We start from the raw sequence: 501,013 nt of genomic DNA on the forward strand, positions 1-501,013 counted from the left end.
GGCTGCTTGGACTTGGGGCGGCCCGGACGGGTAGCACGGAGCGGGGTGATCTACTCGGATTTCATGGTGTATATGTTGTCAGTAGGTGCTTACGTGGGTACTCTATGAGGACGTGGGCGTGGGCGTGGGCTACGGGTAGGATAGTGGCGGGTAGACCATTGCTTACCTAAATCCAACTGTGGAGCTACCGATACTATACAGTATCTACAGTACCGGCATCTGTTTACACCGACACCATCACTCCTCTCCTCGATCAAGATAACTGAATATTACTTGTTACTATCATCCGGAGAAACGTTTTGTCCGTACTACTACCCAGCACTACTATCCACCGTAGCCGCTGGTCCCTGGTCCCTGGCGTCGATTGCGTGCCGTGGTCCGAGCGTGCCGCAGAGTAGGAGCTGGGGAGTACGTACTCGAGTCACTAGTCGTGGTCGTGGACGTGGGCCGGAGTGGGCCTGCGCGGGCCATCTACATGTATACTCGGAAACCTTATGTACTTATCTTGTACAGTATGTAGTTACTCTAGTAGTAACTACTGCGGTTGATACTATATAGTAGTACGGGTCAACTATATTCCGGCCAATTCCCCTGCAGCACATACCGGTAGTTGCTGCACCCTACAACCTAGGAAGGTAGGTAGTAATCCAAACACTTGTGCCACGGCGCAGGGGGGGGGGGGGGGGCAGTAGTGAAAGAAGGCCAACGAGGAGGAGATGTTGAAGTACATAAGAAGGTACATAGGGACGGGAGAATAGTTTTCCTGGAGTAGGTAACTCCCCACACAACTCCCCACGTACTTACATACCTATAGTAAGGTGTGTAGTAGTACCGGCCGGTTCTGTGTGTTCCGATTGCCTGGGTCTATATACTCCAGACCTTTCGGTCTGGGCGCGGGAGGGAGGCGGCCGGGTGTGTATTCGAGCGGATGCGGTGGCGGTGGTGTGATGCGGATCCAAGACTTTACGGATCCGAGACTCGGGGGTTTCGGGCTCGAGAAGGAGGAGGTCGGCTTCATTCCAGAGGGGAGTACTTGTTACTGCCGGTAGTGGGTATTCGCTTCCTTCACGCTGTAGCCTGCGGGCCGCGAGAAGACTGAAGCCGAACTTCGGGGGACTGGGCTGGGCTCGGCTGGGCTGGGCTGGGTTTCCCCAGATAGGTACCTAAGCCAGTACCTACCTGGTATCCGTACGAGCGGCTGGCATCAAGCATGCATAGTAGCAGAACCTGGAGACTCTATGTTTTCGTATTCATGTGTTTCCATGTTTTCGTTTTCATGTGTTTCCATGTTTCCGTGGTTGTGTTTTCGTTTACGTATAGTGCCGGTGAATAACCGACGATGTTTGCTTTTGCTTGTTTCTTGCACGCCATGCCACGCCACTCGGATCATGGATGCACCACTCGGATCATGGATGCACAGCAAGTAAGGTTCCCCCATCCCCTTTATGTACCTCCCCCGGATCTGGGTGACTGTGGTGCAGTGTGGTGCGGGGTGTGCGTTCGCGAATGTGATTCCGCGGTACCGGTACTGGTCTGAATGTACTTATGCATACATACTTTGGAAGGGCGTGCATGCGTTGACTACTTGCTTCCTCTTGAAACAATGGTGGCCTCGTCCGGGGCTTTCCGGATGGGATGGCTATGACTGTGAGGCTTGCGTGGGGTTGCATCTGCGACTCCGGGGCACAGATTGATACTTACTTGTTAGCACTTGACCGGTAGTGTCCATCGTGGCGGGTTGACTACGCGGGACAACGAAGGCCGTGAATACTTGCTAGCACAGCAAATATCCGGGCGGGCTTCTCCATAGCTATAGCCCGCGATGAAAGAGAAGGCAGTGGTGGCTGGCGGCTTGGACAATGTACACCTCCAGCGAACAGCATGCGAGCTCTCGAGAACTTCTGACGGCGACGGAAAAGTTTGTCTGGCTGGCTGGCGAATTCCATGGTTATTCCCTGGTACCTAGCTTTCTACTTTTCTGCCGCCGTGTACAGTACGTGTAGCGGGTTTCCCCGCGGCCGCAAAACACGAACCGAAGACTCACGTACCGCACCTAGTCTGTAGATAGGTGGATGAGATTTCTCCCCATCTGCACAGGCGATCATTCGCACGCCGGAAAATAAACTTCCGCTGCGCTGATTGGTGGAAATAGCTGTGGCGGCGGCGGGCATGGTCCGTGCCGCTCGACTGTCGAGTGTTTGTAATGGTACGGCACGCCATCGCCAGTGGCGATAGGGCGATGCACTGGCGACACCGGGGCATATCCAATAATATGTACAAGTATGTACCTAGATAGAGTATGGAGTAGAGTAGTGTGGGGAACCCCGGCTTGTAAGTTGTGGAGTAACTACCATGCCATGATACTCGGCCGAAGTTCCCCGCGTAATACTGGTACGATACGTCGACACGGTTCTCGCTGTACAGTGTGGGGAAAGCCCACGTCGCGAGTCGCGCATGGATCCGTGCGGTTCAGATTTCTCGCACAAACGACAGGCGCAACTTCCTGTCGGGACTCGGAACGAGTCAACAGCCGATGGAGTTCCGGGATCCCGACGTGTCGCTGGTGGGATGCGGATGCATATGTACCGGTATAACTTTATCACACGAGGGACAAGCCAAAGAGGGGCAGCGAGATCGGAGTCGCGGGATCACGGCTGCTCCTGCTTGGTTCCGAACCGTGGCCGCGTGAGCAGGTCTTTTGCTGTCACTCGGAGCGACCTGATTTGGTGAGGTGACTTCTATATACAGTTCTACAGTTCTAATACAGACTGTTCTACTACCCAGTAGAATCAGTCGCTACGAGAATCGGGATGATAACATTTCGGGTGCTTGAGTGGTATCATCTACGGGTAGATGGCCGCTGTGGTACTCCATTGTGCCTCGACAACTTGTCAGAAATTCAGAATCCGGGATGATACCAGTAACTTGTCGTGATTCGTGAATGACTGATTTTCCGGGTGAATGGGCACACCACCTACAACCTACTATTCTACTAGTAGTCTAGATAGGTACCGGTGAACCTGTAACCCCCATCCCCTCGCCTCCTCCTGCATACCCCGCCACATCCCGAAACGCCTTAAACTGTAAACACCAGGGCTGGGCAGAATAGAAACATGAACCTACGCCGTACGGTAGTATCAGGGATTCCCGCAGTACTAACCTAGCGATAGAGTACCTAGAAGAATTAGGGCTGAGCACCGTAGCTGGTCGTAACTGACAGTACTCGTGCGAAAAGTGTTATGACTCCGGGGACTATGGGTATGTGTTACCGGTTGTTAGGGCGGTGGGTAGACTGAGTAGGTGTTGAGGGAGCTCAGTCTGTCTTTCGTCGGTCGATAATGGTGGTTCCAGACTTGCAGGGGAGATTCTACCTGGTATAGCGAAGAATTGCCTCGACTACTAGTCGACCTGTGTGAGTCCTCGGTCCTCTCACTCGACCCACTTCCAATTTCCAACGCTCATCTCCTTAGCACCGAGTCGAAGAGTCGATGACCAACGGGAGTTCCTCTCAGCTTCAACAGCAATGATCCTACCGCACAGCGATGAGTTGCACCTTGCTCTAGGTAGGAATGAATTCTGAAGTCTCTTTCTCGATTGCAGCTTTGGTTCTTGGTTCTTTCCTTTGCATAGGTGTGTCATCACGGATTATCCAAGCCATGACAAGACGCACTTCGCGTAACCAACTCGAGACAGCAACCCCCCTCCTACGGACCTATCAAATCAACAGTCATCGAACCTCTCGGCCGGAGGCCCGGAGTGACCAGTCGAGTGCTCGACCATGCTCGGCATGTTCGACATGCTCGCCCATGCCTAACGTTCGGATCGAACATGCGCATCATTGTCAATGACTCGGCGTTTCGCAGGAGCCTACCGGAAAGGGATGTGCATGGCTGGGACAGCCTCCAGCAAACGCCATCACGGAACGGAAAACCGTTGAGGCGGGAATACGACTCACGACTCACCAGCGTTCGTATGCGGAATCTTTTCGACTCCACTTGCGGCTTCGAAGTTCAAAGTTCAAAGCTCGAAGACGTTGCTGGTTCCACTGCAGTAAAGCAAGCAAGCGTTTCAAACAGCTGAAAACGTCGACCTGGGCGGCTGCATGTGGCGTGTGTAATGTGCGATGTGCGATGATGTACGTACCGTGTACATACGTGCCCGTTCGCATCTGGCCGTGACTCGTGAGGTGTAGATACGATGGATGGATGGATGCCTACAGTCTGCGCATGATACCTATCGTATCGCATGGTATCGTATCGTGCACAGGGTGGGCTAGTTACATCGGGGGAAACCGCGGGCCAGCTAGCTTGCAAACAAATCCCCAGCCTTGCCCACCCGTCATGCGCCAGGTTCCGCCGTCGTGAGACATCACGGCTCCTGTCCCTATGTACTCTGTGTATCCAGGAAGTTTGTAGCGGGACGGGGCGGGACATCTGGACTCTGTCTGCTTCCACGCGCCGCCAGGTGCCTCCATGCTCCGTCGGCTCGGCTCAACACCACCAGTCTGAGCGCTCGCGGCTCTGACGGTCTCACGGTCGCAGTTGCACGTCGAGCTCATCCGAAACATACATACTTCGCATAACTAGTCATCCCGGCGCTACAGCGCCGATTGGCTGGCTGGCTGGCTGGCTGGCTGGCCTGCTCGTGAGCATTGAGGAGTCCTGCGGCTGTCCGATGTGTATCTACTAGCTGTGTGGTATGTACGCGATGCTCGCTGACGTCGACGCAGCCTTATGTACGTATGTGCGAGTAGATACACACGCAGCACAGCACGCTCCAGGCAGCAGGCAGCAAGCGGCAAGCCAGACAACCATCGCAGCGGCCATGGGGAAAGTGCAAACGGCAAGCCCAAGCCGGCTCGCAAGGCTGGACAGTGGACCGGCCACCGCACACCGGAACTGGCGGCCACGCTTGGCCGCCGCCTCGATAGACAGGCACCACGGTTCGGAGCAGGCTACGAGAGTATTCTCGTGATCACTTCGAGCCGGCGGCCACGGTGTCGGGTCGGTAGGGACAGCCTGTTCCATTCGTAGGCGGGCACTGTATTCGTTGGCGACATGCGACGAGCTCACTGCTCACTGCTCACTGCTCACTGCTCACTGCTCCATCGATACCCGAACGCATGCTCTTTTTCTGCCGTTTCCGCCTTGTCTGCTCTTTGCTCTGCTCTGCAGCATTTCCGCCCCCATCACTATCCGGATGAAAGGCCTTCGATGGGGTGGGAGGGGGGGGAGAAAGAAAATAATGCAGAGAAGCCGCGGATGCAGTTTTGCCACCGCCACTGCCACGCGAGTAACCACCGCCACGGCGACGGGACAGCGCTCTTCCTTCCTTCTTCCACTTCCGTTCTCTGTGCTTGCGATTTTCTGCCTGTTATCGGAGTCCTAGTTACTGCTAGTAAGCAGTAGGTGGTCACTAACTGCTATTGGTGCCTCCACCTCACTGGCCGGCCACCCAGCCAACCATCAGCCGCGAGCCGACCGACCGACCGACCGACCCCCGCCGCCGCCGCCACCGCAGACCACAAACGCTCTGCAGAGGCAGAGGCCAGCAACGCCGTCCACCGGACCCCCTTCGACCGGTGGTTTCTGGCAGCGAGCTCGAGCTCGAGCCGGGCTGGCCGTGACGGGATGGAGCACCTGGAGTACCTACTAACCGTGTAGTTACGTCGCATGCGAAATCTACTCTGCTCTGGAGTCTAGAGTTCAGCGTAAGTGAGATGGGGCCGACCCCATCACATTTTCCTTGGCAGCAATGCACAGTGATGGCTGGAGATTGGAGCCGAGCAAACGGCTCCATGTACCGGTATGTATGCCCGCCTCCCCTCCCATCTCATCCGCGAATCGAACCAACTCGAAGGTTCATCCCCTGCAGCCGAGCCGAGCAAACACCTACATACTGAGGGAGCGCTGGGATTGAGGCGGCTTGGTGATGCCGGGAGCGGCGGAGTGGAGGGACCTTGAGTTGATGGCGCGTGTTCACTGTTGGCAGGAGAGACCGCGGAGGGACCTCGGTAGATAGCGTTTTGGCGGTGTGGCCGCATTGGACCCGATGCGGTCGGCCAAACGTTGGCTTGTTTTTCTATCGTTTCTATTCTGTTCTTGTCTTGTTCATCCTGTTCGTTCTGTTCATCGTCTTCGTCGTCATCATCATCGCCATAGACCACCCACACGATCGATCAACCTTTTTGTCCAATCCCGTTCTTGGGTCTCCCAATTACCAACCTATGCCCGCCTCCCCGCCTCCGCTCCCACCCGTCCGCGCACCGATCGAATTCGAAGCTTCATCTCCCCCCTCCCATCCCATCCCCTCTACTGCACGTCGAGGAGTTGCTTCACCGTACATACAGCACCGTCGAGCAGCTTGTGCAGGTACAAACCCCCTTGGGCCTTCACACGCCCTTTGCATGCATACATGCACGCATAGTTACAGGCATCTCGTGTGTGTCGGCGCCACGCAAGTTCCAACCGGCGAATTCCCGGCTTGGCGCAGCGGCGAGTGGTGGCTGTGGGTGGCAGCCGATGGGGCTAACCCGCTTGCGGTCCAGGCTGCAGATCGATCCTTGGCATGGGGGATCACCCGTCGAGGGATGTGCAAGCGAGTGGATTTTTCCCGGGTATGGTTTTGTTTGTTTCCAGCGGCGGCGGTGGGGGAGGTGGTGGAGGCAGTGGCCTGCTGGAAACGTACTCGACGTACATACATGCGAGGCTTGCGATGCTCTGCACTCATCAGCAGACGTGGTCGTTTCCGAAGTCGGCGTGGAGCGGGAGGAGGAGAGGAGCAGGAGGAGATGGGGAGTGGTGGTTCGTGCGGGGGATCGCATCGCGTGACCGTGGGGTCGCTGCATGCGGAAAGTCCAGACGACATGCGGGCCCCACTAGGCAGTGGGATGGCCAAGTACATCTGTACGGTATTCTCACACCACACATACGCACACCCCACATACACATACACACATATCTACACATACACACATATCTACACATAGACATACACACGCACGGATACAGAACAGAAAGAGGGAGAGAGAGACCGCGGCGGCGGACAGCTCCCATGGCTATCCCGGCTGCACGCGGCTGCCGGTGCCGAATCACCGTGCTCGTATATGCTCGCCGCGCTGTGTGCTATGGGACATACGGTAGATACGGTACTCGACGTCGAAACCCGCTTCGATGTGGCGCAAGGTGGAAGGTGGAAGCTCGTGGAGAGCTAGGTACTCTGCGTATACCAAGCTTTGTTCGGCAGGCAGCAGGCAGACGACCAACCAGACGCAATGTCGCAGGCAGCCAGACGAAGGCAGCCAGACGAAGGCAGCCAGACGAAGGCAGCCAGACGAGGGCAGCCAGACGTTGGGGAGGGGAGGATCATAAGTATCATATATGGCAGCTCGATACAGCATGGCGTTCGCTCATCTTTCTGCTTCTACAGCTCCCCTCCTCCTGCTCATCGCTCATTGCTCAGTGCTCACTCTCCCCACTACTAGGTACGGACAGCTCAATCGATCCATCCTCCTTCCCCTCCTCTTCTTCCTTCTCCTCCTCCTACCTCATCCCACCTCCTCCTACCTCCTTGCATCGTCGGATCCGTTCGGCGTATGTAATGTTTACCGGAAAGTGATCGGGTCGAGCTCGGCCACTAAGCTTACGGCGTCCAGGCAGTCTTCCATAGGTAGTCCACATCCCACTATCCACAGCCTGATTCCAGCGGATTGGGGCCCTAAGTTCTTTCCTCGCAGCAGGCAGCAGCTCTCCCCACTCTCTCTCCACTCTCTCGTACGGGAAACGAAAGAAAGAAAGAAAGAAAGAAACGTTGCTCGGTTGGAAGAGCTTTCTCCGCCGTTATCGATATCCCATCGGCGAGGCGAAGAACAAGGAGGAGAAGAAAAAGAGGAAAGAAAGAAAGAAGCTCTGTTCGGTTCTGTCGATCGCAGACTTTCGATACATCATACCTTACCTTACCTTACCTACCTTCCCCACGTGCGGGAGGACGCTACCAGAACGGCTCGTTTGCCACAACGAACGTCGCCAGGCTGGAACTGCCGCATCAGGCCATCGACGGATCGCAATAGATAATAAAATTACCGCTTCCAAACGACGTTCGAACGAAGGGTGGCATACTTACCAACACGTTTACGCGGAGAGGAGATAGAAAGAAAGAACGAAAGAAAGAGAAAGAAAAAAACGAACAGCAGATAGGCAAGTCAGTAGTACTTGGTCGGAGGGGAAGACGTCGCACGGATTGATCCATTGATCATTGACATCTACTGCACGGTGGGGGTGATTTGAGGCCGGACGACGCGGAAAGGAAAGGAGAAGAAGACGGAGGAGACGGAGGAGAGAAGAAGAACAACAAGAATAAGACGAAACAAGTGGCGGGAGAGGAATCCGTTCGTCGGGAATTCAGGCAGGTGAGTGACCGAGTGAGCGAGTGCGCTGTGATCTGGTGGGGTGCGAGCCGGGTCGAGTTCGAGTCGAAGTACCTACACGAGCAATCGAGTCCGTTGGGTTTCCCCAGTCAGAGCACTGTGCGCTGCTGGCTGCACTGCACGAGTTATAATTATAAAGCGAGTCCCTATCGCCGCCGCCGTTCTTGTTCGTTCAAAAGTCCTGTACTATAATAGAGCTCGAAGAAGAAGAAGAAGAAGAAGAAGAAGAAGAAGACGAAGACGAAGACGAAGACGAAGACGAAGACGAAGACGAAGACGAAGCACAAGACGCAGAAAAAGGCCGCAGAGAAGCAGAACATCTTCCACTCTGTCCGAATACCTATCGGAAGCTTCTTCATTCTCGCGTGCGCGCTCAGCCTACAATCACGCCTCTCTGCCCGTCTCGTCTTTGACCGCCCGAGCTTGCAATCCCTTTTTTCTTCTCTCTTTCTCTCTCTCATCTCGCCTCGACTCCTCTTGCCTATCCCATCCTCCTGTTGCCTGCTTGCCTGCCTGCCTGCATTGCATTGCGCCGTCGTGCCTTCCTTCCTTCCTTACCTCCTCCGCAGCCAATCGCGAATCTTAACGATTTCGAGAGGGACGCCCGGCAGCTGAATTTTTATTCCAAGGATTCGCAGGTCACTACCAACTCCCTTACATACGCGACCGAGTCCGCAGCCCTCGATCCATCCATTCAATTCTCGCGCTCGCCCTCCCTATTCACCCACTCCCACTCGTCTCATCCACCCATTCAATCTCGTTCACTCGCCCTCTCTTTCTCTTTCTCTCTCTCACTCACGTGCCTGATCCCTGGACTCGACCATCGACTCTCGACCTTCAACCCTCGACACTCAACCCGATTCACCCCGATTCATTCTCACCCCCGTTTGTCGCCCGCACACAGCTCCAAACCTCTCAGCCAACCCGACCAAACTCTACCCAAACCCAACCCAACCCCCAGCCCAACCCCCACCCCGCACTTCTCCTCCGAATCTAGATCGCCAATCGAACGTTGCACAAGCTTCCCCACACACCACACTCATCCTCAGAGCCAGATACCGACCCTACAGACACCCCCCATACATCCAATTACGGCAGAATAATTTTTTTAAAAAAGTTGTTGCGAAAGCCACAGTGACGCAGACGCGCGCGCGGCTTCATACATCTACGTATCTACTTGCCTACTTACATACCTAATCTATTCCCCGAGATGAAGATCCTACACAATCCCACCACGCTGCTGCACCGCACCAAAGAACTCATCGGCGCCCGTCTGATCGATGCCTACGAATCCCCCGCACGCGTAACCTCGATCCTGAAAGCGCTGGAGCCCGTCTACGACATCACCACCGTGACCACAGACGTCGAGCGGGCCGCCGCCGCCGCTGCAAAGATCCACAGCGCCGAGTACCTGCTCCACCTCGAGACCATCTTCCAATCATGGGCGGAAGAGGGGATGGTTGATGCCGATGGGTGCGTCCTGCCGGAGTGCTTCCCCGTGCTGAGGCTCGGCGGCAAGAAGTGTCGGCAGCCGAAGGATCTCGCAGCGAGGGTCGGGTACTACGCGTTCGACATGTCGACGGGGATATCCAAGGAGACGTACATCTCGGCGATTGCGAGCGCGGATCTGGCGCGACGGGGCGCGGCGGAATTGGTTGCGCCTACGGACGAGGGGGAGGACGAGGACGGGGAACGGGAGGCGCCGGTGGTGTTCTCGCTGTGCCGACCGCCGGGCCATCACTGCCAGACCGACCTGATGGGCGGCTACTGCTACCTCAACAACACGGCCATCGCGGTACGCACACTCCTCGACGCATTGCCGGATCCCAGCGAACAGATCTCGATCCTCGATCTCGATTTCCACCACGGCAACGGCACGCAGAGCATCTTCTACACGCAGTGCAACCCCTGCTACATCAGCATCCACGGCGAAGACGAGTATCCGTACTTCACCGGGTCGCCCAGCGAGACGGGCGAGGGCGACGGCGAGGGCTACAATCTCAACCTCCCGCTCCCCTGCGAGGAAGGCGTGTTTGAGAACTACCGCCCGCGGCTCGACGAGGCGGTCGACAAGATCCGCGAGGTGGACACAAAGTGGCTCGTCGTGAGCCTGGGGTTCGACACGTTTGCCGGCGATCCTGTGGGGAAGTTTGCGCTACAGCGCGAGGACTACGGCGTCATGGGGAGCATCGTCGGCGCGCTGGGACTGCCAACGCTCGTCGTGCTCGAGGGCGGGTACGTGGTTGAGCACTTGGGGAGTAATTGTGTCGAGTTTTTGCGCGGGATCGAGAAGGGGCGGAAGGGCGAGATTGGTGTCGTGGAAGATGATGAGGAGGATTGGGAGGAGGTGCCAGCACAGGACGAGGAGCGGTAGCAACCACCCAACACGAATACCCACACCCACACAAACACCCACACCCACAACCACACCCACAACCCATAACCCACAACCCTCAACCACACCCTGTACATTTTTCTGGCGGAACGGCGGATGATTGTAGATGACGTTTACGAAATGCGACGACGAAGACGACGAAACTAGATAACTAGATCTAGAGCACCAAGGATCTGGATGGACTCGATTTGAGGTTGATTGTTTGTTTTTTTTGTTTTTAGAGCTTGGTTTGGTTTTTGTTTTGGTGGCTGATATTGATTTTTACTGTTTATATCTTTTTCTTTTCTTTCTCTTTTCTTTCTTCTTGCTTGCTTGCTCGCTTTGCCAGTGCGCAAAATGTTTGATGGATGTCTTCTTCTTTCGGTGTAAATATTTCTTCTTTCTTCCTTTACTTTACTTTACCTTCTTTGTCTGAGGCCTCGGGCCTTATCGGCGTCAAGTGCGTGTAAGATGTACTCAGCATACGAGCACCTACCTACCAAGTAGTATCCATGACTGTTTCTCGCTCCGTTAGATATGAGTACAAATGCAAACGAAACGAAAAAAACCCACATACTACTATTAGTAAACATGTCGTCCCCGTCATACCTACTCTATATACTGTAGAGTAGGTACCATAGATGGATGGATACACATCTCATCTCATCTCGATCTTGACATACGTAACCAAGCACTCAGCCCTGCGCATATTATTTCCGACGTCCGTTTCCCGTGCATATTACTTCCGTTTCCCGTACCATACTCTACATATCAGTCGCATCTCGACCGCATCTCGACCGCATCTCGACCGCATCTCGACCGCATCTCGACCGCATCTCGACCGCATCTCGACCGCATCTCAACTGTGCAACGTGAACATGCAACCAGCAATTAGAAACGTGCAGCCTGCAACCTGCCTGCAAACGGCGCTGAAACAAAACATGGTCGCACCGTGCTTCCTGCGTGCGTGCGGCGGGCGCACCCCCTCTTTTCTTGTCCGGGTATGTGAGTCTGTGCCTAAGGTATGACTCTGCGAGTACTCCTTCTTTGCAAACGGACGGATTTGATGGGGGGGGGGGGGGGGGTGCGGCGCACGGGATCGGTACGGACTCCGGATGCTGTAGGTAGTGCTGCACGCGCCCATGTGTACCGGTAGTACTTAGACATGCGGACTCTGGAGACGGGGTGGGCTCTGGAGATGAGGTGGGCTCTGGAGACGAGGTGGAGGGGACGGGGACTTTACCTACTCTACTGACAATACTGGCTATAGTCACCAGTAACCAATATATCTGCAGCAAAGCAGTACCGCGCGCGCGGCATCGTATGCAACCACCTGCTCTACTCTATGCGCAGGGTTCGCTATGGCAACTCTGGCGACTCTGACGACTCTGGCGAGGGGAGTACGGTATCCGTCCACAGTCCACACACGCCGTTCGATAACCAAGCGGCTGTACTCCGTGGTTCCATGGTTCCATGGTACCATCCGTCCACCCATCCATCCATACCCCATCCCATCCCATCTCATGTCATCTCCACTCCAAACCTCACCTCATCTCATCCGGCACCACCAGGCCGAGTGACATTTCGTGGACAAATGGGTAGGTGAGGCCATGGCCATGGCCACGTGCCGCTTATCTCACCCACCCACACCCCCATAATCGGGCGACCTAAGGATCGGTCATCGGGTTCGACCACGTGGGACTACTTGGGAGGGGGGGTACGCGTGGACTTTGGAATGTTTTTTCTCTTTCTCTTTCTCTTTCTCTTTCTCGGAGGGGGGGGGGGGGGGGGGGGGGGGGGGTGAGGGGTGGGAATGACAATGCGCTCAGTGTGAGTGTGAGTAGGTACTAGGTACTGAGAATGGTATCATACCTAGAGAATACTGGTGCTGTTTGAGGCGTGGGTTGCTTCGAGTGAGGCGATGTCTGGGTGATACCATATCTACCATGATTCATCCCGAGTCTTTGGCAAGATGGAGGTTGGAGCATGCAGGAATGCGGCGGCGGGAGGCAGGCGAGGTATGCGCACGAATCTGATCCAACAGGTGTGTAACGACCCAACTCAGGCGCGGTCGGTTGTGGTTGGTTGGTCATCTATCTATCATAAGGAAGATTCTGGTGAGTGGTGGGGCTGTGGTGGGGTGGTGGAGTGGTGGGGGCGATGAGTGATATCATCCTCCGGAAGGTATGATAGTGAGCAGGACCTGCAGATATATGAATGTGCAGCTTGCAGCGGGAGGGAGGGAGGGTAGCAGGCGAGCGAGGTATGCGCCAGGCAGGCGATCTGGAAGACCAGATCGAGGAGAATCATTCCGAGCCAGTCGAGTCAGTTCTTGCGGATTCTAGCTTGTAGGGGGGGTCAGTTGGTTGCTTTTCTAAGTCATGATCAGCTGGATTCGCACGGAGTCTTACCAGGCACCAGGCACATGGCGCTCGGTATTGTTAAGATTAGGACCACAGCCCGGTGCGAAGGTTAGTAGGTATTCGCACAGTTGATACAGCCCCGCCGCCGTTGAGATGAACCCCCCCATCTTCCAGAGCCCACCCCTCCTTCCATCCTCCTCCTTCCCCCCTCCACACCACCGTAGAGCCCTTCTCCGAGTAGACGTCATTCCCACTCGTCTCCTCACTGACTGACACGAGCACATGTCTCTGAGCACCTGTCCCGTCCTTTCGCCCCGTCCTGTCCCGTACTGTCCTCTCCTTTCGCCCAAACCCCCTCGATACTCGCAGGTGCCCGCGAATAGAGTCATAAGCCACCGACCAGTCACTGCCCATTCCGTCGATGTCTCTCCTAGGGGTGTTTCTATAAACCGCCGTCTCGGACACGATGACGTCCTCCCCCTCACCGCCCCCTTACCGCGCCAGTGCCCCTCGCCCTGCCCTCACTCATCACGTCTCGTCACAGAGTAAAAAGGGACAAGAATGCACGTCCTCCTTCCCATCCGCCGCGATATAATCCAAGACCAACCAGACCAAGCAAACCAACCAGAGCAAACACATACACATACACATACAGCGTATACACCGCATCCGCACAACAGACCAATATTCACAATCGCCATGTTCCGCAGCACGTACCCGCCGTTGCCGAAGAGCTCTCGGCGGTCCTCAGGGCCGAGCATCGTGATCCCGAGCTACCCTTACCCCTCTGTGGCGCCCCCGCCCGAGCCCGAGCGCAAGCGCAAGAAGAGGTCCTACTCGTGGGCGCCGTTCGCGACGTTCTCCAACTCCGCGCCGCCGCCGCCGCCGCAGCAGCAGGTCCGCTTCGACGAGGCGACGTTGGCAAGGGAGCGCGAGAAGAGCAGGAGTAGGAGCCGCGGTGGTAGTAGAAGGCGCACCGGCGAGGAGTACTACGATGGGTATGAGAGGAAGGAGAAGCGCGAGAAGAGACGGAGGGAGGGGGAGAGGGTCGTTTCGACGATGGTTGATCCGGGGGTGCTGAGGGAGGCCAGGGAGGCCAGGGAGAGGAGGCATAGTGTTTCTGGGGGGAGTAGGAGGGGGAGTGTTACCGACGGGAGGAGTGGTAGGAGGGGGAGCGAGCAGGTGCAGTGGCCGGAGTCGATTTATTATCTGGGGGATGAGAATACCCAGCCGCTGTTTTTGTCCGCGAGGGAGCGGGAGAGGCGCGGAAGACATAGCAGACGGAGACAGGCGGAGGAGACGATGGCGCCGCCCGGGGAGTATGGGTACTCGGAGAAGAGGTTGCCGGCGGGGAAGGGGTTGAGACGGGTCAAGAGTTTCTTGTGGGGGGAGAGTCGGTGGTATTCTTAGAGGACTTTGTTTGTATGACGTTTGTTTTTGGGCATTGTTTTTGGGCTTTCTTGTAGGATTTTCTTTGTAGAGCTTTCGTTTGTAGCGACGATGTGATGATTTTCGTTTGTACTTTATATCTACGCCTAATGTTTGTGTTACTGTTCTCTTGTTCTGTTCGTGTCGTTCTATTTGATCGCCAGCCAAAGTTCGTTGTGTCTCGGCCCGTTGGTTTGTCCAGCAGCGCCGAGAAGCCGGGCTGCCAAGATCTCGGACCGTGGTGTGGTGTTGCACAGAGGTCACCTGGTGACTAGGCGTGGCGTTGTGGCTTGACCTGATTCATCTCGAGAGTCCGATCGAGAACGTCGGCATGAGTGCGGGGCTTGCGTGGCTGGCGAAAGTTGAGGACTGCGTCTCGGAGTCTATGACCTGGTTTGATGGGATCGTCGGAATGTGTTGCCATGGCGGTATCGAGGTCCGTCTGACGCCGGATGGGATCGGCGAGCAAGAGTCAGTCGAACCGTGCCTCACGGGGACGAGGAGTATCATGTCAACGGTGATGTCGAGTGGGCGGACGACCAGCCTATAGAGTACAGATGGAATACCTCAGTTACTCCAACAGCCGCGTAATCGGTGGGGTACAGATTTGGCCTCACAAAGTGGTGCGGAGTGGCGAAGAGAGAGATGGATCTCGGCAGCGGACCGCGGTGGAGGGCCCGGCAGGAGGATCCCGATGGGGTCTCGATTCCGACGATGATGATTACGAGTTGTCTGAGCCCTTTCTATTTCTCCCTTTTCCCTTTTCCCTTTTCCCTTTTCCTTCACTTGGACAATGGATTGAGAAAAGCAGAATCCGTGCTCTTTATTTTGCTTGCATTCCCCAACGGACGAGCACTTTCTAGAACGTGGATGTCGAGAAGTTGTGGCGCGATAGTTACCTACATTATGCATATGTGTCTGATCAGGACTGAGCAAGCAATGAGAGTTGACGTTTGCAAGAGATGAGTAAATGTGTCCCGCGTAAAGTGATGTAAATACCCAGTACATAATCTATATACCTACTTGTAATTCTGGGGTCAAGGGTACGTAACCCATCCCGCCGCCACGGTAATATCAACCTCCAGGAGATGGCCGAAATCTAGGAACAGCGGTGGGCACCGGGGAAGTGGGTATTTTGCCGCCTCACCAGTGACACCGTCCACAGGGACGGCGCTCGGGCGTTGACTGGAATAGAGTACAGTATTCAGAGTGCGAACTCCCTTCGGCACACATGGTATATGGGAAACATGGAATGGAAGTTTGCCGGGCCAGGGTTCCTAGTAGATGAGCTACGTACCGGTACTATGTCACGGCTATTGCCGTGGAATACGGTTTTGAAATATCATAATAGCAAGAACTATGGTAGACTCCAGAGGAGGTTTGATACGCGGACCGGTAGGTATTTAGCCAAGGATTGAAAACGTTACACATGCGAGGACCGAGTACCGGTACTCAAGTGAAGAGTTAAATATCAAAGACTGGAGTTTTTCCCGTGATGACTGGATGTTGTCGCCGTTGAATCTCTGTATCTATATGGTAGATCGTGCTCCGTAAATCATAATGATGTACATAGAAGTATGTAGTTATTGCATAGGGGCCGCCATAGAGCTTCGTTGGCCGAGAGGGGTTGTAAACCCAACCCCCAACACCCGGGATACCCTACGGCATGGCTTCCCACTCACCGGTACTTTACACATGTACACATGTAGTTACAGTCAGCCCCATCCGTTGTCGCTGTCACAGTCAGCATCGCAACTGAAATTCTACAGCTGCAGGCACCGAAGGTCCGAAACAGGAGCTCCCGGCGCCGGGCTTCAAAGGCCGAAGATCGTTCCTTCCGACAACTCGCTCTCGAGCAGTCGTGGGTGCAAGTCCGATGTCGAGGTCCGTGACATACCTACCTACGCTACCATATATGTTGTCGCAACAAATAGATAGGTAAGTGCCAGAAGACGGAAGCACCGAGTCGAGATCTAGATGCACAGAGTTTGTAATCGCCCAACACCGGATGTAGTATGTACCGGCTCGTCCGCCGGAGGCATGTAGCTACGACTGCCGTCACCCCGCGTAGTAGCGACGTACTCTAGTTACCGCGCAGGCGTCGAAGAGAAGAGCGACGGTGCTCCCGCCCGGTCGTGCCGCCGGCGGCTGCCGCGCGCTCCTCCGCGCTCCGGCAAGGTCCGGAAACTTCCGTGTAGTCGAAGGATCGCTCTCCCGCGTCCCGAGGAGGTACATACCGTAGGTGGACCGCCCAGGCTCCATTTGGGTTACATACGAGTACTTGCCTACTCTAGAGCATGAGGTATCCAGCAGACAGCTTACCGCCGCTCGCTAGGCTAGGCAACGGTTCCCGTCCTTCCATTCCCCACACACAGCAGGCGTTATGCGCCCCCCTCACATTGCTCGGAGAATTTTTCGCTCGGGATCGTGGTGTATTGTGCATGTGCGTGTGAGTGTACACGTGCGACAGATATATTGACAGATATATTGGATTTGCATTTATCCAGCCACCCAGTGCACCCTCCCTCCCACGCACCCTCCCTCATTCCTCGCCTACGGAAGACGAGGCATGGGGAAAACCACGGGTGTCCCGGTCAGGCTGGGGCCGGGGAGGTGAAACGCGAGTGATGGGATGTGTCCATGTCTGCACGCCTAACGGGACGGAGGCCCGGATCGACTGATATGGAGGGCTCCAGGCACCTAGCGTTGCTTTCACGGAGAGCAGAAGGTCCGTACCCTACTATACCTAGCGTAGGTATGGGAATACTGGTAAAGTGTCTGCTGTCCCGTAGGGAAAATAACGTATGTAGGTGCTAGTGGATACACGCGAGGTGGGATTGACGATGATGCAGTGCTTACTTGGTTGGTTACTTGCGAGCTTACTCACATACTGGCCTGGTAAGACCAAGGTGGGAAATTTGCCTGTAGGAATGATCATCGCAACGGCAAGATCATATCCCCCGGGTTATGCTGCCATCGTGGCAGCTGCCTTAAATGTTTCCGCCCCGCTATTAATTTACCCCGGATCGAACTTCGCCTTCTCCCGGCCGGCTGTAGCTGCTAGTTAGTTAGTAGGTTGTTTATGCGTACCGCCACTACTTACAGGTAGGTACTCTGCTTCAAACATGACATGGAAAAATCTGGCGGCCCGTGATCATCGTGGCTCAAAGATATTCGCGGTGCGCGCATCCGATGGAAATGAGAGATCAAAACTCACGCCCCACATAGTACTGTAGAGTAATAGGATGCACGTACATAACATTCCTCCAAATGAGCCTGACCATGGTGAATGATGAAGGTATATAAACCGTCCTTCCTGTCCGCTCAGAACATTTACTTACCAGCCAGCCAGCACACCCAGCCAGCACCCACATTCATTCTCCATTCTTCATTCATTCCAAAAACTATGCAGTTCACCCTCGCCACGCTCCTGAGCGTGCTCGCGGCCACCGCGACCGCTCACACCACCGTGTACAGCGTCTACGTCAACGGCGTAGACCAGGGCGATGGAAGAAACACCTACATCCGCTCGCCGCCCAACAACAATCCCGTGAAGGATGTGACTTCCTCCTCGATCCGTTGCAACGTCAACAACCGTGTTGTCCCGAACTGGGTCAGTGCCAAGGCCGGTGATACGTTGACCTTTGAATGGTTGGTCCCAGTGCTGCTTCCTATGGCCGGGCTGAGCGGTTACTGATGACGAAACAGGTACCACGACGCCCGGGGCGACGAGATCATTGCGAGCTCCCACAAGGGTCCGGTGATGGTGTACATCGGAACCGAGGATGGCAGCGCCTGGACCAAGATCGCGGCTGAGGGCCTCAGCGGAGGTGTCTGGGCCGTCGATAAGCTCATCGCCAACAAGGGAAAGCACACGGCCACAATCCCGTCGTCGCTGAAGCCCGGAAACTACCTGTTCCGTGCCGAGATCATTGGCCTGCACGAGGCCGAGACGAACTACAACACCAACAGCGCCCGTGGTGCCCAGTGTATGTTTCCAGTTGGACGGATAAGAGAGGGAATGAGTGCTGATGATGTGGATAGTCTACCCTTCGTGCTCGCAGATCACGATCACCTCCGGTGGCTCGACATCTCCCCCGGGAGGCAACACATTCCCCGGAACATACACGGCCACCGACCCGGGTATCCTGTTCAACCTCTACAGCAACCCCACCAGCTACCCGTAAGTTTCCCCCATACCTCCAGCCACACCCCAATCATAACTAACACTCACGTTCAGCATCCCTGGAGGAGCCGTCTGGTCCGGTTAGATTCGCCCTTTCTGTTCGTGACGGATTCTAGTGGACGGTGGGCGGGCCGTTGTTTGAAACAACACAGGCGCGCTAGTTGGGGAGTATGTAAATGTATTGTAGGGTGTATTATTAACTTATGTTTCAATAAATGGCCGTGGAATTTGATCGAAGCTTGCAATTGACCGACTAAGTAACTATGAGGACCGGCTTTCCGGGCCGGCTAAAGTTGTTCATATCGGACCGGAGCCGAAGCCGGGGCCGAGTGTGACCTGTGATTTATTTGTCAAACCGCCGCGCGTTTTAACTGCCCAAAGCTCAAGAAAGAGGGAGGGAGAATTGCGGGCTACCGACGAGTTTCCGGGCTGAATGGGGTTGCCAAGTAGGCCTGCGGAATCGGTTGGGTTTATTATGACAATTGTCGGGTGAATTGGATCCGGGGCGATGTTGCACTCGCCGATATCATTGAGTTGCAATCGTGGTTGAGGTGAACGAGACAATACGAGACTTGTGTGAAGTTCAGGCTGTGGTGTAGGTGTACGAGTGGAGTGGAGCGGGGGGCGGAGATCGGGGAGCGGCGATCCTACGTACCTGCAGGCTGCCGCTGCGACCATCGGAACCTCATCGCATCTTCGCCCACCACACCCAACGATCTATATTTTCACGATGACTTATTACTATATGAAGCAACCTCTACTGCCTCGACGAACACGACGTCTTCTCCGTATCCCTCGTGATTCCGCAGGGGCAATATATCGTGTGCATCCGGGGAGGATATCTACCTCCTATGTCAAACGCTCACCTCCTCTCTCTCTCGCGGATCGACATCGAACGACTGATTAGCTAGCTACCGAAACCATATAAGCAAAGTCTTCTGTGCGCGAGGATATACTGTTGGTTTTCTGCAGCGAAGAAGGACCGCGGGTTTTTTTGGATGAAGCTGAGCGGCGGACTAGATTGTTCTGTTCTGTTCCGTGGGCGTAGATAAATACGTAGTTGCTGCTAGGTGGAGGCCCGAGGGAAGAGGAGGCCGGGATATCTTCCGTGCGGGTGTTCTTCTTATCGTGTGTTTCGGGTGACAGAAGGCGGAGGTGTTTTCTCGGTGCGGTGGGGCTAAAGAGAAGAGCGAGATGCAGCGAATATAGTAGAGACGGCCAGACTTCCCAATCCGTCGTGATGACGATTCCAGACCATTGTCGTATTTGGTGGCATAGTCTCATAGACAAGTGCCTACGCGGTCTCCCCTGTATGCAGAGACTACGACATCGCGTGTATGTACATAAGAGAGATCGCCGCTCGTGGAGACAGGGTATGGAGACACCCCCGAAACGGACCCGAAACACATCAACCCCCCATTGCCCGCACTCACGCGAATTCTCCACGCTCCCTACCACATATAATCCAGTGCGTCGATCCTGCCTGCTGGTTGGCCTGCCGTCTACTTCCCGATAACTCACAGCGTTACTATGGATCTCACCGTAACCTCACACTGAACTGAAATGCCCTCGTTCTCGCACTGCCTAAACCACCACAATGCCCACAATGCGCCCGCTATCTTGGTCTTCGTTCCCGTCATTCTCGCCCTCGTCGCTGGACTCTCAACGGCGCAGACCGTTCATGTGGTGCAGGTGGGGCGCCGCGGCGATTCGCTCGCACTTCGATTCACGCCGGAAGATACCACCGCCGACGTCGGGGATATGGTTCAATTCCAATTCTACCCGTTGGTGCGTTTGTCCGTTGATGAGTTGCTGGCGCATGAATGACGGCTAACGAACGGCGGCGTGGGCATAGAATCACTCGGTTGCCGAAGCAACGTTCGATAAACCGTGTGTCCCCGCCACTGACGACACCTCAGCACTCGGCAATGCGTTCTGGTCTGGCTTCCATCCGCTGCCGACGGACACAGAGATCGTATGTCCCCCTTGTGAACTCTCTCTGACCGAAGGACGGCGAGCTGACTGCGTATAGCTCGATACGTTCACCGTCAACATCACCTCCATCGCCCCAATCTTTTACTATTGCTCGCAGGGCCGCCACTGCATGCAGGGCTTCGTCGGCACCATCAACGCCGGACCCGACCAGCTCGCTGCCTTCAAGGCTGCCGCCGGCGTAGCACGGGACTCCCTCAGCCCCGGCGAGTCCCCCTCTGCACCGGTGCGAGATCCGGAGGCCAACGATGACAGCGATAGTAGCGACGATGGTGGAATCGTGACAACGAACCGATCACAAGGGGGCGATTGGAATGTTGCCGCTGTGGTTGGGGGAGTGTTGGGCGGTGTTGCGATCATGATGTTGATGGTTGTTGTGGTCGTGGTGATTATCGTTAAAAGGAGGAGGAGACAATGGAGGAGCGGAAAGTACCGCAGGAGGTCCAAGAGGAGGAAGAAGATTGGGCTTGAGGATGTCGGCAAGCCCGTCCTCAAGGCCGATAGTGCTGGGTTGTCATGATTGTACGTTTTGTGGCGTTCGTTCGTATGGGGTTAGATGGCGTTTATCCGGAGAGCGGCAGAGGGGATACCTGGAGTTATTTGCTTTAACATGGGCACGCGGGAAGTGCTTTTTCTTTTCCTATATACCTCCATAGAGTTTCGGATAATGGAGAGTGATTGGTGTAGAAAATGGAGTCGAACTTTGGTGCGTGAGATCTTATTCATCCCCCCCAAACATGATGAGGATCCACCAATATCCGTCGTGCTCCTATCTCACACGCAGATATTCCGATACAACAGTGAACTTGTACGTAACTGGTTAGGTGGATGATGATAGCTGTGAACACTTACCCCTGGTCAAGGTATGTAGTTGTCACGGAGATCACCGGGCACTCCATTGATCTGGCTGGGTCATTGTAGTGAGCGACGATTCGTACAATCTCACTGGTCCTGCCTATCGTCTACCAACGAGTACGGTAATACACCCAACAGGACTCTAATCCGGGCCCCGTCCACACCCAGGAAAATGCAAGTGCAACACAACAGTCATTAATAGTACCCAGTACTGCAATCCCTCTTGAAACCCCCATTCACTATTCTCACCCCCACGCATTCTCACACCTCCCCTCCTTCGTACCTATGCATACTGCAACTCGAACCTCAACCTCGTCAAGCGTAGAAATCTGTCCCATACAAAAGTGAAGCAGAGAGCCATCTCCCAGGGAAAGAAGACGATGAAGGTGAAAAGGTAGACCGTGAAAAAGAGCCACCTCTTCTCACGTCTCAGGAACCGCCGGCTTCTTCCGCGTAGCATGAACCTGCGTAGCATGAACCTACGTAGGATGAACCTGTGTATGCCGGCCGTGAGTAGCCAGCAACATAATATCTTCGAGATTACGATCATGGGATAACGTTCAGTGTGGGCGAGCGACTCTTCTACCGATCGCTTCGGAGCGTGGCGATGTAGTTCTGTATAGCTTCTGATTGCCGGACTCCAACCTTTCATCCCGGCCGCATACTTAATGCTCTGGGGAATGTCTGGATAGAGCGACTGGCTGATCCATTCCCATGTGACGTATTCCTTTCGTAAGTTCAGAAACCATCTTTCGCCATGGAATCGGCTCCAGAATCTCATCATCCGAAAGAAGCCCCCCGAATATGGCCCCACACCCCCAATGAGATGCTTCAAGTCTTTCCAAAATGCCTTGATAAACCAGCGGTAGAACTGCAACGTTCTCAACGGTCTCAACCATCGCGGCGCGAGAACGCAGATAACTTCCATGTATCGGTTCGAGTTGCAAACGTAACCTATCGGAGTACGGCTCATAATCTCCAACCACGACACCACCGCCCACACTGCGTCCACCGGATGCCGGAATATCGATGCAACCCCAGTTCTTGCTAATTCTTCGGCCAGCGGTATCGCAGTTCGCCATCCATCGATACCACTGCATACCAGCAGCAATGTAAACATTGCCGTCACTAGGTACCGCACGATGGCGTTGGTATATTTTATCGTCTGGCGGGCCCATCCTTCCGTCTCGTGCTCGTTGAGGCAAGCCCTTACGGCACGGTAGATGGCGTAGACGGCGAGCAGTCGAACCGTCAACGGCCCGACGACGTGGAAGAATACGTAGTGGAAGAAGATCTCGAGGAAGAAGTGAATGTCTGTCGGAAGTATCGTAGAGGCGGTGGGATTCCATAGCCCCTTGTAGACCCAGGTCCAGATCCGCGAGATGGCCACGTCCAGGCGGTGATCCACGTATCTCGCCGCCAGGAGAAACATGTCGGGTGATATTTGCGGGGCTAGGTGGTGTTCGCCGACGAGCTGAGAGATAATAAAGAGCTCGAGGCCGACACGTGGGATATTCCAAACCAAACAAAGGAATAAACAGAGCTTTGTTGGAAATGGCCTTGCAGTATGTATGTTGCTAAGTGGTCTTGTGTTTCGTAAGCATTAGCCGAAACGTGAAAGTGTTTTTTCTACATACTAGTCAGCGGGGGAGCGCGTGACTTTGATGATGTGGTTTCGTACATACCTAGTTAACACTAGCAAGAACACAAATAGAGAGAGCTTTGGTTGGAGACGATCCAGGTGGGCGGTGGACCAAGTATCAGCAGTGAGTACTGTTGGTACGTGAGGGAATCCGAAGGAAGGCGGCGCGCGCACACTGGAACCCGAAAGCGGGCACATAGTCGAGCGAGACTGTGACGTCGCCCGGCAACGGGAACGCTGAATGAAGTGTGATGGAGAAGTTGAGGTTCTATTCAACTTTGGAGTGACACCTTATATGACCCTTCTCCGCTGCTACAGACTAACCTAAATCGATGCTCCACCATTCGGAACCCCCCCGATCCGACTAGTTATCTTATCTTATCGATCGCCATGCTCTTATCCACCATCTCTATCTTAATTACATAGCGCTCCTCTTAACATAGTGGCAGACAACAGACTGCCAGCACCCTCGAAACCCTCAATCGTTGGTCCCAGTGCCCAGCTAGGTAGCGTAGCGGCGATCGCCGCATAACGAATACCGAGCATCTACCTAGTGAAACGGGTGGTGCGAAGCGGGTTGGTGCAACTGGCGAGTGCAGCTGGCAGCTGAGGCTAAAATGGTGGGGTGGTGTGGAAACAGACGACTCGAAGCGAGATCTCGAGACCGGTGGTACGGAACCTATCACGCCGATCCAATCCTTCTCCGCTCCAACTACTATTTAAGTCCCAGTGGCCCCCATCCTGGCCGTTCTGGCCATCCATATATCAACACCCGAAGTGAACGTGCGTCATTCGTTTCTTGCCATTGGCAGCTCATCGGCCGCTACCGTCTCGATGAAAAAACGACTTTAGCAAACGGTATTGGTCTTCATAGGTGAAAATCGTTCGAGACATGGTGATTGAGAAGTGCAGCCTACAGGCGCTTGACGGGCGTAAGAAGCCCATGTACCAAAAGCAGATTCATGAGGACAAAGACAGGTGGGGTGTTTTCTGTGATGTCTATTGCCCAAGCTCGGCGATTGGTTCCCCCTCATGTACATTCCCCATACTACTCTATTTTGCTCCCAGTTCAAGTATCTAGACGATATATGTACATCAGTAACTACTGGTATAATCTACCTCTCATCATTGCTTGCTTAGCTCGCGTGAATGTTTGAATCCACTCATGCTGCATAACTCGAATTGTCGGCATTGTGAGCTCGATGGGTACCCCCACCGCCCCCCGCCTCCCTCCCCCACTAAAATCAGAGTAACCGTCTGGTCTTGTATCGCTCGCACTGACCACGTGCACCGCTACGTCCAGTAGAAAGTGCCCAGGCCGCCGCGCACTCCAACATGCGCCCCCGTATTCCCGCCGTGCACCAGCCGGTCCCCATCATCATGATCAGCGTGCGCGCTGGCAACAGTCCGCGACCTCGTGGCCTCCCTCCATCCTGCAATCTCGTCCCTCCTTGCGCTCTCGATCCTCATCCTCTGCCGCCTCTCTCCACGAGCAAACACCACTTTCCTCATGGCCGGCAGTACGAACGCGATCTCGGCCATGGTAATCTCGAGGAACGCCAGTCCCGTCGCCCAGTAGTATTTATCGAACGAGGCGATCGCGCCGCCGCCATTGACATCGTAGGTGTGGCGGGTGGATAGGATGGTGAAGCGCGCGACTGCGGCCGAGATGGAGAGCGTGCCGAAGAAGAAGACGAAGCCGACGCCGCGTTTTTCCGGCGAGGTGAGTTTGAGGGAGCCCAGGAAGTGGAGCGGGATGCAGAGCAGGAGGATGTCCGAGGTGATGGCTAGGACTACGTAGACGATGTTTACGTTGCGGGAGTGGATCGGGGTACAGGTTTGGCCGGTCATGAAGAGTCGCTCTAGGTCCCTGGGAATTCTTTCCGTGAGAAACCAAATCGGACGAAAGAGCAGCGTAGAGGAAACTCACCAAGTGAGAGATAGCGGTCTGCAGTCGAGGAAGCTTACCAAGAGAACAGCCACGTACGAAAGCGGCATGAAACAGAAAGAGACATAGTAGAGGGCATTCTTCTTCATGGTCTTTGTACTCTCATAGAGGGCGGCATAAAAGAACATGAAGCCCATCTTAAAGGACCACATAATGGTCACGGTGATGATGTGAAAGCAGAGGAGCGCCTGATTGTTTGTCAGTTGGAACGGTCAGAATGGTCGACATCTCTCTCGCTCGAGTCGTGAATTCTCTCGTGTACGTACCTTGAGCGTATCCACGGTTGTGAGTCTCACGATGACCTCCTCCTCCTTATGGGCGTGTCTTCGAATGCGGATCTCCTCGACGATTACCGGTATCATGCTGTATCCGATTCCCAACAAGAGACTCATCCCGAAAACGAAGCAGCTATCGCTCAAGTACCCGAACGCCCTGCGCTTCTCGCCCCGGAGGAAGTAGAAGCGCAGGGGAGCAAACAGCGTGGCTACGATGAGCATCACAAGGAAGCAGACGAGAAATGTGCGTGCGCTTCCGACACCGACGCCGGGCATCGTGTTTTTGGAAGTTGCTGTTGATGCTGGGGTTGGGGGCGGGGAGGTTGTGACCGTGTGAAATAGCCGGTCGCAATGGTGGGGTCATCTTTGCGAGCTGTCGTATATAGGTGTCGTAAAACATGACGGAGGGGTGGGGGAGGTGGGGGGCGGCGCAATGGTGATTCCGTTACAGGTACGACGTTCTTTGCTGCTGCAAGAACGGAGTTCGCCATTGGTTGAATTCTGCGAGTACGTTTCAGCCTTGGGGGTTTTGGAAGACGGTCGTGGCACTCAATGCAATCACTGCAAATCACCCACCGACGCACAGCCGACGACCCAGTCATTATTCGCACCACATAACGTGGTACATATATGCCAAGAATAGATAGATAGTGCTGACGAGAAGGAATCGTCGATACTCCATGACATATGTAGACTCCAGAGTACGGTAGCTGTGGCCAATCCCGAGTGGCAGTGTAGGATATGCACGACATCCGCGCGCCATTCGCAGAGCTGATTGACCGACTCGGTTGTCGACTCGGCCGAGCAGAGTCCGCAGCAACTTCTCGGCGCAAACTCGGGAGCGGGCAGAGGGGCCGACGGGGCGCCTCGTGGCTGCAGCGGACTCGCATCGATCAACCATGTATGTATAAAAAAGCCTCGTCCGCCTGTGGTTCCATATTGCGCGCTGTTTCCGTGGTTGCTGATTGGGGTTGACGTTTTCCGTGCGGAAGGGTTAGATACGGCACTCTAGGTAATAGATGAGGATAGGATCACTTCCTTCGCACTCTACATGTGACATATCGTTCAATAGCACACAAATCCGCGGAAACGCACGGCCATCCAGCAGGCTGGGGCTTTTCTCGTCCGCAGATTATCCGACGACTGGGAAGTCCGATTTACTGGAGTACCCTACATCTTCGACTGCAGAGGTTATTCAAGCGGACCGGGAATTTAAACCGCCGTATCACCCCCAACTGCGGAAACGGCGCGCGATAGATACACAAATGTCTCTGAAGGCCGGGATCTTGGAGCTTGCTTGCGTAGCTATCTTGCTGTTCCGTCCGGACTGCAGAGAATGGGTCCGCTTAACTCGGGACAGGAATACCAATACGAACCTCTCTGAGCAGGGCTAGCTAGTAGCAACCTACCCAGTCGACAGCACGGCGTGACTGGGTAGGCAATGGACGTTCTGCGAAGTATAAATAGCACGCAGATCTTACTCGGCAGGGTGCACCAGTGACCATCGCACCAACTTACCTCTGCATACGTATACCTATACTCTAATTCTCCTGCTTCCGCCTTGCATATTCTTCAGTTTCGCGATAGGACGGATGATCTCCCACTGAGCTCATCGTCCGTCGTGAGTTGCAACTTGATGGGTACTACCACTGGCACCTATATGTAGCAAGCGATGGAATGCGGGGGATCATCCTTGTGTACTTCTGCCTTGCACGCTCCGGGCTTTGAAAAGTCTTTGTCAGACTCGTCCGGAACATGGCACTGCGCACTGCACTCGTTCCGTCACGTGCTGATCTCCAGTGACCATTAGCAACCGACGGACGTTTCGGCGAAGATCGTTTGCCGTCGCTCCCGACGCTGGAGGCCCCGTAGATCGGAAGGATACGGTACCCGGACGAGGAATCCTCCTTTCCCCGCTTGGACGCGGGATCCCAACATCCCTACATACTCTACATACGTCCGATTAGCGATCATCGGGAACACGAACGAAGCTTGGGGGGGGAGGGGGGTTCGACCGGGCAGTGCCGTAGGTACCGTATCAAACCGTGGCACGACCGCAAGCAATGCCAGAATTCCGCGCCAATACAGTCTCTTGTTCTACATATGTAGCATGCACATTCGCCAGGAAGGTGGCATTGCACTGTGTGCCAAGACCGGACTGCGCCGATCTCGAAGTCTGCGGTGAAACTCGGGGTAGGTACTTTGGACACGAGTACCCCCGGCGCTGGCCACTCGCAACCTTGTGGGAAACTCTTGATTCGAGGGCGGTCGGTCAAATCCGTTGGTTGGGATGATGGGTGACTACAAAGGCCAGGTAGCCCCAGGACTTTCATAGGATCATATGTACTAATCCTGTCTTTAGATGTGTTACATGTCATATGTCATATATACCAATGAGTCCGCGCCTTCGTTCGTCTGTTCCGTGGTTGCCGCGGGCCCGGAGTCCGACTCCCCAGTCCAACTCGTTAAGATACATATCTGGACTATTATGGTCTCACTGGGTGTTGTACAGCCTTGATCTACGCGGAAGCCTACGTGATCGTCGACCTCCAGGCTCCAGTGTCAGCCAGCCCGAGCCTAGCGGATATACCTCCTGGGTAGCTCTCTCGCCCGTCGGACTTGGGCCCCAGTCCGTTTTGCCAGCACTCACGTTGCCCGAAGGCTAGCGTCATTGCGGTTGATTCCCTAGAAAGCCCGACTCGATGGCATAGGTGTCGCGAGTGCACTGGTGCTAATTAAGTACCTAGTGCTGGGCCCACGGAATTCATCCTTTACGACACGATTGGAGTTGTCGCTGAGTTTCCTCCGAGCCTCGTGAAGCCTCGTTATGGCCATAGGCAACCAGATTCAAATCCCCGCCAACTTTCCAGTCAAGCTGTGCAGCAAGCCGAGCCATAACGGTTCCGCAGTCAAGAGGAGTCTCGGACGATACTGAATCGATATTTTAGTCCTTGTGCACTTATCGATCGTCATTCCCGTTTACCTCACCGAGTCATGGTCTGTGATCCTGCCTGGTCGTTACATCACCCTGCAACGGGTAGGGTACTCACTCGCTTCCTGTTTCGTGCTCTAGGTCGGGTCCGTATCCCAATGCCCGGCTACGGGCTCCATAGAAAAGCCGACCAGGGTCGCTTGAGGCGGCGATCCTAGCTAGTTGAGCTTCGACAGCTGGCTGTGGGGAGCACAGAGTGCCACTATGCACCTACAGCCGCTGTTTGTTCCCTTTACACGACATCATTGTGGCGACAAGGCCCTCCAAACGAATGGGCTTCCGTGGAATGATACAAAACAAAAAGTTAATCAACATCCCCCACACCGGCTCGGGAGTCGAAACCCTTCGCCGAAACTCCAAAAAGTGCGACCACAATGGGACTCGAACCCACAACCTCGGACTGTTTCCATGGTAGGAGGTCCGCGCGCTACCATTGCGCCATGCAGCCAGCTCAGATGGCTATTTCGGCAGCCTAACCAATCTAGACAGCAGCTAGACTCAGCGGTGAATGCCGACCAGCTATTACAGTAGATACATTAACCAGTGGCTAACATAATTGTCTTCACGGGCGATCGCTCGTATGCATGCATACAGCGCCTATTGCTACCCAGCATAGCGCAGCCGCCGATAGTGTACTGGTTCATATAGTCGGCACATCATCTCTATATCCACCCCGTTCGGACAGACCATAGAACGGGAGTTCTGCCGGGGCGCCTCTACATAACTAAGAAAGTAAGTGTCCGCTGGTTGATCAATCCGCATATCGTTGGCGATTCAACACCGTGTATGTAAATAGAAACCGCCTGTCAAAGATACTGAGATAGATAGGAGGGTTGGTAGGAAGATAGAACTGAGCAGGTTACCTAGTTCTTCAGGCTGTGCGGGACATGGGGATGCGGGGATGCGGGCTCAGCACTGACCGCACTGGCCGCACCGGCCGCGCCGGCCGCACCAGCCGCACCAAGCTTTCTTATAAAAGGCTCCTCTCTTTCTCATCTCTCCACTACCTCCTCTCTCTCTCCTCGACGCAGACGTCGACGTCAACGTCAACGCCCGACAAACGCCCCGGTATGTGTCCACCTTCAATCATCGCATCTGCCCTTCCGCCCTCCAGGACGCTTTCGTTTCCAAAACTGACACACATCCAGCACCAGAACCTGACGACTACGACGCGATGCTCAACTGCCTCATAGCGGCCACCGGCGGCACTGGAGCCTCCGTACCCGCTACCGTCAACCACACCGTCCCGATCGAAAACCCAATCACGGCCTGCGGGCTTGACTGCTCCCACGGTCGCGGCGGATGAGCCCCATCCAATGGTGCTTCTGGTTCGCGATTTCACCATCCGAAAGGAGCTGGAGAGGGAGAGAAACCGGGCGTTGGAGCTGCGGCTTCCGAACGTCTGCAAGTGGGAACACCTTCCCGGCAGTAAATTTACCAGGCAGGTCACCGACTACCCACCACCGAACGCGACGAGGAAAATGCATCTAACACATTGCGATCTATACAGACAGCGGAACGAGAAAGCGCCGCGGAGGCAATGGCAAGCTAGCCATGCCATCAAGGGAGGTGAAACGAGGATGTGAAGGAGGGCTTAGTGATAATATTCATGTGCGGGGTCCGAAGTCGGCGTTTCTTGAAAATAATTCCCGGAGTTCTGCATTTATCCTTTAGTATCAGTCTCCAATTTTGCGGGGTGTTGGCGTGGTGTTGGCGGTGCCGCCCAGTCGTCCGCCTTCTCCTTCGCGGGGATGGATGCTGGGTCGAAAGCCGATTTTGGAATGTAGCAAAGTCATGACAGCCTGCATCCAGTCAGTAGAGGTCTAAATACGCATTTGAGCTCCGTTGGCAAGGAGACGGCTCCACAATATCTACATTCCAAATCAAACCACCTCTCTCCGGGCTACTCAGGTAAAGAGTTATTACAGACCCCACGCAACACCGGCAGTGGTCGGCCAAGTCTGGATCTGAATCACGGCCCCCAAATGAAAGATAGGTACTCTACAATGCACTCGCGAGTCGCTCCGCTCGCTCCACCCAAGTTCAAACCTCAGCTACTAATGGTAGATATGTGCATAGCGCCGCGTACATGGCCATCCGATCTTCAGCTGGCGGGACAGCGTATCTATTACCTACTACCTAGTAGAGTACATAGACAGGTACGATCCATCTCTTCTACTGGGTGGTTAGAGTACCGTATCGTACCGTACCGCCCCGTACCGTAGTAAACACCTGCAGCTGAAGCGCGAATTACCCACAACGTCGCTCCAGCCTATCGGTGGCAACATCCAGAGTACTCTACATAGGTAGTATTTCTCGCTTATGTAGAGTGTTCGTACCACCAAACGTCGCAGACTCGCAGACGATGGCTTTGCCGATAGGTATGGCTTTGCCGGTAAACACCCGGACCAAGACGTCGAAAAGTGGAGAGGTTTTGAGATTTTCCGGTTTCCTGGTTTCCTGGGTGCTTGGTTTCCGGTGGGGCCCTGGGCTACCTAGTATTGTAGACTATAGGTAGTTGGTACATAGGACGGAGGGAAAGCACCATACGCGCCGCAATAACTACACGCCGGGTGTGCTGAGCGACTTCCAACAGAAGACTCGAGAATCATCTTTCTAGGTCGATTCAGGTCGATCCAGGGCACAACTACCTACTGGTATTTACTACCTACCTAGTACCTACCGTACCAAAGGTAAGTTTGCCCACCTCGGCAGGACCCCATGGCATACGAGTACATACCAGTACCGTATCCGAGTCAGGAAAGCACCAGCGGCCCCCACGAGCACCCGAGGGGGAGGGATTATGCACCGGCGGAGGTTGACCAATGGCCACCCCTTTGGCCGCGAGTAAGACTCGGAGAGTAACCGGTCTACTACCTACATACATAATACATTAGTCGGTACTAGGTAAACCGTCGAATCCAAGCGCTCACCACTCCAGAAGCTTCGTGATTCCCCGGTTCACTGTTTACGGACGGATGAACCGAGAGTCCACGAGTCCGAGACACGACCGCCAGGTACGGCAGGTACGGCATGTACGGCAGTTGTGGTTTGATGGTTTGATTCCCATCGCAGTGGATGGGGTCCGAGACAGATGTCATTCCGTTCACTAGGTAGTAACCGGGATTTTTACGAGTCGAGTCGGGGTAAGCACAGCTCTGGGAAATCGAAAGCCCCCCAGCACAATACGTATGATAGGTATGGTACCGAAACTCCACATGCTAGTCCAGCTGATAATCGACAGATGGAGATGATTGTGGCTTGTCTTGTCGAGGTTGTCTATCGAGTGCTCGCGGATAGGTAAAAAGGCCGAGGATGAATGTCTTGCAGTACCTAGGCTTTACTCCATCAAACATCTACATGTTCATATCAGCTCTATGATATAGTAGTGTGTAGTTTCGCCTACTACTTAGGGATAGATACGAAATTATACCTAGGTTCACAATTAATATATCTCCAAAGGATGGAAAATACGCGGAATGTAACGCTGTAAAGAATCAAGATGCGTTATTATTCCATTCCGCTATGCACATAGGCAGGTACATACCTACTTCATACATACATCCACTGATAGTCTGATACATATCGACCGCCGTTCCTGCAGGCTGCATAAATTATCACCGGCTTTATACACCACACCCCACCAGTGACCACATCGGGACCTCGGGATCTCCATCTTGATATAGAGCCGACACACAGCACTTTATTCTCGGTCGCTTCTGAACTTCTGAGGGCAAATGGCCACGCGTTTCCCACTGCTCAGTGCCCACTGCCCAGTAGATACCGTAGGGGGTGAGAGGTGTTGTTTTATAGGCGCGGTCCCCTGCGTCGGCGGCGCACTGCGTGGAAGGCGAGGGACCACTATTGTGAGCCGGCGCACGTGAGGTCGGCGGCGAAGTGGCGATCATAGGTACATACCGTGCGTACAGCTTGACTCTCGAGTCCATGGGATTTGGAATGCGTATGGGTGAGTACGTGAGTGTGTACCCAGAGTACCTACCTAGGGAAGAGTACACACATTGTGTAATTGTTTGCCTTTTTGCTTTTGCTTTCAACTTCAGCTCGTGCGTGCGGTAGATAGATAACGCCAGATGATAGGTAGATCCAACAACCACATCCACGGCATAACTACCTCGAGTATCATACATATCGCCATACACGGCTTATTCCCCATCCCATCCTATCCCATTTCGATCCTGGGCCTAGGTACAGTATGTGCGTGCTGTTCTTTGCTTTGTGGCAGGGCTGAGAGGACCGCCGAATGGGCGCAGTGCACGGCGACGGGCGTCATGAGTTTTGGATTCGATCAAGTGAGCGATCGGCTAGAGTCAACACTCGACAGCGTCAGGCTGCCACGGTTGTGGGCCCAGGTGAAGTGGCACACTTCATCACGGCAGGCTGTAGTATGTATGGTACTCAGTACCGTAGAAGCCTGCGGCCAATAACGTCTGCCGTTCTGAAGCGTCGGACGTCTCGGCAAGAGGAGGGGGCCATATTATGGTGTGTATAGGCCTTCACGACTCAGAGTCTCACCGTCTCATCGCCCACGACCGAAACAGCAGCCACCGCGCTCGCGAGTCGCCAGTCGCCACGGCCATCCATCAATCGCAAACCCTCACGTAAAGGTACCAGTCCTATGGTGGTGGTGGGTGTGTTACGTAGGTGTAATTATTATCTGCCTCTTTTTGCGGGGAAAAGAAGGGCGCAGCCGATTTAACAGGGCAGCAGGCATGGAGATTCGACTGCAGTTGCAGGCAGGGACAGGCATCGTCGTGTAGTAGCGCTGGTTTCGGTGTTGGTTGGCGTCGTGCACGTTTTTTTCCTTCGTTTTTTTTGGGACACACTTGTGGTGGTCGCCGTTGTTCGGGTTCGGCGTTGTCGATCTGCCACCACTAACCGGAGTAAAGTGGTTGTGTACCAATCCACACACGCAGCCAGGCATCTCGTATGTGGGGACCTTGGCCTTCTTCCGTGTCTTGTCGTGTCTCGTCGCATTCGCAAGATCGCCGTTCGCTCAGTACGGCTTTCGACTCCCGTGAGGCTTGGGCGGTTGTCGTGGAAGCTATTGTGTACTTCGTTACGCCACTCCACCTCTGACGAAAGTCGTTTTGTCGTTGGCGTCGTCCTGGCTTCCATTCCTGGTTGGCCACGGGCACCTTCGTTCCTCACTCGGTCTCTTAACTTCGGTGCTAACAGGTATGTTAGTACAAGCACTGTTGGTCTGTTAGTTAGTCGACTCCTCGGTACTTGCGATCCGAGCAAGGAGATCTCGAGACATAATTATGATTTCTTCTGCGGAAGGCACGTAACCGCGCTCGTATGGAGCCGTTCGTCTCGGGGATACTGACAGCTTGTGGGATAGTAGCCCGGGATTGTCGTAAACGGTTGATGGATTTGTTAATAGACCGATATCTCGGATGGGGAGAAGGTAATGTGCTATAGGATAGAGTTAGTATAGGTAGTATTGTGCTCGGATTGTCGGGAATCTATGTCTCGCATCCTCTGCTCCTCTGCCGGGGGGCTGATTGCATGTATGATTCGGTTGGCAGTGGTGGAGTGGTGGAGTGGTCGATTTGGGAGTGTGTCGTGGAGTGTGGTTAGCTGGATAGTGGTCGGCGACCTGCAGAATCATGGCCGGCCATCCGGCCACCTCGAGAATTAAGAACTTGCTAAATACAACTTCGCAGGGCCAAAAGGGCCGCTTTAAGAGGTATTAGTTAGGCCGTGGGACAAAACGTGCCCTCCAGCGGCAAGCCGTCGAATGGATCATATCAACAGCCTGTCCCACTGTACTATAAACTACCATACTGTGACTTGATTTCCTCCTCGCCTCCTCCTGCTCCTTCTTCTTCTTCCCTCCCTTGCGCTCTTTCCTCCCCTCCTCCTTCTCCCTTCCTTTTGTACCCCGCCCGTCCTCCTCTTCCTCCACTCCCTCTGTTGATCCCCCGTGTGGTGATGTTCGTTCGTTCCATTCTGCGTCGTACATCTCATTCTCGCTCCCATCCTCGCCGGCGGTATTGAGACCATAAATAATCGCTTATCAGCCCCCCGTCGCCCATCGCTCCATCACAAATCATCGCATAACTGGCGCAAGTCGGAATAGCCTTATCGCTTCGAATCGGCCGCAACCAAACCCAAACCCCCCTCCCCGACAACAACCCAACCACAACTCTCAGCTGGCCTGGCCCTAACTACCCGAGCATATCCCCCCAGACCAGACCTCCCGGAATTCGTCACCTCCCGCTCCCCCCTACCCCACCCCCCTTCCGGGCATTTAACCTCGACACGTCTAAACCACTCACTTCCCGCTGCCACTACTTATTACTACCGCACCCACCCACCCCGTTGACGTCGACCCCGCATCACACCAACCACAGTCATGGCGCAACGGTCGGCCCGCGCGCGTTCCAAGCTCGACAAGATCACAGCCGCGAACGGCACCACAGCACCACATCCACCTCAACGGAAACCCACACTCGGCCATGGAGGCGCCCGCCTCGGCTCGGGAGGACTGTTGACCCCGAGTGCTAGCAGTGTGTCGGGATCGTCGACGCGCAACTCTCAGCCGGCGCCGAGAATCGGCAAGGGCACGCTGAGGAGCTTCTTCGATGCGCAGGGAGAGAAGTTAAGGGGCAGGCTCGCCCACGGAAATCAGCGCAGGGATACGGATGGGGCCACGAGCTTTTATGCTGGTCTGGGTGGCGGTGTAGGTTTGGGACATGGTGGGAGGGGTGGTGGGGGTGGACTGTCGGGTTTGAGCAGCTTGGGCACCATTGGCGAGGAGCGTGTGCAGGTACGGAGGTGGGAGGGCACTGGCAGTCGGGGCGAGAATTGGGATGGAGGTGGACAGGGCAAGAAGGTGGGTTCACTGTATGGTGGCGGTGTGTCAGTGGATATGCTGACTCCGGGATAGGATTTGGAGTTATGGTTTCCGGATGGCGACACGTTGGTCTACCTCACCGACAAACCGCTGCCGCCGCGGAATCCGCATGACCTATACAAGCCCCCTGTGCCGCAACCTTCCTTCCGGCTACGCTCCAGCGTGCTGAGGAAGACGGAATCGCTGTATCTTACCTCATTACTAGACGAGTCGATAAGGGACCGGCCCATGACGCCGGCAGAAATCGCCGAAGAGTTTCCTGTACACCAGACGGAGGAGCAGCTGATGGACTACGAGTACCAGTTGCGACGCACCAGGACGCTAGAGCTGACCAGCTCCGCGGCATCGGCACATACACAGAACTCGGTAAGGACGCAAGACACCGTCGAGAGCGGCATCACGTACCGACTCTACTTCCCTGCTTCACCAAGGTATGACAAGACGACGCGACACAAATTTCACCTGACGACGCGTAACTTCTTCGCGATGCTCTTCGGCCAGCCGTTAGTGGGTGTCACGGTAGGACAGGCGCTCACGGATCTGATGGAACGCACCGACAAGTACCTCTTTGCCGGTCCTATACCGATGGAGTACGATCTGGCCGATCGGGGAATCTCCGAGATCGAGTCGCCGTTCGGCTCGTTCTCAACAGCCGGGAGTGTCCATCCGCAAGAGAGGAAGACGTCGAGCCCCAACAGCATCGCGATGGTGCTCAATTACATTGACGCTCGCGAATTCAGCGATGTGCGCAACTGGGCGGAGGGTGCCGCGGGGCTACTCGTGTGGTCCGAGCGCGTCGGGTCCGATGCCGCGCTGAGGCAGAACCTGACGCCACATGACTTGCACCGTGTCGAATCATTGTGGCGGGAAGGGTTCGTGCATTGCACGGGGCTGCTTTCGTCCCTGCAGATGCTACCCGAATGGCGTGAAATCTCGCCAATCACGAAGGCGCTGATCGACCGCGCGTCTCTCGAGATCCAGGTACGAGTCAGCAACGCCGACGCAAGGATGGCTGGATTCAACTTCCACGACATGTGGCCCGTCTCTTCCGCGGGACCCCCACCGGCTCGTCTTTCTTTCGACCGGTTCCAGAAGTTCCTGGTAAAGCATTACACGTCTCGGTTCGGATCCTGGCCACCGCCAGAGGGCCGTTTCACTCGCACCCTCTACCTTCATCTGCAGCGTGATTTCACCACTCTGTACTCCTACATCGTTGATCAGGATGCAGTGTGGTCTCCTCCGCACGACCAGCCCACGCTTTCGTCCAGAAGGACAATCCTCAAACCGGGTAATGCCATCTGGCGGGCCGACGACGAGTTCCTGCCCATGACGGACATCCTGAGTACCTTCGATGACCGCGAGAACCACCCACCGATTCCGCATCCCTTCCCCTTGGTGCCCCTTTCGAACCGGGCCGGTACCGTCATGATCTCTCCCGGCGGCACTGGCGGCAACAAGAAACAGAAGGGCTTCTCCTTCGCCGGTGCCAACCCTCGCAACCGCAATTCCACCGGTAACCCCGGGGCAGCGCAAGCAGCACTGGCTCTCAGCGAGAGCACCAACATCGAAGCGCTGAGGTCGTCTACGACGTCAAACCCGCTCCTCGAAGCCTTCCAGGTTCATGAAAAGTCAATTCCCGCACACGAAATCTCACCCCACGATGCGCGAAAGGGCCGCTGGATCATGATCTACGGTGTTCTGCAGACTTTGGCTTCCGTCGCCGTCGACGCACCAGGAATCAACTGGACCGAAGGCGTCGAGTACTGGATCAACCCGAAGCTGCGCGACACACCCCCATGGGGCAAAGCGGTGCCCGCAGTGGTTCCCCAATCACCGACCGGCGAGCGGGGCGACGAACGCTCCCACTTCCGTAGTCACTGCTGGGTCTCGGTAGGCCCCAAGGAGGTTGCCGCCGTGCCGCTGCTTCCGCCCGGCTTCACCGCACCTGCGGTAGCAGCCCGCCGAATGCGCCAGCGAAGCCGAAGTCGCAGCCGCAAAGCGCTCCGCGCACTACACAGGGAACAAGCCACCATACCCACCACATCCGCACATGCCGCCACATCACCCGTCGAGCTCCCGGCGAACGACGAGATAGCTATGGCATCGCCCAGGAGCGAGTACTCGCACGATAAGAACGAGAGCAGTGGCGACGAGGGCGACGACGAAATGGACGCCGAGAGCCCGTCGCCGCCACCAACGACGCAGAACATGTTCCGGACGTGGGGACAGCGGCACGTGAAGGGCGACGCGGAGAGTCCTGGCGTCGTACGGGGCGGCACTGCGCCGTGGGAAACGGAGGCTGGGCAGAGGGCGGAGCCGATGTAGGCATGTGGGCAAGTGATTGCGGGTTTCTCGGAGTTTGGGTTTGATATCTGCGTTTTTGTTTTGCTTGGGAATTGATATTTCTTCTCTTATCTCTGCTCTTCTTTGTTTGGGTTGGGTTGGAAGTTGGAAGTGTGCAGCGCCGGATGGCTTGGTTGGTTGGATGGGACGGATGGACGGATGGATGGACACTTTGATACCCCACTTTCATTACTCACTCTTCTCTTTTTTATTTTTGTTTTTGTCGTATTTCGATCAGACCTACGTCCGATTTGACTTGTCTTTTATCTTTTATCTGTGGCTTTTACCTACTTCGCTCTTCTGGGTTTTTCTATGTTGGTTTGTTTTATCTATATTGTTTTTGGAGCGGTGGGAGGAGTCGGCTGGGAATGGATGGGAATGGATGGGATGGGATGGGATGGGATGGGATGGGATGGGATGGGATGGGATGGGATGGGACGGGATTGTGGGTTAAGCGTGCCGGTTTGGATACCGGATACTGAAGTCTGAAGAATGCAATTGATGCGTGCATTCTACTCCTTGGATCGTCTCTGTACATGCGTACATGTGTGCATGTGTGTTTTCGCCGCAATCTGGACGGGACGGCGTTGTCCTTGGCAGCGCTTTATGAGTGGTGCTGATTGCAACTTGCAAGATGCCATCACGTTGCTCGAGATAGTTCGAAGGAATGAGCTTTCGCAGCTGGCTATAATAGGTGGATGGTAGGCGGAGAGGACCCCAAGGTATCATTCGCGGCTACAAGTAGTATCGCCGTGACAATAGGTATATCTATCTAGTAGCCTTGGCCTCACATGCGGTCACTCTACCGATTGAACCTGCCTCAATCTACTCTACCTTCCAAGCAGCGGAAGATTCCAAGCCGCGGAATGGACCAACCATATACGACAACAAATCGATTGTCTCTATCTCTTTTTCTCTCTCACACACCGGAACGGGCCCTGCAAACCGCAGAAAAGCGATACTGGCGGGCGTCCACGCAGTAGGTAGTCGCGTATCATTGGGAATAGGTAGGTTCGCGCTGCTGCGGCAGAACCAGACAATCGACTTGGAGGTGGACATCTGAAAGTCTCGATGTGAATGACGTAGTTAGCAGTAAAAGCAGATTATAACAGAGCCAATGGAGAGCGGATACGGATTACTCCCTAATAATTGGTAGTCTTTCTGTTCTTTTACCGATTCTGCGAGTGATAATATGTGCTTGCAGTGGTGGTAGGTATCGTGTGTATCCCTCGGGAAGATGTGCATTTAACTATGAATCGGGATATGAGACGGAGGAATTGCTTGTACGAGATGGAACCCGTGTAATATAGGTCTGTGTGTAGTCCTTCGAACTCACGCAGTGTATTTGCGTCGAGCTGAGTTGAGCTGAGCTGAGCTGAACGGGTTGTAACATGTATCACAGACTCCGACTCGTCAGCTTCAGCTCGGGCTGAACGCTTAACTAGGGCCACGTCTAGGTAGTAGATCGGAGCCGTTGGGTGAAAACGAAGGGCGCTGTGAGCACTCCCTAGGCCAGCACCCGGAGGATTGGTGCGCCGAGGCAATGTCAGTGCCTTGCGGGATTGTGGCGGCTGATGATGACGAGGGCAAGGGAAGACCAAGACCACGCTCGGAAATGGCAACTTGGCAAGAAGACGAAGGATGGAGGAATGTGTGTGGGCTATATAGGCTTTTATAACTACTACTACGCAGAAACTATCCGTGGTGTGTATGTCATACAGCTGCTGCCTGCGGCGGCCGGCCGGCGCGCAGTGTGGTGGCAACATCGTTATTGCTACAGCTACAGCTATCGCCACGCTGTGCTGTAGCACTATTGTGAGACTCTGCCCCTCAGCAATCCGCGGCTGAAGTCCAACCACCACCCATACACCAGGTTGCGCTTGAGAGATCGCAATGCCGGCGGCAACAGCTATTACCGGTAGCTATCGATTTCGGAGACCGCCGAATCCCTCCCGCGGTTACACATCTCCTCTGGGTACCTAGAGCAACTACCGATATCTACCATCCAGCAGAAGCCCGAGATTCGAAACGTGGGATCTCCACTCGGCGGTGGTTGGTTAATTGGTTGGTGGTGGTGTTTGTTTGTTCTGGATATGTAGGCGCTATCTAGAGTACCTACTCTACCTAGTAACTATCGTCTCGGTTCCGCGATGGGAAGGTGCCGAGTTCAGAAGGAGCTCCCGGAGATCTCGCTAGAGTAGAAGATAGGCTAGGATGGGGGGCTAGTTATCTGGTATCTCGATACATAATCCGCCGAAATGCGGGGTTGCCGTTGGGGTCGGGGGTCGGGGGAGGGAGGAGGGGGGAGTGGTGAAGGGAGCCGCAGTTCCTGCATGCGAGATGGAGGGGCGGAGAGGCGGAGAATCGGAGGGGGCCGCTGCTCCGATCGAGAAGGCGTCGGTCGTGGGACGGAAGCCTGTATTACCGGGTTGCTAGTTAGGGACGATGATGTTGTGCAGCATGACACCTGCACCCGCCATACAGTTTGCCCAGAGACAGAGAAGAGGCGGATTCCACTTCAAGACCACGAGCCGTCCGCGTCGGAGCTCGGAACTCAGAAACTCCACTCCCGGGTTAGTCTGGCAGTTGGTCGGCCGGCGGATGCGCTGTGCTCGCATTCGCACTCGCACTCACACTCATTCCCGAACGGTGGCGATGGGACGGGAGACTAATGACCAAGTGCTGGAAAGTCGAAACGTGCGCTTGTTACCAGCGGCTGACTCGCTGCCCCAGAGCTCCTCCTCCCCCCCTCCTCTTAGCATGCGTTCCAGCCGACCGCTTCCCTGCGCAAATCCCACGCAACGTCCTTCCTTGGAGATTTAGCTCGCCGACGCTGGAGACGACAACAGCCTATCAAGTACAGCCCGTGAAGGCCGGAACCGGGATATCGCCTTTTGTCCCTAGCCGCAAATGAGGAAGGCAAGATTGGGGAAACCCCTGCCCTACCGATCGACTCAATCCGGAGTTATGCTGTGCTGTGCGAGACCGTGGACGGTCCTGCGGAATCTGCTCATGTAACCGCAACCTATACATCGGATCGTACAGGATCGTACAGGCTGGCTCGCACAGGCTGGCTCGCACGACGGCCCCTTCCGATGGCTGTCGTGCCGTTACATCGTCGTGTGTGTGTTTGTGTGGGTGTGGGTGTCGGCGGTATGTTTCCGCCTGGGCTGAGGGGGGCTGAAGGGGAGTATAAAGGCATCGCCGAATCACCACAAAGATGATCCGTTCCAAAGCCATCCGCAGCAGCAATCTCCAGCTCTCCTCGTCTCGGTCTCTCCATACCCCTCACTCCTCAGAATGAAGGTCTTCACTGCTCTTGCCATCTTCGCCGGTCTCATCGCCGGCTCCTCCGCCGCCGCGATCGAGAAGCGTGCTCCTCCCAACATTCCGACCGCCGCCAGCGCAAAGACCATGCTCGCAGCGCTTCCCACGAGAACCACTGATGCTACTGGCTACCAGCGGTCTGTTTATCCCACTCCTTCTCGCAGCCAGAACAACGACTGACATCTCCCACTTAGCTCGCTGTTCCCCCACTGGATCACCATCTCCGGCAATTGCAACACCCGCGAGACGGTGCTGAACCGCGACGGCACCGGCCTGACAATCGGCAGCGACTGCTACCCCTCATCCGGCAGCTGGTTCTCGCCCTACGACGGTGCCACCTGGACCGCCGCCTCGGACCTCGACATCGACCACGTGGTCCCGCTCTCCAACGCGTGGAAATCCGGTGCCAACACCTGGGTATAACCATCCCTCCCCCATCTGTCCGACCCGCATCCACTAAAGCATACACTAGACCACCGCCCGCCGCCAAACCTTTGCCAACGACCTGACCAACCCGCAGCTGATCGCGGTCACCGACGACGTCAACTCGGCCAAGGGCGATAAGTCCCCCGATGCATGGGTGCCGCCGCTGTCGAGCTACCACTGCACGTATGCGCGCATGTGGGTCAAGGTCAAGTCCGTCTACTCGCTCTCCGTCACCGCTGCGGAGAAGTCGAAGTTGACGAGTATGTTGAATACTTGCTAGATGGAGGGCTGGGATGGATGGGGATGTATGGTGCATAGATAGCAATTGGCCTGGGTACCAAGAATATTATGTATGAACATCGCTTGAGGGGTAGATGATGTGAAAGATGTTGCCACGTTGTGGATTGCCATGTAACGTAAATTTATGTATGATACATACCAGAAAGAAGTTTTTATTTTTTCAAGGGTTCCATCCTCACAGTGACATGAACAGTCACCCATCTCTCCCATAACACAGAGTACAATACACGATAGTTACGACCAACTTAACCCTCGATATAAGGTAGGTAGTAGCATATTTGCTTAACTATCCAGAAGATGCTTCCTTCCGAACGCCACTCGACTCGTACTGTATCCCAGGGTTTAATTACGAGCACCTAGGTACCTCGGAACAAAGCTGGAGACGGGGGAACGTAGTTCAAGGTGGTAGTTATGATCCATTGTCGTACTTGCGGGCCGCGGCATCCATACTTCCCGTGGATTGAAGGGAAGTGTAAGGGGCAGCAAACCCAGCTCCAAGGCCTAAATGCCTATTGTGAGGATAACTAGAGGATTTGGAATGTCATTTCTGTTTTTCAGGGTTTGGTGGTGGAATTTCTTTGTCACATGCATTATTGAATGTAGATACCTCTAAAATACGGCCATAATCCTAATCGTTTGGATGGCTTCAGTTTTCAGTTCCAGTTTTAGAGCCAAATCCAGTTCCCCGTAAAGGGAGTCCACGGTTGAAGTTAAAATACGGTACTGAGTGGTGGTGAAGAAAAGACCTCCAGAGGTCAGTTCCCATTCCATCGCTGGAGCCGCACAGTGCCATCCAAACAGGCCCTTAAGGTTCCATGCTGTACGAAATACGGTATCAATCACCTCCAAGGCGACACATCCCGCACGTCACGTGACCACCGGGGTTCCCGAACCCCGAACCGACGAGACCAGCCGAGCTGGTGACGGAAGCGGGACGACTAGTCGCTGAGTAGCGGTAACCGGAGACCTACCTAGCAAAACCACGACAACAAGCCCGCGCACCTGGAATGTGCGCGAATGAGTACATAGAGTACACAGTTTAGAGTACACGTATTGGGTTTCGGACCGGAATGTTAATCTCCCCATGAGCGTCCGAAGCTTTTTATCGCAGCTGCGCGCGACCCTCGTCCCTGTTTCCGCCCACATCTGCGCACCACCGGCATCGATACCGATACCACACACCGCAGTCCGCATCCCCACCCCCACCATGACCGGCATCACGTTCTACCCGTCCGGCGGCGTCGGCTTCGCAATAACATTCCCGACGTTCGAGCTCGCGCCGGGGCAGCTGCACAACTTCGCGTCGCGCAGGCTCGAGGAGTGCGTGTTCACGCACCGCTCCGCCGCGCCTACGACGGCGACCTACGAGAGCTTCTCGCACGCTGCCAACTACTCCGGCGGCCGCGCCGCCCGCTGGCGCAACGATAACGAACACTTGGAGTTCATTGGCGATATGGTGCTCAAGGGGCTCACAGGCATGCTGATCGAGGAGCTGCACCCCGACGCCGACGAGGGGTACATGTCTGTACGTCCTGTTCCGCCCCCACCCCGCGCGCCGCAGCTGACGGATGGATGGTGCGGCTATGTAGGCGCTCACGACGGTAGTCCTCAGCAACAGCTTCTACGCGCACATGAGCCGGGCACACGGGCTCGACCGGCGGCTGCGGCTGCAGGGCGTGAACCACGAGAACGTGCTGGAGAGCGAGCGCGTGCTCGGCGGGCTGTTTGAGGCGTACATTGCCGGCGTCTACAAGGAGTATGGCAACGCTGGGTTCGCCGCGCTGTACGCGTGGTTCGCGTGGTGGATGCGCCCGTATTTCGTCGAGATATCGACGCAGCTGCGAAGTACCCCGCCCGCCCCACCACCCCACTACCCCCACCACGTTCTTGGCAAGGCATGGCTGACAGCGAGAAAAAGGATCGGACCAGCCAGAGTTCTCGACGCCGAGCCTCTCGCCCGTTTCGAGACTGCACGAGTACGTCGATGCGCACCGACTACCGCAGCCGGAGTATAGGTTTGTGCAGGTGGAGGGATGTGGCTACACGGGGGCACCCGAGTGGGCTTGCGTCGTGCAGCTGGGAGAGACGGAGGTGCGCGGGAAAACCATGTCCAAGAAGAAACTGGCGAAAGACGAGGGGTGTAAGGCTGCGCTGGAGTATCTGATGAACACGTAGTACTGGGTATAGACTAGACGAATGGACGAATGGTAAGCCAGGCGAATATAATATAACAGAATAGATATGCGTTCTTCGCCAGCAGTGACTGTGGTGCTCACTGCTCTGTTGGTCCGTTTCGACATGTACTGATGATAGAATGCGCTGGAAGTTGGAATTTCACTCCCTCGGGCGTTTTGATTTCGGTCGTAGGATTGCCGTCGGAAGAACAGAACAGCAGCCGGAGGTCAGGACCGTGTCGATAGTATGCAAGATTTACGGACCAGTAATGCAGTGCTGTGATAGAGGTGATATCTTTGTGGTGGTGGTATTGTCCGGCGGCCGGTAGCTACTTAAAGTACCTAGCATTGAGAGGCGCGAAGGAAGAGGCAGCCTGGCGTCATCGGTGAGTGCCGAAGAAGCGGGACCTTGTCGGATCTGGGTGGGACCAACTGTTGGAGGAGCGAGACCTTGCCGGGACCTGGTGAGACCAGCTGTCATGGAGGGGATGTCAAGTGTTTCTGACGGGAGACCCGATGTGATCGTTCAACGTTTAACTGTTTTTGCTGTCATTATTTCTGTTCGTCCTGCTCGTCTTGTTTTCTTATCATCATCATCATCCACTAAGAATTCTAGTCTAATTGATCACGTTTTGTTCCTCGCCCGTTATTGGGTCTCTCACTAGGTCGACACAACTACTCGCGGATAGCCAGATCTGAATTCCTAGCCCCAGATCTGCAATCGACTCAGATTCACGATGATCGAACATCTCAGATTCCCAGGTTCCCAGATCAAGGTTGCTTCTTCGCAATTAACTAAGGTACTGACTAGTGCTATGGAGAGACCTAGTGCTATGGAGAGACCTAGTGCTATGGAGAGACGGAATGAGATGCCAGATATCCAGATGCCAGATGCCAGATGCCAGATGCCAGATGCCAGATGCCCAGCAGCCGGCTGTGCCCCACTGCTCCTGCTCCTGCTGGCCACCCGGTGGGCCGGTGGTGGGAAGCACTTTGTTTTGACTTTCGACGAGGACCTAGCGATTGGATTCGCATGAGCAACTGACTACTAGGTAGCAGGTGGAGAGCATACTACGGCCAAGGAAATTGTTGCACCTAACAAGAATCACAATCCTCATCCTCCGTACTCGCGCCATCAGAGCTACAGGTACTATGCAATCAATCAGGAGCCCTTCGAGCTGTAGGTATATGGTATCATTGCCTTTTCTCCCTTCACTCGTACGAGTACCGGTAGGTAGCTCACAGCCAGCCAAGACCAAGATTTCCAGGCGTCTGTCCTCTTGGCAATGGCATCGCAGATCATCTTACCCGATCTCATTTGACAGAGCGGGAATCGCTCGCCCAACCCGCACAGGCTTAAGTTTTAACTTAGGGTGCTGGCTTGCCCGCTTTTTCCACCCCGCAAAATGCAAGGCACTGCGTCATTCCGGCCAACCCGACCCAGGGATCGAAAGAAAAAGAAAAGGCGAGTCATGACGTTCACTCTACATACGGCGGAGAGGCCGATCGCCGCTACCTTGTTGGCTACGAAATCAAGCCACGACGATGCGGCGATACGTCCCAACCGCATGGAAATTTTGACGTAGCTCCAGCTAATCGTACAGTACGTACCCGTCAAGGGCCTACTTTGACGTAGGCGTGATGATGATGTGCGGAACGCTCTGCCGGATGGCCACAAAGACATCACCCCAAAAGGACGAGCGCGGAATTGGTGGTTCACATGGAGAAAGAGAGGTCTTTCCTTTCGCCTGAGGATTTTGAAGTTCGAACTCAACCTCATCACATCATCAGAAACCTGAAGGAGATTCCCCGAATACCGAATACCAAATACCAAATACCGAATACCGAAAACAATCATCGGGCCAGTCAGCCAGCAACGATGTTGGTGATCCTCCTCCCCTCGACCGTCATCCTCGCAGTCGCAGCCTTCATCTTCTTTGAGCGTCTGCACCTGCGACAGATCCTTGCCATCGTCCGCCACCGCCGCAACTCCGATATCGAGGAGAAGCTGCTTCCTCGGTCCTCGCCAGGTCCCTCGCATCAGCAGACGAAACCGAAACCGAAATCACCACTGCAGCAGCAGGTCGTCGCAGAGAAGGCGCTGTACCATGCCCTCCAGAACGTCGGGGACCACCCAGAATCTATTCCCGTCGCCCGGCGGCGGCTGCTGGAGTTGTTGGATCACACCGTGGAACAGACGCTGAAGGCGCCGGAAACATCGATTCTCTCCGTCTCCGAATTCTCACCCAAGGCGTTGAAGGACTTCCTGCAGAGCGCCGAGGATGCTACATCGGCCCGGTTTACTGCATACCTCGCCCGCCGGAAGAGTGGCGGGACACGGGAGATGTTTCCCGACCGCGAGTACGCCGAGTACTGGGCGCGGCAATCTGCGCCGGTAAAGTACGCCGACGGCTCTTGGCTCGGCGGAATCCACCGCATCGACACAGCAGCGCACCACCGCCGCTGGTCGAAAACCGGCTGGCAGGTGCTGAGCGAAGAGCTCGGCGACGGCGATCTGGAGAAGAACCACGTGTTTGTGTACGAGAAGCTCGTGAACAGCATCTGCGATATTGGGCGGGGCGACGAAGCGCGGTTCATCGATCCATGTGTGAATCCGAATAGCGATGCGAGGGTGTGGACGGCGGCCGTCTCGCAACTGGCCATCTCCCAGTGCGCGGACGAGTTCCTGCCTGAGGTCCTCGGCTTCAATATGGCCTACGAAGCTCTGCCGTACCACCTCCTCGTCACGATCCACGAGTTCCGCGAGCTGCGGCTGGATGCGTACTACTTCCTCCTGCACGTCGTCATTGACAACAGCGACACCGGGCACGCCGCGATGGGCCGGGAAGCGGTAGTCGGCCTAGTAGAATCAGCACGGACCCCGGAGGAGCGCGAGGAGCTCTGGCGGCGGGTGCAAGCCGGCTTCATTCTTGCGGAGACGCTGCCGACCACGCCCACGCCGCCCTCCGAGGCGACCACCCGCGTGCTCCAGATCTTCAAGCAGAAAACGGTGACGGCGCAGCCAATGCACGCCTGCTGTCCGGCGAAGGTTTCGGGCAAGACGCTGTCGCAGTGGCTGGACCCGGCGGCCTACAGCAGCCACAGCATGGACTTCCTGCAGGGCCTCGCGGACTCGCGCTGGATCGTCCGCGGCAATCCGAGCGGGAGCAAGCTCCTCCGCGAGCTGAAATGGGGAGGCCGCATGTTCGGTGCGTTCACCGCGAACGAGGTGGAAGCCCTCGAGGCGTGGATCTGCGAACTCGACGACGCCAGCTACCTCGTCCCGAGCTCCACCCCGAACCCCTCCAACGCCTACAAAACATTCACCCGCCGCCGGCACCACGACAGAAACCGGTACTTCCCACCACCGCAGCCCGTCCCCGTCCTCCCCACGCCCAGCACGCCCCCACCCCACCCCCCAAACCACATCTTAGATATCCCCCTCCCCCTCCCCACCCCCATCCTCCACCCCCGCCTGCCTACCCTTCTCACCGCCACCGCAGCACCATTTGAGCACCTCCCCGCACACAGCGTAAAGATCGCAACACCGCACGGCATGGCCGCGATCAAGGTACTACGGGCACTATACGGCTTCCTGCCCGAGACCGCGTATGTAGCGGGAATGGACGAGGTAGTCCGCTCTGCCTCCGCGAGCGAGGGCGTAGTCGAGATTGCGCAGCGCTTATCAGGACAAGACAAAAACGGCGGCGTCCCAACCCCGGAGGAGGACCCGGTTGCGAGTCTGGTGCTGCAGCTCTCCCGCTCTCCCGAAAGGAACTGGTGGGAGCTGGTGGGCGTACAGGCCGCGCTGCTGGCGCTGCTGAAAAGGCGGGAACTGTGGCAAACAATGGGCGTTGCGGATGAGTTACAGGCCATTGTGGGGAGGTGCCAAAATGCGCTGAGGCCCGTGTTGATGGAGGAGCAGGCGGATGTGGCGAGGGTGTGGAGGGGGTATTGCGCTGTTGTACAGGGGCTGGCGGGGGATCAGGAGGATGAGGATGAGGATGGGGAGGATGAGCGGGAGGAGAGTGCAGATATGGAGCGGGTGTAAAGACGTGGGCGTGTTGATCATGCTAATTGGAGGATGTGTTTGAAGTGTTATTTATTTGTGTCCAAGTGACATCTATGATCTAGGTAGTCTATAGTACCGTACTCCGTATAACCCAAGAAGAAAGCAACCTGCGCTTTCGTCTATATCTATAATTTTCCCTTCCCCGACCCGGTCTGGTTATCCAACCAAGGCCCCGCGTAGAACCTACCATCCTCTCCCCGCTACTTCTGCGTCTGTGTCTGCTCCGTACTCCCATACGACCTCACCAGCGGCGGCGGACAAATCTTCGCTGCCAGCTCTCCCATCCCTCCCGCTCCCGCCCCACCAGCCCCCCTAACCCCGCCCCCATTCCCGTTTCTTTTATCCCCCGCGGCCTCCAAATCTGCAAGCTCCCCGTCCGCCTTCCTTGTGCGGCTCTCGTACCACCTCCAGCTGCCGATCGTCACCGCCATCAGCGCCGACAGCAGCAGCAGGAACACCATCAGTCGGTACTTGAACTGGCTTAGAGATTTGCCCTGGATGAATTCTACGCCGAAGAGGCCCTGCGAGATTGTTAGTTGGGACTGAAAAAGAAGAGGGGGGGAGGAAAACGTACGGCAGCAAAGGTTGGTGGTAGGTACACCATTGTGACCACCGTGATCGTCTTCATCGACCGCGTGTACTCGGCCGCCTTCTCCTGCAGGCCGCGCATGAGGTTGTTGTCATGTGAGACTAACATGCTGGGGACCAGCGTAGCCAAGCTCTCACACACCCTAAGCAGAGTCATGACCCTATCCCTATGTTGCGCCGTTCTCATTCCATGCCTCTGTAGCGCAGCCTCGAACATTTCAAACTCCTTGTCCCCCGCGAGTTTTGCCGCTGAGGCCGCGGAGGCCGCGCTGAGCCGTCGGAACTCGGCGAACCCCGCGCTCATCGACGCGATGATGTACTCGTTCATCCCCAGGAAGTTGTACAGCTCCAGCAGCTTGCTGCGTTGCCGCGCCAGGCGCTGCGCGTCGTCTAGTGCGCTAGATTTTTGCAGGTTGGCGGAGGGAGCGCGGGAAGGGGCGCTGCTGCTGATGCAGGTTTTGAGTTTCTGTGGCGGGGGTTAGCGGGGGAGGTAAGATGGCAGCGGGGGGAGGGGGGGGGGGGGGGGGGGGGGGGGGGGGGGGGGGGGAGCGGCTTGCCAGTAGGTGGTTCTCCTGCTCCAGGTGGTTGATGTACTCCGCCCAGCTCTCGTCCGCGCACGACAGCTGCAGCAGGTGGATATCGAGGTCGCTCCGTCGGGTGGCCGAGGCGCTGTCGGCCTGCACTAGGTCCTCCAGCTGCTCCCAGAATTCGTCGGATGGGTGCACGTTCATCCACACTGATCGCTGGCTCGATGGATAGTACTTCATCCATACCCCCGTCTTGCGTGTGGCGAACCGGAACTTCTCAGTGGGCATGTTGGACTCCGTCTTGGTCACGTACTTGAGGTTGTAGCAAACCTCTGTGGAGCCTGTTAGCTATATGTACCGCGTAGAAGAACATCACACCGCCAACCTACCAAAGAAAGGCTCAGGAGCTCCGACGTCTTCTCCATCAGCGTCCGGCGCCGGTAGATGACAGTGCTGTCTATAAATCCCAAAGTTCTCGTTCTCCTCCCAGATCTTCTGGCCAAAAGTGTAGAGAATCTCGAGGAACCCGGGGAAGACAGCAAGGTACGAGAGGATCTTCAGCAGTGCTTCCCGACACACCGGGAGGTAGCCGAAAGAACCGTTTGGTGTGATCGTGCTGGTCCGTGGTCTCAGCGGGGTTTTCTGGCGGAAGGATCGGGGCAGGGGGAGGAAATATAGTACATACATGAATGTAGACGTCGACGCGGCTGTGGCGCCCTCCAGCATGGACTCCACGCCCTCCACGCTATCGTGTTCGGCATACTCGATCTGGTCGCACTTCTCCCCGTCTAGTTGCCATTAGTTAGCAGTGGCTCCACATCACAGATCGGGCAGAGAGCAGACCTTGCGAGTACCGCACAGTAATCGAGTCAACATCCGCCTGCTTCTCATCACCGACCAGCAATCGTCCCGAAGACATTTCTTTGGCGAGGCGCCGTGCATGTCGCTTGATGTTTGACTCCACGGGGTTGTAGTTCACGGCACTGAGGCTTTCCGGGTAGCTCTCCCACCGTACTGGCGGCGGGTTTGTCAATGTGAGCCCTGAAGCGGAGCGGTGTAGTGGCGATCCTGGAGGCGAGAGTGAGTGGCTAGTAGGCGCCTCGTGTACGCCTGCTGGGTTGGCCATGGCAGAGACTGGAGGTTGGTGAACTGGTTGGTGTGTGGGAGTGTTGGAGGGTCGGTTGTGTTGTTGCTGTTGTGTTTCTTTTGTTCTTAGCTACGGGATTCATGTCTTATATCTAAGAGGTTCCAGTAATACAGTCTTCGAGGAGGGGAGGGAGGGAGGCTCGTACAGTCAGTCAGTCAGCCTGGCCCGGCGTCAAAGCAGGCAGGTGTTTTTTCCCATGCAAGCCTTCCCCAAAAGACACTGGCGTGGAAAAGCAGCTGCGACAGCACGATGAAGGTGGAGGCTAGATACGACGGGCTCGCCAGCAGCCAGCACGATTGGGGCTGCGCACAAGGAGGCGTCCACCGACGACGAAGCAAAAATCCCACACACCTCCCTCAGGATTGATCCATATCTAATCATTCGCGATGAGGCCGCTAAACCACATCCATACGCTACCTCATACCTGTTCCAGCCTGATTTCCCACCATGCGCTACCTCATACCTGCTCCAGCCTGATTTCCCACCATGCGGCCTGTTGAGCTGGAAGCCCAGGAAGCCCAGGAAGCAGGGCCTGAGATTCGAGAAGGCGTGCCATCGGCGGAAGATTATTTTCATGAGCTGTTGAGCGCCGATGGCCTAGACGGCGGGCTGTCAATGCAGGTCGCTATCATCCACGCATGCACGGCTAGACGCACTACCGTAGAGTAACCAGTTAGCACCGAAACCTCGCTGGTGGGAGTCTGAGAGAGCCTTCCACGCGGGAGCCTTGCGGCGATCAGTTCGTGTTTTCAACTACGGCCAGCCAGTGGGCGAAACGACACGGAGTGCTCAACGTACCTTGTGTGCCCAGCTTTCTGCGAGGCGGCTGAGCGCCTGAGATCGCGAGTCTGAGCGCCTGGGTAAGAATGGGAGGTCGAAACACTGCCTGCTGGGCCTTCGTTTCGTCGCCGAACAAAGAGAATACAGTGCCTTGGACGAGCGCGCCGGTCGCTGGTGGCTGTTCTCGGCCTCGAGGCTCGAGCTCCGTTGAGATTTCGCCCTCGCGCATCCAGGCTGTCCTCTATGCCTCCTAGATCACCTGCGCCGAACATTGCGCTCGAGGATGTTCGGGGCCGAGTGGCCTTCTCCGCTTAGAAGCCAACGTCGTGAGAATCGTGTATCATCCCCGTCCCCGTCCTCGCCCCACCAAAAAAAAAACAGTCGTCCGTGACGCCATCACGCTAGGAATCCCGATTCAATTCGATTCCAATCCAATCCAATTCGATTTTAATCCACACCGACAGTTCCAAGCATGGATGTTACCCCGGCTAGGGCCGGGGAATATTCCGCCCACCCTTCTAGAACGCTTCGATACGAGTAGAAGCCTGCAGCCTGCAGGTCCTGAAGATGTCATCGTTATCGACATACGAGGTATGATAGTAGATGGGTAGCCTGATCTCCAGCTCATCCAGGAACCTGGGCGACAACTTACAGCGCAGATGTTGTTCTAGAAGACTACCTAGAAGCATCGCAAAAGTGTCGATTCGAAGCTCAACTGTTCAAGCCTGGCTGATGTGGATGTGCACTGCTGCAGGTGCAGGTGGATCCTGGTGCACGCTCACTCACATGAACTAGGTAGGCGTAATAGTAGATGCTGCTATAGATAAGGCTGGAGATACTTATGGGGGGGGAGGGGAAGGTGCTGTCAGGCCTTACATATAAGTAAAAACTTATGAAAGCCTGAGGCTCACCGCTCGACTCATGCGCCGGTGTCGGTGTGCCACGACGCGGAAGGTTACTGGCCGCCGGTCGGCATTTCGCTTCGTGTGCTTCGCCCCCCTCACCAGGCTCCGGCTCGTGCGACCTTCTTGCATACGTTGACATGTCACTGGCCGGTTTTGTCGGGCTGCATACAGGTGGGTTATGTGGGTTAGGGCTTCATGGGGGATCACTCGGAAATGTGCTCAGCGGCCAGCGTTTGGGGCCAGGCTGCAGCCCGGTCCAGCACGGCCTGGTGGGCCTGATGGGCCTGATAGGCGCTGTGGGTGGACACCTGATATGGCAAATAATGGACTGACACTCGCTGTGCTCAAGCGACCTCGCACATGGTTACATTACACAAGTACTGTCTCAAAAACCCTCGACATAACCAACTATCACCCACGCACACATGTCCCCCATCCCCCCATCCTCTCCCACCCATCAAATCACCCTTATTCCTATTTCACCTCCGTAGCCTCCGTAACCTTTGCTCCCTGCTTCTCAACATCACCCAGCGGTGGCGACTCGCTGCCCGACGGCGAGGCGGGCGCCTCGCGCGCCTTCATGAACGGATACCTGCCGTTGCGCTCCTCGAAACGCATGATGATGAACCACGCCGACACTACGATCCAGTAGAAATTGTACGTCAGCACTGAGCCGTAGGTGGCGGAGTTCTGCCAGCCCAGGACTGAAGTTGCAGTTAGTAGATTGTCGGACACGGGGGAGGGGGTGGGGAGAGGGAAAGGGAAGGGGAGGGATGCGTACTGGCGTAAAATACTCCCCAGCCGCCGCCGCCGTTAAATTTGGGCGAGCAGCAGTTGATGTGCCAGACGTTGTGGTGGATGTTGTAGCTGCCCGGGCCCGCACCGGATTCGGATACTTCGCCGCCGGCGGCTTTGGCAAACTAGGTGGGCAGGCAGGCTGTGTCAGCAGGAAAGGGCAACTATCAGCCTGGCGATGTAGGTATATACACACCTCATACATATCGAAGCTCCAAGCAGCCTTGCTCAGCAATCCTGCGGCGACGAGGTACAGCACCACAGTACTAGCAATCAAGAACCACTTTATGCCAACTGTGACGCCACCGCGGTAGACCATCCAGCCAATGACGGATCCGGCAATGAGCGCAGTGATGACTGGGAGCGGGAACGCGGACGCGGGTTCAGAGAGCCCAATGCCGCCGACGAACACGACAGCCTCAACGCCCTCTCTCAGCACGGTGACCAGCGGCAAGATAAACATAGCATAGCTCCTGGGCTTCGCCTTGAGTCCCCTCTCTCCCTTCGCCATCATCTTCGCTCGCCAGCTCTCCTGCTTCTTGCTGATCCTTAGGATCATGGCGCCAACAAGCGTGATTATTATCGACGCGAGAAGTGAGAAGATCCCCTCGTATAGGTCCTCACTCTTGGACCATAGCTCGCGCTTCCGCAGACTATAGAACGCCCCGATTATTCCTGCGCCGACGACCAGGCAGATCAGCAGGCCTGCGATCGTCCCAGCCCATACTTGGCGCACGAGCCGTTTGTGCAGCGCCGGGTCGGAGCCCACGGTGTGCTTGAGCAGCGAGAGGAGGATCCCAACGACGAGAGACGTCTCGAACGTCTCGCGGAAGACGATGAAGAAGACTGGAAGTGTCAGTGCCCGGACGGGTTCGATGGGAGAGCGCAAGGGGATTGGGGCGGCAGTTACCCGGAACGGTGAATACGTTCTTCCCCATGACGGTGGATCGGAATGGAAGTGATCTCTGGGAGGTTGCACGGGAGGAGGGAGGATTGGAGGATATCCAGCAGCAGTTGCGATACGGAGCTCTGGGAGGGGCGCTGGAGACCCAGCTATGTAAGTAGAGTAAGCAGGTCGGTCGGACGGCAGGGTGGGACCACAGCGCTCTCCATCCATTTCCCAGCGGTGTACGAACACAGCGTGCGTGCCCCCCCATCCACCCTCCTCCCCCTCCCCCTCCCCCGCCAGTTCGGACCACGGTAGATCTTTCCCACCTGCCACGGAGCGGGACTTTCCGACACGGTCCAGAGGAGGTGAAAAGCGCAATGACACATAACTCGCTTGATCGTGAATCTGAGTGGATGGAGAAGCGGCCGCACAGGAGGACCCCACTCTCTCCATCGGTATGCCCCTCGATTTCGGATGCTCCAGCCAATGCGATGCAGCATCAATAGGCGAGAAATGGAGAAGAAGAAACACCTCTTGTGGGCTGATATATGCAGTCGTGTGTGCCGCCTCTGGCTCCACACTGCGGGGAAGGAAGGCCTATGGTACTACTAGTAACAAACTGTAGGGGTGGCGGGAAAGAGGGCCAGAAGTGTTGGCCTACGGAGACGGACGGGTGCACGCGGGTTCGGAGCTTCTTCGCTCGGAGGCTAGAGAATTATTCTTCATCCGAAGGCTGAAGAATTCTTTGTTCGAAGGCTGTAGAAATCCCATTCCTTCCCGTCAACACCAAAAGTTGTCGCGAACCCATCCATCGATTCTCAAGCGCCGCCATCTCCAGCAGAAACACCGTCTCCGAACGACAAGCAACGACAAGCATTGGCAAGCATTGACAAGCATTGACAAGCCTCACCAAGCCGCGACAAGCTTTCTTAGAGTGCTTCGCACGATTACCGCTAATTTAATCATAGTTAGAGGATCTCATTCGCTTCCGAGAAACGAAATTATCACCCCACTGCTGATACTGCAGAGCACCATCCTTGCATCTGATAGCGTTGATAGCGTTCTGTTGTCTGATCTGACGATTGCATGCATCTGCATGATTGGCCAAGGCGGACGTCAATCATGTCATCAGATATGTAATAGTATCATCAGATAACCCAATGCTTATTGGTGGCAAGCCACCGGCATTTCTCGCATTTTCTCAAGGAGCGCCCAGAGCTGAATGTCGCGAATGCAGCTGGGAAGACCGGCGACTCGTAGCGGGCGCGCGTATGACTGGATGGTTTCATTCTGTCCACGTTACGTCCAAGTGGGGGAGGGGGAGGGGGGCTCGAGGAGGGGGAGGGAGAGTTGGAGGTGGCCGTGCAAGGATGGTATTTTTTTCAAGTCTGACGATTTGGGTCCACTGGTCTCGAGGAACGGGACAATCCGGTCTTGGGGGGTTGCGCATGGCATGTGGCTGTCGAAGCAGATGGTACCAGGCGGGTGGAGGCCGGTCTTCTGCGGCTGGATGCTGCGTCCCATATGATATAGTTCTCGCAACCGGTGTTCGTTTCTGCGGGAAAAGGTCGGTCAGTAACTGGGTTTTCTGATTGTCCTGGTTGTCCTGATTGTCCTACTTGCCTGCTTGTCTGCTTGCCCTCCTCCTCCTCCTCCTCCTCCTCCTCCTCCTCCTCCTCCTCCTCCATCACGATGCCGCGGTCTTTCGTCGCAGCGGCCTCGCTCTTCATCCTTCTCCTGATCTCGCCAGCATTCTCCAGAACAGTAACGTATGACTGGAACATAACCTGGACGACAGCCAACCCGGACGGACGGTTCGACCGGGCGACCATCGGCATCAACGGTAAATGGCCGATCCCAACGATCGAGGTGGACAAGGGCGACCGCGTGGTCATCAACATGTACAACGGACTCGGCGATCAGAGTACCAGTCTTCATTTCCACGGACTCTTTCAGAATGGCACTTCGTTCATGGACGGCCCCGCCACCGTCACGCAATGTCCTGTTCCGCCAGGCCACAGCTTCGTCTACAACTTCACCGTATGTTTATCTGTCGCCGCCGCGAGCATGGCAGAGGTATTGACCTGGAGATGCAGATCGACCAGCCGGGCACGTACTGGTACCACTCGCACCATGCCGGGCAGTATCCCGACGGCCTCCGCGGGCCGTTGATAGTGCACGATCCCGAGGACCCGCACAGAGACGCCTACGATTCCGAAATTGTCTTGACACTTTCGGATTGGTACCACGAGCAGATGCCAGCGCTGATCAAACGCTTCATCGCCTACACAAATCCGACTGGCGCCGAGCCGGTGCCCGAGGCCGCGCTCATCAACGACGCCCAGAACGTTACCGTGTCCGTCGAGCCAGATAAGACTTATCTGCTGCGCATCGTGAACATGGCCGCGTTCGCGGCACAGTATATATGGTTTGAGGATCACACCATGAGTGTCGTCGAAGTCGATGGTGTATACACGCACCCCATGGAGGCGCAGATGCTGTACCTTACTGCCGCGCAGAGGGTGAGCGTGTTGATCACAACCAAGAACGAGACCACGACGAATTATGCGTTCATGGGGAGTATGGACGAGGTATACTTCCCCCTCCCACCGTTCCTCTTAGAACAGGAATCTGATCCTTCCACCACAGGACCTTTTCGATGAGGTCCCACCGGGCCTGAATCCCAACGTCACTGGCTGGCTAGTGTACAACGCCTCAGCCGACAAACCCGCCGCAAAGGAAATCGCCGAATTCACTCCACTGGACGATTTCCTTCTTGTGCCAGTGGACGGCCACGAGCTTCTGCCCGCCGCCGACCACACGATCACGCTGAACGTGACGATGAACAACCTCCTCGACGGCGCGAACTACGCCTTCTTCAACGACGTCACCTACGTGCGGCCCAAGGTGCCCACGCTGTACACCGCGATAACCACGGGCGAATTCGCGACCAACCCCGCCGTCTACGGCGTCAACGCGCACGCCTTCGTGCTGAACCACATGGACGTCGTCGATATCGTGCTCAACAACATGGACCCGGGGAAACACCCGTTTCATCTGCACGGACACAATTTCCAGACTATCCATCGCAGCGAGGAGGAGGCGGGGTCCTACAATCCCAACGCGGAGAATCCTACCCCGCCAAAAGTCCCCATGCGCAGAGATGTCGTCCTCGCTCCGCCGAATGGGAACGTCGTTATCCGCTTCCGTGCCGACAACCCCGGGATATGGCTGTACCATTGCCACCTCGTACCTCACCCCCCTCCCCTCCTCTCCACCCACTAACCCATACAGGAATGGCACCTCGCCTCGGGCCTCGTGGCGACGATGATCGAAGCGCCCTTGCAGTTACAAGGCAACACCACGATTCCAGCCGACCACCTCTCGGTCTGCGCCGCGCAGGGCATAGCCACCGCTGGTAACGCGGCCGGCAACACGAAGGACTTCCTGGACCTTAAGGGCGCAAATGTTAGTCCCGAACCGCTGCCCGAGGGGTTCACGCCAAGGGGAATTGTCGCGTTCACGGGGACTATTCTTTCCGCATTGCTGGGGTGCGCGGTTATTGTGTGGTATGGGATGGCGGATATTCCCTCGACCGCCGTTGCAGCCGCGGGAGGGCTGGTGGGTGCAGCGAAATAGTGGGGGTTCATTGTCATTTTTCTGTCTTCGTGAGGTACCTGATACCTGTATTGTTGAGCTTGGGCCTTGGGTCACGTTTTTGGTCATTCTGTTTATTCGAAAACTTGTAAGCACAGTCCACTCTTGAGAAACGATGTGATATCCCATGAAGGAGACGACGGCTGTGCGTGCTGCGCCTTGTATGCCAAATACATCGATGATCTCTCGTTATATGTACGACTACTGAGGATATACACTCAAGTACATGCCCACCTAGGGAAGTAAGTGCTCGGGTAAGTAGAGTAAATACCAGGGCACTTCCTGCTCCGAGTCCAGCCAGTACTCCCGATATACAGTCCAATCCAGTCCAGTCCAGTCCATAAAATTGAAGGGTAGTGTGGAGGTAGTCAGTCATTCCGTCCAAAGTTTGACCGGCACGGACTGCAGTAGACGCCGGTCGACTGCGACTTTGGCACTCTCTGAAACCAGCCGATTAGAATCCCACAGAATTCTGGGGCCCGAGTCGAACCATGTGCAGTTCCTGGCCGATTAGAACCTGGCCCCACCGGGCCGGATCCTTTACATACCGGTAGCTAGAAGAAACATCACCGGGTCCGCAATTCCTTCACTGCAACATTTCACTGCAACTCTGCACAATTGTCAATCCATCCTTCCATCCTTCCACTCGTGGCCCGCGTTTGCAAACAACACTCTTGTCTTGTATCCTTCCTTCCACCGGTGCAACTATACGACTGCGGTCCGTCCAGTCCTCCTACCAGCCGTTCAGACTGCCCAGTCCAAGTCTAAGCCTCAAGATCTGATGAACTAAAAGGAGCAGTCCAGTCCGACTAATGCCGAAAAATGGACTGGACGCAGTGGACTGGACTGGACTATCGGAGGTACTGGCTCCAGCCTTCAGAGTGCTTTGCTTGTATCATGTAGGTGCATCAAGTATGTGCTCTATACTCTAGTATTAAGTAGTTCTTAAGCCCGAGCCCTGAATGCTCGAGGGATCACTCGCCGCCTGTGGACTGGGGAGAGTATGACAGGGGGTAGCTGCAGCCCATAGAAAGCGGTTAGAGCCATTTGCCCCACCTTCAGCTGAGCTTTCCGGGGGGCCAACAAGGCGCGACAACGTTGACAGCTCACCAGCAACCACCCGCCCGCGTCTTGTCATCTCAGCTCCTTCCTTGTATGTGGCTGGAAACACCTGGGCAGTGCATGCCCTACTCTGCAACAGCCACAGTGAGGGAGTTACTGAGGTAACCGAGTCAGGCCTCACCTGGATGGTTGAACAGTGGAGACGGACGGCGTGACTGCAGATAAACCCCCCGACCCTCGCCCCGCTCGATTCCTTCTCCACTCCAACACACTCCACGGCGAAGAAAATATAGCCAGATAGAAAGTTGCACCATGGCCTCAACCGACAACCTGGAAGAGTCTCTCGAGCGCGAACTCACCTGCTCCGTCCGTCTCTCCTTCCCGCACACCTGTACCGTCCCGCACATCGCTTCGCTAACCACGTCCCACAGATTTGCACCGACCTCCTCTTCGACCCGATCACGTACCTCGACTGCCTCCACACGAACTGCGGCGCGTGCTCGCGGAGCTGGTTCAGCTCGCAAGCAACCGGCCGCAATCCCCGGCCCACATGTCCGATCTGCCGCGAACCCGTGCGCGAAACCCGCCCCAGCGTCGCGTTCGCGAATCTGCTCGAGAACTACCTCAGCAGGAACCCGGAGAAGCGGCGGTCGAAGGAGGAGGTTGATGTTGCGCGGGGGATGCATAAACCCGGGGATAAGGTGGTGACGGAGGGCGTTGTTGTTACCACGTCGGGAGCAGCAGCGGCGGCGGCACCAACACATCAGCCGAGATTTACATCGCCACCGATGCCGCCAACTCCTCCTCGTCCAAATGCGGGATCTTCGGATTGGGCATTGAACCAACCCTCGGCCCGGGGCCCGGAGATACCACGGCCCGCTCCCCCACCGCACTGGGGCTTCTCCCCGAGCACCTGGGCAAGGCAACGGCTTCCATCCACTAATCCCGACCTCTCGGACATAGCCATCAGCTTCGGCGCACTTTCCCTCAACCCGGCAGTCTCCCACTTCCTTTCGCAAGAGGGCCAACAGAGTCAACAGGGCCAGATGAGCCCGGTGGGCCAGCAGAGCAGGATGGACCAACAGCACCAGATGGACCAGCACAGCATTATGGCCAATCTCCGACCGCGCCCCTCGGGGGAAGCACACTGGGCCCGCCGTGTCCCGGGTGCGGCCAACACCGTCGCGGAAGTCATCTCCTCGACCGGGTGTCGCGCGCGTATCGCCTGCGACTCCTGCTCGAAAATCATGGACACAGCGCTCCACTACGAGTGCAACAGCTGCCAGCCCTACCACCTCTGTTCCTTCTGCTACAACCGCGGCAAGCGGTGTCCAGCACGGCACGCAATGCAGCCACAGAAGCAGGTGATCGCCGGCGCAATCCCGCACCTCGAAGTCGGCCTATTCTGCAGCATCTGCGACGAGTGGCTCGACGAGCCGCGGAACACGCGGACGGAGAACATCGCCCACTCCTTCTTCTGGGTGTGCAACGGCGACTGCAACGACGGAGACTGGCACTACTGCCTCCGCTGCGTCCGCCGCGGGAACTGCTGCGACCACGAACTCTGCCTCTACACCAACAACTGCCCCACCGAGAGCACAACATCCATCGTCCGCGGGAACGCCGACAACGCGAACAGCAACCGCACGCTGGAGCAGCGGGGGTACGCCCGGTGGCGCGAGCACACCGCGCGCTGCGACATCTGCCACCGGAATGTACTCGACCGCCCGGCCTCCGCATGGTTCCACTGCACCGAGTGCGCAGACGGACAATACGACGCGTGCACCAACTGCGTCGAGAACCGCGGCGACATCCTGCCGGGGTACGGACTGTGTCAGCGCGGGCACAACATGCACATCCTGACGCTCGGCGACTCCGGGCCCGGCGCGGTCCGCATCCTGGATCGGCCGGAGCACCCGCCGCCGGAAATATGCGATGTCGCTGCGGGCGAACCCCGTACCGCTGTCGCTATCGAGCCGAATTGGTCTGACGCGGGGGAGGAGCTGCAGTTTCCGGCGGGCGCGGAGATCCGCGGTACGAGGATTGCGTTCGAGGCGCCCGGTGAGACACCGGGTCGCATGGCTGAGTGGTATTGGGGCACCTATTGTGGTAGGGGCGGGATGTTTGAGGGGAGTACGGTCATTTTCACATGATCGGCGGGTGGCATGCGGGAAGTTGGGGCGGGCGTGAATTTGTATTGGTGCCTGGTGTCGGGATCTTTGTTGATTTCTTCTTTGCTTTTCTGTTTGTTTTGGGATTGGACGGATTGGGGCATACCACCAGTTTGATTTTCTTGTTTGTTTGACGACGACGATGATCGATATCCAGAAGTTGATGCATCACACCGCCCCCTAAATCGAAGGGGTGCGGTGAGTTCAGAGTACCTAGAACTCTACATTGACGCAATCCTTTTTCCCCACGGGGTAAAAACTCAAGAGTACTGAGTACATTGACGCAATCCCACTGTGCTTATGACGATGACGATGGCTGCTCCGCGGCCTGTGTGTGCCACCCACCAACCACGACGTCACCTATTCCCTCGTTGTATAAAAATCCGCCTCAAGCCCACTGCCCTCTATATCCATTCCTCTATTTCACATACACTGTATCGCCACATATCTTCCACACTCCATTCCAACCCAACCCCAATCCAAACAAGCAGAACAAAAGAATGGACCGCCCAATCGAGCACTCGCACATATCCGCGCGCGGCAGCGGCGTGGATCAGCCCGCTCCGCACGCGAAGGAAGGGTACCGTACGCGCAAGAGCGACGGGCAGGAGGACTATCTTGCCGAGGCCTCGGGGCTCCCGGGTGTCGATATGCCGAATCGCGGGCACGGCGACGAGAAGATGGCGGGAAATAAGAGTGGTGATGGTGGTGGAGCGGCGATGGACATGGGAAAGGGCATGAGTGGTGGGGGCATGGGAAAGGGCATGGGCATGGGCATGGGAGGGGTGGAGGGGAAGATGGGAGGAATGGATACGGGGAGGGGGATGGGGAAGGGAGAGTGATGTGGCAGGACGCAGTCGGAGTGAGGAGCTTATGGTACTACATGTATGTAGGATTTGTAAAGGTGTAAATTGTAATGAACTCCGAGCTCCGGCTCCATGAACTATGAACTACAAAAACCGCCTTGATCATTGCTTTGACCATCACACTTCCTTCCCGTCCTTTTTCCAGCCCTTGAAAACACGCACGCACGCAAACACTAATTCTTAATCCATCATTCATCCAGCATGACACAAACACAGCAAAAGAAACAACGAACCACGCGGGATATCAGTATCCACAATGACAACGGTGGAAGATGAAGAGTAAAAGAAAAATGAAGATGTGATGACATGCAACGAGATAAACTATATCAAAACACTTCCCTCGGTCTCAGTCTCCGTCTCTGCCTGTGCCTCCTCTATTGCTGTTGCTGCTTCGGCCGAATCAGCAGCCACAGCAGCCGCAGCAGCCGCAGCAGCCGCAGCAGCAGCTGTAGCCGTCGCAGCACCAGCAGCCACCTCTCGAGTCCTCTGATCCTCATGCAAACACATCAGCACAAATTGGTCCACCATCTTCCTCTCCCTCGGGCGAGTCTCCTCGTCGAAGCACTCATTCCTCTCCCAAGTGACTTCCGCCATAGTTCTGCCGAGCCATTTGCACAGCACCATCGCATCGTCGTCTGCGCCGTCCTCGTTCGGTGGCGGAGGATGCCACGAATCCGCTCCCTCCGACCCAGGTTTGACGGCGAGCACTCGCTCGAGAATCCATTCCGACACGCCGACTTTGATGTATGAGTCTGGGATCTCGTCACATCCTGGTTGGTCTGAGGTGGTGGTGGTGGAGAAGGGGAAAGATATATGTGCGTCTTTAAGCTGCTCGCGCGCGGCGAACTCTTCGAGCATGGCGGGGTAGATCTGTGGGTGTTGCTCGGAGAGGGCGGCACGGGTGAACCATCTTGCGGGTTCCGAGGGATCCTCGAATGCGATTTGATAAAGTTCGACGGATCCACGCATTACTCTGCGTTGTTGGAGGATGGAGGTTGGGCGCGGTTCACAGGGAAGCGGCTTGGTTGGCCAGCAGCCGGGACAATAATAGTTGTCGATGCAAACCTTGCAGGAGCAACTCTTCTTCTGCGCCCCAGAGGTTGCAATGTTTCTTCCTCCGTCGCCGGCGGATATGGTGCTCTCGCTGCCGTCATCGTCTTCCTCGGCACTGCTCGGGACCGGGCTTGACGCTGACGACAGTTGCTGCGCGTTGGCATTGTTGTTGGCGAATGAAGTGCGGCAAGTCCCACAGATTTCCGTGCCGCAGCCGAGACAATCTTTCATCTGTGCGCGTCCGTTCTCGGGCTCTCCGCATCCAGAATCACGATTCTCGGCGGAGGAAAAGCAAAAGACTCGGTTGCAGCCTCCCTCGCACCGTCGGCATCGCTCGAGTTCGTGTTTGATGCATAACGGCTTGTCGCAGAGTGAGCATGCCGCGCGGCCCGTCTGAGCGTAGCACGGAGCGCAGAGGTTGTCCGCGTGCGTTCCCAATGCTATTCGGCAACATGGTGTCAGTAGTTTGGAGCGGATCGCGCATGGTTCGGCCTCGAACGGGTCGTCCTGGTCTCCAGTGTTGAGCGGTTGCGGGTTCGCTCCGACCAGCCCCATCGCGACCCAATGTGCCGGTGACGCGGCTGCCGGGATAGCAGTGGCCGCGGCACTCGCCGACTGAGCGGCCTGGTTGACTGCCTGTCCCAGAGCTGCCCGTGATATGTAGGCGCAATTGTGGCAGAGCGGCTTCTCGCACGAGCTGCAGGTCATCTGGTGCACGCAGGCCTCGCATCGATCGGGAATCTCGGCGTCGCAGCTCCAACACACCAGGCCCTGCCCGTAGCCCTGCTCACGGGTCCTTCGACGCACATGCTCCACCTCCGAAAGCGACTCGTTGTCGTCCAGCACGGTCCATCGCTTGTCGAACGGCACACAGAAGTTCTCTTTTCCTCGTCGCAAGATTTCTCGTCTGCGGGGACACCGCAGCTTCGGGGTCGGACAGAGGCCAAGATCCACCCAGATGCCAAGGCTAGCTGCGAGTGTAGTGAGATACCGACTCGGTTCGTCTCCATCGGCCGGTTTGCGGTCGATCAGGAAGGGCTTGCGCCGTACGCCACGAGCTTTGTAGACGTAAAGTGATTTCAGCGCGGGGGTTTGCTTCTCGCCGTTGTGGTCGCCGAGAGGAAGAATGGATGACTGGTAGACAAAATGCGGAACAATGTGGTGCTTTATCGAAACCTTACGACATCCCCGGACCGAGAGATGTTCAAGCGTCTGTGAGCACCGGTCCAAGATCTTGTTGAACAGGAACGAGCCGGATACTGCCGTCCAGTCGAGCGTCAAAGACACGATACGGCCATCAACGGGGAGGCATTGCAGTAGTCGGTCGAGATTGTAGACGGTGCCCAGGGGGTACGAGTCAAAGTTGGCCGACTCGAAGACCGACAGTCGGAAGTCGAGGTGCGCGAAGAATCTTGGGTAGTGATGGAGGAGCTGGCGTAGCGATCTAGACGATTGCGAAAGCGCGAGCTTGCTCGAGGTCGGCAGATGGGACACGAGACATTCGAGGATGGGGGTGTAGATTGATAGGAGGGCCTCCAGCGGACAGAGGTGTTGCTGTGGCGTCAGGGCGAGGGCCATTATATGGGGGGAGATGTTCGTTGCGGCGGGGAGGTGGCGACGGTGTCTGAGGGGGGAGATGGTAACCTTGAAGACGGAGTCAGTTGCGATAGCGGAGGGAGGAGGGGGGAGGTGGACGAGCGGTTGGCATGGGGTATCATGTACGAGAAGCAGTAGGTAGGGTAGGAGAGGTAACTACGAGATTCGATGGAGGCGAATACGTACCGCAGCGCGATGGGGCGCCTGAATTGGAGATCGTTGAACAGCGGATAAACGAGGCTAGAATGCAAAGACGACGGACGACGACAACAACGATAACGACAACGACGACAACGATGATGATCACGGAGCCACTCGGAAAACGGAGGTGATGGAACGAGGAGGAGAAGAGAAGGCGAACGCTGGCCACACGAGCAAAGGCGGACGATGGAGGAGCTGTCTTGGAGCAATGTGTGATGTGTCGAAGATCCGTCCGAGGCGATGATGGGGGATGATGGTGGAGTGGATGGTGTTGGGTGTGTCGAGCCCATGTGCAGTGAGGATGTACGTACTTAGGTAAGTCAGTACAGTAGGCATGTAGGCCCGCACTCGAGCACCCGTATTGTGTGTGTATCTGAGCTGTTCGTTCGTTCGTGCGTTCGCGGCTTTCGCTGCTTGCCAGCTGCTACCTGCCTTGCATGCCGTGCAACATCACAAGACAATAGTCGGCAACTATCTCACCACCATCACGAGTTATGGTCTTTGGCCACCGACCAGCTTCGCGTTGAAGCGGGTAGATAGCGCAGGCCAGGCACGAGCAGATACCGTATCTCCCGGTGCCGTATACGTTCCACCCCAGCAAGAGAATGCCGGCCAGGGAAAGAAGGGCACCAAGAAGCCGCCTCCGCACTGCAATGCCGCTCCGCCCCCGGCGGACCATGCCAAGGAAGTGTAAACTATCTTTCGGGGGGAACAATCTCGGCGAATATCTATGGTTCCAACATCGCCATACATAGAGTACCTTCAGAGCTCGTCAGCAACCACCCCCACCATCCAGCCCCAAACACACCGACGATCCCGCACCGGAACTGGTCTTGCATTACACTACGCTGCGTTACACTCTTCCTCGCTTCGTGTTTCCCCCTCCGATCATCATTATTCTCGAGCTCCGTTTTCCTTACTCTGCCTAGAGTACAGCAGCTCCCTGGTGCGCGATCTTGCAGGGATGCGCGCGTGCAAGTGGAGTTTCGCCACAGAGCGCAAAAAAGTCTCTCGCAGAGTACCGGTAACTAGGAAGAGCACAACTCGGGAACGATTCCGCGCGAATCAAATCTGTGTCCGGGTCCAGTCGTATTCGGCTTCCGTACAGTAGAGTACAAAGCAGTAACCACGAGATTCGAGAGGTCAGAACTCAGAAGTGTTCGGTAGGATAGCAGAGTATGCTGGGCACTCAATTCTATGTAACCGTGTACGCGTCGCAACCTCTTCCGGGATTGGAGTTGGAATGTTTACTATAACTTTGGTTTTCTACTATACATAGCTAATTTGGCCGATTACTCTATGGTCAGAGCAGGTCGGACCAGACCAGCGGCGATCTCCTCGTTCATTTGATATCACTCGCTGCTCATTGACATCTGCAGCTGTATGGATTCTATGCCCTATAGGTGTTAAAGGTTGGGAAGGAGACGGAAAGAAGGAAAGAGAGGTGGTAGATAGCGGAGTTGTTCGCCGATGAGCGGTGCAGCGAGGCAATCCTACAATTTTTAGGAACGACGGATGTGGGGAGGAAAGCTCCACCAGATCTGGAGGAGGAGGATGAGGAAGAGGCAAGCATCGCATCGGGGCAGAGCAAGAGTACCCAGCAGGGTACTGTGTCTGCGGCCGGTGCGAGGAAGTAGGAAATGAGGATATGCGGTGGTATTTTCTTGGTGCGATTTCCTTTGTTATTTGTTTGGCAGGCAGCGGTGCCACATCGTGCTGGCTGGTAACGGGGTCTCAACCCCCGGCCGGCCAGAGTGGGCAGGAAAGGAGTCCGACGGTTCACCATAGTCTAGATGCGTGGCTACATGCGAAATAATTTGAAGATCTCTCTCTCACGTACGCGCAAATGATACATAACCGGTGTGGATAGTGATCGAAGCGGAGGTTCGTGACTTGTGACTTGTGAGAAGCCGATTCGACGAAGCGGGGTAGCCGGTAGTCCCCGCTTCAGTCAGGCGGTGGTGATGGTTATACCTCTCAGAGCGTCAACGGCATGGTGATACTTCAACTTCGTGAGTGTCCCTTCGTTGGCTCCGCAGTCCGCACGCACGTGGAACCTGGCGAATACTCCGCTTACGTGGAGGGCGCGAGTGATAAACTATACACCTGGCAGTGCCGCATTACATGTACCCCGGGATACCGGTATGTCTGCATACCCTCGCCTCCACCACGACCAGAGTATAGAAAACCGAGATCGCGGTGGAAGGATGCATTTTTGATATATGTCCATTGATGTTGGTGAATTCCAGGTCCAGTATTTGCCCCATTTGTTGGTCCGTGCCGAGACCGCGGGTGCGGCCTGCAATATGTCCGCACTCCCTCCCCAAACAATTCCCAGGCGAATCCTACTGGTCCGTTAGTATCCGCCATGTTTGTTGATCCGCTGTGAGATCGCTGGTCGCGGGTAGGTGACGCCGTTTGTTGTCCAGTTGGTGTTGTCCAAGTGGTCCCCAGGTTCCCACTCCAAACGTCTCCCATCAGCCCACGTTGTCACAGTCAAGGAATTGAAAACTAAGATATGGCGTATGGACGATTTGTTGGTGTACTTTCTTTCCGATCGGCGCCGGTAGTGTGGTGTCCTGGTGCTGGCCCTGATGCTGGTCCTCGTGGTGGTGGTGGCGTTATTGGTGTTGGTGGTGGTGGTGGTAGTGAGGAAAAAGAAGGAGGAAGAGAAAGAAGGAAGAGAAAGAAGGAAGGGAAAGAAGGAAGGGAAGTAGAATGTGTGGGGAAGAAGAAGCAGCCCTAGGGCTAGTTGTCCTTCAAAGGGTCGAGTGATACCGTCACTAGCTAGCAGAACGACCCTCCAAAAAGCAAGACTCACACTTCAAGCCATCCGGTAGCGGAGTCTCCACCCGGCCGGCCAGAGTGGGCAGGAAAGGAGTGCGATGGTTTACCATAGTCTAGATAGGCTGCATGCGAAATAAACTGAAGATCTCTCTCACGCCCTATAGGTCTGGCTCTGGGTGGTGCCCTTGCTCTAAAACATTGTTCATATATACTTAGTACCAGTCGGGCGTGTGTGATCAAAGGTAATGGACCACCTGAGACAGACTGTTAGGGATCCCAGTTAAGGATTTCTGCGGATAGTCATGGAGTTAGTGATACCCGCGAAGATGTATGATGGAGAGTCCTCAAGTGACGGTGCTTGGATCCTATGTACGGAATAGTTAGACGTAATCGGCCATTGAGAGATCCCGTTCACACCGCGTCGAAGCTTCAAAGAGAAGATGAAGAAGATGAGACAATTTCACTCCAAGACGAATGACTTCTAAACCAAACGAAATCAAACTTTCTCCACCCCTACACCCCTACACCCATCATCCCCGATTACTTCTGAAGGCCCGCTTCCTGCTTGCTTACACTCCTGCTCATCCTCGGTGGCGGAAGTAACATCAGCGGCGTCGGCGTCTTCAGCGTTTTGGTGTCCTCGGTGCCTTCGGCACATCAGTCTGCAGTACACCCGGTTTGTCAGCGGACGTACAAATGTATTCTCTATGAGTGAGAACCTACAGTCGCCGCGGGACTGGCAACCAGAATCGCTGGAACTTTCTTTCCTTCAAGAAGCTCGCCAACGACCTCTTGGGGCGCCTGTACAATGACTTTCGGCTCTTCCGTGTTTTCCGCATTAGTCGGTACATCTAGGTCCATTTTATTTGCCTCATCGGGTTCCGCAACCTCTTCTTTGTCCGCATCCATATTGGCGTCACCAGTATCCTCTTCCTCATTCTTATCAAGGTCCATACTGTCATTTTCATTCTCCTTCTGGGCATCCTTGCTGTTGTCTTTAGCGTCCCCATCATCTGCCATCATAACCTGCGAAAACAAGCGTTTGGAGGGTCTAGCAGAGGGAGATTTGCGTGTATCAGGTTGTTCCTCATCGCTCACCTCTTCTTCTTCGTCCTCTTCTTCCACTTCCACAGCTTTACCTTCATCTTCAACTTCTTCCTCATCGTCCTCTTCCTCGTCTTCCTCTTTCTCATCCTCTTTCTCATCCTCATCCTCATCCTCTTCCACTTCCACTTCCACTTCCACTTCCTCTTCCTCTTCCTTATCCTCATCCTCTTCCTCATCCTCCGACTCGGTCGTATCCCCATCGTCGCTATCATCTCGCGGCACCTTTCGGGTTGAGCATCGCAGAGTAGGCGACTCACCACCCGGCGGCGTGTCAAACTTGACCCTCTTTGCGCAGGGGACATCTCTATCCAGCATGAGCGGGGGGACCATCTTCTGCTTGATACTCAGGGCCATATTGGCGGTGGGCCCATCCTCTACCGCCGCATCCGCTTCCGTACCTGTGAAACAATGATCGTGCACCGATTTCCAAAGCTCATTTGACGCGGCGGTAGGCTTGTTCGCTTTGGCTGCACGATTGCACACCTCGGTGACTGCAGCCCAGAGCTGTTTTGCCAGCTTGTAGTAGCGGAACTCCGTCATGCTGCACACGGCCCGCGCCATGCGCTGGTGGTCTTCGCCTTTGGTCTTTTTGCTGAGCCATGGGTAGTTTGTGGGTGTGGCGAGACTCTTCTCAGCAACGGTGATGGATGGCACCCCCCTTTTGCTTACTTTCCACTCGAGGTTGAGATATGAGACCACGAAATGCTGCCAGGCTTCGAATAGGCGCTTCTGCAGGTGTTTCCGCTTCCTAGAATGGAACGTTGTGATATCCAATTTTTTGAGCTTCGGCAGAAAGAATTCGCTCCCAGGCTTGTCCGAGACACCGGTCTCGACCGGGAATTCATTGGCTGGGAACCACCAGTTAATCCAGCCGTTAGATGTCCTCAGAGTAGCGCTGTCGAGTGCCATCCACTCTGTTAATGTCCGTCCATGGCCGGCCGTACCGGGAAGACAGAAGAAGCTGACAAATTGATCGTCTGTAGCCTGATGGTTGCTCTGGTTCCCGATGAGTTAGCTGCCCCGTGACTTGGTATCAAAAATAGGAGAGGTGGGGATATCAACCTCAGGGTCTGCTGTGTCTTCTCCGGAGTCTTTTGTGTCTCTCTCCGGTTCCCTGCAGCTTGCAACCTGTCTGCCTGGCGGCTGCATTCCGCTCATGACACAGTAATCGGGTGCGTAAACATACAGCGACTTAGCATCCGGGCCGTGGATGTCTTTGATTCCATACTGCCACTGATCCCTTGGACGTTGCCGCGCAAAAGGCTTCATCCCGACACTCTCCTGCATCGTCCCAAACCAGGCATGCGCCGCGTCGATCTCTTCAACATGGGCGGAGGCCTCAAATGGTGATAGCATGGCAAATTCCCGGACTTGACTTTGCTGAACGCCTTCACGCAAATCCTCTTCCAATTCGGATAGGGGATAATTATCTGCGACGTAAGCTTCTAATACCCTGAAGAAATAGACATCTATCTGCCAGGTCATGATCCGTCTCCATATCACCGATTGGTCACGGAAGCGCTTACTGGGCCTCGGGACCGTGTTGTCTTCCGTTATCTCCAAGAGTGCAGCGTAGAAGATACTGGCTTCGTGCGCAAATCCGATCATCCGCAGATGCCGCAAGCACCGACTGATATGATCCGGCACTGGTGACGCCTCGTCTTGGGCCCAATTCATACCGCCCATGCCCTTGTGCCAGAAAAGGTAGGTACGCCCTTTGGCACTCGACCGCTGCACATGGAACGAAAGCGCAAGCCAGAACCGCCGTAGATTCTCCCAGCTGTGCAGTCGCAGGGTGTTGGTCCGGTCCGCGTAGTAACGCATGAGAAAGTGCGCAGACAGCAAGGGGAAGCTCTTCTGTACAGGTGAATCACCGCGGATGTATGTGGTTTCTAGCAGGTTGGAACCGTCGCCGAGCTCGTCCCTTTCGGCCGGGTCCACACGGTCCGGAATCGGAAACATCCAATATGCCCATCGGGTATTGTGTGCGTGGAGGATAACTTCGTCTGAATAACTCCCCAGTAATTCCTTTCTAGTGGGCACCTTGTGGACGCCGAGGGTGGTGTTTGAATAGGTGACCGGTTGATCGGCGAGCCAGTTGAGGAGGTGGTCGTCGGACCAGTGGTTAGCGAGTAGATAATGATGCCGTCGGCCATATCCCAGAGCTTCCACCACCGCCAGCGCATTATCAAGTGCGGGCAGCAAGATCTTGGGTGAACGCGTCTTCTTCTTATGCCACGTTGGCTCTGGCTCCGCGTCCTCGTCGGACAGTAGCAGCGGTGGTTCACTGTCCCCATCTCTGGCGGCAGCAAACTCTTCAATGCATTCCGAATCCGAATCCGAAACCATCAGCGGGGGCGTAATCTCCCTTGCCGCAAAATTCTCCACGTCTGGCTTCTGCTTGCCCTTTCCTTTCGATTTTAAATTATTTCTCTTCTCCTTTTTACTCGTTGCATCATCCCCACTCGCCGGCCGTCCCTGGCCTGCCAGAGCCCTCACGAAGCCCCTATACATCTTGGACTTCATCTCATCGAGGCTACTGAGACAAATCTGGGGCTGCTCCTTCGGCAATCTCGTGGTGATATTCTTATAATCCATCCTGTTCAACCAAATTGGATAGGACGTGCTGCCGAGCAGGTTCATGTGGTAGCAATAGTACCGGTGCGAATTTACCAGCGCCGTGAGATCGTAGCTCCTGTACCCCGGTTGCCACTGCCACGCATAGTCGAAATCAAAGTCCTCGCCGCAGTGCTGGCACGCCCGCCGCAGGTCGTTCATGAGGAAGTTCCTAATGTGGCGGATTGCCTCCCGACGGTGTCTGGGAGTCTCGAAGCCCTCAGCTCTTACCGGGACTGTAATGTCACTCCACGCATTAGCACGCGCCCACAAACAAAACATGAAGAAGAAACTCACCTGGCATCTCATCCGCATCGATTTCCATCAGCTGTTCGTCAGTGATGTCGTCCACGTCCGCATCTTTTCCGGCATTAAAGTGCTCCTCGACGAAATGGCGCATCAACTCGGGGCCAGTGATCCCCTTCGTCTTCCTGAGCTCCCACTCATCGTCGCAGAACATGCAGCCCCGCGTGGTCACCATGCTCAGCATCACGGCCATCAACCCCATGGTATCCAGCACCTTCTCCTGCCGCGCAAGCATCTCCGCATTCCCAATCACCACCCGGTCCATCAGCGTCCCCACGATCTGCTCCCAGTGCGCCTCGCGCTCGTACGTCATCACCTTTTGCGCGCCGAGGATCCACGCCCGGGTCACGTCTCCCTCAAGGTTTATGATCAAGTCTTCCTGGCCGCTGACCTGCGATGCGAGGGCCATCTGGCGGCCCAGACGAGTGAGGATATCGGGGGCGGCGGGGTCCCCGATCCCCTCCCAGGGCGGGGACCGGGGCGCAATGTCGTCGAGGATCTTTTGGATCTCGGCGGGCTTGTAGGGGACGGTTTTGGGATCGATGAAGGCAGCCTTGGCTCCGGGTCCGGCTCCGGCCTCTTCGTCGGAGCCCGAGCCCGGGCTTTCTGTTCTTCCTGAACTCGCCATGTTATGTGGTGTTGATCGGTGGGCGGTCAAGTTTGCCAGAAACCAGCAACGTAGGTCGGAAGTAGAGATGATGGCGGGCTGCTAATTGATGGGCTGGTCTATATCTCACCTGCTCAGTGTCTACGTTCGCCGGACAAAGGATTGTTTTGACCTTTAGAGTAGGGCGGAAACGAGAGACAACGCCCTTATGTTTGGTGTCTCAAAGAAACGCGCGAGACAAAGAAACAATCCATTGTTGAGGACCATTATTTCGAGCCTCCGCGTAGGTATGCTGGGCCAGGTGAGCGTGACGACGGAGAGAAAGAGAGAGAGAGAACACCAGTTATTACCGCATGCGGCCTTTCTGAACTATGACGAAGGCCAAGACTGAACGCGGTATGACTATATCACCAGACTCCATGGACTTGGGTGATCTCATATGATTGCACCTACCTAAGTAGGTATTTCGACTCACCGTCAGCGCAATTCCCAAACCCTCCACGGCCAGTATCTATACAAAGTCCCATCGAATAATCACGCTTCCTCCGTCGGCACAACTGCGGAGAGTGAAAAGTAAGATGAATTGACGAAAACCCATTTTCCCATCGTAAACCCACCCCTCCGGAAAGCACCGAGGAACTAAAAAAGAAAAACAAGGTAAAACACCCTTCGTACAAAGCCACATCCACCTTGACCCAGCCCTCTATCTTCTCTATGGCCAGGCTACAGCTTAACGCCTCCCTTCCCTAGACTCCTCCAATCCTCTGGTCCAAACTTGACATACCCCTGGCCAGGAACGGGACACCACCAAACATCCTCAATAGTTCCCTCAGTAACCCCTTCATCCTGCAAAGTGCGCTTGACGATTTTATTATTGCCAGTTTTCTCGAGCTCCTTGACTACCCTGATAAACACTGGCCTGGCGTATTTCGGGAGAGCCTTGACTGTTTCATCGAGGCCGGCAATGACCCGCTGAATATCCCATCCGTTGTGCAGGACGATAGCAGCGCATCCGGCCTTTCCATCGTGTTGAGGCAGGGTAATACCGTAGACGGCACACTCTTCGATTCCCGGGTGGGTGCCCAGCACACTGGCGACTTCGGCGGTGGAAACATTCTCGCTCTTCCATCTGAACGTGTCGCCGATGCGGTCCATAAAGTACCATAGGCCGTCCTTATCTCTCCGCTGCAGATCACCGGTGCGGAACCACGCGTCGCCCTTCACGAAGCAGTCACGCAGAACTTTACTGTCGCTGGCCTTTTCGTTTCCGAAGTAGCCTTGGAAGCGGGCCTTGATATCGTTGGCGTCCAGTTTCCACATGAGCTCTCCCGGTTCGCCGGCTGGGCATTCAACTACGAAACCGGTTTTCGGATCACGGTAGGGCAGTTCGGTGTCGTAGTCCAGCTTTACAATTTTTGTGCCGCTGCCGAGAATGAGATTCGTCAGTGCACCGTTTTTGCCGATTGCGCCGATCCCGAATTCTCCGGTTTGGAGATGCCAAGAGCCGGACATGCCCTCGGTTGAGGCGTAGAATTCAGCTATGGCAGGGATACCGAAGCGCTGCTTGAATTCTCTCCATACGTCGGGGCGTAGACCGTTGCCGAAGGCGATGCGGACATTGTGATTGGTGTCATCTGGGGATGGCGGTGCGGTGAGGAGGTAGCGACATGTCTCGCCGACGTATTGGAAGATGGTTGCTTTGGTATCCCGCAGCTCACCGATTGTGCGTTTTATACTGAATTTGTGTCCAAGACATACCGTAGCGCCGGCCAAGAGAGCGGTGTTGACACCGAGAACAGCGGCCGAGGTGTGGTACAAAGGCATGGATGTGTAGAACCGATCCGACTTCTTCATCCCCATCCATCGCATCGTGAAGCCCGTGCTATGATTAATCTTGTGCCAGCTCACCACCGCCGGCTTCGGCATTCCCGTCGTGCCGGAGGTATAAATCAGGATCGCAGGATCAGGAAGCAGAGCATACGACCGCTCCTCGTCCGGTGGTCGCTCGCCGCGCCACGTCGCTACACCCGCCGCCGTGTGCGCGTCAAAGATCACCACCCTCCTCTTTCCACCATCCTCGAGCGCCTCCTTCGTCGTCGGCTCCCGCACCGCCGCGGCCACCTCCTCGTCGACCAGCAGCAGACTGGCTGTCGAAGCCTTGACACAGTGCACCAATCTTTCGCCCTCCAAGTTGTAATTCAAAAACGCCGGCGTAGCACCCAGTGCCCAGAGACCGAACCAAAGCCACAAAAACTCAGGCTTGTTCGTAAAATCCATCGCCACGATCTCCTTGCGCTTGACGCCGTGTCGCTCCTTGAGCCACGTCGCATACTTCAGCACGATCTCGTATGCCGCCTTGTAGGACCATTCCTGGCCCTGGTAGACCAGGAACGCTTTATCGCGCACCGCCGGATTGGAGTCTAAGGCGCGCTCCTCGAGCCGGTAGAAGGTATTCAGTCTGCCGCTTCGCTGCTTCATGTGCATCGCAATGGTGGAGGCGGCGACGGGGTAGATAAGGAAATAGTCGTGGACGAGGAGGTATTTCGCATCGAGGTAGGCGAACGCCGCAGCGGCGGGCAAGGCCGCACCGAGGAGGAGTTGTGACGCCGACGCTGGTAATGAATGTTAGTTGGGACTCTATAAGTGTCGTGCAAATAGAGCGCTGATTGCCTTGCTGCAAGGCGGAGGTGAATAATGACGGGGGTGTCGCGTACCTGACATTGTTTGGAATAACGATTATCCGGGGGAAGATGCCGTGTTTTCGAAGAGTAATCCGCGTCGAAGGTAACGCGAGTCGATCCACGAGTTTCGTGGTTCGGGAGTCGGCGCTTCAGAGAGTTTTTAGAAGGGGTGCACAGCCTTTAAATAACGTACGGAGCTGGAGGACGCAGCGAACCACGGCAGGTTGCGGCTGGCAGCAGAGGCGAAGGTGCGTGAGGTAAACGGGCAAAAACACTTTCAATGGCTGGGATGGTGGGGGTGGGAATCAAATTGAAAGGGGAAAGCATGAAGACACGGAGCGAGGAAAGGACTGTGGTGGATGGTTAGAGGAAACGATGTGGTGTACGAGTAGATATCCATATCCGCGTGGATCATTTGGCCAAAGCCACCTTCCCGAAGTCCAGTCCATTTACCGTGGCACGCGCAAGCGATGCCGAGGTCCGTTGCCAAGAGTGGCACGACTCACGAGCTCTGTTCACTAACTACGAACAGGGCAGCTAATAACTAGCAGCATTTAGTGACTGCAACTGCTGCGTTCGCTCCCTGGGAGCCGAGCGATCAACACTTCCACGATGCATGTGGAGAATCCAGCCTTACACTAGAGCAGCCACTTCCACAGCGTCAATTTCTGGGCACGCAACCGCACTCCGCACTTCACATCGGGCTCGTAATGCGGCTGAGCACTTTATGTGAGTCCCCAACAAAAAACGACTGAATGTTCAAGCCTCGAGATCTTCCATGTGAAGGCAAGAGCAAGAGAAAAAGGTCATCACATTATGACAAGCAACAATCGGTTGGCCTATACCCAGGCACTTGGTACTCAATGGCATCGTTGGATACCTTCAACGACAATGTCCCGCCCTTCGCCGAACAATTGGTTTTGCACATACATCTGCTCATCGTTATCAGCGATTAGCCAAACGTGGCGTTCTTCATAGTAGGCCGAAGCGGGCTGAAACTCAACCGTTGCCGTCGTATGGCCGTAGGTAATATGTGAATCATTTCCTATGGTTGGGGGTGCCTAGTACCAATATCTAGTGACCGGAAAAAGGATCATTTATCACACAAGGTTACGTGAGTTGAAGTCAGGCTCTCTTCAAAAAGGCCCGCCATAATCTCCATAGGTTAACCGGGAGAAAAACAAAAAACTCTGATACCACGCCGCCATTTGAAGCAGAACCCCATACAAATATCGCTCAGCGGAGGTACATACCTAGTCGGAGAAAATATGTATTCGCCCGATGCACAACAGCCGTAGCCGCCTGGATTAAATCTATGTACCAAGTTATAGACCCATAGTAGCTCTGGAGACTGACCACGGTTTGTAGGAGGGGCGGTACTAGTATCCAATGACTGCGATGGTAAGTAGTGGACGGGGATGCACCGATATCGGCAGCAGCACCTTCGCCATCGTATCTCGCAACGGCGGGATCGGGAGTGGAAGCAGCAGAGGACTTACTAGTACGCTCGCTCTTATCACAGACCATCTGCCCGTCGAGTGACATTCTTCGATCGCACAGCTGCGCTGTTGGAACGAGTGCTAGAATGTGGAAATATCTAATGATGGAGGGAGCCGTAGAGGTCGAGAGTGGTAGACCCCAACAAAGTTACTACTAATAGAATCCATCAAGTCGTAGATGTAAGAGGTAGTGGAGAGGCATGTACATAAGAATGATGAGAGTGTAAGTGAGGGTTCGACTCGTTCATGTGCATTATTCGGTATGACGGAGTCGCCGGATGTGAAGTTAAAGGTGAGAATCGCTGGGCTACCAGGTATGGAGGTTGAAGGAAAGCGTCGTGAGAAGTCAGTGGGAACCTCTGTTTGAAGCTTCCTGAAGAACGAGTGATGTCTGCGAGCGTGATTAGGACCAAACTATCATAAGTCCCCTTGGTCTCTTGTACCGTATATAGGTCCCGGGAAATGGGAGATTCCGACTGCCTTGCCGAGTGACCGATACTTTAAAACGAGTGGTGAGTTTTGTTGCCGTATTTACGTACCGGGGACTTGGAATTGTGAATTTCAACCACCTACATATGTGGCGCACCACTTCTCCTTTACCTCTTTGCACCTTAGACAGTCGACACCTTCGCCATACCGTACACACCCCTTGCTTCCCGGTGCAAATATCTTCCTTCATTCTTCATTATGGCGGGTTTGAACCGGCTACAAGTGCGTAGGTAGGTGGCTATCAAACGACTCGCAGTAAATGAAACAACTCAACGACGATGCTAACTCCGGCAGGAGTGCACCCACTGTCCCATACGTAAACTACCTGTAGTAAGGACCATTCATCGTCTCCTGGGTGAAGTGCAATACCACCTGGTTATTCCCAAATCTACATACCGCTCGTGCACTCGTGCACTCTTGATCACTTCCCTTTCACGCACCGACCCACCAGGCCTCAGCGGCCAACAGAGCAGCAAAAGAGGCGCAAAAGAGCGACCACAATGGGACTCGAACCCACAACCTCGGACTGTATCTTATATGGATAGGAGGTCCGCGCGCTACCATTGCGCCATGCAGCCATCTTGTTGATGACGCTAGCAATTCTCCACCCTCATTGTAATGTCTGGGGCAGATGGTAAGTTCTGGCTGTATGTAGTGGAGCACGAACGGGCAGGAGTGTGCTGTGGTGTGCTGTTCTCGTCGCCTTTCGATTGGCTGGCGGAGGAGGATGGGGTTGTCGTGGTTGTCGTGGTTCCGTCTCGCCGGCGTTCAGTGTTCACTGCCTGGATGCTCCCGCGGCTCACCCAGTCATCAACTTCACCTCAGCGTGGGTTCATAAACTATAGGCCACCCACGCCATCCTGAAGAGAACCCTTATCTGGATCCGGAATGATAATTCGTCTTCACTTACACATCACCCACCGGATGTCGGACGCCGAAGACGCCGAAGTGTGCTTATATAATCCGGATTTGTTGGGTCGGCCGCCCCGCCCTCTCATGCGCATGGATATCGCCGGCACTATGAATACGCCAACACAAACTAGCAGGCATGCAAGTGACGTTTTCCTGCATCGGTTGCCTGTGATCGGCCGGTGTTACCGGATTTCGAGGTGCCTCGGTACTCGGACTGCCATGGTGTTGGTCAGCACCGGGCACCGTTGGTTAATTGGAGCTTGGGGGATTGAGCTTGGAGGATGGAGCTTGGGGATGGAGCATGGGAATTCGGTAGGACGTTACGGCTTCCTCACGAAACAGCTTTCACCAAATTAATGTTTGCAAAATAAAAACAGCTTTCACCAAATTAATGTTTGCAAAATAAAGATACTTCTTAGGTATTGTGCACCAAAATAACCAATTGAGTACAAATACAAGTCTGCGTTCGCCCAGCGACTGTCTTGCTCGACGCACGCCCGCAAAAAAAACAAAAACCGCATTAAACACGTAAAGAGCATCTATAACCCTCCCCCACAGCAGCTCTATATTTACAGCTTCATCCCCATAGCCTCATGCACCTTTAGACTCTGTCTAATCGACAGATCAGCCATGATCTCCTCCGAGCCACCGGGGATGGCGTATCCCCGGACATCACGGTACAGTCTCTCGACCTTCGCACCGACACCTCCCTTGGTGTAACCGATACCACCGAAGATCTGGACGGCCTCTCGCGCGCAGAATTCGAATGTGACCGTTGCCTGCACCTTGAGACCGGCGATAGCGCCTCCAAGCTTCAGCATCGCCTCGTGCTCGCCCATCGCTCCGCACTGGTAGATGATGTTCTCAAGCCAGTTGTGGGTGGCTTCGACCTGGCGGGCCATGTGTGCAAACTATACTATCTGTCAGCGGCGGAGTGGCAAAGAAGTGAGGGTAAAGTACGGACCTTCATGCGGATGACGGGGTGCTCAATCAGCTTCTTGCCGAATGTGCGGCGTTTGTTGGCGTACTTCATCGCCTCCTCGTACAACACACGCGAGAAGCGGTTGCACTGGATGATGATGCCGACACGCTCGTGGTTGAAGTTGGTCATGATGACCTTGAAGCCGGCATTCTCCCTTCCGATCAAGTTCTCAACGGGGACCTTGACGTCCTCGAAAGTGATGTAGGTGGTCCCGGAGCCGTGGACACCCTGGCAGTCCATCTCGCGTGTGGTGACGCCCTCGGAGCGCTCGATGAGCAGGACGGAAACACCGCCCATGCCGGGGCCGCCAGTGCGCACTGCGACGGTGAAGTAGTCCGCCCAGATACCGTTGGTGATCCACTTCTTCTCGCCGTTGACGATGTAATGCTTGCCGTCCTCAGTCTTCTTTGCCTCACAGGTGAGGTTAGCAACATCGGAGCCCGCGTCAGGCTCGGTAATAGCCAAGCATATCCGCTTGTCTCCTGCGAGGATACCAGGGACGATGCGCTCCTTGAGTGCTTTCTGTGCGTACTTCATCACCGGAGGAAGACCAATCGCGTAACCCCCAATCTGGTTCCAAACGAATCCTCCGGAACCGGTGCGGCAGATCTCGTCGGTGACGACAAACTCGTGGAATAGATCCCACTTCTCCGGGGGAACGGAGGCAACGCGGTGGGAGGTAAGCTCGGTTGGGTATCCCATGCCAAGCAGACTGTTGACAGTGTTAGCACACATTGTCCTAGCTGATTCGAAGAAGCATCATACCCGGCGAGATATCCTCTTGTGCCCATCTCCTTGTAAATCTCGTGCGGCACAAACTTGTTCTTCTCCCAATCGTTGAGATAAGGCTCACACTTCTCCTCGATAAAGTCGCGAACTTCCTTCCGCAGTGCCGCGTGCGATTCGTTGTAGTATGGGGAATGGTACTGGATTCATTAGCAACCTTCACCTCGCCGTAATGGATTGAAAAACTCACGCCCTGATACCATGCTGGATCTCCGAATGGAACCAAATCTCCAAACGGCTCCAAGCTCTCCTTCAGCTCCGCCTCTGCAGCCACCACGGGAGCAGCGGGACCGGCCTGCATCGGCACGACCTTTGCCTCGATCTTCTTAGGCTCCTCTTTGGGTGCTGGGGGAGGTGCCTTTCCTTCCAACGATCCGATCTGTAGCTGCGCCTTGTATTTCTTGAGAATTGACCTATGAACGCGTTCCTGTCAGCGTCGCGTTCCAATCATCCCGGACCTCTACAGCTTTGTAGAAGAAAAAACACGGGTGGGACGCACTCATTGTGGTATTTCCAAAACTGTTTCGAAGCATCCTTTCCGCCCACTCGCTGCAGGATCTTCTTCCCACCGGGGTGCTCCTCCGCGAACTATACCCAAGCACTGATGTCAGCCTCACAATCACGGGTTCGGATACCCTCGGCTCAGCCGGTTACCGCCAACACCGCCACCGACAACGCGAGAAACTAACCTTTGTCACGTCGTAAACATCGTCGTCGACAATGATCCAAAGCGACTCGGGCTTCTTGTGCTCTGCCACCTCGGACTGCTTGAAAACCTTCGACATCGTGTGTTGGAGTATCAGTTGGCGACTTTGATTCTATGCGGTGGGTCTAGTAGTCGTGTATGTATGGACGGCGAAGTTATGTGTGGCGTGAGTGAGACAAGCAAGAGAGAGAGGGAGAGAGAGAGCAGGTGAGCAAGTCTTTGGATGAGAGGAAGACCGAAGGAGGAACGGCGCTTTATTACTCAAGCGAAAGAAAAAACTGGTCAGCGTACTTATGATAGGTACACTGCTAACTACCTGGGCATGTGACGGGGTGTGACGGGGAATCCTGCGGGCGAAACTTGTCAGGATGATGAGTCGTGGTTGTTGGGGGATGACCACGAGTTAGTTGGTGTGGGGTTGCCGATACTCCGGCTCGGTAAACAGCTGCGGGTCCCATGGAGACTGGAGCACGGCGTGCGCGCGCGCGGTCCGAGGCAGGGATATTGGCATGTGAAAATCAATGCTCCTTGGCCAGTGGACACTGGACACATCTCGGCCCAAGCTTCGGCCGGGCGGCAGGGAGCCATTTCCATCTTTCAACAGCAAAACCGAGACAATCGCGGTCGCGGTCGCGGCCAAAAGTTATTCCATCTCCTTCCTGATAATGGAGTAGGTACTGTACACATTACATGTAGAGTGCCTTCACCCCGGGAGCGTGAGAGCAACAGGATCGATAGATACCGAACCGGCGATTTCCTTCAAGCATCCAGGACCATGAACACTCGTTTCTCGGTTGGACAGCAAGAATTTGCGATGACAGGGCTTGCCGTGCAGGGCTTGCGACAACCCTGTCGTCGGGCATTAAGGCTACTCATCGTGCAGCACTCGTTATGTTGCACTCACCAATCCAACTGATCCAATGATGGCTCGCTTTCATAGTTTAGTAAGGCCGTATGCTTACAGGCACGTTCCCAACTTTCGATGGTAGCATTGGTACAAACAAAATCTTCATGGATGGCCGCCAACCTATTATACGAGCTACCTGGCTCAACGGAGAGAGGCTTTAGCGACCTGTCAGAGTTGCACCCCTCAGGTTATGATAGTATGTCGAAGTTTATGAAAGCAAAACTTCTGCCTTCATGCTATTTAAATTTCTCCAGTTATTGGCCAACAATCCGCTAGCTGTTGATGTTGTGAATATACGATGGGAGAGAGTATACTGAGATAATAGATGATGTTGATTGCTTAGAGAATAGAAAGGAGCTCGGTACAAGACGGGGGTATGGTGATAGCTATGGTGATGCCAAGCCTGAAATGAGACAGTCTAGGCCAGAATATATAATTGATATTCTTTGGCCTCGAGTGACTTTACATGACCCTCTGTTCTTAACAATAAGGGCATAGTTCAGGTAGAAAACTGCCCACAAAGGACAGGACGACTTCAATGTCTATCAAGACTTCACCTCCATCTACATAAGCGGTACCACTAGAAATAGTAAAACTGAAAATCCTTGAAATGAAGAATGAAAAGAAATGTCATGAAAAAGAAAAAAAAACAAGCAGAAATTACCGCGAAAGGTAGGAAGAAAAAGCAAGCCAAGAGCGTGAACAAAGGGTAATCTGTAGGAAAGTAAAGCAGAAATTACCACGAAGGGTAGAAAAGAAAAAAGCAAGACAAGAACCTGAACAAAGGGTAAACTGTAGAAAAGTAAAGCTGAATCACCGTGACAAAGTTGTTAACGGCAATAGCCCAAGTCACCGCAGACCGAAATCGAAATCCCTAAAACCAAGCCCACACAAACAACACAAGTATTAAAACAGTATGGTGAAAAGAACGCAGAAACACGCCATCAGATCAAAAGGAAAAAAACAACACCAAATACTCCCCCAAACTCCCCTCGTACCACAACTTTTATGCCTAATTCAATTTAGGACTTTTCCTCTTTGCGTCTATTGGTAGTCTCTGCGAGGAATGTTCTCGCACATGTCCTGCAGACGCCGCCAAGCCCAGTACGAGTTTGTCGCATCTTGACTCTTGCAACAGTCGGAAAGAATCTCCATGACCTTGAACTTCTTGCTATTGTCGGGGAGAAGAGGATTGAGTTCATTCATTCGGTCCATGGAGCTTGAAAACCTGCCGCTCCAGTATCCAGGGGCCATCGACTCCGTGACCAATGCGATCTGCGGGTTTATTGGCTTGAGCGGTCGGTAAATGTTCTTCACGACCTTGGGTTTTCCGTCCTCGAGGATTGTGGTGACTTCCGGCGGCGGCCGTGGTGCTTGGCCATGAGAGAATGAGTACGATGGCTTCAGGACTTGGTGGCGGTCGTAGTAGTCTGCAGCTTGGTTGTAGGGATTAATGCCCTGAGGTATGGCAAGCGATCCAGGTGCGAATTGTGGGTAGCGACTATACTCGCCCTGGAGCGGACCAAAGGACATCGGCTGAGGAATACGGGTGGGTACGGCGTGTGAGCTGTAGTCATTCTGTTGTAGCTGTCGAGCGAAAGCGCCTGCTTGAGGATAGCTACCGGCTTGCCCAGCATTAAACGTGTGTGCATGGGGTATCCTAGACATCCCCGGATAGTTCGCAGTGTTCTGTTGGTTGTCTGAGTAGTATCCAGAAGCTGGGTATTCACCATGTCCCTGATATCCACCAAAAAGTTGAGTGGGCTGCGGTCTCTCGTTACCTTCCTGCAAGTGATATCCGAGTGGCTTTGGTCTGGAGTGCACGTGATTCTGAGCATACGCCGTTGTTGGTACCGGGGGTGGGGCCATCGATCCTGGGTACATGGAGTACTGGCGCTGCGGAATTCCCGACGACGGGTAGTGATATTGACGAGAATCGTACTGGGCCGGCATACCGGTGGTGGCCTGGATTTTCTCATTGGGTTCGGCTCCAATTCCCGACGACGGGCGGTGGTACTGAGGAGAACTGTACTGAGCCGGCATAGCGGTGATGGCCTGGATTTGCTCATTGGGCTCGGCTCGAATTCCGGACGACGGGCGGTGGTACTGACGAAAATCGTGGTGGGCCGGCATAGCAGTGTTCGCCCGGATTTGCCCATTCGTTTCGGCTTGATCCAGGCGGACGTCTTGCGAGGTCGGATGCACCGTGGCGGGTCGTGGAATTGCCGAAGGCTTCTGAGGGGATATACTTGAATACCACCGTTCATCAATCTGTCCAAGCTCCCTCAGCTCCATCTCATGGAGAGTCCGTATCTGGTTTGTCTGAACCGGAGTCACCGATGGATTCCCTAAGGAAAAACTGCGCGGAAGACCGAAGTTCTCCTTCCGAAGCGAATCGCTCCATTTCTTCTTTTGGGAGATCCGACGGTTCTGGAGGGGCTGCTCCTCTTGACCCTGTCCTTGCTGCTTCTGCTCCTTCTTTTGTTGCTGATGGAGCTGAGCCATACTTGAGAGCTGTCCTTGCCGCTGCTGCTGCCCCTTCTTCTGTTGCTGCTGGAACCGAGCTATACTTGGGGCGGGTGGCTGTTGAGGAGGCTGATCCGTACCCATTCCCCTTCCAAGGCTACGGCTGATGTCGTGGTTGTGCTGTCCTCGCCCGCGACCCATCTGCTGCATGTCAGGTCTAACAGGAGGGTCGACCGGCTGTATGTCGAAGCCCGGAGGGCTAGTCAACCCCGGATAGCTGTTTCCTGCCGGCGGGTCACCATATTGCAGATCGCCACGAAACGAATATCGACGGGCGCGGGGCATGTAGTCAGGCTTCTGGACTCTGATCTCCGGCACCATTGGATTGCGAGGTGGGATGGCGAGCTCTGCCTCACTGAAGTATTCTTCATCGACAGGAATTCCAGCGGCCCTCTGCTCTCTATAGTGCTGATACAATGCCTGCTTGCTCTCCTCCCATAGCCTGATTCGCTCTTCATATATAGCTTTCGCCTGCTCGGACAGGTTACTCGCTGACATGGTGTATGTAAAGCGCTAGAGATTGTGTTGGAATCTGTTAGAGATTGGAAAAGAGAGTAGACAAGATCTGCGAACGGTGTGAACAGAAGGGTGTGAATGGGTGAAGAGAATAGGCAGGATGTGAAGACGGTGAGGAGGGAAGCTGTGGAAGGGTGTGGAGGGGGGAGGGTGGGGGGGTGAGAGGGTGTAGAGGAAGGGGGTGAGAGGGAGGGTGTAAAGAGAATCGGTACAAAACTTAGGTGGTGATGTTGTTTGTTGGAGAGAAGGTGAAGTAGTTGTGGTCGAAGTTTACAGTATTTGGGTATCCGAAAACAGGAAATATTGTGGGCGAGTGATTGTTGTGACACCAGTTACTATTCTATTACTGTCTCGATCCTTCTCGGTGTATGTAGGTGCGGTTAGGGCCCCTCCGTTACACCGGACAAACACCCTCCCAAAATCCTTCTGATTGCGATCCGCCTCGTTGATATATGCACCCATATGGAGCTCCAACTCGAAGAACCACTCATCCTTCTCACTAAGTGCCTCTCCATCCGCAACTGCCGTGAAAAACTAATCCCATCTTCCCCCGTTGATTCTCATATCAGATGCGTTCCGGTCCTGTGTTATGCGGGGTTCATCGCGCTGTAAATTAGGTTGGTGGATGTGGCGCCGCTGGAGGACGTCGACGAGTTTCTTAGGGACTGTGGGGAAAGAGAGGAGATACATGCTGATCAGGCGGGACCCGATAATCTGGTTGAAACTTCTGCGATCTCCGCCGCCAGCGAGGCTTCGGAGCACGCTCGTCATTGAAGCCATCGGGCGAAGTTGTCGTTGCGGGTATTGTTGATAAAAAATCCGGTCAGGGTGAAAACCGGCGGATGCGTTATTGGCGTTCTACGGGTATATCTAGAAGTAGAAAATAGCGCCCGCCGTTGACATCGCCGGGATGACGGAATGGTGGGTTTCCACGAGATCCCGGAACGTAGACGAAGTGGTATCATCGGCCGAGTTGAGGATCGAGAAACTGGAGCTGTAGGAGACCATGGGGGCGTCTGGAAAGGCATCCCATGCCGCCCGCCCTTCCTCACCTCCCCGCCCTTCCTCCCCTTCCTCCCCTCCCCGCCTCCTCCCCGCCCTTCCTCCCCACCACGACCAACACGACCAACACGACCAACACGACCAACACGACGACTAGCACAACCAACACGACCACAAGCACCACGACCACAAGCACCACAAGCACCCACAAGCAAGATGAAAGTTCGTATCACCTCGTACACCGCGACGGCCGTGTGGCGCTGGGACGTTCCGGAGGACGACGTGTGCGGCATCTGCCGCGTGCAGTTCGACGGTACCTGTCCCAACTGTCGCTTCCCTGGCGACGACTGTTCTCTCGTCAATGGCAAGTGTGGACACTCGTTCCATCTGGTATGTTCTCGTCTATGATGTGTGATGTGTGTGGCGGGAGAGGAGGGAGAGAGGCTGATGGAAGGGCAAATGAAATAGCACTGTATCAACGATTGGATTCAGACCGAGGCCTCTGGAGGGCTGTGCCCCATGTGCCGCCAGAAGTTTGAGTTTGGGGCGGTATAAATTTGGCTGACTTGCAAACGGATGGGCGGAATTTGTGATGATTTGAGGGTGGGCTCAAGGAATCACGAATGAAAAATACCAATTTGCTTTGCGTTTTAAGTTTTGTGCTGTTGATGATGGGACTGTGAATTGTAATGTAATGCATATGGTAAGTATAATACATCACAATGCACTCAGAATGTGTTGCGTGTGAGCGCCAGACCGAGTGACACCTCCCAGCCCACCACCACCACCACCACCACCACCACCACCACCACCACCACCACCACCACGTACTGGCATCTGCATTCCTAGTCTGCTAGGGCAGTGACGACTGCTGAACATTCCCTCTTATAACGCCCATATTATTCTTTTATCCAGCGAACCCCCATAGTTGGTGCACATAGGTAATATATCCCACGGTGATGGACAAAGCGGCAACTCACGGCTTCAGTACTGCGCGAGAGGGCATTAAGTGCCATATAGTAAAAGATGTGCAGAAAACTGGAGGCAGCTACGGCTTCATGTCGCTGCCTCGGCTTGCCGTGCATTGTATCGGATTGGAATGGCCTGGTTCCGGACAGTGACGGACCGATATATTGATGTTCTGCGTGACCTTTCGAAGTAGATATGATCATCACTGAACGGCCTTCCCATCGTACAGCATAATGTTAGTCCAGTAGTGCCTAGTTCATGTAAAGTCTCTCCGGGACTCACTCGCAATCGTGCCCGGAGTCCGGGGGCTTTGCTACCGGCAGTATTTTATTGCAAGCGCTATAAACACGACCGGCTATCCGGCGAAGACCTACTCTCCGTGTGAGATCACCTCTGCTTTGTGTCGGGCTGGATGTCTCGGCTGTAACAAATTGCGTGGGATCGGAATGCGAGCCGTAGGAATCGTTGTGATATTCTTCGTCTAATCGTTTGCGTGATCCTCAGGAAAACAGAATGAGGCCTTAGGCGTTATTGTTGGGCCTGAGGATTCAAGGCTCACTAGCCAAGAGACTGCCATCCACCTCGCAAACTCACGATGCCCATTGTCTAGTCAACAGCGAAATTTGCTTCCTACTCGAGAGACTTGAGGGCCTGGCGTGATAGCTGCGTGGCAGAGTGATTGTGATTTCGTGACGTACTCAAGCACTTACATGACTAACTAGCGGAAAGCCACCCACTGAATTCCTCCAATCACATGGATACAGTTTCCCGCGGTTCATCGGAATTGACCAGCCCTAACCGCTAGCGCACCAAACATTTGCCCCGCCAGCAACCTCCACACCTGTGCCCGGCCATCACCACCATCGCCCGCCTACGCCCGCCTCCGCAATCCGCCAACCACAATGTCGACCGTCACCGACACCCTACTCCGGCACTACAACGCTCTCTACTCCTGTCCCTTCCACCAGACCGTTCTCGCCACCACCGTCCTGGGGCTCACCACCTCCTACCTCCTCCTGCGCTCCACAGCACCGCCCCCCCGCAGCATTCCCTCGCCACGCATCAAGCCCCCCACCGCGGCGACCCCCTACCCGCCCACCATCCTCCCAGGCGCGCGCCTCATCTCGACTCCGCATGGCACCATAAACGTCGCGGAATTCGGCCCGCCCCACGGGCGCAAGATCCTGCTGATCCACGGGATCAGCACGCCGTCGATCGTCTTCGCGAGTCTCGCGCAGGCGCTCGCCAGCGATGGGTACAGGGTGATGGTGTTCGACCTGTTCGGCCGCGGGTATTCCGACGCACCGACGGACGTGCACTACGACGAACGCCTGTTCTCGACGCAGATCCTGTATGCGCTGTACGCCTCGCCGCTGGAGTGGGATCGCTTCTCCGTGGTCGGGTACAGTCTCGGCGGCGGGATTGCGGTCGCGTTCGCCGCACATTTCGCTCAGAGAATCGAGAGCCTGGTCCTGTTCGCGCCCGCGGGATTGCTGAAGGGGAATGGCCTCGGGTATTTGACAAAACTGGCGAGGGGCGGATGGGTGCCGAAGGCGATTGAGACGTGGATGCTCGGGCGACGGCTGGCCACTAGGGAGGCGGCGCATAAGAAGGATGCGCCGAATGAGGATGGGATGAATTATTCCAATGTGATGAAGTGGCAGGCGGCGGAACATAAAGGGTTTGTCAAAGCGTTTGCGAGCTCGTTCAGATACGGCCCCATATATGACCGTCAGGAGGAGTGGCGCGCGGTGGGAAAGGCCGGCATCGCGAAGATGGGTGTGCTGATCGGCGAGGGGGATGATGTCGTTCCGCCCGCTCTGTTGGGGGAGATGGTTACGCTGCTGGGTGGGCAGGAGAGAGTCAGGGGGGAGATTCTGGTGGGCGCGGGACATAATCTGGTTAGAGAGAGATGGAGGGAATGTGCGGATTTCGTGGGCGACGTGGTTGGTGACCCGGAGGGCTCCGATGATGGCTACGACGACGATGCTATGACTGCTAGTACTAGCACTTTCGGCGACTTTTAGGTGGATATATGATGGACCAGACAAAAAGGAAAGACAAGTGAATGGCGAGCTGATGACTGCCTGGTTTAGACTGAAGTTTTGTATGTATATAAGCATGGCGAGGATGTGGACGTGTGTATTGTAGATATCCCTCTGGTTAGTTAGAGACGAGGGGGTGATTTGGAAAGGCGAGAAGACGGACAGAACGGGTTGGTTAAAGAGTCACAAAAAAAAGTTGCATCTCCTCCTCACTTCTCATACCAAGCACTGAATTCCATTTATTATCACATCGATTCATGGCCAAATCCACCTAGTTTCCACACCCTTATGTCTAACGCCCAATCCCCTCCCTATAGAACTCTCCGCCTCCCTCAGTGTACACTCGGCGCAAAGCCGATTCCCACACTGCTCACACCAGCACCAATAGTCGACGCTACAGAACCTGCAGCTCCTGCCTTCCTTTCCGAACCTCATCTGGTCCGCGGGCGTGGTCACGGTATCCTCGGGGATGCACGAGACCGGCTTCGGATCCTGGAACGGGGCAATAGTCTCGATGCGTTGGCGCTCGACGGCGCACTCGCGGCGGACGCAGAGGGGGACGGCGCATTTGCGGGCGACGTGCGCGGGGAGAACGCACGTGCACGGCACGGGCAGCTCGCGGAAGTGGTGGTAGTGCTCGTTGATTGTCGGGTGCGGGAGGGATTTGCGGCGGTGGCGGTCGGGCGCCGGGCTGGAAGGGTCGATGATTGTTGCGGCTCGAACGCGCGCGGAGGGTTCGTCTCTTGTTGCTGCGGGGTCGGTCATGAATCTGTTGAAGGGGCCGTAGCGAATGGTTTGTGGTGGTGGTGGAGGTCCGGGGAAGGAGTGGGATCGGTCTCGCTCCTTCTGTCCCTTTGGGGGTGACGGTGGAGGGGTGTTGTATTCAAGGGTCGACCTGAAAACCGGGGTCGCCATTCTAATGGTTACTACTTGTTGTGCCTGGTGGAGTTGTATAGATAGACGGTACTGGTGAATATTTCGTGGACAGGTTGATCGGAGAGGGTTACATTGTGGTCGGTTGGGGAGTGATCACTCTGTCACTCGTAGGTTATGAGTTTGGGGCGAGTGATTCAATGTGAAACTTCGCAGGAGCTAGGGATCTTGTTGCACCCAACCTGGTGCTATCCCGATGAACCAGGATTTATACTTGTTACATACCACGGGGCAGCAGCTAAGGCCCTGTTCATCTTACATTATCTCATTCCTAGTACCATCCAAAGAAGGGGAGGAGTCTCCATCCTCAACCACTACCATCACCACCATGCTGCAAAAATCAACGAGAGCACAGATAATTGGAGTCTGATGGGATGGCGGCAAAAACTAATGTGTAGAGGAGGTATCACTAGACAGCCCGAGCGAGAAGCAAAAGAACGACCACAATGGGACTCGAACCCACAACCTCGGACTGTATCTTATATGGATAGGAGGTCCGCGCGCTACCATTGCGCCATGCAGCCATCGGTATTAGTCATGGTCAATTAACAGATATGAGGAGCAGTTCTTAAGCCGCCGGAATTTGACATGTTCTGAACGTACCGTACACCTAATCCAGCCCTGAAAAGCTGTTGACATTCCTCACACCCGCGCTCTTCGCCTTACCCTTTCCACCCTTCCGCTTCTTCTTCTTCCTCTTCTTCTTCTCCTTCTCATCGTCACTATCCTCACTATCTGCCGCATCACTATCACTCGCTTCATCACTATCCTCCTCGTCGTTTCGCCTCTTCCTCCCCTCAGCCTCCGCCTCCTGCTCCTCGGAAGGACTCCACACCTTCACAACCTGCCCGCCACCACTAACAATGCGTCCCTCACAATCAATGCCGAGTGCACTAACCCCCTCCTCGAGGCCCTCGTCATAGTCGCCCCTCTTAACCCTCGCATTCGCTGCTCTCCGCGCCTCATCGGCACTAACTGAATGCGCCATCGTAGCAACAACCTTATTCCCACCCATCTTCACAATGCGCACCTTCCCGTCGCCACTCCCGGCCGCAAAGAAAGTTCCCCAGCCGGCGCCAACCACCTCAAAATCACCGCCCAGCGCAAGTACGGAGTCGATACTATCCCCGGTCGACCGACTCAGCGGAATCCGTTCCTGATGGTCCTCCCAGAATCCCTTGTTCCACGTCGTCACCACGCCGGCCGCAGTACCGGTCAACAGCTTTTCGGAGCCGCCCGTGTTCTTGCTGGGCGCGTTGGCGACGAACGCCGTGCAGAGGATCTCATCTTCTTGCGGCTCGGAGCGGGCAAGGACCTTCCCGGGCTTCCGCACATCGAGGTGGGACAGACTGGTGTCGCCTGTGGCGGCGAATTGGCGTGGGAAGCCGGTGGTTGATGCGGCGGTTACGGGGAGGGCGAGGAGAGAGGAAATGTAATCCTCGTGTACGTGCTTCCAGGACGCGGCGGGGCCGGCGGAGGTCAGTGTCGAGGGCGTGCGCAGGTCGTACAAGTGGATGTTTCCATCGTCTGTGCCGGCGAGGAGGTGGACTGGTGACAACGGGAGAAGCGTGGTGGGTGCGTCAGATGCGCTGGGGAGAAGTGATTTGGAGATTACGCGCCCCGTCGAGGAGTCTGCGGCTTTGATCAGACCGTCGATGCCGTCGGTGTAGAGGACGCTGCCGTCGGAGCTGTAAACGGCGGCACGACAAGAGCCTTTGTGACGGCGTGTTTTCCAGGCGATTGTGAAGGGATCTCCTGAAGCGGCGGGAGTGGTGACCACATCGTCGTCCTCGTCTTCATCTTTCTCTTCGGGGGTGCTGGGCCAGGTGTAGGTGTAGACATGGCCTGAGCAAAGCGCGGCAGTGATCAGGGGTGCTGTAGGGTGCACGGCAAGCGCGAAGAGATCGGACGGAAGCCGTATCGAGCGTGAGTTGTAGGAGGCCATTCTCGCTGGTGGTTGTGGGTCGTGCGTCTGAAGTCAAAATAAGTTTCGTGAAATTTAACCAAAGTTGAGTCGAATTGTGCGACTAACCAATCCCTGTTCTTGTGTGACCCTGGGACCCTCTCTAGCACCCCACGCTCAATGACGGAAGTGGGGTGAATCGCGAAGACATTTCTGCTGGAGATTCCTCAGACGATTCCGCCATCTCCGACTGCACCGTCCATTCGATTGATCCACGACCATACCTACCCAGGAGGACTGCTTCGCCCACCCCCATTATCCCCCAAAGATCGAAGATGACAACCACACCACCAGCATCACCGCCCCCGCCACCGAGCACGGCACCCGTCCTCTCCACCCCCGACGACCACGCCTTCCAAGCCTCCTTCGTCGATGCTCCCTCAGTGCTCTCTCACACCCACCTCAGCGACGATGATTTCCGCGCAATGTATGAGATCCCGCGCACGATCTCTGAAATTCTCGCAGGCGACTACCAGCGCATCGCGCTACAATTCCCCGATGAGCGTTTGAAGGACAGTGCGCGTGTGTACTCCATGTTGCATCAGGCTGTCAACATCACCACTTCCGAAGAAGGGAAAGAAGAGCGGAAAATCTACATCCTCGCCGACACCTCATATTCGGCCTGTTGCGTCGACGAGATTGCCGCCGAACATGCCTCCGCCGATGTTCTCGTGCATTACGGAAGATCGTGTCTTTCTCCGACCATGCGCCTACCGGTGATCTACGTCTTCACGAGCAATCCGCTGGATATTCTACTTGCAGTCGAGGGGTTTAGAAAGACGTACACCGAGCTGGATGCGAAGATCCTGCTGGTGGCGGATGTTACCTACGCCTCCCACACCGCGCCGCTGTATTCCGCGCTGAAGGAGCTGGGCTACACCAACCTCTTCACGACGGAGATAATCCACAGGCCCGCATCGCTCCTTCCCAACCGGACACTACCCTCCGACTGCGATAGTGAGGACAAAATCCGAGACTGGTCACTCTTCCACATCTCCTCGCCCCTCCCCTCCCTCCTCCTTATCCTCTCCTCGCGCGTCCAGCAAATCCACTACCTCGACCCCAGTACCCACATCGTGCACAGCACGCTCTCCTCCGCGCTCCTCCGCCGCCGCTACGCCCTCCTCTCGCACGCCAAATCCGCCGGCATAATCGGCATCCTGATCAACACGCTAAACATCACACACTACCTTCCTATGATCTCGCACCTGAAATCGCAGATCCGCGCGGCCGGTAGGAAGAGCTATCTTGTGGTCGTAGGCAAGGTGAACGTGGAGAAGGTCGCGAATTTCTCCGAGATAGAGGTGTGGGTCGGTATTGGATGCTGGGAGCAGGGTGTTGTGGGCGGTGTCGAGGGTAGAGACTGGTATAGACCTGTAATCACGCCGTGGGAGCTGGGAATCGCGCTTGGCGAGAGGGAGTGGACGGGTGGGTGGGTGGCGGATTTTGCGGAGGTTCTGAGGATTGATACAGAGCGGATGGAAGGGGAGGAGAGTAAGCGGGAGGAAGAGGGGGTGCAAGAAGAGGAAGAAGAGGAGGATAGTGATGAAGACGCACCCCCGGAATATGACCTGCGGACAGGCCGGTACATTTCTACTGCATGGCCACTGGGGCGAACCACTAAGTCTTCTTCAACACAAGCCACAAAAGCGGAGAAAACATCATCTGCGCTGACTACTACGTCAAATCGCCAGAAGGAGCTGGTTGCGGCTGGAGGTGTGATCTCTCCTGCTGCGATGTTCCTGAGGGATAAGCGGACGTGGCAGGGCCTGGGGAGTGATCTGGAGGCGCCCGAAGATGGTGGGGCGCTCGTTGAGGAGGGGAGGAGTGGTGTCGCTCGGGGATATGTGGTCGGCAAGGAAGGAGAGAGACATTAGAGTAGCTTTGTTTATATTATCGGGTTTCTGGGGAAAGACTGGCTGTGGTGGAACTGCAATGGTGTTGCTGGGCTCAGGTATCTCCGGATGATTTCCAGCCCACTGCGCACCACCTTCAGCGGGTTGGCATTACAATGACACAAAAAAGGTATATTACAACAGTCTTATTCCTACTTCTTCGGCTTTCCTTTTCCACTCGGCTTTTTCTCGTCCCCCTTCTCTCCCTTGAACTTCGCTCTCTCTTTCGACTTCCTCTGCTTGAGCTTGAACCTATCGGCCCTGCGCTCAGTCGCATTGAGGTACCTGAACTTCTTCTTCTTCTCCTTCTTCTTTTTCGGCCACTTCTTCTTCTCCTTCCCATCCTTCCCATCCTCTCCCTCCTTCGCCTCCGCATCGCCCTCCCCCTCGCCCTCCACTTTCTCCTCCTTCTCCTCCTCAGAATCCGCATCCAAATCCATCTCCTGCACAGTAACAGTCGTGAACTTGTCCTCGTCGACATAGAGCTCCTTGGTATCCAACTTCACTACCACAGCCTCGTCGCCGATCCCGTCCCACTCGCCATCCTCGTCGTCGCCTCCCACCTCCTCCTCGTCATCAGACTCCCACGTCCCGCCCGCCGCAACCCGCGCAGACCGTCGCGCAGCTTTCTGCCCCGCCTCCACGAGCTCCTCCAGTTCCTCTTTTCGTTGCTCCCGCAACTATCGCATCTGTCAGCCACCAGCGCGCAAGACGGGGAGGGGAAGGGGAGGGAGGAGGGGGGAAAAGAACGAACTTGTTTCCGAGCGTCCTTAGCGGCAAGCTTATCGACGGCCGCGGCGGCCTCTTTCGCCTTCGCGATGCGCTGCAGCTTGCGCTTGTGGAAGCCCGTGAGGTACTCTGTGCGCGCCTCGCGGTCGAACGTGATCTCGGCGGGGCGCTCGGGAAGTTTGCGTTTTGGCGGCATGGTCGGTCGTGGAGTATGTGGTGTGTGGTGGGGGTATGTGTGGTTGCTGGTGAAGCGTGGTTACTTGGGAGGTGATGTCGAAGATCTGGAGGGAAGAATTAGATAATGTTAGCGCGAAGGCAGGGGTCAGTGCTTGCGCGTGCTAGTGCGCTGAGGTTGCGTTAAAGTTATCTTATCGTCACCCACATCAGACCATCGCTTCGTCTCGCAGCGTGGCTTCCTGGTGGAAAGTGCAGTCATGCTTATATACTTCTTACATGCTATCGATCCTTGGAATCGCTGGAAATAATCTTGCACTGAGATTGATGGCTCGCCTACTATAGTGGCATGATTTTTGACACACGGTTGCCAGGACCGGCCGTTCAACCACTGCTCGTAGGTATCATAAATGACGTCTCGCCAGTTCAGTTCCCTCTTGGCCACAATCGCACCACACAGCGCCATTGGGAATAATCAGTCACTTGCACCAAAGGTCACTCGCTTTCAATTTCCCCGACCAAGCAGCCAATGGGCCGTCCGCATCTGTCAATATAGAGTAGATACAAACTAGTAGCTGCCGCGTAACTATGTCTCCCCATCTCCCTCACTTCCTATTACAATTCCCCAAGCACTGGCCGGGCTTATCGCCATAGAGCACACCACAGCTGTAACAAAACTCGGCCGAGCACCTGCACGTCATGTGCAGGCAGCCCTCCTTCCTCTCGACGACAGTCTTGCACTTGGGACACTCCATCCAGCGCTGCTGCTTCACGAGGTTCCTCACCATCTGGCCCTCCTTATCCTCCGTGCAGATGCCGCTGTGCGAGGCCTTCCTGCAGTGCCGGCACACGGCCGTCGCGCATTTGGGGCAGCTGCCCGTGTCGCCCCGGATACCGGCGGGCGGGATGAAACTGCTGCAGTTGGGCGCGGGGCAGTAGAGGGGATTGGGCGTGTCGAGCTCGAGCAGCATGAGGCGGTAGGAGGCCACGAACTCGGGGGTTATGTGTGTCCCTGCGAGGCCTATATCGACGCGCTGCGAGCAGCAGGTGAAGGGCTTCTTGTCTTTGAGGGCGATGTTGAAGGGGGCTTTTGTTTGCACGAGTCAGTATGCGATGTGTAGTGGTGGTATCCGGGTGAGGGGGGGGGGACTAACCTTTCAGACAATCGACACTCACGCAATAGGCATGTTCACACGACAAAATGATCATGTCCGTCTTATCGTACTCCTCTGTGCAAACCACGCACTCCGACACCATCTCTCTACGGATTCTCTCCCTCTCCGCGTCCACGACGCGGATCCTCTCCTGCTCCTCCTCCTCAATCTTTCGCTTCAACTCCTCATACTCCATCCTCAGCCGATTATCCTCCTCCTCCTCCTCGCGATCCCACTGCTCGGCCAGCAGACGATCACTATCCATCTGCGCCTCAAAAGCAGCCGCCCACTCATCCCTGACGCGCCGTGCAACGGCCTCCTGCTCCTGCATTATCCGGTCCTCCTGTTCCTGCATCCAGCGTGCGTGCGCCATATCTCGCTCACGACGGATCTGAGCTTTGCCGCCGTGTAATTCGAATTCAGCCAGCAAGCTCCGCTGCTCCTCCACCAGTCGAGCATACTCCTCGTCCGTGTCTTCATCGCTATCGTAGTCATCGTCGGAATCCAGATCCGCGCGGGCTAAGTGCGCAGCATATGCAAGGTCCGCGGCGTACTGCGCTTCCGGCCGCGCTTGCTCCTTCTCCTCCGACGGGATATCGTCGCTATCGTCATCCTCGCTGCCATAATCCCCGCTGCTATCATCATCGCAGTCGCCATTCGTCTGTCTGTAAGGAGAGGACGAGAATTCGCGCTGGGCGTCGGTGGTAGGCTCTGGTACAGGGTGGTGGTCCAACCCACCCCAGTGCGTGCCGAAGACGTTGCCGAAGTCCTCTTCCGCTCTCGATGCGAAGGTGGGGCGTGTGGCCGGTTGTGCCCGTTGAATCCGGCTTCGAAAGGGAGTTGTCGGGTACGGGGGACGGGGACCTGATCCCCAAGGGTTCCGGGTGCTGCTGGCTACGGGCGCGGGCGTAGATGCAGTTAATATTACTGGCACTTTGGGAGGAGGTGTGGGCGGCCCCGGCTTGTGGATTGCTCCTGCTACGGGAAGCGGCCCGTCATCGTCGCTGTCGGACGAATAGTCGTTGAAGCTCGGAACATTGGTTCGCGTGCTGTTTGCAAAGCTCGGCACGGTGGGGCGCGTGCCAATTGGTTGGAAGCCGGAGAAAGCCGGTTGTATTTCTTCCGGTGACGGTGGTGTGTTTATCCCTGAGGAGCTGAACCCATCTCGCTCCGGTGAGCTGGACGGAGAGGCGTGCTTTGAACTTGAGGAATGGTAGGTCCTCCTTGGTGCCCTGTAGTCATCGTCTTCCCAGTCTGTGTCTGGCTCGGTGGGCATTGCATATCTTGATGGACGAGACTCGGGCTTGGTCATCGGCCAGGAGTAGTTGTTCTATACACGACTCAGCCGTGCGCAATTGAGCATCATAGGATAAAAGCGAAGGATAGTCTTTACCCCTTCTTCTTCCTCCTCCTCCTCCTCCTCATCCTCCTCTTCCTCCGGCCATGCATGGGCACTCCCAGCTCCGAGAAAAAGTCTTGGACTCGGAACGTTGGGCGGCGAGCAGGTTCCGGACGGGCCAGCAGTGTACTTCGACGAAGCCGGGAACACCATCTGACCGGTGAACGGGTTCAAGAACGGTTCGTCATCGGCACCAGCATCTTCCTGATCGAAGAAAGCGCCAAAAACCTTTCTGTACTCTGCCGGCTCCAGTTCCCACCGGTCCATCTCAGGATCCGGTGGTGGGGCGGGCGGCGCAGTATACGCGGAATCCGTGGCGGCCATCGCCTTGGGTTGCTTAGTGATTACGGCAGCCATTTCGGGGACGACTTTTAGACACCGCTCGACGGTTTCGAGGTGGATGCGCCGCTGCCGCTCGAGCTCCTCGTCGCTGGATGTGGCTGGGTTTTTGCCCTTGCGTGGAAGTGTCGAGTCTTGCTGCGACTCCTGCGACTCCAGGCTTTGTCGCCAGAGGGTGAGCGCCTCGTAGAGAGTGGTGGCGGCGTCCGAGGAGGATACCATTGTTCATGTGTTTGGATTCACGGTTGAAGAACGAGAGGGGAATTTAGACTCTGAGGAGATGGGGGGGGGGGATATAACCGCTGAGCTTGAGGTAGGCAGCAGTCCCCAGTCTGTACATATATAGGTCGGTACTTAGGGCGGCTATCATTGGAACACGAAGTGACCGGCGAAGCACAGGTATCAAAACAGAAGCACAAGGCACCGTTTGGGGCTGAATTGCAGTTGCAGTTTCAACAGCGCATTCATGCATGGATCTCTAGACCAATTATTTGGTTTACAGCTTGGTGCGCACGAGCTAGGGCGGGAGGCATGGATCGGGGGCGGGGAGGCATGGATCGGGGGCGGGGAGGCATGGATCGGGGGCGGGGAGGCATGGATCGGGGGCGGGGTAGGTGGAGCAGTTGACTGCTGGATGGCGCTCGCTTAGTTACCCGACACGACCGGCCACGGGATTCGTCTCTGTCACTCGTTGTCAGCAATGTGCGGGAGCCAGCGAATGGGAGCCGACGAGACGTGCAACTGACAGCCTGCAGACACCTGCGCCACACGGGCGAGCGAGAGGTGCCCTGCAGAAAACATCAGCGGGAATGCGCCATGAGAATAGTACCAGTGCATAGTTGGTCGGAAAATCGTGAAGGCGAGACTTCGAATTCGCCATGGAATTGGTCCAACGCAGTACTCCCCCAGTGTAAACGTATTAGTGGCGTAGGATCTCATAACTACTTTGATCGATCCGTAATACTTGGCCTCTGGGTGCCTGGAATTCGATATAGGTAAGCAGTTCTTTACTTTTATGCACCGGATAAGCCCGGCGGTAATAAAGCCTGTAGAATTGATACCATATATAGCAACTCTTGGACTGGAAGCACACGGCAGTCGGGACTCGGCAGCATTCCGATGAGAAAAACAACACCAATACCGTACTACCGTACCACATTAATGCCGTGACCAAACGTCTGTCGGTTCAAACCGGTAGATGTCGATCTTACAGCTGATCTTATCTTACTACATCTTACATTTGTGAGGTTCAATGGCATAGGTACTGTGTAGTAATAACTTCCAATCAAGTACCAGGTATGTACTTCATGAATGGACCTACCAAGTACCCACTCAGCTAAGAGGAGAACTAACATGTTGTGCACCAAAATTGGTAGACTTTGATTCGAGCCCATCGAAGCACTACCTTCGCCTAGCCATCGACACACATCACTCCAGCACAGCACCTCACTCTCTTCTCGTCCGCAGCCAACGGATAACGGCAACACAGCGAAGGCGGTTATCGATGTCCGTCGGATGCCGTAATGCCGTAATGCCGCAGGCATTCAACACCGAGCAGTGAGCAGTGAGCAGTGAGGATCGATGGCTAGAGTGCGCACAATCAAGCAACAATGCGGCATGACCGTACTATACTACGAAAGATCATCGGACGGAATGATCCCAGACGTACGTCCCGTATCGCTCTCGATGATCCGTGCTGCCCCACATACCTATCCCAGCGGCAGTGGATCCAGACGAGACCACCCCCCCCACCCCCCCGCCGCCACCGGACAAGCCGAGTGCGCTCTTATGAAGCGCTCTCAACCTTCCCACCCAAATATAGTTAACTACTGTAGCAAAAAAACGGGGTAAAATTGACACCGTCGTCCAACCGTGTCCTGCAGGAGGAGGGATGGATACGGTGTTATAAAATCAGCTTGCTTTGTCAGAAAAAAAGCATGCCGCAGAATCCAGATGAATTATGAACCAACAAAGCCAATGAAAAGGAACACAGAAACAAAATGGTATTATGTAGACGATGGAGGAGGGCTTCGGCTTCAGCTTCAGCAGTTAGCTATGATGGGAAAACGGCCTCTGGTCGCCCAGTAACGAACATGGCTGTCAGAGGCTATGTACCTACCGATCACCAATACCGTGGTATTTATGTGAACCACTAGTAACCATCTATGACGTAAACCACGTGCCCGCGTGCCCCCGCGATTTCATCTCGCGCCTCCCCACCCCCAGCGCCGCAACCTCCAGATCCGACCATGCGCCCACCCCACAGCATCCCCACGACAGTCCCGTCGCTGCAAAGTGTACCTCCCTCCTCCCTCTTTCCGCCGCCCCCGCCTCGGACTAAAAGCTACGCTAGTTCCTCCTGCGCACGCGCGCGCTGCACTTCTACCGCGACATCCTTCGGGCGACGGCGCAGGCGCGCGGACGCCACGAGCTCCGGCAGTGGGCGAAAGATGAGTTCCTGCGGAACCGGAACGTCACTGATCAGACGCATATACGGTATTTACTTGATGTATGTAGTTACCTATGGCTGGCTGGCTGGCTCGCTGGCTCGCTGGGGTGGGGGATGGGGGATGGGTTTTGGCTAATGTGAATTTACTGGAAAAAGATGGGGAAGAGGGAGTTTACTACTATGAAACGGTATTTGGAGGAGGAGGGGCGGTAGGTTGGTAGGTTGGTAGGATTTTTATTTGTGAATCATTGGAAGAGAAGGAATGGATCAAGGAAGGAATGATGGAATGAAGGTGAAGGAATGTATCATACAACAGCTACATACAGAACGAGCAAAACATGACGAGTAACTACCGGTGTCAGACCAGCCAACATCACTACCTACTCACAATTCATTTCCTCCCCACTACTACCTCCTCCGTCGCAACTTAAACCTCAATCCATCGTCATCGCTATCATCGCTATCACTCTCCGCATCCGACCCAATCTTGAGGGCCGTCTTTGGTTTCTTCGCGGGGGGGACTCTACTACTGGCCTGCGGGGGCACCGGTCGCTTCGTCCCGGCCTGCGTCTGACTCTGTGACATCGATGGGAGCGCGCTACTGTTGCGGTGATGGGGTTGCGGTGTCTGTGCTTGACTGGTAGTTCCGCCTCGGCGGTTGCGGAGGCTAAAGGTGGGCGGGGAGTCGGGGTCGGATTGGTCTGCCTCGGCAGGTTCGCGGGCGGTGGAGAAGGCGCCGGCACCACCACGGCGGGGTGGCGAGGGGATGATTTCCTCTGCTTGTTGGGTGCTCCGCTGTGTTCCCTTGCGGCGGGATGAACCCGAGTCTTCGTCCCCGATCCAGTAGCCTGTAGCAAAATCAGCTTGCTGTTTGGTATCAAAAGAACCACAGATAGCCCACCATCTCCAATGCCGAAATCCCGGTGCTTGTGTTCAACAAGATCAATAAGTATCTTGGGCCCATTGAAGGATCTAGTACTGCTCCCCGTACCAGAGCGTCTAAACCCCTTGAAGTTTTCCCGTCCATTCCACTCTGGCTTCCATCGATCACTTCCCTCTCCACTTGCAGCTCTAAAGGACCTATTGACGCGGGGCTTGACTTCCACAGTCTCTACAATCGCCAGATTCTTCAATCCGGCAATATCGACACCTTCCATAGCCCTTTGTTCCTCGACCTTAACCCTTTCTGCCTCAGCCGCCTCCTTCTCCCTAATCTCGCGCGCCTGCACTTCGAAGGTGGTCTCGGGCTTGCCACGTTTCTTCATCTTGGCCGGAGTCTTTGGCTCTGCTTTTACCGATACCTGGGATGCTGCAGATTCGTCGACCGCGATGGATTCCTGTGGGGAGATCGTCTCGCCGCGGCGAGCACGTTCTTCTTCCTCCGCGACTTTGCGGCGTTTGGCAATTCTTGCACCAGGCAGGAGATCCATCATGTCCAGGTTCTCGTCGCGGTCTGGCACTGCGGGCGCGGCGGGGGCGGGGCGTTTCCGTGAGGGCGGCTGTGAGCCAACTATGATACTATCCGCTATCGAGGACGAAGGCTCGTCCTGTTCCATCTCCATTGGTGTCGGGATGAGTCGATTAAAACTCGACTGTTTACCCAGATTCTAATCGCACCAGGTTAGCAGCTGCTCCATCTATGCCCTGTTGATCACCTACGTCGTTCGAGAATATTGGCTGGTCTCTCCTGCTCTCTGGACTCTGTGTTGGAATCTGACTTGCGGGCTCGGGAGTCGGCGCCACGAAATCACCACCGACATCGAAGGCAAAAGGATCGATGGGTGTGGCACCTCTCCGTCGAACCTACTCGTTCGTCAGTCAAAGGGACACCGCAACATTGGCATGCGTAGACCGACCCTGGCCCTGGTACGAGTTGCAGCTGGGCCTTCGGAGGGAGCAGGTTTTTTGGCGGATTCGGGCTCCGGTTTAGCTTGGGATTGTCAGCTATTCTGTGGCCTGAATGCACGTGAGTTTCCAATCTATATACCTCTGTTACTAGGCGTAGGTGGTTCCGGTGAGCGTTGCCGGGGACTCTGCTGTTGCTGGAGTGGTCGGTGAAGAGTGGAAGTATCACAACTCAGGATAACCTCCAGAAACTCGTTCTGTTCGACAACGCGAAAGCCCAATCTACAACCCCATCAGTCTGAGCACACCTCCGCCATTGCAGCCAGAATAAAACCTACAACTGCTGCAACTTCTGAGTAAATCTCATTTCCCAGTCCGGATTTGTCTTTGACCTAAACCTGACCACGGCGATATCGTCCCCGAGTCTCCGCTTCTGCACAAAGTCCGCCAGCTCCTCAGGCAGTGTGACGCCATCCTTGATTGTGAACTTCTCCGGCTTCCCTCCAGCATCCGTAATAGGTGCAAGGAGGTTATGGTACTGCACCTCGTCGCCAAACACAAATACCCAACCTTCAAAAATGTTCTTTCTCCTTCCATCCGGGGCATAAGCCTCCGGGGGCTGCGACACAGGCTCATAGCCCACGGGCGGGAGAAAGTCCTCCGCCGTGGGCCAGTGCGCATCGAAGTCACATTCCAGCGACGACTGGGGCGTCTGTCCGTTGTCCGTCGGTGGCAACTGAGCAGCCGAGACGATGGCGTCGATGTAGGAGTGTGTCACGATGTGTCGGCCGTTGACGAGGGCTTGTAGACCGATTGCAGTGTTGCGTTTTGCGGCGATGACATGCGTGGTGCCGTCGGTCCAGGTGGCGATGGTTTTGATGTCCAGCTTCTCTAGTTGCGAACGATACACGGCCATGCTGTTCTTGTCTTTCCGCTCCTTGGAGGAGAGAGAAACCGAAAAGATTACTGGCGTCCATTTCACCCTGCCTTTGTGAGCCCACTTCACTCCTCTATGCGGGTTGTGGTGTATAGCGAACCTAAACGCACAGCCATGCTTCCCCAGATAGAAACCGTGCTCGTCGCGTGTATCGAGAGCAACAGTCCCCTTGATCTTCTTGCCATTCCAAATCGTGCCATGCTTTGTATCACAGTCTTGGATCGTGAGTTCCGTTCGGGCGTGGAGTTTGATCTGCCCCACCGACCATCAGCACCACGCCGCTACTTCACAAACCACCGGTAGGATAGGCCATACTCCGTCCCCTTCATTTACAGGGCCCACGTTGATCACCAAATGCCGTCGCGAAATCGATCGACTCGAGGGAACCACGGCGGTAACTACATCGCACGCATTAGCCCTCAGCTCCCCCCCGCCCCGCCAACCGCTACCTCGCGACATACCATCGTCGCACTTGACTCTTCCAAGAACACATCTCGTGCCCGGCCGTAACCATATGCGAGTTCCGTTCAGCGTGTCCTTGTCGTCGCATCCTAAAAGCCACATGATGCGATGCGTGTCGTCGTTGGCAGCTGCGGATGTCGTGAAGTGTCGCGTTGATGACTCTTCACACAGCCGGGGAGTCGGGGATGACGCGATTTAGCGCTATGGCCGTGTTGACCTCACGTGCGCGCGAGAGCTGACAACCTACCTAGAGAGGTTTTATGCCAACAGAATGAGCCTAACGCTATTTAGCTAGCGGACTCGGAAGAGCTTCACGCGAGTGATATTTAATGATATAAAATATTCGGCTTCGTCGCGGCGGCGATTCGGCTGCCCGCGCATGGAGTCCTTCTTACAAAATCCACCCGGACTCAACCAGTTTTGCTCCAACTAAGTCAAGTACAAAGTCAGGTTGATCCTCAGATGTAGGCCTTTTCAGCTATTGTGAAAACTTCAATAAAAACAACTTGTATTAAAATTTAAATACTCCATCTCCAAGTCTTTCAGTCATCCTCCTGCCCGTCTTCCGACTCACCACCACTTCCCTCTTCCAGAGTCTCTTCCAAACGGCTCATGTCGTCTCTCAATGTTTGCAGGCGGCTTATCTCCCTTTCTTCCTCCTCTTGCAACCGAGCAACTGACTTTCAAGTCACTGGCAGCCGTTTTCCGTCCTTCTCCATCCCCATATATTTCTCTTTCTTTGCTGTTAACTCCTTCACCCGGTTGGCCAACTTATTAGCTTTTTCCTGCATCTTTGCGATCCTCGCAAGGCAAACATTCTCCGTCGTACGTGCTAGAGATTCCTCATACTCATCTATCTGTTGGACAGACGTAAATTATCGACCCTCATCTGGAATTCTCCGCCGTTTTCGCGGTTTTTGTTGTTTGCTAGCTGACTCCCGCTTGGCTCCAGCCTCAAGTCGCTGCTCCAAATTGTCGCAATGGTGAAGTTTCACTATGTGAGCTTTTGAAACTTTGCTGAAACCATGGCGAAGCCTTCATGAACGTGGACTGTTGCTTTTCAGATCTAATTCAAGGGATTCGCGGAGTTGGTGGAACTCTTGATGATCCCGAGGGGGTGGAAATTGCGAAGACTTCGGCCGCAGAAAGAGATGATAGTGAACGAATTGGAGAGGAGGTCGATAGCTGAGATGGCAACTCAACACTGGCTTGGTGGCTGTTGGTTCTTTGATGCCAATAGTTCTTCCAAGAACCTCGAAATCCAAAGGGACTGGGCCGGTCCACCAGAACCCACTGCGGATATTCTCCCGTGTAATAAAATACACTGGGAAAGTACTATACCACTCGACTAAAAGGTATTTTGATGGCTGAAGGCCATCATCCCAGTAGCTACTTGAGGCATAGATTTCTTAACCGTGACACTAGATGACTTCATTAGTATCGGGATAGGCTGAATCTTGGCGCTGCAAGATGAGGCTGATAATAGTGAGAAGGTCTCTCTCTCATCACCCAACGGTCCCAACCACCACAACTATCATGATGACAATGTCAAAAGATACGAGAGGGAAAGAGAACGTCTTGAACAGTCGTTGTGGTGATAATGAATCGCTGGTTTGAAGAAAAAATAAGAAATTTGTGAGGGTCGCACAGCAAGGCTGAACCCCTGTTGTCAGCCTATCTCAACACTAATGAAGCCATCTAGTAGTTCCGAGTCTGTGCAGAAAATCCGGGCCTTTCGAGATTCGGACCAAAGTGACTCTTGCTGTTAGGCTTGGACTTGGACTGCCTACAAACAGCCGAAACGAGATCAAACACGATAGTAGGGGTTCTCAAACCTATCTGGGTGAAAATCTGGCCGAGTGATAAGGTGTTTTACTGGTCCGGCAAATACCGAATTTTTCAGGATCCGCTAAAATTCTCCAGACGCCACTACTTTTCCGGACCGCGAAAACACCGTCTGGGTGCCGTCTGGGAGACTGCAGGAGCTCTAGCTCGCCTTTAGCTCACCATAATAGGTGTAGGTAACGGGCGGTTTCCGGGATCAAGGACTGAGACTGCAGAAATTTTCTCTCGGCGCCGGTCTGGCCAGTTCGTATCGAGGAAAGTGGCCCGATACGCTTCTATCCAGAACAGCACCTGGCACGGGGTCCTCAAACCTACATCGCAAGTCTGGCTATTCTGATTGGCTAATGTTTCCAAACCAGATTCCGGCTAGATTTTCACCTAGATAGGTTTGAGGACCCCTAGTTTCCCGGACTTTCACCACTAACAAACACAAGGATCCACAGACGATGGCAGTAGTATATTCATACAGCCTATCGGAAGCCCAGGAGCCGTTCATATGGGTGAGGTGGGGAGCAGTCAGCCTGTCGGATCCGGGAAACGTTTTTCGTGCTATTGTTCCAAGAGTGTTGATACGCTTCCTCGTAAGGGAACAGGCCAGAGGCGTTTTTGAGCAGGGCATTCCTGAAGTGCCTTGGTCCTGGAGGCCCAGCATGATTAGGTGCTAGAGGGAGAATTCAAGGCCATCCAGTCAAGAATATGAATCGACAAATCCAGGATTCAATCATATTCTTCACGGATGTTTCGCCCAAATATCAAACGACGGTTCGATTCGTTGACGAAATTTCCAGGGAAGTGCAATTTCCGCGGTGTCCTCTCCCGAGAGCTGTGGAAAAGAGAGCTTGCAAGAGTGTCAGTAGCTGCTCGGCTCGCGAGAAAATCGATTGAAGTATACCCAACGTCCTCTCTTCATCGTCTCCATCTTGTTCAGCCGAATGCCTCCTCGTCTTCGAATGACGGTGGTGGCCAAAGAATGTATCTAGAAGATGATGTAAGGGAGAGTGGTGTATGTAGTGTACCTTGTACATGTCGAGGAGAGCTCCTTTTCCTCTGCTTCCCCGCACATGCACGATGACCCCCAGCATAGCAGGGATGACCCGCTAAGCTAGAGCAACTAAGGTCGCCGAGCAAACCACCGCAACCAGCCGTGAACAGCTCATCCAGCCAGCTCCTCTCTGTGGACTCTTCGACTTCCACTACTTGTACTCGCTCCATACCATCACCGCTCCCATCACACAGCTTCATCATCAACCAAAACCAAGCCTACGCTCAATGTCCGGCCCAGCCCCCATCGACACCACCACCGCCACCGATACCAACCCGGGCGTCGACCTCTCCCCCATCGGTCCGACCAAGGACCGCAAGAACTCGCTGGAACATGGTATCTCCCCGCCGTCACTGTCCATCCCCGCGCCATCCCTCAATCTTAGCTAACAGAGCAAACAACAAACCAGCCCTCCAATTCCGCCCGGAAGAGAAAGACCTCGTAGACCGCAACATCCTGCACCATGGAGCACCAGCGATCCAGCGTCAGCAGGCTGGTACCCCATCCCGCCGTCCCCCCACTCGCTCTCGGCCACTGATCTAGCTACCTACTCGCGTAGAGCTCGAGAAAGCTATGGCCCAGGACGCCCTGAAGAAACACCTTTCGAAGCGGCCGACGAAGGAGGAGCTGTTGCAGAGTGAGCTCCCCCCGCCCCGCCCCCATCCCATGTTCCCCCATGTTCCCCCCCACCTTCCCCTCGATATTGACGAGATATAACTACAGGGGGAGTCCTTCCCGAGAATCACAACGTCGCCCCGGCCCTCATCGCTGCGCAGCGGGATCTCGAGAAGAGTATGCTCGAAGACACACTCAAGGAGAAGCTTGCACACCGCCCCAAGCCGGAGGAGGTTGTTGAGAAGGGGATTCTTTCTCGTGAGTACCAACCCTACCTACAATATGGAAGAGAGATGTGGGGCTGATTATGGGGGGACTTTAGCGGAGGAGGATCCTACCAAGGTGTAAGGGAGCGAGGGAAGATTGGGGAAGACTCTTGTATTGGTTGATACCTTTCGCTTTGCTTTGCTTTGCTTTCGATTGAACGGCTGGCAGGAAATTGTCAAGTCTTGAGTATGCATTACATTACAATTCAAATTGCAATTCACACTGCCATCAGCACATAACGTCACATTACAATTCACGATCCCATAACAGCACTGAACGTAAAACGCAAATTGATATTTTTAATCGTCATCGTGATTCCTTAAGCCCACCCTCAAATCGTCACAAACCCCCCATCTGTTTTGTTTGCAATCCAGCCCACCCATCTACTGCGCCTCGAACTCGAACTTCTGGCGGCACATGGGGCACAGTCCTCTAGACGCCTCAGTCTGGATCCAGTCGTTCACACAGTGCTTTGTTTCCCCTCATCAGCCTCACCCGCCACACATAGGTATCCTAGAGATTACTTACCAGATGAAACGAATGTCCGCACTTGCCATTGAGCAACGGACATTCATCGCCCGGAAAGCGACAGTTGGGACAGGTACCGTCAAACTGCACGCGGCAGATGCCGCACACGTCGTCCTCCGGGACGTCCCAGCGCCACACGGCAGTTGCGGTGTATGAGGTGATGCGGACTTTCATCTTGCTTGTGGGTGTTTGTGGTCGTGGGTCGTACTAGTCGTGGGTCGTGGGTCGTGGGGGTCGTCGTATAGTCGTGGTTGGTCGTGGTAGGGAGGAAAGGCGGGGAGGAGGCGGGGAGGCGGGCGGTAAAGGTTAGGGCGGGCTTGTTGTGGTGGCGGGCGGCGTGGGGTGTCGTGACGTGGTGGTGGCGACGTGCTGAGAGGTGTCACTCGGTCTGTCGTCAGTGCATATGATGTACTTACCTTATGCATTACATTACAATTCACAGTCCCATCATCGGCGCATAACGGCTTGCAGGAGAATGTCAAGTCTTGAGTATGCATTACATTACAATTCATACGGTCCCCTCATTAGTAGCACATAACGTAACATTACAATTCACAGTCACCATAATCATCACTGAGCGTAAAAGGCAAATTGGTATTCTTCAGTCATCGTGATTCCTTGAGCCACCCTCAAATCATCCCAAATCCCGCCCATCCGTTTGCAATCCAATCTCCCCATTTACTGCGCCTCGAACTCGAACTTCTGGCGGCACATGGGGCACAATCCCCTAGAGGCCTCAGTCTGAATCCAGTCGTTGACACAATGCTGTTCCGCTCATCAGCCTCTCCCGCCACACACACACCCAAATCCTAGACGACGAGAGACATACCAAGTGAAACGAGTGACCACACTTGCCATTGAGCAACGGACATTCATCGCCGGGGAAGCGACAGTTCGGACAGGTACCGTCAAACTGCACGCGGCAGATGCCGCACACGTCGTCCTCCGGGACGTCCCAGCGCCACACGGCAGTCGCGGTGTATGAGGTGATGCGGACTTTCATCTTGCTTGTGGGTGTTTGTGGTCGTGGGTCGTACTAGTCGTGGGTCGTGGGTCGTGGTTGGTCGTGCTAGTCGTCGTGTTGGTCGTGTTGGGTCGTGGTTGGTCGTGTTGGTCGTGTTGGTCGTGGCGGGGAGGAGGCGGGGAAGAGGCGGGGAGGCGGGGAGGCGGGGAGGGTAGGGCGGGAAGGGCGGGGCTGGCGGGAAAGGTTAGGACGCGTTGTGGTGGCGGGCGGCGTGGGGTGACGCGACGTGACGTGATGGTGGGCTGGAGGTATCACTCGGTCAAGCTCTCACACGTGACACATTCTGCACTTGGACAACAGCTCCACAGAACCACGATAGAGAGACAGTGAGAACAAGAATGGATAATCCTCCATGCCCGCAACCCGATGCCCCAACTAAATAACTTCAACTTCTGGTATGATGGATGCCTGCCTGAAAACTGCACAAAAAACAAACGGCTGAAAGCAAAGTAAAACACGGCAAAAATAAAAATATAAAGTAGACCGAAATCTGTCCCCCAAAAAGGTGTTAAAACACGGTAAGACACGAAATACTCTTATTCTTCAATACTTCGAATATGAAACCCGGAAATCCGTAAAGTTCTATTCAGAATCGTTAGTTTCGTATGGGAGAAGAGGGCGGGAGGGGGGGAGGGGAGATGCATTCACCAGTATTGCCATATGTCGTCTCGTTCGTTCCCGGGGGGACCTTCGCACCCGTCGCCGTATCGCCATCTTCCCAGCCGCCCAACAGTTCACAGCTACTACTCGGCGAATCGCTTCCACGATTCAACGGCATCGGCTTCTGAGCGCCACCGAAGCGTCCATGGAGCTGTACTAGGACATCGTCGAAGGACTGCTCGCTATCGACGTGCAGATCCATTGTGGATTTCGGCGGTGATAGCGGAGAAAGCTCTACTGCCCATCTGCATCGCCGGTATCGCTGGAACTCGTAGCTCCCCGGAACGTTGCCGTGGATTATTACCTTGGTGGCTACGGGGTTGCTGGACGAGCGCACGCTAGAGATGAAGATGTCGATGCCGTGCACGAAGTAGTTGTAGAAACAGTCGCCGTTGGAAGTAGAGGAGAGGTCCGAGAGATCAGAGTCGTCGTCGTCGGACGGTGTGTCCTCCTCTGTCGAGTCGATATCATCATGGCGGGTACGGTGGATCGAGAGACGGTGATCGCTCTTGCGGTATATCACATCCGGCGGGCCCAACTCCGACACCAGATCCTGCGGCGTGGTAGAGTGCAACGTGATCCAAAACGGCGGGTTGTGGCGCCGTATTATCTCGATGGCGTTGCCATCATGGATCCGAATGAACTCGACTTCGTCGTTCGCGGAGGACAGACGCGCGTTCGAGCCGTTGATGCTGGGGGTACGTGGGTTCTGGACGGGGCGCGTGAACAGGTCGTCTCGCACGTCTGCCCACGACGGACCCGCGAATATCGCCATGCTCGTGGCGGGCTGCGCGTTGGTCGACGAGAGTAGCGAGACGAAATCGACGTCTTCTTTCCAGGCTATACGGTCTATTGGGAAGGAAAACGCCACCCCGGGGTACGATAGCACGTAGAGGCCCTGCGATTCAACGTATTCCCCTGGATATGTGGGGCCGAAGGATTTATTATAGATGCCCTTGAACGTCGGGCCGCCTCCAGCGCCAGGCTTCACGATCTCGCGGTTGTTGTACGTCAACCCGCATTTCTGAAAGTCCAGGACTTCGATCAACCGCAGCCGCTGGTCGGCGCCATCGAAGCGCAGGCGGATCCCGTTATTCTCAAGGAGTATTACGACCGGCGAGGACAGCGGGGATATGGGATCGTAGATGGTCGAAATCGACGTGAACGCTTTCTCATAACTTCGGAGACGCGCAAGAACGTAGTGGAGAGAGGACCCGAGAGCTTGCGCGGTCAGCGAGAGCTACCACCACTACTACCGCCGCCACCACCACCACTGACAACGGGCCTGCTGAGAATACCGATGAATCCCAGGGCTTTCCCGGGCACGACTGCAGCGGCGATGCCGGCTGTGGTGGCCATATTGTTTACTTCGAAATGTCTTTGGTGGGATGGAGCTAACGGTGGAGCTGTGGTGGGTATGCGGTTGCGGCGGGTTGCTGAATGTGGTTGTGAATGCGAATGTGATCTCCAGACGCAGCTGTGATCGGAGCTACCTATGAGCTCTTCTTTTCGCTAGTCATGATGTCCCTGGCCCTTCTTATCAACCGGCATCTCCTCCCTACCCCTCGCAGTAATCATGCTCATAGATACCCAGCCTTCAGATAACCTCATCACGAGAAGAATGTAATAATTCGGCGTCATGTGAGGCTGCTTGCTTCTTCCTCCGCCGTTCGTTCCGGATGCGAGTGAGGCAGCGGCCAAATGCGGATTTCTGTGAGGATTTCGGACCTCTCTAGTCCCGCTCTCACCCGTCCGATTCCATGCTGCTTCCGGAGAGAAAACAGAGTGATGAAGGCAGACGATCGCCGAAGACCATCGTCCGCCTCATCATCATCATCATCACAAGCTACCGGTATGGCCAAGCTGGAGGAGACGTACTCTATAGTACTCATTCGCCGCTTGGATTGCGCAGCAAGTCGACAGGCATCTCAACAACCACTCAACAAATCACCCCGAGATTCCCACATGAAGCCGATGCCATTTTATTCACAGAATGGCTCTTCAAGAGTCTTGCTTGTAGAATTGCGAGAATGAATACCGGTAGTGATGACCACAATAGCCAACCCTAACCTCGTGATCGCTGTCGGATTCGGCCTCTGAGTCTACACAGGCTGCTCTAACCAGCTTCTGCCTACACATCACATCACACCCACCCCCAAACAACCCATACCTTACCTTACCTTACGCACCACATACTGTACATTCCAACTTGCTACCCGCTCACTCAGCCCACTCAACCAACCCACCACCACTACTACCACTATCTACCACCACCACCACCACCACCATAGAAACAGTCGCCGCCTCCCTCCGACCGTGAATTTCTTCCCAAGAGAGACAGCCTTAACCCACTCCTCACACTACTGCTTTCAAACGTCCCACGAAGTTCATTTCTCGTCGCCTCCTTCCATCGCTCCCAACCTCCCTCCCTCAACAAACAGCAACCCCGGGACGATCGACCACATTCACCTTCATACCAAACGATGTCTCATCCTCGTGCTTCGACGCAGTCGCAACGCTTCGCCCAGTTCAAGCTGGTGCTTCTCGGTATATACCAATAAAAAATACTTCACACGCGTCCTCTCTGTCGGCGCCAGTGTCATCGCTTTCGTTCTCTAGCTAACAGGTTTCGCGTCTTTTGCTAGGTGAATCTGCTGTCGGAAAGGTTCATTTCCTTCCCTGTTCCGCAACGAAAGTGGGTTGGATAAGCAACAGATCAACTAACTAAAGTGTGGATACCTTAGAGCTCTCTGGTGCTTCGGTTCGTCAAGGTATTATCCCGCTGAGGCCGCTCGACGCTATCGACGGTGGTACTGATTGTGGCTGCGATTATAGGACCAATTCGACGACTACCGGGAAAGTACTATCGGCGCAGCCTTCCTCACCCAGACTATCGCTCTCGATGAGACCACTACTGTCAAGTTTGAGATCTGGTACGGCCACACCGACTCTACCCCTCGGCCATCATCTTCCTCCTCTCCTCGTCCCCCCGCTATACACAGTATGCTGATGTTGCGAACAATGAAGGGATACTGCTGGTCAGGAACGCTACAAGTCGCTGGCGCCCATGTATTACCGTAACGCCAACTGTGCTGTTGTGGTTTACGACATTACACAAGCCGTATTTACCCCTTCTGCTCTTCCCCCTCCCCCTCCCCTTCATCCTCTTGGCGTGGCCTTCCAGAGCGAGGCATACTGAGCATAATGGTACTTTAGGCGTCACTGGATAAGGCAAAGGCATGGGTCAAAGAACTGCAACGCCAAGCGAACGAGAACATCGTCATTGCTCTGGCTGGAAACAAGCTGGATCTCGCCACGGGTCCTGGTTCGAAGCGTGCAGTAGAGACTGCCGAGGCGGAGGCATATGCGAGGGAGGCCGGCCTTTTGTTCTTCGAGACCTCCGCGAAGACTGCCGAGAACGTCAAGACGCTGTTCACGGCAATCGCCAAGAAGCTCCCGCTCGACCAGCAAGGACCGAGGGGTGCGAGACCAGGCGTTGGCGGACGAGGTGTCGACCTGAAGGGAGGCGTGGCTGCTCAGCAGCAGGGCTGCAACTGCTAGACGTTTTGTTTTTCTTCGCAAGGGACTGAATGTACGGTAGTTGGGGATGGGGGATAGGACGGGGGATTTTGCCGTTTACATGCTACATTTCTTTCCGTTTGGCTAGGTCGAGGGGATAGCTCTGGTTGTCATCGAAGAAGAATTCGGGGAGTACTGGCATACGGGTGTCCTGCACAGGACGGTATTAGGTGGGTTTCGGCGTCTTTACCTATCCTAACGTTGGAACTGGTGTGATGTGGTGGCATCTGCTTGCCCGGGAATTCTTCTACTTCACAGCTTGGGCCAGATATCATAATTGGTTCTCGGGACCCCTCCCCCGATCGAAGGATTTTTGTTTTTGTTTTGTTTCGCGATGCTTCGTCTTTCATGGTGTTTTTCCTTTCTTGTTTTTTTTTCTTTTGATGCTTGATGCTTGTTGTCGAAACGTCACCTTTCTTTTCTTTTTCCAGATCATATCCTCTTCTTCTTCTTCTACTTCAGTTCTCTTTCATTCTGGGCTGCTCATACGTGTAAATGATCGTCGAGGTATTAAATTACGTTAGAGAATCCATTGGTTTGCAGGTTGTGGAGAAATGAAAAGCTGGACTGGTGATTTTGAGTTTGTGGTGTTGAGCTCTATTTCTTAAATTTGGTGCTGCGGGTATCTGCTCTGCCAAGGCGCTCGTTTTCTTCGCAACTTTCGGACCGAGCATCATCATCATCGCATTCTAGTTCCGTCAGTCGTTATCGCCTAGAAATCTACCACCACTACAACCACCTCTTTCACCACCACAACCCAACCGCGGCAATGCTGCGTCTCCCATCTTCATCCGTTAGGGCAATCGCCCGGGCGGCGGCACCGCGAGTCCACCTCGCCCAACAGCAAAGAGTATGTTCCGAAGTCTCCCGGCGTGGTCGTGTGTCCTGTCCTATTTGTGTCTGGCATGAATTGAGGATGTTTACTGTGCAGTAGCGAGCCCTGGCAAATACCAAGATCCCGTATCCGCCGCAGTCGGTGAAAGCTACCATCAAAGACTCGAAGCCGCCGGTGCTCCCCGGGGGAGCGAGCAATGCGGCGCCCCCTGCCCCCGCGCCGGCAAAGGCTGCGTCCGCTGCTTCTCCGCCGTTGAAGACTCCCACGCCGCTATCTCCCGCGTCGTCCGTGGGCACCTCCCCCACACAGGTCCCGCTCACCCCCCCGTCGCCGCCTAAAATACAGACTTCTCCTCCGCAGAGCAGTGCTTCTGCTTCCCCGAAGGTCGCCCCGAGGGTCCCCACACCACCACCAACTCCACCACCACCACCCCCGCCGGCGTCAACTCCTCCTCCCGCCGCTGTTCATCCCGTCGCTGCCCAGCCCATCGCTGCCGAGCCCGTCGTTGCTAAGCCCGGCAAGAAAACCCACAAGTTCAGAAATTTCCTGGTGGGGCTGACGCTGCTCACGGGAGGATCGTTTGCGGCCGGCGTGTTCTACTCGCTGAAGTCCGACAACGTGCATGATTTCTTCACGGAGTATGTTCCTCTCGGCGAGGAGGCGGTGCTGTACTTTGAGGAGCGCGAGTTCCGCCGGAGGTTCCCCAACGCGCTCTCCAGGATCCAGCGCAAGGTCGACTCGCCCAAGGTCACGATACCGAAGTCTTCCGGTGCTTCGTGGAAGGTCGTCGATAGGGATAGTGAGGGCCCCAGGACTGTGGATGTCGGAAAACCCGGTCCTCATCTGTCCAGTCATAGGCCTATCGTCGAGGAGACTAAGTCGATTCCGGCTGACGGTGCGAGAGCCGAGGCTAAGACTGTCGATGTGAAGTCTGCTCCGCAGAAGGGAAGTGATGTTAAAAAGGTGGAGGCGGTCACGGGTTCCACTGCTGCACCCAAGAAGGCGGCTGTTGCCCTCGCTTCTGTGGAATTGTCGAACGCCAGTGACCCTGTGGTCCAGGATTTGGTTAAGGTTGTCAACAATCTCATCGAGACTGTCAACAAGACTGAGTCTGGTGAGACTTTTGGCGCTGTGATTGATGCCGCCAAGGCGGAACTCAAGAAGGTCAACGACCAGGTTGGTGCGTTGAAGGTGGGCATGGAGAAGGCGGTCGAGGACAGCAACAACCAGAAGGACCTGGAGTTTGCGAAGGCTGCCCAGGGCCTGTTGAAAAACGTCAACAACCAAGTCGAGGACCTTGAGCACCAGCTCCGGGACGATTTCGAGGCCGAGCGCGAGAGAATCGCCATGTCCTACCAGAGAAAGCTGCAGACCGAGCTCGAGCGCTCCCGCGAGCTCTCCGAGCAGCGTCTCCGCAACGAACTCCTGGAGCAGGCCATCGAGATGAAGCGATCTTGGATCAGCGAGATCGAGTCGCGTGTCGAGAAGGAGCGCGGCGGAAGACTCGGAAAGCTGAAGGAGCTCGAGGCTGCCGTTGCCGCGTTGGAGCAGCTCACCTCCCGCTGGAATGATGTCATCGACACCAACCTGAAGACGCAGCGAACCTTCACCGCCCTCGAGGCTGTCAAGGCTTCCTACGAGTCTCCCGACCAGCCTAAGCCGTTCCTCCGTGAAATGGCGGCACTGAAGGAGGTCGCCGAGGGCAACGATGTCGTGACCGCCGCTATCGACTCCATCAATCCCGCCGCTTACCAGAACGGCGTGGTGACACACACCCAGCTAGTCGACAAATTCCGCAAGCTTTCCGGCGAGGTGCGACGGGCCGCGCTCCTCCCCGAGGACGCCGGTATCGCGGCTCACGCTGGCAACTGGGTGTTGAGCAAACTTATGTTCAAGAAGTCTGGCCTCGCGCAGGGCAACGATGTCGAGAGCATCCTGGCAAAGACCGAGACGTACCTCGAGGAGGGTGATGTGGACAGCGCCGCCCGCGAGATGAACCAGCTCTCGGGCTGGGCTAGAACTCTGGCCAGCGATTGGCTGAGGGAGGCGAGGCTGTTGCTGGAGGTTAAGCAGGCTGTTGATGTATGCCCTCCCCCCCCCTTTTCTCATCCATACCATACAATTACTAACAACCAACTAGATCATCGCCGCCGAGGCTCGCATACAAAGCATGCGGGTACAGTCGGAACAGTAAATGTTCAAGCTTCGGGGCTTCGGGTCGGTTTCTTTTTTTTTTGTCCGCGCGATAGATTTTTACTTATGAAGGGGGGATCGGGGAGAGGAAGTAGCAAGCAATAAAAGCAACACTGTTTCCTTTTGTCTTTTGCAAATATCTTGTCTTGTCTTTTAGTTTGAGGGCTGGCGTTTTGCTAGCTTGTACGTATGAAGTGGGTGGAGGAGGGATTGGAGGGACGGAGCGAAGGAGACGGCGGATGGACGAGTGTAGAATACCTGAGGTCGTCTACAAATTTGAGAGCGAGTGATGGCCCGTGAGTGACCGCTGCGGGGCCCTGATTCATACAGGACAGGCCATACATAGAATTCACGATCGAATGCTTGAGGTAATGTATTCGGACCATCTTGGTTGTGGTATTCTTCGTGCAGGATAGGGCTTGTGCGTATCTCTTCGAGTTCTCTCGCTCGGAAAGAAGCGTAAATACAGCAGAATTGGAGGACAAGGATCATCCAAATCATGTTTCCCGTATTCCCCAGAGCCAATCGAGAAGCAACTGGACAATGGAGCCTAGGCATCCCACCATGCCGCCATTCCGTCCAAAAAAACGTTCCATGCAATGCAGATGGCCATTGGTCATTGGTCACTGATCACTACTGCCTGCCCTACTACCTACCGACTCCCCTCTACATTAGCTACGACCATTCCCCAAAAGGCGGACCGGTCACCGGCGAGATCCCGGATACGGACTGCACGTCCCAGTCCCGTCCCGTCGCACAGGAGCTATAGGTCGGTACCCAGACCGGATGCTTTAGGTTTGTCGTTCGTTACCCCGCGCGCCTGAGTCTGAGTCTGAGTCTGAGTCTGAGTTTGAGCCAGAGTCTGGGGCTGGGGCTGGGATGATGAGATGCGCCGATAGCTGAGACGTGGGGAGGAGCGGCTCGTCCCACTACCTGCTATAGGTACTCGTTATCTTCAACTGCGAACTGCGAACTGCAACTGCGACTCTGCGACTCTGCGATTCTGCGATTTTGCGAGTCCCACTACATACTCGTTATCTCCAACTGCTACTGCAACGTTTTTAGACTGTAACTACTCTTTCTATCTAACTGCGACGGGAATATACACAGAGCCGAGTGACGATATAACTACAGGTGGGTTTCGTTCCGTTCCGTGTAATGGATGAGGATCGAGCTGACCCCACGCGAAGGATACCTAGCGACTTAAGGAATAGACATACCCACCATCCCTCCGCTCCGACGTGACTAGTTACCGGGAGAAACATCTCGTATGTAACTATTCCCGGCTCCAAAAAATTGCTGGCTAGTTATCGTGGGGTTCTCACTGCGCACCCAGAGCCATGGCGGACCACATAGACGTGTTCAGCAACAGCAGCGTGTCCTGGGAGCCGAGGCAGCTCTCGCAGATGCCCTCACCGAGGCTATACGAAGTCAGAAGCTTCTTCTCCTCGACGCAGCCTGCGTCCGCGCCCACGCGCGGGCTCATGCTGGACGTGTTCATCAGCAACCTTCCGCACGAGCTGAACCAGCATACGCTGACGCGCGAGCTGGAAATGCCATGCCGGCAAGCGGGGATCTACCAGTACTCGGTATTCCTGATCCGGAGGCAAGTCGGACGGCGGCCCTCGGCAATCCTGACGCTGCCGACCAAGAGCCTAGCGGACCGCTTCGTCAGCTGCTTCGGCAGCTTGACGCGCTTCTCGAGGCCGCTGATGCCGCTGCTGATCGGCCGCCAGCCCGTGCAGTGCCGTGCTAGCAACCGTCCCACGCGCGATAATTACCTGGTCAGGAGTCTGGCGGAGCGACAGAGGGAGATGGAGGCGCAGCAGCAGCGCACGCTGACGGCCCCTGCCGCTGCCATAAAGGATATAAAGAGCTTTCCCATCACGGGGTTCCAGTGCGGCGCCTGGGCGCCCGAGGCTAGGGATAACAACTTGGTGTTTAACGAGCGGTATACGCTGATGCGCAGTGGGACGTTGCATTTCCGGCCGCGCTCGGTGCTGATCGAGCTCGACCAGGAGGATTTGGATACAGGGGGGGATGGAGATCCGGATTTTATACATTTTATGGATGATTTCAATGTGGTGAAGCATACGCTGCTGGTGCACTACGAGTCCGTGCAGAAGATCGAGACCGACTCACGAGACAACATCTTTTTCACGCTGGACCATGCGCCGAGGATTTACCGCAACAAGAAGGTCCTCAGCGAGCGCGGCGAGTACCTGAGCCGCGAGAGGATCGGCGGCATCGACGACGCGCACATGGGCTACTCGGGCTTCTCGATGGTGTACAAAGTCATCCTGCGCAACGCATCGGACCACATCAAAGTCCACCGGCTCGGAAAGAAGGCCGGCATCCCGCCCATCATCCCCCAGGGGATCCTAACGCTGCCGCCGTCATTGGACTTTTTCACCGCCTTCACTCGTCTCCTCGGCGAGCTGCAACGAATCCCGTTTTGCTCCGCGTTCCAGCTCAACGCCCTCACGTCCAACGGCATCCTCCCGCCGGAATGTGTGCTACAGCTGCTTCCGAGGGTGCGCAGGCTGATCGCGGATGTGGGAGATCGTACTGCCGGGGAAATATTGAAGGTGTTCGTAGTGGAGGATTTCGATTCCTTTGGAAATCTGGATGAATCCTCGCTGCTGTGGACGCTGGATAGGAGGATTGAAGTGACGTCGAGAGTACTCACGCCGCGTTGGTTTGAGGGTCATGATGCGAAGTACACCACGATGGCGTATGTTCATCGGGCTATGATCACGCCCACTGGAGTGTTCTTTTACGGGCCAAGATGGTAACTATAGCAAAACCCGTTTTACTCACAGGTGATCCATACTGATGCTAATGCTACGTACTTAGGGAGGCATCCAACCGCGTGCTCCGCGATTACAGAGAGTACCAAGACTACTTCCTGCGGGTCTCCTTCTGCGAGGAAGACGGCGAGCAATTCATGCACGAGCCGCGCGTAACCGCCGACGAGATCCTGAAGGAGCAGTTCCTTAAGCGGGTCGACCCCGCCCAAGGCGGCCGCATCGTCATCGCCGGCCGCAGCTTCGAATTCCTCGGCTTCTCCAATTCGTCCCTCAAGGCGCAGACATGCTGGTTCATGGCGCCGTTTCCGTATCCGGGCGAGGGCGGCATGATGAACGCAAAGAGGTGCATCAAGCGCCTAGGAGACTTCAGCCACATCAGACTGCCCGGACGGTATGCGGCGAGAGTGGGACAGGCGTTTAGCGATACCATCGGTGCTACGCGGGTAGAGGCGGACCATGAAGTCCGGATTGATGATATCGAGAGGCTGGATTCAAATGGGAAAAAGAGGAATTTCAGTGATGGCGTGGGGAAGGTGTCGTGGCAGCTGGTGAAACGCATCTGGCAGTGTTCGGGTCGCATCGAGCAGGCGAAGCCGACTGTGTTCCAGATTCGGTATGCCGGGGCGAAGGGGATGGTGAGTCTGATATCGAAACTGCAGTGAGAGACACCCCGTTAACCTGTGGATAGATTGCCCTAGATCCAACTCTCATGGACAATAAACTCTATCTCAGGAATTCGATGGTGAAATTTGAAGGATCCGAGGCCAGGGAGATCGAGATATGTTCTTGGGCGACACGACTCCCGTTATTCCTCAACCGGCCACTGATAAAAGTGCTCGAAGACCGCGGGGTACCTCCATCACTCCGCCTTCTTGGATCTAGTACTGACCCCCCCTATAGGTCACTGCCGATACTTTCAAGTCCCTCCAAGATGACGCACTCCGGCATCTGCGCGATTCCTCCAAGAGTGCCCACCTAGCTGCTAACTTCCTTCGTCGTCGGGGAATCAGCTCCCCCGCCCTCAGGCTGCCGTGGCTGTTCGAGCGCCTCCACAACCTCGAGATGGATTTCCGGGACGATCCATTCCTTGCGCGTGCAATGGAACTGGCTTTCTTGATCGATCTGCGGGATATGAAATACAAGGGGCGTATTCCTGTGCCAGACGGGGTGACCCTGGTGGGGGTTATGGACGAGACCAAGTTCCTCGAAGAGGGAGAGATATATATTAGTATGGAGGATGAGGAGGGGAATCCCGAGGTTCATGAGGGGAGGGTGATTATTGCGAGGAGCCCAGTGCACCATCCAGGTGGCTACCCCCAACTACCTCATTTCTGACACGAACGGGAACTAACCTGCCATGTAGGCGACGTGCAATGCGTCAATTCCGTCCGGGTCCCACCCAACTCCCCGCTCAAGCTCCTCCGCAATTGCGTAGTCTTCTCGCAGCAAGGCGACCGCCCGCTCCCCTCCATGCTCTCCGGCGGCGATCTCGACGGCGATCTCTACAACATAGTCTTCGACCAACGATTCATGCTTTCCGCCGACGAACCCGCCGCCGAATACCCCACCGTCACCCCGCTCGACCTCGGCCGCCCCGTCGAAGCCACCGACGTCGCAAACTTCTTCATCGGCTTCATCGAGAACAACCTGATCGGGCTGATCTCGAACCGGCACTTGCTGATCTCGGACCAAGAGCCCGAGGGCGTGTACCACCCCAAAGCACTCACCTGCGCCCTGCTACAGTCCACGATCGTCGACTACCCGAAGACGGGCCTCGGGGTCTCAAAGGCCGACATCCCACTCGCGAGCCGGGCCAAGCCCGACTTCCTGGCGCCGGGGCCGCGGGTACTGATCTCGAAAGACAAACTCTTGCACGAGCCGGAGCTCGAAAACGACGAGGACGAGGACACTTTTGTCACCAGCTGGTACGCGTCGGAGAAGATTCTGGGCGTGCTGTACCGCGCCATCAACGAACACGACTTCCTCTCGGACCTGCGGCACGCGCTCGACTCCTCGACCACTACGGGCCTGCGCCGCCCGCAAGATCTGCTCGCGCGCCTGTGGACCTACTTCCAAGCGCAGCTGGACGCGATGCGTGTACACACGGACTACGCGCACCACGCGGAGTGGGCCCGCGGCTGCCAAGAGAGATACACCGAGCAGCTGAAATACTACATGAGCGCGTACTCGGCGACGCCGTGGAACTCGTCGCTGAGCGAGGCGGAGGTGTTCGTGGGGACGATTGTGGGGCGCGAGCGGCAGACGCGAAGGCAGCGAGAGCTGTCCAATGTCATGAAGAAGGACTATGATGACCTCGTCACGTTTGTGGTCGGCGAGCTGCGAGGGGATGGTGGCGACGAGGTAATAGATAGGTGCCTGGCTTGTCTTGACCTCGCCCTGCATGAGGAGGGTGGGGACGAGATCGGCAGCTTTGCGTGGGTCGCGGTGAGTGTGCTGATGCCGGAGGTGGATGTGCTGCAGAAGGCGAGGGTTGAGACGAGGGCGGAGCAGGTGAGGGCTGAGAAGGCCGAGAGGATGGAGAGGATGGAGAGGAGAAGGCGGGAGGCGGAGAGGACGCTGGCGAGCTTAACAAGAGATCTAGAGCGGGTGGTGATCTGAGTGGATGGGATATTTTTCGGTGTCATTTGGGCCGGTCTGTTCGTATTTGGGGAAACTACTACTTAGTACTCTATGTTGAAGCGAATGAAATGCATCTTGTATCCACAACACGAGATATCACTCATCCAGATTCCAGATTCCACATCTGCAAAGTGCCAAGATTAGGTAGGAGTCAGTCAGTTGTCGATATTCACAGCCAAAGTCCAAAGCCGCCCTCTCCTCACACACAACAGACAGATAAGTAACCACATAAACGAAGCAAACAAGATGGAGTATAAAAACCAGAAGAAAGCACCGAAAAAAAAAGCCAATAGGTACTAAACAAAAACTAAACACACCTTAAAATCCCAATAGTAGATAGATCAGAAAGAAAAAGACGAAGAGAGAAAGAAAGAGAGAAAGAATCGAATCGAATGGAAAAGAACGCCAAAACCCCCCACACCCATTCCACCCACCCAGTAGTTTTTTTTTTGCTGTACAAGTCTCCAGATCAAGTTTACCACCACCCAGCACACGATGCCAGAGCATTAACCGTCCATCCCGTCCTGTGCAAGCCTCAATCCACCAGATCCAGCTCGGACACTTCTAGCCTTGCCTCGTCCTCGCTGACCATGATTCCGATCAGACACTCCTCGAGCATGCCCTCGATGTTGACCCAGGGATGGGTGGCGTTGAAGAGCTTCGTTCCGTCTTTTCCAGCGGCGCGCAAAAGCTCCTTCTCGCCGCCCGGATGGAACGGGATGTAGGCCGAGATGTTGTACACCTTGCCATTGAGCGCCATCCAGACGTCGTCCGGGAGGGATTTGTGCTGGGCTAGCTCCGAGGGGGGGATCTTGAGTAACCGGCCGTGAGGGAGTCCCTATATCGTACCATTGTCAGCCGATGCATCGCGCAGTGCCTGCCGGGGGAAGGGAAGGTGCTAACCCGTAGATCAATTCCTGACTTTTGTAGCCGCGCCCAGTCCAACGGCGAGTGTCCAGGCTCCAGTATGACTTTCCGACTCTTGCTGCTGCTACTTCCACCATCACTACCACCACCACCACCACCACCACCACCACCACCACCCCGTCTCGGCAATGTCAACCCATTCCCCGCGGCGACACCCGAAGCGCCAGCACCAACAACCTGCAGCCTCGACCTGGCCGCACCATTCGGATTCGGCGGTGCAGGACGCGACCAGGTCGACGGATTCTGCATCTTCGGATTCCGATTCGGCACTGGGGGAGGCGGCATATTCCTATTCGGGATAGGCGGGGGCGGCATTCCCAGACTCGACCTCACACCTCCTCCACCACCACCAGCCCGCTGCGCCGAGTTCAACGCCGGAAACGCCGGCGGCGTCATATCGTCCTCGTCATCGGCATCGTCGAGTGAGATGCGCAGGATTGCTGCTGCGGCCGAGGGGCGGACGGGCCGGGCGCGCGGCGTGGTGTCGGGCGACCCCTTCTCCTCCTCCTGCTCCTCCTTCCTTTCGGCGGATAGACGCGCGTCCGTCTGCTCGGATGTCGTGGTGTGGATGTCGGGGACGATGCACGCGGCGCCGTTGACAGCAGTGGTACCGCCGCCGCGAAGCCTCGCCAGCTCCGACGATGACTCGGAAAAGCTCGATTGGGACTGCCTCAGGATGGTCGAGAAGAACGGCCACATCGAGAGAGTGGACTTGCTGGAGGTAGTCGTCGTCGTCGATGAGGAAGAGGAAGAGGAAGAGGAAGGTGATGCTGCATCGATATCCGATACGGCGGTGGTAGGTCTACCGACGCCGACGCCGACGCCTCTGGCCCGACCCGCAACGGCACCACCACCTCCACCACCACCCGTCGTATCTGCATATGTGTATAGATGTCGATAGGCGAGGTAAGAGAACACAGCGAGAACGACCGACACGCCGACGAACATGATTATTATTTCCGGCCTGGCCACACACACACACACACACACACACAGTGCACAGTACACACACACACACGCTCACACGCGCAACTGCAAACGCAACACGCACACAGCTATAGACGCTCCGCAAGCTTTTTTTCCACCCTTTGTCCCGCCGCCGGGGGTGCTTGCAACCAAAAAGTAAGTCGCGCGAGAGCGCGTTCAGTTCTTTCCGGAAAGCCTAGCCTCTTTTTGTTTTTTTTTATATTATTTCTTCCGCCCTTTTCTGCCACGCTGGGGGTGGTGGTGGTGGCGGTGGGGAGGGGGGCCAGAAACAATTTGGCTGTGCTGTTGGGGCTGAACGGCCAGGCGACGTAGATAGGCGCGGAGGAGGAGGGGAGGGGTGCGAGGTGCGGGAATGAGGTGAGTTGGAGGAGTTATCGTACGATTTCTGGGAGTCGATAGAGAGAAAGGTGTGAGGAGTTTTGCAAAGGGCTGGCGGGCGGGCGGGAAAATGAGTGGAGGTGGACTAATAATGGGGGTGGACAGGGGGTTTAGTGGTCACTGGTGGGTGATGGAATCTGGATTACTTAAAGTAGAGAGCAGGGGGCGATTTCATAGAGGGAAGGAAGGAAGGAAGGAACGGATGCGAGATGGTGACGATTGGGGGGGAAGGGGGAGGGGAGGGGAGGGGAGTCGCGACTCGCTGTTGGTTGGTGGGTGCATAAATGGGGGCATTATTATTATCATTAAAATCCCTTTTTATTTCTTGATTTGCCTTTTTCTTTTTCCCTTTTCTTTTTCTTTTTCTTTTTCTCAGCTCTCTTTGAGCTCGCACCCACAGCTCCAGTGCTCCACAAAAGGGATTTCCTGCACATTTCCTTCAACTAGACACCACCAGTCTCTGGGATCCGCTTCCAAACCCCGGAATGCGGACGGCTGTGTTTCCGGCACCCCACTGCCACTCCCTCCGTCCTTCTATGTAGAAAACCCGCAGGCCGTCACGCCTCGAGCAACACTCCTACCGCATGTGCTATAGATATGCGGGCAGCAGTCACCGGATAAAGCATTCGTCCAGACAATCCGTGACTGCATGGAATTCCAGACCGATATGATCACCACCGATCCACGAGGCCGCGGAAGGAAGCAGCCGCACGTATGTAGGCAAGTACGGTAAGTGGGCACTTGCTTGGTTAACGCAGATGGCTCCCCCCGTCTACCGGCGCCAAATGAGCCGACCCGACAACGGCGCCAAGCCCCACCAAAATCTTTGACTTGAGCCTCACACAGCAACACCCTCAATCCCCACCAACGCGAGCCACCCCACCACCCCGCCATCCCCCTACGACGACCACACTCCTCCTCCTCCACGACACAGCACACCACAACCGACCATGTCCCTCGTCAACCTCGCGCACGTCTGCTCGCACCTTCAAAACGCGACCAAAGCCCGCCTCGGTGTGACCAGCGTTCCCAGCACAAAGCTGATCCTAGCAATCGCGCTGGGCCTCCAAGACGCGGGATTCATCTCCTCAGTGACCCGAGGATCAATCAGCGGACCCGACGAGACATTCGTGCCGACGACACAGGAGAACGTTGCGACGCGACGACTCTGGCTCGGGCTGAAGTACTTCGACAATGAGCCCGTCATGAGCAAGCTCAGCCTTGTATCGAAGCCCACGCAGCGCATCTGGATGGGCGTTAAGGGCCTCGAGGAGATTGCGAAGGGACGGAAGTACCAGTATGTGGACGGCTTGCAGCCGGGGGAGGCGCTGTTCTTGAGTACCGAGAAGGGCATCTTTGAGGTGCGCGATGCCATTGAGAGGATGATTGGCGGGCAGTTGTTGGTGAGGGTTCGGTAGATGGATTGTGTGGATGCGGGGAGGAGGGGAGGGAGCGGGGAGGGGAGGAGGACTGTAGGATATATCCATCTAGAGGGAGAGGAGGAGGAAGGGTTGGTTGTGTACAGACAAAAGGTCAAGTTTTGTTACATTCAAGATTTGACCCGGGGATTTTTGTTAGGCGGCTGTCCGCCAGATCTCGGATTTCTCTTTACACCTCTCGGATGAGCTGCATGTACCCATTTCCGACCGGCCCCGCCCGGCTGGTAGAAACTATCGCGGTTCACAGGACATCACCATTGGCACTAGTCAAACAAGATCTCTCAATGCAACTACGAAATAGTAAAGAAGGAGGAAAGGACAGAAACGGAAAGAAAACGAGAAGCTACAGCGTGGATGCGTATGCTACAGCTTTGACGACTGCATCGTCCACGTAACAAGCCAAGTAAAGCCAAGTAAAGCCAGAAACGAAAGAAAACATTTCGCACAAGCTTCAAAGCAAATTGATGAACCAAAGCGAGCATAACCCTCATCAGCAGCCCCGCACCGAAAGACGTTCCACATCATCCCAAGCTCGGACAGCTAACACGGGCAAGAGCCTCCCCGAAAGAAACACAGGTAAGGATGATGTCCAGACAACCACGACAATGCCGCACTAGTAGTTTTGTATATGATTGTGCGAGGAGCATTCAAATGGGGGGCGCATCAGTGATATCGCATCGTTCAGCAAGTTGGCTGTCGCGTTAGATGGGTTGATTCGTATTCGAGGTGGGTCGGTGGTATTGCCACAGTGGCATGGAATAGTAGTCAATCATGGTTCCCAGAGCTTGCCGCGTCCCCTAGCAACGCCCCTCGGGGGGCCCCTAAGGACAAAGTCGGGAGGGTTCGAGTCTCTCGGAGATCTTCCGCGTCCGCCGCCACCGCCGAATCCGTTGGGAGAGATGGGGGATCTCGGCTCCTCGTCTTTCCAGCTGTCGCGCCTGGCAAACCCGCCTCCCCCACGGCCTCCACGGGAACTGCCCATCCCCCCGCCGCGTCCGCCCCTTCCGCCTCCAGGCGACGCCGGCGAGCGAGGGTTGTTCATCGCGAAGTCGTAGTGGCGCCTCTTCTCCATGTACTCCATCTCCTCGCGCTTGACCAGTCCGGCGATCTCGCCACTCCTCGCGGTGGGAACACCATACAGCTCTGCCCAATCCCTCAGGATCTCATCATTCGTAACCAGGAGCACCTTCTGCTGCTGCTGGTCTCCCGCCGCACCCTTAACCACGAATCGGTTCACGTGGTAAACTGCGCTGTTGAGCAGCTCCTTGATATGGTTTGGCGGCTGCTGGAGTTCCGGATCGGTGGCGGCGGCGCTGCCAGCGCACGCGGCAAGACACTCCTCCCAGCTGCTAAATTTCTCGGTCGGGCCTTGGATCCGCACGCCAGTGATCTGCTTGCGCCCCGCGGCCGTCTGCGCTCGGTCAAAGAACCGGATCGACTCGCGCGCGTGGATGTTGGCGTTTTCGGTGCCCTTTTTGAGGCGGTCTAGGGAATCGAGAGCTACATTGTACCAGTACCAGTTTAGCCACCGCGGGGGCCGCAAGGATAGGATAAGGAGGGGAAATTTACTCGCGAATGGCACAATCATGGTGATGCTCTTGTCCGCGACGAACCGCTTGAGTTCGGGGATGTTGGCGGTGAGTGCCGTGTCGTCGCATACGCAGTAGAGGGCCTTGCGGGTGGGCGCCACGAGCGTGCGGTCTTGGTCGACTTGGGTTTGCAGCTCGTTAACGGTATGCTGCAGACGAGCTACTGCCAAGCGCTCCAGCTGTGTGGGTTTACGATGGTCAGCTTTGTCTTGTCTTGGGTGATGGTGGGGAAGGAAGCCTCAGCCGCCCGGCAAAAACGCACAAAGGTGGTGTTGGATGATGTATTCGACTGCATTCTCGGTCATGTTTCGAGGTACACGGCCCGCTATGGTGGGTTGGTGTTCTGGAGAATTGGGTTACTTTATACGTAGTCCGGTCCTTTACTGCTCGCCGAGAATAGCGAACGAGAGGGGAAGGGAGTTGGCGGAGGTGGAGATGGTGATGGTGGAATGTGTGGTGGGGAGGTTGAAAGAAAGAAGAGCTTGCAGGAACGAATCATGTGTACTATGGGACCAGCATCGTATCGGAGTCATCCATGCGGAGCTACCTTAACTGAGTGCGAGGGAGTAGGGTTATTTTCAACCTTGGAAGCCCAACATCTCGGCTCCGTCTCAACCTTATGCAGTAAGGACAGTCTATGGCCGCGCACAGTGTGTTTGAGGACTGGGCCACGATTCTAGAAAGAAGGACCGCTTTCTCGCAGTTTTCCTTCTAGAAACACGACCACGACCTCCATTGCGGCCGTGAATGCGGCGGAGCCGCGACACGCCGAGACTCCAGCTAAACCCGCAAACTCGCAATATATATACTCGACCTTAACTTCGCCTCATGTGATGGCTATAATTACGGCATCTGTAGGTAAGGAGGTATACTTTTAAGGGCTTGATTTGAGCCCATGCTAAATGAAGTAGGTGGGTGGTATTACAGTCATAGATATCACGATCCTCGCCATGAGAATTGTGCGGCTGATGAATAACCTGGTAAAGCTCATCGGCAGATCCGTGGAAGAGTCACTTAGCACATGTCTCCGGTTCATGCTAGACTAGGTATTCCCGACAGCTTCATCAATCTAGACTGCCATCGGCGAAAGTTGAAAAACTGAATTCACCAAGTGATCGTGAATCATATATCGTCACTCTTCGTTTTCGGTGAAAACCAGTGCAGTATACGAGGCGGCGAAATACTCAAGCTTTACCAATGATTTGAAGAATATAGCAATGATTTGAAGAATAGTCTAGTCCAAATAACAAAAGTTTGTGCCCGGATATCTCGCTGACAGTGATTCCCGGTATGCATCCTCGTCTTCAACTTCCTGCTCCACCGCCTCCTCCGCCCCCTCCACCGCCTCCTCCTTGGGTAGGTCCGTTTCACTAGCCACAGCCTCACTCAACGCTTCCGCATCTCCCTCCTCCTCCTCTTCCACCTTCGGCTGCGGAGTTGGATCATCAACACGTCTACTCATCGTATTCTTCATGATCGTGGCTTCCTCCTCCTCGGCGGCAGTGATAATCCTGGAAACGACCTCACTCATTGTCTTCGCATCTTCCCTCTCCCCCTCCCTCTCTCTCTCCCTCTCCCTCTCCGTCTCCGTCTCTCGCACCACATCGCTCGCGATGACAACAGGACTCTGCATAACCACTGCCCTCGTCTCTGTCCCAATCGACACACTGCTCTCTGTCCCCTTGCCTGCCTTGACCGCCAATCCCACAGACCCTGCAACAAACCACCACGTAGTCTTCATCGGCCAAACCACTAACAGCCAGATCGGGCCCCAGAACAACCTCCTAACGACAATCCACACCAACATGCCAATGAGCATCTTGATCGCCATCTCATAATACCACCGATCACTCTTATTCTTCTTGACCAAATCCCTGATGAGCTCCCTACTCTTTCCCAGCACATCATCAAACGCCGAGTACCTCTCACCGAGCTCCCTCAATGCCTCGGTACTCTGCGCCAGCGTTTCACTCGCGAACCGACTTTTCTGCAGCTCACCCGCGAGTAGCGCCTGAGTACGGCGGAGGGCGGCGGTAACATCCTCCCCCGCGGTCACCAGCAGTTCTTTCTGCGAGACGTCCTCATTTCCCTTTTCGTCGCGCCTTCGGCGGCCGGCGAACAGAGCTTCGCGCTCCTCGTTGCGCTTTGCGGCGAGCAGCGCTTTGCGGTACGCCCGCCGCGCGATTCGCAGGTCTTCGCCCACCTTGGCCGTGTGCGAGGAGGGCGCGCTGTCCGCAAGTGCTTCGTATAGGCCTTCGGCGGTGCGGAGCGTGTGGTGGATTTGCTGTGAGAGGACGGTCCGCGAGGATTCGGAGCTGAGTTTGCTAAGTTGCGATATTTGCGACATGCACTGCTAGCTGTCAGTGGCCGGATACTGAGGTGGGTGGGGGGAAAGCTACTTCTTTGTGTGTAGCCGACAGCGAGGATAGCTGCTCGGAGAGGGAGATTATGTCTGCCATTGCTGCGTAAGTTGGAGGTGGAAACGTTCAGTGAAGTTGGAGCTGTAGCTGCATTGTAGGTGAGAGGCTCTGGTAAATGTAAAGTGGCATCAATAGGCTTGGCACCAATGACGTTAGTCGAGGCGATCCACGGTGGAAGCATCAATGGCTCCTCGAGTTATATATACGCAGCCGGCTCACCGAACTGAATTGCGCCTATTGGCAGCCATGCAGTGTCACTACCCCTCATTCCACCTAGCCCTCGGCGAGATTCTCGGCGAGATTCTCCCGCTCACGCTCGTGGCAACAACAGCTAAACATCCGGAACCAGACAAACAGATTTGCCGTCAACCATGGGCGTGAAAAATGCGAGTGGCTTTGAATGACTGCTGCTAACGTAGCAGGACTTGGCAGCGACGCCGTGTAACCAACACCGGGATGTAGCTGACAGCTGCCCCACCATCGTCTGCATAGAAGCTCGCCTTCACCGACTCAATCCACACAGCCCTAATGTCGCTCCCCCGACTCCTCCGCGCCTCGAAATCCTCCCCGCTGCCCTTCTCCCGCCCCTTCACCGCCATGTCCACTCGCAGCCTCAGCCGCTTCATTGTCAACCCCACCGAGCTCTCCACAGCGCTGCACAACCCCCCACGCAACTCCAAAATCATCCCGCTCTCCGCCGAATGGTACCTACCCAACGATTCACGCAAGGGCCGCGCCGAATTCCTCAAGCTGCGGATCCCCGGCGCGCGGTTCTTCGATCTCGATGCTGTCAAGGGCGACTCGCCATATCCGCACATGCTCCCTGATCCCCAGACCTTTGCCAACGCCATGAGCGAGCTCGGGATCACCAGGGAGGATACGCTCGTCGTTTATGATTCCCCGCATATCGGTATATTCTCGGCTCCGCGCGTCGCGTGGACACTAAAGGTCTTCGGGCACCCCAGGGTGCATCTGCTCAATAACTTCAAGTTGTGGGCGGCCCAGGGACTGCCGACGGAGAGTGGGGAGGTGAAAGAGTGGGAGAAGACGGAGTACGCTGTGCCACAGATGGATTACAGTGTGGTTGTCGACTTTGAGGAGATGGTGACGCATGCGGAGATGGGGACTAAGGAGGGGGTGGAGATTATCGATGCAAGGCCGAACGGGCGGTTCCTTGGAATCGATCCGGAGCCGAGACCAGGTTTGGGGCCCCATGGAGTGGTGGTGGGATGGATTAAGGCTGAGACTTGTGCATAGGGCTTTCATCGGGGCATGTTCCAGGTACGGCTCAACTACCGCTTCTGCGAACTACTCCGCTAATGTCGCCTACTCTCAGGCGCGGTCTCGATTCCATTCAGTGAGCTGGTGGATCCTGTAACGAAAACCCTCAAGACTGCGGCAGAGCTGCACACTCTCTTCCTCGAGAAGGGAATCGATGCGTCGGCGAAGACCGACAAGATCTTGATGTGCGGGACGGGTGTCACTGCGGTTATTGTGGATGCTGCGTTGGAGCTGGCGGGTATCGAGGGGAAAAGGAGGATCTATGATGGATCGTGGACGTGAGGCTCCCTAGTGTCTATGGTCTGTGCGAGCGTGTGATGGCTGACTTGGAATAGTGAATGGGCCCAGCGGGTTGACGAGAAGTCTGGCTTGATCGTCAAGAAGCCGCAGTAAACGACGCGGCAGCTAGATGATAGTGCATACAAAATTTGCTTTTGGTGTCCAGAGACTCGCAACTCCGGGTGCAAATGCATAGGGTATGTAGATACTTACCTAGACGGGTAGAATTGTCGTTGCGACAGCGTGGGGGCGATGGCGAAGAACCGAGATGCTCAGCCTGATTCGCCAGCTGAGACCAATGGTAAATCACTTGCCACGCCGGAGCCGCGAACAGCCAGCAGCCGCTCGTTGAGCACAGACAACCGGATGTCTCGGACTCGGCCACAGCTCCGATTCCCCGTCCCTCCACCAGACGAGTGAACAGAATCTTGGGAGACTCTGGGGCTTGGTACTCTAGCCTTGGCTCTCCCGGGGGATTAAGCCCATCATCCAGGTGCTCAACAACCAAAGAAGATGGAATCGAAGACTTTGCGTAGGCACGGTTTGCACGGTCAGGAGTCACTAACCACCGGCGAGCATTTGCGGCCGTGATTCTTGTGGTGGTGAATTGTTGAGTAAACAATGGTCGGCGCAACGATCATTGATGGAGTAACTGTACCGAGACGCTAACTCGGCTGCCCCCAATGTTTTGTTCTCTCGTCTGTCGCCACCACGCCCCGACTTGCCCCACATCGAAAATAAAGAATTCACCAATAACCATCTCACAGGGAAGCCTCTTCATTTGGCTCGAGATCTACCCCGGGGCCATGCCTAGGCGAAGCATCTGTCCAGCGCGCTATTACCAAACGCTAACTTTACACCCGGCCCATGCCGGTAGCCAACTCGGACGCTAGACATCCTTCGAGCTTGGCGAGCTGCTCGGCGTTGGTTTCGGCGGTGGGCGGGGGCAAAACCCATTCGACCACCAAGTATCCACAGGAAAACTCCCCTAATAATGCCTGAGTAGACCCCTTCTGGGGAGGTGTGAGGGTGAACAGCCAGAAGAAGGATCAGAGGAAGCAGAAGAAGAAGAAGACGACGAAGACCCTCAGTCACTCACTAGCCAACCCTCAACTTTCACACTTCCCTACACTCCCTTCTTCTACTTCCCCCCCTCCCGAAAAAAAAAACATGCCAGACGTCGATACGGAAATTACGCACTTGGATCTTGCCATCTCGTCGATAGCTTGGGGATTCACACTCGGCTTTGGATTCCTGACAACGTGGGAAGCGATAAAGCAGACGACGCGCGCGCGCAATCCGCTAAAGTCAGTCTACATATGGCTCGTGTGGGGCGAGATCCTTGTGTGCTTCTGTATTGGCATCATCGTCTATATGCTGTTTTCTGGGTTATATAAGGTTAGGTGAGCATAGATATCCCGTTTCGCTGGCTGGCTGGCCGGCTGGCTTAGAAATAGATCGGCCTTCCCCCCCCCTCCCCCGTTCACCCCCCACTTCCCCCCACACTCAGTGTGAATGGCAGACTAACGGGTGTCGACCGACAGCCTTGTGTTCTTGATATCGCTGTGTACGTCTCCCGCCTCGGCCAACCATCCGATCCGACATTCAAGTTTAGTTCTGTCCGTAGGGGGTGTCCGTGCTAACCAACTACAGTGACATTATGGGCCCTCAAACTCCATTTCATCGTTCAAGTTCGTTACATACCCTTCCTTCATCCGATGGGCACTATAGACATACATGCTGACCTATATAAGATCATCATCAACCGCATCAATATAATCGGCATCGACCCCGACTTTGGCGTTAAGCTGAAATGGGGCACCGCCATTATCATCCTCCTTCTGAACATCTCGGTGTTCGTCATCTGGATACCTGCGCAGCTGAATGTTTCGCCCGTGTATGTTCTCCCCTCACAATCATATGTATCATGGAGGTTGGCGGAGAGCTGACAAAACGCAGATTCGTACGAATCAACAACGTCTGGGACCGCTGCACAAAGGTGATCTACCTGGTAGTGGACGTAGGCCTTAACTGGCTATTCGTCCGCACCGTCAAGCGCCGCTTAATCGACCACGGCATCGGCAAGTACGACAAACTGGTCACGTTCAACATCCGGATCATCTTCATCTCTTTGGCCATGGATGTGCGCATCCCCTCCCCCCCCCCCCCCCCCCCCTTCCCCACCCAGCGCGGTAGCTAACCACCACATGTAGCTCCTAATCCTCGGCTCCATGAGCCTCAGCAACCCGTTGGTATACGCGCAGATCCACCCGCTGGCATTTATCGTGAAGCTGCGGGTCGAGCTCTCGATGGCCAAGCTCATCCGCAAAGTGGCGGTGCAGAAGCTGGGGCCCTACAACAGTCCGTTCGACATCTCTATTGGCGGCGGCGGTAGCGGGGGGATGAACCTTACCGCGCAGCTGCCGGAGGCGCCGGATTCCGCAAAAACGGCGGATCCGAAGGTTAACGAGATGTATACTAGTACCCGTGCAACAGCACCAGAGGACGCGTGGATGTTTAGAGATGATGATAGTGTCGGCAATGAGAGCTGGAAGAGGGTGTTGTCGGCTGTGTAAATGGGTGATGATGGGACTTGGTTATGGGACTTGGTTTGGGCTTGGGTTTTGGATTTGGATTGGGTTGAGATTCGATGCAACTTTTTTTTATATACTTTTCACGTGGGCAAGTATGTACATTTTTGGCTGGATATAACTCCTTACTGTGAGGTGCTGAATGGCTGTTTTTATCTTGGTTTCGTCATTCTGTAGGTATTCGACCAAGTCGGGCCCAAACTCTCGTTGCCCTTTTCTTTTCTTTCCATTTCTATCATTCTGTGTTTACAATTCTCGTGGCCACGAGCCAAAGCGAGAGGTCAAGATTGTAGTACGGTTTGGAGTGAGAATTAATGACTATGGTTCGTGGTTCCAAGTAAAAGTCATCGTATTCTCAACCGCCGCCCGGCTACCCAGAATGAGAAAACCCCTCACAATTCTCAATGCTCATCTTCAGATTTTATTGCGTCGTCAACATTCATTCATTCCCATTCCCATTCTCAAGTCGTTATCATCAGCTACTAGCAATATCATACAGATCCCCCAGATTGAGAAAGCATCGCAAACGCTCCCATCGATAATCCCCCATTGCCCCCCCCTCTCCTCCCGCGGACAACAGGAAAAGCCTTATGGAAAGCAAGCAAGCAAGCAAGCAAGCAAGCAAGCAAGCAAGCGCAAACACAAACCAGCCCAACCCAACCCCACCCAAACGCAAATTACTACCACCAGATTTTACATCTTCCCCTCCCTGTAGTACCCAGCAATCAGAAACGCCGCTTCAAGAGCCTGTTTATTATTCAGTCTCGGGTCGCAATACGACGTATAATTGAGGTAGAGGTCCTTATCGGTGAGGCCCTGTGAGCCGCCAACACATTCCGTGACCGGGTCGCCCGTGAGCTCGAGGTGGACGCCGCCCAGATTCGAGCCGTTGTCCTTGTGCACCTTGAGCGCCGTGGTCAGCTCCGATATGATCGAGCTGAATTGCCGAGTTTTTACGCCGGAATCGGAGGAGCGCGTGTTGCCGTGCATCGGGTCGCATTGCCTGGGTGGTGGTTAGTGGGAGGGAGGGTTTACATAGTGGGGGTGGGGGGGGAGTACCAGACGACGATGTGGCCAGAGTTCGCGACGGCCTTGATGTGGCCCGGTAACTTGTCGGCGACCTTGTCGCATCCATACCTCGTGATGAGCGTGATCTTTCCGACCTCCTTGTTGGGATTGACGATATCCAGGAGCTTGACCAGCTCTTCGTTCTGCATGGTCGGGCCCACCTTGATACCGATAGGGTTCTCGATCCCGCGGAAGAACTCCACATGCGCCCCGTCGAGCTGCCTGGTCCTGTCACCGATCCACACGAAGTGGCCACTGGTGTTGTACCACTTGAGTTTTCCGTCCTTGGGATCCTTCAACTGGCGCGTGAGAGACTGCTCATACTCGAGGAGCATGCCCTCGTGTGAAGTGTAAAGATCCACGCTGCCGAGCTCGCTCGAATTATCCGCGCCGATAGTGTGCATGAAGCGGATGGCGTCGTTAATGGAATCGACGGTGCGCTGGTACTGTTCCTTCGTGTCGTCGTCCTGGACGTGGCTGAGCGTCCACTCGAACGGATGGTGCAGGTCCGCAAAACCGCTCGTCAGCTGGGCCCGCACATAGTTGAGCGTGGCGGCGGAGTGAAAGTACGCCTCGACGAGTCTCTTCGGGTCCGGGATCCTCTGGTCGTGCGCATAACCGTTGATGTTGTCCCCGCGGAAACTCATGATTTCGGTTCCGTCCTCCAGCTTCTCGATCATGGAGCTGCGAGGCTTCGCGAACTGTCCGGCCATGCGGGCGATGCGGACAACGGGGATGTTACCGCCCCAGATGATCACCAGGGACATCTGCAGGAGCAGCTTCATCTTGGAGTCGATCTGCGAAGGGGAGCAGTAGTCGAACAGCTCGGCACAGTCGCCACCTTGGAGGAGGAAGGCTTTGCCCAAGGCAACTTGCTTGAGGCTGGAGCGGAGCTTGTTGATCTCCGCCGGGGTCACGAGCGGAGGAAGGGTCTCGAGCTTCTTGAAGGCGCTCTGGGCCGCATTGATGTCGTCGTAGATGACTTGCTGCCGAGCGGGCTTCGATTGCCAGGCTGAAACGATGGTTAGTGATTGAAATTCAATGGGGGTTGGAAAGGAAGTCCTTACAGGTAGGAGACCACTCGGCGGTCTGTGCAGGAGCTGTAGGAAGCTTGGGATTGACGTTCTCCTTGTTCTTGCCCTCACCGCCGAGAGGGAACTGAGGCGGGACGGTCGTCATGGCTTCTTTTCTTGAGGAAGGAAGAGGGTAGATGGGAGATTGAAGAAAGCTGGAGGAGGAAGGTTGGTGGGGTTAAAGAAAGCTCAAGGAGGAGGGTGGGTTGGTGGGGGTCGAACGAAGGTGTTTACGGGAATGAAGGAGTGGAAGGTTGTCACGGCAAAGAATGAACCAAGAACGGGATGACTCGTCTGCATTTGGGCATCATGCAATTGAGCCGCCATCCCCTTGCATGGGGTTTCGATTTCCATTTCCAGAACGACATCCATCAGTCAGTGCAACCACCTGTGACATGTGCCGTATAAATGTTCACGTGGATGGAATTCCGAAAGACGCTGTTATAGTGCAACCGGTTCTAGCCGCCCGGTCGGCGGCGGGGACCGACGGGACATCGGGGCCGTTGTTTGATGAAGTCAGAACCCTGTCACCACTCATCCTCACCGTAATAATCAGGAAGAGTTCCCGTGAGGTGTAGATTCAGCTTCAGAGGACTTCCAGAAGAAGTTATACCTATGTTGTTACAACTCATAACAATGCCAAGCGCCCAGCAAAATGTAACAGATAGAGTAAGTAATGCCAAACAAAGTACTAACAGACCAAGTGTACGAACAAGACGGAAAATTACAGGCACAGTAGTGAAACCTATTGAAACCTATTGAGCATCAAACGAAATACAGTTATCTGAACGTGAAGAGGCGGCCGTTCACAAAGCCTCAATGCTGCGCTCGATGGCAGCCATGGCATCAGCGCTCACTTCTTCGTCAGAACAGAGGAGGAGGGCAATATCGCTCTGGACACCTAGCGGGATGTAAACACCAGCACGAGCTGCCTCGAGACTGTCCTTCAGCTTGGAAGTGTGCTCGAACAGACGCGCAGCTTCCTCGGCTCTGTCGATGATGCGCTTGTTGATTCCACACTTGGCAGCGCAGTGCTAAAGAACGACTCATTAATACACACGCAAGGGATGGAAGTCGAAGGATAGATCACGTACCATTCCGAACGACCCCTCAGCAACACCTTCCTCAAGCTTGTACAAGAACGTGATGTCACGGATATTGTTGTCAACATCGATCTTCATGCGGCAAGGGCGAATCTCGGAGTGAGTCGAAAACTCGGTCGCGAGAGAGTGGTAATGGGTCGCAAAGTATCCAATACATCCAATGTGAGTAGCGATGTGGTGAAGAACCGATTGCGCCACTGCAACACCGTCGTAGGAAGAAGTTCCGCGACCGAGCTCGTCCAGAATCACTAGTGAGCGTGGCGTGGCATCTGCTAGGATCTTCTTCGTTTCGGTAAGCTCAACGAAAAACGTACTCTGCGCCGCGAAGATGTTGTCGTTCGCTCCCAGGCGACTCATGATACGGTCGATGGGGGTGAGTCGGGCGGACTCGCAGGGAACGTAGCATCCAATCTGCGCCATGATGACAGCGATGCAACTCTACGAACCAATTTAGTATCATTTCTCATCAATCAAAGGAACCGATCTCACCATCCGTAAAACGGTAGACTTTCCAGCCGCGTTCGCTCCGGTAAGAAGGGTGATCTTCGGACGATCCCCTCCGAGCTGGATGTCATTTGGAATGAAGTTATCAACGTTTGTAGTCATGCAAGGGTGGCGAAGCTCCTTGAAGTCAAGAACAGTCCTCTTGTCATTGACAAACGTGGGACGGCAGCTGGTACCACCGAGTGAAGCCGACGCCTTGGCCAGACCGATCAAACAGTCGAGCTGAGCGACGACCTGAACGGCCAGAAGCCAGTTGTTGTACTCCTCGTCGAAACGTGCGTAGAAACGGCTAGCCACCTCCTTGACGATCTGACTGTGAGTTTCTTGCGCTTCCTGCAGAGAACGCACAAGCTTCCTGGTCTCAGGGGTGTAGTAACGCTTCAGCTTGACAGTTCCTGACATTTGCTGCCAGGTCTTGGGCAAGTTCTTCGTATACTTGACAGGAACCTCCAGCACGTAAATCTCCTTACCACTATCAATATACCTCATCTCCGGACACCTGCAGACGCCCGCATTGTCAGTAACTACATCAATATGCCGATGCGAAAGTGTCGATATACCTATATTCTTTGCTGTACTTATCGCGTACTTGATTCAACTGCAAGATGATATCTTCGATGGTGTCCTGTGATGCGTCGAAGTCCTCCTCGACGCCGCTCTCCGGCACGAGAACACCATTCTCCTTCACCTTCTCACGATCGAACGCAGTTGCCCACGGTTTCAACAGTGCCTCCAAATCCGGCATCTTCGACAACAGCTGGCCGATCAGGCCTTCTCCGGAACCATAGAGCTTGATCTCCTCGACTGCGCTCTGGATGCGTTCAAAGCCCTCCAGAACACGAAGAAAGTCGACTGCGCGACTGCTACCAGCGTGAACACGCGATATCAGACGTTCTAGATCAGGTAGCTTGCTCAATTGAGACGTAAAAACGTCGCGGAAAGTGTCATTAGCGTTGAGAGCGTCAACGGCGTCGAGACGGGCGTCAATCTTGGCAGGATCCAGCAGCGGGTGGCAAACCCATTGCTTCAGCATCCGCTTTCCGAAGGGCGTGATGCACTTGTTGAGGATTGGAAACAGAGTCCCAGTGGCAGAACCATCGTACGAGTTGGCAAATATCTAATGCTGTCAGCTTTTAACCAACCAACAGTGGGGATGGAAGCCTTACCTCGAGATTCAGCAACGTCTTTCCGTCCAAAACCAACGAGGTGGCCTTCCGGATGGGGTCGTAAGTCTGGAAATTCTTCAGGGTCATGAGTTCATGATCGATTTTGAGCTATTCCTATTAGCGATAGTCAGGCACCACGGACAAGAGTACACACCGATTGCAAGTAGCACAATAGTGCGCCCATCGCCGACATCGCGAGTTGCTTGGACACCATACTGTGCAACACATCCGGCCATTCACCGTCGTCCTTTTCGAAATAGCCGCGCGAATTCACCTCCCGCACAGTCGTCGAGGCGTCCCAAAACTCCTTCTCGGGCTTGAGCTTGTTCCAGATGGTTGTCACGGCAGTATTGTTCTTCAAGATGCGAATAGCACGTTTCGAGATGGCACCCTTCTCGAGAATCAATTCCTTGGGGCGAATCTGTGCAACGAACGTCTCGAACTTGGTCAAGTCGACGTCATCCACAAACTCGGACAACGAAAAGGAACCTGTGGCCGTGTCGACAAACGCGATTCCAAACGACGGGGTTTCCGTCGAGTCGTCCTCCTTGATGGCAACGCAGAAGGTAGACATTTCATCCTGAAGCATGGCCTCCTCGACCAGAGTTCCCCCGGTCAAAACACATGCAAGTTCTCTCTTGATGATCGAATCTCCTTTGGAAGATTTCCCGCCCTTCTCGCGCATCTCCTTGCCGAGGGCAGTTTCTCGCTGATCAACCCTGGCAATCTTGTGTCCTTTCGCAACGAACTGCGATGCCCACATCTCGAGACTCGACTCTGGCACTCCGACCATCCTCATGTTGACACGGTCCGTGAGCTTGAGGTCGAACTCTTGGTGGCCAATCGTCGCGTCGTCCTCGTACAGCTCATAGAACTTTCCTTTCTTGAAGAACACCACCGTATCGTACAGCTTTGACTTGATCTCCCAGTATTGCTTCTCAAAGGGGCTGAATCTGGGCCACTGCTCGGACGGAATGAAAAGAGTCCGAGGATCATAGTCCGGATGATCAGGGCGATTTTTGTCTGCGTCTCGCACGTCCACGAGCCAGTGGTATCTCCCTGCTTCCTTTCCGCCCTTGTTGGAGTTGGTAGCGTTCTGTCTCGGAGTCCCCTTGTTGGCCGACGGGGTCCATGCTTTCTTATCACCACCGGGCGTGAAAGCGAACCGCGACGTAGCCGGAGTAAGACCAGTAGCAGCGCTCGACCTCTGAGGCGTCTGGCTCGAGAACTTTGAAAGCGTCTTGCTTGGGGTTCTGCTCGGAATCTTCCCGCGCTTCCTCTTGCCGCCAGAGAAACCGTCGTCTTCGTCGTCGTCGGGAACTACAAAATCTACGGATGGTTTAGCCACAGAACCCGCATGTCCACATGTAAGTGCAGGGACGCATACTGTCATCGTCGACCTCTGAGACATTGCCTCCCGCGTCGTTGAAGTCGTCGTCGTCAGAGTCGAGGGCAACCCGTCTTCTGCGCTTCGGTGCCCTCATTGGGATATCCTCGTCGTCGTCGCTGAGCTCCTCGGCACAAGTTCTGGCTTTCGTAGCACGCTTATAAACATCAGCAATGGGTCCAAGAAAGTTCCGGTGGCAATGCACTGACCCGTCCACCAGCTGGGCTCGGAGGAAGAATAGGCAGATTGGTCCGAGCATCTATGCGTCTCAAGTCAGCACATCATTCTCTCACCCACGCACCATAGGGTTTTCTAACTCTGTTTGCCAACCGAAGGCGGAGCAACATCCCTTCGGCGAATCGGAGAAGATGGAAGGACGGGATCACTAGACGGCGCCGGAGTATCTTCGAATTGTCCCTTAGGAGTAGCTGTGCCCGCCTTCTTGCCAAAGAAGGAATGCAGCGACTTCTGTTTCGGCACGGATGCCAATGTCTTCTTGACGCCCTTTGTTGCAAGGCCTGGGGAGGGCTTAGCAGGTATTTTTCCTGCCATGATTATTTCTCAATGGGCAGTGGAAAGATTTTTGTATGGGGTAGGAGGGGAGTGGATTAGATTGATTGCTGTGCAGGTGACAGGGCCAGGGAAGTGAAGGTGAGGCAATGGAGGAAGGAGGAAGGCGGAAAGAGATGGAGACGGAAATGTGTGATACTTGGCACGCCGCCTTCCTCAATTTACGCGGTAGGGACGTGACAGCGCGTTGACCAGGGGACTATCTGCTAGTAGTTAGCCTTTGGGAGCCTTTGTTTGCAGGGGCCTGGGCGCCGGGATTTTTGCGTTACGAGGGACCTGCTGTGTGACCACGGACGGGACGCGTTGTTGACACACCTATTACTAGTACAAATGTGGAGTCTGGACGAGTGATATCTACTATGGACTCTGAGTACCGTCGGAAAGTCATCGTAAGGAAAACACATAAGATGTATGTACAATACTTCCTTACTTACGAACGGTACAAGTAGTTACGCAGGCACTCTATTTTGTGCTTAGGAGATTCTATGAGGTGATTGAGATTTGGTATCTTTCGAGCGGAAACAACGCAGGGTGGAGAGCCACCAGCGGCTCACTACACGGCTCGGACAATCGCAAACCTCCCTTTGCCGATCCTCAGCAGCAGGATCCGGCCATCCAGCAACCAATCCTCTTGAACACTAGCCTTCATATCGTCTATCCTCTTGCCCTCCTGCCCGTAGTAAACACCGCCTCCTCGGATGATATTGTCCGCCTCGCTTCTGGTCTTCACTGCGCCTACCCGCCGCATGACTTTACTCACCATCTCACCAACCAGCTCCGTCTTCGGCACATCGATCAATCTTCCGTCGCCGTCAAAGGCATCGATGATTTGCTGTGCGGAAAACTGCATAGCGCTTGAGCTGGGAGGGAAGAGAAGCTGTGTCTGGATCGATGCCTGGGTGGCTTTGCTTTCGCCATGGATGAGAGTCACCACCTCATTTGCCAGGAGAATCTGGGCAGCTCGTGCCTCGGGAGCAGCGGTGTGTTTCTCCATAGCCGTTGCCACTTGGGAGGGGGAGAGGAGTGTGAAGATCTTGAGATGCTTCTCCACTACCTCGTCCGGCAACTTCACGAAGTACTGTCACAAAATGTGAGTATAGACCTCCCAGGTCACGTTCGGACATAGAGCGGTTTACTTGATACAGCTCAAACGGCGTAGTAAGCTTCTCATCGAGCCACACTGCGTTGCCAGCCGATTTTCCGAACTTTTCTCCAGATGCCGTCGTGAGTAGCGGAACGGTCAAGCCGTATGCGGGATCGAATTGGTCAGCCAACCCCTGACCAGCGCTCTTGCGCATGCGGGATATTAAGTCGATTCCAGCAGTGATGTTTCCATACTGGTCATTGCCTCCAATCTGCCTCGGCGGTTAGTCATGCTCTGCTACGGTCTATAGCAGCGGCAGCCATACCTGTAATCTACAGCCTTTGGTCCGATGCAGATGCCAAAAGTCGTAGGACTGCAACAGCTGGTATGTGAATTCGGCATAGTTGATGCCCTGCGCAGATTCCATTCTAGCCTTGACGCTTTCCCTTGCCAGCATCTGGCCGACCCTGACATGTCTCCCGATAGTGCTCAAGAACTCGACCATTCCGAGCCCATCCAGCCACTCGCCGTTCGTCACCAGCTCCGTCGTTCCCATCTTCGCCTGGTCGTATCCGCGGGAAATCGCGTACGACTGACCGCGCTCGAAGAACCGCCCAATCTGCGCCCAGAGACTCTCGAACTGGTGCCGTATCCGTTCCGCTTCGATCGAATCGCGCTCGGTGGTTCGCCCCGAAGGATCGCCCACGGACGCGGTGGCTTTCCCGATCTACATGTAGAAATCCGGATGAGCGATGTATCGACGGAGGAGACATGGTAGGACTGCAGCTTACGAGGCCGATCGCGTGGTGGCCGTGGAGGTAGAAGTGGAGAAGGTTCATCAATGGGAGTAGATGGCCGACATGGAGCGAGCTTGCGGTGGGATCAACACCGGCGTACACCACCACTGGTTGCGAGTCCACGAGAGAGCTGAGCTGGCCTTCCGGTCTATGGGACTCCCATACTTCCACGTCACTACACAGCACCGATGATTGGGAAGACCACAGGATACCCACCCAGTGATGCTCTCAGCGAGGCCTCTGTCCCGCAACTCTTTCACGAGCGAACGTGGGGATGCCACCTCCGGTTGCGAGGAACTCCATCGTATTGCCACGGGTACAATTCGTGGTCGCTGGAGATGTACTGCAGCTAGGCGTAATGTCGAGCGAACGAATAGACGCTCCATGAAGCCGTTCGGTACGGACGTGAATGGGTACTTAAGTGTTCGTCGACGGGCCGGTGATTCGGAATTGGACGCGGAGAAATCTTTAAGTTTTAGTTTGGTGGGGCGCGCACAGGCCACCAATCAATAGCTCCTCGAATCGAAACCCCGCTACTTACCCGCTGCACCGCAAATCGTCCCTATCTTCGCGCCGCGATGCTTAAGCTTCGTCGGCTCCGGGTGAATGTCATTTCCCCGTAATCCTCACGACACGGCATCGGCAGTTGCTGCGGCATTTTGAGGAGCCGGCCGTCAACTGATCAGCTGTGCCCGTGTGCGAAACGCACTCTACGAACCTTGGAATGTGCCCTCGTGCTGTAGCTGCACCTGCAGGGCTCAACTGCAGTGCGATGTACGACACTCATTAAGCTGTTCACAGTCAGCTGCGGAGCTACTCACCTTAACTGTACCTGTTGTCCACAAGCCTCCCTCTGTCCATTCTACACCTCGCCACTATCAACAACGTGTCCCATTCATACGTCCAGCTAGCCCTCAGAACCTCATCAAACATGTGTAAGCCTGAGCTCCTCTATTGTAGCTGTGTCAATTCTCACGTTCGAAGACGTCAGTGCTGTCCTCACACCCCCGTTAGCAAGCTCCACGGTAGTGGATTCTTCCGAAGCGGTAAAACACCACCTTTCCCGGCATCTCGCCTGGCAACGGAGCAGTTCTGACAGTGCTTGATAGGCCCGTTTCGTTGCCTGCTTGGAAGTATCGGAAGAGCCTACAAACAACTGGATTGTCGAGCTATGGTACGGCCATAAAGGCGCAGAATGGCAGTCGGCAGCATTTACCCCGGCAACATCTTCGGAGCTTACGGTAGGTAGCCCGACCTTCTGCCCCACGAAACAACCTTTCTGAATAACAGTGGCGCAGTTGTACGATGCGAGCAAACAATCCCGACGCAAGAAGTGTCTGTACACACTGATGCTAAACTCCACCGGAAACCCGAATCCTCTCCAGTTTACACTGCGCTTCAAGCTTCAAGCTTCCCATTCGTGGATCTGGATTCGGGACCAGACCCATCTGGGAGATGGGCAGATCATCTTTCGGCGGCCAGAGATTGCAGCTTCCGTGTCGTTCGATTCGCTCTTTTCTGATCCGGATTCCGCCTTGTCAGTGAAAAAGATTCGTTCCGGTGTTGAGGGTGTGGAGCTTTTCGATGTTGAGTCGGCAGCGCCAGCTCTTGACGATGAGTGGAGTACCACCAACATGGGTGCGCCGGTATCGCTGGAACACTTCTATGCCTTAGTAAGTTGGAGTTTCTTGCCGTCGGGGAGGCCGAGTGCTGACGCGCAAAATAGGTGAAGATACGGGCGCCGTGGATGGGGCCGCGTCAGGGAACAACCAAATTTGATGTTGATGAGGATACACTCCTTGCTGGCTGGCTACGATCGGATGGCCGCCACGTGGTGGTTCTCGCAATTTCGGGACTCGGTTTCACGACCAATTACATCCGTTCCGAGAGTGGACGAGTACTTCTGAATGCGAGGAATGACAGTGGCAAGCCTCAATCCCACCGCGCTCTTGTCGCTACAGGCTTGGATTGGCATTCGGCTATCAGTGCAGCGTTCGATGAAGCTCGGAACCTGTTGAGGCAGTGGGGAGTTACCGAGGAAACTGCCCCACCAGAGATGGAGCCATTGTGGCGAGAATCATGGTATGACGGTTTGGGATACTGTACGTGGAACTCGCTCGGACGAGAACTCACGCAGGATCGTGTTCTCAATGCGCTGCAAGACTTGCACGACAAGGGCGTATTCGTCTCGACCGTGATCATCGACGATAACTGGCAGTCGCTCGACAACCAAAGGCGCTGGGATAAATTCGAAGCCAATGAATACTTTCCTAACGGTCTGAAAGGACTGACATCCGAGATAAAACGCCGTTTCAAGTACATCGCGCACATCGCTGTGTGGCATGCCATTGTCGGATATTGGGAGGGTGTTTCCCCCGATGGCTGGATCGCTTCCAACTACAAATGCACGACGATCAAGTGGCGTGGCGGACACGACGTCACTATCGTGGACGAAACCGATGTCGACAGAATGTACAATGACTTCTACAGGTTCCTGAAGAGCAGTGGTGTGGATTCGGTCAAGTGTGACGTGCAGAGCGCTCTCTCGGACTTTGATCACGCCGTTGACCGCAAGAGACTCGGCCATGCCTATCAGGATGCATTCAAGGTTAGTGGCTTGAGGTATTTCCAAGCGAGGGTGATATACTGCATGGCAATGATCCCGGACACCTTCTTTCACTCGCTGCTTCAACACCGTGGCCCAACAGTGCTGCTTCGGAACTCGGACGGTCAGTATATCTTAACAGTTAGTGGTGGCCGTGAACGACGCTCATGAGACACAGACTTCTACCCCGACATCCCCGACTCACACCCGTGGCATCTATTCTGCAATGCGATGAACAACATATACACATCCTATCTGAACGTTCTCCCAGACTGGGATATGTTCCAAACCAGTCTCCCTGAATACGCGGGACTGCACGCGGCCGGCCGCTGCATCTCCGGAGGCCCCATCTACATCACCGATACACCCGGTAGCCACTCCTTACCACTGATCGAGCAAATGGGCGCTACATCCATCCGCGAACCCAACCGCCTCGTCGTTCTCCGTCCCGCCGCAGCAAGTATCCCACTAGACCCATATGTAGCGTACAACTCCAACCGCCTCCTCAAAGTCCGCAGCGCCTACGGTGCCGTGTCAATGATGGCGGTCTTCAACGTCTCCACGGACGAAAACTCCGAGCTCATCTCCCTGAGCGAGTTCGAGAACATCCTGGACGGGAAGGAGTACGTTGTGCGCGCGCAGACTACGGGCGAGATCTTTGGTCCCGCGACGCCCGGTTCTGACAAGGTGCTGGTATCGCTCACGCTGCAGGTCGCCGGCTGGGAGTTCCTCAGTGCCGTTCCCGTCACGAAACGCGCAGACTTCGAGGTCGGCGTCATCGGTCTGGTCTCGCAGCTGGCGGGCGCCGCGGCTGTCACCCAGACTTGGATCGGCGACGATGGGACTCTGACGAAGATCCAGGTGCAGCTTAAGGCGCTGGGAACTCTTGGTACCACATCCCACCCCCCCCCTTACACCCGCAGCCCGCTAACTGATGCGTAAAAAAAGGCTTCTACATCTCCGACCTCGAAGACAGAAACATCGACGACATGTTTGCCATCCTTGCTGGCTCGCCGGTGCCGGTACATACGGTGCAGAAGAGCAAGAGCGACAAGAGGGTGCTCGAAGTTGATGTGGCCGCTGCGTGGAAGGAGCTGGGACTGCAGACGAGGTGGAGTAATGAGGTTGTTTTGCAGTTTTTCTTGTAGTGAGGGAGGGAGGGGTGTGAGGGCTGGGGGGTTGGGTTGGGTGGGTTTGGGGTTGTCGTTGGTTGCGTAGGTGGGTACAGCTAGGCTGGACTGGAATGGACTGGACTGTGGCAATGGCAATGGCAATGGCAATGGGATTGTTACTTAGGTAAAGAGAAATACTTAGGTAGGGATCGATATATGAATACTTTGAGACATTTATCCAACTTCGCCTTGAGAGTGCCTTACGGGTGGTGGGTGATACAGCTGGGAATTGCTGCCTACCTACTGGCTGGACGCTGTCGTTCTAAGTCTGAAGTTCTGGTCCTTCTGGAAGACTGGAACTGCAGCTGTAGGATCTGCACGGTTCTCGCTGTGGTTGGTTAGTTGGTACGGTACGGTACAGCGCGCCCCCCCCCCCTATGCAGCTTCAATTCCGCTGGTTTTTGGGGGGTTGTTTAATCATCATGGCATTCGAGAATCGACCTCGGTGGATCATGGCTGAGCACATACTTTATACACTGTTTCCTACCCACCCCACTGCCTGCACCGGATGAGCTGTGTTGTGTTGTGTCTAGAGGATGAGAAGAAGCGGGCGAAGTGAATGGCGGGTGGAAGGCCCTACGGGTGGTAGTGAGAGCTTGGAATGCTGTATCTTTAGGCACTTCTCCGAGTGATCGTAAGTGTGATCATCAGTGTGACTATTGAGTGAGACGTTGAATGGAGCATTGAACGAGACATTGAATGGGGCATTGAAGGGGCATTGAAGGGGCATTGCATACGATGGTACTGGGTGCGTGAATGAGGCATTGCAGGTGATGGTGCTGGGTGAGTAAATGGGGTATTGTAGATGATGGTGCTGGGTGCGTGAAGGGGGCATTACAGACAATGGTGCTGGGTGAGTGAATGGGGCATGGAAGAGATATTGCAGATGATGGTTCTGGGTGCGTGAATGGGTATTGCAGACAAAAATCCTCAGGCATTGGATGGGGCAATGAAGTGTAGTTAGTAGCTATGGGATCCACGACGGATAGCCTCTTTGGTGTGGTTCACCGTCACTCATATCACTCGGATCCCAACTCCGCAACGAGAACCAACATCTTTCCGACTCCACCCCACCCCACCTTCGAATCGAACAAACGCAATGGGTATAACAGTACTCCACAGCTGCGGCTATTATACAGACGGTACCAAGTGCGTACCTGGCAAGATAAAGAAGAAAGAAACAGGTAAGTAATTCATACACCAAACAGCCCTATACCAAACGCCGATGCAAGAAAGAAGACACCCCAGCCACACCAAAACACACACAGTAATGTCCAAAAAAACCCCACCGGGAAAAAACAAATGGTATTTCTTGACCCCTACAAAGTCATGGTACTATTATGTTCCTTCAGCATCTCCGTCAGTCTCTCAAGCTCGCGATTGAACTCGACAATCCTGCCCAGCATCCCCGATCCATCCGCACCACCGCCTGTTACGAGCGGTGCAAGCCGGTATATGAGTGCGTCGAGACCGCTTTCGACAGTGGCTTCCAGTTCCGATAATGGTAGGTTTGCGAATTCAACTTCTGCGCGCTCGACGAGGTCGGTGACGCCCTCGTAGGCCGAACCTACTCTTTGCCGGATCTACCCAGTCATTAGCTGGTGTGAAAAAGGGCTAGAAGAGGAATTGTGGCAATGACAAACCTGGTTTCGCTTGGACGCGCTCTCGTGCTTGTTTCTAACTTCGTCTTGCTGCACAGCCACGAGTTGCCGTTGCTTCTTGATCTCCAGAATCTCTTGTTGGAGCTGTAGCTTCCGTCTGATAGCTTGGCGGTTCCGGACCTGGAGGTTCAGATAGTTTTCGATGCTATCCGTCTGTGGTTTATCAGTCAGCACATAGTTCGAGCTAACAATCGGGCATGGTGGGAAGTATACCAATTGACGCAGTTTCGCCGCGAGCTCCTCCTTGAAGATTCCTACAGCCTCTTTCTCAATTCTGGTTTGTAAATTCGGATAGACGCGGTCGATCTGCTCGATAAGAAGCGTGTAGACAATGTCTGCAGGGTTGACACCTTTGCGGTTACTTTGGGGCGGAGGTGCGATGATGCCGGCGGCTTTGTCGAAACGATGAATCAGGATTTCAACACCATCTTTGGGTTGTTTCTGGCGGGGTTCATTGCCTTCCCCCGCGGCATAGTCATCATCCCGCCGTTTCTGAGCGGATGACTTCCGGTTTTTCTTGGGTTGCGGAGGAGGAGTTTCCTCGTCTTCCTCTACTACCTGGGATTCGTCGATTTCTTCCGCCTCCGCCTCCACCTCGTCCTCGCTCACCTCCGGTTCAGGTTCAGCCTCTGGCTGTCGCCTCGCTTTTTCCTTACCCTTCGCTTTCGCCCTCTGCGCCCGCAGTGCCACCGCTCTTGCCGCGGCCTCGGCTTCTTCCTCGGCAGCCAATCGTGCCTCTGCTTCCGCCTTTTCTTTTGCCCTAGCCTTCTTTTCGGCAAAGCGTGCTATTCGTGCTTCCCTAGCCGCTTCCACCTGTGCCTGCTTAAGTGCACTGCGTTCTGCCTCCTCAGCCTCCCGCTCTTCTTCCTCGCTAATCTTTGGCGCTGCGGGCTTCTTCCCGAGTGATTTCCGTGCAGGGTGTGGTGTTGGCGTTTGCTTTTCGACCATAGGCGAGGCGGGCGGTGGAGTCGGTGGCGCCTTTCGGGTTTGGCGGGGCGATCTTCGGACGAGGACTGGTGGCTTTTCCGGCTCCTCTACCTCAACTTCCACCTCGGGTGTTACATCAAACTCAACAGGTTCGGGCTCGAATGTTGCTACTGGCTCCGATTCCGGCTCTGGCTCTGGCTCAGGTATAGGCTCTGGTTCAACCATAGTCTCGTGCTGCTCATCTAACAATGCATTTTCCTTGCTCCGATGATCCATCCGTTCCTCCTCCACCGGAGGCTCCAATTCCGGTTCCGGTTGCGACTCTAGTTCGGGCTGCGACTCCGGTTCGGGCTGCGACTCCGGTTCGGGCTGCGACTCTGGTATACGTTCCGGTTCCGGCTGCGAGGCCGACTCGTGCCGTGGTGTCTCAATCTTCCTTTTCTTCGCCGGCGACGCCGGTGACTCCAACAAGCCACCAATATCGAACCCAGCTTGAGCAACCGTCCGCGTGCTGTCAATGCTTGTCAACAAAGACCCTTCCCACCAGGAGCTCCTCCAACATACCCTGCACCCCTCAACCGCGCCAGCCTCCGTGCCTCCCTATCGCCATTAACCGCCACCCGCGCCTGTTGTCCCTGCTGCACCGCCTTTGCCTCCGGCGTATCCAAAAACTTGTCGGGACTTGGCTGCCGCGTTCGCTTCCCTCTAGCCTCCGGCGTACCACTTCCGAAGACGGACCGGCGCGGCTCATTGTTGTTGTTGCTGGTCGTTCGCACGTTACGCGGCGAGGTACGGCGCGTCTTCGGAGTCTCTGCCGGTGCGCTCCGGACCGCTGGTACGAGCGGAGTCGGGGTCACGATTGCTGGTAGCTGCGTTGGCGGCGCCGCCGGGGGAGCGGATTCCGGTGTTGCTAGGAGATCAAGATCAAACCCTGGGTTTGAAACCTTGCGCGCTCTTCGAAATTTCAGCATGAAGCTTCCCAGACTCCATCGCCATGCGAAGGGAAGTTTTACCCAGCACCTCGTAACCGCGCAGCCAGCCGCTCCTGGTATCTTTCATTTTCTGTGAGCGGTGAGTTAGTTGGGTGCGCGCGGCTTCGGAAGCGGGGATGAGTTTCGTACGGGAGGCCATTTGAGGGGTTGTGCATTAGGGGAATATTCTTATCGTCGGTCGGGTGAGGCGGCGGCGGGCGACGTTGCTGGTGGGGCGGGCGGCGGGCTGGAGCGCGATGTTTGGGTTCGGCAGGCTACGCGTGCGTGTTGTGAGTTTCCGTTGTGGCTCACGGCCTGTGGATGAGATGGACGGCTTGGCTCAGCCCTAGCCGTTTTCTTTTTGGGCATATTTTCCGAGTGAGATAAAGTGATACAAAGTGAATCCTGGAGTGGTATCCAGTTGTTCATGAATGGCAGAGCATCTCATAGTTGGCTGTAAAGGGTTCTATTTTGAGTGGTGCAATTACTTTGAAGTTTGAGCAAACCCATAAGCACTTGCTCCCTTACCTATGCTAATGGAATGCCACTACTATTCGATCAAAATATCACTTCCGGATGGCAGCAGAGCATCCAGTGAGTCGTGACCTCCGGGTCTAGACGGATAAGATGTAGGTGCAAAACCAAGTCACCTAGGTACTTGATCTGAGAACGAAGCCAATTTTCGATTGACACCTACATACGAAAAGAAGAAAAAAGGAAACTGAAATCCCCACGACCATCTCATCAAAAGCTCATTAGATCTTCGGCACTAGCTGCCTTCCTCGCAATGTCTTCCAGAATTTCACTTTCCGCACCAGTTTGCTGGACCATGTCGTAAAAGGCACCCTTTGCCTGTATTAATTTCCAGGGAGAATCGAATTCCTGAGGATCATAATTAGTTGGATCTGGAAGAGAGGAGGGGAGGTATGAATTGCTTACCAAAACTTTTCCGTCACCAAGAACCAAAATCCGGTCATAGTCCATCACCGTCTGTAATCTATGCGCAATAACAAGCGTCGTGCAGTCCCTAAACTCCTCGCGGATACTCTTCTGGATGAGGGCATCTGTCTCCATATCGACGGCGGACGTAGCCTCATCCAGCACGAGTATCTTGGGCCGCGAAACGATGGCTCGAGCAAGGCAGAGCAGTTGTCTTTGCCCTTGACTCAGATTGAGACCTCCTTCCGAAACCTTCGAGTCTAGGCTAGCAAAGACATTCAGATTTTCACCACCCGTCGCCGAGGAGCCGGATGCCGAGAATGAGTCGGCGGTCAACGTTCCCACAACGTGCACTCGCTGGAGCGCCTCCTGCAGCTCTGCATCAGTGTACTCATTAAACGCGTCCAGGTTGGACCTGATAGTTCCAGAGAAGAGCACGGGATCCTGTGGAATGATCGCGAGACGACTACGCAGCTCACGAAGGTTGACGGTGGAGATGTCGATACCGTCGATGAAGATTGTGCCGGAGGTTGCTCGGATGAACTGGAATAGTGCGAGGGTGAGGGATGACTTTCCGGCGCCGGTTCGACCGACAAGTCCTACACGCTCCCGAGGCTGGACGTCGAATGTAATTCCCTTGAGGACGGGTGGGAGCTCTGGTGCGTAACTAACGTACAGATCGTCGACTTCAACCCTGCCCTCGGTAGGCCATGCAGCGGGCGGAAGAACGCCGCCTCGGTCTTCGGTTGGAAGCGAGGTGTATTCCACAATCCGCTCGGTGCTGTTCATGTCCAGCTCCACATTTGCGTAGCGTCTCAAGGTCCAGATGACGTATCCAGTGTAATTAAGCGTAAAGCTCAGAGCAAAACCCGCCATAGACGCATCGATGTCACGCATCGCGACCACGAGGACTCCGATAACTACCGCGAATACCGTGCCGACAAGACTCATGCGAAGCCCAACCCATCGATTGAACACCCAGTTATACCATGTGCGCTGCCCGAATACGTCGATTCTGGCGAACATTCGGTCGGTGAACCCTTGAGATCGCCCGAATGCTCGGATTGTGGCGACGCCGGTCAGCGCTGCGCCGAAGAGCTCGAAGATAGGGCTTCGGCTGTTGCTTTCTAGCCGTTTGATCTCCCGTGCACCAGCCAGATAGTGGAAGGCGTATTGGATATTGACGCCGAGGCATACCAAGGCAACGAGTAGAACGTAGGGCGAGAGGTAAACACTGGCGTAAATTAGCTATTGCGTTTGCATCCAGGCTCAGCGATACTTACGCGGCAATATTGGTGCCCACTACTCGGAATAAGTTCCACATAAGGTACGCAATGTCGTTCGTCAGACGCGAATCAACAGTCTCAAAGTCCTTGCTGAATCTGTTTAGTATCCGCCCTGTAGGTACAGTATCCAGCCATCTTGCTTCATGTCAGTATTGGCACGAGTCTTGGATGCAGGTAAAAGCATACCGAAGAGGTGCCCGAAGAACCACATTGAGCAATTCATCAAAGAGGACACGTGATGCCCGAAGTGAAGTCATGAAGACATAGCCTTTAAATCGAAAGTATCAGCCAAAAACATAGTAAACTCTTAAGGGAGAGTGTCCATACCGTATCTTAGTGTGCCAAAAAGGCAAGCGATGAAACTCAAAGCTGTGTAAACACCAATCCAGTAGACGAGAGTGTGGTTTTCGGATGCCACAATTGCAAGCCTCTGCAAAGAGTATTGCATCAAACTGGTGATATGGTGTGCAGATACTTGAGCTCCTTCCGAGGTCCAGGACTTGATCCACCATTGCTATACGAACATAATCAGCACCACCACGCGGTTGGGGCTGGAACGGATCGGTTTACTCACCCTTCCTATAAGCAGACATTCCTGGAAAGCAAAGAATATCGCAATGAATACCCATACCCAGAAACTGAGCTCAAGTCAGTAAAGAGAAGCCCAATGGAAGTATGACACATACCCTCCACTCGAAGTTAGATACGCCTTGTATATCGTCCACTTCACAGCACCTCGCTCTCTCTCCTCATCCTGAATGAACTGCAGCGTCTTAGGAATGATGATGGGAGCCCCATGGCCAACGTGGTCAGTCTGACGAGACATGGCACTCTCTCTCGTGATAGTCCTCCGCAGTTCGTTATCTTCCTCTACGATTTGCTCCTCTGCCTCTTCAGCACCGTCTTCTACCTTAGCGATGATACGGTCAAGGATGCCGAGCTCCTGCAAATGTGCCACCGACCCCGCATTTTCGACGGTACCATTTGACAGGAATACCGCATATGCAGCCTCGGACATGCAGAGCTTGAGGTGGTGGGTAACCAGTATACGGGTGCGGCCACGCATCAGATCACCAGTCAATCCGTTCTCGAAGATGTGCTTCCCGACATGAGCATCGACAGCTGAGAAGATGTCGTCCAGGATCAATATTCCGGCTCGTGAGTAAACAGCGCGAGCAAAAGAAACCCTCCAGCGTTGTCCACCACTCAGGTTAATTCCATTGGCACCGATTTCAGTCATGTCTCCGTCGGTAAGCATCTCGAGATCTTTGGTAAGCGCGCATGCCTCGATGGTTCGGCGGTACCTTCGCTCGTGGAATGGCAGACCGGAGAGGATGTTGTCCTTAATTGTTCCGTTCTCTATCCACGGAATTTGCGCTACGAATCCAACGGCATTAGGCAATACCTAGACGTATTAGCACTCTTGTATCCGAGCCATCGCCTTCATACTAGTTGCTCACCCAGTTGCTTGGTGTTGCTTTAGAGTCGAAACGCTCCTCCCAGGCTGGTGCCGGGGGCATCTCGATCCTACCACTGATCAGATCCGCCTCGCCCAGCAGTGCCGATAGAAGCAAGCTCTTGCCCGAGCCTGTACGTCCCGAAACAATGCTCAGTTCGCCGAGAGGAAATTCCAAGTTGATATTGCGTAAGCAGAACCTATCCGCCTCGTCTTCGGCATCCGTATCCGCAGACCAGGCAAAAGTAGCATGTACCATTGCGACCCTGCGCGAATCCGTGGTGGTCTTTTTCATCTCCGCAGAATCGAGATATTTTTGGATCCTCAGAACGCTGACGAATGCGTCGAAACCATCTGTGACCATTTCTGGTACGATCGAGAGAGTCCACTCCAGTTCACCGAAGATGGCCAGTGCCGAGAAGGCAATCGATGGCGAAATTGAGCCATTGATTATCGCATAAACTGAGAGCGCCACTGCTGAGAGAAACACTGGATTGATTCTTCGGCCACCATTAGGCCGAGGGCAAAGACAAACAAAGCGAGAGAACTCACATCCAGACCGCGATGAGTATGGTATCTGCAATGAACACTCTCTTGAGTATACCCAGCTCCTCTTCGCGCACACATCGGATTTTGTGCTCCCATCTATCCTCCAAGGCAGAGAACTTGATTTGCCGGATGCCTTGCAGGGCTTCCGATACAACAGCCATTTTCTTGTCCCTGTATAATTATGAGATTCAATGATCTTCATCCGTATGATTTGGTCCAATGAGCTCCATGGCTTACCTGATCTTCATCAAGTCGTCCTGAGCCTTGGAATATTTCTTCGTGCAGTAGATGTTCAGTGGAGTCGTAACGACTATGACGGCCATACCCGCAACCAAGCTCTGCCACCTACGATAGCAGACAAATCAACACCGTGCAAGAGGTCCAGACGGGGGTCAGAGCACGAACCCGAGGATGATGATAATGAAAATGAAGCCAAATATTGTCCCTGTGAATGACTCGATAAAGATATTCGACAGAGCGCAGAAGGTAGCTATACGTTCGGAGTCTACAGAAAGCAAATTGATTACGCCTTGCTTGGTGTCTTTCAACTCGTCTTCCTCGTCTTCCTTCTCCCCATTGCCTTCGGTTTCGCCTGCTTTCTGCGTTCCCTTGACATCTTTTCTCCGCATAGTTTTCGAAAACACGACGGCAGACAGCTGGTTTCGAAGTGGAATCATCAAACCCATATAAGACAGCCTGGAAGGTGAAGTATGAGCAATGCACACCGCCAAAAAACGGGAAGCCTCGCGGTTATAGAGACTAACCAGTACATATATGATAGAATCATAGTTTCGAAGAGCTTGATGAGGCCGAGTGCTGCAACCCACAGCCAAGCTTGTGTTATGTCGTCTCCCTCTCCTCTGTCGCGCTTTTCCAGGTATTTCAGGAGTTGATTCAAGATGAGCGGTGGGGTGAAGGTCGACAGTGTCGCGATGACAGTCAGGCCCCAAGTCATCATAAATGTTTTCCAGTGCACCCGGAAGATGTGCCGATACAACTTTGGAGACTTTTGGATGGCGTAGAATTCCTCCTGAAGACGTTCTGCTCGTCTTGCACGATCTAGAACAGGAAGGTCCTCCTCATCAAAGTGGCCCTTTTCTACCGCCTTTTGGAGGATCGTGGTTCCCCAGTAGAAGGTATATCGTGAAAACAAGCAAGCAGTTCGCATCCCGTCAACTTGCTGGCCGTTGAAATACACATCAGGCCGTCGCGGAATAAAGACCGCCGCCGTGGCGACCGCGATCGTTGAAAGGACCTGGATGATAGGGAACCAGAAGTCTGGAGTCCTGATGCCCGAGGGAGGCCTCAAAAGCAGGATTGCCGATTCCGCTACCAGGAACGTCATCGCGAGCACGAATAAGCGCCTACAGTGACCAAAACTGGGGCCACAGGCTCGCTCGAGATACAGAAAGATGCTTTGCACGAAGAGACAGGCCTGAAAGACAGGTCAACGTCGTAACCTCAGTTATGGGAGAATCGAAACTTACCCAATTGGCCGTGGAAATCCACGCAATGGCCATTCCGTGGTTGGTCGTCTTGGCCGGAGTCGCAGATACTCTGATTCCGAACGCTATCGATGCGAAAAGACCACAGCAAGCCGCGATGAGGATAATGATCTTCTGCGGTCGTACAATGTAACCAGCCATGGATTCGCGAGTAGAGATTCCATCTTCATCTTCATAAAGTCTGCCTGGAGCTTCCTCGTGGGATTCTTCTTTGTCGGATGCAATTCGGCGAACAAATCGAAGCAAACACAGCAGTGTAGAACCAACAATGACAACAGCGGAAATCACCGCCACTGGAACCTCGGTGTGCTCAGTGATGAAGCCCATCATGCAAGGCACCACCTCGTGCGCACGGCGTTCTCGGACAGTCGCCGTTTGGACAGGCTCGGTCGTCGCACCCAACCGAAACTGTTGTTGACTTGGAGGAATCGATATCCGTATGGGCAGGGTTGGCGGCGCGCTGGTGAAGAATTCTTCAATTCGGTCAACGTTGCGAGATTGTACCTAGGTGGACCCAATTTCTTCGAGCTCACGTCGCTTTATACTTCTAGTACTTCCCTAATCACTCTTTTTTTTCTCAAGTGTTTGCGCTTCTGTGTTACGTTTCCGCTAATCGTTTGAGTCAGACAGCCGTTTTTTTCCTGTTTAGATGTTAGGCAAGTGGACATCACACCGTAATCCGGGCAGACGCGATGGCTCACGGTGAGCAACCAGCTGCAGCACTCTGAAGATGGCGAACTCCGGGTTTCAATTTCGACCTGCTGTAAGACTCGAGTCGATGAAGTGAATGCACGGTCGTATCCGGTTCGGCAGGAGCAGAGCCTTTTCCCGGATCTACCTGCCACTCTTCGGATCGCAGGATCACAAGGAGGCCCGAATCTGCCGTAACGGGTTTGGTCAGATGCGGTAAACCGGCTACAACCGTTTATCTGGGCCTCCCAATGCACGTGACGTGAGGCCTGACGCGCCTATGAGCGGGGGGTAGGATTCGATGATGCTGGTTACTGAAGGTGGTGTATGCCTGTGGGCATTGTTTATTCGCAACTTCGAATCCCGCTGGAGGGATAGGGCCCCGTTTAAGGACTCTCTTTCGGCCCCTTTAAATGATAGACATAAATGGGATGAATCCGTTTGTACCTACCAGAGATACCTATATTATGGACGGGCATGACGTGCTACTCAAAGATCTCCGATCTTCGTATCGATAACACGATAGCAGATAGCACGATGGCAGCAATGGAGGCTTTCGTCAGTTATCTACCATCATGTCAGCAGGAGAGATATCACTCGATTGAATCCACCTTACCCTACTAACTACTGGATAGTGGCATGCCTATCATATCTATCGATGAACTGATATGGACACTCTCTCTCTATCGTATCTATCGCAGGCGTTACACACGACCACCCATGCCCGGCAGACACCACAAGTACGGATGGGGTTGTGTGTTCTTTGGGATCGTTGTAAGCAGCCACCATGGCCTTGTGCGGAGGACCGCACCGGTATATCAGAAGTATTGTCTACCGCATGAAGTACAGAGGTAAATACTTCTTGCTCGAGGCTCTGATGACTTGGTTGTCTGGTCGATAGCTGCCAGGTCCTCTATAGGACGATGAGTCGCAGGATCGAGAATCCGAGCGGCTTGCGAATCGTATGACAGCCCGAAAGATGTTTTGATATTCCTGCAATGCCCGATCACAAGCCCTGAGCCCTAATTGCAATGCAAACTGTTTTCGTTCGGCAGTTGAACGCTGGTTGGTGGACGCATGTTTAAAGTGGAAAATTCAGAGTGTGGGGGAAACTCAAGATTCGAACTCCTCTCACACAAACTTCCAATCCAATACAGTTGTAGCTGAGTCTAGAATTAATTCATATATATATTTTTTTCTCTCTTCCGTATCGTCCGTGGCCGTGGTTTCGTTGCTGGGGCGAAGAGGAGCTTTGGAGCTCATAGCAAAGACTGGCGACCCATAACCACTGCAACCCGTACGACCGTCACACATACACCCCCCATCTAACTTCTCCAACCACCCACCCCCCCCCGACTTCTCCCCCTCACCCTCTCTCTCTCTACGTATTCCTTCGTTTCCCAATTCCATAACCTTCCCGCAGAACCAGCTCTTCAATCCTCACAATAACATTGAACTACTCGTCTGTCTCTCCTCGTGCGCACCCCGATCCACAAGCAACCTCACGATCACCAAAAAGTCGCGGCACATTGTGCAGCCTTACCACCCTCTCCACGGGCTCGGTTACCCGATTATTGCGCCTTCCATAAGGCTTTTCAACCATGCCCGCGGCGCTCGCACTTACCGTTCACTGGAGTGAGCGCGACGAACCCATCTACAGCGCTCATTTTGAGCCTCATGGGAAGGGCCGGCTCGCAACGGCAGGCGGTGACAACAATGTCCGGGTATGTTGAAGCGCCCTGTCGTTTCTCCTTCCGTGTGGGGATCGATTGCTAACGCTCTGTTGCGCCTGCAGATCTGGAAGTTGGAAGGCGAGGGCGACGAGCGGAAACCAGTCTACTTGAGCACGCTCTCCAAACACAACCAAGCTGTCAATGTCGTTCGGTGGTGTCCTAGAGGTACTGTCCTTCCTTCCACGCTTGTTTCCTTTGATCGCCTCTTGCACGGTGCTAGGCTGACCCACGTTCGGCGCCTATAGGTGAAATGCTTGCATCCGCTGGCGACGACGGCAACATCATCCTGTGGGTGCCGGCCGAACCCAACCATCATCATGCAGCCGCTTTCGGAGAGGAAGACCATGAAGACAAAGAAACATGGAGGCTCAAGCACATGTGTAGATCCATGGGATCGGAGATCTACGATCTCGCTTGGTCTCCCGACGGCATATTCTTCATCACGGGAAGCATGGACAACGTTGCCAGAGTGTGGAATGCTCAAACCGGTAGGGATTTTCGCGATGTGAGGCGTTACTGGTATGCTGAGATGTGTGAGGTTTGAAGGTCAGATGGTTCGTCAGATTGCCGAACACAATCACTACGTGCAGGGTGTCGCTTGGGACCCACTGAACGAGTTCGTTGCGACGCAAAGCTCCGACAGATCGGTTCACATCTACACGCTTAAGTCAAAAGATGGGCAGTTCTCGTTGTCGCAGCACGGCAAAATCTCGCGGATGGACCTTCCTCCCCCGCGCAGACGGATATCCTCCAACAGTCCAGCCCCACCGGACATCCCAATGCGCAGCAGTGATTTCCCACCGAACTCGTCAGCGGTGATAGCTTCGCCTGCGCCGTCGACACCCGGGACGCCTACGTCCTTTTCGCTGCCCATGAATCCGCCAATGCTTACAGCCAGCCGCCGTAGCTCCTTCAGCTCTTCGCCGTCGCTGCGTAGGTCGACTTCACCTTCCCCGGCTCTTCCGCTTCCGGCGGTGAAGCCGATGGACTTTTCGCCAAAAGTTCACGGACTCGGCGTGAGGAATACTAATATCTACTACAATGAAACTCTGACGTCGTTTTTCCGGCGTCTAACGTTCACGCCCGACGGTAGCCTGTTGCTTACCCCCGCGGGGCAATATAAGGTGTCTCATCCTGTGGCTGGAGATGGCACCAAGTCGGACGAGATCATCAATACCGTTTACATCTACACACGTGCTGGACTGAATAAGCCACCAATTGCGCATTTGCCAGGGCACAAGAAGCCGTCGATCGCAATCAAGTGTTCGCCGATTCTCTATACACTGAGATCAGCCGGTGTGCCCACGAAAAGCATCACTGTTGACACTTCATCATCGGATGATACAATTCCCTCCCTCCCGCCGCCGGCCGTTACTACTCAGATGGAGCCGCCTTCGACGCCAGGAGCGTCCAAAGACACGCCATCCACTCCCAGCACCCCAACAGCCGCCTTCTCGCTTCCCTACAGGGTGGTCTATGCGGTCGCTACGCAAGATGCAGTTCTTGTTTACGACACTCAGCAACAGACCCCCATCTGCGTTGTTAGCAATCTGCATTATGCTGCCTTCACAGATCTCACTTGGTATGTTGTTGCCTCGCGATGTTTAGATGCTATGCTAACCGTACTCTAGGTCTACGGACGGCCTGACTTTGCTGATGACGTCCACCGACGGATTCTGTTCGGTGGTGATGTTTGCTTTGGGTGAGTTGGGAGAGAGATACACCGGGATTGTCCACGGTCCGGCCACGCCAACGCCAACCTCTGTGTCGACTCCAACATTCCAACCTACCTCGACGCCTAGCAATAGGGCAGGTTCTACACCCATTCCTCCGCTATCGCCGGCTCAGCACCCATACCAGCGCCCAGGCTCTCCTGCTAGGTCTCCATCGGCATCGTCAACAACCTCAAGCACAGCAGTCAACAACCCAACGCCCACTCTTGGAGCGCTCCCCGGCGTAACAGTATCGGGCGTTCCCTTAACTACTCCGCCACAAACCCCTCAGAGTGGAGGAAATGGCAACAGCAGCGTTCTCGGTAAGAGGGATGGAGCTCCCAAACCGTCATCCAAGACCAACTCAAAAGAAGCCGCAGGTCAAACCAGTGCTCCAGCAACCCCCGCCGAGCAACCCGGTGGAGACAAGAAGAGACGCAGAGTAGCTCCGACGCTCGTGACAAGTTCCACACGCTCCACCTAGCCTGACAATATTTTTTTTCTTGCTGTTGTAACACTATGGTAATACTGTTTTTCGGGAAAGGGGCAACTGATTTTTCGGACGGCCTTATATCTCGCTTCTGTCTCGGTTTCTTACACAAGTTTTCGGTGTTTTTGGCCTAGGTATTCTTCTATTTCCTGCGGTTGTTTTTTGGTTTGGCTGGATTGTGGGTTCTCAAATGTACTTTTCTTCTTTTTTTCTTTTCTTTTTTCCGCGCATCCTGTTTTATTTGCCCCTTTAACGTCTCCTTATGGCCTATTTTCTAGTCACTGGGTTCGTACTCCTCGGGGGCCACTTGGTAGTCCAGTAGCATTGTTTTGTTCACTGTATTGCTGTTTTCCCGTGATGTTCTGTAAAATGAAGTTTCAATGTCTGGTGTGCCCCGCTCTTTGACCACAGACCTGTGCCGGTTCTCGCTTGCATGCAAAAAGGCTTGGCAATGTTGTGATTCTCTTCCTTTGTTTACTTGACTCTGCACGTCAAAACACTAGCAATCCAAGCGAAGACACCCCACGACACCCTTCGCTCCTCCCTTCGTGAAGCTTCGACTCGACATAGACCCGCATCACTTCATTTTGGTATCCTAGGAAATCTCTTCACCCAACACTATTCATCTGTACACAACATCACTCAACGCCCACGCTCGCCTATACGCTGCTCGACACGCCCCTCGCAATCCTCGCATTCTCGGACTCGTACTGATATCTACTGCGCGCTCATACACCCCCAAACCCCCACTGAGCCATGAACGGCTCTTCGCGCCTCCAAGCAGGAGGCCTCCGAAAAACCGCCGCCCAGGGATCAATGCGAGCACCAGCACGTCCCGGAACCTCAACGCGAAACTACAACAGCCTTATGAGCTCCCCAGCACGATCGACCCGATCACGTGCCGGAACTGTGTCGCCGCGCAAGGCATCGGGCGAATCACATGATGACCACCATGGTCCTCCACCGCGCCCGGTCAGTGGGGCGAATATCAACGTTGTGGTCAGGTGCAGAGGTCGATCGGAGAGGGAGAAGGCGGAGAATAGCGCGGTCATCGTGTCGCATCCCAGCACGACGGAGGTTGCATTGGCGCTAGGCCCGCTCGCGTCGATAGAAAATAAGATATACACCTTCGATAGGACTTTTGGACCGGAGGCCGATCAGCAGAGGATCTACGACAATGTCGTACAGCCGCTCCTTAACGAGGTAAGTCGCTCTGCGAGGGAGGGGAGGGTTTGCGATGGTGGCGGCCGCGGCTTACTCGCGGACGATAGGTGTTGGATGGTTACAATTGTACCATCTTTGCGTACGGACAGACCGGCACTGGAAAGACATACACCATGACCGGAGACATGTCGGACAACTATGGCTCGTATGCCGATTTCGCCGGAATCATCCCCCGCGCTCTGCACAAGCTCTTCGAGAAGCTTGGAAAGGACAAGGACGACACTTCGGTGAAGTGCTCGTTCATCGAGCTCTATAATGAAGAGCTGCGAGATCTGCTATGCGTGGACGAGTCGCAGAAAGTCAAGATATACGATGCGGCCAATGGAAAGGGCGGCGTTGTGGTCCAAGGAATGGAGGAGACATACATCATGTCCGCCAAACAGGGTGTGGCACTGCTTCAGGAAGGTAGTCACAAGCGACAAGTGGCTGCTACGAAATGTAACGACCTCAGTTCGCGATCACATACCGTATTCACCATCACGGTTAATTTGAAGACTATCGCTGAGGATGGCGAAGTTCTCATCAGGACCGGAAAGCTTAATCTTGTTGATTTGGCTGGATCCGAGAATATTGGGCGCTCGGGGGCAGAGAACAAACGCGCACGGGAGGCAGGCATGATCAACCAGAGCTTGTTGACTTTGGGAAGAGTCATCAACGCGTTGGTCGACCAAGCTACACACATTCCTTACAGGTGCGACATCCGGGGGACCATAGCTCGGGTTCAAGATAGACTAACGCTGCTGTAGGGAGTCGAAACTCACCCGTCTTTTGCAAGATTCCCTTGGAGGTCGTACCAAGACCACCATCATCGCAACCATTTCACCCGCTAAGATCAACCTCGAGGAGACGATGTCGACGTTGGACTATGCGGCGAGGGCAAAGGACATTCAGAACAAGCCCCAGGTGAACCAGATGTTGAACAAGAAGACCGTAATTGCGGAATACGTCGCGGACATCGAACGATTGAAGTCTGCTCTTCATGCTGCCCGGCTGAAGAACGGTATTTTCCTTCCACAAGAAGAGTTTAGCCGCTTGAACGAGACCGTGGAACTTCAAAAGGCGGAAGTCGAGGAGGCAAGACGGGGTGAAGAGCTTTTGCAGAATCAAATTACCCGTTTGAGAGAGCAGTTCGAACACAATATGGGGGAGCTTTTGGGTACCAAGGCCAGTCTGGAGGAGCAGACTCGCCACATGGAGGAGACGAAAGAAATTTTGAGGAATACCGAGATCACTCTGTCGGATACAACGACAAAACTCAAGGAGGAGACCACACTGAGGAAGGCACACCAGAAAACCGAGACGGAGCTTGGTGCCGCCGCGCATGATCTTCTTGCTACGGCTCGTTCCACCACTTCTGACATCGACGGATTAAGGGCTAAGATCGGACGAATGGCGAACGTGGAAGTTGAGAATCATTCGTCGTGGATGAGGAGCTCGTCCCAGGTTTCGCAAGTTACCCATGCCCTTGAGGATGCGGTAGATCTCTTCAAGGATGAGCAAGCGAACATTTCGAGTGATATCTCTCAGCGGATCGCTTCGTTTGTGGAAGCCGAGAAGAACACATTACAGGATGCCTATAACTTTGTCGAGCAACGCTTTGCAGATTTCCAGGCCACCGCAGATGCCGGCCTCACTACAACGCATGAGCGGCAACGCGATACAGATCTGATTCTCCAGGAGATCTTGACACTGAGGGTGGACCTGAAAACGCGGATAGGAAATGGTCTTAGGGGATTGAATGATGCGGCGAAGCGGATGGCGGAGGATGTTATTATAGACCTTGGGAATTTTGGAGCCGAGGTACACATATCGCCCCAATTTCATAGTCAATTACTTATCAGGTTTAGTTGCACGTCTCGTACGAGAAGTTTGATGCTGGCTTCCAGGCCATGGTCACAGAAGCTCAGGAGCACATGGCTGCGCAAAAGTCCGAAATTGAGACTCTTCGTAGCCAGCTTGCCGAGGCAACAGCAACTGCGTCAGCTGCCACAACGACCGCCCAGTCAAGTTTACAGACAATATTGGTTGAGGAGCGGGAAAAGGCTGCGGCGGATCGTCAGAACCTGATCTCCCAGATCACCACCCTTATCAATAACACCGGGGCTGCACAAGACAAGCGCTTGACCGAGCGTGTTTTGACTGTCAAGGCGGATATTGGCGCCACCCAAACCCGACTCGAAGCGGCTTCGAAGACCCACGAGGAGACTATCGAATCCTGGTCTGCGCGAGAGGAGTTGTTTTACACAAGGCTCTGTGATGCAAAGGAGACTGTTCGGTCTGTTTTGACTGATGACTGGAAGGTGAGTTGTGCCCGTAGAAAGTCAAGCCCTTTGCTGCGGAAACTAATGATTGTAATAGAACGTTGAATCCCGCAATTTGGCCATCAAGGAAACCACCAAGTCCATCCACGCACAAACCATCAAGCTCGTGGAAGAACAGACGGAAGACGTCGGTGTCCAGCTGCAAGATTTGGACCAGGCGGTTGCAAACGCTCATTCCATGAACGACAAATACCACGGCATTTCGATGGAGAGCATCAACAAGATCGTGGATGGTGGCCGGCAGTTCGTTGACAAGTTCTCGTCCCTCATTGACACCCTTCGAAACGAAATGGGATCATTCGAGGAGGCGTCGGAGCTCGCTGCCCAGAGCATTGCTGCAGTCGAATCTTTCAGCTCCAACGCTCAAGAACGCCTATCCCAACTCCGTATCAAGGTTGAGTCCGCCCCACTCAAAGAGTGTCTCCCTACCGGTCATACGCCCCGCAAGAGAAAATACACTTTTCCCACCATATTGCCAAGCACGGGTTCTGCGGAAGATGTTCTCAATAGATCGCGCGGTGGCGTCGTCCGGACGGTTTTGGAGGAGAAAGAGGTCAACTCTCCACAGAAACTGACCCCCAGTGCCTCTTCAATATTGACTGATCCGAAATCAGGTGGGGCAGGAATTGGTGCGGCCTTCTACCCCACCATCACCAACAACAAAAAGAAGATGTTCCGCGACCAGTCTGGAGCTCAGGGAGAACCAGGTGGAGGAGTAGCGGAATCCAACATCCCTACTTTCAAGGAAAATGGCTTTTCTGCTGCGACTAGCAGCGGTGACCCCAAGAAAAGTCTAATTAAGAAACGGAAGGTTGGGGAGGCGGGTGCCGATGAAGGCATGAGCGGGATGGCGGCGATCACAACTAGACGGCGAATGCGGTAGATGCGGATATACCTTTTAATTTTGTTTTAATCATCGGGTCTTGCTTTTCTTGTGGTATCCTTTTACTCTACTTCCTTTACAGGTGTTTGTCTTTTCTTGCGTTGCTATTGGGAACGGGGGGTTGATTTTGGGCTTTCTTTCTTCCATGATACCACCAAACGGTTGTATATAGTGTGTATTATTGTTTTGGACCAGGTATCGATACATCGTCGATTGTACTCACACTCCATCTTACGGGATGCGGTTTATCTATTTGCTTATTTTTTCTTCCGCCTGTGATTGTTTTGTGCTTTATCCTTGCGAGGTTGGAGTCATATTTTGCCTGCCGAGAACCGTGGTGGAGGAGATCTTTGAATCCGAGTTCGAGTTCAGTGTTGTCAGTTCCAGCCCGAGTAAGGTGATTGATCCCTGCGCACCGAGAGCACCGTGTAACCAAGCTCAAGCTCCACCACAACCTTACCCCCCACCATGAGCTCCCCATCTTGAGCTCTCATCTCAACCTCCATAACACACCTACTATGTCCTCGCCGTCAACACAACAATTTCAACACCCAGGTCAAGAACAAGGCCACCAATTTCCGCCCGCACCTCCGAACTTCCAGCCCTTCTTCACTCTCATCTCCCCGACCACCAGCAACCCATCACACGCGCACCCCCACGTCCACTACATCTTCAGCGACGACCCGACGGACCCAACGCTAGACCTGCCGCCAGCCACTCCGCATACCCGCGTTATAACCGTCGACCTCGATGTCTCCGCCGACAACTCCACGTACGTGCGGTCTGCACACGCGCTCTCGCGCGACTTCCAGCTCGTTGCGGCGGAGATCACCGAGGCGCCGCAGATGTCGGAGGGCGGCGGCGGGCTGATGCTGGTTCTGGAGGGCGTCGAGACCGGTCTGCGCGGCGTCAAGGTGTCCCAGGGCGTCCAGGAGCTCGCGAGGATGTTCGATGAGAGAATGGACGTGCTGAGACGCGTGGTCGGCTTTGGAGGCGTAGAGACCGCCGAGGTCAAGAGGGCCGAACTGCATCCGAGCTATGACGAGAGTACGGCGGATGAGACGGTCACCGAGACAGAGGATGAGGGGTAATGTTGCGTTTGGGGTTATGGCGTTTGGGAACTTGGAGCTTCAGACTTGGTTATGATATCACGGTTGTAATGAAATCGATGGGAGCGGGCAGGCGAGTGATGCTATATGCCCGCTCTTCCGCTTAGGGATACTATGTAGCATGGAACCATATGCAATAGGACATATACCACTGCCCGCCCGCGCGCGCGCGCCACGTCGAGCACATCCTCTCCAGCACATCCGCTCGTACATAAATCGCACGTTTTGTCGCACGCACTCCAAAAGCGGCTAACGACGCACTCCCCCAGCCCAACATAAAACCAACGCATCCCTCCCTCCAAGCTTCCGTGTCTCCCCCCAACAAACCCCAACCACCATGGTCGATATCGACGCCCACAACGCCCTCCCATTGTCCTCCCTCCATGAATTCCTCCCCGCCGTGCCCCCGGACCTGTCGATAACCCTTCATACCGCCACCACCCTCCCGCCGGATAGGCTGACAGCATGCTTCAACCTGATCCGCACCAACATGCGCGTGATGTACGAGCACAGCGACATGGGGTGGAACAGTAAGAGCAAGCGGAAGGAGATGGAGGAAGACGATATGCGGTATCTCATACTCTCCGGACAAGGAGGAGGAGGAGGAGGAGGAGGAGGAGGAGGAGGAGGAGGAGGAGGAGGAGGAGGAGGAGGAGGAGGGGAGGGGGAGGAGGAATGGGAGGACGACGAAGGGGGGGACGTAGACGGCTTCCTAAGCTTCAAGGTCACCGAGGAGCAGAAGGAGGAGGTTATCTACTGGTATATATTGCCTTTGCTCCCGCAGGCAGTGGGCGCCGAGCTGACGGGAATGTAGCTATGAGGTGCAGCTGGCCGAGAACGTGAGGAATAAGGGACACGGTGAGACGCTGATGCGGCTTATGGAGGGGTTTGGGAAGAACCTGGGGCTGCCGAAGGCCATGCTCACCGTTTTCTCGGCGAATACGGGGGCACTGAAGTTTTATCGGCGGATTGGGTGGGCTTTCTACTCTGGGTGGTGGGGAAGGAAAGCGTGGCTGATACTCAGACGGACAGGTACGAAATCGACATCATATCCCCACAGCCAAAGCTCCTCCGCAGCGGCGCTATGCGGGAGCCATCTTATTTCATCTTCTCCAAGGAGCTATGAATGCTGCACTGTGTGTGTATGTATGATATCTAGAACAACAGGTTTATATCCGCACAACCTCCTTACCCCTCATCTCCGGGTGCTCAGTCTCCCACTCATCGCGGAGCACGGCAAAAAGTGCGTCCGCTACTATCACCGTCACGGCGAGACACCATACCAACGTGATGGCGTAGAAGAAATTGGCGTTGCCAGAGCCCGCGTAGATCCACAAGTAGTAGAAGGCGGGTCCAAGTAGGGTCGCGTAGAGTAAAGTCGAGGTCGCGAAGAAGGTGTAGCGCATGACTGGGGGGTGTCAGTGAGACGTGGGAAAGTGGAGGGTGGGGGGGACTGACGTGGAAATACGTGGCGGTATAGTGACAGGAGCGATATATACAGTGCCATGTCACCGATTGATGGATATGACTTGAAGATCGCGCTGATGCCGAGTATCGTCGTGATTACGAACAGCGGTTGTTTCCTGCCCCGCCATACACATTAGCCACGCCCATTCACTCAGCGCATAATGAATCATTCACCGGATCCGAATACAAAGCCCGCCCACATATATCAACAGATGCAGCTGGAACACGCAAAGGAAGAATTCGCGGAACGAGTCAAACATCTCGATGAAGAAGTACCACCACAGCCCGACATTCGGCGTCAGATCCGGCAGCAGCAGGTGCACCCCGTACGTGGAATACAGGAACTCCCAAGAGTTGTTGGTGATCATGTAGGAGATTCCCAGTAGTCCCGCCATGGCAGTGAGAAACACACCGGTCATTGTCGCCGCATAGTTTGCCAGCGCAGGCTTGACCGCCGCAGACGAGAACCGCATGTCATACGACAGCAGAACCAACGCCGGTAGGATCAGGACCGGATAGAGGGACAGGTACGAGGACATGGCGAGGGCGAGGATCGCGCCAAGGCCATCACCCTGCACGGCCTTCGCCACCGAGGTCAGAATTGCGGTGTTGGTGAACACCAGTGTTGACCGGGAGAGGCATGTTGCCACGGTGAAGGGGTTCAGAAGGAACGCGGCGCCGGCAGCCCAGGACGGGAGAGAGTTTTTCGCGCGGGAGGAAGTGTGGAGAGGCGTCGAGGCGGAGACGCCGGATGTCGCAATTTGGATCAAGGAGAGTGCAGATTGTACGTCCGCGAGGATGTAGATGAGGTTCGTGACGATCGGGGATTTGGGGATGCTTGAGAAGAAGGCTAGCAGCAGTGGAGCCTGTCTTTCACGTCAGAAGAGGGATCATTGAGATCATTGGAATATGAAGCTCTATACCTGGTGGAAGATGCCGCCATCGTAAGGAGAGACGCCGTGGGTGTAAAGAAAGAGGCCTTCCTGTAGTCTTTTGAAGCTGGTAACGGGTGTCGAGAGTTCGACACGGTTGGTCAGGAGGTCCGGAAGCGACGGGAATGCGGTGAATAGGAAGAGACGCAATGACACGGCAAAGACGATTATCGAGATGCTCCGCCGGTCCATGGCGGCGAAGGTATGAAGTCGTTTCACTACTACGTGATAGTTGGTGAAACGGGCATTTGGCGGTGGGATTGATCGTTCGTAAATGCTCCGTCTTCACAAGCCACAGTTGTTGTTGTCTCGCTACCTTGCATGCCGCTCCTGAAATGTGTTCGCTTCTTTCTCAGCCTCATTCCGATCCGCGTCGTCATCTCAGCCGGGGGGGACCCTCTCAACTCTAAAACAGGACACAAGCCAAATCCAAGCTCGCCCAGGTCCAACCTACTTTCGCCGTCTACCGTCAAATAACTGACCAACACCAAAAAACAAACCTCTCCCTCTCACCTTTTTCCGTAGCCACTTCAGCACGCTCTTTATATCGTCGCATCTCCGAGCTCTACCTCCCCGCCGCTCTTATCTGAGCAGTCGGTTCAGCTCCCAGGCCTACCTATCACCTCCCTTTCGCGAAGTCAACATAAGGCACACAAAGCCAAAATGGCCGCCGTCAACCCCTTTCGTGATATCAACATCACCGCCGCGCCCACGCACTACATCTTCAGATCTCCCTCGTCGCCAAATGCGCCAGCTCTCGTTGTCAACCGTCCCTCGGGGGACGTGAAGATGGTCGACTCTCCTATGATGGGGGGAAAGCGGGTCACCAGCATCGCCGGAATCTTGGGAATGATCCGACTGCGTCTCGGTTTGTGTTTCTAAGGGGGGCGTGGCAGGCCACAGTCGCTGATATCGTAAAAGACAAGTACATCATTATAATCACGAAAGCCAAGCTCATTGGCCGTATTCGAGGTCACACCGTCTACAAGATCGAGGCGACCGAGTTCTTGCCTATGCAGGAGCGTGCACTACACGTTTGTTTACCTCCAAGTTTCGGGATTCGGGTTCCGCAAGCTTACAGTGGTTTTGTTTTGACAGGACCCTGATGAGGACACCTACCTTGCACTGCTGCGTGCGCACCTCCGAACCGCACCAATGTACTTTTCGTACTCGTTCGACTTGACGAATACTTTCCAGCGACAAGTTGTGGCCAACCGCTCTCTTCCGCTGTGGCAACAGGTGATTAAATTGATTTCCGCACGGCCCTGCCGCCGCGCGGCGTGAAACGGGAGCAGAGTGCGCTAATGCTAAGCTGGTCTGTGCAGACGGATGAGAGGTTTTTCTGGAATAGGTACATCCAGTCAGATTTGATTGATCTGAGGAGTTCGCAACCAAATGTTGGTCCCCCCGCCAAACCCCGCCATTGCTAGGCGGACTTTGAGGAGGCTGTGTTGACCAAGGATACAGGTCGATCCTTACATTCTCCCCGTCATTTTCGGTTATCTTAAGATCTCAACTACTAAGATCAAGAATACCCCTCTTACCTTTGTGTTGATCACACGTAAATGTCGCCACCGCGCCGGAACCCGCTACCTCACTCGCGGAGTCGACGAGGCTGGCAATGCTGCAAATTTCAACGAGACGGAGCAGGTGGTGGTGATTGGTGATTCTTCCGGTGGCCTCGGGGGCTACGACCAGAGCACCATCGGCGGAAACCGTGGATCGGAAAGCGTGCAAGTTCTGAGTTACGTCCAGACCAGAGGAAGTGTGCCTGTTTATTGGGCCGAGGTGAACAACCTGTCGTACACACCGAAATTGCAGATTCGCGGCGTGGATACAGCTGCGAAAGCTGCGCGGGCACATTTCGACGAGCAAATTCGACTGTACGGGGACAACTACATGGTCAACCTTGTCAATCAGAAGGGCAGAGAGGAGCGAGTAAAGGCTGCCTACGAGCAGATCGTAAAGATCCTTGTTTCGGCGCCTGTAGAGTCGAAGCAAGCCTCGGAGAATACGTTGGAGAGATTCAGGGAGATTGAGCCTACTACCAAAGAGCAGAAGATGGATCGCCTGCACTATATTTACTTCGACTTTCACCACGAGTGCCGAGGGCTGAGATGGGACAGAGCGTTGTTGCTTCTGGACAGACTGGGAAGTGGACTCGTCGAACAAAAGTACTTTCACTCGGTTGACGGTGGTGCTACCAGCAATGTTCAATGCTATCAGCAGAGCGTGGTGCGGACGAACTGCATGGATTGTCTCGACAGGACCAATGTCATCCAGAGCATGCTGGCCAGATATACCCTGAACCGGCAGTTGGTTGATATCGGCGTTTTGGCGCCTGGAGAAACCGCGGAAGCGTATACCAATTTCGAATTCATGTTCAGAAACGGTACGTATCACTCGAACCGAGTGAATTTGAATACGGTAACTGACTATTCCTCTCAGCATGGGCCGACAATGCCGACGTCGTCAGTCGCGCCTACTCCGGCACAGGAGCTCTGAAAACCGACTTCACGCGTACCGGCAAGCGTACCAAAGCTGGAGCACTCGCCGATCTCTCCAATTCGATAACCCGTTACTTCCGTAACAACTTCGCTGACGGACCGCGGCAAGATGCCTACGACCTCTTCCTGGGCAACTACCTCCCTTCAACTAATAATATCTCCTCAACACTCCTCTTCGTCGACCGTCGTCCGATCGTGGTCCAAAGCATTCCTTACATCCTCTATGCGGCGCTATTTATGGAATTCGCAGCGTTCGTTCTTCCTCGCCAGGGCGAGGGCACCGGTGGCCAGATCACCATGCGCGTATTCGCACTATTCTGGCTCGCGGTTGCCGTCTGGGCCGTCATGTTCTTGAAGGAGTACGGAATGCTCTACGTCAGTTGGCCAAAACTGAATGTCCCCGCGCATGCGTCGGAGAGCTATAACGAGGCGCTCAACCGTGCGAAGAAAGACGTGATCGTTGGGAAGTGGATAGGATACACTTCCGCGGCCGGTCACCACAGCAGGGGGGAGAGCCTCGGCGGTGGAAACATCAGGCTGATGCATCTGGAGGAGGGAAAGAAGAGGATCGAGTAGACATGGGGTGGCGTGGGATGGGCGTTCGAAGGATTTGTTGGGCTGTTCAGACCAACTGCTTGCGGTCATTTTCTTCTTTGATACTGGATTGGATATTGGTTTAATTGGCGACCGACAAATGCTAGTGTTTTTTTCTTCCTTCCTTCTCTTTTTATTTTTCTACCTGCGAGCTACATAGATTTTTTGTTGCCTGTCTGTTCCTTCCTTCCTTTCCTTTGCTTTCGCGTCGACTATGTACCCTACACGTACACCTTACTCTTTACTAGTCTCTATATCCGAATACAAAGCATTCACTTAATGGATTCGCTGCTATCTGTAGCCACTCTCTAGTGTGCGTGTGTTGGTAGTCATTGATTCTCGACGAGGAGAAAATGGTTTCTATTTGAATATCCACCCAAGAAACGTCTGAGACTGGCTGTCGGATGTGTCCTCGTCTCCGTGGAGGTGTATTCGCCGTAGATGGGGCGTTGAGCTGGCTACCTAGACACGAGACGGGAGAGGGGACCGTGGAGAGCAAAAGACCCGAGTAATCTTGAAAATATCTACATCCCACGACCCGCGCATTCAGAGGATAGTTACTGTCTCCTGGCGGAGCACAGTGAATAGCTCGCAGCACGACGGTGATTGCCGTGTTGTATGTAGCAGAAGTAGAGCGCAGAACATTTAGGGGATGTAAATCTTCAAACAGCGCGGGCGTGAGACGGCGTGGGCGTAGGCGTGGGCGTGGGAAGGGAATGAGTGGGGGGATGAGCAACCCGCACCCGCAAGATGAGTAAAAGATGAGTACATTGAACGAGCACTCCCGCACTATAGTGCGTACACCTGCGCCGACCAGGCTCCACCGTCCACATCGACATCCACATCCACATCCATATAAAGCCGCTTCGCTTCCTCGAGCGCTGTCGTTGAAGGACGACCCTCCCTCCCTTCCTCCACCGTGTGCGGTCCCAGTGATATAGAGTAGTTACGGGTCTGCTACCTAGTAGAGTGAAGAGTGCGAAATAAGCACTCATCACGTTCACTCATCGCCATCACCAGAGCACCGACGAGCGCCACGGGAACGGCGGCGGGGGTGAGTGAGACAGAGGGAAAAGCAACGTTGCGGACCGATGACTTTGCGGTGACTTTGTGTTGCAGGCCGCTCCGCCCTGTGCTGTGCAACTGTCACACAAATGTGTGAGTGTGATACAAGCCCGGCTCGCGGATGTAGAGTAGGTATCACAGCATAGTGAGAACTTGGGAAGCGCAGCCTCGCGCTGACTATAGTACATCCTACATCCCCCACACGTATGTTAGCTCCTACACTGCTATGTATCTAAGCGCCAGGCGCGTTTGCATGCATGCCATGTGCACAGAGGAGCGATTTATTACGACTCTGGGCGTAAGGCAGGTGAGTGATGGTCCATGATTACATCACCTGGGTATACTACGGTTCTGCAGGCAAGCTTTGCACGGAATTAATAAAACGGCTGACTTATGGTTTTATATCTATCTTCCGGCATCTTAGGTATCTACTACTAGACCACTGATGCCTGTGGAAGGAAAAAGCAACGCAGGCATCCGCACACAAACCAGAGCGACGCAAAACATGAATTCGATAACGAAATAAAAGCAACAGTAAACAGATAATGAGAACATTAGACCACACATTTCCTCCCCTCCCCCACATGTCGTAGGAGTTACATAGCTGCTATGGAAATGGTTTGTGGGGTGAAATCTAGTCGGTAGAACCCGTAGATCGTAGTTTAATGGCGGCCGGCCCTTTGGTGGAGCATGCCCAGCACTGCTTGCATACCACCCTGTCTTCCGGTTAGCGAATGGTGAATATGGAATATGGAATACAGGAGAACCTACCCTTGCAATCGCTCTCTGCAGCCACATTCCTTCACCATGCTGCTCACGACGAACAAACGGCGGTCTAAGGTATTGGCTCAGGGCGTTATAGCAGGCAACAAGCCAGCCCTGTGTGTCCGCCGACAGATCCATCAGATACTGGTCACGTGCACACAGGTCGCGGAAGACGTATCCCTCCAGGAGGCTCGCGATGTAGCCGTCGGTGTCGTGGCTGTAGCGTTGCTGGGCAGACCAGAGATGTATGACCACGGTGGAAGCAAAGGACATGCGGTCGTCGTGGTTGCGGAAGCCGTTGAAGCTGACCATGGTGACGAGGAACTCGGCCACTTGCTGGGCGACTCGAGCTTTGTTGTGCAGACTGTCGATGTACGCTTCGACCCGTGGGACCACGGCAGGATCGCAGAGCATATTGATTAGGTCCTGTGGTTGCGAGGCGTGGACGTGTTGCGTTTGACGACGGCCGTAGCCATCACGCCGGAAGAATGACGGCGGAGACCAGATTCTCATGAGAAGGTCGGCGTGCGGGATTTGGGCAAGTTTGCCGCGGAGTTGACTGACCTGTAGGTCTCTGGAGGTGGTTGAGAGAGTTCGGTTGGTCGAAGACACATGGTCGAGATTGTCGAGGAAGGAAAGGATGTTTAGGAGGAGCTCGGTGGGAAGATCGTTGAGGGACATGGCTGGTGAAGATAAGGTGCGTTTTGCTATGATGCCTCCAGGGTGTTTTTTTACCGAGGGGTATGGCTCGGTGATGTTGGTCTCGAATTGTCTGATAGACTGGAGCTTGAAGATGTAGCACGAATGAATAGATTGCTGATGTTCGAAGCGACAATCCGGAGTCGGCTCCAAGACTTATATACGCCCGGAAGACTGAGTCTTCTCCGCAGTGGATCTCCATGAGTATCAGTGATGCCAGAGGAGTACACCACCAGGCCGTGAGTCCAAGCAGTCCGATTGGCGGCGCAGCGTGTAATGAGAGCAGTATGACTACTCCCTCCTCCTCAGTACGAGTCGGACTAGCTAGATTGATCTCAGGCCTCTATTTCGGAAAAACGATAACCCCCCACAGGGTTTCGGTGCGGGATCGAGACACTAGGGAACGATGCATGTAGGAGAGACCGCGAAAGAACCGAGTCTTGTCAAAGCCCGGTTTTTGGGATCTAGGCTTGTCCACCGACTGGCCCTCGTCGTCCTCGTCCACCACTCGACCCCTGTGTTACCCGTGCCCTGCGGAGGCAGCATACAGCTGGAACACTGGACGTCGAAGTGACCAATGACATCGCATTCAGCAGATTTCACTCTCGCTGATCTGATTTAGTCATGGGGAACATCAGAACAAGCCCATATGCAGGTCCGACTAACCATAGGTGCAACAAGCGAGTAGCTATGACTAAAACTGCCATCGTGAACTCGTCTGGGGCTTCGAGTGTGGCTGAACGAACGGTCACTGGGGTGGCTGCAGGAGATAGGTTCATCTGTGTAGGTGTGCGTGTGTGTGTGTGCAGTGCAGGAGTACAGGCTGAGTGCGCTCTTCCAGACAGTGTGCGCGGTTGTGGTGTTCAGCGCACCAATCCCACGGGGGCGGAGGGATCGGGCTATTGGGAGCACACCAATCGTCCGGGGACCTGAGGTTCTCGGCAGCTGGATGGAATATACCGCGATGGCTACGAGCCAGACGTACGTGAGCGCCAATCCCGAAGTGCGTAAGGCTGCGCTGTCACGTCGAGGAGATATGACGGGGAGTGTTCAGACGACAGCATCCGACTAGAGGGCAGGCAAGAGATCTGCCTTCTGTTTCGTCATGATGTCTGGACACGAGTTGGGACACGCAATGGAAATGGACCGAAAATGCTCAGAGAGCTCGAGTGAGCATTGCCATGTTTCAGACGAGCTTACACCGCCTCATCCGTCATCTGGGTCAGAGACTGGCTTCCGCGCCGATGATTGGACGTAGCAGGAACAGAAGTGTGTAACCATAGCCAGCCGTGTGGGAGCCAGGGGCCATAAGCGCAGACGGACTTGACTCAAGGGCATGAACTGTGGCTTGATCGGAGCAGAGGTCGTGGGTGACGGTGGCTGGTGGGGGGTTTTCTGGTGACGGTCTCCAAGAGCATTGAAGTAGATATTGGGGAGTTCATCAGGAAGGTTGAATAAGGTGTGACAGGAAGGCGGTGTGGGACACGGAAGATGCCCAAGGTCTTTGTGTCTCGTGCCACAAGGCGAGTCGAGGAGCTGCTTGGATTCCACGCTAGTGGCGCTTTACTCCATTGGGCCGAGCCCTGCTTTTTCGCTCCAACCTCACCTCACCTCACCTCACTCACCCACCTCACCTCACTCAACCCACCGCAGTGCACTGCTGGATCTCGCTACCACTACCCCACCATCCCACCACGCTCCCCCACCCCCGCCCCCGCCCGCTCAGTCATGCTCTTCGCCCCGAGTGTCTTGCGCAGCCGCCTCTCTCGGCTCGCGTTTGCGTCCGTCTTGGCTCCCTTCGCGTCGCCGTCGGCCGCCATGGCCCGCTCCTTCACCTCGATCCCGAACACCTTGAGCTCGCGGCTTCGCATCACACCGACACTAGGCGTCCCAGCCCTACTCCACCAGCAGACGCAACTGCGCGGCATGAAGGTGCGGTCTTCGGTCAAGAAGCTCTGTGACGGATGCATGGTAAGTCGATCCAAAACCACCACTTTTTCGGTGTCACGGCACATGCCGTCTCCCCCTCCCCGCACACAGAGCTACCGTCCTAGCCTTCGTTACACCTGCTCTTGTGTCATCGTCGTCGCTTTTGCTTTTCCCAACTTCTAGCGGCTATTCCCTCTGGTTGCACGCTGGAAGAAAGCCTGACTGACGAATCTGCCTTGCAACAGTCTGTCCGCAGAAAGAACCGGGTCTACATTATCTGCTCAAAGAACCAGAAGCATAAGCAACGACAGGGTTGAAATTTGCGGTTGAAAAGATGGCGGCCCTACGATTTTGTACGCTACGGTCTTGATCGCTTGGCGGCGTGCGGGACGGAATATGCTGTTGCTGTACCTACTTACGTAGTACAATAGAAGGCAGGCGTGCACGCTCCCAAGAATCGGCTGTGAGGTGTGATTGTGTGTTCCGGCCAAGAGCTGTGGTGCACCTCAGCCTTAGGGATACAAAATTGCTTCCAGGCACGAAAGCGTTTGGGAATGCGTACTAGCGCAAGAGACCAGACGAAATGGAAGCCCCAATTGCCACTCTCTTGGATTGAAACCCGAATCCAGTCCCGCATTCTGCTGTGGCGTCCCCCGCGCTTAAGTGGGCGCTTCTCAGCATCCGCTCCACAAACCCGATAATAAGATGGCACGCTTTCCCGTGTTCCCAAGGCTACGAGTACATGAGATGGTCAATGTTCTAGAACTGTCAGACTATTCGCTAGGCCACTACCCTTTACTTTGTTTTTCGTCCTGGTTTTGATATGACGAGGCAATATTATCCCATAGCCCGGTAGCGAGAGTCCGCTCTATACAAACGAACTTTGGAAACCCGGGGCTCGGAACAGCAACCCGCGGTTTCGAATCCTCACCAAAAAACCCAGGAAACAGCCATCCGCCGGGGTCAACATTTGATTAGCACATCTCATTATCGACGCAGCACCTGCACAATGGCATTCCTATCTCATCGTGAAGACCTGTGGCCTGCTGCCTATTCTCAGGGTGTGTCTAGATGGCTGATGGTCGATGGATGACTCGACACCGTCAAGACGGATTGCTTCTCCGTCGTCCATCACTGATCTCGGCCTGCGACTTATCACGCGGAAAGAAAGGGGAGCACTAGATACGGGTTCTGAAAAGGACGGCATTTTCAGCATAGCGTTTTCTACTCAAGACACACCTGTTTTTCGTGAGAGCGGGGGATGACTCCTTCCCGTGGAACGATAAGCCAGAATGTAACCCGTTTTCTTCCGTTGGGCACTTGCAGTAAAGGAGGATGTTTGTAGAGGCTTCCAAGGCCCCCTAGAGGCAACGGCAATTGCATGTCAGGAGTCATCAATCGCAGAGAGATCCAGAGAATCTTACTGATCTCTATGCGTTCAGTGCCCGCAAGACCGTAATGAATCATAACCGTGTGGCCAGCCATGGCAATCTATATCCCTTGATAATAATACCATACCTCTGTTCCATACCAGTACCTTTCCTCCGTTCGTTCACCTTTCTCTTTCCCGGAGAGGATGAGTCCTTCTTGTCCGATCAGTAATTGCTATCACTGGGAGATAGCCATCAGAGCATGTATCTAGCTGCTGAGCCGCGAAGAATCGTGATAACAGCAGTAGTAGATTTTATATCCTTCTCGGCCATATATAGACATCTATGAGCGAAGTTAAATAGGGCTAGTGACAAACAAAGTGCGGGGATTTGTTCTTTGGCTGTCGGACGGAAGAGTTGGTACATGAGTAGGAATTTGGTTCGGCTGGGTGCACGTGATCGTAGAATTAGAAACTCACAGAACAGAGTATACGATGAGGATTTTGATTTTGTTTGATCATTGGTTGCATGCAACCTACTTGGCTAGATCATGGCAATATAGTACTCGAGTAGACGAAGAGGAGTAAATGGTCATCTCAAGGCTTCCCGTGTGGTCGAGTGAGGTTTGATGCCCGCACTTGATTAAGTAATGGTGTGGCTGGTGTATATACCTACGCCAATCACTCGTAAACTCCTTCAAGAACTTCAATATCCTTCTTCCCTTTCCTCCCTCCTCACACCTCTATTTATCATATTCATAACTTCCTCACGATTCGTATGTAAATAAGCTCCTTACATGTTATCGGTCAGCGTTATAACTATGTCTATTTTTTAATTATGTATCTGAAGACTTTGTCGGGACTCTGGCCTAGTAGTCTTACAACAGCTCAGTTCCGTTGAATTTTTATAACTACACTTTGGTACCATATGTTTCCGAGATAAAATTTTGACTTTCCAGCTGGTACGGAGCTTCAAGGTAGAAATGTAGCCCCCGGGCAGGTCCACCCATCATCATCCTCCGGCAGCCCAAAAGGATCATATTGGTTCCGTGACGTTCAAGTGATCCAATAGGTGATGGCTAAACAATTGTAGAAGAGCTAAATACCTAAAAAAATGGTCAGGACAGTCTTTGGGAATCCTGCTCGGCTAAGGCCGGAGATCGGAAGTGCATGGAGCAGTTGCGGGCTGCGAATGACAGCCAATGATGCCTCCACCATGTCAATGCTCTCATTATGCTGGTTAAGGACCAGACACTTTCAACCCCATAGACTTAATGGCCGTGTATGTACTGAAAAGATTGGAACCTTTTTTCACTGCCAGACGTCTGCAGTCCGACACCGTCCAGCGAAACGGTGGACGGGACGGACTACTTTTATCCCGTCCTCCAAAGGAACGGATGAGACTGGACTGATCCCGTCCAGTCCGTCCGGACTAGGTATGTAGAACACTGGGTGTAGCCAACGGTATTCACCTTAGATATACGACGAGATAGGTATCTGCAACGACAACTTCGGTTCGTCTCGAACAGATATGTACAAGCATTTGTGAAACTGTTTGGATATGCAGTCCAGGCAGTCGGTAATCAGCACGGTACATAGATATGTCCAACGAACGCCCGTTCTCGATCTATCATCTCAGAGGGCTAATATTCGTACATACATGATAGTCCCCCTATAGTAGGCCCTTCTTTGGGTATGATACCTATGGTTCTGGCAAGTCACAACTCGCGATCGCTGTTAAACACCCCGAAGTTCCAACGAATACCGCCCTTCCACCCAACGGGTGATGCACTGATGCTTTCAGGAGGTGCTTTCTCGGCACCATCGAAATCATCAGCCCCACCCGGTCAGAATCCCCACAAAAGTTAAAACGGAGTTCTGAGTTCCGTCTTTACGCGGATCTCCCTGAAAGCTGAATCCTCGTTTGAATACCTAGTTACGGGGCATACGAATATATCCGTCCACTCATCCGAAACTTCACTTCGCCCCCAACCCCGGCGATTCCACGCCCGTCCCGATACGGTATCCGAAGTGCGGTTGGAAATATCGGGCCGTTTAAACTTTAGGCTGGTCGAGAAAAAAGAAGCCGGGCCCATTTTTCCCATCAATTTTTTCTTTTTTGCTGTTTCATAGTCCTTTGAGTTGTGGATCCGGCTTTGAACGTGGTAAATATGTACATAGCTCCCAGTTTTCCACTTTTCCAACCGGCCGGCTGTTGGGAACTTTGAGATCCCGGAGCGGAGCGAGTGATCTCGCGTGAAGAACCATACCTCTCCACCAAAAAAAACTGGGTAGGTGGCTGCTTGAGGTACCGCGTTTCATAGAGCTTATATCTAGGCGCCATGGAGGCTGGAGATTGAACTATTATATACCTAGTCTGTTAAACCAAAGAATACCAGAGAACGGGGGCGGATTTCACATCGTCACTCCAATCACGAGTGTTGTATTATGATAGCGTATGGGACGGGCATCCAAGGTAGGTACCGACCGTTCTCCGTGCCGCACGGGTATCTATCTATCCGTGTCCGGCTCACGCACATGCACCTAGGGAGAGTATGTACGCCAATCACCGCCTCGGAAAGGATCACGACCACCCTCCACCTCGCCACCTGCCCGCCTGCGTCTACATACGGGTTCCCACCGGCCAGCCGTGATCACTCGACCACCCCACTGCTGGGTCTCGTACCGGGCGCATCAACGTTGTGTGTCCAGACTCCACCCCCCCGCATGCAATCTCAATGCAGTCTCCCATCCCATCCCATCCCATCCCATCCCATCCTAATCTCTGGAACTCGTTCTCTTTCCGACTCCACACCGGGAAGGCGCGTATTGTGGAGCAACAACGGGTCGGACTTCTCGCCGGCGGTCGATGTCAACCCCAACGGCCTAACGGCCCAACGGCCTAACGGGGGCAACGGGGGCAATCATGGTGCACCGTCACTGTCACATGCGGGAGTTTAAGCTGAAGGTTCGTATGCTTAATTGACTACCTATTTCGCCATCTGGGTATGCACTATACAGATCGCCTGGAAACAGAAAGACAGGATGACAATATCTCCCACCCCAACAAAGCTTGCTCGGTGTTGTGTAGAGTATGGGCAACCTAGGTAGCTGGTATGATATTCGCATTACCCGTGAACTAGCCCGAGGGAGGAGGAGTCGACACCTAGATGTGTATGTAGCAGCAACTGCCGGACCTCGGGGTGGGGCGGGCCCAGCGGGCCGGGGTAACCTGGCACGGCAGGAGTGTATAGTAGCCGGTGTGGGTTTCTAGTTCTGTCCCAGGAAGATGGGATGGGATTTTACGTGCAGCCCAGCGGCCAGCTTCCAGGAATATCGGAATCTTGCCTTGGCTTCGGGATGGCCTGAGTGCGTATGTAAAGTAAAGGGTCCTGTCTATCGTTCGATGTTTACTTATACACCCATGCCTCGTCAGCGAACGAAAACGACATCTAACACGAAGATCATAGAGTACCTAGGTAGGTGAAGTCTCCTTGACGATGCAGGAATCGAACGTACTGGCACACACACAGCTTAGGTAATAACATAGAGACAGCAGGCCGCCGGCGGCTGGGGCCCGGACCGTGCCGTGCCCCTTGCCATCAGTACATATCCACAGCAAAGCCAACATCCGGCTAGTTAACTCCCCGTCCTCGAACGTAGAGTGAAGCTGCGAGCTATGGACCGAAACGTGCCTGCAACCCGAGTACATACGAAGGGGAGAAGCGAGCGGCGGGACGAAGTGCCTAGATGGATGGATAGCGGGTTCTGTCTGTCTCTCCATTTCTCGTCCGGACACACGGCCGAGACATTTGTCGGTAGCTTGATCATTGTGCCTATGGAGTACATACGCGGGCTGCGGGCATGGTGCGGGGGAGGACAGATACTCTGCAGCGTGCGTACCCTACTCACTAGTAGCTCTCGCATCGCTGCCGTCCGTCCATCCATGAGACCGAAATGATTCACTTGTACCCGGGTTTTGGTATGCTGCGAGAGTAGGTTTGGCTTGGGGTTGGGGCTTGTTGGTGATCGGGGGCGGACGGGCGGACGGGCGGGCGGGACGGGGCGGGACGGCGGACCCCGAGGAAGGCAAAGATAACGGCTTCGCTTCTGAGGAGGGAACGGAGGTTCCCTCGACGAGCTGGAGGGCAAAGGAATGCGACAGAGAGAGGGAGAGGGAGAGAGGGAGAGAAAGAAAAAGAGAGAGCGACTGTAGATTTCGCCCTACGGGATGGTGATGGATTCGAACGGCAGCTTTCGAAGCGAAATGACTGGTCGAGTAGCAGCCAGAAAAGTCCATGCGTGGGGCTGGTTTCCACGCTGTTGCCCGCGGCTGGCTCGCTCAAGTAATTGACAATCCACTACTGGTATGTAGCCACTGGAAATTCCGCACCGGTGATTCGTCGACAATTGCAATATCTACACACACCTCGGATGGGAGGGCAGCAAATTGTACGGGTGCTGTCGCCATCCTGCAATAGCAGAATCAACTCATATCACGCTACCACCTGCTATATTGCCGGAGCTCTCAGGGCATTGGCTGGATTTCCTGCAATGTGCTCATGAGGCCGAAGATGCTCTCGCGGTCGATGCATTTCATCGAGACGATCTCGACGTCAGAGTCGATTCTGATCCGCGTGCGTGCCTCATGTGCAACACATTGCAGCTTGTTGCGTATCCCCCCTCTTCCGATATCGAGTGAAGTCCACTACGATAGGTAGAATGCACGCATCGGGTGGGCGGGGAGGGGGAGGGCGAAGGCCCAGACTAGGGACGGAGGATCCAGCAATATCCCCATGATATAGTAGAGTCCCCTCTGACATCGTAGGATCGAAGGCCACCACTGGCCCATCGATATCCCCCGACTATTGATGCTGCAGCCAGCATCGGGAGGTTGGGACAGCTATCAATAAATTAGAACGCTATGACCCGATATGAAGCAGTGATCCACTCGCTGAGCAGAAGAAGCAAATTAATCAACGGGATCTTTCGTATGCCGGCCTGCTCTGCTGCCCACAGGCTACAATATAGCACTGGTTGTCACTCGATTAGTTTGGGTGGCCGTCTTGACTCTCGAGGGATCGTCGAATGGGTGTCTGTGTCTCAGCTGTGTAGCGAATACATGTCGGGTATTCAGGCGTGAAGGACAGCTCTGGATGCAGCTTCTTCTGCTGGTGGTGGAGCTGCTTGTTCTGCTGTGTTCCTGGCGGACAGGATGGCTTTGCCAAAGGAGTGGCATGGTCACTATCACCGTACGGTACCGGTATGTACCCGTACGAAGTCGAAAAGTCTCATCTCCAACGGGGCCTGGGATCCCCCGCAGGTGAGTGACTCAGGTCAGCTCGGTGATCCAGGCCATGAGCTGTGACGCTCTCGACATTTGGGAAAGTCCAAGCCCCAGGTCCACTCATGCACCAGCCCCCCCTCTCCTCTTCGAGATCATCCCCACCAGTTCAGTTATGTTCGGTTGTTGCCGTCATATGTCGAGACCCCGCTTTCAGATGATGGTTGTCTCACTTCGAAACCTCCGGTACTTATGCTGGCCCCGCCAATGTTTCAAAGGAAGATGGCCCATAAGCAACGCGTCGATGGGATCTCGACTCTCGACTCTCGGGTAGCTGAGGGGGTGGGCAGGAGGGGTCTCTTTCCACTCCCCATCCCCCCCCCCCCCCCCCCCCCCCCGAGGCCACCAGGAATTTACTCACTGCTCAGTCACCTATCCTCTAGGACCTCTACTATAGTTAATACTATAGCTCGTGCTGCGCCGGGCCTGCATATATGCACGGAACAGCACAGGCTCGCTGGACTCCATAGTTGCCAGACCGCACTGTCTGCCTGCCTTACGGTTTCCCCTCTTGGGGGGTTAACTACCGGTAGACAATTATTCGCCCGCCCTGCTACACGCTTTGCCCTCCCCTTGCCCACGCCGCGTCGGTTCGACATCATGACAACCTTCTCCGCATCACGTATAGGTAGCACTAGAGTAACTACCTCGAGTAATGTATACCGTGCGAGACTTGCGAGCAGGACTGACTTGGATGTTGAGCCTTCGTTCATCATACACGAATCTCGCATCATCACCATCATCATCAACATTATCATCATAATCCCTTGCACTATTGCACATCACCATCTCATCTCGACGGACTTCAAATCCGTCCGAGCCGCAGTCCTACTCCTCTTGCCGTCCGCCGACATCGCGGACGCCCCGTCCGGGACCCCAAACCGAGATAGCGGGAAGCTGCGAGTCTTAAGTCTGGAGTCTTTGTTCCAGAGTAATCTCTGTAAGGCTACTCAGAACCCTAACGAGTAACTAAACCCCACCCCAGCCCAACCCCACACCAACGATGATGGTGAGAGAGGGTCATCATTTGCAATTACGACAAAGCCCTAGTTAGCTCGGAATCGAACCCAACTATAGTAACTAGAGGAGTGCAACAAGGACTTCCGAAAAACAAAATCATCAGCAGGAAGAACATGAAAGAAAAAAAAAGAAGAGGAAAAAAAGGAACAAAGCGCTGGTGGACTACAGAGTAGTATTCTCGGGATAGTCATGCTGCGAGAGGGAACAACCCCGGGGCCTTGGTAACCGGTAGGGGACAGTGGCTGGCACACCAGGAAAACGCCTCGATTTTTGAGGCGGAAAGTTCGCCTCATTTTGCCTGCGTTCATAGCTGCAGATCGGATCCATCAACGTCCCACATGCCCAACCAGCCAGCCAGTTAGCTTGCCAGTTAGCTTGCCAGTTAGCTAGCTAGGTAGCCAGCCATCATCAAATCCAGTCAACATCGCAGCCAGCCATCATCATCATAGCCAGCCATACGTACGTGCACTCCACCCGCTGGTGCACATGTGCATGGGCACACCTTTGGCTAGGGAACTAGCACTCAACCCCGCCACCACCACCGAAAGATGCGTGATCAGGTGGCGCCTGCCTGACCTCCCATGTCTGTCATCCTGCGCGCATGGACCAGCTCCGCTGAGTCGACCGACCATATGTATGTACTCTACCTACATATCGGCATCTAGAGTTCTCGCACATATGCGTTGCGCATTCTCGGGACAGCCGAAGGTGGTGCTAATAATCGAGAAACACCTCTGCGACAACTCGATTGGCTGCGGGCTGGAATTCCTTTGAGTCGACTGCGCTGAGACTGGTCGTGGGAGTCCCGCTGCTGCTCGCTGCCCGTGCGCGCGCACGAGCCCACTCGACTCCGGCCGGCCAGCTGCGCTCAATCCATTCCATGTGAGAGAGAGAACATCCGAATCTCCGAAGAATAATTTCCAGATGGGATGAACCGGGAATCCCGTCGAGACAGTCCAGCCCAGCCAGGTGGTGATGGTGGTGGTGGTGGGAAAAACTGAAGAAACGCGTAATCGGTCGGGTTTCTGGACGTCACCCCCGAGGGGCCCATCACCGGCGCGTCAGCTACGTTCGAAATCCCGTGACGAGCTGCGCGCGCGCGGCTACGGCGTACAATGTTCGATCCGCGTCTCGCTTAGCTAGGTAACCTGCACCTGCCTTGCATCCAAGCGAAGCGAAAAAAGAACCAAGAACCGTCGCCCAGCTGGAGCCTGGTCTGGCCAGTGGTCAATCATGGTCAACCGTCAGTGGTTGGCGCAGAGGCTGCGTACCGTATCTACTCTAAAACAATCGTATCTAACTCTAGCGCGTCATCCCTCTCCACCCTTCCGAATTCACGAAGCACGCGTCCGATCCTTCACTCACCACCCAAAACCCACAGACATCCATCACTTCCTCCTCCAACCACCACAGCGAATCATGCCGCCAAAACGACAGCGCAAATCCGCGACGGACGAGCTTCCTGCCGTAACGAAGCGGGCCACCCGTTCGTCCACGCGATCCGCAGCACGAACGGCAGAATCCACTCCTATTCCTGTCGTCCACAGTCAGACCGAGGTGCGAGCTCCCAGTGCGGTCGCGCGCGACAAAATAAACTCGATCCTCAGACGAAAGTGGTAGCAGGGAGTGTCGGAGAAACAAGAAAAGACGGCGGCCAAGGCGAAACAGGCGGCGGAGAGGAAGAAGAAGAAGGAGGAGGAGGAGAGAAAGGAGTCGCCGGTCATCGAAGCAAACGATCAGGCTGAGGCCAAGGTCTCCCCGGCGAGATACTGGCTGATGAAAGCGGAACCGGAGACGCGCATCGAGAAGGGAAAAGACGTCAAATTCTCCATCGATGATCTCGCGGCGTGCGACGAGCCACAAGGGTGGGACGGAGGTGAGCAAAAAAGAAAACACCCAATTCGGGGTTCTCTCCACTTTTTCTTTTTTTTCTTCTTTCTTTTCTTTCTTTCCTCCCGGGGAAGGCAATATCGAGCCCAAAACTATTTCTACGCACACCGCCGCCCGGCACTTGTTTCTGTTTGGGATTCCCTGAGATTTGGCTGACGGATTCGCACCTTCTGCATGTGCGTGTGTTGCAGTCCGTAACTATGGCGCCCGGTACTTATTTCACCGCCCCCAAAACCGAACCCGAACCCGAGGATCCGGGCAGCCGAGATTGACATGGTCTGTAGGAACAACCTCAAGTCGATGACGGAAGGAGACCTCGCTTTTTTCTACCATAGGTACGTGTGTGGTGGTGGTTGTGTTGTTGGAGGTCGTGGTAAAGGTGATGGTTGTGGTTGTGGTTGTGGTAGCGGAGATGGCAGTGGTGACAGTGGCAGTGGAGGTGGTGATTGTGTGTGTGCAGGTGCCGACCATCTTCTACCTTTTTCCTATTCTGGTAATGGGGTTGAGAGCACTGCGCAAACAATCACCTCAAACACCTTCCTGTTTCTCGCCCCCTTGCAGTAGCATGTCCGCCGAAGCGGGAGCCGCAAAATAAAACTCTATCTTTACTTTTGTTTTTATTCTTATTCTTAGTTTTATTTCCCCCCCTTTCCGTTCCGCTAAGTTAGCAGAAAACCAAAAACTGACGTCTTTCTTCGCGTGTGCTCTTGCTCTAGCAACTGCAAGGTCCCGGGAATAGTGGGCGTGATGCGCGTCGCCCGCCCGGCATCGGTCGACGAAACGGCGTTCGATCCCAACGAGCCGTACTACGACTCAAAGTCCCGCCGGGAAGCCCCAAAGTGGTACTTGGTCCACGTCGAGTTCGTGCGCAAGTTCAAGCGCATCATTCCGCTGCGCGAGCTCTGGACCCATGCGGACGGTCCGTTGAAGACGATGCCGCTGCTGAAGCAGGGAAGACTTAGCGTCTCCAACGTGCCCGAGGAGTGTTGGCGGTTTATTTTGAGTCTTGGGGAGCCGGCGGAGAAGGAGGATGGAGAGCAGGCGGAGGAGGAGGAGGACCGGCTTTAGGATCGGCATCGGCTGGCTGGCTGGCTGGCTGGCTGGTTGGACGTATGTATCTACTAGGTACCGATGTGTACGCTACGTGCAGAACGTGCGTAAGTACCATACTTGGTTACAGCACAGTCCATCCTGCGAACGATGCCGTGGTCCAGGTTAATACGCACGTAATTCGGGAGGCTGGGTTCGCATGGGGTGCAGTGCACGATGATGATGACGATGGGTTGCTTTGCTTTGTCTCTTTATCTATCCACATGTACAGTACACTACATAGTACATATGCGAACACCGATATGATATGATACCGAGCATCAGTAGACTACATACACTACTCTACTATACATGCGCGCAGTAGTACCGGTATACCTAGTACAGTGGATAGCTGCAGGACCGGTTACTCCCGTGACTCGTCGACCCATAAGCTTAATCCATCATCATCATCATCATCATCATCATCATCATCATCATCATCATCATCGTCAGCAGCAGCACCAGCGGCAGCAGCATCGTCAGAGTCGGAGTCACAGTCGTCGTCCTCATCCAGCCATCGCATCGCATCGCATTGCACCCATCGCATTGATAATGATGAGCTGTCACCATGCACCAGCCCCTCCGTGTATGTATTTCTGTACGGATGTCTGTATGTAGAGTCTGTAGAGTCTGTATGTAGGATACCTCACCGTGCCGCCGTCGGTCTGTCTGGCCGCCCGCCCCCGCCAGCCCGCCCGCGCACCCGCCGTCAATAATGCTTTCTTTTCTTTTTTTCCTTCTTTCGCGGAAGTACTTGGTAATTGTGGATTTTAGATTGTAGGTTTGGGAGGGAGATGAAATTTCCATCCTTTTTTTTTTCTTACTATTCTCTTTATTTTTGGTTAGTTTATTAGAATTATCTTTTTCTACGTAGTGGTAGGAAGTACCGAGTACGGTACTCACGGTTCATGCGGTTCAGGGAGTTCATCCGGTCTGCGGCTGTCCCCGTCCCGAGAGTACTCCGACTCCCCACAACCAACCGACAAAACCGACCGACCGACCGAATGACCGACCGACATGTCGGATGGCGAACTGATGGCGAACTGATGTCGAACGTGTGTAGGAGACTAGCATAGGTTGGGCACTCGTACTCTACACTACACTACACTACTCCACACTACAATACCCTACTATTTACAACACCACACTACGCATATACGGTAGAGTACCAGTATTCGACTATCGACAACATACGTGCTGCCCGTTCAGACAAATACCGTCCGCAGTGCCATGATCCATCGCAATGGGGGCGGGGGCGGGGGGCGAGCAGGCGTATGTAGCACATCACACATATTCCACTCTACAGGCGTATGTAGCACATCACACATATTCCACTCTAACATGGGTAATAGTTATACCGGTATAACCTGCCAACTTGACTTGGGTACGGTAAAAGCATGTGGATGTGTACTGCCGGATTTCCAGCGTTAGATGGATGTTCCGGAGTAGTAGGTAGTATATACATACCTAGTATGATATGGTAGATGGTTGATGCCATCTACCGTCCTTCCGCCCCCAAAAGACAGTAAATAATGGTATGTAATAACAATCCCATAGGCACGTTCTTCTTACCATGTATAGATATAGATGATTTACTTATCCCGTGATAGCACAGCCCACCACGACCACGACCACCACGACCACGACCACCACCCATACTCTACCTACTAACTATGTTTATTTCTTTTCCGGCTCCTCCTTCCCTCGCAGAGTCGCCCTCCGTCCCCTCCCAGCAATGAGCATCCATCCATCCAGCCAATCGTTCCCAGTGCCATTCCAGTCCAGTCCAAAAAAAGAAAGAAAACAAGCAAGCAAGCCACGGTTTCATCCCACATCCCACAGCCCGAGTACCCGGGTGATAAAATCTCTGACTGGAGATGGGATGGGAGGGATGGGAGGGAAGCTGGGGAGGAGAGCTGGTCAGTGGTATGATATGATATGTAAAAGATATTCCCCCATGGTTAAAGTAGGACCTACGTGACTACGTCCCGTAAGATGTATGTGCTTGGTATCCTTACACCTTACGTTATACCTATACCTATGCCATATGTCGTATGCCATACCTACACTATCCATACCGTCCGTGAACCGTACCATACCATACCATCCGATACACACACGGTGCCATACACATCTACATGCCTATGTAGGTAGTTTAAGTTCGAACCCGGGGGATGGGGATGGGTGTATGGGTATTATGTAGTACTCTAGTGAATGTGTATGGATGTGCGTGAATGTGTGTGTGAGAGCGGTGGGTAAAACCAATCCCCCCAAACCCGAAGAAAAAGCAAATACAGCAAATAAACCCCCCCCCCCCCCCCCCCCCCCCCCCCCCCCCCCCCACCACCAATGTGGCTATAAAACCAAGCCCTCGGTTTGGAGCGAGCGAGCAAGCAAGCAGGGTGTACAAACTCTAGGTGTGGGTGTGGGTGCAGTGGATGCGGACACGAAAGCGAAACACGACGCCCGTCGCCTGTCGCCCGTGGCCCGTCGCACGCTGCTCGTCGCATGCAGCACGCGGATAACCTACCGTACTCTACTCTATATGCTCTACCGTATGTATGTGTGTATGCATGTATGTGCTACGTGAGGGAATGGTGGGGTGCATACTTGCTTAACTACCGGAACTGTGCTCTAGTTACTCTACATACACGGCGTACACGGCGTCCTCTACGGTATCCGGAGGGCGATGTCGCCGTTCGATAGATGGATGGATGGATGTTAGAAGTGCTCGAAGAGTAGGCACATACTCTAAACGGACCGGAAGAAAGAACAAAAAACCAAAAGGATTCGATCCCCGGAGCCCTTTAGGCTTGCAAGTTGCAACCTCGATCGAACGGAGTGTACTAGTATGTAGAGTCTGTAGCAAAGTAGATACTCTTGATGTCTCTACTACCTATGATAGTTGATATGTAGCCACTCGCCGATCCAAGAGTGCCTCGCACTCGCACCACTAGCCACACCACACCAGCGCCCCGAGCGCGTGGTTCTGGTTCTGGTCCTGGCCCTCGGACAGCCGTGGATTGGCGAGAAGAAGTCATATCTACTCTGTGCCCCCCCCCCCTCCCTTCCGATCGTCCTACCTACAAACTGCAATGAAACAAATGAGAAAAGGAGAATAAAAGAAAAGAAAATAACAACGAAAATAAAAATAAAACTCAAACGCCTCTCCGTATGATAGCTGAAGACAGGACAGGGCAGGACAGGACCAAATAGATAAATGACAATGCCGGTAAATGCACCACCACAAAGCAACTATGCTGTATCAACAACGTGCCGAAGAGAGACAAAAAAGAAAGAAAGGAGGAAACAAATATGCCGAGAAAGCCACGATGAGAGCAGAGATGCGTAGGTAGACAGCCAGACATGGACCAAACAAAGGGAAAGAAAAAAAAAGCAGCCAATTTGATCCCCCTACCTACCCCCCCCCCCCCCCCCCCCTCCCACCCCCGTGCAAAACCCCCCAAAATCACAGTACAGACATCCATCCAGCAAAAAGAAAAATCAAAATGCCCCCCTTCCCCCCTCCTTTCCCAATTGCGATAGATCCCCCTCCCAAAACGCGCGAGTATTGCTACATGCCCCCATCTAAGAGCCGGAAAACGACAAACATTGTAAAACGAAATACACCTCCCCCCCTCCCCACCTCCCAACATACAATGAACCCACGCCAGATCCAAAAAAAAATGTGGACAAAAGAGATGTGACAAAGGAAATGGAAATGAGTGAAGTGGCCGGCTGAAAATAAGGCACACGTACACCGTGACAATATAGACGTATAGCGTACAAGACAAAGGGAATTGGGTATCGATATTAACATTGTTAATGGGCTTTATAGGCCCCGCCCTCTCACGCCACGTCCGCGCCCACGTCCTCTGCGGGCTGGAGCCTGCGGCTCAAGTTGTGGTGGTGGTGGCGGTGGTGGTGGCGGTAGCGGTGGTGGCTGCTGCAGCTGTCCAGGCAGATGGGATGGAAGCTGTTGGTAGTGTTGCTGTGGTTGCGGTTGAGGAAGCTGGTGTTGTTGTTGCTGTGGTTGCTGCTGCTGTTGCTGTTGTGGCTGCTGCTGATGTTGGTGTGGTTGTTGATGCTGCTGGTGCTCCTGCTGAGCATGTTGCTGGAGTTGTTGCGGCTGCGGTTGTTGATGCTGCATCTCCGGCAGTGTTCCGCTAAAGTTTCCGGTCCGTGGACTCTGTGGGCGTATTTGCCCGTTCCCCCCGATTCCTGGCAGTCCCTGAGCCCCGAGTGCCTGATTTGCTATGGCCGGAAGACCCATCCCCCCTCCACCGTTTCCTCCTCCGCCTCCCGATCCCGATCCCCCCACCCCTCCTCCGACATCTCCGCGTGCTTGACCTTCCGCTTCTTCCTGTCCAGCCAGGTCTCTCCGCTCCATCGCGTCGAATAGCCCCGGTGGTAGTGGCGGTAGCTGTCCCCTGTTTTGCTGTGCATGCACGATGATGCCACGCAGGTAATCCCGTTGATTGCGGTAGAAATCCCGCTCCTCCTCCATCTTTTTGAGGTTGTGTTCGAGCTCTTCCATGCGTCGTGTGTTCTCAATCTCCTTCTCCTTCTTCCTTTTCCGAAACCTCGAAGACGCGCTGGCGTTCTTCTTCCTCTTTTCGTGCTGAGCCAGCGAGCCTGAGGTGGTGTCGTACGGCGCGATGATGGGACCGTCGGGAGTGTTGAGCGTTACCTGACCGCTGCCGTGGTGCGAACCCAACGGTATGGCGTAGAGCGAGCCATGTTGGTCTTGGATCGCGGGTTGGTATCCACCGACAAACGAGGATGCGTGATTATACGGTGAATACGCAGTCGTATAGGCCGAGAAGGACCGTGGACTGGCATCTGCCGAAGAGTGTGGGGTTCCGATCCCATATCCGGGAGCATGCGTATACGCGTCACCTCCCGAAAACGGCTGGTTATGAGCAGGCGCCGTTTGCTGTTGGTTCGGCTGCTGCTGTTGGAGGTGGTGATGTGTAGGCGGAGGGGGAGCGGGTGGCAGATGTGGAGGCTGGAGAGATGCAGGTGGAGTGCTCGGCGCGCCCAAACGGCTCGCGGGGTGAAACGATGGTGAACCCCGCGGCGGAGACATGAGCGGGAAAGGGTGATCCTGCGCACTAAGAACGCCTGTCATACTGTTCCTTCCGGCATGTCTCCGCATCTGACCGGGACCGGGCAACTGAGCGGTGGGAGTCCGTCTGCTGCTGGGGCCCACCTCGATCGGTGACGGCGGCCGTGACTGCAGAACGGACCCGAGCCGGCCTAGGGCCTGGGGCGATTGAGGCGAGTTGATATTCGCCAGGCTCGGGCGGCGGGAAGCATCATAAGGAGATACGCGTGGCCTTTGGTGCTGCTGCTGCTGCCGCCGCAGCTGCGGAGGCGGGGAATTGAGGATTGCGCTGACATCGAGCGCTCCACCTCGCGGTCTGGCAACGGGGCTCCCTACCACGGCCGAAGGCCCGGATGCTTCCGAGGTTTGTGATGTAAAAGATGTGCTAGTTGACGATACGGCGGTGCTGGCCGTAGTTGTGGGTGGATGTTCGTGATATGTCTGCTGCTGCTGCTGTTGCTGCGGTCGTTGGAGTCGCTGTTCCGAGTCATGATCGCGCGGAGGTGATTTCGAATCCCGTGCAGCAGATATATTCTGCGACATGGAGGAGCCCCGTACCCGAAGAACAGCACATCGACCCTCTTCCTCCCGACGCCCGAAGTATGATGGCGTGGGAAGCAGAGGCGGATGCACCTCCACAGTTATGCAAGCCAATGTGAGGTATTTGCAGATATTTGCAACGGGGTGTGCAACGGGACCAATGAGATGACGGTCGTAACCGGAGTCCGCCAGAAAGAGCAACTCGCAGGAAAAAATCGTAAGCAAGACTGGCAGCAGCAGCAGCAGCAGCAGCAGATATTGTTATATGCAATTGCAAGGACCGGGCGGATGTGGATGGGTGTGTGTGTTGCAGCAAATCTCAGAGGGAAGTATTGACAGGCACTCTTGAAGTATTACCCGCAATCCGAGGAGAGCCCGTAAAGCATTGCATTCATGAAAGGGATATACGTCCTTGATGACTGGGGGTGGGTTGGGTTGGGTGGGGTGGGGTATGTGTGTGTGAGTGTGTGTGAGGGATGGTAAGTAAGTAAGTGAGTAAGTAGGCAGGAGGACGAGTAGGTAGTTAGATGAGCACTCAGCGGTTGAAGAAGTGATGGTGGTGGTGTGTGGTGGGGGGGGGGGTGGGTGTGAGTGGAGGGGGGGTGGGGAGGCGGGCAGTTAAGACAGAGGTATGTGCGGCGGGTTGGGGGTTATTGGCAGGCCCGGGGGGGATGAAAGGTGAAGGTGGTGGAGGTGGAGGTGGTGGAAGCAGAGAGCCCAGTATCGATACGACTGGGAGGAGAGAAAGTCCAGTCTTACTGACTAGCTCAGGTATGATTGTGACTATGGTGGACTTCGGGAGTCGGGGGGAGGGGGGGAGGGATGTTTGGTTGGTTGGTCGCGGGAGGTCGGAGGTTGCTGGTGGTGGTGGTGGTGGTGGTGTTGATGTCAAAAAAACAGTAGACCCACTAGTGAGAGTCAACTGTGCGGTTTTGCTCTATTTAGTGGCTCGCTGAGACTGAGAGCTGTGTCTCCGATGAGCATGAGCGAGACGCGAGATGGGAAGAGTCAAAGTGGATGGTGGTCGGGTCCCAATTACCTCTTGAAAAGACATAGGTAGAGTAGTAGTTACCTGCCTACCGACTCACTTAACTTACCCATTCAACTACCTAGCCAGTTGTGGCTCCGCTTGGGAACAAGCAAGGATCGTCCATTGCCCACACCCCCCAAAGAAATAGCGGTAACTACCCGATAGTGCTCTGCCTGGCTTTGTCGTCGTTTAGTGCTCTGGTACGGTTAACGTGCGACCAGAGAGCGCCCCCGGGTTGTGGATCCAATGGGAATTTGGGGGCTATTACTTTCTCAACGGGGGTTGGCGTGACAAAGCTCTGGTACGGCGGCGGTGGTGGACGAAACTATCACAAGAGCGTAAATAAGTGAGTACCCTAGACCCGTTGTTAAGGTATCCCTCCGGTTCTGCGCGCGTCCGTTTAACTACTAGGGGCACTTAGTCAATTAAGTACTTGGTAGTAACTGGTAGGTAGGGAGTAGGATAGTCGTCAGGAAACAGGTAGGTAGGGACCACTCTGCAGGAACGTTGTTCGGGCCCAGGTTCGCCTACGACGGCGGCGGCACTGGAGCGGTGCGGACCGAGTGGAGATGAGTGGCAGTCGGTCACTCATTCGCTTATTCGCTCGCTCACTCACCCGTTCAGTCACACACACATCCATTCACTCACTCAATCACCACTCACTCGCTCATTCAATCATCCATTCACTCGCTCACTCGCTCAATCACACATCCAATCACCCAATCACCCATTCAATCACCCATTCAATCACTCCCATCTGCTTGGACATCTGCTTGGACATCTGCTTACATATCTGCTAGGACACGGTCTGGACACAACCTGGACATCTCCTCCTCCTGCTCATCCCGCATTTTCGATCCTCCTCTCAGTAACCCTTCCTCGACACCGCACGCCGCCCGCCCCTCCTCCCTACGGTCGAAAGAGCACATGGAGAAGAAGTAGAAGAAGCGCTTCGGCAGAGCCTACCTACCTGCCTACATATGACCTGCCCGCCTGCCCGCCTGCCCGCCTGCCCGCCTGCCCGCCTGCCCGCCTACCCGCCTGCCCGCCTGCCTCCGAATACAGGATCCCCACACATCCGTCATAGTATCTACCGCCTTGTCGGACTGTCGGACATGCCATACCAGGACCAGGACCAGGGCCAGACAGGACATGCCACCCCAAGTACTCTCTACCTAGAGTACTCTACTTACCACCCCAAGTACCCAACCTAGGTAAGTAGTACCTGTCGAGTACCTGGAGTACCTGGAGTACCTACCGTATGTACGGCTTCGCATCCAGCAGGTCCAACGCGGCCATGTACCTAAGTACTTTGTACATGTATGTACAAGTATACACAAGCTGTTGTCCTGCGCGAGCCAACTAAGTACCAGTCAAGTACATATGTAGTACTAAGCCAGCAAGTACTTACTGTGTACTTGTACTTGTACACCGGCTGCCCAAGTTGACGACATGCAACACTTGCTCTTGCGGATGAGGAGTGAGGAGTGAGTGACGAGATGGGGGATGGGGGCCCTGACCTGCTCTGCTCTGCTGCCCTTGCCCTTCTTGCCCACGCCCTGCATGTACCTGGTACATACATGCCATAGTATGTGTAGTCTACACACCGTAGTATACATGTAGTCTACATGTAGTATGTACATGTACATGTACATGTATGTACCTGTCTGTTGTCATTGCTTGCCTTCAGGCTTCTATGTACAGCCAGCCAGCCTTGCTAGAGCAGGTATGCCATGCTATGCTATGTGCGTAATGTCCCAGCCGAACAAATGGGCCATGAGACCAGCCCAGGAGACCAGCCCCATGAGACCAGCCATGAGACCCGCGCCGATTACCGCCAGGACTTTTTTCTTTCTTTCGTTCTTTTCTGCTTCGCTTTCTCTGCGGGCCTAACTAGAGTACCACAACCGTAACCCTCCCCTCCCCCTCCCTTCCCCCCCGCGCCCTCCATCAACCCCATCCACCGCGACCCCGACCCTGAATTCTTGCGCCATCCGGAGGATGAGCCACCGAACTACCCAGGAGTCCACTAGTAGGACCCCCGCCGCCGCCCGACGAAGAAAAAAATAAAAGTGTGACTATGCTAGAGTAGAGTATGATGATGCTTGAGTCTTGAGTCTTGAGTCTTGACCTGACCCACAGTCCGGTCCGGTCCACTACTTGGAAGCTGGTGGCTACCTACATAAGCGAATGGGCGGGTTGGGCTGGCTGGCTGGGCTGGCGGTGTATGAGGCAGCAAAGGCCACAGCTTACAGCCCACACGACGCAAGGGCAAGGGCAACCGAGCAACTAGAGTAGCTGGATAACTGGGTAGCTAATCGGTTGCGACTATGGAACTGCTAGTTAGCTGTTAGCAGCGTCTATGACGATGAGGAGGAAGAGGAGCCGGAGCAAGAGGAGCAAGACGAGGAAAACGAGGAAGAGGAAGACGGGGAAGACGAGGAAGATGAGGAAGAGGAAGAGGAAGAGCGAGGTGGAGGAGAAGGAGGAGAAACAGAAACAGAAACAGAAACAGAAACAGAAACAGAAACAGAAACAGAACGACAACGACAACGACTCGAAGAAGCCGAAGAAAATGAAGATGAAGAAGAACCCCAAGAAAAAAGAACAAGAAAAAGAAGCACAAGAAGCGTGTCCGGGGGCGATCGTGATCGGCTGCAGTGATAGAGTATCCTCCACTCCATGCGGGGCCTGCATCGACGTTGTCCGTGTCCGCTTGAAAATTGAAACGAACGGATGCTGTAAGTATGCACATCCATACTCTATCCATACATACACAGGAGTGGCAGCCCGAAAAACCTCGTAGTCATGTAGAGTACGTACGTGTGTGCGTGTGTGTGTGTGTGCGTGTGTGTGTGTGTGTGCGTGTGTGTGTGTGTGTCCCGCGATTCCCAGACCCGTGCGAAGAAACTCCGCAAGCAACGGGCAAGAAAGAAAGCAAGCAAGACGGAGGGCCATGGGGAGGGGGAGGGGTGGTGGTGGTTCTGACATTATCTACTAACGAACTACCTAGTAGAGTACCTATGATGTGAAGCGAGAGTGTGGTAGGTAGGACTACTCTACTCTACCTACTCTATGTACATACTCGCTCGTGCAGGCATCCCCCTCCCGCTATCCCGGTGACCGATGGCGGACCAACTCCACAAACGTGCGCGATACACCGCGGCGGTAGGTGACCGGTAGATTTGTACTTGGTTTGGGACATCCGCGGTGGTGGTGGAGGTGGGTGGGGGGAAGGGGGGAAGGAGAGAATTGGTTTCACTGGCCACGATGATGGAAGGGTTGGACGGTGGTGGAGGTGGTGGTGGAGGTGGTGGTGGTGTGTAGTGGTGATATGTAGTGGTGGTGCGAGTTCCACCGGAATGCTGTGGCTTGCACTTTCGTCGCTCCCAACTCCCAGAGCTTTGGCGTTGGAAGGGAAAGCGAGCCCAGGACTGAGGACCAACTCTGCGCACACCCGGTCCCGAGGAAACCCTGCGCAGTAACCACTACCTGGTCAGTTTAGTAGAGTAGGTAGAGCATGTAGAGTATCAATGTAGAGTGGTTACTCTACTTGCTCCACCCAGAGCATGACGCCAACAGAATTGCTGGTTTGTGTTTCTGTTTGTTTGTTTTTGTTTTTGTTTTTGTTTTTGTTTTTGTTTTTGTTTTTGTTTTTGTTTTTTTCCCTTCTTCCGCCTTGGGTCGCCCGCCCAAATCTTATTTTATTTTTTTGTTTTGTTCCGGTTGGCCGTGTTTGTTTTGCGCCGTGTCGCCATGCTGAGCGAGTGCGGTCGATGCGGAGGAGATGGAGGAGGAGGAGGTGCAGCGATGGAGGTGGTGGTGGAGGTGGAGGCGGTAGCAATGGAAGCAGGTGGAGGCGGCGGTAGTGGTGGTGGAGGCGGTGGTGGTGATCTGATAGGAGGTGGTGATCCGATGGTCGGTGGTGATCCGACGTGATGTTGCTGCGGCAGCGGCATGTAGTCTCTAGAGTCTCGTACCCCCATTCGCTGACGGGAAATGCACATGTGCGTCGGTCTGCCGGTCTGCCTGTCGGTCAGAAGAAGGTCTTCCAACCAGAGTCTCGCGCCGCGACACATCCGACATCGCACATGCACATGCGTCTGCTCTAGATGCTATGCCGGTCTGTTTTGCATGGAGGGCGCATGGACGCTCGCTCATGTGACGGCAGCAGCCCCCCCAAAGGGCTGCTAACTACTATAACCGACCAACTACTGCATCATCACTTGCTTGCTTGCTTACTTGCGGAGCGGGGGGATGGGTGCGAGGGGAGGGAGAGAAATCATTCCTACGCACACTTCCATGTAGTCAACTTATTCCTAGACTCACAGCGGAGTCGCTTCATAGGCCGGCGTCGAATGATTCCCCGCCCCGGCTCCGCAGCTGCACACGCAAGCAATCAGGGTGTCGGAGCATCGACAGAATAATGCGACTGTGTCGACGACTTCTGGACGCGGGGGATCCGTACCGAGACATCATGCGTGCAACCAGGACGGGAGGGGAGGGGAGAGGAAGGGAGCGAGGGGAGGGAGGGGAGCGAATGATGAATCCTCCCGCCGTCAGTTGGCGTCGAGCGGAGTGTGGTATGATACCTTCCGTACTGTGATGTACCGTCCTGTGCCGTACTGCACCGTACTTTGTGGCCAGTGCATCTCCGACCGGCGAGTCGACATCCATCACAGCTGTCCAAGACCGTACCGCACCGCACCGTACCGTCGAGGGGAGGAGGATGTGCGGCACCTTTCGATCCATGCCCAGCCAGTGAGCCGGCTGCATCCTCAGCCGCCAGCAGGGAATCGATATCTACCGTTATCTTTGTAGCGAAAGGTCGAGGTCGAGGTCGAGGCAGGGCAAAGGGTCTCGCCCGCCCGTCCGCTTAAACGACCCGCCCGCTGGCTGGATGGCTGGCTGGCGTCCGTTGCTGAGCTGTGACCACTGGGAACAGGCAGATAGTTAACCGCGTGCGTGCGTTGACCCGGAGATACGGGTCGGGTCGGGCCTGGAGCACGGATGACGATGGAGTGCCTATGGTGCCTGCTAGATATACCTGCTATATAGTAGAGTACAGTAGAGTACCTACCTCATACATGCATACACACTCACACACGCGATGTGGTGGACGGCAAGATGCCCGGTCACATCGGCACTCTTCTCCGTCGTGAGTGAGCGGTGGGGCGGCGGGTGGTGAGTAAACAACCGTCTTCGTCCTCGTCTTTGCGCGGGCGGGGGGCGGGGGCGGAGTCGGTTCCTCACGCTTTCGTTGGTTCGTTGGTTCCGTTGGTTTCGTAACTTTCGTTGGTTCATCGTCGTCGCTGTCGTAGTCCGCCCGCACCTGCAACCACACCGGCAGAATAGTGGGCTTATCGTAGGTACATTCCTGCTCTACCTATATCTACCATAGGTAGTAACCACACGGAGTGCCGAAGGAATACGCAAAACACAAAACAACATCTATTAGCTTCCCTGTCCGTCGCGATGAGCCAACATCGTCCGCATCCGCATCCACATCCACATCCGCAAAACAACTAGCCTCAGCTTCGTCACGGGTTCTTCCGACTTCGGGATTACATAAAAAAAAACCATCGTCGCTTCTGGCGCTGCTATGTGCTGCTGCTACTGCTGAACTATTCTACCTACTCTACTCTACCATACCCTACTCCATGTATCATACTCTACACAACCTGTTGCCGAACCGCTCCCACCTCCTCCCACGTTGTTGCTGCATCCATGAATCCATGAATCCATGATCCCGCACGGAATTTCCAGGGATCCGGTCTGGTCTTGGTCTGGTCTGGTCCGGTCTGGTTTCGGTCTGGTCTGGTCTACACACATACGGTCCCACACGGGTAATGCTTCGAGCGGCGAGAGGGAACCGAAGCGTGAAGACGTGTACGGTTAGAACTTGGAGGAGGAAGAGGGGGGGGTTCAAGGTGTGCGGAATATCTGGAGTATGTATGTTACGTAGAGTACCTGGTACTCTACCTACCCTGTGCTACCTATATAGTACACACTCTATATGGCACGCCGTCCGCACTGTCCATCACTCGACAACGGCTCTCCCCCAGGCTCCACCTCTCCCCCGGCGGCCCCGGCGGCCCCCCACTTTCGAGCCCCGGAGCAGCCGTCCATCACATGGACGACCGGCACTGCACTCGAGAGCATAACGGGGGGAACACTACTATCGTGCCTACGTACCTCGGGATCATACCTAGCTGCACTCACTCGCGGTGTGGCCGAGCGAGATGAGGACCTCCTGCCGGCGGGAGGAAACGGATGTGGTTAGTGCTATAGTGGGCATCAACGTTGGCGGGCATGGCGGGGTCGACCACGTGGGGCTTCTTCGTCTTCTTCTTTTCTTCTTCTTTCTCCATCATCCTCTACAGAATACGGTAGGTAGACGATCAACTGATACCTCTACCTTTCTTCTCTCTCTCTGTGTGTGTGTGCTCTCAATTCCGTCTCCGGCTTGGACTCTGAAGGGGTGTTGGCAAAAGCGCCGTCTGGTCTGCAAAACAGCCAGAGGACTAGAACTGTGGGGAAGAGCTAGGTTACGCAGCACTGCCCTGCCCCACCCTCCAAGGTTGAAGGACAAAACCCCCAGCCCTTTGTGAACAGCAGACTCTGCTCTCGAGCCCGTGGAGTAGGAAGCTGGAAGCTACGGATGAAAACTTATCCACTGCGGAGCGGAGCGGTTGGAATCCTTCCCGCCAGGCCTAGACTTCCCTGCCATTCCTGTCCTTCCTTCCTTCCTTCGACGGAGTGACAGAAACGGTGTCACCGCAGGCCCAGAGCTCGCCTGTCCTTGATGCTCTGGCTCGCTTTCTCCACAATCCGCCGGGATGTGTGTGTGATCCACGGCGATTTCGTCTTTGAACCTGCCTTCTCGAAAGAAAGAAAAGGGATTCGCTAACCTCCATCGGGGGGAGAGGGGATACTCTACTGGGGGACATGAGAGGAAGGGGAGGCCGGTGTTGCACGGGTGGTATCTAGTGGCGGCGTGGCAACGAAAGAGCGGGCCGGGACGCAATGTCGACCACCACCGCCGCTTCGCCCTGCCCATGCCCACGCCCATGTCCATGCCCATGTTCCTCCTTCCCTTTGGCCCAGAGTTTTCCTCCGCTTCGAACGAGCGCTACCATACTAGCAGGTACTCTAGATGTGGGACGGGGTGAAGAACAGCCCCAAGCAGAGCTTCCTCACTAGTTAGCCAGCCAGCCAGCCAGCTAGCGGAACAAACCCACCACCGGTGGACGGCCTCCAGACTCGCCCAAAGCTTGTTCTCACGATAAGCAACTCTTCGCACCGTCAACCTTCCTCGACGGCCGACCACGACCACGACCACGACCACGACCACGACCACGACCACGGCGATGACAGCAGCGGCGGCGATGCAAGTGATCAAGAGGGGGCGGGTATGCGGCACGTAAGCGGCTTCGCAGCGACGGCAACGGTTCGGGGCGGCGGCCGCCGCGTATCCGCCTGCCTGCCTGCCTTCGCTATGCTATGCTACCTATGCTACTACCATATACTATACACGGACAACACATCTCAGGCCGCAGGCGCAGGCAGCCAGCTCTCCTCTACTTTCTACAACGATACTAGACCGTACATACTGCACAGGGCGACGTGGTGGTAACTGGTTCCTTTCCCGCCAAGTCGCTGGAACGGCGGGGGGGGCGGGGATCTGCACGTACTATGTCTATAGTTATGTGCGTGGGTGCGTTCCTTTGGTTTGGCACCTTCTCCAATGAAGGCATCGTTCATGGCCACGGCCACGGCCACGGCCACGGCCACGGCCATGGACATGGACATGGACACGGACAGCCCAAGTCGGACTGTAGGTGTGTATCCAGTAGGGAGCGAGCGTGCGAGCGAGGAAGGAAGTGGCCTAGCCGACTTCTTGAATGGCCTCTTTGGGAGGGAGTGGAGGGAGGGGAGGGAGGGGAGGGAGGGGAAGGGGGAGGAGGGGAGACGACGAGAGAGAGAGAGAAAGAGAGGCGTCCCCAGGCTTTGCCCTTGCTCTGACGATTCGCAGAATGATGGTTTTGGGGCTAGGTTCCAGACACTATACGGAGGGGACGGAGGGGGCAGGCACTTGTTTGGAGTTTCGTGCCCTATCACTCTCACTCTCGCTCTCACTCTTGCTCTCTCGGGACGAGAGATGAGAGATGAGCACTCCAACTTGCACCCCGCCAGATGGCCGGCCTCGCATTCCAGAAAGAGAGAGAGAGAGAGAGTCAAGATTACCACTCAGGCCTGACTCGAGCTTCGGGGAGAATCAAGCCGGAGTACCATATGTACCCTACCCTACCATCTGGGGAAGGGAGGGAGGGAGGGAGGGGGGGGGGGGGGTCAACGGGTATGTCGCGGCCATCCACCTACCAAGAGCGCACGGTTTCATCTCGTATCGTTGCGGGTACATAGTCGACCATACCGGGCGGTGAAAGAAGCTTTCCATGACCGTATGTAAGTATGTACCGAGGGCGCACGGTTTCATCTCATATCGTTGCGGGTACCTATACCCAGTGGGTAAGTAAGTGGATGGCTATACATACCAGGCGGCGAAAGAAGAAGCTTCCTACTCGGGACCTTCGGGACCGCAGAGTCATCAGGCAGGCAGGCAGGACCTGGCGGGTGGTGGTGGCCCAAACCATTGCTCGATTCCGGCGCTCGCGAGGGCCTCCACGATACGATACGATACGGCACTCGAGCCGGGACCGTAGTGTGGATATCTACGTGTGTTGGAGTTTACCGTCGGGTAAAAGACACTCGCTCCTTCCGCCTTCCCCTTCATACCTCCATACGGGGGGAGTCCATATACCGGAGGTACCTGCTAAGCACATATATCCATCACCCTTCTCTGGCCGGATCTAGAGTAACTAGTTGGGAAGCCGCGCCCGACGACTGGCCCCCCATATATGTCATGCCGTTCCATCGGCATGCGGGTAGGGTAGAGTACATGCACTCTACATACTCTATCTGTCATCGTCATCATCATCGGCCAGCCAGGGAGTGTGGCAGAGTAGGTGCTCTATGTATTGTACATACATACATACACGCCATTCTGCTGGAGTATAGCATAGATGCCTCGATGCATTCCCCATCACCATCACCTCGCACCCCTCCCCTCCCATTCCATCCCGGTCGACATCACGCAGCAGCAGCACCAAGCACAGCCAGCAATATACTATAGTGCCCCACCCTCCCTCCCCCCCGCCAGGTCCATGGCCGCGCAAATTGAGCTGTTGGATTTTCCTCCCTTCTCACTTCCTCACTTCCGCCTCCTCCTCCCCAGTCCTCTAACTCTCTTGTTCTTTCTCGCGTTTACTCTACTATACACTCACTCACTCTCCGAGAGAGAGAGAGAGAGAGCATCGTTTCCCGACCATCCACCGACGGAATCCCAGGCTCCAGCGGGCAAGCAAGGAACGATGGCATGGGATCCCCCCACCGCTCGGCCAGTCTGTGGTCTCGGGACTGGGGGCACTGGGGGAGGGGGATGGGGAGCTAGGAAAGAAGCGACTGAATGGAGAATGGGTACTCTAGATACACTGTAGAGTACGACTTACGTCGGTAATTGTTCCTTTTTCTTTCTCTTTCTTTCTTTCTTTCTTTCTTTCTTTCTTTCTTTCTAGGCATTTGCTTGTTTGGGAAGGAGAGGTGAAGGAAGTGGAAGTGGAAGCGGCAGCGCGCTCTCGCCTGCCCGCTCGCGGCCATGAGTGCCATAACTATGAGGTCGGTACCGTGGCTAAGAAAGTAGAGCAAGTAAGTACTCTGCCTGTGTAGATACTTCATCACCATCACCATCGCAAGACCCCTGCACTCCCACTTCGACACGAGGTTGTCAGTGTGTCTCTGTGTCACACACACACACACACACACACACACACACACACACAGAGACACACAGAAACACGCCAGCAACCCGCAGCACTGGGTGGGATTTGGGTGGGAACAGTGGGAACATCGCCAGCGCCGGGGCCGGCGCCGGCATTCGTCGGCGTTGGGAAGGGAAGAGAAGGAGGGTGTGCAGTGAGCGCAGCCTCTCCCCAGGTCCCCACAGCGCCCCTGCAACTTGCAAGGCGCGTGCGGTCTGTACATAAATATGTGCGTAGGTAGGTTGTGGAGGTTGTGTAGCTGGCTGGCTGGCTATCGGTCCAGTCAGTCTGATCCGGGTCGCCTGCGGTCTGCGGCATGCGGACTCTTTCTTTGCCCTTCATCCCTCCCTCGCGAAAGAGCGAGTCGCTACATCACTGCACCATCACTGCACTTGAGTTTGCCGACGCGGAGTGCATTCTTCAGCTACGGCTGGAAGCTGGAGGCTGCAGTGTAGTGCAGTGCTGTGCAGTTCAAGTGTTTTTTCCCTCTCTTTTTCTTTTTTGGGGTTTACTTTTCTTTCACTTTTCTTTTCTTTTTACTTTTTTTTTTGGACTTCCTTCAGGCTTCATCCGATACGATGGGTTCTGTACTCTAGATACTCTACTCTACTCTATGTAGAGTAACAGTTCTTCCCGCAGCTGGATTGAGGGGAAGGAGGGACGGAGGAGTTCGGGATGGAAGGAATACTTTTTTACTCTATGTAGATGGGTGTATGTGTGAACAGAACCAGAACGGAAAGATATGAAAAACGTGTGAGGGGTGGATGGATGGATGATGCAGATTGGATCCAGATACAGGTCCTCGGGACGGTGGGCGGGGACGAGGGACCGGGAAGGTGAGGGAGGGGTGTGGCTCAGCTCAGTCGCACCGTCGTCGTCGCCAAGGAGAGAGAGAGAGAGAGAGAGGGATGGACGTCCTCTTCGAGAGAGAGAGAGAGAGAGAGAGAGAGAGAGAGAGAGAGAGAGAGAGAGAGAGAGAGAGCGAGCAAGCAGCTGCCTCACCCCACGCCGAGTCGACTCGTTTCGTAACCGGGTCCTAGGTATTTACATGGACGAGCCGTCTCCTTCTCCTCCTCCACTCCTCATCACCCTTCTTGGCAAGCCAGCCAGCAGGCAAACAAGTCGGTAAACAGATGCTCATTTCGTGCCCACCATCCGTTCCGTCACCGGCCTCCCACCTACCGTCCATACCACCTACCGTCGCGACTATTTCCGTACTCTACATCCTCTCCTCTACAGTGGAGCGGAAATTAAGCGCGCATGCGGTAGGTGTCGTCGCCAATCCAACCAAAACAAAAATAACAGCAAGTAAAAGTGGAAAAAAAACGTGTGTTCTTCTCGAAGAAGAAGAAGAAGAAGAAGAAGACGGCTGCGGCAGGGCAGAGCTTCGTTTGACCTGGAACTTGGAACCTAGAGCTTGGAACCCCCCACTCCCAACCAAAAGTCCAAAAGAAGAAACGAATTCCGGGCGGCTTCTCTCCGCGCTCCCATTGGGATCCAGACCGAGCTCCAGGATCCAGACCACAGACGCCAGACCGACTGACCGACTGGCTGACTGGCCCTAAATCCGAACCGAGACGTCACGCACCTACAGTTCTGGCTCTGGCTTCCCCTCTTTTCGCGAACCTTCACCGCTACATATGTAAGGTGGCTAGCTGTTGTAAAAGTTCTGGAGACTCGAGACTCGAGAGGCTCGGGGGTTAAGCGGCCTGCGTATGCATCTATGACTTGCGTACTCTATGTTTGACGCCTGCCCCACCAGTGACCAGCACCACCACTTCTCTATACGGGTACTTGGGTACGGTATGTGTGTATAAGTCTAAAAGCCATCCCAGCAACCAGCAATCAAGCAGACCATACCATAGCCCAAAGTTGAATGTTGGGCCCGGAAATACTTGCCCAACCCCCGTGCGCGAAATAATAAACATCTCCACCCCCACCCTCGTGTGTAAACATCTGACCAGTCCAACAAACAAACAAACAATAAACATCCCCACCCCTCCAAATCTCGCTAGAAACTACCATCCGTCAACATCCGTGGTCTGCTTGATGACCTCTAATATCGCGTGCTTCCCATCCGCACCGCTCCCCTCCTCGTTCTCCCCCTTCTCCTCATCCTCCTCATCCTCCTCATCCTCCTCCTCTTCCTCTTCCTCCTTTAGAACGCACCAAACTTGTTCGACCTTGCACCCTTAGCCCCCGCCTTGATTTGAAAGACGGCACCGTGATGTCCCGATCCCTCTGGCGTCTCCTCACCGTCGTCCACGCCCGCAGTGGTAACAAAGATTATATCCAAGTCCCTACCGCCGAAGGCAGGACAGGTGATCTTCCAAGCGGGCATAGTGACGTGCGCCAGCACCTCACCCTGCGGCGAGAGTTTCAGGATCCTGCTACCCTCGTGGACAGCAGTCCACAGGTTCCCGTCGGTGTCGATGGTGCAGCCGTCGAGAACACCGGGCTCGTCCGCGGCGAGCTGGAAGAATACCCGCCGGTTGCTGAGCGCCCCCGTGGGCGAGTCGTAGTCGTACGCGTAGATCCCCCGCGACGGAGAGTCCGTGAAGTACATCGTCTTGTCGTCCGGACTCCCTACGGTGGCCGTGATGGGAATGTCAGCCATCTTTTCACCCTGCTACGCTCTCTCCCATCTCCCCACCACCCCCTCCCCCCTCCCTCTAGGGGCTGGGCTATTCAGAGTGAGAGTGCGTGCACGAGTAGAGTAAGGAAAGCTGGGCTGGGGGTGTGTGTGATCAATCATTCGGGGGGTGGCTCATTTCTTACATCCCATTCCGTTCGGAATCGATACGTCCTCGATCATCCTGTGCAGCGTCATATCGGGGTCCAAGCGGAAGACACAACCTTTTTGTTTTTTTTGCATGCGCATCAGCCCAATTCTCCTCTCTCCTCTCCCCACTCCCCACCCCCCGTCCTCTCACCATCCGCCATTCTTCGTCCTTCGCCATCCTTAGTCCTCGTAGAGGGTCGGCACAAAGTTTCGGTTCGAAGCTAGCCGGACGGACCCGCGCTGGTTTTTTTTTGGTTTCTTTTACTGACCTTCTGCTTGTAGGTTCTTGACATGGAAGCTGGAGAGATGGAGAAAAAGCAAAAAAGAGCGTAGGCATATAGATTAGCTCGAGTCCGTCAATCGTAGGGGGTGGGCGGGGGGGTGGGGATCGGGGGAGGGGGGTGTGAGGAATAGCGACGGTCGCTTCCTTCCCGCCATCCCGCCCGCATCAGGCATACTCACTCGTTCATAGATCCGGCCCAGAAGCGGCCGCGGGAGTCGACGGCGCCATCATTGAACCTTAATCCCCAACATCAGCCTTTGATGTCTCACATGAAGGGACAACAACAATGGCAACGACAACGCACCTCATCCGCTCCGCCATCTCAGGCTCATCCTCGTACACCTTCTTGACATACGTCAACTCGCCGGTGTCCCTGCGCAGCGTGGCAAAGCCATACTTCGCGGCAACGATGTACTCGTCAGTGCGGCCATCGATGTCGGCCGTGATCCTACCACAACAATCCCAATATCAGTTCCCCATACTCAAGCGAGCGAGTGATCCCGCATGGACGCCGATCCCGAGAGTGACGACTGACCCAACACTATCCTCGAGCACAACGACCTTGTGCGAGGCCGGCCCCGCGGCGAGCGACACGCTGTGCACCTCCTTCCGGATGATGTCGACGAAGCGCAAAACGTCCGTGTCTTCCTCGTAGAAGGGACCTTCGCCGAGCGCGCAGGCGACCGGCAGGTACGGCGCCGTGATCGTGAGGGTTTCGATTTCCGGCATTGCGATGGACAGGGAGGGCGGGGGCGGGGTCAGTGTGAGGTGTCAGGTGATATGCTTGCTTGATTGCTTGCTGCTGGTCGGGATGGAGGGGATGAAGTCGTTGATGTCGTTGATGAATGTCCCGAGACCCGTGCAGTGTCCGTGGCCGTGTGCTGGTGATGGAGCTGTACCTATGCAAGCAGGTAAGTAGCCTGTAGCCTGTAGATAGTGACGCAAAGTACGGTCTGTATGCACCTATGTGTATGTGACTGTCCTAGTTAGACTAGTTAGGTAGATCAGATCAAAAACGCAAACACAACCGGACGATCGCTAACGTAGTTACGCAGTTGAAAAAAAACACCAACGCAGGTACCATGGCAGACCTTAAGTATCGACCGTAAGTACTATAATGAATGTGACGAACGAAAAAAAAAACCCTATCTATTACAATTCCCTCCCTTTCTCGACAGAATTCTATATTTTGCACTCTAAAATCATCTTCCGTCGTCGTGTACACACTGTATGTGCTCTATGTACGTGGTGGTGGCCGTGGTGGTGCTGAGGTAGTGCTGCTGCTGCTGCTATGGTGGGGCTTCCCTGTACGTACATACGTGCGGCGTGGCGGCGGGCGCGGAAGAACTTTAGCCCCCACTACTCCCCAGCGGGAATGTCATCCGTGAAGTGAAGCCAGACTTTTGTTCCGATAATGATAGGCGGCCCGCATTGCCGGGGGGATTAGCCTGCTTCATGGATGGAGGCATGAGCACGGGTGAAGCATAGTGGTGGAACATGGGTTTCTCTGTTGCATGGTCTATCACTCTCCGGCAAGGTTGGGGATATCATCATGGTATCTTTACAGCTAAAAGTCGCTCAGGCAATCAGGTTCAATGTCCTTGTTTTCTCTCATGGTACAATCCTGCTTTGTCGACAAGGCTGGACAAGACCCACCAACTACCGATCAACCAATGTCGTGGCGAGAGCCCATGATCCAGCAAACCCACCCCCACTCTCGCCTCGACGAAACCTCTTACCGTTTAAAGCATGTTTCCAAGGTTGACTGCAGGGGAACTCTGTCAGAATGCACGACCACAAGCTAGCCGCTGACCGGTAGGGAGCACTTACCATGGACGGCTTTTGAATGAGTGTAATTAGCCAAAGCATACTCTCCGCACTCCCTTCCGATACCAGACTGTTTCACACCACTACGGATGATTAGCGAAGCGTACAGAAAAGCGGGGCCTAATTGAAATACCCGAAAGGCACGGCGAAGTGTGAATCGTTCGAACTGCAGGTACTCGATCAGTTTGGGGGTTGCGTCGCTGCAGGCCGGAACGATATATATACCTGTTGATCCACACCATTCCGGCTTCGATCTTTTGGGCGACCACATGAGCTCTGGTGATATCCTTGGTGAATACGGCAGCACCGAGACCATAGGTAGTATTATTGGCACGCTTGATAGCTTCTGCTTGCGTCTTGAATTTGTCGATGCAGACGAAGGGTCCAAAGACTTCGTCCTTGCTGATGGTGTGATCATCCTGGGGATTCCCGTCAGTGCTAAGGGTGGGCATGCAGATCGTGGGGAGAATCCCACCTTGACATCCTTGAAGATGGTTGGAGCCACAAAGTTGCCGCCGGGCGTGGATCCACCGAGAACGAGCTCAGCTCCCTCCTCCTTTCCTTTCTTGACGTACGACATGACTCTCTCGTGTTGCAGCTTGGAAACTTGAGGGCCGTGAGAGGTATCGTCGTCAAAAGGATCTCCCACAATCGAGGTCGTCGTGGTGTAGTCGACAAGCTTCTTGATGAACTCGTCGTAGACGCTCTCCTGCACCAGAATCCTCGAAGTGGCACAGCAGACCTGTCCGGAATTGCTCATAATTCCGATGTGTGCCCACTTGACGGCCTGTTCGATGTCAGCATCCTCAAAGATGAGCAGAGGGCTCTTGCCGCCCGTCTCGATCGTGATGTTCTTGAGGTTGACGGAGGCTGCCTTCATGATTGCTATTGTCTCTCAGCGCGGGGTATTTCTCATTATCCGTTTCTGAGGTAAGCAACTAACCACGACCAGTGAGTGTCGACCCGGTGAATGCAATCTTGTCGATGTCTTCATGGGATGCAATGGCAGCTCCGGCTGTCTTTCCGTATCCGGAGAGAATATTGACCACACCAGGTGGAAATCCAGCCTCCTTGATGAGCGTTCCGAGGAAAAGAGCCGAGAGAGGTGACTGCTCTGCGGACTTGAGGACAACAGTATTTCCGGTGGCCAACGCTGGGCCGAGTTTCCAGGCAGCCATCTACGCGCAGGCATTAGGTACTCATGCACAGGCAAATTCAGCGAGCGACGCACCATTACTGCAGAGTTAAGATCAGATTATGCACACAATGCTGCTGGGGGGCTACGGGGGGGACACATACGAGGGTAGTTCCATGGGATAACTGGATCGTGGAGTGGTCAGCATATATCATTAATGGTTCCCAGAGATCCGGGACGTACTCTGTCCACTGTGCCACCATTCGAGGATCAGTACATTTATAGCGAGGAGCAAGCAAGGATACTCACCAAACACCAATGGGCTGCTGTAGGACGTATACAAGCTTCTGCGGGCCAATATCGATCGTCTTGCCTGGAAGCCGGTTAGGAAACCAGGAATAACTCCAAGGGACAACTAGGTGCACCATTGATCTTGTCCGCCCATCCAGCGTAATATCTGTCTTGGTTCAGCAGCCTGCATGATGCCTGGATACAGGTAATCCTACCTCAGCGAGCTGATAGTCTCGGATAGATCCTCAGCCTTTGTCACCGAGAGAGGTTTGCCCATGTCCCACGTGTCCAGAGTAGCCAGAATGTCGAGATTCTTCTCGACAAGGTCGGCAAGTTTGAACATGAGCGCACCTCGGGCCGCAGTCGCTGCACATCGTCAATCCAGCTCGATCGAAGGGGGCCACCACCGTGCAGCGAACCAAGGTCGGACCATTCGGGGTTTTGGAAGGCAGCACGTGCAGCCTTGACGGCTTCACCGACGTCCGTGGAGTCAGCCGCGTACACGCTGGTTATCTCCTTGTCGTCACTGGAGGCGCGATCGTCAGCTCGATGTATCATCGACTCGACATCGATCCTCACTCACATCGGACTCGTCGAGCTGAGCGTCTCTCCAGACTTGGATTTGACGAATTCGTTATTGATGAAGAGACCTGGGACATCCGTAAGCTTCAACTCGGACAGACATCATCAGTGTCTCGGCAAGCTCTCACCCAACGGCTGAGTCCACTTGAGGCCATTGGGGGCAGTGAGTTCGGTGAAGAGGGGCAATTCCTGCTTTGACATCTTGTTCTGCGAGCTGTACGTTGGAGTAGTAGTCGCGAGTTTCCGTACACGGGGGTAAAGAGCAAGGGAAAGGGAAATGCGGGGCAGAATCGAGCGAGGTGAAGATGATGTGAATGGTTTGCCAGCAACGCGGGAAGCGGAGCAAAGGGATGATGATGATGCTTGGCCGTGACGACGGAGCAACCGGCTTATCAACCTCATGGTGCTGCAAGTGCCCGTTTCCGGAGTAACACCAAATGCGAATCGGTTACCTAGCTACGTCAAGGACTGGGCAAAAGCTGTTTCCCTCTGGCTACCTGCTTGTTTTGCTCTTCTTGGGGGGTGCTGATCAGCCGGAGTATGTAACTACACTAAACTGGCTGTCAGACAAATTGCCGTCGCGTCGGGTACGCGCGGGATCTGTTCACGAATCACGAGGATAGGTAAGTAGGACCGTAGGTACCTGTTCACGTAGAGGTGGATTCTGCACTGGAAGAAGCCGCAGGTACCCGGGGCAGAAGGTCGGTATCCAGAGGTTCTTGGCACGGTATGTACTTGACTAAGAACTTATGTTTACAAGGTGCTGCGATGGACGGGGTGCGGATATCTAAGCGTCAAATGGAAGCGCAGCGGTTGGCTGCGGGGGATTTTCCGCGGGGCCGGAGCGAGGGCGGGGAGGGGCGGTGGGGGACGGTGGGGGGCGCGGCATGTGATGTCGGCGGCGGCGAGCGATAAGTCGCTTATCTCCACATGATTTTTCCGATGGATGGATCCTTGCAAGCCCCCGCATGCACAATTCCGCCATCGGATCAACAAGTCGGGATATCGAACTCCAAAGTCCAGACACTTGGGATCTTGACGCTGTCCTCTGGTGTGGATTAACCATGTATTCTATGTACTCTATGTGCCTACGTGACTACCGTATGTCGTACCTCGAGCGAGGAGATGGTTGGCTGTATTGTTCTTCGGCAAGACTATTTTTACATATATGATACGGCGGCTGAAACTGCCACCAACCACGACCAGGCGAACCACGTCCAGTAGAGTACTCTTCATACTAGTAGCAGGGACAGTGTTCGTTCGCAATGGCCTGTTTCCTGAGACGAATGGTCAAAGTCCTTCAGTTTCCGGCAGGTATGTAGCTGAACACTCAGGTAGGTCGAGTACATACTCTGTGCAGCGCATCGCATCGAGTGGCCCAGCCCTCATTGCGAAGGGTGGTGATGGTGCTCGACCGACCCACAGTTTTTGCGCCGTCCACGCGGAGTATGGTCCGCATTCTCGAGGTCAATCCGAAATGGACCTTTTTCCCGCTCCGGGAAGCGGGCGGTTTCTTATCTGTGGGAGGTTGGTTGGTGACTCCCACTGACTGCATCCGATCGAAGTTCAACATGACCAGACCGGTCTCACCGAGGACACGATTGGAGAGTCGGGAAGAAGTCTGAAGGGGACAGCGGATCGACTGGCCCGTTCAAGTAACTATTCTACGGTAGGTACTACACTCAACGGGTTCACTTCAGATGTCATCCGTAGTGTGGCCGGAAGGCCCAATGTTGACTGGCGTATGTAGGTACATAGACCACATACCAACAACTGCTGATGGAACGCCTGATGGATCTCACGATCCTCACCCGGTTGCTGGTCTCAGGGAGGGATTAACTAACTAACTCTGAGAGAGGCTCGATCTAACTACCGTATCGTGATGAGAAACATCCGATTGGTGATCTCTCTCCGTTAGTTTTTTTTCCTTTCGTGTTGGGTCCGCAGCCCAAAGGGATTGAATAATGGTGGCACCAAAACCACATCATCGACCACAAGTCAAGTCCCGAAAGTCAGTCCTACCTCTCATCTGCCGCTTGGGCATCAAACTCACCTTTTTTCTTCTTTTCAGTAGGTCGGTCATTAATTCCGGGTGCTGCTTCAGCCGGTGACCCTCGCGGCGAGAGTCGAGACCACAGCCTCTTCCACGAGTTAACCAAGTCATGCCCCAAGTCCAAGTTCCAACAGTCACAGCTCACTACAGCAGACTCCAGAGACATCAGTGACAAACAGACAGTTAGCTTCCTATCGCGACCAACATCCACAGTCGGTTGTGGCCGTGGTCAACCGACATTTCAGAAACTCGAGCCGGCGATCGATAACATCGCATTCGGGGTTTTGGACGTCTATAGGGCATTAGTCAACTATGAGCTCGGAAGGATCGCTACCTACTATTAGTAGGTACATACCTATCTACCATGTAGGTATGTACATCATTGGGTGAGGGGGTCGGTGAGGGGGCGTCGTCGATTGTGGCGAGTCCGCAGCCCGCTCATGCCCGCCCGGAAACACTCGAGCTCACTCGCCGCCACTCGCCGCCACCACCGCGGCACCGCCTCGCGACTCGTGACCACACACAAACTGAATGGTAACTATGGTACAGCACGGAGGACAGAGGATAGTTACTGGACACTGGATAGCACTGTTGTAGGTACCAGAGGGAGCGATACCTACCCAGGCCCCCCATCGGGCTACGGTATTAACTATCATTTCGAATTCACGGACCAAAGGACTCCCGGTGCCTAAGAGGTAGGACACTATAACTGGTACTAGTTATGAGCAAACTCCACCGAGAACACCCCAGTTCTGGACCGTAAAAGGCAGGCGGGCGGTCACAGGCGGTCACAGGCGGGCACCTGGCGCCTCCGAACACAGCAAGCCAGCAGATTCCATCGTCACCTTTTAATTCATCATTCCCTTCTCGATCTTGCTAATAAAACCACTAGGTATTTGACTACCCAGGTAGGTGGCATCCAGCACTGTCCTTCAAACCTATCCCCATCCCCCTTCTACCTTCACAATGCGCACCAAAATGCACGGCAACGTACAGGATCCTCTGCAGTAACTAGGTGGTTAGTTAGCGACGCTCTCCCCTGCAGGAACTCCCACGGGTTGCGTGAGGGATCAACAACAGGTCAGTTAGTTATTACTAGTAGCATGTAGCTTATCTGACCATATGTGCATAGAACTATGCATGCATACTGACACTCTGCTTACCCAACAGCCCGGATTCCGTGAGCCACAGCGGATATGCTACCCAGATGAAAGCAAGCGGGATCGTTCGGTGTTCTCTCCCCCTCCTCCTTTCCCCGCCCCCGGGATCGGAAACTGCCCTGATCTGTTTGATTTCGCTGTAGATATTAGTTAGAGCTGAACGAGCAATGCTGGACCTTCTCCATCTCGTCTAGACGCGGGTGGAGGGTCGTGACGGCAACTTCATGGTGGAGCCTGTCGTGGGGTAGTTGGATGAGGGCCGAGCGTCGAGAAGAGTGTGCACGGGGCGAAGGGTCACGATGGGTGGTGATTAGGGCCTGGAGTTGAGGAGCGGCTGGTCTTGAAGAGCTGAACGGATGCGTTGAGTGGGAGATGCAGTTGGGTCGTGGCGGTGAGAGGTGGTTAGGAGATGAAGCCATGAGGGGGCCTGTGCTGGATTCCTCTACGAGCTTGGGAGAGTCTCCTAGTAGGTATGTAGATACCTAGTAGATATTGTGACAGCGGTGAGCGACTCCACTACGAAAAGAGATGCAGATTTTAGTCGATACCTAGTACACCGACCATCTTCAGAGAAGTCCTCTTTCCATATCATGGTAGATAGAGTACCCGGTGTCTTCCGGCTTCGGGAGGCAAAGCTCATCCATGGTCTCGGAAAAGTCAGCTCGGAACAATATCATCAGAGCAGGGCGGCCAACCATCGGTTCGGCACCTCGTCCTTGATACAAAACGGGAATACATGATCGTTCTAACTAGTTAGCTCACACAGGGCCCCCGGGATACACCCTATTGTAGGGCACCGCAGTCTCCATTCAGTCCCCGGACGGGACCACGTCGTTGGTGACCCCCAAAAGACCGTAATCCGGATGAACTAGAGGGGTATCGACCCACCTCCGCCTGCTTTGGGGACGGGACTCCCGATAGCATGGTAGAGTCACCTCACGATGCCGCACGCTGAGAGGGTGGATCGATGCCGTTTCTTCTGTTCTGTTCGGCGGGGTGGGTGGGGGTCGGAGTCGGCCACGCGGCGGACTGTCGGGGCTCGCAATAATTCCCCCCCTCCACACACACACACACTTCCGTCCATAGCGCGCCGGTACGTTTTAGTGACAGCACCGCGAAGCCACAGTATCGGTGCATGGTACATAGCGAGACTGCGGCTCGGCGTCCCCGATTCGGATTGCCTACCCACCGTCGGTGCATGGTCCCGAGGTTGAGGCTGGCTAGTCAGTGGTGTCCGGTGGTTCTGCGAGGGCTCTTTACCAATGCCTCTCCAGGCCTGACGAGAAAGGAAGCGCACACAGATGAGAGAGAGGAAATGGGGGGTTGGCCGTCTATTCGATAGATGATCGAACAAGAAGAAGAAAAAGAAGAAGAGGAAGAAGAAGACGACCCCGCTATGCCCGCCAACGTTGATGGCCACTATTAACCACATTCGTTTTCTCCCGCCGATAGCTCCTCTATCGCTACGTCACAGTTGTGTCCGGCGGATTCGACGGTGCAGGTAGTTGACTGGAGTTGGCGGCTAGTTAGCAGGCTCGCACAAGGCAATCAATGCTCGAGTGATGGCGTGTGGTTGTGCTATGTACAATACGCCCCGTCAACTCCGCGGGAATCTTTTTGAAGACTGGTAATTTGCGCTGGCCGGTGGCCACCTTGGTAGTATGTACCAGGAACAGCCAATAAGCCGTACCTCACAAATATTACGAATTATAAGCGCAAGGTGAGGCCCCACTTACCCTTAAACCCAGTACGGTCATGAACCTAGAGGAGAATACCTGGCAGAGTCTATTGAATCGCGTGCTGCCGGCTGGTTAATGCCAGATGACAAGATGAGTGTGGTGAGGATTCTGGGCGGGCGGTTGGCGCTGACTCGGTCCTACTTGCAGTTGCATAAAAATTGATCACGGCTACTATTGTATTTCCAACCAGGTCCCGTAATGCCAATTTATTCCAGGTTTGAATTAGTACCTATACCTATCCCGATTCAAGCTTACGGGTTGACATTGTTCTTCATCCGATCGGTCATCATGACTACATACCATGAAGTCTTCCTGGCCTCTGAAGCAAATCCAGCAGGCTTCAATCATCCCCCACCACCGCCTTGATACTTTCCCCGATCACCATAGCTATCGAACCAGTTGCGCAGGTTGGAGCTTGTTGGAAGGACTCGTGGTTGTTATCACTAGAACGATCGAGATGGAGCAATGATATATTATGATATGGTCTAGGAGCTACAGCTACAAGAAAGAGAGAGAGAGAGAGAGTGTGTGTGTGTGTGTGTGTGTGTGAGTGTGTGAGAGTGAGTGAGAGAAAGAAAACCGAACTTCGACCCGCTACCGCCACCGGTCCTCTAAACGGCTAGTGGATTACTCACTCACAGGAACACACTCGTTCCCCCAGAGCTGATCGAGGAGAGCTGGGCGAAGAGCAATATATAGGGAACCGGTATCGAGCTCGCGGCCAGCGGTCGGTGATAGCCGGGTGGAAAAGGATATGTAATTCGCCATGAGCTACTTGAAGAAAAGTGCGTCGCCACAGCCTGGCAAACCCAAAAGCCAGGACGCGTAATGTGGGAGAAGATATGACACGCAATGGCCATTCGCAATGGGCATACGCAATGTGGGAAGAGGAGGCTCGAGGATTGGAAGACAGGTGTCGTTCTGTATAGCACTGTATCTCTTGTTTTTGTTGTATATAAACTACCCATGTTGTCCGCTCTTTTCATATCTCTACCAAGCAGACAGTCAATTCAATCACTTGTTCTCCGCTTCTCTCTCTCTACCAAACCTTCCGTCCGTACGATCGAACTTCCGCATAGCCCAAACTACAGGTTATGAGCCCGGGCCTGCAATAAGACAACAAAAGTCCGCCGAATCGATTCACCCCACCAATCCGCAACCATGCCAAACACCGACAAGACCTCTGCCCACAGCTCGCTACAGATTAAAAACCCATCGAAACTCCTTGGACAGTATAACTATCTCATCTGGGCCAGAACTTGGAAAGTTGCGTTTAGGGCCTGTCAATGGTGGGATATCTTCAACGGCAATATCGTACGACCGACGAATATCAAGGCTGGTAAAACACTCGCGCCCACCGAGCCCGCCGAGGCAACCTCCGGTACCGACACCCACGCAGTCGAAGTTTCAGCTAAGGAATGGGACTTGATAAACGACCAAGCGCTCCACTTGCTTCATACAGCAGTCGATAGCACCATCCTGCACAACATCTCGATAGCTGAAACTGCCGCGGAAGCATGGCCAGCGCTTAAGAACCTCTACGACCACGAAACAGCTACCTCGATAACCCTCCTCAAGGCAGTGCTTGACAACAAGCTCAAAGAAGGCGGCTTTATACAAAACCATCTTGAAAACTTCAGTAGCAACTGGAACCGACTCCTAAACCGCTGCCTCTCAGCCACCGACGAACTCCCTAGCCCAATGCCTCCAGACTTTGACGTCATCAGACCACACAAAGACCGCATTCTTGCTCACATCGCTACTGGCTTCGATGGAGAACATCGTCGATAACCTCCACACCAAGACGGAGCTCACATACGATGACGTCCATGCCAAACTACTGGACCTGCACGCAAACCACTTGTCCGGGAGACCAGCTAAGTAAAAGGCGACAACAACGCACAATTTCGTGGTTGTGAGTTGCAACGCTTGCTTTCGATGGTTGTTGGAGTTCGCTGACGGCTCGCTGTAGCTACCTATACGAGGTGGCGGCTGCTGAGTGACATTGCCATGTACCTACTCCGCTTCGGTTGTAGAGACAGCGACTGACTTCTGCTTTTGGGAACCCCAACTGATGCTGGCTTTCCCTAGCTGAGTGACATATCCGGAGAATGGCCTTCGGTCGTCAAGGTTGCTACCGCAGGAGGAATTGGAGTAGCAAATCAGTCTCGATGGCTCGGTCTTTCCGGTTCGGCGAGGGTAATGCAATTCCCAGTCGGAGGTGCCGCGTAAATAGCGAAGTAGGTACTCTCTTTTCTGCTTTCCCAAAAGCAGAAGTTAGTCGCTGTCTCTACAACCGAAGCGGAGTAGGTACATGGCAATGTCACTCAGCAGCCGCCACCTCGTATGGCTACCAAGATTATGAGATTAGTGCTGAATGAGCCATGTTGACCCTTAGTTACATCGTTCATAGACGTGGATCGAGGGCTTCCAATTCTTAGCGGAACATATGTAGTGTGGAGCTCATCGAGAGCCGTTTCGTCCAGGCAGTGGATGCACACTGTACATACGAAGTGTCTTGAATGGGTATAATCTGTATGATGGCGGAAATGAAGGAGGATGGATGATTGAGACATCCCTACCTATCTATTGGGGTCGTGAAAAATGACAGGTCTTAGTGACGTGTGAGATAACGCAGTAGATTTTCTCGTTGAAGGCCTTCGAGCTTGAGAGAATATTGGTATTATGAATTCGAAGGTGGGAACGATATGCCCGGCGGGGATTGTGAGATGCGGGATTCGGGTCGATAACAGGCGGGGAGCGTATCGTATATTTCCAATGCAGCTGCACCCGTGGAAGTAACTCTTCAAGGCAAGGCCCTTCGTATCCGTGTTGCGGCGGTATTTTCAGACTTCAAGTTGGCCACTTTCGGAATGTATCTTCCAGTACGTTCGATAAGCTTGCCCTCCGACAACATCCTCGGTGGACACGTCTTTCACTAGGTACCTACCGGCTGCGTGGTTGAACTGGCCTTCTCGACGAGTGCGGTAAACGGTACATACACAGTTATCGTAGGGAGCTCTGGCAAAAGCAACATCATCTCGTGAAGCTATGATATAGATTTCACAACGATCTGAACGTCCTCCTCCACAGTCTATCGATCACGACACTTGCTTGCGACTAAACCTTTTTTTTCCTCGATTGGGGGCATACTTACTCACCAACACCGTATTGTTTGCTTCGGATTCATGGTGCGCTGTACCTGCTCTATGCAGGTAGATCCACCGTGTTTTCGGGAGCCCATTGTTCAATCTCCCGACTTCTTCGCCCATCACACCGCCATATGTACAGGCAACCTCTTGGGCAGGAATGGCCATCCCTGCCGGACGAAAAGAAACAGAGACTCCAGGACTTCCGAATCTGAGTCATTGGGCTTTATGTGTGCAATTGTGATACCTGCAGTCTTTGGATTTCGGTAAATGTTTTGCAGAGCATAGTAGTCACTCGACACTCTTTGATATGATTGGTAGTGGGATAACACACTAACCTGTACCAGTATTCTTGTCTTGAGGCTGGAGTCTGGACGCAGTCACGTGTCGGGACACACAGACTCACTCGTCGCCAAGATCATCGAGTTCGAATAGCTCTTCAAAAGAACATACGGCTAGTTATCGTTCTATCTAGTTATGTCCAGCTGTTTTTATGGTCGTGAAACCAAGATGAATAGCTTTTATTTCTATTTTCTACTGGACAGGGAGAGAAAGGGCAATCAGTTGCTACGAGCACAAGCATGTGATTGCGAAGTTCCACTGAATACGGCCACAGGGCGATCTGCACTTGCGAAATTGCGACGGCGACAAAGAAAAGCAGTTTGTACATCCAAGAGAAGTCCCCTGAAGATCCATCTTACCCATGATCCTCAACGGACATCCACCTCGTTTTCTGCGAGGCATGGAGCCTGCACGCATTCCTACATTCAACTTGCACGTGCGCTTATCGAGTGATTTACTAGGATGCACTCATTACTTAGTCACTAGCGCCTACGAAAAAGACCCTTGCGCGTTGGACGTCATGAAGCGGCTGTGCAAGCCCTCATCACCTACAAAATATTGCGCCGCCGCCGAGACCTGTGCCTGCAAACATCGCGCACTTCCCCTCCTGCTTCCCCCGTTCTCCACATCAACCACCGCACAACTTCCATAAGATGGTCAAAGAAACAGAATACTACGATTCCCTGGGAGTCAAGCCTGGAGCCACCGAGCTCGAGATCAAGAAGGCTTATCGTAAGCTCGCTATCCAGCACCATCCCGATAAGAATCCGGGCGACGAGAGTGCACATGCCAAATTCCAGTCGGTACGTGATCGCTGCAAATCCTGTCCTGCTGCCTGCTGTTCGACGCGACTTTGGAGATCGTCGCTGGAGATCCCATTCTCTCTCTCTCTTTGTTCTTGTGGCTGACACAAGCTTGTTCCCCGCGTTGTCGCTACATAGATTAGTGAAGCCTACCAAGTACTCAGCAACGAAGACCTGCGCAAGCAGTATGATCTGTATGGCAAGGCCCGGGCCGTCCCGGACTCTGGCTTCGGTAAGCATGATCTACAGTTCGGATCGACGCGCGCAGTGTGGGGGAGGGGGGCATGACAGCACTGACGATTTTTGACGCGCAGAGGACCCCTCGGAGTTTTTCGGCATGATTTTCGGCGGAGAGGCGTTTGTCGACCTGTGGGTATCCTATGCGATCGCGGTACTGCCACCGGACAACTGACAAGCGGTGTAGGATCGGAGAAATCTCTCTGATGAAGGACCTCACGAAAACGATGGAAATCATGAAGGAGGTCGAGGAAGAGGAGGAAGCCGCCGAGAAGGAAGCCGACAGCCCACAGATCCACGGTACCGCTGATGGGAAAGCACCGGTAGCGGGCGAGGGAGCGGGAACGCCCGCTGCGCCTGGCGCGACCGCCGCCTCCGCCCCCGCCGCCGCCCCCGAGATGCCGCCTAGACCGCAATCCGCGACAACATCAGCCGCTGCCTCCGCTGCTCCGTTAAACACCCCATCCCGCTCTGAGTCTTCTACGCCTCACCCTAGACCCCCAGCAAATCAGTTTTTGTTGACCGACAGATCGGACGAGGACGTACGACAGGAGGCCGAGATGACGGAGCGGGAGAGGGAGCTGAAAGGGAAGGAAAAGAGGAAGGGCGGACTGAGTAAGGAACAGCGTGACGAGTTGGCCGCCTACGAGGCAGAGCGTAAGAAGGTCCGCCAGGATCGTGTGGACACCTTGACCAGAAAGCTTGTTGACCGCATCTCCGTCTGGACTGAAACCGACAAGGGCAAGGAGACAACCTATGCTTTTAACGAGAAGACGAGGTATGAGGTTGAGAACCTCAAGATGGAGAGCTTTGGCCTCGACATCCTTCATGGTGGGTCCAAATCTCCATGCTCTTGCAGTACGACAGTGTCCTAATAGTGCGTTATAGCTATTGGTAGTGTCTATATCATGAAGGGCGCTTCGTTCATCAAGTCCCAGAAGTTCTTGGGTATCGGCGGTTTCTTTAGCCGGCTGAAGGACAAGGGTACTCTGGTGAAGGAGACGTGGGGCACCATCTCAACTGCCATAGATGCTCAGATGACTATGGAAGAAATGGCCAAACTCGAGGAGAAGGGTGGCGACGAATGGACCGACGAGAAGAAGGCCGAGTACGAGCGCAAAGTGACTGGAAAGATTCTCGCTGCCGCATGGAGAGGGAGCAAGTTCGAGATACAGAGTGTCCTACGGTAAGGCTCGATCCCGAACATATTAACCTGTTCACGCCGTGGGAGGGAGTGCTGATGCGGTTTTCCCAGGGATGTGTGCGATCGGGTCCTCTACGACAAGACTGTCCCGCTGCCCAAACGAGTGGAGAGAGCGCACGCCTTGATAATGGTCGGCACTATATTCAAGAATGTAAGTGCACCCCCACCCCCCACATGGGTTTCAGGTTCGGGGAATCTTACAACCATACTCTAGGCCGAGCGCGATCCAGACGACGAGTTCGCGGAGGGAGCCTTCGAGCAGTTGGTTGCTGAGGCCGCCAGAAAAGACGATAAGAAGGACCACAAGAAGGAAGCGAAGAAGGAGCACAAGAAAAAGGGCAAGGACGACGAATCTTGGGAGGAAGTAAAGATGCCTACTGGTAGTCGTGCGTAGAATCCGGATGCATGTGACATGTGTGCCTACGGGTAGAGTTTTTTCTGTTGCGATTCGTTGTGGCTTTTTTTTTCCTATTTTAATACTCCTTACCTTTTACCGTGCCGTTTGGTGTCATTTGTGTTGAAGGTCACCCTACTCCGGCGGGGAGGGGGAATATGGGTCGGTTTTCTTGCTTTCTTTCTTTTTCGTCCTGTATGCAGTGGCTCTTTTGCTTTTGCTGAGCATGTATGTCTCCCTTGGTCGATTCGATAGAACTGAGTGTTTTTTTTTGCGAGTTCACCGTGCATGTACTGTATACGTTCCATCAGCAGATGGGGTTTTGCCGGAAGCAAGCAATCAGACGGTGAACATGGAATACCCAGGTACGGAGTGTGGAACATCATAGCATGGGCGAGCGTGAATGGTGAGAGAGAGCCACGAAGAGTGTGAGCCTCGCTTGGCGTATCTAGCCCACGAACCACACCTTATCTGTATCTGTATCTGTGGATGGCTGTCGCTTTTTCTGCACGTGCCTGTTGTCGAAGGTTGCCAGCCAGATTCCACCGTAGATTTTGCAGATCAGGCCCCAGGGGAATCCATGGCTGGACGGTCACAGCGGGTCACTCAGTATGAAGGGGGGAAGGGGGTGGCGTGGTGGTGGGGCGCCTGGTGGGGGAAGGAGGCCTTCCTTATTTGGGCGCGCGGGAAGATCATCTGTCTGCGGCGTGCGCCCCACGCATGGGAGCCGCGGGAGGTGGCCGGATAGATCACGAGTCCGTGAGATCATGAGTTGTATATCACAGGACCGCGAACTAAATGTGAGTTTGTGACGCGTTGACGCCACTGCCTGCCTATTAGGCGGCTGACCGTACTCTATATATAAGAGCCGCTGTCGTTCTGCTTGACTCCATGTATAAAGTTTGGGCGTGGCCCCACCTGGTTCGCTAGACACTGGATAGGCGTTGGTCAGCCTTATACCTAGTATCTCGGCAGTCAGAGCTTCCTTCTCTTCAACATCCATTGACCATCGCAGCCCCTCACCAGTGTCTCCACCACCACCGCCGCCACCGCCTCCAATAACGATAACAAGATCCCACCAGAGCGCGCGCGGGCGGGGAGAGCGACAGCGACAGCGGTTCTTCACGACTATCAGTGGCCTCTGCAGCTGCTATACACTCGATCTACTATATACTCTGCTCTACTCTTCTCCACCAATTCTTCTTCTCCTTCTCTAGAGTACTCTACCGTAGCGGACCCTCGTCCCATCTGCTATCTGCTATCTGCTATCTGCTATCCGCTATTATCCATTCGTTCGTTCGTTTCCCCACAGAACAACCGGGACAAAAGAAGAGGAGAAGCCGAGGGAAAGATCGGATTGGTATTGTTCCTGGCAGGCAGGTTCAAGGTCCTGCCTCTTCTACCCCACCATTACATACACCTACCAAGGACTACATATTGCAACTTGCAAGTGGCTTTTGTCTCACACACCAGTGACACCACGCACACACGCCGCACACGCACACACGCCGCACACACACTGCGCACGCCCCCACTACTACCACCGACAGCGAGCGAGGAACACCGTTTTTTTCTGCCGCCGCCAAAAAAATACACTTGAAGATTGTGGGAAAGAAAGGGTCGTTCTGTGTGTGGAGTGGAGAAAAAGAAGAAGAAGAAGAAGAGGAAAAAGAAGGGGATGATGAGCCTCGCAATGATGCAGAGACAGCAATCACATGTTCGGTTGCCTTGCCCTCTTCGCTGAGTTGTGTTGTGTCGTGTCGTCGTGACGGGGAAGGAGAGAAAGACACACAAGATATCGTGCTTGGAGCAAGCACAACACAACGCTGACTCGTCGGCGTGTCAGCACTCGTCAACGTTATTCACGTCTCCCACTACTACTTCCACTTCCACTACTACTTCCACTTCCACTACTACTTCCACTACCACTACTACTGCTACCACTACTACTGCTACCACTACTAGCCCTACCGCAACATACTTGGTCTCGACGTCCTCCGCCAGAACAACCGAGCCAGCAACTACAATGGAAGCAGCAAAGGAAGTTCCCCCGACTACTCCTACTACAGGCGCTGTCGAATATCCACCTTCCCCAACACCATCCATTTCTCCCCTTCCTACCATGACAGCGAATTCACAAATGTCGACCACCAACATTACTATTACCACCGCTACCGACAGCGACGACGTCGCAAAGAGCCTTGCGCGGGAATTGGCAGGGTCGAGTGGGGGCCAGGGTCGCGCGCTCTCACCGCCGGATTCTAACATCGCCGAGGATTGCAAGGAGCCGGAGCCGGCGCCGGATGACCTGCGCATAAACAACTCGGCACTAGCAACGACGACAGCGGTAGATGAGACCACGAAGGGTCGAAAGCAAGAGAAGAAAGGAGAAGACAAGACAAACAAGGCTCCCCGCGGAAAGAAAAGAAACATTACCGACGTCGCCGGCGCAGAGCCCGAGACCGAGCCAAAGCGAACAAGAGTTGTAAACAACAAGGCTCCCCGCGGAAAGAAGAGAGAGATTACCGACGTCGCCGGCGCAGAGCCCGAGCCCGAGCCAAAGCGCACAAGAGTTGTAGGCCTCAAAAATTTGGGAAACACTTGGTTCGTGCATTCTCCATTGCATATCAGGCGCGTGTATGGTATGCTGATGACTCGGGCAGCTATAACAATGCCGTGATCCAAGCCCTAAGCCACACCGCTCCCTTGCGAGAGTACTTCGTTCAGCGTGCACTCCCGGAAGCTCTCGAGCCATTGGAGTCGCAACCGCTGGTGAAAGCGGCGGCTCACACGGGTCGTGCCAGGACAAGAAGGGAAGCTAGACTACAGGAACAGCTGGAGTCTGAAATTCCGCAGGATGTGTATGTCTCTTCTAGACCCCATTAGATGATGGGGAGTTCAATTCACTGATACCGTTTCTATGGACCAAAAAGCAACCTTTGCAACGAGTTTTCAAGGTTGATCCGTTCAATGTGGGGAATCGGAACCTCGAGTGCGGCGGATGCGCCAGCGTCCAAGCGGCGCCGTCGTAATCCTGGCGGGTTGGCTCCGGTGGTCTCGCCAGATGCATTTGCGGGTGCCGTTTCGGCCCTGCTACCGCTTTTCCAGGAGAGAAACGAACAGCAGGATGCCCAGGAGTTTCTGCGGGTGAGTTTCTGCGTGCCTAACAAGTTCTAGACCTAGCTAATGGCAGTATCTACCGGTTTAGTGTGCTCTGGATCAAATCCATTCTGAACTTAAACTTGAGAAGGAGGACCAGGCTAGCGTGGATTCCGAGGATACAATCGTGAATCACGTGTTTGGAGGAATGCTTTGGAACAAGGTATGCTTTATTCGACCACAGCAATTCAACATGCATGGGTTCTAACTTTCCCCCAGATCTCGTGTCTTGCCTGCAGCAAGTACACCATCAAGGCGGACCCGTTTCTGGATCTCAGCCTCGTCATCCCCGAAGGCCGCCACGTCACTCTCGAGGATTGTATTGACCTGTTCTCGCTATCAGAAGAACTTGAGACCACCGCGTCCGCCACGCCCTCCACTCCCGCTTCCCCCTCCGCTAGATCTTGTTATGCGTGCGGTTCGGAGCAAGGGTTTACCCAGAATATCAATCTCGGCGAGCTCCCCCGAATCCTTTGTATCCACCTAAAGCGCTTCCGCTGGAAACGCAACGGCAAGCAGAAGGTCGACACGCTCGTGCGCTTTCCGCTGCAGGACCTGAATCTATCCCGTTGGCTCGGCGACGGCGAAGAGGACGGTAGTCAGGCACCACCGCAGATATACGAACTCTACACCGTCGTGGTCCATCAAGGAAACGGGTTTGTATTCCTACACTATCCATCCCAGGGATACACTGGCTGATACACGGATTATAGAACGAACTCGGGACATTATTTCGCCTACGTCCGAGACCACCAAAACCAGTGGTGGAGCCTCAACGACGAGCGTGTTTCCGCCGTGGGCCCGGAACAGGTCGCTAAGTCCAAGGCTTACCTGCTGTTCTACCGCCCCCAGGAGACGCCTTCCACTCCCGCCACCCCCTCTCCCTCTTCCTTGACTACGGTCGCCGCCAACACCCAGCATTAACGGAATACCCATATCGGCGTTATTGGAGTACCATCATATGATGGTTTTTTTGTGTAGATGTCTACTGACGGGCTAGATATCTTCTCTTTTTGTGTTTTTTTTTACATTTTTATAATTTTATAATTTTACATTTTTACATTTTTACATTTTTACATTTTTACATTTTTACATTTTTACATTTTTACATTTTTACATTTACATTTTTACATTTTTACATTTTTACATTTTTACATTTTTACATTTTTACATTTTTACATTTTTACATTTTTACATTTGCATTTGGATGAGCTGGGCTGGGCTGGGCTGGGCTGAATTAGTGGCGGGGTTTCCTTGGATTTCTTTGGATTTCTTTATAACTACCTCGCACCGTATAAGGCGCTTAGCATAGGCTCCTATTGCATCAAGGGATTTTGTTTTTAGGATTTCTTTTTGGGCTTCTTTTTAGGCGGCTTTCTTGGGCTTCTTTTTGGGCTTCTTTTTTGAGCGGCTTTCTTGGGGTTTCTTTCTTGGGCGGCTTACTTTGGCTTCTTCTTGGGCTTCTTTTTGTGCTTCTTGGGCTGGGCGAAGGGTGAGGATTCGATACACAATAGACGGGGTTTCTTTGTCACTATCAACATAACTAGGTGTGCTGTCTTTGCTGTCTTTGCTGTCTTTGCTGTCTTTGCTGTCTTTGCTGTCTTTGCTGTCTTTGCTGTCTTTGCTGTCGTGTCGGTATTAGATATAGGTACGCAGCCATAGCGTTTCCGAGTGAATTCGAGGGAGTAGTGGTACGCTTAGAGTACATACTGGACGGGGCAGAGGGTGGAGGGCACTGGGCAGCGAGGATGAGTTTCACACGAACCGCGGAAGACCTGCGGACAGTGGGATGTTCGCCCGTGTGCACCGTACGGCTAGTAACCTCCGGATCCTGCTTTCAACGAATGGATGGATGGATTGAGAGTGGTTTTGCGGCTGGGAAAGGGATCCCCCGAATACTCGCGAAAGGCGGTGCTGGTGAGAGGGATGTGTTCCATGGATTGAGTACATACTCGCAAGGACTCGCAAGGACTTACGATGCCTCGCTCGCACTGTTGGACTACCTACCTCCTGGCTATACGTTGCTGCTACATAAGCACCATATCAAATCTAAATTGCTCCTGGGTATACGCTTTTCAATTATCCAAAATCATCCAAAATCAAAGAACGAATAAATTCTAACCGCCATGCTCTGCCATGCTCTGCCATGCAATTCGCATTCAATTATCTCCAAAATCCCTCCATGCCATCCATGCCATGCCCTGCCCCGCTAAGTATCCCAATCCCCTCACCTCCCCTCCATTTCCACCGCCACCATCTACCGTTTCTGCCCCGTTGCAAACCCCAACCTCCGCCTCTTCCTCGAATGTGCATCTCCACCCAGCACTGGAGTTTGCGCAGCCGACGCCTCCTTTACCGCGCTGCGAATCGCCTCCTTCGACAGGCAGAAGTCGACGTGCTGGTTGAACAGCGTATTGTCCGCGGGCTGGAGGGTGGCGCAGATGGGGCACTGCCACGACATTGGTTCGGTCTCGGGGTCGAGTTCGGGGGCGGGGAAGGGGAGGGTGGCGGGGAGGGGGACGGGGTTGGTGGCTGAGGCGGCATCCAGCTCGTCGGAGAGCTCCTGCGTCAGCTGCATTCCCTCCTCCTCCTCGGCCTGCTGAGCACGCTCGAACTCCTCCTCTGGCCAGACTTCCCACTCGTCGGCGTCAGCGTCGGCGGTGGAGGAGTCTTGTTTCCGCTTCTTGGGTGAGGGTGGGGGGTGTGGGGGTTGTGCAGGAGCGTTGCTTGTGAGCCACTTCTGCATATCCACCGTCTTCCCCTTTCCGTCCTTGATACTAGCCAGGCCCGTGACTCTCAGTCCCATCAGCCGCAGCTTCAGCCCCGGAAACTCTGCCTCCAGCCCTGTTAGCAGCGGCAGGGCGAGATTATACAGCTCCTCCTTCCCGTGCACCAGCCTTCCCAAGTTCCTCTGCCTCGTATAGACCTCATACGTATGGAGCTTCACCTTGAGGACCAACACCCTCCCAGCGAGCCGAGTCCTGACCAAATCCTTCTCCAGCTCCTCGGCGGTATGTCTCAGCTTCTCGCGCAGCTTTTCCGCGCCAAAAAGATCGCGGAACGTGCTCTCCGTGCCCACGCTCTTGCGCTCGTACTCCGACGCGGGGCGGATCACCGTCCGCCCGATCCCGCAATAGCAGTTCAGGAGGAAGGTGCACGCTTTGTCCCCGAATAAAGGTCGGAGGAGTCCGCGGTGGGTATAAATGTCGCCGCAGGTTTTTATGTCGCATGCTTCGAGCTCCCGCTCAAAGACCCGCCCGACCCCGTTGACTTTGCGCACTGGGAGCGTGGACATGAATGACATTACGTCTGCGCGGGTGTTGGGGATGCGCTGGACAGACGTAAGAATGCGGGCGGATCAATGATGAGGGGGGGCTCACGAATTGCCCGTTCGGCTTGTTCTTGTTGGAGGCGATCTTGGCGATCTTTGCGTTCGGAGCGATGCCGGCGCTGATGCTGATCTTGGTCGTCTCCAGCACTGACGCGCGGATGTGTTCTACCAGGGTTTCGGGGGTGTATGAGGGGTGCTCTTCTAGGTACTACAGTGTAGGTAGCCATTGGTTAGCACAAGATCGTCCCGCAGACCGCGGGTACGGGTGGACAGACTTGGGTAAGGTTGAGATAGGCCTCGTCCATACTCGCACTCTCAAATCGTGGGTCGTAGAGCTTCAGGATGGCGCGGATCTCTTCTGCCTTTGCTCCGTACTTTTCGAAATTATGTTTTACGAAGACGAGCTGCGGACATATCTCTTTGCACACAATGTCAGCAGCTCTAGTATAGATCTCGAGAGAAAGAGAGACATACTCTTGGCGATATGCCCCGCCATCCCCGATCTCACACCGAACTGCCGCGCCGTGTAGTTACAGGTTGAGAGTACACCGCCGCCGACGGCCATGGGCACTTCAGTAGCAGGCGAGGTTTAGCAGATGCTCCCGCACGATGTGATGTATTGCAAAGTGATACCGTTCTTGAGTTCGGGCCGGTCCAGCTCTTCTACCGAGGCGTAGAAGGCGTCGCAGTCAACGTGTACTATTGGGAGGAAGATTCAGTGCTTGTGCTTCATAGGTATGGTGGCCAGTCTTCTGGGTATACCGATTATCTGCGACAGATCTCTCGAGCTTTCCAACAGCGCGATCTAGTTATCCGTCGTCAGAACGACCCTCATCTCTTCCAGCCGGGCCTGGCTGACTACTGACCTGTTCATCCGCCTTCCTGATCTCGCCCGCCAGCCCGCCGCTCTCCAGCTCCACCTTCCGCTTCAGCAAGGTCTCGATACGTTCCGTGAGCTGCAGAAACACTCAGCATCTCATTATCTCATCATCTACAGAAAACCCATGAAATTATAGTACTTGTTCATCCCGTTTCTTCTCATGGCTAAAAAACTTGGACCCTTTGCTCGCATTGTATATAATCTCACTGACTCGAGTCTGGTCGACGCCTTCCTGCCCGGCCTTCAACAGGCTGGGCCCGAGAAGGGAGTAGTGGAGTGATGAGCGGGATTCTGAGGGGGGCTCGCCGCCGGTCGTGTTTGCCGGGACTGCAGCTGGAGGGCTCGGGTGCTTGGCATTTTTATTCGATGGGGTTCTATCGGCGGGCAGAATTCCACCGAGTGACGGGATCTCATCAGTGGCCATATTCTCCGGAGGGCTCGGGTGGTTGGCATCTTTATCCGATGGGGTTCCATCGGCAGGCAGAATTCCACCGAGTGACGGGATCTCATCAGTGGCCATATTCGCTGGAGGGCTTTGGTGGCTGTCGTTGTTGTGCACGGCGCGTCAACGTTGAGGATGCCTAGATACTTTAGGCCCCTCTGGAGGGGAAGACGCGACGAAGAAACGCGGAGTCATCAGTGCACGTGACCTGACTTGTGCGACGCGAATGTCATCCGTTGTTCTGACGGACTCGGGACTCGGGACTCGAAATAGAGTGCAAGTACCACATTATCGCGGCAGGCAGGCGACCGGGAAAATACGGTGAAGAGTTTGAGTGACGAGCGATGCCTCAAACTTCCCTCTCGCGACGGGCTTTGTTTTTATGTCCCCCCCTCCCATTTCCTTTGCGGCCCACGAGAAATGCACTGGCGCCTCACTGGCCAGTCCTCGCCAACCCCGTGAGCATGTGCATACGTAGATCCGCGCCAACTCAAGCACTCTGCATAGCATCCTGAGGAATTCCGACGCTATGATGCTGGCGGTGGAGCGTGTTGAGCGAGGTGGGACGGGTACTTCCAGGATCTTGGAATGAAGTAGTTGCAGCAGCCAGCAGACAGCGGACAGTGGACAGCAAACAGCAGCGCGAAACCTTCTCCGCCAGCCAGCAAGCGGGCGGGAAAGACCCTCCCTCTCTCTCTCTCGGTCCCTTGCGCCCTCGCTTTGCCCTCGCTTTGCCCTCCTCCTCCCCTTCCCCTTCACTCTTCCTCCATCTCTGCACCACCGACCTCGGGATAACTCCCCGGTACTACCCTCCCCCCGTACCCTCAACTCCCCGTATATCACCTGTTGTCTTCTCCAATCATCACTCCATCCTCGCTGATCACTGGCTGATCCCCACCCACCCCCCGGCCTCCGCCCGAAGTCCCGCCCTCCTCCCCCTCATCCATCAAAAAGCTACATATCTTCAACCAAAGGAAATAGCCTCGACAAAAAGAATACGAAAAGAAACGAAAGAAAGGAAAAGCAAAACGCCCGCCGTCAGACGCGACACAAAAAGACTGAGAGCTGCCCGCCGCTATTCTCGCAATGCGCCGGTCCTGAGCACAGACCTCTCAATTGAGCGTCCTAGCTATGAACTGTACCAACCAGAGCTTCTCCCTTTTTATTCGCTTTAGCTACACACTTCCACAACAACAATACCTAGCAACTGTCTCCAACTCGCACGTCGATAACCTCTACCGCCCATTAACACTCTAAATCCTGCCCAGATGCCATGAAGGTCCCAGCTATCACCACCAACCCACCACCGAGTTCCGACACCATCAGACCGAAGAAGAGCGGACTCTTCACCATGGCGAGCACCACCGACCGACCCACAGTGAAAGGCGCCCCGCAGAACCCCACAACCCCAGTTTTACCTCGCATGAGGGCCGCGACATCTCAACGATCAACCACGAACCTAAACTCCGCCAGCAACCTCCACCCCAATATCTCCTCGCGTTCCCCTAAATCTCTAGCACGCAAGACCCGTGCCGAAAGTGTAGCCTCGCCGGACCCGGCCTACCATCACACCCTGACTCCGCGTGGTTACGCACCCGCCCGACCATCCAGCGCTGCGAGCAACCGCAGCTTCGTGACCGCAACCAGCAATAATGCACGGTCGTCGCAGAGCATGTTCTTTCACGCCAGTGAAGTCGGCGGCCCAACGTACACTCCCGCACCCACAACCCAACCTGTCTATACCGCACCCGCGTCCCAGCCCGTCTATACCGCACCCGCACCCTATGTCGCGGCTACGGTCGCCAGCTCGGGCCCAAAGTTCTTTCACGCCGATGGCGCCTCGCTGGAGGATGACTCTGAGCCGTACCGTGCGCCGAGGGCCCCAAGAGGCCTCGGCGCTAGCCCACAGTTAATGACCAATGGCCCGATCCTCACGATGCCTTCTGCGCGAAATGCCAACCACTCGCCGCCATCCAGCCGACCGGGGTCGACGGTCGGATACCCAGCTTCGCCGCGCCCCTCGTCCGTGATCGGAGGCCCGAGGACGCCCGCGCTTGCATCCACGGGCATGCCCGAGGGGCGAAGCCGGGTCAAGTTCGTGTATGCAAATGGAGCAGAGGAACTGCTGCCTCCTAGGAAGCCGTCCTCCGAGATCGGCTCTGTGACGACATCGCCTCAGCTCCCCTCGTCCCCCAGGTTTGGTGATGCACATGTTGCGACACCTTCGCCGACGAAAGTGGCATATCCACTGTCGCCATTGGCTTCCCCAAGCGGACTACACTCTCCGCCCCAGTATTTCCAGAGACATGCCGCGTATTCGTCGTCGCGGAGGTCGAGTCTGGATCTGAAGGTGCGGCACAGCCGTAATGCTTCAATCAGCTCGATCATCGATATGTCCGTTCCGATGAAGGAAGAGAATGGCGACGCCGACGATGAGGGCCAGAGTGGAACCGGCGAGAGCGGCTCGTCGGGAGAGGATCTCGACGAGGAGGAGGACGAACCCGAGGAGGAAGATCCACCGCCGCCGCCGCCAGCGCCGGCGCCGCCAATGACGGCTGCCGAGCGAATCAAAGCAATGGAGGAAAGAGCAGCAAACTCCAGGCGGGAAAGAAAGGTGCAGAATCAGAATTTCGTTATCGGTGCTCTTCTTGCGACATGACTAACCGTGTACTCAGGTGATGGATTTAGAGATATCCAACGCATCGCTACTGGCGATCAACAAGACCCTGGAACGTGAGATGAGGAAGCAAACCGCCCAATTGCGACGCTACAAACGGCTCGCGCGATCCGGAAAACTGACGGCGCCGACGAAATCGAAAAGCCAATCGGGCGGCAGCGCCTCTGGCACCGCATCCGAGAGTGAAAACGCCAACGTTACCGATGGGGAGAATTGGGAGGTGGATGACGAGGAAGACGAGGATACCGAGACGGAAGAGTTGTCCGAGGAGGAGGAGGAGGAGGAGGAGGAAAGCGACTCCAAGTCGGAGGGCACTGCCAACGACGAGAAGCATCGAGAGGGAGACGAAAAGCGGCTCGCCCTGGATCTATCGAAACACCAGGCGTTGCTGGAATCCTCGGCAAAGATGAACAAGTCGCTCAGAGGATGTCTTCTAGTCACGGATCAGCTGATCAAAGAAGGCAAGAAGGCCTTGGAATACAAAGTACGGGCGTCGGATGTTCGACTCGGTGGCAGGATTCTACGCGACGAGGAGGACGATTATCTAGACTTGGAGTCGGTCGATGGCGACGGACTGACGTCTGATTTCTCGGCGGCGGGCGACACCGAGGCCGAGAACACGGAAGCCGAAGAGACGGAAACGGAAGATGAGGAAGGGTTCCAGGGCCCGTACCTACGGCCAGAAGAGCTCCGGCCTGTTAGACACACTCTCGTATGACTCGACATATTGTTTTGCTGGAAATAAGGCGTTTTTATTGGAGTATTGTGCTTTTTTTCTCTCTTTTTTTTCTTCTTCTGCTTGTTCCGGAACGGGTTTGTTTTACAGGAATGAAGGTTGGCTGGACTGGGGGATGCGATGTGGGGACAAGGAAAGAGCGACGTTTGATATCGTTTGTGATTCAGGATTGGGGGCTAGATAGTGGGGGGCATTGGGTTGATTGATTGACTTGACTTCGCACCTCAACCTTTGGTTTTATTTCTGTTTGCTTTCTACTTGTTCTCCTCTTTTCTCCACTTGCTCTTCTGTTGTTTTTTGCCTTGTTGTGTTTGTGTCGTCGGCGGCCATGTAGTTTTCCGGGTACAAGTTGGTCTATTTTGCTTTTTGTTTGTTTGTTCATACCCTTCTGTTTTGTAATGCTGTCTTGCCCACCGGGTTCACTCATACTCACACTCACATACACATACACATACACATGCACATAAACACGCACAAAATACCATGGAGCTACTTATGATTCCCAAGCTGTCAATTTTGATTGACAGAAGCAAATCGTCGTCCTGTATAATATATTCTACAATCTGCCAACCCTCAGCACGGCTAGCTCACGGCTTCTCCTTCGCCGCCGCTGCCGCCGCCTCCTGCTCCTCCTTCATCTGTTTCTCCGCCTCTAACCTCCTAGCCGAAAGCTTCTTCGCCCTCTCGATCAACTATGCCATCCCCACATTAGCCCCCCATTCTCCCAGCACCCCCTCCTCTCCCCCCTCCTAAGAGCAGCACTCACCTCCCGATCCTCCCGATCCCTAACCTCCAACTCCCTTATCCACGCCTGCTGCTTCTCCTTCGACTTGCGCTCGGCAATAGTCGCATCCCGCGACTTCTCCTTCTCGCGCTGCTCCTGGTAGTAGTAGCTGCCGCCCACCATCGCCACCAGCGTGAACCCCTGCGCGTATATCCGCGCCCGGAACATCTTGTTCGTCTGCTCCTTGTTCCCGGACCGGATCGAGCGTGTGGCCTTGTAGAGGGCGAAACAGGTTAGTGCACAGCCTGTGGGGGGTTAGCTAGCTGGATTGGGAGGTAAGTGGGGAGGGGAAGGGGAATGGCTTGTTGGGAAGGGAGGTGGGGAGGACAGACCCAAAGGGATCAAGGGCTCCTCCTTCAGCCGCCGGCCGAGCTTTGCGAGCCGGTTTTCTTCGTAGAAGTCGCTGTGCGTGGACTGGGTTAGCGTTTGCTAGCATTGAGTTGAGGTGAGGTAGACTGGGGACGTACGGGTCATCGTCGAACGACGAAGGGAGCGGGCGGCCGGACATCGTGGATGGTTGCTACGGGTGGTGAGCGGGGTGGAGTGGTGGAGTGGCGGGGTGTTTGGTGGGATGTTGGCGGGATGAAGGGGAGCTGTGGAATGTGGATGCGGATGTGGCGTGGAGTCGTGTCGGGATGTTTCCGACAGTCATGTAAAGCATGTACAGACGTCACCACTCCACGACCCGGGAGAGTATGACAAATACACCGAAATGGTTAAACACGGTCACGGGTTCTACACTCTGGCGCGTGTGTTTGATACATACCGGGCCGATATTCACATGAAATTCGACCATTCAAAACGATCGTCTTTGAATGATCTCTCGTGTGTTCCTGCGCCAGCCTCCGGAGGCAAGCGCGATAGGGTGAACTGAATAAAACGATAAGCGAGCAAGCGAGCACCACCCCACCACGCAGAAGCACCCCTCCCCGCAAAATTCTTTCCTTTGGTGGGGCAATCATTCGAGCTGTTTATTTACGACCCTCGCATCCACAGCTACCTTCGACACACCGCGACAACAACCAACAATGGCGACCGCACCCACGACCGGAGCTCTGACTGACTACAGCTCCACGGTCGCGGACCTGCCCCGTGAGCGCACCGCGGTCTCCATGAACCTTCCGGATGGCACTCCAGATGTGAGTGGAATGCCCAAAGCTAATTCGAGCAGCGTGGGGGAGAGTGGAATTGACCGGGATGTGTGTGGAAATCTAGTACCTGCGGCTCATCCTGACGTCGCGGATCTACGACGTTCTCAAGGAGACTCCTGTGACCTCGGCGGTGAACCTGAGCGGAAAGCTGGGCTACAAGGTGCTGCTGAAGCGCGAGGATCTGCAGCCCGTGTTCAGCTTCAAGGTGCGCGGCGCATACAACAAGATGGCGCACTTGCCGGTCGAGGAGCGGTGGAAGGGTGTTGTTGCGTGTTCTGCTGGTGAGTGATGGCGCTCTTGAATGCGCACGATGGGGATGGGGTGTTGAGTGGGTGTGTGACCTAGGCAACCACGCGCAGGGAGTCGCCTTCTCGGCAAAACACCTCGGCATTCCGGCGACTATCGTGATGCCGCTCGGCACCCCGACCATCAAGCATCAGAATGTTAGTCGGCTCGGCGGAAGGGTCATCCTCTATGGCCAGGACTTCGACTCGGCGAAGGAGGAGTGCAAGCGCCTCGAGATCAAGCACGGACTGACGAATATCCCGCCGTTCGACGACCCCTATGTCATCGCTGGCCAGGGTACCATAGGCATGGAGCTGCTGAGACAGTGTAACATTGCGGATTTGGAGGCGGTGTTTTGCTGTGTTGGTGGTGGAGGCTTGATTGCCGGCATTGCGGTGTATCTGAAGCGCGTGGCGCCGCATGTCAAGATTATTGGTGTGGAGACATACGATGCGAACGCTATGGTCCAGTCACTGAAGGAGGGCACGAGAGTTACACTTCAAGAGGTTGGTTTGTTTGCAGACGGTGCGGCGGTGAAGGTCGTGGGAGAGGAGACGTTTAGGCTGTGCAAGGAGCATGTGGATGAGGTTATTCAGGTCACGACAGACGAGACCTGTGCAGCCATCAAAGATGTGTTCCTAGGTAAGCCACCACCCCCGTCTCGCTCGGGGCTCGACTTCTGATAGTATATATAGACACACGATCCATTGTCGAGCCTGCTGGCGCCCTGGCCCTTGCTGGTCTCAAGAAGTACGCCACTCGGCATCAGCCGTCGAGCCCCAGCTCCTCCCTCTGCGCCATCCTCTCGGGCGCCAATATGGATTTCGACCGCCTGCGGTTCGTCGCCGAGCGTGCCCGATTGGGAGAAGGCAACGAAGTGCTCCTTTCCGTGATCGTTCCAGACCAGCCCAAGGTCTTCAATTCGATGATGCAGTGCATCCTTCCGCGACCAGTCACGGAGTTCTCTTACCGTTTCGGCGATCCGGACAAAGCCGTGATCTTTATGTCTATCCTTGTGCAGGATAGAGATACGGAGATCCCACAAATCCTCGGGTCTTTCCAAAAGAAGGGATTCGTCGGTCATGATATCAGCGAAAATGAGCTAGCTAAATCTCATGCGAGATACCTCGTTGGTGGGAGGTTGCCCGATGCCATCACGGTGGAAGAACGCCTGTATAGATTCGGTAGGGACAGTTGTCCCTAGGTGAGAAATGGCTGGCTGACGTTGTCTAGAATTTCCCGAGAGACCAGGTGCGCTCGGAAAGTTCTTGGAGCTGCTGAACCCTGAATTCAACATTTCTCTGTTCCACTACCGCAACCACGGAGGAGGTGAGCTCTAACCCTTCCTTAGCTACGGACAGGACTGACTCCAATACACAGATGTCGGAAAGGTGCTGGTCGGCATCCAAGTACCTCCTGGAAAGAAGGCAGACCTCGAGATGTTCCTTTCTGAACTGGGATACCCCTTCGTAGACGAGACGCAAAATTTGGTATATAGAAACTACCTATTGCCGTCTTCGACAGCGGCAGCGGCGGATGGAAAACATGAGGAATAGATATCACCGAATAGAGCAATAAACTGGGATAGAGTCGAGGTGTGGGTTTTTTGTATGATTATTGCACGGGGCGCACAAAAGAATGAATTTGATTTGGCGTCGCAGTACCGTAAGCTGTCGCTACATTTGACGACTTTCGTGCAACGTTGGCTAAACACCCGGCGGTAGCCGCGTTGGGCCTGGGTCGGGTGGAGCTGTCAGAATGTCTTGGAGCTGTCGCGTCATTCCTCCCACCTCGACATTCCAACTTTCAGTCAACTACACAGCAAATCCTCAATCTCCTCAGCATCGCAATGGGACACTCCCAATCTGCCGAGGCCCGGAAGCTTTCAGCAGGTGGTTTCTGTCTTGGATGTCATTGCATGGCAGCCTTCCCTTCCAGTGTAGCACAGTCCGCTGACGTATTCCCCCGGCAACCGCAGAGGAGCTGTCCTCGCTCCTCGCCTCCAAATTCGCCCACAAATGTTTCCACCCCCTGGAGCTGTACAGCTTCAAGGACAATTTCAAGTCACTGGCCGAGGTGCAAGACGGAACGCTGTACTGGAGCGAGGACACGCTGATCCGGTTCCTGGCGCTGCCGCCGGACGTCGGCAGTGTCATCTTCCAGCTTACGTCGTACCTGGCCGCATTTCCGTTCCCGAGCCTGGCCCCCGCGATCCTGGATTTTGAGGGCCTGGTCAAGGTCGTGGCCATCGTAACGGGAAGGCATAGGAAGGTTATGCGCAGGAAGGTCGAGGTGCTGAAGTTGTTATTTCGAGCGCTGGCGGTGCATGAGAGGGTGCTGGATAAGCCGGACGGGCAAGATGATGATGTGGGAGGGGACTCGGTGGTCGTCTACGACTCGGACGATTCCGAGGACCTGTCGCTGGCGGCTCTGGATGCGCTAGATGCGATCGATGTGTACAACGAGTCTGAGAAGCCTCTGAATAGAGTGCGTGCGCGGATTCCCGTCGAGAACCTGCGGAGGCTCGTGGGTTTCCTGATCGCTATCGCGCCATTGGAGCAGAATCAATTGCTGGCGGAGTTTGCGCCGCGGTTTGGCGAAGAGGAGGGCGAGGGGCTAAGACGGACGGCGGAGTGTGTGCTCCGAGCTTTCGGCGGCGGGGAAGGGGTGTGCTATCGCAAGTTTAGGGATACAGTGAGAGGAAGCATGCCATACCTCTTCTCGCAGGGACTGCCGGCGCTGTATAATCACTTCCTCTTCAGCAAGAATGTGGACGGACATCAACCGTCCGATGCTGCCACGGCGATAGCACGTGAGCCGCTACTGCTTGGAGAAGGTGAGATCATGACGCTCGACGTATTGAGCCAGCTGTCCCTTTTTATAAAGGGCGAGCGCCTATGGCGAAGAGTTCGTCCGCTCTACACCGGCAGCGAAGACGGCTTCTCGATGGGCAGCTTCGAGACCAAGGTGCTGAAATGGAGCGCCCCGACAATCCTCCTGGTCAGCGGCCGACTTATCACCTCGGACCCCGCGGCAGCCAACGCCCGTGAACGCGCCTTCACCAACCTCCTTCCACCACGCCGGCTCCCCTCCAGCAGCACAACCGAAGACGCAGCAGTAACCTACGGCGTGTTCATGGAAACGCCCTGGAAACACGCGCACAAAGAGTGTTTTGGCGACCCCAATACGTTGTTATTCCAGCTCTCGCCAGTGCACCGGGTATTCCGTGCATCGACACAATCCCGCGACTACGCCTACTTCAACCGCGACGACGGTGTCGGCTTCGGCACACCCCCACAGGGCTGGAAAAATCACCATCGCCCGTCGCCTTACTTCAATACCGGGCCGATATCACTCGTCCTGGATCACGCCTTGGAGTTTGGCGTGTTTACGTGTGCGGGTGGTGGCGGTGCATTTTTGGCCGGTGAGGAGGGGGAGGGGTGGCAGGATCGGTTTGAGGTCGATGCTATCGAGGTTTGGGGGTGCGGCGGGGAGAGTGAAGTTGAGGCGCAGAGGAAGGCGTGGCAGTGGGAGGAGCGCGAGGCGCTGCTGAGAAGGCAGATCAATCTTGGGAAGGATATTGAGGCAGATAGGGTGAGTCTACTTCTTTATACCGAAGGGAGAGGGAGAAGGAGAGTGGCTAATGCGCGGTTGGTCACAGGCGTTACTCGAGATGGCTGGACTGGTGGGACAGAATAGGAGTGGAGGTAGCATCTGATCGTATTCCGTATACCTAGCCGTACGAGCAGCTGCAGGCACCCGTAATCCAGATCTTAAGTTGGACACACTGGCTCGGAGCGGCGCGGTGTACATTGTGGCCGACACAGGCATACGCGCCGGTGGACTTTTTTGGGTTCAGTTCGTTGCGCTGTTAACATGTGTACACATACCATGTACCTTTATATTACTCTAATATCACGTGTACACTACCAAAGAAAGCTTCCTATGCGATAGAGATCTCATTCAAGGCACCGTCCATATGAGCAGCATCTATGCGGCACGAGGAAGCCTATTATCTTACCAGCTTTCCTGGTTGCTCTGAAGCTACTACTTAGTACAGGCCGTCCCTTCTAGCTAGTGCTTGGAAGGGTCGTTAGTTAGAGGCAATCACTGGATATCACCCGCACGAAAGTTGCGGGTTTAGTTTTTCACGATCGGAGGGGGGGATCGATTATGATTCCATAGCAAGCTCTAGAAATTGCTCCGTGGGTGTATTATACTACAGAGTCTGCATGCCGTGATGGATCAGGATCCGAGTCCACACGCACAGGGTATCATTCGCCGATGCCACCAATCTTACCCGGAAAGGGCGTTAGCTACTATTAGTAGCACAAGCATTCACCCCACCTCGCCGTTCGCACGCTCGCCGCCGCACCCCCGAACCCACACCTTTCCGCCACCACCACAACCACCACACCCAATCGCACTTCACCTTCGCGCCACATCACCGCAACAATGGGCTGGTTCTGGAACACCCCGTCGGACAGCGCCAAGGACACGACATTCAGCCACCTTTCGCCGGAGGCGCGAGCGTTCCTCGAAAAGGAAGCGCCGATTAAGCCGTCGACGTCTCAGGCTGGGTCCTCCAGCCCCACCTCCTCCCCCAGCGCCGCCAAAGAAGTGGATCCGACCGCGTTCTCCGCCTACGGCCCCAAGTACTCCGACATCTGGGCGCAGTACCGGCCGCTGGGAGTGGTCGAGGCGGAGGCGAAGACGCCGCAGATGGCGGTCGAGGATGTGTACACGTCCTACAAGGAGCGCCAGGCGGGCATTGGGAGGGCTGCACTCGAGAATTGTGTTTTCGAGCAGGCGGCCCTCCATGATTGCTATGGCAACGGGCAGCTACGGAGTCTGGTCGGGTGCAGGGGCGAGAGCAGGACGCTCGATAGTTGCTACAAGAGTCAGCAGGTATGTTATGTTTGCGTGCAGGATGAGAGGGAGGAGGGAGGATGGGCTAATGCGCGGTGCGCGAGGATAGGCGTTCCTGAAGCAGCTGGGTTACCTGAGTGATGCGAATAGAAGTCCGGAGGTCGACGAGAAGATACAGATGCACGCGGACAAGCTGTACCGGGAGCAGGTGAAGCGCGAGGCACAGATTGAGGCGAATGCGGCGGCTGGAAGGCCATTGGATTCCCCCTCACCTGACGGAGAGAAGCCGCTGTCGTAGACCTTAGCTCTGGCTGGATGAAAGTTGGGTTTTGTAACATAATTCGGGCGTAATATTTTTTGAAAAGGAGTTGTCAACAGCCGGTGGGAACAAAGTGTATTATTATCATATATCATTTTACCAGTTTGCTTCAGCTACTCTATCTTAGTATGAGAATGTTGGAAATGAAACGAGTCGACGTGCCCCATCGCCCAGGGCACCCGTCAGAGGATTTCCGTATAGTATCAATCTAGGAACGCGCCATGCGCCCCCCGCAGATGGAAACCGCGGGAGTGAGCTTGAATAAAGCAGATAATAGCGTTCCCGTAGCAGCATATAGCTAAGAATGTTCGCGAAAGCAGATGGATACTGTTAGTGAGTGCACATGGGGCAACTATCAAAGAAGGGGTGAGAATAGGGAGCGCGAAAAAGAATGGGGGATCTCCATATCTGAAGAATGTGAGAAAATATTATCTCGCGAGATGCTATGTAAGTATCTAGTATTTATTTAGGATCAAGCCCCTTCAATCGCGCCGCTTTGAACCGGCTGATCTTGACCTTCTCGCCGTCCTGATCAAGCGGAATGATGGCTTGCTCCTCCTCCGTCGGCATAAACCCTCCCTGTCGGTGCATCATCTTTGACCGCAGCTTGTGAAACTCCATCGCGACTTCCTGACGATGTATTGTTGGGTCGAGGTCAGATGGGGCTCGCACCTTGGAGGAAATGGTTGGCGGCGCGCGCTCAAGGACGGAGTTGGACATTATGCCCTGTGGTCCTTCTTCCATTTCTTCCTTCTCCTTTTCGGCGGCCTTAGCCGCCTTGAAGCGGGACATCTTCTTGGGCGCCAGACTAGGCGGTTGAACTGGTGCCACTGGGGCACCTGGAGCACGCTCCATAACGGAATCACTGATCGTAGATGAGGAAACCACTTTCTCCTTCACCGTCTCAACCACTGGTGCTGTCGGCTTCGGTTTTTCAACCGGTTCCTTCGCTGGTTCCTGGGGCACTTCGACTTGTCGCAGTGGCGAGGGTGCCAACTTCTCCTTTTTGAAGAGGGACACTTTTGATTTCGGCTTCTCGACAGACGGCACCACTGGGATTGGCACCGGAGCAACAGGGCCAGCGTTGGAAATCTCCTGTCTCTCCAGAAGTTTTTCAAGGAACGGCAGGGCATCTTCCTCGTCGGGCGCGAAGTCGATCTCATCCGGCTGGGCCATGACCACAGCAGGTTTTGGAGCCGACGCTGGAGCAATATCAAGCTCTTCCGTAAAGCGAACGCCTTTCTTCCCATTTGTGGATTTCTTGCTCGTCTCAGCAGTCGCTGGTTGCGTAGGCTGCTGTTTCATGGGCACAGCTGTCGGTCCAGGCCTAGGTATTTTTCCAGTTAACCGCTTCTCGAGCTCTTCCATCTCCCTCCGATAATTGTCGCTGACGACTTGGCGAGTAGTCCGGCCGTACTTATCCTCGTCATCCGTATCATCGCCCTCAGTGTGTTCCCCGTCGTCATCATCATCAGAGTAATCCTCGTAGCCATAGTAGTCGCCGTCCTCTTCAAGGTTGAGTTCGGCCACCACCGCGCCAATCTCCTCCATGTTGTACTTCAGCATCTCTCGGCGGAGCTTGGTCTCCTCTTCGCTCTCTCCGGGAATTGCCTTGACCCAGTCCTCCTCTTTGGGCTCTTCAGGGTCGTCGATGACGCGCACATATCCGCCACCCTCTTCCTCTTGGTCGATATCGTCATCGGCAGGCGTCGACTGAGGTTGCTTTTCTGTGGGAGCCATAGTCGGTTTAGTCTCCGGGGCCTTTGCGCTGGCCTTCTTCGCTTCCTCCTTCCGGATTTTTTCAGCTTCGGTCATCAGCTTCCCCAGCTCCAACAACTCCTTAGGATCCAGCGACCTCGATGCCGCTTCAGGGTTCTTCCCGTTGACCCAAGCGTCTACCGGGGCGTCAGCACATCTCCTCTTAGGCAGGCTAGAGAACAGCAACATACTCAGGACGTTCCCCTCATCATCCAGTTCCTCCTGAATATCCATGACGGCCAGGCCCTCCTCCGTTTTCGCCTCCGGCTCGCTCACGAGGAGGGTATGCGCAATTTTCTCCTCCGTCGCATCGACCTGCGTTTGGAGCTTCTTGATATTCTCGTCGACATCTAACCCTCAGCCACGTTAGCACAACGTTGATCGACCCCCTCCCACGTCGCGGTATCGAATACGGCGTACACTCAATCCTATGTCCCACCGCGACAACGACCTGATCCCGCGTGCGCTTGATGCCGACTTTATCACCGAGCAGTCCTTTGATCTCGCGGTCGTCGACCAGCTCGCCCTCGATTTCTAATCCGACCGCAAACTACCCAAGATGCCATCAGTCTCCCATCCTCTCTCCCGTCCTCTTCCTCCTCCCTTCCCCCCCTACATACACACGCAAACATCGTGCCCAAATAATCCTCAACTAAGCCAAGCAGGTGGTTGTGCTCACCATTTCATCACGCGACGCGCCGGCAGGCAGCGCCAGTAGCTCTTCGCGGAACGCTTCGTATTCGAACGAGTAGATGCGCCAGTTATCGAGGGCCTTGCGGAGTTTTGCGAGGGTGCCTTCGAGGCGGAGGCGGTGCGCCTCGAGCGTGGATGGGAGAGTTGTCATTGTGGTGTGGTGGGTGTTGTGGTGTGGTGGGTGGTGTGGTGGGTGGTGGGTGTTGGGTGTTGGGAGATGTTATGGTGAGGTGGTGAGGTGACGGGAGTTAGTCTTAAATTGTGGGAAAAGTTTGTGTGGTGGGTGTCCGGTGCCCCCGGTCAACGGATAACGAGTGTCGACGAGCTAGAATAGCAACTAGCGAGCGAAGTGAGGCTTGAGGCTTGAGCACCTTGACCCTCTGAGAGTAAGAGGCAACCAATATGATACTGCGAGTAGAGTACCTATTGAGAATAACTACAGTAGGATTCTCCTAATCCCCCAAAATTTCCCACTACATACTAAGTATAGTAGATACGATCACCAATATTTGCCTATACAACTGGGTATACACCCCATCCCTCCTCCTCCTCGTCCTCCTCCGCTATATCAAAAAAGAAAAGAATAAGAAAACAGCCGTTAGATCATCCAGAACAAAGGGAATAAAATGGTGCAATAGAAATGAGTTACAAAAGCGCGCTCCAAATGATCCAAAAACACACAGATGAACCCAAAATCCACTACCCCCCGCCCGCCGGCAGCCCCCCGAACGTCCCGACCGATGCCTCGCCGATCTTCCCGCCCAGACTCTTCCCTCGTTCTCTCATCCTCCGGCCCTCCATCAGCCCGCGCAGACCGCGCTTCTGTAGGCCAATGATGTTGACGTTCTCCCACCACTCGTCGTCGTCTGTCGCGCCCGGTAGTGGTGGGAGCGGCGCACTCGTATCCTCATCCGCGCCGACATCACCGTTGCCGTTCGCGGCGGCGGTTGAAACGTCGTCGTCGAGATGTTTATGGTCCATGTAGACAGCTTCGATTCCGGAACCGGAACCGGCGGCGGTTGCGGCAGCGTTGAAGACTGCCGCTGCGTTCTTGCCATCGAGCTGCTGGTGGATCCGTTCCACGGTTGCTTCGAGGAGTCCCTCGATGCGGTATGGTCGTGCGATCTGTAGGAGCGAGCAAAGGATGGGTGCGATGACGCCTGGATCGCCCGGGGGTGGGAGGGAGCCGGTGTATAGGAACTCTGTGAGTGCTAGGACTACCGAGTGGCAGTGGGGGAAGTAGAGACATCTGGGGCGGTCCAGGGGATTGTATTGTGCTGTCGTTGGTGGTTGTGAAGGGGGCGGGATGCCCCCAAGACCTCCTGCTGCCGCGGGCGCCGAGAAGGACTGCGGGGTTATAGTGGCCATGGACACTGCACGACCTGTAGGGTCGGGCTCGTGCTTGGTCGAGTTGAGAAGCTCGATGAAGTATGGGCCCCATCGCTTTGCGATCATTCGAGAGTTGACGGGTACCGTTTCGCCCTCCATGCACACGAATTCCATATCCGCAAGCTCGGGCATGCTCATGAACATGCGGCCGAAGTCCTCGGCCGCAGACGAGAATGTTCTCTGTGCGGCTGGATGCGAAGTATTGCGCCAGTTCTCGTAGAGACCAAACGCCTCCAGATCGACTTTGCAGAGATTGGAAAAGTTGATACGACGATGGTTATAGTCTTCCACCAGAGAACGACCCTTGTTCCCCAGGATCAGGAAGGAGCTACGACGGTTCCAGAGCACTCCGCGATTCCACGAGCCCTGCGCGAACACCTGTCCCGCGTCGATACGTGACCATACCAGCGTCCGGAGATCCAGAGCCCAGAGCGCATACTCCTGCTTGTTGGAGGTGAGATATGTTCCCGACACCACAAAGTGATTATCCAAAACCCCGCCGTTCGGGAATCGCAGCCCAGGAGGTGAGTGCTGTCCGTTCATCGCTTTTTCCGTCAGCGATCCATCCGGCAGACGGAGCTGTAGCTCCAGTCTGACATCCAAAAAGTTGTAGTTCGAGTAGATCAACATCGCGCCTGGACCATTGGGGTTCGGCGCATTGCCATTCGCAGGAGCAGGAGCAGGGGTGGGAGCAGGAGCGGCGGCGGGTGCTATTTCGTCACCCGCCGGCGATGCATCCACACCGGCCCCTATCTGCGAAACCGACAGCTTATTACCCAACGGCGCCACGACCGACCTGTAAGCTCCGCACGACCGATCCAACGGACTCCTCGATGTCCACGTCAACGAACGCAGGTTGAAGACGTTAACCTCTTCGATATAATGATTCGCCGAGTCTTGGCCTCCCACGACAACCATCTCCGCACCACCAAATCCATCCAACCTCTCCCCGCCCACCACTGCCGCCGCCACCGTATTGGCAGCCGTAAAAAACGCCGTACTTGGCAGGATCGTAGCGCAGTGCGCGTATCTCCCCTCCGGCGGATTCGGCGTGGGAATAAACGTCCAGGTGCACGACGGGATGTCAAAGACGTGGATATCGCTCATGACTTGGACTTCGCTCTGGTCCGGTTGATTCTGCTGGCCGGCGGCAACGCCGCCAGCCGGCGACGGCAAAGTCCTATTGTGGATTCCCTCCTCCCCCGAGGGCGTCGCAGTGGTATTTGTCGGCGACATCCCGCCGAAACACACCAGCTTCGAATCGCCCAGCGCGCACACGCTGTGGAAGTACCGGGGTGGCGGGATTTGCCCCTTTGTCTCGAGCTTCCGCCATACCCGAGTCATCAGGTCGAGCGCGTACATGTCATTAGTGAGCTGTGGTCTCGAGCGCGACAGGATGCGCCCGCCAAAGACGAAGAGGACATCGCCGACGACGGTAGTCGAGGGCCCAACTAGCGGCGCGGGCTCCTTGCCGGTGGTCTTGAGAATGGTGGAGACCAATGTCGAGAAGTTCTGGGACGAGGTTGCGGGCTGCGCAGCTGCCACGGGCGTCGAGGACCGCGGATCGGGGTGGTTGGGGTTAGTGCTGGAGGTGGCCATCGGAGGAGGAGGAGGTGTTGTCGCTGTTGTCGGCGTAGTTGTTGAGGGATTGATCGTGGCCGCGGGAGTGCTGGGAGTGGTGGTCATGTTCGGTTGGGCCAAGCGCGCGGCCCCTTGATGCAGGGAAGCAACTCTGGGTGTTCCTGGAGCTTCCACGACACAGCTCGGGCCGCGCATGATTCAATGCGCTAGAGAGGGGGGTAGTTAACTGTGCTATATAGCAATAAGTGTAAGTGTAAGTGCAACTCTGTTTCGCTGTGAAGATATTTTGGATTTTGAGCGGGTTTTATAGGGACGAGGGGCGCGAGGCGATCGTGTTTCAGAACCACACTCGGCACAGCAGCAGGCAGCCCATAGGAACGAGGCCCCGCAGATGATGTCTTGCGGGCCACGAGGGAGGTGTTACACTGCGTTTTAGCACCTAACGTAGTGCAGCTTGTGAAGTTCCAGCCAGCCATCGTGGACATCTCAAAGACTCGGAGGCATCGATTCGCCATAAGCGAGTGTGTGAGGAACTCTACGAAGCTTTGGTGCTGTCGCGGACTGATACCGACGCCATGGGCGGCGGATCGGCGGATGTCTGAGACTCTCAGCAGTTTGGGTGTGAGTTCGCCGGCGAAACCTGGACATCCTCCAGCAACCCAATGCAAGGACGCAAGGTTTTGAAACATCACAGGAGAGCTAGTTGGCCTCCATCTTCTGCACTTGCGATGTACTGTTACTGCTGCACTCTTGCTAAGAACCCAGCATTATGTTCTCACCTCCGCCGAAACAGCGTCAACAGATCTCGCCCAGTTGGTGAGTCTGACGTGCAAGTGGAAACCTTCCGTGACGTGAATTTTCCCCTGAATGTATGCTGACAGTGGCTAGGTACCTCGATTCAAGCACGACATGCTTTCCGTCATAAACCGCCTCAGGCGAAATGCTGGTACCGCTACTGTCCGTCCGGAAACATGCGATTCCTGCAAGAATCTGTTGCAGAATGGAATTGGCGCTTCCCACACAGATGAGATCCTCTGGGGAGCATGCATCTTCCCAGGTACACCTACTCTACAATCACGGCCTTTTCGAACGTAGCCGTGAGAAAACTGCTGCTGGCTTTGATCAGCCGGTTCCTTGCCTGTGCCCGCAGCCCGAATTCACCATCAAAGTTTCCGAGAAATCAACAGCTCCCCAGGCCTTATACCTACACGCTTCACCGGATCACCGAACATCACAACTGTCAAACTTTAGTCGCCCGGAGACGTCGGCACGAATAAGGTTTCGCGGTGGACGGTCGAGGTCGAGTCTCGACGGCCGCGATGGAGTGTCGACGAGCATATGGTTACGCAGCGGCGAACCTTAGGCGGCGCCGCAGTCTTGTATATCAAGAGAGGCCTCGCCGCTGACGCTGGGGTTTTTGCTGTATCGAATTAATTATCTCTGTTGTTCCATCCATATATTTCAACAACAGCTTCATCCAGGTCTCGCGGGAAGAGTGATGCCTGGTGCTATGCCGCCATGATTCGGATTATCAAAGACCGGGGGTACAATGTGCAATTGGTTGCAGAGAACGGTGTATCGGCCGTGGATAGCGATCCAAAACAGCTTTTTCCTCCCATGTGGTTTCCGGAGTGTCTCTATCAACTTGTCAAGGTGCTCTACTATAGTAGGGGCCGGAGCGGTGGTGGCATAGCTTGGAGGTTATCATCACGGAGGCCGGCGATGAGGTTCGAAAGAATCAGAGCAGTGGTATTCCCGAGCTTGGTATTGGAAATTTCCACTACGTATTTCCTACATACAGGCAGCATTAAAGTGAACCTTACTAAGGACCGTCATGCCATAGGGCGAAGTGATCATTAATAGAGGATGTCCGGTCGCGGCAGAGTCGCTGATTATCGCTGTCTACCCAGTGTACCTCAGAACAATATACAAGCCCAACTAAATATCCAAATAGAACGTCCCCGCAATTCACCAAACCAGGGTTGATGTGTTCTTATGAGACCGCATCAATAACTGTGATGTCCGTCCTATCGGGAAGCGGTCGTCCCGCGGCGCGCTCCGCCTCCCCATCCATCTCGCCCTTCCCATTATCTTTGACAAACACCGTCAACCCTGAGAATGCTTCAAAGAGACTCCTCTGATACCACTCCTTCCGCGAGTATCCACCAGCAGAGACATCGGTCCTGTCGACGAAGTCGTCCACCCAGTCATACCTCGGATACTCGTCCAGAATCGTGTAGTACCGGCTGGTATCATCGACGCCTTTGCCCAGCGGCTGCCACTCCTCCTCCTCCTCCTCCTCCTGCTCCTCATCCTCTTTACCAACCTTCGCCAAGAAGGAATTCATAGCCAGTGCTCGACCCTCGCGGATGCCCTTAGCATTAACAACATCCAGTCGAGCCTTCTGCCTCCTCTCCTCCGCGCGCCTCGCATACGCCGCCTTGATCCTTTCGACCTGTTCGAGATCGCCCTTCGCCATAGCCTCAATCTGCGCCCTCCGACTCATGAGCATCTCCCTCTTCTCCTCCTCCGTCTCAAAGACGGCGGCCTGTCTCGCAGCTCTAAGGACATCCCTCTCGGCATCCTCCCTCGCCAGGAACGCCATAGCCTCCGCGCGCTCCTTCCTAACATTCCTCTCAATAACGGCCTTATTCTCCTCCTCATACTTCCTGAGCGTCCTCTCAGCCGCCTCGACCTCCTTCTTGGTGCCATTAACGATATCGAACGTGGTCCCCTCGACCATCTCGAGGTAATCGTCCCACTCGCGCTTAGTAGTAAACTCGTCTTCGCGGCGGTTAAACACCTTGTTGACGCGTTTCCGCACGTCGACCTCGCGCTCCACCGTGATGTCGCCAAACGTCTGCTTGCGGAACCGCTGCGAGCGCAAACGCTTGCCGCACCCAGCGACGGGACAGTCACCAGGTCCGTTGCCGAATAGTCGGTCCACGCACGACGCGCACATCTTGTGGTAGCACGTCGGCTCGATCAGGAATTGGATTGCGGGGTTGAGGTAGCGCGAGGACTTGCACACCGGGCAGTATTCTTCCGAGTCTAAGGCGGGTTAGCATGGCGAGCTGTGGGCATTTGTTGGAGGAAAGTCGGTGGACGTACCGTCGTGAGTCATGGTGGGCGGTGGTGGGTATGTTTCTTGTCCGGTGTGGGTGGTGGACAGTGGTTGAATAGTAAGTGGTTGAATAGGAAGTGGTAAATAGAGATAAAAGCTCAAGGTTGGATCGGGAGTGGAGCTTCGAGAAAACGCGCCGTAAATTGGAGGTCAAGGATGCAGTAGATGGTGTAACGTTGCACAGGAGCTTACGATGACGGAGCAGACGCCAGTTATAGGTGCGTCCAACAATCGCTATTAACCCTAACTCACATCATTCCAAGACCTCGCTCACACAGAACCGATGGCAATCGAACGTCCAGTAAGCATGCCTTGATGAATCATGAGGCTACTATAACACACTTGCCCCCAATGCCACGATAACAAAAGCAGAATAAGCAAATGAATGAACCCGAACATGTACAAAGGCGACTAACAAACACTCCGAGAACTAAAAACTAAAAAGATAACCCATCGAGCCCCCAAAAAACGCACCAAAAAGAATGAAGGAAGTAAATGATGAAGAAGAGACTTGGTATCCCAAAAAAAACACCCCTCGACAATAGAAATCAAACGGTCAAACGGCGAGGTACCGGGAATCAACCCCAGTCTACACGGCCAGAGACCTAATCAGATCCTCGGTCTCGTCACCCGCTTCGTATTCTTTGGGCCTCTCACGCTCCACAAACCCCTCGTTGACATCGTATAGCGCGTAAATCTGGTCAGACTTGGAGTCCATCTCCTGCACGAGCTCGTTCAGCTCCCGAGTCATCGCCTTGCGGCGCTTCTTCTGGATAGCCGGGTCGAGCAACATGAACTCTTCACTCCTGCGTTGGTATATCCTTGAGGATTATTAGCAACTTGTAGCCACATCATATCACTGGCTGTTGAACTCACATCTTGAGATGCCTGAACTCATCCCTGAGCTGCCTTACCACGCGCTCCAACTGTGTTTGCGGGGTAACACTGGGTCGCAGCGTGGGCTCCTCATCGAACCCTTCGGGAGCTGGACGCTTCGAGGCAGGCTCAAGCGGTGGGGCGGGGTAGAGGCAAGAGTTATCGATATCCTTCAAAGGGTTCTCACGCTCCATCTCCTCTTGCCGCAAGCGCAGACCATCGTATCGGACACAGACAGTGCATTGTCGGGTATCGTGGTCTTCAGCGTTGTGGTCCACCGAAGCATCCTGGTCACTATCGTTCGAAGCTTCGTCCTCGGAAACGTCCTTGAAAACCACTCGCGGGGCCGAGCGAGGTTCCGGAGCCAAAGCAACAACCTCCTTCTCAACGAGGGGGGCAGTGGCCTCAGCCTCTTTGTCCTCAACATTCTCTGGTGCCTTGACCTCGGGCTCGGCCGCAGGGGTGCGCTCCCCGGCAAGAGCAGAGTCAAAGGGAGCACGGAAGAGAGCCGGCGTTCCGGTGCGAGCAGGAGGTTGAATGGAGCCCGCAGACCCCGATGCAGACTCGGTGACCTTGGCAACTTCCGATTCTTGGGCTTCTTGTGTCAGGCCACGGATCTCCGTAGTATCTGCGTCCATAAGGTAAACGACCTTGACCACCTTGCGACCCTTCTTCTTGGTAGAGGATTCCGCAGAAGACTCGGCGCCAGTGGCAAGAGCATTTGCCGAGGATGTAGCTTTAGCAGTTTGGGCAGTCGCTGGCACACTTGTCTGGGCCTGTTGCTCCGCCGGACGCCGGGTCTGTTGCTGTCTGGGGCGCTCGATCTCCGCCTCTTTTCTGGCCTTCTCGGCAACGGCAGCAGCCTTTCGCTTCTTGCGTTCCTGGTTGATCTCCTTCGCAATGCGGCGAACCTCCTCCTGAGAGATCGACATGGTGGTATCGTCAAACAAAAACCCAGACGGGCCAGCTCGCGACGCTTCCGGTTCAGTCGGCCTAGGTTGTTCCTCGCGCCCCTTCCCTTTATCTTTCCTCCCGGCCTCCGGCACTATCTCTGTCTCAGAAGTCTCACTTGCCGAAGACTTACGGGCCCTAGGAATCACAATGGTCCTCTTCCTTCCATCAACCTCCACCGTTGCCTTTCGTGGCGCCGGTAGCGCAGATGGAATGACAAGTGGCTCAATACGACCCACAAACAAGTCTGGCCGGATTTTTCTGAGTTGTTCCTCAACGGATCGGTCGAACTCCTGCTTGGCTTCCAGCCGTCTGATTTCTTCCCTTTCCTCCTCTTCCCGCTCCTTCGCGATCCGCTCAGCCTCACGCTTCTCCGCCTCTTCCTCCTCAAGCTTTTGGCGTGCAGTCTCCCGCTCTGCAGCTTGCCGCTCCTCGACATCACGACGGGCCGCCTCCTCCATTGCCAGTCGAGCTTGCTTAGCGTATAGTCGGAGTCGTTCCTCACGAGCACGGAATTCATTGCGCTGACGGGTGGCGCGCTTCTCGATTGACTGTTTCTCGTGTTCCACCTGCTCGAACTGGGCTTGTAGATCGTTGTAGGCAGCCTTCAAATCTTCATTCTGAGCGATGGCCATGGCAACAGAGTTGACAGCAACGAGCCGCTCTTCTTCTAGACTCCCAGGCTCGAACTTCCGCTCTCCCTGCATTTTGCCACGCCTGATCTGATCTTCGAGCATGGCCACCTTCTCCTGGAGCTGCTTCATGCCATCCAGCAGAGCGCGTGAGTCGTGGGGAATTGGAATGGCGTCAATTGGGAAATGTGTTTCCGCCGAAGCACCTTTCTTTGCAGAGAAACGCGTCACTTCGTTACCACCAAATAAATCCGTCATATCGGGCATACTCGGCATCATGAACGAGGGATCGATGTTGCGGGTGGTACGAGCAGGTTTCTGAGGGGTTTGCTTCGTACGAGGTCGGACGGGCGGATCGGACGGACCAACTCGCTTCAGCTCTTTCAGAGTCGTCTGGAGGTTGATCGTTTGCGTATGGCCGTCGAGGCCTAGCTCCTTAAGGAAATCCGACGTCGATTTGAACGATGTGGGAACCGTACCGGTAGGGGCCGGCTTTCGAGTCCGTCCCAGGATCGCTGGAAGATCTTCGGTGATGTCGTCGTCCGGCCGGTTTGACGCAGCACTGGTCGGGCGCTGGAATCTTGTGTTCGAGAACCATTTGCGGTTACTCTTGTTTCCGATATCCTCCAATGCATCCTCCTCCGAGTCTCGTGGATTTGCCGTTGGTGGGTTGGCGAAACGCGACGCCCTCGATCCACCACTCCCCGAGTTCGACACATAGTCCACGATCTTCGATGGTGCTTCGGCACTTTCAGTTGACAAACGCGACCTCCTGCGCTTAGGAGTGGCCGCTGCGGCCCCGAAGTCCAGTGTCGGAGGAAACGACAAATTCCTCTGAACGGGCGATCCCAAGGACCTATCGACAGCCTGCGACTTCGTCTTTTCTCGTCGGCTCGCACCCGACACCTCTCTCGAGGAGGAGGTCTTGTCGTCCAGCTTCCCACCGGTCCGTTTCTTGCTCTCGTTCCCCTTCGAACCCGTCAAACCAGCCGAAAACAGATCCGCCCCCCGATCATCGAAGCTTACACCGCCAGCTCCCGCGCCCTCGGGCCGCCCCCGCCCAATCTCATACGAATCCGCATCGGTGGTATCGCGAAGATCGTCTGCCGCCATTGTGAAGTCAATGAAATGCTCACGCATAAGTCTGGAATCGATAGTGGGTGTCTGGTAGAGCATCGTACCGGGAGGTCCAGAAGGAGCAGCCCTGGTCGGAACGTATATGCGCTTGGTCGAAGTCGCGTTGGCCTCTTTGCCCACGTCCATCGACATCGACATGTCGGTCTGGTCGCCGCCCGGGGGAGGAAGTGATGAGAACGAGATGTCCTGGAAGTCGCGAGCTAGCTCGCGTCCGAGGCGGTAGCGGTCCTGTGTTGACCGGTCGTTCTGCCAGCTCGGGTCAATTACGGGGAGCGATAGTGTGCCTGTGTCGTCTCCGTGGCCGCCGTAATACGCCATTCGAGCAGCTGAAATATTCTTCTTGTCGGTGGTGTTTTGTTGTTGTCGCGGGTCGCAGGTCGCAAACAGTCCACGGTTATGGCCTTATGAATACGGGGCAGAACGAAGAGGTAAGAAAGGAATTGGCAAAACCGACCCAAAAATTGGAGGAGTAACTGTCTAGTACGGATGAGACTACTTTGTCATGTCACACCACCGAGGGGGGAAGAAAGAGGGGAAGAAAGAGGGAAAGAGGGGGCGTGTTTGTATGAAGGATGTCGGGGGAGACGTGAGGCGAGAGGGTGGACCTTTGTTGTTGTTTTGCTCAAGCACCTGGCAACCAGGAAAGCTTGGCGGCACTAGATCGTAAACACTGGCAACGGCAGCTTTCGATTGATTGATTGATTGTTCATACAGCATGAACCCGAAGGTTATGGCTGATAGAGATATCTACAATACAACATTTCGACAAAGAAATTCCACCACCAAATCCATACAGAAATGACAAGCCAAATCCCTTCGCCTCTCAATATTTGAAAGTGAGCCTCCGAAGAGGCTCGGGTTGTCGGTTTTGCGCTGTAGCGGCGCGTCGTAGCCCTCCTCTCCTCCAAAAGGTACCTCCACTCGGCACTACCCTCAACATAACCAGTCTAGCGCACACGTCATGATGCTCGAAAGGAATCGTCGTCTCGGGGTTTGCGTAGCTGTCAAGGCCGGGGTCCGATGAATAGCGGCGAAGATATTTGGATCGAAGGCGGGACTGGCAAAATGCCGGTTGTCATGGTCGACGTTGTCCTGGGCCAAGCCCTGAGCTCTCCCCCTGGAGTTCACTCTCCTCCCCGCCGTCGCCGTATCGCCTGCTAAACAGGCTCTCCTAGAATGATAAAATCGATGATGTGCGGGGAAGCGATGGTGAGACTTCTTCAGAGGTTCGGACGTAGCACCCGTGGTGGTGCAGTTCTCCGGCCAGGGACCGAGGCTCGATTGATCTCTATCGCTTCATGCTCATCGTCGTCGAATTCGTCGGTCGGGGCACTCAATCCGCGGTCGGAAAGAGTGGACACACACGCCACATGAATCCTGAAGCCAAAGTGAGCGGGGCATTTGGTGTGCCAACGCATAGTCTTGGCATTTTTGGAAGGTTGGTGTGGTTGTCGGAGGTGTGTGTACGGTAGCTCTCGAGTGTCAACACTGGAAAAACGTAATCAACCCCACGGCGCTCTGTAAGCTGGGGTGTGGAGAAGCAACGCCAGTACGTCGGCATATGGAGATGCCAATATACAAGATAACGAAGTCTCCAGCCAATGACCGTTGCCTTAGTAGGGCAACTATTGATGTTGCGTGTTGACTAACGCCGGGTGCCGTATCGTGGCCCAGCGTTCTTCATCACAGTCTCACAGCCTTATGGCCATCTTTTCGGAGGGCCCTGGGGACGGCCAAAACCCATGGCACAGGGACATCGAACAAATCAAACCTTGACTCGGAGTAACACGGCAATTAGAGCTCGATTAGCTCAGCAGCGACATTCTGGGAGCATAGAAGCAAGGCTTAGGACGCAAGCTGCAGAAATGAAGAGCAGCATACCATCCATTCGGCGCTGACTGATTGTCATAGGCATTACTGTAGTCGGACTGTAATATACAACCGCAAAAAGGACGAGTAAAGAAAAGAAACAGCAAGGAAATCTACACACAGCAAACAAGCTCCGGATTCCAATGGTCGTCATTCGGGCTCACCCTAATCACTATCACTGCCATAGTCCAGCCCCAGTCCGCCACCGGACGGTGCCTCCTCCTTCTTACTGGTAATCCTCGCTCCTCCACCCTCCCTCAGCCCCTTCAGTGCCTCCAGCGCAGAACTCGAGAAGATCCCTCCAGCTTGTTGTTGTTCACCACTTTGGAGCAGCAACCTCTCCTCTCCGTTCTCAATCCTTCCCGCAGGATTAACCGCACCCTCACCCCTAGCATACCAAATCTCTTCCGGCGCCTCATATCCCCTAAGCCCAAAGCTGCCCTCCATCCTCCGTCTCTTCGCCGCGCCCCTATCCTTCCCCTCAAGCTCCGCCACGAACTCGGCCGGCAGCGCTGCACGGATAGCGGCGGCGGCCTGCTCCTCGACGCGGCGCTTGTCACGCGCCTGAGCGACAGGATTGGGGTCTTGTGTTGCCCAGCGCACGTTGAGGATCTCGTTGTGGTCCAGCGACTGGTGGGCCATAGCCTCCTTTGCGAACTGCGCGTTGGCCTCATTCGAGTAAGTGACGAAGCCGACACCGCGCGAGTTCAGGACACGTACTGGACTCCGTATTAGCATCAGAAAAATCATTCATAGCCCGTGGTGAGACGGGGATACCTACTTCTCTCAACCTGACCCCACTCCGCAAAGTGCCGCGCCACGATCTCCTCAATATCATCGCTCACGTGGATGCGGCCCACATACAGCGTGTGGTTCTGACGCATAAAACTTCCCACACCGCCCATATCATCTCGATAATCACTAAACTTGTCTCTGCCAAAGCAATCGACGTTGGGATTGAACAGATCATGCACCGTCGGCAGGCGGTGGAGATATTCACACTCGGCTCCACGCGGACAAAGCCCCCTCGCGAAGAAGAGGCAAAAGTAGCTCCCGGGGATCTTGTCCGCCTTGGTGTATCCACTGTCCTTGGCGATCTGACAGCGGCCCGCAGCGTGCGCTTTGGAGATGTACTTGTCCTCGCGGTCTCCACCCGACCATTTGTTGTACCAGATGTTGAAGACGGTTCCGGTCTGCGCGGGAATTTCGCCGCCCTTGAACGTGTCCGGGTCCACCTGCGCCCGTGCTGGACGCCGCTTCTTCTTTTTCAGGATCTTTTTGTCGTCGGTGGAGGTGGTGGTCGTGAGCGCCGTGGCGTCGCTGTCGGCATTACCATCGCCATCGGTCGGAGTCGTCGAGGTTGGCGCAACTTCGGAGGAGGAGATGACGTCGGCGGGCTCGGTCATTGTTGCGTCGGCGTCGATGTCGACTGGCTGCTGCTCTTGCGGCGGTTGTGCTTCGTCGGCCATTGTGATTGTAGGCGATGTGGCGATGTGGTGATGTGTCGCGTACTTGTGTGCAGTTGCAGTTCCTTCACAAGCTCACGGTCAACGCGCCAATGGTGTAACTACAGTAAAGTTCCAAGCTAACCCAGTGTGGTTCGCCAAGCTCGTCCGCGCGATTCGACAACCCTGCACTCTTCCCTTCGCCTCCCCGCCAAACCTACCACCTGCCCCACCAACTTCAACCTCAACCTCAACCTCAACCACACCTCAACCTCAACCACACCTCACGCTCAACCGCGCCTACCAACCACCAACCAACCAGCAACGACGCACGCAACTCCCCACGCCAACCCCACCAAGCCTTCAAAATGGGTGTCGCCGAAAGAATCAAAGAGATCGAAGATGAGATGAAGCGGACGCAGTTCGTCACCCTATGCCGCACCTCCTCCTCCTCCTCATTGCGCCGCGCTGAACGGAGCTCGCTCACAGGAAAAACAAGGCGACCGAGTACCACTTGGGGCTGCTGAAGGGCAAGCTTGCGCGGCTGCGCGCAGAGCTGCTGGAGCCCGGTCCCGGCGAGAAGTCCGGCGGCGCCGGAACGGGGTTCGACGTGTCCAAATCCGGAGGTGCGTTCTTATGCTTATGGGGAGGGTGCGGTGGGGTGAGGGGTGTGACGGGATGGGATGGGGCTGATGGAACGAGCGGATAGATGCCCGGATAGCCCTTGTGGGGTTCCCCTCTGTCGGAAAATCCACGCTGCTGTCGAAGATCACCAAGACCAAGGCGGCAGTGGCGGCATATGCGTTCACGACGCTCACGGCGATCCCGGGAGTGATGGAGTACGGCGGGGCAGAGATTCAGATTCTCGATTTGCCGGGGATCATTGAGGGCGCGGCGGAGGGCAAGGGACGAGGGCGGCAGGTCATCTCCGCCGCGAAGACGAGTGATCTCATCATGATGGTGCTCGATGCGACAAAAAAGGCGGAGCAGAGGGCGCTGCTGGAGAAGGAGCTCGAGGCAGTCGGCATTAGACTCAACAGGAAGCCGCCGAATATTTACCTCAAGGTCAAGAAGGCCGGTGGTATGAAGATCAATTTTATGTCCCCACCGAAATACCTGGACGAGAAGGTGCGTTCCTCCGAGTGATACTCCATGCACGCACGCATATCTAACCCAACCAACCCAGATGATCTCGCACATCTGCCGCGACTACAAAATGCTCAACTGCGAAGTGCTAGTCCGCGACGAGAACTGCACTGTCGACGATCTGATCGACGTGATTCTCGCGCCGCACCGGAAGTACATCAAATGCCTATACGTGTACAACAAGATCGACTGCATTTCTCTGCCGTACCTGGACACGCTCGCGCGAGAGCCGCAGACTGTCGTCATGTCGTGCGAGCTCGACCTGGGAATCACCGATGTCGTCGACCGCGCCTGGGAGGAACTCAACTTGATCCGGATATACACCAAGCGGAAGGGCATCGCCCCGGACTTCTCGGAGGCCCTCATCGTCAGACAGAACTCGACAATCGAGGACGTCTGTAACCAAATCCATCGCAGTCTGAAGGAGAAGTTTAAGTATGCCCTCGTGTGGGGCGCCAGTGCGAGACATGTGCCCCAGAGAGTCGGCCTGAATCATTATGTGTGCGATGAGGATGTGGTCAGTATCGTTTCGAAGTAGTTACCCACAGTAGCAAAAGACGGGGGGAAATTGACACAGTATGTATTAATGAAGTATTTGGCCTGGCCCCGTGCCAGCATGGTGATCTACCTATGTACCAACCACTCTTGCAAGCTTAAATGCTTAGAATTAGCATACAGACTGCGGTGTTTGAATCACGTGCACAGTACCAAACAAAGCGGGAGTTCTACCTATTGTAGTCAAGCTGTAGACGGGCGGTGCGAAACGGTGTACAGAATATGCTGCTTGTATAGTAGGCAGCTTATTTTCGAATCGATCAACTCAACGAACTCGAGTTTACATGTGTTACTACTAGGTAGTAGGTAGTTGGATTTTATGCTGCAAGCCATTAGAGTAACTCCCATCGCTATGCTATGAGGCTTATGATTGGCATAGGTATCAGAGAAGCTGGGTTTTGGAGATTGTGGCTGCCCTCCAGGATGGAGTCGGTCGTTATGTTATGTAAGTAGTACCAATCAACCACATCCGCATCCGCATCCTTCCGCCGGCAGGATTCCTCCTTCACTGAGTCCTCCCATCACCCAGGTACAGCTCCTCCAGTATCCCATAGATAGACGTGGTGTCAATCCAGTGTCAATCGCTACCCGTTTTTTGCTACTGCACCTACATAAGAGGTAGGGTGGTGGTTCTGGTTCTGTTTGCAGATATCACGATCACGCAGAATCAAGTCCAAAGAGAGTAACCAAACAAGCACCATCCCAATTCCTTTATGACTTGACACCAGTTCGATTCCATTCCATCGATTCCATTCCCTCAAACAATCCCCCAACCCAACCCGTCCCGTGCAAACCTCAGGCCCCTTAGGCTCCTCCCTTCCTGATACTTGGATACCCATCCCCACTCCCACGGTCCCACCAGTATGTATACATCCTACGTACTGATACACGCAAACACAACAAGAAAAACACAAGATGCACCGCTAAAGTATAGTAAAGTAAGAAGGGTTATGTAAAAAAAAGCGCGCAACTACAAATCCGGTATATGTAAGAACCCCTCGCACTCACACAACAAAGCATCCCACTTCCACCACCACTACCTTCTGGCCACGAAGGAAAAGAAAAAAAAAGAAGAAAAAAAGGTGTAGAAAGGGGAGGGCCAGAGAAAAAACCGAAAAGAAAAAGAAAAGAGAAACAAAAACAAAAACACATGAGAAAACACGCTCCGTAATCCCCCCATTCCCACTCCCTCCCCGCCCCCGCCACTAACTGCCCTGTACTGCCTTGCGACTCCCCACCCCACCCCCCATTGTTTTCTGATATCCAAGTTCGCGCCTTTTCGTAAGTAACATACGATATAGTTACCACCCAACCAAGCAACCAAGCAACCAAGCCAGTTTCCCAACACGCCTATGATAAGATAGTGAAAAACAATGAGAGAGAGAGAGAGCAAAAAAAAACAAAAAAAATGGATGATAGATGGTACAGATCGAGGGGTGGGGCGGAAACAAAAAAAGCAAAATCAACCGTTATTAACGACAATGGTAGAAGCTGACATAGGAGAAAAAACTCAAATCGGTATATATCCAAGTCTAATCGGCCTTGACATCTGAAACTTCGCCGTCGTGAACCAACGTCGCGGATGATGACGTGGTGGTGGGAGTATGGCCCTCGTCGATATCGTCATCCTTGCGACTTCTTCGAGTTGCGGCATCTTCTGATGATTCCAACGTGCTGATCGTAAGTTCTGGTGTATTCTTCTGTGGTGTAACCACCTCATCCTCTTCCGGAATCATATCCTCCTCCTCATCGTGCTGTGGCGCTGTGGTGGATCGAACGGCCTCCTCCTCTTGCTCTTCGGGAATAGCTTCATCCGAAGAGTCTGACTGGGTGTTGTGCGTGGCGGGTATTGTGGCAGAGAAGCGCTTGCGTGTTGGCGACGGTGCGCCGGTAGAGAAACCGGGCTGGGCCTCGATGATGAGCGAGGGGATCTCGCGGCTGTTCCGCTTGGGGCTGGATCCATGCGACGAGGTCTTCGATCTAGGCGGGGAGCCAGATTCCACCGACATCCCTCCCATCGCCGAACCGGCGCGCAGGGCAGGCTGGAACTTCGAGGACTCAACTCGCTCGTGAACTTTGCTCGCCGAGCTCTTGGTTGGTCGCATCATGCGCGAGAGGAAATCGCTGCTGGGTGCGGGAATGTGGTGTGCGGCCGAGGACGCGGGGCGGCTGGATCGGCCACCTTCTTTGTCCGAGATGGTGGATTTCTGCCGCCTGAGGCCTCTCTCTGTGGACCTCGAGGTACGGGTAGCTGCCGCGGCGGATGGTGGTCGGCGCGCGACGACGGACTCGACGGGGACACCGCCCTGCTTGGCGACCCAGCTGGCCGTCGGCGCAAATGCCGATCCCTTGAGTTCGGCTGGCTTGGTGGCCTCCTTGGGATCCGGCTTCGGGACTGGTTTGTGCGTCAGAACTGGCTTTGGCTTCGGCGCAGCCATGACGGGCTGTCGGGGCTTCGTTGGAGGCTTCGATACAGGCTTGGGTGCTGGGGGAGCCATTGACTTCTTGGGAGCAGTCGTAGAATTCACCGGCGCGGATGGTGTTCTTGTGTGAGTGCGTGTGGGACTGCGAGAAGGAGGCAGAGGAGAAGGGGTTTTTCTACCGGCCGCCGGAACAGAAAGGTTCTTCGCAGCCGGTTTGGAAGCTTTGGACGCTAGCACGGACGAGGGCTTTGTTTGTGTCTTGCTGCCCGGTGCTTCTGCTTTGGGCGCTGTCTTCTCCTTCTTCGGCTGTTCCTTTGTTGCCAGCTTATCCTTGGCGGACTTCGTTTCCACCTTTGGTACAACTGTCGCCGATTTCTCGACAACAGGCGCAACCTTCGCACTCTCCGTCTTGGTGCCTGGGGCTGGCAGAGCTGGGATCGAGCTCTCGATCTTTGGCTCCTCGGCCTTCGCGGCGGGTGTCGCGACGGGTATTGTGGCGGCGGGTGTCGCGACGACGGGAGGGGGAGCGTCCTTCTTGGGCGGATCCGCCAGATCCTCCGCCGATGTGATCTCGACTTTTGCAGTCAAGGCAGGCCCGAAAGGAGAAGCGCCAACGGTCGCGTCGGCACCCGGGGTCGCCGGTGACGATGGCGACATGGGCAGCTTCTGTAATCCGAACCCCGCGCCATCCTTCGCGCCCACGGCCACGAAGGAAGTCCGCACTCGACTCAGCGGCTTCGGACCGGGACTCAGCTCGCGATTGATCGGAGGTGCTGTGCCGGGGGAGCTGGGTGCCGACGAGCCCTTCTCGAACATGGCGAGGAGGTTCTTGACGCCTCCGCCGCCGCCATTCTTTGCGCGAGCCCCTCCGATCTGGCCGGATGACTCCGGAGAGGCCATCACGACGTGTTTCGGTGTCGGTACTAGCCCCGGGGTACGGCGTTCGAACTTTGAGATTATGTCGTAAATGGCGGGCGAGCTGTTGGCAGGGGCGCCGGTGATGGGGTTTATGTTGGGGGGGAAGGCTGAGGGTGCTATGTCTGCGAGATTTGGGGGGTGTGTTTTGCTATGTTGTGTGGTATCGTTGGTGGTGTCGGTGGTGGTGGTGGTGGGTTTGGTGGGTTTGGTGGTGGTGTTGGTGGTGGTGGTGAATGTTTCGGGTGGAGAGCTGTTTGACGACGGGGAGAGAGGGTGTCTCCTGAATAATGGGCCTGTCTTCTGCCTGCCGGTCTTAATGAGAGGTGTTCAGGAAAGAAAAAGAAAAAAGCAAGTAACAGAGCAAGCAAAATCTGTCCGTCTGTTTGTTTTCCCCCCCTCCTCTGTCTTTCTGTCTTTCTGTGTCTCTTTCTCCCTTTCCCACTCTCTCCCTTTCTCTTTCCCTTTCCCTTTCTAACACACCGCGCGAGGGCGGGCGAGGGTATTCACTTCTAGAGTACTTGTAGGTACGTACTTTGATATTGGAAGAGACTTACCACACACGCTTTGGGGAGCTAGATATCTAATTTCCTAGGGAGCAACACTGGCTCTCTTCTCTCTCCCGATATGGGGGGTGGGTTGGAGTCGAGGAGTGCGGTTTCAGGAGAAATCGAAGTGGACGCTTTTTTCCTTCCCACACACCCTTTTCCTGAACCAGATAGGACGAGGAGATATCGTCGGACGCGAAGATAGGGCAGTACGAGATGGGGCTTTTTTTTCCCTTGCTGTTGTGCAGGTTTTGGAGAGGCGAAGGTGGGTTTTGGATTTGGGTTGGAGGTGGGAGCGTTGTTTTTGGGTTGGGGTGGATGAGTGAGTGAGTGGGTGATGAGGGGTGGAGGTAGCGGTGGAGTTGGTGGAGGCAGCGGTGGAGTTGGTGGTGGTGGTGGGAGCGCGTGTGATGGCTTGCGAGAGATTGATTGCGCGCCGGTAGTGCGATTTGAGCGAAATAACGGGGGAGGAGACGGAGGAGGGGGGGGGACAGCACGGGGGGATTAAGAACTCTTTCTTCGTCTCGGGGAGGAGGGGGCGGTCGGGCAAGAGACAATGACAATTGTGTGCATGCGGAATTGTTTTGGTGGTGGGTGTCAGATTAATCCGGTCTGTCGGCCGCCTTGCCTGTGAAATGCTGCAAAGGCAAAGGCACTGAGAGGGGATGATGGTGTGCGGCGCAGAGTCGCCTGTCTGGGTACGCGATCAGTCTGATGTTCCACCCACCACCCACTGCCCAGTGCCCACCATTTGCCCCCAACCAACCACCGCCAATTGACGAGCGCCTAGCAAGATGGTTGGAGCATGAGGCAGAGAGCGCCCGCCTCCTTCGATCCGTCGCTTTCTCTCTCCGTCGCAGAAGGTTTGCATCTCTACTCTAACTACTGCTCTACAGGTACTCTGTCCGCCCCTGAAGAAGCCGTGTCCCGCTAACCGACCAATACGGCATCACAGGTACACAGGTGGGTAGCAACCACGGCGATTCGCGAACAGCTGGCCAGTCAGCCGGCCAGGAGGAGAAGAAGAAGATGTCTGCTCAGCGACGGGCGAATCAAGCAAGCGAAATCGACGGAGGGAGGGGAGGGGATCTGCCTGCTGCTATCCTGAGGCACATACCTCTACTGCAGGTACCGCTTACGGCCGTTAGCACCGAAAAAGCATCTTCTACATAAGTTCTGGCTAAGCTCTCACATCACTGCCACAGAACTGACTGCATACGCGTTTCTATTCTTGCACACACTTCTAAGTGGCCACACTGCACACTGCCACAGCTTCTGTCGCGAAGCCACAGTCTCGTATCGTCGCGTCTATCGAGAGATCTCAGAAAGGACACGGTGGCTAGTGCGACCGGTCGTGCGAGCTCGAGGCTGCACTGTAAATACATGATAGAGCTGCAACTCTGTCCGCTGCGCCAGCTAGCCCCGCTGGGTGGGGAGTAGAGTAGGTGCCATGGTAGTAGGTGGTTTCGCTGTATATCGACGGGTTTCACCTGTACCAATGGTATCCCTCCGATAAAGTACCTACCTGGACGGGCGCGGGTCGCTGGTGCGCACGTAGATATCTGCTTGCTTGGGTACCTAGAGTAGATACCTGCTAGTATGGTAGAGGTAGAGTGCTGTGGCTGCATGTCATCATCATCATCCAATCCCTCCCCCACTCCCGCGAACAAACGAAACAACTATGATCTAAGAAGTATCTACCCCACCAAAGCACCCGCCAGCTGCATCCACCAGCAACGACAACCAGCAACACCCAGCAACGACAACCAGCAACACCCAGCAACAACTACTATACACCACAACCAAAACCCTCTCCCGCAATGGACGAACCCCCAGCCAAGCGTCACCACCAGCACCCTCCTTCCAAGGGCGGGCGAGCATCGCAGCCAGTCGACACGACCGCCAAAGACGCCGAGCTCCTGGCGAGCAACAACCCATTCATGCCAATGTTCCTGCACTTCCGCGAGGAGCTGGACACGCATCACGACCGTCGCGAGCGCGTGATCAAGGCCTCGCGCGACGTCACCGCGCTGAGCAAGAAGATGATTTTCACGCTGCAGCGGTAAGCTCGCCCGCACCTCCGCCGTCCAGTCTACAGTCCAGTACAACTAACCCCGCACCCCCCACAGCGCACGCAAGCTCGCCGCGCCACTCCCCGCGGCTCTCGAGGCAGAGTCCTCGCAGCGCCTATCCGAGATCCACTCCGCGCTTTCCAGCATCGCGGCAGACCTGCAAGGCGTGAACGCGCAGCGGTACCAGCGCAACATTTCGGGCGGGCTGCAGGAGCTGATGGAGGCGCTGGCGTTCCGGCACTACCTCGTGACGGGGACGCTGCTATCGTACACTGCTGCTGCTGCCGACCCCGTGCTCGCCGGGATCGAGCTCACGGTTGCGGATTATATACTTGGAATCTTCGATTTTGTAGGCGAGGTTATGCGCTTCGCTATTACTATGGTTGCGCTTGCGGGCGGGGAGGGGGGCGATGCGCACAGGATTCTGCTGGATTTGAGGAGGATCCGTGAGGAGTTTGAGGGCGTGGATACGATGCATCGTGAGGGCGGCAGCTACATCGGGAAAGATGTTGACAGGAAGATGGTCGTCATGAAGCAGTGCGTCGAGAAGGTTGAGAACGCCGTGTATGGCGTGATCGTGAGGGGGAGTGAGAGGCCGAAGGGTTGGGTGCCGGAGATGGAAACGTTACCGATGCAGGTCGGCGGGAGGGATGAGTAGTGGTTATTATAATTTGTGTATGCTACACATGACGGCGGGAATGGCGTTTGGTCGGAATCTTTATGGGTTTTGTGGTTTTTCTCGCTCTCTTCTTTCTCTCTTTATTCTCTCTTCCCTGCAAAACCGAATGTACTACATGGAGAGAAAAAACGCTTGCCTGCTACACAGCAGGTATCGTACGTACTGGTTAGAGTAGCCACCAGCTCTCGGTCAAATTCACAACGAGACACAAGAACAAGAAACAAAACGTAACGACGAATGAGTGCGGGTACAGGTGCGGGTGCGGAAACATCACACCGTGGGTGCGTGTGGTCTGTGCATGTCCGAACAGCAGTATCTAGACTAACCAGCGATAGCGTCGAGGCAATCTCGCTACTAATGAAATGAAGTCATGGGGGTTAGTTGCTCTACTCTATGCTAGTTGTGCAGCACGGGCCGCTTGGATGGATGGGTGGACATCATTTGTATGCACAGTTCGGAAGCTGCACACTCGGGATGTCCGGGTGTTCCGTGGGTGGGGCAGTTGCATTAGAAATATATACTCTAGATACCGAGTCGGCGGCAGTGGATGACGAGCGAGCTTCTGGAGGCTGGAGTGGTGGATTCGACCGTTCAGACAGAACGTTCCGTGATACTCGCACTGTCCGAGTGATGGGCAGTTCGAGTCACCATCCTGTCTGCCCTACCTAGAGTATCAATGGAACAGCTTATGTATCAATGGAACTGCCCGCCAATGGAACTGCCCGCCAATGGAACTGCCTGTCAATGGAATTGCCTGTCAATGGAACTGCCTGTCAATGGAACTGCCTGTCAATGGAACTGCCTGTCAATGGAACTGTCGTATGAGCAGCCGAAACTCTAGAGTGCCGAATGTCAAGTGTCGAGTGTCGAAAATCGAGTCGAGAATCGAGAGTCGAGAGTCTCGACAGCGGGTTTCAGCTTTCAGGCTTTCAGGCTTTCGGCATTTGGCGGGGAGCATTCGACACTTGTCACCATAAATTTAGATTTTGGCATGCACAGTGCATACTGCGGTGCAATTTAGGTACATAGAGGTACATATCATGTACGTTTCTTTTGACCGAGCCGTCAAACCCGAATTCCGAATTCCGAATTCCGGGGCTTCCGGGCTTCGGTTGTCGCCTGTGCTCTATATCTAGCAGGACGGAAGCTGGACGGAAGCTGGACAGTGGGAGACTTGAAGTTGCATCTCGATTCCCAAAGTTCTCCGCTGCCATAGATATTTTTGGGCTCGGAGGTCTAGACTTCGAATTCCATTGTCCCGGCGATGGTCTTTGCGGCCGAGAGTTCAGACGATGTTTCGATGGATCTCCATGAGTCGTTCGCTCGGATCGGCACGTGCGAACCTACCTGTTGCCGGTAGCCTCGTCTCGACCGGATGAAAGGTCCTCTGGCCGATGAAAGGGCCCAAATGGCCAGCCGAACCTAAATCCATCATCCAACATTCAGGGTACCTTCCTAACCCTGAACCCTAATTCCACTTGCAAATCTCGTCCCCATATTCCAAACTGTTATCTACAGACTACCAGTGACCACCCCACGGATTTAGCCACGGGTTCGAGACAGAGTGTTTTGCCCCCTGTCGTTGGCAGCCGCAGAGTACATACGGGTATGTAGGATTTCCCCCCCGCCAGAACGATCACCATCTGCAGCCTGCAGCCTACAGGGATCGCGCGCGCGCGGCAGGGCGACCGACCGACGGAACGTTGGCGCCGGCTTAAGGCCACAGTAACTAGCTTACCTATGGTAGTTACTCTGGGTAGATAGCTGTCAATCGTGTCCAGCTTCAACCTCACCCACCTTCAGCCAACAGCGGAAAGCACAACATCGCATTGTCACCGAGATGTGGGCACCACTGCAATGCTTGCAGATGACGATTCTCCTCAGCAGTGTAGCGCGGGGCTTCTTCGTCGCGCCGTCAACAACGGCGCTGCGCCGCCTCTCGCGGCCGTCCGACTCCGACTTCGATGTGCACAGCGGCGCGCTGCTCGCGCCGATCCTGATCCCGCGCGTCCCCGGAACCCCAGGCTCACTCAAGGTGCTGCGGCACTTCCAGGACTTCTTTGGCAACTCCCTGCCCGACTGGAGCGTCACCACGCAGAACTCGAGCTACACTACCCCGCTGTCAAAGGGGAAGAAAATCCCCTTCGTCAATTTCGTGGCTACGAAGGATCCGCCCTGGGTCGCCCCCGGTGACGTCGGCCGTCTAGTCCTCGTAGCTCATTATGATTCGAAGCTCACCCCAGAGGGGTTCATTGGCGCTACGGATTCCGCGGCCCCGTGCGCGATCATCCTCCAGGTCGCCCGCTCGATCGATGCGGCCCTGACGAGGCGCTGGAAGAAGCTGAAGGAGGAGGGGGATGAAATGGCGATGGAGGAGGAGCGCGGAGTTATGGTGCTGCTGTTGGACGGCGAGGAGGCGTGGCAGAGCTGGACGGACACGGATAGTCTTTACGGGGCGCGGTAGGTCACTCCCCTCTGTAGTCTGCAAGGAGAGAGAATGCTAATACCGGGCAGCGATCTCGCGCAACACTGGGAATCGCAATACCACGCCCCGCTGTCGGCGCGGAAGACACATCTCGCCAACATCGACCTCTTCATCCTGCTGGACCTGCTTGGCTCAGCCGCGCCCAAGATCCCCTCCTACTTCCCGACCACGCACTGGGCGTACACGGGCTTCGCGCACCTCGAGCAGCAACTGCGCGCCGAGGGGCTCTTCGCCTCGCACAAGGCGAACCCGGGCAGCTGGTTCCACGAGGTCGACAAAGACAAGGGCCAGTGGTACGGCGGGATGGTGCAAGACGACCACGTGCCGTTCATGCAGCGCGGCGTCGAGGTGCTGCACATCATCCCCTCGCCGTTCCCCCGCGTCTGGCACGAGATGATCGATGATGGTGACCACCTCGATATGGACACCGTCAAGGACTGGGCAGTGCTCACCACGGCTTGGATGGTCGGCGCGCTGGGCCTCGAGGATTATTTGGAGAGCCCAGCACCGGCCCCCGGAAGGAGAGGTACGAAAACGGAGCTGTGATCCGTGAGCCGCTGGAGAGAGGCTGATGCGCGTGCGTGCTGGACTTGTAGGATAGTAAATACCATACCTTACCATACCTTACCATACCACACCGAGCCGATGGACGAATCGAAGAGACCTGTAGAAAAAATGTCGCTACTTATGCCTGTTCTGTCACGTTTATCGATCCGAGTGGTTTGCCTTCATTTAGCGGCTGAAGATGTGGTTGTGATTGATTATTGATATCAAGTCCCGCCAGTCCAGTCCAGTCAAATGAGTCCTTTTGATATCTGTGAGTACAAGTCATGTAGGTAACTCTTTTAAGTCTGGGTGGCCATCCGCTATTTATTCACCGTAATACGGTAATTATTGCTTCACGTCCGATTTGTGTTGTGCTTTCCACACGGGTAAGTACTATAGGTACACTGTATTCATGGCATCTCAATCGTGCGTTTTCGGAACCAAACCGAGCCGGCGGCCTTAAACCTTTGTCAAATTGCTTGCGGTCGTGCACGACGACATTAGTTAGAGCGCGGTTAGTTGCTGTCGCATATCATTTGTCAGTAGCAAACGCGACAACAACCGACGAGGTGAAAGAACTTACGGTTCTTGTTAGTTACTATTTACGACGAGTGAGCGAACCGACAATCTCACAGAGGATCCGGGAGGAGAGGAGAAGAGAGCCGGGAACTCCAGGCGCAAGTGCAAACGGTGCTACTATAGCTTCACAGCCGCTACCGCTGCTGCCGCCTCCTGCACCGCATCGACACCACACCACCTAGTTAAGCGGCCAAACCGGAAACGGAAACGGAAACTGACGGGACATCGAATACCATACCGGCCGGCCGGAGAAGCAGCTACGGAGTAGGTACTTATCGACTCTCGTGCACTCGCTCGGAGCATGCCGGTGTGAATACCGAGCTTGAGCAATCCCTAACTAGGTACCGTCAACACTGGCCGCGGCCCCGGGCCAGTACTTCTCTATGGCATGGTGAGATGGATGAGGGTTGAGCGGAAGTGGAAAGGGAGAGGGAAATGGAAAGGGGAGAAGAGACGGGTGAGATTTGGAAGAGAGGGAAGCGTCCCGTCGTGGGTTGACAATGCTCGCGGCAGGGGCGTATAGGGACTGGTATGTGACCGTCACCGTCGGTGGGAGCAGGAACGCCAGGCCGCAAAAGGCATGGAAATCCCATATAAAGGATTTGGAAAACCTTCGAACGAAGGGACAGAGGGCAGGTGGGAAGAGCGGGCGAGTTAGCCCGTAGGGGAGAGAGGAGAGGTGGGAAGGGGCGGGCGGGCATGCAGGCCCATTTCAGTCTTTACCGTGTATCTACTTTTCTGGGACAGCCCGGGGCGGAGGGCAGGGAAAGCCACATCGGGCCGCTCGGTGCAAGCCGGGTTGGACAGTGGCGTGGAAACGGGGGGTGAACGGAGTGATATTGCCATGATCTAGCTAGGTCGCATGCAATCAATGATTAAACAAAAACAAGGCCTCAGTCAAACTGGCAGATACCCCCCCATCGAATGCTATGGTCCGATTGGCAGCAGTCTCGACTGGATAGACCGATTCTGCCCGGTTCGGTTTGACGATTGACGCACTCTACCTATACATATAATTACCAGGCTAGGAGTCGGACCAGTGTTCGCTATATCAGCCGGCTAGTGGGCTGCGAAGTGCCTAGCAGACTGGGTTGGACGTTTTGATTGAGCAATACTAACTGTCCGGTCAATGTGTTCCAATGGGTGATACCTAGGTTAGGTAGGTATCTCAGATCCCACGCTTTGGAGACTTCCGAATTTCGACCTATAAGTACCTACTTAATGTAGGTAAATGCAATGGTAGAAGGCGTCTTTATGAAAGGTTAGCTATACATCGGTAATACGCCGTGAAACATAGGTTACTCACCATACGAATCTGCACCTTCTTTGTTCTTGTGAGACGTCCCAGCCACAGTTAGCCGCCCTTGAGAGGAGATTGCAGTTTACCCCGCATGGTGAAGCCGCAGAGCTCCCTGGGAATCGCCCACCATCAAATCAACTACCTACACCCCATAATTCTTTCCCCATACCGTGGCCACGCTGCAATCATCGCCACCAGTTTTTCTTTTCATCCCCCACAAAAGCTAAATGGAGGAGGAGAAGATGCAGAAAATGCCACCAGCTCACAGCAGTGCTCCGTCTGCCATTTCGATAGGGGCCTACCTCGTCCGCAACCTGTTGACGGGCCTCGTCCTCCAATACAACGACAAAGAACATAAATACGAACTCGCCGAGCGCTAAGAGATTCTCTTTCGCGAGCAGCAGACGTTTTGGATCGAGCCCCTCCCCGAATACCGGTTCTCCGGACCCGAGAACGTGGTATACTCACTGTGGCAAATCGGGATGAAGGGTCCACCGGCGGTAATGGAAGTAGTCAACGGTAAGCGCGAGAAGGCGACCGCTATTGGTAGATACCTGGCGCACGGGCATACAACGGCGCTCTGGAGGTTTGCCAGGGTGGGGGACAGGAACGATGGGTGCGTATTCGATGTGACTACCTAGGTCTAGAGGGGAGAAGGAGGGGTGAGAGAGACCGCTGGGTATGACCACTGGGTATGATACTGACTGATCGGAATGAACGAAGCGAATTCTACTACATCTTCAACCTTCATTCTGGCCTCGCTCTCGAAGGGGGCACCCTTATGAATATATCTGGGAAAGATCATAAGAAATACACTTATCTGTGCCAAGATGAGCACCAGAGCAACGATTCCGCCCAAATGTTGGAATTCGTGATCCCGTACGCTCCATTCCCGGATTGTCGATCCATCACTCGAGCAAGTCGAGCCAACCACCAACTAACCGCGACGACGCCGCAGTATGACACCGGTCCCCGTCGGCTGGCTCCAGATCAAGAACGTATCCACGGGCCACGTGCTAAGCCATACCTACGCCTATTCACCGCCGCGTCTAATCAACCAGCAGCTTCCGCCGGTCCGCACTTTAAACTACCGCGAGACCTGGGATACGCAATGGACGCTCATCTCAGACAAGGGAGAATACGTCCTCAAAAACCGGCTTACCGGATGCCTGCTGACGACGGAATTTGAAACCAATGGTCCAAACGAGGAGGATAGGCGCGGCGTGACCATGATGGGCGGCGGATCTCCACTCACCATCGAATTGGACGCCCAAAGGAATTGGAAGATCTGGGATCGGAAAGGAAACATGCTGCTGGGTGAGGCACCAGCCTCGACGTCAGTGGAGGGGAATCTTGTTGTGGCTAATAGCAGTGTACCGGATCCGACGAGGAGCTGGAGGTTGGTGTGAGTTGCATACCTTCTGCTACCTACCTATGTACTCTCCCACAGGGCTCTGGGCTAATCATGAGGCGGTGTAGGCCGATGCACGAAGTTGATGCGACCATGATTGCGCCGGTAAGCACCAATACTTGAGCTCCTGCGCTGTATGTACTTGCTCCGACTGAGATAATAGACAGGAAGCAAGCACTCCACCTATGTATGCTGCGAAGACTGTTCGTTTAACCTCAAGCCCTAGCATAGTTTCTGAAGTGTAGGAATAGATGGAATCAGTGAAGAGCTCCTAGGTAGTCAGTCTGGTCTAGAATGAGGTTGTTCTGGATTGTGGTGCATGTATGCGGGGATACTTTTGTCCGCCGCCAACAGGTGAAGCCTCCGAGGAACGCTCGACGGCCCTTCGTTTGTAAATCGGGACGGAAACCGAGCGGGACGGGAACAGTTGTACTATATGTTTTGCACCTTGTATGTGCTCCAGATCGGCAATGGTCGACTACTTACTACCAAGTACGATTGTATTGTACGATAGGATGAAACAGAAAGCCCCCAAGCAGTCTACGCCTCAGTAAACCCCAACTACGTTACACGGCATGGGGGGATTGAAGAGCGGGGCTCAAGCCGTGAGAGAGCCCCTCCACGACAAGACACCTTCCCGCGCGCGCCCCCACCAGCAAATGGCCCCCACCATCCCCACCGGCTCCTACCTCCTCCGCAACCAGACCACAGGCCTGGTGGTGCAATACAACGGCCAAGGTAAATTCGAGCTCGCCGAGCGCGATGAGATACTCCATCGCGAGCAACAGACATTCTGGGTCGAGCCCCTCCCCGAATACCAGTTCTCGAGCTCGGGAGACGTGGCGTACACGCTATCACAGATCGGGATGGGCACTGTGGAAACACAGGTGATGGAAATATATCAAGGCAGTTGCGACCGAATGGCCCCTATCGGTAGATACCGCATGCATGGCCATCTTACCGCGCTGTGGAAGTTTATCAGGCTGGAGGATAGGAAGGATGGGTGCGTGTCCAATGCGATTTGGTCAGGAGTAGGAGAGGAGGTGAGGCGGGGAGGGGAGGACCACTGCTGACTTGCTGAATGATACTGTGCAAAGTGAATTCTACTACATCCTCAACTCTAACTCTGGCTTTGTTCTTGAAGGAGGGATTTCCCCCACTACGAAAGCTGAGGAATCCGACCAATTCGGCCAAGGCGATGAACCCGGTGAACCCGGTGAACCCGCGGAACCTGAGGACGAAACTTACTTATACCAAGTCAAACTGGAGAGCGATGCTCCCGCCCAGATATGGGAATTTGTGATCCCGTACGCTCCATTCCCGGATCGCCGATCCATCACTCGAGCAAGTCGAGCCAACACCAACTAACCGCGACGACGCCGCAGTATGACACCGGTCCCCGTCGGCTGGCTCCAGATCAAGAACGTATCCACGAGCCACGTGCTAAGCCATACCTACGCCTATTCACCGCCGCGTCTAATCAACCAGCAGCTTCCGCCGGTCGGCACCTCAAACTACCGCGAGACCTGGGATACGCAATGGACGCTCATCTGCGCCCTTGCGTTGGGGCGGGATAAATCATATAAGGGGAGATACATGATCAAAAACCGGCTCACCGGATGCCTGCTCGTAACAACGTCCGACGCGAACAGTCTGAAGCAGGAGGATATAAGCGGCGTGACCGTGATGGACGGTGGAGATGCACTCGCCTTCGAGCTGGACGCCCAGAATAATTGGAGGATCCGGGATCGGGAAAGAGGAACCCTACTGGGTGAGGCACCGGCCTCGACGTCGGTAGGGGGGAATCGTGTTGAAGCTAATAGCAAGGAACTGGATCCAACGAGGAGCTGGAGGCTAGTGTGAGTTGCACATCCTCTCCTGCTCCCTCGAGCTCCGAGTTAACCACCAGGCGGTGTAGGCCAATGAAGGACATCGATGCGACTACGTTCGTGCCTGTAATTGCCCCCTGCGCTCCCTAATTTGCTTGGACTGAGAAAATAGCAGGAAGGGGGATTTCTACCTGTCTATGCTGGGAAGTCTGTCTACTCGACCCCAAAGCCGTAGCTTTGGTTCTGGAGGGCATGGAGCGTGATCGATGCGAAGAGCTCCTGGGCTGGTCTGGAACGAGATTCTGAATATATGGTGCATGGATGGGGGGATAATTTTTATGAGGCCTGATGGAATCTGAGAACAGCGGGATAACTACCTATGTCAATGCACTCAATAAGAACCGAGTGGCTAAAATAACTAAGGGGAGTGCCGTGATGTTTGCACTCCTGTTTCGGCAATGCAATCGTCAGCAGTCAGCCCACTTGGTAGCCACGCCAGCCCACTTGGCTATCCAGCCCAAGCTGCGAAAGTGATTTCCACACAATGTACCTAAGTAAGTATTTAAGTACATAGGTATCGCGGCCAAACAAAATGCCTTCAATAGCCCAATACCGTACTAGCAAATCAATCAGAGAGAGTTGGATTTTAGAGTGCAGCGGTACTTCATACCTTATACTGAGCTCCGACTGGCCATCTCCCGGTGGAGCCCCACCTCGAGGCCAGTAAGTGCGGACAAGCAGATGGTGTCGAGACTCAAGATCCCTCTTATCCTCGAAGGCATGGCGTGTCACATGACGTATGGCTGTCTCTCATCTCGAGCGTTCTGGCATCCCTCCAGGGTTGATAGGGAAGGAGGATGCGGCTGTCAGCTCATCAATCTTCGAGTAGAAAAGAAACACGCAACCACGACGAAGCACGCTCGCACCCAAAGTTTTTACGCCCAGCAATGGCCGACATCATTCCCGCTGGCTCCTACGTAATCCGCCTTATAGGCTCGGGCAAGGTTCTGTGGTCCGCCGGAACCACTGGCACGGGGGTGAAAGTCGGGGTCCGCAACGAGGGGAACCCCCAGTACCGCGAGGACCAAACTTGGTACATCGAACCCATCCCGGAGCAGCACGAGTTCTTCGATGAGAACACTCCGACGCTTTACACGATAACCCGACTGGCATCCGGGAGCTCCCTGGACGCCCCCGATCTAAAGAGAGACGGCCGCCTCTGGACCTACAAATCGCACGGTGCGCCATGGCAGCTCTGGAGACTTGTCGAGGTGGCGGATTGCGATGATCGGTATGAGCCTCCCCCATTACATATACAAATTCTCCAGCTTCTCGAGATGTGCCGGGCCCAAGCTGAATAGTGTGGCCTCCTCCTGTGTCAGCATGCACTACAACATCATCAACGAGTTCTCGGGCCTGGCACTCGACAGGTCCATTGAAAAGGACAAGACCGAGCGCATAACCATGTGGGATAACAAGAACAATGCAAATCAAAAATGGGAGCTCGTGATCCCCGTGTCCTCGGTACCGATAGGCTGGCACCAGTTGAGAAACGTCGGCACCGGCCACATCCTGAGCCATTCCTACCCGTCATCCCTCCCGATCCTTATCTCTCCCACCGAACCCAAGCACACGTCAAACTACTACGAGACGTGGAGAACACAGTGGGCGATAATCCATGGCCACGGCTTCAATGGTGGTGCCGCGGTCGGGTCTTTCCAGATCAGGAACCGGTTTACGGGTGGGTTCCTGCGTCCTCGGGGCAGCAAGAGCCCGGCGATTTCGAAGACGATGGAAGAAACCGTCAATGGGTGGCAGACGTCTTACTATCGCGGTGAGAAGCTCTGGACACTGGAGCTCGACGGACGGAGGAACTGGAAGATTGTGGAAGAGGCCACGGGAAACCTGCTGGGAGAGGCCGTGCTCAGGAGATCCTTCGGTGGCGGAAACACTCTCGAATGCTGCAGCAAACGGCCAAATCCTCACACGAGCTGGGAGCTGATGTGAGTTGCTAACCCCCTCCTACCTACTTATGTACTCTTCGCAAAGCTCCGGCGCTGATCGTGAGGCGGCGTAGACCGATGCAAGAAGTTGATGCTGCCGTGACCATGCCGGTAAGTGGCCAATAGTATCATACTAGAATTCCCTGCACTTCCCCACTTGCTCAGACTAAGGGGAACGGTAGGGAACGGGCTCCCCACCTGTTTATCCTTCCAAGAATGTCAACCCGACTTTTGCACCGTAGCTTGGCCTGTGGAGAGCATCGCAATCGACATGCAGAACTCTCGGTCCGGTCTGGAATGGGGGTTTTCTGGATATGTCGTGCACAGGTGCGGGTATAACTGTTATAAGATCGAATGGGAAACGACGATAGCGGGCAATGTCAATACACTCTATACAAACTGAGTTGCTAAATAGCTGAGAGAACTTGAATCGTGATACTTACCTAAGTACTCATGCATAGCTGGCCTATTCGGCAGCCATCTCAGCCAGTTTCTCTGCGCAGCCCAGGCGGCAAGGGTGAGGTTCACACGATACGGTACATGCTTATCTGCAAAAAAAAAATAGACCCCAGAAGTTGAAGCCCCGCGTTCGTTTGGGTGTTGCGCCGAGTTTACTCGGGCGCAAGCCATCTACGTATACCAGGCAAGCAAATTTTGCGGTTTGACGTTCACTGAAGAACATCAGAGAGCGTACACTGTTTCAATGAGGTTCTGGCGCATTATTATCGTGCAAGCTCACTCGTACGCACATAGGAGGCAGGTATATACAAGGTATGTAGTACCTTGGGACTGTCGGGTCAGGACTCAACAACGGTTAGATATCGGCACTAGTTAGTTAGTTACCACTACTTTACTGTACTCGGTACTAACTAATAGTGAGTTCGAAGTAGGCATCGCGGCCAAACCAATTACTTATCATAAGTACTGTATAGTGAAGGGGAGGGTAAAAAAATACGCTTTGTGACCGTACCGATACGGTCACAAAGCGTATTTTTTACCCCCCCCCCCCCTTCACTGTACAGTAGGTACTAGGTATGATACAACCCATGAACTAGAAATTGAAAATATCAAAGCTGGTAAAGTAGAAATGTATACAAAGCTTTACTATTTAGTATCCAAATTTCTCCTATGTGGTGCTCAGCCCTATAGTAAGCTAGTAATACCAGAGTAAGTAAATGTTACTGCCTACAGTACGTACCTGTTGTTGTATGCCGATATTTAATGGGAGCGAGCCCAGAAGGATCAGTGACACGTGAAGGAGCTGAAAGAGCACGTGAGGGGCTGACAGTATGATGGGTACATGTTACATAGTACTGGTTTTAGCGTGTCCCGTGACTTTCGATACCATCCAGTGTTAACGAGGAAGGAGGGGTGTGGCCGGTTCGAGCTCGAGCTCAAGTTCAAGCGCAGAAGAATCCCTTCCACGCCGAAGCAACTTCCCCGCCATTCACCCAGCAATGTCCGACAGCATTCCTGCCGGCTCCTACCTCATCCGCCACGTCCCGACCGGCCATGTTCTCTTCGACGCTGGAAACAACAAGCTGAAGGCCGAGAAACGCGACGAAGGGAATCCGCTGTACCGGGAGGCGCAAGTCTGGTGGATCGAGCCCATCCCGGAGCAGCAGAAGTTCTTCGATAAAGCTCCGACATTGTACACGATAACACAGCTGGCACAGGAGAAATCCTTAGATGCGCCTGACAAGAAGCATCTCCACCTACACAAGTCACACGGTGCACCGTGGCAACTATGGAAGTTTGAGAGAAGGGAGGACTGTAAGGAATGGTACGTGCATACGCCAACTACACATGTAGTTTCTCCAGCTTCTTTAGATGTGCCCGAGCTGAATGATAGCGGCAAGCGTGTGTTTCAACATCGTCAGTATGTACTCGGGTCTCGCGATCGACAGGGGGAATTTGAACAGAGGCTATGAATCCAGCAAGCTTAATCTACATCTGCAGTGGGAGCTCGTGATCCCCATGTCCTCGGTGCCTATAGGCTGGCACCAGTTGAAAAACGTCAGCACCGGCAACATCCTAAGCCATTCCTACCCATCGTCTCTCCCGATCCTTATCTCTCCCACCGGACCCAATCACACATCAAACTACCGGGAGACGTGGGGAACACAGTGGACGATAATTCACAATCGCGCTCTCGTGGGTGGTAACGCGGTCGCCTCTTTCCAGATTAGGAACCGTCTTACGGGTGGGTTCCTGCGTGCTCGGGGTACTATGGACCCGACCATTCCGACGACGATGGAGGACACCGTCCGTGCGTGGCAGACGTGTCCCTCTGGAGGGGAGAAGCTATGGACACTGGAGCTCGACGGACGGAGGAACTGGAAGATTGTGGAAGAGGCCACGGGAAACCTGCTGGGAGAGGCGCTCGGAAGATCTTTCGGTGGCGGAAACACTCTCGAATGCTCCAGTAAGCAGCTGGATCCTCGTAGGAGCTGGAAACTAGTGTAAGCAGTCTATTCAACTGTTCGAGAACTTACCCAGTTGCTTACATGCGAGTGATAGTCCAATGGAGGAAGTTGACACCAACGTCACGAATGTGCGATTTTCCTTAGCCCATGCTCAAGATGTTGTTGAAACTAAGTCGAAAACATAGGCAACCCTAGTACCACCTCCCACGTACGAGCAATAAATAACATGGAGCTAAATTGCGAGATGTACGGAAGTAGGTATTTACGATCAGTTATGGTTTTCATTTTTACTATCTCTCAGCGGCACTTGCAAATGTGTTCTGTTACGATTTTCCTAGTCCTGCAAGTGCAGTATTCGCTGAGGCTTAACTACCGTCCAGTCCCGCCGGTGATAAGTTTCCGGGAGAATGTCCCATCGTGAAGCTGAAACACACTTCGAATGGTCATGACGTGGTTAAACAAGCGCCAACCCTAACCCCTCTACTGGATCTGTCATAGAATAGAGTCGACACGCGCCCACCTGCCACCAAAGCTACAAAGCTACCAAGCTTCCACTCGTCCTTCCAGAAGGAACGAACCACACCAGCCCAGAAATAATGCCCAACCACAAGCGCCAACACTCCTCCCACTCCCGCTCGCACTCCCACACTCACACGCCACAAAACAGCACAACTCTAAACCTCCACATCCCCTCCCTCCACGATGCCATCCCGATCGAGACAAGCCTCACTGTCCCCACCGTCCTTCCCTCCTCCCGCCGCATCGCGATAATCGCCCACCCCTACGGCCCCCTCGGCGGCACATGTCACGATCCCGTAGTCCAACACATCTGTGCCGTCCTCGTAGCGCACGGGTTCATCACCAGCATCTTCAACTTCCGCGGCTGCGGCCACTCCAAAGGGCGGACCAGCTGGACGGGCAAAGCCGAGACGGGGGATTACGCCGCCGTCGCTGCATGGACGCTCGATTTTGCGGCCGAGCTGCGGAATGGCGCGCCCGACGGGGTGGAATTGGTGTTAGCGGGCTACTCGTATGGGGCGCTCGTCGCAGCGCAGTGCCCGGGTTGCGACGAGTTGGTGCAGGCGGCGACGAGTCCGCCGAACGAGGCGTTCCGTAAAGCGCTTACGGCGGGGAAAAGGAGCGCAAGGGGCTGGTATCGGAGTCATTCGGAGGTTGGCAGGACTTCGTATTCTGGCGTGCGCTCGCCGCCGCTGCTGCCGCCCCAGCGCTCGTCGATTTCGGAGTCGGATCTGCGCCCACCGTTGTCGGCCCTCGTGGCTGCACCGCTGGAGCCTCAGGTGGACCTGGCTGCGCTGCAGATCGTTACGAGATACCTTCTGATCTCCCCGCCGCTCCCGCCGATATCATCCTGCCTCCTCCCGTCGTTCGGCTTTGCGCCGGCGGTGGAGAGTGTTGCCGACCCACCTACCGCAGCGAAGAGGAAGGGGAAGGGGACGAAGATTCTGGTTGCTTGGGGCGATGATGATGTTTTCACTGGAGTCAAGAAGTATAGGCGGTGGGGTGAGAAGATGCTGGTGGCATTGGGGGAGGGATTTGAGAGCGTAGAGGTAGAGGGTGCCGGTCACTTTTGGGGAGAGGGGCGGTTGGAGGTGGTAGAGAGAAAGATGGAGGGGTGGCTGGCTGGAGGTAATGGGAGAGCATAGATCATATCCGGATGGTAGTACTTAATGTAACTTAGATAACGATTACGATAATGACGGGGAAGAACAAACGTATAGTCATATGATATCACCCATCCTATTGAACCGTATCCAAATATCAAAAACATCCACCGCTCCAGCGGCTCAAGATACATGTACAAGAAAAGAATCAAACGCCTTCCTTCCCCCCTCCATGGCACCCTATGCCACTACAGAACTCCCAAGTACTGCCCAGGAGTACATTTCCAATCGCCCACCTTGACCGGCAAAAACCAATCATTCGTTACGAACCCCTCAGTAGCATTACAGCTACCCATGTTTTTTCCATCAATCCAGCAATAGAGGGCACCCTGGATCTTGCAGGGGTAGGTTGTTACGATACGCTCACTGCTGGGGGTTTTAGAAGATGAGAGTAAAGAGGGAGGGGGGAGATGTACGGTATGGGGGTGTCTTTAGGTGGCGTCGGGTTGGTGACTGAGGTTGTAGTTTCGGAGCGTTCGATGAGGGTTCTGTGAGGTGTCAACAGAAGAACTGGAGGGGGACGATGATATGGGGATATACGCTTGGGGATATGCCACGACAGTAGAGACGAGGGCTGCGAGTGTGATGGCGAGGAGCTTCATGTTTATTTGGTTGTTGACCTGTCTGTCTGTTTTGATCTGCGTTGGGAGAAGGCGCCGATGGGTTGCTGGAGGATATCGAGGTAGATGATGGCTTGGGATTCTCTAGGAGCGTGAAGATGAAACTCTGGCCCAAAGATGGTGGAAACACCCATTGTTTATACCCTTCAAGTTCCCTCCACCTCTCCGCTCCGGTGCCCTTCAATTCGAGCTTCATCCTTCCACACCCCAAAAATCAATATACTTGAATTTTCGTCTACTCCAAAGGGTATCTACGTAGCCCCGTTCTTTCCTCCACTTTCCCTCTCCACCAGTGAGTGACGGTGCATCCCCTTGTTTCATCACATGGACCATGGATAAACCCTCAAACCCCAAACCACTGGGCGGCTCCGAGCGACCGGGGCAGGGGGAGCACGCGGCCACTGTTCCATAGGAAAGCAAAACCCCATCTAATCTCCATCCCCCGCTTTTTAATCTCAACGGTTCACTGGGGTCCGGATTATTGATGCTTGTTTCTCCCGAGGGCGCCGGCATGGTTAACGTAGCTTCCGTCATCGTCGAGGTCAGCGTCAAGAAGCGAACGGTAAGAACTGAGTTGGGGAGTACACAAGATTCTGGGAATGCCGGGACGCGGCACCGTTTCCCTTCAATTCCCATCTGAACGGCCGAGGTGCATTGTGGTGGTACAAACTACATCATCGTATGGGGTATCCATCAACTTATCCACCTCTTTTACCGGGATCTTGTGATGCTGGTAATGGTGGGAGATCGGATTTCTAAGGGTTACGAGAGCAATGGAACCCGAGGGATTGGGAATTGGGGTTTTCGCATATCCTCACCAGTGGAGAAGGACGCGGATCGCGGGGACCGGAGCCGGGGGTGGTGTATATTTCTTTCTCCGGTGATATATCCATTATGGGAAGGCATTGCAGCACCACAGAGTGATATCCCGTGGTTTCTTGCACATGACATGAGCTTGATGCGAGGTCAAGCACTGGGTAATCTTGATTTGATTGACGTCTCTATCTCTCAGCCCCGCACTGCCCCCCTCAACCCAACTTGGCATTCGAAAAGTCCATCTCGGGATGCTGTTCCTGGAACTTCTTGAACATATCCAGCTTCTTCTGCTCGTCGCTGGTAGGCTTGCCCATCTCCTTCTGTCGCTGGTCAAACATCATCTTCTCCACCATCGCGCGCGTCTCGCCGTCGAGATCACTGAGCTTCGAGTTCTCCGGTGAGATCTTGGTGGTATCGATCTTGGGGTGGTGTGTGAGCACGTGCGGCCACCACTCCATCGCGTTGACCTTCTCCAGGTGGATTTCGACAAGCTTTTGGTCTTCGAGGGACCAGGTGGATTCGTCGACGCGGATCGCACTGGGGAGATCACCCTATCATCCATCAGAAGCCGTAGTCCGAAGCGAAGAGTGAGTCTGACGAACCTCCATGATTGGCTCCTGCCCCTTGAGCCCAACCTTAATCTTTTTGGACGAAATCACAACGGTGAGGTCGCGTCCGCGGGTGCCGACAGGGACGGGAACAGAGATGTCGACATCGGCGATGGTCTGTTTCCACGCGTACGGGAGCGCGGCCTGTTCGACGGCTTCCTTCAGACGGAGCTCCTTCTCGGCGGCGGCGTCAGGCTGATCACTCATTATTGTGTTGTTCGGTGGTGATAGGCGATGGTGGGGGAGGTGTGTCAGGGTTTGGTTTAGGGCTGCACTCAGCGAACTGCCCCGCCAAAGCCTAGGCGAGATGACATATGCGGCTGAGACGTGTGTCCGACAGGGGTGCTTTGCAGGACTCGGGATTCGCACCAAACGTCTCCACTCAGAGATCAACACCTCAGGAATAGCACGATCGTTCAGAGCCCAGAGAGATATGTAGGTACTTCGGCGTGAGATCTCTTACAAAATCTAAAATCAAATTTCTAGCATTTACATAGTGATTGGACTCAAAGTGAGTGAAATCGCAAAACTCAACTCATGCAAGCCGCCCCCGATGATAGTTGAGGACGAAAAAAATGCTCACCCCCACCACCGGCCTTATTCAACGGCAACACAGATAAAAAATTAAAAGGGCTCGATAGAGTGATAGAACAAATCTTCAAGTGTTTTGCAGTTGACCCAGAAAAAAATTAGAAGTTTTGGTTAATTAGTTTGTGAGCCTTGAAGTTTGGCAATTTTGTGTGGGGAGGTCTAGAACATGGCAGTACGAGTGACCAACAATGAAAACTCTAATGGCCCGTTTGGATGCACTCACTTTTCAGTTGCAGCTTTAGAGCCAAATTCAGTTCCCCGTCGAGACACCGAATACTGTTCAGTTTCAGTTTCCGGAAAACCTTGAGGTGAACAGAGTGCTTGGCAGTTCTCAGTATACTCAGCCATAAGTCTAAATAATAGGCTTCACCAGAACTTTAATAGTAGACACATTGTAGCCCCGCTTTTTTCTCTTCCTCGTAAAGGGGGTCCATGGTTGAAGTTAAAATGCGGTACTGAGTGGTGGTGAAGAAAAGATCTCCAGAGGCCAGTTCCCGTTCATCGCCGTAGCCGCACAAGTTCAGTTTTTTTCTCCCAGTTTTTGTGCCATCCAAACAGGGTTACAGTTTTGTTTGCTCAGTTTCTCGAAAGACTGACAGTTTTCGCTAAAACTGAGGCCATCCAAACGGGCCCTAACATTTTTTGGCGTAGACACAAATTGATCACTCGCGATTTATCAGTCGAAAAGGAATATCGCACTCGTCACTGCAACTGGGCATTCCCAACCATTGAAGGTGCTCGAGATTAGATTGTGAACACTTGTGTGCGCACTGAAGTCTGTGAAGAGCGAGTGATATGTGGTGCTGGCATCAGTCTGTGCTGTTGGAGTAGGACGCCTCTTGGCAAAAAGTGTTGCTTATCTTATCTCGAATCACGCCGCAACCCCGCTGCTATGGCAACGTCGCGCATCTCACAGCTCGCTTGTTTACAGCCCGTGCTCGTGTCCCCTTCCCCTTCTCGCTTTTTCCTCTCCTCCTTACCTCACCATCCACACTTCCACATCCAACACCCAATACCCAAGACACCAACCACCATTCGCAATCACAACACTACCAACCGCACCACCACCACCACCACCACCACCACCTTCACCTCCGCCTCCTTATCAATTCGCCCTACATCTTCTCGAACGATATCTACCTCCTTTAAACCTAAATTTCTGTCCTTCGTCACCTCGACACAATGCCAGACCCACTACCTCGACGATACCCAACGCGTTCGCGGTCTCAAGCTGGAACAGCTTCCTCTTCTCTCTCCGATACAGCTACCCGTACCACGCGAAATGTCGTTGGTGAGAAGCGAAAGGCCCTGACTGAGTCGACCCTCACCCTTGAGAACTCGCGTTCGAAGCCCGACAAGGCACCCATACCGGCGACCAGAACTACTAACACCACTACCACCACCACCTCCACCACCTCCACCACCACCACAAGAGCTGGAGCGAAGGGTGCACTAACGAAGAAGCCCGCCATGAGATCGAAATCGGCTGGATTATCCGCTGCTCCTACTAGACGTTCGGCCCGTACCGGTAATAACAAGAAGCGCAAATTATCCCATAATAGTTCGCAAATCGATGCTAAAACCATTTGTGCCATGACGTTAGCGCATACCAAGAAGGTCACCTTTGCCACAAGTCCTAAGGTTGCTCTGGAGGACAAGGAGAATAACATACCCCCGAAGCAGCCGACCGAGTCCGAGACGGAATCCCAGCATATCGACGAGGAGACTGACGTGCTTATATCCACTTCGATGGGTGCACTCTCGGTCAAGCCTATCAGAGTCACCAAAACGAAACTCCAACCACCGTCTACTGGAACTTTCGCCGAGAATATTCCCGAGCTCCCCGCTCTTTCTCCCATGAAGGTTCGTAGACCGAAGAGAGTGTTCACCGCTGTTGACAAGGACATGGAGGACGAGCTCCTGTGTCCAACATCTCCTCGACTTGCCGAGAAGCCCAAGCGGCCTATGCAACCGCTTGGAAAGAAGAATGCTATCGATGGAGCCGAGCTGTTGATGTCAAAGCCCAAGCCAGCATCGGCTCTATTTGGGTCACCAGCAAGGAGACTACCCCTGTCGCCAGCCAAGCAAAAACTCTCCAGCTCCACGGCACATGCTCAAGCCTCTCCTTCAAAGCCTAGTCTACTATCGTCACCCGCTCGAAGACCTGTGAGAAAGGGTGCGAAGCTGGGAGGCGGAGGATCATCCTTGAAGTTCTCATTGGATCTATCCAGTGACCCCTTCGCTATACCAAAGGTGGCTGACGATGCCGACAACGTGTTTGGTTCTAAGTCTATCATCGAGCGCAAGTTGCCGGTTAAGAAGGAACAGGAGCTTCCGAAGAATGGCCTCAATGGTAATAAGGCTTTCATCGATCTCTTGAATTCTATCAAGAAGGAGAAAGCAGCTAAGAAGGAGGTTTCCACTGAGAAGAATGAAGCAGAGCCCCTTGTGGGAGATGTTGTGGAAGCTTCGGACATGGTATCGGGTGGTTCCCTTGATGTCGTGTTTTCTGGTTCTACCACTCCTGCCACACCTCCATCGATGGTCAACCGGTCGAAGATCTCTCCTACTCCTACTCAAATTTCGAAGAGAGATTCCTCGGAGGAGGGGAGCGCTGATATCGGAATGGCTGATAAAAACACCGACTTGGCTGCGGATATTGATGAGCCCAAGTCGAAGCATTACCGTAGTCCCAGTGAGGGAGGTAGTAGCTTCGGTTTGTTTGATGCCAACGCCGAGGATGAGGATGATATGGACTGTGATTCGGAGAATGTTCCGCCCCCACAAGTGGCGACAGGTCCGAGCGATGTTGCTCGCGACAGTGGCCGTGAGTTCGGGCACGAGCTCAACCTTTCCGTGATGAACCCTAGCAAGACGCTTCATTACGGATCGTGGAACGAGGTTCCCGTCGACCCGATGCTCTTGAGCGAGGATATCAGCGATGTCGTTATTGGCTACGCCGATGTGCGCCAACCTCCTATGACCGTTCCGGTCAAGTTCCACGACGACGACGACGATGTTTTCGGCAACGACAACAAGTCCACCCCAATAGACCATATGCACGATGAACGGTCCGGTGGCGTGCTTGCTGGTGCCGTGGTGTTTGTCGACGCGTACACCAACGACGGAGCCAACTGTGGAGAGACATTCGAGAAAATGCTCAAGGGAATGGGCGCCAAGGTGCTCAAACAGTGGTCCTGGAATCCCGACTCTGCCACCCCTGGAAAGGTCGGAATCACCCACGTCGTGTTCAAGGATGGATCCCCCAGGACCCTGCAGAAAGTCAAGGCAGCTAGAGGATTGGTGTCCTGCGTGGCACTGAGATGGATCATCGAGTGTGCTCAGCACGACGAGTGGTTAGACGAGGGATTATACGCCATCGATTTGGACGACGTCCCGCGTGGAGGTCACAAGGTTAGTGGCACTTCACTCCCTAAAAACTAACTTGAGCCACATACTGACAATTAATCAGCGCCGCAAGTCCATGGAGCCCCAGCGAATGGACGAGCTCCTCTCCAAACTCTCATCTGGCCCCAAGGACCGCAGCAAGAAGACACCTCCCAAAACCGCCGTGAAAGCTCCCAAGACCCCGGCCCGCCAGCAGAGCAATAGCCAGCTGCTCCCCAAGACCGTCCCGCCCAAGTTCGATCTGGGCCCTACTGCGGTTGCCAATCCCTACCTCCTCGAGCGGATCAAGATGGCCAAGCGGAAGAGCCTGCAGTTCGCCCCTAAAATCGGCAGTCCTCTCGTCAGGAGCTGGCCCGCTGAGTAGGCGGAATCGGGGATTTATGGGCAATAGACATCAGCACTACGCCCCACATCTCACTAAGGGAGATGTGGTAACAGACAACGAATCGGTGTATGGTTTGATACTTCCTCCGCGTTTTGGCATTGTTTTTTTCGATATTCGATTCGCTGTATATCTTTTGTCCTTTTTTTTGCTCTAGTTGTATAAGAAACCGGAGTGTTTTTTTTCTTCTGTCTGTTTTGCCTGGTATCTTCAGTGTTGGTTTTTTAGAATCCTGTGTGACATGAAATGTTGTTTCTTCCCGGTCTTATTTTTGGTCTTGTTTCGATGAATGGTTTATGTATGTACTTAGCGGGTTTGTTTGTTTGTTTGTTTGTTTGTTTGTTTTATTGGGCTGGATGGATTGCTTAGGGCTTGGGCACGATTATTTTTTTGCTGTATGCGATCATTATCACAGTGGTGATGGAATGAGCATGCTAAGGAAAGAGTGGATGTGATGAAGGGTGATGGACGATGTGATTGTTGCTATTGCTGAGTGATGGCGTGTGATTACTTGGTACTTGCTGCGGGTGCGGGTGCGGATGCTGGGTGCTGCTGGGAGCGTGCACGGAATAAGATTAATCGCATGATTACCTACATAACTGTTACAGCTGTCGGTGGTACGACCATTCGTTGTCTGCAATAGTTACTCGTGACAGCCCTTGGGAGGAGTAGAGCATAAGTCAACAGCCATAGCCTGTATGTAGACCTCTGACCGCTAAGCACGAACTACTGGTAGGTATATGCCTTCCATGTTCTACTTACTATACACCTTCTAAGGGCTTGGGATCATAGATCATAAAACAAGCCCATCTTGTTGACAACTCAACTGGACATTCCATCTCCATTTCAATTGTAGGTACCCATATAGCTTCAGTTCTTGCCATGCCATGCAAGACCTCCGACAAACAAAAGTGATTGGTGATGGAGATGGTCTACGGTACTAGTACTGTGTGATTGGGCCTTCAGTAAGCCGAAGCTATGTGTCGTCGAGAGCTGAGAGCTGAGGTCGCCGTGCATTTGGTGTTAGGTGTCGAGTGTCGAGTGTCGACTGTTGTGTTGGTTGTAGTCGTAGTTGTGGATGTGGCGGTAGTAGTGGAAGAATGAATGGAGGCTGTCGTCGTCGTGGGGATATAACTATTACCTAACTAACCTAGGATAGAATGTTACAATGTACGGTATACCGTATTATACCGAGCCTCAATGTTACAAGGACAGGTTGGCTCACTATCGAGGTTTTGCAACGTCCGCCGTCCTTAGGTCGTCATGGCAACGGAGGGTTGCAGGCATTGTGCAGGGGTGGATACAGGGATTAAAGTCAAGGACATCGTCGAGGCTATGGACGAGGCTGACGACGCTGTCCTTGCGAAGAACAGGGAAAATTGACCATAACCCCTGTCCGCCGTATGCTGCCAAGATGTAAACAAACTACCTGATTGAGAATTCAACGACAACTCATGTCAGAGACTCCTGTGGTGCGCGCGCGGAGGTACAGAGAGAGAACTCCCACAATCCTCGCTACAATCATGTCGCATCAAATGAAATTCCTCACGGTCGCTACAGGAGGTTTTTTTTATTGTGAACGGTTGAGTTGCGTGTCGCGGCGTCGCGGTGTCACGGCATCACGGTTGTGGATTTGGCTGTGGACTTGGCTGGTTATGGGTCGCCTCGCCCCGCGGCCCGACCAACTTTTTTTGGTTTTTGATGGGTTATGCAATGCCAAGAACGATACGTTACGGCGGGTGCTGCAAAACCTCGTCTAAACCTTTGTGCTTAATTACGGACAAAAATAAGGCGGACGTAAGTACGACGGACGTTGCAAAACCTCGATACTGCTCCAAGGACAGTTCACTTGCACACACGGTCGATGAAATGGCGGTACATACATGCTAGCTAGCTTGGAGTACCAAGTATATTATATTTTCGTATCATTTCGTTCCAAGCTTTTACCTACCTATTTGATCATACTCATTTAACCTCATCATGTCCGCCATACCGTATTATCTCACATGAGAGGTATGGGTATAAAAACTCCTGTTATAGGCACTAGTGCATGTAAACATGATGGCTAGGGCGTCTATGATTAGCGCACCGAGCAATTATGCAACGTCAGGTGTTCAACCTTCAGGGGCTGGCAGGTATCTTCATACAGCTGAACACACGACTCTGTAGCTGGAAGTATCGTCAACTACACAGTACTATCCTCCTCACATCTCGGAAGAACAATGCAGCTATTAACCATTATGAACGACCAAGTATCGGACTCAGCGCCGCCAGTAGAAACCCTCACATCATTGTTCTCACAGCTAACAATCTACCAATCCGGCCAGGCCACCTTGCACGCGTTCGCCACTTAAGTTCAAACATCCATCAGGGCCCCGGAAGCAGCCCATCGCAGTCGCCCCACGACGGCCCCCCCTCCAGCCGCCACTCGTTCCAGAGTCAAACGAAGTCGAACAGTCGATTCACTTTGGACCCAATACATAGCCGCAGCACCAGCAGCAGCACCGGCCGCTCCTCCACCCGCACCAGCCGCACCTCCAGTTGCAGTGGCCGCTCCTGCAGCTGCACCGGCCGCACGCCGACGCTGAGCCGCACCACCGGCCGCATCACTGGTCGTACCACCAGCCGCATCACCGGCTGCACCACAAACCTCAATTCCAGCTGCCCTTCCAGCAGTAGGAGCCCGGAGAAGTGCCAGGCTGTTAGGGAAACCTCAGTGTAGCCATGTAACTTCTTCCCCGCAAATTACCGACACTGAAGGTGACAGTGAGGATGAGGATGAGGATGATGGCGCTGAGTACGATTTTTGTTGGCGAGCACACAAGTTTTAGTTAGATTTTCACATATTGTAATAGATTCTGTGGACAGCACGAAGATTCTGTGGACAGCACGAAGATTCTGTGGACAGCACGAAGATTCTGTGGACAGCCCGAGAATTCTCTCCTATCAAATAGGCGTGTTTTGATATTGCGCTAGTCCCTAAGCACTTTAGTCTGCGCTAATGCGCGCTTTGAACCTATAGTGGTGACATTTATACCCGAGCCTCTCACGAGAGATAATACGGTACCATTGAACCCATCGACTCATCGACTCATTGAACTACCCACCCATCCACCCAATTCCCACCGACTTCCGAAGTGTTACATCTCTCCTCCTACGATTAAAATGACATTTCCACCCTCTCCCCCCGTCCATTCCCTCTCCCTCATCCCCCATCAAAAAGGCATAATAAACAAACTGGTATCCCTTATCCAATCCAATCCATCCCATCCCCCCCAAACCCTAGTAGAAAAAAAGTAGACCCGTTAAAAAAACAGACAAAACCCCCGCCCGCCCCATAAACAAGACATAAACAAAATCAAGAACGAAAAACCAAGAAAGCAAGAAAGCAAGCAAATGCACGCCCCCTTAGAAAAAAAAAAGAAAAAAAAAGGCTTAGCAGAAGATTCCACGCGCTCATGATGCTACAAAACAAAAACGTGCCAGCACAAAGTGAGTATGATACAGAGTATCAGCAGCCGTAAACCTTCATCGCGTCGTGAAAAAAACTAGAAAAGAAAAAAGAAAAAACAAATCACCACCGGAGATTGCCATTTTCGCTCTCATTCATCCATCCAAAAAACACTATCTATTGAGACAACATTCCCATGCTTCCCTCATACGCCTCGTCCTCCTCTTCCAACGGCTCAATGCCGATGCCCGAGTCGCCATTGATCCTCCTTCTCTTGGACTTGACCTTGACGGTGTGAGTGTTGGTGATGGTGGTCAAGACGCGGTTGGTGCTGGCGGGGCTCAGCGGCGCTTTACCGTACTCCTCAGACATGGAGGAAGAGGCGCTGGCTTCGGCGTGGCTGCGCTTCTTGCTCGCGCGGTGCTTCTGTTCACGCACGTATTGTCCCTTGCGGTCACCAAAGCCGCTGTAAAAGCGTTCAACCTCCACCTGCATGTCGGCGAACGTCTCCAGGCCCTTCTCGCGTTCCGTCTCGAGCTCCTCCTCCAGCTCGTGCTTCTCCATCTCGAGGTGCGCGATCCTCTGCTCGAGCTTGTAAGTACTGATCTTGTAGTTTGAGATATCGACTCGGAGCGACTCGATCTGTTGCTTCTTTTCGTCGACGAGGTTGCGAAGAGCGACGTTGTCAGCCTCCCATTCCGCCTTCAACTGCACAAGGTTGGACTCGGTCTGGTTGAGGGCTTCCTGGATCTGGTTCTTCTGAGAGACGATATTGGCTTTCTCCCGGATGACCTGTTCGGCGAAGAGCTGGTGTTCCGAGTCTTGGAGCGTGAGGGTCTCTTCCAACTCGGCCTCCTTGTCTTCGGCGTCCCGCAGCCACCCCTGAAATTCAACCACAGTGGCTTCGAGCTCCGTGATACGCTGCGCACGATCGTTGATGATGTGCTCGAGGCGGACCTTCTCTTTTCCGGCTTCGAAGCGCACGGTCTGGAGTTGCTGCTCGAGTCCGAGGATCTTGGATTCCAGCGCCTCTTTGTCACTGGCATTCTGACGCTTGAGTTCCGCGATTTCGATGGTAAGGCCCTCGATTTCGGCAGCACGCTCCTCGCTGATCTTCTGGAACTTGCGAGCCGATTCTCGCTCGTCGGAGAGCTGGTCTTCGAGGTCCTCTTGACGGGCCGCGGCCTCTGCCCGCGTGTCGTCGAGCTCGGTCTGAAGAGCGGCAATGTCCATTTCCGACTTGGCCGCGGTGTCATTGAGCTCTTGCTTGAGCTCGATGATTTCGTCGTCGGCATCCTTAACTGATGCGTTCAGCTCTTCGAGCTCGCCTTGCAACTGCATGATGAAACCGTTAAGCTTCTCCATGTCTTCCCTGGATTGTCCCATGGCGTTCTCAAGTTCGGAGACTAGAGAAGCGTGCTCGATCATGGTAGCTTGAAGACGAGACTCGAGGTGGCTCTTGCCAAGGATAGCTTCGGCCAACTTGTTCTCCACGGCAGCGACAGCAACAAGCTTCTCGTGCTGAAGCTTCTTGATCTCCTGCACATGAGAGGCAGCCTGTTGATCGAGACGTTCACGAAGTTCCCGCTCGGTGGTGATATGGATGTCGATCTGCTGCTCCAACTCATCAATCTCCATGCGGTCCGCCTCGGCAGCCTCAGTGAGGTCTTCGATTTGCTTGCGGGCTTCACTGAGTCGGTGGTTTGCGGCAGCATCGGAAGCTTTAACCGCGGCAAGTTCCTTATCAACCTCGGACTTCTGCGTCTCCACATCCTCGAGCTCGGCTTCCAGGTCCCGGATCGTATCATCCTTCTTCTCGATGTCCTCCTCAAGTTTCTTGAGCGTCTCCTCTAGGCTATCAATCTTGGACTCGCATGAGAGGACATACTGCTCGACGAACGAAGGGATATCGCTCTTCGCCACGTTGGGGTTAGCAATGTCGAGATGCATAGTGATTTCATCGAGGTAGCCATCAAGCTCAGCAACATTGCCCTCCTCGGTGTCGAGTTTGGACTGGAGGACCTTCGCATGCTCCCTTGCGGCAAACAGCTTTTCGTCCAGTTCCTCGATGAGGGTTCCCAAGAGGCCCAGGGCGTGGTCATTGCTGCAGTCCCCAAGTTGGCGGTTGGCGAAGGGGGAGTCTTCAAGCTCCTGGCGCTTGATGAAGAGGTTTTCAACACGCTTTCGAACATCTTTGAAGCGCTCCTTCAACTTCTCGACAACCTCCTCCGGAGAGATCTTGCCATTGGCGTCCTGGGCCAGGATTCGAATCTTGGCCTCGAGTTCCCGACGAAGTCCCTCACTCTCGAGTGCTCGGTTCTTAGCAATAACCAGCTCAGTAAGGACTTCGTCCACAGCCATGTCGAGGGGTTGTTGACCATTGATGTAGGGTTGGATCTTCTGAGCGATGATAGACTGCTCTTCCTCCGCTGTTTTGGCTTGCCTGTTCAACTGATCGATCTGTCCCTGCAGCATCTTCAGTTCCTCAAGGTGTTCCTGGTTGGCGAAGTTTGAGGATTCGAGCGAAGTCTCAAGCGCGGCTATCTTTGCTTGGAGTTCTTCGATGTTCGTCCTGAGACCAGCATTATCTCTCTGGGACACTTCAAGCAGATGCTCCAGGTCAGCGATCCAAGACTGATGCTCCGAGATGTCACGGCGCATGAGCTCCCTCTCCGCCTTGAGAGCCGCCACCTCCTCCTTTGACTCTTTGACATCTGCCTCCAGCCCTTCGATCTGCATCTCCAGATCCTCCTTATCGCTCTCCAAAAGCTTGATGGCCTTCTTCGATGCATCAACCTCCGCGTACAGTTGAGCAATTTGACGTTCCATGCCCTCCTGCTCCGCTGCCGCCGCACTGGCTGCCTGCTTGAAAGTCTCGATCTGAACCGTTGCTTCGAGAAGCTTCGCATTGACGGAATTCTTGTCGTCAACAGCGCTCTCGAGGTCGGCTTTGAGTTCCGCAATCCGAATTTCTAGCTGGCCGATATCTCTCTCGAGGCCTTCCTTCTCAGTCTGCGACAGTTCTGACGTCTTCTCAAGGGTGCTGATTCGATTCCGCAGACCTGCGATTGTTTTTTCGAATTCTTCCCTTGCATTAGCAGCGGCTGTCGCAGCTTTCTTGTGTACGGCGATGTCGTCTTCCAATCGAGAGATTGTCTCCAGCAACTGTTGCCGTTGATCCTCAGAAGAGAGAGAAGCATCCTCGAGGTCCCGAATCAACGCCTCGAACTGGTTCTTGTCGGACTGAAGACGCTCGTTGGCCGATCTGAGTGCGTCATTAATTTCCTGGGCACCGCAAATCTCCCTCTCGAGGACAGTATTCTCGACGGTACGCTGAGCGAGTTTTCCAGAAACATCTAGGTGCTTTTGAGTGAGGTTGATACACTTGCCATGCAGTTCTTCGACATTCGATTTCAGGTGCTTGACCTCGGTAGTCAGGCTTGTCCTGTCCTGTTCAAGACCCGCAACGAAACCGTCAACAGTCTGCAGTTCGTTCGTAAGGGCCGAATTGCGTTGGTCGAGGACTGAATTGCGTTGTTGGAGGTCCTCAATGGCCTGTTCCTTCTGGGAGAGCTCATCTTTCAACTTATCTTTGTCGTCAAGAAGGTCAAAGATTTTTTGTTGCTTGTTAGCGGCCTCCTCCTGAAGGCCTGCGTATTTTTCTTTTAGGTCCCGAATGTCTCTCTTCGAGTCCTTAAGGTTTGCCGCTAAACCATCCCTCTCTTCCGTGAGCTGATGGATTCTCTGTTGCTTCTCATTGGTCTCATCCACAGCCAACCGACAGGCCTGAGAAAGGTCTTCGATCTCAGCCTCTTTATCGTGGATCTTATCCTGAAGAGCTCCGAGGTCGTCCGCAAGCCTATCCATTTGAGTTTCCATATGGTTGATATCAGTCTCCAAGGCCACGTTCTTCGCTAGAAGAGGCTCGAGCCTATCGTTGTTGTACTCGATTTCTTGGCGAAGGTTTTCTGTCTCGTCCACCAAATCCTTGATCTCCCGGTCCTTTGCTTCTAGCTGTTCGTTGGCAGAGACGATTTCTTGCTCTAGATTTGCGACGTTCGAGATAAAGTCGGAAATACGGACTTCAAGATGCCTCAACTGGTCGGTCAGGCCGCCGATCGCCTTGTCCTTATCGGCCACCTCCTCTTGCCACTGAATATTCTCGAGACGAAGGTCCTCAACTTCCTTCTCCAGGGCCTGAATGTTTTCGAGCCGGTCGGCGGCTTCATTTTCCATTTCTTGCTGGACCTCCACGTGTTCGGCTAGCTCCTCCTCATAACGTGTGATGGTCTCCTGCAAACCGACCAGTCTCGCCTCCGTCTTCTCCCTGTCTTCCGACCCCACCTCCACGGCATGCTCGAGACTCTTGACGTGGGCCTTGAGCTCGGCAATGCTAACCTCGAGCTGTCTCCTCTCTTCGGTAATGTGTGTGTGCATTCCCTGCAGTTCCTCGAGTTCTGTTTCAAGCTCGATAACCTTGCCTTCCAGTGCCTCCTTCTCGTGATCGATGAAATGGACAGTTTGTGCCCCCTCATCCATCACGTTCTCCAACCGCTCGCCTTCGAGTTCTTCAAGATCTCGGATTTTGGCCGCCAGTTTTTCGCCGATATTCCGGAGCGCATTGTTCTCCTGGTGGTATCGCTCGGCCTTCTGACGTAGCTCCTCGGAACTGGTAAAGCTAGTGTCGGCTTCTTCTTCCAGATCCTCGATTTTGCGGTTGAAAGTTTCCAAGGCCCTCTGCAGCTTCTCGTTTTCCGCTTGAAGATCGGCAATCCTCGGGTCAGGCTGGGATTCCTCCTCCTCATCTTCCTCCAAGATTTCACCACCGCTGCTGACCGAGTCACCATCGCCACCAGTCATGACGGACATTCCTCCATTGAAGACGGACTCTTCAACAACAGCCTTGAGCTCGATCCTCTCTTTCACTTCCACGGAAGTCATCCGGGTGCCAGGTTGATGAGATGGGGTTCGGAGTTCTTCGATCTGATGCGCAAGCGCCTTATTCTCTTCGATCAAGATTTGTTCCTCGGCATCGTGGAATTGCTCCGCCTCCTCCTGCCAGCGCTCGGCCTCCTCTGCGCGTCGCATGATATCTTCACGAAGGGATGCTATCTGGGCTTCAAGGATCCGGACCCTCTGATCGCGGTCGGCGCGCGGTGTGTGGAGACTACTGCTCTGCTGTCTCGAATCGGGAGCTGGGGAATAATCGAATGGTGAAGACGATCTCGCACCTTGTTGGTCGTCCTCGCCACAGTCCATTTCTCCCATGTTGACATCTACATCTTGGTCGCGGATGTGAGAATTCGGGGCCTCCCGAGCACCGTGTTCCAGCTCTTCGGAAGCCGCATCCTTGGCCGCTAGCAACTCCCGTTCCAGTTCTCCGAGACGCTGCTGCGAACTGGCGAGCGCCTGCCTAAGTCGCGCAAGCTCCTCGCGATGCTTCCGGCGAGCAGCGCTCTCCTCGGCGTGGATATTGTTCATCTCCTCACTGAGGGCATTGCGACGCAGAGCCCGCTGAGTGCGACGTGAAAGAGTCTGAACGAGGGGCATGTACTGAACCACTTTGGCCTGTCCAGACGGCATCTCCGACATTGGCTCGCGACTGGGAACCACAGCCATGGTCGCCCGTCGTTTAGCCTTAGTGCGTTTTCGGGCGGCAGCAGATGGTGTATTCGAAGCTGACGCGATACCCATCCCACTCTTGCGCCGAGCACCAGATAACGGCACTAGTACTGGTCCCGGATCCGAAAGGCGAGCAGGCTTCTTTCTCTTCCAGCCTGGTGTTCTCTGTACGATAACGCTGATCGGTATGCTTGGTGACCGACGAGCCAGTGCCGCGTGCCCGCCCTCGTCCTCGTCTTGCGTCTCGATATCCTGGACCATGGGCGGCACCACGCTGAACCGAGCACTCCGTCTACGGGATGATGCGGGAGCTGGAGTACGGGGCGTCGGGACAGCAGGCTCGTCCTCGTTCCCATCTTTAGCGGGTGGGTTCTTTAGCGACTTTACGACGCTGGTGAATGTCTTGAGATCGTGGTTCGAGGTCGGAACATGCAGGGCCAACTTGTGACTGGCAATGACCCGCCGTAACCGTGGAGATACAGTGTATATAGGGTTGTCGCCGCCCTTCTCGATGAGCCATCCCTCTTCAACGAGCTCCTTTAGGGTCTACATTACGTTAGGACCGAACCATTGCAAGTGCACTTCGGATCACTCACAATGCGTGCTCGTTTCTTCCACGAAGCCGGGATCGCAATATCATTTTCACCACATATCTTCTCGAAGGCAGATTCTAATCAGACACCGCCCGGTCAGCAACAAGTTCCACAGAGCGCTGGGATACGAGGGGGGGTCCAGAATGCCTACCGATCGACACCAAAGGAATCGCTTTGTTGGCGGTCTTGGGGTGGAACTGCGAGTCGATCGCGGCGAGCACCCGCACTTTGTACGGGTACGACGGCATGTCTCTGGCGGTCGCGGTGTTGTTGTTGGATGATGCTTTTTGTCTTACTGTTATTTGGGGGGTGAATTCAAAATGTAAGCGACGGGGTATCTATCGTAGCAGTCGATGTTATTGCGAAGAAGGTATAAGGTATGGTCTGTGCGAAAAGGATCAAGTGTGACAAGGTGCGATCAGGTAAGGCAAGGTAGAGTGGAGTATGGTGTGGTGGTAAGAGGAGAGGAAGTATCGGAGTGGAGGGTGGTGGTGGTAGTGGTGGTGGTAGTGGTGGTGGTAGTGGTGGTGGTTATGTTCCAAAAAGCCCAGTTTCGCTGAAACGTGACGTCGGTGGATTTGAATTGTGGTTATGACTTGCGGGTGTGGTGTAATGTACTAGTATGACGCGCGATGTAGGCGGGACGCGCGTGATTCAGTGCGAGGCGGGTTTTTGGGAGCGGGTCTTCTCGATGGTTCCAGGTTTCGCGTCGTCGACTCGTCAACTTGTCGTCGATGCCGGCGCCGTTGTGTTGTGGTGGTGGTGGTTGTTATGGCAACTCGCAACCGAAGGGGCAGTTCCAAAAAAGGAGAGCGGTCGTAAATTGAGAAGTGAGAGGGGAAGGAGAGACGGCTCAGACGAGTGAGCGAGAAACGCCGCTCGGAGGGAGGGAGGGAGGGGGAGAAGGGGAGAGAGTAAGGGTGGTAGAGGGTGATGAAGGGCGGCGGTGGTGATGGACCGTGGTGGAGGGAGGGGTGATGAACGGGCGGTAAGTTTGCTGGCTGCTCGATTAACTACTTCCGCTCTGCTGCCTGCCTGCCACACGTCCTCTTCCGTTCATTCGTCGTTGGGGCTAGTTAAGGGACCGGGAAGATGGTTGACTGCAATAGCGCTGCATGGAAGCCGTCGACATGTGTTCGGGCCTTGCTAGCTGCGCAGGTGAAGTGCATCCTCAACTCCATGTACCAGATACTTCTTACTGACCTACATCTACGGTAGATACTCTATATAGACACTCACTCTATCTGGGATCCACGACAGGCTCTGGATGGCTCAGCTCAAGGGAGAGAGACCTTGTTCTCTGCAGAAAACTCTTCGGCTTCAGGTCGATCTGACCCCTGCGAAGTTGTTTGCGGCTGGGAGGGAAGAGGGATGATGCAAAGACAGCTCAGCACAAGGCACAGCTCACGATCGCGGATCACTTCCCGCAGAAATAAAGGCGAAGCACGATGATTTGCCCTGGGGAGAACTGCATGGAAGACAAGGGCGCTCAATACGCTACGAGACAGACACGACTGCCCTCTTCCCTTGCCTGCTTAGAGTATCGGTGCACTGCGTTCTTACCATAGGGTAGAGTGTCTTACCCCTCCTCCTCATCCCCTCGATGCGGATCGGTTCTGTGGATCTCACTGCCTCTGCCCCTCTTCTCTCTGCCACCAGTGGCGTTGGGTTGTTCCAGTCATCTGGCGGAGAGCGTAATGGCGAGGTCATTGTGTTTCATTCACTCTCCCCGGCCGGCGCCGGTCCCGCAACAGCGGCATCCATGAAGGTGAGGGAGAAGCACGTAGGTACCTAGGATCTTAGATAGACCGGATACCGTAGAGGGGGCACTGGGGAGACAGCTCATCGAAATCTTGGTCTCCGTCTGGCCAACCGCGCTTCAAACATCCACAGCCAATGGCCGGCCGGATGATCGGTTCCGCTTCCTGTGCTTCTAGATATCCATCTCGTGCCCCGCCCAACCGGTGACGAGGCGCTTTTTCTACGCCGTCCCCTTTCTCTTCTGCGCCTACATCTTTATCCGGAAGATCTCCCTTCGCTTCGGCAATCACATGATAGCGCGTCGAGGTCAATGTCAGCAATTAGCTAGGTAGTTAGCTGGGACGCAGCCAAGGGGACCGTGCAGGGTCCCTACGTCTGGGGGAGGTGGGGCTGAAGTGCTCAACTGAACCCTTCGAGTCTCTTTGAACTTCATACCCCTCCCCGTGCAAATAACCAGTGTCGACACATCTCGAAAGCTCTTTAGTACAGGCTGGTCCAGCAGAATTATCAACAAATACCCAATTGCCAGCTGCTACTCGCCCGCAATGGATATCCGCCAGCTGTTGTCAGACGATCAGCCACATCCTCGGACAGTCGGTGGCCAAGCATCCAATGCATCAAACGGATCTGCTCAAGCAGTTGGCGGCGAGGCATCCAATGCTCAGAACGGAGCTGCAAACTCATCACCACTCCTCGCACTGCCCAATGGTCAGTCACATCTTCATTCCGTCCAGGTACGCAGCTAACGACGTCTAGAGATCCTACTTGAGATACTATCCTCGGTATCCCACTACGACCTCGCCCGCCTCTCACAGGTCAACACCAAACTCCAGGACTTCTGCTCCACTCCATCCCTCTGGGCACCATTCCTGCACTCATTCCGCCTTCCCCCGTCGTACCCATACCGGGCCCTCGTAGCCTCACTGCACGAGCACCTATGGCTGCGTCCGCGGCTCTGGTGGTCGGACCAAAACTGCAGCGGCCACCTCGTCACAACCTTCTTCGAGCTCGAAACCGAGACGATAACACTGCACACGATCCTAGCGCCGCGCTTCCCCCCCAACGTGAAGAAATGGTCTCGCGACCCGTCAGTCCCAGTCTCCTCGCCAGCAACACGGGTGAGCCGCTGGCCCGCCTCCCTCCTCTCCGTCAACTCGCATTCCAAACCCGACCCGCGCACCGGCGAAATCGTCGAATTCATCCCGGACAGTCCCATAGCCGTGAGCCTCTTCCGGGTGCTCGCCATCCCAGCGGGCCCACCTTCCAGCAGCAGCAAATTCCTCTGGCCGCCGTCTTCCGTGCCAGCTACCGTCGACCGCTGCGCCAACAGCGAGAGCTTCGACGCGGGTACGTACCGAGCGCCGTACCCCTCTTTTGCCAGCGCGGACCTATTCCGGTTCCGCCGCGAGCTGCGCCACGGCACCACGCAAATGCGCGGCGAGATCGAGACGCTCTCCGCAATCCCGGCGTCATGGTACACACCCACCCGCGCGCGCCCGCTCCGCGGCATCTTCATCGCCGACATCCCAGACTACGGGTACCAGATGCTCCTGTTCCTGCAACCGACAACGGCCACCATAGACGCCGTAAAGCTCACCGGTGACACCGACCTCCCCCGTGGGAAAGTACTCTTCACCGTCAGGGATCTGGAAAACATAGTCAGGGTTGCGGACGATAGCGAGTGGCCCGGTGCCAGAGTCGTCCCTGCTGGCGTAAGGATTGGCGGCCGCAGACATGGGCTTTGTATGTTACTCCTACCCCCCCGTTTAGATGGTTGTTTGTGGAATGAGCTGTGCTGAAAACCCAGTCACGGCAGCAGCAGCGGCAAACGTGGCAAACATAGCAAGAAATGGTAACTGGGAGTATGCGGAGCTGTTCCTGGTCAGTAACGATAAGGTCGCCCTCCACTGGATGGGCGGCAGAGAGGGCGACAGGATCGCTACGTTCGAGAGAATCGATGTGGACACGTTCGTCTATGGTGGCGGGGTGCAGGTTTTCGGGGGTGAGAGTTGGTAGGCGGCAGGTCAACATCGTCAAGGAACAACGGGAGGCGAGATGCGTTTTCTTTTTGCTTGTTTAATCATGACCGGGAGTTGCGGTTTAGTCATGATATATCGTTCGGTTGAGGCGGGTGATGGGCTGTGATGGGCCATGATGGACAGTAAATGCGACGAGCTTTTTTCTTTTTTCTTCTTTTTTTCTTTTTATGGGAGACGGGGCAGCTATGGTAGCTCGGTATGGGATGATGTACTCTAAATATGGTTTATGAGCAACCAATAACGACATCGAGATTCGATTCTGACTGGCCGAGAGTCAGGGAGTCGAGACATGGACAAAACCTTTATTTTTGCGTATCCGTGTATCCGGCATGTCTCCGACTCGCAACTCGCAACTCGCAACTCTTGTTTTTGTTATGTAGTCTGGACCTCATCGACTGACCTCGTCGACTGATTGATCGTCTGGGTGACTGATCATCCGAGTGAAAAGTGAAAACCTGCCGGAGCTGAGTGAATACCGGTAATGTAGTTACTTGCCTGCCTCCGCTCGAGCCTTGACTCCGAGATCGACTCTGAGATCAAGAATGAGAACAAGAAGAGAGGCGAAAACACAGTGGCAATAGCGATGGCAAGCACGCATCCGCCGTATCCGTGTATCCCCCCACTGCAACATCCAGAGGTAGATCTATTCTACTCTACCGTACACAACCCACGATCCGAGGTGTACAATACTCTACACAGAAGCATCCACACTCGCCTAGGTACTCTACAATGTATGTACTCTACATCATGTAGCTGCATCATGACGTCCCTTGCAGCCTGCACAGTGCCCACGGTTCCGCAAATTCCCAGATCCCAATCCTCAAGCTCCTAATACCAGTTACGATTCCAGCGATTCCAGCGACTCGAGAACAGAACAAATGTATTACTTCAAACGACCAATGATGCCGTGCCGTGCCATAGTAGTAATAGTAGTAATAGTAGTAGTAGTAGCGCAGCAACAGTAAAGCAAACTCAAACTCCATCCCGATCTATATGCAGCCCGTACGAATGCACAACCTCCATCTGCCGGTGCCATCTGCCATCTCCCATCGCCACACCCCGCCATCCATCCATCCATCCATCCATCCACCCACCCACCCCGTATTAAAACCCAAGTAAGTAGTATCCTAAACCACCGGACCCCGCGGCAGCACCTTCCTTTCCTCGCCGAGCACCACTATCCCGCCAGCATCTATCAGACCCATGGCCAGCAAGTAAAGGCAAGAAAAAAACGAAACGAAAGAATAAAAAACAGAAGAAAAAGATGGAGGAGACAAACATCGCTGGTAGAGCACCCACGAGGTGACAAACACGACCGGCAGCGCGATGATAACGATCCTAACCCTTCACTCCGCACAGCCACCTCGTCGCATCAGTCCCGTCCTTCTGTCCATCCATTACACCCCGCGCCCCGCGCCCACCACCCCCCCCCCCCACTACCACCAGCACCCCCCCTCCCCCAACAACGAAGTAACTCACTTCCGCTCTGCAGCCTTATACTCAGGACTACTGGTGCTGCTTCCTCCACTCTTCTTTCCCCCATTGCTTCCCCCATTCCCATTCTTCCCATTCCCCGCCGCACTCTGAGCCGACGTAGCAAACCCCCTCCCCCGAATCTCGAAAACAGGCGTAAGCGGCGGGGCGCGAAACGGCGGGAGCGAGGTGCGGGGCGCGTGCGGGGGCGGCGGCGGATTGCGGCACGCGGCGAGACCGGCCGCCGTCAGCCGCGACGTCCGCGCGCTGTAGCTCATTCGCATCGTTGTCGACGCGGCCGCCCGCGCGATCGCGGTTGTGGAGGTGAGGGCTTTGGTTGTGGGGTGCATTCTTGCTGTGGTGTTGTGGGTGGAGAGGGGGGAGGTGGGTGAGGTGGAGGAAGAAGTTTGGTGATGGGATGTGGTGGGATGTGGTGGAAGAAGGATGGGCGAAGGGTCTAGTGCGTGCAGTAGTGCGATGGTCGTTGGTGGTGGTGGTGGTAGTGTTGGTGGCGGATTGTTTATTTGCTCGTGATTTGTTTCTGTGTATGTAGTACTCGTGATCTGCCTCAGTCGGTTGGTCGGTTGGTAGGTCGGTGATGGAAGAAGACAAGAAGACAAGACGGAAAGAGAAGTTCTCGGGCGAGGCGAGAATATATACGCAAGTAAGAAAGTAAGAAAGTGTATCTACCGGTATCGACCAGATCCCCTGGAAAGAATGTTGAAAAAGCTAAGCTGAGACCTGAGACCCGCACGCACGGTGCGCACTGCAGAGTAACTACAGGGTGGGCGATAGGTAACACCCACTCACCGCCCACCGCCCCTTTAGGGTTCCTTTTACTTGTCTAGGTGGAAAGGCAGAGATAACATTTTTCCTGCCCCCAGGTCCCCCCAACCACTACGGTACCGGTACTCTAACCTAGCCTAGTATGTAGACAACAATTCCAGAAAATCCAGCCCCAACAGCCGCCCGCCAGCGGCGAGACGGCCAGTCTACCTCAGCCCTAACTGGTAAGCAACTGCTCTCAACGGCGCCTGCCTGCACAGGCAAGCGCAACCCTGCCACGATGAAGATGGCTGGCAGGCAGCGCGCAGGGCCAGGGTGACGTAAGGGGTGCACCCAGTGAGGATCTGTCCCCCTCCCTTCCTCGCGCCCTCGCACCCTCGCACCGTCCGCTCTCGGCCGTTTGCGGCGATCGATGCTGGCTGCGACGCTGCGACGCTGCGACGCTGCGCCTCAACGAAAAAGGGCGGGAGTGACGACTTACATACGGGGCGGGCAATGGAGGGGAGGGAGGGGAGGGATCCAATCCAATCATCGGTGGAATAAATGCGCGCAGGAGGCAGGACGGTGGGTGTGGCAGATCGAGGAAAAACGTTTCGATTCGTTTCATTCAATCCCGCTCCGCTAAATTAAACTGCTGCTGGTATATGCTGCTGCTTGGCGCTGCTGCTGCCTCAGCCAGCTGCTTCCTGCGCCCGCGCCCCGATGCTCATCATCGGCACCCAATCTAATCCCCTCCCTTCCCCCCCCTCCCCCACCCACACTCACCTCTCATCCCCCGCAGATAAATGCTGAGTGACATAGAGCATGTGGGGATATCACATATTACTCTAGATATATGATTGGGAACCAGGAAGGAGGGGGGCCCGGGGGCACTCGAGATCGAAAAAGGAGGAAGCTGAGAATCATCGACGGCCCGAATGCCCGCATCCGCCATCCGCACACACACATACGGCACTCTCACCGACACACCGACACACACCGACGCACCGACACAGCCGTGCCATTGCAAGTATTGCAAGTATAGGTACTAGTATTAAAGGTACACGTAGAGCCAGTAGACCACAATATACATAGGATAGGCATTCACACGCCCATCTACTCGTCCGCATCATCCGGCAGCTCCTGGAACCGGCCCTGCTCGACCGCCTGCCGCACCGGGTTCTCAACATTGATAACCCCCGTCTTCTTCAATCTATTATCGTCGCAACCTGACATTAGCCCAGGCTCTACGTACCCGCCTGCGGGACGACCGATACAACAGTAACGGGGTAGTGGTGAAGAGTGTGGTTGCATGCCTTTCAAAGAGGACAAATAGACGTTCCGCCTCGCGTTCCTTCTCTTCCTGTGACATCCCGGCGAAAGGATCGGTAAGGGTGGGTTCATAGTCGAGTGTTTGACCGGTGATTGGGTTGATGGGACGGGATGAGGCCGACGCGCTGGGCATGTCGGATGAGGCGGGGAGGGGAATGTTGTGGGTCAGTAAGAACCCCGAGGCGTAGCCGTAGCCAATGTTGAGGATAAATTGTTCGGCGTTTTGGTCGGAAAGGGTGAACAGGAGCCAGGAGATGTGCTCTCGAGTGTTCGGTGCCGAAGCGGAGCTTGACAGCTGGAGGAGGCGAGCGGCGAGCGTCGTGCCTTTTCCTAATGGCTGCTTCCGTTCCCTTTTGCATCCACATATGATTAGCACTGCGATGGGACACCATGTAGACGGAGAACTCACTCTTCGGATGGTAGCAACCGGCTCTTGAGGTAGTCCTTCACATCCTCGTCTGCGATGTCTGCAATAGCCCTCAACAACGTCACCAACGGGGTTCCAGCCTCGTCCCAGCTCTCAGAGGTGTTTGCGCCGAGCTTGGTGAACTTTGGGTCTATCGCCTTATCCAGTATATCTACTAGCTTCTTGACATGTAACAGCGGGTCTTCCGGCGGGAATGCAGCATATTTGCACGCCGACAGTCTTGCGCCCACCATTGCATTGAGGATATTCGAGAGCGGCGGTTGGAGAGGGAAAGATGCTGGCTCGAGCTGCCGGAGCATTTTGAATAATGACGGTGCACAACTGTCTCAATTAGCATGCAACCACTACCACGTACACAACCACCATCTCTTCAGCAATTACGAACCCTATTGTTAGTCCCTCCTCATCCGCCACGTAATGTGTCAAGTTGAAGTACAGCTTTAATGTTTCCGACAAAGCCATAGTAGCCATGGGATTCGACGGTCGTACGTCCTCCGCATGTCGTGCAAGAGCCTATCCCGATCAGCCACCACAGCCACCACAGCCAACACCATCACCGCCGCCCTCGCCAACATACCTCTTTAACCGCCGTCTCCAACCCATGCACCTTCAACAGCTTCTTCAAATCCGCCGAGGTATCGTAGGTAATCAGCAGCAATATCCTAGCCAGCAAGAACTCATCATCGCAATCTGTGCTCTTTTCTCAAATTCAGCGGCGTCCTTTCCCGCATCGCGTCAGCACCTACTGTAAACGCCTCCGCCGCCTTCTCATGGAACCCACAATCCACGACGAACTGCCTGGTCTTCGGCGCCATGAGCAGGGTGTTCGCCAGCGCCCTCTGCGCCTCTCGCGCACTCTGGCGGTCCTCGGCGTTGACCACGAAGCCGTGCGCGCCTAGCACCCCGATCCCAGAGGCAGCGTACATCTCGTCGTTGCCGACCGGGTCGCGGCTGTACACCTTGAGCTGTTCGAGAGCCTGGAAACGCGCTGTGCGGGATGGCCGTCAGCGAATTGCAATGCGGGGTGGAGGCGCGCCATGGCCACCGCGGGACTGACCGGTCGCATTGAGCCGTGGCGGGGTGAGGTCGTCGCGGAGCTGAGAGAGGAGCTCCGAAGTGTGCCGTTGCTTGTCTGCTGGGGGGGATGTTAGCACTCCCGCCGCCGCCGCCATCACCGAGCTCGACTGCTCTGCACTGCTCTGCACGTACCGGGAGTCACCATCGTGAGTGTCGTGTATTATGTAGCTATGGTAGTCGTCGCTCGTTATTTCGTGTCTCTTGTCGCTTGTCGTGAGTGAGTAAAAATGAATGGCCAGACCGGTCCGGGCCAAAACACTTGTGGGAGAAGAGGTGATGCTTGATGAAGGGGGGGGAAATTATGGGAGGTTGGAGGGTAGGCAGGCAGGGAGTGGGGTTTCCAATCCCCGTCCATCATCAGTCCTACTCTACTAGTAGAGTGCTATCTAGAGTATGACCTCACATGCATCTATGCATGGCATACATACCTACCTACCCCCCCCCCCGCCCATGTCCGCTAGATAGATGGACCGCTGAGATTAACGGGCTCGGCCTGCGGTGCCGAGAAGATAGAGTTGCCCGCTTGGCAACGGGCCTTCGGCAATGGTGCCAGCGTTCCGGAAGCGAACATAAAGAGGCCGGCGCTTTGTTGAGAACCTGAGATACAAGTCCATCTTGGATACTCATGCAGCGTTACTCATAGGATAACTAATAGGACGCATTGAACAAGAGATGTACATTTGACCGATTCTATCTAAGCCCTCTAAATGCACCCTATTCCCCTCAAAATCGAAGATATAATACACAGATGCAGGACTACATCTTCTGCAGGCCATACGTCTCCAACTCCGCATCCGTGATTAAACTCGGACTCTTCACCAATGGGTCGATGCCCTTATTATTCTTCGGGAACGCAATAACATCCCTGACACTATCGGTACCCATCATGATAGCGAGCAAGCGATCGAAGCCGAGCGCGATCCCCGCATGCGGCGGACATCCACTGCCCAGGACATCGAGCAGATGATCGAACTGGTGGATCTTATCGGGATGGACCTTGATGATCTCCTCCAGGATGTACCGCTGCAGCTCGGGATCGTGGATACGCCGCGACCCACCGCCCAGTTCGACGCCGTTGACGACCAGATCGTAGTGTTCCGCGCGGACTCGCTGCGGTTCGGTGCCGAGGAGGGCGAAATCTTCTTCGTGCGGGGCGGTGAAGGGGTGGTGGGTTGACGCAAGGCCGGAGGTGCCGCTTTGGCCGGGTTCCGAGTCGTCGGTTGGGGAGAAGAGCGGGAATTCGGTTATCCAGACGAACTCGAAGCCGGTCGGAGGCTTGAGGACTTCAGCTGCAATGGCTTTGTTGATCAGGGCTGTTCGCAGTTGGCCGAGTCGCGTGCCGCTGCCCTAGAAGATGTTGGTACGTGTCCGGTCATGACGGGCGTTGACGGGTGTGATGCAACTTACTGCGTAATGTATAAAATGGTTCTTCAGCAAGACGATATCGCCCTCATTGAGCTGTAGGGCCTCGTTGATAGCCTCGACCTCGGCAGCAGATAATCCGTGCTCAGGAACACCATTCGCCGTGTCTTCGCCGGCAACGTAGGACATGAACCGGTCTGGCCCGCCAGCTACCTGGTGCTCGGCCACGAGCTCCTCGTGAATGCGCTTCATAGTTTCTAATTGCGCGTCACCACGACGGATGTAAAACGTTTGGGCGCCGGGGTACCGGGTTTCCTGGTTTTCGTCGAAGAAGACTTTGTGAATCTGTGACTATCTGTCAGCAATGCTTGTTTGAAGCTATTGCGATGGGCAAAATCGACCTTGAGCTTATGGAATCGCAGATCAGGTTTGTCGGTTCCATAGTAACGCATAGCATCCCGATAAGTCATCCTTTTGAATTGGAAGGGAATATCAACGCCCAGTACTTTCGACCACAGCTCTCTGAGAAGTTTTTGCATGATCTCGATGACATCCTCCTGGCGCGCAAACGACATTTCGAGATCGAGCTGCGTAAACTCGGGCTGCCTATCCGCGCGCAGGTCTTCATCTCGGAAGCACCTGGCGACCTGGAAGTACCTAGCAACGCCGCTAGCCATGAGAATCTGCTTATATTGTTGAGGTGACTGCGGCAGAGCGTAACACATCCCCCCACTGCCGCTCTGGCTTCTGTTGCGAGCGGGAACGAGAAACTCCCGGGCGCCCTCCGGTGTAGACTTAAACAACAATGGAGTTTCCACCTCCAGGAATCCGTGCCTACGTAGCACCGAGCGACATACATCGTTCACCCGACTCCTCATGTTCAGGGCCCGAGCGAGTTCTGGCATGGTGCGCAGCTGGAGATGTCGCTTCTCAGCCGGGAACACGGTTTCGGGAGTGTAGATAAGGTCAGGAGACACCGAATTGAGTTGAACCAGCGAATCGAGACGAATCTCCGGCCTGTCCTGCGCTGCCGAGTCGGACCACTGCTTGCTCTCACCGAGTGACAGCGTGTCTGGCGCAGGTGGCGAAACCGATTTAACGATCGTTCCGGTAATAGCCACCGGTACGAATGGCGGAAGCTTCAGCAGAGCGTTGTGCATATCCTTTCGCTCCTCGGAGGTATTTGCATCGATGCTCGAAACCAGCTGAATTGTGACATTGGGGCCCGTAAAGAAATCGTAGAGATGCAAGAACACAAGTTTCTTGCTCACCCTCCGCACCGTCTTGATGTAGCCGTGGAGCACCACGTCCTTGTTACCGACACGACTGTTGATCTGCTCAACTCTGTGTGTCGCGCGAGGAAACTTGACTGCAGTCGTCAGCCCTCGCTCTTTCTCGCAATCATACCAAGGGGAGGGGATGTGTCACACTTCTGCTCCAGTCCCTCCGGCGGCGGCGGCAGTCCTGTAAGGGAAACCGGAGGCCTCGGCTTTCTTGGGGGCGGCTTGGTAGACAGCAGCATTTCGTACGTCCTATCGACCTTACTCGCATCCTTGATGGTAGGCATGAACGCCTCATCGACCTCGATCTGCTTCTTGCTCTTCTTGACCTTGCTCAAGAACGCCTCAACGTCTTTCGTCGTAATTCCCTTGGTGGTCCTCCACACAGCCTGTTTCCGTGGGCCCTCTGGCTTTAGTCGTCCTTCGAGCCTCACCTTCACTGGATCCGCCAGCGGAAACTCCTCCTCCAGCGATTTGGCAGCATCAGACGCGGCTTGGGCACGCTCCTCGGGGGTCTCGGGGGCCTTGGTGCTGCTGTACGTGCGTGCCGATGTCCGGGGAAGCAGACCGAGCTGGTTGGGCCGCGGGGTGAGACCCCGGCTGAGGATTCGTATTCGACAGCGGAGACATATCCGCGATACTGTAGACATTGCGCACGATCCCGCTGTGTATGTTTGGCTCGTACGGAATTGCCAGGTGTGTGTAGAAGGGTGGGTGGGAGGTTTGGGGCGCGGAGGACTGGTGAACGTGGGGTGATTTTGTGAGATGGTTTTGAAGAACTTGGCAGAAGCCACCACGCCGCACAGGGTAAAAGTAAAAATTAGTTATCGATGCATGCGCAATCACTCATTCCGTCCTCTCTACGCTAGAAAACAGCAAAACAAAGCCCAAAAAAAGCGAGAACACGAATTGTTTGCCACAGAGTTTGCTCTGCCCCGCCTTGGTGTTGATTCATTCGCGCGGGCCCGCATAATCCCCGCCTGCCAGTCCGCTGTCAAGAAGTACTTACTTATGGATGAATTTATTCCCATACATCTCTCCCGCCCTCACCGCCCCCGCACGGCAACCTTTCAGTACACATTTCCAACAGTCCCCGGTACATACGATAATTCAAAGGAAGCGTGAATGATAATGCAAGAAAACCCATAAAAGTGGAAACAAAAAATAAAAAGCCATATTCTACAGCTACCATTCCCTCCCAGCACTTTGCCACCCCACCTCCCGCCGTCACCCATACCAAAAAATGAGACAATAGTAAGTAAAGAAAAAACCCCCCTGGTTCGGTCGATTCGAGAAGCCAAGAAAACCGGACGGAATGAAAGTTTACAAAAGGCCTCCTCCAGTACAGCGAATACCTCACAGGTCAATCATTATCGCGCTCGTATGATAATAAGCGAACCAGAAGAAACATAACCAAAGCAAGAAAGGGAACAAGAAGAAGTCAGAAGCTGAAGAAACAGGAATACTATATACCGGGGATATTAAACCGACCCACAAAACGACCAAATGCCTCGACACTTTCCCTCCCAGCTCCATTACTGCCAGGCACCAGGTGGCGGTGTACCGGTGTTGTTCGTCCGAGGGAAAATTGGCATAGTCTCCAAAGTCTCCAGACCACCCATGGTCCCCGTCTGCCCCGAAAAGTTTCCCTGCATCTGCGCCTGCTGTTGCGCCTGCTGCTGCTGGACCAACATACTGGCACGGAACGGGTTCGTGCCACCGGGTACTGACAGTCCCGATCCGCCTGTAGGCTGCGGTGATGTGTTGGTGACTGCGGTACGTGCGAAGGGGTTGGTGCTAGCTGTGGTAGCCGAGCGGCCTATTGCAGCGCCGCCGGTAGTCGATGCGGTAAGTGTCGATGGCGAGGCGCTTGATATACTGCGCGCGAAGGGGTTGGTAGATTTCTGCTGTCCGGGCATTGGCGGCGGTTGAGAACTGCCAAAGTTCTGTGGACCCCCGCCTGTACTGGTAGACATCAGCATGGACTGCCTGAACGGATTGGTGGCGTGGCCAGTCAACGACGGGACTTGTAGGCCTGCCGGTGGCGGCGGAGACTGGAAGTGTTGAGGCTGCTGCTGAACCATGGAGGCTGGTATCTCCGGCAAAATGGACTGTTGTTGCTGCTGAGGCATGTATTGCTGTGGTATGGAGGGCACCACCGGCATATGTTGATCTTGCGGGGTGTAGCCTCCAAATCCGGTGCCGGTGAAGTGCTGTTGAACGGGTTGAGCCGGCGCAGGTTGCTGTTGCGGGAACGGATTGGTATTGGGCTGTTGGTAGCCCATAGGGAATCCGCCTGTCTGCTGTGTGGGCATCTGCGGCATAGGCGGCTGCGCTGCATACATCTGCTGTCCATACGGGTTCATCATCTGAGGCGCTCCTGTCATCTGGGGAACCTGCTGCTGAACTGGCACTTGTTGGTCGGCAAACATGGGGGTCTGTTCCGTTTCTATGCTCTCAAAAAAGTCGATAAGGTCTGGTGCAATCCCCGAGGTTTCTCTCGGCGCTGCTGTCGTTTGCGCAGTGCCAGTCTGGGCGGGTGTAGGCCCGTTTTGTGCAGGCGCAGTCTTGCCAGCGGCCGGTTGAGATGCTGCCCCCCCGGGCTCCTTTCCTTCCTTCTGTGCCAGGTACTGTCTCCGGTTCACGTCGAAATCAGGGTCGTTCAGGTATTCCTCCAATGAGGAGGTCAAGCTGGTGGGCGCGTGTTTGATGTTCGGGATCTGTAACCGGGTTGATACCTCCACCCTGCGTGCCGCCTGAAGGAACTCCACCACTTCCGCCGTCTGAGTGGTAAAGACCTTGTATATTCTCAGCGCCCGTTCGGCATCGTAGCGTGACATCTCAAAATAGTGCTCTGTGCGCGCCAGAACCATGAGAATGCTTTCTGCAGAAATGTGCTGGGGGGTGGGTCAACAAACCGAGAACGTTTATCACTCCTTCGTTGACGACGTGAAAGAGCTCCAAAAGGTCGGATATCAACAGCCTGAATGCGAGCAACGTGATCTCGTTGTCGACCTCGTCGTCCAGAAACTACATAATCAGCGCAAAGTTCACGGAGGTTCTGGCACCCATGCATTTCCCTACCTTACACTTCAGCAGCGCCTTTATCTGAAGTTGAACGCATTCGACCTCCCGCAACAACCCCTTATCCACACTGAGCTTCCGCAGTCGACCTTCGCCGTCCCGAACATAGTCCGTCCGCACATCGCCGTAGGTTCTCGCCCGTTCGTTGAGGTAATTCGAGTAATTGCGTATGTTCTTCCCTTGAATCTGGGCTATCGTTGCGTCAAATCAGTTGCCATCCCTTCAAACTTAGACCTCCCCGAGAAAGAAACCAAAAACTGACCGTCCGAGTAGTGCGACAGAGCTATCAGCCGTGGGTTACGTCGAAGATATCGCAACGTCACATCCTTCTCGCCCTCCCGCATCATGTAGTGTACGACGATGAGAGCTTTGAAAATGGTCTGCCGGGCTCGTAAGTATTCGGGCAAGTCAAGTCTGGTTACCACCACCGCCGCCGCCATCACCATCACCACCATCACCACCAGCGCCGCGTGAAATCATACCGTCCATGAGGTATCCCTCAATCTGTTGTTGATAGCTCGAAACACCTCAGCGATCCCCGCCTCGCCGGCATGCGTTGCAATGAGAATGTGTTCGACATATTTCGCCTTCGGTGCCGCAAGTTTATGTTTAGTGGCCCCCTAAGTATTGTACCGCACCCGTCAGCGCTGCGGCTTCCTCTCGGCCTTTCGCGACAGACAAGACAGACAGACCTTCACCGACTTCTCAAACGAGCTCGACATCGGTCGTTCTGCGGACGCCTCGAAGTCCCTCCTCCGACGTCCCAGGTAGTATATCTTTCCCAGTGTGCTTTAACTCCCCAGATGCCCACCGTAGGGGTGGTGGTGGACGTGGTGGCAGTCGTTGGTTGGCCGGCGCGGGTAGAGGGAGGAGGAGGAGTATGAGGGTGGGGAGGGTCTGTGTGCCGTTGCTTGCCCTTTACTCCCTTATGTAGCGGTAGAGTTCTGGATACCGATGGTTCCGGCGGCGCCGCGCTCTTGTCGCAGATCGCGCTGGCTAGGCGTATGCGGCGATAGACAATGTAACGCGATCGAGAACTAGCAACACCGTGGGAGCTGAAAGCGAGCAGTGGGTTGAGCGCGACAATTCCTTCGGGGCGGGGTGCTTGGATATTAATGATGTGGTAGAGTTTCCGTCCGCTGAAGCAACTGCGCTGTGAGCCGCAGAAATGACGCGTGCAGAATGGGGGTTGTTTCGATGCCTGTAGTAGTTATTGCCGCTGCCAACTACTATCCGGGTACCTGTGTAGAGTAGCTCACGTTAAGCCCGCCAGTTGGTTCGATGTCGAATGAGACGGAGGTATGATATCTGTCTAAGACCTGTCTACTAGAGTAGATGGATCTTTTCTCGGAGCCGACACGATGGCGTTCAGTTCCGCAGTGGGCCGGGCTTGGTTGGCTTGCTTTGTGATTAGCGAGTGGGGCTCCAGCTGCAGTCGATGTCCAGGCGATGATGTCCTCAGGAAAAGAGGATAGAAAGGCCCACAGCACTCAGCCGTTCGGAATATAAAAGGACGGAATCTCGACGAAACGAAACAACACTTTAAGGGCCTCCCTGTCCAATTATTGTTTTTATATAATAATTTGGGTCTTGGGCCGGAACAGGGGCGAGCCTGGGAGTCCAAGAGGATCGCGGCGAGCGATGCGATCGGCGTGATGGCCGTCACTGTACCTCTGCAACGTCGGAAGGGCAGTTCCCTTCACTGTGGATGCTACGAATGATCATTCAAAAATACACGTAGAACAGTGACACGAGTGATGTTCCATGGGACTCCGTTCAAAGCGAACCCAAACATCATTTGATATTAACACAAATCCTCCAATGAAGACACCGTACGCAATATGTAGCAGCTCACTCCCACTCCATCGTACCAGCATGAAGGCCGGCGGGATGTAGTGTATGGGAGAATATGAATGGTCGGCAGAGCCAACAACGCGGACCAGATGAAGCACCATTGAATCCTGGAACCCATCTCAACGTCCAATATTTGCTGCAAGTCGTGATCGTGGTCGCGAGAGATCAGATCAGACCCTTTGCTGTATCGCAGATCATATACTGGGCCATAGGATAATTCTCGCCTAGGACCCCACCTAATTGTGCGAAGAGTGATGAGAAGATGATGGAAGATGAAATCACAGAAGAAACCGAAGACACGTAAAGATGCACAAAGAGAAAAATTTCCATTGAAGCGAAAGAAAGAACCGAGACAGAATGCCGCAACAACATGAAGATAAAGGAAAAGAATCCTCCAGTTTAAGGATCAGAGATGCCATAAAGCGCCTGGTTATGTAACAAGGTGGGTGTGCCCAAGCGCCTAAATCACCGGCCCACACTCCGCAACGTTTTTGCAGCGACCCTTAAGCCAGTCTGCCGAAACAGAGGAGAGTACGCATACACGAAGCAGGGAGACCAATTCATAGACTGCACGCTAGGCTTTCATCATCTAGAGGGTATCTTGTTAGTTGTTGTGTTCGTTGAGGATGTGGGGAAGTTGGAGTACAAACTTGTAAAACGTGGAAGGATTGAAGAGAGGAAAGGAAGGGAGGAGAACGCGAGATTATATTTGAGGCGCTGGGCTTGGCAGGTGTCGGCGAAAATCTGCTGGTAGCTGGCATCTGCTAGCGGGAGAGCCTCAAACACGAAGAAATGCATCAACCAGAAAACAAATCTAAGAAACAATCTAAAATATCACTTTAAAGTTGGTTGAATTTTATTCTGACGGGGTCTTTTGTTTTCGGGACTCATTCTGCTCACTTCATGGGAAGACGAGTGCTCGCTTGTGACTGACTCATTGTCTGGGTTTTTTGTTACTCGTCTGACGATAGGAAGTAGCAGTATGCATCCAGCTTCATCTCCTTCGAGCCTATTCGAGGTTTCTATCCAGCAGTGCCCGGCTCAGCGAAGCCTCCTAATCACCATCTCCGCTATATAAACCAATAAAGGAGCCAGCTTATGACATATATGTTGGAAAAATGAGTGTGATATTATTCAGTTGCTTGATTCATTCGCAAAACACAGCGGATGACCAGCTAGACATACCATACAGAAGAAGAAGCAAGTATGAGAATAAACAGGATTCCCGAGGCGCACTCGAGGAGGCGAAAACAAGGCGCATATGACTAATATGACAAATGTGCAATATCTTGGACGAGAACGACGGTGGCTTTTAACGAGAATCGTAACAATATAGCTGGTGGGGTCGCCGCGTGATCTCATACGATTAAGGTGTCTCCCAACCTTTCCTGGCGGATTTTTACTAACACCAGGGAATGCTGGCTGTCTGTGGATGTATATGAGCACCAATGTGTCGTGCCTTCCTTCTTGTCTCTGGGAGGGTATACGGTTACCATCCAGATATCACTATAGGCCACTGGACCACTCGGCGTTGATTAGACGGACCTCATTACTGATGCCAGCGGGAGAGGCCGTCCTTGTTACAAGTACGTATAATTTGTAGTTACCAAAGTTCGGTAAAATGGTGCTGCGACTTACCATGGTACCGTAATTTACCGGTCACCTATATAACGATACAATAATAACCGGTCGCTATGTACCTCTCCCCGCTGCATCCCCGCAGCGCCTATCACTACTCCAGAGAGTTGGCATGGCCGACGACGCTCCTCCCTTCATCCGCGCCTACCGGCCGGAAGACTATGACTCCATCGTGCGCATCGTAACTCTTCCCCTTCCCATCCCATAGGTATCTCGCTAACCACAGGACTGCCCGTTCATAAGTGCGAACTCACAGCCCACCACTCACTCTCCGATGTCCTCGACCTGGTTCCCTACCTGTATGCGCACCCATATCTCCGTCTCGAGCCCGAGCACATATGGGTTCTCGATGTTCCCTCCAAGGACAACATCAGCCGCGACGTAGCTGGCTACATCCTCGCCGTAGCCGACACACAGATCTTTGCGATACGGTATGAATGGGAATACATACCTCTCCTCGAGCCGGATGGAGAGTTGCCGTTCCCACCTAGATTATCTGATCAAGTTTTCCTGTTTGAGGACCTTAGGGATGGGGCGAAAAATGCGGGGAGGTTGTTGGTGCTCCCCAAGGAGTTACTGGAGAGATACCCCGCCCATATACATGTGGATATCGTGGAACCGTGGCAGGGAAAAGGATGGGGGCCGAAGTTGATTGCGGAGATGGAGAGTCAGTTGGTTAAGGAGTGGGTGAAGGGGGTGCACTTGGGGGCGGCGGAGGACAATGCTCGTGCCGGGAATTTTTATAAGCGTATTGGGTTTGAGGAGATAACGGAGCAGGTAGGGAGGGAGGGGATTGGCGCCAGGTGGTTCTGTAAGGCAATCTCCAAATAGCGATTGAAAGCTGTTGTGACTCTGCCGTAGCTTTTGTTTCTTATCCTCTCCGTGACTTCATTGACGCTCCAAGTTCCATCCCCGCCTCAACATCCTCCGCTACCAACATATCCGCCGACTCTGCCGTAGCTACTGCTTTTTATCCTCTTCGTGACTTCATAGAAGCTCCAAGTTCCATTCCCGCCTGAACATCCTCCCCCACCAACATATCCGCCTCGACGGCCTTCGGCATAAGCTCCAAAACCTCCGCCACCTTGTCCTTGGGAATAACCACCACCCCACCAGCGGTTTGGTCCATCACAACAATATCTTCCGCTTTCACCATGACACCCGCAACCTCAATATCCACATCAATACCCACACACCTAGTCTCTGCACCAGCACCGACCGTACTTGTTCCCTGCGCCCAAACTTGCCACTCATCGCCGAGCTCCATCTCTGACAGATCACGCACCCTGCCGCCGACAACAACACCACGCACCCCGCGCTTCGCTAGCCGGGCAGCAACCAATCCGCCGAGGACTGCGCACCGAGTCCCCGCCGGTGCGGAAAGAACGGCAATTGTGCCGGGGGCGCTGGCATTGTCCGCAAAGTGACCGGATATCGATGGCGGCTCGGTGGATGCCTTGAGCGCGAAGAGGACTGTCGTCGCCGGTGCCGCTACGAAGCCTCGGGTGGAACCTGCATGCTTGAGGTCTGCCGTGGGAATTTGTTAGCTATCCGGTGCGAAGAAGGTGGTAGTAATGAGGAGAGACCGATATCCACTAGGAATCCGGCGTGCGGAACTTTCAGCTTCAAGAGGGCATCGGAGATATCACAGGCGGTAAAAGCGCCCGAACAAAGGGCCTGGAGTTGTTCTGCTGACATTCTGCTTGTGCTTGACGGACTGTGGGAAGCTGCAGAGCTACAGGCGGGGAGATGGAGATGTGATATTGGCCCGAGGCTTCACAGATACAGGGATCAGCCTGAAACTACAAAGCGAGTGATGTAATATGAGCTGGTCGGTTGTTTCCGCGCCGCGGAGATCAGGTGGACGGGTTATCGAGACCGCCCATCGACTGGACCGTTTTTGTAAGAGGCTCCCGTCCGGAACGCTCTGGTGGGCATTTGAGCTTACTGGGAGGCAGACACTGGCCGGCACCGCTCGCCTTGCAGTTCTCATCCTGTTAGGAGTGCAAATATGGATGGGGACTCCAGCCATCCGTCCGCTCTCAACGCGTTGGTCACGTCTCCAGACGCGAGTCACCTTAATTCTGGCTGGCGTGATAGACATCGATTTGCTTGCAAAACTTATTGCTTACAATGTTTGCACGCACCTGAATCATTACTAAGCGAGTAAATTGGGAAAAAGAGAAGAAATGTGTCACTCTTGACATTAACGCGTCGTTGTACGTCTAAAAACCGGTGGTGTGAAACACGAGAAAAAAACTGTCTGTTAAAACTCGCATTTACGCGGGTTCTTTGGGTCGGGACGCGACTCTGCGTTGAACTGTTCACCCCCGGTAATTAGTCGCTTTCCCGCCTCCTCCGCCGCGACGACCCCCAACGATCACGACCCCAACTGACTTAACGAACCGCCCTTCTCATTCTTGTTCCTCATACACTTCCGCCTCCATTCGAATACTAGGCCCACGCACCGCCATATACATTTGCTCGCTCTTCGCTTCGAATAATTTCTCTACTGTCTCTGTTCACGTTTTTGCACCGTTTTCGTAATTTACCATCTTCGAGTTTTCTACATATGCTCCATTTCGGACAACTTGCGCGTCGTTTCTGATCAGTCAACTCACTTCGCTTGCTAGCCCAAACACTCTCTCACCATGGTCCGCTCCGATGCCGAAGACCCGTTGGTTCCTACGACACCCGTACGATCCTCCCTCGATATGACGACCCCAAGACCGCCTACGCCTCCAAAAGAATCTCCACGAGCGAAGAACATAGTCGACCAGAGCCTTGTAACCAGTAGTGGCAACCAGATGCTGCACTTGGTTTCGTCTCCTGTGTCTTCGCGCGACCCTTCGCCGCCCTCCGATTCCGCCGATTCCGTTTCCGAGAAACCTCCCAAAAAACGCGTTGGCTGGTCCGGGTGGACGACTTACCACAAACCAGACACACCGTTAACGCCGTCCACTTCGCGAGTGCGTCCGTCGGCCTCGACTAATCTAAAATCCCTGAAATCGATCTTGAAGCAGACCTCAAGCCCGTTTCGGGGCGCTACTTCGCCTCCCCTTGATCAGCCATTCGTGGCCCACAGTTATGCCTCGTTCTCGCACATGCTGGAGTCGGTGATCGAGGCGCTGGCATCCACTGAGCGGAGCAAAAAACTGGACACCTACATTGCGTTTTGCAACACCCTCCGGGCCTATGATGATATTCCTGATTGGAGTGTAATGGAGAGGAGGTTGTCTATGATATGCGGCGCTATGAGGCGGGATCTGGCAGCAAAGATGGAAGACGGCGGAAACCTGGACAGCCAACTGACACAGCAGGCGACGAAGTTATTGACCATCCTTTGCTGGTACGAACGCTTGGCCAATGCTATGGACGATTCCAGCGCTTCATTTTTCGTCCTGCATGCGATACAGAAAATCGAAGATCCCCAGACATCTAAGGCCTCCGTCACCCTATATCTCCACTTTTTGGCGCAGCAGAGATTCCCTACGAAGACGATGACGGTAGAAAGGTGCAACCGCCTTGTAACGGCTCTGGAAACACTGGATGAGCGGATCACGGGGAAATCTATTACCAAGGAGCGAATCGACATCTATTACAAACTCTTGTCACAGTCACGGACGGTCATGGTTGCGAGAGCACCTGACTGGATGCGCAATGCCTTCGGAGGACTCTTGAACCACATCAAGGAAGTCCGAACACGATCACTAATATTCTTGCGCGAGGCTGCTCTGGTGATGGGGAAAGATAAGGCTGTTGCTCGTACTATAAGCAGCATATTCAACCAGGATAATGACGGGAAGCGGATGTTCGAGTCTATACGGAGCCGGCTCGATCATTTCGTCAAGAAGGAGCATGAGGGGCAATACGTCTCGCAGCTGTGGGCGGTGCTCCTCCTACTGACCCAGTCTGTTGGGGACAAGTGGGACTTTTTCACGCCGTGGTTGCGAATCATCGAAACATGTTTCAACGTCTCGGAGCCGGAGGTCAAGGTGGAGGCACAGCTGGCTTGGTCGAAACTCATATATGTCTCCAACATCGGACCGAACACCCAGCGGAAACTGTTGGAGCTCATGTGTAAACCCGTGGAGCAGTACCTGGACCCAAGAAATGCAAGCCTTAACACTCGGAAGCCCCGGAAGGCAGCGCTATCGAATGTGTGTGTCTACCTATACTATGGATTCCGACCTAGTGCGTCGGCAAAGCAACTCTCGGAAATCTGGGAGGTGGTAGTAGTTGGGTTGATTCAGAACCTGGTCCTGGCGGGCAGTGAGGCAATGGATGGATGCAACATACTGTGCTCCCTCTTCGATGGCACCACTCCGAAGCGGTGGAGCGAGGATCGCCTCTTGATTGGCCACCCTTTCATGAAGACCGAAGAGGTACCTCGATTGGATCCGAAATGGGTACGGTCAAATTGTGAAAAGGTCCTCACGATAGTCGAGGTCGCCCTCCGTCGGACAACATGGGAGGACACAGATGCTCCGGGAGCTCGACTAGTGTGGAAAAGATTTACTCGCATACTTGCAGATGCAGGCAATAAGGAGATCAAGATTGTACCAGAACTCATGGAGGCTGTGTCGTGTCTTTTCAACATGTTCCAGCGCATGTGGGGCGAAGCACCAGAAAATCTGGAGCCTGTTTCCGGTTTCTCTTTCATTGAGCGGTTCACCTTCCTGGTTGAAACGGCTCTAGATTCGTTAGGAACACTGTGTTTCACAGAGAAGCAGTTGGCTCTTGATGAGAAGTCGAGGTTTATTCCTGCATCCACGCCCATTCATAAATACCAGTCCGATAGTAACAACGGACATCGGCTTCCTCCACTACTGCACATCGTGCGACTTCTGGTTGAACCTCCACCTGGAATTCCAGTCGACGAGCAATACTTCAACTGCGCCAGGCGTATTCTTTCAAAATGCTGCGTGTCTCAGGATTCTAGACGGAAGAAACTCCATCTATTGGCATCCTGCGAGACGCTTCTGCCCCGAAGAGAAATCAATGCTGTGCATCTGGGTCTTTGGGATATTTTGGCCGAACTGACCCGTGGGGCTTTGCCGGCGCCAGCAATAACCAAGGCGCTCCTCAGCCCATCACCATTGGGTGGGGAGTTCAAAGACGCGGTTACGGTGCTTGCCTGGGGATCTCAGCAGTATGTATCGGAATGGGAAAATCTGTTTAAGGAGCTCGTTGAGGTTGTCCAGGGCGAGCTTGGCAATGCATACGTCGCGGCCAACATCATCGCACCATTAGCAGAATCGCTTCGCACGCTGAAACTGAAATCCCGCTTGTTGGACACCTGTAGTCTATTTCGTGTGATGGTTGCTGATTTTTGCTTTAGCGGATTGAACGTGGAGCGGACGGTTATTCTCCTGCGGAATGCCAGCATTGCGAAGAAGAAGCCCACTATCGAGAGTATGTTTAAGGGTCACCGTGGGCTTGGTGATCAAAAATCGGCAAACACTGAGTATGAAGCCACAATTGCCATGTGTAATTTACGGGAATGCTGACTATTGCAGTTCACTGGAGAGCCTCTATGCGTTGGCCAACAGTTCACTTCTACAAACCTACGAATCCTCTGACAAGGAATTTACAGCCCTGGGAGTTGATCTTTGCAAGGCTGTTCTTGAATTCATTACGCGGTCACCATCTGGATCAATGGCACCGTTGAAGCAGATGCAAGAGGGCCTTGGGCTATGGGCCAAAGATCCTTCTAACCAGAATGCTCGAATGGTGGGTTATCCAGATCTCTAATTCCGATTCAGTGGTTGCTCATGTAATTACAGAATGGATTCAGCGCTATGGCTGCTACAAAGTTATGGGAAAACGTCCTCCAAGCCGTCGAGTCTCTACCACGACATGACAGCGAAATTCTGTCCGATCTGAATGTTCTATTGTCAAGCGGCCTTGAAAGCCGGCGGAAATCGACTGTCAATATTACCATTAAGACGTGGAACAACACTTTCGGAAAGCAGGAGTCGCTTAGTTATCCTAGCAGAGTGCGGATGGCATTGGCGAGGCTGAGGACTATCACTGATCTATCGCTCCCCGGCTTTCCCGAGGACGATTCGGGTGTATTCACGCCTCCCGAGTTCACCGAATCACAAGACGCAGGAAATACTCAATCGGTTGCCGATATACAATGGTCCAGCCCAACACCAGCTCGACAGTTATTTCCTAACTCAAGGGCACGCACGTCAACTCCTACGAGTGTAATTAGGGAGACACCAGCTCGCGGAAGACCGAGAAGTAACCAGCCTACGCCCACTCCCACGAAGAGAATGCCAAAGCCAAAACACATGGATTCGCAGCTCGATTTTGTAGCCATCGAAGGCACGCCGTCACTCGAAGCTCAAGACTCGCAACTCATCACCGAACACCAGAAAGAGGTCCGAGAGGAGCAGGCTCAGGCGGCAGTGATGTTCCCTGAGTTGATAAGAGCCACACCCGCCGCTAGTAAGAGGGAGACCATGAAAGTGGGCGACGAGTCGCCGACTTCAAAGAGGCGGAACCAAACGCCTATTGGCTCGCAGAGTCACGGATACTCAGACAAAATACCTGAGACTACGATTAAAGAGTCGACCATGGCACCTGATTTCATGGTTTCATTCATTTCGGAGTCTCACATTGGCTCTCGATCTCCATCAGTCTCTGGCTCTGTTCGGCGTAAGGGCAATAACGAAGCAACCATACCTCGTGAGATGTCCTCCGAGTTGACTGATCTTGACATGGGTGGTGATACCCCCATGGCGGATTATTCTGAGACTAGTATGGAAAAGCCAGCGCCTGGGCCTCCTGCTGGTATACCGCCTGATGGAACTTCCGACGATGAACCTTTCGTGGATGCCCCCGATCACTTCCCGCAGCCCGAAGTTGAGGAGCCCGAAAGGCCTTCTCCTGTCCGCAAAAAGGCGCGAGTCGCTGGACGCGTCAAGGATACCTCAGAGGTGGTCACTCTTGTGGTACCGCCAATGAGAAACAGCGAGGACATTCGCGCTAGTATGTCTACCTCCATGTCCGACGCATCTACGTCAGTGGCGTGTGAAGCAGACACGCCTGCAACGCCGGGCACTCCTCGATCGCGAAGCAACAAGAAGCGCGCGAAGAAGAGAAAGCGAGGCTCTTCCCTACCACAGGAGCCCAAGCCCTCACTGCCAGTACTCGACACTGTTGAAGTCGTAGTAGAAGCTAAGCACTCTCTTATGGCGAGTCATCCTCCGCCGTTGGCACCCGTGTCGCCAGAAACAGAGCGGTCCTCGAAGAGAGTAAAATCTGCGGATACAAATGACACGCCGGTTAAGACGAGGGTTTCGGCAAGGAAAAACAAGGGACGGAAACCGCCGCGAGGACTTGTGAGCGCACTCGATTCCAGCAGGAAAGATCTCGATGAAAGGAGTGGTACGTCCATAGACCTTACCGCGGCGAGGGCGGCCACCACTAACAACAATAATATAGAGGATCCAGCGCCATCGCCGACACCGATGCGTACACGCAACGCGTCAAAACGAGTGCGATCCCCCAAAAAGGCCGCTGTAGAAGAGAAGGATGTCTCGTTTATTGGCGAAACCCAGTTCGATAGTTTTGTATCTTCAGTCGCCGATTCCCAGCCTCCACCTGCTGCTGCTGCTGCTGCAAAGTTTGGCTCTACACCAACAAAGAGTCGCAAGGCGAAGGGATTGTTCGCGAACGATGAGTACACGGACGAGCTCCAGGTTAGAAGCCCAAGACATAGTTTGTCGGAGGCCAGTAACTCGGAGATTGTCACCCCGCGTTCAGCGCGACGGAGCAAGCGACGCTCGACATTGGCGTCAGCCATGATGAAGAGTGCTGCGACGCCTGAGGCGGACAAAGAGACGGTGGAGGAGTCGGAGCCTGCTATTCAGCAAGTGGAGGAGTCGAAACCTACTATCCAGCAAGTGGAGGAAGACAAGGAACAGCCCGTTGCCGCCAGCCCGCCCGCGATGACCGCAATGGAAGCCATCAGGAAGGCTCTGGCAATGGTAGACGGCGCGGATTTGACGGTGGCTGAGATTTCAACCGTTGAGGACGAGGTATTTGAGGCGTTCAGTCGGTTGAGGGAGAAGAAGAAGACGGCGAGGCAGTGATGATATGGCTGTCATGTAAGATAGCCTTTTTTTTGGAGGGGCTGTGGAACATTTTGATACCTTGCTTGTGTGGGGCTTCTACCTACTTACTTTACATGGTTCCCTTAGTACTTTGTTTTTGTTGTTTTAGCATAGGGTGGGCTTTTCTTTCTCTACGATACGGTCGATTCTTCCATGTTGTTTTTCTCGGTCGTGCAGTCTATAGGTATCGGGGACACGAATTACAGCAAAGAATTGAATAGGTGATTTCGACTGCTGAGGAGATTGAGGACTGAACCCGGATGTTGGTGATCGGTAGAGCTGTTGTCAATATGCGCTTCACATACCTCGCACGCCCAAGGTGAAGTTCGGAACCGCAGACTCAAGCTTGGAATACCAGTACCGTATCGGCTGGGAGATCATCCACTGCACTAGCTGTCTGGTTTCTCGGCGTGTATGTACATACGATACTTATCGTACATACAAACAGATCAAGAATTGAATTTCTTACGTGTCTCGTGGTACTGCAAACCACTTTCTCACCGTACGGCGTACGGCGTGCGGCCTAAGCTGTCCTAGCCGGGGCAAACACTGTCTCTAAATAATAGGAAGTTTTGGCATTCCTCCGGAGCGCTCGATTTCAATTTGCGGTATCTTTTTTTTCTACATACGGTACCGTCGATTAACTTCACTCTACCACGGGCCGAGCCGTCGTTGGGCAACCCGGCAACATCCCGCCATCCCGGCACCCATCGACGTGCAGCAAATCGTGCGTCGCGTTCTCCCACCTTCACCCAACCTCACAATGTCGCGCCTCTCGATCTTTGGCGGGGACGCTTCGCCTTTGCCCTCACCCGAGCCCGCACAACGGCGCTCTCCCACGCCCACCTCCCCAACAAATTCCGACTACCGCACGGCCTCCGAGCCGCCATCTCTCTCCGGCGACGACGACGACGACGACGAGGGGCTCCCACGCCAATTTCAAACGCCGGACGAGAGCGTGTACAACGATGTCGATTCCGACGAAGGCAACACGCGGCGCCGCTGGGGCGACCGGGAGGAGACGCAGTCCACGGTCACGCCGCTATGGCGCATAATCGAGAGCGTGGAGTGGGACGCGCATTTGCAGCTCGGCACACACCTGCTCAATGCACATGTTTTGAAGAAGAAATTACCGCACGGAGCTATTAACGAGCACGGTGGTGAGAAAAATGAGGTGCCGGAAAATTTGCGGCAGTTCATTAGGAGCCAGTGGACTGCGTGGCCGCTAGGGAAGGAGGACGTGCCGAGGGAGCGAGATCATGTCCCAGGAAATACGCATGCGCTGGGGAGGAAGAGGGGTGATGATGCGCACCGTACCACCACCGGTGCGGCAAAGGGGAAGAGGGGGGGACACAAGGCGCCGAGTGCCATGTTGGAGGAGATGTTGACTGCTCTGGTGATGCGCAAGGCGAAGGAGCGGGTCAGAATGGAGAAGAAAGAGGGGTTGGAGCTCGCGGTGGATGATGACGAGATTGGGACACTGGTCCGCCCTGTGATTAGGGATGTCATCTCGCGCCTTGATACATTGCTTGTGGGGCTACATCAGGAACGGGAACACTACGTGAAGGACCTTATCCCCAGCAGCGATGCGAAGTATAAGTGGCAAAAAGTACAGGCCGAGGCGCGAGAAGGCGGCGTGGATCCGGATGCCATCGACGACGGTGACTCCTCATCCGCTGGCCAACCGCAGTCGGGAAAGAAGCGTAAACGTGGCAAAGCAACACCAGAAGATTATGCCCGCTACCTCCGGAACCGACGGTACCGTGTTAAGCTGCGTGACTGGAGCCAGGTTATGGGAATGGCGGCGATCAAGGGGTGGGAGCAGGCGCCACTCCAGGAAACGGCGAAGAAGTGTGCGAAGATGTTTGGGCAGGATATGAAGTTTAGGACCCTGGGGACGAATTCGAAGGGGACTGTGTGGACGGCGAGCCAGGGACTGCCGAAAAAAGATAATGAGATCACAGAGGGTTATCTAGAAGAGGTAAAGGTATATTTGGGCGGGAGGGATAGGGAATACGTTCAAAGGAAACGGGAACGAGAGCTTTTGAGGAAAAAGGGGAATGGGTCTGGCGGAAAGGGGAGCCGGGAGGAGGGTGAGGAGGAAAGCTCTGGTAGAGATGATGACGAGGATGAGAGGGAGAGTGAAGGAGAGAGTGAAGAAGACGAAGAAGAAGACGAAGAAGAAGACGAAGACGATGAAGATGAGGACAACGATGAGGATGGAGAGGAGACGAGGGAGACGAAGAAGCAACGAGACAAATAGCCTTCAATAAACTACTTCTAAGTACTTCTCACTCCTGTCCTGAGCACTCTGAATACATCATTTGATTTGATTTGCGCATTATGCCTTCACATGCAAATCCGTACGACCGCGTGACACGTTATGACGCGATCTGCAGCTGTCCGTCCAGCTGTCCTGCAGCTACTCTACTAGTAGAGCTGCAAGGGACAAGTGATTAACCGGACCAACTTCGACATTTCCCAACAATTAATCGATCTCACCGGCCTTTCTACGTCCGCTCATGGACGACGAGAGCAAGCCCATACATCACCGCTTCCTCTCCATTCGCGGAGGAGCAGGCTCTTGACACTTCATCTCGCTCTACCTTCGCGCAACAAACCTAAACCGCCGACCCGACGGTAAGCTCGCAGCTCTCGCATCAACACAACGAACGACCATGACGGAACCTCACGACCGGCGCAAGCCCTCTCTCACACCGACAGAGCCGTCAATATCATCCCGCCTCTCAACACCGGTGTACAGCTCCTCGCTAGCCCCGCAGAACAACATCTCGCTTTCCCCGTCCTCAGCGTCGTACCGCAGCGTCTCAAACCCCTCAGCACACCCCCCTAGCACGGCAGCCCGCGCGCGCCGTCATGCAGCCAGCGGTTTTCTCCTCGACAATACGAGCAGTCGACGAGGCTCCCTCGATCGTCCCGGCACGGAACCGAGCCTTTGCACCCGCCCCAGCACTGGCACGTTCGGCGCGGATGCTTCCACCGCTGCGCAGGACACGGACCCCGCGCAGATGGTGGAACTGGTCCTCTCCGAGGCGCAGAAACGGAAACGAGAGTCGTCGTCTACTCGCCGCCAGCGCGGAAACACCATGACCGTATCCCCCTCATCCGGGCCTCGCAGGGAGTCCGGTGGGGGTGGGAGCGGGAGGGGCAGGACGGCTTCGCCTACGCGCTCGTTTTTGATCCCAGGGAGGTCGACATCTACGTCTACAGGTGCTGGGAAGCGACAAACAATGCCCTCGTCGCCGCCTCCGTCCACCCCTGGAAGATCAAGTTTTCCCACGCCGTCGCTCACGCCGCTGCCGTTCGGCGGCGCCGGGGATCTACAGGTCAAGAAACGGTGGGCGCTAGGGACCGAGCGACTACGCGAGGTGCAAAAAGAGTACCATTTCTCCGAGGCGACGATACAGCGCACACTGAAGGCGAAGCAAGCGCTCGAGCTCTCGGCTATATTCAAGAAGCTGCTCGAGATCGAGGAGCACCGAGTCCAAAAATTGGCTATGCTACAGCATCCGAGGGATTTGCCGGACAAGAAGATCTACGAGTACAACCCCTTGCGCGTCATTAGGAATCGCAAGCTCCGAAACAGGAAGAAAATACACCTCGACGCGTCGCAGTGGGAGGATCCGGGCGCGGTTGAACAGTGGGTAGAGGATGTTGCCGCGCCGATATCCTCTCCTGGTGCGGGCGGAGTACCGCGGCCACCGCCAGGCAATGGAAGGAAGTTGAAGAGGCCGAAGATGGACTGGATTGTTGAGCCGGAGGAAATGTTGGCGGATTACTATTGGATGCGGTGTGAAGAATCTAAGCGCGAAGAGCGGGAGAGAGACTTGAGGAGCCAGAAGCGGAGGAGTGTCAAGAGCATAGAAAGTATGAGGGACAAACGCGTGTCTCTGGAAGTTCCTGAGAATGATGTGGAGGTTCGGCCCAGCGATGAAGATACCAGACGGAAGATCAGCACCGACTCGCCACGCAAACGGAGGATGGCGGCTGGTGCTAAGGATTATCGCCACTTTCTGAGGGGCGATCAAGAGGGGTTCGAAAGCACGGCTACTTCTTCGGACGAGGACGGAAATAGTGACTCCGACTACCTCTTTGATTCTACCGACACGGAGCCAGAACACGATCTAGCAACGGCGGATGTAGAGGAGGATCCCAAGCATCATCGCCGACGGAGGAAGCTGGGACGTATGATCAAAGGCCATCACCACGGAAAGAAGAAGAAGAAGAAGCTGAAGCAACACGAGCTCGAAATGGAGGAGAAGCGGCGGATGCAGGAATCGAAGTATATGGATTGGATTCCATCGGAGACTGAAGAGAGAGGCCCGATTCCGGTAGTGAGCAATCAGCCAGAGTACAGAAAGAGTATGGATATAGATGAGGAGTACGAATCAGCGCCGACGGGGAGAAGTCCCAGCAAGTTGACCGGCCGGATCGTGACGGGGTTTCCTACAATCTTTGGCGGCAGCAAGAGTAGCCTCGAGCGATTTACTACCGGCAATTCCGGCTTGGGGATCGCTGTAGACAGAGCGGATTTTGTAGTGCCTAGCATCAACATATCACTCAGCCCTCCACGAGTGCGGTCGGCAACTCCAGAGATCAGGGACGATGATAGAAGAGATGGTAAGGTTGTCAATCCGACAAAGAAGCTCCTGAGCATTCGCAAAGAAGGCTTTAAGGAGAAGGACTTTGTCGAGGACAGCGGCCGAGAATCGCTCGACATGGAACGGTACAACAAGAAGCCGGGGGAGAAGGAGAAAAGCTCGGCGATCGGGAAGGTCATGTCTCGAGTCGACAAGCTCCGCAACGAAGTCTCCAGAGTGGAGGATCTGATACCGTGGAAGCGTGGAGACGGGACAATGCCATCGCCGACGGCATCAAGTTTCACCGCAAGCGACGACGAGGACCAGCGTTCATTGGTGCGACAAGGAACCCTCTCCGCATCGGAGAGAGAAGATCACGAGAAGACAAAGCTCAAGTCAGAGAATTCCAAGAAGTCAAGACCGCCAAATCACCGGAGCCGTTACTCTGTGAACAATTTTCGGAGGAGCTTTGATAGCGACCGCTCAATCTCTCCTGAGCGTCGTGGTAGCAAGCTCAGGGAGCCTCTTGCGATTCCACTAATCTCCCGTGAGCGCTCACCAATGGGGGCGATCAAGTTTGATGCATTTCGTCGGAAAGCTGACGGCCATCTGGGATTGTCACGTCTCAACGCGTTACAGCCGCCGTTACAACAATTCTCCGACGCCCTGGAAGAACCCACCAAACAGACTCCTCCCCGGCCGGTGGATCCGTCGCCGTCCATCTCTAAATGCGACATACATCATGCGCGGGCCAAACTCATCGCCACCGGCATCGTGGCTCGTGGCATGTACATATCCGCTCCCTCGGTCTTCAATCCACGCCTGCGCTCCATCAACACCTCTACCAACCGTCTCGACACACTACTCGGCACTTACAACGTCCGCCGCAGCAGCTTTATGGAACCAACCGCCCCGCGCTACCACAGCCGTGTCAACCGCGTTAGCAAGGAGGTATCACAGAATCTCACACCCGCTGTCCGCGCTGTCGCCGACGAAGCGGACCTTCTCAGCACCCGCGTCACAACGGAGCTCACACTCAATGTCAAGAAGCTACAGGACGAGATTTTCTCGCTTGCCCGGCGGCGTAAGGGACGCGGGAAGATGCGGTTGCTCAGAAGGATGCTATGGGGCTCCGTCGAGTGGATGGTTGTGGTCCTGCTCTGGGTGGTATGGAGTGTTTTCCTCGCATTCAGGATTGTGAGGGGGTCCGTTACCGTGGGTGTTCGAATGGTACGGTGGGTTCTCTGGTTGTAACGATGAAACGGGATTTTCATTTTTTTCTTTGCTTATCAGTTTGGTTCCAGCTTTTTATTTTCATTTTTCATAGATCGATCACAGTACTTTGCGCAGCACAGCATAGCACAGCACAGCATAGCATAGCATAGCATCGCATAGCATACCAATCCCGAGCCTGGGAACCATAATCTTTTTTTATCAGTTTTTTTCCTTATTTGTTTTTTTCCGCTCAGTTTCATTTTTTCATTTGTTTGTTTGAGGGTTTAGGTGTAGATCTGTGGGACCAGTGGGGGTGTGGGACCGGAGTTCAAGTTTTTTTCTTCTTTCTTTTCATAGCGTGCATGTTTAGCATAGTATATATTGCGTTCCGTGTGTTTGTATCGTATCGTAACTACCGTATGTATATAGAAGGGGAAATACTGCCAATATTGTCCCTGACTGACTCTGACTGTGACCTGTGACTACATCCGGTGATGTGATGAGGATCGACCGACAGCTGAGCGGGAGAGGCGGGGAGGTGAGGAGTGGTGAGTGTTGTTTCATCAGCTCCGAGTAGACCGCAGACGGCAGACCCGCGGGAGAGAGGAGAAGAGACATTCTTGGAAACATTCCGGACGGTGTTTCAGGTTTGCATTTCAGACTCCCGAGTCACCGAGTGGGTCGGAGCCGTGAATAATACCTATAATTATTTATGGGATTTATACATAGTACATACAACTGCTATTGGGTTGGTCGACCGGCGGCAGGCGTGGATTCACCTCACCGTAACTAGATGATATGCCGTATATCAAAGGACTGCAGCCATATTCGAGGACTGCCTTGCCCCCGGTGAAGGAGTATCGATACACAGCCTGTAGGCACTCCTACCGGTACCAGTGGTAGTTGGTGGCTTTTCGGCCTTCGCTTTCACTTCACTTCACTTCGCTCGAGCATCGCTCGAACATCGCTCGAACATCGCTCGAACACCGCAGAGAGGCTATTGGATGAGGACGTCGACTGGATGGACAAATAGTGGTTACATATGTGAGTAGGTAGCTGAGCCGTTAAAACAAACTGTTCCTACACATAAGGGAGGTTCTGCTGGCCTGCCGTGCACGTCCACGATAGCCCGGTGTGTGTGTGCGGGCCGCTACTACCACTAGATGCTACTAGTACTACCGTAGTATTACCCACTTAGGTAGTAGTTAGTGGGAGGATCGAGCCCGTGAACTTTGAAGGATAGAGCGGCACCGGAGACCGCAGCCTCGAGTCGGTGAAGATCCGCGAGTGACGAAGCCAGTGACGAAGCCGAGCCCGTGATGTGTCGCCGAGCCCGGAGGGTCACTCGGTCTGGTTCGCAAATGCCCCGGGAATGGGAATGGCTCCAGGGGTGGGGAAGGGCCCTTCACCCTCCCTGAGGTCATTCCTGAATCCTGTGCCTAGGGCGGCCTCGTGAGTCGGAACAATCCTGGGAGTATTTAGACTCATGCCCTCCGGACTACCTACCTACCTATGTAGTACCTACCCAGGTACTGCAAATCCACTTGGCGGTCTAGAATCTGGATTGGAATACCAGGCACCTCCTATACCTCCTATCATAGGTAGTAGAGTAGCTGGTATCGAGCTTGCTTGGGAGCCCAAGTTGCAAGTTCCAACTGGGCACCGGCTGGCCGCCTTTCCCTTTCGATATCTTTGGCCCTATCGGTAGGGATGGCCCGACACCCATCATCCATCACCCAGCCAGACGGGCCTGGAAACATTTCCCACGCAATATTTTGGGAAGGGAAGCCGTTTCCCAGGTTCCTGACCGCCACGCTGCCCTGGATTCACTCTAGATCTGCCGAGTGTTGGAATCCACAAAACATGCTGGGCACATATATATGGGTACTATGTATTCTAGAAGCCATGGCGGCGGCCGCCGGTGGGATGGCTGGACGTTGGATGACCGCTGGATGGCGAAAAACCAGCACTTGCGATTGTTAGCAGTTATTGGCATCCATTCCCGTTTCGTCGCCCGTACCCGTTCCCGCTAACTACCGGTAGCTAACCAGTTAGTTACCCCCGAGTCCCGGAGCCAGGACTGAGGACTGAGACAGGCGTCGGGTGTCTAACGTCCATACGACTGTTAGGTAGGTAGTAGGTAGTGCACTACCTACTCTTCAGGCTTTGAGGCTCGAGCTGTTGCTGCTGCACACTGGCTGGCTGGCTGGCTGGTATATATACTTAACCAGATACCTATCTTGTAACTATTTGACCAAGCCATTCCATCCCGTTTCCATTTCCATTTCCATATTCGCATGCCCGCCCTGGGGCCAGTCCCGGGGGGCCCAACCCCGAACCCCGAACCCCAGATTCTAGAATCCAGAACCCCGAACCCCAGAATCCAGAATCCAGAATCCAGAATCCAGAATCCGGATCAAGTATGTACATACCTACATACATATCTACCGGTAACTACTACGTTATATGCAGGCTGTCTAGTTGCATTGGATATGCATAATTACCTACATAAAATGTAGCGTAGCGTGCCATCCACGATACACAGTTACAAATGTAGCATGGCCTGGAGTCCTGGACGACTTGATCCTCGCAGCGGCGGCGGCGGCGCCCGCTCCCGAGTCCCGACAGGCTATGTACAGGCTATATACAGCCGGTTCACTTTCTCACTTTCTCACTTTCACTTTTATCACTTTTATCACCGGGACGATGGAATCATGGAATCATGGAAACTTGGGATGTTCTGCGGCGGCGAGTGAGCGCCCATGCGCTCGCCGCCTACTGTACTGTACCGTAAATACCTACGCGACACGGTACGACACGGTGGAATCGGCTGTGACACAGCCGTGTGTGAACATACTCCTGCATGCCTGTTTGTGTGCCTGCGTTCGTGCCTGCCTGCCTGCCTGCGTGCGGTGTCTGCCTGCGTTCGTGCGGTGCGATGTCGGCGTGCGTGGCTCGCATGCACGCAGCCGGCGGCGGGGGCGGCGGCGGGGGCGGGGGCGGCGGACCCGGGAACGGTGCGGTGCGGATGCGGGATGCATGCTATCGGAGGGACTACTATCTACGGTACTACTACTACTGGAACTCTGGGACAGTGCGGGGCGCTGCTGGGACGGTACGCTGCTGGGACGGGGCACTGCTGGGACTCTGGGACGGTGCATGCATGCGGCTGATGAAGCGGTAGCACAGATGTGTGGTTGTGTGGTTGTGTGGTGCGAGCGAGCTGCGAGCGAGGGCTCGATCCCGGGTTGCCGGATCCGGATATATAGGGTCCTCGCTGGGTGGGGTTGTTGTTGTTGTTTTGGTGGTGGTGGTGGTGGTGGTGGTGGTGGTGGTGGTGGTGGTGGGGTTCATGAGGTCGGCTCGATCTGGATTCAGGATTCAGGATTCTGGACTGGACGGTGCTGGTGCTTGTTCATGTTAAGACGAGGGAGGACTGTATCGGAAAGTCGAGTTGTGGGGTGTATACTACCGGTATTGTGGCTGCTCGTCGTCAAAGACCTCAAAGTTTCCCCAGGGCTCGGGACAAGTATGCATAGCAAAACAGTTGCAACAATTACCATTCACCGCTCTCCATTTTTACCAGCCGACCAGCCAAACAAAACACATCATATCCACATCGAGCCAGTGCCCCAGTGTCCCGTATCCCAGTGTCCCAGTTCCCTCAGGGCCTCTGCACCACCAGCTCCAAGCTCCAAGCTCATTAGGTACATGCTCGTAACGACTAGCTAGAGTAGAGTAAATCCAGCCATCGGTTCATGCATGCATCGGTCGAATCAAGCATCGCTCATTATGTCATCACCCATCCCCCACCCCCCACCCCCACCCACCCCCGCCGCCATGCCCCGTCTACTTCCCGAGCCCGATCCGAAATGTCCCAACTCCGTCTAGAGTAGAGTAGCCCGATCTCGTCGTAACATGTAGAAACTAGAGTAGAAAAAAAATCCGCAGAATGCAAAGCAAATGGTAAAGAATTCAGAAAAAGAAAAGTAAATGCAAAGAAAAAAAAGACAAAAACAAGAAGAAAAAATTATGTACCGTGAATTCTGCCGCCGTATGTACTTCAAGAACTTTTGTACGATGTAACGCAGCCATATGTATTGCGAAGTAAAGCAAATACCGAGAAAGAAAGAAGAAAAAAAGGCAGAAAAAACGAAAGAAAAATCAAGAAAAAAATAGAAACAGACAGCAGCAAAACTGCCGCTGCGAGATGCGAGATGCGGGATGCTGTACTACACCTCCATGATCTCGCTGGCAAACTTGCTTCTCCGTCTGATCCTATCGCCGTAGACGACAAGGACCCAGGGGATGATGCTGAGCATCAGGCCCACGCCGCCGAGGAAGCTGCTGGCTCCCTGGAACGTCATGCGGTGGTACATGGCGTCCGTGATCAGCGGGAAGAACCCGGCGAGCATGTTGCGGCAAAAGGATTGCGCGGCGAGGGCGGAGCTCGCGTACCGGTGGTACGTGTCGGCAAAGTAGTTGAACACTGCCAGATACACCGAGAAGATCCCGATCGTCACCGCGCCCACAGCACAGGTGGGGAGAATCCAGTGTTGGCTGGGGAAGGACGTCCATCCGAACCAGAACATGCCGATGGGGAGGAGGGCCCCGAGCGTGCACGAAGCGTAGAGCCGGGTTTCGGGGCCTTTGGCCTGGGGCATGAAGCGCCGCGCTGAGCCCTCGACGAGACTGTTAAGGCCGAGTGCAAGGAACGAAGCTATGCACATCGACGTGAAGACCGAACCGACCTGGGAGATGGTGAACTTGTGCGATGTCTGGAAGACCAGCGGGACACCCTGGAGGAATCTGTGCGACCCACACTGTAAGCATCCATCCGTCCAAGGACATTCTTTCGAGAAGTAGTGGTGTAACTCACAGGTAGAGGATTCCCCAGCTGAATGCGGTCCACAGACTGAAGAAGAACACGACGGGCTCGGTAAAGAGGAGGTGGAATGGCCGCGTGAGCGACACTCGCACCATCTGAGACAGGCCGGCTCGCTCTTCTTCGGCCTTGACCTTCCAGCGGACACGTAGGCTACCCTTCTCGGTCGCTGGGTCGACCCCCTCGTGGCAATGTTCGTCGAGGTACTTGTTGAGCGCCTTCGCCCGGCGGATCAATAGTACACTTCCTCGCGTCTCTTTGAACCAGATCGCAGCAGCCACCAGCAAGACGGCGTTGAAGATGAGCTGAACCCAATGGATCCATCGCCAGTTCATATACTCCGCAATGAACCCGCTGACCAGCGGACCAGCACCTGTGCCGAACAAGGCAACCGTCGAGAAGCAAGCCATGGGAAATCCTCGAAACTCGGCATGGTAGATATCCGAGATGACACCTCCGCAGAGAGTCGAGAAGGTACTACCTCCCACGCCGAGGAAGATGCGGGCCACCAGCATTCCCGCATAGTTGTCGGTAAGCGCGCAAGCCAACGTACATACTTTCACAAAGTCAGCCGGTCCGCCGATCCAACCAAAGTGCTGTTACAGTAATGGCCCGAGAAATGACATACCAGTGAAAAGGATGTATGACGCCAAAAACACATTTCGACGACCGTACACCTAGCCGCACATTAGCACTTGCGTCGCCAGCTTCCAAGAATAGATGAGCAACGACCAACCTCCGACAGCGGCGCAAGAAACATGGGAGCAATAGCGAATCCCGTGGTGTAGCACGTAACGCCAACCAGCAACGGCACCCTCTCCATATTCCACTCGACCTCCATCTGCGCCAGCCCACTGGTGTAGGCACCCGCGGTGTAGGCCGCCACAAACGTGGAAGCGCAGCAGAGAGCGAGCGTAACATTCTTCTTGGTATTTCCCCAGCGAAACGGATCCACAACCTCAATCACTCCACGCGGCAGCTGTCCAGGGTTGGGACAGAGCTCCTCGACCGGTGTTGTCCACTCGAGGTATTTGTAGTCAGTCCCCACCTGGGAGCCGCGGGTGTCGCTGCTGCGGTCATCTTCCTCCGAGTCGTTGGGTAGCGTCGATATGTGTGTCTTCTGCCGCTGGATTTCATCCTCGAGGGTGCCGTATTCTGCTGCTCGTTCGACGGCTTCGCGATCAAGCTCGTACACAATCTGGCAGTCTCCGGCGGTCTGCGGACCATGGGGGAGCACCATGGTTAGTTTTTCGAGATTGGCTTTTTTTTGGACTGCTTCCGCTGGTCCGGGTTTTGTAGGTGACGATGGAGATTTTTTGTAAGCAGATACAGTGTATATTGAATACTTGTCAGGGCCTTCGATTCAATGGCACAGGCAGGCCGAGAAGCAATCCCAGTGTACGAGTGTCGTTGAAGGAAAGATAGAGTTAAGGTAGTAGAAGCGAGGGTAGCTACAGTAGTAGCAACGACAGTGGCAGTGGCAGTGGCAGTGACAGGGACAGTGATAGGGCGAGGGATGGACTTCGATTGGGACTTCTTCAAATTCACCTTCTCCTCGTATCATAGTAAGGACGAGGGGCAAATGCGGCCGTGTCCTGGGAGACGGGATTGCTTAAATACTATGTAGAAAAGCGAAAAGCGAGGAAAAGGGAGAGAAATCAACGGTTGGCTGCGAGCCAACGCCCAAAGCACCAGCGTCCCATGCCGGATAGCTCGGGCTGGTAGTACGGTAGAAGGTATCGAGAGGACATAGGCAGTTAGGCCGCATTGCTAGTTTAGGCGAAATCGAATTCTGATGATAAATTCACCAAGTTCATACCGCGTTGAGAAGGAACATTCCAGCGAAGGAACGGTAGTGGGAGTGCGAGTGGGAACGGGGGTGGGGGCGGTGGCCGTGGTGGCAGGTGGTCGTGGGTGAGCAAGGCCAGTCTAAACTTTACGGGAGGCCTGAGTTGCTGGGCAAGAATGTCGCCGCAGGACTGCAGGAAAAAAAGAAGAAAAAAGAAGGACCGAATTTGAAAAATAGAGTATCTAGCGTGGCCGTTCTACATATGTGGTTAATCGCTTTTTCCTAATGCAACACTAAACAAGTTACGGACACCTTAAGTAACCATGATGCTCCATGTAGCCCTAGCTAAGCCAACCTGCAGTCTGCAGCACCGATGATAACCTTTCCCAGTCCCGGCAAGAGTTCCAGAAACTCGTACCGGAACAAAGAAGCGGCCCCGATCTGCATTCGTGCAGCTTGTCGATACCGTCTTTGGTTGACCGGGAGGGGTTGAGTCCAATGCAAGTGAGTGGGGGGCTCGATTATGCTGCACCGGGCGGGCAGACAGGCGGGCGAGCAGGCGGGCAGGCAGAAAGGCTTTGATATCGATGCGAAAGAAAGCCATAATGTCTACCTCCGTCTACTTCCGTCTACCTCCATCTATCTACCACCCCCGTCTATCTCCATGTGCCTACCACCTCCTCCAGCCTCGTCAGCACTTCTCGATCTCGCGATTGTCCTCAGCACCCTCAGCACCCCCTCCTCCCCTTCCCCCGCCATCTCGTCTCATTACCCCATAGCGGACAACCCCATGAGCCGCGTTCGTTTGTTTGTTTGTTCGATGAGTGCCGGTGAGCATAGCAATGTACGCAGCTTATGCTGTGGAACCCTCAGGGCCGGCAGGTGGTATCTACCATCTACCCGGATACGTAGAGTACTTGGGTATGTAGGCATACCTATGGGTAGGTGGGTACTTAGTTGGGCATCCACGACCGACATCGACGCCCTCGACAACTGCCTTGCAACGATAAGCGGGCGGAATACGCGGGCGGGCGGGACAGGACAGGGGATAATGGTGCCGTTAGCGGATCGAGAGGTCGACTGGGAGTGGGAGTGGGAGGGAGGGGAGTGGGACTGCGGGTGGGAGTGGGAGTGCACATCCGCATCGCATCGCACCGCACGGATGGTAGCATGCAGTGTGGTGTGGGTGGGTGGGGGTGTGGGGTGGGGCGGTCAGACATCGATTATCAATCGCTCCGAGGGCTGGAGGGTACATGTGTGTTGCGGGGGAGGGCACGGGCATAGCACGCACAATTTCCGTGCGCGACCCGCAGGGCCACAGGGCCGCAGATCGATATCGCATCTTCCGGGGCAAACGTGGCGCGGCGGGCAGAACGTTGTCTCATCGCATGATTCGCATCACTCCCGCAGCTGGGTAGGATGTACAATACTCTAGAGTGGAGTGGGTACGGTATAACTGCTTTGGTATGTATGCGCAGGGTAAGGCAGATGGTATCCGCGAACACAAACATCACCGCCGCCACCGCCGCATGCGGGCGTCGACCCGGACGGAAACAATTCCAACACGAGATCTGATGCGTGTGATGTGTGATGTGTGATGTACCTACATACAAATCCCCAACGCGGGATCCGAATCACCGATCAGTGTGATGGGCGCCGCGTGGGAGTTATTTGCGTCGGGAGGGCGGAGAGCGAAGGAAGCATCTGCCCGTGTGTACATAGCACGAATGAATCGCTCTGATTGATGCTTGCGCCGTGTGCTGTGTGGACCGCACATGCTACATCATACGTTGTTCGAGATCGAGCGCATCAAGTAATAAAGAGCTTGGGATTAAGCTTAGCTTTTGTGCTTGTGCTTGTGCTCGCGCCTGCCTGACGTCGGCTATTATGGAGAGTTTTGCACAGGTTCTCACGCGACGAGGTTTTGCCTGATATCATGCATCCACTTTACAGCTTTATATTGAGCTACAATGCGATGCCCCGGTCCTGAATACAGGTATTCCCAGAGTAGAAGGAGAAGGAGAAGCAAAAGAAGAAGAAGAAGCAAAAAGAAGAGTTTAAACGCCGTTATTCATTATTTTCCGTCCATGACCTTTGTTTGCACATTTAGATCTTGTCGGCGGGGAGGGGAGTGAAGCGAAGGTAGGGCTTGACGATGCGGAAGTCAGGGAAGAGGGTCTACGCGCAGTAGTGTTAGCAAATCCGAATGCAGGCTTCCGGGGGGAAATGGTCAACGAACCTTGGCCTCCTCGTTGCTGACACCGGGGTGGACAATGACGTCCTCACCAGGGATCCAGTTGATGGGGGTGGTGATGCTGTGGTCGCAATCAGTAACAATCCCATACCAATCTGAACCGGGCTGAAACTCACCGGTGCTTGTCCCCAGTCTGGAGCGAGTCGACAACACGCAGGACCTCGGCGGCGTTGCGTCCGGTGGAGGCGGGGTAGGACATGATGAGACGGATGGTCTTCTTTGGGTCGATGACGAAGACGGAGCGGATGGTGAACGCGATTCCCTTGGAGTCGACGTTGCTCATGTCCTGGTGGTCGATCATGTCGTAGGCGTAGGCAATCTTGCGCTCCTTGTCACCGATGATGGGGAAGGTCAGGTTGCACTGCGAGATCTCGTTGATGTCCTTGATCCAGCCATCGTGCGAGTCAACGGTGTTGGCCGAGAGACCGATCATCTTGACGTTACGCTTGGTGAACTCGGGCTGGAGCTTGGCGAAAGCACCGAGCTCGGTGGTGCAGACGGGAGTGTAGTCTGGAAGAGGCACGACATGTCAGACGGACTGGGGAATATGGGGCCGGCGGAAGGATACGGTAACTGACCCTCGGGGTGCGAGAAGAAGACACACCAGCTGTCGCCGATCCAGTCGTGGAACTTGATGGGACCCTGGGTGGTCTCGGCCTCGAAGTTCGGGGCAGTGGTTCCCAGACGGATGCTGCAGTAAAACATGTCAGCAAATCTGCTCTGCTCGTATCCGAAGATCCGGGGAGGAATTACGGGTTCTGACGCTCGTCGGCCATTGTGATTGAAGTTGTGGTGGGGGTTTGTTTGTTGAAGGGGTAGAGAGGTTTGGTAGATGGATTGTAGATGTGGATGAGGATGAGAGATGGTGGTGGGTTTTATGGTGGGGCAGGAGGCGGGGCAGACGCTACCGACGGTAGGAGATTGGGGGGAGGGGGGGAGGCACCGGCTGTCAAGGCATGGCGCCATCGCTCATGTTCGGTGGGCATCGCTTTTTTTTTTCTTTCCTTCACGTTCTCTCCTGAGGGGTGGATTTGAGCCCACGTTTTGTTTGGATGACGTGCTCAGCGCTCCGGCTCCCATGACATACGACCCATTAACCTAATTGGGGACAACTGGGCTGGGCAATCATCGACCACCATCAATTGCCGTTGCAAAGTCGGATTTCTAATACGGAGACGATGGCGCAACCCTCGCAAAACCCCCCACGGACGCGCAGAGAAAGAGGGGTACCGCGGGTGAGCTGGTTCACTCCCGCAGTTACCAACAAGTTCGACGATACTCTGGAACACAAAGAATGGTCACGATTTTGCAGGGTGCAGTGCTCAGGGTCATTTGGGAGAGGTCTATTAATGTACTTATATACCAACGGCCGCAGATAGTCCCGAGATTCACCATCACGATACAAAGTGCAGCAGGCAGGGTACTTGGTGCAGGGGAGACGTCGCAATGCGGGCCCCCACTGACCATGTATATTCGGTGGTTCTGTCATAGAGTGATACTTCAGATCCGTAGCACGCATCTCAGCCCCCCTCTCCGGTACCGAATAACACTTGAGTCCCACGGAATTCCAACGAAATAGGTGACACAGGAAGTGGGTTCGGAATGAATCGCGTCCCTTTAAACATATTCAAAAGAACGATGTTTTGGATCGTCAGACTAATCTGCTCTGAAGCGCTTATCGTTAGCGGACGCGCTTCTTAACGTTTGGGTGCGGCAAAAAGGGTAGTTGGGCAAAAAGTATCAGGTAAACCAGCCACCCGCCAAGGCGACTGGCGCATAAAGCAAAAGCTGTTCCGCATCGTGAAGAGTACAAATCTCTAGGACTGGTGCCAGCTATGATATATCATCATATTGGATTGCGGCTTGGGGGGAAAAAATCGAGTGATAGGGAATCCTTACCGATCGGGTTGTCGCTGTGAACAGTGTCACTGTTAGAATGCTATGCGCCTGGCAGCGTTCCCGGGCCTAAAAGCAGGGCGAATAGGATTTCAATCATGTGTATCCTGAACAACGAAATCGAGTCAGCAACTGCAGTGGAGCAAGTGATTTTGTAGCAGCAGAAAGCGGGGTTTGGTATCAAAGATCAGATTTAAATTCTTATCTCACAGACAACTTGTGTCAATCGAAGAGCTGGGTTTAAAGATCGAGCGCTAGGGCTCTTTATCGTCATAAAAGATGGAGGGGGATGGGGGGACAACGGGGGAAGATGGGGTAGGGAAGGTGAGGCGTATGAAGGAAGTTCTCACCATTCAAATTAGAAGGCTGCTGCTGGCGGACGCAGCCCGTGTCCGTGGTGAACTAATCAGGAAGTAATGACGGAGGTTGAGTGTCGAGCCATTGGGAGGACTTCTTGATGAGGAGGGAAGAAAGAGGTGGAGGTGGAAGGAGAAGAAGAGAAGAACTTGCGATGGACGTTGGTTCCACAAGCGCGAACTTTTTTTCGCCGAAAGCCAAGCCCGCTAATGTAGGTTACCGACCCTATTTTCAGCTGCCAAGCAACTTCAGGTTCACGAGATATCATCACCACCTCCACGTTAACGTTACGAGCAGGTCGGCAGCGGCAAGGCATTGAGGTAACAGGCCGCTAAAGTATAGCATAGACGAGTCGTATATGCCAATTAATTGATGTCGTCTCTCTCTCTCTCTCTCTCTCTCGGCAGGAAATTAGTGATCACCTTCGGATTCTCCAGTACAGACTGGAGTAGAGCTGCTTTCTCGGCCAAATACCTTCCACTCTCATACAGAAGATCACTGGAGATGGTTCGACGGAATAGGCTGAGCCTACAAACTGTAGTGGTTTTGAATATCAACCAAGTTTCACCAAACAATCAGTACTTGAGACCAGTTGATCAACGATGATTAGTTGGTACATACCCGTATCAGATCAAGCTTTTCACTGGAGATGTATCGACAGCTTCCGTCATCGAACACCTCGATTTCTGCGCTCGGAGAGAGAGCCCGGAAACGGTTGAACTCCACAGGACAACGCTTTATCCGGATCCGCTGGCTCGCCGAGCTACGAAATGCGCACAAAGAGTATGGCGAGAATTTAGAGTACATACTGTTGCTGACCGAGATCCTACTGCGCAGTCGTGACAGAATCGAACCCACTTCTGGACTCTGGAGCCATACTCTATCTAAGCATTTCTGGGTCTTATGGGTAGCAGGCTTCCGTTCGGGTGTCGCCTCGAGCAATCGTGACGGAAAACGGTTTCTCCCGTAAACGTATAATCCTAGATAAAGGTAAGCTGTACTCGAGAGTCGGGATTGCGGCTTCCGCAGATATGACATGCGCCGAGAGCTGAGAAGGCCGAGCTGCTTGTCGTGTGTGATCATTGATGTGCGAGCTATGGGCGGCTGTCGTTGCGACGAGGACGGACTTCACAGAAGAATGCGGTATGTATACTCTACTACAGGCTGAGACAGCTAGTTACCGCGCGGACAGGGCTGGGGCTTATATCTGAGGTTATATAGCAACGAAGCACGTAGATACCCTAGCAATGTTCTTTTTTTGCTTAACCACCATAGCTATCATAGCATTTGACTTGGGTAGATCACGACTGTGTAGGTAGTTTCACGTCACCGTGTCCACCCCACTGCCTTTCGGCCCGGTGTAGGTAGTCTAGCAATGCGCACCAAGGTCCCAAACCACCGATTGGACGAGTCACGAAGCCCAGTACGAGTACGAGCACGAGTACGAAGCCATTGCTCGGGCAGAGCCAGCTATCGAGATTTTTCTTACAGGGCAACCACTCGGGCAAGCGATATCCTATGACCTTGGCGACGATCCGGTGAGGACTCGAGCTTATGTACTCTATTCTCACCCAGCCACTCGGGGTTATGCGAGTTGTCATATGGCCAAAGCCGTGGGATGCCTACGCCGCACAACCGTTGTCTGTTCATTTCAGGAATAAACGCCGCATGATTTTGATTCCCTGTTGGGGAATCTCCCTGTTGGGGAATCTCCCTGTTGGGGAATCTCCCTGTTGGGGAATCTCCCTGTTGGGGAAATAACAGAGCAACTTATTTACCTGGGTCCTACGTTGGGCGCGAGAAAAAAGTAACAGATGTGTGCCTCCAGAGTCCAGTCGCGTGCAACATAAAACCACATTGCCGCTTCTATCAAATACCGAAAAACACTGCTTGCAAAGCCGCTTGAAAGTTGAGAATGATATGTACCTACCTTCCGGTGCTTTGAAGATTTCGAGAAGCTTACACATGACCGATAAGTGTCTGGATAGGTACCTAGGTGACCCATCAGAAGTTGAGTTACCAGAGCTTGAAGGTAGGGAGGCAGCGGTCTAGCAAAACTTTTGTGGAGAGAGAGCTGACAACCGGCGATACGGTAATCCGAGCACCCTGCAGACTTGCCCACGCCGCAAGGCCACCCATGGCTATAAAGTTCCGAGGATCCTACACGCTGCAGTTCGGACACATGTGGACGTTGTGTGATAATCTTGAGATTACCGGATGACCAGAAGTTTCTCGAGCGGCTTACCTATGAATCTACCTACATATGAACGGTATTTTTGATGTAGATAGAGTACTCTACATGAAAGCGGCAGCGGTGTCGCGAGTAAGTACCTACCGTAGCATTCTCCACAGCAGTGCACACGGATGCGGTTGCCGCCGTCGGTGGACCGTGGAATTACTCTCACATCCGTGCAGGGGGTGTTCACTGTTCGTGACAGGCATTTGATGGTACTCTAGGTATCCGAAAACCGACAACTCTGGTAGTTATATATCCGAGAATCTTTATTTGAACGGGTGATTTTAAGGTGGAGAATTGCCATTTCGGGGAAGGAATGTACTGTATCTGACCTGATGTCCGGGCCCTAAACGCTCCGTCACGAGTAGAGCAGCCATGAGGTCACCATCAGGGCGCAGCACGATCCCAGCCAACCATGGTACATGATTTGACTCTATTCGTCACATAGACACATGTCCCCTAGTGTGGCATGTGAAGCGGTTAACCAATCCACTCCCGCATGGGAACGAACACTCGCGTGCTAGGTTCCTACTCTAGAGTAAACAAAGCTCAAGCCTCAACTCACTTGTTACCGTTTACAATTCGCCGAGTGCTACTCTAGCAAGAATTAAGTTAGGGATCCGTCTACCAAGAGGAACGCCATGCAGACAAGACGATGACCGCGCGGCTTCCAAGCACAACGCTGCTGCAGCAACATATCTCGACGATTGGAGCCCGGCGGCGGTGGTGAGAGGAAAGTTGCCAGAGGAATCTGTGTCATATCGTGGTGGCATGGCTATGGATGGAATACGAGACAGAGTCGGGGTCCGTTCATTGGACTCTCTGCCCAGCGCCGGATCCTAGCTCGATGCTTTTCTTCCTCCGGATCCTGCGCATCCGATCGATCGATAACTGCCGGATACCGTACGTAGCCTATGACACCCTCCCGCCCTGCTGCAATCTGTGGCTCTGCCGCCGTTCTATTGGGTCAAGAAGTGGCCGAGCCACTGATTGCAGCAGATGGTGGGGGCCATAGACTTTTTGGCCACCCGAGTACATGTAGGTTCCCACTCATGTAGCCGTGTGCGTGCTGAGGTGCCCATGCTTGATCTTCACGATCCACGCTGCGAGGGAAAGCAAGATCTGGGCAGCTTGGCTGGCATGCGGTGAACGGGGGCTCAGCTTTCGGGCCGTTCCCGGACGGGGGTCTGTTAAATGAGCAGCTGTGACCAGGATCACAGGATGGACCACCTATCACGTGCTTTGCCGAGTGATGCCTTTTGATATGGGTACTACTAGGAGTTTCACTGGCGAGTATGGGCACGCGGAGGTCTCCCATGATCCAACAACGTCGACTGCAAAGATGATTGCATCGCGGAGGAGCCACGTGCTTGAGCTTTGCCCCGAGAATCCGTATCGCAAAAACTCTACTCTGGATTGTTCTACCCGTGGAAGGCATAAGGTTTTCGAACTTTCTTAGCGCGATGGATTTCGGAGACGTGCAAATGATTGCTAGAACCGGAAATTGTAGATGAAAAATACCGTTTAGGGAAACATCAAGAGTGCTCTACTCTAGGGTATTCTGGCTATTTAGGCTTAGAGTAGTTAGAGCATCACTGCTGAACTCTAGTCAAGGACTCTATTCAAGGTGTCCCCTTGGTCGACCGGCCCCCGGGGTCACTGCCAACGCTGCATATGTCTGTATTTGATCACAAGCAGAGGTACACTACGTACATGTACTTGACTTGGGTTTATATCGAACTAAGATCCCTGGGTACCTATATGTACCACTCTCTCCCCACTTCGGCCCGATCGCAGCCAACCAACCGCACCCATAAATACTAGGGAACTCCCTACGGTCATCGAGTGGCAAGCCCTCTCACATTCCTGCATTCTTGAATTATCGACTTCTCCCAGTATTTACTTTGTTCCGTGGCCACAGGCGCCTACATCTCGACCCTTCAGCATAGTTAGGAACTTACCTGTTTTTGTTCGTCGGACTGCATATCACTCCGCACTCGGCCCTCGACGTCAGATTGACGCACATAGTCGCCATAAATTTTGCATAGAGCTTCTTGGCTTACATCGCGCGCTTGTCTCGCAATGAAGCTAATATCCGCGTTTGAATCTGCCCTTGCAGCGGCAACACTATTAAACGGTAACCAGAACCTTATTTCTTCTGTCTCTGTCCGTTGGGCCTCCCAGACGGAAAATCACAAGCGCTGATCAGCCAATCGGAAAAACCGTTCAGCCGTAGCACACGCAACCGCTGTTCCAGCTCGGGCCGAGTCTGTATCTCGCCGGGCGATATCGAATTCTCCGTCCGGCGGCTACGCTCCGAAAGAAGGATCGTGTCCGGACCAACCGCTGATCCGGACCGCGCGGAACATCTCGGACGGCGAAGCCGACTTCCTCGAGAAGCGCCATGTGGTCACCGACGCTGCTCTCCGGGACTTCCTGGGCCGTGCGGGCATGACCGACTTCGACTACGATGCGTTCATCGACTCGTACTCGCCCACGGTTGCGCTGGCGTTCTCCGGCGGCGGGTATAGGGCCATGTTGAGCGGTGGAGGAGTGATCAAGGCTATGGACTCCAGGACCCCCGGCACGACCGGTACCGGCCAGGTCGGTGGACTATTGCAGAGCGCAACGTACTTTGCCGGCCTTTCTGGTGGTTCGTGGCTTCTGGGCTCGGTCATCCTGAACAACTTCACCACCATCGGCGGCCTGCAGAGCAGCGATGACTTGTGGGATTTGGAGAGCAGTATTTTGGCCCCGGATTCGCTCTCGTACTACAGCGATCTCCGGAGCGAAGTCAACTCGAAGGCGGATGCTGGGTTTGAAACAACGTTGACGGACTACTGGGGTAGAGCTCTGTCGCGACAGTTTCTGAACTGGACGGATGGCGGACCAGGAGTTACGTTCTCATCCATAGCCTTGACCGATGGTTACAAGAACGCGGATCATCCGTTCCCCATCGTTGTGGCCGAAGAACGGCATCCTGGGGAGTTGATCGTTTCACGGAACGCTACGGTCTTTGAGTTCAATCCTCTGGAGATGGGATCGTGGGATCCAACGCTGTACTCATTCACCCCGTTGGAGACCCTGGGTACGAATATGACCAACGGCCAGCCGGAGGAGGATAATGTTTGCGTTCGCGGGTTTGATAATGCTGGGTGAGTCTCAAACCCCCACACTCACAGGACAAGAAGTACATACCCAATGTGCATCACATTTCTAACCCATCAACAGATATATTCTGGGCACCTCATCCAGTCTCTTCAACCAATTCCTCCTCAACCTCAACTCTTCCGGTATCAGCGGGATCTTCCTGGAAGCGGCCCAGCGCGTCCTCTCCGACTTCTCCGAGTCCGAAACCGACATCGCCGCCTACACACCGAACCCCTTCTACGGTGTCAACACCGACACCAACCCATCCGGAGCGATCCGCAACCTCACCCTCGTCGACGGTGGCTCTGATCTCCAGAACCTCCCGTTGGTCCCGCTGGTGCAGCCATTCCGCAACGTGGACGTAATCTTCGCCTTCGACAATTCCGCCGACACGCTCAACGACGACGCCACGACGTCGAACTGGCCCAACGGCACGGCGATGGTCGCAACATACGAGCGGGCCATGCACGGCGACATCTCGAACGGCACGCTGTTCCCGTACATTCCGGACACCAACACGTTCGTGAACCTCGGGCTCAACCGGCGGCCCACCTTCTTCGGCTGCAGCGCCCAGAACATCACCGCCGGCCGCGCCAATGCCACCGCTCCGCCGCTCGTCGTGTACATGCCCAACACCCCGTACACCTACAAGAGCAACGTCAGCACCTTCACCATGTCGTACAAGAACGAGGAGCGCGACGGGATCATCGCCAATGGCTGGAACGTCGCCACGCAGGGAAACTCTACCGTGACGGACGCGAACGGCTGGCCCGCGTGCATCGGCTGCGCCATCATTCACCGCCAGCTCGAACGGACGGGCGTGGAGCAGTCGGAACAGTGTAAACAGTGCTTCACGGACTACTGCTGGAACGGGACCCTGGCAACCGAGGACCCGCCGCAGTACGAGCCGGCAATGTTTATCAAGACCAGCGCTGGCATGCGGGTTACGAGTGGGGGAATGGCGCTTCTGGTTGCGGTCGTTGCTGGGCTGGTTGTAATGTAATATAGGAGACGAATTTTAGGGCTTTTTTGGACTAGATGGTATGCTCCGACCTGGTTATGTTTCCTGCGGGAGGAAGAGGCTGATTAACTTGCAAAGCCGGTAAACTCTCGATTGAGAGTCAGTGAGCTTTCTCACCGGATGAAACTATTATATAAACGAAGAGAGGGGTTTAGTATTGAAGCCAGCATTGCTGGCATAGTTAATTATTTGCTATTAAGAGCCAATCGATATCGCACGGAAGTGCAGCACGCAATTCGTTTGTTAGTGAATGGCGAAACATCGCTCGCTCATTTAAGCGGCGAGTCCCTGGCAAGCGACGAGTGAGAGCACCTGCGTGCCTTAACCATGTCTCAGCGCACAATCACGTATGACTGTAGGACCGACCAAACTCCACCTCATCCACCTCCCATACCGCGGACTGAACGCCATGGAATACCTACCGTAGGACTGCGTAGACTGGCCAAGCGGCCGTAAAACAGACCTCGATGGGCACTGGCTGATACCTACGTTCTCTCCCCGTCGATATGTAGGACCCTCTCAGTTGGTCCGGCGCATCGCTTGCCGCGGCCGAGACAATAGGTAGTGCTTCTAGCATCGCCGTTGCACCGCCCATCTTCTGCACGCGGTGTGATCTAGACTGGGGGAACGCATGGATCGCTCACTCGAACCTTCCAAGTAGCGTTTGCAGGACAGGTAGTTCCAGTGGCAATCGAATACCTAGGCAGATAAGCGAAACCTGTGGTCTTTCGGAGGGTTGTCGCTATCTGTATTTATGTCCCTTATTTCGGTGGTGGTCTGTAATCTAGTCTGGAATTTGCCCCGTGTGACCAGAAATTCTGGGTATCAATACCCAAGTCAGCAGAGGTTGGGCTGAACAGACAAACTGGGCTGTGGTATTCAAATTGCAATGTAGATAGTGATTGCCTATGCACAGCTCGTGAGACCCGAAGAAAAGACCAAAGTGCAGTTCAAAAACCGCACGGCTTCCTATGTATCAGTGGAATGTGTCGGCCCGCATATCAGAGCAGACTAGAGCAGCAGATGTGCAAATCATCCATGCAAACTTCCCACCAACCCATGGCCATGTTTGAGCCCTACATGAGTGTGTTCCTTGGTCGTTTCGACCGGCGAGTCGGATTCGGAAGGTTAGTTCGGGCTGGCTCGAAGATCTGTCTGCCGATGCGCTTGCAGTGCGCCTGGGCCAGCGGGGTTCAATGCTGGACTCTATGTAGAGGTCTCAATATACGGCCATCAAACATCGACATGCTTCTTCCCGGGCCAATCCCTTCGCTTGGTTGAGCCGGTGGTTGATGGTATCCGGGAATGTAAAACATCCCCTCGGAATGGTCCAGTCCAATCGTCCAGTAGTTTGACTGAATGGTGGGGGAGAGCTGTGGGGGCAACATTGCACCTTCGGCTGACGAGCTGGCTGGATGACTGGCCAGTTGGTTGAGAGGAAGGTCAAGTCAAGAGCCTGCTGCCTTCGGGGCTGGCGGGTATATATCACCAACCCCACTCAGCGTGATTGCTTGTGATTGTCCGAAGTCCTCGAAAGTTCTGCGTCCTTCCCTCTGGATTTCCTCCATCATCAGTTGCTTCAACCCTTGTGGTTAGCAGTAGCCACCGCCATGCATCCACTCGTCGTTCTCGCTGTACTGATCCTAACGCTTCTCTACCTCCACCGTCGCCACCGCAAGCCCACGACAACTCTGATCTGCACCCTCGACGAGGCCCGCAGTCTTCTCGCCAACCCTTCCACAGCATTCACCCCCCTCCAGTCCCGCGCGCTCCCCAACCAGCGCCTCGTCACCGCCTTCGGCATAAACAACAGTTTCACCACCACTTCCCTCCAGCACCACAAATCCTTCCTCCACACCGCATCCCACCTCCTAAAGCTTTCCCCATCCCAATGGGCCTCGATGGCGCAGCTTGCACAGTCGCTCCTCCCGTCCAAACACACACGCACGCTCCATCTCATCCCCTTCCTCCGCACCTACGTCCTGACGATCATCCTGCACCTATTCTTCCCCGCGTACATGCCAGCGGACGAAGCGGTAGTAGGCCGGCTAGCGCAGCTGATCCACGCGCTGTGGGTGCAAAGCAAGACCGGTGCACCATCATTGGCCTCCAGGCAAGAGCTCTCCGAGGTGATGCGGACACTGTTCCCAGACGTAGCCGAGAACCCGCTGAACCTCCTGCTGCCGGCCTACGAGACGCTGTGGCGCGTCGTCCTCCGCCTGTTCATCGAGGTGCACCGCGGCCCCGCAGAGTGGCGCGAGGTGCTGAATCTCTACCTGCAGCGGCCGAGCACTGAGCGGTTCCGTAGTTCAAGAGACGGCGTGTCCCCCATGTTCCTGGTGCGCGAGGCGCTAAGGCTGTATCCGCCTACCAAGCGGGTCTACCGTGCGGTTGGGGAGAAGGCGTGGGTGGCTATTGATTTGGAGGCGCTGCAGATGGACAGCAAGGTGTGGGGGGAGGATGTCGCGATATTCAGGCCCGAGAGGTGGAGGTTTGTTGCTAGTGAGCGGCAGGCGGGGGAGATGGGCTGGATGCCGTTCGGTGAGGGGTGCTTTGTGTGCCCGGCGAAGGGGATGTTTGCACCGCGATTGATTGCACTCCTTGTGGCAGCGGTTGGCAGAGTGGTGCCTGCTGAGGCGATGCCGACGGCGGAAAGGAAGGAGGATCTGCCCGAGAAGGGGAGGCTTGATAATGAACGGGATGGGTATGTGACGCTGAAGTATTGTTGGTAAGGATTTGGGCGTTTATGCAGGCGTTATGGCTATCGGTGGCTGGAGCTGTGGGCACTTTGATTTGTTTGGTTATGGACTTTGGTGGTATATATTATTTATCGACTGTGGGCCTGGTGCTCGTGGGACAATGGAGTTTATCTGAGTCTGCGAATGGACGTTAGTTGGTATGTACGTCTATGGCGCTTCAGCGGTTGCACTGAAGTTCAATACACGCCACTCCGCTAGTCATTCGTAATACTCACAACACATCCTGTATTGGTACCGTCGGGGCCATTATCTGACCCTCAATCCCAATCTCGCAGTCTATCAAAGGTGATAATAATATCAAAAGAATTAACAATCCAGCCCAAGGTATAATGTTTCCCAGTGACCACCGTAACGTAGCCATAACCAAAACTCCAAAACACCAAGACGCAATGCAAACCAAAAGGTAAGGAAACACTCCACACTCAAGTCGCCACTAACGGATTGCTCCCTATCCGCTACCGGATCCCATAGCCCTTCCAACGCTATCCCTGACACCGGTGCTTTGGAAGAGCGCCCCCCGCAGCTTCTGATTCTCCTCCCTGACGCGAGCCATCTCGGTTCGTAGCCCTTGGAGCTCGTCGTGCTGTGCACTGAACTGCCGTTGCATCTCTGCCTGCAATGCGCTGATTTGTTGAGACATTGCAGCTTGCATCTGCTCCACTGCTGCTCTGACTATTCCACCGATGTCACCGCCGTCACTTATTATCGGCTTGGAAGCTGTGGCGGTACTATTGGTGACGATTCGAGAATTATCGTTGTGGTGTTCGGAGAGGACCGAAAGAGGCCGAGATCCCAAGTACGAACGAGACGAAGATACTCCCTCTCCACCGTACTGCCCCATCACAGAAGAAGAGGCCATCGGAGTTGGGAATAAGTCTGCCTGTGGCTCGGGATCGTCGGACCAGGATACCGTCTTTCGGCTTTTAGCCGAGCGTATGGTTGAGGAGCGAGATGGGTCAGCACGGGTGTCGGGCAAAGTGTTGGCAATCATGCTCTCCTCCTCTAAGGGAGCTTTCTTGCGTTTGCGTCCGAGCCTACCGGCGCGTTTGCCGACAGCGAGAGCTGCCCAGATGTCTTCATCTTCTTCGGTTGCCAGTTCTTCCGGAACCTGTTCCTTCTGATCGGGTTGAACCTGTTCCTCCTGAGTGCTGGTTTTTTCAGGCCCAGCTCCGGTGGCTCCAAAAGCTGATTGATGAGTACCGTCCTCCCCGTCGGGTACGAAAAGTTCGGATGCATGCATCTTTTTCTCGGGGGCGCTAATACTTCTTTTAATGCTAGAAGCGTCGACAGATTCTCGACCAGCCCTACTGGCAGGTGTACTTCTAGCCTTAGTAGGGGGAACAAAAGGTTCAGGTAATGCTGGTGGATTTTCAGGTTCCGTGACGCTCTTAGACTTCCCAGAATATAATGCTCGGATACTCCGGATCTCGCTTAGGATCCGCCCATCATCGGTTGCCTCGTCCACCTTGATTCGATCTGTACGCACACTGGAAAGACCCCCGAAAATAGAAACGTTGTTAGAGCCCGATTCTTCTCCGGTGGTGGTGGTGTCCTTTTGCACGTCCCCTTGAAACGCAGAAAAGGCATCCAGCTCCTCGGGCTCTACTTCAGCTTCTTCCTTAGTTTCTCCATTATCAGGCACACCATCATCCCACAGCTGCGGCGCGCTTATCGCACTTCGGTGATCACTACTCTGTGTCGAAGCACGGGCCCGAGGGTCCGAAGGTCTGTGGATTTTCTCGGTTTTCTTTCCCGGTAATGATGCAGATTTGGACACCCTACTCCGTTTCACCGGGCTGAAGAGCATCATATACCCCTGATCGGCCGCATCTTCCAGAGAGTCGTAGACTGGCGGCGAGAATGCTCTGTGTCTACGTCTTGCCGAGACCTCCTTGATAAGGGGGTTGCCATCCTCATCAACCTCCTCTGGAGACACGGGCGAACTGCTCATATTGAGCTTTTGGCTTTGGAGCGCCTTGGTGGATTTCCGCGTGCGGTCGGACTTTCCAGGCTGTTCTCTCGATGCAGCATTTTCTGGTGAAGGCTGTGTGGGAGCAATATCAACCTCTGGTGCGGACACATCACCGCAAACCTGGAAGTGTTTAATTAGTGTCAAGTATTTTCTCAGCAGGATCGAAGTAACCCACCCATTCCACATCGAGTATACTCTCCCCCTCAGTGTCAACCACCCGCTCTGCAACCTTGTTGCCATTCCCGTCATATACCAAACATCTTCCGTGCACAGTACCCACGCCGATGAAGTAACCACCGAGTTCCTCTTTCCTGCTCTTGGCAGCGGCGTCGATCTCCCTGATGGTCAACCCTGTGGCGGGAGCACCGATATGCCAGCTTCCTAGAGTATCTCCCTTCTCAAAATCGACCAGAAAACATCTCCCATCTTCGCCCACAGTAACTGCTCGACTTCGCTGACCGGGAACGAATCCAGCACCGGTGATTCCGGCAGAACCTGCAATGCTGGGATCATGCAGATGCCGGAACGTATGGATGCCTCGCGCATGACACCTTGTGACTCCAAGTCCTGCGTTCTCCTTGTTTCCGGCTTTAGCGGGAGAGAGTTTCGTGTAATCAAAGGCGGCCAGTACGCCGTCACCGAAAGCTAACAGGAAGATGTGCTTTCTGCTCGGATGGAATGCACAGGTGACTACGGGTGCCGAAGATGCAGATGGGACGAGCGATATTGTTGTAGCCATCATTTGGTTGTGGATTTGGACCGTCGGGGGCTTTGAAGACGCTGAGATAATGAGATTGGAATCGCAGGAAACGGCAAAGGCAGTGATTGGGGATGGGTGCGATCTTGCGGCATCGGCGACGCGGTTATCCGAGAGCGAGTAGGACTGAACGCTGTTGTGGAGCGAGTCTGTATAAAACAAGTTACGAGAATCATGCGAGTATTGAAGAAGTCGGCATCTCTGCAGCACATCAAGAAGTCAGATGCGAATCCATGGCTACACCAGACGAGCAGATCCCTAACCTGCGTTCCCCTCAACCGGTAAGATTTGTCCTGACCGTCCTCGACCTTGTGAAGCATAACCACTTGAGCATCTGCAATCGCCAGTACCGATCCTACGAACCAATATCAGCGAAATGACCGGACATCCGAGGTGCCCCGCGGTAGGAGGCGCACCATCTAATGCGCGTTTTGCCGCGACAATGCCACGTGATGACGATGTAAAGATCGGTTCGCAACCATCGCGGTCCCAAGCACATATCTTGCTACTTGTAGTAATGAAGAGCTTCCATTTTGGGTTGTCATCGAAGGGCGCGGTAGGCGAGAGGTCCGCGTGTGAGAAACCAATGCGAGTCTGGCGGGTGCTACGGAGAGCTCTATTTGGAGAATTGTATGTTGGCATAAGTATAGTGGGCAGCGACATGGCGCGGTGCAACGAGCATGGGAGCTGGTGGGATGGTGTGGGCAGAGCGGGCGGGATGGTGCGGGCAGATCGGAAGCGGACGAGGTTGCGGGAGACGCGGTAGAAACACGACAGCAATGAACACTGCGCTGGAATCCAGATGAGATGGGATCAATACGATAAGATAAGATAACTCACGTACTGCCGTTTTCAACACTGAGTAGAGTATGCTAGGTTTCCTGTCCAATGAGGTCGGAAGCGAGTGCCTCCCGCCAACACCAATCATCGCGCCTCAATCCATAGCTTGCTTTCCGCTTGCTTGCACCTGCAGCACCTGCATCTGCCAGATTGCGCTTCAACTGCCCGTGACTTGTCCAACTACCCTTAGAATATCCTGTTACAGCCAGTCCTATGCTCTCCGGTGATGACCACCACATAAAATTCTCGTTCTCGGAAGGGACTGTTTGCGACTTCCCTTCCTTGACCAAAGAAGAAAGACACATCAGCCGCCCAATCGATTCATCCCCCCGAGCTCGACACCCACTACCGCCACCACCACCGTCGACATGTCTTTAATACGCTACAGCTCCGACGATTCACGAAGTGTTGTCCTGTGCGTTGACCGCCCCTCTCCCAATGCAAAGGCCTCAACAAAGGCCTCGACAAAGACACTCGCCGCTTTGCTTCAGCATGCTGACCCGCGTTCGCGTTCACCTGCAGACGTCACCAGCAAACGCTCGTGCTCTACGATCCGCACTCGCGCCAAATAATCCTCCGTGAAGCTTCGCCCGCCACTCCCGTGGATGCCACCAACTCCCAATCGTGCCCGTACTGCAAGAGACCCATGCATCATGGCGACGAGCCCACCTCCGATCCGCTCAGTCCGGGACTAGGTGGCCACCGAGCGCGAAGCAGCACCCCACTTGCGGATTCGGGCTTTGTCGACCAACACTACTTCCGGATGCTGGATTCTTCGTAAGTGGTCTGACCGACTGCCGCTGTGATGGGGCTTACACAGTCGCCTACGTAGGATCCCGGTGGTGGACTCGACATCACCGGAGACTAGGAGATCGGTGCCGCTCCCGAGGCTGACGCCGGAGACAAACCAGAGCTCGAGTGACGAAGCAGCGAGCGAAGACGACGCGCCCAATTCGCAACGCGATGGAGGCATCAAAGACAGTTCTTTCAGTCCAGGCTACTTTGAAAGGTACAGCACTCGCCATGCGGTACTCCACTCCAATGTTTAACACGAGAAACACAGGTTTTTTGTCACAGAGCGTGAGCTCGGGAGGGGAGGGAAGGGAGTGGTGTTACTCGTACGACATGTTCTGGACAGTGTCACACTCGGGAACTTTGCTTGCAAAAGAGTGCCGGTTGGTGAGTAGACATCTTCGGCCTGACTTCGGATGGGGTGATGATGTCATACTCACGCAGTTCAGGAAACAATCACGGGTGGTTAGAGAAGGTGTTGATGGAAGTTCAATTGCTTCAGCGACTTTCGCATGCCAATCTGGTCTCATATCGACATGTCTGGCTTGAGAATGCGCAGATTTCTGGTATACTTCCTGTGGCCGGTATCTGTCAGTTAGAATTTGCTAATGAGCTCTGAAGCTTTCGGCCCTAGCGTGCCTTGTGCCTTCATCCTTCAGCAGGTATAGATATCTTCCTTGGCTCCTTGTGTTGGAAGCTGAATTCGAGCCAACCGTAGTACTGTAATTCCGGCGATCTCCACCACTTTATTCTGGGCTCTCCGAAGCCGCCCACCAAAGAGTCGTTGAAGGAACGCTTACGGCGGAAGTCTCGGGGACAGCCAGAACCTCCAGGACAACTCTTCAACATAAGAAAGATGCCTTTTAAACAGATCATCTCGTTTTTCCGAGACATCGCCCAGGGATTAAATCACTTGCATTCAAACGGCTTCATACACAGAGATTTGAAACCTTCAAACTGCTTGTTACATGACACTGGGATTCCCGGCGAAGAACTGAAGGTCTTGGTCAGCGATTTCGGAGAAGTACAGATGGAGAATCAAGTACGGGAGTCAACAGGCAACACGGGAACGATATCATATTGTGCACCGGAGGTCCTCAAGCGGGTAGCACCTGGCGGGGCATACGAAAACTTCACAACGAAATCAGATATCTTCTCTCTAGGGATGATCCTACATTTCATGAGTTTCGGAAAACTCCCCTACATATGTGCTGATCAGATCAACGAAGAAAACGAAGACATGGAGGCTCTTCGTGCTGAGATATCGGCCTGGAAAGGCTTGGATGAGCACGAAATGATCCGCACAGACCTTCCCGAGCAGTTGTACCATTCTCTGAAAGCTCTCATCAACCCCGATCCGACAGTACGACCGTCCGCAGAGGAAATCCTCCTTGGAATCGAGTTGGGTGTCAGCGAGGAGGCACCACCGATGGTACATACAAGTTCTGGTGAAGACGATCACACTGGAACCCAGAAACTAACACGGTCACAGAGACGCGGCTCCGTTGCGCACAACAGTCCCCCAGTAATCGACGAGAGCCAAACACTTGGCTTCAAGCGAATTTCGCCTATCGCTGACACTCCGCGATCAATCACTCCCGATCCCCTGGGGCCACGATCGCTCAAGGAACCCCCGTCTTTTACCAGCAACGGACATACCCTAGGGGATAAACGTAATGGTTCCTCACGCGGTCCCAGGAATTCAAAACTGAGTTGGAGCGCTACGCCACCCGGTTCCCCGAAGAGACCCTCTGGGTCGCCGAAACAACCAAAGCTGCAGAAGGAGAATACAATAGCCCCCGAAGACCCGGTGACCGGATCTTCTATGACCGAATCGTCGATGATATTGAGGCCCCATCTCGACTCACCCAAGCCGATCGAACCTCTCCTAGATTTCGAAGTCGTCCCACCAACTGGTTCAGGCTGGAGAGGAAAATTGCTCGCGCCGCAGTCGATTATATTGGTGAAGATTGTTGTCTTTTTCATGAAGATGCTGTCCCTCACGAGACCTTGCATCCCAGCGGCGCCCAACTCTTCTGTTCACTACCCCATGATTATGTTTGCGATTCTGGATTTTATCGCGCCGTCGCTGACTTTGACGACGACACTGGGTATTGCGCATATTGGCTTGCTCATGTTGGTCAACACATTTGGCGAATTGTGTATGTACTGAATCAGGTTGAAACTGCGATGTGATGGGCTTCCTATGGGCTTCCTTTTTGTTCCTTCTGTTGCAAGCGAGTGTAATTTGGTAATTTGGTGTTTATGGTGTTGTTATCTACAGAACTATTTCTTACTTGAAGTCCCGAAATAGAGATGCCCGGCTAGAGTCCACTCCACGTGAAATCTAGATCTTAAAGGCGTTATGCCTCCGGCGGGTCGGGAACTATCAGTTATGGGAGTGTTTCTCCGAGATTTGCGTTCGGTTGTCTCAGTTACTATGACCTCTCGCTGGGGAGTCGGGGAGCACCCATCCGCTGGATATAATCCACCAGACCTCTCAATCCCTATATCACCATATCACCATATCACTATCCCATTATTCCACTATCCCACTATCCCCACCGCCATGCCGCCGAGCCTACGCGTACCCTCACCTGTCGTCATGTCCCGCCCATGTACGCGCAATCACACGATATCACCCGTTTACCAACCAGCCGGTATTCCCTACCACATTTGTTTGCAGAGTCCCACAACATCGACCGGCGGCACCATCGTCACGGTCTCGGGGATATCCTGCAAACGTACCTTCGAGCTGTGTCCCGCGTGTCCCGCCTCCGCCGTGTTTGAGAAACTATCGGCGGTGGTGACGTACGACCAGCGGGAGTGCTGGATCTCCGCTAGCGTCGTGGATATTGCCAGTGTCGGCGTGGGCGGGCGCTATTTGGGCTGGAGATATAGGACGTGTGTGCAGCCTGTAAGGCGGCGGCGGCGATGGTGGTGGGGCAGGGCCGCGGTCGAGGTCGAGGTGGATGTGGAGAAGGCAAGCATGGATCCGGCAGCGGAGTTGGTGGAGCTTGCGGCGCTGCTGCCGATGATGGCTGTCGAAATGAGGAATGTCGAGTTGAGGCTGTGTAGAGGGAGCCGGGAAGTGGTGCGTTTGAATTCTCCTGGGTGTGCGCGCATGTGCGGAAGGCTGACAGCGTGATAGCATGTGTATCGGGCCATTGCGGTCATGGTGATTATGCTGATCCTACTGTCTACCGTCGCTTGCTCGTGGTTGAATAGAATCCACCATGATCATGTGACGGCCATGGGAGTTTCATGGGCCCAGAGTATATTAGGTGAGTTGCCCTGGGAACATAGAAGACGGGAAGGGACAAGGCTGATGGTGTGTTTAGTAAATTTAGTGTCAAGTCTTGTTTTTGGCGGGATCGCATGGACGTTTTGGAGACCGAGGGATGAATGATAGAACGAATGATATCACAGTAGCATTGCAAACTACATCTACATAGATGGATAGATGACGGGTGGTCTGTCCGACTTCATCCCCCAGCAGCCACCGCTATCCCTTTAGGCCGAACATTTGGTGCATCCTTTGAAAAACGTAAGCGCTCGCACAACCCATCTACACCGCCGACCCTTTGACTTTCCTCAGCTTCTCTTCGAATTTCTCGAATTCTTTCACTGCGATCTCCTCCTCCTGGTCCATAACCTGGGTCACCATCTTGACTTCCTCGATCTGCATTCGTCAGCGTCCGGACCGTCTGAACAAACCTCGAGGCGAACTCACGTAGTGCATCAACATGCTCTCGATCCCGTTCTTCAACGTGACAGTGCTCGAATCACAGGTCCTACACGCGCCCCTGAGCTTCAAGAGCACCTCGCCCTTGTCGACATCGAAGCCGCGGAACTCAATATCTCCACCATCCTCCTGGATGGCCGGACGAATTCGCGTGTCAAGCAATTCCTTGATCATCGCCACCACCTCGGTATCCCCCTCCGCCGGCGCGGTATCGGCGGCCATCGACGTCTCCCCCTCCGTAACAACCGGCTGCCCACTGTTCAGCGCCTCGGTGATGAGCGAGAACACCTCGGGCTTAACATGCGCCCAATTGACATCCTCGTTCTTCGTAACCGTGATGAAGTCCGGGCCGTAGAAAACGCTGCGGATTCCGTCCACGGCGAAGAGCTTTCGCGCCAGCGCGGAGCTGTGCGTGTCGCGCCCGTCCAGATACTCCATACTCTGAGCGCCCTCGGGGAGCACCGAGACCCCCGGAATAAACTTCAGCGCCTCCGGGTTCGGAGTCGTCTCGGTCTGGATGAACATGCTGCGCGCGGGGGAGAACGAGATGTGGAGCTTCGGGTGTCGCGGGGCAAGCGGGCGGTGGGCTTTGGTAGCTAAGAGAAATTGCGGGCGGGGACTGGTCGTGAGGGTGCGCCGGGAGAGCCCCCGGAGAAGCACACGGGGAGTGGTTCGTACGGTCATTGTTGGTATCGTCGTGAACATTGTGAAGTGGTTGTGGTTGTGGTTGGGAGTTTCGGCGAGAACTCGGCGGTGACGGCCGAGAGCCCACTAATGACGTTTGGTCGTCAGTGACTCGCCACTGCGTATCTAATGCATTTCTAAGCATAGAGATCACCACCGTGCCGGTACATAGGCGGGAAACGGGTCAGAGACGGACGCCCTGCCACGAAGTGTCCCTTCTTTTCGCGCACCGTGCCCGCCCCCAACCTTTTCTCCGTGCCCCTCATCGCGGACTTCCCTGCCAACTACACGTGAACCGGTGCACTAGTCAAACGCGTCTCTGCGTGGTTGCACCAAAACCTTTTAACCATCACGTCCCCCTCCGTAAGCATCTTACAACCGCAATCATGGCTTCGAACCCCCCAGCTGTCTGTGGCCTCTGTCACGAGAACCCCTCAAAATACAAATGTCCTACCTGCCTAACACCATAGTAACTCTCCTCCCCCCTAGTCGGCCAATGGCACCTAGCTAACGTAAGCACGCCAGTTGCTCACTCGTCTGCTACAAACCCCACAAACTCACACATACGCTCGAACCCCCCGCCGCACCACCACCGCCACCACCTCCAGTGTCCGAAGAGACTCAGCCCGCAGCCATCACGCTGCAACACAAATTCGCACCACTCCTCGATTCCCCCGAGATCGTGCATATGCTCAGCTCCAAAACGTTGCAGTCGCATCTGATGGGAATATACAATGCCGCTCAACGGCCAAGTGATGAGGAGATGGAGCGGCGACAGCAGAATGCTTCGCGCGGGAGTCGTGGACGTGGCAGGGGCAGGGGCAGGGGAAGAGGCGACGGTGATGCGGGGAGAGTTACGTGGACGCAGGAGAAAGGAGATAAAGCCGCGCTGGCGAGGCTGAAGAAACTGAGGGATGGGGGGTACGAGGAGAATACGGAGGTTGAAGGGTTTGTGAAGGCTGTTGTTGGGGCTACAGAGGGTGAGAGAAATGAATAATGAGGGTGGGACAGGCGTTATGGACGTTTCGTCCGTATTCGATTACTTATACAAGGGCTACTGGTGGTGATTTACGGCTATCTTACGGGAGATATCACTGAGAGTTTGGTTTATACGCCGTGTACGGCTGTGGATGTACCGCTTGCATGTATTTGGGCCGAACGGACTTGCAAGCGACAGAAATTGGCACCTATCAGTAACTGAAACAGTTTCAGGCGCTCGTCTTAGCTTCCATTTAAACAAATCAAATACTAGGTCTACTCAGTCAGGTACAGGCTTTTTGTTTTTGAATCATCATTGCGTTCGACCTTACTATCATGGCAGATACACGTCCGTTTCCCCACACACCTCCGACAACCACACCAACCTTCCAAAAATGCCAAGACTATGCGTTGGCACACCAAATGCCCCGCTCACTTTGGCTTCAGGATTCATGTGGCGTGTGTGTCCACTCTTTCCGACCGCGGATTTAGTGCCCCGACCGATGAGTTCGACGACGATGAGCATGAAGCGATAGAGATCAATCGAGCCTCGGTCCCTGGCCGGAGAACTGCACTACCACGGGTGCTACATCCGAACCTCTGAAGAAGTCTCACCATCGCTTCCCCGCACATCATCATCGATTTTATCACTCTAGGAGAGCCTGTTTAGCAGGCGATACGGCGACGGCGGGGAGGAGAGTGAACTCCAGGGGGGGAGCTCAGGGCTTGGCCCAGGACAACGTCGGCCATGACAACCGGCATTTTGCCAGTCCCGCCTTCGATCCAAATATCTTCGCTGCTATTCATCGGGCCCCGGCCTTGACAGCTACGCAAACCCCGAGACGATGATTCCTTTCGAGCACCATGCCGTGTGCGCTAGACTGGTTATGTTGAGGGTAGTACCGAGTGAAGGTACCTTTTGGAGGAGAGGAGGGTTACGAAGCGCCGCTACAGCGCAAAACCGACAACCCGAGCCTCTTCGGAGGCTCACTTTCAAAATATTGCGAGACGAAGGGATTTGGCTTGTCATTTCTGTATGGATTTGGTGGTGGAATTTCTTTGTCGAAATGTTGTATTGTAGATATCTCTATCGGCCATAACCTTCGGGTTCCATGCTGTATGAACAATCAATCAATCAATCAATCAATCAATCAATGTCCGTTTCCCCGTCAGGTACAAGCCCGAGTATCTGCAGGCACCACGGGCTTGCAAGTTCGAGCGATATTTGGTGATAGCGCTGCCAAGGATCTGACGCGATAAGATTAGATGGAGGGGTACGGAGAATAGAGTTGGCTGCCCCACGCTTCTTACCGCGCACCCTCCGTCACCAGTCGCGAACGCAACATTCCTTCGTCCCGTTTCACCTCCCACCACATCCAGTCACAATGTCTGTTGCTCGTCAGGTCCCCAAGAAATTTACGGCGGAGGAGGCCGAGAACTTGGAGGATGTCAGATTCCCACCCCTCCAATACCAGCGAAAAGTGTAACTAAACCAGTTTGCAGATCGAGAAGCAGTTTGCTGTCAAGGCGGTCATTCACGCGCAGACCTACTGGAACATCCTGCAAAAGCGTCGCGGAACCGACCTGCGTCTGACCAAGTTGGATGACGAGATCATGGCACACCTGCTCGAGGTGTTCCCGGACTTCGACGCTGCCAAGGAGCTCGACGAGGACAGGATGAAGGACAAAGAAGGCAAGGAGAAATGGAGGAGCTTCATGATGAAATATGAGAAGACTGTCGAGGACTACAACTTTGGTACTCTCCTGCGCCGGACCGCAAATGCCGAGTACGAGGAGAAGACTACCATGTTTGCTCCTAGAATGCAGGTGGGGGTTCCCTTTATCTAGCGGCCGAGGACTCATAAGCCTTTGGAGTGGTATGCGAGGGATATCATAGCTGACCCGTATAGTTCTACGCTGTTGAGATCGCCAGAAACCGTGCGGGTCTTAACGATTGGATCTACGACGACGCAAGGAAGGAGGAAGAGAAGGAGAAGGCTGCTGCTGGTAACTAAGCGATAATCTACTCGTGAGGATCTCGAAAAAAGATTGGTGCATTTGTGGGGTACTTCGGCGTCTTGAATTTAGACAGCGGGATGAGATTAATATTTCGAGAACAAATTAGGTGGCTTTTCCCTGAGCCCGTCTAGTACGTACGCATCCGTACTGATAACTTGGGATGAACATGCTCCTCTTGTCTTCCATTCAAGGAGTGACGAGGAGGTTGTTTCGTTCGGCAAACGGTACGCCGTTTCGTGTTCTCGATGCATGTCTTGGATATATGTGCTGGATTGGTCCTTGCAAGCCATACCTCGCGAACAATATCAAGACCGCCATGCGCCACCAATATCAAGACCGCCATGCGCCACCAATATCAAGACCGCCATGCGCCACCAGTATCCAGAAATTTTAGGATTCACAATCTATTACTCATTATTAATCTTGTAGTTTGATATACTCTTTGAATTCGCGGACCTGTTTGCATCGGAATGCATCGACCATACAATACTCAATCCCCATTTTCCGATCTTTTGTTAGCCCAACTCCTTCCCCCACCGTTCTTAAGGAATGTCGTCGACACCAGCAACTTCAATCGACTCTTACAGAACCGCCATGGACGAAGTTGCCTTGAACGACCTTTCTACCAATGAAACACCGCCACCAACCGATGATGGTCATCACAGTGCTAGATCGTCACTGGATTCGGAGGCACCCAGTGACGCTCCCCTTGTGACTGACGAAGATGAGCAGAAGGATGTGCCTTGGACATCGCTTTTCGCCTTCACCACCGGGCGGCATAAAATCGTACTCGGAGCAGCGCTTACGCTTTCCATTATCAGCGGCCTGGTGATCCCAGGTATGTCCATACTGATGGGCAAGATCTTTGGAGCCTTTGCGCAGTTCGGGAGCGGTACTCTGAGCCCAGACGAGTTCATGGATGAAGTGAAGAAGTATTCTCTGTGGCTCACCATTCTGGGATGTGGCAGCTGGATACTCAACGGCGCTTTCTTTGCTATGTGGCTCTGGTTCGGGGAGCTCCAAGCAAAATCCGCCAGGGACAAACTCTTCGATAGTCTCATCAGCAAGGATCTCAGCTGGTTTGAGGAGAGGAAGACTGGTGTTTCGGCCATGATAACGGGTTCACAAACGTTGGTTGCCAATCTGATCCTCCTCTTCCTTCTTCGGTAAACCATTTCATCTGGCTAACAGTGAATTCTTGGTAGATACATCAAAGCATTACAACTAGCTGTTTCGCAGCCACTCGGATTTGCTACACAGGAACTGGTGACAGCCACAGCAGCTGTCGGTGTCGCGTTCTACCACTCGTGGTCCCTGACTCTAGTTATTCTGGCATTGATCCCCGTTGCCTTGGCCTTGATCGCCTATCTATCGTCAAAAATCCAGCCGCATATCGATGGACAAAAGAAGTATCTTGCTGTCGCCTCCAAAACCGCGAGCTCGGCCATCATTTGGATTGAAACCGTCAAAGCTTCCAACGGACAGGCACAAGAGCACGGTTCTTTCGTCAAAGCGGTTGGTTGGGCCTCGAAGGAGTACAGGAAACAGTCACACCTCAATGGTTTACGGATGGGGTTCACCAGGATCCTCATATTGGGCATGTTCGTTGAGGGATTCTGGTACGGGAATAAGTTGGTCCGCGGAGGAAGCCAGTTCTCGCCGGGGGATATCATGACTACTTTCTGGAGTTGTTTGATGGCTACTCAGGCACTGGAAACGGTTATGCCGCAGGTGATGGTTCTGGAGAAGGGCAGGGCTGCTGGCGCTTGGTTGAAAGCGCTGTTAACCACGATGGAAAATAAGACAGGCAGTGGCCGCCGCCAGCTTGGTGGACGCATGCCTATGACTTGCAGTGGTGATATCGAGCTTACAGGTGTAAGGCATTCCCAACTCCTTGTCTCTTCCGGGTCTTAATCCGAATAGGTTTCGTTTACATACCCATCGCGACCTAGTGAGCTGGTCTTAACAGACGTCAACCTCCGCCTTCCGACGAACGAAACAACCTTCATCGTTGGCCACAGCGGGTCCGGGAAGAGCACTGTAGCAAGTCTAGTAATCGGTGCCCATCACCCGCTCGCCGGCGATATTTCCATAGATGGCAACTCCATCAAAACACTGGATCCTCGATGGATCAGAGACAACATCTCGGTAGTGCAGGCGCAGAGCCCACTTTTTAACGAGAGCGTATTCCGCAACATCTCGTTTGGCCGCGGAGACTACGAAAACGTTACGAAGGAGGATGTTCTGGATGCATGTAGGGCCATGGCTCTGGAGAAGACGATTTTAGATCTTCCTTGTGGACTGGATACCATTGTTGGTGCGGGGGGTAAACAGCTATCGGGTGGCCAGATGCAGCGAGTAGGTTTTCAAGATCCCCAGGACTACGTGTGTTCTTATCACTGACTCCCAATTCAAGGTAGCTTTGGCGCGGGACCGCCTTCGCGACGCAACAATACTGATTTTGGATGAAGCACTGAGCGCCCTGGACGTGTCCAATCGCCGCATCGTGATGGAGACCATACGAGAGTGGAGAAAAGGCAAGACAACGATCATAATCACCCATGATATTTGCGAGATCGGGCCGGACGATTTCACGTACGTCATGGAGAGGGGCAAAGTCGTGCAAGAAGGGCATCGTAGAAATCTCGAGACAGAAGTTGGCCCGTTTCAAATGTTCCTCGATGCTTCTGGGGTGGGACGGCCCGGGAGTGGAAATACCGTCGAGGACGGTGATCGAATCACAGGATATGATGGCCCGTACGCCAACAATTTACTGAAAGAAATAGGGGCGCAAGATCGAATTACGAGACATGACGGGCCCTTCGCGGATGAGGTCCCGAAAGAGATAGGTTCCCCAGAGGTCAGCATTGTTAGAGACAAGCGATTCTCCGAAGTGATGACGCTCACCGATTTCCCCTTTATATCTGCGGTCACGCCCTCGGCACGCCCGATATCTCAAATTTTTCTGAACTTTAGTACAGTTGGGGAGGGATCGAATCCACCGAAACCTATCACTGATGAGGAAAGAGCGCTGCCAAAACGAGCTATATCTCGTGTGCAGCAGGGCAAGCCAACGTTACGGCAGATCTTCGCCACGGTTTGGCCGGCGCTCAGTACCAAAGGGAAGTTCCTTCTGGTCCTCGGATTCGTGGCCGCTTTCTTCCATGCCGCTTCCACTCCAGTCTTCGCCTTCGCTCTTGCCCGGCTGCTGCAGTCAATCCTCGATACTCGAATCCCCGAATCCACTGCCCGAAACTGGGCACTAAGCATCATCGGCGTGGCCTTCGCCGACGGTTTAAATTACTACCTGATGTTCTACCTCCTGGAGTTCAGCGGGCAATCCTGGGCCGACCATCACCGAATACGGGCCTTTTCACGGGTGCTAGACCAACCGCTAGCCTGGTTTTCCCGCGACGAAAACTCCGTTGCAAACCTAATCGAAGATCTCGAGAAGCACGTCGAGGAGATGCGCAACATCGTCGGTAGATTCGCGGGGCTCACATTCGTCGGTGTGTCTCTCATGGTGATTTGTATGACGTGGAGCTTGATCTCAAGCTGGCATTTGACGTTGGTCGGATCATCGATTGCGCCCGTCATGTATGGGATCTCTAGAGGGATGGCGTGGATGTCGGGTCACTATGAGAATAGGTGTAACAACGCAGCGCAGATGACGGGTGGTATCCTCTATGAGGCTATCACTAATATCCGCGCGGTGAGGAACTACAACATAGAGAGATTCTTTAGGAAGAAGTACTTTGATGCTACGAAGACGGGGTTGGCTCTGGGTATTAGAAGGAGCTTTTGGGAGGGCTTCTGGTTTGGCCTGTCTGATTCCTCGATGCTTTTCGCTACTGGTGAGAGTCTCCGCTCCGACATATCTTGTACTCACTGGCTAATATGATGGTAGCATTGATCTTCTACTACGGCGCCCATCTAATGTTCAAATCCAATGAGAGCCTCAGCGACGTCCTCAGTGTCTTTACCCTCCTCCTCTTCTCCACCGCCAACGCCAACGTCATAATCGGGATGATCCCGCAAATAAGCAACAGCAAGGATAGCGCACACCGAGTCCTGCGGCTCTCCACTCTGCCCCACGATTCGCACGAGCAATCGGGCACGCTTTCCTTCCCCATTCTCCCCGCGGCAATCACCTTCAAATCCGTAGTCTTCTCCTACCCCGCACGTCCTCATATCCCCGTCCTCCGCGGACTGTCCCTCACAATCCCCGCAGGCCAGTGCATAGCCATCGTCGGCTCCAGCGGCAGCGGCAAATCCACACTCGTAGCACTCCTTCAGCGCCTGTACACCCCCAACGACGGAGAAATCCTCATCGGGCGTCACCCGCTGACCACACTCTCTACCCGGCTGCTACGACAGCGCCTAGCGATCATTCCGCAGCAGCCAACACTGTGGGACATCAGCGTGGCAGACAACATCACCTACGGCCTGCCCGCGGGCGAGGTAGGGAGCGAGGATGTTGTCCGCGCCGCGAAGCTCGCCGGGATCCACGAGTTTGTGGAGAGTTTGCCGGAGGGGTATAACACGCTGCTTTCCGCCGGGGGCGGAGGGTTGAGTGCAGGACAGGCCCAGCGAGTAGCGATATCCCGTGCGCTAGTGAGGAGGCCGAGAGTGTTGATACTTGACGAGTGCACGGCGAACTTGGATTCGGAGAGTGCAAAAACCATCAAGGAGAATGTGGTGAGGTTGCTAAGAGAGGAGCAGGGGAGGATGACGGTGCTCATGATTACCCATGCCGAGGAATTGATGAGGGTTGCGCAGAGGGTAGTAGTGGTGGGGGAGGGGAAAATTGTCGAGGAAGGGACGTACGCTGAACTGAAGGCCTTGGGAGGAGAGTTTAGTAGATTGTTGGAATAAGTAGGGGTTACTTTCTAGTATTTAGTTTGGCGTTTACTCGGAGAGCAATACTTATACTTTTTTTTCTTTTTCTTTTCATGGCTAGGATACCTGTAACTGTACCTATCTTTTGGGTGTCCATTTTGCATTGCGGGTGACTCGGCGGAGCCACTCGCAGGCCCATGGGGAACCCAGGAGCGACCTTCACGGCTTATATAGTATCTTGTACAATTTAGCATGATCTACTATCACAGTAGAGTCTTCAAAGGCTACAACAATTCCTCGATGTCTTTTATTTGGGTCATCAATCAATCACGCGAGATCTCGAGCAAATCGACCAATCGTATGAGAGCAGCAAACAACATCCGCTTTCCCTCCCCCTCGATGCTAGACATGCTCTAAACCCTCTTGAAGAAGTAGACATATCTACAATCGTTAGCAATCGTTCGAAAACTTGAGTCACTGAACTTACGCAAACTTCTTCATTTCCTCAGCGTCACCACTCTTGACCACCTTCTCGTCATTGAAAAGTACCCAGCTCTCTCCTTCCTCACTCTGGACATGGCTGAGATCCTTCTTGATGAACGCGACGTAATGGCCCGCATGGATGCTTCCGCCCTTGTGGCAGACAATACTCGAGAGCTTAAAGTTCGCAGGGAGCTCTTTATTTCCCGGTTCCTCCTGGGCCTTTGGAGCAGCAGTAGTCTTGGTCATAGGTTCGTCCTCGAAGCTATCCTCCGGATGAGAGAAGATCCATTCAATCGCGGCCTCGACGTTTCCGTGGGTCTCCCTAAGTGCTTTCGTCGCCTGGGCGGCTGTGAAGCCCATGCCCATGACCATATCGATCGAGTCTTGCGACGGGCCGACCTTTTGGGCGCCACTGGAGACAGGAATAACGAGGGGATCGTCAATATCGGGGTCTTCCATGTGGCCGAAGAGCCAAGTCATTGCTGTCTCGGCATCTGCATTACCAGTCTTGTAGAGTGCTTTCTCACAGCGAGGCTTAGGGAATCCCATAGCCTCGAGCTGTGCCATGGCGAGTTCGTTGGCGACAAAAGCGGGTTGGCCTTCAGCGGAATCTTCAGGGAGTAGTTCCTCACTGAGCTGGATGCCCGAAGAGAGGTAATCATCGAGCGGGAAGGCCTCATCGGGGACTATGATGGGGATATCGAGCTTTGTTGGCACCCAGTTGACGAGCTCGAAACGGCGGCAATTGATGACGAGGACATTAGGAAAGGACTTGAAGCGGGAGCGTCTTGTCATCTATCGTCAGTAAAATTATCGACATTATGGAGCGGATAACATACTTCGTCGCTTGCTTGCCACCACAACCCTTGCAAGTGAACTCCACAACCTCATCGGAGGTGAAAATCTGGAGGCACTCCTTGATGGTGACAGGTTCGAAGACATCCTTCTTGTCCTTTCCAGCTTCGGCTTCTCCGGCCTCGTCCATCACAACATCGGGAGTCTTAATTCTTCTCGCGGGTACAGGTACAGATATGTTGTCCTGTATATCGGTCCTGTAGGCGACCTTCTTACACCCCAAACACTGCAATCGCTGTTCAAGCATGAATCTAAAGTCCGAAACTGGGTCCTTTAGTCCCTCCGGGTGTCCGGACTTCTCGATGTGATTGAAGAGATGCAATAACAGCTCGAACGCATCCTGCTGGCGCATGGTCGAGAACTCTTCATGTCCCTTTCCTATGAGAGCCTTCAGCATAGAGGGAGCAAGACCCTTCTGGTGTGGAAGCTCGGTGGAATACTCGCTAGCCATAACATCAGAGTCTGGCCTTGAGTATCGTCCCGACCACAATCCATCTCCAATCTTTCGGAGCTGTGTTTCCAGGTCTTCCGCGGGGTTCGGGACTTCTGGCAAGCCCTTCACCTTCTCGAAATATCTCTCCTTGAAGGCAGGCAATGAATACAAACATTGTATTATGCTAGCCAGATAGCAAGAGTTGCCCAGATTCTTCAACCCAGTCAAGCCCTGTCCGTATATCGGCTTGAGCTCCTTGCCATCCTCCGAAGTCATCGAGAACTCCCAACGCAGGTTTTGTTCAATCTGCATCTCCGTCAAGCTCTTCTCCGTCTTCTGCCTCTCCGCGATGTTGATTCCCCAGTGGGCAAGATGAGCCTTGATCTCAGGGTCACTCTTCTCGTCATTGCAAGAGTAGCAGTAAACATCGCAGTTGCCTTCCGGTGTGATTGAGCCAAGCTTGACGGCAACTGGATGTCCCGTGGCATCGGTATGAGCCAAGCCATGAGAGTTTCCGCCGACTCCGCCGAACTGGGCCCGTCCGCATCCAAGGTTTCCGCACTGCAGACAGAGCCAAAGGTTCTCATTCAAGTCGCAATCAGCACAATGGGCGAGATCTGCAGTAATCAGTATAAACCCCCATGCCGCAGGCAGAACGGGACCCACTCTGGGATTCAAGCTGTTTTGACTCTGTTTGTTCCAAGCAAAGCGTATGTTCACACGGGTTGATCTCCTGTTCCCAAGCCTTGACTTCCGTCTGGGTAGCAAAGGTCATTGCCGACATGATACCGTCTATGACCGCGGACAGCTATGATGCCAGGAAAGAATAAATCAACATCCGTCAAGCATGATCAATGGAGGTGGTCATCCAGCATACATTCCCGGTAGTCCTCTCCACCTCCTTCCCACCGCATTCGTAGCAAATCACCGCCGTATGGGTATCGTAACGATCGCTCTCGGTCTCAGCCGCAATGGCAAGCCTAGAAATTTTCTGCGGTGGCTCATCACGCTGACTCTGACTTAGCAAATCCGAGGTGTGATCGGGGTGAAATCGTAGCAGCCCACCTCGACTTTGGGCTTCTTGGTTCGACGGATATTGAGGGCCAGTGGGTGTTTGGCTAACTTGTGATGGAGCTCGGCGTGGTTTCTCTCGCCAGCGCAACCACCGTTGAAGCAGCCCAGACAGACATTCAGACCTTGAGGCTCGTCCTGCAGCTATTAGTCAGTGATTGGTGTCTTAAATCCACGCCGTGAAAGCTTACGATGCTATCGAAGCACTGCGTGCAGTCTTCTCGATGGACGCTCTGATTGGCTCTCGGAGCCACAAGACCTAGTATACTAGGTCAGCAACGCAAGCTCTATACGTTGCGGTTCTTCGCGAGGGCTTGCGTACGAGCTTCCGCGACGTGGGGACAGCTCATGCTGAAGACGGTCTCGGGGCGCGACAGTATATGGGAAATGGGGGAGTTCGAGGATAGTTCGAGCAGGAGATTTCAAACCGAGATGGTGAGAGACGAGAGGTGTTTCTGCTCCGTTTGATGGTTGACGAAGGAAGCTCATTAGTGGGGCATTGAGGCTCCGGAAGACGCTAATTAACCGCTTGGAGATAAGATCTACATTGACTGTATCATAGCTAAGCACTCGACATTTCGTTCACCAAATCGCGGCTTCATCGTTAGATCCATTCAGATATGCCTTGATCTAGCTAGGTCGCATGCAACCAATGATTAAACAAAAAAAGTTAGATTCATTCAGGGTCAGACGGAGAGCAAGATGGAATTCACGTCGAGCCGGGCCCCAGCGGGGTCGGACAGTGGGGTGGAAACGGACATGTATACAGCCATGATCTACTAAGTCGAATGCTATGATGATGAAACAAAAAAGTTGGATCCATTCATCAAGCACTAGAGTAATTAAAACACTTCCAACCCCCAAAATTACATCAATCATTCTCATGATATCTAGTGGGGATATTCAATGCCTTAGTGACTACTGAAGAACTCAAGAAACTGTTCAAACACTCCTGCCTGGGCATCCTTGATGAGAGGATCGGGATAGCTTCCATAAACACCGAATCCTGGGTACTGTTAAGACCGAACTGGATTGCTAAGGAAATGGGCTTACCATGAGGGACGTCCTTGTACACGAGGAGCTCATACTCCAGTTTGTTTTCTTCGAGGAACTTCTCTCCTTCCTCGCGGACTTCATCTGGAAAGAAGGGATCGTTTTCTATCGGAGCAGACATAGTCATGAGTACATGAATCATGAAGTTCTAGGGAAGTGCACATACCGACGCACGCGAATGTGACCGGCTTCTTCACTCCCTTGATGTCCTCCAAGTCGACCATAGTTCCTGTCCAACATCAGCGACTGTCCCAGGCGGAAGGATACTCAGAGAAGGCAGACCATGTGCCATGGCGACTGCCGTAACATCGTCGCGGGCCGCCAGCCTCAGTGCATACTTTCCACCAAAACAGTAGCCCACAACGTAGATCCCGCGAGAGACCTTGTACTGCTTGTCACCGTACTGCTCCTTGACGGCCGTCAGGACGTTTTCGATAATTGGCATGGTGTTTTCCGGCGTGTGACGGGCGATCCACATATCTGTACGGCAAGTAGGCAAATAAACATCACATAGGTAGGTACTGGAATTCAGACAGCAACGAACCGATCATGAAGCCTTTCACGCCCTCGACAGCTTTCATCTTGATCTGGTCCAAAAGCCCCAGCTCTTGCTTTTCCGGGACCGCTGCGGCTACGTTTGCGGATTTGGGAGCAGCATCGCCTGCTTTTGGGTCAATCTGTGCGGTTCCGACCCCATTTGTGAGACTGACCATTGAACCTGTACAGGCATGTGAATTAGAATCTCTTTGAAGCTACGTAGAATGAGGGCCACCGACAAATCGGGCATCACGACAAAGTAGCCTTCTTTCGCGAAGTGGTCTGCCTGGACCTGGTTGTTGACGGAGTGGACACCGACACCGTTGGTCAGGAGAACCAAGAGACTGGCTTCCCGTAGCTCTGCGTCGTACGGCTTTGAGACGTAGACCTATTGAACGTCGCATCGTGAGAAGAGCCGGAGTGAGATATCCGCGACAGAGAGCTCACCTCGGTCTCACCGAGCTTCACGATCTCCTGTACATCTCTCAGCAAAACGAGACCATCATAACGGACTATTGGCTCCCTCGAGCTGTACTGGAGTCGAAGAAACACAAGCTCACCCCAGAAGAACTCTCGGAGGCATCTGGGAGGGTTCAGAGACGTCAGTTATACCGCTTGCCCCGCCTACGTCATAATGCTTGCTCGGACCAACCTAGTGGAGGGTTATTGGTGCAGTGATCTCCCATAGCTGGAGACTTGGGAGCCGCGGCGTCGGACGACAAGCGGTCTTCAGAGACGCGAGGAGACTCGTAAACCATGGCTGAATGATTCTCTATTGCTGTCTGTTTGGTGTTGTTCTGGTGGTTGTTTGTGGTTTGATTGGTTTACATGGATTTCGACATGCAATAATGTAATTGGCACCGCCACATAGTCATGTGACATGATTCTATTCCAGCCCCAATCGCGTACGCTTCTCCCAGAACGCGACTCACAACATCTGATCTTTTCGACGCTCATCACCACCCCATGCATCACCGCTTCCTGTGATTCTACTACCACATTTTTTTCATTCATTTCACTTCGACTTAACAGCGCCAGGAATACCTATCAGTTCGTCCAAAATGGGAGACAATCCTTGTACCGTCGATGCTCTCAGGAAAGCATTTACCTCCGTCCTTCCACCAGCACAGGCCGTGCCAAATCCGGTTTTGCAGGTGCTTCAGATAAAACCAATAGCAGCACAGGCCAATGCACCAGAGCGGTATGTCAGAACGCTGTGCATTTTAAAGGACAGAAGATCTAATGGCTTGAAGATTCCGCGTTGTGTTGTCAGATTCAACTCATTTCATCCAAGCGATGATCTCGACACGTAGCTCTTGCCCGTCCTTGCCACTTATACCTCAAGCTCATGATGAACCACAGAAACGAATCATGTTGTCCAGTCTGGCGAACTGCAGAAGGGCTGCTTCATTAAGCTCACCAACTACAACGCCCAGAAGGTCAAAGACAAGAAGTACGGACCAGCACTTCCGGTAGCAACGTCATCATACTAACGAACGAGCTCAGGATCTTGATCATCATCGAGTTGGAAGTCCTCAAAGCCCACGGCGTTAGGGAAAAAGTTGGTAATCCAACAGCGCTGGAAGCCGCCACCGCTGGCCAAACCTCAGCACCCGCAGCGTACCAAACCTCGGAAACCCCCGCATTTCAAGAACCCGCCGCGGCCCCATCGTTCTATGGTAATAAGCCGGCACCTCAGCGAAATTCTCCGATCCCTGCCGCAGCTTCTAGGGCAGCATCCGGTGGTGATGGTGGAGCGTAAGTTCCATGTCTACCTGACTTGGGATAGCAGAGCTGACAGTTCTTCTACAGTGCGCGTTCCAACATATACCCCATCGAAGCCATTTCTCCGTACCAGAACAAGTGGACCATCAAGGCACGCGTGACCAACAAGTCGGACATCAAGTCATGGAGCAACAGCAAGAGCGAGGGCAGGCTCTTTACCGTTACTTTCCTCGATGAAAGTGGCGAGATCCGTGCCACAGCCTTCAACCAGGAGTGTGATGCACATTACGAAGTTTTGCAGGAGGGTCAGGTCTACTTCATTTCGAAGTGCCGAGTTGTGATGGCCAAGAAGCAGTTTTCGAACGTCAACAACGATTATGAACTCACCTTTGGCCGGGAAACCGAAATCGAAGTGGTTCGTTGGTTTCTTGCCATCCCAGACGAGCGAGATGGGAAATTAGCTGACGAATTGGCAACCAGTGTAACGATGATGATGTGCCGAAGGTTAACTTCAACTTTGTGCCCCTCTCAGAACTCGAGCGTGTCGAGAAAGATGCATTCGTCGACGTGCTGGGTGTAGTCAAGGAGGTCGGAGATATGGAAGAGATCACGTCCAAGGCCACCCAGAAGCCATACTCCAAGCGCGAAATCTCACTTGTCGACAGCTCCAACACTTGCGTCCGCTGCACCGTGTGGGGAAAGAATGCTGAGACTTTCGACATCGCCCCGGACACGGTGATTGCGTTCAAGGGTGTCAAAGTCAGTGACTTCGGCGGTCGCTCTCTTAGTATGCTCTACAGTTCGTCGATGATGGCGAACCCCGACGTCGATGAGGCACACAACCTTAAGGGCTGGTATGACGGCCAGGGCCAGAGAGACCTGTCCACATACCAGACCCATGCGGGGCTTTCGACCGTGGGTGCAGCAACGGGACGGAATGATCCATACAAGACGTTGCTCCAGGTGAAGGAAGAGAACATCGGAATGAATGGCCAGGACGGCAAGCCGGAGTACTTCACTACCAAAGCTACCATCGTCTACATCAAGCACGATAACATATCGTACCCAGCCTGTCTCAAGCCCGAGTGCAACAAGAAAGTGATACCGAGGGATGACGACAGCTGGGGTTGCGAGAAGTGCGGTGTTACACACCCCAGGCCTCAATACCGGTAGGACCCCCCTACCATTCTCTTCCTCTACTCAAGCTGACCACACCTCCAGTTACATCATGACAATCTCAGTGAACGACGCCTTCGGCCAGGCCTGGCTCAACTGCTTCGATGAGATTGGTCGGCTGATCATGGGCAAGTCCGCGGACGAGATGCACGAGCTCAAGGAACGCAGCGAGCAGTCGGGCGACGAGAAAGAGTACGAAGCATGCTTTGCCGAGGCCATCTGTAAGACGTTCGTCTTCAGGTGCAGAGCGAAGGAGGACACGTTCCAGGAGAATTCCAGGATCAGATACCAAGTCATGAGCGCTACTCCGGTAAACTATGCCCAGGAGGCGGCAAAGATGGTCGAACAGATCAATCTTTACGGCGCGTAGGTAAAAAAAAAGGGTGGGATTGTGTGATGGGCGGACATTGTACGGGTGGGGATTGTAATCTACTTCATCTTGTACTTCATCTGGTTTCTTCTTCGTGTTCGATGACCACATGCTTTACCTAAGCTTTTGCCGAATATCTTCTTTATACAGTCATGTACATGACCACAAATACATGAAAAGTTGGAGAACTCAACGCGCATCACACCCACGGCTCATCTCATGGGCTGATTTCATACGCCAGCTCGCCTTGTATAGCATCTCGCTCAAACCGGCTCACGGAATGGTCCCAAGAGATGGCCGACGGAAAAGATTATGCCCATCCTCATTATGCTTGGCTTACGTTCGAGACGTGCTCCTACTCGATTCGGATGATATCGATTGTACTATGGAGGTGGTAGAGGCTGATGGCCGATAAACGCAAGATTGACGGCCAACACAAACGGCTCGGGACATGAACTGAACCCTCGCGCCAATTCTGTCACATATTGCAGACAGAGGGTATTGAAGTTTCAATAATCTCGTCATGGTCGGAGTTTGATTATCATTGCGAAAGGTCACCGAAAATAAAAGAAAAAAACGAAGTCCCCACACGAAATGACTTTTATCCCAAACATGTAGATTACACCTTGAAACCTCTGCTGTTGCGGCGACCACGAGCGCGCTCGAACTTGCGGCCCTTGGACTCGACGTATCTGCGACCAATGCATCAGCAATTTGCTCCACCGTGATCACAGGCAACGCTTCCAGTAGATGCAGAGGGGCCACGTACGGCTTCTTGTGCTTGTGGGGGCCCATTCCGAAGTGCTTGACGGATTCCCGGGAGTTCTTGGGTCCGCGGAGCAACAGGGTGTTGGCACCGGTGGGGCTCCTCAGAGCGAGCTGGTCAAGAGTGATGCACTCGCCTCCAGCGGCCTCAATACGGGCACGCGCAGTGGCGGTGAAACGGAGAGCAGCAACCGACACCTTGGGGGTGGTGAGGAGACGGTTGTCGTCGGTGACGGTACCGACAATGACAACGGTCCGCTCGGCGTTCTTGGGTGTCTTCTCGTTGACCTTGGGGTTGGCGGCGAAGCGCGCGATCTTGGACAGCGACACCGGGGGACGGTTCATCTTCGACATGAAGAGCCGACGGAGGATGACCTTGTTGAAGCTGCTATCGGTACGACGGGCGAGGAAGCGGTACAGCTTCACGAGGAGCTTGATGTACACATTGTCGCTCTTGGCAGCCTGTTTGCCCCGGATCCGTCAGCGGACAGCTCTTCATAGTTGTAATCGCGAAACCCCATTTTAGCTCCTCCATGTCGTGTTGACGATTCCCATGTGTTTCCACTTCCTCCTCGTCCCGCGACTTCAGCAGTCTCCCAATCCACACCTCTCGCTTTGCGTCGCAAATAGGATCTCGTAGGAATGGGGTTGTAACGCGGGGTGGAATTCAAAGTCGTACCTTGCGGTGGTGCGTAGGCCTCCTGTGGTCAAGATCGATACTGTTTGCCGCCTCAAATCAGCAATTTGTTCGACTCGCGCATGAATTAATCGTATCTTACCCCATGGCTGCTGTGGTGTTAGTTCGTCTGGGTCGTCGTCGTTGGGGCGGAAGGTCTGGATTGTCTGAGAGTCGTCTTTCCACACACAAAACACCTAACTCGGGCGGGCGTGGCAAGTGTCTGTGCGGAAAGCTGAGAATTTTGACTGCTGAAGCCACTAGTCGCACAACTAGGGTTGGCACCAAGAAAACCCTACGCACATAACTCCTAACTCGGTTCGCCTATAAAATTTCCAGTTCCCCGCTCATAACATTTTCCGTGGGGGGATCCTCGCTACCAAAATAGCGGCACCGTAATCAAATGCATCGTCAAGGCACAGAGCACAGTCATTCATGATCAGACACTCGATGATAAAAAGCCTCAAATTCTTAACTGCTATCAAACATCGGCACACCAAATGGGTCGAAAGAGAGAGACAACATCAATTTATTGTCGCATGCGGCCTTTACTAGACTATGGCAATCACCCCAAATGGGTCGAATGCATTACTATGAAACGAAATGATCAAACACCGGCACATTGGCCTTGTTATACGGGGTATCCCAAGATCAAGCGCCTGATATTCCTCTAGAATCCTATCTAGTTTGTTTCCTGCTGATAGATTCTGGAGGCCAAACTTCCACCCTTCCACGAATGAGTGGGATCATGCTCCCTCGTCTTTTTGCCCTGTCTGTCACTTGGCTTCCCATACCCTCCACCCCCAGGCGTGCACACAATGATCCTCTCTCCGGGCTTCATGGGTGCCGTATTTTTCCCTTTAATCAGTCGCGTCAGAAACAGCTATCATCGGGAGTAATTGTGAAACTGGGTAACGTACCTCCCATATTGATGGTCCTAAACTTCTTCATGCCATCTTTGGGGTCCCTAACTTTCCTCATCCACAGGTTGAGTCCACACTCGGCGTCCGTGCCTCCCGCCATACCATAGGGATGGTAAATACGTCGTTCGCTAAGAATAGACACCTGGACGGGCACGCGGAACTCGATATCCCTGATGACACCGTCACCGCCCTCATACTCTCCCAGTCCGCGGGAGCCCTCACGGATCGAGAACTCTCGGAGGATGACCGGATATCTCCGCTCAAAGACCTCGGCATCGGTGATCCTCGTATTCGTCATATGCGTGTGAACACCCGAGGTTCCATCCCAGTGCGGACCGGCTCCGCTGCCTCCAGCAATGGTCTCGTAGTATCCGAAGCCTTTGACGTGGCCTTTGCCCTCGACTTGTCCGCCGTAGCCAAAAGTGAGGTTGTTGCAGTCTCCTTGACTGGCGGCACAGGCTTGGAAGGCTTTCAGGACGACGTCCGTGATGCGTTGACTGGTAAGGACGTTTCCACCCACTACCGCAGCGCCTTCGCTTGGGCTTAGGAAGGAGTTCTTGGGGATCTTCACGTGAATCGGTTTCAGGCAGCCTTGGTTCAGAGGGATCTCTTCCGAGATGAGACAGCGCAGGCAGTAGATGATCGCAGAGTAGGTCACGGCCTCTGGTGCGTTAGTGTTTCCTGGAGGGTTATCAGCATACGTTACAGGAGTAGGTAGAAGCGTGAGATAGTACCATAGACTTCCGGCCCCGTTCCCTCAAAGTCGAAGATGGCCTCTCCATTCTCCGGATCAATCTCTATCTTCAGACGGATTGGCGATCCATCATCCATATAGTCCACCGCCTCAAGGTCATGACCCTCAAATCTCTTGTACACATTCTTAAGTAGCGCCCTGACGCTCTGCTCGGCATTTTTCTGGATGGCAACCATGTAATGTTGGACCACATCCTCACCGTAATCGCCAATCAGGGTGGAGATCAAATTGATTCCCTTTTGGTTTGCAGCGACCTGTGCTTTAAGATCGTTGATGTTATCGGCGAGACAGCGAGTTCCACTGCAACCTGGGTACTGTGCTGGCTCCTCGAGCAACAGCTCAGTCATCCGCTTCTCGTTGAATCGACCTTCCGAGACTAGCTTTTCGCTCTTGATGGCGGCACCCTCTTGGAAGAGCTCGCGAGAGTTCGGCGGCATTGAGCCGGGAAGAATACCACCGATGTCGGCGTGATGGGCTCGGGATGCCACGTAAAATATGATCTCGTCGCCGTTAAATGCCGGCGTGATCACCGTGATATCTGGTTATTTTCAGTGTCATATCCGAACAATCATATTGGGTTTGAAATACCTGGCAAATGAGTGCCTCCAAACTCAGGGTGATTCGAGACAAGAACATCTCCACGCTTCAACTTGCCCTTCCATATTTCCGCCTGAGTCCGAACGCAGGTCGACATGCTACCAAGATGTACCGGTAAATGGGGTGCTGCATAAACTTTAGCAACTTGGAAAAGAGAGAGAGAAGTTAAGGAAGTTCACCATTGGCGACGAGTCCGCCGTCAGCATCAAAGAGAGCGCAAGAGTAGTCCAGCCTCTCCTTGACATTGGTACTGACACTGGTCTTCTGTAACGCTCTTCCCATCTGCTCTGCAATCGCCATAAACCTGTGGGCAAAGATGCTAAGCATGATTGGGTCGACCTTGTCAGTTCCCAGCTTCTTCGGACCGACATTGTGGTGGTCACCGATGTTAATAACGACGTGAGTGTGAAGAACCAAAGCTATAGCTCCGGGGGTCACAACAATGGTTTGTGTACCATCGGCCAGCATAGCAGGCCCCTTGATGCGGTCACCGATGGCAAGCTTCTCGAGCCGGAAGACGGGGGTCTCCACTCTACCTCCCTCGAAATAAATACTTTTCACGAAATCTTTCTTGGCCAGGTCCACCTCTTTTTGATGAATCTCCTTCAGTTGCTGGTCAACAGACTTCTCCATCTCGATGTTGCTCTTTCCAATACCTCGCACCCGGATGTCGTCAACAAGGATGTCTCTGTCCGGAAGAGTAAACCCAAACTCCTGCTCATGCTGTCGGACGAACGCATGGCCATAGGCGTTCTCCTCGTCCTCGAATTCGCTATCCGTGGGTTTGACAATCATCAATGCGGACTCGGTACCGCGATATCTCATATTCAGGTACTCCTCAAAAACGATGTCCTTCTGAGAGAACCCCTGGTCTTGAAGAGATGCACCGGCTTTCCCCTTCAACTTCTCCATCCTTTCGACCAGGCCCGTCTTTTGCTCCTCGCCAAATATCACCGAGCTCGGCTCCTGGGTTTCATGGACGACATCCGCTAACGCCATTCCATAGGCCGAGAGGACTGACGAGTACCTATGCACCAAGATCTGGCTGATCCCCAGACTCTCCGCAATGGCGACGGCATGTTGTCCTCCGGCACCTCCGAAGGTCGCCAACCGGTGCTGGCTGGTATCATATCCCTTCGCCTCCGTCAAGCTTCTGATGGGCCGTGTCATTGTCTCGTTGGCTATCTTGATAAAGCCGTGCGCAACTTCGTCAGGGCTCATGTGCTTTCCGAGCTCCTGGTTGATTATTTCTGTAAGCTCTTCGAAAAGCTTCCTGCTGGCGGCTTCGTCCAGTGCTTCATCTTCATTTTTACCGAAGATCCTGGGGAAGAACTCTGGTAGTAGCCGGCCGAGAAATAGGTTCGCATCCGTGACGGTTAAGGGACCACCCTTGCGGTAGCACGCAGGACCTGGGTGTGCACCGGCGGACTTGGGACCAACCACGAAGAGGCCGTTCTTCCAAAATAGCCTTGACCCACCACCAGCAGCCACGGTATTGATGTCAAGTTGCGGGCTTTGGATAGTGACTCCAGCCGTTGTCGTTTCGAACACATGTTCGTACCTCCCCGCGCCGTATCTAGACACATCCGTACTCGTTCCTCCCATATCGAATCCAATCACCGGGGTTTTTGTTTCCGGATCATAAGATGTCAATGCGTATCCTACCACTCCTCCAGCAGGACCAGACAGAATAGCCCTCAGGCCGCTGAATTTCGACACATCGACGAGACCTCCGTCACTCTGCATGAACTCGCATCTTGCGCCCTTGCTTCCTTCCGAATTCTTGACGCTTTCCGATCCCAGTCCGCCCTCAAACCCCTTCGAGAACCCGTCAATGTACCGCCGAATCTCCGGGGTAAGATATGCATCCGCGGTGGCCGATGTAGCTCTCGGTATCAGCTTGATCATCGGCATCAGCTCTGACGACAGCGAGATATGTGTAAACCCGATCTCCTTCGCAATATCCCCCACCAGGGCTTCGTGGTTCGGGAACGTATACGAGTGCATAAGACACACCGCTATCGATCTGTACCCCTCCTCGTATAGTTTCTTCAGGCTCTCACGGATCTCCGCTTCGTCGGGCCGCTGCAGGATCCGCACCGCCTCGCCGGACAGTCCACGGACCAGGTCAGGATCATTCGCCGTAGTGACGTCGGTAGTCTCCCGCTCCGGATGCTCCGCATAGTCTTCCAGCGTCACCCGCTCATCGATCTCAACCACGGTCTGGTAGAGCACGTCGGGCTTGTGGATAGCCAGGTCGAAGATCTTTGGGCGCGATTGATTACCTACACCCCACAATTAGCGTCATCCCCGATAGCCATGTTCACAATAAAATGCGCCTGACCAATGACCAAACAGTCCCTGAACCCCTTCGTCGCGATGAGCGCGCACTTCTCCCCTTTCCGCTCAAGGAGCGCATTCGTAGCCACCGTGGTTCCCATGCGTATCGATTCTGCGCCCAACGCCATCAGCACTCCTCCACGCACCCACCCACGCACCCGCTCACACCCCACATACGAAGCACGAACCTATTTCAGAAGTATCTAGCGGCTGCCCACGTGGAAACTCCTTCCCGGTGAACCTCTCCAGCAGGCGACGGATTCCTTCCAGCGGCGCATCGTCGTAGTTCTGTGGGTCAACGGAGAGCAATTTGATGATCACGTCGTCCTCGAGCTTGCCCGTGCCCGGGTTGCCAACGCAGTCTGTGAAAGTTCCTCCCCGCTTTTGGTGGGGTCAGCAGAGCGACTATAGGCAGAAGTGAAATGAAGAGGGACCGACGTCAATCGCGATTCTGATACCGGGCATGGTGGCTGTGGAGAGTGCTGGACTGGACTACAGCAGTGTACGGAGGGATAGAGTATTCGGCCTCCTCGCAGATAGGATAGAAAAGCGGATGTAGAGACGTAGACGTAGGCACAAAGCTATGACACGGTGCGCGGGTCGGAGAATTCGATGCTTTGGATGAGCTTCAAAATCCAGTAGGTACCTGTGGAGGATCTGCCCCGCCATATATGCGGCGGCACGGCGCGTTCCATGACGTCTCTGTTCGGCAACCCCACTTTTGCTGATAGATCAGTTTCCCGCCCTCCCAAACATATGCAAGCTAAGATTTCGGATTTGATTTGTTTTGCGCGGGGGATCAACTCCGCCGTCGTATCCTAGGGATGTACCTTTCTACTCCGCCCATCAGGTATCGGTACATAGCGGTACATACCGCATTTCTAATCTGCAGGAGAGGATGGCACCGACGCGGCGACGCTGGATGGGATGGCAGCTCCAACTGATGCCCATGCACCTCGCTTGGTTAAAGATGGTGCATATGAACCTCCGAACGCCGAACCCTGGGCGCTAGGAGTTTGCAGTCCGCCGGCACTACTCTGGTCCATGTGCGAACTCCGTTTACTGATCTGCACGGAGTTCCGTCTGTGCCTGACTAAAGTATCATAGCTACAAGATGTACTTTTATGTACTTGCCTGCTAAAAGCGAGAACGGCAAACAGCAAACAGCAAACAAAAACTTTTATTTCTTACACGAATGGTATCTCTTTTTTTTGTATGAAAAAAGAAACAAATGCCTAGATTTCCACGTTCTCAATCGTCTGGTGCAGATACGACTTCTTGCCAGCCCCGTAGTCAGAGGCCGCTTGTCCGTGTCCACGCAACTGATACTTGTGGATAGTGAGGCCTTCCAGTCCTACGGGTCCTCGGGCATGGATCTTGTTGGTCGAGATGCCGACTTCCGTCCCGAAGCCGTATCTGAAACCATCGGCGAACCGAGTGCTAGCGTTCCAGTACACTCCTGCGGAATCGACTCTGTTCATGAAGCTCTCTGCATCCTCCTTCGATTCTGTCAAGATGGCGTCGGTGTGGCCGGAGCTGTACGCATTGATGTGCAGGACAGCCTCGTCCAGTCCAGAAACGACCTTAACCGCCAGTGTGAGCTCTAGGAATTCAGTGTTGTAATCCTCCTCCGTGGAATCCTGAAGGATCACTTTCTTAGCTGCATCAAGAGTGGAACTCTGGAGGGCGGCCTTCGAAAGAGAGTCGCAGCGGAGAGAAACACCCGCCTCAAGGAGCGCCGATGCGATCTTGGGCAGTACGGTGGCGGCAGTTGACTCGTGGACCAGCAGAGTTTCAACAGCGTTGCAGGCGGCAGGGTAATCCGTCTTAGAGTCGAGTACCACCTTGACGGCCTTCGATTCGTCTGCATCGTGGTGCACATAAATTGCGCAGAGCCCATCCGCATGGCCCATAACCGGAATCTTGGTGTTCTCCTTGATGTGTCGAACAAGCTCGTTACCGCCTCTCGGGATGACAAGGTCGATGTACTGGTCCTGGTCCAGCAAGGCACTGACGTCCTCACGGGTCTCGACGAGCTGAACGGCTCCTGGAGGGATGGTGGTCGTCGCAAGGGCCTCGGAAACCACACGGGCAATTGCGGCGAACGAATTGGTGCTCTCCCTTCCACCCTTCAAGATCACGGCATTTCCCGACTTCAATGCCAGTGCTGTGATATTTGCGATGACCTCCGGTCGTGCCTCAAAGATGACTAGCAGCACCCCGATCGGGCAGGTAAGGCGGTAAAGATCCAACCCGTCGTCGAGCCTGGTCGCCAGCGTGACCTTTCCGACTAGACGTCGTCAATCGTAGGCCACAGTCAACAACAAGCACAGATCGATCATACCAGGATCCTCCAAGTCCCGGACCTCCAGAATTCCCTCGAGCATGCCCTCCCACTTGCTCTGGCTCAGGAACAGACGCTTTGCCAGCGACTCGCGCATCTTGCCAGCTTCGACCAGCTTCTGTGCCGCTTCCATGTCCTTCTGGTTCGCTTCGAGGATCACACTCTTCGACTTTTCGAGGGCATCGTGGACGGCCGTGAGAGCGGCATTGCGATCGCCACCGGAGACGGCCTTGAGAGTTCTAGAAGCGAGGGCAGCAGTGCGGGCGATATCGACCGGCGATAGGGAGGTCTGAGTGGATGCCATTGTGTTTCGCTTGGAATTTATTAGATCGTAATTCGTATGCGTAGAAAGTAAGTGCTTGTTCGAGTGCTCAAAGAAAAGTGCGGAGAAGGACAAGATCGGCAGCAGGTGGGGGCGGCTGAGTGACTAACTGTGTGTAACCTGGAAAACCACCTAAAAGTATCTAGCAAATGCTTGGCTTATGCGCTTCGGTAGTGGGGGAGAGACGCGGAGAGTTCCCCCCACAAGCCTTCAAGGTTCACCGTTCTCCATCTACCATCAACACCATCCACAATACGGGCGCTCCACTCACCGCTACTTCAACTACCCCCAGAGATACGGCTCGCCATGGAGAAGCTAGTTGACCAGCTTACCGCCTTTCCCTCGTCGTTGGACCTCACCGACGCTGAGCTCTCGAAACAGGCACAGCTGCTGCTCATCAACTACCTCTACAAGGTTCCGGCATCCAGTCTCGCGACCGGTATTAGCGGAACGAACCTACTAGATCTTCTAAATCCCGCAATAAACAGCTTACCATATGTTTTCGTGCTGTGAGTTTCCTTTGCTCGCAAGAAAGTACCGGGATAGCTCTGACTGGGCCTTCTAGAGCTGCGAAGCTTGATATGGGAGGCCGATCTGCGCTGGAAACAAACTGGGGCTATATCGTGGAGTTCCTCGCAGTTCATGATGGGAGGCAGATGAAGCATACATCCAGGGAGTTCCGACGAGTGGTGGAGGTGTTTTGCAAATATGCGGCGGACATGGACAGAGTGCGTGCTTTGTTGCCGCCTTGGACTCACACTCGTACTGATGCTTTTATAGACCCTATTAGCCGTCAAGCCGCTGAAGAAAGCCCTCCTCCGATCGAACCCGTCGCAATTCTCCTTCATGCACCCCATCTTCACCCGTCTTTGCTTGCAGGCCAAGTGCTACAGAGATGCTATTCCCGTCCTAGACATAGACGTTTTCGATTTCCCATCTTCGAAGGGCAGCCGGGACGATAATGGAAAAGGTCCCGAAGTGAGCCACAGAGACGTGCTGGAATACTACTTGTATGGCGCCATGCTGTATATGGGTGTCAAGAGATGGAGGAGGGCCATGGACTATCTCTGCCATGTACGATGCCCTCTAGCTGTGGTGGGTGACTCGGTGCTGATTATACTAGGCCATTGCTGCGCCCGGCAATGCTTGCTCTACTATCCAGGTGGAAGCTTACAAGAAGTTCATCTTGGTTGGACTGCTGCTAGATGGAAAAGTAATTTCCTCATAGTCCCTAGGAATCCTACCAGCTGACAAGAGATCAGATTCCCCTAGCACCTAAGTCAACCACAGGCTCTACATTTCGCATCCTCAAGGCCCTAACGAAACCCTACGAAATTTTTGCCCTCGCCTTCATATCTGGGGAAGCCGGCCAGTTCCGCCAGGAGATTGAATCGACGGCGGACTACTTCAGCAACGATGGAAACGCAGGATTGGCGTCACAGTGCATAGAAGCGTTCCGGCGGATGCAGATCGTCGCACTAAGGGACACCTATGTCACCCTCGGAGTCTCCGAAATCGCACAGAAGAAGCTCGACGTGACAGGACGAGGTGGTGATGTCGGAGGAGACGAGGAGACCGAGCGAATAATCCTGGGAATGGTCAATCCCAGTTACTCCCAGCTATAAGAAACCCCAGCTGACCCGTACTCCAGATTGAACGAGACGAGATCTGTGCCACACTCTTGCAATCAGGAGCAGATGCGTCGGCGTCTCAAACTACCGTTCACTTTGACAGCATCCCCGTCGAAGAAGATCGCAACCTCGCCGCCCTGGAGGAACAAATTGCCAGAATCGTAACTCTCAACAAACAAGTGAAGCAGATGGACAGAAAGCTTGGTCTCTCCAAGGAGTACATACAGTTCATTTCCAAGCAGAACAAAGGTTCTAGTGGTGGTAATGCCACTCAGATGTCCATGGATTCGGAAATAATGGAAATGGACTATGTCGCGTCGTGGGGTGACGAGGATATGGAGGAGACCATGCACGACTTTGACGATAACCTGTAGACATCAAGTATGGCGTGGATAATTACTGCTTTACAACAAGGAGTTTCTACTTCGGGTTTCTACAAGTTACATAGTGGTTTTCTTTCCGTTTCTACTCTTTTCTTTTTGCTGCTGGGAAGCTTCAGAGCTTTTGATGTTTTTTTTTTAACAATAGCGAGTGACATTTCATGATACATTGACTGGCCCCGTGTCGCATCCCCGTGTCGCGAGCCCCTTGTCAAAATCACTACTCTTCAACAATGATGTCCACAAAGCCACCACCACCGCTACCATCACCGTCAACGCCACCGCAGAAATCCCTCCTTTCCCGCTCCGCCGAAGGCGCCAAATTCCTAATCCTATTACAAGTCTCCTCGCGCCTCCTCACCTTCGGTGTGAACCAGCTCCTCCTACGCTACCTCTCCCCGTCGCTCCTAGGAATCTCGGTACAACTCGAGCTCCTCACCATCAGCATCCTCTACTTCTCTCGGGAGTCTCTAAGGAATGCGCTACAACGGCAGTCGGGCGGCTCGGGGAAGAGTGTACAGGCGGTGATCAATATCGCGCTCTTAACGCTGCCTCTGGGCGTGCTCTTCTCTGCGCTGCTAGGCAGTGGCTACATCCTACGTGCCGGCGAGGCCGGGAGCGTCCGCTACTGGCGCGAAAGCGTGCTGCTGTATGTCCTCGCTACACTGCTGGAGCTCGCCGCAGAACCGGCGTTTGCGGTTGCCCAGATGAATCTGTGGTATAAGCTCCGTGCGGCGGCGGAGAGTGCGGCGGCCGCGGCGAGGTGTGCTGTTACATGTGGTGTGACAATTTGGGGGGTGAATACGGGGAGGGAATTGGGCGCATTGCCGTTTGCTATGGGTCAATTGGCGTATGGAGGAGTGTTGCTGGCGGTTTACATGCAGCGCATGTGGAGGGAGGGGGTGACGGTGGGGTTGGAGAGGATTGATGATTCTGGGAAGAAGGAGGAGTAGGTTGTCTGCTTCCTAGTACACAGGATATCACTGACGATATTACAGAAATGACCGCGAGACCTACCACCTCCACCTCTTCTCCGCCCCCATCTCCTCCCTAGCCGGCACGATGTGGCTTCAATGCGCCATCAAGCACGTTCTGACGCAAGGCGACAGCCTGCTGATAACGTATCTCGCCTCACTACCCGCACAAGGCTCCTACGCGCTTGCCAGTAACTACGGCAGCCTGATAGCACGGATGCTATTCCAGCCGCTCGAGGAGACCAGCCGTACCCTCTTCAGCGGACTCCTCCCGTCGAGCCCTCCTCCCACGCCTAAAAACACGACCCAGGCGCTCCACGTCCTCAAGACGATATCAAAACTCTACCTCCTCCTCAGCCTGTTCTTCTGTGCCCTCGGCGCCCCATTCGCGCCAATCCTCCTCCGCCTCGTCGCCGGCCGGCGCTGGAGCGATTCCGCCGCAGGCGAAACCCTTACCGCATACTGCTACTACATACCGCTCCTGGCTATCAACGGCGTCAGCGAAGCATTCGTGCAAGCCGTTGCGACGCCGAGCCAGTTGCACTCGCAATCACTCGCCATGATCGGGTTCTCGGTGTGCTTTGCCACCTCGGGCTACATCTTCGTGCACACACTCGCCCTGGGCGCGGAGGGACTGGTGTGGGCGAATGTCGCGAATATGCTCCTCAGAATCACGTGGAGCTCGAGGTTTATTGCGAGCTACTTTGGGCAGCGGGGTGTGCGCGTGGCGTGGACGGCGGTATTGCCGGGTGCGGCGGTGGTGGCTACCGCGGTCGCCGTGGGTGCTGCGGTGAGGGGCGCGGTGGTGGAGGAGTTTGGGCTACTGAGGCAAGGGGCTTGGGCGGTGGGTGCGGGAGTGGTGCTGCTGGGCGCGGTTGTGGGTGCTGAGAGACGGTTTTTGACCGAGTGTTGGGGGACGGTTAGAGCCGGGCGGTAGTTGGCCATGTCACATGGCGGAACGTTTTTCCGAGGCTGGGGTATCCCTCTGCATGGTACTTTAGATTATAGAAACAGAAGATGATTTTTTGATTGCTCGGCATAGAAAGATAGAATAAAGTGCTATCCGACTAATTAATCTCCCTCAAGAAGTTAAGGCCACAAGTACCGGTAGCCGTAGGTATCAATTCCATAACGGGTAGACCAGCGTGGTGAAATCATAAGCAAGCAAGAGCGAATGTCTCCAAGACATTCATTGGACCCCGAGGGATAAATCGATGATCGATCGAACCGTCTCACAGGATTAGGTTTCGACGACAAAAAGGTTCCGGTTCGAGGTCGTCGGGAACGAAACGGACGTGCGAACGGAACTACCACCAGATAAACATACCAAATTCCCCATGAGACAAAAGACAACAGCAATCGTGGAGGCTAAGAGATACTGATAGCAATGCAATCAAACAGACACAAAGCAAACTGCATCATCGGTGATCCGTATCTCTCAGCCCATCGAACAGTACACAACTCGCAAACACAACACACACCATACCTGAGCACACACATGAGACAAAGAAATGAAAGTTCAAAAAACAAGAATGCTCTCCGTGCAAAGTAATTTTTTCGGTAGGAGAACGAACTCAGATGTGAAGAAAGTGAACTACTATGTAGGAGCCCACCCTGTAGAAGGGGCTAAAACACGTCGCCGAGGCGGCAGACTGTAATGAAAGCGAAATTGATCCGACCGAAACTTTTTCCATCCAAACGAGTCACAGGAAACTTCTGCCGCATTCATACAACCGCACTAACGCCGTGTTTTCTTGTGAGTGATCTAGTCTGCGAGGTCCGCAGTATCCAAGTCATCCTCATGGTGGGGAGGAGGAGGGGAGTCTAGCATCACATGTTAGGACCGTGTTCTTTACTCCTAGATAAATGGACGGCATAGAAGACATACCCTTGCGCATCTCACGATCTTCTCCGTTAGCAGGAAGAGGGCTACGGCTCCTGTCCCTGTCAACAGACCTGTCACGGCGGACACCACGGTCGAGATCATCGTCCTTGCGGGCGACCGGGCTTCTAGAACGGTCGCGGCTGTCACGACGATCAACCGACCTCCGGCGAGGCGACTCGCGACCTCCGCGCGAGCGAGACCGGCCACGACGAGGGGGAGAACCAGCACGGCTACGACGAGGGGGCTCGCGACCGCCGTCGAACCTCCAGCTAGCAGATGGGGGGGTACGGGCCCACTACATGAAAGTTAGCAAACTAGCTCAGACACCAACAAGGCAAAGCTTCGAATGAAGCTTGATTGTAGACTTACTTCGATCTTCAAGTAGTCATCACGACCGATGCGACGACCGTGCATCTCATAGTAAGCATCATCAGCATCGCGACGAGATTCATACTCCACAAACGCAAATCTATTTTGCCAGCAGGTCGAACGGAATAAGCTGAATCCTTATACAACGATGGGTCCTCGGAAGGAGGAGGAGAGGAGGAGAGAGGGGTTATCTAGAGACTCACAAGCGAGATGAGGCAGTCCTCGGCGCTGGGATATCGCAGCGGACAAGACGGCCATACCTGTTGACTCCGAAAAGCGCGTCGGCCACACGTTAGACTGGATAAACGAAAGATATTGTGGCGTAACGGAACGAAGGATGCACGGTCGCCGGCGACGCGAGATGGACGGAAGACGACGGCGAGAACGAACGAACGCGAACGTGGCAGGCGAAGTTAGAGGGGAGGAAGGGGAATAATTGATCGATCTTTTTCTTTCTTTCTCTCTTTCTGTCGTACGCACGCGAGGGGAGAGCGTGTTGATAACGGATGATCGCTTCGACGAACGTCGGGGGGGTATAGGATTCATCGCGAGCGAGCTGTGTGCGAGGGTAGGTAGGCTGTGGGAGGAGGAATCGAACGATCGTAAGGGGAGGAGGATGGTTGGTATTCAGTACCTCTCGAACTCGTAGGCAAGGTCGCGAGCACGGGTTCCGTGAGAAAAGCCCGTGACGTAGAGAGTGGTGCCTCCGCGGGAAGACATGCTGGTGTTGCTGATGATTGTTGTCGCGATGTAGTGGTGGTATTAAGGAAGGGGAGGCGTTGGTGTGTTAGAGCTGAGGTTGTGGTTGAAGAAAGAAGTTTGTCAGGTGAAAGGATTTGGGGGTTGGAATGAGATGGTTGGAGTGATTTGGGGCGATGAGAAGAAATGCTCTGGAATGAACGGCGCCAAGCTTTAAATTGACGGGGAGGGTTCTGCCGAGACATCCACGATCGGAACAGGTATTTCTTCCGAATTTAGCATCAGAATTGCCCGGAGAGGCAATATATGACCGGCCACGGATGCACGTTCATGAAGCTTCGCCAGCCTTCCTTCTTTTGTCCCAATATTCAAAGCATTCCCACCTATCATAACTCGGGCCACGTTGCAAAGAAGTTATCATGCACTTGGAAAAAATGACATTTGATGATGATTTGCAGTTCATTGAAGTCCCAAACCCTTTCGCCTAGAGAACGCAAACCCAGATGTCGAACAGAAGACATTACGACTACCGAAGCTTAACTCGGCCTTGATCGTGAAACCTAACCGGAAGTTCCCTTCTGAGCCTCCTCGCCAGCCTCGTCCTCCGCGTGCAATCCACGGATAGCTGGGCCCATCACACACTTTCCGGTTAAGCCGTCGAAGCGGGATCCATGGATTGGGCAGTCCCAACTCATCTCGCTCGCATTCCAGGCAACAACTCCCTTCATATGTGGACAGATAGCACTAAAGGTGGAAACTTTACCGTCACCCTATCATTCCTTCAGTTTAGTTCCTCTTCCGTTTACGTGTTTGCGGGGATAAGCATAACTTACGTCTTTGTAAACTGCGACAGGCTTTCCAAGTTTTTTGAGTCCGCCATGCATGACAGCACCAGAGCAGCGTGGGATGCTCTCGATATCAGAAACATCGGTCTTTAGGAACCGCATGTATTGGAGGTTCTGGTCGACGTTCTCCCTGATATCCTCGGGAATTGTGCGAGGCTTTGGCTTGCGTGAGGGACTGTACAAGCTCGCCCAAGGGTTCTCGACGCCAATCATCAGGTCAGTCAACAGACGGCCAGCGATTACGCCGTGTGTGAGACCATTGCCAGAATCTCCAGTGCAGATGTACACGTTGTTCTCGCTCATTCCTGCGTTTTTACCAATAAAGGCCATGTAATCGTTCGGCTCGACGATCTGACCAGACCAGCGGAACTAGAAAACTTCATCAGGACAGGCCACGCTTTTATGGAAATGGGAGATAATCACCTCAGTCTCTTCCACGAAAGGGTAGTGTTCCCGAGTCCAGGCCTCGAGACGCTGGTAGTGCTTTCCGTACCCCTCCTGTGTCTCCTGTCCCACCTTGTGATCCTCTCCACCAATAACGAGGTATTCGAAGTTAGGATCCGGATGAGCCGTTTTGCGAACGTAGATGTATGGATCACCGTTGTCATAGAGAAGCTGGTCCGGGAAAGCCCCCTTGGGAGCACGCATGGCGATGCAGTAGGTGCGGTAGTAGGCTTCCTTTACCACGACAGCGACTTTTTCTGATGGGATGTTAGAATGAGTGACAACCTATGAAGGTGTTACTTACGAAGAGGGACATTCGTGGTCATCACCATGTGCTTTCCCTGGAGTGTCTGGCCACCTTCAGTGCTGACGGTCACACCGGCACTGCTACCATGGTCCTTGTGAGATACATAACGCGTGTGGGTGTAGGCCTGGAACTTGTCGGCATGCTTCTCCTTGAGGACCTTGAGGAGCCCATTGAGGTATCTGAACAAGCCCGCAACGTTAGCACGGCGATTCCAAAACTCGAAACGTTTGCAAAAGTACTTCGTTGGATGGAAAACACCCTGTTGCTCGTACTCCAACACCGCACCAGTATAGGCCTTTCCGATACTTCCGTTAGGATAGAACTTGTGTGGGATTCCCAGCCTCTTCAACGCATCGACTTCGTCTGGAAGATTGTTCTTCTTGTTGTACGTGGGATCGGTGTCTGGAACTTCGACCATCATGATGCCCGGTAGGTTACGGTATTCGCAATCGATCCCTTCATTCATGGAGATGGTACCGACTCGTTCCAGAGCCCATTGGTGGCTCTCGTACGCATACTTCGCGCCCTGCTCGCCGAAGGCTACAAAAAAACATAAGTGCGGGTCCAATTGCAAAACATCTGATAGAAGATGGGTACCATACTATTGATCAACTCGTAGTAGTGATCGTCCAGCGAACTCGCAAGATGTCCACTAGTCCTTCCCGTCTCACCCGACAATGCCTCTCTGGCCTCAATCAACGCAACGCTCAATCCCTTCTGCACACACTCGTAGGCAACCGAGATACCCGCGATGCCGCCGCCAACGATCACAACATCTACTTGGACATCTCGGCTCAGCTTGGGGAAATCGGGACGGTTGGAGTACGGTTCCGTCGAGATCCACACTGGCTGCTTGTAGCCCGAGGTGCGGTTCATGCCGAAGTCTTCGGCAGTGGAGTGTTCCATTGCCGGCGAGATTGTGGAAGAAGCCATCTGTGCGAGTCCTCGACGGTGGATATCTGTGTATACGATCGGTAGAGTGGGTTTGGAGAACTGTGAAATTATCGGTCTGGGTCGAATGGTTCTTGAGAACTGTGAGAGCCTGCGAAGGGTGGTGGAGGCGGTGGTGGGGGAGAACATGATTTGTAGTAGAGGGAATTACAGTCTCACAGAACGAAGAGCGGGTCTAAAATACGGCGCAGCGACTGGGCCAATTGGCAAAAAGTATATCATCATCAACTCGTGTTTGTGGGCATCGCGAGCGGTCCGCGGCGGTGATACAACCATGACGTCGTTGTTGACGGACGATTTGTCCGTGAGGTACTAATACCTTCCGACAAAGAGCCACGCTGACGATCTTCACCTGAACTGCGGTACAAGAAGCCGCAGAGATCCGCGGCTTTAAGATGTCCAAGATTGCTTGACACAACGACAGAAGAGTCTCGATCGCATCTCCAGATGTGTCTACGCGAGTGACATCAAACGGCATTGTAGTGCGATGTTTTAGAGGGTAACACAGGTCTAACCGGCAAATCATGACGTAGGATCCCTGACCTTTCAATTTCAACGACAGCTCTCCACGCCTCGAGTATCATCCCAGATAGATCGATACCCTCCGCACTCCCCCAGATCTAAGAGTAACAGCCACGATATGGGGGGAAAGTCGTCCAAGATTGCTGGCGCCGCTGGCTCAACCGTCGTCCGGAAGTACCCCACACGGACACCGACGCAATTCCCCTCATCTCAAACCACCAATGCCTCCGGCCCCTCGGGCTCCGAATCGATATCACCGGAGACAACCGCACGCTCCGAGGCCCAGGCCGAGTTCTCGAAGACCGAAGGTATCATCCATCGCGTCGCGCAATCGAAGAAGCACCAGCTGACCATTGCAGCCATAAAACAAGATGCCGCAGATCCGGACTTTGCCAGCATGTTGAGGAGCGTGGGCGTAGCCCAGATTCCTGATGCTGCCAGGAACTATGATCTCGCTGGCGTGGTACGGGTTCACAACGCTCCATAGTGATCCGGCGGTAATTGCTGATCAGAATGACAGGAGAATCCACAATTACGAACACTCACCCGTCGGCAGGCGCTTGAAGACGAGCAGTTGGAGGAGGCTAATAACCCGGCAACGAGGATGAAGCGCTCATGGATCGATGCTCCGACACTTCGCGAGGTCTTGAAAATGAGGGATGACCAAAAGTGGTCGGCTGAAAAGATCGAGAAGGAAATGGGATTGGCGAGTGGAGTGATGGCCAGGTTAGGGAAACGGGTCAAAGGCTTTTAGATTGGAGGCGTAATTGTTCGTGTATAACAAGCACTTCACATGGGAAAACCGTACTATAGGCATTCGCGACCCTCTCTCACTAGATTACCATATATTCACTCAACATCAATTGTCGTCTTCCGCCTCTGTTATGAGTAGCTCTCAAATAAACCAATCCCATACAAAAACGACTCCACAAAACACCACAGTGCCGAAGAAAGCCGACCGGGCCATCGAGGTTTTTTCGGCGGCTTTCTTGAGTTCCTTATTTCCTCGATTTACGTCCTCGGCAGTCTGCATGGAATCCATCAGGAGATTATCGATGTGGCTGTTCTGCGTCGCGAGATTTGTGGCAAGTTGTGTTTGCAGGGAGGATATCTCGAGGAGGGAGTTCTCGGCGGTGCTGTAGGAGTGAAGATCAGTTTCGCTGTGCTTGAGAAGGGGAGAAAGAGTTGACCGCTGGGGACTCACCGGACTTGCTCAAGGGTGTCTTCATAGTGTTTCAACATCCCCTCGTTCTCCTTCTCGAAGATCCGAAGTTGATCGGGACTCAATTCCTCGACAGCCCTCCTAGTCTCCTCCTCTTCCTCCTGCATGACTACACTCCTACTGGCCGGCGGCACTCCGCCGGCGGACACAGGTGCCTTGTGCAGCAGACTTTTCCCGCGCTCAATCTGCCTCTGCAGCCTAATCTCTTGCCGTTCCCTTTGCTCCTCACTCGCCTTCTCGAGCCGATTCTTCAAGAACCATATCACGCCCTCTCTATGCGCGGTAACTACACGCATCCCAGCCTCCTCCCTCTCCTTCTTGCTCTCGTCCTCGAACAGGCTTTTCAGCGTCGAGTGTCGCTGCCGGAACAATCGTGTCTCGGTTTGCACCCGGACCTTTTCCGCAGACTCCAGTCGACCGATGAGTGCCAGCGTCGACCGGATTATCGTCTTGGTCTCTGCGTCGAGCCCATCGCGATGGGCGTCGGTCAAGTGATTACTGCTCGGCGAACGCGCGGTAGAGAGGTACGATTGCCGGGTTGTTTGTAGGTGCGATAGGAGCGAGGAGATATGTGTTGCCTATGAAGCTCGCCCCATGTTAGCTGTTTCCCTCTCGTCCGTCGCAGTGCCTGGGCGGGCTAACTATTCGGTAGGCTTCTTTGAGGAATTCGTCGGCCGGTGGGGGCGGTGAGCGCTTTGGTGGTATTGCCGGTGCATGTTTTTGTGTCAGAAGCGTGGAGAAGAGGGGCGTTATGTCGGTCATCTTTTTTTTCGTGGTTGAGCTGGTGGGCTGGGAGACGCGAAGATGATAGCTGTCGTCAGGATGGAAGCTATTCCTTGAAAAGCCGCAGGTGCTTGGCGCCACTGATCTCGACCCACGTCAATGTCGAATTGGCCATACTCTAGAACATGATCAGTGAGTCGTATTGTCATGACGAAGACGGTGAGTTAATAAATCAGCTCTATATAAAGCATCTCTGGTTTGTTTCATCGCAGTGCTTTTTTGGTTTAATCGTTAATTGCTTGCGAAAACCATTATTTTTCGATATCACGATACATCTGAACCGATAAAACGAGTGAGACCGTGTGAATCAGAATTACCACGAATCGTCCGTATCCAGGTAGAAGTACTCATAGAAGTGTACATACCTAGGCCAGACCGCCGGGGTAGCTGCAAAGGATTTCAATCGCTTGAAAGAAGAAGGGTTTTCTTAGATCGAGCACTTGTAGTCTTGTACATACAGGTCGAACTCAAGGCTTAAGCAGCATCAAGATTCAAGAATGTCATGTACACAATACCTAGATTCCGACGGGTGGTATCAACAACAGAACTGTGTCCTCTCAGCATAAGTCTATAATAGAAGAGAGAGTGCGTGAAATTTGAATGTATTTTATGGTCGATGTCCGAGTGGGAGGGTAGTGTTATAGCAGCTGCTGTCGAAACCTAAACAAGAACGACACGAATACTGACCAAATGAACCTTCCTTTTGACACTGCATGTTTATATATTTGTAGCAATTCGTCCTCTCCGATAGGGATCATCGTCACTATTTGCTCGAGCTAGCCAGCGGCTGAGTGTCTACCTTCGCGGTCAATGAGATTTCCTAGCCTGAACCGTGTAGGTAGGTAAGCAGGCCAGGCCAGGCCAAACACGACAAGTGCCCGTTCACACAATACCATTCGCAGCGATCAAAGATACAGGAGAAAAGTAGCCGGTTGTTGTGAAAGCATGGGTCTTCAGCGGGAGAGGAATTACGAATATGAAGTGCAAACTACCTAGGCATGATGAGAAAGTAGATGCATAGTCGGTTTTTGTCCCGCTGTAGGTACATACATACCTCAGCCCAACGTCTGCACAGGAAACCCTCGATCAGTGTTCAGACCCACGCTACATACCCGAACAGCTCCCAACCTGGTGTGTTCTTTCTAGCTACCGGTATTCGTCGAGATAGCCGAGAGTTTCAGCTCCAAGACTACACGGGAAGTACGCAGGATTCAAGCTTTCGGACCGTCTCAGTGCCGACCACAGTACTGAACGCGTGTAGTTAACCTACATATCCGCGTACTGCCAATACTCTACGTCCTTTCCTAACCCTCTCTGTATCCACCGTACTTTACACTGCCATTTCCCCCCTACGCTTCCCCCACTATTCAGTGTTCAATTCAAGAAGTTTACTGCTCACACGCCTGATCATTCGCTTAAATACCAACTAGGCCAATCGCGAAATCCTCGTCGCGAACACGGTCCAGATACCCCGCGAGAGACGTGCCATGGATTCGGCGTTACGCCGGAGGAGGCCGTAGGGCTCCAGAGCATGTCAACAGCTGCCGTAGGCGGTGACCTCGGTCCGCAGGGATCCCACACCACTCTGTAAGCAGATGGCATCATACCCCTCATCCCCATCAACTCAATACTCCCGGCCTCATCCTCTGCACTGTTCGCTCGGATACGCATCGAAACTTCAAAACTGAAGATGCGCGCTGTAGGTATGTATTTCTTTGAGTTCTATTTCTTTGGGATTTCCAGAAAGTGACGTGAACCCCAGATATCAAAAACGACGTCGGCGATGCCGATGCCCTCTTCATAAACGACGACGTTCCGACGCCAATTGCTCGGGAGGGCGAGCTGCTGGTTAGAGTCAGGGTAGGATGAGCTGTTCTGCTTCCAAGATTCATGTGCTGATTTAGGGGGAAGGCTTTTGGATTGAACCGCATGGGTAACTCACCACACGACCCGCGGAATTTTAAAACATTCACCGACGCGATTCGCAGATCTCATGCAAAGGGAGGGGAGGTACATGCTTCCTCCCCAGGCACCCAAGACACTCGGTGTCGAGTTCTCGGGAACTGTCGAGTCGCTTGGAGACGGGGTCACCGACTTCAAGGAGGGCGATGCAGTCTTCGGTCTCGCATATGGCGGTGTTTGTGTCCTTCTCTCCCGGCCCGTACTTTTCAAGCGCTGAGGACTGTATCAGGCCTATGCCGAGTTTATCAATGTCTCCGCGAAGATGTGCATCCACAAGCCGGATATCCTCTCGTGGGAGACAGCTGCTGGTATTCCCGAAACATGGATCACCGCCACCCAAGCCCTTTGGACTGTTGGTGGTTTCAAGGAGGGCGATAGGGTGAGCACGTCAGCCTGGCCATAGTCGGGGCGAAGCTGAAGAAGCAGGTTCTCATCCACGCTGGTGCGTCTGGTGTTGGCATTGCTGCCATGCAGCTTGCACGAGCCCACGGCGCGGCTGCGGTCTACACTACAACCTCCAGCCAGGAGAAGATAAACTTCTGCACTGAAAACCTTGGGGCAACGGCTGGGTTCAACTATAAGACTCAGGATTTTGCTGAGGAGATCATGAAGGCCACGGACGGGAAGGGTGTGGATCTGATCATCGATCCAGTTGGGCAAACCCATCTCCAGAAGGACATCAATTGCGCTTCTAGGGATGGCCGGATTGTGATTCTCGCCATGATGTCTGGTGCTATCGCCAAAGAGATCAACATCGCACCCATCCTGTTCAAGAGGTTGCGGATCGAGGGCACCACGCTCAGAAGTAGGGAGGTGGAGTACCAGCGGGTATTGAGAGACAAAGTCGTGGAGGAAGCGTTGCCTGGGCTCACCGATGGCGGTTTCAAAGTTTTTATCGAGAAAGTCTTCAGCTGGAAGGATGTAAGTACATCCCGTCACAACTTCTCGATTCCCGGCGAGGTCGCTGACAGCTACAAGATTAGGGATGCGCACAAGTTGATGGAGAGCAACCAAACGCAGGGGAAGATCATCTGTCTTGTCGATTAGGCCGTGGCAGTTAGATGATATATACGAGCATCTTTCAGCCTATTTACTGCACTTGATAGGATATTATACTTCCATGATGTCGGAGTGTGATCGTGGGCTTGTCTCACACCAGACCCTCGCTTTACTCATCGTCACTCGCTGTGCAGAACCGCGAACATCCAAGGCACGGCGCGGCTGGTACGAGACAAATATTGGGCGAATACTAATAGGTATGTGCGATGCGGCTCCAAAACACCGCCACACGCCACGCCGCACCCCACGTTAAGCCCCAAAGTAGGGTATTGGGATTTATACCCTTTCACAACTCATCACTCTCGATGTTTTCGAGAGAATCCACACTAGCGTCAACGTTCATCACCTCCCGGACTTCCTACAAAACCCATCTCTCGATATTCCTACAACCTCCCTCAACTTTAGCCTGCAACATTTCCCTAATTCCTCGACAGATCGACCCCTCCACCGACAAACTCAAGACATTCCTTCACCCACTACATAGACATCCTCTCTAGTAATACCTAATACGGACAACAACCAGCTCCAATCCAGCAGGTTTTCCTTGACCGACAGTCGCCCTTCCAACAACTTTCCCTTTACCGACCGTCTTCGAAAGTCACTCTCTCAGCTCCGATCCAGCAGCTTTCCCTTTACCGACCGTCGCCCTCCCAACAACTTTCCCTTTACCGATCATCTTCGACAAGTCCCAACCAACTCTCCCCTCCTCCAAATTTCTCATTACTATCAACAAGTCGACAACATGCCTACAATGCCTACTCCTTTGACTAGCCGGGTCTTTGGACTTAAGAGGAATCGGCGCCTGCTAGCCAATTCCCCGAAGGTCATCTCAAAGAGGCCTTCTGGTCCGAAGCACATCTACAGACATGGAGTGAAGTTAACTCTCATCGAAGCTGTCGAGATGGGTACCACGAGAATTTACATGAAGCCGGGAGCTGGATATCTAGAACTTCCTAAGAAGGAACAGATTGCTTTGTTCCCTCTCCAGAGAAAGTTCGATCAAGGAAACTCGATGGTCCCTACCAACTACGAAGTTGTTCGGAGAGACAACAACCAGGTCGAGAATGGAGATCTAATGATCAACATTCGGCATGTCACCCGTGCTCCGGGAAAGGAGAATGCGTCGTTTTTGCCTGCGTTACGTCTCCAGGACGCTTCCACTACATTCAAGTTGCGCTTTACCGCCTCGACATGGGATGCGGACAACTTCGATATCGACCGTTTTGACTTTGCTAACGGAGGCAAGCTCGTGGGAGGTGAGATGGTAGAGTGCAACGAATCTTGTCTCTGCAAGAATAAGTGCCACTGTGCGAACCCTCAGTGGATTGAGACTCGTCTTAACTGCGATGGGACACTCAAACAATATCTTCACCATGGAGATTTCGACGACGAAGCTGCGATCCATAAATCGCACAACCACAACATTTTTCTACGACCTTGTGGAGTCTCGACCTGCACTAGGTGCGAGGCTAATGTGTTAGACAACACCTCTCAATTCCCGTTGGATGATTCTGATTTGATATTCTAGACTTTCGAGGTTAGTCTTCCCCTCGTGTCTTGTTACTCATGATCATCTACTAATCTATACAGAATGACCACCGAAACCGACATAACGATCGACTGACTACGGCTTTCGACGTTTCAACTTTGCGCTTTTCTTTCGACACCATTTCCACTTTGCCTTTTTTTCTTTTTCTTGGCCAACCTACGAAGCTTCGTCAACTCAACATGATGGTCTGCGGCACGATTACCATCTCCGACAACTTCCGAGTTTCAGTGACGGCCATTTACAACCTTTTAATACCTTCGACACCTTACTGCCCTAATACTCCTTCCGTTCCGCATTTCGGTTTTTTTTCTTCCACGGTCGATTTTCTTTTCGACTTTTCTCGGCGTCTTTTTACGACCTACGACTTTCTTACGACGCACGCCGATAGCCTCAACTAGGGCTTTTTTTTTACGACGACGACTTTTTCGGAATCCTCTTGCATGTCTAACGACGCAAACGCCTGGTCTTATGGAGAGTTCTGGGTGCTTCTGATTTCCACTTTCTTGTTTCTGGTCATTCGTGTTAGCTTAGTGATTTTCTACATCTTACCAGGGCATGTCTGTACGGTTGCGGTGGTGGTGGAGGAAGTGTTTGCGCTGATTCAATGGCATATGGTTTCTGGATTTTCGTTTTTTTTCTTTTTTTTTGCGTTTATTTTGGTCTTTTGGGGCCTTTTGGTTCTTATTTCTGGAGTTTTGGGTCTTTGGGTTTATTTTGGGTGCTGTGAGCGAGTGAGTAAGGTGTATGGTGTTTATGGTTGCTTTTTGAGGGCGTAATGGTGTACGGAGTATATAGATGGCTGCTTATATGGTCGGGTCTCGAGTGGATGGGGAGTTCAAGGAGCATCACGGTATAGGTATATGGTGGTATGGATGGGGAGTTCGAGGAGTATCACGGTATGTATACGGTGCTGTGGAGGCAATGGTTGATTTTTAGGCGTTACAGGATTGGTTATATTGATTGTATGACTAGAAGTATGTACATAATAGTATAGAATTTGGTGTGAACGGGGGCTCAACGGGGGGCATCGCCGCGCAACCAGTGAAGGACATTATAATTAAGCCTGTTGAAGTGGTGATTTCTTTCCCCGTGCGCCCTACAGCTTGTCCACCTTGCTACCATCCATTGCACCCCCGCCGTCTCCGCCTCCCACTCACCTATGCGAGATTCATTGGAGATAGCCCGAACTGGTGGGAAGCCAATCTACCTACCGGACGCCGTGTGGAGGCGACACGGTTCTGCTCTCGTACATACGGTGGTGAAACTCCGGTCCGTCAGCTTCGATGCATGATCCGGTAGCCACTCGCTTAGTTAACCAGCCACGGTCCGCTATTCAGCCACGGTTACAGTAGGATTCACGGTTCCTTGCTTGAACAGCTCCTCCTCACAGGCTCAGCCGCGCCCCCGGAAGAACTCTGTTCTTGATTGTTAGTCCCTAGACTTTCGTTTGGATAAGAACTTTCGGCGATTGCTTGAATTGACGACAACAGCAATTTGCAATATAAAAAATCCTCATCCCCATCACCCTACTTCCTATCAGAATCCATCCCCGCAGATAACCACCCGCTTCATCTAGACTCCCCCGCGAATCGCTCGATCTGTCGGACCCCACTGAAAGTCGCGTTGGATGGAACCTGAAGAGCCGCTCTTTTTCGTTCGACCTCGGTGTTCTCCAACGCAGTTCTCTTCCGCAACAACAGCACCCATCTCCCCAGTCGCAGCATCGCCGCTCTTCCGCCGCCGGTCTACTTGAGGATTTTAACACCTCGGATATCCGACAGCCCTAATTCCAACCCCTTTGCACCTCCCCTCCCCCCCAGAAACCAAACGCAACCCAATCGTCATGAGCCTCGACGGGAAATCCCCCACGAAGAGCGGGGAGTCGGCAACCACCTCTACCTTGGCGGATAATGCTCCGTCGAACCAGGTACTTGCAAAACTTCTTGCGTTGCTGGAATTGGGGTCGGCAATTCGTGGTTGCTGACTGACCTTCCTGGGTTCGTCGCGGTGTTAGTCCTCCGCCGCCGTGAAAGCTCAGCTCCCCGCCCCAATGGGCTCCTCCGCCGCCATCTATCCGCCGCCGCCGACGACCCCAAGTTCCATGAACGTGGTTAAGCACTACCTCAAGCAACCACTGACGGCCTCTTTCATTGCCGGAGGTGTCGCCGGAGCCGTGAGTCGTACGGTGGTGAGTCCATTAGAGCGATTAAAGATCATCTTCCAAGTGCAAGGACCCGGCAATTCTTCTTACCAGGGAGTCGGCCCAGCATTGCGAAAGATCTGGATGGAGGAGGGATGGAGGGGTCTTATGAGGTGTGCCCTCTAGCCTTGATTTTACGCGGTTGCCCTCGGATCGGCGAGAGGAGGAGTTTTGAGAACAGGTCTTATTTGCTGGGACGAGGGGTTACGTGTGAGCAACTAGAAGCTAATGTGTGATGATTCTACGTCTAGGGGTAATGGCACGAATTGCATCCGAATTGTCCCATACTCGGCCGTGCAATTCTCAAGCTACACCATCTACAAGAAGGTCAAACGAAAGCCCACAATCCCGCATCCCCCGACATACCCACGCTGACTCCGCCGTCCAGATGCTTGCCGGAGAAAGTAGCGATATGGGCACTCTTCGAAGGTTGTGTGCGGGAGCTATGGCAGGAGTAACATCCGTTGGCACGTCTATCTTCGTTTCGGGAGAGAGAGCTTGAGGAGTGGCTGCTAATGGCATACACACAGTTGCAACTTATCCACTAGATATCGTCCGGACCCGTCTGTCCATTCAGTCGGCGTCGTTCGAAACATTGGGCAAGCGACATGTGAAGCTTCCGGGAATGTTCGCCACCATGGGGACCATGTATAGGACCGAAGGTGGCATGGTCGCGCTCTACCGTGGACTCGGCCCGACACTTGCTGGCGTGGCACCGTACGTCGGAATCAACTTTGCTACCTACGAAGCCATGAGGAAATTCATGACGCCGGAAGGCGCCGAAAACCCGTCGGCCATTGGAAAATTGGTTGCTGGAGGAGTCAGCGGAGCCGTTGCACAGAGTATCACATACCCTTTTGAGTGGGTACCCTGTGACTGCCGGTGGTGCCAGCCGACTGACTCTGGATAGTGTTTTGCGACGACGGTTCCAGGTCAACACAATGAACGGCATCGGATACAAGTACAAGGGTCTGGGGGATGCCATTACAATCATCCTCAAGGCCGAGGGAATCCGGGGTCTCTACAAGGGCTTGCTCCCCAACCTCTTAAAAGTGGCGCCGAGCATTGGCAGTAGCTTCCTGAGTTATGAAATCACCAGAGACCTGCTCACGGGTCTGGTCGGTGGCATATGACGGGTTCCTGCTACTCGAAATGACCGGGCACAATACTACAGCTTTCCTTGTTCTTTCTTTTTCATGGTTGGATAGAGGCGCGCGGGGGAGAAACGGATCACCCAGCCGAGGGGGATGGCACATGGCTGCAGTGTAAAGATGGGTTTGGTGAACGTCCACAGATAGTTTGCATTTTTAAATACGCCGTTTTCATGACTTTTTACAGTGTTTATCTTTTTTAGTTCATGCATCTCTTGCTTATAAATGTATTTATTGATTCCCCCATATTGTGTTGCAGAATAGTGTTAGCGAGCGGACGATATTATCGCAGCTTGATGAGGCTTCTTTGTTCTTGTTCTTTCTTTCTTTCTTTCTTTCTTTTTAGGTTTCGCATATTTGGTATATGTTGGGGCAGAGAGAGTCGATCTGATCGGAAGTAGCAAATCTAGACGGAATATCTTCAACTTTGCCTGATTCAAACTGTCAGAGACGTGGTGGTGATGTTTCGAAGGTCATCTGCAGTGACCCAGTATGACTGGCCTGGTTACAAGGAAGGTGCCTGGAGTTTGGATGTGATGTGGGCGCACCACCGGGAGTTTATCTACGTTACATGGGCTGCAGGTTGTCCACCGGTGCCTTAGCTCCTGTATCCGATCCCCTCCTCATCCCCCACCTTACAAACCAAACCCCCGCTCCGAGCTCTTCTCGTGGATCCTCCCTCTGCTTAGATATCTTGCTACAACGGGTTCTTCTCTTTTGCTCTCACCAGTGAACTCCAGCCATCGCTCTCCTATCTCGGCCCACCTACGTACATACTTCTTGCCAGAGTTCGAAACTACTACCTACCTACTCGATCTACGTAGTTCGCTTGTCAGATCCAAGTGCAACTCGAAGCTCAGGTATATACGACCCAGGGTCCGGCGCAATAGAGGCAGCCACAAACCCCCATGACTTCAACCAGCCAGCTAACCAGGCATACAGACAGACCAGACCGCCATCATGTCCGTGAAGTTCGCGCCGTTCGAGTCGGCGATCGACCTACCATTCTACTACTCCCTTGCATCGCATAAGATAGACCACGACAAGCTGGATGACTCACCACGCCGGGTGCTGGGACAATATGCTCCTTGGGAGAAACAACGGATGCAGATCCAGGGAGATGCCCTTGAGGTGGATGAGTACGTTATCTACCTGATGCGAGGGGGAAAGGGGCCGAGGGGCGAGGAATGTGGTTTCTAACAGCTGTGCGCAGTGTTCCGACGGGCATGTGTAGAGCGGAGGGCATGATCAAGAACTTCAATACCATCGAGGAGTTCAAGAAGGCCGACCGCCCAGCGATGCTGAAGAAGTCGGCGACTACGGTATGGGATACGTCTACCCTTTGCACTCTCGCGGGGTTGCTGATGATGATGGGGTTAGCTCTGGGAGGCGATACTCGACGGTACAATCTATGAGTGTCCATCGTTCCTCGCTTCGTTCCTCGTCTTGTCGTATGCGGACCTCAAGAAGTACAAGTTCCATCACCTATTCGCATTCCCGGCCTTCGTCTCGTCGCCGACATGGTCCATGTCCGGTCCAATCTCGCGCTTCGACGCGCAACAGACTGGTATACTTGTCGAGGCGGTCACTACGTGGCGATACCGCAGCGACTCGCGACAGCGGGGATTCTTCCTGGTCAAGCGTGTGGCTGGAGAGTTCGTGATCGGTGCGTTGGGAGAGTTTGACCGGGGCTTCTTTGAAGATGTGGACCCGCTCGATCGTTTTGCGGCCTTTGTTGATCCGAGTGAATATGAGGATAACCCTGGGTGGCCCCTGAGGAACCTGTTGGTGCTTGTACGCAAGCGGTGGGGCTGGAGGGAAGTTAAGGTTCTCTGCTTCCGTGATTCCCACGCGGGACGATCTCAGCCACGAAGCTTGATTTTGGATTTGAAACTAGACGGTGATGACATCGAACAGTTGTCTCTAAGCGACGAGATCCCTAAGGTCGTCGGGTGGGAGAAGAATGAGGACAACCAGATCCGCCCTAGGATTGCAAATCTCAGCGCACAGATGGACCCAAAGATTCAAGCCGATATGAGCGTCGATCTCAACTTGAAGCTGATGAAGTGGAGGGTTGCGCCAAACCTCGACCTCAAGAAGATCAAGGACACCAAGTGTTTGCTCTTGGGTGCGGGTACACTGGGATCCTACGTCGCCCGTGTTCTGATGGGATGGGGAGTAAAGACGATCTCGTTCGTGGACTCCGGAACGGTGTCGTTTTCCAACCCGGTTCGACAACCTCTGTTTACCTTCCAAGACTGCATCGGTGGCAAAACAATGAAAGCTACAGCCGCTGCCCAAGCATTGAAAGATATCTATCCAGGGGTCAACGCCACTGGCTACGACATGACTGTGCCTATGGCTGCGCATCCTTTCAGCGAAGCACAGGAGCCCGTGGTGAAGCGCGATTACGAGAAGCTGAAGGAGCTCTTTACGACGCATGATGCCATCTTTCTACTGATGGATACTAGGGAGAGCAGATGGCTACCGACTGTCATAGGGAAGAGCATGGGAAAGATCGTTATGAATGCTGCACTGGGGTTCGACACCTATGTGGTGATGAGGCATGGTGTCAAGCCAGCCAAGTTTGAGGCTGCCGTAAAACAGAATGGGGAGAAGGTAGAGAAGGGCGTCGAGCTTGGTTGTTACTACTGCAACGATGTTGTGGTTCCTGGAGATGTCGGTTTTCCCCGGCCCCATAATCTTACCCTGGCAAATGCTGATTGACTGGGTGACAGAGCTTAACTGGAGCCACACTCGACCAGCAATGCACCGTTACTCGACCAGGTGTTGCGCCTCTTGCGAGTGCTTATTTGGCCGAACTGCTTGTGTCGGTTGTGCAGCATCCTCTTGGGTTCGTAGTCCTTGCTGGAGCACCGCGATCGCTCGCTGACAAATTTTAGACCTGCCGCACCCGCACCAGCTAACACCCACGATGCCGACCGCGGTTCTCACCCTCTCGGGCACGTACCCCACACCCTGCGCGGAATACTCCATAGCTTCGGCAACATCAATGTCCGAGGCTTTGCCTACGATTGCTGCTCCGCATGCTCGGACAAGATCGTCAACGCTTACGAAGAGGGCGGATGGGATTTCGTCAAGCGTGCGTTGTGCGAGCGTGGCTACGTAGATGAAGTGAGCGGACTCGCCGAGGTTCAACGGCTCGCTGAGGCTGCCGAAGCTGCCGGCTGGGGAAGTGAGGACGATGATGAGAATTCCATGTAGATTTGTTCAGCTGTGATTGGGGCTGGGAGTATGGAGTTTTGGAGAGCCTTTTTCTATTCAGCTTTGATTAAGTTTTTCTTTTGTTTATTATAGTAATCGAGGCAGTTGGGTTGTTTAGTTGGTTATTCGGTATTTGGGTTGGCTCTGATCAGTGACGGGTTGACGTTGGGGGTCATGTACTTTATGATAACCACCACTTTGCTTCTACCGAGTACTTATGCTACATATTCTGACGACTGATGAGTCGTTAACTGGTGGTCTGTTTACGACCGCTTTCGTTTGGTAGCAGCTTGGAGTAAAGAGGCGATGCTTGGGTGTATTCATTCCGCCCGTTTATATGTAAGTTCACGACAACCGATGGTGTTCAGTCACAAGGTTATCTGCTCCCGGACAGGTGACCATAATCAGTCCGGACTGCGGAGTATCGCTGTGCCGGAAATAGCCGGTCTTCTCTCGAGGATAAGACGGCCGGCCCATGAGTCATGAGGCAGGCCGGCTCAGAGTAACGGGGCCATGTCCATTCCACCCAAACCCTTAAATCCGAGGAGACGAGTGAGCGCGGAGATACTGGCCCGAGTAGCCGGTAACTACCGCGCTTGGCGAAGGGATGTTCTCGGCCATGCAGTTTTTCAAATCAGATAATTGAAGGGCGACTAGCGTCCTGCATTATCTTGCCTCCATCTTTCTGGCTCTTCCCTTCCACCCCACACCTCCATCATCGATCACCGTCATAGAACCCAACTTTTGCTTGCTTGGTGAGTTAACTTTCCTTACCCGATCGTAGTTTTGCCACACCCACCCCACACCCCCAGTTTCAGTTCTCCGTGTATATCAATCCGTCGCTCGCCCCGCCTTACGTTTCTAACTTTGTTGTCGACATATCAGATCCTACATCATCAACCACCACCACCATCACCACCACCGCCACCACCACCAAAACTACAAACAGCCACCGAAACTCCAAATCACCAAACTACAAATACACGAAATGTTCCGTCGGATCATCACCGCCGCCGCCCCGGCCGCCCGTCGTGTCGCTGTCCTCCCGCGCGCCACCCCCGTCATCAATGCCCGTCGTGGCTACCACGAGAAAGATATGTCTTCCATTCCTGCGTAATCCTTCATGCAATTTCTCTGGTGCTGACGGCGCAGAACTGCTCGACCACTACTCGAACCCTCGCAACGTCGGCTCGATGAACAAGGGCGACCTTGACGTCGGCACCGGACTCGTCGGCGCTCCCGCCTGTGAGTATAATATTCCGCACATCCATTGCTCCTCCCCGCTGCTGCACCTGCTAACACATTTCTTTCCAGGTGGCGACGTGATGAAGCTACAGATCCGTGTCGACAAGACGACCAACACGATCTCGGACGTGAAATTCAAGACGTTCGGCTGCGGCTCGGCCATCGCCAGCTCGTCGTACCTGACGGAGCTGGTTCGCGGCATGTCCCTCGACGAGGCCGGAAAGATCAAGAACACAGAGATCGCCAAGGAACTGTGCCTGCCCCCCGTAAAGCTCCACTGCTCAATGCTCGCTGAGGACGCTATCAAGAGCGCCATCCGCGATTACCAGAGCAAGTCGAAGCGCGCCCCGACAATGGGCGAGAAGTTGTAAAGTGTTTCTTGTTTCTTGTCCCGTTGGTAAAGCAGCAAAAGTTTAGCCGTGGGGCGGTGGGATGGGGGATGAGGGGCCAGGCAGAGGCAATGAGGATGTTTTTTCAACGGCGTTCAACGTAACTGTTTGCTTTTCACCTTTTTTTTCTTATCCTTCTTTTATCGCTTCTTTCCTATTCGTTTCTCTCTGAGTCTCTTCTTCTTGCTTTCTTTCTGTGCTGGGCCGATACTGCGTGCGCGTTGGGGTGTTGGGAATGCATGGGCTTTACTTCCTTCCTCTTGATCTCTTGATCTCTTTTTCCGCGGCCAATCTGTCTCGTCCTACCTATATTCATACCCTGCTCTTTCCCACGCAAGGAGTGGGGTATGTATGGTAGGCTGGATACTCGATACCAGGTATCTGGTTGTGCTCATCATCATTCACCCTCCCTCGCTCGCTGGATAGGATAGGTAGCTGCTTTCTTCCTTTCGTTGTATATGTATGTAAATACTTACTTACTTTACTTGGTTGACTTATCTACCTACCGTGTCCATGACTATCTCTTGTTCGGTATTCAGTGTTCACTAGTCCATGAGGAATGAGGAATGAGGGGGCTGTGTTCGTAACGATACAAACTTTTACGACCTGGAGAAAGGTGATGGACATGACCGCCGGAATATAGTACTACAGTGGGGGTCGGCCAATCGCGGAGAGCGGGGTTGGGGTTGCTGTCGCCAGCAGCCATGCATGGTAGTGAAATGGGGAGAAGAGTCCCGAATCCCGATCGATGGCGATGATGCTCGGAAGTGGAAGAGGCACTGGAAGAGGGTCGGCCAGCGAAGGTGATGAGGATGGGTTGGAGGTAGATATAGTAGGTAGTATAGTGGTTGAGTACAATACATCTGGCCAGCGAAGATGATGGGGATGGGTTGAAGTATAGTAGGTACACACATCTTCGTGAGCAAACATGAGCTACCTAGTCGAGCTGCCCATCCAGTCCTTTGATTCGATGATGAAGATAGTTGGACCATCGTCTTGGGCGAACATGAGCTGAGCTACCTATTCGAGCCACATACCAGGGAGGTGCCCAGTCTTCGATTCGACGATTCGACTTCGAGCCAACTCTCGCTGGCTACCATACATAAACCTAGACTTCCACTCCCGGTGCTTTGGTACCTAGGTACGACTCGACGACCCTCTGCTCGTCGAAACCGGGACTGATCGATCACGAAGCGGGCACGGAGCGAGCAAGAGGACGGCCAGTGACGCCCACCGCCGAGCGAAGCGCATCGGCCTTACCCCCCTCCGTCTGCGTCTGCGTGACTGTGCGACTGCATCCCGCCGCCGTCAGCTGGCAGGACGTTTCTACTCTATATACATAGGAGTAGGTAGGTACTATACATCACTCGGGGAACGCCTTGCTTTTTTGGTTTCATGGCCCTACTGTACACGGTATTACACAGTCACTCGGCGAGAGTTGAGAGTTGAGAGTTGAGACATCAAGAGACGATTGTACATAGGTATATACATTGTATGTGAATGAGCGAGGCATCAGCCGTTGGCGAGGCGAAAGCGGGAGTACCCAGAGTACTGGGCTACAGTACCTTAGGTAAGACTTACCCAGGTACCTTATCCACCTACCTTACCCACCTACATACCTTGCCTACCTTGCTTACCAGCTCCACCGCGCCCACCCCACCACCGTCATCGCGCTCGCGAGCTCAGTCGCAGCTCTCCACCGCCCACCGCGCCCTCCACCGCCCACCCTCACAACCACGACCCGCACCCTCACAACCACAACCACAACCATGATCAACGCCGTCCTCGTCTTCAACAACAACGGGCAGCCACGGCTAGCCAAGTTCTACTCCCAAATCGTGCCTCCCCCGCCCTCCTTCCCCACCCCCCACCATGGATGGTCTCACTAACCCACCACAGGACCAATCGCTCCAACAGCGCCTCCTCACGCAAATATTCACACTAATCAGCACTCGCCCCTCGAACTCTTGCAACTTCCTTCCCCTCCCGCCGCTCCTCTCCTCTCCCTCCCAGGGGTCCTCCCCCCACTCCCAGTCCTCCAGCAGCAACGACTGGAACTCCCCCTCCGCCAGCGAACAAATCACTTTGTTATACCGGCACTACGCAACCCTCTACTTCATAATCATCAGCGACTCTTTGGAATCCCCGCTGGGCCTGCTGGACCTGATCCAGGTTTTCGTCCAGGCCCTCGACCAGCTGTTCGAGAACGTGTGCGAGCTCGATCTGATATTCAATTTTGAAACGCTGCATGCGACCCTCGAGGAAATGGTCGTGGGAGGATGCGTGGTCGAGACGGATCTGAAAAAGGTTGTGGATGCGGTTAGGGGTGCGGAGAAGGGGGGGAAGAAGGGTGCGGGAGGGGGGGGTGGGGGGATGGGTGGGGGAGGGGGACAAGGTGGGGGGGGAGGGGGGATTGCGGGAGTTGTGGGAGGGCTTGGGAGGGGCGGGTTTATGGGCGAGGGGTGGGGACATCGGTGAGCGGGTGGGAGTGGATGGTGGATTTGATGAGCACAAATGGGACTGCATTGGACTGTATGCTGGATGGATGTGCCGTTGAATACAGGGCAAGATAACCGTCAAGGTAGAAGGCACGGATAACGAGCACATGGCGATTCTGTACAGCGAGATTCCAAAGCACAAGCATGGGCATGGGCATGGACTGAACATGACATGGTAGAAATCAAAACTCTATCTCCAGTTCCAGTTGTAGTTCCAGTTCCAGTTCCAGTGTACCAATCATATAGACCCTCATCCTTCCCATCCTCTCCATCCCCTCCATCCATCACTATCCCTTCCTACCTCTCCAACTATTCCATCCGTTCCATCCATTCCATCCCAAGTAATCCCAAACCAACATGGCCCCCACAAAAAATATGTGCAAAGAATCAGAGCCACACACAGACACACAGTAAACAGAAAAATCGAGACCGACAGAGAGCGTGAGATGAGTGACCGTCAATGATCAAACTCGGATAGGAATGTCGAGTATGTAGACAAAAGGAAGAAAGAGACCCTCGCTTTTTAAGGAAAAAAACGCGTATGTAGAACGAAGAAAACAGTAATAAAAAAATCAAAGCATCAACACCAAATCCCAAATGAAACCGAAAGAAAAGATGGAAGAAAAAAAAAGTGCAAAGAAAAAAAGACCGGCAAAGGAACCGTCTATACCAGAATGAAGGGGTATCAAATCAAGCCAAACATTCCATCCGTAGAATGTGAAGAAGAAAGGGAAAAAGAGAAGAAAAATGAAGAGATCGAAACCCAGCTGTTACCGCTGTTGACATGCCAGGGTTTCCCCGCATCCGCTGCATCCCCACCCTAAAAACCATCCAACAAACATCCACACGATCCCTCCACTCAGCATGTATGTCCACACCCAGCGAAACATCATATCTTGCTCTCCGTTCCTCGCCGCCAGCTCCAGGAACTCCGTCAGCATCCCTTCGATGTCCAGTTCCGCAGCCGTGCTTTCCGTCACGCCGTCCACTCCCGTCGTCGTTTTCCGCCGTATCAATCCCGCCATCGCTGCGAAGCTGCTCGAGGACCGGGGGGATGATGGCATCGATGCGGTTACGGGCGAAAACGGAGGCAGCAACGCTTGCTCGGCGTTCGATCTCCGCAAGCCCGATGCCGTTCGCGGGAATTGAATCGCCGTTGGGAGGCCGGATCCGGTCATCGACAGCATCATGGAGGGTGTCAATCCGGGGGTAATCGGTGCCGATCGCCGTCGATACGAAATCGTCATCGTCGAAGCGAGGGAGTGGTCACTGGTAGCAGTCGCATTCGTCGCATTCCCGCCGTCGCCCCACAACAAGGGCGTTTCCGGCTCCTCCTCCTCCTCCTCCTCGATGGTCGGCGGCGCGGACGAGATCACAGCGGCCTCGGCCTGTTGCTGCAGCGACGCAAGGATGGTCGACAACCGCTCGAACGACGCATCCGACATGTCATTCTCATCATCGTCGTCATCCTCCTCCTCGTCTTCGTGCCCATACTCATCATGGGCCATATCCTGAATATCACCAAACCCGCGGTACCGGCCGGGGTAGGGCGAAGGGCTCTGGAACACCGGCGGCGACGACGTCGACCGTCTCGAGTCCCTATGCGACACACTCGTTGCAGCCGTGCTCGCAATGCTCCCCGGCGAGCTCCGCCAACTGCTCCTCGTCGACGAGCTCTCAGACAACCTCCTTTCACGCTCAGGACTCTGTGGTTCCTCAACCTCAGCGCCAGCCCCAGCCCCAGCCTCGCCGTCAATCCCGAATTGGAATCCCTCGATCCCTCCTCCTCCACCCGTCTGCACCGGCGGTGTCCTCGCCGTGTTTATCGCACCCTGCCTCTGCACCGAAGTCGAAAACCGATCCAAATTCGCCTTGGTTTCCTCGATGACATCGAGCAGGTCGACGGGCTCGCCGATGCCGTCCGCGTCGAGTCGCAACAGACTCTTGAGGGCGGTTAGCTGCTCGGACAGTTGTTCGCGTTCACGCTGGCGCTCGCGGAAGAGCTGTTGCTGCAGCACGGGGGTGACGTCCTCCATGGTGTTGTCCATGGTGTGTTGTGTTGGTTGTGTTGTGTTTGTGGGTGGGCTTCGGCAATCGCTGGATCAAGGCTCGCTTTCGCGAGGGTTGACGACGGTCGCTGAAGCGAAATGTGAATTTGAGAAAGTCGAGGGGTTTTGAATTGAAGTGGGTGGTGTTGAGCGTCGGGTGTTTGCAGTTGCTAGTTATTCTTCCGATTCAACTGACAGCAGCGGCCGTCATATATTGCGACGGGGGGGTGGGGGGGTTGGATAGTCTATGTATGTAGTTTGTATGGGGTGTTTCCTGTTTTTTTGTGGGGCGGTGTAGGATCCAGGGAGTAACAGGCGCCGGGAAGCAGGGAGGCGGCGGCAGGAGAGGAAGCCAAGTAAGGAGGACGAAGGAGGCGGTGGAGAAGAAGAAGAATCGAAGAAGTTTCAAGAGAAAGGGATGCAACGAAGTAGACGATAGAAGAAGTAGAAGTAGACGAATGGAAGAGACAACAGCCACCAATCAGAAAAAGACAAGACAGAGCAGGTAGAGGGCGTGTGAGAGTCAATAAAGTAAGGACAGACAGGGCAGGCAAGAGAGTGTGGATGTGATGACGATCACGGTAGGCACGTAGGGTGCGTAGAGAGAGGCAGAGAGAGAGAGAGAGAAGGAGAGAGTCGAGTGGCGATTGGTGGTATGCTCGCAGCAGCTTCGCGTGGTGGTGGTGCTGTGCTGTGCTGTCGGGCACTCACTGGAGCAGAGGGTACGACTGGGTAGGTGGGGGAGTACCGGTACCGTAGTCACCCAAGCAGTTATCCAGGAGGTTGTGCAAGTGCAAGTGGTGGTGGTGAGAGGAGTGTTTCCTCTGGTTGGGTTGGGCCTGGCTGGCTGGCTGGCTGGGACTGGCTGGCTGGGCCCATGGTTACAGTAGTCCCGTCCGTCCTCTGCCTGGTCGAAAAAAGCACCCGCACCCGCTCCACTCACGTCTCACGTCGCAACTGACAACTCCCCTACCCTTTACCTGTGCGCTCCTCCTCGTGGCTCGCGAAATGACCTCCCCCCGTAAGCCCCCACTCCACCAACTGACCGACCGGCGACCCCTGGATGGGGGCAGAGCAAGTGCCACCGCCACCTGTAGAGTTGAGTGGAATATCTACTTTGATACCTCTGTAAGCACTCGCCCACGTCGCGATGGAGAGTCGAGACGGGTATGCAGATAGATACCAGTATGTAGCTAGAGCACTTGCGTACCTATGATATGTAGAAGGAGTACCGCACCTACCGATACCTGCCCACGTATCTACGATACAGCGGATTCAAGCCATGCCGTGCAGGGCAGCGTGCCTCCACCCATCTTCCTTGTCTGACACGAAAGCTCCTGTGTGTATGATTTGTATTATATACTCCACATATGTAGATAGGTGGATAGGTGGGTGGAGATAGAGTGCCCAGAATGCAGAATGCAGATACGCGGTCGCTAATGCCGCCGTAACGGACGCTGCATGTAGATACCGGTAGTGGTAGTAAGCTCTACATATACTCTGCCCCCATCCATCTGGGTACTCTAGAGCTGACGGAGCGAGTGGGAGGGGGAAAACCAGCACACCGCAACGCTGCGAAGAGAGACGACTCACTCTGCGGACTCTGGGGAGTCTGGGGAGTCTGGGTTCTGGAATCGTCGAGTAGGTGCGTGTGTGGGTGGGTCAGGGTGGGTGGTGGGTGATCACGGCCCCGGTACGGTAAATATGACAACGGGAAAATCGGGAGCGTGGGAAATGACGTGCCACAGTCTGAGCGCCGCTTGTGGCTAGAGCACTATGGAGAGCGTAGAGAGAGCACGAAGAGCACGAAGAGCGTAGAGAGAGCACGAAGAGCACGAAGAGCGGGACGAGGGGTCTCGGTTCCCCTCCCCTGCACGGAAAGAAGAAAGAAGAAGAAAAAAAGAAGAAGTTGAATGTTGAAACCGAGTGACTGCAATGGTGCGGCGAACCTCCTGGAAGGCTGGCACGGAGAGGGCTGGCATCGCCGGAAACGTCTGCTCTGTGCCAGCCACCAGATGCATACGGTATCATATCTCCCACAGGGTGGGTACTCTACTCTACCAGGTAGATGAGAAGTATAGTTGTCATACACTCTCTCTGCATCTGGATGCCAATGAATGGGGGCTACAGTACTCTCTCTGCATCTGGATGCCAGTGAATGGGGGCCACAGTACTCTCGTCTACCGGGTTACACAGGTCACGTAGAATATGTAGTCCACGCATGGTTGGTCACTCGGTTTCGTCATTACTATCGCTATTCTCGACATGGGGTCGCTATGGTCTACCGGTACATAGTAAGGCCGTACACGACGATACCTCGATGTTCTCTCCCTCCCACCCCCCTCTATAGATCACATCTCAATACCCATCAAGTACCCCTCCAAGATCCTCATAAACTTCGCCACGAACGCCTCGAGGTGGAAGATGTGCTTGGTGCCGATATGGATACGGTGCTCGTAGAAAGCGGACCACTTGATGACCTCAGCGCGGAGCTGGTCGTCGATCCGTTCGATCAGGCGGAAAGTCAGGAGCTATCGACGTCGTCAGTACCCCACATCATGTGATAAGAGAAAGTTATGGAAATAATACCTTGAGGATGGTAGTCGGCGGAATACAGTGCGTGAGCAGATCGTACATCTTGCCGCGCACCTGCATGATTCTAGCGGGTGTGTGCTCGGCGAGGATCTCGTCCGCAATCTGGCTGATCAACGCCTCAAAGTCCGGCGGCGGGATGGGCGTCGAGTCCTTAACCATTTCGCTTGACTTTCGGTCAGCACTGCATACAACCTCGTTTACCGGGGACAACGTACTTCTGCGCATACACCGACTCGAACATCAACAGGGCGCGGCGGAGGTTCCTCCCGCTCTCCTCCGCAATCCGCTCGGCCAGCTTCTCCCGCCACTCGAGCTTCTCCAGCTCGGCGGTGTACTTCAAGATCTTGACGATCTCGTCCCTAGTCGGCGCCGCGACGCGCACCAGCAGCGTGCGCGACTTGATGGGCGGGATGATGTTCGCGGTCGAGTTGGCGACGAGGATCAGCCGCAGATTCGGCGAGTACTTTTCCATCGTGCGCCTGAGGGCGGCCTGGGCATCGCGCGTAAGGTACTCGGCCTCGTTGATGACTACGACCTTGAAGCGCTGCTTCGCGGCTAGGTCTACCTGCTGCGTCTGCGCCGTCTCCTTCAACAGGTTCTGGATCACTACCCGGTCGTAGTTCCCGACGTCTGACGGAGTGATCTCGAGGTGGTAGTTCGACGATACGATGTTGAATTCGATCTTGCGGTTCGAGCTGGTCTGGAACACCCGCGCGTCGATGCGTATCTGTTTGGGCGGCGGTGTCAGCTGATGGTGGTCGTGGTGGTGCTGGTGGTGGCGAAGTTCCCGCCGCAGCAGGAACAACAATTACAACTACAACACACCTTTTCCGCGCCCGGTCCGAACAGCTCCTTCAGCGTCGCCACAATGCGTGTCTTCTTGCCTGCGCCCGAGGGGCCGTATATCAGGAGATGGGGGAAGTCGCCGCTGTTGGCCTGCGGAATGGAATGTCAGCGCCTGGTCCCCCGTCCACCTTGCGGAGGGCTGTAAGCGGAGACTTACCAAAGACTTCAGCCTTGAAGAGAGCCCCCCGTGATACTGTATTCAATGCCTCGTTTAGCCGTAATTCGACTTTTGGTTTTTAGGGCTTGGTGCGGGAATGGGGGACGAACGTGCAGTGCCTCCAACGATCGGGGCCGGTGTTTGTCGACGAGCAGCGGCATATTTCAGATGGTTCCGGTGGCTATGTAGGATTCGGCAGGACTCGGTGAGGTCGGTTACGGTTGGGCGTTGCTGTCGTCGTTGCAGTCGTTGTCGTCGTCGTCGTGGTCGTCGAGAAAATAATCAATCGTCGTAATCAAGTTGATGCGAAAGCGGGAAGACGCGTGGTGAAGTTCCCCAGCAGCCGGGCCCTCTCCCTGTCCTGTCTCGCGCGTCGAGCGTCGAGTGTGGGCCGGCGGCGGCGTCGGCGGCGTCGCGTCAAGCACCTTGTGGCGCAGCGGATGCCCCGTGCCTTACTTTGTTGCATATGTAGCGGAACGGACTGTGGCTGAAACTGCGCTTGCCGCAGTGCCCCCTCCCGCCCCTCGCCCTCGCCGTCCCGGGGAAGTCCGACTGCGGCCGGATGGAGCGCAATGCCGAGACTATTACGTCGACGACGGCGCTGGCGTTGGCCCTGGCCCTGGTGCTGGACCTGACCTGGTGCTGTGCCACGGCGGCGGTGGAGGTAACTTGCTTGCTTGCTTAGTTACCGGTAAGCACTCTACTCCACCTTTGCAGATGACACCTTGCGAGGCCATGGAGGCCCCGGAAGAACACCTGTCGGAATGCGCATGTGGATCTGTAATTGTGCATCCCGACACTGTGGCAATTCGTTCCATTCGGGTGCGAACGGTGATGAGCATGGCAGACAGACAGACAGACAGATGCAGCACTCCCTCGCGGCGGAAGGAGGAGGCTCATCTTTAGAAAACGGGGCGGATGACGGCGCAAGCTCCGAGACACGGCCGGGAGCATGCACTGCAACCCAAACAGGAACGCTGGGAATGGACAAGTACATGGTGGAGCACAACTCCATATGGACATCGCAGCTCGAGACGAGACGAGATCATATGCGGTTGTTTGCTGCTGCGGACCGGCACAGTTCAAGGTAGAGTTTCGTAGGGTATCCAGAGTACCTATGGTATGGGAGTCCGGTGCTGGACGAAAAGAAAGAAAGATAGAGAGAAAGTTCTTCACTTGCTGCTGCGCCTCCATAGCGATAGTCACCATACCATCCCATCGACAAATTTGCCTTCTGCTTCCGCCACCCCACCGCAGACCAGCAGCAGTAGAGCGGAGCACCCAGAAACCTCGAATCGACGGACCATCTCCGCCGCCCCCCGGCCTGCATCCACTCCCCCCTCCTGCCTATCCCCGCACAACGAAGCCATACATACCGGAACATACATATAAAAGAACTCCCCCCAGTTTCTCGCATCGACAGTATCCACACCATAACTACTTCAACTAATACAGACTACTCGGAGACACCTCGACACCTCTCACCTCATCACCTAAACCCATCCCCACATCCCCACATCCCCACCTACAGCCCACCAACCAGCACTCCACTACAGAAGCAATGGAGTCCCCCCGCCAGCTCTCACCAGCTGCCTCCCCGGGCCTGCACCCCATCGCCTCACCCGGGGCCTCACCCGCGCGCTCCCGCGCCTCCTCTCGAGGCTCGCACCTAAGCCTGGACCTATCCTGCCTGCCGCCATTAACGCAGCCCGCAAAGCCAACCAACACCCTTCTGATCACCGTAAGCCTTCCCTCCCCGCCCACCGACCACGCACTAACCCCGCCTAGAACCTCAACAACCCCACCCTCTTCACGCAGCCGCACATCACGCAGCTGCGGGACATTATATCCGCGACGTCCCCCCTGGCCAGCTGGTCACCCTTGAAGTCCTTCCGGCGCATCGTCTGTTCCTTTTCCAGCACGGACGACGCGATCAGTGTCCGCACCGCACTCGACGGCAGCGCGTTGATGGGGGACCGGGTGCGGGTGTACTTCGGCGAGCACACGCCTCTGCAGCCGATCGACCAGCACCTGCAAGCGCCGGAGGCGTCGAAGCTATTTTTCATTTCGCCGCCGCCGTCGCCGCCGCACGGCTGGGAGTCGCGCAACGAGGAGCCGCCGAACCAGGTCGTTGTCGCCGAGGACCTGGCGCACGCGCTCGCCCGCCTCTCCTGGGAGCCGAAGCATCAGGATGAAAATAACAATACGGCGGCCGCAGGGGACGCGAATAGGGAGAGGATTGGGAGGCCGAGGAGCGCGAGCTCGGTACTCTTGTTTGAACCCGAGAAGGGAGACGAGAAGGAGATGCCCGCTATCAGTGTTGATGATTACACCGACTCAGGTGACGAGAATAGTCCCGTTGAGCCGCCGGCTGCGTTGTTGGCTGGCCTGCCGAAGGTGGAGCAGGTACACACGCAGAGGCCGCCGGTGGAGTTGATGTGAGCATGTTGGATAATGAGCGGAGCATGGCGTTTGTACAGAGATTTCCTTATTTCTTCCTTTTCTTCGTTTTCCTTGCGTCTGTGTGTGTGTGTTTGTCTGTCTGGTGTGTCTGTGCGTGTGTGTGAAGGCGTCTGCAAGTGTGCTTTTATCTTTTTCTTCTTTTCTTTCGGGTTTGGTTCTGGGGATTGGTCTTGGGGATTGGGGGTGGTTTTGATATCATGGGTGTTCGTTTTCTTCTTCTTCTTCTTCTTCTTCTTCTTCTTCTGCTTTTCCTTTACTGTTACTTGGTACCGTTACTACTGTTCTTTCGGGAACTACCTCCATACCTCTGCCTGTCTACCTATTACTTTCTACTCATATAAATTGACGGGGGTTACCACCAAGCCAGCTGCCAGATCGTTCGTGACCTCAAATTCTCCACACCTCTCCTCACCTCTCCTCACCTCTCCTCACCTCTCCTCACCTCTCCTCACCTCTCCTCACCTCTCCTCACCTCTCCTCACCTCTCCTCACCTCTCCTCACCTCTCCTCACCTCACCTCTCCTCATCGACCGAGTACACACAGTGCACACGTCCTTCCTGCTGTCGAAATCTACTTGCAAACTAGAAACTGCAAACCGGAAACCGAAACTGTAAATGGAAAAAGAAACCACATGCATGTATAACCAAACCAAAACCAAAACCGCAAATAGAAAAGAAAGAAAAAAACAACCATGTATCTATAGAGTAACCAAACCAACACCCGCAACACCAATAAAGCAACCATCATCTCCATCAGACAACTGCCCAAGCCTTCCCAAGTTCCCATCCAATCACCGCACGTCACCCGCAGCCCGCCCACTCATTGCGTTCAATGGACTTCTTTTCGCAGGGAAACCGAACGAACGAATGACCAAGCCGTAACGCTATGAAAGTAAAGGAAGCCAGAAGGGAAGGGAGAAAAAACTGAGGATACAACTCATTTTGTATCTATAGAGGAGCGCATCACCACGCACGAGTATGTATCCATGTTCGTGGTAGTAGAGTAGAGTAAAAAAAAGAAGACACCCATTATTTTCCACCCCATCGTCGTCGTCGTCGAAAGAAACCAAATAGAACCTTGCCTCCACTCGTTCTATCTTGTCCCTCCCTCCAATCATACAGAATCCCCGCGAGACTACCTGAGCACGCTGCTCCGATCGATCGCCTCTATGAGTTCGGGCCGATTCATGCTCTGAAAACACGACAACGCCTCTTCGTACGTCATCCACCTCCGTTTCCGCTTGTGCATCTCGGGCCACCGGTCCTCCTCGCGCTCGACGTGGAACTCGAAGAAGTAATATAGCGTACGTGCCTGACCACCAGCCTTCGGCGGCGCTACCGCGTTTAACGGGCGGGGGTCTCGGATCTCGCCCAGGGCGCGCGTCACGCGTCCCGTAATTCCGGCTTCTTCCCAGGCTTCACCTGTAAACTCGCAAATTCTCCGTCAGCAAAGGATATAAAACTCGAGCCTGGGGAAAAAATAAAAATATGGCGGCGTAGATGGGGTAGAGGTAGGTGGGGAAAACGGATCGAGCGAGGAAGGTGGGTGGCATACGAGCTGCGGCGTCTTCCGGTCGTGCCTCATCGGTTTCGTAACCGCCCTTGGGAAGAACCCAATGATTTTGGCGATTTGTCGATTCAACGACCAAAACTTTTCTCCTGTCGACAGAAACGGCTACGACGCCGGCAACGAGTCGGGATCCGTCCGGTCCATATCCTAGATTGCGGAACAACAGAAAAAAAAGTAAGTCTCTCTCTTTGTCCCTTCGCGCGTCGGACAATAAAAAACGTGGACTGCAACGGGTGTGGCATGGGAACATAAAAAAAAGTTCTGGCTTCTGGAATTGGATATGTGGGAGGCAGGTGCAGAAACGACACACGACGGGCGACGATGGCGGGTGGACTGGGACTGGGACTGCGACTGCGCAAAAAAAAACAATTCGGGCGGGTGAACGTAATGGGATGAACGTACTCTGCTTGACCCTTCCAACACGCGCCTGGAAATGTAGGTTTCAGTACAAGCACAAGGGGGCGACGAAATCGACTACACCGACCTCCATGGATCGACTCTGCACCATCTCTCAATTTCTCGCGCTGGCTGTGCTGTCTATGGGAAAAAAAGGTTCGAAAGGGGTGAGAAGTTTATATTGCGAGTGGTGTGGGAGAGAGTAGACGGAGGGAGGCGGCGGTTGCGGATCAGTGAGATGGTGGAGGAGAATGAGGAGGAGGAGGGTGAGAAGGAGGAGGAGGTAGTGGTGGTGTTGTTGGTGGGGAGAGAGGTGGATTTTGGCCAAATAAGTAGCGCGGCGACTTGTCGACAGCGGGAACCTTCAACAGGGAGACTGCGGAAGGTGGTGGAGGAGGGTCCGACGACAAAGGGACTGAGACCAGACAAGACCACAGACGCAGCAGTAGCAGCAGCAGCGGCGGCGGAGGCGGCCAGTTAGCCACAGAAATGGTTGGTTGGTCGAAGAGCTGAACAGGCCAGATTCTTGAAACGCTGCACCGACCCGACGCAACGGATTGGAGGGGGATGTATGTATATATATGAGGCTAGAGTGGGTAGAAAGCAAAGATGACGACGAGACGAAATGTCTCGAGAGAAGCAGTCTAAACCGCGCACGTGTGTACGTAGAGGTGAAAGTGCCGGCGGATTGCCTTGTATGAGGTCCGGAACGTGTGATATATTGGGACGCGCGAGTGTCGTGTGAGCGGGCTCGACAGAGGAGTGAGGAGGGGGTAGGAGGGGATATGAGGAGGAGGATGACGGGGGAGGAGCAGGAGGAGCAAGAGGAGCAGGAGGAGGGAGGAGGAGGAGGGAGGGGGGGAGGAGGATGGGGAGGGAGGAGGGAGGGGGTTATAATGAGGGCCGATTGACTGACGGAGGCGTGACGGGGACGGGAAGGCCGGTCACTCTTGGGGGGATTAGGAGGAGGGGGAAGGGGAGGCCCTGAGTGCCAGCGGGGAGAAGGCGAAGAGGTTCATGTTGATAGTGAACTCTCTTTATCGGCGGTCTCACTGCCCGACCCTTTTCCAGTGGCACATGTACATGTACTATGCATACCTCTCGGCCTTCTCGGACTCTGTACCCTCTTCTCCGTCTCTCTATCACTCCTCCTCCTCCTCCTCCTCCTTCTCCTCCTTCTCCTCCTCCTCCTCCTCCTCCTCCTCGTCCTCCTCGATGAGTCGATGTCTTGCACCGTGCTCCGATGATTGAGGCTCGGAAGCATGTCGTCAGAGTAAAGTCCACCCATGATCCAGACCTCCTCTGTATAGAGAGAGAGCATTATTGTTCCGCTGCCCGTCCGTCCCGTCCGTCCACATTGAATTGCTTTTGCACCATCCCCACATCGCGACAAACATCCTTCCCGATGCTGCGGAATTCCTGGGAAAAGTAATGAGAAAAAAAAGGGTCCACACCGATCAGCACGGTGAGCATGTGGGTAAGTACGAGTACATACTTGGTTACTGTACTGTACATCAAACACACACTCGGGCCTTGCCGTGTATGTACGAGAGTATGTACATACCAGGAAGTATGTGGCCTGTGGATATGATGAGTGAAGAGCTATCATACTCTAGGTAGGTAATCAGGTGGGATGTAGGTAAGATGATCAGTGTTGCTGTGAGATACATACAGCATGTACTCTCGTAACCTACTAGATACATAGGCTGTGTCGTCGTCGGCTCAGCTCGCCCCCAGCTCCATCTTGTATCGATTGGGGATAGAGCCGCGTGAGAACAGCCGCGCTCGCAGCTATCGATGTGACATGACATGGCATGGCGTGGAGACCGTTCCGCCGTTTGTTGTCGGTCGGTCTGGTCTGGTCTGGTTCCCGAGTCCCGTCTGGTTTCCCTGGCAGAGCTGAAGGGTACTTGCTTGGTTATGCGTGCAGTGGGTATGCACTGTAGGGGATCCTTTGTCTTTCTCCGTCGCAGTGCTCAGCGCTGTTCAACGCTGCTCTTCGGTTCCGCAAACATCCCACGAGCGACCATATATGTTTCGTTTGACGAGCTTGTTTGTTTGTTTGTCTGACCCGAGCCCGCCCTATTCACTCTTGTCGTCACGAACGGAATCCGCCAAGCAACGAACGAGTCAATCGAGCAATAATCTCAACGGTGCACAGTGCATACGGTTCCTCACCCCGTGACCATCGCTTCAGTCATTCCTCATCCGCTTCCCCTCTCCTCCCCTCCCGTCCCTCTCCCCCGCTCGCATCTCACGGATACAGCGCTTGCTACGGCTTGAATGCGGACCACAGACGTACCGTAGCAAGACGTACCGTAGAGTACTTACACTTACGTACACGCAGAATTGCTGTCGACCCGACGGGACATCTGCACGGCACGGGATTCCGGTACACAGCTGCTCCGTCCCTGTGCTACGCCTCACTGAACACTCTCCATGGAGATGCTGGTGGTGGCGTTGATGTTGACGTTGACGACATCGTCGTCAGTTAACCATTGTTGCTGTCGTCGTCCGTCGCCGGAGCTGTGGACGAATGATGCGTGCCGTCAGATATGGTTTATGCGGGTTGCGTGCAGGGATGCGGATGGAGATCTGGAAGGAAGACCAAAAGAAAGAAGTTGATCTCAGGCGGACCGGAAGTCGAGTTGGGCCCTTCGTATTATTGGACAGAGTCGCGTTCCGGCCCTTTGGATTGGACGAACCCGCCCACACGCCGGAACTCTCTCACCTGCTGTCTCGCTCTCACTTTCACTCTCACTCTCACTCTCACTCCCCCTCCCTCCCCCTCCCTCCCTCACTCTCACTCTCACTCTCCCACCTCCCCCCGCCTCCACCCCTCAGCTCTCGCATGTGCTACATAACGTTCTCGTACTCGTAGATGCTCCTCTTCCTCGCACCGCACCGCCCTGTGGCTGCAATTGCAACTGACCAACTGACGATGATGCCTCCATAGTAAATTGCATCCTCCCCTGCCTTGCCCTGCTCTACTATACTTTACCCTATAGCTTAGCAAGTACTCTACTCTACCGAAGCCTGAAATACTATACCTATAACCGGTCAATCGATCACTTCGGAATCGCCATCTGTTCTCTTCCCCCCCTCTGCACAGCTGCTGCTGCTGCTGGTTCTGCTGCCCCGCTGCCACTTCCCCTCCACCTCCACCTCAGCTTCAACCAATCAATCAGCCAGTGAACCCATCGAAATAGGGTCGCCCTCCACCCCCCCCTCCGGCCATAGCCAACCATGTCCGCCGCAACAGCCGGATCTCAGTCGACCAGCGCATTCTCGTACCAAGGTTCGTTCCGTACCAGTCATTCCACCTCGTGGCCCGCGGGCGCAGTACGTTTGGTGTCGTGCATCGTTTGGGTCGGCTAGCTAACTCCAATTTTTCCCTTGCGTTGTTGTATCGATGTGCAGGTTCCTTCTCAAGCACGCACTGCGGTTACTGCGAAACGGATCCCAAGGAAAATCCTCCATTACGTGAATCAAACCCCTCCCTACTCCCCTACTCCCTCCGATCCCCCGCTCCTTTACCCTTATGCCTCCGCCCCTGCATTGCCTGCTTTTTTCTCTTTGGCTTCTCTAGAGTCTGTCTCGCCCTACTTTGGTTCTGTACCAGATACCCTACCCACTACCCACTACCAAACCACTTCTACCCCACTGCACATGCATGACGTCGGAAGGAAAGAAAAGGAAAAATGAAAGTTTTTTTTACATACACAATTGCGGATTCCGACAGCCAAACAAACACGTCCACTCGCATTTCTGGGGGAATGAACGATCGCAGTGGCTGATGCGCAGGTGAATGGTTCCGGAAGAGTAGGCTCGTCGTTCTACCTGCGCACAAAGGTCTTGACAGTAAGGCATTATCAATGTCTCGTCGACCGTGGATGGAGACGGTGGGTTGCTCTCCGGTTCCCCGCATCCGGTCGGACAGCTGCCTAGCAAGCTCTTTCAGCCAGCCGCGCCAGCACCAGGTCACTATTACGATAGGTATATCGTATGTGCCGGGTGATATTCGGTGATGCCGGCGCTGCGTTTGGTCCGTCCGGATGCTCAAAGTACCGTTTCGTCCAGTCGTTGCTGACACGCCCTCCGTTCGTTCGCCGTTGCAGGAGTGGAACTACATTGTACAAACCTCACATAACCCTTTCATGTTGCAAGCACTATACCATACGGTGAGTGATAACTGCCATGCCACTCCCCTTCTGCTAGTACATTATACTACGTACCGCTGCCCATGCTGCCCATCGCTGCGAATGGGCTGGCTGGCGGACGGGGGGACGGTAGTGGGGTGTAGTTTATGGGGGGTTCAGTGGTGATGGACGGATGGATGTGGTAGCTTCCGAGAGAGCTGATGATATATCGATATGATTCCTTGCCTCGAAAAGTCTTCACGCCGACACCTTCAAGGCATCCAGGGACCAGCGGCAGTGTCTGCACAAATGGACTCGCAACGTGCTTGGCGAGGATTATATCCGGGAAGCTGCAAAGAAATATCCCAAGTCCAAAGAGTAAGTTGGTCCATGTCTGTCGATACATCCATACCCACCTGTGCATCATGCACGTTCGCAGTTATACATACACCGGCTTGTGCCGTTCAATATATTGGTTGGTCCGGGTCGCCTGGTCGCTGGGAGGGGGAGAATGCCGGCAATTTTTCGGTCGGACGCCGGGAACTCAATCAATCGATCATCGGTCCACTCTATATGGTGGGGGGAGGAGGGGTGGCCGCGGAGGTCCTGTTGGAGTGAGTGCTGTATGTAGTGGGGCAATTTGCTGACGACAGTGTCTCTCGTGTCCATCGCAGAGAGAAAAAGAAACAGAACAACAGTTTCAACCTGGCGGAGAGTGTTCACGCACCGGAATACTCTACCATTGAATCATCCATCCCGCCCGAGCCGGCGCACAAGTTCGAGGTCACTCTTGAGCCCGCATCTTTCTCTGACGAAAAGTAACCTCCGCCCTCCTCCTGCGAATCGGCGATTCCATCGACTGACGATGTTTGGTGAGCAGATACGAGGTCTATGAGAACTACCAGCGCAATGTCCACAAGGAGGAACCGCACGAGATCAGCGCCGCAGGCTTCAAGAGGTTTCTGTGCGAATCACCACTGCCCACGACGACCACGGAATCGGGCAAGCGGTTTGGCTCGTACCACATGTGCTATCGCCTCGACGGACGGCTGATCGCGATGGGCGTGCTCGACTTGCTCCCCGACGTCGTCAGTGGCGTTTACTTCATCTACCACAATGACTTTGAGAGCTGGCACTTGGGCAAGGTCAGTGCCTGCCACGAAGCATGTCTGGCGAAGGAGGGAGGATACGGGTGCTACTACATGGGTAACAGTTCCTTCTTGAAACACCTCGACTGTGCATCACTAACGAAGAGAAGGATACTACATCCCCTCCTGCCAGAAGATGCGCTACAAAGCCACCTACGGTCCCTCGGAGCTGCTGGACCCCTCCACAAACGTCTGGGTCCCGCTCACGGCAGACCTAAAGTCCTCGCTCGAAGCCGACAGCACCTGGAGCAATCGCTTCTCGGGCCCCCCTCCCGATCTCGATATCGATCCTAGCAACGCAGGCGCGGGCTTCTCCATCGACTCGCAGATGCCGGGTATAATGTCGCAGGAGGAATTGGACGAGTTCGATCTCGGCGCCGTCAAGGTGGCTGCGAGAACCTTTCAGACGACGGCCGATAACTTGCAGGGGTTCGAGGATACCGAGGGGATTCTGTATAGGGTCGTTAGGGAGACGGTGGCAACGGTCGGGCCGGAGGTGGCGAGGGAGATGGTGTTGAGATTGGGGTGAACGGAGGGGGTGTGTGGTGTTGCTGTACCTATGTGTGGTAGATGTTTGGAATTCGAACGGAGGCCCATCTCCTCTCTCTCTCTCTGGATATACTCGCGGAGGCGGTCCTAGTATGTATAGAGTATCTAGGTGCGATGAGGTGAAGAAAAAAAAACTCTATTGGGAGGACATGATGCAGGTTGGCATGGCTACTGCGGCAGTCTTCATAAAATCCGTATGTACCTATGGAGGTATTCGGTTTTGTTTCTTCATTTATTAAATCATGGCGATCTGCGCTTTCCTCGCCAGACTGCAGTGTCTGTATATAAATGAAGAGAGAGAGAGAGAGTTTCCAGACTATGGTGAGTCTGTATATGGAGTACTTGGCTTCATAATCAATCCGACCAGCGTGGAGCACGAGTGATGCTCCCACCCGGTTCTTGGGTAGCCAAAAGCCTCCTGGAACTCCGGGACTTGAGGAGTCCTGGTTCCCGAAAACATCTGTCAGCTGCCTACGGGTCCGAACCGGCGCCGACTTCACAGTCTACAGCGGTTTCGGTGCGGCTCGGGTGCGGATAATGACTGTTCGCATGGTTTTTTCTTTTGTAAAAGTGGCTGGTAGGCAGCAGCGGCGCAGCAACGGGCCGTGGTGGTATGTATAGTCGAGCTTTCTCTCGACCCCGCGGAGCTGGCTGGAAATGAAAGGTTAGTTAAGGCCGCATGCGACAAATTGATGTTCTCTCTTCTCTGGCCCTCTGGGAGCTCCGAGCCTCCGGCCTGCGGCAGCCACCGAAAATACGTATTGTAGAGTAGAGTACAAGCTCATCCCTCCAGTCTTGGCACACGTCGGACCCCTTCCTTCCTCCACATCAGCCTGATGGGAATAAAAAAAGTGAATTTGTTCTGTTCCTGCAGCAGCATCGTTGATTCCGACGTAACACGCGACAGACACATTTCGAGAACTGCATTGCAACGACGATGGCGAAAACGGTCAAGAACAAACATCCGCCCTTCTGGTTCGGTGGCAGTGCCAGCTGTATGGCGGCGGTCTGTACGCACCCTCTGTAAGTGAAAGCAACATGTGGCCAACTTGTAGTAGTAGAGGCCGTGGAACGCTGACATATGTATGATACATGTGATAGGGACCTGTTGAAGGTCCGCCTGCAGACGGCTGGGATGCAGAACTTGGGATTGGCGAGGACGGCGGTGAACATCGTTAGACACGAAGGTATGATGTGAAGAGCTCCGAGGTCGCAGTTCGGATGGCTAACTCATCGTGGTGGGGACGACCAGGTGTTTTGGCGATATATAGTGGGGTAAGTCCTATGATGCGATTCTGGTGGAAGCGATTGGTACTAACGGTCGGTCCGCAGCTGTCTGCTAGTTTGTTGCGACAAGGTAGGGTGACTCGGAATGGTCGTATGTGAATCTGGAGCATGTAGGAACGAGAACTGATTGATACCACGTTGGTTGGTTAGCGACATATTCAACCACCAGGTTCGGTGCGTACGATGCGATGAAGGCCTATGTTACAGTGCCGGGAGGAGAGCCGGCAGGTTTCGGAATGTTGCTGTTCATGTCATTCGGGGCTGGTTGGTAAGTTCGTCGCGGATGTCCTGAGCCTGAAATTGGCTAACGATGTGATTGCATAGGATGGGCGGACTGGCTGGAAATCCGGCGGGTATGTCATTGAATATTCCACTCGGGTCTCAGTTTGTCTGACTGACATCGAACCCCAGATATCATAAATGTGCGTATGCAGCAGGACCTCGCGAATCCGCCGGAGAAGCGTCGCAACTATAAGCATGCAATCGACGGCCTGGTGCGGATGACTCGTGACGAGGGTCCGCGGGCGCTGTTCCGCGGTGTGTGGCCGAACACTCTCCGTGCAGGACTCATGACTTCCTCGCAACTGGCCACCTATGACATCGCCAAGATGCAGTTGTTGAAGCTGTCGTACTTCTCGGACGGCATTGCAACGCACTTCACCGCGAGCTTGGTCAGCGGCCTCATCGCAACCACCATCTGCAGCCCTGTGGATGTGATCAAAACCAGGGTCATGTCTAGCCATGATTCCCAGGGGCTCATGCATCTGCTTGCAGACATCACGAATAAGGAGGGGTTGCGCTGGGCATTCAGAGGATGGGTGCCCAGCTTCATGAGATTGGGGTGAGCAACCGGATCGATGTGATACGAAGCTTAGATAGGGGACAGGAAGCTAACAGACAGAAACAGGCCGCAGACGATCCTCACCTTCATTGCGCTGGAACAGCACAAAAAAGTTTGGCATTGGTTGAACGATGAGTCGTCTAGTCGGGTGACAATGTGATAGATAATGATTGATGATGCCCATATTCATAGAGCCGGCCTTTGGGATTGCGTTCAGGTCTTTGCATTCCTGTTTTCTTTCTTGCTTTCTCTGCATAGCGGCCGAAAGATACCCAGGTGTCGTGGCGTTTTATCTTTTGTTTCTTTGTTTCTTTATCTCTTTCCACACAAATGATAGATGGCCTTTAAACGGTTGATTCTCTGGGTTGCGATGCCGAACGGGTTCGCTAGGAGAGATAGATACCGCCTAATCATGACATGCTGCACGACGCCATGCACGCGCCGATGCAAGGGCCCTATAGCAATAACTAAAGCCGGCCCGAATTTGCCTGTGCTGTGGGTAGGAGTCATTGCCATTGATATCTGAATACTCCGCCATCCATTCCTCCTCCTCCTCTCGCTTCCGTCCAGCTCCAATCATTCAGTCATCCCAAGTTGCGTTGTTTCAAAATGGTCACCCAGGTTCGTCGAGCGATCTGCACGTTTCTCAACCCCACCACCACCCTGCTTCCCCACCATCCCAACTGTAACCCCGCTAACACTATCCGACAATGAAGATAAAAGTCTCGCCCGACCTCCCCACAGTCTCGGAGGTCATTTCGAAAGCACGAGCGGAGGATGCTGCCACGGCTCCAAACATTGTTCCGCTCGTCGCCTCGTTCCCCGCGGAATTTCTGAACCCGTCGAGCGCCTACCTGAAGCTCTCGGCCACGTGAGTCACATGCCCCACGGAGGGGAGGGAAGGGAAGGGATGTCGCGATTGACAGAGGGTGGATGTGATAGGAGCAAGACGAAGAACTCGTTCCTGTTCGAGAGCGCGTCGAGTAGGGAGACTATCGGACGATACAGTTTCCTCGGATGTGGTGCGTGCGGCTCGAATACCTACCCGGTCGGTGGTGGTGTCCCATTGAGTTCAGACCCATTGACGATTTTCCAGACCCGCGAAAAATCATCAAGACCGGTACTGGCCATGGCGAGGAAGTCGACCCCCTCACCGTGTTGCAGAAGGAACTCGCCAACTACCGACTGGCCAAATTCGCGGGTCCAAGTCTTCCGCCCATGACCGGTGGCGCTTTGGGCTACGTCGCCTACGACTGCGTCAAGTACTTCGAGCCGCGGACGAAGCGCGAGCTGAAGGACCCGCTGCAGATTCCCGAGTCGCTGTTTATGATCTGCGACACGATCGTGGCCTTCGATCACTTTTTCCAGACCATCAAGGTGATCACGCATATGCACATACGTGAAGAGGAGGATGCGACCGTGGAGACGCTGCGAGCGGATTACGAGAAGGCCGAGACGGACATCGCCGAGATCATAAAGATCCTACAGTCGCCCGAGATTCCGCTACCGCACCAGCCACCAATCGTGAAAGGGCAGGAATATGTGTCGAACATTGGCCGTGAGGGATACGAGCGCCATGTCAACCGTCTGAAGGAGCACATCACCAAAGGAGACATCATCCAGGCGGTGCCCTCGCAGCGCTTCTCGAGGCCAACGAGCCTCCATCCGTTCAACATCTACCGCCACCTGAGAACCGTCAACCCCTCGCCGTACTTGTTCTACATCGACTGCGCAGACTTCCAGCTGGTGGGTGCCTCGCCCGAGCTCCTCGTCAAGGCCGAGAACGGCCGCATCATCACTCATCCGATTGCCGGGACCGTCAAGCGTGGCAAGACCAGCGAGGAGGACGATGCACTCGCGCAGGAGCTGCGGTCCTCGCTCAAGGACCGCGCCGAACACGTCATGCTCGTCGACCTGGCGCGCAACGACATCAACCGTGTGTGCGACCCGCTCACGACCACCGTCGACAGACTCATGATCGTTGAGCGCTTTTCGCACGTTATGCATCTCGTCTCGCAGGTCTCGGGTGAGCTCCGGGAGGGAATGACTCGCTTCGATGCGTTCAGGAGCATCTTCCCGGCCGGAACCGTGAGCGGCGCCCCAAAGGTCAAGGCAATGGAGTTGATTGCAGAGCTGGAGGGCGAGCGCCGGGGCGTCTATGCTGGCGCGGTCGGTTACTGGGGCTACGAGAGCGATAGCATGGACACTTGCATCGCGCTGCGCACCATGACCGTCAAGGATGGAGTTGCGTATCTGCAAGCTGGCGAGTTCCACCCAACCCGAGTAACTACCCATATCCCCATTAACTAACATCAACAGGTGGTGGTATCGTCTTCGACTCGGATCCTTACGACGAGTGGATGGAGACCATGAACAAGCTGGCGGCAAATATCCACTGCATTGTCAGTGCCGAGGAGCGGTTTGGCGGCAGCGAAGCCAATGCCCAGGACCTCGCCATGGTGGGAGAGGAGCCGCAGCGCAACCTCAGCGCTGCCGTGCATCTGGGTGATGGGTCGTAGAAATCATGGAGAGCATCTTGTGTGTGTGTGTGTGTGTGTGTGTGTGTGTTGTGTGATGCACTCTATCTACTCGTAGCCATAGGAAATCGTAAATGAACATGGCTGAGCGGCAGTTACTTGTGTTTTTGTCTTTGTTCTCGCCTGATGCTCGTGAAGAGATTTAGTACATTGAACGCCTCCCCCCTCCCTTCCTCCCTTTTTCCCATCCCCATCCCCCCATCCTCCCTTCCTCCTTCCTCCTCCTTCCTCCCCTCCCTCCTTCTCCTCCTCTAAACCACGTAATATCATACACCCCCCTTCCCCCCCAAATCCCCCCAGCCCATCGCGGGTTTACGCCTCAACAATGAACCCACTCGGCGGCTGGCGCCTTACATGAATCTCCGCCTTGGTCTCAGCGAAGGGACACTCGGAGACGGCCAGGAGCTCCTTGACTTTCATGATCTTTCCGGCGACCTCCTGCGACACGGGGTGGTAGACGATCGACATGCGCTTGCGCAAGCCGAGTGAGGCCAACACGCCGTTCTGCCGCTTCGTCATGCCGATGCCTGAGCGGAGCAAGATTATTTTGAAGTACATGGTTGGTTGCGACATGGTTTGGTTGGTTTGGTTTGGCGCCGAGGGCGGGGGCCGAGGGCAGAGGCGATGAGAGGCGGGAGGTGGAGGAGGGGCGGGGAAGGGGCGTGGTGGTCGTGTTGCTTTCGCTGCCGAGAGTGAAGTCGACGGGAGTGTGTGCACTGTGGATCGGTTCAATGGTGGTTCAATGGTGGTTTCGTTGGTTGGCTGGGTTAACTAGGGCTGAGATTGAGGCTCTGCGGCGGGGTGGTCGGTGGTCACTGGTCGGTGGTTTCGTCTTCCTCTGACCTCTGGAGTAAAACTAGTGGGATACTTCCCAGCTAACGGCTCGAGCTAGCTTTTAGATCTTATCTAATCGCTCGGGGAAGCAGCCTCCGCAAACACAATACCCTGCCCAGTGCCGGGCACTCCTGTTCGGCCCTGCCGGAGCTCCCATATAGATGCACTGTAGGAACTCTACATGTATCGAGTCTCCAACCCGTGAGGCAAATACTTAAAGAGGAATTGGTGGCATGAGTTGTGGAAACGAAGAATCGTTGGATAACTGTAATTCTATACGCCAATCAGATTGTTCACGTCTCTAGTCACTACCTATGATACCCCCGTTGACTTTTGACATCAGACTAATAAATAGGATCCGGCTGCACAAAACTTGGATTAAAGAAGCTGCAAAAAGTAGAAGTCCCGGCGTAGAAGAGCTTTTCTGTATTGTTACAGGCACTTCTGCAGACTGCGAGATAGAAGAGATGCAGGGCCCCTCCCACAGCTCACATGAAGGATGGTAATAGCGTTAACTTTGAGTACCCTTTGTCGGCAATGTGTTCTGAAGGTCAATTGCGCCGAATTTGTAAATCTCCTGCTTTCTACCCTAGAGTAAATGATTTCTTTGATATTCCAAGTACAGGACGCCCATTTCGAACACTGTTGTATTTTCCCTATCATAATATATCACTCACCTAGCTTACCCGGCATGTCCTGCTATCGAAAAGTCGGGCAGTCCCAAGAATCCACATCCGACCACACCCCCGAATTCGACATCAATTCCACCCGGGCGTGCGCCCCAGCTCAACCATGTCGACCAAAACGCTATCACCAGCTGCACACCTCCTCCGGAACTCCCGGTTGATGGCTATGCCGGCACCGGTGCCTCCCCCACCGTCCCTCAGCATCACTACCCCGCCACCGGCGCCGTATCCCACGCTCCAAGCCATCACGACCCCGCGGTCCTCAGCCTTCCGCGGCGACTGGGGTCTCAAGCGTGGCCTCCCGCTCTCGACATCGGCAAAGTCGATCTACATGCGCTACGGAGCTCTCGACACGATTGAGCACATGACGACGTTCGAGTCGGCGCACGACGATGTGTACACGCTCCGGAAATGGCAGGAGCTCGACGTTGCGCTGTACCCTCCCGTCTCCGAGCACGACTACGATATGGACTCCCGCACCTTTGATCCCAGGAATACCGTCTTCGATGAGGTCAAGCCTGAGGCGTATAAGTGGCGGTACGAGGGCCCGTTCGTTAAGGGCATGGCTCCTAAGGATCTGCGCGAGTATATCAAGAAGGAGATTGTACCGCGAAAGGATGAGTTCTATGACTTTGTCGCCAAGCGACAGAGGGTCGATAAGATCAAGCGCAAGCACATGATGGCGGGTGAGGTGGTATCGCCGGCGCAGATCGAGAAGGAGGCAGAGGGATTGGAGATTGAGAAGGTGGACATCATGAAGATCCGTGCCGACCATCCGTACCTCGAGAGACTCGTCATCGACTTCTTAGACATTCCAATCAACAAGCCGCCGTCAACGCATCCTTCAGCCGGATTGCACTACACTCGATCCAATGCCTACGCCTACAATGACCCCGAGCTCGGACCGCAACAGGCGAAGAAGGAGGTGCCCGGAAGACGGCTGGGATGGCAGCCTGCGACTGGACAAGTGGCTGGTATCGCTGGTGTTGTCGCGAAGGTCCAGAGAAATTCGATGCGAACCACACCGAGGAACGAAGACCGATTCCCGGTCCACAAGTACCGACCGGTCAAGGCGGGTATCGATTCGAAGGGAAAGATCCAACTGGCAGTGGACCAGGTTGTGCCGCCTTCGGAACTCTACGGCTCGACCGGGTTCAGGTTCCTCGCGAATAGGAGGATAGCGGCGCAGACGGATGCGGCGACTCGGCAGCGGAAGAATGACACGGATGCGATCATGGAGAGGCTGCTGAATCCCTCCATGGCGAGCCGTTAGAATATATGGTGCGATAGGCAGAGAAGACAAACCAAAACTTGTATAGTAGATGAGGAAGGTGGTTGTTTTTGTTCTGTGCAAGTTTTCTCTCTTTGGGGTATGTTATCGATGGTTATAGAAGAACGAACTGCGCCTGTCTACATCCACATCTCTGCGTGTCACTCGGTATTTGGCCCTGGTCTCTCCCGTTCGTGCCACCGCGGCATCTTTGAGTCCGGCTTGGCAGTCCGTCAGCGGGGAACGGGGGTGCTTGCAAGAGCAACACAGCTCCAACGATTTCAACAGCTAACTTCGTATCCAATTCCCGTTCACAACAGACCCGCTCCATCCATCTCCTTCCCACTGGGTTTGTCATCACCTCAACACCACCACCATGGCAAGCTCCCCAAGCTCCCACAGTTTCATTCAATCACCAATCATCATAGCTAACCCCCGTAGCTTCTCCTCGAATACCACAACCTCCTCCTCAAGTCGATTCTCACAGAGCGGTTCGTGGAGGGCGCCAACCCGGTCTCAATCGACCAGGTGATCTCCGACTTCGACGGCGTAACCTTTCACGTATCGACGCCGGAGACAAAAACCAAGATCCTCATCAGCATCAGCATAAAGTGCTACGCGGAATTGGTGCAGCATGGGGCTCAGGATGTGCTCCAGCGCGAGTATGGCCAGTACATTACTACCACCGAGTCGGGTTATGACTTCAGTCTACTCATTGACTTGGAGGACCTGCCGGCCGAGGCTGGTATGTTCACCTGCCTGCAACGGGGATGTATTTATGTGTGATGCTGATGTAGTGGATAGAGGCACGAGACGACCTAATCCGCCGCGTATCCCTCCTCCGCCGCAACACCATGGCAGCACCCTTCGAAAAAGCCATTGACACGCACCACGGACTCGCCGAGCAAGCCAAAGCATCGCTCGACGAGAGCGCGCCTGCCGCCACGCAAAGCGAAGTAATGGTGATCCGCTACCGCGACGAGGAAGCAATGTACATCCAGGCCTCGCACGACCGAGTGACCGTCATCTTCTCCACCGTCTTCCGCGAGGAGACCGACCGCATCTTCGGGAAGGTGTTCCTGTCCGAGTTTGTGGATGCACGGCGTCGCGCGTTACAGACGGCTCCGCAGGTCCTGTATATGAATGAGCCGCCGCTCGAGATCCGTGGAGTTCCCGGGGTTCTCGATGCGCAGGGTCAGGGCGCAGGAGATGTGGGCTACGTGACATTTGTACTCTCGCCGAGACATCTTACCCAGCAGCGGCGAGAGGAGAGTATCAGCCACATCCAGACGTTTAGGGATTACTTCCACTACCACATCAAGGCTGCTAAGGTGAGTGGATTTTGGGACACCGTCTTGGCAAGGACGGAGAAACTGATGAGAAGCAGGCTTATATGCACTCGAGAATGCGCAGGAGGGTCGCAGACTTCTTGAAGGTGCTGAACCGGGCGAAGCCTGAGGCAGATGAGAGTGAGAAGAAGGAGAGGAAGACTGCGACTGGAAGAAGCTTCCAGGTCCAGGGATAGGAATCTTGAATACTACGGAAGGGAGCAGCGGTTTAGATGGTGCATTGGATTCAGCGTGGCGAGCATCTGTGATAGCAATACCTTAGTAGCGCAGTAGCTTATGATTCAAAAAGTGGACGTGGATAATATCGATGATTGTCACTCATCTATCCGTCAAAGTAGCAGTCTAAAATGCTATCGCTTGCTTGCTAATGTTGAAAATGTTCAATTCTAAAGTTCCCTATCATCGTCAAGTAAATAGAGGCAACAGAACAATCAACAGCCACCACTACGACCAGCCATTGCCAGCACCATATGGCGTGCCCTGACCAAAGCCACCAGCACCCGCACCATACGGCGTCCTACTATCGCCCAAAGCCGCACCGGCACCGTAGGGCGTCTCGTATCCACCACCCATGCCGCCCATAGCGTAATCCTGTCCGGGACTCCTCACACCGTCGTCACCCTCCTCACGGAAGGTCTTGATGACAGCCGCCAGCTTCTCCTGTAGGTACTTGATTCCCTGTTGCATGATCTCATCCGGTGGCATGGAACCGACACTCTCGATGTCCATGAAAAAGCGGGTGGGCACAGCGTCGTAGTTGAATGGTTCACCCTCGAGCGGGGGATCCTCCCACGAGGCAAACTTGGATTTCGGCCTTTCATATTCCATCAGCAAACCCGCCAGGCAAAGCCATCTTTCCAGGATGGGGATGTATACCATTCGTCCTTCGCGTCTATCTCGTACCAGTAGTCAAGATGCTTCAGCCTGTTGTGTGGATCGTACTCGAAGCCAAGGGCAGCCACCGGCGACCACTTGGCATGTTCCTTGCTGATGCCCTTCTTCGCAATGCACTTCAACTTCAGCTCCTGGTTCTTTCTGAGCTTGGCGATGATTGCTCCCTGGCCCTCGGGATCATTGATAACCGGCGAGCCCAGCTGCGCTCCTTCCGCGACCGCCAGGTCCCGCGCGTACACGGTCATGGGCGAGTCGGAGGTGCACCGCGCGTTCAGGGTGAGGGTCACGGAACATCGCTCGCAGTATTGGTCGCATGAACAGTCGCGACTGTAGATGAGCTTGTCGTCGATGTTCGTGCTGTCCAGCGGGATCAGTCCGAGCCTGTGCGAGAGGAATTCGTCCGGGATCACGGAGGTGTTGGTGTCGATTTCCACTAGGTCGATTGCTGCGCGGTGTTAGTGTGTGCCGATGTTGTTGTCGCTGTTGATAGCAGTGGCGGTGGAGAGAGGAGGGGAGGAATACCGATCGTTGGCACCTCGGCCATCATGACTCGGCGCCATGAGTTTGCGAAGCTGCGACGGACGGCATGTTAGCCACGAAGGTAGAAGGTCGGTGGATGTGACGCACGCAAGATCACAGTTCGAGAGCGCGATCTGCGCATGTCGGGAGTCCGCTTCTTTGATTGTGATTTGAGCTGTGCGTGGCAAAGCTAATTAGCTGCGGAAGATGTTGCAGCCAGCGCAGGCAAACTCACGACCACGGTCATTGCCGTAAATCTGGTCGTAGTCGTCCATAGTGATCGTGCGATGGGCGATATCGCGGGATGCGGTGGTAGTGGTGATAGGGCGGTAGTGGTGGCAGTGGTGGAGGATGGGTATTGACAAGTAGGTGGTGGTTGTGAGCTTCTATGAGGTTCTATGGAGAGTTGGGTGTTGGAGTGAGCGTCGCGATTCACGATTAAACGTGTCGCCGCTAGTGTTACTGCAGCTAACACAGTCACACCGCGTCACTCGTCGTATGACAACCTTATTCACCCAACAGTTTTAAATTTGTCTCGGGTGATCATTAGATCAGTCAATCAGCTTGCTAGAACACGGGAGATGCAGGATACGTGTCTACAGCATGGCAGCCGTGGCTAGGAATTGACTCTGCAGCAGCGGCACGGAGCACTAAAAATGCCACAACGGAGAGACTTCCGAGATGGGTGACCTGCAACCTTGCAGAAATCATGATTGGCATTACTCTATGGAAGAACTGCCCGTATACAGTCCTCCTACACAATTATCTAACTGTAATATGATGGTATCTGGTATCCCTAGGAAGCAAACAAAAAAAAAAGTAGAAAACACCCAAAGACAAACATTAGGTAGAGCCATTAGAATCCCTCCGCCTTCATGACCGTCTCGCCGCCTCCATACCATAACCGCCCGCCCCTACAATCGATCCCTCTATCTTCACCGACAAACCACTCTCCCTCCCAGTTCTCGATCTCCTGGTTGATCTCCCACACCTTCTCCATCCAGGCCTGCATCTTCGCCCTGTCCACAGCTCCACTCTCATCCTCATGATCCTTCGAAGTGACAAACCTCGCAATGGTGATATGCGCGCTAGGCACGATATACCGACTGGTGACACCAACATTGGCGCCCTTACTCATAGCATAGAAGTCGCGTCGGAGGTGATGATATGTGTACTCATCGCTCTCCTTACCGGCCGCAGGGACAAAGCTGACCGCCAACGCGGCGGCATCAAAGCTCAGCATGGGCTTCACCAGCCGCGCGCGGTGAGTTTTCGGATGGTTGACGATCTTCTCCAAGCCTGGCTTCATGCGCTCAATCAGCGTCTCGATGAACTCCGCCGTCGTGGAGTGCGTAATCTCCAGCACGGTGAGATGCAGGTTCTCGCGTGGCATGATCCAGAGGTCCGGCGCGAGCTCCTTCAGCTTCAGCTGGATGAGTCCGATCAGGTCCATTACGGGGACTGTTGGCCGCGCCCAGTAGACGAGGCAGTTGCGCGGGTCGATTTCATCTTCTCTGCGTTTCCGAGGCGATCCGGGGAAGGCGTATTGCACCGCCGGGGAGTCCCGTGTGTACTCTAGCTCCTGTAGGATCGGGTCGATGGTGACGCCTGGGAAATCGGCCGACAGCAGCCGTGTTCGCTGGTTTGCGTTGCGTGTTGTACGGTGGGTCTGGTAAGCGGCTTGGATTTGTGCCTAGGGGAGGGTTAGGATTGCAGGAGAGCTGGGGAAGCTGTCGGGACTTACTGGATCGCGCTCGCAAGCTTCGATTAGAGCATCGTACGGGTTCTCGTACTCGGGATTTGGGGTCCCGGTGGGAGATGTTCGCTTAGAAGAGATCCCCGAGAGATCCTCGAAACTGTTGACTGCGTCCGTGCCGATTCCGGTCATGATGATGGGCTCCACGGGGGGCGGTGGTGGTGGGGCCATGGTTGTTTGGTCTCGCTTTGATCGCTGTGCGTCGGCGGCTGTTGTGCGGGATTTATATAGGAAGCTTGACCGTAGACGCAGGTATCGATGGATGCCAGGCAGAGACAAAACAATGGATAGAGAGAGGAATATATATAAAGTCGCGAACGAGCAGAGAGAGCTCGGAATAAGGACGGATAGGACGGACATGGCAGAATCGGACACAGAAGATCTCAATATGGCAGGCAGACAGATTCACAGCCCCTTTCTTTGACGAAGGGCAATTCCTATCCCCTCTTTAAGTATTCTTCAGGACCTCATCCCGCAGGCGCTACATACGGGTTGTCTGAAGTTCACGGCACAGAACTGTCTCAACTTCAGCCAGCTCACCCGGGACAGACATGTAGCAAAAAAAAGCGATCGCTTCAATGACGACAAGTAGGGACCGGTGTCCGGACGAATCCCACTAGTTGCCTTATCGGCTTCGCAGGCAGCCAACAAGAGAAGTGAAATCCGTGCGAACTTGATTATTTCTATTCCCTTTCGAGTAACACCCAAAGCTACTGAGACAGGCACCCTCGGAAAAGGTACGAGGACATGCATGCATGTCAGAAAGCCGGAAGCATTATCATTTTGGTACAGAATCCGCACGGAAAAACAGCTCAATAAAACTCCAGTTCCGCAATCATCATCGGGCGCCGGTTCCCCCCAACAATGATGCAGCAATTCCAACCCACGAGCGACACACGGGTTTAGATTCGTTTTATATCCATGACACCGCCTGTCCAGGAGAAAAGTAGAACACGAAAAAAAACGAAGCGGCTTTGAATTTCCCACCCATCTAGAAAACAAGAGCAGCACCCTTGGTCTTCTTGTCACCACTATTGAGCAGTTAGCACCTATCTTCAGACGATAGCGGATGTCTGGATCGACGTACCCAAGCTCGAAGTGCTTGCAACGCTTCAAAGCCAGCTGAGCCTTGGTCTTGCAGACAGTGCACTCCAACCGCAGAACGACCTTCTTTGTAGTCTTGGCTGTTGTTGTTGTCAGACATGTTCCGACTCATGCGGAGATTCAGCGGATAACGAACCCTTCTTGTGGAAGACAGGCTTGGTCTGACCACCGTAACCAGACTGCTTGCGATCGTAACGACGCTTTCCCTGAGCGAAAAGCGAAGCCTTTCCAGCCTTGTACTGGGTGACCTTGTGCTGGGTGTGCTTCTTGCAAGACTTGCCCTTGCAGTAGGTCTTGCGGGTCTTGGGGACGTTGACCTGTGTACAAGTATTTGGGTTAGCAACCGCAAATATTGACGCAGCATAACTCATGCACAAAAGATGAAGGCTCCGGGGAGCTTCGTTCTCTTCCTCGTGGCGGGACTGTGGCGTGGGCGGTGGCGGTAGTGACGGCGGATGCGGAGGCAGACGGCAGGGGGCTATGATCGGTCTCTGAATGTTGATATTCGAGTATTGTTTGTCATCGAAGGTAAAGATAGTCGTGTTCGTGGTCGGCCCAATATGAGCTTCCAGCATCGAACATCACGTTCAAGCTCCGCCCAGTACCATCCCGTCATCCCCCTGCTAGCCGTTGCTTCCCAAGCCGTCCAGATCGCTCCGCAGCTCATCCGTCCGTCCGTCCACAATACTCGCAAGTTCTCATTATTGTTGTTGCTGTTGTCCATTTGCCCCGCGCCACAGACGCCAGTGATGTTGTTGCCACATTCGCCATCCCGGAGCCGAAACATGCGAAAATCCGCAAAAATAATCCGAGAGAGAGGTCTCACCATCTTGATGTATCTGGGTGGTGAAGCAGCTGCGAGGTGGTCGTGTCGGTCGTTTGGCGTCGGCGTCGGCGGGGTGTCGTAGTTGTTCGATTTGTCGTGTAGCTCCCCTCTGCGAAATCCAAATTCTGTGTGGATCTTGTGAGATTTGTGGGGTCTCGCAGCGTAAACGAGTTAGGGCAGGGTTTCGCAGTCCCATCATACATGCTCACTCGGTAAAGCCACCCAGTTATTGAAAAATGATCATACAGTGTCAAACTGGAAGAAAAAGGATAGCTTACAAAAAACCCCGAACAGAAAATGAGCTTTTTGAAATGTGTTCTGTATTATAAGCTTGGCGTTCTCCAGCCACAACATCAGCCACCGCTGCCGTAACTGCTAGAGCTTAACGATCGAGTAAACTGGCCTCTCCGTAACCAGGGTGCTGCTCACTCGCCGGATCTCGAATACAACCCACATCCCCTCATTGCATCGCATCTTTCCTATCAACTTTCTCCCAGCATTACCCAAACGACCGTGGCCCAACCGCAAGAACCCCGGCCAAAGTTATCTTCCAGTCACGACTTTACGACTCCCCCGCAACTGAGTGTACCCTCCAGAGCATGGCCAAAATAAGAGATATCCAACGCACAGCGGCCTTCGCGTGGGCCCCAGATACGCAACCCTTCATCGCGACAGGTACCCAGGCGGGTGCTGTCTCAGCAGACTTTTCGGACAACACCCAGCTGGAGCTATGGGATCTCGACTTGGGGGGTAATTCCCAGGCAGAGCTATCACCAGTAGCCGCAGTGAACACAGACTCGAAGTCGGTCGACCCCATGCCACCCCTGATGCTCAACGGAAACTATGAAGCTGCCTGGAGCTTGAAGAGCTAATCAGTATCTCACCGGTAGGTTCTACGATATCGCTTGGGGCCGGTTGGGCAACGATAAACCTAGGGGCATAATCGCCGGCGCGCTAGAGAACGGCTCCCTGGACCTCTGGAGTGCCGACGCTCTGCTCAACAACTCCGGAGACTCCTTGATTTCGCAAACGAAAAAGCATAGCGGCGCCATCAAGTCGTTGCAATTCAATCCTTTCAAATCAGAACTCCTGGCAACGGCCGGCGAAAAGGGGGAGGTGAGCGACGCCGCTTGATATCCTTACACCTCCGAAGTTAACCATCTGCTGTAGCTCTACGTATGGGATCTCAACAACACCGACAACCCCTTTATGCTGGGCAATAAGGTGGCTAGAGCGGATGACTTCGACTGCCTAGACTGGAACAAGAAAGTTCCGCACATTCTGGTTACTGGCGGGAGTGGGGGATTTCTTACGGTGTGGGATGTTAAGCAAAAGAAGGAGTCGCTCACTCTCAACAACCTCAACCGCAAAGCTGTCAGCGCAGTGGCGTGGCACCCGGAACAGCAGACCAAGCTTATCACCGCCGTTCCAGATGACCAGAATCCCGTCATCCTTCTCTGGGATTTGAGGAACTCGAATGCGCCTGAACGAGTGAGAAGCCTTTAGCGTAGTATCCCGATGCACCTGCTAATGATTTATACAGACTCTTACTGGACACAGTGCTGGCGTTTTGTCACTCTCCTGGTGCGGACAGGACAGTGACTTGCTCCTATCGTCTGGAAAGGACAACCGGTCTATCTGCTGGAACCCGCAAACTGGTGAGATGTTGGGTGAATTCCCGGTGGTCACCAATTGGACATTCAAGACAACCTTCCATCCCCGCAACCCCACCTTCATCGCCACTGCATCCTACGACGGCAAAATTGCCATCCGGACATTACAGAACACCAACCCGCAAGTGGATACCGGCGCACCTGCCACTGCCGATGATGATGATTTCTTCAGTAGGGCCAGCAACGCGCAGACTTCGTCGTTTACCCTAGGACAGACTCCTAAGTGGTTGAAGCGTCCCGCCGGTGCGACTTTTGCCTTTGGCGGTAAGCTGGTTAGCTTTGCCAGCTCGGCGCCGCACCAGTCGACGGTTAAAATTTCCACTGTCGCGATCGACTCCGGCGTGAGTGATGCGACGGAGCGTTTCGAAAAGGCGATTCAGGAGGGAAATCTTGCTGCTATCTGTGACGAGAAGGCCCAAGATGCAAAGTCGGAGGAGGAGAAGTCGGAGTGGCAGGTGTTGAAGGCGTTGTTTGACGTCAATACCAAGGAGAAGTTAGTAGAACACCTTGGATTCAAGGCGGAAGACATATCGACGCCAAAACTGGAGAAGTCAGAAGGCGAGACCGAGGAGAAGGCAGAAGATGAAGATAAGGCGCATGCTCGGAAAGAGAGCAGACTGTCTTCTTTCTTTGCCGATGGAGATGACTCGGAGAACTTTTTGGCCGGCTTGTCCATCCAGTCGACTCAGACGGCCAGGACGAACAACCCGTTCCGGATATTCACTGGTGACGAAACCGACGCCGACAAGGCCATCACCAAGGCTGTAGTTTTGGGAGAATATGACAGGGCTGTCGATATGTGTCTGAAGGAAGACCGGATCTCGGATGCATTCATGCTTGCTATTTGCGGCGGGGACAAGTGCATTGACAAAGTTAAGGCTGCGTACTTCACCAAGAGGCACGATGGTCCTAACTACCTCCGTCTGCTGGCTTCCGTCGTTGGTAAGAACATGTGGGATATTGTTCACAACGCGGACATTGCGAACTGGAAGGAGGTTATTGTTGCACTCTGCACCCATGCCGACGAGAAGGAGTTCAATGATCTCTGTGAGGCGCTGGGTGACCGCCTGGAAGATGAATATCGGGCCAAGAACGAGGCTGAGCTCCGTGCGGCTGCTTCGCTCTGCTACCTGGCTGGATCGAAGCTCCACAAGCTCATCAACATCTGGATTAGTGAGTTTCAGGAAGGGGAGCGGGCTGGCTTACAAGAGGAATCCGAGGACTCCACGTTCTCGGTCCACGCGAAATCGTTGCAGAATTTCATTGAAAAGGTTACTGTTTTCCGGGAGGCTGTCAAGTTCGTCGACGAGGAGAAGTCCCTTCCGTCTGGGTGGAAGCTCAACTCACTTTACGAGAAATACTGCGAGTATGCCGACATTGTCGCCTCTCACGGTCAGTTGAGCATCGCCGGGAAATACCTGGATCTTTTGCCTCAAGATTATCCTGCCGCTATGGTTGCAAGAAACCGCATTAAGCAGGCTACTACAACTAAAGCTACTGCCACCACCGCCACCACCACCGCCGCCACCACCACCACCACTACTGCTGCTGCTGCTGCTGCTGCTGCGGCTCGCAAGCAACCAGTACCTGCTACAACTGGATACAGACCGACACAACCCTTCATGTCCACACAGCAGTCGACCATGCAAAATGCATACGCTCCGCCAACTACAGCTCCTGCTGCAACGAACCAGTACATGCCACCCGCCTCAAACCCAGCCCAATCCAACATGTATGCCCCGGCCGGCCAGCAGTCCGCCTACAAGAGTCCTTACCAGCCCACCATAACTGCCCCCACTGGACCGTACACTCCTCAATACCCAGGGTCCACATTCACCCCAGCCGGAATGGCCCCTCCACCCAAGCAGTTCGCCCCGCCTCCCTCGGCTCCACCCAAGCAAGGAGCTACCGCCAACTGGAACGACACCCCCGAGGTCATCAGACCGGCTAGGAGAGCTGTCACACCTGCGGCACCCCCGGCGCCCAGCACGTCGCCGTTCCCGGGAGCTCCGCCAGTCTACACCCCGCCCCAGCCTGGCGCGCCATGGGGTGCTCCTCCTCCAAGGGCGACTCCTCCACCACCCCCTAAGGGTGCTGCTCCTCCCAACCGAGTGCAATCTCCTGCCGGGCAGATTAGATCCGCATCACCTGCGCTCGCCGGCACCGGTTATCAAGCAGCACCACCCCACAATCCCTATGCCCCTCCTCCCGCACAGCCATCCACCTCTGGCCGATACACTCCCCAGCCGGTTGCCCAATCCCCATTAGCAGGTCCTTCCGGTGGACGTGCGGGCCCGCCCCAGGGTAACGTCATTCCAGGACTACCTGCATCCGGCCCACGGTATGCTCCCCCACCCACAGCATTTGGACAGCCCTCTACGACTTTGCCGTATGGATCGCAGCCGCCGCCACCGATGGCGCCCCAGTACGCTCCGCAAGTGCCGCAGCTACCCCCACAGAGTCAGTACGGACCTCCCCCGGGCGCCCAGGGACCCCCGCCTCCTCGGTCTGGCCCTCCACCTGCCGCGGCACCTCCGCCAAAGCCCGCAACGCCTACCCCTCAACCGATCAAGCATCGTAAGCTCTCCCCTACTTCCCGTAGCCATGTACCGTACTCACAATGCCAATAGCCAAGGGCGATCGTTCACATATCCCGCCCCAGCACATGCCGATCTTCGAGCTATTGTCTGCGGACATGGAACGAGTTAAGGCACGTGCGCCTCCGGATTTCTCTCGCCAGGTCACGGATACCGAAAAGCGGTTGAACATTCTGTTTGACCATCTCAATAACGAGGATCTGCTGTCAGCGGAGACTCTGGAGAGTATGGCCACCCTTGCCAAGGCTCTTGCTGCTAAAGACTACAACACCGCGCGTAACATCCAGGTGAATTTGTTGACCAACAAGACCGCTGAGTGCACACAGTGGATGACGGGAGTCAAGAGGTTGATCGACATGAGTCCTGTGGCGGAGTAGGCTAGATAGACGGACGAACGGGCTTAATGAGAAGGTGCTAGGGATGGGCGGCGATGTTTCTGTTTCGTTGTTTCATTTTTCATGTCGTTTGAATGTTGTCTCTGATAAAAGCGCGGCTGTTTCTGTGACGATGATGAGTGCTTTCGGTTGAAGTGCTTGTGGATATGGATTCTAGGCACCCTAGATACTGCGTGCTTGTAATAACTTCTATCTGTTCATCTTGGCTGCCTCTAATGGTTTGTGTGTATCCGTGGCTATTCAGGACCACATTTGGTAGTTATGGCGTCTGGAAAGCGGTAGACGGCCGTACAGCCTGGCCACGGGTGATGTATCATATCTGTCCTAAAGTATCAGCCCCAGCCGGACATGGATCCTCCTTGGCGACCATCGAGCTTTGGATGCCACATGCAGAGCACATGTGATCTGCCAAGTGACCGTTGGTGTTGGAATTTATCTAGAAGGTTAAGCACTTACATACGTCGAGAATTCACATCTTATATCTGCACCCTCCATACGAACAAACTTTATCGTCATCACGAAGCTCTAACACGTATACCGGCGCGCGTATAATCCTTCACGAACACCCTAGCAACGAAACACCATCGACAACGCCATGGCTACGGCTTCCCCCCTCACCCAGGACGTGCGACCAAGCTTCCAACCCAAGATAGTCTCGCTGTACTCAGGCTTGTTTAAGGTACCCCCACGCACGCGTCGGATGACGACAAACATGGCTCATGGAGTAGTAGGACGAAGACGAGACGGAGAAGACCGAGGGGTTCTGGACAGAGTTCTTCCTGCTGCGACCACATGCGCCGGGATTAGTCGCTGAGATCGCGCCGCTGAGCCCCGACGATCTGCTACACCTGCAGCCGGTTACGAGACAGCTTTTTGAGAAGAGTGTGGCGACGTTTAAGGCTGGGAGAAGTCCACAGGATGAGATTGCGCTGGATGTGGGTGTTACTTTCCCCTTATGTGGACGGACGGAGGCAGGCAGGCTGACGGAGGGTGTGGGAACAGACGTTACAGATCTTCCTTCGGGAGGTGCTGAAGAAACGGTTTACGAACTTCTCGTCGGATGTGATCAGCCTGCTCACGGGATTGTCGAACGTCGATGCGGTGTTTACCGACTTTGTCGCTGCGCTGGAAACACACATTAGGAATGGCAAGAGCGTGAGCATCCGGAGGAAGGCGATACAGGTTGCGCTCGGGATTGCGTGCGGCGCGTTTCAGACCGGACTGTTGAGCTACTTCACACATAGGGATTTGTTCCCTGCGCTCATGAAGGTATGGAGAAGGGAATGAGGGCTGCTGTGGGAAGGCGATTGCTGATCAAACGTGGCCGGAGTGGATAGTTCATCAACGATGTCGACACCGCTGGGTTGACGTACGAACCGTTCCTACTGCTCGGGATACTCGCCAACTACAATAAGTTCGAGTTCCAGAACCCGTACCAGCTACGGCTCGACGATTTTGTCAACGAGGCTACGATAAAACGGGTAATCCATGAGATCGGGATGACCTGTATCCTGTGTCGGGCGGACTACGTGGCTATTCAAGATGACCTACCGGAAGGGTGGTCGCTGAACAGTATGCTATCGTATGTCGGACTCACGATACTTGCTGGCGCTGGACCGAAGCCGAAGACACCTCCGCCGTCGGCGGCAAACGGCGATATCTCAAAACTGAACTTTGCGGAGCTTCCAAATGCAAGGGCTGCTATACTGCTTGCCACCTACGACTTCGTTAATGCGAATAAGCTGTTTTGCTTTAACTTCGTCAACTACCAGGAGGCCGACCCGACAGGTAATGGCTCCTGCTTGTACCCACATATTAATCTGGGTGTCTTACTGATGTGACAAGCGACAACAGTTGAGCCTCCCATCTGCGCCTACTTCTCCCTGACATCATACCTTCTCCACCACGCACATCGGTCCAGCCGATCCTCCCTCTACGCGCGCCTAAACCTCCTCGTTCTACGGATATTCCTCGAAGACCAAGCTCTGTGCAAACGACTCGTCAGCGACGACACTAAGGGCTTCGTGCGGCTATGTCGACAGAAACCACCACATCTGCCCATCGTCCGTGGGAAAAGAATCCTTCTCACGGCTGTGCTTGATATGGTGGCAGATGGGATCAATCACAATCTGCGGAAGAAAATGGACGTCGATCTCTACGTTGCGCTCGTAGATGCGCTGGTACGGTCGGTATCGTTTTTGATACGGACACGCTACAGGCTGGGTGAGCTCTTATCACTCACTCCGCTCATCACATTGTTCCTGACTGACATCCCCAGCCTACCACTGGTCCGAACTCTGGCGCTGTCTCCTCACGCTGATGCGCTTCATGGCCTCCTATGCGACCGATCTCAAAGATCTCCCCAACATTTCAACGCTCCTTGACATGGTGGTAAACCTCGTTGCCCTCTCCCTCTCCTCAGGCGATTCCTTCCTCCCAGGCGCCAGCGAATACGACGACCTATTCTACAAGCTCGTCGAAGCGGGCGACGTCCTCGTCAAGTTCCGTGACGCTTACGATCTCTCCAAGCGGCCCTCGAACTCTATTGCTACGCTGATCAAGGTATCGGAGCATTACTACCAACTCATCGAGCAAAAGAGCGGTCGCGGGAAGAATCTTACCCCCCAACAGGTCGCCGAGGTCATCAAGAGCGGCTATGATTCGCTCGCCATGGATGGCGGGAGTGAGAAGAGCTTGGATCGGTGGGAGAAGTATAGAGAGGCGGATGAGAGAGGGTTCCTCAAGAAGGTGGCTCGAATGGTCGTCGAGGATTTGAGGAGCATTGAGGTCGGCGATGAACCTGTCGTTGCGGGAGTTAGGTAGTCTCTTCATCTATGCGTATCTGGCCACGCTGGAGGTGTGCAATTGATATTTAGCGTTCATGGCTTTCTCTTTTTGGAGTTGTTCCTGTTGCTTGCTGTTGATTTTGGGAGTTGCATTGGGGGAGTTGGGGCTGGGGCTGGGCTGGGCTGTAGCACTACATCCACGGATTTCGTGCCAGGTGCTTGGGGAAGATCGGAGTAATATGTGAAGCCTGCTGGATGGATGAATGGCTTGAATAGTGTGCGAAATAGTAATAGAAAACAGTTATCGAGATCTAGGCAGATACCTAGTGAATCTTACGGTTGTTGAGTCCATGGCATGATGACAGAGGAACAGCTGGACAACTCACATGTGCCTCCGTTTAGGCAGGCACATATCCAACCTGGGGATTGTCAATGGGAGCTGAAACCACTATGTATGCCAATTCTTTACAGCTGTTCATCGGGTCTCCACTTAATTCTGCGGCCTTGCTGGCCGACCCGGCGTTTCCGGGTCAATTGCAACCATCGAGAGGACATCCGCCGTGACACCAGCCCAGTGGGTAACCGCAATTGATCCTTCGCTATTCGGGGGCAGGGAGTCTTACAGGCACAATCCAGGTCGTGTCGTGATGTCATGGAAAATGGCTATATCAGAAACCTGCACACTTACCCCCGGCCTGTGGCCTTCGGAAAGTAAACACATTCGGTACCTTTGCCATGGTCGTTCGTTCCACATGGAACTGGCTCCGGATCTTCGGGCCATCTAGAGTTTGTACTCTAAGGGTGGGTTGACATGCGCAGAACAGACGCGCAGGAGAACTGGGGGACATAGCCGTCGTTATGAAATACTGCTTTTGTGAAGATAGCATTGAGGAAGGTGCGTATATAAGTAAGCAGTAGGATGATCCGAAAGGATTTTCTTCTCGCTTGAAGTCTCGAGTTTCAAAGATCCTCCCTCGAATTCCTCGGCATCATCGGAGTTCGGCCAGCTATTTTTGGGAACTCGCTAATCTTGGACCGTTTCGAGCCCTTCTTCCTACAATAGGCAGCTTTGTGGCATCAGTTCCTCGCAGAAATGCAGGAGTTTAATATCCAACTACGCCGACCTGAACCTTGCCGTCGCACCACTCACTGTATGTATGTGTGTAGGATCACTTTATCCAGATGCGCAGGATGTGAATTCTGCAGGTACATACGGAGCCCAGAGTGGAACTACTATCGGAAGCCTGGGAAGGAAGGAAGGACGGATATGAAAATACTACAAAATCAGCAGATGATCCGGCCTGTTGTGGTTCTCAGAGCTGCACCGATCACCGGCATCCTCTTTCCTTCTCGCCCTTTTCTTTGGGGTTGCATTCGTTAACTTGAATATTCACATTCGCTATGAGGATCTCCCTCTCCACGTTCTTTGGCTGCCTGGCCAGCAGCAGTATCTTGTCCACAGCCGTGGCACAGACGCAATGTACCGTCAACACATCGATCGACAACTATGCCCAGTGGTCGAGTAGCCTCAACACCCTGGGCGGGTGGACGAGTGATGACGGGACGATGTCGGTCATCTCCGCCGCCTCAGGAAAGCTCTCGTTTACCCCCAAGTCCGACGGCAGTTCGTACTTTTACACTACGTTTGACTGCATCGCTGCTCCCGCTTCGCCGGGCACAGCGGCCATCACGTTCTCCATCAAGGGCCCGGCGGGCAGCTCGTTCCTCCTGGAGATCCAGGTGTCGCCCACATGCTCTGATGCATACACCAGTCGGTATGTGACCGTCTCCGCGATTCCGGCCGCCGGGAAAACGGTTACCGTTGCTCTCCTGCCCGGTGAGGTCGTGCAGGCTTTCGCCTGGATGGATTTCACCCAGGGTGCTTGGGAACTCGGCCAGACGCAGCTGCTGTGTGCGTCTTCGGCGACTACGCCGTCCTCCGCAACGACATCCGCCGTTTCGTCACTACCGGTTTCTTCGGTACCTGCATCTTCGGTACCTGCATCTTCGGCCCCCGCATCTTCGGCGCCGGCTTCGTCGGTGCCTGCTTCTTCGACGACGTCGGCTCCTACATCAACCCCCTCCGGCACCTGCAAGAACCTGTTGATTGACGACTGGGCGTCCCAGTCGAGGCTGACTTTCTTGTACTATAATGCCATGCTTGAGGTATGTGATCCGCATAGTTTTGGCCAGCAACATACACTGACATGGAATATAGCCCTCCAGCGATGATGGAACCATGAGCTCGGTCGTTGTATCCAACAATAGGGTCACCCTCACTCCTGGAACCAATTCGTACTTCTACTCCCAGTTCGACTGCATCAGTGCCACCAGCAAGTATGGCGGTATCAGTCTGCGTATCAAAGCTCCCGCCGGAACCACATTCACGGTTGAGCTTCAGACCAATGCTGATTGCACTACCAACAACCCCGTATCCCTAGACCTGACCACCACACAGCTTGGGTGGACATTCGACGGCACGGAGAAGGTGTACAACATCGCTTTCAGCAAGTATTCCGGCCTGGACACGGGCAAGCTCGTAGCTATCCTCTTCCAGAGTTTCAGCACATCTGTGACCATGGGCCCAATGGCATTCTACTGCGGAACCACGATCAGCGAATACACGCTCCCAGCGACCACTACCGCCGCGGGACCCACCGCCACTGTACCGGCGACCTCTGCCACCGCCACTCCCTTTGTAATCGACAACTTCTCCAGCGCCGACACCAACACCTTGGGTCAATGGCACGGCGGCGACGATGCCACAGGCATGTCCATCTCCGGCGGCAAGCTGACTATCAACTTCTCGGACAGCGACTACTCCTTCTACACGCAGCTGACGGGCACCTGCCGGGACATGACCGCCTACAGCAGCGGCTACCTGCACATCGCCTTCACCGGCAGTGCCAAATTCAGCATTGCACTGCAGCAGCACAACAGCGCCTGCGACTCGGAGATCGCCCCGTTCCCGGAGACCTGGGACGAGGTCTACGCCGAGCGCTACTTCAGCAACGGCCACGTCTACATCCCGATCTCGCACTTCAACATCGTCAAGACCCGAGTGATCGGTGTCGCCCTCAAGGGCTTCACCGGCACCGCCTCGACCGTCTTCTCGCTCGTCGAGATCGTCCGCACCGCACCGAGCACCTACACCATCCCGTCCAAGCTCGCCACCGCACCCCTCGTCTTCGCCTGCACGCGCCCCAACAGCTTCGCCTTCGCCATCGACGACGGCCAGCCCGAGCTAGCGCAGCAAGTGCTAGAAACCATCCGCGCAGCAGACATCAAGGTGACGTTCTTCACAGTGGGCGCGGCACTGCTGGACCCCTCCACCAATCTGTCGAATGTGTACAACGAGATGCTCTCGGAGGGCCACCAGGTCGCGCTGCACAGCTACACGCATCCGAAGATGGAGGGACTGCAGACGCTCGCCGATATCGACTGGGAGATCGACAACGATGTTGCCGCGGTGCAGCAGACGCTGGGCATCAGCAGCAGCTACTTCCGCCCGCCGTTCGGAAACGTAGGCGCTAGATTCCGCGAGCGTATTGCGGCTAAGCTGCCCGGCGGGAAGTTGATCAACTGGAGTGTTGACGTGCAGGTACATACCCCCTCCCTTCTCCTCCCCTCCCTTCCATCCCATCATACTAATATGTACCGATAGGATTGGCTCTGGGGCGAATCCTCCACCCCCGAGAAGCAGCTGGAAGCGTTCAGCGCGGACCTGGCGAAGGGCGGGAACCTGGTCGTTCTGCACTACTTGTACCCGAGCACGGTGCAGTACCTGCCGCAGTTCATTGCGCTCGCGAAGGCTACCGGCAAGCAGCTCATGCGTGTCGACCAGTGTCTTGAGGATCCGAATGCCCCGGCGCTGTAAAAGCGGGAGGTGTAGTGAGTAACGTAGGATGGGCCCGATGGGGGGAGGGGGGAATGTATTGAGTTATGGCCTGCGGCCGGATGTGCGGTAGTTGCTAGTTATAGTTGTAGTAGTAAAATGTTCAAGTGCCAGTTTGTTTGCTTGAGGCTTCCTCGCTATCGAGTGATACCAAAATATCTGGGCTGCCACTAACTACGGAAAGACCCGTGGGTGTTTTATACACCGATGATTACTGGTCTACTATACGGCAATATTCACAAATATGTACGACGACGGCGGCCCTCTAGTCCTAGGTATGCAATGTGTGGGAAGATCTATTCAGAGGTCCGGACGGCGCGAGCGGTATGTATCTATCGCCGCTCGGTGAGATTCAATAGCCCCGCGAGCTGCCATTGCTAGCCCTTCCCTCACCATGCCATCTGCGATTGATTCTCGCCAGCCTCAGATACCTATTGAGCCTGGGGCACCAATACGCCTATCAACCCCCCCCCCCCTCATACGAGTGATGGCGAGACGTATGTACCTACACAGTACCTGCAGTACAAACCTGCCCCAACTCCAGCGTTTTGGTTCGAATCACACTTGTAGTTGTAGTTGTAGACCTGTCACTCGTGCCAAGGTGGTGAGCACCGCCCCGGGTCGCTCGCTGCAACACAGAGGCGCCTCGATCGAACCCCGCGCTCCCTCAGCATAAGACTTCCTACGGCCAACAATCAACGGCCATGAGCCTGTCGTAGCTCTCGCCTACGTAGGGTTTCTGGAGTCTGGGGTCTGGAGTCATACAAGTGATTCTATTCCCGTGCCGGTGGGCACCCATCGCTTGACTGGCAGTGGGAGCCTGGGAGCCTGGGAGGACAAGCACAAGCGAATGAGACCCAGTTACCCAGACGCAAGGTTTTCCAGAATAGATACAAATTCGCAACAGCAACGATCATGGATACTCTAGCTGGCGTGAAGAGGTCTAGAAGGGTTGGCAAAAAAAGTGCGGGGCTGTCCAATCGGATTGCTATGTTGGGGATTGCAAGCAAGCAATTCGGACCGAGCAGCGTCCCACGTGAGGGCGGTTGATGGTGGAGTGGAGTGGCGAGTCCGAAACATTGGCTGAAACTTCAAACGGGGTTCTTTGTTAAAGCCTTGGAGTATGATGTTCCATTATTTTCTTTTCGATTCTCGCGTTACCCGCACTGCCGCCGAAAGGAGAATATGAGGATGAAAGAAGGGGGCAATTCACCATCAAAGGATCGTGGTGACCTTGTGGCGTTGGCTGGACAAGGTCCAGAAAGAGCGAGAGAGAATGGATTTATTGTCGCGTGTGGCCTTAGTCATACACTATTCTATGGCGTCACGGACAAGGGCCAGTTCATACGGACCAAATGTCTCTTCTCTTCGTCTCGTCTCTTCTTTCAGTGGGCGAAGGTCGCTATTGAGGCAAAAGGGAGGGGTTGGGCCATGAGAGCTCCTGCTGCTCTACTCTACGGTATGTGGAGTATGTACGATTGGGTTGTGGGATAACGGATTGCCGGTGCAGGTGGTTGGGACCAAAGCTGGCACGTTTCATCCCTCGCTCGCATCACCATGACAGCCCATAAGACACCAGAGACCAGAGGGGACTTGTGTTGCTGAAAAGAAACATCCGGAGGACCCTGAACACTCTTCCATCCACGACCACCACAAGACCCCTCCCCGCCGCTCTTTAACGGAAACTCTGGTCTCTTCTCTCGTTTGCACGCTCCAGCTCGTCCTAGCTAATCAGTCGTCACTGAAAGCCTCTCTCTCGAGTTCCCACCCCTCCCCCACTCTGCTGTCCTCCATCCATCCTTGTCCCTCACCGGCCGTCCGACATCAGACCGACCGAACGTCAACGGAGGTACCTAGGCTATGTACATGGTCCGTAAAGCAAAATAATCCCCAGTACCTACTTCCGTCCACCACCACCACAAGCAGCAGCAGCAGCAGCGTCCAATCGAATACGGCGCCATGGATCCTCCGATGGAAGAGGCCCACACTCTTATTGCACCACGACCACCCTCTACCCCGCCTTACCGCACGCCGACGCCCGAACCACGACTGCCGGCCCACGCCTCGGCCACCAGCGCACACGACCACGTGATGTCGCCCAATGACAACCGCAACCGCAACTGCACACCTTCGTCGGACCTGAGCTCGCCGCCCGTCTCGATTTCCCGTCGCTCGCGCAGTTCCTGCGCCCGCTCCAGCACGTCGCTCAATTCCTCCGACTCGGCGCGCTCTGACTCGGCCCAGACTCCCGCGTCGACGGTGTCCAGCGGCGGCGACGGCGGCGGCGCAGGTGACGGCGGTTGCCCGGCTTTTGCGCCGACACAGTCAAAGACCATCGTGGCCGATGGTGTCAAGTTCGATTCGTGGCCGGTTGCGGCGAGGCCCGATGCGCCGACGCTCGGCGACGAGCCGAAGAGACTGCCCGACGGGAGTGTCAAGCCGAGGACGAAACGGGAGGCGGAAGATCAGTTGGAGTTCCAGTGGCAGAAGAAGAGGAAGCGTAAGTCACCCTTGGGGGCGCTGTTGCCAGCGTCTTGTCTGGTTTTTGACGGTAGAGACGTGGATTAGTGGCGCTCAAGGAGAAGATTTTCGAGAACTCTGGAGACGAGGCTGTGGGTTGCACAACAAAATTCGATATGGAGGGTAGTGTCCATTTCGATGGAGAACCCCTGCCGGAATGGCTGAATGCCGAGCGGGAGTTCCAAGATGACGGCAGGCCGGGCACGTTCATCGTTCGGCCCAGCAAGGAGGACTTTGAGATGAGATGGCCGGAGATCTTGCAAACACTGCAACCGTTCGGGATGAGGCTGGGCATCGTGAAACTGGAGATTCCGCCAGAATGGTTGGTCCCTCCCCCCTCCTCGCACGCGCAGGATAGAGGACCCGGCGGTCCTGACGAATATGTGACAGTCTTGGTAAGGTGATGCCTTACAGCGAGTGGGTGGCCACAAGACCGCCTGAGGTGGCTCTTCCGCCACCGCCGAAGCCGAAGGCTGCACGAAAGGGCCGTCCTCTAAGGGGCAAGGCACATCATGGACGGAAGGGCTTGTTCTCCAAGCAGAGCAGCTGCACACCAGCACTGGAGTCCGAGGCCGACATGCCGGCTCCAGAAGTAGAGGGGCCACCGCCACGACCGCCACCACCGGATCCGATGGTGTACGAAATGAGCCAGCATTTACCCCTTCACCTCAACTCCAAACACCAATATGCGCCCATCTACGAAGTGATATCAAAGCGCAAAACGCTAGTTCCTATATCCTCGTTCCCGCACGACCTCGACGAAAACTCGCAGAACCTTCGTATTCCGGAGGAAACAATGCTGAAGCGCGGCCGCGAATGGGCCGACATAGTGAAGCAGAACCCTGGCGGCGAAGTCTTCTACTCATCGGACAATGATGTGACGGAAGAGCTCCGCGCCTACCTTGGTCTCGTGGACCCGAAACTCGACAAGCTGCCGGGAAACCACATATTTGACAGTACGGAGACTGTAATAGGAATACACACTCCCTACTTGTACCTGGGCAACGCATACACGCTGTTCGCACTGCACCAAGAGGACTACTGCGCGCTCTCGCTCAACTTCCACCACAAGGGCGCCCCAAAAATGTGGCGCGTCACGTGTCCGCTCGATTTCGACAAGGTGGAGCGAATAGTCGCGCGGAACCAGGACGAGGCGCCCGGCGAGAAGCTGTGCTCGCAGCATGTGCGCCACGCCAGCCTGTTCCTGTCGCAAGGGATCCTGGAGCTCGAGGGAGTCCGCAGCATCCTCGTCCGCCAGAAGAAGGGCGAGATGATCATCACGTGGCCGCTCTCGTATCACCAGGGATGGAACGAGGGCCCAAATATCTGTGAAGCTATCGCTTATGGAAGCGCGGTTTGGAAGAAGACCTTCGTTGAGGACGGGGAGATGATGTATCGTACCTGCGGAAGGAGGTGCATCACCCGCGGCATGGGCATACCGATAGAGTTGGACTTCACGAAGACTAAGACATCCGCTGCCGCCGCCGATGAGGCTGCTAAACTGCAGGCGGACGAGGAGGTGGACGCGAAGATGGAGGTGGAGATGAAGGTGGAAGTGGAGGTGGAGGTATGAGCGGACTGGACTGGACTGGACTGGACCGGGTTTCTTACCACTGTTGCTTTCTTCATACGATGTAAGTATTTAATCTTGCGGGTGGCTGTCACGGGACTCACGGCGTTGCGGATAACGACTCATTTGTTTTCTTTCTTTCTGCGTTTCCTGTGTTTTCTTTGGAGCTCTTTTCTGTGGAGCTCTTTTCTGTGGAGCTCTTTTCTGTGGAGCTCTTTTCTGCGGAGCTCTGTTCTTCCGGCTTTGTTTCGCTTCTTCAGTGTTTCATATTACGGGGTTTTTTCCAACCATAGCCAGCACAAAGGTACTCTGCTTAGAACTGTGTACTTACGATGGGAGAATTGGTGATTTGGGGGCGTGTACTATTGTTTTCTTTGACGATGGTATGACACTGGACAGGGTGAACAAAACGGATGGATGGATGGATGGATGTTCGATGGATGGGTTGGTCGGATGGGTATGGATTGGAACGGATGTGGTCACTGGTCATTCACACAAGGATGCCGAGCTGGAAGCTGGGAGGCTGATCGGTAGTCTAAATGAGTTTGGGCCCGGGGGAGCAAATTCAATGAAAAGCCACCGGACTCGGTCACTCGGTCACTCGGTATACAGATGTGGAGAAGACAAGTTATGGCCATCCCCATGGGCCATGATCCATCGGAAACACGGAAGGAAAACTATTGGAATCATGAATGTGGAAGCCCCGGGCGAGAACTTGAGAAACGAATTGATCATGAACATGAGCATCTCGGCTAGAAGCATTCCAGCAATCGTTAGGCACATAATACATTGCAGATCAAATCTGAAAACCAGCCCAAGTTCCAACGTGTAGCCTTCCGGTTGACTCCCACAGCAGATAGGTACAGACAGATCCGGCGGGTTATCGGATCGTGAGGATATCAATGGCCGCCTGCTTCTCACGCTCACGCCTCAATACCCAACACCTAACACCCAACACCCAACACGCAGACCGCCGCCCCACCAGTTCATGGAGAAGCGAGTAGTGGGGAGGGGGTAAGCATTGAACCTCGTTCGCAGTTCGCACCACGTCTCCGTCTGGCAGATAAGCCGAGTGATAATTCCAGAATCTCGCAGACCACTCGGATCTGCCCCACCCCCGACTCCACCCCCGACTCCACTCCTCGACTCCACCAGTCAAGTCAACCAGTCCAGTCCACCTCAACCCCCGCAATCAGGCTGAAGTCAGTCCGATTCCGAGCTGCAGGCACTCTGCGAACCTGGTTGGCGGTGTGTGTGAGTGTGAGTGAGTGGCTGGGATGAGGAGGGGGGTGGGGGTGGGCTGCAATGCGGACTACATACTGCCAAGCTTAGCGAGTTGGATGGTAGGGGAGGGAGAGGGGGATGGGAGGGGGAGGGGCTGTGAAGCTGCTGCGGGAGCCGGAGGGGGAGTTGGAGCTGGAGGTGGGGCTGGGGCTGGAGGGAGGGATGCGGGATTTCACAGGGTTGCGTGCGTGCTGGGAGATACTGTTGCACAGTTGAGGAATTGTCAGCGCCGTTACGATATGGATACTTGCTACCTGGGGTATGTGTGTACATGTGTATCAATGACATACGGACAGCCAACTGCGCGGCGTGCCTTAATGTGCTTGTGGGAGGAGGTACCGTATTATCTCAGATAACTGACCGGTCAGTGAAATGGATTTGCAGCAGAACATCAGTCGATTAGGTTAATGCGGCTGAAACTCCTGAAGCATCGTGGGAATGGCAGATGTAGAGCATTGCAGTACACTCAACAAAGATTAAGTCGATAGATAGAAACGACGGAAACCAGAATGGAGAACAACGAGGTCACCTTTCTTACGAAAGTAGCACACGCCGACAGAGTCATATCAGAATTCGCAGCTCTTGTTCTTACGTCTACGGCTAAATATGCTCCCGACAACGACAGTGATGAAGACAACAATATCGGACTGATCGCTCGTCAAACATGTCTACAACGCACAGTGGGCGCGCTCTTGACAGACTCGGTTGACGCGTCCTCGGCAGAAGACTTGGTGGGCGCGCTCATGGCAGGCTCAGTGGACGCGTTCTTGCCTGGCTCGGCGGCCGCGCTCTCGGCAGGCGCGCTCTCGGCAGGTTCAGTGGTGTGCTCTTGACAGGCTCCGTGGGCGTGCCCGTGGAAGGTTCAGTGGACGCATCCTCAGCAGGCTCAGCGGTCACTTTCTCAGCGCGCATGGGAAAAGATGCGCGTTCCAGTTGAACCAGTAGCTAGGTAGTAGCCAGGAGAAGCAAGCTACTGGAGGAAGTAGGTAGGCAGCATGTGGTTGTAGAGCTGTTTGCTAACATTAGCGATACTGAGGATGATGATATTAGGGAAGTCTGTTGGAAAGAATCGGGCTGAAGTTGGATGCTCTGCATGTGTAGAAACATGACGGCGATTTTGCGCTAGTAATTTTGATACTGACTAAGCGCCAAGCGCCCCCAAAACATTAGGAAGCGAGCCAAGCCTGTGTGTAACAGCGCTAACTGCTCAAACTGACCAGTCGGTTATCTGAGATAATACAGTACATGGTATGTGGTATGTGGTATGTAAGTAGAATCAGGACCGGCCGGAGCGATGCAGTTGCAGTTGCAGTTGCAATTTGCTGTCTGGCTGGATGGAGATGCGATGGCAGGTCACTCGATGCCATTGCCCAATGCCAGCTGGAGTATAGGAGGGCTCTATATAGAAAGGCTATTGAGCATGCGCAGGGTGCATGATAGAACAGAGCATAGCAGAGAAGGAAAGGAAAGATGCCCGCCCGCATCCATTCGAGCTCTGGCAAACTAGAAAGGCCCGCCTTGGTTAGGTACTTCCGTCCGATAGCTCCCCGGCCGCATTCCGGCCGCAAGGTTTTGTGTTCCATGTGAAGAAAGGTAATCATCCTCTTCTTCCCCCCTCCATGGATCGGTGTCGGTATGCATACAGCCAGCGATATAGGTGACAACTAACGCACAGTTTGTGGCACGGAAGGGGAAAGGCAATGTCGGACTGGCTACGGTTCTGCGGCATCCTCATCACGAGCTCTCCCTCCTCCCTGCTTCCCTCTCTGCTTCCTCTCCCCTTCCTCTATCACAATCCGAACTTACAGGCCGCTACATACGGTATACCCAACAAGGCCGCCCCTCCGTCTTCCCCCCCCCCCTCCTCCCATCAGTATCCGAAGAAAACATACCGGGGAACAATCCGTCCACCTATATGTATAGCAGAACCCAACTCAATGCCCGAAAACGGCGCAGCTCGCATGGGCAAAATTTCAAATATTGAGGCAAGTCACAAGTGGCAGTTCCAACCTACGACGTGCAGATTTTGCATTGTTCATTGTTAACTAATGTTGAGCTTAGACGTCATCATGAAAGTTTTCATTTCATTTGAGCTACAGCATAGCACTGCACACAACACTCTGAGCACACAGTACACAGCACACTCTGGGTAAAAGACCTTGGACAATACCCGTGGGCAGGAGGGAAGAGGGAAGAGGATGGCTTTTTTTTGTGCTGCATTGCTGCACTGCTGCCGTCGACGCCGACAGTGATGATGGTGATGATTGTGGTGATGGTGATGATGAGGATGATGTTGGGGAAAGACGTTGGGAAGGGAGGGAAAAAGCGGCAGTACAGTCCACTCCGCCCGTCAACCCCAACCCAACCCAACCCAACCCAACGAAACGACGACCGGTCGCTTACATAACCGAGAGTCCAGCGCATCGATTCTCTCTTCCGCTCACCACCCGTCTTAGTACTATTTGCATGGGTGAAACATGTGAGCTGATCAGTTACTTGGGTTGTCGACGCTTCCTGCAGTGGTCATGATACCTCCGCCTCTGGCTATCTCGCAGGAAACCAATCTATGTACTGACTAGCGGTACGTGCATGCAGCCTGCGGAACATCCCCGAATAGTGGGCTTCGGAGGACGAGGACGAGGACTCAATCAACGACGATTTGTTCTCTCGCATGAATTGGGGCGGGCGGGCATTCAATGAGGGAGGAGGGATGGGAGTGGTGAGTTAGTGGGTTAGGCAGGTTGGCGGATGGACGATCACGAGGAAATTTCCGTTAATTCCCGCCCCGCAATCGCTGCTCTCGTCAGGCCCAGCTCGAATTCCACGACATCATCGCCTCCCCGCCACGGCCGCCCCCGTTGCGCGCGCGCCGTTTCGCAGCCAGAGTAGAGCAGATCTTTCGCGGACGGACTCGTGGGTGGGTGTGGGTGGGTGGGTGCCAGGTGGGTGTGGGGACTAATCAGACCTACCCGTCAAAACGCGGCAATCTACGTTTTTTTTTGTTTGCAAGTTTACCATCTACTCTAGCCGAATCATGCTGGTCCAATCTCTTCGTCCCCAGCAACGGAGAACCTAGGGTTGTGGGGATGCGCCAGCTAATATATTCTGCCGTGCAGGGAAAGAGTAGATCAAGCCGCATTATCGTCTGGAGACTTTACATACGCACTCTGTATATAACCCCGCAGCAGCCAGTAGAGTGGGAGAGTCAGTGAACGAGTGGGAGGAGTGGACGGAGAGGAGATGAGTGGAGTGGAGTGGAGTGGAGTGGAGTGGAGTGGAGTGGAGTGGAGTGGAGTGGAGTGGACCGTACATATACTTACTAACATACCGACATACATCCATAGGTACATTGCTAGCCCGTCGAAATCCGATGTGTCGCTGTTGCCTCCGGCCGATACCGCCATCCCGAAATCCCTCGCGCAATAATCGTCACTCTGCCCTGTGCGTACGTACCTGGTACATACGTACTGTACCTACATATGATACTACTACATATCACTATCATACCTCCGGTACCTACCTACCTCTATCTACCCCGCCGCCGGGATTGAACTCCGGTATATACTGTGCCGGACATACCATAGGTACATACATACTCACCTGGGTGCATACCCAAAGCCACGCAACCCACGCCATGGCCAGTGAAGATTTTCCTCCCGCCGTTATCTGGCACCCGTCGCCTACCCAGCAACACACACGCGCGCGCCCCTCACCCCCTTCAGTCGCAATTGCGCGGTTTTTTGTCTCTCCTCGCGCTCCGACTGGCCAGAACTCGGCCATTGTCCGGCCGGCCAACGCAAGCCTCGAGCAAGTGGCAGCTGGATGCAATCGGTTCCAATCTCGAATACAGTGGATGGGCGCTGCTGGTGCTGCTGGTGCTGCTGATGGCGCTGGTAGTGCTGCTGCTGATGCTGCTGCTGGTGCTGCTGGTGGTGAGGGTGGATATATAAATACTCTGCAAACTCGTATATGCTATCTCTGCACTGTGCATTGTTTATATATCCACCCATGGGCCATAGATACTTGAGTGGGTACTGTATGTATGGTACCATACCACATGCCATGCCATGCCATGCAGCCCATGCCCACCACCACCTGGCAGACTGGCAACAGCACAGGGTGTCAGGGTCCATCCATCCATCCATCCACCCATCCATCCATCCCTCCCCATCCTTTCGCGTCCAATCATTCGGATCGCCTCAAGGGCTGGTATAGTATTTCTCCGAGTGCTACATCCCTCCACCACCACTCCGCCGAACAACACTTCGGCAAAAAAATAAAACAAAAAAGAGGGAGAAAAAAAGAAACGAGAAAACTGGGGTAGGGGAAAGAAGGGGAGGGGTGGGGAGGGAAGAGAGAAGAGGAAAAAGAAGAGAAAAAAGAAAACTCGGTGTACGTACCGCCACGGCCGCCGCACATATGAGTATCATAGTATCGGGATGGATGCACTGTCCTGAGTCAGTCTGTCATGCCGGATACCAATACCAACACCAGCCCTTCGGAGCTGTGGGTTTGTCCATTTCTGTCTGTCTGGCAGGCAAGCAGGTAGACAGGTAAACGCCGAGGAGGGACAGACGACTGCTCACAAAAAACAAAAATTCCGCTGGTGTTGTTCCGCCAATTGGCGATGACGAATCTTCGGGCATGGTGGGTTCTCTGGTGGGTTCTCTGGTGGGTTCTCTTGGGGAAGGGAGTGCGTGCGCAGTGCAGTCCGTGTAAACCGGAAGTGTTGTCCTCGATTCGTCCAGGACGGATCGGTCCCGTCCGTGTGTCTGTCTGTCTGTCTGTCCGTCCGTCCGGGTGTCCGTCTGTCCGTTGGCTCCGTTGGCTCGCTCCGTTGGCAGGTGGCTCCATTGGTTCCGTTGGTTCCGCACACGGTACACCTCGCCATACACACATCCGCCGTCCACCCATCCGTCGTCAACATCATCAATCAATCCACCCACCCATCACTCCACCCATCAATCCATCCATCCATCCATCCGTCATCCAGGCGTTGGGAGATCCGTTACGCAACCGCAACTCGGATATCCGCTCATCCAGGTCCATGGGGGTGTTCCGGTCACTTCTGAACGCGGGATGTGCGAACCTTCTTGAGGTGGGCACAAGCTAGATGATTATATTCTGCCTGCTCCGGCCTCTGGGAAGACTCAAAAGCTGGGGGAGAGTTTGGAGAGAGCTGGGGGAGAGAGAGCTAGCTCACTTACGCACTTACGTGGCTCCGTGAGCTTCCTCGAGATTCTGGGGACTCCGGTGGATGGTTGGGGGATATTGGGGGGATATTGGGTGGACATTGGAGGGACATTGGATGGATATTGGGTGTAGAGTACAGTGTAGAGTACAGTGTACATAAATTTGGGTCAGACTGCAGAATGTAGACTGTAGACTATAGACTACAGATGGGGACGTATATCTACACAAGTACTCTACAGACTACAGACTACAGTAGACCGTACAGGCTTTGAAGCGGAGGGCGGAGCGTAGTCGGCTAACGGTACTGTACTGTACGGCGTGAATTGGATTGGATTCGATTGCTCATTGCTCACTGCTGCGCCGAGCTCCTCGAAGCCGAACCGAGTGATGATTGCATGAAGGCTTGCAGACTTGCAGACTTGCAGTAGCTCCGGTGGGGAGGTGATATACAAGCACAAGCAAAGCACAAGTAAATCAAGCATGTACTCTCCGTTCCAACGTTTCAATATCGAGTTGCATAAACCTCACATCAATATCCACATCTAACCCAACGCCATCACACACATAACAAAACAACTATGAAGAAAAAAAATTGAAAAAAAATGGAAAAAAGATCCCCTGCACACCTCTTTCCCGCTCAATCTCCTCCCCAAGCTCCCCACAAGCTCCGAGCTCAGAGTGCCGTAGAGTAGAGTACCCCCGATATCACTCGTGAGTCGTCCTTCGTATGTGTCCCTGGCACCTACATACGTTGTAGTTATGCGCCAGTCTCTGTCAAAGAAAGTAACGGTACCAGCCTACCACTCTCCCAGCGCCTCCCTTGCCTCCTTCAGAATAGTTTGAGCCCACAGCACAGCATCCCCCGGGAAACGTGCCGAGATGTAACGGTGATTCGGATCTATATGCACGAATGGCCTTTTCCAAACACGGTCAACATCAGCACCGGCTACTAACTACTAGGTAGGTAGGTACTCTAGGTACTCTGGGTAGGTAGATGTTGCGTTTTTCTGTGGAGTGGGGGGGGGGGGGGGGGGGGGGGGGGGAGGAGGAGGAGGTTTGTGGTACGGATGTTCGTCCGTACTGTCTTATGTACTCACTTTGTACTCATTGGTCCGTTAATAAGGATCCCACCCGCTTGTTCGACCTATCATATCGCCATCGTGCATTAGATCAATCAACATCCCATCTACTCTAGAGCTCTAGAGCTCTAGAGTACTTGGTAGCAATACTCTAGTAAACCCAACCCCACAAACGAACGGGTGGCAGACAGGCAGGCAGAGGCAGGCAGGCAGACACCACCACCGAACAACAACCACGATAAGGGCCAGAAAGCCAGAAAGCCAGAAAAAACGAAAGAAAAAAAACAACGGAAAAGCGCCGCAGAAAGAAAAGCGAAAAAAAGGAAGAAAAGACTTACATCGCCACAAGTCCACGCTCCCCGCTCGATATAGGTGCGGTAATAACTGCCCATCAGCCACGCCTGACTCGCAACCCACGCCGTGGCCTCCATCCACTTCGGTAGCGTCGTGGTCTGCAGTCGATACTCGCCCAGTAGTGTGTTTCCCTCCCTCTCCCTGCTGCCCGGACACTTTGCAAATGCGAGTGGTAGCACGCCATGGCATATCGCGCCCAGCACTTTCTTTTGCGGTTGGGTAGTAGTGGTGGTGCTGCTGTCGTTGTGGTCGTTGGTGTTGTTGGTGTCGGTGTCGGTGTTGGCGGCGCCGGTGGTGGTGGTGCTGCTGCTGCGCTGAGTGTACGGCAGGAATCGCCCTAGTTGCCTGTGCAAGGTCTTAGACTCCAGGTACTGCCGGATCGGTTTGTCGTGGCCGCCGGGGAGAATCACGATATCTGTACGATCCGGCGGGTCGTGCTGTTAGCGGATTGTGGGGAAAGGAAAGAAAGAAAAACCAGCACAGCGCAGCATCTTTGGTAAACGGTGGGTTTCGGTTTTTCCTTCTCTTTCAGTCCGGGGTAAGTGAGGGGGCAACCAACCGTATCCGAGAATATCAAAACCCTCGTCGCTCCACGAGAGCGGATTGTTAAACTCGGCCGACGCCAGCATGTCCCTGTACGTGGAAGTTGCAGTCGACGTCGCGCCGAGCACGCACGCGAACAGTGTCTGCTGGACCGTGACGGGGTCCGCCGCAGCGATATCGCCGTGTTCGGTCGCGAACGTGACGGCGCACCCGCCGGCTTTGAGCTCCGACCATGGCACAGCTACCTCCGTCGGGTCGTTGCCGTGGTTGGCAACGAAGATTATGGCTTTCGGTGGTGCGGCCGGCATACTCAGGTTATGGGCGGTTGGTTGGGTAGTGGGGATTTCGGAATTGTCAAGTTGGTTCTTGGTTTGAACCGACCACGGGGACTCGAGGGTGGGGTTATAACTACTATATCCTATATCGCGGAGAGGTCGAAGACAATGGCAGGTAGGTACTAGGTAGTAGTCATGCCCAAGGGATATGTTTCAGAGTGCTATGAACCTATTATCAGCCCCCTTTGCTTGCCGCCATCACACGCTGACAATGACGGTGATGATGAGAAAGAATGATGGTGATGGTTAAAGATGATGTTGGGTTGTACGGGGAGGCTCAGCATACATACACAGGGTAATCCTTCCACCGTAAGGCTGAGCTGAGTGTTGGTTGGGCGCCTACTAATAGTTAGTAACTAAGCAATTAGTAGTCGTGGTACGGCAGTGGGCAACCGAGTCCGATCGATGCCCCTCCGCCGCCGCCGCTGAGCACACGTTACTAAGTAAGCGCCCGCGAGCTGCACGCCGTGTCAGTACGTGAGTAAGTACGTGAGTAAGTAAGTGAGTAAGTAAGCGAGTAAGTAAGTAACAAGTAGGTTCGTAAGGCTTTGAGTGAAGCATATTCTCGCACCATGCGCACACTCGACAATGCCTGTGTGCACGCACGCGGGAGATCTCGGCATCAGAGGTGGTGGTGGTGGCCGGCGGCGGTGTTTCGTTGACATCGATCTGGGTATGTAGAGTAGCTATCGGATATCTCTGGTAGGGCGCAGCAACCAAGTACGTACTTGCATACCTGTTCAGTGGAAGGAGTCAGTTCCGCCTACGTCCAGTGTCACCCGAGATCTACATAGAACATGATTTCGAAAATCTATCCATCCAGTCAGCGCTGTGCTGGAAGTTGGAACTACCTGGTACATACATAAGTAAGAAGTAGGTACTCTACACTGCGTCGATATGAGCATTGAGACCACCAGGATATAGCTATTGCTACATACCGTGGCGACTCTAGCTTAATTCACAGCCATTACAGCCAGGATAGGTATCATACCTACGGTTGTAGCGATGACGAAGAACGATCTCAGCACCCGTGCAACGGTGCAAGCACAGCCGGCAATACCTCGAGAGTCGAGCCCGCTTAGCACGCTTAGCTTAACTACAAGCCATAGCACGCCATGTCACGCCATCGCTCTGCCGCGCCGCTTCGTGCCGTGCCGTGCGTAGTAGAGGGGCGGCTACTTCGGTACCGTACCGTATATTCGCACGACCGACATTCCCCGCATCCCGCCTCAGTCGCTGCGCAAGTCGCAGCGGAGGCCGGACAATTCCGCGACCCATCACCTACCCATCCCCTGGCCAGTGGCCAGTGGACTGTCATCGACGTGCACGATAACCACACACGTACATGTAGTCGGGACCAAAATATCCACACACCCCACACTCCCCAGCCCCAATCCTTATGTATGTATGTATGTATGTATGTATGTATGTATGTATGTATGTATGCATCCCGAGGCGAATGACACTGCATATGCCGCCGACAGACAGACAGATGCCTCCAGACTCCAACCCGGTCGCCGCAGCTCGTCTATGTATGTACGAAGTGGGGAGGGAGGGGGAGGGGGGAGACAGCTGTGTGGTAAGGGTTAAGGGCTCTGCGTGCCCCACCACCCTTCGAGATCATATGTACCTGGTGGAGTATGTGTGTATGTATTGTACTATGTACTAGTTGGTAGTTAGTACTTGGTTAGTTGGCAGAAAAAGTATATAGTAGTATTAGGTAGTGCACATGTAGAATACATTACCAAGTATGATACATACCTCAAGCATACATATGCCACAACCGTTCGAATTCTTCCATGACGAGATTCCATGTCCATTGCCCATGTCCATGCAGAGAAGGTGGTTTTACGCCAAAGTGTTCGAATGGCCCAAAGAGGACGACATTAATATGCGCAGTACTTGGGTACATACATCATGTTACATGAAGCAGGAAGCAGGAAGAACGAAAAAAGAAGGAAAAAAGGAAAAGGAAAAGGAAAAAGTCTGACCGAGGTCTGAGGGAGGACCTGCAGGCGGTTCAAGACTATCAACCGACAAAAGCAAAGCCTTAAAAAAAAGCATTGTCCGTTGCTATGTAATCAAGAGCTGGCTATCGAAGCGGAATGGAGGAGAAGAAGTGGAAGTGGAGGGGCAATCGATGGAGCATTGGAGCTGAGCTGGGCCCCGCACCGGTGCACCCTACAGAATCCCGGCTGCAAAAAACATCGAAGAATTGATACATGTTTCCCCGAAGCGGCGTCGTGCGTAACTCAGAAAATGCCGTACGCGTAGCTCGGGGAGGGACGAAACACCAAAGAAAGTTGAAACCGCTCCAGATATTAGTAGTAGTTATCCGGCCGGCTGTAAAGCAAGTTAATACCTACTACACACCACTACACTACATACACCACAATATACCACGCTACACCGACACCACCACTCGTCATATGTATTCAGGCAGATGATTAGCGAGCGAGCGAGGGGTGAATGTAGAACGCGCGGTGTGCAACCATACATCGGTGCCACCGTGCCAGTGGCGTTTGCCCGTCAGATATATTCAGATATACGAGCTTCGAAACCAGCCAGAGGGACGGAACCGAAGTCTACTAGGTATAGATACTTGGTTACGTCGCACGGTCGCACTGGGTCAGTCATCCTGGCGGACGGACGGACGGACGGACGGGAAGGTGCGAGTCACTCCGAGTGTGCGACTCTGCGAGAGCGGCGGATCGGCTGGTCGGTGGCACGTAACTACCTGTCTGTGGACAAGTAGGCGGTGTCCGAGGAGCGAACCGCCAGTCTGGCTGCGAGCCTGCGGCGGCGGTGGCGGCGGCAGTTCGTCTTTCAGACTTTCAGTGAGTGACAGTGGGTAGAGTACCCAATACTCAAATACTCGGATGTGTGTTTACCTAGTACTTACCAGGAACAGCCAATCGTTAAGTCGTACCTCACCACCATTACGAATTATAAGCGCAAGGTGAGGCACCACCTACCCTTACGCCCGAGTACTTACCTAGGTGGGTGGGTGTGAGTGCGAAGCAGGCAGGCAGGCAGATCTTTTCTGAGGCCGACCTCGTCGACGTCCCAGGATGCATTTGCTACTCTGGGTACTATATACTATATACTATGTACCTACTTTCTTGGTTAGTTAGCATCGGTGTGCCCCACTCGAAGCGCGCAGGTTTTGGATACCGATAGTGGGCGGCAGTTTGCGAACCAGCTGCGGTCGAAATCCCGAAGCTTCACGTGAAGATTCGGGGGCTGCAGAGCGAACACCCACCCACCAACCCACCCACCCTCCGTGGTCACATACGGTACCTCCGTGATTAGTTACTCATTGGGCTGCCCCAACATTTGCGCCGTGCGGTGGCTGCGCGGACTTCAATGTCCCACCCCATCACTCGAGCACATGACCCGAATCCCGACACTACTACATGCCCACCCTTCCCGGCCTCGAATTATGATTGGCCCGCGCCGACGACGACCACCACGACGTCCAGTCCGTCCACCACCCGCCGTCCACCGCACACCGTCCATCATCCACCTTCCTGCCTCCCTGCATATCATTCGTGTTTCCACACATATCCGCCCCAGAGCTCCAGCCCCATGCCCTCCATCTTCCACCTGGTTTCTCCGACATTTCCATTCGGGCCTCTCGTTTGTGCGGCTGCTTCCGTTGTCGCTCTGTCGCTCTTCCCCCCCCCCCCCCCCCCCCCAGAGTTCGCTTCCGCATACCACACGATGCGATGGGGCTGCGAATCAGACGATACGGCAGGGGGGCGGGGAGTGGCTCATCAGGTTCAATCGCTGGCAATTTTGATGTGTGTCTCTAGTTAGTGGGTGGATGCCCATCTACTATACATACTACCTACCTATAATCTACGCCTCCGCCTCCGCACACTCTACTCGATGAAAAAATTACCCAGTCAATCTGCCAGCAAATGCATCTTTTTTGGGCTGACGGGGGGAGCGAGAGAGAATGAGTTCTCTGAGGGAAACGGACGGGAGAAGTGTTGGGCCCACTGCCCACTCACATCCAGGCAGAAGGGGAAGATGTGGAAGAAGAAGCAAATGTGCGGCCCTAGGTAAGGTAGGTGGGATGGTGTGTGGGGTAAAATGCGACATCACCTCCCACCTCCCACCAACACCACCACCACCACCTCTCACCACCTCCCACCACCATCATCACCTCCAGGCTCCCACCATTTCACTAATCACCACCACCATCACCATCGAAATGAACACCTCAGCTGCGAGCGAAAAGTCTTTTTTTCTTCCTTCTTTTTCTTTTTTCTTTTCCTTCCTTCCTTCTTTCTGAACGAACGTGCTATCCCTGCCGAACGCTGCGCTGCTGCTAACATACCTTAGCTTGCCCCTCGATGTGGGGTTAGAGACGACTTGCACTGACATCTGAATGTCCTCGTTGCGGATCAACAGGCCCTCGTGGACTTGTAGGAATGGAATTCAAGACTTTCCAGAAAGCACGGAAGAGCATATTTTAGGCTCGTGTGTACGTGCTGTAGCCTGTGTGTGTTCCTGAGGGTGTGGAGGGATGGACTACATCTGCTAGGGTCCCCGTGGATGGATGATGAACTCCGGTGTGCCAGATGTTCCGAATCCTCTGACGGCCAAAACAGCGCCGCCCCACAGAGCTTGGATACCACGGGGTTCTCTGGGGTTCTCTCTTTGAGGAGGGGGGGAGGCGTGTGTGTGGTTTGGGTGTGGGTTGCCATTCGTAACAGAAAAAGGGTGGTGGTGGTGATAATGGTGATCGGCCAGGGCTCCTGTATGGGTCGGTGGACGCATGATGCAGGCTAACAACCTGATACCTTTTTTCCTTCTTTTCTTTCTTTATCCTCTTCACCCTTCGGATCCATCATACTCAAAACATCAGGGTTTTCGGGGGGGGAAACATTTCCCCCTCCACCACTATCTCTTCTTCCTGTTTGCTCTTCTCAATCCAGAAGATAGCGGTAGAGTCGTTCATGTCTGTCATGCAGATCAGGCGAAGGGAATGGTGAGATCTCTGACCACGGGAATGGCCTCATTGGTCTGGGTGGATGAGGTGGGGGGGGGGGCGTCAGAAGTACCCCCTCGTACCTACTACCCCCATCGTTCGAACTACCGTGGGTGTGCCGTTTGAATGCGCATGGGCGATTACAATGTCTGTTGAGCGCCGAGCGGCTTCAACCAATTTGTCTCGCGGGCTCCGAAGAATATCAAAGGCCGCGTGGAATACGGCAAGATACGGCCAACTACAAGAAGTCATCACCGTACCAAGGTACTTGGGTACATAATACATACTTGGACTTTCGTGATGCAGACCGTCCCGGGTAGACCCTACGGCCAGCTGCAAATCTCGAAGTTGTTCGAGATGTACGTACATACATGCTCTGCGTGGGTTTCCACCCCCCTACCTACACGATAGCATGTAGTTATGTATGTACGACATGGAGGTTCCAGTGGTTCCTGATGGTGATTGGCGATACCACGCACCTACGTAGAGTAGAGTGGTGCACCGGCTGCATCTTTTTTAGTGGGATGAAAGCACATACTACCCTACCCCGGTCACGCCTTGCAAGTAAGCTGCTGGTTGCCCACCTACTTCCTTCTTACCTACATGGGAGGATGCATCCAAGCGTGCGAACGACTTGCGGATGATGATGGATGCTATTTTACCAGTGTCTGGATGCGTGATGCGCTACTATTACTACTACTACTGCTACTACTACTATACCTACTATACCTGCCCAAGTACATGCCCAAGGTACCCGCGATTATTCCTTTCGGTCTGTCAGAGTCGAAAGAGAACAATCTCCAACACGCTTCGCCTTTTTTACTTATCTATCCGCCCGGTGCACCTTCCCCGCGATTCAAAAGCTGACGGCGAAGAATCGAACTCATCAACTATCCCCCCTCCACCCCTCAATAAAACACACAGCCTGCACTCGTTGATTCCGACGGTCCCCCTCGATCAGCGCATATCATCTCATCGGAACCAGCCCTCGGACAATAGAAGCTCCAACGTTCTTACCTTCCCCACGGTCATTCCAATCGGTCAGAACGAGAACGTCCTTGTAATCCCGCCGGCGGATGCGCATTTTACTTCATCTCAGCTACACTGTTATATAACTACCATTCGACGGACGGCGCAGCTTCCAGTACCCACTGTGCTCTACTCTACCCCACCCCGCTCTCTCCACCCCCATAATACCCTAGTGGTTGGCTATATATCCAGTAGTACAGACCTCAGCTTCCAATTGCTCTTTCGAAGCCCCTCCCGTAGATCGCATTGCTCTTCCTCTCTCTCTCTCCCCCTCCCTCCATCTCTCTCCCTCCATCTCCGTCCCACTCTCACCCGCAGCGCAAGGCAAAAGCGCGCTCTTCACCGACGAAAGCCTGACCTGCAGGGACTGCCGTAAAGTCGGGGGCGATAGTACCGACCGCGACCATTTTCGCAACTACTACATCCCCACCAGACTCGTGGGCTCGTATGGAAGTAAAGCAGGAATACTCCAAGAGACCTCGTCTTGATTCGTGGTCTTCTTCGCAGCAGATCATAGACCAAGCGACCTTCCAGTTCCACCAGCAGGCGGCGTATTCCCCCCAGTCACAGTACTCAAACAGCTCCACGATGGCAGGATGGGGAGAAAGCAAACCCCGGTCGCAGAGCATGAGTGGTGGCGGCGGAGGCGGCGGCGGCGGCGGCGGCGCAAGCGGCAGTGGGGGGGTGGGGGCGGGAGGATCATCAATCGGTAGGGATGGACACCATTTTTCGTCTTACGCGCCGTTCGACAGTAGTGGAGACTCACACTTATTGCCAGTCGGCCACACCCCACTGTCAGTAGATTCGCACGGCATATCCACCCCTGTGTCCACTGATGCGCAGGGCTTCAACGGATACCAGTCGCAACCCTCTGATATTGACACCGGCACCGCAAACTCATCGCCCCCTTCCCAGGGCATGGTCAGACAGCAACTGAAACCGCTCCAGACCACGCAACAGCAGCAGCAGCAACAGCAGCAGCAGCAACAGCCAGGTGTCTTCGATTCGTCCGCTTTCTTCCATCATATATCCCAGGGCGCGCCGACGGAGCATCGAGGTTCGATGAGTTCAGGTGCGGAGATGGCTTCGCCTGCAAGTTCGAACGCGGTTGGTCCGGGAGTAACGGGTGGTTATCATGGCGTACAGGGCCACCAGCTTATCGGTGCGAATCCCATCGTGCCCTCGCCTGTCAATGCGCAGGGTGGCATAATTCTGGGCGGAGGTCAGGGGGTGAACGTCGTGACGACCTATCCGCCACGAAGAAAAGCAATACGAGCAGCGCAGGTACGTACTCTTCCTCTTCATCCTCCTCCTCACGACCCTCCCCGCATCTCTCTCCGAGTGGATCTTGGTCTCTGTGAATTTTAGCTGATTCGCGATCGAATAAAATAGGCATGCGATGCGTGTCGGGCGCGCAAGGCGAAATGCGACGAAGGAAGGCCCAGCTGCGGCTTCTGCAAGGAATCACAAGTAGCTTGTGTCTATCGCGAAGTTCCACCTCCAAAGTAAGCGGCTGTCCTCTTGTCGTTAGACTAAACGTTCGGAATGGCTCATGCGGAATTTTATTTTTTCCCTTCAGACAAGATCGCACATTACTGCAAATACTCGATCGTCTCGGACGCGTTGAAACGCTCTTGGAAACCATCAATACTCGCGGTGGTGACTCGCAGCCTCAGAGCGCAGCCACATCGCCAAAGGGATCTGCCTCGAAGCCGGCGTCTCCGCCGCAGACGCGGCCCTCCATCGTCTCTCGTCCATCCATCACTCCGGGGGCTACCATGCGGGAAATCCCCATGGAAGAGGACGAGCAGCTCACCATACCGTATCAGCACACCACCGCCGCACACAAGCTTCTCTGGTGGCCCAGCATCCGGAAAATAGTCGACGATGATTTCCTCAAGCATGATAGCTACGTGATCGACGAGGAACAGAACCGGGGTACCCTACGGATCTACGGGAGGGGGGAGGAGAGTAGCGGCGGGGACCCAACTTTCGAGGAGGATACTGAATATGCGGGTCCGAGCACCGAAGGCTGGAGTGGCATGTTCTACAACGGCGCCTGGGAATCTGGCACCGAAGGAGGAAGGAAAACCAACGGGACCTCCACCGAGGATGATGACCACAACATGATGGACCCTCAAGGAAATCTCATGCCTCCTCGGATGTCGGAACAGGGCATCGGTGGATTGGGGTCCGACGGAAAACTGCGCCTGGATCGCCAGACGGTGCAGGAGCTGCTCAACAGCTACCTCAAAAACATCCACATCCTTCACCCCATCCTCGACAAAGCCAGCATCACGGACACTGTATTCCGCTTTGCCGATCTGTTCGGCTCTTCCTCACAGCAAGAGGTTGATTCCAACCCGTCCGGCTTAGGGATGGGTGGCGACACCAACGGCACGGAATCAACGATGCCTTCGCCACGGAGTCATCGGAACAACTCCATCTCGGGGAAGCGAAAGCGGAGCATGTCGATCCCACAGCAACAAGTTACAAGTCTATCGCCTTCGCCGTCGAGAAGCATACCACGTACGGTGCATTCCGCCTTGGTTCTCCTCGTGATGGCCTTGGGATCGGTATGCTCACACCGCCGACCCGTGCCGGGTCCCCTTCCGAAAGCCCAGTACCCTTCCGTCTTCAGTAGCACGGCATCTCCTTTCGGATCTTCTGCAACCCCACCGTTCTCGGCGGCATCGCCACCGTACCAGCAGCAGCAACAACAACAGCAGCAACAGCAGCAACAGCAGCAACAGTTCTCGGCGGGAGGAAGTAGGGACAGGCCGGACTCGAAGAATATTGATGTGATCCCAGGGCTGGCTTATTTCTCGCAAGCTATGGATATCATGGGCGCTCTGATCGGAAGCAACGAGCTAGAGAATGTTCAAGCAGGGCTACTGGCTGGACTATATTGGGGCCAATTGGGTAGGGTCCTGGACAGCTGGAAGTGGATATCTTGGGCATGCATGGGATGTCAAATCCTTATTCGGATGTAAGATCACCCCTTCGAACAAACCCTCCTTGCAACGAACTACCCACTAATACAGGGGGGGAAACAGGAAACTCAACTCGGAAAAAGATGCCCTCCGCAAAGACCTTATCCTCCGTGCCTTCTGGAGTTGCCTGCAGCTCGAGAGTGATGTCCTGGCAGAGCTCGATCTGCCTCCCAGTGGCATTTCCAGGCTGGAAGACTCCATGCTTCTTCCCAGTGGAATAACCTCGCCGCCGTCTCCATACACCGAAATCGCGGCCGACGATCCACTGATCTGGATGTACTACCTTGCGCAGATCGCACTGCGCAAGCTGTTGAATCGCGTCCACACCGCACTGTACAAGCAGGACAAGACCAACCTGGATTCACCACGCTGCCTTGCCATCGCCCGCGAGCTCGACTACCAGCTCGAAGCGTGGAGGTCACATCTGCCCCCGCGCCTACGCTGGGAGACCAACGATCCTCCGCCATCCGATATCAATGCTGCGCGTCTGCGTGCAAAATACTTTGGCGCCAGATACATCATTCATCGACCGTTTGTGTACCACGCCCTGCACCACAATGGCGGCATCGGTAGCAGTGCTTCAGCACGCTACAGCCATCCGGGCTCACCCTTGATGGATGACCAGAACAATGGGGAGGATAGGGATAGAGGCGACATCACGCCCAACGAACTGGAGATGAACTGCCGCAAATGCATCGAAGCCGCTCTGTCGAGTACCACCGCCTTTCACGGATTCAATCCAGATGTTATGAGGCCGATTATCACCAACGTGTTCGGAACGGCTCATGCGTGAGCCCCCCTCCCCTTCTTCCTCCTCCTTCTCCTCCTCCTCATCCTCCTCCTGGTTCTCCACCACCACTTCATTCCGCTCACACCGAGGCAGACAATTTGGAAACCTACTGGTACTCCAGGCGGCGTATCAATCTCCCAGTCTAAGGAATATGATCTCGGCTCATACGCTGAACGATCTCCTCACCAAAACCACCCATTGGCTGTACACTCTGGTCCCGATCTCTCCAGCGCTGCACCGCGACGTTATGATACTGCAGAACGCCGCACAGAAGTTGGACTTCTCTTTCCAGCAGCCCAATGCTGTACCACAACAGCAGCAGCAGCAGCAGTTTCACTGATCGCTCTGCTCTATCCCTCTTGAGTCTTCCCTCATGCACCTGGTAATGCAGGTGTCAGTGTTGGTGTCTTGTATGTGTCTACGATGTCTATATATGCTACGATACGATAGTCCCTATGGTCTCCTATGTATCTTGCGATCTCTCCTAGCTTGTACGCTCTTAATGTCTGTCTGTTATCCTTTCTTGTATCTGTGGCTTGTTCCTTTGTATTGTACTTTTGTTTCTTTCTTGTGTTTTATTTTTGGGGTTTGGCCTGGTGGGAGCGAGTTGTTTTGTTTTCTGTTGTGTTGTATCGAGAGGAGTCATCCTTCTATAGTAAGGAGCTCTGGTCTTGGATTTTTCTTTTGTTTTGGTTCAACATTGTATTAGCAGTTGGTTTGAACATGATACCTACATCCTACATAAGCCCGTTTGATAGTCTACTTTCATGTTTCTCTTGTGCTGCTGCTGGTCACGAAGTTCGAACAGATAGGTAGATCATAGATGGTATGGGTCACCGCGCTGCATTCATCATCATCATCATCATCATCATCATCCTCGAACTCAACTCTTAGCAAACATCAAAACCCATACATGCATGTAGGTATCATGGAATGGAGGCCTGCTTAACCAAAAGAACTAAAGAATGTATAAATCAAAAACGGAAATGAAATCAAAATCAAAACGAAATTGAAAACAAAACTAAAATGAAAACGAAAACGAAAAGGAAAGCAAAAAAAATGAAAATGAAACTAAGGAAGATGAAACGGAAAAACAAAACCAACGAAAAACAAAAACAAAAACAAAAACAAAAACAAAACAAAACCAACGAAAATGAAAGCCCGACAAAAAACCCAGCGAAAACAAAAAACAAAAACGAAAAACAAAACAAAAAGGAAAGAAACAAACCCGAAAAATACCAGACGCCTCGCACACCGACCAAGCCACGCGCTCCCAACCGTAAGGCTCACGCACTCCACTAAACGATCCAGCTCAACCCCTTCGCGACCCTGAACACCGCGTGGCCCCTAACATCAACCGAACTGGCGGCAGCATGGACCGCGAACTCTGCATTCTCGTCGACGACCCACAGCATCTTCCTATCGTTGAAGTAACCGAGGGCGTACTTGTCGAGCGTGTAGCACGCAGTCTTGGTCTCGCCCGGCTGCAGCGACACCTTGGCGAAGCCCTTGAGCTCCTTGATCGGGCGCGGCAGACCAGGCTTCGTGGTCTGCGAAACGTAGAATTGTACAGACTCCTTGCCGGAAAGGGAGCCGGTGTTGGTTATGTCCACTGATACGACGAGCGGGGAGTCTGGGGAGAAGAGTGACGAGGAGACGCGCACGTTGGAGTAGCGGAAGGTGGTGTATGAGAGCCCGTGGCCGAATGGGAATAGTGGTGCGATCTTCGCCTTCTCGTAATGCCGGTATCCCAGGTAGATGCCCTCGCCGTAGACGACGGTGTCGTTCTCGCCCGGGAAGTTGTGGAAGCACGGGGTGTCCTCGAGGCGCTTTGGGAACGTGACTGGGAGCTTGCCGCTCGGGTTGACGGCGCCGACAAGGACGTCGAACAGCGCGTTGCCGAGCTCCTGTCCTTGGTACCAGGCCTGCACTACTGTTGGCGCGGCGGCGAGCCACGGCATGCTAATAGGACTGCCGGACTGGTTGACGATGATGGTGTTGGGGTTGACCTTCAAAACCTCCTGGATCAGCTCGTTCTGCGCGCCGGGAAGATCCATCGATTTCATGTCGTACGCCTCGCTCTCCCACTCGATGTTCTTGCCGACGACCATGACGACGATGTCGGACTCGGCGGCGAGCGCGACTGCGTCGCCGAAGAGATTCTCCTTCACCTCCTCCATGAATCCGACCCGCGAGCCGTCCATAACCTCGTCACGGTAGAGCTCGTCCGTGTAGTGCACGGGTATCGGATCGAGTTCGCGGGATACACCTTCCACCTCGACGGTGTAGGTCCGGCCGCCGACCATATCTATCTCCACCCGCTTCTCGGGAGAGGCGTACGCCATGAACATCTCCGAGCGCTCCGACTCCTTGGTGCGGTTCCAGATATTGATGATCTCCTTTCCGTCGAGGAGCATTCTTCCGGGCCCGCATGTGCCCATAGAGAACATGTGTTTTCCGGTAGTCTTTGGCGTGAGCAGACCAGTTGCACGGTAGGAGTATCGTTTTCCGGGAGTGAAGCTCTTGGGCAGGTTGTCGTAGCACGAAAGTATCGTGCTGATCCTGTGGGCACTGTGGACTACCTGGCCCTTGTGCTCCATGTTGCCGAAGTACTCCATGTGCATCCCGTGCATTCCGTTCTTGGGGGAGACGCAGACCTCGGAGAATACGGGGACGAACTTGTTGGCTAGACATCCGCGGGCGTGCTTGACCACGAGGTCGGGGTGTGGCGAGGCGATGTTGGCTTTGAATTGCTGGTAGGGTTTCTGGCGGTAGTGGGGGTTCAGGGCGGCAGATCTGGAGTAGACAAATCAGTACGGGAGAAACACCTTGGGGGGGGGACGATTAAACACGCACCCTCCACCAGCGGCAACCGATTCATCCGCGTTAGGTCCGATAAAAGCAATCTGTTTGATGCCATCCAGCTTGGAGGCCGTCAAAGGAAGGATGTCTCCCTCATTCTTGAGAAGCACTATTCCATCGGCGGCCGCCTCTCGTAGAAATTGCCGGTGCTCAGGACGATCATGGGCCTCCTCCTGCTCTTCCACCCAGTCGGGATATTTGTATTTTCCAGTCTTGTGAATCTGCAGTGCATAGCGGCAGATTAGCGACTTGTATCACCGGTCTGACTGGAAAGAACCGACCAATTGCAAAATTCTCCGGACGCATGCATCCAGCGTCTTCTCCTCCATGAATCCCTTTTTGACGGCATCCGAAAGGTTCTTTCCGCGTTTTCTTGCCGGCCCAGGCATCTCCAGATCCATGCCGGCGTCCACACTCGGCACGATACTATTGACACCGAACCAATCGCTCATGACCATCCCGTCGAAGCCCCACTCCTTCCTTAGGATATCCGTGAGCAACTTCTTGTTGTTGCTCGCATACACGCCGTTGATCTTCGAGTAGCTGGCCATGATACACCACGGATTCGCGTCTCGGATCGCAATCTGAAACGGCACCAGGTGGAGCTCGCGGAGACACCGCTCAGACATGATCTGGTTCACGACGAACCGCCCCGTCTCTTGGTCGTTCGCCGCAAAGTGCTTGATCGTCGTGGCGATGCCGTGCTCCTGCACGGCGTTGATGTATGCGGCTGCGAGCTTGCCGCCGAGGAACGGGTCGTCGCCGGAGAAGGACTCGAAGTTTCGGCCGCCCAATGGGGATCTGTGGAGACACACTGGACCGATCGTATTAGCTTGTCTACCAAAAGCGGGACGAGGCTGGCCGGCTGGCTGCCTACCTGTTGGGGCGAGAAGGATATCCGCCTTCTTGTCCCGCATCTCGGTGGCCAGAAGGCTTCCGAGCTGCGAGATGATATCGGTATCCCAAGTAGCCGCCAACGAAACCGCGCTGGGCGCCATTGCGGCCGTGGTTCCATCGACCATAGTACCACCACGGATGCCGACGGGTCCGTCAGACGTCTGCGTTAGTCGGTCAGTCAGATGCGTCCAGAAGTATTTGCGACCGATTAAATTCGTCCACACACCTTCAATTGAGGGATTCCAAGGCGCGGAACCGGATACGTCCTCCATACGTCCACACCCGAAAGCATGAGAGCCTTCTCTTCGAGAGTCAACTCTGCCAGCTTGCCTTCTACCCATGACTCCATGTCCACGGGCAACGGCATCGGTTCTAGGGATGGCATAGAAATAGAGGATGAGGTAACAGTCGACAACGCGAGCACTCAATGCCTACGTGATGATATACTCGTCGGGTTGTGGTTGTAGGGATCGTGGTGAGATACGAGGACGAAGCTCAGTGGACACAGCCGCAGGATATGAAGGAAGAACACGAAGAAGACGGGACGGTCCCCATGTTATAGGTAGCTCAAGGAAGGGGCCGTATTTGCGCATCGTTGGGGAAAGATTTTACCGGAGCGGGGCCACGGCATCAAAGCCACTACGGCGGGGAAGAGGGATTGGTAGCCCTCGACGGAAGCACCTAAACCGTCGTCAGCAGCCAGCAGCCAGCAGCCAGCAGCCAGCAGCCGGTAGGCTGAGGATTATCGCATCGTCGCTACCTGAAACCGAAAAGCCATACCGTTCCTAGGGAGAGACAATATCGAGCTTGTATTCGTTCCCATTCGTGCGTAACTACCCGACAAAAAAAGCCTCCGGTCATAGCCGGGGGGAACGTGTGGTGCTGTGTTTATCTTCGTCCTAACCATGGGAGCGGCCGATAAAAAAATATTCCGGATCATGTATTTGTGCTTTGACTACCACATGTGGTGCTTGAAGCTCATCGTCGGCGTCTGTCCAGTCCTCAACCTCGTTAGACCGAACTCCCCTCCCCCACCACCCCCCCTCCCCCCCGCGTGTACGGATATTCTTCCGTGATGTGCATTAGCAGGGATTCTGTGGGGGTGGGGCTGGTACCAAGCTAGAGGTTTCCGCTACAACGGCCATGTAGAGTAGACGTCTGTAGACAAGTGAAGGGAGGGATCCACATGGGTCTACCGCCTCGATCGATTGTGACGCCTTCGGGTCTGCCTAGATATAGTATGGTTACTCTGGTAGATAGACATAAATCCAAAAGTTTGCCGGAATACGTTGTTGCCGGACTAGTAAACGGCCGGTGTTCCTTCTAGAAGACGAGCCAAACAGTCCAATGAAGGGCTTCAAGATGGGATGGCCATCCGTCGTACATAGCTTCGCCGATTGCGAAAACATATAGTGAAGCAGACAATTTTCGACGCAGGTGGTTTGATTCGATGTCAATGGCTGAGGGTATGTACATAATATGGATCTCACGAGAAAATCCCTGGGATCCAGATGACAGGCCAGGTCAAGGTTCAAACACATAGTTAGTAAGTGCCCTCCTTCGCCGGGCGCCAACCGAAATGACTCGTTTACTCAGAGTTGTAATGTCATGCAGTATCACTCGAGACCCGGCTGTCGTTGGTTATCGGATACCAGCGGGGCGGTGAGAGGTCTCATGCAAATCAAAGAATAAACCAAAAGACCAGAGCGGTGAGAGGTCGCCGCGGCGCGCATTGAACCGAAAGAAAGAAGTCTGCATGCTTAAGTAAGTCGGATCAACCTCGGAGCTCTGCGGTCCACAGTCAACCTGATCTGCAAACATAGGCAACTGCAGAGGCCCTTGTCCGGCCCCTCGAGCCGCAAGCAAGCGTCTGGGGGTAGCCAGTATTAAAAAGCCCTTCCGGGGAATTGGCACAGTATGTGCCGGTGCGGTCGGAATGCGTATGTACCTGGGCCCCAATGTCAGCAACCGGCATGTACCATGCATGGGGAGCCCTTCCCAACCATGCAGCTGTCTTTGGAATAACCTTTATTGCGGGGCTTGTTCGGATGACGTTAGTCACGCAGCGTCGGTAACCTCGGGAAGGCAGCGCTGTTGGAACAGAGAAGTATGTGATAATCCCTATGCCTCTGCGGACGCGGACGCGGGCGCGGGAACGAAGGACCGACTTCCGGATCCTACATTGTCCCGTGAGCTCCAAGAAGTGGGGAACGGGATGGTATCGCTCTAGTGGGGTCAGATCAGAAGTAGGTAGAAGCCTTAAGCCCCCGTAATATTTCGCATTCCGGCTAATAGAGTGGTTGCTGGGTACGCAGCTATATCAGCCAGCCGGCCCATTGTCCGTACATTTTTCCTGGATGATCGAAACGCGCAATCCCCAAGACTTTTCAGGCCAGGAGATAATCGTGTCGGAGCGAACGCGAGAGTTGGCCGCGGTTGAGGTACTGCTGCTGCGCTTGTTGCGGTGAGATCGGGTTCAAGGCGAACCCCGGTCCTGCGATGTCCGCTGCCACACATGTAACCATCAGACGATGATGGCGATGAGCTGAATAACTATATCCCTGCGTCATTCCACAACCATGATTCTCTCACTCTTTGCGGGTCACCGTCCGAGTACCACTCACCAAGCACCATTCACCCCCACCTCATCTGATGTCTGCGTTGCGGACTCGTGAACTTCATCACCTAGGATAGAATAGATTTGAATGCAAAAGCAGAGCTATCTAAGGTCCATCTTTGATCTTGCTGCTGCTGCTGCGCTTGCTGCGGCGTGACGTTGGACTGGGTGGGTCAGCTGTGGTTCCGAACCCTGGGACTAATCTAATCACCTCATTGGAATCTCTCGACCAACCATGGCCAAGCCATATGCAACACAGTTGCGAGTTATGTTTCTGACGGCGAAGTGGCTGCAGAGTTTGCGAGCTGGATGAACATCGGTAGGCAGTTGCTTCTGTGTATGAGGTGGTATCCGGAGAGTGTTCGAAAGGCCGTGTCCCTCCAACCACAAGGCTCAGTTACCGACCCAAGTAATGCCTCGGAGAGCGGGAATACGCTAGTTCGAGCGTTGCTGCTTGATGTTTCGGAGTTCTAACTTCTGACGTTGGGTGTCTCTCCTCTGGCGTGCAGACACGTACAGGACGAACAACATGGCGGGCCACGGTAGAGGGCATGTGCCCCCCTGTTCCGCGCGACGAGGACCTCTGGATTCCAAATCAAACATGCTGCGGATTCACCTATTATTGGCTCCAATACAGCGTTTCTTTGAGCCTGGAAAAATACCTCGGCCGAAAGTCTTCATAGCTCCCGAGCCGGGTCCTGCGGAAGCAACGAGCCTAACCATCGGAGGAACCCAAGCGATATGGAACGGATAAGCGACCGAGCACACAAACGGTTAGCAAATCAACGGACGTCCCATTAAGGTTCGATATCTGAGTTCGGTGTCATGAGAGCGTTCGCCATGTCGAGTAGGAAGAAGTTCGTCGTTTGCTCACTCCAGGTGGATGACCGGGGCCGCAGACTAGGTATAAAATTCGCAAACGTTGGGGACGTTGATTTGGGGAAAGGAGCGGATGATGTAAGCCTCCCCATAGGAGAGTGTCGGGAGACTAGCGACGAGAAACATATACATTAGGCGACGGAAGTTTAGTCTGAACTGGGCCCCCAAACAAGCCTGCTTTTGAAAATCGAACGGACATGATCCCACACACCCGCATTCCACAATTTTGCGGCTCGGGAATCCAGCACTCTTCTTGCTCCAATAGTGAAGGTTTTCTTATTGCCGTGAGACTGCAGACTGCAGGCTGTCGATCCAGCCAAAGTGTAATCGGGCCCTTTGTGTGATGTTACTCTACAGTCTGCAGCAAGGGCGGGAAGGTGTACGCACACCAACAAACACATAGTGGATAAGAATATGCATTGCACTCGACTTACCAGTCACCGGTGACCGGTCACATCCGAATTCTCTCGTTGATTCGTGTTGATATTTTTCTGGACTGTCCCTCGAGCAACCGTACTCCGTGCTCATCACGTATCACTCAGATCGCGTATTGTGTCAGTTCGGCTTTGCGTGTGAAAGCGGATATTCGCACAGAGTAGGCTGGCTTGAAAGATCCTTAATCCAAGGCATCCAAGGAGTGCCTGATCCGGTCTTCGCAGTTGGATGAATATAGAGTGATCCCGTTGCCCTTCCCGGCCCCGCTATGACGATGACCGGAAATCTCGCCGCTTCCCCGGATAAGCCCGCAACTAAGCGCCATTATCTCCAAGCGCTAGATCCGTAGATCAGTCCCTTACATACAAACGTACCGATAGGGTATGTACTTGTATGTATGCATGTAACTGTCGTATGTGTGTAGAGGAGGCAGCCTCCCCGCAATCCGGAACAACCGCCGTAAGCCCGTAGCCCGTAGGCCGCTAGAAACAAAACCAAAATTCTGGGCTGAAACCGCTTCGGAATTCGAATGAGCGAGACGTTGTCCCTTTGCCCCGCGCCGGGTTGGGTCCGAACTAACCAAACATTACCGACGTCGATCCCCCGCACACACAGCGGATCGGCCTCGGCCCGACCCTCCCGTGCAGAATATTAGAACGTGCTGGCTTGGCTTAACCGCACCGCCCAGATGTACGCCTCCCCTTCACATAAAGGTTCGCTGGACCTCTCGAGCCATCAGCGTGTTTGCTGCGCCTCCACAGCAGGTAATTAGCAGCGAAATTAACCCCCACGAGACCCAGTTCAACCCAGCCCCAGGAACCTAAATAGGATCGATTAAGGGTAATCGGTCAAAATCGACAATTTGGCCGAATACGGTCGATTTGTTAATGCATGGCGAAGAGACGCTTGGGGCTTGCGCGACTATGTCGTCTCTCAGGGTCTATTCGAGCGTGTTTTGGGTTGCGTGGAACTCCGGACTTTTGGCGTTCGCTCGGTGAAACACCCCCTCATCATACTAACTAGTACCTACGAGTAATGGAAGCGTGAAGCTTTCCACGTGTGTTCGAATTCGCGCCAGATGCCGCCGGAAGGATTCTCACCTTACGGGTTCGGACGATTAAGGTAAAATGGGAGGGGTGCTTGGCTCATGTGGGAGCACTCGGGATGAGCCTCAATAAGTTTGTTGAAATATGAAGGTCAAAAGTCTATTGTCCGACAGGCGGAGAGAGCGCAGACGACAACTGACTAGGTGTACAGTATATATCTAGTATAAGATGGGAATGGCGAGATTGCCAAACACAAAGAGTAGAGTCCGATTTTGATTTCAATTTCCATCATCGAATTGCGTGCGAGTTACTATGTGATCGTAGCGATGCGTAAACCGTCCGATTCCTGTCCTCCCGTCTCTCTCTTCCCGCTTTAGTTGCTCCACTGGCCTCGAATTCGCTCTTCCCCTCCGCCCTGCTCTCCCGGTTCGGAGTCTCTCCGTAAAGAACAAAGCCCTTGCAGACAAAGCAACAGTATCGTGGGAGTAACAATATAACGAGTGATATAACTCAACAAAGTTGGAGTGAGCCGCCCAACGGATCCGTGTAGGCATGGAAGCGTTCCGACGTAACCTTGTCTCTCCATCCGGGGTCGACGATTGACGACCTAGGATGAAGCTCTTGATGCGCTCGGTAACCTTAACTCCATCGCATTGGGTTCAAAGTATACATCGCGGATACTGCCGATGAGATGAGCTGCTCTCCGGCCAAGGCCAAAATCTTGCCTCATATCTCATACGAGTCAAGGGAATCGGAGGATTCATCCCTACTCACGGAGACAGTGCTTTTTCACCTGGCTGAAGCGACGATCTTAAGCTCAGACTTTCGTAGGCACCTAGACACCTTGATAAATCATCGCCTTTTTAAGCCATGTATCGTCTAAACAAACCAATTGAATTTCACGATATCCTTCCCCATGAACTTCCGGAAGCGTAACACTTCCGGGTCGTAGGGCATATATGATTCCGCCGTTCGCCGCCCTGTCGAAATCTCCAGCCTGCAGTTTGCCGTCCCCGAATCAACTCGTTTTCGACTTTCGACTTTCCAACTTTATCCACGGTTCTTTACTTCCGATTCCCTGTCATTTCAAGATGCAGTTTGTTATCCTCTCCTTCGTCCTGACTGCTGTCGCCAGCGCACAATCACCAGGTTCCAACGTCGTCCAGATCGCCGACGGTCAGATCCAGGCTCCCGGCGCAGTTCCACAACAGCCTCAGTCGCAGCCTGCCCAGCCGCAGCAACCTCAATATGCCGGCCAGACCACCTACGAGACAGGGCAGATTGCCGGAGAAGCCAGCTTCACCGACTACTCTTCCTCCGACAACAGCGCTGCCTACCAGCCTGTCCTTGTGGCCGGTTACGGCCCCGAGTCCGGCAACCTGAACACGTACTGCGGCCCCGACCAATATGCCGGCCAAGCGTCCGGCCCTGGATACGGAAACGGCGTCACTCCCACTGGAAACGCACCCACCAACGGCTACATCAACTCTGCGGGAATCCCGGCTTCGGGACCCATCACTGATTCTGGATATATTACCGATTCGGGGTACATCACCGATTCGGGGTATATTTCCTACGGCTCCGGCGGTGCGGGTTCGGTCCTTGTGGATTCGGATGGCGATATTGTTGGCGTTAATGGACAGGCCCCAGCAATTTTTGAGGGTGCCGCGAGCAAGCACTCAGGTGGGTGCCTGGTCCTGTCCTTGATGGCTGCGGGAGTAGTGGCTCTAGGGATGATGTAGCGCATCTCCGAGGAAGACCCTGAGGCGTGAAGAGTCCGGAGGCAGAGGGGGAGCCACCTGTACGGTAGTTGGGAAATGTAGTGTGTGGCTGGATGTTTTCGGTGTCATTTGTGTTTCTTGCATATAACTGCTGGTGCTCGAGAGGATTATGTTCGGGGCTAGATTTGGGAAATGGTTTCTTTGCTTCCTTCTCCCGGTCAGTTAATCGCGAATAAATGCTATGTGGGTGGTGCACGGATTACCTGTCGATGTATGTACAGCATTGTATTTCTGCCCGAATATGGCTGCCGCATTCTAGCGTATACACCTTCCTTCGTGGCCAACGAGATTTCGATCAGCTCTATCTGGAAATAGTGGCCGTTCGGCCGAACGGTGAAGTCTTTCCGCGAACGGTCTAATCGTGTAACGAGTAGATACGTGAGCGGTCTAATCGTCCAACGAGTACGTGAATGGTCTAATCGTGCAAATGGGGACGTGTGTGTATACCTAGTATTCTGCCGCTGGAGGTTGAGGGCGAGACGCTTCCGCAAACATGGTGCGCTTGGGACAGATAGTAGGAAGTGAAGCCGGCTTTCGGCTGCGAAATCTACGGTTCCAATAGAAATTACGCCAATCGCTGAGCTGGCAGGATACAGGAACTCGGGGAGTGCCGTTTGCCGGTTTGTTTCTTGACGCGGTTTTGCCGTTACGGAGAAAGGCAAGGTCTCGTAATCCGGTTGAGCTCATCCCATCTCGTCTCTTTAAATAGATATCCGAGCGGGACGGTGTATCTCCGTATTGATAGGGCAGAAAGATTGGAAGCCGAGGAGGAAGTCGACCAACGCCAGGGGAAAATTCAGCCCACATCAAGGATATGCAGGCGACCGAGTTGTGACGGATGATCCTCCGAAAGCAGCGGTGCCCCACAGTGACCGAGTCGCTGGTGGCACAAGGTTGTTGCACAGACCACCCGTTTGACACGACTACCGCTAGTTCACGTGTACTGCTAGCGAGTAGCCGATTAAAAACACGCTACGCTTTCGCGTCTTCCAATCCCTTCATCTCAAGACCCGCTCCTCCTCCTATCTCAACCATCTTTCCTTCACCCACATCTCCAAATCTTTACCCGTACCTTGATTTCAATACCCGCTTCCTGCTTCTCCAATTCGACACATCCTTACCTTTCACACCTCGTGTAATCGTTTGCACTTTACGCGGTCTTCCTACGGTTCACCTTTACGCGTCCCAGACTCCCAGTTAGTCAGCAGGTTCTGCGACTCGACCCCTCGCCTCATTTGATAATCAACCCCGATATATCCAGCTTACTACCTGATTTCTAATCGGGCTCTTCACCTGCACATCGAGTACGTTCCCCAAATCGCTATTCCCTTCCGCTCGTGAAGTCGCACTGACTGTTTTGTTGACGTCTCCTTCGGTAGAGAATGGTTCAAACGAAACTATCCTGGAGACCCAAGCCTAAGAAGTCCAAGTCTCCTGTGACTGGCAGCGACGACGATATCGTTATGACCGATTTACCTGAGAGCAGTCCCAGACCGAGAACACGAAGTGCCGCGAAGGGACGAACGGGGGGGGGTGGCGATGATGGGCGCGACCGCGGCCACGATACCCAAAACGATGATGCGGACGACGACGATATGGCCAAGGTTACGAATAAGACAAGGCTGCTGCTGGTGGCTGTAGAAGGTGAGGACAAAAATACTGCGTTATCATCTGCCCCCGGTTTCTTTTTCCCTTCGTCGTGAATTACCATCCCCCTTCGTATCTGCAGTTACTACTCATGTATCCTATCCTTCTACGTCAATCTACTAATCCATAGCATGTTATCATTCATTCGTTATCTCCGCTTTGCGCATTTCCGATCATCTCCTTCCATTACCTTTTTGCTTCAGCTCGGAGTCATGGACTGACTTGATTCATAGTACCCAAGAAGCAACGCTCTCTCACGAACTATTTCTCTCCGAAATCATCAGGCGTCAATGTTGAGGTTCGGCCGGCACCCAAATCTCCTACTCGTCGGTCCAAAGGCAAAGGAAAGGCGGTGGCAGTGATCTCCAAGCCATCCACATCGAGGCGTCAGTCTCGGAAGAAAATCATTGTCGATTCTTCCGATGAACAGGAAGAAGATGAAGACAACGATGATGATGATGATGATGATGAATACGTTGCTGACAAGGAGGTAGTGGAGAGCGAATTTGACGACGATGTCGAATCCGACCTTCAAGATGCGTCTGCCGAATCAGACCTTCAAGATGGGACAGACGACGAAACCGGCGGTTCTCAGAATGAAATGCCGGCTAAGAAAGGCAAAGTCCAGACGTTGGCATCTCAGGGCGGCAAGAAGAAAAAGATGTCGTATACGTGCATTCCTAAGCCGTGTGGTATCAAGGTCGAGTCCAGGCTGGAGGATCAGCCCGGTGGTCTCCCGCCAGTATCCAATCTGACTCTCATATTTGACGACATCATTTCGCGAGTTTTGCCATCCGTCGCCAAGTTGATGGGCCCCAATAAGCACAGGAAGTTGAGGGTCGCAACCATGTGTTCTGGAACGGAATCTCCTCTTTTGGCCCTCGGAATGTTCTCGAAAGCTATTAAGGAGAGAGGTATGGGGCATTTGGAAATCGAGCATGTCTTTTCGTGCGAGATTGAGCCGTACAAACAGGCGTATATCGAGAGGAATTTCAAGCCCCCCATCCTGTTCCGAGATATCAAGGAAATGGGAAACGAGTTCGCGTAAGTTCCTTCCCATCCCCTTCGCCTGTAATGCCATGCTGATTGACTGCAGTACGACGGCGTATGGTGCCATGGTCAAAGTACCTGGAGATGTGGACATTCTCATTGCGGGAACTTCCTGCGTGGACTTCTCCAACCTAAACAACAAACAGAAGTCTTTGGAAGAAGGCGGTGAATCCGGCGACACATTCTTGGGGATGATGCGCTGGGTTGACAAGCATCGGCCTCTCATCGTCATTCAAGAGAACGTTTGTGGTGCTGCATGGGGTGACATGAGGGAGTTCTACCACAGGTGTGACTACGATGCCGAGTATACCCGGTTCGACTCCAAAAAATACTACATCCCGCACACTCGCATGCGTGGGTACATGTTTGCGGTCAATGTACAAGGTCTCAGCATCCCCAATAAATGGATTGATGCTGTCAAGAAGATGGAGCGCAGGTGCACAACAACCTTGGAAGCGTTTATGCTTCCAGACGACGATCCAAGGGTGTACAAAGCTCGGATGCAACTTGCCGGTGATCCTCGTCGTACTGGCCCAATCAAGGCCCGTACTGTCGATTGGGAGAAGTGTGAGGGCCGACATCAGCGAGAACGTATCACGAAAAAGCTCGGTGATCAGCGGCCAGTAACTGCGTGGCAGGAGGGTGGAGTCTGCAAAACCCTCGATTTCATGTGGCAGGATTGGGGGAGGAAGCAGGTCGAACGTGTCCTAGACCTAATGGACATCAATTTCCTCCTTTCCGTCCGGGATGGGTATGATCCGATGTACAAAGCGTCAGTTATCTCACCCTTCTTTCCAGAAAACCGCTAACCTTGACCACAGAGCCTTCTGGAATCTGTCTCAAAATGTCGACCGCAACACAATGGGTGGTAAACCGGATGGGATCTCCCCATGCTTGACTCCACACATGATCGCCTACCTCTGCTACCGTGGTGGACCAATGACCGGAATCGAGGCATTGCACATGCAAGGGCTGCCTATTGACGAGCTGCTTCTTACCCGTGAAACGTCGCAGCAAATCCAGGACCTCGCAGGCAATGCGATGTCATCGACGGTTGTGGGTACGGCCATACTGTGCGCGTTGATTTTGTCGATGGAACATTTGCAAGACCGTTCATCTGACGAGGATGCAATGGCTCTTGATGAGCCCTCGGAAATCAATAACCCCATCGTTGGTGAGGACGAGCTGGAAGAGTCCGCCATGGATCTTTCCACAACAGATGCGCTCGAGCTGCGCGATCTCCTTGTGGACGCCGAGAAGTCGAGGCGCGTGTGTGTTTGCGAAGGACGATTTTCAATTACCACCAATAAGATCCGTCTTTGTACAGAGTGCGGGTTTACGGCATGCGATAAGTGTGGTGGTCGTCCCAGTCATGAAGTCCCCGAAAATCAAGATCCGATCGAAAACCGTCTCCAGCCGTTGGAGTTTGAGGCAAAGCTCAAGAGCATCCTATCGATGCGTCTTCGGTTGACAGGTATCGATGATGCGACGTTTCAAAAACTGAAGCCCGAGGACGACTCAATTCGCGACCTTGACTGGAAGATCTGGTCCGAGCTAGCCGTTGCAGCTTTCAAAGGAGAGTTCAGGTTCAAGAATCTACTTCGTCAGGAGACGTGGACAGTGACATACGATGCTCCAGATGCGCGTCTCGAGCTTATTCTGAACACCAAGAAGCCCGAGTGGCGCATCTTCGCGAAGTGCCCAATGACGGAAGGCATCACGAGCGAAAAGCGCCGCCTCTCCGCACGCCCGATCGCCCGAATGCTAGTGCACGGCCAGGCTGGCAAGGGTGCATTAGAAGGTCAGTGGGAATTGTGTCTTCCGGCTTTCCCGCGATTCGACATTTTGGTTCAAGGCATCGATGCAAAGGTCCCATCCTGGCAGAGCACTCTTGGATACACGGACAGTGCGACGATGACTAGTGAAGTTTACGGTCGTCTTCGATTTACTGTACCCGACGAGCACAAGGCGAAGTTTGATCAGGATATTTCCGGCGAGTACAAGCTCTTGCAAAATTGCGGGACTGCATTGGGTTCTCTCCACAAGAGAATTGACGATGATGGTGCGGTTCCGTTGTTTTGCTTCATTGATCAGAAGAGAACTGGGGATGGGTCGAACGACTCGTTTGTGTTTGCATCTGATCATCGTCGACTCGGGTACGGAGAGTACCGACCTCTGACCGCCTACCTTGCTCCTACCTGGAGACAACGGGACGCAACGGCAGAACCCCGCAAAGTTGCGACCCTCATTGACGGTCAGTGGGTTCCCGTCAAAGCTCGGTTGGGTCCGCCTCCGGTCTCGCAATCCGCTAAGGACGGAATCTTGTCGGTGCCGGGGCCGGATGGCTTGAACTTCCAGATTTCCAAGGAAGACTGCGGCTCGGCACGGACCGTATTGCAGTGCAAGGTGCCACTCCGTGGTCAGGTTGAAGCCATATGGCCGAGAGGGAAATGGATTGAAGTGGACTCCATTCACGAACGTGCGACATACGAATCCCTTGCTTGGCTTACCGAGCGGGTGCGATCACTCAAGCAATTGGAACAGTGGACAACTCTGGAACTTCCCGAATGCGGTCTTGACGGCTGCAATCGTTGCGCTCCACCGCATCCACAGCTCAAGTGGTTGTTTGTGAAGAACAAATTTAAACCCTTTGAGGATCCGCAACAGGCTGCACCGTACGAGCGAGCCTTAAAGGCACGCCCTTCCCCTTTCGTGACCCATGTCAAGCTTGACGACGGAGGCGCCGGAGTTCTCAAGATTGGGCTCAATGTGGCTACCCTAGTTCATCGAGCACTGTTTAGGATGCCAGCTGAAGTTCGTGGAGCACCTCTCCTCAGCTGGAGGCTTGTGACCGACTACATTCCGGAACCGAGGCTCCTGTTGCCATTTTACTCCCTGGCTTCCAACAAGAATGATGTGGAAGCAGAACAACCGCCAAACTTTATCACTCCATTGCGCCCAGAGCAGCTTAGATCGCTGTCTTGGATGAAAGAGCAGGAGAAAGAAGATGTCATTCCGTTCATGGAGGAAGAGGTTGCAGAAGTTTTGCTGCCTCACCTCAACTGGCGAGCGGAAGGCAAGGCGGAGCGTCCGAATTACGTCTGGGGTGGTGTCCTGGCAGATGAAGTTGGTTATGGCAAGACAGCCATCACCCTCGGTCTCATCGATTCCACACATCATAGCATCAAGCTTCCCGACAAGATGCCCGGAGCCATCCCAATCAAGGCGACATTAGTGGTCATTCCTAGCCATCTCGCCGGGCAGTGGACAGATGAGATCAAAAAGTTCACGGGTACCCGATACAAGGTTATCAAGATCCTATCACAGGCAGATCTCAACAAGGTGAGTGTCAAGGAGATGATGCAGGCCGACATCGTGGTTGCTAGTGCGCCCATCTTCCAGTCGGACAAGTACATTTCGAACTTGGCGCTATTTGCTGGTACTGCGACTGCCGCAGCTGGCCAAGGAAGACGTTTTTTCGAATGGCAGAGGCAGGCTTTGGTCGATCTGGCTGTTCAGGTTGATCACATTCGTGAGATGGGTGCGGCAGGTGCTTGGGCGAGGATTGACGAAGCAAGCCGTCGCTTGGGCCGGGAAGCGAATGAACCTGCCGAGGTGTTCGTGCAAAAAAAGCGTTTGACTGGATCTGCATATGCCAAATCCAAGGAGCAAACGGGATCGAAGCGGATGAGAAGCACTGATGACGACGATAGTGACGTGGATTCAGTGTCTGAGGAGGGCACGTCGTCTGATCGAGCCAAAAAATCACGCCAGAGCATGATCGGCCGGGACCCCTGGAAACTAAAGAACCACCTCGTTCAAAAAGATTGGACCCGAATGGTGACACCTCCTTTCGAGATGTTCCAATTCAACCGCTTGGTCGTCGATGAGTTCACCTATTACAATGGGCAGATTCACGCCGGTATCATCAGCTTGAAGGCTCGATATCGTTGGGTCCTTTCTGGTACTCCCCCGCTTGACGACTTTGAAGATGTCAAGACCATAGCCGCTTTTCTTAACATACACCTGGGAATCGAGGACGATCAAGTCGGAAAAGATCAGAATAAAAAGCGAATTCAGAAGGACATGACTGGTAAGAGCGGCCTCGCCCAGTGATATTGCTGATGCTAATTCAACTAGTTGTGGAACTATTCACGAATTTTAGAGAGATTCATTCACCGTATTGGCATACTCGGAGACAACAAGTTGCCCAGGCGTTCCTCAATCAGTTCGTGCGTCAAAACTACGCCGAGATCGACGAGATTCCTTACCAGGAGTTCATTGTTCCGGTTAAGCTACCCGCTGCGGAGAGAGCCATCTACCTCGAGCTTGAGCACTACCTTCAAGCGTTGGACTATAATCTCAAGCGGTCCAAGCACAAGATGGACAACGATCGGGACCGTCGTCAACAGGAAGCGCTAGGTGATTCCGAAACGGCAGAAGAAGCCTTGATCAAACGTTGCTCGCACTTTGATCTTGACGGATCTCGGAGCAACGAAGATAATGCCGTTCAGGCGTGTGATGTCATTGTCGAGGAGCGCAAGAAGCAACTTCACAGCTGTTGTGAGGACATCCGCCGCTCTCTCAAGGATGCCCTGACGAGATACAAGCAAATTTCGTCTAAGGAATGGCAGGCGGACACTGGAGCCCGATCGAACGACAAGCGCCCCAAGAACCTCTTCATGGAGTTTGTTGAGCAGTGTCGTACTGGCGGTGTTGGAGATCCTGACGCCAACCACGATATCAAAGCCCTTCTTGAAGAGGCATTTGCTGCTCCGAAATCCTTCAAGGTGGTCTATGCGGATGGCTCTGTCGCTGATCCGAAGATCTCCGCGAAGGAACCACCATCGGCTTCGAACAAAAAAGGCAAGAAGGCAAAAGTCAAAGTTGATGAAGCAGTGGATGAAACCCCTCTGGACACGCTGGAACGGATTGAGCAACTCAAGAGCAAGGTCATCTATCTTCGTGGGCTGGCCAGGAAGGAGCTAGCTGGTCGCCATCGATCTTTGCGATACTTCACTGTTGTCCGTGACCTTCAGAAGTCGGCCTTGCCGGGCGGCGCCGTCGTTCAAGTCACATGCCCTGGTTGTAAACGATCGGACCTGGAACTTTCAGAAATCGCCGTCCTCTCGTCGTGCGGTCACAAAGGATGTTACGATTGCCTTCGCGAAGCCGCGCGCCTCACCCAGTGTTTGACGGAGGGCTGTCAAGCTGCCACTCGTGCATTGGCGGTTGTCAAGGCCGACTCTCTAGGCGCAGAGGACAAGCGCGACGGAATCGGACGCCACCACGGCAAGAAGCTCGAGAAAATCGTCGAATTGATCAAGAACCACATTCCAAAGAATGAAAAAGTTTTGTTGTTCATCCAATTCGGCGACCTCATGACCCGCGCTCAGAAGATCCTGACCGCCAGTGGCATCAAGTGGGCAAGGATTGAGGGAAATTCCAAGAAGAAGTCGACTACTGTCCAGGATTTCCAGAACGACCAGGGAGAAAATAGCGCCAAGGTTATGATTCTGAACGTGACTGCCGAGAGCTCCTCCGGCTCGTAAGTATAACTGGGTTTTCTCTCATGATTGATGACACAGCTAACATTGTTACTAGGAACTTCACTGTTGCGAACCACGCCATCTTCCTGTCGCCACTTTTGACTACGACTGATTACGAGTATCAATCGTCGGAGACACAGGCGATCGGACGTATTCGCCGCTACGGGCAGACTCGCAAGGTTCACATCTGGCGCTTCATGTCTGAAGACACGATGGACGTCGAAATCTACGAGGGCAGGACTGGCGAGAAGCGCGACAGCGATTCCTTCAAGGCCAAGATTTACGAGGTATGATTTTGAAAACGAAGGGTTAGATGGGGGCGGTTTCTTTTGTTTGGGGGGAGTCCTTTTTTCTTTCTTACGAGTACGATTCATTCAGTTTTCATTTGGTAACTTTTTACATGTACGCGTTTTCTGGTTACTTAGACTAGGTAGCTCGTGTTCAAATAAGCCAGCGGGTGGAGTTCTGTCTGTCTGTTTTTTTGATTGCATTCTTTTTATACCTGTGGGTGTTTTTTGGAGCGGTTAAGCTATGGTGTATGATTGTACATATTGGTTTGTTTGGACTTTTGGGTCAGTACATTGTAGATGATACCGTTTGTTTGAGCGTGCGGTATTTCTGGTGTTTTGGTCGGATGGTGGTGGTGGTGGTGGTAGACTGTGGTGGTGGTGGTGGTAGACTGTAGTGGTGCGGTGGTGAATAGAAGGATTCGCGGTGGCACCACCCGTAATACCCCTCCTATTATTCGGTCGTTTCAAGTGGTTGACGGTTGACCTGCTGCGCACACCACACGGGTCTACGATTACCCATCCGCCCGATTACCTACTTATCTACCCGTGTTTTCCCCCTCCAATGCCAGCGCGGCGGCGGTAGGCTTACGGTCGAGAAGCTCGTTCTTAAGACTTGACTCTTGGGGGACGTTGGAAATTGGAAGTCCGGACGGAACGCTTGAATCGATCCTGCAGCGATGTGCTCGCCACTGGACCGCTGGGCCGCTGGCCGTTGGTTTGAATTTCGAATCTTACAAACAACAGATAACAGACAACAGACAACAGAGGATGCGAATCTACTCTATCTGAGTCTACCCTCTCCTAGCCGTGAAGTCACAATCACCACGAATCATTCGTCACGAAACAAGTCAAGTCCGTGTATTTCATCATACATGGAAGTAAAAACGATCATCTCAGTTCATTTCATTTCATTCGCTATGTCCGTCATGTCATGTCCGCCTCCTCCACCGTGCACGACAAGTAGCGTAGGTATATAGAGTACAAACACGAACCAATCCACCAATTATCCAATCATCCCTTGCGTCTCAACAATCTCAAGGCTCAAGCCTACGCCTTCCAATCCCTCCTCATGACAGTCCTCACCGCCAACTTGGTCACGGTAGTGACACCGCCCGAAGCCGTCGCTGTGCATGGGGGCTGCGACAACGTGGGCCACTGCGTGGTCTTCCCGCCGGTGCACGCGGGGTTGAACATGCAGTAGGTGTACTCGCCGCCGCAGGTATTGGGGTAGCCGGTGCAGATCTTATCGCAGGAGGTGGTGATGGAGGGGTTTGGGGTGGGAGTGGGAGTGCACGCCGGCAGCGAGAACGTTGGCCACTGCGTCGTCGTGCCGCCGGTGCACGCCGGGTCGGCCATGCAGTAGTTGTACAAGCCGCCGCAGGTATTGGGGTAGCCGGTGCAGATGCTATCGCAGGAGGCTGAGGAGGAGGCGGGGGTGGGGGTTGGGCTGGGCGTGCATGGTGGAGTGCTGAAGGTGGGCGATATACCGCCGTTGCAGCGCGGGTTCTCGAAACACCCGCCGTACCGGTAGCCGCATGGGTTCAGGTAGTCGACGCAGATGGTGCCGCAGGGCTCGCTGACTGTGGTGCTGGCGCTGGGTGTACAGGATGGCGTGGTGAACGTCGGCTTGATCCCGCCGTTGCATTGCGGGTCCTCGTAGCAGCCACCGTATTTCATCCCGCAGGTGTTGATGGCGTCCACGCAGATGGTGCGGCACGGCTCCGTGGTGGTGCTGCTGGTGTTGGTGCATGGTGGTGGGGTGAACGTGGGCCACGCGGTGCCGCCGGTGCACTTCGGGTCCGGGAAACAGCCTCCGTACATCGAGCCGCAGTCGTTGATGTAGTCCGCACAGATGGTTGGGCATGGCGTGGTGGACGGGAGGATCTCGGTGATCGTTGTCGAGTTGCACGCCGGAGCGGTGAACGTGGGCCAGGCGGTGCCGCCGGTACACTTCGGATCAGCGAAGCAGCCGCCATAGGTAGAACCACACTCGTTGATGTAGTCAGCGCAGATGCTCTGGCACGAGGCGGTCATCGTGGTGATGGTGGACGGCTTGGCCTTGGTCTTGGAGGAGACGACGGCCGCGGCAGCAAAGCCGGCCGATGCGAAGAGCAGGAGAAGCATGTTTGGAGATGGGCCTCTGGGTATGAATCTGAGCGAGTGAGGAGCGGGTGATGATCAGTATGTACCGAAGGCTCCAATGTTCTAGTCACCGTGATGCTGCAGATGCAAGATGCATATGGCAGACCCTCTTTATACGCCGCCAACATACATGACCCAGTACCGCAACAGCACAATATGCATCTCGGACCACCGCGGACCATCGCGGACCATCGCGGACCATCGCGGAAACGTATGTTGCCGGACCGGGGTGTCCGTGATCAATCATCAGGGTTTTGTTTGTGCAATGGTGATGGCGATGGGTTGATTGACTTCTCTTCTGTGGGGAGGTGGATGCGGGTTTACCGTTTCTCGTGATCACTGATCACTATGCGAAATGTTTGCCTCGGAGCACCAGCGGCAGCTTCTGCACGGGCAATGTAGTACAAACCCGTATATCTAATGTATTGTTCCTGCGTCAGGTTATTGGATATATCATATATCAGGTATAGCGGGGTAGGATTCCTGGATGCCTGGAAAATAAAGTGGGTAGGGTATCCACCGGACTTCCTCCAGGATTCGGACTTCGGCAGCGGCTCATAGTCTCATCCACCCATCTAACCGTCCAACCATGAATCTATATATAGACCGCCAATTACCGTAGTACTCAGTTCCTGTGCACTGTGCACCGCAGAACATATTAATTGGGGGGCCTCAATAAACGGTAGTTAAGCGAGGAGGTGGTCGTATGGCATGGCATGGCAATGGAGTTTCAGCAGGGCAGAGCAGGATAGCCAGCTTCAAGCAATCGATACCGGTACTATATAGTAGGTAGTATCGCATAGTACCTATAGATTCGCTTGATAGTGGCCACAAGGGGCCAGCTCGGTGGGGGTTTCAGCCCAACAGAGCAACTTCAATCGACGACGGTATTTATCTATCTACTGCTCTGGCGAAAAGGTGGCAAGCTGAGAGCTCGATGGGCCGAGCAGGTCCGCCAGTGGATGGATGCGCCCCACTCACGCCCGGCAGATGTGCTACAGATATCTAAAGACAACTTGGCACGTAGCACATAGTACACATACACAGCGGGGCAACAGTGGTTGGCCTGGAAACAAGGCAACGTCGGTTCCGGAACACTCGGAAGACGGCCGTGGTAGGAAGTTATGTATGTAGGTACTCATGTAGGTACAGTCACCGGAGTCCCCAGGGATCTGCCGGATCGATTTACCGTTGAATTTACCAAGTGCCTACATAAGTGCCTACATAAGCAAGTAAGCAGGTAATGTAGGTACCTGTCGTCTGTGTGCGCCCCGGGCCGTCGATAGCGCGATGGCGGATGGATCAGATGTGTATCTATGCATAACAGGCGATGCGCCGTGTGACGTAATCCTGAAAGGGCCAGGCCGAGAATGAAAGGTGAGGACGCAGTTGAGGTTATATTCCACTTCGAAGAGCCATCTAACACCGGTAGGGCTCCTCTCTGCTGCCTATATCTACAACGTTGGTGCCACTAGTTACATCCGGCTAGACCGGCTGCCATATCACTCGGAACCTCCGGATCCTGACTAACTAATCTCTCCTCCTCCCATTGTGGCAGACAACACCGTGCCATTCAAACTTAACTACTAACTACAGCCGAATGCACACCCACCCGGCAATGGCATACCTACCGAGTACTTGCATACTCCTCGTATTCCTCGGGCCATCCTTCTCCCTTCTCGCTTCTCCCTTGGAAGAAGTTGGCCATAGGTTGCAACGGTTGCATCGAATTCAGCCTTATCCCATTACCATTCCGGACCCCCGCCTCTCTCTCTGATTCTCTCTCCCACTCTCTCGCCTCTTCTGGCGAGAGAGATGATTACTATTCTGGTCCCATTTCAAAAAAGACCTCACAGTGGTTCAATGGACTGAGCACTCGAATGCATGTAGGCAAGTATTCGCGGTGGCTAAACCTCCATTTTTTCGCGACGAAACCATTATTATTCGAAAGCATAAAAGCATAGCACACATAAAGCATTTAAAAAAAGAAAAAACACATTCTCTCCATGATCCGATCGCGATGCAAATAAAAGGCAAAAAAATCCAATGCAGAAAACCCCCCTCCCCTTCCGTCCGTGTCCGTCCCGTCCGTCCGAAAATTAACCCCCGCCCCGCCAGAAATGAAACCCCGACCTGACCCCCGACTGTTCCTTGCGTGTTGTTCCGAACGTTCTAAAAGACCGTCATCGACTGATAACGATGATGACCTACTTACTTCCTACTTAGTAAACGGGCGTGGTCTTGACGCTGTAGGTGGGCGTGGGCTTGCACGGCGCGGTAATGGTGGTGGTGCAGTAGACGGTGGAAACGGCGGTGGTAGTGGCGAAGCAGGTAGTCGTGGAAGTGGCAGTGGTGGTAGCGGTAGTCGTGGTGGTAGCAGTGCACGTCTTCGTGGTGGTGGCGGTGGTGGTCTTAATGGAGGTCGTCGTGGATGTCGCCGTGGTGGTCGCCGTGGTGGTGACGGGCTTCGGCGTGGTGCACGGGGTGCACACCGGCTTGTACGGGGTGGGTGTGGTCGAGCACGACGAGGACGGGACCGAGACCGGCTTGTACGAGGGCGGGGTCACCGACGGCGGGACCGAGACCGGCTTGTACGAGGGCGGGGTCACCGACGGCGGGACCGAGACCGGTTTGTACGAGGACGGGGTGACCGATGCAGGCTTGTACGAGGACGGGGTGACCGACGGGGGCGTGGGCTTGTAGACCGAGTTCACGCTGGACGAGGAGTAGACGGTCTCGGGGACTACCGGAGGCCTGGGCTTGCAGCCGCTGGGCTTGGGGAAGGTGGGATTGACGGGTCCTCCGCACTCCGGGGTGAGAACGCATCCGCCGTACCATTGTCCGCAATCATCGACGAGGTCGTAGCAGATCTGCTGGTCGCACTTGGGCGGTGGAGTCGTGTACGAGGGTGGAGGGCTGGCGCGCTTGACCATGGGGCATGCCGGGACCTCGAAGATCGGCGCGGCGATTCCGGAACAGGCGGGGTCGGGGTAGCAACCGCCGTATGACATGCCGCACTCATTGACGCCGTCCCAGCAGATTTGAGGGCAATCCTGGGGGGCCGGAAGAGCAGTGGAGAAGCCGATGCTGATGGCGGTGAGGAGAATGTATTGAAGCATTATGAGTGAGGGAGAGTGATTGATTGATAGATTGATTAGGTGAGTGAGAGTGTGTGAATAGGCGGAATCGAGTGAGTAACTAGTAACCAAGTAGGTATTATATCAGAAGATATAAAGAAGAGGAGAAGAGGAGAAGATGATGATGAAGGAAGAAGAAGAAGAATCAGAAAGAAGAGGGAAGACAATAAATGCTGGTGTGAGTATGAGTGATTGTGAGAGGATGGGGAATCAATATTCGTCGGGGGAAACAGACGTCTTTATATCCACTTCGCTCTCCAGCGAGCCCCCACAAACAAGCAATAGATATTTCCTCTGGCCAGGCCAATGGAGCGCAGAACGATTGCGGTGGAATTGCCTGTATCTTCCGCTACAAAAAACAGGATCTCTGCAAGGTCAGCACTGCCCTTTGCACTGTGCAGTCATCCATCGAGCACAGTCGGTCTGTACTTTGCGTGCAGTCACGAGCAGGCTGCCAGGCTGTGAAGGATGCTATTCTCAGACCGACTTGCTTTTTGTCCGTGACTGTGGAAGCTCAGCAATCGGCGTGCATCTACCGGGATTATCAGCCCAATACACCTGCTCCACATACCGCCTGGTCCAATAACCACCTCACTTTCACGATACTTTCCTCAAGTACCTGTACCAAACCCCGCTCTCTTCTCATCCAACAACCAATACACTCCCTCTGGAACACACTTCAGCGAGCAGTTTTCTGACTTGTACGTCGCCCGGCTTTGTCAGACTCCAGCCTCCAGGCAGCAATTGTCGGCAATACTATCCAGTTTTCGTTAAATCCCGCGTCCGAATCGATACCTGAGTCTTCGTGTGTGCATTGTGTAGATTCACGGAAGTACCTAGATCACCGGGTGACGGTTTGAATTCCCTATCGACAGCGAGGAGACTCAGGGAGTGCCGATGTTCGAAGTCTCTAGCACGTGGAGGAGGGGGGTTGACTGGTACCAAGCAAGGCGATCCGCGCATACCTCGCCTACATAGGACAATATGAATATGAATGGCGGAGCAAGTTTAAGCTTAGATGCGCAGCCATGGCGGTAGGTATTCCCGTATCTGACGGGTTCTGACGGGTTCTGACGGGTTCTGACGGGTTCTGAACAAACCGTTCTGAGTATTCGGCGCGGGGTATGCGAGAGGCTGGGCTGGGCAGTGGGATCAGGGCTGATTCTCCAGCCTCCATCCGGCTTTGCGTGTATTGTTAGCTCAATCGCCGCAGCACCGCTACACTGGGTAGACATTGGTACCGGGTTGCTCGTACCAGTACCGTGGGCTAGGTAACCCACGGGCCACCCCTCACTCGCGGGCGAGTCTTCGATTCCCCACCGCCGCCAGGATCAGCATCAGGTCGAATCAAACGGCGTAAAGCCCGCTGTGTCTAACCACGCAACTCCGCAAGGACGGCGACCAGCTATTGGCTGTGGCGTGTTTCCAAGTTCAGCTTTACTGCATCCCAGCCCCACCCAGCGCCCAGCGCCGAGGGCTGAATCAATGCATGCATGTACCGTGCTTGGTAAGATGCACAACTCAGCTCCATGAGGGCCTAGAATCATAGATGTGTCCTGTGGCTTTACGCCTGGGACGAATCAGTTCCAGACTTCCAGTAGTGGTGGTACTGTCACTGCTGTGGGGCGTTGTTGCCTGAATAAAGTCTCAAGGAGCGGGGCTGAATGGGCCAGCCAGGCGGGTGGAATAGGTACTCAGGGATAGGTGGGACGCCGCGAGAGGTAGCTACATACATAACTTACATATCGGACAAAGCACAGCAGCTGAGCAGGAGAGTGTCCCGACTCCCGACTCCAGAGATGTCCCGACTCCCGACTCCAGAGATGTCCCGAGTCGTCAATCCCGCGCATCTAAAAACCCTGTATTCACTGCTTCGCTGTGCTGCCTTCATCTGTCGACCATTTTCTAGGCTATTCCATGTCATCATGAGCCTTTTTCCTTGCAATCACCATCCACAATCACCTCTGGAGGATTCCTCCACCTCCGCCCTCGCACCGACCAAAGCATGAGACTTCCAGCCCCCATTCACTTCCGTTGCGCCATCATGTCGTCGCCACACCAAATTCCGTTCGCCTGCTGGTCACCGTAATCGATCGAATCTTCATTCACCTCACAACGAGCATCATCATCATCTTCTTCTTCATCGTCTATCACTAAGAACTTCGTATTGAGCCTAAATTGGCCGAGTCAAGCTCGGCCATCAATGCTCTAAACCTTGTTTGTTTATCGCGCAGGGGTCGGACAAAAAAACGCGCCAGTACGACAACCCCACCATCCCACTCAGTCACCTAACACGCTTCATTCACGTCGCCTCATCGCCTTCACGACTCGCGAAACCCGCAACAAGTCCCACAACCACAAACACAACCACGAGCACCCCCCAACCCAACCCCAACTTCACCAGTTACAACGACGCGGGAGAAAAAAAAAGATGATGACCACACCGGCACAATACATTTTCTCGGGCAACGACCGAAACGGCAGCCGCGACAGCAGCACCGACCACTTCAGCGTGTCGCCTCTGCCAGTCGAAATGTCGTTCGCGTTCGACCAGCCCACGTCACCCGCGAGCACAATTGTCGACGGCGACGGCGACCGTGGTGACGACCACAACGCGATGGACTGCGACTTTGAATCGGTGCACGGAAAACTCAACGCGCTGGATCTGTCCGACACCGACATGGAGGACAGCGACAGCGACAGCAACTTTGCCACCGACAGCGCGCCGTCGTCTCCCTCCGCATCGTCCTCAGAAGGATCCGAAGGAGCCAATGACACCGACGACATCGACGAAGACGACCCTATCCCGCCGCTCGATGATGACGAGGAGGGGGAGGGGGAGGAGGGTGCCGCGATCGCTGCTGCTACCGCATCGAGGAACAACCCGTGGATTCCACCGCACTTCATGTCGCCCCAGTACGAGACGTGGCTGGCCGCACAAACGCCGAACATATTCTTCACGCTCAAGGTCAAGCCGTTAGTATTGGGCTCCATGATCGCCGCGCACTCGATCCGGCTGTGGTATCGCGACTTTGCCTCGCGCGATGCGTTCCTGCAGGCTGTAGTTGACGAGTATAAGTTGCTCGATGTGACCGAGATCAGCGGGTTCGTTATCAAGGAGCGCCGCAGTAGGGCGTGGTTGGAGTTTGGCGCTGATGAGGATTCTTGGAATACTGTCCTGGACCGCATCCGTAATCGTTACGCAGATGAGAACCTGACCGGCAGCGGGATGGCTGTGAGGGCGGAACTCAAGGTGCTCGTGGGCGGACAGGAGGAGGTGCTGTGGGGCAAGATTGTCGAAAAGGGCAAGTTCGCGAACGGCGATCTCGATGATGATCCCGACCTGTAGACGTTTCATCGAGGATGAGAATGAGCAAAGCGGCTCATGACAACTTTTGTAACGATGTATGATAACGGCTTTTGGTTGGTTCGAATGGAGGTCAAGCGTGGAGTTGGATACCCCTGGGGCGTTGTTTTGGGTTTTGTAACGATTTGTTTTCTTGCTTGTTTGTGTAGCGTAGGAGGGGTATTAGTATTTTATAGCTAAAAGTAGCTAGGAAACACGGGCTCTTGAACCTCCCATACAGAACCCATCTATTTCTTTCTCCGTCTACCCGGTCGTATGGGCTCCGGGGTGCCGTATGGATTCCACTTATATCGCTTCCTCACTGATGTAATAATGGGCTGTGGCTTCACCACCTCGCCGACAGCACTCCACCTCTCTTCCGTTCCAATCACCTGAAGCTCGACCACAATCTCTTTACATACACCACAGGAAACATCCGCATAATTTTCCGTTGCACCGTTGCGTACCTGTGAAGTCTCCCAAACCGTATACCAGCACCATTCACAGGCATGGTGTCCGCAAGGATCGTATTCCCATCGAGCGCCGAGATGCAGGGAGTGGCATATCTGACAAGGAATTTCGGGCGGGGGTAAGGGTGCCTCCTGCGGAGAAAATGGCCTTGGACCGGGGAACATCATATGGAGGGCCGGAGATCTTGGAATGAAGGCGGCAGACCCGATCCGTAGCGGGTTGCCTGGAATAGGGGCAAATAAGGCGGCATTTTCGTCCCCGGAAGTGATGCCCTCGCCGCCGCCGCCGAGGTTGTTGATGCCGCAGCCATTGATTTCGGGGCTAGTGCCGAGCGAAAATCGTAGCGGCGATGGCGGTGGTGGAGGTGAACCGGGTTCAAATATTGACGGAGGTGCGTAGTCAAGGGTGGGTGCGGGTGATGGGAGGAGGGGGATCACCACCGATCCTAGGCGAGGCCCTGAGTGGGGAGGGAGCCCGGAATCGGGGGCACTTCTAGACGGAGTGTCGGCCCATGTCAGGGAAGAATGTTCGTTCCTGCGCAGCTCCGCCCGCCATGCCAAGGGCGTGGCGGGCAGGTGCACTGGTGAGCTGCCCTCTGGGTAATAGTAGTCCATATTTCGGCACATACTATCAAGTTCGGGCATTTTGCTCCAGTAGTTGTCGCGCTTTTTTCGTAGCGGTCCGCTCTTTGTCCGCCTAAGCCTCGGCGCAGGAGTCTTCGGACCCGCCCTTGCAAGAGTTCCTATAGCGAATGATTTCCGTCGGCGCACATGAGACGGTGGTGGTGATGACCAGGTCGGCGATAGAGGTGGCGCATTCCAGGTTAGTTCCTCTTCTTGTTCACTGGGCGTTCTCCGGTCTGGGGGTCCTTGGAAGGCCAGAGAACTCTTGCGACGCGAACTTCTCCTGATTTGAGTGGGCGTAACGGCAGTAGCCGCAAAATATTGCACCTGCTTTCCATTCTCTGCTAGAGCCGTATCTCTCAGCCGCCTCTCCTCGTTGGCGCGGAAGGCTCGGAGACTGAGCGGCGGTGTTGCGGGCTCCGTTACATCTGTTCCTCGGTCTCCGGCCCCACCATTGGCCCCAATAGCTTCCTGCGGCACATATGCTTCTTCTTCTTCTTCATCCTCTGTTGTAACCTCAGGAAGGTCTTGATCTGCCTGAGCATCATCTTGGACTGTAATTTCGAGCTCCACGTCAGGTTCCACCCCAACTTCTACATTAGGTTCTCTCTCGGGCTCCACCTCAGGCTCAACCATTGGTTCCGCCACTGCTTCCACGGCCTGATCCAATTCCGGTTCGTGTTCAACTGGACGCCTAAAATCTGCCCATGGTAGCCACACTCGAATAGTATCCCCATCATATATGAGTTCCTCATCCTCCTCCTCCCAACCCTCCTTCAGCATTTCGATACTAGGAAGCACTCTCCACACTTCTGCCCTCGGCTTCCTGGAGCCAGCAACGATCTGAGATTGGCGGGAATCACCAGGGGGTCTAGCCAAAGTGGGAACAGCCGATAAACGTGTTTTGCCGGATCGTCGCGTTCCTTGTCGTATCCCCGCGACACGTGACCGTGACGTCGACGTCGATGGTTGGCGGCCATCTTCCACGTCTTCCCCGGAAACCCCGTCCGCCCTTGAAACGAGTACTGGCGACGATTTGGGATCGGTATCGTTGAGCAATAGGGATTTCTCAACGCGCATTCCTCGTCGTGGTACCGGTGTCCTTCGTGATGATTGCTTGTCTTGTTGTTTGCCATGGCTGCTTTGGCGTTTCTCCTCTTCCACCACCACCACTACCACCGCCTCCTCCTCCTGCTGCTGCTGCTGCTGCATCTCCTGTACCTCCTGTACCTCTTGCACCGCCTTCTCTGCCTCTTCAACCGCCTTCCTTCGTCTTCGTCCACTCGCGTCTCGCTTCAGCCTCGATCCCTCGCACCCCCCTCTCTTCTCCCTTTGTACCGAGTCCCGGAACCGACGAGCAGAACTTAAAAGACTAGCCATGCTTATCCGCTCGCTTCGCTATCTTGCTAGTCTTATTGCCGATCGGTCGTTTTGCTTAAGTCGACGTCGACTGCGTTTGCCGGATGGATATGTAGCAAAGGTTTTCAGCCGTCCAACCCAATATTCCCCGCGAATAATGTTGGAAAATCACGTGTAGACGTGCTTTCCTAGAGGGGAGGTTGTGGAGTAGTCGCAACGACGGTAAGTAAGTAAGTCCTCAGATAGGAAGAATAAATGGTGTTGAAAGGAATAGACGGAATGAGTGATTGAGACGGCTGGAGACGCCTGGAAACCGTCGCTCTCCCCCCTCCATACAGAGATACTTGAGGCGAGGGGGCGGTCTCGTGCAATTGCAGCTCGCTTGCTTACGTACATTGCTAGTGGACTCCTGTTGGCAGGACAACCAACCACGGGGACGTTGGTATGCATACATGCGCAGGTCGCTTCTGTCTACACTATCCCCTCCCAATGATCAAGATTCTCTCGCGCCTGTTCACCCTCTACTCCGGACGTGATTGGCGGCGTCTAGAAGTGGGAGTGGATAATGCGCTATCGCAGCACCGCACGAGTGACAATCCGTGAATACGCGCTCACTGGGCGAAGAGAGCGGCAAAGCAAAAACTTCATCCCCTCGCACAGCGGCCAGGAAGACGACGTTTTTGTTTATGGAGGAAAACCCGAAGGTAAAAAACCTCTCCACGCAAGGGGCAGTATGTCAGTTCGCTCTACTTTTGCCACGCTGTTGTGCTCGTTCTTGACTCTCAACTCTTAACTCTTGAATCTTAAAGGATGGAAAGCGGAGGGGGGGAGGGAAGGTGGAAATAGCTGATGTGAAGAGGAAGAGGAAGGGATGGGTTTTATATGTGGCGCGGGCTTGGGTTTTGAGTTGCACTAGCGTGTAGAATTTGGTGAGTCCAGAATTGAAGCATAAAGTGTAAGCTTGCAAGATCTGGAAGCTTCCGTTGAACCGTCTCCATCCACAGACCGAGTTTCATGCTTAAAATTCTCTTTCCATCATTGAATAGCATATAATCCATCTAGATCATGGCAAAACGCATAGGCCACCCGAGTATCGCCCCAGAATGTAGCTAAGCAGATCAGCAGGATCCGGCGGCTCACTTCCCCGTCCACCACCTGGGCAAACCTGATGATTCACAATGTCAGCGTGGATATTTTGGCCTTGCCGCATGCATCCTCAATCTCGCCGACTTCCGCTAGCTGGGGCTCAAAGCGTATCCAAAATACATGCTTTGCTGCTGTCCAACAACTGATGGATGCGCATTCACTCATTATTACTCGTGCAGTGCTCCGGGAACAATATTCAATACTCCCAGTTTCAGACGCCGCCTACAGCGTCCGGCGAAGAGTAGATATCGACCGTTGGGATGGGGTGGTAGAGGAATGGATATACCTCCTTGCCTAGGTGTTGAGTCTCACGGGGGTGACCGTAGTACCTATCATCCTCTCTCGTCGCGGTGTGTCTCTATAGGTTGGCTGCTATTGCGGCATCAAACTACGCAAGCCTACTCGCGGGAGTGCTCGCGGGAGATTTCATCATGGAAAGTAGCAAAGGCGCTCGCCACCATTCCACCTTTGTGGCTATTTTTTTATTTTTTGTTTTTTGTTTAATCAGTAATTGCCCGCGCGTTTGTCGTTATTCCGTGCTGTGGGAACGTGTTCATGAGAGCTCACTCGTACATCGAGTGACTTCGTCTGATTTCAAACATGTGTCGACACCTTGGAATGTAGCGGCGTTTCCTAAAAAGCAGACTTTTGAGTCGCGGCTAGTGCGATGGTAGTGCTTGCTTGAAATCTCACCAACTTCAACTATAAAATGCTTCTTTCCTCTCAACTCTTCCTCCATTTCTCCTCCACCCATTCACAACAATCGCTATTCACTCTTCAACCTCTTCCTCTCATTCTTTCCCATCCGACACTACTTATTGATTCATGCTACTGACTTATAAATAGTTCTCACCGTCCGATATCGACACCGAGTTTTACCCTTTCCGGTACGTCTTCCCCCCCCCCCCCCCACCTTCTTGTGATTTCCAGGATAACCTTACAGAGCTATCCTCCTCAGCCGTAGCAGCGAGGAACTGAGGGATCCGTGGAGCCGGTCTACAAAGTAGACTGTTGCAGCGCCAATAGACGGATCCAACCCTCGAGGCTGAGCAGAAAAGGTCCAAGGCAGGATGAGGTTTTCTCTTGTGCTGCCGGCACAAGTTCTTTCCCCCTTCCTCTGGGTGGTCCAAGTCGGTCGGTCAAGACTCGACTTACCGACTTGCTCCCCCCGTTGGATGGCCTCGCCGACACCGGGTGACAGTCGGTCTCGTGACGGGGAAGAAAAAAAACAAGAAGTATAACTTGGTTTACTACCTCCCCAAGTTATATGCGGAGGTTTTCTTCCTTTTAAAGGTCTTTCCTCCGGCCATGCATACATGTGAGGCATGCATGGCCTTTGGCCAAAATGTTGTTGCTCTGGCCGCTGTGCGAGACAACGATATTGACGCAGCTGGGCTCGCGGGTTGGTTACTGCTGGGGCCGGTATGCTAGTAGTCGGCGTATGAAGTGGCAAAAGTGCTGACTCGGCAGAGAACTAAATCTTCTCCGATGGTTACAACTTGGCTGTCGTTCGGCGAAGAGTACGGTGTATGTATCGGCGTAATTGACTGCACACTTGATTGATGGCCACTTCCCGTGTCGTGGTCCACTGCTGGTTGCTACCTACCTAGTCATCAACGATAGCTACGAAGTGTTGCTGCTCTGGCCGCTGCGCGAGAGGATTGTTGATGCGAATGTGAATTGTATTGATACCATATAAAGACAGTCTGTACTACGGAAGTAAAAGCGCTGCGCGAGGGAACGAAGTTTTTGGTTTCTACGTATTCGGTTGTGACAATGAGATTCGGGGCTATGGCGTGGGTATTGTAAGGACGTCGCATGCTTTGGTCAGTCAACAAGCCCAGATGTGTGCATTGAACTGCGATATCTCACCCGTAGTGAGAGAGATACGGTGCCTACAGTAGAGCAACAGCCATAGCAAGCACCCTGCGCACGCCCAATAAACAATGCAGCCAGACGCACAAGCGATCATTCGTCGAGCACAGTATTCACCGCCGCAAACTAACCGTTGAAACATTCCGTCTTGCCGCCATAGCTACACGCAAATCCCATCGGTAGCTGCCGTCTTACGACTAGAGGTACGGGAAAGAAAGTAAACCGAGCGGATAGAATCCCGCTGAGAGCTCTGCCGTACGTTATCGGACTTTCAAGCGCCGTGCTGTCACACTGAAGTGAATCGTTTCCTCGTGCGGAAACCAACCAACAGAGTCCAGACCAATGGCGTATGGATGAGCAATGTTGTGCAATTATGATAGCCTGATAGGCGAGCTAGGTATATGGTGGGCTTTGGGGCCATGAATCTGTGCA

At 54.3% G+C, this 501,013-nt stretch overlaps 161 protein-coding genes and 3 non-coding genes across 164 annotated transcripts; 86 read left to right on the forward strand and 78 right to left on the reverse strand.

Annotated features, from left to right (window-relative positions):
• The first annotated feature begins 6,218 nt into the window (after positions 1–6,218).
• BZA05DRAFT_416 (uncharacterized protein) lies at positions 6,219–7,934 on the forward strand. Its single transcript, XM_051485345.1, has one exon. It carries the CDS (start codon positions 6,568–6,570, stop codon positions 7,615–7,617), a length of 1,050 nt encoding a protein of 349 aa, XP_051343926.1. The 5' UTR covers positions 6,219–6,567; the 3' UTR covers positions 7,618–7,934.
• Positions 7,935–9,256: 1,322 nt separating this feature from the next.
• BZA05DRAFT_411 (uncharacterized protein) lies at positions 9,257–11,009 on the forward strand. The gene has a single exon (XM_051484957.1). It carries the CDS (start codon positions 9,636–9,638, stop codon positions 10,797–10,799), a length of 1,164 nt encoding a protein of 387 aa, XP_051343927.1. The 5' UTR covers positions 9,257–9,635; the 3' UTR covers positions 10,800–11,009.
• Positions 11,010–13,596: 2,587 nt separating this feature from the next.
• BZA05DRAFT_380864 (uncharacterized protein) lies at positions 13,597–14,296 on the reverse strand. The gene has a single exon (XM_051481931.1). The coding sequence runs from the start codon at positions 14,273–14,275 to the stop codon at positions 13,910–13,912; it is 366 nt and encodes a 121-aa protein (XP_051343928.1). The 5' UTR covers positions 14,276–14,296; the 3' UTR covers positions 13,597–13,909.
• A 3,648-nt stretch (positions 14,297–17,944) lies between these two features.
• On the forward strand, positions 17,945–18,998 carry BZA05DRAFT_469649 (glycoside hydrolase family 61 protein). Its single transcript, XM_051487863.1, has 4 exons — positions 17,945–18,241; positions 18,299–18,579; positions 18,635–18,773; positions 18,831–18,998. The coding sequence occupies exons 1-4, from the start codon at positions 17,997–17,999 to the stop codon at positions 18,859–18,861; spliced, it is 696 nt and encodes a 231-aa protein (XP_051343929.1). The 5' UTR covers positions 17,945–17,996; the 3' UTR covers positions 18,862–18,998.
• Positions 18,999–20,456: 1,458 nt separating this feature from the next.
• BZA05DRAFT_313788 (uncharacterized protein) lies at positions 20,457–20,946 on the forward strand (the record flags this gene model as incomplete). The annotated part of the gene is made up of 3 exons (XM_051480352.1): positions 20,457–20,564; positions 20,632–20,751; positions 20,809–20,946. Coding segments are annotated over 3 exons (366 nt in total), but the record flags the coding sequence as incomplete, so codon positions are not given.
• Positions 20,947–21,743: 797 nt separating this feature from the next.
• Positions 21,744–23,517, reverse strand: BZA05DRAFT_380871 (uncharacterized protein). The gene is made up of 2 exons (XM_051481932.1): positions 23,309–23,517; positions 21,744–23,209 (listed from the first exon to the last, which is right to left on the reverse strand). Exons 1-2 carry the CDS (start codon positions 23,461–23,463, stop codon positions 21,907–21,909), a joined length of 1,458 nt encoding a protein of 485 aa, XP_051343931.1. The 5' UTR covers positions 23,464–23,517; the 3' UTR covers positions 21,744–21,906.
• A 972-nt stretch (positions 23,518–24,489) lies between these two features.
• On the reverse strand, positions 24,490–25,889 carry BZA05DRAFT_454 (uncharacterized protein). Its single transcript, XM_051487507.1, has 3 exons — positions 25,480–25,889; positions 25,196–25,401; positions 24,490–25,135 (listed from the first exon to the last, which is right to left on the reverse strand). Exons 1-3 carry the CDS (start codon positions 25,762–25,764, stop codon positions 24,559–24,561), a joined length of 1,068 nt encoding a protein of 355 aa, XP_051343932.1. The 5' UTR covers positions 25,765–25,889; the 3' UTR covers positions 24,490–24,558.
• Positions 25,890–28,846: 2,957 nt separating this feature from the next.
• BZA05DRAFT_t24 lies at positions 28,847–28,928 on the reverse strand. The gene has a single exon. It is a non-coding gene; the product is annotated as a tRNA-Arg (tRNA).
• A 5,735-nt stretch (positions 28,929–34,663) lies between these two features.
• Positions 34,664–37,765, forward strand: BZA05DRAFT_541 (uncharacterized protein). The gene is made up of 2 exons (XM_051488409.1): positions 34,664–35,339; positions 35,394–37,765. The coding sequence occupies exons 1-2, from the start codon at positions 34,860–34,862 to the stop codon at positions 37,683–37,685; spliced, it is 2,772 nt and encodes a 923-aa protein (XP_051343933.1). The 5' UTR covers positions 34,664–34,859; the 3' UTR covers positions 37,686–37,765.
• Positions 37,766–40,716: 2,951 nt separating this feature from the next.
• Positions 40,717–41,905, forward strand: BZA05DRAFT_581 (uncharacterized protein). The gene is made up of 3 exons (XM_051488446.1): positions 40,717–41,167; positions 41,225–41,447; positions 41,503–41,905. Exons 1-3 carry the CDS (start codon positions 41,004–41,006, stop codon positions 41,734–41,736), a joined length of 621 nt encoding a protein of 206 aa, XP_051343934.1. The 5' UTR covers positions 40,717–41,003; the 3' UTR covers positions 41,737–41,905.
• A 578-nt stretch (positions 41,906–42,483) lies between these two features.
• Positions 42,484–44,233, forward strand: BZA05DRAFT_380900 (ribonuclease III domain-containing protein). The gene is made up of 3 exons (XM_051481933.1): positions 42,484–43,281; positions 43,346–43,601; positions 43,675–44,233. The coding sequence occupies exons 1-3, from the start codon at positions 42,841–42,843 to the stop codon at positions 43,929–43,931; spliced, it is 954 nt and encodes a 317-aa protein (XP_051343935.1). The 5' UTR covers positions 42,484–42,840; the 3' UTR covers positions 43,932–44,233.
• Positions 44,234–45,809: 1,576 nt separating this feature from the next.
• BZA05DRAFT_440000 (ATPase-like protein) lies at positions 45,810–47,981 on the forward strand (the record flags this gene model as incomplete). Its single annotated transcript, XM_051486566.1, has 1 exon — positions 45,810–47,981. One exon carries the CDS (start codon positions 45,810–45,812, stop codon positions 47,979–47,981), a length of 2,172 nt encoding a protein of 723 aa, XP_051343936.1.
• A 137-nt stretch (positions 47,982–48,118) lies between these two features.
• BZA05DRAFT_380907 (uncharacterized protein) lies at positions 48,119–50,459 on the reverse strand. The gene is made up of 6 exons (XM_051481934.1): positions 49,961–50,459; positions 49,803–49,905; positions 49,507–49,733; positions 49,148–49,449; positions 48,577–49,056; positions 48,119–48,523 (listed from the first exon to the last, which is right to left on the reverse strand). Exons 1-6 carry the CDS (start codon positions 50,241–50,243, stop codon positions 48,203–48,205), a joined length of 1,716 nt encoding a protein of 571 aa, XP_051343937.1. The 5' UTR covers positions 50,244–50,459; the 3' UTR covers positions 48,119–48,202.
• Positions 50,460–52,245: 1,786 nt separating this feature from the next.
• On the reverse strand, positions 52,246–53,899 carry BZA05DRAFT_345411 (plasma membrane iron permease). Its single transcript, XM_051481174.1, has 4 exons — positions 53,655–53,899; positions 52,941–53,590; positions 52,731–52,869; positions 52,246–52,653 (listed from the first exon to the last, which is right to left on the reverse strand). Exons 1-4 carry the CDS (start codon positions 53,680–53,682, stop codon positions 52,424–52,426), a joined length of 1,047 nt encoding a protein of 348 aa, XP_051343938.1. The 5' UTR covers positions 53,683–53,899; the 3' UTR covers positions 52,246–52,423.
• Positions 53,900–54,944: 1,045 nt separating this feature from the next.
• Positions 54,945–55,296, forward strand: BZA05DRAFT_380913 (uncharacterized protein). Its single transcript, XM_051481935.1, has one exon. It carries the CDS (start codon positions 55,004–55,006, stop codon positions 55,223–55,225), a length of 222 nt encoding a protein of 73 aa, XP_051343939.1. The 5' UTR covers positions 54,945–55,003; the 3' UTR covers positions 55,226–55,296.
• Positions 55,290–57,417, forward strand: BZA05DRAFT_380915 (putative ferrooxidoreductase Fet3). Its single transcript, XM_051481936.1, has 4 exons — positions 55,290–55,673; positions 55,730–56,224; positions 56,283–56,882; positions 56,928–57,417. The coding sequence occupies exons 1-4, from the start codon at positions 55,326–55,328 to the stop codon at positions 57,270–57,272; spliced, it is 1,788 nt and encodes a 595-aa protein (XP_051343940.1). The 5' UTR covers positions 55,290–55,325; the 3' UTR covers positions 57,273–57,417.
• A 975-nt stretch (positions 57,418–58,392) lies between these two features.
• BZA05DRAFT_380917 (uncharacterized protein) lies at positions 58,393–60,797 on the forward strand. The gene is made up of 2 exons (XM_051481937.1): positions 58,393–58,718; positions 58,784–60,797. Exons 1-2 carry the CDS (start codon positions 58,665–58,667, stop codon positions 60,503–60,505), a joined length of 1,776 nt encoding a protein of 591 aa, XP_051343941.1. The 5' UTR covers positions 58,393–58,664; the 3' UTR covers positions 60,506–60,797.
• A 690-nt stretch (positions 60,798–61,487) lies between these two features.
• On the reverse strand, positions 61,488–64,189 carry BZA05DRAFT_719 (uncharacterized protein). The gene has a single exon (XM_051488580.1). It carries the CDS (start codon positions 64,018–64,020, stop codon positions 61,711–61,713), a length of 2,310 nt encoding a protein of 769 aa, XP_051343942.1. The 5' UTR covers positions 64,021–64,189; the 3' UTR covers positions 61,488–61,710.
• A 3,377-nt stretch (positions 64,190–67,566) lies between these two features.
• BZA05DRAFT_440007 (uncharacterized protein) lies at positions 67,567–71,683 on the reverse strand (the record flags this gene model as incomplete). The annotated part of the gene is made up of 4 exons (XM_051486567.1): positions 67,567–67,673; positions 67,746–69,129; positions 69,196–70,985; positions 71,047–71,683. The coding sequence occupies 4 exons, from the start codon at positions 71,681–71,683 to the stop codon at positions 67,567–67,569; spliced, it is 3,918 nt and encodes a 1,305-aa protein (XP_051343943.1).
• Positions 71,684–72,089: 406 nt separating this feature from the next.
• On the reverse strand, positions 72,090–74,737 carry BZA05DRAFT_380927 (uncharacterized protein). Its single transcript, XM_051481938.1, has 2 exons — positions 74,377–74,737; positions 72,090–74,274 (listed from the first exon to the last, which is right to left on the reverse strand). Exons 1-2 carry the CDS (start codon positions 74,381–74,383, stop codon positions 72,386–72,388), a joined length of 1,896 nt encoding a protein of 631 aa, XP_051343944.1. The 5' UTR covers positions 74,384–74,737; the 3' UTR covers positions 72,090–72,385.
• Positions 74,738–76,823: 2,086 nt separating this feature from the next.
• BZA05DRAFT_t23 lies at positions 76,824–76,909 on the reverse strand. The gene has a single exon. It is a non-coding gene; the product is annotated as a tRNA-Arg (tRNA).
• A 712-nt stretch (positions 76,910–77,621) lies between these two features.
• Positions 77,622–80,130, reverse strand: BZA05DRAFT_380929 (acyl-CoA dehydrogenase/oxidase). The gene is made up of 6 exons (XM_051481939.1): positions 79,701–80,130; positions 79,511–79,599; positions 79,202–79,424; positions 78,991–79,151; positions 78,208–78,937; positions 77,622–78,154 (listed from the first exon to the last, which is right to left on the reverse strand). The coding sequence occupies exons 1-6, from the start codon at positions 79,794–79,796 to the stop codon at positions 77,813–77,815; spliced, it is 1,641 nt and encodes a 546-aa protein (XP_051343945.1). The 5' UTR covers positions 79,797–80,130; the 3' UTR covers positions 77,622–77,812.
• Positions 80,131–81,668: 1,538 nt separating this feature from the next.
• BZA05DRAFT_440010 (uncharacterized protein) lies at positions 81,669–83,648 on the reverse strand (the record flags this gene model as incomplete). The annotated part of the gene is made up of 1 exon (XM_051486568.1): positions 81,669–83,648. The coding sequence occupies one exon, from the start codon at positions 83,646–83,648 to the stop codon at positions 81,669–81,671; it is 1,980 nt and encodes a 659-aa protein (XP_051343946.1).
• A 1,236-nt stretch (positions 83,649–84,884) lies between these two features.
• On the forward strand, positions 84,885–85,223 carry BZA05DRAFT_440011 (anaphase-promoting complex subunit 11; the record flags this gene model as incomplete). The annotated part of the gene is made up of 2 exons (XM_051486569.1): positions 84,885–85,058; positions 85,137–85,223. The coding sequence occupies 2 exons, from the start codon at positions 84,885–84,887 to the stop codon at positions 85,221–85,223; spliced, it is 261 nt and encodes an 86-aa protein (XP_051343947.1).
• Positions 85,224–86,425: 1,202 nt separating this feature from the next.
• On the forward strand, positions 86,426–87,919 carry BZA05DRAFT_380930 (Alpha/Beta hydrolase protein). Its single transcript, XM_051481940.1, has one exon. The coding sequence runs from the start codon at positions 86,540–86,542 to the stop codon at positions 87,662–87,664; it is 1,125 nt and encodes a 374-aa protein (XP_051343948.1). The 5' UTR covers positions 86,426–86,539; the 3' UTR covers positions 87,665–87,919.
• A 1,134-nt stretch (positions 87,920–89,053) lies between these two features.
• On the reverse strand, positions 89,054–89,139 carry BZA05DRAFT_t22. Its single transcript has one exon. It is a non-coding gene; the product is annotated as a tRNA-Arg (tRNA).
• Positions 89,140–89,190: 51 nt separating this feature from the next.
• On the reverse strand, positions 89,191–90,587 carry BZA05DRAFT_380931 (WD40-repeat-containing domain protein). Its single transcript, XM_051481941.1, has one exon. The coding sequence runs from the start codon at positions 90,558–90,560 to the stop codon at positions 89,226–89,228; it is 1,335 nt and encodes a 444-aa protein (XP_051343949.1). The 5' UTR covers positions 90,561–90,587; the 3' UTR covers positions 89,191–89,225.
• Positions 90,588–90,720: 133 nt separating this feature from the next.
• Positions 90,721–92,697, forward strand: BZA05DRAFT_836 (putative diphthamide synthesis protein-domain-containing protein). Its single transcript, XM_051488697.1, has one exon. It carries the CDS (start codon positions 90,854–90,856, stop codon positions 92,453–92,455), a length of 1,602 nt encoding a protein of 533 aa, XP_051343950.1. The 5' UTR covers positions 90,721–90,853; the 3' UTR covers positions 92,456–92,697.
• On the reverse strand, positions 92,541–93,524 carry BZA05DRAFT_795 (nucleolar protein 12-domain-containing protein). Its single transcript, XM_051488644.1, has 2 exons — positions 93,228–93,524; positions 92,541–93,153 (listed from the first exon to the last, which is right to left on the reverse strand). Exons 1-2 carry the CDS (start codon positions 93,396–93,398, stop codon positions 92,626–92,628), a joined length of 699 nt encoding a protein of 232 aa, XP_051343951.1. The 5' UTR covers positions 93,399–93,524; the 3' UTR covers positions 92,541–92,625.
• A 457-nt stretch (positions 93,525–93,981) lies between these two features.
• On the reverse strand, positions 93,982–94,633 carry BZA05DRAFT_330219 (uncharacterized protein; the record flags this gene model as incomplete). The annotated part of the gene is made up of 2 exons (XM_051480524.1): positions 93,982–94,463; positions 94,531–94,633. The coding sequence occupies 2 exons, from the start codon at positions 94,631–94,633 to the stop codon at positions 93,982–93,984; spliced, it is 585 nt and encodes a 194-aa protein (XP_051343952.1).
• A 3,829-nt stretch (positions 94,634–98,462) lies between these two features.
• BZA05DRAFT_380936 (uncharacterized protein) lies at positions 98,463–99,076 on the forward strand. The gene is made up of 3 exons (XM_051481942.1): positions 98,463–98,565; positions 98,622–98,777; positions 98,874–99,076. The coding sequence occupies exons 1-3, from the start codon at positions 98,518–98,520 to the stop codon at positions 98,928–98,930; spliced, it is 261 nt and encodes an 86-aa protein (XP_051343953.1). The 5' UTR covers positions 98,463–98,517; the 3' UTR covers positions 98,931–99,076.
• BZA05DRAFT_427833 (uncharacterized protein) lies at positions 99,077–102,163 on the reverse strand. The gene is made up of 9 exons (XM_051486075.1): positions 101,961–102,163; positions 101,815–101,897; positions 101,600–101,751; positions 100,901–101,545; positions 100,705–100,844; positions 100,574–100,647; positions 100,377–100,520; positions 99,619–100,324; positions 99,077–99,565 (listed from the first exon to the last, which is right to left on the reverse strand). Exons 1-9 carry the CDS (start codon positions 102,061–102,063, stop codon positions 99,126–99,128), a joined length of 2,487 nt encoding a protein of 828 aa, XP_051343954.1. The 5' UTR covers positions 102,064–102,163; the 3' UTR covers positions 99,077–99,125.
• Positions 102,164–104,925: 2,762 nt separating this feature from the next.
• Positions 104,926–105,970, forward strand: BZA05DRAFT_380942 (uncharacterized protein). The gene is made up of 5 exons (XM_051481943.1): positions 104,926–105,184; positions 105,258–105,344; positions 105,408–105,485; positions 105,572–105,721; positions 105,786–105,970. Exons 1-5 carry the CDS (start codon positions 105,076–105,078, stop codon positions 105,809–105,811), a joined length of 450 nt encoding a protein of 149 aa, XP_051343955.1. The 5' UTR covers positions 104,926–105,075; the 3' UTR covers positions 105,812–105,970.
• A 33-nt stretch (positions 105,971–106,003) lies between these two features.
• On the reverse strand, positions 106,004–106,627 carry BZA05DRAFT_380945 (anaphase-promoting complex subunit 11). The gene is made up of 2 exons (XM_051481944.1): positions 106,259–106,627; positions 106,004–106,200 (listed from the first exon to the last, which is right to left on the reverse strand). The coding sequence occupies exons 1-2, from the start codon at positions 106,430–106,432 to the stop codon at positions 106,114–106,116; spliced, it is 261 nt and encodes an 86-aa protein (XP_051343956.1). The 5' UTR covers positions 106,433–106,627; the 3' UTR covers positions 106,004–106,113.
• A 120-nt stretch (positions 106,628–106,747) lies between these two features.
• Positions 106,748–107,439, reverse strand: BZA05DRAFT_380947 (anaphase-promoting complex subunit 11). The gene is made up of 2 exons (XM_051481945.1): positions 107,088–107,439; positions 106,748–107,023 (listed from the first exon to the last, which is right to left on the reverse strand). Exons 1-2 carry the CDS (start codon positions 107,259–107,261, stop codon positions 106,937–106,939), a joined length of 261 nt encoding a protein of 86 aa, XP_051343957.1. The 5' UTR covers positions 107,262–107,439; the 3' UTR covers positions 106,748–106,936.
• Positions 107,440–107,585: 146 nt separating this feature from the next.
• On the reverse strand, positions 107,586–109,535 carry BZA05DRAFT_380950 (uncharacterized protein). The gene is made up of 3 exons (XM_051481946.1): positions 109,241–109,535; positions 107,931–109,163; positions 107,586–107,864 (listed from the first exon to the last, which is right to left on the reverse strand). The coding sequence occupies exons 1-3, from the start codon at positions 109,299–109,301 to the stop codon at positions 107,791–107,793; spliced, it is 1,368 nt and encodes a 455-aa protein (XP_051343958.1). The 5' UTR covers positions 109,302–109,535; the 3' UTR covers positions 107,586–107,790.
• Positions 109,536–110,253: 718 nt separating this feature from the next.
• BZA05DRAFT_954 (ras family-domain-containing protein) lies at positions 110,254–111,620 on the forward strand. Its single transcript, XM_051488831.1, has 6 exons — positions 110,254–110,489; positions 110,588–110,607; positions 110,687–110,713; positions 110,778–110,875; positions 110,970–111,063; positions 111,159–111,620. The coding sequence occupies exons 1-6, from the start codon at positions 110,426–110,428 to the stop codon at positions 111,501–111,503; spliced, it is 648 nt and encodes a 215-aa protein (XP_051343959.1). The 5' UTR covers positions 110,254–110,425; the 3' UTR covers positions 111,504–111,620.
• Positions 111,621–112,122: 502 nt separating this feature from the next.
• BZA05DRAFT_956 (mitochondrial inner membrane protein-domain-containing protein) lies at positions 112,123–114,903 on the forward strand. Its single transcript, XM_051488835.1, has 3 exons — positions 112,123–112,371; positions 112,456–114,438; positions 114,497–114,903. The coding sequence occupies exons 1-3, from the start codon at positions 112,291–112,293 to the stop codon at positions 114,548–114,550; spliced, it is 2,118 nt and encodes a 705-aa protein (XP_051343960.1). The 5' UTR covers positions 112,123–112,290; the 3' UTR covers positions 114,551–114,903.
• Positions 114,904–116,033: 1,130 nt separating this feature from the next.
• On the forward strand, positions 116,034–119,978 carry BZA05DRAFT_329818 (RNA dependent RNA polymerase-domain-containing protein; the record flags this gene model as incomplete). The annotated part of the gene is made up of 5 exons (XM_051480505.1): positions 116,034–117,340; positions 117,406–117,994; positions 118,048–118,209; positions 118,260–118,665; positions 118,723–119,978. 5 exons carry the CDS (start codon positions 116,034–116,036, stop codon positions 119,976–119,978), a joined length of 3,720 nt encoding a protein of 1,239 aa, XP_051343961.1.
• A 556-nt stretch (positions 119,979–120,534) lies between these two features.
• On the reverse strand, positions 120,535–121,874 carry BZA05DRAFT_440027 (uncharacterized protein; the record flags this gene model as incomplete). Its single annotated transcript, XM_051486570.1, has 2 exons — positions 120,535–120,837; positions 120,903–121,874. The coding sequence occupies 2 exons, from the start codon at positions 121,872–121,874 to the stop codon at positions 120,535–120,537; spliced, it is 1,275 nt and encodes a 424-aa protein (XP_051343962.1).
• A 1,189-nt stretch (positions 121,875–123,063) lies between these two features.
• Positions 123,064–123,745, forward strand: BZA05DRAFT_1157 (ribosomal protein S8). The gene has a single exon (XM_051478628.1). It carries the CDS (start codon positions 123,242–123,244, stop codon positions 123,707–123,709), a length of 468 nt encoding a protein of 155 aa, XP_051343963.1. The 5' UTR covers positions 123,064–123,241; the 3' UTR covers positions 123,710–123,745.
• A 615-nt stretch (positions 123,746–124,360) lies between these two features.
• Positions 124,361–125,901, reverse strand: BZA05DRAFT_1155 (uncharacterized protein). Its single transcript, XM_051478624.1, has 3 exons — positions 125,582–125,901; positions 125,300–125,498; positions 124,361–125,230 (listed from the first exon to the last, which is right to left on the reverse strand). The coding sequence occupies exons 1-3, from the start codon at positions 125,612–125,614 to the stop codon at positions 124,500–124,502; spliced, it is 963 nt and encodes a 320-aa protein (XP_051343964.1). The 5' UTR covers positions 125,615–125,901; the 3' UTR covers positions 124,361–124,499.
• Positions 125,902–126,552: 651 nt separating this feature from the next.
• On the reverse strand, positions 126,553–127,933 carry BZA05DRAFT_432310 (uncharacterized protein; the record flags this gene model as incomplete). The annotated part of the gene is made up of 2 exons (XM_051486218.1): positions 127,719–127,933; positions 126,553–127,669 (listed from the first exon to the last, which is right to left on the reverse strand). Exons 1-2 carry the CDS (start codon positions 127,776–127,778, stop codon positions 126,554–126,556), a joined length of 1,176 nt encoding a protein of 391 aa, XP_051343965.1. The 5' UTR covers positions 127,779–127,933.
• Positions 127,934–128,267: 334 nt separating this feature from the next.
• Positions 128,268–129,413, forward strand: BZA05DRAFT_329363 (Rhodanese-like domain-containing protein; the record flags this gene model as incomplete). The annotated part of the gene is made up of 4 exons (XM_051480487.1): positions 128,268–128,940; positions 128,997–129,020; positions 129,076–129,298; positions 129,356–129,413. The coding sequence occupies 4 exons, from the start codon at positions 128,268–128,270 to the stop codon at positions 129,411–129,413; spliced, it is 978 nt and encodes a 325-aa protein (XP_051343966.1).
• A 918-nt stretch (positions 129,414–130,331) lies between these two features.
• On the forward strand, positions 130,332–132,188 carry BZA05DRAFT_1148 (uncharacterized protein). Its single transcript, XM_051478618.1, has 6 exons — positions 130,332–130,702; positions 130,844–130,866; positions 130,953–130,990; positions 131,054–131,196; positions 131,259–131,442; positions 131,513–132,188. Exons 1-6 carry the CDS (start codon positions 130,470–130,472, stop codon positions 131,873–131,875), a joined length of 984 nt encoding a protein of 327 aa, XP_051343967.1. The 5' UTR covers positions 130,332–130,469; the 3' UTR covers positions 131,876–132,188.
• A 50-nt stretch (positions 132,189–132,238) lies between these two features.
• BZA05DRAFT_427840 (DAHP synthetase) lies at positions 132,239–134,387 on the reverse strand. The gene is made up of 3 exons (XM_051486076.1): positions 134,026–134,387; positions 132,950–133,970; positions 132,239–132,893 (listed from the first exon to the last, which is right to left on the reverse strand). Exons 1-3 carry the CDS (start codon positions 134,135–134,137, stop codon positions 132,584–132,586), a joined length of 1,443 nt encoding a protein of 480 aa, XP_051343968.1. The 5' UTR covers positions 134,138–134,387; the 3' UTR covers positions 132,239–132,583.
• Positions 134,388–134,569: 182 nt separating this feature from the next.
• On the reverse strand, positions 134,570–139,063 carry BZA05DRAFT_345467 (putative DNA mismatch repair protein Msh6). The gene is made up of 9 exons (XM_051481175.1): positions 138,509–139,063; positions 138,401–138,450; positions 138,192–138,348; positions 136,959–138,133; positions 136,805–136,912; positions 136,199–136,755; positions 135,624–136,137; positions 135,126–135,572; positions 134,570–135,065 (listed from the first exon to the last, which is right to left on the reverse strand). The coding sequence occupies exons 1-9, from the start codon at positions 138,741–138,743 to the stop codon at positions 134,838–134,840; spliced, it is 3,471 nt and encodes a 1,156-aa protein (XP_051343969.1). The 5' UTR covers positions 138,744–139,063; the 3' UTR covers positions 134,570–134,837.
• A 62-nt stretch (positions 139,064–139,125) lies between these two features.
• On the reverse strand, positions 139,126–141,278 carry BZA05DRAFT_380981 (uncharacterized protein). The gene is made up of 5 exons (XM_051481947.1): positions 140,859–141,278; positions 140,637–140,790; positions 140,171–140,572; positions 139,898–140,116; positions 139,126–139,839 (listed from the first exon to the last, which is right to left on the reverse strand). The coding sequence occupies exons 1-5, from the start codon at positions 141,026–141,028 to the stop codon at positions 139,315–139,317; spliced, it is 1,470 nt and encodes a 489-aa protein (XP_051343970.1). The 5' UTR covers positions 141,029–141,278; the 3' UTR covers positions 139,126–139,314.
• On the forward strand, positions 141,279–144,405 carry BZA05DRAFT_365637 (glycoside hydrolase superfamily). The gene is made up of 7 exons (XM_051481511.1): positions 141,279–141,577; positions 141,627–141,688; positions 141,752–141,883; positions 141,941–142,315; positions 142,369–143,371; positions 143,426–144,136; positions 144,196–144,405. The coding sequence occupies exons 1-7, from the start codon at positions 141,574–141,576 to the stop codon at positions 144,393–144,395; spliced, it is 2,487 nt and encodes an 828-aa protein (XP_051343971.1). The 5' UTR covers positions 141,279–141,573; the 3' UTR covers positions 144,396–144,405.
• A 1,062-nt stretch (positions 144,406–145,467) lies between these two features.
• BZA05DRAFT_380986 (uncharacterized protein) lies at positions 145,468–148,260 on the reverse strand. Its single transcript, XM_051481948.1, has 6 exons — positions 148,129–148,260; positions 148,021–148,069; positions 147,572–147,961; positions 146,294–147,518; positions 146,063–146,233; positions 145,468–146,002 (listed from the first exon to the last, which is right to left on the reverse strand). Exons 1-6 carry the CDS (start codon positions 148,136–148,138, stop codon positions 145,739–145,741), a joined length of 2,109 nt encoding a protein of 702 aa, XP_051343972.1. The 5' UTR covers positions 148,139–148,260; the 3' UTR covers positions 145,468–145,738.
• Positions 148,261–148,640: 380 nt separating this feature from the next.
• On the reverse strand, positions 148,641–154,465 carry BZA05DRAFT_380988 (P-loop containing nucleoside triphosphate hydrolase protein). Its single transcript, XM_051481949.1, has 13 exons — positions 153,696–154,465; positions 152,973–153,643; positions 152,614–152,904; positions 152,446–152,553; positions 152,212–152,379; positions 151,664–152,159; positions 150,890–151,608; positions 150,778–150,841; positions 150,531–150,717; positions 150,390–150,471; positions 150,201–150,338; positions 148,918–150,151; positions 148,641–148,860 (listed from the first exon to the last, which is right to left on the reverse strand). The coding sequence occupies exons 1-13, from the start codon at positions 154,041–154,043 to the stop codon at positions 148,723–148,725; spliced, it is 4,644 nt and encodes a 1,547-aa protein (XP_051343973.1). The 5' UTR covers positions 154,044–154,465; the 3' UTR covers positions 148,641–148,722.
• A 1,091-nt stretch (positions 154,466–155,556) lies between these two features.
• On the forward strand, positions 155,557–158,734 carry BZA05DRAFT_365643 (putative chromatin assembly factor 1 subunit B). The gene is made up of 5 exons (XM_051481512.1): positions 155,557–156,127; positions 156,199–156,301; positions 156,382–156,624; positions 156,683–157,718; positions 157,768–158,734. Exons 1-5 carry the CDS (start codon positions 156,005–156,007, stop codon positions 158,330–158,332), a joined length of 2,070 nt encoding a protein of 689 aa, XP_051343974.1. The 5' UTR covers positions 155,557–156,004; the 3' UTR covers positions 158,333–158,734.
• A 112-nt stretch (positions 158,735–158,846) lies between these two features.
• On the forward strand, positions 158,847–163,127 carry BZA05DRAFT_380994 (P-loop containing nucleoside triphosphate hydrolase protein). The gene is made up of 5 exons (XM_051481950.1): positions 158,847–159,541; positions 159,610–160,253; positions 160,309–161,362; positions 161,410–161,862; positions 161,921–163,127. The coding sequence occupies exons 1-5, from the start codon at positions 159,095–159,097 to the stop codon at positions 162,764–162,766; spliced, it is 3,444 nt and encodes a 1,147-aa protein (XP_051343975.1). The 5' UTR covers positions 158,847–159,094; the 3' UTR covers positions 162,767–163,127.
• A 36-nt stretch (positions 163,128–163,163) lies between these two features.
• Positions 163,164–164,035, forward strand: BZA05DRAFT_1467 (uncharacterized protein). The gene has a single exon (XM_051478959.1). The coding sequence runs from the start codon at positions 163,285–163,287 to the stop codon at positions 163,855–163,857; it is 573 nt and encodes a 190-aa protein (XP_051343976.1). The 5' UTR covers positions 163,164–163,284; the 3' UTR covers positions 163,858–164,035.
• BZA05DRAFT_449997 (uncharacterized protein) lies at positions 163,909–165,001 on the forward strand (the record flags this gene model as incomplete). Its single annotated transcript, XM_051487404.1, has 3 exons — positions 163,909–164,634; positions 164,690–164,848; positions 164,908–165,001. The coding sequence occupies exons 1-3, from the start codon at positions 164,213–164,215 to the stop codon at positions 164,999–165,001; spliced, it is 675 nt and encodes a 224-aa protein (XP_051343977.1). The 5' UTR covers positions 163,909–164,212.
• BZA05DRAFT_380996 (GPI transamidase subunit PIG-U) lies at positions 165,002–166,602 on the reverse strand. The gene is made up of 4 exons (XM_051481951.1): positions 166,266–166,602; positions 165,517–166,208; positions 165,334–165,458; positions 165,002–165,283 (listed from the first exon to the last, which is right to left on the reverse strand). The coding sequence occupies exons 1-4, from the start codon at positions 166,464–166,466 to the stop codon at positions 165,045–165,047; spliced, it is 1,257 nt and encodes a 418-aa protein (XP_051343978.1). The 5' UTR covers positions 166,467–166,602; the 3' UTR covers positions 165,002–165,044.
• Positions 166,603–166,645: 43 nt separating this feature from the next.
• BZA05DRAFT_380999 (SacI homology domain-containing protein) lies at positions 166,646–169,659 on the forward strand. The gene is made up of 6 exons (XM_051481952.1): positions 166,646–167,142; positions 167,196–167,308; positions 167,373–167,513; positions 167,600–167,671; positions 167,742–168,666; positions 168,723–169,659. The coding sequence occupies exons 1-6, from the start codon at positions 166,938–166,940 to the stop codon at positions 169,355–169,357; spliced, it is 2,091 nt and encodes a 696-aa protein (XP_051343979.1). The 5' UTR covers positions 166,646–166,937; the 3' UTR covers positions 169,358–169,659.
• A 1,166-nt stretch (positions 169,660–170,825) lies between these two features.
• BZA05DRAFT_1498 (uncharacterized protein) lies at positions 170,826–171,995 on the reverse strand. The gene is made up of 2 exons (XM_051478993.1): positions 171,212–171,995; positions 170,826–171,156 (listed from the first exon to the last, which is right to left on the reverse strand). Exons 1-2 carry the CDS (start codon positions 171,884–171,886, stop codon positions 171,103–171,105), a joined length of 729 nt encoding a protein of 242 aa, XP_051343980.1. The 5' UTR covers positions 171,887–171,995; the 3' UTR covers positions 170,826–171,102.
• A 1,517-nt stretch (positions 171,996–173,512) lies between these two features.
• On the forward strand, positions 173,513–174,351 carry BZA05DRAFT_381001 (ribosomal protein L36-domain-containing protein). Its single transcript, XM_051481953.1, has 2 exons — positions 173,513–173,875; positions 174,079–174,351. The coding sequence occupies exons 1-2, from the start codon at positions 173,633–173,635 to the stop codon at positions 174,148–174,150; spliced, it is 315 nt and encodes a 104-aa protein (XP_051343981.1). The 5' UTR covers positions 173,513–173,632; the 3' UTR covers positions 174,151–174,351.
• Positions 174,352–183,255: 8,904 nt separating this feature from the next.
• BZA05DRAFT_317667 (PUA-like domain-containing protein) lies at positions 183,256–184,464 on the forward strand (the record flags this gene model as incomplete). Its single annotated transcript, XM_051480402.1, has 4 exons — positions 183,256–183,442; positions 183,648–183,666; positions 183,741–183,791; positions 184,173–184,464. Coding segments are annotated over 4 exons (549 nt in total), but the record flags the coding sequence as incomplete, so codon positions are not given.
• A 3,143-nt stretch (positions 184,465–187,607) lies between these two features.
• Positions 187,608–187,976, reverse strand: BZA05DRAFT_381011 (uncharacterized protein). The gene has a single exon (XM_051481954.1). It carries the CDS (start codon positions 187,911–187,913, stop codon positions 187,704–187,706), a length of 210 nt encoding a protein of 69 aa, XP_051343983.1. The 5' UTR covers positions 187,914–187,976; the 3' UTR covers positions 187,608–187,703.
• A 32-nt stretch (positions 187,977–188,008) lies between these two features.
• On the reverse strand, positions 188,009–190,642 carry BZA05DRAFT_469700 (uncharacterized protein). Its single transcript, XM_051487864.1, has one exon. It carries the CDS (start codon positions 190,193–190,195, stop codon positions 188,378–188,380), a length of 1,818 nt encoding a protein of 605 aa, XP_051343984.1. The 5' UTR covers positions 190,196–190,642; the 3' UTR covers positions 188,009–188,377.
• Positions 190,643–193,428: 2,786 nt separating this feature from the next.
• BZA05DRAFT_1628 (uncharacterized protein) lies at positions 193,429–194,569 on the reverse strand. The gene has a single exon (XM_051479104.1). The coding sequence runs from the start codon at positions 194,211–194,213 to the stop codon at positions 193,566–193,568; it is 648 nt and encodes a 215-aa protein (XP_051343985.1). The 5' UTR covers positions 194,214–194,569; the 3' UTR covers positions 193,429–193,565.
• A 3,805-nt stretch (positions 194,570–198,374) lies between these two features.
• On the reverse strand, positions 198,375–199,876 carry BZA05DRAFT_414201 (uncharacterized protein; the record flags this gene model as incomplete). The annotated part of the gene is made up of 5 exons (XM_051485244.1): positions 198,375–198,413; positions 198,460–198,701; positions 198,917–199,057; positions 199,605–199,738; positions 199,812–199,876. The coding sequence occupies 5 exons, from the start codon at positions 199,874–199,876 to the stop codon at positions 198,375–198,377; spliced, it is 621 nt and encodes a 206-aa protein (XP_051343986.1).
• Positions 199,877–200,418: 542 nt separating this feature from the next.
• Positions 200,419–201,557, reverse strand: BZA05DRAFT_1671 (uncharacterized protein). The gene has a single exon (XM_051479157.1). The coding sequence runs from the start codon at positions 201,321–201,323 to the stop codon at positions 200,730–200,732; it is 594 nt and encodes a 197-aa protein (XP_051343987.1). The 5' UTR covers positions 201,324–201,557; the 3' UTR covers positions 200,419–200,729.
• Positions 201,558–202,795: 1,238 nt separating this feature from the next.
• Positions 202,796–205,213, reverse strand: BZA05DRAFT_381024 (putative calcium homeostasis protein Regucalcin). The gene is made up of 7 exons (XM_051481955.1): positions 205,129–205,213; positions 204,701–205,064; positions 204,470–204,613; positions 204,345–204,401; positions 204,152–204,180; positions 203,879–203,956; positions 202,796–203,686 (listed from the first exon to the last, which is right to left on the reverse strand). Exons 2-7 carry the CDS (start codon positions 204,892–204,894, stop codon positions 203,259–203,261), a joined length of 930 nt encoding a protein of 309 aa, XP_051343988.1. The 5' UTR covers positions 204,895–205,064; positions 205,129–205,213; the 3' UTR covers positions 202,796–203,258.
• Positions 205,214–205,665: 452 nt separating this feature from the next.
• Positions 205,666–208,877, reverse strand: BZA05DRAFT_381044 (retinal dehydrogenase). The gene is made up of 15 exons (XM_051481956.1): positions 208,129–208,877; positions 208,002–208,068; positions 207,838–207,944; positions 207,634–207,784; positions 207,553–207,584; positions 207,437–207,500; positions 207,371–207,378; positions 207,292–207,312; positions 207,247–207,250; positions 206,936–207,171; positions 206,468–206,877; positions 206,218–206,411; positions 206,126–206,158; positions 205,996–206,075; positions 205,666–205,930 (listed from the first exon to the last, which is right to left on the reverse strand). The coding sequence occupies exons 1-15, from the start codon at positions 208,400–208,402 to the stop codon at positions 205,908–205,910; spliced, it is 1,704 nt and encodes a 567-aa protein (XP_051343989.1). The 5' UTR covers positions 208,403–208,877; the 3' UTR covers positions 205,666–205,907.
• Positions 208,878–216,910: 8,033 nt separating this feature from the next.
• On the forward strand, positions 216,911–219,528 carry BZA05DRAFT_381047 (X-domain of DnaJ-containing-domain-containing protein). Its single transcript, XM_051481957.1, has 7 exons — positions 216,911–217,246; positions 217,385–217,478; positions 217,561–217,615; positions 217,671–218,314; positions 218,372–218,669; positions 218,739–218,838; positions 218,902–219,528. The coding sequence occupies exons 1-7, from the start codon at positions 217,097–217,099 to the stop codon at positions 219,079–219,081; spliced, it is 1,521 nt and encodes a 506-aa protein (XP_051343990.1). The 5' UTR covers positions 216,911–217,096; the 3' UTR covers positions 219,082–219,528.
• A 1,693-nt stretch (positions 219,529–221,221) lies between these two features.
• On the forward strand, positions 221,222–223,164 carry BZA05DRAFT_440054 (uncharacterized protein; the record flags this gene model as incomplete). The annotated part of the gene is made up of 6 exons (XM_051486571.1): positions 221,222–221,685; positions 221,745–221,942; positions 222,015–222,228; positions 222,290–222,403; positions 222,460–222,896; positions 222,954–223,164. 6 exons carry the CDS (start codon positions 221,222–221,224, stop codon positions 223,162–223,164), a joined length of 1,638 nt encoding a protein of 545 aa, XP_051343991.1.
• A 1,333-nt stretch (positions 223,165–224,497) lies between these two features.
• On the reverse strand, positions 224,498–226,875 carry BZA05DRAFT_330145 (putative DNA-directed polymerase kappa; the record flags this gene model as incomplete). Its single annotated transcript, XM_051480519.1, has 8 exons — positions 224,498–225,571; positions 225,621–225,767; positions 225,835–225,989; positions 226,046–226,141; positions 226,205–226,270; positions 226,334–226,376; positions 226,438–226,527; positions 226,591–226,875. The coding sequence occupies 8 exons, from the start codon at positions 226,873–226,875 to the stop codon at positions 224,498–224,500; spliced, it is 1,956 nt and encodes a 651-aa protein (XP_051343992.1).
• Positions 226,876–228,244: 1,369 nt separating this feature from the next.
• BZA05DRAFT_414209 (uncharacterized protein) lies at positions 228,245–230,288 on the forward strand (the record flags this gene model as incomplete). The annotated part of the gene is made up of 2 exons (XM_051485245.1): positions 228,245–229,507; positions 229,569–230,288. The coding sequence occupies 2 exons, from the start codon at positions 228,245–228,247 to the stop codon at positions 230,286–230,288; spliced, it is 1,983 nt and encodes a 660-aa protein (XP_051343993.1).
• A 510-nt stretch (positions 230,289–230,798) lies between these two features.
• Positions 230,799–231,855, reverse strand: BZA05DRAFT_381060 (hypoxia induced protein conserved region-domain-containing protein). Its single transcript, XM_051481958.1, has 4 exons — positions 231,558–231,855; positions 231,423–231,493; positions 231,073–231,335; positions 230,799–230,998 (listed from the first exon to the last, which is right to left on the reverse strand). The coding sequence occupies exons 1-4, from the start codon at positions 231,596–231,598 to the stop codon at positions 230,894–230,896; spliced, it is 480 nt and encodes a 159-aa protein (XP_051343994.1). The 5' UTR covers positions 231,599–231,855; the 3' UTR covers positions 230,799–230,893.
• BZA05DRAFT_381063 (tryptophan synthase beta subunit-like PLP-dependent enzyme) lies at positions 231,856–234,189 on the forward strand. Its single transcript, XM_051481959.1, has 6 exons — positions 231,856–232,229; positions 232,306–232,522; positions 232,587–233,168; positions 233,222–233,710; positions 233,760–233,855; positions 233,907–234,189. Exons 1-6 carry the CDS (start codon positions 232,119–232,121, stop codon positions 234,080–234,082), a joined length of 1,671 nt encoding a protein of 556 aa, XP_051343995.1. The 5' UTR covers positions 231,856–232,118; the 3' UTR covers positions 234,083–234,189.
• Positions 234,190–234,212: 23 nt separating this feature from the next.
• BZA05DRAFT_381065 (restriction of telomere capping protein 5) lies at positions 234,213–236,527 on the forward strand. The gene is made up of 3 exons (XM_051481960.1): positions 234,213–234,418; positions 234,505–236,120; positions 236,188–236,527. Exons 1-3 carry the CDS (start codon positions 234,376–234,378, stop codon positions 236,242–236,244), a joined length of 1,716 nt encoding a protein of 571 aa, XP_051343996.1. The 5' UTR covers positions 234,213–234,375; the 3' UTR covers positions 236,245–236,527.
• Positions 236,528–236,892: 365 nt separating this feature from the next.
• On the forward strand, positions 236,893–237,798 carry BZA05DRAFT_381069 (uncharacterized protein). Its single transcript, XM_051481961.1, has 2 exons — positions 236,893–237,434; positions 237,505–237,798. Exons 1-2 carry the CDS (start codon positions 236,982–236,984, stop codon positions 237,691–237,693), a joined length of 642 nt encoding a protein of 213 aa, XP_051343997.1. The 5' UTR covers positions 236,893–236,981; the 3' UTR covers positions 237,694–237,798.
• Positions 237,799–240,396, reverse strand: BZA05DRAFT_427856 (Prefoldin subunit-domain-containing protein). Its single transcript, XM_051486077.1, has 4 exons — positions 240,152–240,396; positions 239,893–240,022; positions 239,664–239,822; positions 237,799–239,609 (listed from the first exon to the last, which is right to left on the reverse strand). Exons 1-4 carry the CDS (start codon positions 240,314–240,316, stop codon positions 238,177–238,179), a joined length of 1,887 nt encoding a protein of 628 aa, XP_051343998.1. The 5' UTR covers positions 240,317–240,396; the 3' UTR covers positions 237,799–238,176.
• Positions 240,397–240,559: 163 nt separating this feature from the next.
• Positions 240,560–243,553, reverse strand: BZA05DRAFT_381072 (uncharacterized protein). Its single transcript, XM_051481962.1, has one exon. The coding sequence runs from the start codon at positions 243,328–243,330 to the stop codon at positions 240,865–240,867; it is 2,466 nt and encodes an 821-aa protein (XP_051343999.1). The 5' UTR covers positions 243,331–243,553; the 3' UTR covers positions 240,560–240,864.
• Positions 243,554–243,606: 53 nt separating this feature from the next.
• BZA05DRAFT_381073 (uncharacterized protein) lies at positions 243,607–244,484 on the forward strand. Its single transcript, XM_051481963.1, has one exon. The coding sequence runs from the start codon at positions 244,179–244,181 to the stop codon at positions 244,410–244,412; it is 234 nt and encodes a 77-aa protein (XP_051344000.1). The 5' UTR covers positions 243,607–244,178; the 3' UTR covers positions 244,413–244,484.
• Positions 244,485–244,866: 382 nt separating this feature from the next.
• Positions 244,867–246,367, reverse strand: BZA05DRAFT_381075 (CDK-activating kinase assembly factor MAT1-domain-containing protein). Its single transcript, XM_051481964.1, has 2 exons — positions 246,247–246,367; positions 244,867–246,186 (listed from the first exon to the last, which is right to left on the reverse strand). Exons 1-2 carry the CDS (start codon positions 246,257–246,259, stop codon positions 245,129–245,131), a joined length of 1,071 nt encoding a protein of 356 aa, XP_051344001.1. The 5' UTR covers positions 246,260–246,367; the 3' UTR covers positions 244,867–245,128.
• A 114-nt stretch (positions 246,368–246,481) lies between these two features.
• BZA05DRAFT_381076 (uncharacterized protein) lies at positions 246,482–250,458 on the reverse strand. The gene is made up of 2 exons (XM_051481965.1): positions 247,136–250,458; positions 246,482–247,080 (listed from the first exon to the last, which is right to left on the reverse strand). The coding sequence occupies exons 1-2, from the start codon at positions 250,171–250,173 to the stop codon at positions 246,849–246,851; spliced, it is 3,270 nt and encodes a 1,089-aa protein (XP_051344002.1). The 5' UTR covers positions 250,174–250,458; the 3' UTR covers positions 246,482–246,848.
• A 1,431-nt stretch (positions 250,459–251,889) lies between these two features.
• On the reverse strand, positions 251,890–253,130 carry BZA05DRAFT_329368 (uncharacterized protein; the record flags this gene model as incomplete). Its single annotated transcript, XM_051480488.1, has 2 exons — positions 251,890–252,443; positions 252,506–253,130. The coding sequence occupies 2 exons, from the start codon at positions 253,128–253,130 to the stop codon at positions 251,890–251,892; spliced, it is 1,179 nt and encodes a 392-aa protein (XP_051344003.1).
• Positions 253,131–253,341: 211 nt separating this feature from the next.
• Positions 253,342–255,002, forward strand: BZA05DRAFT_381090 (P-loop containing nucleoside triphosphate hydrolase protein). The gene is made up of 4 exons (XM_051481966.1): positions 253,342–253,590; positions 253,659–253,795; positions 253,879–254,297; positions 254,356–255,002. The coding sequence occupies exons 1-4, from the start codon at positions 253,538–253,540 to the stop codon at positions 254,851–254,853; spliced, it is 1,107 nt and encodes a 368-aa protein (XP_051344004.1). The 5' UTR covers positions 253,342–253,537; the 3' UTR covers positions 254,854–255,002.
• Positions 255,003–256,066: 1,064 nt separating this feature from the next.
• On the reverse strand, positions 256,067–258,501 carry BZA05DRAFT_381093 (uncharacterized protein). Its single transcript, XM_051481967.1, has one exon. It carries the CDS (start codon positions 258,191–258,193, stop codon positions 256,403–256,405), a length of 1,791 nt encoding a protein of 596 aa, XP_051344005.1. The 5' UTR covers positions 258,194–258,501; the 3' UTR covers positions 256,067–256,402.
• A 1,989-nt stretch (positions 258,502–260,490) lies between these two features.
• On the forward strand, positions 260,491–261,940 carry BZA05DRAFT_381098 (Translin). The gene is made up of 3 exons (XM_051481968.1): positions 260,491–260,818; positions 260,886–261,788; positions 261,843–261,940. Exons 1-2 carry the CDS (start codon positions 260,577–260,579, stop codon positions 261,484–261,486), a joined length of 843 nt encoding a protein of 280 aa, XP_051344006.1. The 5' UTR covers positions 260,491–260,576; the 3' UTR covers positions 261,487–261,788; positions 261,843–261,940.
• Positions 261,941–262,893: 953 nt separating this feature from the next.
• BZA05DRAFT_381099 (peptidase family M28-domain-containing protein) lies at positions 262,894–264,600 on the forward strand. The gene is made up of 2 exons (XM_051481969.1): positions 262,894–263,967; positions 264,022–264,600. Exons 1-2 carry the CDS (start codon positions 263,348–263,350, stop codon positions 264,536–264,538), a joined length of 1,137 nt encoding a protein of 378 aa, XP_051344007.1. The 5' UTR covers positions 262,894–263,347; the 3' UTR covers positions 264,539–264,600.
• A 1,910-nt stretch (positions 264,601–266,510) lies between these two features.
• On the forward strand, positions 266,511–268,325 carry BZA05DRAFT_381107 (uncharacterized protein). The gene is made up of 5 exons (XM_051481970.1): positions 266,511–267,033; positions 267,141–267,296; positions 267,376–267,822; positions 267,897–267,933; positions 267,996–268,325. Exons 1-5 carry the CDS (start codon positions 266,900–266,902, stop codon positions 268,071–268,073), a joined length of 852 nt encoding a protein of 283 aa, XP_051344008.1. The 5' UTR covers positions 266,511–266,899; the 3' UTR covers positions 268,074–268,325.
• A 65-nt stretch (positions 268,326–268,390) lies between these two features.
• BZA05DRAFT_381115 (uncharacterized protein) lies at positions 268,391–270,085 on the forward strand. Its single transcript, XM_051481971.1, has 5 exons — positions 268,391–268,831; positions 268,926–269,135; positions 269,214–269,687; positions 269,747–269,783; positions 269,833–270,085. Exons 1-5 carry the CDS (start codon positions 268,404–268,406, stop codon positions 269,890–269,892), a joined length of 1,209 nt encoding a protein of 402 aa, XP_051344009.1. The 5' UTR covers positions 268,391–268,403; the 3' UTR covers positions 269,893–270,085.
• Positions 270,086–270,514: 429 nt separating this feature from the next.
• Positions 270,515–272,064, forward strand: BZA05DRAFT_381125 (uncharacterized protein; the record flags this gene model as incomplete). The annotated part of the gene is made up of 4 exons (XM_051481972.1): positions 270,515–270,948; positions 271,040–271,660; positions 271,735–271,771; positions 271,843–272,064. The coding sequence occupies 4 exons, from the start codon at positions 270,515–270,517 to the stop codon at positions 271,900–271,902; spliced, it is 1,152 nt and encodes a 383-aa protein (XP_051344010.1). The 3' UTR covers positions 271,903–272,064.
• A 1,053-nt stretch (positions 272,065–273,117) lies between these two features.
• On the forward strand, positions 273,118–274,271 carry BZA05DRAFT_414224 (uncharacterized protein; the record flags this gene model as incomplete). The annotated part of the gene is made up of 3 exons (XM_051485246.1): positions 273,118–273,443; positions 273,541–274,122; positions 274,181–274,271. The coding sequence occupies 3 exons, from the start codon at positions 273,118–273,120 to the stop codon at positions 274,269–274,271; spliced, it is 999 nt and encodes a 332-aa protein (XP_051344011.1).
• A 162-nt stretch (positions 274,272–274,433) lies between these two features.
• On the forward strand, positions 274,434–275,825 carry BZA05DRAFT_2570 (Alpha/Beta hydrolase protein). Its single transcript, XM_051480089.1, has one exon. It carries the CDS (start codon positions 274,683–274,685, stop codon positions 275,748–275,750), a length of 1,068 nt encoding a protein of 355 aa, XP_051344012.1. The 5' UTR covers positions 274,434–274,682; the 3' UTR covers positions 275,751–275,825.
• A 1-nt stretch (position 275,826) lies between these two features.
• Positions 275,827–276,452, reverse strand: BZA05DRAFT_2564 (uncharacterized protein). The gene is made up of 3 exons (XM_051480088.1): positions 276,309–276,452; positions 276,185–276,256; positions 275,827–276,137 (listed from the first exon to the last, which is right to left on the reverse strand). The coding sequence occupies exons 1-3, from the start codon at positions 276,368–276,370 to the stop codon at positions 275,957–275,959; spliced, it is 315 nt and encodes a 104-aa protein (XP_051344013.1). The 5' UTR covers positions 276,371–276,452; the 3' UTR covers positions 275,827–275,956.
• An 809-nt stretch (positions 276,453–277,261) lies between these two features.
• On the reverse strand, positions 277,262–278,081 carry BZA05DRAFT_381134 (nuclear movement protein nudC). Its single transcript, XM_051481973.1, has 2 exons — positions 277,807–278,081; positions 277,262–277,755 (listed from the first exon to the last, which is right to left on the reverse strand). The coding sequence occupies exons 1-2, from the start codon at positions 278,017–278,019 to the stop codon at positions 277,417–277,419; spliced, it is 552 nt and encodes a 183-aa protein (XP_051344014.1). The 5' UTR covers positions 278,020–278,081; the 3' UTR covers positions 277,262–277,416.
• A 1,504-nt stretch (positions 278,082–279,585) lies between these two features.
• BZA05DRAFT_440075 (uncharacterized protein) lies at positions 279,586–282,175 on the forward strand (the record flags this gene model as incomplete). The annotated part of the gene is made up of 2 exons (XM_051486572.1): positions 279,586–281,817; positions 281,876–282,175. The coding sequence occupies 2 exons, from the start codon at positions 279,586–279,588 to the stop codon at positions 282,173–282,175; spliced, it is 2,532 nt and encodes an 843-aa protein (XP_051344015.1).
• A 2,116-nt stretch (positions 282,176–284,291) lies between these two features.
• Positions 284,292–284,999, forward strand: BZA05DRAFT_381139 (uncharacterized protein; the record flags this gene model as incomplete). The annotated part of the gene is made up of 1 exon (XM_051481974.1): positions 284,292–284,999. The coding sequence occupies one exon, from the start codon at positions 284,292–284,294 to the stop codon at positions 284,913–284,915; it is 624 nt and encodes a 207-aa protein (XP_051344016.1). The 3' UTR covers positions 284,916–284,999.
• Positions 285,000–294,010: 9,011 nt separating this feature from the next.
• On the forward strand, positions 294,011–295,910 carry BZA05DRAFT_381144 (uncharacterized protein). The gene is made up of 3 exons (XM_051481975.1): positions 294,011–294,328; positions 294,377–295,363; positions 295,440–295,910. The coding sequence occupies exons 1-3, from the start codon at positions 294,166–294,168 to the stop codon at positions 295,634–295,636; spliced, it is 1,347 nt and encodes a 448-aa protein (XP_051344017.1). The 5' UTR covers positions 294,011–294,165; the 3' UTR covers positions 295,637–295,910.
• A 728-nt stretch (positions 295,911–296,638) lies between these two features.
• Positions 296,639–297,591, reverse strand: BZA05DRAFT_2687 (uncharacterized protein). The gene is made up of 2 exons (XM_051480209.1): positions 297,139–297,591; positions 296,639–297,003 (listed from the first exon to the last, which is right to left on the reverse strand). The coding sequence occupies exons 1-2, from the start codon at positions 297,480–297,482 to the stop codon at positions 296,787–296,789; spliced, it is 561 nt and encodes a 186-aa protein (XP_051344018.1). The 5' UTR covers positions 297,483–297,591; the 3' UTR covers positions 296,639–296,786.
• A 1,201-nt stretch (positions 297,592–298,792) lies between these two features.
• On the reverse strand, positions 298,793–300,888 carry BZA05DRAFT_381152 (guanine nucleotide exchange factor). Its single transcript, XM_051481976.1, has 7 exons — positions 300,714–300,888; positions 300,403–300,644; positions 300,234–300,353; positions 300,042–300,169; positions 299,639–299,977; positions 299,214–299,579; positions 298,793–299,110 (listed from the first exon to the last, which is right to left on the reverse strand). The coding sequence occupies exons 1-7, from the start codon at positions 300,826–300,828 to the stop codon at positions 299,014–299,016; spliced, it is 1,407 nt and encodes a 468-aa protein (XP_051344019.1). The 5' UTR covers positions 300,829–300,888; the 3' UTR covers positions 298,793–299,013.
• Positions 300,889–301,388: 500 nt separating this feature from the next.
• Positions 301,389–304,138, reverse strand: BZA05DRAFT_381163 (tRNA synthetases class II-domain-containing protein). Its single transcript, XM_051481977.1, has 4 exons — positions 303,526–304,138; positions 302,497–303,464; positions 302,141–302,440; positions 301,389–302,080 (listed from the first exon to the last, which is right to left on the reverse strand). Exons 1-4 carry the CDS (start codon positions 303,671–303,673, stop codon positions 301,490–301,492), a joined length of 2,007 nt encoding a protein of 668 aa, XP_051344020.1. The 5' UTR covers positions 303,674–304,138; the 3' UTR covers positions 301,389–301,489.
• Positions 304,139–304,910: 772 nt separating this feature from the next.
• Positions 304,911–307,181, reverse strand: BZA05DRAFT_414232 (ANTH domain-containing protein; the record flags this gene model as incomplete). Its single annotated transcript, XM_051485247.1, has 6 exons — positions 304,911–306,259; positions 306,294–306,405; positions 306,460–306,650; positions 306,722–306,839; positions 306,942–307,046; positions 307,152–307,181. The coding sequence occupies 6 exons, from the start codon at positions 307,179–307,181 to the stop codon at positions 304,911–304,913; spliced, it is 1,905 nt and encodes a 634-aa protein (XP_051344021.1).
• A 1,064-nt stretch (positions 307,182–308,245) lies between these two features.
• BZA05DRAFT_381171 (uncharacterized protein) lies at positions 308,246–308,971 on the reverse strand (the record flags this gene model as incomplete). Its single annotated transcript, XM_051481978.1, has 1 exon — positions 308,246–308,971. A coding segment is annotated over exon 1 (202 nt), but the record flags the coding sequence as incomplete, so codon positions are not given.
• Positions 308,972–310,063: 1,092 nt separating this feature from the next.
• On the forward strand, positions 310,064–310,782 carry BZA05DRAFT_440082 (uncharacterized protein; the record flags this gene model as incomplete). The annotated part of the gene is made up of 2 exons (XM_051486573.1): positions 310,064–310,132; positions 310,195–310,782. 2 exons carry the CDS (start codon positions 310,064–310,066, stop codon positions 310,780–310,782), a joined length of 657 nt encoding a protein of 218 aa, XP_051344023.1.
• Positions 310,783–310,921: 139 nt separating this feature from the next.
• On the reverse strand, positions 310,922–311,649 carry BZA05DRAFT_440083 (ribonuclease E inhibitor RraA/Dimethylmenaquinone methyltransferase; the record flags this gene model as incomplete). The annotated part of the gene is made up of 2 exons (XM_051486574.1): positions 310,922–311,478; positions 311,538–311,649. The coding sequence occupies 2 exons, from the start codon at positions 311,647–311,649 to the stop codon at positions 310,922–310,924; spliced, it is 669 nt and encodes a 222-aa protein (XP_051344024.1).
• Positions 311,650–312,241: 592 nt separating this feature from the next.
• On the forward strand, positions 312,242–318,302 carry BZA05DRAFT_2893 (Rap1-interacting factor 1 N terminal-domain-containing protein). Its single transcript, XM_051480312.1, has 5 exons — positions 312,242–315,241; positions 315,293–315,418; positions 315,471–315,684; positions 315,738–317,349; positions 317,407–318,302. Exons 1-5 carry the CDS (start codon positions 312,603–312,605, stop codon positions 318,054–318,056), a joined length of 5,241 nt encoding a protein of 1,746 aa, XP_051344025.1. The 5' UTR covers positions 312,242–312,602; the 3' UTR covers positions 318,057–318,302.
• Positions 318,303–318,716: 414 nt separating this feature from the next.
• On the forward strand, positions 318,717–320,340 carry BZA05DRAFT_469736 (uncharacterized protein; the record flags this gene model as incomplete). Its single annotated transcript, XM_051487865.1, has 1 exon — positions 318,717–320,340. Exon 1 carries the CDS (start codon positions 318,841–318,843, stop codon positions 320,338–320,340), a length of 1,500 nt encoding a protein of 499 aa, XP_051344026.1. The 5' UTR covers positions 318,717–318,840.
• A 908-nt stretch (positions 320,341–321,248) lies between these two features.
• BZA05DRAFT_381179 (uncharacterized protein) lies at positions 321,249–324,339 on the forward strand. The gene has a single exon (XM_051481979.1). The coding sequence runs from the start codon at positions 321,329–321,331 to the stop codon at positions 323,930–323,932; it is 2,604 nt and encodes an 867-aa protein (XP_051344027.1). The 5' UTR covers positions 321,249–321,328; the 3' UTR covers positions 323,933–324,339.
• A 2,644-nt stretch (positions 324,340–326,983) lies between these two features.
• On the forward strand, positions 326,984–327,713 carry BZA05DRAFT_2913 (uncharacterized protein). The gene has a single exon (XM_051480315.1). The coding sequence runs from the start codon at positions 327,053–327,055 to the stop codon at positions 327,623–327,625; it is 573 nt and encodes a 190-aa protein (XP_051344028.1). The 5' UTR covers positions 326,984–327,052; the 3' UTR covers positions 327,626–327,713.
• Positions 327,714–327,724: 11 nt separating this feature from the next.
• On the reverse strand, positions 327,725–330,430 carry BZA05DRAFT_381181 (major facilitator superfamily domain-containing protein). The gene is made up of 4 exons (XM_051481980.1): positions 329,515–330,430; positions 329,407–329,455; positions 328,773–329,334; positions 327,725–328,702 (listed from the first exon to the last, which is right to left on the reverse strand). Exons 1-4 carry the CDS (start codon positions 330,016–330,018, stop codon positions 328,126–328,128), a joined length of 1,692 nt encoding a protein of 563 aa, XP_051344029.1. The 5' UTR covers positions 330,019–330,430; the 3' UTR covers positions 327,725–328,125.
• A 2,062-nt stretch (positions 330,431–332,492) lies between these two features.
• BZA05DRAFT_381184 (thioredoxin-like protein) lies at positions 332,493–333,857 on the reverse strand. The gene is made up of 5 exons (XM_051481981.1): positions 333,575–333,857; positions 333,400–333,512; positions 332,938–333,331; positions 332,807–332,882; positions 332,493–332,745 (listed from the first exon to the last, which is right to left on the reverse strand). Exons 1-5 carry the CDS (start codon positions 333,595–333,597, stop codon positions 332,674–332,676), a joined length of 678 nt encoding a protein of 225 aa, XP_051344030.1. The 5' UTR covers positions 333,598–333,857; the 3' UTR covers positions 332,493–332,673.
• Positions 333,858–335,233: 1,376 nt separating this feature from the next.
• Positions 335,234–336,241, reverse strand: BZA05DRAFT_381186 (uncharacterized protein). Its single transcript, XM_051481982.1, has one exon. The coding sequence runs from the start codon at positions 336,155–336,157 to the stop codon at positions 335,681–335,683; it is 477 nt and encodes a 158-aa protein (XP_051344031.1). The 5' UTR covers positions 336,158–336,241; the 3' UTR covers positions 335,234–335,680.
• A 3,168-nt stretch (positions 336,242–339,409) lies between these two features.
• Positions 339,410–341,563, forward strand: BZA05DRAFT_3030 (lysophospholipase). The gene is made up of 2 exons (XM_051480325.1): positions 339,410–340,465; positions 340,542–341,563. Exons 1-2 carry the CDS (start codon positions 339,762–339,764, stop codon positions 341,461–341,463), a joined length of 1,626 nt encoding a protein of 541 aa, XP_051344032.1. The 5' UTR covers positions 339,410–339,761; the 3' UTR covers positions 341,464–341,563.
• Positions 341,564–342,983: 1,420 nt separating this feature from the next.
• Positions 342,984–344,306, forward strand: BZA05DRAFT_450093 (cytochrome P450). The gene has a single exon (XM_051487405.1). It carries the CDS (start codon positions 343,092–343,094, stop codon positions 344,211–344,213), a length of 1,122 nt encoding a protein of 373 aa, XP_051344033.1. The 5' UTR covers positions 342,984–343,091; the 3' UTR covers positions 344,214–344,306.
• Positions 344,307–344,591: 285 nt separating this feature from the next.
• On the reverse strand, positions 344,592–347,540 carry BZA05DRAFT_3132 (uncharacterized protein). Its single transcript, XM_051480346.1, has 3 exons — positions 347,233–347,540; positions 346,388–347,170; positions 344,592–346,332 (listed from the first exon to the last, which is right to left on the reverse strand). Exons 1-3 carry the CDS (start codon positions 347,287–347,289, stop codon positions 344,689–344,691), a joined length of 2,484 nt encoding a protein of 827 aa, XP_051344034.1. The 5' UTR covers positions 347,290–347,540; the 3' UTR covers positions 344,592–344,688.
• A 361-nt stretch (positions 347,541–347,901) lies between these two features.
• Positions 347,902–350,913, forward strand: BZA05DRAFT_381197 (kinase-like protein). The gene is made up of 8 exons (XM_051481983.1): positions 347,902–348,224; positions 348,332–348,586; positions 348,642–348,818; positions 348,873–348,988; positions 349,051–349,167; positions 349,223–349,263; positions 349,320–350,033; positions 350,094–350,913. Exons 1-8 carry the CDS (start codon positions 348,178–348,180, stop codon positions 350,772–350,774), a joined length of 2,148 nt encoding a protein of 715 aa, XP_051344035.1. The 5' UTR covers positions 347,902–348,177; the 3' UTR covers positions 350,775–350,913.
• A 1,106-nt stretch (positions 350,914–352,019) lies between these two features.
• BZA05DRAFT_381199 (uncharacterized protein) lies at positions 352,020–352,784 on the reverse strand (the record flags this gene model as incomplete). The annotated part of the gene is made up of 1 exon (XM_051481984.1): positions 352,020–352,784. The coding sequence occupies one exon, from the start codon at positions 352,782–352,784 to the stop codon at positions 352,293–352,295; it is 492 nt and encodes a 163-aa protein (XP_051344036.1). The 3' UTR covers positions 352,020–352,292.
• A 450-nt stretch (positions 352,785–353,234) lies between these two features.
• On the forward strand, positions 353,235–354,292 carry BZA05DRAFT_3151 (uncharacterized protein). Its single transcript, XM_051480364.1, has 2 exons — positions 353,235–353,499; positions 353,556–354,292. The coding sequence occupies exons 1-2, from the start codon at positions 353,417–353,419 to the stop codon at positions 354,025–354,027; spliced, it is 555 nt and encodes a 184-aa protein (XP_051344037.1). The 5' UTR covers positions 353,235–353,416; the 3' UTR covers positions 354,028–354,292.
• Positions 354,293–355,168: 876 nt separating this feature from the next.
• On the forward strand, positions 355,169–356,067 carry BZA05DRAFT_3189 (polysaccharide biosynthesis-domain-containing protein). The gene is made up of 3 exons (XM_051480417.1): positions 355,169–355,456; positions 355,512–355,835; positions 355,919–356,067. Exons 1-3 carry the CDS (start codon positions 355,394–355,396, stop codon positions 356,021–356,023), a joined length of 492 nt encoding a protein of 163 aa, XP_051344038.1. The 5' UTR covers positions 355,169–355,393; the 3' UTR covers positions 356,024–356,067.
• Positions 356,068–356,447: 380 nt separating this feature from the next.
• Positions 356,448–361,129, forward strand: BZA05DRAFT_3241 (ABC transporter family protein). The gene is made up of 5 exons (XM_051480464.1): positions 356,448–357,157; positions 357,233–357,902; positions 357,951–358,385; positions 358,444–359,881; positions 359,935–361,129. The coding sequence occupies exons 1-5, from the start codon at positions 356,577–356,579 to the stop codon at positions 360,900–360,902; spliced, it is 4,092 nt and encodes a 1,363-aa protein (XP_051344039.1). The 5' UTR covers positions 356,448–356,576; the 3' UTR covers positions 360,903–361,129.
• A 150-nt stretch (positions 361,130–361,279) lies between these two features.
• Positions 361,280–364,058, reverse strand: BZA05DRAFT_440097 (uncharacterized protein; the record flags this gene model as incomplete). The annotated part of the gene is made up of 8 exons (XM_051486575.1): positions 361,280–361,307; positions 361,354–362,136; positions 362,189–363,254; positions 363,304–363,445; positions 363,515–363,646; positions 363,703–363,846; positions 363,900–363,967; positions 364,031–364,058. The coding sequence occupies 8 exons, from the start codon at positions 364,056–364,058 to the stop codon at positions 361,280–361,282; spliced, it is 2,391 nt and encodes a 796-aa protein (XP_051344040.1).
• Positions 364,059–364,389: 331 nt separating this feature from the next.
• On the reverse strand, positions 364,390–366,113 carry BZA05DRAFT_381219 (dienelactone hydrolase). Its single transcript, XM_051481985.1, has 10 exons — positions 365,951–366,113; positions 365,859–365,881; positions 365,746–365,772; positions 365,538–365,686; positions 365,472–365,479; positions 365,306–365,422; positions 365,044–365,241; positions 364,928–364,990; positions 364,762–364,866; positions 364,390–364,714 (listed from the first exon to the last, which is right to left on the reverse strand). The coding sequence occupies exons 1-10, from the start codon at positions 366,054–366,056 to the stop codon at positions 364,620–364,622; spliced, it is 891 nt and encodes a 296-aa protein (XP_051344041.1). The 5' UTR covers positions 366,057–366,113; the 3' UTR covers positions 364,390–364,619.
• Positions 366,114–366,208: 95 nt separating this feature from the next.
• BZA05DRAFT_345568 (uncharacterized protein) lies at positions 366,209–368,776 on the forward strand. Its single transcript, XM_051481176.1, has 7 exons — positions 366,209–366,499; positions 366,552–366,607; positions 366,661–366,751; positions 366,805–367,056; positions 367,111–367,438; positions 367,504–368,192; positions 368,245–368,776. Exons 1-7 carry the CDS (start codon positions 366,360–366,362, stop codon positions 368,567–368,569), a joined length of 1,881 nt encoding a protein of 626 aa, XP_051344042.1. The 5' UTR covers positions 366,209–366,359; the 3' UTR covers positions 368,570–368,776.
• BZA05DRAFT_381226 (putative 60S ribosomal protein L18-B) lies at positions 368,777–370,213 on the reverse strand. Its single transcript, XM_051481986.1, has 4 exons — positions 370,114–370,213; positions 370,014–370,053; positions 369,339–369,796; positions 368,777–369,261 (listed from the first exon to the last, which is right to left on the reverse strand). The coding sequence occupies exons 1-4, from the start codon at positions 370,116–370,118 to the stop codon at positions 369,189–369,191; spliced, it is 576 nt and encodes a 191-aa protein (XP_051344043.1). The 5' UTR covers positions 370,119–370,213; the 3' UTR covers positions 368,777–369,188.
• Positions 370,214–370,381: 168 nt separating this feature from the next.
• BZA05DRAFT_3404 (Hydantoinase B/oxoprolinase-domain-containing protein) lies at positions 370,382–375,318 on the reverse strand. Its single transcript, XM_051480966.1, has 8 exons — positions 375,063–375,318; positions 374,813–375,005; positions 374,629–374,736; positions 372,464–374,569; positions 372,276–372,410; positions 371,668–372,225; positions 370,931–371,614; positions 370,382–370,868 (listed from the first exon to the last, which is right to left on the reverse strand). Exons 1-8 carry the CDS (start codon positions 375,087–375,089, stop codon positions 370,693–370,695), a joined length of 3,987 nt encoding a protein of 1,328 aa, XP_051344044.1. The 5' UTR covers positions 375,090–375,318; the 3' UTR covers positions 370,382–370,692.
• A 382-nt stretch (positions 375,319–375,700) lies between these two features.
• BZA05DRAFT_365732 (Aldehyde/histidinol dehydrogenase) lies at positions 375,701–377,336 on the reverse strand. Its single transcript, XM_051481513.1, has 2 exons — positions 376,969–377,336; positions 375,701–376,914 (listed from the first exon to the last, which is right to left on the reverse strand). The coding sequence occupies exons 1-2, from the start codon at positions 377,270–377,272 to the stop codon at positions 375,860–375,862; spliced, it is 1,359 nt and encodes a 452-aa protein (XP_051344045.1). The 5' UTR covers positions 377,273–377,336; the 3' UTR covers positions 375,701–375,859.
• Positions 377,337–377,471: 135 nt separating this feature from the next.
• BZA05DRAFT_381232 (uncharacterized protein) lies at positions 377,472–379,468 on the forward strand. The gene is made up of 6 exons (XM_051481987.1): positions 377,472–377,799; positions 377,856–378,018; positions 378,071–378,364; positions 378,414–378,503; positions 378,553–378,888; positions 378,942–379,468. The coding sequence occupies exons 1-6, from the start codon at positions 377,597–377,599 to the stop codon at positions 379,293–379,295; spliced, it is 1,440 nt and encodes a 479-aa protein (XP_051344046.1). The 5' UTR covers positions 377,472–377,596; the 3' UTR covers positions 379,296–379,468.
• A 10-nt stretch (positions 379,469–379,478) lies between these two features.
• On the forward strand, positions 379,479–381,301 carry BZA05DRAFT_469752 (Rft protein-domain-containing protein). Its single transcript, XM_051487866.1, has 2 exons — positions 379,479–380,250; positions 380,300–381,301. Exons 1-2 carry the CDS (start codon positions 379,535–379,537, stop codon positions 381,210–381,212), a joined length of 1,629 nt encoding a protein of 542 aa, XP_051344047.1. The 5' UTR covers positions 379,479–379,534; the 3' UTR covers positions 381,213–381,301.
• A 632-nt stretch (positions 381,302–381,933) lies between these two features.
• On the reverse strand, positions 381,934–383,411 carry BZA05DRAFT_3527 (uncharacterized protein). The gene is made up of 5 exons (XM_051481325.1): positions 383,164–383,411; positions 382,733–382,789; positions 382,530–382,629; positions 382,164–382,455; positions 381,934–382,099 (listed from the first exon to the last, which is right to left on the reverse strand). Exons 1-5 carry the CDS (start codon positions 383,247–383,249, stop codon positions 382,041–382,043), a joined length of 594 nt encoding a protein of 197 aa, XP_051344048.1. The 5' UTR covers positions 383,250–383,411; the 3' UTR covers positions 381,934–382,040.
• A 377-nt stretch (positions 383,412–383,788) lies between these two features.
• Positions 383,789–385,700, reverse strand: BZA05DRAFT_423194 (gamma-glutamylputrescine oxidoreductase; the record flags this gene model as incomplete). Its single annotated transcript, XM_051485862.1, has 6 exons — positions 383,789–383,998; positions 384,062–384,442; positions 384,497–384,774; positions 384,822–384,981; positions 385,021–385,364; positions 385,427–385,700. 6 exons carry the CDS (start codon positions 385,698–385,700, stop codon positions 383,789–383,791), a joined length of 1,647 nt encoding a protein of 548 aa, XP_051344049.1.
• Positions 385,701–386,160: 460 nt separating this feature from the next.
• On the forward strand, positions 386,161–387,274 carry BZA05DRAFT_3649 (uncharacterized protein). The gene is made up of 3 exons (XM_051481509.1): positions 386,161–386,605; positions 386,657–386,760; positions 386,818–387,274. The coding sequence occupies exons 1-3, from the start codon at positions 386,416–386,418 to the stop codon at positions 387,049–387,051; spliced, it is 528 nt and encodes a 175-aa protein (XP_051344050.1). The 5' UTR covers positions 386,161–386,415; the 3' UTR covers positions 387,052–387,274.
• Positions 386,989–388,483, reverse strand: BZA05DRAFT_3515 (snare-complex protein syntaxin-18 N-terminus-domain-containing protein). Its single transcript, XM_051481294.1, has 3 exons — positions 388,162–388,483; positions 387,502–388,097; positions 386,989–387,433 (listed from the first exon to the last, which is right to left on the reverse strand). Exons 1-3 carry the CDS (start codon positions 388,279–388,281, stop codon positions 387,193–387,195), a joined length of 957 nt encoding a protein of 318 aa, XP_051344051.1. The 5' UTR covers positions 388,282–388,483; the 3' UTR covers positions 386,989–387,192.
• Positions 388,484–389,992: 1,509 nt separating this feature from the next.
• On the forward strand, positions 389,993–391,311 carry BZA05DRAFT_440108 (uncharacterized protein; the record flags this gene model as incomplete). The annotated part of the gene is made up of 7 exons (XM_051486576.1): positions 389,993–390,005; positions 390,065–390,162; positions 390,214–390,235; positions 390,291–390,439; positions 390,494–390,643; positions 390,691–391,185; positions 391,243–391,311. 7 exons carry the CDS (start codon positions 389,993–389,995, stop codon positions 391,309–391,311), a joined length of 996 nt encoding a protein of 331 aa, XP_051344052.1.
• Positions 391,312–391,943: 632 nt separating this feature from the next.
• BZA05DRAFT_3454 (uncharacterized protein) lies at positions 391,944–393,108 on the forward strand. The gene is made up of 2 exons (XM_051481173.1): positions 391,944–392,860; positions 392,914–393,108. Exon 1 carries the CDS (start codon positions 392,066–392,068, stop codon positions 392,849–392,851), a length of 786 nt encoding a protein of 261 aa, XP_051344053.1. The 5' UTR covers positions 391,944–392,065; the 3' UTR covers positions 392,852–392,860; positions 392,914–393,108.
• A 1,167-nt stretch (positions 393,109–394,275) lies between these two features.
• On the forward strand, positions 394,276–396,563 carry BZA05DRAFT_381267 (mitochondrial carrier domain-containing protein). The gene is made up of 6 exons (XM_051481988.1): positions 394,276–394,799; positions 394,887–395,185; positions 395,324–395,399; positions 395,461–395,539; positions 395,603–395,933; positions 395,983–396,563. Exons 1-6 carry the CDS (start codon positions 394,716–394,718, stop codon positions 396,203–396,205), a joined length of 1,092 nt encoding a protein of 363 aa, XP_051344054.1. The 5' UTR covers positions 394,276–394,715; the 3' UTR covers positions 396,206–396,563.
• Positions 396,564–396,779: 216 nt separating this feature from the next.
• On the forward strand, positions 396,780–399,803 carry BZA05DRAFT_381270 (uncharacterized protein). The gene is made up of 6 exons (XM_051481989.1): positions 396,780–397,083; positions 397,166–397,362; positions 397,437–397,545; positions 397,604–398,902; positions 398,962–399,077; positions 399,127–399,803. The coding sequence occupies exons 2-6, from the start codon at positions 397,184–397,186 to the stop codon at positions 399,446–399,448; spliced, it is 2,025 nt and encodes a 674-aa protein (XP_051344055.1). The 5' UTR covers positions 396,780–397,083; positions 397,166–397,183; the 3' UTR covers positions 399,449–399,803.
• A 548-nt stretch (positions 399,804–400,351) lies between these two features.
• On the forward strand, positions 400,352–401,150 carry BZA05DRAFT_4495 (NifU-like N terminal domain-containing protein). Its single transcript, XM_051487370.1, has 3 exons — positions 400,352–400,542; positions 400,604–400,693; positions 400,763–401,150. The coding sequence occupies exons 1-3, from the start codon at positions 400,437–400,439 to the stop codon at positions 401,062–401,064; spliced, it is 498 nt and encodes a 165-aa protein (XP_051344056.1). The 5' UTR covers positions 400,352–400,436; the 3' UTR covers positions 401,065–401,150.
• Positions 401,151–402,723: 1,573 nt separating this feature from the next.
• BZA05DRAFT_365755 (clathrin adaptor complex small chain-domain-containing protein) lies at positions 402,724–403,752 on the forward strand. Its single transcript, XM_051481514.1, has 3 exons — positions 402,724–402,920; positions 402,982–403,097; positions 403,155–403,752. Exons 1-3 carry the CDS (start codon positions 402,852–402,854, stop codon positions 403,558–403,560), a joined length of 591 nt encoding a protein of 196 aa, XP_051344057.1. The 5' UTR covers positions 402,724–402,851; the 3' UTR covers positions 403,561–403,752.
• Positions 403,753–404,187: 435 nt separating this feature from the next.
• Positions 404,188–405,889, reverse strand: BZA05DRAFT_4525 (uncharacterized protein). The gene has a single exon (XM_051487469.1). It carries the CDS (start codon positions 405,626–405,628, stop codon positions 404,351–404,353), a length of 1,278 nt encoding a protein of 425 aa, XP_051344058.1. The 5' UTR covers positions 405,629–405,889; the 3' UTR covers positions 404,188–404,350.
• Positions 405,890–407,852: 1,963 nt separating this feature from the next.
• On the reverse strand, positions 407,853–409,624 carry BZA05DRAFT_381280 (P-loop containing nucleoside triphosphate hydrolase protein). The gene is made up of 6 exons (XM_051481990.1): positions 409,337–409,624; positions 409,227–409,262; positions 409,049–409,159; positions 408,439–408,950; positions 408,218–408,386; positions 407,853–408,159 (listed from the first exon to the last, which is right to left on the reverse strand). The coding sequence occupies exons 1-6, from the start codon at positions 409,385–409,387 to the stop codon at positions 407,980–407,982; spliced, it is 1,059 nt and encodes a 352-aa protein (XP_051344059.1). The 5' UTR covers positions 409,388–409,624; the 3' UTR covers positions 407,853–407,979.
• Positions 409,625–410,787: 1,163 nt separating this feature from the next.
• On the forward strand, positions 410,788–411,668 carry BZA05DRAFT_440117 (Calcipressin-domain-containing protein; the record flags this gene model as incomplete). Its single annotated transcript, XM_051486577.1, has 2 exons — positions 410,788–410,967; positions 411,015–411,668. The coding sequence occupies 2 exons, from the start codon at positions 410,788–410,790 to the stop codon at positions 411,666–411,668; spliced, it is 834 nt and encodes a 277-aa protein (XP_051344060.1).
• BZA05DRAFT_4696 (uncharacterized protein) lies at positions 411,487–412,564 on the forward strand. Its single transcript, XM_051487862.1, has one exon. The coding sequence runs from the start codon at positions 411,681–411,683 to the stop codon at positions 412,302–412,304; it is 624 nt and encodes a 207-aa protein (XP_051344061.1). The 5' UTR covers positions 411,487–411,680; the 3' UTR covers positions 412,305–412,564.
• Positions 412,565–412,824: 260 nt separating this feature from the next.
• Positions 412,825–413,767, reverse strand: BZA05DRAFT_414265 (NUDIX hydrolase domain-like protein; the record flags this gene model as incomplete). Its single annotated transcript, XM_051485248.1, has 4 exons — positions 412,825–413,111; positions 413,245–413,406; positions 413,662–413,686; positions 413,744–413,767. 4 exons carry the CDS (start codon positions 413,765–413,767, stop codon positions 412,825–412,827), a joined length of 498 nt encoding a protein of 165 aa, XP_051344062.1.
• Positions 413,768–416,611: 2,844 nt separating this feature from the next.
• On the forward strand, positions 416,612–419,867 carry BZA05DRAFT_381312 (arginine-tRNA-protein transferase). Its single transcript, XM_051481991.1, has 8 exons — positions 416,612–416,953; positions 417,076–417,138; positions 417,482–417,557; positions 417,774–417,836; positions 418,050–418,172; positions 418,469–418,612; positions 418,675–419,000; positions 419,053–419,867. Exons 1-8 carry the CDS (start codon positions 416,902–416,904, stop codon positions 419,469–419,471), a joined length of 1,266 nt encoding a protein of 421 aa, XP_051344063.1. The 5' UTR covers positions 416,612–416,901; the 3' UTR covers positions 419,472–419,867.
• A 372-nt stretch (positions 419,868–420,239) lies between these two features.
• Positions 420,240–421,970, forward strand: BZA05DRAFT_381315 (mitochondrial carrier domain-containing protein). The gene is made up of 8 exons (XM_051481992.1): positions 420,240–420,514; positions 420,593–420,678; positions 420,744–420,766; positions 420,824–420,848; positions 420,929–421,046; positions 421,103–421,131; positions 421,190–421,619; positions 421,686–421,970. Exons 1-8 carry the CDS (start codon positions 420,429–420,431, stop codon positions 421,777–421,779), a joined length of 891 nt encoding a protein of 296 aa, XP_051344064.1. The 5' UTR covers positions 420,240–420,428; the 3' UTR covers positions 421,780–421,970.
• A 129-nt stretch (positions 421,971–422,099) lies between these two features.
• Positions 422,100–424,187, forward strand: BZA05DRAFT_381317 (ADC synthase). Its single transcript, XM_051481993.1, has 5 exons — positions 422,100–422,240; positions 422,336–422,490; positions 422,562–422,641; positions 422,716–423,882; positions 423,939–424,187. Exons 1-5 carry the CDS (start codon positions 422,229–422,231, stop codon positions 424,136–424,138), a joined length of 1,614 nt encoding a protein of 537 aa, XP_051344065.1. The 5' UTR covers positions 422,100–422,228; the 3' UTR covers positions 424,139–424,187.
• A 179-nt stretch (positions 424,188–424,366) lies between these two features.
• BZA05DRAFT_381322 (mitochondrial 54S ribosomal protein YmL33) lies at positions 424,367–424,992 on the reverse strand. The gene has a single exon (XM_051481994.1). The coding sequence runs from the start codon at positions 424,727–424,729 to the stop codon at positions 424,469–424,471; it is 261 nt and encodes an 86-aa protein (XP_051344066.1). The 5' UTR covers positions 424,730–424,992; the 3' UTR covers positions 424,367–424,468.
• Positions 424,993–425,730: 738 nt separating this feature from the next.
• On the forward strand, positions 425,731–427,128 carry BZA05DRAFT_381323 (mitochondrial ribosomal protein MRP51). Its single transcript, XM_051481995.1, has one exon. It carries the CDS (start codon positions 425,783–425,785, stop codon positions 426,947–426,949), a length of 1,167 nt encoding a protein of 388 aa, XP_051344067.1. The 5' UTR covers positions 425,731–425,782; the 3' UTR covers positions 426,950–427,128.
• Positions 427,129–427,225: 97 nt separating this feature from the next.
• Positions 427,226–428,593, forward strand: BZA05DRAFT_381324 (Arp2/3 complex, 34 kd subunit p34-Arc-domain-containing protein). Its single transcript, XM_051481996.1, has 4 exons — positions 427,226–427,325; positions 427,388–427,691; positions 427,751–428,277; positions 428,334–428,593. The coding sequence occupies exons 1-4, from the start codon at positions 427,323–427,325 to the stop codon at positions 428,469–428,471; spliced, it is 972 nt and encodes a 323-aa protein (XP_051344068.1). The 5' UTR covers positions 427,226–427,322; the 3' UTR covers positions 428,472–428,593.
• A 62-nt stretch (positions 428,594–428,655) lies between these two features.
• BZA05DRAFT_381326 (DNA-directed RNA polymerase) lies at positions 428,656–430,129 on the reverse strand. The gene is made up of 5 exons (XM_051481997.1): positions 429,944–430,129; positions 429,817–429,883; positions 429,712–429,761; positions 429,172–429,634; positions 428,656–429,109 (listed from the first exon to the last, which is right to left on the reverse strand). The coding sequence occupies exons 1-5, from the start codon at positions 429,981–429,983 to the stop codon at positions 428,740–428,742; spliced, it is 990 nt and encodes a 329-aa protein (XP_051344069.1). The 5' UTR covers positions 429,984–430,129; the 3' UTR covers positions 428,656–428,739.
• Positions 430,130–430,390: 261 nt separating this feature from the next.
• Positions 430,391–431,870, reverse strand: BZA05DRAFT_381329 (RNA ligase/cyclic nucleotide phosphodiesterase). The gene is made up of 2 exons (XM_051481998.1): positions 431,453–431,870; positions 430,391–431,401 (listed from the first exon to the last, which is right to left on the reverse strand). The coding sequence occupies exons 1-2, from the start codon at positions 431,822–431,824 to the stop codon at positions 430,565–430,567; spliced, it is 1,209 nt and encodes a 402-aa protein (XP_051344070.1). The 5' UTR covers positions 431,825–431,870; the 3' UTR covers positions 430,391–430,564.
• Positions 431,871–432,076: 206 nt separating this feature from the next.
• Positions 432,077–433,524, reverse strand: BZA05DRAFT_381330 (60S ribosomal protein L42). The gene is made up of 4 exons (XM_051481999.1): positions 433,395–433,524; positions 432,705–432,885; positions 432,552–432,648; positions 432,077–432,495 (listed from the first exon to the last, which is right to left on the reverse strand). The coding sequence occupies exons 1-4, from the start codon at positions 433,395–433,397 to the stop codon at positions 432,456–432,458; spliced, it is 321 nt and encodes a 106-aa protein (XP_051344071.1). The 5' UTR covers positions 433,398–433,524; the 3' UTR covers positions 432,077–432,455.
• Positions 433,525–433,816: 292 nt separating this feature from the next.
• On the forward strand, positions 433,817–438,338 carry BZA05DRAFT_381333 (uncharacterized protein). Its single transcript, XM_051482000.1, has 5 exons — positions 433,817–434,196; positions 434,285–434,510; positions 434,565–434,885; positions 434,938–437,644; positions 437,698–438,338. The coding sequence occupies exons 1-5, from the start codon at positions 433,994–433,996 to the stop codon at positions 438,039–438,041; spliced, it is 3,801 nt and encodes a 1,266-aa protein (XP_051344072.1). The 5' UTR covers positions 433,817–433,993; the 3' UTR covers positions 438,042–438,338.
• Positions 438,339–438,483: 145 nt separating this feature from the next.
• BZA05DRAFT_381334 (uncharacterized protein) lies at positions 438,484–441,236 on the forward strand. Its single transcript, XM_051482001.1, has 6 exons — positions 438,484–438,738; positions 438,791–438,994; positions 439,062–439,328; positions 439,397–439,847; positions 439,914–440,282; positions 440,338–441,236. The coding sequence occupies exons 1-6, from the start codon at positions 438,655–438,657 to the stop codon at positions 440,880–440,882; spliced, it is 1,920 nt and encodes a 639-aa protein (XP_051344073.1). The 5' UTR covers positions 438,484–438,654; the 3' UTR covers positions 440,883–441,236.
• Positions 441,237–442,150: 914 nt separating this feature from the next.
• BZA05DRAFT_432397 (uncharacterized protein) lies at positions 442,151–444,854 on the forward strand. Its single transcript, XM_051486219.1, has 3 exons — positions 442,151–443,011; positions 443,064–444,446; positions 444,510–444,854. Exons 1-3 carry the CDS (start codon positions 442,247–442,249, stop codon positions 444,720–444,722), a joined length of 2,361 nt encoding a protein of 786 aa, XP_051344074.1. The 5' UTR covers positions 442,151–442,246; the 3' UTR covers positions 444,723–444,854.
• Positions 444,855–446,399: 1,545 nt separating this feature from the next.
• BZA05DRAFT_450187 (JmjC domain, hydroxylase-domain-containing protein) lies at positions 446,400–448,833 on the forward strand (the record flags this gene model as incomplete). Its single annotated transcript, XM_051487406.1, has 3 exons — positions 446,400–447,240; positions 447,309–447,582; positions 447,651–448,833. The coding sequence occupies exons 1-3, from the start codon at positions 446,700–446,702 to the stop codon at positions 448,831–448,833; spliced, it is 1,998 nt and encodes a 665-aa protein (XP_051344075.1). The 5' UTR covers positions 446,400–446,699.
• A 1,790-nt stretch (positions 448,834–450,623) lies between these two features.
• BZA05DRAFT_440132 (uncharacterized protein) lies at positions 450,624–450,947 on the forward strand (the record flags this gene model as incomplete). The annotated part of the gene is made up of 1 exon (XM_051486578.1): positions 450,624–450,947. One exon carries the CDS (start codon positions 450,624–450,626, stop codon positions 450,945–450,947), a length of 324 nt encoding a protein of 107 aa, XP_051344076.1.
• Positions 450,948–455,792: 4,845 nt separating this feature from the next.
• Positions 455,793–457,904, reverse strand: BZA05DRAFT_381350 (uncharacterized protein). The gene is made up of 4 exons (XM_051482002.1): positions 457,300–457,904; positions 456,725–457,155; positions 456,405–456,451; positions 455,793–456,222 (listed from the first exon to the last, which is right to left on the reverse strand). The coding sequence occupies exons 1-4, from the start codon at positions 457,589–457,591 to the stop codon at positions 456,105–456,107; spliced, it is 888 nt and encodes a 295-aa protein (XP_051344077.1). The 5' UTR covers positions 457,592–457,904; the 3' UTR covers positions 455,793–456,104.
• A 5,341-nt stretch (positions 457,905–463,245) lies between these two features.
• Positions 463,246–464,328, forward strand: BZA05DRAFT_381360 (uncharacterized protein). The gene has a single exon (XM_051482003.1). The coding sequence runs from the start codon at positions 463,258–463,260 to the stop codon at positions 464,020–464,022; it is 765 nt and encodes a 254-aa protein (XP_051344078.1). The 5' UTR covers positions 463,246–463,257; the 3' UTR covers positions 464,023–464,328.
• BZA05DRAFT_5117 (uncharacterized protein) lies at positions 463,790–465,256 on the forward strand. Its single transcript, XM_051488378.1, has 3 exons — positions 463,790–464,355; positions 464,425–465,151; positions 465,226–465,256. Exons 1-2 carry the CDS (start codon positions 464,094–464,096, stop codon positions 465,012–465,014), a joined length of 852 nt encoding a protein of 283 aa, XP_051344079.1. The 5' UTR covers positions 463,790–464,093; the 3' UTR covers positions 465,015–465,151; positions 465,226–465,256.
• Positions 465,039–467,769, forward strand: BZA05DRAFT_330570 (uncharacterized protein; the record flags this gene model as incomplete). Its single annotated transcript, XM_051480544.1, has 4 exons — positions 465,039–465,151; positions 465,226–466,635; positions 466,691–467,428; positions 467,523–467,769. Coding segments are annotated over 4 exons (2,508 nt in total), but the record flags the coding sequence as incomplete, so codon positions are not given.
• Positions 467,770–468,267: 498 nt separating this feature from the next.
• BZA05DRAFT_450205 (glycoside hydrolase superfamily) lies at positions 468,268–471,555 on the reverse strand (the record flags this gene model as incomplete). Its single annotated transcript, XM_051487407.1, has 5 exons — positions 468,268–470,225; positions 470,286–470,512; positions 470,573–471,105; positions 471,169–471,349; positions 471,415–471,555. 5 exons carry the CDS (start codon positions 471,553–471,555, stop codon positions 468,728–468,730), a joined length of 2,580 nt encoding a protein of 859 aa, XP_051344081.1. The 3' UTR covers positions 468,268–468,727.
• A 7,622-nt stretch (positions 471,556–479,177) lies between these two features.
• On the forward strand, positions 479,178–486,964 carry BZA05DRAFT_5197 (uncharacterized protein). The gene is made up of 7 exons (XM_051488389.1): positions 479,178–479,250; positions 479,310–479,590; positions 479,827–480,637; positions 480,690–481,415; positions 481,465–484,736; positions 484,784–486,191; positions 486,248–486,964. The coding sequence occupies exons 2-7, from the start codon at positions 479,329–479,331 to the stop codon at positions 486,483–486,485; spliced, it is 6,717 nt and encodes a 2,238-aa protein (XP_051344082.1). The 5' UTR covers positions 479,178–479,250; positions 479,310–479,328; the 3' UTR covers positions 486,486–486,964.
• Positions 486,965–487,367: 403 nt separating this feature from the next.
• On the reverse strand, positions 487,368–488,755 carry BZA05DRAFT_381378 (uncharacterized protein). Its single transcript, XM_051482004.1, has one exon. The coding sequence runs from the start codon at positions 488,604–488,606 to the stop codon at positions 487,530–487,532; it is 1,077 nt and encodes a 358-aa protein (XP_051344083.1). The 5' UTR covers positions 488,607–488,755; the 3' UTR covers positions 487,368–487,529.
• Positions 488,756–490,637: 1,882 nt separating this feature from the next.
• Positions 490,638–491,955, reverse strand: BZA05DRAFT_450219 (uncharacterized protein). The gene has a single exon (XM_051487408.1). It carries the CDS (start codon positions 491,741–491,743, stop codon positions 490,847–490,849), a length of 897 nt encoding a protein of 298 aa, XP_051344084.1. The 5' UTR covers positions 491,744–491,955; the 3' UTR covers positions 490,638–490,846.
• Positions 491,956–494,192: 2,237 nt separating this feature from the next.
• On the forward strand, positions 494,193–495,110 carry BZA05DRAFT_414285 (uncharacterized protein; the record flags this gene model as incomplete). The annotated part of the gene is made up of 1 exon (XM_051485249.1): positions 494,193–495,110. One exon carries the CDS (start codon positions 494,193–494,195, stop codon positions 495,108–495,110), a length of 918 nt encoding a protein of 305 aa, XP_051344085.1.
• Positions 495,111–495,232: 122 nt separating this feature from the next.
• On the reverse strand, positions 495,233–497,929 carry BZA05DRAFT_5225 (uncharacterized protein). The gene has a single exon (XM_051488392.1). The coding sequence runs from the start codon at positions 497,579–497,581 to the stop codon at positions 495,356–495,358; it is 2,226 nt and encodes a 741-aa protein (XP_051344086.1). The 5' UTR covers positions 497,582–497,929; the 3' UTR covers positions 495,233–495,355.
• Positions 497,930–501,013: the final 3,084 nt, after the last annotated feature.

Source organism: Tricharina praecox (genome assembly GCF_024521635.1).
Source record: "Tricharina praecox strain CBS 144465 chromosome Unknown BZA05scaffold_1, whole genome shotgun sequence".
In the NCBI taxonomy this organism is placed as follows: Eukaryota; Fungi; Ascomycota; class Pezizomycetes; order Pezizales; family Pyronemataceae; genus Tricharina; species Tricharina praecox.

What these genes read in the sequence shown, in the direction of transcription:
- BZA05DRAFT_380930 (XM_051481940.1), top strand. Translation starts at nt 86,540, where the DNA reads ATGTCGACCGTCACCGACACCCTACTCCGGCACTACAACGCTCTCTAC.
- BZA05DRAFT_1148 (XM_051478618.1), top strand. Translation starts at nt 130,470, where the DNA reads ATGCCAGACGTCGATACGGAAATTACGCACTTGGATCTTGCCATCTCG. An exon ending in TCTGGGTTATATAAGGTTAG is followed by an intron (nt 130,703 to 130,843) that starts GTGAGCATAGAT and finishes GTCGACCGACAG; the next exon opens with CCTTGTGTTCTTGATATCGC. An exon ending in CAGCTGAATGTTTCGCCCGT is followed by an intron (nt 131,197 to 131,258) that starts GTATGTTCTCCC and finishes GACAAAACGCAG; the next exon opens with ATTCGTACGAATCAACAACG.
- BZA05DRAFT_381329 (XM_051481998.1), bottom strand. Translation starts at nt 431,824, where the DNA reads ATGTCCGTCCTATCCGTCCTTATTCCGAGCTCTCTCTGCTCGTTCGCG. An exon ending in AAGCTTGCGAGCGCGATCCA is followed by an intron (nt 431,402 to 431,452) that starts GTAAGTCCCGAC and finishes ACCCTCCCCTAG; the next exon opens with GCACAAATCCAAGCCGCTTA.
- BZA05DRAFT_1671 (XM_051479157.1), bottom strand. Translation starts at nt 201,323, where the DNA reads ATGTACAGACCGCACGCGCCTTGCAAGTTGCAGGGGCGCTGTGGGGAC.
- BZA05DRAFT_795 (XM_051488644.1), bottom strand. Translation starts at nt 93,398, where the DNA reads ATGCCGCCAAAACGCAAACTTCCCGAGCGCCCCGCCGAGATCACGTTC. An exon ending in CTAAGGACGCTCGGAAACAA is followed by an intron (nt 93,154 to 93,227) that starts GTTCGTTCTTTT and finishes CAGATGCGATAG; the next exon opens with TTGCGGGAGCAACGAAAAGA.
- BZA05DRAFT_469700 (XM_051487864.1), bottom strand. Translation starts at nt 190,195, where the DNA reads ATGTCGCAGAATATATCTGCTGCACGGGATTCGAAATCACCTCCGCGC.
- BZA05DRAFT_381144 (XM_051481975.1), top strand. Translation starts at nt 294,166, where the DNA reads ATGGATATCCGCCAGCTGTTGTCAGACGATCAGCCACATCCTCGGACA. An exon ending in ACTCCTCGCACTGCCCAATG is followed by an intron (nt 294,329 to 294,376) that starts GTCAGTCACATC and finishes AACGACGTCTAG; the next exon opens with AGATCCTACTTGAGATACTA. An exon ending in CGGCCGCAGACATGGGCTTT is followed by an intron (nt 295,364 to 295,439) that starts GTATGTTACTCC and finishes TCACGGCAGCAG; the next exon opens with CAGCGGCAAACGTGGCAAAC.
- BZA05DRAFT_450219 (XM_051487408.1), bottom strand. Translation starts at nt 491,743, where the DNA reads ATGCTTCAATACATTCTCCTCACCGCCATCAGCATCGGCTTCTCCACT.
- BZA05DRAFT_381350 (XM_051482002.1), bottom strand. Translation starts at nt 457,591, where the DNA reads ATGCCGGCCGCACCACCGAAAGCCATAATCTTCGTTGCCAACCACGGC. An exon ending in GAGCGTGGACTTGTGGCGAT is followed by an intron (nt 456,452 to 456,724) that starts GTAAGTCTTTTC and finishes GCGATATGATAG; the next exon opens with GTCGAACAAGCGGGTGGGAT. An exon ending in AACGGACCAATGAGTACAAA is followed by an intron (nt 456,223 to 456,404) that starts GTGAGTACATAA and finishes TGTTTGGAAAAG; the next exon opens with GCCATTCGTGCATATAGATC.
- BZA05DRAFT_3030 (XM_051480325.1), top strand. Translation starts at nt 339,762, where the DNA reads ATGACCGACTTCGACTACGATGCGTTCATCGACTCGTACTCGCCCACG. An exon ending in CGCGGGTTTGATAATGCTGG is followed by an intron (nt 340,466 to 340,541) that starts GTGAGTCTCAAA and finishes ACCCATCAACAG; the next exon opens with ATATATTCTGGGCACCTCAT.
- BZA05DRAFT_365755 (XM_051481514.1), top strand. Translation starts at nt 402,852, where the DNA reads ATGATCAACGCCGTCCTCGTCTTCAACAACAACGGGCAGCCACGGCTA. An exon ending in CCAAGTTCTACTCCCAAATC is followed by an intron (nt 402,921 to 402,981) that starts GTGCCTCCCCCG and finishes AACCCACCACAG; the next exon opens with GACCAATCGCTCCAACAGCG. An exon ending in CTCTCCTCTCCCTCCCAGGG is followed by an intron (nt 403,098 to 403,154) that starts GTCCTCCCCCCA and finishes CCCCTCCGCCAG; the next exon opens with CGAACAAATCACTTTGTTAT.
- BZA05DRAFT_3132 (XM_051480346.1), bottom strand. Translation starts at nt 347,289, where the DNA reads ATGCTTCACAAGGTCGAGGACGGTCAGGACAAATCTTACCGGTTGAGG. An exon ending in ACCGGTTGAGGGGAACGCAG is followed by an intron (nt 347,171 to 347,232) that starts GTTAGGGATCTG and finishes GATGTGCTGCAG; the next exon opens with AGATGCCGACTTCTTCAATA. An exon ending in GTATACTCGATGTGGAATGG is followed by an intron (nt 346,333 to 346,387) that starts GTGGGTTACTTC and finishes AAACACTTCCAG; the next exon opens with GTTTGCGGTGATGTGTCCGC.
- BZA05DRAFT_380915 (XM_051481936.1), top strand. Translation starts at nt 55,326, where the DNA reads ATGCCGCGGTCTTTCGTCGCAGCGGCCTCGCTCTTCATCCTTCTCCTG. An exon ending in GCTTCGTCTACAACTTCACC is followed by an intron (nt 55,674 to 55,729) that starts GTATGTTTATCT and finishes CTGGAGATGCAG; the next exon opens with ATCGACCAGCCGGGCACGTA. An exon ending in TCATGGGGAGTATGGACGAG is followed by an intron (nt 56,225 to 56,282) that starts GTATACTTCCCC and finishes CTTCCACCACAG; the next exon opens with GACCTTTTCGATGAGGTCCC.
- BZA05DRAFT_381063 (XM_051481959.1), top strand. Translation starts at nt 232,119, where the DNA reads ATGGCGACCGCACCCACGACCGGAGCTCTGACTGACTACAGCTCCACG. An exon ending in TTCCGGATGGCACTCCAGAT is followed by an intron (nt 232,230 to 232,305) that starts GTGAGTGGAATG and finishes GTGGAAATCTAG; the next exon opens with TACCTGCGGCTCATCCTGAC. An exon ending in AGAACGCCTGTATAGATTCG is followed by an intron (nt 233,711 to 233,759) that starts GTAGGGACAGTT and finishes GACGTTGTCTAG; the next exon opens with AATTTCCCGAGAGACCAGGT.
- BZA05DRAFT_432397 (XM_051486219.1), top strand. Translation starts at nt 442,247, where the DNA reads ATGAGGATCTCCCTCTCCACGTTCTTTGGCTGCCTGGCCAGCAGCAGT. An exon ending in ACTATAATGCCATGCTTGAG is followed by an intron (nt 443,012 to 443,063) that starts GTATGTGATCCG and finishes CATGGAATATAG; the next exon opens with CCCTCCAGCGATGATGGAAC. An exon ending in ACTGGAGTGTTGACGTGCAG is followed by an intron (nt 444,447 to 444,509) that starts GTACATACCCCC and finishes ATGTACCGATAG; the next exon opens with GATTGGCTCTGGGGCGAATC.
- BZA05DRAFT_2570 (XM_051480089.1), top strand. Translation starts at nt 274,683, where the DNA reads ATGCCCAACCACAAGCGCCAACACTCCTCCCACTCCCGCTCGCACTCC.
- BZA05DRAFT_381197 (XM_051481983.1), top strand. Translation starts at nt 348,178, where the DNA reads ATGTCTTTAATACGCTACAGCTCCGACGATTCACGAAGTGTTGTCCT. An exon ending in GATTCACGAAGTGTTGTCCT is followed by an intron (nt 348,225 to 348,331) that starts GTGCGTTGACCG and finishes GTTCACCTGCAG; the next exon opens with ACGTCACCAGCAAACGCTCG. An exon ending in AGTCCAGGCTACTTTGAAAG is followed by an intron (nt 348,819 to 348,872) that starts GTACAGCACTCG and finishes CGAGAAACACAG; the next exon opens with GTTTTTTGTCACAGAGCGTG.
- BZA05DRAFT_381072 (XM_051481962.1), bottom strand. Translation starts at nt 243,330, where the DNA reads ATGCGCGGCCCGAGCTGTGTCGTGGAAGCTCCAGGAACACCCAGAGTT.
- BZA05DRAFT_3454 (XM_051481173.1), top strand. Translation starts at nt 392,066, where the DNA reads ATGCCTACAATGCCTACTCCTTTGACTAGCCGGGTCTTTGGACTTAAG.
- BZA05DRAFT_4495 (XM_051487370.1), top strand. Translation starts at nt 400,437, where the DNA reads ATGTTCCGTCGGATCATCACCGCCGCCGCCCCGGCCGCCCGTCGTGTC. An exon ending in TCGTGGCTACCACGAGAAAG is followed by an intron (nt 400,543 to 400,603) that starts ATATGTCTTCCA and finishes ACGGCGCAGAAC; the next exon opens with TGCTCGACCACTACTCGAAC. An exon ending in ACTCGTCGGCGCTCCCGCCT is followed by an intron (nt 400,694 to 400,762) that starts GTGAGTATAATA and finishes ATTTCTTTCCAG; the next exon opens with GTGGCGACGTGATGAAGCTA.
- BZA05DRAFT_836 (XM_051488697.1), top strand. Translation starts at nt 90,854, where the DNA reads ATGACAACCACACCACCAGCATCACCGCCCCCGCCACCGAGCACGGCA.
- BZA05DRAFT_381069 (XM_051481961.1), top strand. Translation starts at nt 236,982, where the DNA reads ATGGGCTGGTTCTGGAACACCCCGTCGGACAGCGCCAAGGACACGACA. An exon ending in GTTGCTACAAGAGTCAGCAG is followed by an intron (nt 237,435 to 237,504) that starts GTATGTTATGTT and finishes GCGCGAGGATAG; the next exon opens with GCGTTCCTGAAGCAGCTGGG.
- BZA05DRAFT_454 (XM_051487507.1), bottom strand. Translation starts at nt 25,764, where the DNA reads ATGCCCGGCGTCGGTGTCGGAAGCGCACGCACATTTCTCGTCTGCTTC. An exon ending in CAACCGTGGATACGCTCAAG is followed by an intron (nt 25,402 to 25,479) that starts GTACGTACACGA and finishes ACAAACAATCAG; the next exon opens with GCGCTCCTCTGCTTTCACAT. An exon ending in AGACCGCTATCTCTCACTTG is followed by an intron (nt 25,136 to 25,195) that starts GTGAGTTTCCTC and finishes AAGAATTCCCAG; the next exon opens with GGACCTAGAGCGACTCTTCA.
- BZA05DRAFT_381060 (XM_051481958.1), bottom strand. Translation starts at nt 231,598, where the DNA reads ATGTCCGGCCGCCCGCTCCCTTCGTCGTTCGACGATGACCC. An exon ending in TCGTCGTTCGACGATGACCC is followed by an intron (nt 231,494 to 231,557) that starts GTACGTCCCCAG and finishes GTCCACGCACAG; the next exon opens with CGACTTCTACGAAGAAAACC. An exon ending in GGAGCCCTTGATCCCTTTGG is followed by an intron (nt 231,336 to 231,422) that starts GTCTGTCCTCCC and finishes AACCCCCCACAG; the next exon opens with GCTGTGCACTAACCTGTTTC.
- BZA05DRAFT_345568 (XM_051481176.1), top strand. Translation starts at nt 366,360, where the DNA reads ATGGGAGACAATCCTTGTACCGTCGATGCTCTCAGGAAAGCATTTACC. An exon ending in TCCGGTGGTGATGGTGGAGC is followed by an intron (nt 367,057 to 367,110) that starts GTAAGTTCCATG and finishes GTTCTTCTACAG; the next exon opens with TGCGCGTTCCAACATATACC. An exon ending in GGGAAACCGAAATCGAAGTG is followed by an intron (nt 367,439 to 367,503) that starts GTTCGTTGGTTT and finishes ATTGGCAACCAG; the next exon opens with TGTAACGATGATGATGTGCC.
- BZA05DRAFT_381226 (XM_051481986.1), bottom strand. An exon ending in GGCCTACGCACCACCGCAAG is followed by an intron (nt 369,797 to 370,013) that starts GTACGACTTTGA and finishes CGGGGCAAACAG; the next exon opens with GCTGCCAAGAGCGACAATGT. An exon ending in CCCCACAAGCACAAGAAGCC is followed by an intron (nt 369,262 to 369,338) that starts GTACGTGGCCCC and finishes CATTGGTCGCAG; the next exon opens with ATACGTCGAGTCCAAGGGCC.
- BZA05DRAFT_381326 (XM_051481997.1), bottom strand. Translation starts at nt 429,983, where the DNA reads ATGGACGACTACGACCAGATTTACGGCAATGACCGTGGTC. An exon ending in CTCTCGAACTGTGATCTTGC is followed by an intron (nt 429,762 to 429,816) that starts GTGCGTCACATC and finishes CGTCCGTCGCAG; the next exon opens with CTTCGCAAACTCATGGCGCC. An exon ending in ATAGACGCGAAGGACGAATG is followed by an intron (nt 429,110 to 429,171) that starts GTATACATCCCC and finishes GGAATATGAAAG; the next exon opens with GCCGAAATCCAAGTTTGCCT.
- BZA05DRAFT_381076 (XM_051481965.1), bottom strand. Translation starts at nt 250,173, where the DNA reads ATGGCGTATTACGGCGGCCACGGAGACGACACAGGCACACTATCGCTC. An exon ending in GAGTTCAGGCATCTCAAGAT is followed by an intron (nt 247,081 to 247,135) that starts GTGAGTTCAACA and finishes ATAATCCTCAAG; the next exon opens with GATATACCAACGCAGGAGTG.
- BZA05DRAFT_381317 (XM_051481993.1), top strand. An exon ending in TACCTGAAGCTCTCGGCCAC is followed by an intron (nt 422,491 to 422,561) that starts GTGAGTCACATG and finishes TGGATGTGATAG; the next exon opens with GAGCAAGACGAAGAACTCGT. An exon ending in AGTTGCGTATCTGCAAGCTG is followed by an intron (nt 423,883 to 423,938) that starts GCGAGTTCCACC and finishes TAACATCAACAG; the next exon opens with GTGGTGGTATCGTCTTCGAC.
- BZA05DRAFT_4696 (XM_051487862.1), top strand. Translation starts at nt 411,681, where the DNA reads ATGAGCGGAGCATGGCGTTTGTACAGAGATTTCCTTATTTCTTCCTTT.
- BZA05DRAFT_380913 (XM_051481935.1), top strand. Translation starts at nt 55,004, where the DNA reads ATGGTATTTTTTTCAAGTCTGACGATTTGGGTCCACTGGTCTCGAGGA.
- BZA05DRAFT_719 (XM_051488580.1), bottom strand. Translation starts at nt 64,020, where the DNA reads ATGGCCCTCGCCCTGACGCCACAGCAACACCTCTGTCCGCTGGAGGCC.
- BZA05DRAFT_380988 (XM_051481949.1), bottom strand. Translation starts at nt 154,043, where the DNA reads ATGATGGGCTTCATCACTGAGCACACCGAGGTTCCAGTGGCGGTGATT. An exon ending in TTCATTATCATCATCCTCGG is followed by an intron (nt 152,554 to 152,613) that starts GTTCGTGCTCTG and finishes CTGCTATCGTAG; the next exon opens with GTGGCAGAGCTTGGTTGCGG. An exon ending in AATGTCTGCTTATAGGAAGG is followed by an intron (nt 150,718 to 150,777) that starts GTGAGTAAACCG and finishes ATGTTCGTATAG; the next exon opens with CAATGGTGGATCAAGTCCTG.
- BZA05DRAFT_380947 (XM_051481945.1), bottom strand. Translation starts at nt 107,261, where the DNA reads ATGAAAGTCCGCATCACCTCATACACCGCGACTGCCGTGTGGCGCTGG. An exon ending in GTGGTCACTCGTTTCACTTG is followed by an intron (nt 107,024 to 107,087) that starts GTATGTCTCTCG and finishes TGAGCGGAACAG; the next exon opens with CATTGTGTCAACGACTGGAT.
- BZA05DRAFT_427840 (XM_051486076.1), bottom strand. Translation starts at nt 134,137, where the DNA reads ATGACGACCGTCCCGCCTCAGTTCCCTCTCGGCGGTGAGGGCAAGAAC. An exon ending in CGCCGAGTGGTCTCCTACCT is followed by an intron (nt 133,971 to 134,025) that starts GTAAGGACTTCC and finishes CCATCGTTTCAG; the next exon opens with CCTGGCAATCGAAGCCCGCT. An exon ending in TCTGGCCACATCGTCGTCTG is followed by an intron (nt 132,894 to 132,949) that starts GTACTCCCCCCC and finishes ACCACCACCCAG; the next exon opens with GCAATGCGACCCGATGCACG.
- BZA05DRAFT_381360 (XM_051482003.1), top strand. Translation starts at nt 463,258, where the DNA reads ATGATGATGGATGCTATTTTACCAGTGTCTGGATGCGTGATGCGCTAC.
- BZA05DRAFT_4525 (XM_051487469.1), bottom strand. Translation starts at nt 405,628, where the DNA reads ATGGACAACACCATGGAGGACGTCACCCCCGTGCTGCAGCAACAGCTC.
- BZA05DRAFT_954 (XM_051488831.1), top strand. Translation starts at nt 110,426, where the DNA reads ATGTCTCATCCTCGTGCTTCGACGCAGTCGCAACGCTTCGCCCAGTTC. An exon ending in TGGTGCTTCGGTTCGTCAAG is followed by an intron (nt 110,714 to 110,777) that starts GTATTATCCCGC and finishes CTGCGATTATAG; the next exon opens with GACCAATTCGACGACTACCG. An exon ending in ACTGTCAAGTTTGAGATCTG is followed by an intron (nt 110,876 to 110,969) that starts GTACGGCCACAC and finishes CGAACAATGAAG; the next exon opens with GGATACTGCTGGTCAGGAAC.
- BZA05DRAFT_381065 (XM_051481960.1), top strand. Translation starts at nt 234,376, where the DNA reads ATGGGACACTCCCAATCTGCCGAGGCCCGGAAGCTTTCAGCAG. An exon ending in GGCCCGGAAGCTTTCAGCAG is followed by an intron (nt 234,419 to 234,504) that starts GTGGTTTCTGTC and finishes CGGCAACCGCAG; the next exon opens with AGGAGCTGTCCTCGCTCCTC. An exon ending in AGGATATTGAGGCAGATAGG is followed by an intron (nt 236,121 to 236,187) that starts GTGAGTCTACTT and finishes GGTTGGTCACAG; the next exon opens with GCGTTACTCGAGATGGCTGG.
- BZA05DRAFT_381280 (XM_051481990.1), bottom strand. Translation starts at nt 409,387, where the DNA reads ATGCCGCTGCTCGTCGACAAACACCGGCCCCGATCGTTGGAGGCACTG. An exon ending in GATCGTTGGAGGCACTGCAC is followed by an intron (nt 409,263 to 409,336) that starts GTTCGTCCCCCA and finishes CATTGAATACAG; the next exon opens with TATCACGGGGGGCTCTCTTC. An exon ending in CTTCAAGGCTGAAGTCTTTG is followed by an intron (nt 409,160 to 409,226) that starts GTAAGTCTCCGC and finishes TCCATTCCGCAG; the next exon opens with GCCAACAGCGGCGACTTCCC.
- BZA05DRAFT_2893 (XM_051480312.1), top strand. Translation starts at nt 312,603, where the DNA reads ATGGTCCGCTCCGATGCCGAAGACCCGTTGGTTCCTACGACACCCGTA. An exon ending in CAAAAATCGGCAAACACTGA is followed by an intron (nt 315,419 to 315,470) that starts GTATGAAGCCAC and finishes TGACTATTGCAG; the next exon opens with TTCACTGGAGAGCCTCTATG. An exon ending in AGATCTCGATGAAAGGAGTG is followed by an intron (nt 317,350 to 317,406) that starts GTACGTCCATAG and finishes ACAATAATATAG; the next exon opens with AGGATCCAGCGCCATCGCCG.
- BZA05DRAFT_381219 (XM_051481985.1), bottom strand. Translation starts at nt 366,056, where the DNA reads ATGGTTTACGAGTCTCCTCGCGTCTCTGAAGACCGCTTGTCGTCCGAC. An exon ending in GGCAGTCGCCATGGCACATG is followed by an intron (nt 364,991 to 365,043) that starts GTCTGCCTTCTC and finishes GATGTTGGACAG; the next exon opens with GAACTATGGTCGACTTGGAG. An exon ending in GGTCACATTCGCGTGCGTCG is followed by an intron (nt 364,867 to 364,927) that starts GTATGTGCACTT and finishes CTGCTCCGATAG; the next exon opens with AAAACGATCCCTTCTTTCCA.
- BZA05DRAFT_411 (XM_051484957.1), top strand. Translation starts at nt 9,636, where the DNA reads ATGAAGATCCTACACAATCCCACCACGCTGCTGCACCGCACCAAAGAA.
- BZA05DRAFT_381324 (XM_051481996.1), top strand. An exon ending in GGACCTGCCGGCCGAGGCTG is followed by an intron (nt 427,692 to 427,750) that starts GTATGTTCACCT and finishes TGTAGTGGATAG; the next exon opens with AGGCACGAGACGACCTAATC. An exon ending in ACCACATCAAGGCTGCTAAG is followed by an intron (nt 428,278 to 428,333) that starts GTGAGTGGATTT and finishes GATGAGAAGCAG; the next exon opens with GCTTATATGCACTCGAGAAT.
- BZA05DRAFT_380900 (XM_051481933.1), top strand. Translation starts at nt 42,841, where the DNA reads ATGAGCGTCCGAAGCTTTTTATCGCAGCTGCGCGCGACCCTCGTCCCT. An exon ending in CCGACGAGGGGTACATGTCT is followed by an intron (nt 43,282 to 43,345) that starts GTACGTCCTGTT and finishes GCGGCTATGTAG; the next exon opens with GCGCTCACGACGGTAGTCCT. An exon ending in GATATCGACGCAGCTGCGAA is followed by an intron (nt 43,602 to 43,674) that starts GTACCCCGCCCG and finishes AGCGAGAAAAAG; the next exon opens with GATCGGACCAGCCAGAGTTC.
- BZA05DRAFT_381047 (XM_051481957.1), top strand. Translation starts at nt 217,097, where the DNA reads ATGGTCAAAGAAACAGAATACTACGATTCCCTGGGAGTCAAGCCTGGA. An exon ending in GGAGAGGCGTTTGTCGACCT is followed by an intron (nt 217,616 to 217,670) that starts GTGGGTATCCTA and finishes CAAGCGGTGTAG; the next exon opens with GATCGGAGAAATCTCTCTGA. An exon ending in TCGGCACTATATTCAAGAAT is followed by an intron (nt 218,839 to 218,901) that starts GTAAGTGCACCC and finishes ACCATACTCTAG; the next exon opens with GCCGAGCGCGATCCAGACGA.
- BZA05DRAFT_3151 (XM_051480364.1), top strand. Translation starts at nt 353,417, where the DNA reads ATGGCTTCGAACCCCCCAGCTGTCTGTGGCCTCTGTCACGAGAACCCC. An exon ending in CCTACCTGCCTAACACCATA is followed by an intron (nt 353,500 to 353,555) that starts GTAACTCTCCTC and finishes TAAGCACGCCAG; the next exon opens with TTGCTCACTCGTCTGCTACA.
- BZA05DRAFT_381181 (XM_051481980.1), bottom strand. Translation starts at nt 330,018, where the DNA reads ATGGTGCTCCCCCATGGTCCGCAGACCGCCGGAGACTGCCAGATTGTG. An exon ending in GTCATACATCCTTTTCACTG is followed by an intron (nt 329,335 to 329,406) that starts GTATGTCATTTC and finishes ACTTTGTGAAAG; the next exon opens with TATGTACGTTGGCTTGCGCG. An exon ending in AGCTGGGGAATCCTCTACCT is followed by an intron (nt 328,703 to 328,772) that starts GTGAGTTACACC and finishes TGGGTCGCACAG; the next exon opens with ATTCCTCCAGGGTGTCCCGC.
- BZA05DRAFT_2913 (XM_051480315.1), top strand. Translation starts at nt 327,053, where the DNA reads ATGCATGCGGCTGATGAAGCGGTAGCACAGATGTGTGGTTGTGTGGTT.
- BZA05DRAFT_381315 (XM_051481992.1), top strand. Translation starts at nt 420,429, where the DNA reads ATGGCGAAAACGGTCAAGAACAAACATCCGCCCTTCTGGTTCGGTGGC. An exon ending in GAACATCGTTAGACACGAAG is followed by an intron (nt 420,679 to 420,743) that starts GTATGATGTGAA and finishes GGGGACGACCAG; the next exon opens with GTGTTTTGGCGATATATAGT. An exon ending in ATGTCATTCGGGGCTGGTTG is followed by an intron (nt 421,047 to 421,102) that starts GTAAGTTCGTCG and finishes GTGATTGCATAG; the next exon opens with GATGGGCGGACTGGCTGGAA.
- BZA05DRAFT_345411 (XM_051481174.1), bottom strand. Translation starts at nt 53,682, where the DNA reads ATGGGGAAGAACGTATTCACCGTTCCGG. An exon ending in GAACGTATTCACCGTTCCGG is followed by an intron (nt 53,591 to 53,654) that starts GTAACTGCCGCC and finishes TGACACTTCCAG; the next exon opens with TCTTCTTCATCGTCTTCCGC. An exon ending in GGAGCTTCGATATGTATGAG is followed by an intron (nt 52,870 to 52,940) that starts GTGTGTATATAC and finishes CTGCCCACCTAG; the next exon opens with TTTGCCAAAGCCGCCGGCGG.
- BZA05DRAFT_381098 (XM_051481968.1), top strand. Translation starts at nt 260,577, where the DNA reads ATGGACGAACCCCCAGCCAAGCGTCACCACCAGCACCCTCCTTCCAAG. An exon ending in ATGATTTTCACGCTGCAGCG is followed by an intron (nt 260,819 to 260,885) that starts GTAAGCTCGCCC and finishes CACCCCCCACAG; the next exon opens with CGCACGCAAGCTCGCCGCGC.
- BZA05DRAFT_450093 (XM_051487405.1), top strand. Translation starts at nt 343,092, where the DNA reads ATGCATCCACTCGTCGTTCTCGCTGTACTGATCCTAACGCTTCTCTAC.
- BZA05DRAFT_381186 (XM_051481982.1), bottom strand. Translation starts at nt 336,157, where the DNA reads ATGATCACACACGACAAGCAGCTCGGCCTTCTCAGCTCTCGGCGCATG.
- BZA05DRAFT_380931 (XM_051481941.1), bottom strand. Translation starts at nt 90,560, where the DNA reads ATGGCCTCCTACAACTCACGCTCGATACGGCTTCCGTCCGATCTCTTC.
- BZA05DRAFT_381333 (XM_051482000.1), top strand. Translation starts at nt 433,994, where the DNA reads ATGGCCAAAATAAGAGATATCCAACGCACAGCGGCCTTCGCGTGGGCC. An exon ending in ACTCGAATGCGCCTGAACGA is followed by an intron (nt 434,886 to 434,937) that starts GTGAGAAGCCTT and finishes TGATTTATACAG; the next exon opens with ACTCTTACTGGACACAGTGC. An exon ending in CCCTCAACCGATCAAGCATC is followed by an intron (nt 437,645 to 437,697) that starts GTAAGCTCTCCC and finishes CAATGCCAATAG; the next exon opens with CCAAGGGCGATCGTTCACAT.
- BZA05DRAFT_380945 (XM_051481944.1), bottom strand. Translation starts at nt 106,432, where the DNA reads ATGAAAGTCCGCATCACCTCATACACCGCAACTGCCGTGTGGCGCTGG. An exon ending in GCGGACATTCGTTTCATCTG is followed by an intron (nt 106,201 to 106,258) that starts GTAAGTAATCTC and finishes GGGGAAACAAAG; the next exon opens with CACTGTGTGAACGACTGGAT.
- BZA05DRAFT_381024 (XM_051481955.1), bottom strand. Translation starts at nt 204,894, where the DNA reads ATGCCGGAAATCGAAACCCTCACGATCACGGCGCCGTACCTGCCGGTC. An exon ending in CAAGAACCTACAAGCAGAAG is followed by an intron (nt 203,957 to 204,151) that starts GTCAGTAAAAGA and finishes AAAAACAAAAAG; the next exon opens with GTTGTGTCTTCCGCTTGGAC. An exon ending in GATTCCGAACGGAATGGGAT is followed by an intron (nt 203,687 to 203,878) that starts GTAAGAAATGAG and finishes CGGCCACCGTAG; the next exon opens with GGAGTCCGGACGACAAGACG.
- BZA05DRAFT_380996 (XM_051481951.1), bottom strand. Translation starts at nt 166,466, where the DNA reads ATGGACCGGCGGAGCATCTCGATAATCGTCTTTGCCGTGTCATTGCGT. An exon ending in GGGCTTTGTATTCGGATCCG is followed by an intron (nt 165,459 to 165,516) that starts GTGAATGATTCA and finishes ATGGCGGGGCAG; the next exon opens with GAAACAACCGCTGTTCGTAA. An exon ending in ATACCGCCACGTATTTCCAC is followed by an intron (nt 165,284 to 165,333) that starts GTCAGTCCCCCC and finishes GACACCCCCCAG; the next exon opens with TCATGCGCTACACCTTCTTC.
- BZA05DRAFT_381270 (XM_051481989.1), top strand. Translation starts at nt 397,184, where the DNA reads ATGTCCGTGAAGTTCGCGCCGTTCGAGTCGGCGATCGACCTACCATTC. An exon ending in ATGTTGTGGTTCCTGGAGAT is followed by an intron (nt 398,903 to 398,961) that starts GTCGGTTTTCCC and finishes ACTGGGTGACAG; the next exon opens with AGCTTAACTGGAGCCACACT. An exon ending in GTTGTGCAGCATCCTCTTGG is followed by an intron (nt 399,078 to 399,126) that starts GTTCGTAGTCCT and finishes GACAAATTTTAG; the next exon opens with ACCTGCCGCACCCGCACCAG.
- BZA05DRAFT_380907 (XM_051481934.1), bottom strand. Translation starts at nt 50,243, where the DNA reads ATGGCCAACCCAGCAGGCGTACACGAGGCGCCTACTAGCCACTCACTC. An exon ending in AGCAGGAGAACCACCTACTG is followed by an intron (nt 49,057 to 49,147) that starts GCAAGCCGCTCC and finishes CCCCCGCCACAG; the next exon opens with AAACTCAAAACCTGCATCAG. An exon ending in TACCACCAACCTTTGCTGCC is followed by an intron (nt 48,524 to 48,576) that starts GTACGTTTTCCT and finishes ACAATCTCGCAG; the next exon opens with GGCCTCTTCGGCGTAGAATT.
- BZA05DRAFT_381184 (XM_051481981.1), bottom strand. Translation starts at nt 333,597, where the DNA reads ATGGCCGACGAGCGTCAGAACCC. An exon ending in CAGACTGGGGACAAGCACCG is followed by an intron (nt 332,883 to 332,937) that starts GTGAGTTTCAGC and finishes TTGCGACCACAG; the next exon opens with CATCACCACCCCCATCAACT. An exon ending in TCAGCAACGAGGAGGCCAAG is followed by an intron (nt 332,746 to 332,806) that starts GTTCGTTGACCA and finishes TACTGCGCGTAG; the next exon opens with ACCCTCTTCCCTGACTTCCG.
- BZA05DRAFT_380929 (XM_051481939.1), bottom strand. Translation starts at nt 79,796, where the DNA reads ATGTCGAAGGTTTTCAAGCAGTCCGAGGTGGCAGAGCACAAGAAGCCC. An exon ending in ATGTTTACGACGTGACAAAG is followed by an intron (nt 79,600 to 79,700) that starts GTTAGTTTCTCG and finishes GCTTGGGTATAG; the next exon opens with TTCGCGGAGGAGCACCCCGG. An exon ending in TTTTGGAAATACCACAATGA is followed by an intron (nt 79,425 to 79,510) that starts GTGCGTCCCACC and finishes ACGCGTTCATAG; the next exon opens with GTCAATTCTCAAGAAATACA.
- BZA05DRAFT_381267 (XM_051481988.1), top strand. Translation starts at nt 394,716, where the DNA reads ATGAGCCTCGACGGGAAATCCCCCACGAAGAGCGGGGAGTCGGCAACC. An exon ending in GGATGGAGGGGTCTTATGAG is followed by an intron (nt 395,186 to 395,323) that starts GTGTGCCCTCTA and finishes TTCTACGTCTAG; the next exon opens with GGGTAATGGCACGAATTGCA. An exon ending in GGCAGGAGTAACATCCGTTG is followed by an intron (nt 395,540 to 395,602) that starts GCACGTCTATCT and finishes GCATACACACAG; the next exon opens with TTGCAACTTATCCACTAGAT.
- BZA05DRAFT_381334 (XM_051482001.1), top strand. Translation starts at nt 438,655, where the DNA reads ATGGCTACGGCTTCCCCCCTCACCCAGGACGTGCGACCAAGCTTCCAA. An exon ending in TGTACTCAGGCTTGTTTAAG is followed by an intron (nt 438,739 to 438,790) that starts GTACCCCCACGC and finishes ATGGAGTAGTAG; the next exon opens with GACGAAGACGAGACGGAGAA. An exon ending in AGGATGAGATTGCGCTGGAT is followed by an intron (nt 438,995 to 439,061) that starts GTGGGTGTTACT and finishes GTGTGGGAACAG; the next exon opens with ACGTTACAGATCTTCCTTCG.
- BZA05DRAFT_381044 (XM_051481956.1), bottom strand. Translation starts at nt 208,402, where the DNA reads ATGAGGTTGATAAGCCGGTTGCTCCGTCGTCACGGCCAAGCATCATCA. An exon ending in GTCGACACTCACTGGTCGTG is followed by an intron (nt 206,878 to 206,935) that starts GTTAGTTGCTTA and finishes GAGAGACAATAG; the next exon opens with CAATCATGAAGGCAGCCTCC. An exon ending in TCATTCAAAAGCCGTCCATG is followed by an intron (nt 205,931 to 205,995) that starts GTAAGTGCTCCC and finishes GTTCCCCTGCAG; the next exon opens with TCAACCTTGGAAACATGCTT.
- BZA05DRAFT_2564 (XM_051480088.1), bottom strand. Translation starts at nt 276,370, where the DNA reads ATGAAGCTCCTCGCCATCACACTCGCAGCCCTCGTCTCTACTGTCGTG. An exon ending in GTCGTGGCATATCCCCAAGC is followed by an intron (nt 276,257 to 276,308) that starts GTATATCCCCAT and finishes GACACCTCACAG; the next exon opens with AACCCTCATCGAACGCTCCG. An exon ending in CCTAAAGACACCCCCATACC is followed by an intron (nt 276,138 to 276,184) that starts GTACATCTCCCC and finishes TAAAACCCCCAG; the next exon opens with CAGTGAGCGTATCGTAACAA.
- BZA05DRAFT_5225 (XM_051488392.1), bottom strand. Translation starts at nt 497,581, where the DNA reads ATGGCTAGTCTTTTAAGTTCTGCTCGTCGGTTCCGGGACTCGGTACAA.
- BZA05DRAFT_381134 (XM_051481973.1), bottom strand. Translation starts at nt 278,019, where the DNA reads ATGAGTGATCAGCCTGACGCCGCCGCCGAGAAGGAGCTCCGTCTGAAG. An exon ending in GGCAGGAGCCAATCATGGAG is followed by an intron (nt 277,756 to 277,806) that starts GTTCGTCAGACT and finishes GATGGATGATAG; the next exon opens with GGTGATCTCCCCAGTGCGAT.
- BZA05DRAFT_365637 (XM_051481511.1), top strand. An exon ending in TAGTGGATTCTTCCGAAGCG is followed by an intron (nt 141,689 to 141,751) that starts GTAAAACACCAC and finishes AGTGCTTGATAG; the next exon opens with GCCCGTTTCGTTGCCTGCTT. An exon ending in TAAGGCGCTGGGAACTCTTG is followed by an intron (nt 144,137 to 144,195) that starts GTACCACATCCC and finishes GCGTAAAAAAAG; the next exon opens with GCTTCTACATCTCCGACCTC.
- BZA05DRAFT_416 (XM_051485345.1), top strand. Translation starts at nt 6,568, where the DNA reads ATGGGGGATCACCCGTCGAGGGATGTGCAAGCGAGTGGATTTTTCCCG.
- BZA05DRAFT_381323 (XM_051481995.1), top strand. Translation starts at nt 425,783, where the DNA reads ATGTCGACCAAAACGCTATCACCAGCTGCACACCTCCTCCGGAACTCC.
- BZA05DRAFT_380864 (XM_051481931.1), bottom strand. Translation starts at nt 14,275, where the DNA reads ATGCCTCCTCTCCCTGGCCTCCCTGGCCTCCCTCAGCACCCCCGGATC.
- BZA05DRAFT_3404 (XM_051480966.1), bottom strand. Translation starts at nt 375,089, where the DNA reads ATGCCCGGTATCAGAATCGCGATTGAC. An exon ending in CAGGGACTGTTTGGTCATTG is followed by an intron (nt 374,570 to 374,628) that starts GTCAGGCGCATT and finishes TGTGGGGTGTAG; the next exon opens with GTAATCAATCGCGCCCAAAG. An exon ending in AACGGGGCCGGAAGTCTATG is followed by an intron (nt 371,615 to 371,667) that starts GTACTATCTCAC and finishes ATAACCCTCCAG; the next exon opens with GAAACACTAACGCACCAGAG.
- BZA05DRAFT_381179 (XM_051481979.1), top strand. Translation starts at nt 321,329, where the DNA reads ATGCCCTCGTCGCCGCCTCCGTCCACCCCTGGAAGATCAAGTTTTCCC.
- BZA05DRAFT_381163 (XM_051481977.1), bottom strand. Translation starts at nt 303,673, where the DNA reads ATGAGGCGTTCATGCCTACCATCAAGGATGCGAGTAAGGTCGATAGGA. An exon ending in CCGGAGGGACTGGAGCAGAA is followed by an intron (nt 303,465 to 303,525) that starts GTGTGACACATC and finishes TGACGACTGCAG; the next exon opens with TCAAGTTTCCTCGCGCGACA. An exon ending in TGCGATTCCATAAGCTCAAG is followed by an intron (nt 302,441 to 302,496) that starts GTCGATTTTGCC and finishes AGATAGTCACAG; the next exon opens with ATTCACAAAGTCTTCTTCGA.
- BZA05DRAFT_381232 (XM_051481987.1), top strand. Translation starts at nt 377,597, where the DNA reads ATGGAGAAGCTAGTTGACCAGCTTACCGCCTTTCCCTCGTCGTTGGAC. An exon ending in ATGCGGCGGACATGGACAGA is followed by an intron (nt 378,019 to 378,070) that starts GTGCGTGCTTTG and finishes ATGCTTTTATAG; the next exon opens with ACCCTATTAGCCGTCAAGCC. An exon ending in AGCGAATAATCCTGGGAATG is followed by an intron (nt 378,889 to 378,941) that starts GTCAATCCCAGT and finishes CCCGTACTCCAG; the next exon opens with ATTGAACGAGACGAGATCTG.
- BZA05DRAFT_469649 (XM_051487863.1), top strand. Translation starts at nt 17,997, where the DNA reads ATGCAGTTCACCCTCGCCACGCTCCTGAGCGTGCTCGCGGCCACCGCG. An exon ending in GATACGTTGACCTTTGAATG is followed by an intron (nt 18,242 to 18,298) that starts GTTGGTCCCAGT and finishes ATGACGAAACAG; the next exon opens with GTACCACGACGCCCGGGGCG. An exon ending in CAGCGCCCGTGGTGCCCAGT is followed by an intron (nt 18,580 to 18,634) that starts GTATGTTTCCAG and finishes TGATGTGGATAG; the next exon opens with TCTACCCTTCGTGCTCGCAG.
- BZA05DRAFT_381073 (XM_051481963.1), top strand. Translation starts at nt 244,179, where the DNA reads ATGCATCTTCCCAGGTACACCTACTCTACAATCACGGCCTTTTCGAAC.
- BZA05DRAFT_380999 (XM_051481952.1), top strand. Translation starts at nt 166,938, where the DNA reads ATGGCCGCCGTCAACCCCTTTCGTGATATCAACATCACCGCCGCGCCC. An exon ending in AATGATCCGACTGCGTCTCG is followed by an intron (nt 167,143 to 167,195) that starts GTTTGTGTTTCT and finishes ATATCGTAAAAG; the next exon opens with ACAAGTACATCATTATAATC. An exon ending in CTCTTCCGCTGTGGCAACAG is followed by an intron (nt 167,514 to 167,599) that starts GTGATTAAATTG and finishes TGGTCTGTGCAG; the next exon opens with ACGGATGAGAGGTTTTTCTG.
- BZA05DRAFT_956 (XM_051488835.1), top strand. Translation starts at nt 112,291, where the DNA reads ATGCTGCGTCTCCCATCTTCATCCGTTAGGGCAATCGCCCGGGCGGCG. An exon ending in ACCTCGCCCAACAGCAAAGA is followed by an intron (nt 112,372 to 112,455) that starts GTATGTTCCGAA and finishes ACTGTGCAGTAG; the next exon opens with CGAGCCCTGGCAAATACCAA. An exon ending in AGGTTAAGCAGGCTGTTGAT is followed by an intron (nt 114,439 to 114,496) that starts GTATGCCCTCCC and finishes ACAACCAACTAG; the next exon opens with ATCATCGCCGCCGAGGCTCG.
- BZA05DRAFT_380917 (XM_051481937.1), top strand. Translation starts at nt 58,665, where the DNA reads ATGGCCTCAACCGACAACCTGGAAGAGTCTCTCGAGCGCGAACTCACC. An exon ending in AGCGCGAACTCACCTGCTCC is followed by an intron (nt 58,719 to 58,783) that starts GTCCGTCTCTCC and finishes CACGTCCCACAG; the next exon opens with ATTTGCACCGACCTCCTCTT.
- BZA05DRAFT_381322 (XM_051481994.1), bottom strand. Translation starts at nt 424,729, where the DNA reads ATGTCGCAACCAACCATGTACTTCAAAATAATCTTGCTCCGCTCAGGC.
- BZA05DRAFT_469752 (XM_051487866.1), top strand. Translation starts at nt 379,535, where the DNA reads ATGATGTCCACAAAGCCACCACCACCGCTACCATCACCGTCAACGCCA. An exon ending in GATTCTGGGAAGAAGGAGGA is followed by an intron (nt 380,251 to 380,299) that starts GTAGGTTGTCTG and finishes ACGATATTACAG; the next exon opens with AAATGACCGCGAGACCTACC.
- BZA05DRAFT_381001 (XM_051481953.1), top strand. Translation starts at nt 173,633, where the DNA reads ATGCTCTTCGCCCCGAGTGTCTTGCGCAGCCGCCTCTCTCGGCTCGCG. An exon ending in AGCTCTGTGACGGATGCATG is followed by an intron (nt 173,876 to 174,078) that starts GTAAGTCGATCC and finishes GCCTTGCAACAG; the next exon opens with TCTGTCCGCAGAAAGAACCG.
- BZA05DRAFT_381099 (XM_051481969.1), top strand. Translation starts at nt 263,348, where the DNA reads ATGTGGGCACCACTGCAATGCTTGCAGATGACGATTCTCCTCAGCAGT. An exon ending in GATAGTCTTTACGGGGCGCG is followed by an intron (nt 263,968 to 264,021) that starts GTAGGTCACTCC and finishes AATACCGGGCAG; the next exon opens with CGATCTCGCGCAACACTGGG.
- BZA05DRAFT_3649 (XM_051481509.1), top strand. Translation starts at nt 386,416, where the DNA reads ATGGGGGGAAAGTCGTCCAAGATTGCTGGCGCCGCTGGCTCAACCGTC. An exon ending in CGAGTTCTCGAAGACCGAAG is followed by an intron (nt 386,606 to 386,656) that starts GTATCATCCATC and finishes TGACCATTGCAG; the next exon opens with CCATAAAACAAGATGCCGCA. An exon ending in ACTATGATCTCGCTGGCGTG is followed by an intron (nt 386,761 to 386,817) that starts GTACGGGTTCAC and finishes TCAGAATGACAG; the next exon opens with GAGAATCCACAATTACGAAC.
- BZA05DRAFT_1155 (XM_051478624.1), bottom strand. Translation starts at nt 125,614, where the DNA reads ATGCAGTCGAATACATCATCCAACACCACCTTT. An exon ending in CATCATCCAACACCACCTTT is followed by an intron (nt 125,499 to 125,581) that starts GTGCGTTTTTGC and finishes AAACCCACACAG; the next exon opens with CTGGAGCGCTTGGCAGTAGC. An exon ending in CATGATTGTGCCATTCGCGA is followed by an intron (nt 125,231 to 125,299) that starts GTAAATTTCCCC and finishes GGTACAATGTAG; the next exon opens with CTCTCGATTCCCTAGACCGC.
- BZA05DRAFT_2687 (XM_051480209.1), bottom strand. Translation starts at nt 297,482, where the DNA reads ATGCACCCCACAACCAAAGCCCTCACCTCCACAACCGCGATCGCGCGG. An exon ending in TATAAGGCTGCAGAGCGGAA is followed by an intron (nt 297,004 to 297,138) that starts GTGAGTTACTTC and finishes TGCGGAGTGAAG; the next exon opens with GGTTAGGATCGTTATCATCG.
- BZA05DRAFT_5117 (XM_051488378.1), top strand. Translation starts at nt 464,094, where the DNA reads ATGGAAGTAAAGCAGGAATACTCCAAGAGACCTCGTCTTGATTCGTGG. An exon ending in GGCGGGAGGATCATCAATCG is followed by an intron (nt 464,356 to 464,424) that starts GTAGGGATGGAC and finishes ACTTATTGCCAG; the next exon opens with TCGGCCACACCCCACTGTCA.
- BZA05DRAFT_581 (XM_051488446.1), top strand. Translation starts at nt 41,004, where the DNA reads ATGAAGGTCTTCACTGCTCTTGCCATCTTCGCCGGTCTCATCGCCGGC. An exon ending in GATGCTACTGGCTACCAGCG is followed by an intron (nt 41,168 to 41,224) that starts GTCTGTTTATCC and finishes TCTCCCACTTAG; the next exon opens with CTCGCTGTTCCCCCACTGGA. An exon ending in AATCCGGTGCCAACACCTGG is followed by an intron (nt 41,448 to 41,502) that starts GTATAACCATCC and finishes AGCATACACTAG; the next exon opens with ACCACCGCCCGCCGCCAAAC.
- BZA05DRAFT_380994 (XM_051481950.1), top strand. Translation starts at nt 159,095, where the DNA reads ATGAACGGCTCTTCGCGCCTCCAAGCAGGAGGCCTCCGAAAAACCGCC. An exon ending in TTGGGAATTTTGGAGCCGAG is followed by an intron (nt 161,363 to 161,409) that starts GTACACATATCG and finishes TATCAGGTTTAG; the next exon opens with TTGCACGTCTCGTACGAGAA. An exon ending in TTTTGACTGATGACTGGAAG is followed by an intron (nt 161,863 to 161,920) that starts GTGAGTTGTGCC and finishes TGATTGTAATAG; the next exon opens with AACGTTGAATCCCGCAATTT.
- BZA05DRAFT_380981 (XM_051481947.1), bottom strand. Translation starts at nt 141,028, where the DNA reads ATGGAGCGTCTATTCGTTCGCTCGACATTACGCCTAGCTGCAGTACAT. An exon ending in CTCGCTGAGAGCATCACTGG is followed by an intron (nt 140,791 to 140,858) that starts GTGGGTATCCTG and finishes GGAGTCCCATAG; the next exon opens with ACCGGAAGGCCAGCTCAGCT. An exon ending in CCAAAGGCTGTAGATTACAG is followed by an intron (nt 140,117 to 140,170) that starts GTATGGCTGCCG and finishes CCGCCGAGGCAG; the next exon opens with ATTGGAGGCAATGACCAGTA.
- BZA05DRAFT_5197 (XM_051488389.1), top strand. Translation starts at nt 479,329, where the DNA reads ATGGTTCAAACGAAACTATCCTGGAGACCCAAGCCTAAGAAGTCCAAG. An exon ending in TATGATCCGATGTACAAAGC is followed by an intron (nt 481,416 to 481,464) that starts GTCAGTTATCTC and finishes CCTTGACCACAG; the next exon opens with AGCCTTCTGGAATCTGTCTC. An exon ending in AATTCAGAAGGACATGACTG is followed by an intron (nt 484,737 to 484,783) that starts GTAAGAGCGGCC and finishes TAATTCAACTAG; the next exon opens with TTGTGGAACTATTCACGAAT.
- BZA05DRAFT_1157 (XM_051478628.1), top strand. Translation starts at nt 123,242, where the DNA reads ATGTCCCTCGTCAACCTCGCGCACGTCTGCTCGCACCTTCAAAACGCG.
- BZA05DRAFT_381312 (XM_051481991.1), top strand. Translation starts at nt 416,902, where the DNA reads ATGTCCGCCGCAACAGCCGGATCTCAGTCGACCAGCGCATTCTCGTAC. An exon ending in CAAGGAAAATCCTCCATTAC is followed by an intron (nt 417,139 to 417,481) that starts GTGAATCAAACC and finishes CCGGAAGAGTAG; the next exon opens with GCTCGTCGTTCTACCTGCGC. An exon ending in GCATCTTTCTCTGACGAAAA is followed by an intron (nt 418,613 to 418,674) that starts GTAACCTCCGCC and finishes TTTGGTGAGCAG; the next exon opens with ATACGAGGTCTATGAGAACT.
- BZA05DRAFT_3527 (XM_051481325.1), bottom strand. Translation starts at nt 383,249, where the DNA reads ATGTCTTCCCGCGGAGGCACCACTCTCTACGTCACGGGCTTTTCTCAC. An exon ending in ATGACTACTTGAAGATCGAA is followed by an intron (nt 382,456 to 382,529) that starts GTAAGTCTACAA and finishes ACTTTCATGTAG; the next exon opens with TGGGCCCGTACCCCCCCATC. An exon ending in AGATCGTGAGATGCGCAAGG is followed by an intron (nt 382,100 to 382,163) that starts GTATGTCTTCTA and finishes ATGTGATGCTAG; the next exon opens with ACTCCCCTCCTCCTCCCCAC.
- BZA05DRAFT_3189 (XM_051480417.1), top strand. Translation starts at nt 355,394, where the DNA reads ATGTCTGTTGCTCGTCAGGTCCCCAAGAAATTTACGGCGGAGGAGGCC. An exon ending in AGGCCGAGAACTTGGAGGAT is followed by an intron (nt 355,457 to 355,511) that starts GTCAGATTCCCA and finishes ACCAGTTTGCAG; the next exon opens with ATCGAGAAGCAGTTTGCTGT. An exon ending in TGTTTGCTCCTAGAATGCAG is followed by an intron (nt 355,836 to 355,918) that starts GTGGGGGTTCCC and finishes TGACCCGTATAG; the next exon opens with TTCTACGCTGTTGAGATCGC.
- BZA05DRAFT_1498 (XM_051478993.1), bottom strand. Translation starts at nt 171,886, where the DNA reads ATGTCCCTCAACGATCTTCCCACCGAGCTCCTCCTAAACATCCTTTCC. An exon ending in TGCAGAGAGCGATTGCAAGG is followed by an intron (nt 171,157 to 171,211) that starts GTAGGTTCTCCT and finishes ACCGGAAGACAG; the next exon opens with GGTGGTATGCAAGCAGTGCT.
- BZA05DRAFT_1628 (XM_051479104.1), bottom strand. Translation starts at nt 194,213, where the DNA reads ATGTCAGAACCACCACCACCCCTCCCCCTCCCCATGGCCCTCCGTCTT.
- BZA05DRAFT_381093 (XM_051481967.1), bottom strand. Translation starts at nt 258,193, where the DNA reads ATGGCCTCTCCGGAGTCATCCGGCCAGATCGGAGGGGCTCGCGCAAAG.
- BZA05DRAFT_381330 (XM_051481999.1), bottom strand. An exon ending in GCCTGTCTTCCACAAGAAGG is followed by an intron (nt 432,649 to 432,704) that starts GTTCGTTATCCG and finishes CAACAACAACAG; the next exon opens with CCAAGACTACAAAGAAGGTC. An exon ending in TGCAAGCACTTCGAGCTTGG is followed by an intron (nt 432,496 to 432,551) that starts GTACGTCGATCC and finishes ACTGCTCAATAG; the next exon opens with TGGTGACAAGAAGACCAAGG.
- BZA05DRAFT_380871 (XM_051481932.1), bottom strand. Translation starts at nt 23,463, where the DNA reads ATGTGCCCGCTTTCGGGTTCCAGTGTGCGCGCGCCGCCTTCCTTCGGA. An exon ending in TTCTTGCTAGTGTTAACTAG is followed by an intron (nt 23,210 to 23,308) that starts GTATGTACGAAA and finishes ACGAAACACAAG; the next exon opens with ACCACTTAGCAACATACATA.
- BZA05DRAFT_345467 (XM_051481175.1), bottom strand. Translation starts at nt 138,743, where the DNA reads ATGGCAGGAAAAATACCTGCTAAGCCCTCCCCAGGCCTTGCAACAAAG. An exon ending in CTCAGAGGTCGACGATGACA is followed by an intron (nt 138,134 to 138,191) that starts GTATGCGTCCCT and finishes AACCATCCGTAG; the next exon opens with ATTTTGTAGTTCCCGACGAC. An exon ending in AGTCTACCGTTTTACGGATG is followed by an intron (nt 135,573 to 135,623) that starts GTGAGATCGGTT and finishes ATTGGTTCGTAG; the next exon opens with AGTTGCATCGCTGTCATCAT.
- BZA05DRAFT_427856 (XM_051486077.1), bottom strand. Translation starts at nt 240,316, where the DNA reads ATGACAACTCTCCCATCCACGCTCGAGGCGCACCGCCTCCGCCTCGAA. An exon ending in GCGCGTCGCGTGATGAAATG is followed by an intron (nt 240,023 to 240,151) that starts GTGAGCACAACC and finishes CATCTTGGGTAG; the next exon opens with TTTGCGGTCGGATTAGAAAT. An exon ending in TGATGAGGGGAACGTCCTGA is followed by an intron (nt 239,610 to 239,663) that starts GTATGTTGCTGT and finishes ACGCCCCGGTAG; the next exon opens with ACGCTTGGGTCAACGGGAAG.
- BZA05DRAFT_3515 (XM_051481294.1), bottom strand. Translation starts at nt 388,281, where the DNA reads ATGACCGACATAACGCCCCTCTTCTCCACGCTTCTGACACAAAAACAT. An exon ending in TCAAAGAAGCCTACCGAATA is followed by an intron (nt 388,098 to 388,161) that starts GTTAGCCCGCCC and finishes CGAGCTTCATAG; the next exon opens with GCAACACATATCTCCTCGCT. An exon ending in GACACCCTTGAGCAAGTCCG is followed by an intron (nt 387,434 to 387,501) that starts GTGAGTCCCCAG and finishes TCACTCCTACAG; the next exon opens with CACCGCCGAGAACTCCCTCC.
- BZA05DRAFT_427833 (XM_051486075.1), bottom strand. Translation starts at nt 102,063, where the DNA reads ATGTGGCTTTTAGGATGCGACGACAAGGACACGCTGAACGGAACTCGC. An exon ending in AAGAGTCAAGTGCGACGATG is followed by an intron (nt 101,898 to 101,960) that starts GTATGTCGCGAG and finishes CGTGCGATGTAG; the next exon opens with TTACCGCCGTGGTTCCCTCG. An exon ending in GGATTTCGGCATTGGAGATG is followed by an intron (nt 99,566 to 99,618) that starts GTGGGCTATCTG and finishes ATTTTGCTACAG; the next exon opens with GCTACTGGATCGGGGACGAA.
- BZA05DRAFT_381107 (XM_051481970.1), top strand. Translation starts at nt 266,900, where the DNA reads ATGAAGGGTCCACCGGCGGTAATGGAAGTAGTCAACGGTAAGCGCGAG. An exon ending in GTGGGGGACAGGAACGATGG is followed by an intron (nt 267,034 to 267,140) that starts GTGCGTATTCGA and finishes GAATGAACGAAG; the next exon opens with CGAATTCTACTACATCTTCA. An exon ending in ACGAGGAGCTGGAGGTTGGT is followed by an intron (nt 267,823 to 267,896) that starts GTGAGTTGCATA and finishes GAGGCGGTGTAG; the next exon opens with GCCGATGCACGAAGTTGATG.
- BZA05DRAFT_380986 (XM_051481948.1), bottom strand. An exon ending in GCGCGGTTACGAGGTGCTGG is followed by an intron (nt 147,962 to 148,020) that starts GTAAAACTTCCC and finishes GAAATTTCGAAG; the next exon opens with AGCGCGCAAGGTTTCAAACC. An exon ending in GCGCGTCCAAGCGAAACCAG is followed by an intron (nt 146,003 to 146,062) that starts GTTTGTCATTGC and finishes ATGACTGGGTAG; the next exon opens with ATCCGGCAAAGAGTAGGTTC.
- BZA05DRAFT_380942 (XM_051481943.1), top strand. Translation starts at nt 105,076, where the DNA reads ATGTCCGGCCCAGCCCCCATCGACACCACCACCGCCACCGATACCAAC. An exon ending in CAAGAACTCGCTGGAACATG is followed by an intron (nt 105,185 to 105,257) that starts GTATCTCCCCGC and finishes ACAACAAACCAG; the next exon opens with CCCTCCAATTCCGCCCGGAA. An exon ending in GATCCAGCGTCAGCAGGCTG is followed by an intron (nt 105,345 to 105,407) that starts GTACCCCATCCC and finishes CTACTCGCGTAG; the next exon opens with AGCTCGAGAAAGCTATGGCC.
- BZA05DRAFT_541 (XM_051488409.1), top strand. Translation starts at nt 34,860, where the DNA reads ATGGCGCAACGGTCGGCCCGCGCGCGTTCCAAGCTCGACAAGATCACA. An exon ending in GAGGTGGACAGGGCAAGAAG is followed by an intron (nt 35,340 to 35,393) that starts GTGGGTTCACTG and finishes ACTCCGGGATAG; the next exon opens with GATTTGGAGTTATGGTTTCC.
- BZA05DRAFT_365732 (XM_051481513.1), bottom strand. Translation starts at nt 377,272, where the DNA reads ATGGCATCCACTCAGACCTCCCTATCGCCGGTCGATATCGCCCGCACT. An exon ending in CCGGGACTTGGAGGATCCTG is followed by an intron (nt 376,915 to 376,968) that starts GTATGATCGATC and finishes GACGACGTCTAG; the next exon opens with TCGGAAAGGTCACGCTGGCG.
- BZA05DRAFT_381115 (XM_051481971.1), top strand. Translation starts at nt 268,404, where the DNA reads ATGGGGGGATTGAAGAGCGGGGCTCAAGCCGTGAGAGAGCCCCTCCAC. An exon ending in ATATGGGAATTTGTGATCCC is followed by an intron (nt 269,136 to 269,213) that starts GTACGCTCCATT and finishes ACGACGCCGCAG; the next exon opens with TATGACACCGGTCCCCGTCG. An exon ending in ATGCGACTACGTTCGTGCCT is followed by an intron (nt 269,784 to 269,832) that starts GTAATTGCCCCC and finishes AGAAAATAGCAG; the next exon opens with GAAGGGGGATTTCTACCTGT.
- BZA05DRAFT_381378 (XM_051482004.1), bottom strand. Translation starts at nt 488,606, where the DNA reads ATGCTTCTCCTGCTCTTCGCATCGGCCGGCTTTGCTGCCGCGGCCGTC.
- BZA05DRAFT_381152 (XM_051481976.1), bottom strand. Translation starts at nt 300,828, where the DNA reads ATGGCGGCGGCGGCGGGAGTGCTAACATCCCCCCCAGCAGACAAGCAA. An exon ending in AGGCGGCGGAGGCGTTTACA is followed by an intron (nt 300,354 to 300,402) that starts GTAGGTGCTGAC and finishes ATTTGAGAAAAG; the next exon opens with AGCACAGATTGCGATGATGA. An exon ending in CGGTTGCTACCATCCGAAGA is followed by an intron (nt 299,580 to 299,638) that starts GTGAGTTCTCCG and finishes TGGATGCAAAAG; the next exon opens with GGAACGGAAGCAGCCATTAG.
- BZA05DRAFT_1467 (XM_051478959.1), top strand. Translation starts at nt 163,285, where the DNA reads ATGTCCTCGCCGTCAACACAACAATTTCAACACCCAGGTCAAGAACAA.
- BZA05DRAFT_3241 (XM_051480464.1), top strand. Translation starts at nt 356,577, where the DNA reads ATGTCGTCGACACCAGCAACTTCAATCGACTCTTACAGAACCGCCATG. An exon ending in GTGATATCGAGCTTACAGGT is followed by an intron (nt 357,903 to 357,950) that starts GTAAGGCATTCC and finishes TAATCCGAATAG; the next exon opens with GTTTCGTTTACATACCCATC. An exon ending in CGGGTGGCCAGATGCAGCGA is followed by an intron (nt 358,386 to 358,443) that starts GTAGGTTTTCAA and finishes TCCCAATTCAAG; the next exon opens with GTAGCTTTGGCGCGGGACCG.
- BZA05DRAFT_365643 (XM_051481512.1), top strand. Translation starts at nt 156,005, where the DNA reads ATGCCCGCGGCGCTCGCACTTACCGTTCACTGGAGTGAGCGCGACGAA. An exon ending in GCGGTGACAACAATGTCCGG is followed by an intron (nt 156,128 to 156,198) that starts GTATGTTGAAGC and finishes TTGCGCCTGCAG; the next exon opens with ATCTGGAAGTTGGAAGGCGA. An exon ending in AGTGTGGAATGCTCAAACCG is followed by an intron (nt 156,625 to 156,682) that starts GTAGGGATTTTC and finishes TGAGGTTTGAAG; the next exon opens with GTCAGATGGTTCGTCAGATT.
- BZA05DRAFT_381011 (XM_051481954.1), bottom strand. Translation starts at nt 187,913, where the DNA reads ATGTCTGGCTGTCTACCTACGCATCTCTGCTCTCATCGTGGCTTTCTC.
- BZA05DRAFT_381090 (XM_051481966.1), top strand. Translation starts at nt 253,538, where the DNA reads ATGGGTGTCGCCGAAAGAATCAAAGAGATCGAAGATGAGATGAAGCGG. An exon ending in CGACGTGTCCAAATCCGGAG is followed by an intron (nt 253,796 to 253,878) that starts GTGCGTTCTTAT and finishes ACGAGCGGATAG; the next exon opens with ATGCCCGGATAGCCCTTGTG. An exon ending in CGAAATACCTGGACGAGAAG is followed by an intron (nt 254,298 to 254,355) that starts GTGCGTTCCTCC and finishes CAACCAACCCAG; the next exon opens with ATGATCTCGCACATCTGCCG.
- BZA05DRAFT_380950 (XM_051481946.1), bottom strand. Translation starts at nt 109,301, where the DNA reads ATGGCCACCACAGCCGGCATCGCCGCTGCAGTCGTGCCCGGGAAAGCC. An exon ending in GAAAGCCCTGGGATTCATCG is followed by an intron (nt 109,164 to 109,240) that starts GTATTCTCAGCA and finishes TGACCGCGCAAG; the next exon opens with CTCTCGGGTCCTCTCTCCAC. An exon ending in GACGACATATGGCAATACTG is followed by an intron (nt 107,865 to 107,930) that starts GTGAATGCATCT and finishes GATTCTGAATAG; the next exon opens with AACTTTACGGATTTCCGGGT.
- BZA05DRAFT_380936 (XM_051481942.1), top strand. Translation starts at nt 98,518, where the DNA reads ATGCGCCCACCCCACAGCATCCCCACGACAGTCCCGTCGCTGCAAAGT. An exon ending in CAGTCCCGTCGCTGCAAAGT is followed by an intron (nt 98,566 to 98,621) that starts GTACCTCCCTCC and finishes AAGCTACGCTAG; the next exon opens with TTCCTCCTGCGCACGCGCGC. An exon ending in ATATACGGTATTTACTTGAT is followed by an intron (nt 98,778 to 98,873) that starts GTATGTAGTTAC and finishes TACTGGAAAAAG; the next exon opens with ATGGGGAAGAGGGAGTTTAC.